General features: G+C 42.2%; 2 protein-coding genes across 8 annotated transcripts in view; both read right to left on the reverse strand.

Annotated features, from left to right (window-relative positions):
- hspb1 (heat shock protein, alpha-crystallin-related, 1) overlaps window positions 1–2,297 on the reverse strand; it is a 6,420-nt gene extending 4,123 nt beyond the window's left edge. The window contains exon 1 of the mRNA XM_052035524.1: window positions 1,710–2,297. Coding sequence (XP_051891484.1) covers window positions 1,710–2,103 — 394 coding nt within the window. The 5' untranslated portion in view covers window positions 2,104–2,297. The remainder of the gene's footprint in view (window positions 1–1,709) is intronic.
- A 42,598-nt stretch (window positions 2,298–44,895) lies between these two features.
- Window positions 44,896–316,855, reverse strand: LOC127581386 (serine/arginine repetitive matrix protein 3-like). 7 transcript variants are annotated; one of them, XM_052035765.1, is made up of 13 exons: window positions 316,369–316,855; window positions 315,423–315,694; window positions 228,672–228,773; window positions 135,433–135,513; window positions 126,659–126,727; window positions 120,721–120,756; window positions 108,992–109,042; window positions 103,295–103,405; window positions 100,312–100,558; window positions 87,099–87,271; window positions 83,131–83,385; window positions 64,027–64,164; window positions 44,896–52,343 (listed from the first exon to the last, which is right to left on the reverse strand). In XM_052035765.1, the coding sequence occupies exons 2-13, from the start codon at window positions 315,665–315,667 to the stop codon at window positions 52,130–52,132; spliced, it is 1,722 nt and encodes a 573-aa protein (XP_051891725.1). In that variant the 5' UTR covers window positions 315,668–315,694; window positions 316,369–316,855; the 3' UTR covers window positions 44,896–52,129. The 7 variants fall into 7 exon arrangements, with proteins under 7 accessions (XP_051891725.1, XP_051891721.1, XP_051891722.1 ...); XM_052035761.1 differs by having other exon boundaries at window positions 86,925–87,271; window positions 316,369–316,854; XM_052035762.1 differs by having other exon boundaries at window positions 86,925–87,271; window positions 103,295–103,402; window positions 316,369–316,853.
- Window positions 316,856–576,716: the final 259,861 nt, after the last annotated feature.

Consider the following 576,716-nt stretch of genomic DNA (forward strand, 5'->3'; position numbering starts at 1 on the left):
CTGTTGCACTTGGCTTTTGGGTTAGTTTGAAATTGCAAACATTAGAGTCGTAGAGTTATACAGCATGGAAACAGGCCCTTCAGCCCAACTCATCCATGCTGACCATGTGCCAGCCTGAGCTCATCCCATTTGCCTGCATTTGTCCCTTATCCAAATGTCTTTTAAACTTTGTCATTGTACCCACCTCTACCACTTCCTCAGGCAGCTCATTCCATGCACCCAATATGGTTCACATTGGAAGCACTATTCTATGAAGAAATGCACACAGCCGCCCATTGTCTATAGTGAGAACATGTATCATCAACAAATTTGTTGCATGTCATATAGTGGGTCATTAATTTCATTAACTTTCTATTAATAAGGAGCTAGTCATCTGGGAAAGTAATCACTGAAAAAGTGCTGGATTTTAAGGGAAAAATAATGAAAAACATGCATTTATATTGCACCTTAGCCTACCTCAAGATATTCTAATATGCTTTACAGCCTTTTGAAGTGCAATATAAACAGTTGTTGCAATTTCACGAAGTTCCATAAACAGCAATTCAATAACGACCAGCTAATCTTTTCTTGTGATGCCTTTGTGCCATTAAGGGCAAAGGCTTGGATATCTTATGGCTCTTGAGCAAGGGGTTGCGGGATAAAAGGCATTCTGTCACATGCCCAGACACGAACTTTCATCTCTCCACTACAGTTCTTCATCTACAACGACCCAATTAAAATGTTGCATTCTGCTTATCCCATCACTATACAGCACACATTGCTTCCCCTGGATTGATTAAATATTAGAAACATTTGGGAAGTTGTATTGATATTGTGCTCTGCAAGTCATCAAAATCTTAAAGTGGATTACAATCAATTCAATTATTTTGGGGAAAATCAAAAAAAAACATGTTGTAAATCTTGAATCAAAACCGAAAATGCTGGAAGAACTCAGCAGCTTGTATTTGACATGTCGGAAAATATCAGGGTATTGGGAGCATAGGAAGGACAGTGAGTAAGGAAAATACACCCTGTGGCTGTAGGGGCCTGGAAATCATTGGGAAGAGGGTGGCACAGTCTGGGACGTGAGGCAGAGGGTGATCGTGTGATCAGCATCTGCCCCAGACTTGTTGGTCCCCCAGCACTGCGAGATGTCCGTAGGGGAATGCTACCAATTGGCACATTCCAGGCTGCAGGAGTACATGCTGAGGGATGCACTGAAGCTGGGTGCAGCCAATGCGAGGGCACGGTGGGGAAGGACTACAGTTTAGGGTTCTTCTGCCACTAGAGAGGGAGGGGCGGGGTCAGGCAAGAAAGCCCCTTAAATATTGTAAATAAGGGATTGGGGTATCACCCCAGGGAGCCACACGGGTGGCATCGGTGCTGTGTTTTTATACATAAAAAGGTAACACTAATAATGGAACCGTACACAAATGTACAGGTTTGCACTGTTTTATTGTATATAGTTTGTTTTTTATGATGAATAAAGTTTATTTTGGAATAAAAATAATGAGGGAGCTGGAGACAAAATTTAGTTTCCTTCACAAATTTCTGCTCAACGTTCAACAAAGGCTCACTTTTGTGGATTGAAGCCAAGCGACAAGAGACCTATCACAGCGCCTGTGATGAATGCAACGAGAACCTGCTAGTCCTCAGGACCTTCAACATTTCACCATCACCCCCAACTCTAACTGATCAAAATTTCCCCACTGTCCACCCCAGTTGCTCACCGTTGATCTCCACATATCCATCCTTGGTTTTGACGGTGATCTCCTCGGGGGCGAAGTGGTTGACATCCAAGTTGACCCTCCACTTGTCGGAGGTGACCTTGATCTCGGAGATGCCGGTGCTCTGCTGCCGGCTGAGGGCGGCGCTGGACGCGGCGGTCTGATCGGCCGCCTCGGACGCGGCTGGGGCTGGGGCTGGGGCTGGGGGTCGGGCGCTGGCCGGGTGGAAGGGGCGCACGTAACCCGGCCACATGCCCGGCCAGTCGACCCCCCAGTCGTAGGACAGGGCTGGCATGCCGAAGGACTGGTCGAAGAGCCGGCTCGGGTAATGCCAGTCCCGGAACGGGTCCCAACTGGGGCTCCGCAGGAAACTGAAGGGGATCCGGCGCTCGGACATCCTGAGAGAGGAGGGGTGGACGCGGACTGTGGCTGGGACTGGACTCCTGGACTCTTATATCTGCTGCCTGGTCTATATATGGAAGAGGAGCCCCAGTATAGGGTCACAGTCACTATGGAGGAATGCGACTGACTTCTCGAACATTCCCAGTGGGAAGCCGCCAGCGTGCCCTTTAATTGTGAGGGAAGGGAGGAGAGGAGGAGGGGAGGAGAGGGGGAGGGGAGGAGAGGGGGAGGGAGGAGGAGAGGGGGAGGGAGGAGGGAGGAGGAGAGACGGGGAAGGGAGGAGGGGAGGAGAGGAGAGGGGGAGGGAGGAGGAGAGGGGGAGGGAGGAGGAGAGGGGGAGGGAGGAGGGAGGAGGAGAGACGGGGAAGGGAGGAGGAGAGGAGGGGAGGAGAGGAGAGGGGGAGGGAGGAGGGGGAAGGGAGGGGAGGAAAGGAGAAGGAGGACAAGAGAGGAGAGGAGAGGGGGAGGGAGGAGAGGAGGGAGGAGAGGGAGGGAGAGTGAGGAGAGGAGAGATAATCAAGTGCGCACCTCACAGGCACAGTGCACTCTTTTTAAATAATCCCCGTGCATCGTGTATCAGCGTTGCTCCGTGATTTTTGGATTAGGTTTAATAATTATTTCCATATCCCTTCCCCAAGGTAGGCACAAGACACTGCAGAAGCTGGAATCTGGAATAAAAAATGCTGGAGGAACTCGGCGGGTCAGGTATCATCTGGGACGTTGACCGCCCATTTCCCTCCACAGACGCTGCCTGACCCGCTGAGTTCCTCCAGCAGCTCGTTTTATGCCCCACTTTTATACCCCCACCTCTTCACTTCAGTCTTTGTCCTGGTTCTGAACTTGAAAATCAAAACAAAAACTGCGGAAATCTAAGAAGAGAAAATGCTGGAAAAACTCAGCAGGTCAGTCAGTGCCTCAGAGTTCTTCGTCTTGGCCATTCCTCTCCTCGTTCTGATAAGTTTTCTTTTAAATGTGATTTGGGATCAGGGTGGGCGTTGGTAACAAGGACAACATCTATTGCCCCAGCTGAGATGTTCTTGAGTAAGTGTGGGTGAGCCGCCTCCTCCAACTGTTGCAGCCCTTCTGATAAGGGGGCTCCCACAGTGCTATTGGATAGGGAGTTCCAGGATTTAGACCTGGTGATGATGAAGGACTGACTGTATGTTTCCAAGTCTGGATGCTGTGTGACTTCACATAGAAAATAGGTGTAGAAGGCCACTCAGCCCTTCAATATTATCCTGGCTGATTATTCTAATTCAGTACCCTCATCCTATTTTCTCCCTTTATTCCTTGATCTCTTTAGACTACAGTACTGTATATAATTCCTTCTTAAATTTATGTAATGATTTGGCTTCACCTGCCTTCTGTGGCGGAAAATTCCACAGGTTCACCGCTCTTTGAGTGAAGATATTTCTTCTCACCTCAGTCCTAAATGGCTTACCCTGTATCTTTAGGCAGTGAAAGGAGGAGAAGGGAACAATCTGCAGGAGGAACTGACGCAGGGTTTCAACCCGAAATTTCGACTATTCCTTTCCTCCCCACAGATGCTGCTCGACCTGCTGAGTTCCTCCAGCAGATTGTTTGTTGCTCCTTAGGCTGTGAAGCCCGGTTCTGATGCTCCCCACCACTGCAAACATGCTTCCTGCATTCTGGTCCAGTACTGTAGCGATTTTATAAGTTTCAATGAGGTTGTTCTAAACTCTAGACTGGTTATGAACTTGTTGTAAATGTCCCTGGATAGGGTCATCGAGTAACACAGAAGGGAAACAGGTCTTTTGGCCCACTGAGTCTCTGCTGACCATCAGGCGCCCATTTACACTAATCCAGTGCTCATCCCATCAACTTCCCTCCAGATCCTACCACTCACCCACACACTAGGGCCAATTTACAGTGGCCGATTAACCTACCAGCCCTCAAGTCTTTGGAATATGGGAGGAAACAAGAGCAACCAGAGGAAACCCACAGCAGTCACAGGGAGAATATACAAACTCCATACACACAGTGCTGGGACCCAGGATTGAACCTAGAGCTCTGGGGCAGTAGGTCTACTAGTTGTACCACTCTGCCACCCCTAATGAATATAAACCCAATCATGCCAATCTCTCTTTGTGCATCAATCCAGGAATTGCTGCACTCCTTCCTCAGATAAGGAAACCAAAACAGCACGTAATACTCAAGGTGTGTTCTCACCCTGTTCCTGTACTCAGATCGTCTCATTATGAAGGTCAACATACCACTTGCCTCCTTAACTGCTTGCTGCACTGACACACTTACTTGACTGGTGCACAAAGACACCTGGTTTTGTTGCAACTCTCCCTTTCCTAATCTCTCGGCGTTCAGATAATCCACCTTCCTGTTTTTGCCATCAAAATGGATAACCTCACATTTATCCACATTATTACTGACTCTGCCATGCACTTACCCAGTCACTCAACTCGTCCAACCTCTCTTCATCTTCCTCACAGCTCGCACTCCCACCCAGCTTTACATAATCCTCAAATTTACCCCCCAATCCCATGTACTTTAATTTTGTACCCTAATCTCTTATGCAGAAGCTTGTTGAAAGCCTTCTGAAAGTCCCCAAATACAACACCCCCAGTTGTTTTCCCCCATCCACTCAACTAATTATATCCTCAAAAACCTGCAGTAACTTCATCAAATGTGATATCCCTTTTATAAATTCCTGCTGACTTTGACCGATGCTGTGTCACTGTTTTCCAAATTCCCTGCTATTACGTCCATAAAAGTGGATTCTGGCACTTTTACCACAACGGATTTCAAACTAATTGGACTGTTCTCAGACTAGTTGTTTTTTTTCTCTCCATTGGGGTAACATTAGCTATTGGGTATTCGTAGGAACAGATCCAAAGTCTAAGGGCATTTGGAAAATAACCACCAATGTATCCACTATATCTAGACCCATTTCCTGTCTCCAAGTTTGCTGCTTTTTGAACCAATTTCTATGTCTCCTCCTTGGTTGTAATGCTATCCCTGATTTCCTTTGTTACCCACGGTTGAGCCACTCTTTTACTTTTGTGCCAGACAGGAATTGTTGAAGTTCATCCACGCACTCCTTAAATACTTGCCATTTCTGATCCACTGGAACCACCATAAGTAAGGTTTCCACTTTTACCTGCTGCCCTTGCTGGTCATTGCTTTGGGAGATACTGTCGGAGTAACCTGGCCAAGTAACTGCAGTGCACTTTTTTAAGCTGGTACATAGTGCAACTATGGCGTAGGCAATGAATGTTTAGTTTGGTTATAAGATAAGATAAGATTTCTTTTTTAGTCACATGTACATCGAAACACACGGTGAAATGCATCTTTTGTTTAGTGTTCTGGGGGCAGCCCGCAAGGGTCGCCACGCTTCTGGCGCCAACATAGCACACCCACAACTTCCTAACTCGTACGTCTTTGGAATGTGGGAGGAAACTGGAGCACCCGGAGGAAACCCACGCAGACACACAGGGAGAACGTACAAACTCCTTACAGACAGCAGCCGGAATTGAACCCGGGTCGCTGGCGCTGTAGTAGCGTTACTCTAACCACTAAGCTGCCATGCTGATTAAGCAGCTTGCATTATCCTTGATGGTATCAAGCCAAATGACAGTTGTTGACACTGCACTTTGTCCAGGCAAATGAGGAATATTCCATCGTGCTCTTGTGCCTTGTATTTGGTGGAAAAGCCTTGAGATTTGAAGAGGTGAGTCACTCATTGCAGGATAACCATTTCTGACCTGCTCTGATAGTCTGCATCCCAGAGTACATAAGGAAGGAGTCCTAGAACTAGTGGATGCATTTTCCAACATACTTTGGATGCTGGATCTGTTCCTATGAATTGCCATTAGCTAATGTGACCCCACTGTTTAAGAAAGGTGGGGAGGAGAAAACAGAATGCCAGGCTGGTTATTCCGGCATAAATAGTGATAAAAATTCCAGAGTGCACGATTAAAGATGTAACAGCAGAGCATTCAAAAACCAGTGACAGGGTTGGTTAATGTCATCGAGGATTTATGAAAGGGAGATCATGCTTGACAAATTTACGGGAATTTTTTGTAGATGTAACTTGTATTGTTGATTGGATTGAATGTGGTTGGTCCGGTGAGTACTAATCAGTGGTGACCTCCAAGATATTGATGAAGCAGGACTGGGTGATGGTGTCCCATTGAGCATCAAGGGGGGGTAGTTACGCTTTCTCTTGTTGGAGATGGTCATTGCCTGGCACTTTTTTGGTGTGATTGTTATTTGCTACTCATCAGTCCATGCCTGAATGTCATTGACCCCAGCATTGGAAGTATCTACAGGAGGCACTGCCTCAGGAAGGCAATATCCATCATCAAAGATCCCCACCATCTGGGCCATGCCACCTTCTTACAGCTACCATCAGGCAGGAGGTACAGAAGCCTGAAGTCCCACATCACCAGCTACTTCTCTTCGGCATTCAGTTCTTGAACCAACCTGCACAACCCTAATCACTACCTCAGTATAGCAACACTATGACCACTTTGCACTACAATGGACTTTGTTTCTTTTTGTTCTAATTGTGTTCTTTCTTGTAAAAGTTGTGTGCAATTTATACTTAATTTATGTTTTTCTTGTGAATATTGTGTATCTGATGCTATGTGGCTGTGATGCTGCTCCCAGTAGGTTTTTCATTGCATCTGTACATACATGTACTTGTGCACATGACAATAAACTCAACTTTGACTTTGAGATTAACTCTACTTCTCTGCAGTTTCACTTCCTGACCTATGATTGTTTGTGCTGAGTTTAAAGGACAAGGTTTGCCTTCCAAAATTCTGATCACCCTCTTCCCCGCCATCTCCACTCCACTTAGGTAGAGGATCCAGGCTTGAATTGGTCAGTAGTTCTGAACTATCATTCACCCAATGTCTGATTCTTCCTCCCTCAAGGTGGATGGAACTTTACAATTCTCATAATTAATTGTGAGGTTTTTTTTGCTTCATTGAAAAGATACTTGCTTATCTAGTAAGACAGTGCCAGGTGGACTTTGGGAGTACAAAATTAAGGAGATTTTTGCTGAGATTGTACAGGACTTTGGTGAGACCTCATGTAGAGAACTGTGTGCTGTTTTTGATCTCAGTACCTTAGGAAACATAGCAGTGCTATGTGGATTCACTAGATAGATTTTCAGTGTTGAACCCAGGGATGAGGGTCACCCTGTGATGCAAGATTGGGGAGGATTGGTCCATAACGATGATAAATTGGGGTGCGGGCCACTTTAGTGCTGGATTGGAAGATTTTCCAGACTACTGGATCTATTTCCTATTAAGATAGGATGCTATGTGGCTGTGATGCTGCTGCAAGTAAGTTTTTCATTGGTGTGATTGTTGTTTGCTACACATCAGTCCATGCCTGAATGTCATTGATCCCAGCATTGGAAGTATCTACATCCACACTCTTCATTCACTTATTTTTAGATGTTACATAGTATTATAATAATTTTTCTAGTGAACCAAGTAAGTTTAAAGGGGGCACAGGAAAATAGGTCCTGATGAGTTTAAGGGAACCAGGACCCCAGTGACTTTCACTGGAACAAGGGAAACATCACCTGGTAAACCATAAGCTGAATCATCATATTTTCCAAATATTTGGATCGCGGATTATCAGGGTTTTGCGGTACTCACTGGAGTTTAAAAGAGGGAGAAGTGAGGGGAGATATTGAGTGACTGATTCCTCTGGCTGGAGGTCTTAAGAGTCAGAAATTTGCAACACAGAAGGCAGCCATCTGGCTCATCTCTATGCAACATAAAATGGAGTTATTTAGGTTCAGTCCGTGGCCTTGCAGGTTAAAATTCTTCAGATGCTGGACCAGGAACATTTTAAATCTGAAGTGGATTTCTGCCTCCAACGCTCTCTCAGACAGCAGGTTACAAAACCCCACAACTTTTGGGGTGTGTTTTTTCCTCAACTTCCCTCCTTCTACCAATTAACAGTTCTATATCCCCCCTGTTGTTGACAATTCTGTAGGGAAGTGGGTCATTCCAGTTCACCTTGTCTGGGCCTTTTGTAAGTTTACACACCTTAATTAAATCTCATCTCTGTTCCAAAGAAAATAACTCCCACCTAATTGGTCTCTCCTCATGACTATAATTCTCCAACCTGGCAACACATCATAAATCTCCCCTGCACTCTGCCAATGTTATCACATCCTTCCTGTAGTGTGGTGGCCAGAAACACCCAGTGTTCTAGCTAGTATTTCATTCAACTATAACATGATAGAATTAGAACTAGGGAGCACAGCCTCAGGATAAGTGGAGCTAAAGTGAGATACTCCTTTTTACCAAAGGTTGCACATTTCGGAATTCTGTTCATCAGAGGACTTTGGCTGCTCAGTCATGGAAATATTCAAGGCTGAAATCCCTAGACACTAAAGAAATAAAGAATTTTGAGGAGTTGGTAAAAGAATTGGGCTGAGGTAGAGGTCTAGTGGTGATGTGGGACAGGCTTGAGGGATCCTAATGGCCAGTTCCTATGTTCTCTTGAATTTGGGAGAAACATCTCTAACCAATGTGCATTTAGAATGTGGAACTTGATACCACAAGGTATGTTTGAGGCATATAGCTTAGGTGCATTAATGGGGAAGATAGATAAACACAGGAACTAAAATGGGAGGAGACTGTTGAATATAAACACTGAGCCAGTTGGTATAAATTCCGTGCATTTATATATTAAAGAGAAGTCTTCTGCCCAGGAAACATCTCCATCCAGTTTACTTCAACTACAGTTCTTCACATGATGTTATTACAATGGGTACATTTAATATGGTGGAACTAGTGTTCAGAACCATTCTCACTGCACTAATGCACTACTAAAAATCTGTGGATTCATGAATCCAAAAGTGAAAATTAAAAACCCATTTACCTAAAAGGTTTCACTCCCAGTGCACATTTGTACTTAGAGTGTTTTGAGATTTAAGCTTCATCCTTCCACAGTCAGTCATAAAGAATCCTATAGCTGATGCATAGACTATTAGTAGAACATCCCTAGAGAAAAAGGAGCAGACACCTGACTCCCAAGCCAAAGTACATCTGTTACCGGAATCTATGCTAATATTTATTTATCACTTTTGATTAGTATAAACCATCAATATTTTTAAAAAATTGCATTCTGAATATAAGATATTATACTTACATTGTCACAGAAAAAAAACATTTGATCCATCAGATTTATGCTGGTTACCAAGGGACCAATTCCACCAGTCCCACTTCTCTCCTTATTTCCCTGTACCCCTATAACTTACTCTCTTTCACACATGTCTATCAAGACTCCTTTAACTTTTGTTTTGATTTTAACTGGCACTAAGGGGTAATTTACAGTTGCCAATTAACCTACCAAATAAAATGACGATTGTCACAACTGATGTTGCGATCTTTTTGTAAACTCAACCAGAGCAGAAATTTCAACATAGACAGGAAGAGCCAAGTGTAACATTTTGGTTTTTGAATGATATAGTATTCAATCAACAATGTGTTTCATTGCCCCTCCTCTCAATTCCCTCCAGAAGATTTGTGAAACATTCTTCTATCTAAGTTCATTTTTCAGGATGTGGGCATTGCTTGCAAGATTAGTAGTTCTTGCCCTGGTGGTCATTGATAAGCCATCTTTTTGAAGCACTGCAGTCCTCCTTTTGATGGTACTTGCAGTTACTGTAAAGTAGCAGGCACGGTAGTGTAGCGGTTAGCGTAACGCTATTACAGCGCCAGTGACCCGGGTTCAATTCCGGTCACTGTCTGCAAGGAGTTTGTATGTTCTCCTCATGTCTGTATGGGTTTCCTTTGGGTACTCCGGTTTCCTCCCACGTTCCAAAGACATACGGGTGAGGAAGTTGTGGACATGCTATGTTGGCGTCGGAAGCGTGGTGACATTTGCAGGCTGAGCCAAGAACACTCTACGCAGAAGATGTATTTCACTGAGTGTTTTGATGTACATGCGACTAATAAAGATATCTTATCTAATTTCCAGGATTTGGAGCCAGATGATAATAAAAGTACAGCAAGATATATTCTAAGTAAGATAGTGTGTGTGTCTTGTTGGAGAGCCTGCAGATGATAATACGCTCTCTGTGTTCTTCTCAGTGATGGAGGTCATGGTTTTAGAAGATGTCGTTAAAGTAGCTTAGCCGGGAACTGCAGTGAGGTTTGTAAATGGTACACACTACACTCATGGTGCCAGGGTCATGGTAATGAAAGTTTAAAATGATGGATGGGATAGTAATCAAGTGGACTGCTCTGCCCTGTACATTGTCAAGCTTCTCAAGTGTTGAACTGCATTCTTTCATGTAAGTGGTGAGTATTCTATCACGCTTATGATCTGTACTTCATAGATAGTGCTTTGTGGAGTCAGGAGGTGAGTCACATGCTGCAGGATTTCCAGTAGCTGATCTGCTCTTGTAGCAGGAGTATTTATATGGGTTGTGCAGGTGACTTTCTGGTCAGTGGTGATCCCAGTATATTGATGGTGGTAATGCCATTGTATGTCAAGGGTAGATAGTTGGATTCCTTCTTGCTGGCGGTGGTCATTGCCTGGCACATGTGGCATGAATGTATTTGCCATTTACCACATGTGCCCAATGTTGTCTACGTCTTACTGCATCCAGGCATGAAGTAATTCATTTTCTGAGGAGTCGTGAACGGAATTGAATATTGATCAGTCATCGCTGGATTTCTCCACCCCTGACCTTACTTGTAAGGAAGGTCATTGATGGAGCAGCTGAAGATAGTTGGCCCAGGTTACTGCCCCAAGAAATACTTGCAGTGATGTTCTGGGGCTGGGTTGACTGACATCCAACAAGCACAACGACTTCTGTGCCATATTTGACTTTCCCCATTGGAGTATTTTGCCCCGATCCTCATTGCGTTTAGTTTTACCAAGACCCCCTTGTCGCCATATATGCTGGGAGTAGACTTTTAAAAAGAACAACGTTCTGAAAGGTTAGTGCCCACAAATTGTTTTCTCTTCCTGCTTGTGTGTTCTGTAACTTGAGCAGCAATGAGGTTGAGCTGAATGTGAGGAGGCCCATGTGCAGCTTTAGTCAATTGTAACTCCACCTCCTACTGGCTTACTACATGGAGAGCTGTGCTATCATAAGCCAAGTATTGTGTTGGAATCAGTACCTTAGCACAGCACGACATTTCACGAAAGCAACTGGTGCCTCCTTACAAGCCACTATCAGTTAAGAATACTTCAATAGACATGAAAACTGTTTTATTTTAGTTTTCTGTAGAGTATTCTCCCTCAAACACAATTGAAAAGATATATGTGGCAATTAAAGGTTTAAGGCTAAGCTTCTGTACACAGCTCAATCAATTGCTTGGATTTTGCTGCTCAGAATTCCCCATCAATGCCACCATACAGCAGCCACAGTCTGCACCATGGGGTATCTGGGATTTTGACTGACTGGTGCTTCTGTGAATAGCATAGCTATGATTCTTGCCATTGGGTTATTTTTGGCTTTGCACAGTGAGTGCATGAGTAATGGACCACTTTAATCCTTCTAGAGGGGGACCAAGTCGAGAAGTGATTTTTGAATGTCTCTATATGAAGGCCTGTGCATTAAGGTTAATGAAAGTTGTATAAGGTAACAAAGAGGCTAAAAATAAAATGTAGTCACTCCACTTCAGGGTCGACTCTGCAAGTTTCTCATCCTCATTGGTTTCTAGGACATGGAATATTAGCTACTGATGTCAGGCAAATCATTAAAACATTTTGGACAAGTTTTCTGCATTATAACAGTGCGCTCAATGTAGAAGCTTTCATACTTAATGAAATTTTGAAAGCTGCTACGTAATTGCAGGGATTTTTGCATCCCCCTCACTAATTCCTTATTAATGTTTACCCGAGTTCTTTCAGTGGAGTGGGGGCTGGGGGTAGGAGGAATGGAGAGGGGGGGTTGTAGTTCAAAAAATGGCACAAGGGGAGGGGCTGCCACAATGACCATGCTCCAACCCCCTTGACCACCATTTTGCACTCCATAACCACACTCCATGACCATATTACAATCCCCTTGACCACCATCTTGCACTCCAGGACCACACTCCATGACCACACTCCATGACACACTCCAACCCCCTTGACCACCATCTTGCACTCCATGACCACACTCCAGCCACCATAACCATCACCACCCCCACACCATAACAGTCCATGCTTCCAGGATCACCACCACCATCCCACCTCGACCACAGTACACCCTGTCTCTATCTTTGCCCAATCCCATCGATGATTCATTCTGTTCCCCCATCTACTTTCCCTCTCATTTTCATGTCACCCTCCCCTTATCCCCATCCCACTGACCCAATCTTAGACTTTTTAGAACCAGATTTGAATGTGGCTGAGTTCAAAACCCTCAGGACAGGGACTCTCCCTCTGTTAACTCGATTTTGAAGTCCCACTTCTGTCTGCTGTAAAATCACACAGTGCCACAGATTAATTCAAACGCATTTATTTAGCAATGTATCACTAGGGAGAAACGTCCTTACTCTCAGGGCGAGTCCGCAGCGGAGTTCTCTGAGCTACAGAGGGGGCAGACAGTAATTTATACAAACATTGTCACGCACACTTTAATGAGCCAGGCACCACGGTTCTGGCTTGAGCAGCAAAGAAACAAATGACAACTGCAGAGAAACAAAGAACAGCATCGCACCCAAGGTTCAGTTAATTGGTTTGCAATCAAGAGACACAAAGACAGGTATCACACTCATTGTTTGGGACAGCCTTCCCATTTCCTGTTAAGTGCAACCATCATCCTTATAGTTTAACTTGATTGCAAGCCAGTTAAGTCCCAGTCACAGCAATGGGCGGCACGGTAGCATGGCACTTAGCACGACACTATTACAGCGCCAGCGATCGGGGTTCGATTCCCGTTGTTGTCTGTAAGGAGTTTGTATGTTCTCCCCGTGTCTGCGTGGGTTTCCTCCAGGTGCTCCGGTTTCCTCCCACATTCCAAAGATTAATATGGGTTTAAAATGGGCAGCGCGGACTCGTTGGGCTGGAAGGGCCTGTTACCACGCTGTAAATAAAATATAAAAAAAATTTAAATTTAAAAATTTAAAATTTAAATTATCACTCAGCACCCAGCCCAGAAAAAGCGGTTTTGCTGCTCTGGTCAGCCAACCACCTTTTTAATCAGTATTTTGTGTAGCCACAGTTCTCATCGGTTATAAGATATGAATACAGTTATAGTTTATTAATCCTTTACTTCCTCACCTCGACCTGTGAGCCTCTGTGTGGCCCACTTCTGTGTGCTCCACATCATTGTAATTCTCTACAATAGTAGTCCAGTGACACAAAGCCTGATGTTAATGTTGTTTTAGTGAGGAAGGGAGGGTGGCGCACCGTACGGGACAGTTAAAGCATCATCCCCTGGGTCTCTGGGGAGGTGAGCCAGAATCCTCTATAGTTGTGTTATTGTCCTGACCAGACAGGTAGACGTCTTCATCCTCCTCCCCTCCTTTAGCTCCCAAATGTTGTAAAGGATCTCAATGTAGATAACAACAAGTATTGGTCTTCTTACCCATGAAAGGTATTGGTATTGGTTTATTATTGTCACTTGTACAGAGGTACAGTGAAAAACTTGTCTTGCGTACCATTTGTACAGATCAATTCATCACACAGTGCAGGTACATTGAGTTAGTACACAGTGCATTGAGGTAGTACAGGTAAAAACAATAACAGAATACAGAGTAAAGTGTCACAGCTACAGGGAAGTGCAGTGCAGGTAGACAATAAGGTCCAAGGTCATACCAAGGTAAATTGTGAGGTCAAGAGTCCATCTCATCATATAAGTTCAATAGTCTTAACACAGTGGGATAGAAGCTGTCCTTGAGCCTGGTGGTACGTGCCCTCAGGCTCCTGTACCTTCTGCCTGATTGGAGAGGAGAGAAGAGAGAATGATATACTCTCCATGGAAGAAGCACAGCAAAGGTTCACCAAACTGAACCCTGGGACGACAGGACCAATGTACGCCGAAGATCGGGTCAACTGGGCCTGTATTCATGAGAATTTAGAAGAATGAGAGGGCTAGACAGGCTGGGTGCAGTGACCAGCAGGACGGGTCAATGGATTGGGATATGGAGTGAAATGAGGGGATGCTTCTTCACTGAGGATGGCAAACTTGGGGAATTCTCTACCACAGAAGGCAGCAGAGGCCATGCTGCTGAATATATTTAAGGAGGAAGTAGATAGATTCTTGACACAAAAAGCATCAAGGGAGAGTACCAGAATAGGGTGTTGAAATAGAGAATCAACACGTTTGTATTGAATAGCGGACAGGCTCCAAAGGCCAAGTGGCCTACTCCTGCTATTTTCTGTCTTTCTGTATCGGCCAGACTGTGTATTGTTTGTAGATTTACTTGTCTGAAGGACGTTAGTGAACCAGATGTGTTTTTACAATGTTAGTTTCATGTTTGCTGTTACTGAGATGAGCTCTATTTCAAAAATTCCGGATTTCATTTCACTATTTAAGTTTAAATTCCTCAGTTGCCATGGTGAGTTTGGAAGTCGTACCTCTGGATTAATGGTCCAGAACTCTGGCTGCTGTCCAGTGACTTAACAAATACACAGCAGTATTTACGGCTGCAGAGGTCAGTCCAAGGACAAGTTCTTCTGTGGGATGGGTTGTCCAACCTGACCTTATTTTAGCTGATCAGGTGAAGTGCCTCACTGCACCCTGAATGTGTGACCTACAGACTGTTAGGGATTATTCTGGAGTTATGAAATTATGGATAGCATAATTATGGATTAATTAAAATGAGAAATAGTCTTCAGGAAATAAAATCTGTTCACAATTTAACTTTAACTGATGCTTTGGGGTCATTGAAACCAGTCATTGGGTGTGGGACATTCTGATACTGTCCCATTGAAACTATGCAGGGGAAAGCAATAGATGACTGTTCATTTTAATTGGTGGTCATTGAAAACTTCAGGATGAGATCGGGGAAGGCATGAAGTGGCCATCTCCTGTCTTAGCACATTGTTAAAGGTACTCCCCTGCCACTTAATGCACAGTTCAGGACAGGTCTGTTTTGTCACTTAATATTCTGGCTAGTTGTATATTCAGGGAGCCGTCCCTCAACACAGTGACAAAAGGGGTATATTTCGGGTGTCCAGAGTTTGTGCTCAGAGGCTTTCGGAACAGACACCAGTACTGAATATTCAAAGGGGTTCTGCTGGTTGGGATGTGCTCCCATTGTAAATATGTAACTCTGCAAAGTTACCTGACTATATTAAAGATGTTAAAGTTAAGTTGGGGATTAAAGACTCTGAAACTGTAGTTAATAGTTTATTTGTATCTTTGTGTTTAAACAGTATAAAAACATTGTGTCAGAAGAATGAGATTCTCTTAGACTTTCTCTCCAGAAGATCTGCTGTGAGAATAAAGACTTCTATTCCTCCCAGCTGCAGCTTCCGCGTTGCTCAGTTTAGTCAGTCACAACATTTGGGGTTCACCCGGGATACGTTCGTGACTTGATACGTGACCAGCAACCTCAGCATTCTAAAGGGGTGTGTAATTTTTAGAGTAGCACCCATCCTTAGATCTGTTCAGATCAACGACCACGGGAACACAAAGTATCAGAACACGGCGGAGAGCTGAACTGGTAGATATAAAAGTGGTGTGTGTGTGTGTGTCTTTGTGTGTGTGTGTATGTGTGTGTGTGTGTGTGTGTTTTTGTGTCTGTGTTGTGTGTGTGTGTCTGTGTTGTGTGTGTGTGTGTTGTGTGTGTGTCCGTGTTTTGTGTGTGTGTGTGTGTGTGTGTGTGTGTGTGTGTGTGTGTAAGGGACCAGCCATCAGACAGCACTGGGTAGTTTGGTGAGACAGGGCCATCAGTTGCGAAAGGTGGTTACTGACCATTGGGGACAGCAGAGGGGGGCATATATTCTCATTCAGAAGACTGTACAGTAGTACACTTGTGTATATGAGTGTGTTTGTGTGTGTGTGTGTGTGGGAGAAAACCTTTGCAATGATACAAAGGGGAGAACTCATGGATGTTCACTTTTATTTCTTGCCCTTCCTTGCCTGCTGTTTGGTCCTGGAATTAGCATGGAAATACTTGCAGGAGAGAATCAAGTGTCAGGCACAGCAAGAGGCGCAGAGTGCACAAATCAAAGAACTGCAAAAAGAAAGGGACACGTACAGAGAAGAGTTAGACGGGATGCAGGTAGAGGGGGATGGATGTAAGGAACAGTTAGAGCATGCACAAAGAGAGAGAGGGACAAGAAGCAGATGGAGGAATTAGAACAGTGTAAGGACCAATTATTCAGGGACCTGGGAAAATGGGAAAAGGACCAGCAGGTGGGTGCTCACTGGGGACCAGTCATGGGAACGGCCAAAGAGGAAGGTAAAGCGGTAGATTGGGAGGTACTGGCCTGTAAAGTTGACAAGTGGGAAGGTGCCAGCAAACAGGAGAGGTTATACCCAGCCTTGCCTGTAGGGATGGCACCTATTGGGGTCAGACAACGACAGGCCCAGAACCCTGATGACCCCAGCCAGCCCCTGACACTGATTACTACAATTCACAAACCCTTCACCCCCGGGGAGGAGCAAAGAAATTTGTCAGAGCAGCCCTCACTTAAAGTTGCTTGTGGAAATGCAGAATTCTGGCACAAGCTCGAAGAGGTGATTGAGATTCACCGGACGCACCCCAAAGGTATACATGTGTCGGTCAAGGCCAAATACCCAAGGAATATGTGGGACTGTATGGCCCGGGGGTGCGGGTTGGTACATGGGTGACCAGTGGGAGTGCCAGTAACAAGGAGAGATATCGGAACTTTAAGGGGAACGTGAGGCAGCGACTAGGGGGAGGTGAGAGTAACTGGGGAATGAGAATGTCAGGGGGTCAGAGAGCTGATGAACATGCCAGGGATTATGCAGAGCGTAAATATCAGGCATATGAGGACTGGGCAATCCAGAGAGGGATGATCCAGTCTTCCTGAAAATGTTGAAGGAAGGGCTGAGTTCAGCCCACCAGGAGGTTTTAGACTTGGGGATCGCTGTGGGATCGACCTACCCCACAATAGTATCATGGGCTGGGGAGGTAGACCAGAGGAGAGGGAAGAAAGGGCATAAGGTGGCTGTAGTGAATGTAGCAGCTGCGAGAAAACAGAGGTTTTGTGTGCCAGCAATCGGGACACTTAGCGAGGGAATGCAGGCTTAGACATAGAAGAGTAAAGAAGATGATGTGTTATAGCTGTGGCCTCTCAGGTTGTGGTCAGAGGCAGTGTCCCAATAAGGCGTGAGAGTCAGCTACCGAAACAGGCAGGAACCACAGCAGCACCCTCTCTGCCCAAATCGACTGCCAACCCGATCATAGAGCTGGTGAGGACCGCATCCAGGTCAGACAAACGGCTGGTGACAGCCTCGATTGCCAGTACCAGTCACCCATGGATGTGCATGAGAGGTTTATTAGGGAGCCAGCAATTTGATATGTTAATGGACACAGGGTCATCAGTATCAATAACTGACCTAGAGAAACAAAGGACTGCAGATGCTGGGATCTAGATGAAAAACACAACGATGCTGGAGGAGCTCAGCAGGCCAGGCAGCATCAGCCTGCTGAGCTCCTCCAGCATCATCGTGTTTTTCATCAATAATTGACCTACTCTTGCCCACGGCTGGAGAGGTTATTTATATTACCACAGCAGGAGGGGAAACAGTGAGAGCTGAGAGAAGTGAACCTCAGGTACTCGAGATAGAGGGACTGCTGCTTCCTGTAGTATGTCCAAACAAGGAGGGTACTGTCCTGGGAATAGACACACTGAGTAAGGCAGGTGCTATCGTAGATTCAGGAAAGGGACAGATTACATGGATGAGGCATGGTCAGCAAATGTGCACAACCAATAGAGCAATACACTTTTCTGCCCCCCCCCCCCACTCCTTTGTCTTCCCTTATTCCCATGGCTCCCTTCCCCCTCCTTGATGACCTGCCCATCTCCCCTCCCCCATCCTTTATTCCATGGTCCACTGACCTCTCCTACCGGATTCCTTCTTCTTCACCACTTTGCCTCTTCTACCTATCACCTCTCAGCTTATTACATCTCCCCCCCCCTCCACGCACCTACCTTCCCTTCTCACTTGGACTCACCTGTCCCCTGCCCTGCGTGTGCTCCTCCCCCTCCCCCCACCTTCTTATTCTGGCTTCTGCCCTCTTCCTTTCCAGCCCTGATGAAGGGTCTCGGCCCAAAACATCGACTGTTTACTTCCCTCCATAGATGCTGCCCGACCCGTTGAGTTCCTCCAGCACTTTTTTTTGTGTATTGCTCCAGATACATCCAGCATCTGCACCATCAGACTTAAGGACAGCTTCTACCCCACTGTGATAAGACTATTGAACGGTTCCCTTATACAATCAGATGGACTATGACTTCACGATCTACTTTGTTGTGACCTTGCACCTTACTGCACTGCACTTTCTCTGTAGCTGTGACACTTTATTCTGTACTGTTATTGTTTTTACCAGTACTACCTCAATGCACTCTGTACTAACTCGATGTAACTGCACCGTGTAATGACCTGTACAATCCGTAATGAAGACAAGTGTTTCACTGCACCTTAGTACAAGTGACAATAATAAACCAAGGCCAATTTCTTGTGTCTTAACCAACAGAGCAGACAACGTGGCCCACAGAGAGACAGGAGACAGGGCAGTGTGTGTGAATCATGTCAGGAGGTCCCAGGGGTAGGGGCCAAACACAGACAAGAAACTTTAGAAGCAGTGAAGCTGCCTGCAGAGCTAGCAGTAATTAATGGCACACCAGAAAGGGAAGAGTAAGAAGCAGAAAGGAAATGAGTGGGCAGATCTCAGGGCTAAAAAGAACAGCAGTAGAATAAGAGATACCAGAAAATGTAAGTGTTGAGAAAAGAACTACTGAAGCCAGTTTGGTGAGGTTATATGGCAATGGAAAGGGCCATTGTATCCAGATTAAACTGTTGAGGGGCCGAGCAAAACAGCAGCAACAGGTTGCTGATCAGAGAGAGCCAGAGGGAGAGAAGGTCCCCCTCCCACAGCCGGGTGACCAAGTCACGGTGAGGGAGCTGCCTGAAAAGGCAGGGTTCGCTCCCAGGTGGATAGGACCAGGGGTGGTGCAGTGTGTGTGTGCAGACCCGGCGAGGCAGCCAGTGGGAACAGTGGACTCTGGTCAAACAGTATGACTCACCTTCTTGTGTTCAGTTCTGGTCGCCTCATTATAGGAAGGATGTGGAAGCTTTAGAGAGGGTGCAGAGGAGATTTACCAGGATGCTGCCTGGATTGGAGAGCATGTCTTATGAGGATAGGTTGAGCAAGCTAGGGCTTTTCTCTTTGGAGAGAAGGAGAATGAGAGGTGACTTGATAGAGGTGTACAAGATGATAAGAGGCATAGATCGAGTGGACAGTCAGAGACCTTTTCCCAGGGCGACAATGGCTAATGCAAGGGGGCATAATTTTAAGATGATTGGAGGAAGGTATAAGGGAGATGTCAGGGATAAGTTTTTTACACAGAGGGTGGTGGGTGCGTGGAACGCACTGCCGGCAGAGGTTGTGGGGGCAGATACATTAGGGACATTTAAGAGACTCTTAAGTAGTCACATGGATGATAGAGAAATAGGGGGCTATGTGGGAGGGAAGGGTTAGATAGATCTTAGAGCAGGATAAGATGTCAGCACAACATTGTGGGCCGAAGGGCCTGTACTGTGCTGTAGTTTTCTATGTTCTATGTTCTTCTCATCCACACAGGGAGACCAAGGGACCAAGTGCACCCACTAACAGTGTTATTACAGAGAATCTAAATGATGACCACCAGCCTATTGCTTCACATCTGACCACTCCTGATGGAAGCAGACCTGTGAATGAAAGGGGAATGGGAACGTGAATGCAGAAGACACAGAACGCGTGTCAGCAAGCCGTGATTAAAGTGTTAAAAGTATAACGGTAATTTACTTTGTAATGAAGGCTGGTTCTGGGATGAGATGATTAGTTATGTAGATCAGAATAGAAAGATATTGGGAAAATATACGGGAAGGGACCCGAGTTATGGCCGAGTCATCAAGCTCCACAACCTCAAAAGCAAGGCAGAGCAAGCCAAGAGGGAGAGGGAGAGGGAGAGAGAGAGAGGGAGAGAGAGAGAGGGAGAGGGAGAGAGAAGATATGTGCAGCATCTGAAGGCAGTCACTCCAGCCTGGATGGGAGTGAACACAAATAAGCCGGGTCCCCTCAGTGGTTGGGCCAGTGAGCGAGAGGGCACTCTAGGAGGGGGTGCCTTTGGGGTGAGGTCCTTGCAGCCATTCAAATAGACGCTACCCCAAACCCTATAGATCGATCAAAGGGACTGGGAGACTTGTGATTATTCTGACCGTCTTTTGTCATGGCATGGAACAGAAACTGTGATCCTGAGGCACACCTGGGGCCCCCTGCCCACACAGTAACTACTGACAGCCACGTCTGATAGCTTCAGTTATCGAGGTTGAATGGGTGAAGATGAGAATGCAATGTGTACTGCAGTGGGCAGCAGGGAAGGAGGCAACAAGCAAAGTGTTATGAATGACAAAACCGCATTTTAAAGACTGGTTGCGATTGAGAGGAAAAATGTATCCAAGAAGAGGATGTGGTCAAATGCCTGCAACATTTTATTGCCATCTCTGCTGATAGCCAGTTGGGAATGATAGATGGTGTAGATGTAGGTCCACAAAGGGACATGGTAGTTGAGTAAGTGGGGAGGGGATCCTAAGCCATGATCTTATTAAAGGCAGAGCAGGCTTGGGAGTCGAGTGCCCTTCTCTTGCTCCTAATTCATACATGACATACATAGAGAGTCAATAACCTAGGTAAAGGGCTGAGCACCTCGCAGAAGAGTGACAGCTCAAGGATTATTTTCAGAGAGTTAACAGAAGTGATTGCAGGTTTGGTTAAATAACTGACGTTTGATCCAGCTTTGAAAATGCCACGAGAAGTAACAGAGCTCTGGTCTTGAGGGTTTTAGTTAAATGGGTGAATGTCAAGAACAGAGGGTTGAATTCACTAGAAGACAATAGTTGCAAGGTTGTAGAAGGCATGTGAGGACAGGGCAATGCTGAGGTATTTGGGTGAGAGATCTGGGTCAGAGGTGGAGCTGCTGATGGAGTGGCCTTTGATTACAGAGCACAAGGGGGGAGTGGGGCAAAGTTTAATCTGATGGTGGAGGGATTATGTGGGTACCGCATGCTAGGACCAAGAAAGCAAGTCCTTAACGCCATAAACTGTGGCAGGGTGAGCTTTGTGTAGAGGAGGCCTATGACCCACTGAAAGGGGGCCTCCGATATTCTACTTAGCTTGAGGCCCAAGGTGCTTTGTGTAGTAGGATAGTCCTCACCTCTGTGACCTCCTGCCATTGAGAAAGAGACGGTTATGGAGAGTTTTGGGGAGGTGGATGGTGGAGGGGTGGAAAGCAGGGTAAAGGGTCACCGAGGCATCGAGGGGAAGTGCTGGAAAATGGGATTAATATGGATGGGTGCCCACTGGTCATTGTGGAGGAGTTGGGCCGAATGGCCTGCTTCCATGCCGTATGACTCTATGGTAGTCCAAGCAAGGATCACCAAGCGAGGGTTAGCAGACGACTCAGGGAGGGGTGGGGTTGTCAGGCAAGTGACTTTGAGTGGGTGTTGGGAGGTGATTGAAGGGAGTTGTGGGGCAGGTGACTGAGGGAGTTTTGATCAGGTTACCTGGGGGTGTTGATCAGGTCACTGGAGGGGGAGCCAGGCAGGTGATTTGGGGGATTAGGCAGAGAAAGGGTATGTTGAAAAGATGGGATCAGGAAGATAGGTGGTGATGCAGCAGGAACGTGAAGGGACAGGCACGTAGTGTGGAGGGGTGCAATTTGGGCAGATGTTGGAAGAGCAGAGTTATTGATTGGAGAGTGGTGCAGGAGACTCAGGCAGATAATGTGTGGATTGAGGTGGGTGGCAGATGATTGGAGATTGGGTGGGTTGGACAGATGGCATGAAAGTGATAGACTGGGATTTTGGAAATGACTGGGTCAGGAGAGATGCTGGTAGATATCAGAGTTAATCAGGTCTGGGATAATGGATGGGTTCGGTGTTTGGTGGGATTGGAGGAATGGGGGTTGAATTGGGTAAGTGGTGGGATGGGTTGGACGATGGGGGTCATATGTAACCATTGTCAGGACAATAAGGCAGCTCTGGCATGTGTAAATATTTTATAATCATGTGGACCATTACAGTGAGGTTACAATTTTCAAGGGCTAGTGGCGGGGCGGATTGGGTGACAGAGAAGTGGGTGTGAATCTCAAGGTTTCTGCTTCTTCAATATGCAGGGCCTCTTTGGATAATGAGTACAGTTTCCTCACGGTGAATTCTCTGTGATCGGCGAACACAGCTGACACCTGAGGGAGTCCGCACTGCTGGCCATTTTCAGTGGCTGGCCCTGGTCAGAGGGATGGATCCCCAGGAACAAAGGCAACCCTCAACCTCCCTGACTACTCGTACCTATGCTCTCTCCAACCTCAGCAGCTGAATGCACATACGAAGAGGGTTTCTCAAGTTCCAGGATACGAGTGGAGATATTACCACCTAAGATTTATTCAAACAGTAGTCCTGGTCCTCTTCCCTTCCCATGTCCTCTCCACTTCAGCCCTCAAGACCACCTCCCTGGTATTTCCTGCACCAGGACTTGTGTTGCTGGCACTAAATCCAGGAGCTGTCCTCCTCTCCCTTGCAGCTTCTCTGCTCTGGTGCAGCTGTAATATGTGTTGCTGCCATCTGGCTGCTGCGGGGAGTGTGCCTTTAAGGGCTGACGTCCTTCTGTGATCTCTGCACGCAAAGTGTCGGCAGCTGCATTACAGTGAGTGTGGTCCCATTAGCAGCTGTGCAGGGCCTGTTGTAAAGCTGTTTTCTGGGTGTAAATCAATATCTCAAAATGTCTTTTTGACCAGTTTCATGATTTCTTTTGCAGCGTCAGTGCTAACCACAACAATGCTTTAAATGTCTTCTTTCAGTCCAGATGTTGGGTCTTGACCTACAATGCTGATTGTTCATTTCCCTCCACAGATGCCGCCTGACCCACTGAGTTCATCCAACTGTTTGTTTCTTGCTCCAGTTTGCATCTGCAATCTATTGCGTCTCTCTGCAGCAATGCTTTAGTTCACCAGAGAAAGGTGAAATCCAATTTCTGGGCAAAAAAATGTCTGCAAAGGGATACGGACAGGTTAGGTGAGTGGGGAGGGAAGATGGCAGATGAAATATTATGGGGAAAATGTGGTGGAAAGGTTAGAGGAGTAGAACATTATTTTAAGTAGTGTTCTACTATTTAAATAATGAATGCCTGTGTCAGAGGGATCTGGCTGTCTTCATACAGGAAGCACAAAGTTAGCTTGCAATTTCAGCAAGTAATTAGGAAGACAAATAGGATCTTGGCTTTTACCACAAACTGGGTGAGTTCAATGAATTATTTTATGCACAATGTGAGCATAAGAAAATACACAGATATGTCTAGTTTCTCAGCAGCATTCTCCACTGATGTTGTAGAGCCAAGTGTGCTTAAAGAGTTTGTACTCTTTCGTGCTGCCCTTAAAGGAACTGTTCTATTTTATACTGCATTTTGTTTGAGGTTAATCTTAAATGATTTCTCCTGTTTCATACTGCTCTTACTGGAACTGTTTTGAATTACCTTTCCAGGAACTATACTGCTTTAGGCTGTTCTTAAAGGAACTATATTGTTTTAGGCAACATTAAAAGAGTTAACACTGTCCTACTTAAAGGATCTATATTGCTATAGGTTGTCCATAAATGAGCTTTGTTATTTAAAATTAATGTTAAATGAATATTTTTGACTGCTCTGGAAAGAGCTGCAGTGTTTCCAGTTAAAAATTTTATGGAACACTTGAGAAACCTATATTCTTCTGGGAGAAATGATTGATATTTTTAAAATGTTTGGTGTACTGCACTCTTGCAACTTAATGCGGTTGACTGATCCCACTGTTCAAGCATGAGTGAAGTATTTTAATTACTGTTAAAGTTATAATTAAACTATTTGAATTGAAATAATAGAACATTTTTGTGAGGGAAGAATAACAGTTTGTCCCCGGGATCAGCCAGAATAAATGGTGGTAAAGCACATAAGACAAAGAAAACCTGTTTTACACAGTACCTATGCAGACATCACGTTGTCCCAATGGCTGATGCTCCAGTGTAGTATGGACCCAGTGCTGCATTGTCAAGGGTGTCACCTTTTGGATGAGATGTTAAATCAAGGCCCTGTGTGTTATCTCAAGCAGACAGAGTAGGTCCTGCAGTGATAGTCAAAGAAGAGCAGGGTGGTTAACCCCTTCACTACCTGCAGTTTAACTGGTCATTGCCACTTTGGTAATGGTGGGAGCTTGCTGTGCCCAAGTAGTCAAAGAGTTATACAGGCCTTTCAGCTCACTGAGTCAGCATTGACCATCGAGCACCTATTTACACTAATCCCATTTTATTCTCCCCACATTCCCATAAACTGCCCCAGATGCTACTGCCCACCTACACACTGGGAGCAATTTACAGCAGCCAATTAACCTACCAACCCTCACGTCGTTGGGCTGTGGGAGGAAACCAGAGTGCCTAAAAGAAAACTCACACAGAACATGCAAACAGACAGCACCAGAGGTCAAGACTGAACCCGGAGACAAGAGACCGCAGATGTGGAACCTGGAGCAACACACAATCTGCTGGAGGAACTCAGCAGGTCGAGCAGCATCTGTGGGGGTGGAGAGCTGGGAAGGAATCGTCGATGCTTTGGGTCGAAATCCTGCATCAGGACTAAGAGTGGAGAGGGAAGATGGCCGGTGTAAAGAGCAGAGGGGGATCAGTGAGGCAGGGGCCAGAGTTGATTGGTGGTGGTGAAGGACGATGGGTAGATCGAGCCTGCTAGGGGAGGGGAGAGGGGTGGATTTGGGAGACAGGGGCAGGTGGGTGATGTAGATGGAGGCAGACAAAAATCTGGCAAATGGAACCAGGTTGGGGGAAGGGAGGCTGAAGGTGGAGACAGCAAGGAGGGCAAAGGCCCACCAGGGCTGGAATCTGATAAGTAAGGAAGGTGATAATGGGAGGTGATGAAGGTAAGGTTGAACCTGAATTGCCATGAACATCAAATTCTCCCACTTTAGGTAATCCCACCCCCCTTCGCCACACCCCCCACCCCCACCACGCTTCTTCTCTTCTTCCATTTCCTAGCCTCTTTTTAACTACCTTTTTTTCCTCTCTCTCCTCACCTTTGACCCATCCCCAGGTGGATCTGCTCTCCCCTCCCCCCCCCCGCACCTGCCCCTCACTATCCCTTACCTGCATCTACCCTGTGCCCACCCCGCCTCCCCTCTCTGTCCGCCTATCACTGCTCTGCTTTTCCCTCCTATATATCGGGCTTCCCCTTTTCCAATCTTCAGTCTTGAAGAAGGGTCCTGAGCCGAAACGTTGACCGCCTGCTTTTCTCCACGGATGCTGCCTGGCCTGCTGAGTTCCTCCAGCATCATCGTGTTTTTCACCTAGATTCCAGCATCTGCGGTCCTTTGTTCCTCTGCATTGAACCTGTTTACTGGAACTGTATGCCCATTGTGTGCTATGTTCCCCACACTACAAGTGTCAAAGGTTGTGAAGGGTGCTGTAGAAATGTAAGTTATTTCCATTCTTTGTGATTAATGTGTAGAAGGAAGAGGACCGTATGGACTTAAAACATGATAAATCTGGAGACTCCGTTCCTTGTTCTTTTGTTACACATAACTTTTCATTTGATCTTGGTTCTTTTGCAGTGATAATGCTCTGTTAGTGAGACTGCTGACAGATCTGATGTTGAGTTCGTACAGTCTGAACTGGAGATGGAGGAGGAGCCAAAGCTTCCTATTCTTAGCATGTGGAATGGATTGAGAAACATTTGTATCAGAAGTGGAACAAGTCCAGCTTCCAGTTGCCGGTCTCCACACAACTAAACAAAACCTAAAATAAAAATAGAACGTTCTGGAAAGCTACAGTAAGTGGATCGGCATCTGTCAGCGAAGTTAATCATTAGGTCGAATTGTTGAATGGGTTTCAGCCGTCAGAGTCTTTTAATGGGGCTGCACAAGCTAGTGTCAGAACACATAATGGACGGAGTCTCCACTCCCCGATCAAAGGGCCTGAATAAAACATGATGACTGTAAGCAGGCGCCTTCCTGTTCACTTAAGCTTCCGCGCACATCCACCACAACTCTGGTGAAGTAGTCTAACCCAGTAGAATGTGGATAATTATCGTGTAAAAGAGAAAAAAAATGAGTTGTCACACCTTTCGCTGTCCAATCCACCCATACCAATTTCTAGAATGTGTAATTGGGAGCAGGTCAAAATATCTTCCATTAGTAGCATTTTCCATTCTGGAAACTGTTGCATGAATTCAAACTTGTGCCATTGAAGCTAATTACTGATTGTTAAAGAAAGATCTAATGGGATTTGACAGAGCCAGAACAAGCTGGCAATAGTGTTGAAAGGAGTCAGTGGGAGGGGTGTTGTTGGGGGCGGGGGAAGTGGGGGTTAGGTGGGTTTTGTGCCAGTTTTCTGCAAGGCTCCTCGGGAGCCATATCTTATCATTGGTACGTAAGACAGCAAGGTACCGCAATCGATCGGGCCTTGTGAGGTGAGTGTGCACAGCGGCTGTTTCTCCAGGAGCTCCCACCCACCGCAGCGGGCGAAACGGGCAGGGGAAATCAGCCGGGGTCAGGCAGGGAGAAAGGATTGTCAGGGGTCACAAGTAGGTGGAGGACAGCTGGGGGAAACAGTGGGAGCGGATGAAGGAGAGCAATTGGTGAGGGAGGAGATCAGTCAGGGGAGAGAAGATAGGCTGGGGGTCATCAGGTAGGGAGTCGTAGAGCAATGCAGCCCTGAAACAGGCCCTTCGCTGACCAAGGTGCCTACCTACGCTAGTCCCATTTGCCCACGTTTGACCTGTATCCCTCTAAACCTTTCCTATCCATGTACTTATCCAAGTGTCTCTTAAATGTTGTCATTGTAACCACCTCAACTAATTTCACTAGCAGCTCATTCCATATAAGATTTCTTTATTAGTCACACGTACATTGAAACACACAGTGAAATGCATCTTTTGCGGAGAGCGTTCTGGGGGCAGCCCGCAAGTGTCGCCACGCTTCCGGCGCCAACATAGCATGCCCACAACTTCCTAACCCGTACGTCTTTGGAATGTGGGAGGAAACCGGAGCACCCGGAGGAAACCCATGCAGACACGGGGAGAATGTACAAACTCCTTACAGACAGTAGCCGGAATCGAACCCGGGTCGCTGGCGCTGTAAAGCGTTATGCTAACCGCTACACTACCGTGCCTGCACCACTGTTTGCGTGTAGAAGTTGCGCCTCAGGTCCCTTTTAATTCTTTCCACTCTCCCCTTAAACCTATGCTGTTTTAGACTCACCTACCCTGGGAAAAAGACAGTGTTCATTCACCCTATCTATACCCCTCATGACTTTATACAGAAGGTCACCTCTCAGTCTTCTATGTTTCAAGGAATAAAGTCCTCGCTGGCCCAACCACGGCTCAGGCCCTCGAGTCCTGGCAACCTCTCATTAGTTGGAGGAGGAGCCACCAGAGGTCATTGACAGCAAGAGAAGGGATAGTGCGTGAGAGCAACCACTCAGAAATACACTTTAGGGACCTTTCTGGAAGAAGATGGATGCCTCAGCCTTTCCAGCAATGACCCAGGGTGAAAGAAGGTTAAAGCAAGCTGTGCTCATTCACTGACCTTCTCTGCACAGAGCAGTTCTGCATATATGATGGAAGAGTGAGCATTGCTCATCATTTGTGTCCCATGGTCTTCGAGCAAATGCACTCCCAGCACCTGGAACAACTCCAGAAGTACCCGAGCAAATTGTTCTTAATTAAAAACCTTCGCCACATGATAAAAGCTACGATTCTATCACATGGCCACAGAATATCTTCTTGGGATGATCATTATAAGGATATTTGGGTGTTCCTGGTTGCTTTATAATGAAGGAAGATCAGGATTTTGATGCAGTGACGGTGTGTCGCTGGAGATACCTTTGTGTTTGTCGGCAGTAGAGTTCAGGGCATTTTGGATGTTTCCAAGTTGCAACTTGGAAGTTGGCCACAGGGACTGATATTCACCCTACCTACCCCACATGAGAAGATAGTTGAAAGCAAGGTACCTGTCAGCTGTTGCTCGGTTGGCAGCATTCTTTGCCAATGAATTGGAAGGTTTTCATCTCAAGTCCCACTGCAAAGGATTGAGCACACGAGTCCTTGCTGATATGCCAGGGCAGGACTGAAGGAATGCTGTATTGTCGACAGTGCTGTGGTTTGGAATGGACACCACACCAAAGCTCTGTCCACTCTAGCTGGTTGAAAGATCAGATGGCAAGTTACGCCAACTGTGCTTGCTAATATTTATCCCTCAGCGTGAGCAAAAAAGACGTTGTCCTATTGAAGGAGCTTGCAGTCTACAAATTGGCTACAACTTTCCTTAATAGCACCAGTGACTACACTTCACGTGCCATTCATTAGCTGTGTATCCACCTTGGCAAGTTAATCATAGAGTCAGACAGCATGGAAACAGTCCCTTCTGCCCACTGAGTCCATGCTGACCTGCATGTACCCGTTTGTATTCTCCCAATATTCCCATCAACCTACCCCAGATTCTACCACTCACCGACACACCTCGGGGTAATTGAAAGTGGCCAGTTAACCTACGAACCTTAAAGTCTTTGGAATGTGAAAGGAAACCAGAGCACCCGGAGGAAACCCATATGGTCACAGGGGGGAATGTGCAAACTCCACACAGACAGTAACCGAGGTCAGGATTGCACCTGGAGTGCTGGAGATGTGAAGCTGTGCCTTCCTACTTATGGAGCATGTTACAGAAATGTAAGTCCTGCCTGTTTTTCCCAATCACCTTTAACCACCCTGTTCCCACATTCAGCCGCCCACGTTCTCTTTGAACATTGACGTGCTCCTGCCTCAACCAGAACATGGAGGTGAGTTTCATTGTATTGCTGATTGTACTGTACTGAGCTGTGGAGGAATAGAATTGAATAGCATGTAATCATTGACAAATGTCTCCACTGCTGTCATAATGGGAGGAATTGATGACTGGGTGGGTACAAAGTGGCTCATTTTCTGTCAGTCCTTGACCTGCACCAGAATAAATTTCTAAGCACAACAGGCTCCTTCTGCTACTGCACATGGAGGGGCAAAGGTGGGTGGGGAAGCCCCTCGAACAATGAAAGGGGTGTCACCTCAGGGAGACACGTGAGTGACAATGGTGCTATGTTTGGGTTTTTTTTAAAGTTTGCACTCTGAATGTAATGACCATGAATGTAAAAGTTTTTTGTACTGTTTCTTCTTCTGTATTTTTTAAATTATGAATAAAGTCTATTGTTGAAATTAGAAAAATATGCTTGCCCCGGTACTCAGAGCTGTGGTGATCATTTGGTCTCCACAGCTTTTTCAATGACAAGGGATCTGTAATTCAGACAGACCTGGCGTCTGAGTTCAAGTGTTCGGATATGTTTGTGTGTGTGAACTCTGTCACTGACTCTGTTCAAGGTCACCAGGTTACAGAGAGTTCACTCAATTTAATGCCCGCACCTCTGGCTGGCACCTCGTGCCTGGCTGCCTGAAGGAGCTGCAGACGGTGGGGGTGTCTATCAGAGTGGTGGGTGAGGTGGGTGAAAGGGGCCCGCCCACTTCCCACCCCTCACAGGAGCAGGGAGGCCAAAGAAAATCAGTACATTTTATAATCTTCAATGTCCTGGTCTCCCCTGAGGGTAGCCTCGCTTTTCAGTGGGAGGTGTGGGGCTGCTTTACCTCAGTGTATCCACAAGGCCTGGGCCAGATATTTGCAGGTTCAGTCCACAGAACGTAGAACAATGCAGCTGAGGAACAGGCCCTTCAGCCCACCTTGACTGCGCCAATCATGTACCATTCTAACTAATCCCATCTGCCTGCACATGGTCCGTATCCTTCCATTCCCTGCCTGTTCATGCGTCTGTCTAAAAGCCTCTCAAGCATCTGCTTCTACCTCCTCCCCTGGCAGCACGTTCCAGGTACCTACCACTTCGTGTAAAAACAAAACTTGCATTTTACATCTCCTTTAAACTTTCCCCCTTGCACCTTAAACCTTTGCCCTCTAGGTATTTGACATTTCTACCCTGGGAAAAAGACTCGACTACCTACCTTATCTGTGTCTCTCATAGTTTTATATACCTCTATCAGGCCGCCTCCTCAGCCTCCGATGCTCCAGTGAAAACAATTGAAGTTTGTTCAACCTCTCCTTGTAGCTAATACATTCCAATCCAGTAAATCTCTTCTGCACCCTCCTCAAAGCCTCCACATCCTTCCCAAAATGTGACAATCAGAACTGCACACTGTACTTCAAATGTGGCCTAACTAAAGTTTTATACAGCTGCAACATGACTTACCAACTTTTATACTCAATACCAATCCAAGGAAGGCAAGCGTGATATATGCCTTCTTTACCTATGCACTTGTGTTACCACTTTTAGGGAGCTATAGACTTGCACCCCAAGATCCCACGGTGCAGCAATACTCCGAAAGGTCATGCCATTTACTGTATACTTTCCTCGTGCAATTGGCCTCCTGAAATGCATCACCTCACACTTGTCCAGATTAAATTCCATCTGCCATTTCTCTACCCACATCTCCGCCTGATCTATATCCTGCAATATCCTTTGACAACTTTCCTCATTATCAATACCTTAACCAATTTTCGTGTTGTCTGCAAACTTACTAATCAAACTTACTAATCAAGTGTAGTGAAAGCATTCTAATATAAGTCATTAACTCTTGCTTCTCTCTCCAAAGATGCTGTGTGACCTGCTGAGTATTTCCAGCATCTCTTTTTTGTTGTTAGAGACCTTATTTTCACCTATTTTTGTCTGACTGCACTCTTGTGAAATGCCTTGGAATGCCTTACCGCAGATGAAGACATTGCGTGAATTTAAACTAATAGTGGAATCGCTGTTGTTGGAGTGGTACTGGGTGAGTAGGTTAGAGAATGAACCCAAGTGCTTTACAAACTATATAATTTTGGTACATCGGCACCGTTGTAACATAATAAAACAGAATAATAAATAGAGTTATGTTACGTCTTCATGTATTTCACTGCTCTGTGTGGAATCCTGCCATGTACAACAGGTCCTACATTATAATAGTGAATACATTTCAGAGGTATTTAATTATTTGCGCAACATGTTTAAGATGTCCTGGGATAGTGAAAGGTGCCAGAGTAGCGCAAATGTTCTCCCTTCCTTTCACATAAAGGTCCCAGTAAAGCAATGGTCACATCATCCATTGTTGGTTGAGGGATAACTCTCGGTCAGGACGTTGGGGAGACTCTCCCGTGTAAAGTGCCACATCTTCTTTCACACTCTTCTGAGAGAGTGGTGCCTTGAGCATTTCCAGAGTGCAGTGTTTCCTCAGTACCCCACAGTGATAAGGCTATTGAACAATTCCCTTATACAATGAGATGGCCTATGACCTCATGACCTCACGATCTACCTTGTTGTGACCTTGCACCTTATTGCACTGCACTTTCTCTGTACTGTTATTGCTTTTACCTGTACTACCTCAATGCACTCTATACTAACTTAATGTAACCGCACTGTGTAATAAATTGACCTGTAAGATCGGTTTGTAAGACAAGTTTTTCACCGTACCTCGGTACAAGTGACAATAATAAACCAATACCAATACCAATAGTGTCAGCAATTTGCCTCGGATGATCAAACATCTGGAGTGGGAACTTGTACCCACAACCTAACTTGTACCACTGAGAAACACAAAAACAAGGCCACGTTAGACAATGCTTTGAATCTGTGTCTTTCTACTCCTAGAAACCTCGTTGTGGTTTTAGGGCATCGCAAAGTTGTGATGAAGTCCAACATGAACTACGAGGAAGTTGAATGAATTGTATGTCAACACTGTATATCATCCTGATGAGTCATCCCTGGAGTGGATTCACATGTGATTTATGACTGTGATACAGTAAATATATAACAGATTAAGAGAGGGATTATATTTACAACTCATCACACTATTTAAATGTTGGGACTTCAAGAGTTATTGCAGACTGCATGTTCCAAACTGCCTGTGAAACTGTAATATTGAGAAGCTGCCTCTTCTGTCTGAAGGATCACAATACAAGAACACACATGGATACAGAGAAAACTACATGGTCCAGATATAGAACCATAGAACCATACAGCACAAAACAGGCCCTTCGGCCCACTATGTTGTGCCGTCCATCAGACCACCCTCACACTACCTAACCCCTTCCTCCCGCATATCCCTCTATCTCACATTCCTCCATATGCCTATCCAACAAGCTCTTGAACCTGTTCAATGTATCTGCCTCCACCACCACCCCAGGCAGTGCATTCCATGCACCAACCACTCTCTGGGTGAAAAACCTCCCTCTGACATCTCCCCTGAACCTCCCACCCACAACCTTAAAGCCATGACCTCTCGTCTTGAGCATTGGTGCCCTGGGAAGGAGGCGCTGACTGTCTATCTATTCCTCTCAATATTTTATATACCTCTATCATGTCTCCTCTCATCCTCCTCCTTTCCAGTGAATAAAGCCCTAGCACCTTAAGCCTCTCCTCATATTCAATACCCTCCAATCCAGGCAGCATCCTGGTAAATCTCCTCTGCACCCTCTCCAATGCCTCCACATCCTTCCTATAATGAGGCGACCAGAACTGAACACAGTACTCTAAGTGTGGCCTAACTAGAGTTTTGTAAAGCTGCATCATCACCTCATGGCTCTTAAACTCAATCCCGCGACTTATGAAAGCCAACATCCCATTGGCCTTCTTAACTGCTCTTTCCACCTGTGAGGCAACTTTCAATGAACTGTGAATATGAACCCCCAGATCCCTCTGCTCCTCCACACTGCCAAGTACCTTGCCATTCACCCAGTACTCTGCCCTGGAGTTTGTCCTTCCAAAGTGTACCACCTCACACTTCTCCGGATTGAACTCCATCTGCCACTTGTCAGCCCAGCTCTGCATCCTATCAATATCCCTCTGTAAGCTCCGACAGCCCTCCACACTATCCACAACACCACCGATCTTAGTGTCGTCCGCAAACTTACTAACCCAGCCCTCCACCCCCTCATCTAAGTCATCTATAAATATCACAAAAAGTAGAGGTCCCAGAACCGATCCCTGCGGGACACCACTAGTCACTGCCTTCCAATCCGAGGGCACTCCTTCCACCACAACCCTCTGCTTTCTACATGCAAGCCAATTCCTAATCCACACAGCCAAGCTTCCTTGGATCCCTTGGCCTCTGACCTTCTGAAGAAGCCTACCATGAGGAACCTTATCAAACGCCTTACTAAAATCCATATAGACCACATCCATCGCACTACCCTCATCAATCTTCCTGGTCACCTCCTCAAAGAACTCTATCAGGCTTGTGAGGCAAGATCTTCCCTTCACAAAGCCATGCTGGCTGTCCCTAATCAGTCCATGATTATCAAGGTGTTCATAAATCCTATCCCTTAGAATCCTTTCTAACAGCTTACCCACCACAGACGTGAGACTCACCGGTCTATAATTCCCCGGCCTATCCCTATTACCTTTTTTGAACAAGGGGACCACATTCGCAACCCTCCAATCCTCCGGCACCATCCCCGTGGACAACGAGGACTCAAAGATCCTTACCAGCGGTTCAGCAATCTCCTCCCTAGCCTCTCGAAGCAGCCTGGGGAAAATCCTGTCAGGCCCCGGAGATTTATCTTTCTTAATATTATTTAACAACTTCAACACATCCTCTCTCTTGATATCAACAACCTCGAGAACATTACCCCTACCAGCACTCCCTTCCACATCATCAAGACCCCTCTCCCTGATGAATACCGAAGAGAAGTACTCATTGAGAACTTCTCCCACTTCCGCCGCCTCCAGGCAAATTCTCCCACCTTTGTCCTTAATCGGACCTACCTTCACCCTAGCCATCCTCCTACCCTTCACATACTTGAAAAAGGCCTTGGGATTTTCCTTAACCCTACTAGCCAAAGCCTTTTCATGTCCCCTTCTAGCTCTCCTCAGCCCTTTCTTAAGTTCCTTCCTCGCTACCCTATATTCCTCACGGGCCCTGTCTGAACCTTGCTGCTTATACCTCACGTATGTTACCTTCTTCTCCCTAACAAGTCGTTCCACCCTCTCTCGTCACCCACGGTTCCTTCACCCTGCCATTCCTTCTCTGCCTCACCGGGACATATTTATCCCTAACATCCTGCATAAGATCCCTGAACATCGACCACATCTCCATGGTACATTTTCCTTCAAAAAGGACATCCCACTTCACACTCCCAAGTTCTCTCCTTATAGCCTCGTAGTTAGCCCTTCCCCAATTGAAAAACCTCTTGTCCTCTCTGCACCTGTCCCTGTCCATGACAATTTTAAAGGTTATGGAGCAATGGTCACTGTCCCCCAAATGCTCACCCACCAATAGATCCTTCACCTGTCCCGGTTCATTTCCTAAAACTAGATCTAGCATGGCATTCCGTCTAGTCGGCCTGTCAACATACTGCGTCAGGAATCCCTCCTGGACACACTTAACAAATTCTGTCCCATCTAAACCTTTGGCACTAAGCAGGTTCCAGTCTATATTTGGGAAGTTGAAGTCTCCCATTATAACAACCCTGTTATTTCTGCTTCTCTCCAAACACTGCCTGCCAATCTGTTCCTCTATATCTCCATTGCTACCGGGGGGCCTATAGAATACTCCTAGTAGAGTAACTGCTCCTTTCTTGTTCCTTAACTCCACCCATACGGACTCTAGAGATGATCCTTCTACAACATCCATCTTTTCCACAGCCGTAACAGTGTCCCTGACCAGTATCACCACCCCTCCACCTCTTCTCCCCCCTTCCCTATCCCTCTTAAAACACCGAAAACCAGGAATATTCAATATCCACTCCTCTCCTGACGTCAGCCATGTCTCAGTAATAGCCACGATATCATAGTCCCCCGTACTTATCCAAGCCCTCAGTTCATCCCCCTTATTCCTGACACTTCTTGCATTTAAGTAAACACACTTCAGTCCATCTACCTTACTACTTTTATAGCCTGTATTCTGCTTCTCCTTCCCCAAAGCCTCTCTACCTGTTTGATCTAACTTTTCCCCATCGCCTTCTTCCTCTGACCTACTCCTCCAGTTCCCCTCCCCCTCACAAACTAGTTTAAACCCTCCTGAACCACCCTAGCAAATCTCGCCGCAAGGATATTGGCCCCCTTCTGGTTCAGGTGTAACCCATCCTCTCTGTACAGGTCCCACCTTCCCGAGAAGAGATCCCAATGATCCAGAAATCTAAAACCCTCCCTCCTGCACCAGCTTCTCAGCCACGCATTTATCTGCCACCTCCTCCTATTCCTACCTTCACTATCACGTGGCACATATGGAAAAATACTGTTATAAAAGTGTACAGACAGAATAACGAGCTTGTCCTATGACCCATAGATTCATAGATCGATATAGCATGGACACAGGCCCTTTGGCCCAACTTAGCTATGCTGACCACTTTGCCTATCTATGCTAATCACATTGGCCTGTGTTTGACCCATACTGTATTCCTCTAGACCTTTCCTATCCATGTACCTGTCCAAATGTTTTTTAAGCATTGTGATTGTACCTGCCTCTACCATCTCCTCTGGCAGTTCATTCCACATACCTACCACATTTTGTGTGAAAAACTTGCCCTTCAGATCCCCTTCAAATCTTTCCCCTTTCACCTTAAACCTATGCCCTCTAGTTTTAGACTGCCCGACCCTGGGAAAAAGATGGACTGACCACCTGATCTGTGCCCCTCATAATTATATAAATCGTGATAAGATCACCCCTCAGCCTTCTTCACTCCTAGAAAAAAGCAGTCCCAGCCTATCCAATCTCTCCTCAGAACTCAAACCCTCCAGTCCTGGCAACATCCTTATGAATCTTTTCTGCATCCTCTCCAGCTTAATCACATCCTTCCCACAGCATGGTGACCAAAACTACACACAGTACTCCAAGTGTGGTCTAACTAATGTTTTGTACAACTGCAATACGATGTCCCAACTCTTGCACTCAATGCCACAGACTATGAAGGCAAGCATGCCATATACTTCTTCACCCCTGAAGTTCAGCTCTTTGGATCATGTCTGGGCCCAGGTTATTGTGAGGTCTGAAGCTCTCTTGTCCTGGTGGGCCTCAGACTGAACATCACGAACAGGCAATGATCAAGTATTGTCCACACCTTCTATCACTTTGCTGCTAATCAAGAGTGGGTTTTACATTAATGGGTAGGACGTAGCTGAGCAATTTCCACTGTCAGGGAGATCCTGATGCAACAGCTGTGTTGGAACGTTCAGCTGGAAGTGTGGCTGGCTCTAGAGCACAGGACGTCAGCTTTGCAGCCAGATGTTGTCCAGGTACATTCAGTTCTCTCAGCCATTCCAATATTGTGGAGTGAATCAAACCGGTCAAATTGACAGGAACCACAAGGGATGGCTGAGATGGATTTGTATTAAGATGACTCAGTCATTCCAATCAGCAGTGATAATACAGCGTTACTGTTGCTTATGGAAATATATGTCTCTACGTGATTGCACTCAGTCCCTTGCTAACTCTGAGTGCTCCATCCAAGTGTTACAGAGTCATAGAGAGATACAGCAGGAAAACAGGTCCTTTGGCCCACCCAATCTGTACCAATCACGACAACCCTTTCACACTAATCCTACACTAATCCCAATTTTTAAAAATTCCCCACACATTTTCATCAACTCCCCCCAAATTCAAATCACAGTTATGGAGTTATGCAGCATAGAACCAGGCTTTTCGGCTCAACACATCTACACCAATTGATTGCCGAGCTGAGCCAGTCCTATTTGCCTGCAGTTGGCCCAAGTCCCTCTAAACCTATCCTATCCATGTATCTGAGACACAAGAAATTCTGCGTATGCTGGATGTATCTGGAGCAATACACAAAAAGTGCTGGAGGAACTCAGCAGGTCAGGCAGCATCTATGGAGGGAAATAAACAGTCGACGTTTTGGGCCGAGACCCTTCATCAGGACAGGAAAGGAAGAGGGCAGAAGCCAGAATAAAGAAGGTGGGGGGAGGGGAGGAGCACACGCAGGCAGGGGACAGGTGAGTTCAGGTGATAGGCGAATCCAGGTGAGAGGAGAAAGGTGGTGGGGGAGAAGGGGTAATGAGCTGAGAGTTGATAGGTAGAAGAGGCCGAGGGCTGAAGAAGGAGGAATCCGGTAGGAGAGGGCAGTGGACCTTGGAATAAAGGATGCAGGAGGGGAGGGGAGGGGACGAGAGGAGATGGGCAGGTCATCGTGGGGGAAGGGAGCCATGGGAATAAGGGAAGACAAAAGAGTGAGGGGGGGAAGAAAAATAAGGGTGAGGTTATTGGAAGTTAGAGAAATCGATGTTAGGGCCATCAGGGGCGAGGGCTATCCATGTACCTGTCCAAGTGCCTTTTAAATGCTGTAATTGTACCCGCCTCTACAGCTTCCTCTGGCAGTTCATTCCATACACCCACCATCCCCTATGTGAAAAACTTGCCCCCCTCACCTTAAGTCTATGCCCTCTAGCTCTAGAGTCCCCAGTCTATGTCCTTCATGATTTTCTGAAGCTCGGCTTCCTTCGCTCCAGGGAGAAAGCCCCAGCCTATCCAGTCTTTCCTTATGATTTAAGCCCTCCAGACCCGGCAACATCTTTGTGAATCTGTTCTGCACCCCTTCCAGCTTAATGACATCCTTCCTATTGCTGGGCAACCAGATTCTACCCCTCATGTACACATTAGGGGCAATTTACAGCAGCCAATTAACTTACCAACCTACTTGTCTTTGGGATGTGGGAGGAATCAAAGGAACATTATTATCTAACTGGAGAGAGTCTGCAAACAAGTGAATTTTGGAGTGGATCTAGGTGTTCCAGTGCATGAATCACAAAAAGTTTGCAGGGGGGTCTAACGGGTCATTGAAGCAAACAGCATGTTGGCCTTTATGTTAATTTAAGTTTAAGTTACGTTTGTCATGTTTGTGCTGTACTGCTGCTGCATAAAGCTACATTTCATGGTATCTATACCCTGTGCATGTATGCCTATGACAATACACTTGAACTTGAGCCATTGCAAAGTGGTTGGAGTATATACAGTTGTACAGGGTATTGGTGAGGCCACATCTGGAATACTGTGCACGGTTTTGGTCCCCTTACCTAAAACAGGAGATAATAGCCTTGGAGACAGTCCAAAGGAGATTCACCAGGCTAGTTCCTGGAATGAGAGCGTTGTCCTACCAAGAAAGGCTAGACATAAGAACATACGAAATAGGAGCAGAAGGAGGCCATCTGGCCCGTCGAGCCTGCTCCGCCATTCAATAAGATCATGGCTGATCTGGCCGTGAACTCAAATCCACTTACCTGCCTTTTCCCCATAACCCTTAATTCCCCTACTATGCAAAAATCTATCCAACTGTGTCTTAAATATATTTAATGAGGTAGCCTCCACTGCTTCCCTGGGCAGAGAATTCCACAGATTCACTGCTCTCTGGGAAAAGCAGCTTCTCCTCATCTCCGTCCTAAATCTATTCCCTTGAATCTTGAGGCTATGTCCCCTAGTTCTAGTTCTAGTTCTAGTCTCACTTACCAGTGGAAACAACCTTCCTGCCTCTATCTTATCTATCCCTTTCAGAATTTTATATGTTTCTATAAGATCCCCTCTCATTCTTCTGAATTCCAGCGAGTATAGTCCCAGGCGACTCAATCTCTCCTCATAGGCTAAACCCCTCATCTCCGGAATCAAACTGGTGAACCTCCTCCAAAGCCAGTGGAGTAAGCCAAGTAAGCTGGCTCCCAGTGGAGCCAGCCAAGTAAGGAGACCAGAACTGCACGCAGTACTCCAGGTGCAGCCTCACCAGTACCCTGTCCAGTTGCAGCATAACCTCCCTGCTCTTAAATTCAATCCCTCCAGCAATGAAGGCCAACATTCCGTTTGCCTTCTTGATAACCCGTTGCACCTGCAAACCAACCTTTTGAGATTCATGAACAAGCCCTCCCAAGACCCTCTGCACAACAGCATGCTGCAATCTTTCACCATTTAAATAATAATCTGATCTTCTACGTTTCCTTCCAAAGTGGATGACCTCACATTTACCAACATAGACAGTTTGGTTCTTTATTACGGAGTTGGGGGAGTGGGGTGACCTTATTCAAGTGTATAAAGAGCCTTCACAGGGAGGATGTTGAGATGTTCTCACCAGTGAGGGAGTCACAAACAAGGAAACAAAGCTGCAAAATAAGGGGTTGGTCACTTAAAACTGAGGCGTGTAGAAATTTCTCTTCTCAGAGGTAGTAAGCCTCTGAAGGGTGGTGGAAGACAGATCATTAGATATATTTAAGGTGAAGATAGATAAATAATCGAAAGATTGAGGAATTGAGGGTTATGGAAGAGGAGTTGAGGCCAGATCATGTCATATTGAATGACAGGGGAGACTTGAGCGGCCTGGTCAAATACTCCAGCTCCTATTTTCAATACCAGAGGTCAGGATTGAACCTGGGTCTCTGGCACCATGAGGCAGCAGCTCTACTTACCTGCATCCTTCAAGTGGAGGAATCCAATTCATCAGCTGTAGTGGAGTGCTGGGAGGTCATCAGGAGAAGGTTTCCTAGCGCTTGGTTGGTCTGATGGCATGAAACTTTGTGAGGGTTTAGACTCAAAAGCTGTGGACTGGTGATGGAAGTCCTTCCTAACTGTATATCACATTGCTGGTACCTCAATTAGCCAATGGGATGGGATGCGCTGAACAAATTTACAGATGACGGTAGGGTTGCCTGGGACATTGGATGAAAGTTATGATTCCGTGAGTGGGATAATATCAGGCCATTGCTTGTCCACTCTGTGGCTTTTCTCTCTCAACTCAGACTTAAAACCTCACATAGTAAGGACCATGCCTGGAGACAGGTTTCGTTATTGAATTCAGAGCCTGGTTTCATGTCAGATGGTTCATTTGGTCTTTATTCTCCATTTTGTTTATCGTGTAATTTTAACGCAGCTCTTTCAGACCAATTAAGGGTATTTTTAAAAGTCAACCATGCTGTGCTGGGACACAAAGGCATCATTAGTGAACTAGAGGTGTTTTTATGCCAATCTGGTAGTTTCATGGTCACTATTACTGATTCCAATACTTTATTTCCATATTTGCAAAGCAAAGGTCTTCTCCCAACCTGTCCCACAGCACAATAGATATTGGCAGGGAGGCTCTGGAAAACTAGGACTACTTCCCAAATCTCAGTGAAGGCAGAAATCTCTTGATGAAATTCACCATCAGCTCCAAAGAGTTAACTTTTGGTCAATTGAGAGAAAGGGTGTCTGAAGATCAAGAGCTCAGATCTGGCACAAAACTCATAGTTTACTGAGCTGAGTTGATCCCTGCCATCCTATATGTTTCTGAAACCTGGAAACCTATAACAGACACCCCAAGGCACTGGAAAGATGTCACCAACTCTTTCTCCACAAAATCCTGTGTCCTTTCACAGGCTAACATCCCTAGAATTGAGTTACACTTAATCAGCTATGTTGGACGAGCCATGATATTTGCATGACACCAGACTCCTAAAACAGGTAGTCTATTCCAAGCTCTGTCACAGGAAAAGACTGCTAGGCAAACAGAGGAAAAGATTTAAGGATGTGATCAAGACCTCCTTGAAGAAATGCAACATCCCCACTGACCCTTGGGTGCCTCTGTCTCATGACTGCTCCAACTAAGATTTCTTTATTAGTCACATGTACATCGAAACACACAGTGAAAGGCATCTTTTGTGTAGAGTGTTCTGGGGGCAGCCCGCAAGTGTCGCCACGCTTCTGGTGCCAACATAGCACGCCCACAACTTCTTAACCCGCACGTCTTTGGAATGTGGGAGGAAACTGGAGCACTTGGAGGAAACCCACGCAGACACAGGGAGAACATACAACCTCCTTACAGACAGTGGCCGGAATTGAACCTGGGTCGCTGGTGCTGTGAAGTGTTATGCTAACCGCTACACTACCGTGATCAGGATGGTATTGCGAACCTTGAGAAAACCTTGAGCATTGGGAGCATTGGTGGATAGGTGGCGAAGAAGGGTACCTCTTCGTTAACCACCCAACTACTCACCCCATCAGGAATCTTCTGCCTGGTCTGAGAAAGATCTTCGGGTCCCGCATTGCCCTCATCAGTTACCTCAGAATGCACAAAACCGGACTGCAAGCAAGTCATCCTCAATCCTGAAGGACCATCTCAGAAGAAAAGTACTCCTCCAGGAAGTTTGAGGATTTTTGGACGGAAGTGATGAAGGAGTTAAATGCACACAGGGTCATACAGCATGGAAACAGGCCCTTTGGCCCAGCTCTTCCGTGCCAACCAAGGTGCCCACCTAAGCTAATCCCATTTTCCTGAGTATGGCCCATACTCCTGTAATCCTTTCCTATCCCTGTACCCGCCTCTACCACCTCCTCTGGCAGCTCGTCCCCTATACCCACCACCTTCTGTATGGTGCTCAGATCCCCCTAAAGTCTTTCGTCTCTCACCTTAAACCTATTGCCTCTAGTTTCAGACTCCCCTACCCTGGGAAAATTCTGCGATGATTGACCCTAAATATGGACCACAGAATTTTATAAACTCTATAAGGTCACTCCTCAGCTTCCCTCACTCAAGGGAAAACAGTCCTAGTGGACCCAGTCCTTCCTTATAACTCAAACCCTCTGGTCCAGGCAATGTCCTTGTGAATCTTTACTGCACCCTCTCAAAGCTTCATCACATCCTTCCTTCAGTGTGGCCAGAACTGCACACAATACTCCGAGTGCGGTCTAACCAACCTTTTGTACAACTGCAACATGATCAGTGTTGTTACCAACTCAGGTGTGTGACTTGACATGTGATGATGTTCCCACGTCTCGTACTCAGCAAGGCCCCACAAATAGCAAGGTGACAGTGAACTGATCATCTGTTTCAGTGATGCTGTTTGTTGGACAAACATTGGTCAGAGCACCAGGGATAATACACTGGGATCTTTTATGTCCGCAAGTGAGGGTAGATGGTGCTTGGTTTAATATCTCATTGGTAAGATGGTAGCATTCTCTCAGTAATTAATATTTCAGCCTAGAATATGCACTTAACTTCCCAGAATGGAATTTGAACCCACAATATCCTGACTTAGAAGGACGTGTACAACTAAGCTAAGATGTATACTTTAAATGTAAGGAAACTCACCTGTTTTTAATTATCTGTACCAGGCAATCTTCTTGATCTGCCATCCAGATTGTTTTCTTCTGCATCACTTTAGTTCAAACCCTTGCACAACGAATAAATTGCTGCTGTAGTCACTGCTTCTATGTCATTTTGTAAACAGCAAGTTATCACAAACAGTAAACAACTGAATGCTGTTAACTCTCACCAACTTTTACCGATGCACCATAGAAAGCATCCTATCTGGATGTATCATGGCTTGGTACGGCAACTGCTCTGCCCAGGACCGCAAGAAGCTGCAGAGAGTTGTGGACACAGCCCAGTGCATCACGGACACCAACCTCCCTTCCTTTGACTCTGTCTTTACCTCTCGTTGTTTTGGTGTAGCAGCCAGTATAATCAAAGACCCCACCCACCCGGAACATTCTCTCTTCTCTCCTCTTCCATTGGGTAGAAGATACAGGAGCCTGAGGGCGTGTACCACCAGGCTTAAGGACAGCTTCTACCCCACTGTGATAAGACTATTGAACAGTTCCCTTATACAATGAGATGGACTATGACCTCACGATCTACCTTGTTGTGACCTTGCACCTTATTGCACTGCACTTTCTCTGTAGCTGTGACACGTTACTCTGTACTGTTATTGTTTTTACCTGTACTACATCAATGCACTCTGTACTAACTCCATGTAACTGCACTGTGTAATGAATTGACCTGTACGATCGGTTTGTAAGAGAAGCTTTTCACTGTACCTCGGTACAAGTGACAATAATAAACCAATAAATTCACCTATTGTGGCATTACATGAACCAGGACATCTCTCTGCACCTCGTTAAATAGTATCATGGGATCTTTTACAGTGCAGTGATCCTGTAGTACTGTGCAGAAATGCCAGCATGGATTATATGTCATTTGCAACTAATACATGAAAAGATTTCATGCCCCAATGTCATTGCTTGTGGCACAATTTAAATATAACCTTTAAGATGTGGAACCCAGAATGCTTTAGCAACTTGGTGGGTTGGGATAAAAGAGATTCTAATCCCGAAGCTTCATCCATTCATTTTATTTGTGTCTGTTAAATATATTTTGCATTAACATTTGTCCTGGAGGTTTCCCCAGAAGGAGAACTTGCTTTGCCCATATTGAAACCTAGTGTGCATTTGAAGAATTAGAGGATGCTTTCCATTTCTTCAAAGCATTAACATGTTCTTCTGACAACATTGTTGGTACTTTGATGGGTAAATGTACCACTTAGTGTGGTGACGGTGAAGTGGAGCTTTGATGCTGCTTTTTACTTGCTCTGTTCTCAAGAATTAGAGAATGCTTTCCATTTCTTCAAAGCATTAACATGTTCTTCTGACAACATTGTTGGTACTTTGATGGGTAAATGTACCACTTAGTGTGGTGACGGTGAAGTGGAGCTTTGATGCTGCTTTTTACTTGCTCTGTTCTCTGGGTTGAAATAGTTGAGCGAGAAATCAATACGAATATGCCTTAGAGCCTTCTGATTTCTGTTCTGGCAGATAATTAAAATTGCCGACTGGAAGATGTTGTTGGCTCCCACTTAAAGTGTGGAGTCCTTGGGTATGAGATGTGGCACCATTGATTGAGACACCGTGGGGTTCACATCGGTTAACTTCTCCAACTATTTGTATGTGGTAATCAGCCCATGGTTTACAACAAGTGCCCAATCCTCACACAGAATAAACCTTCTCCTTCCTGATTGGCCCTCTTCTGCAGTCAGGATGTGCTCACTTGAATGCCATCATACAATAAACATGGATCAAGGGAAGGGAACCTGTGGTCAACTAGTGGAACAGCCGATGAAAGAAACGCTTACATTAGTTATAAAGATTTCCACAAAATCAGGATGAACCAAACCACTTTAAATAGAACTGCATTATTGTCGATGTTGAAGAATCATTCGCCCAGCTTCCCCGCACTCCCTCATCTACAAAGGCACAGAGTTAAGCAGTGCCTTGATTTTAATCCATGATATTGTCTCTCTAGCCCTATAATTCCCTGAGTCACATTTATTTTTGTAATTCTGGCTTCTTGATCATTCCCCAATTGAATTGCTCACCTCTTGTGGCATTACTTTTCCTTCCTAGGCCCTGTGCTCCATATTCCCTCCATAAACTTCCCTACCTCTTTACCTCTCTTCCCTCCTTCAAGGTATTGGGCAAAACAGTGGGTTTTGAAAAAGCCTTTTGTCATTTGCTCCAAGATCTCCTTCTCTATCTTGGTGTCAAATTTTGTTTAATCCTATGAAGCAACTTTGGATGTTCCATTGTGTTAAAAGTGCCTTATGAAGGATACTGCACAAGAAAAAACTGGGCAGCCAAGGGTTTTTGTTAATGTTCTAAGAGAGCTGATGGGGATAAGGCTTCAGTCCCTGTAGCAGAGGAAAAGGAAGATTGGACCAAAGATGAAAATCAGTATGAACGGGCCTTTCAATGTCTCCGCTTCTGCAGCAGAAATCAAAGAATTTCACATGGTTTATCATATACTCTTTATTTCCATGTTAACTAGTTACACTAATTACTAAGTCATACACAATCTCAAAATGCATTCTACAAACAGGTGCAGAATTTCATTTGCTGAACCTCCTTTTCTTGTTTAATGTATTAGGAGGTGAAAAAAATTTGGAAGTGCTCAAGCTCAAGGAAGACTTAAAATTCCCTGATACACCAGCAGTCATTGTAATACCTTTACCAGCACTGAATGGGTGGCAAAGATGCATGCTGGTGCTAATCAGCATAGGGTATTTTGTGTCTTTTTAAAGAGGCAGATCACCCCTTATTCTTTATTGCTTTTTGATTTTTCCAACTTTGAAAAAATGTTAGAGCTAAGCAACTACCAAATAATGAAACATACCATATCTAGGAATATTTTGGGTGGTTGGTAACAAGCAAGGTGGTTGGAGGGCCTATAACTCCAGTTACTAGGACAGATCGATTGACAATCTCGAGTAAACAGCATTAAGCTACTTTGTGGTACATAGAAAGAAATCAAGTTGGATAGCCAGCCTCAAATCCTAGCCAGTAAAGCCACATAACTCCGCACCATGAACAGCTTTTCTTCTTTTCCCTATATACTTCAACAGGTGATGCAGAATCCAAAAAGGTATAAATTTATTAATAGTAAAAGATAGAGGGAAACATCATTGTTTAATCATTCATGCTAGAATTTTTGATTGAATTAAAACAAGTTACTTTTGTAGATAGTATGAACACTGCCAATCAATCATACCTTCTACTGCTACATACATTTAAAGTCTAATTAGACCAATTGCTTCAATTTTGTTTAAATCTGAGATTTATCTCCACAAACCATCTAAAATTACAGGATGAACTTAATGGATCCTTCAATGGTGACTGTGCCTGTAACTGTTCAGACCCTTTTGCAACTTCTCTGCCTCTCCACTTATCAGATGTTCCTTAAAATCTGCTGCTCTGACAAAGCTTGTGGTCATTCGACCTAGTCTTTCCTTATACAGCTTGGTGTCAAATTTTGTTTGACAACACTCCTGAAGCATTTTGGCATGTTTTGCCGTGTTAAAGGTGCTATATAAATACAAGTTGTTGTGGGGTTGTTGTTTTATATTCCAGTCCCGCTGCACCGATAAAGAATGATCAATCACCATTTATATTCAGATAATATTGATTAGTGTTTGATTTCCTCTGCAAATAAAAAATTACTGCATATTGCATTGACATATCTTTCTTTTACAATTTATTGGTCCAATGTAAATGTGATGTAGGATCCTGACCTTGGGCAATGGTGTGAAAAAGCTATCTGCAAGTCAGCAGCCTGCTTTAACTCTCTCCCCAGTTTTATTACCAATAACTTGAAAGGAAACAGAAACAGGACCAGAGGTATGCCAATCTACTATCGACTGACACTATCACTCAAAGTCACAATCTTCCCTTGGGTACCAATTGAAACTCTACAAGGGTGTACTTTTAAAAAAAATACTCAACATATAATTTCACACCAATAATTTTCATTTTTTTAAAAGAAATGTGCCCCTAACTAGCACATTTGGGACTCTTTGCATCCAGCTAACCCGAGCAGCTTCCAGCTGCTGTCATATGTATGTGAGAAGCTGCAAACTTGTGCTCGTGCATGGCTCTGAAGGGGGAGGGCTGGGGCAGTGAAATGTTGTTTGGGCACCGTAGTTGTGCGTAGGAGCACTCATAGACTTTTTTCTACTCTCCTCCTGAGCGACACACGTACATCCGATGTGGCTGTTAAGATAGAAGGCCTGCTAAGTGAGGAAACAACTGTGACTCTCACAGCCCCATGAAGTCAGACGTCATGCATCTAAGGTGGCTACTGCCGTTCTGTCTCAGTATTCATTACTCTGCATAATGGAATTGACCTGGGGATCAATCCTGTGTCACTGCAGTCACAGCGATTTTTATAAATCAAGTCCAAATTTGGAGAGGTCCCAATGGTCCATGAGATCCCTTCAACCAACTGCTATCAGAGAACTTTTGAACTCTGAAGAAAATCAAATACTTCTTACAATGATGACTCCTGATCAATTTTAACAATTATATAGTTTAGTGCCACTTCATGATGCATGGAGTAAATAGCCCTGTGTTCATTAATGCTTTCCAGGAATTTCTTATTCATTTATTGGATGTAGGTATCACTGGTGTTAATGCTCATCTCTAATTGCCCCTGAGGACCACATTGTGGGTCAGGAGTTGCAGGAAGGCCTGATCAGGCAAGGCAGGTAGATTTCTTTCTTTAAAGGGTATTAGATTTTATGACAATCATGACTTCATGGTTTTCATTACTGGGGCTAGCTATTTTTAAAATTCTCAGTCTTATTTAATCAATTGAATTTAAATTCCCCAGCTACCATCGTGAGTTTCAGAATCATGTTTCTGGATAAACTAGTCCAGTAACGTAACCACTATGGTATCAAGCCTGTGTGGTTGACATATCATAGGGAACAAGGGAGAACTCCAAGCTCCACCACAATTTCAAAATTAAAATCTCTGGATTCCTGGATTCTTTAAAGATGGACATTTATTAGAATTAATTTAAGCACTGTTTTGGATGGGGTAATTTTATACTAAACCATCTGTTTAATGGATAATAAAAGTGACTGATTTGTTAAGTCCCATCAATTTGTGATACATATATTGAGAGTAATGGGAACACATGAATAGTACTTACAACGAGAATGAGACTGGCACAATGGTTGTTTTGACCTGGTTCACTTCAGGCCTCGTGTATTTTAGAACCTATTGTTGTCCTTTATATTGGATTGAGTTGGTTCTGAACTGATTTTACACAAAGTATTGGTGTTAATGTTAATCTTTACACGTAGGAGGGTGGATCTGTTAAATCCTTCAAAAACTTAGCTCACCCGTGACACACGGTTCTTCAATGATAACCAAGTTAAGAGAAACACATTTAATACTGTACAGGAAAAAAAAGCAGCATTTTGGAACTTCTACATTTCAACAATACAATTCAATATAACACAAATAAACCCAAATTGTACAAGACTGAAGGGGGCTTATTACATGCCACCTTCAAAAAAACATTTTCATATAATATTGGTGTTTCATTAAATGCATTTTAACTACTGAGGTACATATTTACAAATAAGTTAATTGTTACCAAATAAATAAAAGACAAAAGGACAAATCCCAGAACTCTAACATCAAATGTTTCTTATTGGGATAGCAGTAGATCCTATGAGACTTGTGCAATAAACTGTGAGGTTGCCAAGTTCCTTTTATAAATATACCCTTCAACACCGATAGTTGAAATATGCTTTTTTTGGGGGAAAGGAGCCTGGGTTCACAGGCGACCTCAATAATAGGTTATAATATAACATGCTGTGTAAAAACTACATCACAATAAGCCCCTCTCCCGATGAAATGTTTTCCACTGTTGAACATCCAGCTTATAAGTATGACTGTTGGTAGAACCATTGTGTTTTGAAATGCTTGGATTACAGTGGAACTAATTCTGTTAAATTATATCGCTGGTAGTGATGGAATCATTCATGGCATCATCCTAACCACTGCTTGCTAAGGTAACATCACAAGGACTCTTTACCCCCTAATTATGCTTGAAGTTTTTGTTCTGTTTGGCGCTTGGTTATCCTAAGAAAATCAGACAATAGGTTGCATGCTGTCTGGATGGGTCAGTTTTCTCCTATCTTTCACTACACATTCACATAAACTTCCCAAATCCAACACACTCGCCACACTTGTAGAATTTTCAGAATATTGTAAGCTATTCCATAATAAATTTTATAGTGAACACAGTAAGTTTCAAGGGAGTGTGGGAAACAGAACCAGGTGAGTTTCCAGGCAGTGCAGTAACTGGGGTATTGGTGTGGGAAGGGGAGCAGAGAATCTCAGAGCACAGATTATCAGAGTTTTATTGTATAATCATATAAGTGTGATCATTTTCTCTTCCACGTTGGATCCTGTTATCCATGATGAATCCCAGAATTCACTAACACCAAACTTGGCAGAAGCCACATCTCCATGGTGCCAATAAACACTAGCCTTGCCAATGTCACGCAGATCTCCAGAGAGAATACTCAAAACAAATCCAGGAATTGACAGGATAGAATTACTAAAGGGAATAATATTCCCAAAATCTCAAGGTCTAGGGTGTCATGGACCTGAATTAGATTATTAAGTATTGGGACAGTTGCATTTATAGGCTAAAAACATGGAATTATCACAGATCTGCATGTCTTACTGTGATTTTTTACTTTTCATTTTTGAATTGGCATAGAACCAATTCAGCAGAGGTTGTAGAGTGAATTTTGTGACCTTTACATGAGGATGCTATTTTAAAAGGAAAGCTGTAGTAACCATACCTGGGCAGTTGCTGCCACTCAGCTCTCACTATGGTTCCATTCATCTATTGTGGACAACCTAGAGCCCCTCAAGGAGATTGTACAGGACTGTGAGGGACACCTGAAACATCCCTCCCTTCCATCGAGCTACTGTGAGAATAGAGCACAAAGTCCTAGAAAAAGGCAGCTTCTGGAACTTGATGATCACAATATTTATGTGCTATAATCAGCTACAAAGAAAAAAGCATTCAACAGAACTTATTTGTTCGAAATTGATAACCCTAATCTCATCTGTAACTGGTCACAATAGAGCTTGCAGCATATGAAGCTTTGCAGGGTAGTCCAGGATTATTAGTTTACCATATATTAAACTAAACCCAGCAGTTACATCTGAATAATCTGCCTGCATAAGTACCCTTTTTTAATATTTGAATCATTTTGGCCTTTCGCTGACTTTTGGCTTAACCGCCATTTACAAGCAATTGAGGAATATGGCAACATGGTGCTGAAACATGCTGAGAAAAAGACCCAAAAATAATCAAATGTTTTTGCATTTCTTCTCATTGCCTACTCTGTACTTGAAATGTTCTTTCTGCAGTCGACTTTGGAAGTCTCACTGCACAAACAAATGGGCATACAAACTTGGAAGGGTTTTTCTGGCACTTTGCTAACATTTGATAAAAATGTTCTAGATATCCCACAGTTCAAATTGAGGCAATTTATTTTTTCTTCACTTAGATCTGCCTAATCTGGAGTCTATTGTTTATGTTCAGATACCTAATCTGGTGGTGAAGGAAGAGAAGAAAATAGTTAAAACGTAGAATGAATGGAAACCAGACACCATGGTGTGGTGGGGTGTTGGGAGTATAGGAGGAAAGGTGAAAGAAACAGTTACTAATGAAAAGAGGATCAAATAAGCTTAAAATATTCTGCTAGACTGCAAAATAATAGATAAATTTGTGTGCCATTCACTGTAAAAACCCAATTAATATCGATCTGCACCAACCTTTCAAGTTTTTCAGCATCTTCTGCCCCTGCCTTTCAAGGTTTAAAACATTATGCATTGGGACTGACATCCAATCTCTTGTGACAACCTATCTTTCCTTCTATATTATTTTACTTCCTGGACTGCAGCTTTCCTCAATTCCTTCTTTCAGTTCTTTATACTAGATACGTTATAAATAGCAGGGCTTGCAAGTCACAGGGATTCACTGAAAGTTACAGATGCAACTGACCAGACCCTGCTTAAAACTGCACATCCACAGGACATACGTGAATTGGTCACCTTCCCCCTGAGAATGTAAATAAATGTTGGTGTTTGATACCATCAATCTCCTACAAGTCAAGTGGTCAGGGGAGAGGAAGCTGCTCTGGATTAACCCTTAATATAGCACACTGTGAAAAGTTGTGATTATCATAGAACAGTACAGCACAATACGGGGCCCTATCAAAACTGCGACTCAAATCTGCCAACTCTAGAACTATGGATGAGTTTTCCAAACTCCTGGCTCAAGCTTACAGTTTGAGCTACTGAATAATGAATTTCAGTGTATTCAAATGTTTAATGTTGGTCTGGAAACTGATGCCTCTTATATATGGACTTAGGCAAATACAGAGTTTGCCTGTTAGCCACTGGATCTGTCCATTTCTCTCTAATCCTCCCTTTCTCTAAATAGTTTGTTTGAGACACCATGTTATTCTTCAATCAACTGCTGGTTACACCAGTGCTCGAACCTTTCATCAATTGCTTTTTCACTTTCTGCAAACTAACGATTCAAGTAGTTTTAATATACTACAAGGAGACAAGAGTGGTAGAACTCTAGTCACTGGAGAATGGCCATTTAGTGAGTGAAGGCGTAACCTAAAATAATGAGTTCAATGAAATATGCATGGTGACTAATGAGATAACATTAAGGTTTTGCCTTAAATAAGCCAAGTAATGAAAGAATAGGAAAGTAATTAAAAGAAAGACAATTGCTTATGCTGCACAACATTTAAACGTATATTTTTGAGGCATTCTCAACAACGTTGCTTAAACAGGCCTCAACTAGCAACCAGCTGTAAGTAACTAGAAGGAACATAATTCCACATAAATTGTTGCTTCAGTACCATCTGTGTTATACAATTCCCAGTTGCTTATCTCTGAGCCGCACTCTTGCCGTCCCCCCCTACCCAACCCCCATTTGCTAATTGGACGATATTTACAGTGCATAGTTTTCCATTTTTGCAACCAGTGACTTAATCCCAGTTTCCCTCCCATCGTCACAAGCTCAGCAGGAGGAACTTGAGAACGGACTACCGTTGTAGCTGGCGTTGAATGAATGAGACCAAGTAGAGAGCTTCCATGCTAACTTGTCCACTTGTTTGTCTGCTGTGTTTCATCCAGAGGCTCTTCAAAAAATATCAGCGCAGAAACTCATGAAGATTTGTTCAGTGAAAATTCCAGTCCACCAGAAAAGAAGTGTTTTTAAATAGCTGCATGTTTATCATTTGGAGGAAGTTGCTGACTTTTGGTTCAGATAACTTCATGGAAGAATTCACTTGCAGAGGTTTATAAGTTAAGTTTTTTTTTTACAAAAAAACAAATTCACTTAAATCCCAGCACCAGGCAAATAGTTTGAAACTCCTGGAAGATGTTGACCAGAGAAACACACAATGGAAATAGATTGAAGACTGCAAAACTGTTATGTACTTCCTTTCATCAGTGCTGAATGCTCTGTAAGCCTGGGACCAAGAACTCATCAAGGCTATCTTGATATAAATATATACTTGTTATAATATAAATCTGGTTGCACTGATCTACTGGGTTTACTGATGCTTGCAGCTTCTCATCCCCTATTTTGAAAACGAGTCAGTAGCTGATACTTACTGTTGTAACTCTCAGTTTTATTTGTGCGCGGTTTGTTTAAATCCACTCCTAAAAGCCTGTACTTTCGGAGCTGGTACGACTATCATAGCTGGCTGTCCGGCTGCGAGTCCGGCTCCGGCTTCTGCTCCTAGTCCGGCTCCGGCTGTATGAGCTGTAACTGTTGTAGCTGCGGCTTCGACTCCTGCTGTAGGAAGAGTAACTGCTGAGGGAGCTGGGTGACGATGGGCTGGGCCTGTAGTATGGGATAGGCCGCTTACGCGCACTGAATGAGTGGGGATACCAAAAACAAACAGGGAGAAGAGACAGGAATGAAGCTGAATTAGTTACCACTCTATACAGACCACTGGTAATAAACTGTTGCCACTGTGACTTTTAAACACAGTGGGCAAATTTTCCTGCTTTGGGAATCTGGAGCCTTTGGGTCAAATCTACAAGGTAGACAATATGCCTTCCCCCCAAATTCAACGGCCAAACAATCTAAAGGCACCAGGCACCAATGCAGGAAAAGTTGCTCAATACAGTTCTTCCTTTCAAAGAATTGCAAGGGGATTTTCAGAAACATTAACAGGAAGCAAGAAGTTCATGTTGCCACAAAGCTGACGTGTATATAGGTTTTTGTTAGCACATGCACAATGTCTGACGTGGTCAGTTTATCCAGTCTTTTGAACAAGTCTGATTCTTTACAACCTGGCCTACGTCCAACTTAGCATCAGAGCTGTTGAGTACATGTTAAAAAACAGAGGGAATATGGAGAGATTTTGTTTATTGAACGGTATCTGAAATGGCCAAACAGTGACGTTCATATGGGAATTCGACGTATGGTTATAAAAGAGAGGGGGTTAATTTTTTTTTAATGTTTAACCAATCCTAATTTGATCTTAGCTTTCAAACTGTTTAAAATGATGATATATTTTGATGTTAGTTGTAATTCTCGTGCTACAAATTCAGGTGACTATTTTTTCCTCAGACATTGGCCTTTGGTAAAATAACACAGAAAGTAGATCAGACAAGGTACTCCAATAAGTAAGAAACTTCTCAGTTATTTGTGCGGAATCTGCAGAGACTTGCTCTGCCAAAGTTATCTCGGGTGATGGTGTGCTGCATTTAATCTTTTTTTAAAACTTGCTTTCAAGGTTAATTGCTTACATCATGAGCTTACAGGCCCACGAATGAATGGCCAAGTATATTTAATTATAAGGGCAATCTGACCCAAGGATGCAGGCACATCTGCTGAAATGCTCCTCTCAAAATGATACATCTCATAAAGCTTTTTAGAGATTATTAATGGAGGATCTGCTGTTAAAGGATCGTATGAGGTCAGTGATAGGGCAACAAGGTTCCTTAAACATAGATCTTGGGAGGTCAAATGTGAACTGCAGGTAAAATAGATAGGACTTTCCTCCGTTTTCCTCCCACATTCCAAAGATGTACGGGTTAGGAAGTTGTGGGCGTGCTATGTTGGCGCCGGAAGCGTGGCGACACTTGTGGGATGCCCCCAGAACACTCTACGCAAAAGATGCATTTCACTGTGTGTTTCGATGTACATGTGATTAATAAAGATATCTTATATAATTCAGCCACGTTTGGGCAGGTAGGCATCAGATGTCCAATGGACACTGGCACATTTGTAGCATGAATTATGTAGGCTGTATATTGGAAGGGGCAACAACGTATGGAATGCTATTGCCTGTCAGAAGCATATGGAGTGGACAAATCATGACATTAATCAACTTGCAACATTGACCAAGCTCTGGCATTGCCAAATGGGAGCCCAATGATGTAGCAAACGCCAGGTGTTCAAAATCCACAGACGTTAGTGAGCAGCAGGAAGGGTCAACCACATGCGCAACTCAAAGGGGATCACTTTGGTTCTGCTGCTCCTTCACAACGTGCACAACAGCAACTTTAAACATGGCTGGCATGGACCAGTTGGGCTGAAGGGCCTGTTTCCATGCTGTATGACTCTATTACTCTACGCAGAACACACAAGGGGCTGAGGGGTTTGGTTTGTCTTTACCAAGAAGTCTACAATAAGCATTGGGTCCTTTAGTAGTTATTTGAATCTTAAGAGTCATAAAATCATACAACTGTATAGCACAGAAATGGGCCCTTTTTCAGCCAACCTGATCCATGCTGACTGTGATACCTAATTATACTAATTGCCAAGGCTCATCTCCCTCTACACCTTTCTTGTCTAAGAACCTGTCCAAATGCCTCTTAAACATTGTAATTGTATCTGCCTTCATCACCTCCTCTGGCAGCTCGTTCCAGATAACCACAGAGGGTTGAAAAACTTACTCTTCAGATCCCCTTTAAATTTCTCCCCGCTTTCCTTAAACCTGTGCCCTCTAGTTCAAGACTGCCCTGCCCTGGAAAAGAGATTCCGACTATCTATCCTATTGATGCCCCTGGTAATTTTATAAACCTCTATAACGTCCCCCTCAGCTTCTTACATTCTAGTGAGAACAAACCCGGCCTACCTGATCTCTCCTACAGCCCTCCATTCCAAGCAACGTTCTGGTGAATCTCTTCTGCGCTCTCTCTATCGCTACCACATCTTTCCCGTAGTGTGACAACCAGAACTGTACACAATACTCCAAGGGCAGTCTACACAAGGTTTTGTACAGCTGCAACATTATCTCCCAATTCTTATACTCAATGCCTTGGTCTAAGAAGGCAAGTCTATGGAATGCCTTTTTCACTGTCCTGGTCACCTGTGTCACCACTTTCAGGGAGCTATGGACTTACACTCCAAGGCCTCTCTGTACATCAATGCTCCTAAGGCCCCTGCCATTTACTCTATTTATTCTTCCAAAATTTGACTTCCCAAAGGGCATCGTCTCACACTTATCTATATTAAATTCCATTTGCCACTGCTCCACTCAACTTTCCAGCCAATCTATGTCCCGCTGTATCCTTAGACAACCTTCTTCCCTATCTACGACTCCACCAATTTTTGTGTCATCTACAAACTTAATAATCAAAGCACTTATTACAGACTTCCACTCAGAAAACCATCCTTCCACCACTACCTATCACCAAGGCAATGTTGGATTCAGTTTGCCAACGTGCCTCGGATCCCTTGTGCCTTAACCTCCTGGACCAACCTACTGCGCAGGACCTTCTCAAGAGAATCAGACCTCCTACGTTCTCATCCAAGTCACTTATATTTATTACAAACAATAAAGGTCCCAGCACTGAACCCCTGGTACGCTTTTCTCGGAGTGCAGCATGACTGAGAGAATGAGCAGAAGGCACGTAGAGCAACACTACCTGTGAGAAGAGGGAGGATGAGAAGAGATAAAAGGAGGTCATATCCGCCATGAGTTATTGGGCATCAATTCACTTATCTGAACTGCAGTGGGGATCAATAGATGTTCAGTAAGGAGGTCTTCAGTAAGGTATGTCACATGGTCCAGCTGCAACTGTGATGCCAGACATGCCGCCTTGTATTACCTTCATCTTATAAAGCAGAAGAGAGTGTAGGAAGAGGGGCAAATGGACTGTAAGGAGGATATTGAGAGGTCTCAACTGTGATGCTGGCAATGGCTCCAGTAATGACTGCTTCAGTATTGTCATGCAATCCCTTACGCTTCTGGTTTGCTTTGTTCCAATTTACGATTAGCCTTTCCAAAATAAAACCTTATTCACAACATCTGCAAAGTCAGCTTCACTGCATCAGTTATTTTTCAAATGATGGACTTGCCACGTGTTGAAAATTGCCAGTGTCCTGTGAAGTGTTTAGATTGGTTACTGTTCATTGCTATTGACTTGAAACGTTAACCCGGTTTCCCTTGCCACAGATACTGCCTGACCTCCTAAGTATTTCCAGCATTTTCTATTTTAAATTTTATTTCAGATTTCCAGCATCTGCTTGCTTTTTGACTGCTGTTTATTTAGCTTATTTTTGATACAATCCAACTTAATTAAACGCCAGTTAATGTTTTTGAGTGTTTCAAGGGCAACTGGTGAGGTCAGAATTGGTTTAAGCTATGATGCCCTGCACTTGAGGGCTTCAACAGTTACTGCCTAGGCTCACACAAGGGTGATGAATCAGAGGCCTGTTGGTAGCTATGGAGTCAGTACCCTGTGTAGACCAGAGGTATGGGGAGGAAACGGGGAGAAACGATCTGGTGCATTATCTCAAATCAGTTTAAGCAGGGCATGAATCATGGCTTTGTTTGGTTTCAGTTAGGGAACAGACCCCTTCAAGTAGGCAGGCTCTTGTCAAACTCACCAAAAGACTGGATTGTACTCTTGCACACAGATTATGTTCTGGTGTGCATAGGAAGTGTAATTAAAACACCTCCATAAAGCTAGACAGAATTTTTGTAAACAAAAAGCCAAGTGAATTGATTCTCATAGCTTCAGTCAGTGAAGATTACATTTACACAGATGCAAGGTGATTAAAATCACTATTAGATTAGGGAATCATCTAATACGAAGAAATGCAATCTGAAAAAAAAACATTTCAAGAGTCCGATTATCAGGCAGCAAAAGGCTTGGCTTTTCAAGATTTGAAAAATAGGCAGAATCGTCAAATTATCACAAACAGATTAGAAGAAACATAAACAAGACAAAATCAACTCCTGTCTCTCTCATTTCTGTGTCAGTGTTTTCCACAAAGCTCATTGAAGTAACAGCCCCACCTCTTGTAAAATACCAGCCTCCTTCAATTCACCAACTCTCAGAACCAAGAACCATCAATTTATATTTTGATAGGGAAATAGATATTTAGTGAAAACTTACTACAAATTCATAAGAGTGACAAGAAATTACATTGCATTCAGCTATTTACATCCAATCAAAATTACTGATTTCAATAAAAGTCAAAGAATGAATTCTTTTAATTTTTTATGTGGAGAACACTGAAACATTGTACATTTTATTTGATTGCTAGCGTAAAGTTCATTAAAAGCTATTTTTCCAGTATTAAAATGGAGGAAGAAATTACAAAAACGATTAGTTGAAAGCCTGTGCTGTCCTTCTGAAAGATCAGGAACACCAGGTCTACAAGAGGTGAATATAACATTGGTTAGTAGCATGTTAGATTAGATAAGAAAGGGCCTGCTCAATGGGGTGGGGAAAATTCCAGGTACTTATCAAGATGACTGGAATGCTTGTCTGTCATGCGGGAAGGATAAGTTCCAAAGGCATATCCCAATATACTTCCTGCAATGAGACCCCAAGTAAAACAGGGCCACAAACATTTGCAGCTGTTAAATCCTGTTTGTGGATCTTCGTGTTATAAATTACAGACAACAGTTCAAATTAGGAGATCTGGTAATTGTCTGGGATTGGCAGTATAGTAAAGCCAAACGGAAACACAAATGATCCTAAAAGCAACTAGCATTCAGCTTATTTGCCCTTTCCTTTGGGTCAAGGCGTTCTGAAAAATGATTTTATTAAGCAGACTGCTACCATGTGAGCAGGTTTAGAGTATTTACTGATGTTCCTGCCCTCAATATGCCAAATTGCTCGCAGATCAAAATGTAAATGGAACACTTCATCCAACAACAACCATGGGGTCAGACTGGCAACGCCTGCAGAGAGCAGAAACAGTCTTACTTTAAAATCCAAGTATAGCAGGGAAATGATGGGCAAAATGAAGCAGAGCTGTTTTCAAACGAGGCTTCTAAAGAATTTTATGAAATATTCACCAGTGAGCAGTCCTTCTTAAACTTGCAATCCCAAAAAGCAAGACCAGAATCTGTTAGATGGCTGTGCAATTTGCTGCTGTTAGCAAAGAAGCAATGATTCATTTTTGTACAACATCAGATCTGCACCAGACTCAGATGATGTCCACGTGGCATGCCCTTTGTTCTACATTCCACCCTTTAATGTTTACGTACATAAAGACCATCAGCTCTCTAATAATGAGATGTATTATTACTCTAATCTACTCACATCAGAAGCTGAAGAGCTGCAATCAGCCAAATGGCTGAAATGGTAAATTATTTGCTAATTACTTAACAGTATTATTTTTAAATGGTCAAGTAGAACGTTTGAGCTTGTTAAAATGGAAGATAACGTAACGCAGAAAGGAATGGGGCAAGGGTTGTATTGAACACCTGGCCTGATTTTAACCTTCCTGTTTTAGTCACCTGGCATAAACAGTTTTTATTCATGTCCTGAATTTTTATTCATGTGCAGAATGGCTAGTTATACAGCAAAGTTCCCTTTGCTTAACAATTTGCTTTAGTGTATACCTTAGTGAGCCTTCTTGTTTTTCATCTGACCTTTCAGGACAACACTGATGATTTGTGCTAAGGTAATTAGGCAGACACTATTCTACCTCATTCAACACACATCTCTAGGTAACAGGCAGCGCAGACCGTCATTGGACGAGATTTATTGCCTGGAGATGAAAGGCCAGTACGCCAACCTGTTGACTTCCCCTTCCAAGTGACTTTAGACTGTCAGTTTTAAGACTTTGTGTGACTAATGTAGGGTCAGCATCTTGCTACTTGCACCTATCTCTTTTGTGACTTGTTCATTGTTTACGTTTGACTTGGGAGAAATAAAGATTATAACAAAATGTGGGTCCAGTGGACCGAAACAGCGGTGGAAAGTAGTTAGTGGCATCAAGTTCCAACACCATGACATCAGCTGAATTGCAAGTACACTCTGAAAGTTTGCACAATAGATTAGATAAACGTGCCCCATCACCAGAGAGGCTTCTGCTGTGATGAGCTACTACTTAAATGATTCAGTAGGGACAGAGAGAGAAGTGTTGGCCGTACAGAGATGGGATGCTCTTCTTTAAATGCCTCACAAAATGGGGTTCAAGGTAGGACAGCTTCACTCCAATGCAGAGCAGCGGTTACCCAGGTAACCAGAATCCGATGGAGCAATCTTCGCCAAACCTTCAAGTGGGAGGAAAAATGAGACAAAAGACAAACTGAAACAAAGTTATATAATTTGCAGCAGCACACAATGAAAACCTTTTCAGGGCCTTGAGTTTAATCATCCTACATACGTGGAGAATAATAATGTTAAATACAGAGCACCTTCATACGTGACTCAAATCATCCCAAGAAAAACATACCCCAAAATGTTGACAATATAATGAGATAAATGAGGCATAACCAGACTCAGATGTAAATGGAACATATATTTGCTACAATTCTATTTCATCGACTGACTTATCAGTGATTTCCAGTGTTAAAAAATAACTGGATGGCACACCAACAAAAGCTATTCACTGTTTCTTGGTACACGTGACAATAATAAACCAATACCAATAACCATTGAATGCAAGTGCCTTACCTCGTCTCCCAGCCATTTCAAAGCACTTCACTTCCAGTGAGTGGCTTTAGTTCTATAGTCACCATTGTGGTTTAGTCAGTATTGTTGGGTTAAGTACAGAATCTACTAACCAGTAGTAATCAAGGCAAATCAACAGGCTATATTCTTTGTACCTGAGCTCCTGCAATAATTATGCTTCTCTTGTGTTTGTGGGAATAAAATATATTCTTGTCAAACTGCAGGGAACAACCACGTGATCTTACTAAATCTTTCAGTGAATTGTTTGTGAACATGCATATTCAAACAGCACTGAATGAGGGTAGTTAATCTCAGAAAATAACTAATTCTCTGCACTTTATAAAATAGAAGCATTAGGTTAGAATTATTCCACTTGTCCAGCATCCATTTCTGCACCTTTACCCCAGCGTGCATTACTCAGGGAAATGAAAGGTCACTGACCTGAGATGGTAAATTCCGTTTCTCTCTCCAGAGATGCTGCCTGACCTGCTGAGTATTCCCAGTGAAATATGTTTTTATTTGCTCATGGAGATCCCTGATTGGCATTTGGATAAATATAATCGCACCATTGATCTTACAGAATTGTGAGCATCCCCAGCTGCTCACACAATCAATCCCAAAATTAAATTCAATGCTACTGCAAAGGTGAAACCAGGAATGAACCAGGTTAAATTAAGGCATTTTTTTTAAATTATGAAATAAAAACCTGAATGAACTAAAACTACAAATTTGCTTTTTTTGCTGTTATTTCATAGGAAAAGGAATAATAATCTAAATCTTCTTCAAGATCAAATTAAATTTTTAGACAGTATTAGTGGACAAGCGTATAAAACACAACATCCTAGAAGTTAGATTTCCCTCTTATTTAAGGTGTCTGGGTTCTGTCAGTAGTGCAAATGCCAAATCTGGGTTTAACAAAAAACAACAGATCTGGGTCATTCTTACTTTCAGAAATTGTCATTATGGTGACTCCCTCCCTTCAAGAAGCTTTGAAACCCAAGCTGTGGAACCAAGCAGGCCACAGGTTTGTCACTCGGGAGCTGACTCATGGGACGAGCGACGACACTATTAAGGAGCTTTCTCCAGTGTAGCCACAGGCTGCTTTGGAGATGAGGGAAAACAGGAGAGGACCATGGCAAACAGGAGATGGGGAGGTAGAAGGGAGAAACTGGAGGAGTGGAGTACATGGACCAGGACTGCTGTGCCCCATGTGGTGACTCCAATTCCCCACAGCCTGTAGCAGCACCAGAGCCACAGATATATAGAAGTTAAACCACAAGGGACCAAACAGTCTGGGGCAATGTTTGTACTCCACTCAAGCCTTCACCCTCCCCATTTCCTCCAATGCTATCATTATCTAATTCTTTTTTTCCTTTGAGTGCTTTATACCTGCACAGAATATGGAAGGGACTGCTGCACTGTACAGGAGGAGCCAACATTTCTGGAATTTTAAACCAGTGTGCAATCTAAACTGAACTTAGGGAGCGGACAGATTGGTGAGCATTCCCTTCGGTTCTTACAGCACCACTTGAGTAGCCTTCTGAGTGTTGACTGGTCCACCATCACTTTTTATTGAAGTGTGCAGCAGATTAGAAATCCTCATTGCTCCAGACCAGGATTATGAAAATGCTAAATGGCAAAAGGTTTCATTTGGTACTGGGAAGTATCAATTGGCCTAAACTCAGTTCACAGTATTTGGATATACAGGGATACAAATGAATTGGATAGAGACTGGGTGTTAAGCTAGCAAGACCAATCTGACTGTGAACTAAACTTAACTCCACATGCAGCTCTGGGTCTTGGGTCTCCCTGACCATCCAGCAGTCTCCCCAAATGGAAAATCTCTTGGACAATGCTGCTAGCAAGCAGAAAGAGTGTTGGAGCTTTACTTTTTGTCCTGTTAAACGACCCTGCGTTGTTAGGGTAATTATATAGGAATCTCATCAGATCATGCAACTTAATTCTTGCATGTGAACTTGAACATTTAAAAAAACTCCGTTGCCTGTGTTTTAACTTGCATCATCCTAACTGTATTCTCTAATCTACACGATCATCTGGTTTTAAATTCTCATCCTTATGTTTAAAATCCCTCCACAGCCTCACCTTTCCATATCTCTGGAACCTCTTCTAGACTTACAACTCTCTGAGATAGAACACAGCACAGCAACAAGCCCCTTTGCCCATGACGTCTGTGCCAACCATGATGCCAAATGAAACTAATGCCGTCTGCCGGTGCGTGACCCACATCCCTCCATTCCCTGCATATTCATTTGCCTGTCTAACAGTTTCTTTAACACCACTGTTGTATCTGCTTCCACCACCACCTCTGGCAGCGCGTTCCAGGCACCCACCACTCTCTGCGTAGAAAACTTGCCCCGCACATCTTTTTTAGCCTTTCCCCCTCTCATCTTAAATGTATGCCCTCTAATATTCGACATTTCTACCTGGGAGAGAGACTTTGACTGTCTACCCCACCTTTGCCCCTCTGCAGGTGTCTAGTTCTTGCACATCTCTGGTTTCCATCAGGTACACCTTGATAGCTGTACTTTTAGCTACCAAGATCCTCAGCTTTTGAAACCCTCCTCTAAACCTTTGCACCTCTCTAGTTCCAGCTTCTCCTTAAAGGGGCCCCCTCAATTATAGCTCTTTAACTACAAGTACTGTAAGTACTAATATCTTCTCAAGTTGCCTTTGTTGGACTTTGTTTGATAATGCTTTTGAAAAGTTCATTGAGTTCAAGAGTGAGGAAGTCATGTTGCAGCTTTATAAAACTCTGGTTAGGTCACATCTGGAGTATTGCATTCAGTTCTGGTCGCCCCATTTTAGGAAGGACGTGGAGGCTTTGGAGAGGCTGCAGAAGAGGTTTACCAGGCTGTTCCTGGATTAGAGGGAACTTGCTATAAGGAGAGGTTGGACAAACTTGGGTTGTTTTCTCTGGAGTGGTGGAAACCGAGGGGAGACCTAATAGAAGCTTATAAGATTATGAGAAGCATAGAGTAGACAGCCAGTATCTTTTTTCTGGGGTCAAAATGTCTAATGCATTTAAGGTGAGAGGGGGAAAGTTCAAAGGAGATATGCGGGGTAATTTTTTTTTACACAGAGAGTGGTGGGTGCCTGGAATCACTGCCGGGGGTGGTGGTGGAGGCTCTTAGATAATGTGCAGAGGATGGAGGGATATGGACATTGTGTAGGCAGAAGGGATTAGTTAGGCAGGTAATTACTAGTTTAATTAGTTTGGCACAACATCATGGGCCAAAGGGCCTGTTCTTGTGCTGTACTGTTCTATGTTCTATGAAAGAACTTGTGGGCACTCGACTAAGTTAAAGCCCCAAATAAAGGAAAGTTTGTTGTGTTAGTATTAAAGCCATTGATTCATAATAGGTACTCATCCACCACTTGGTTACCTGCCTCACTGATGTCTTTTAAAGGCAGACTTTAGGTGGTGAACATTAACCAATTACTCAACCATAAGACTGGATGGAGTGAAGATAGCAGAACTAGAAAAGAAAGTTAGAACATTGAACAGTATAGCACAGAAACAGGCCCTTCAGCCCATGCTGTCTGTGCCAAACACGATGCCAAATTAAACTAAATCTCTTCTGCCTGCACATGATCAATATCCCTCCATTCCCTGCATATTCAGGTGTCTATCTAAAAGCTTGAATGCACCATTTCTCTGCTCTTCCCCTCTTGTTGTTGAGACTAGTATGGGAAGTGTCTGCTGTATGCAAGTATACAATAGACTACTGATGCTGAGATGGCCAAGGCTTCAGTGGAAATAAAAACTGCACTACGTTTTTACATTGATGTGATGTACATGTGACAAATGCCACTGCATTTTTTGATGCCATTTTCCTCTTGTGAGTCTTCCCATCCAAACTCCCCCCACTCACGTCTGTGCAGGCTCTGAAGCAAGATGGGCAGCCTGTTTGCAGACCATCTCAGTATCACTGTATCTGGCTACCGGTTGGCACAAGGGAGCAGCTGGACAGCAACTTACCATCAAAAGTGTTACCGCTCCATGTAACTCAGCAGATAGGCAATCAGCAAAGTGGGGTCAACAGCACTTTCAGGGGGCAGTGCAAATTCAAAAAACCAGGCTTGCTATTATTCGATGATCAGCTATTCTTCCAACAACTCTGCAGGCTCTCCTGTCAAGATCACTGGAGCATGGAATGCGATTCCACCTCTGATGGATGGTCTATTGGCATAAGCACACTTGGACACACTACACAATGACTGGAGCTGGTGAGGAGTTAGAAGGAGGCATACACACTTTGGACAATATGCTGCACATCAAGTTCTTAGACCAGCTGTCGAACAGCCAATTAGAACAAGCCAATGCTTGCATTCAGCTGTCACAAGTTTGAAAGCCACATTCACAACCCACCTGCAACTTAATACATAGCCTGTGAAGGAAGGTTTAGGTCAACATAGGAATTGTAAATGAGGAGAAATCGCAAAGGAAAAAAATACACAAATTGCCATTTGATCATGCAGGGAAAATGCTATGATATTCCTTATAAATATCACTATACTCGTGGTAAGATGAAATCTGAATAGCTGAAAAGAATACATGGTCAGTAATTTTTTTCTTCCCTGTTGATACTTCCTTTATTGACTCCATGTCTACATCCTGAACAAACCCCACTGGTGGCTGGGCCCACCCAATGGTGTACCTTGTAATCCGACGGGGCTCCATGAAACTAGGTGAATCCCGTCTCCGTTTTCTAATGGGGGAATAGCTTCTTGATTGACGACGATGTCTCTCTGCTTCAGAGTCATGGTGCCGAGGTCCAATGTCACTATCTCTTTCTCTGTTACAAAGAGAAAATGAATGGATGACGGCACAGGTAAAAGATAAAAAGGGTCCCTGCCTACTTTAACACCTATTCTAACTGGCTTCATCTTGCTATCTAACAGTAATTGTAGAGTGAATATGAAGACACCAACTTTACTAATGGGAAGACACAAGAGAGACTGCAGATGCTGGAAATCTGGAGCAACGCACAAAATGCTGGAGGAACTCAGTGGATCAGTCAGCATCTGTGGGGGGGAAATGGATAGTCGACGTTTTGGGTTGAGACCCTTCATTAGGACTGGACAGAACTTCTCCTCTCTTTCTTTCGAGTCCTGATGAAGGGTCTCGGCCCGAAATGTTGACTGTCCATTTCCCTCCGTAGATGCTGCCTGACCCGCTGAGTTCCTCCAGCATTCTGTGTGTTGTTACCAGTGGGAAGCCCAAGCCCAGCAGCAGCTGACTTTGCAGTCCCTGGGTGAGTGAGGGATGACCTACGTGGCCAGTGGAAGGAGATCCCAAGGTATTCGCCGACCTTTTGATGGAAGATTGGAGAGTGCTTTTGAACTTGACCGCAATTTCCCCAAATGTGAGCAGCCTGCCCATAAGTTCACACATGGGTGAATAGTGAAGAGTTAACAATCTGCCAGGAATTAGCATCTTTAGAACAGAAAGAAGTTTTGCTCACTGCCACTGATCATTGACCTGCTTCACTCTCCACAGATCCTGCCTGACCCTGCAAGTACTTCCAGCATTTTGTTTTTATCTTACTATCAGGGGCCTGTTTTTGATATTTGATTTAAAAAAAACACTGATAATTAATAATATTGAGTCCTTGCCATTTCTAATCTGTTTCTTAAGAACAGTGGGTGTGTGGTGACATCATTAAATATGTAAATCATAGAATCACATAAAAGTAATGAGAGGGAAGGAGGCCATTTGGGGTGTTGTGTCTGAGCCAATTGAAGAATTCCTATCCAACGAAATCCCATCTTCCAGCACCGGCTCGTAGCTATGCAAGTCACAGCTCACTGAATACAGATCCAAGTACTTTATGAGGGTGTTTGCCTCTTCGATCCTTTCAGGCAGAGAGTTCCAGACCCATGTGATGCTGTGGGTGCAAAGGTTTTTCCTCACCATCCCTTTACTCTTTTTACCAATTACTTTAAATCAATATGCTCTGGTTTTTATCTCTCTGCCAAGGAAAATCATTTCATTCTTATTTATTTTTATCCAGGCCCTTACATTTTGCTCACCTTAATTAAGTCTCCCCCTCGGCCTCCACTGTTCTAAAGAAAACAACATTTGCTCATCTGATCTTTACTCCGAGTTACAATTTTCCGGACTGGCAGCATTCCCTTTACACTCCTCCGCAGTGCAGTGAAATCTTTCCTGTAATCTGATGACCAGAACTGACTGCAGATTTAAAGCTGTGACCTAACTAGTCTTGTGTACAGTTCTAGCATAATCTCCTTGTTCTTGTATTCTGTTTTAACCGCACTAGTAGCTCGCTAGTAAAGAAAAGCTTCCCAAATGCCTTTTTAACCACTTTACTGACTGGTCCTACTATCTTTAAGGATCTGTGGATGTATGCTCAAAGGTGACTTGTTCCTTCACCCCTCTCAATAACGCTCTATTATGTATTTTCTTACCTTGCTGCACCTCCCCATTTGCATTACCTCACACTTCACTGGATTCAATTCCATTTTTATTTTTATTTTGTTTTTACTTATTAGTCACATGGACATCGAAACACACAGTGAAATGTGTCTTTTTGCATTACTGAGAATATGCTGGGGGCAGCCCGCAAGTGTCGCCACGCTTCCAGCGCCAACATAGCATGCCCACATCTTCCTAACCCGTACGTCTTTGGAATGTGGGAGGAAACCGGAGCACCCGGAGGAAACTCACGCAGACATGGGGAGAGCGTACAAACTCCTTACAGACAGTGGCGGAATTGAACCTGGGTTGCTAGCGCTGTAATAGCGTTACGCTAACCGCTACACTACCGTGCTGCCACTTATGGCTTTTCTACCCAAGTGATCAGATCATCTACACCTCACTGCAGTTTAAAGCTTTCCTATTCCTAGTCAATCTTGCAGCGAATTTTTATATTGTGTCTCCTACACTTAGGCTCAAATGTTTAATATATATTACTAAAAGCAAGGGAGCAAGTACTCAACCCTTTAGAACCCCATTGGTAAAAGCCTTCCAGACACAAAAACACCCATCAACCTTTACCCTTTGTTTCCTGCAACTAAGCAAATTATGCATCCAGTTTGGTGATCCAATTTATCATCTTAGATCCCACAGGACTTTACTTTTTTTTAAACAGACCTGCCAAAAACAAACCTTGTCGAATGCTTCGCTAAAATCTATATAGGCTATATCAAACAGGGTCTTCATCAACTTCTCTTGTTACCGCCTCAAAAAGAATCAATCATGTAAGTCTGACATGATCTCCCCTTCCCTGTCTGTCCCTGATTAATCTGTGCCTTTCTAAGTGAAGGTTGAAATTGTCCCTCAGAATGGATTCCAATACTTTGTCTGCCGCCAAAGTTAGACTAGTTGGCTTGCAATTACTTTCCATTCCTGCAGCCAGGGACTGAAAAATTAAAGTCCGAGTGGCAGCATTTGCCTCCCTTAACAGCCTGGGATATACTTTATCCAAGCCTGGCAATTTATCCATCTTCAAACATGTGAAACCATTAATAATGGAAATCAAGGAGAAGGCATTTGATGGCATGCACCATGAAAGCTTATTGTGGAAAATAAAAGCTTGTGGCAGAGGACGTTACCTATTGATGTGGATAAAAGATCTGGCGGCTAGAAAGAAACAGAGGTTAGGTATAAACAGGTCTTTCTCTGGTTGCTAAGATCAGTGACCGGTGCTGGGGCTTTAATTTCTTATAATTTATTCATGATTTAGATGAAGACACTAAAGGTACGTTGATGAGGCAAAGATAGGTTAGTACAGTGTAAACAGGATAGCGGAGGCTATAAAGGGATATGGATAGGTTCAAAGAATGAGCAAAAATCTGGCAGATGGAGTGTAGTGTAGGAACATGTGAAATTATCTACTTGGTAGGAAAAATAGAAAAAAAACATATTATATAAGTGATGAGACACTGCAGGACTCTGAGATGTAGAGGGATTTGAGTATCCCAGTGCACGTTTTGCAAAAGGCTAAGCAGGGTCAACAATTAATTAGGAAAGCTAACAGAGTGTTATTGTTCATCACCAGGGGAATTGAGTACTAAAGTGGGGAGATTATGCATCAGTTTTATGGGGCATTACTGAAGTCACACCTGGTCTCCTTATTTAAAGAAGGAAGTTAATCCATTAGAACCAGTTCGGAGAAGGCTGGTACAACCAACACTAGGAATGGGCTGGCTGTCTCATGAGGAAGGTTCGGAAAAGCTAGGAATTTCAAAGAGGGGTAGTGTCACTGCTCTACAGTGCCAAATGCCCAGCTTCAATCCTGACCTCCGGTGCTGGCTGGGTCGACGTTGCATGTTCTCTCTGTGGCCACGTGGGCTTCTTCCAGGTGCTCTGGTTTCTTCCCACATCCCAGAGACCCACAGGTTGGCAGTTGGCCACTGAATGTTGCCCCTAGTGTGTAGGTGAGTGCTAGAATCTGTGAGGAGTTGATGAGAATGTACGGAGAATAAAATATGGGATTAATGTAGGATTGGTGTTAGTGGGTGCTGATGGTCTGAGTGGACTCTGTGGGCAGAAGGGCATATTTCTGTATTTCTCTGTATTACAAAGAAATATGGAGCATATGGGGGAATTTAAAATAGAGGGAGATGTGGAGGAAGGGTCAGATAGTCTTAGGCGAGGTTTAAAGGTCGGCACAACATTGTGGGCCTAAGGGCCTGTATTGTGCTGTACTGTTCTATGTTCTATGTCCTGTATGACAGAACGTAAGGGATCTTGACAGGGTGGATATGGAGACGCTGTTTCCCAGATAAGGGGTCGCTCATTTTATGACAGAAACGGGGTGAAATTTCCCCTCTCAGAGGGTCATGGGTCCTTGGAACTCCCTTCCTCAGAAGGCAGGGGTTGCAGAGGCACGGAGTCATACAGCACCCAAACAGGCCCTTTGGCCTACTGAGCCCATACTGACCATCAGGTGCCCTCATACAGGAACCCGACACTAAGCCTATGTTTATTCAGTCTCCTCATATTCCCACCAACTCTCTCCCCACACATTCACTCATCAACACACACCAGGGGCAACTTACAGTGGCCAATTAACTTATTACCCCACACCTTTGGAATGTGGGAGGAAATGGAGCACCCTGAGGAAACCCAGGGGGGCACAGGGAAAACGTGCAAACTCTGCACAGAGAGCACCGAGGTCGGGATCAAACTCGGGTGTCCGCAGGCTGTGAGGCAGCAGCACTACTCGCTGTGCCACCGTGCTGCCCACACCAGCCGTGCCACTGTGCTTAGAATATGTTTAAGACTGAGGTTTATGGATACTATACAAGCAAGAGGATGAGAGGTAATTGTAGGCAGCAACAAGTTGAGGTTATAATCAGATCAGCCATAACCTGGCAGAACAGGCTTGTGGGACACAGTAGCCTACTCCTGCTCCTAATTCAAAGGTTCGTATGGAAACCCCTGAACATCTCTTTTTGCACTATGTTTACCCCATTCAATATTTCACATTCATTCACAGAACTGCTATTGTCTCTCCTTTTGCAAGGCCAGTTGCAAAATATTTATTAACAACCTTACCCACGTCCTCTGCTTGGACGCATGGATTATATTTTTGGTCGCTAATAGGACCTGCACTTTCCTTAGTTATCCTCTGGCTTTTTATAAAACATCTTAGAATTTTCTTTGATATTACTTGCCGATATCTTTTTCATACCTTCACTTGGTTTACCTGATTCTCCTTTTATTGGCACTCCTAGCTGATACCTCAATTTATCCTTTGTATTATTAAATTGTTTGTACTAAGTTATTTGAAATGTAAAAAACAAACTGCTGGAGGAATTAGTGGGTCAGGCAGCATCTGTGGAGGCAGAATGATGGTCAACATTTCAGGTCGAGACCCTGCATCAGGCCCTGCGTCGACCACCCCACTGCCTCCGTAGATGCTGCCTGACCCGCTGAGTTCCTCCAGCAGTTTGATTTTTGCTCCAGATTGCAGCATCTGCGGTCTCCCCTCAGCTTTCTCTGCTCCAATGTAAACAAACCCAGCTTACCTAGTACCTCCTCATAGCTGAAACTTTTCATCCCAGCATCATCTCTTCTGAATCTGCTCTGCACACTCTCCAGTACAATCACATCCTTTCTAATAACGTGGTGACATCACTGTACACTGTACTGCAGATATGGCCTAAGCAATGTTTTATAAAGTTGTACTGTGACCTCCCTGCTCTTATATTCTGTGGCTTAACTAACAAATACAAGTATTTATATATGCTGACACAAGGACTGCAGATGCTGGAATCTGGAGCCACAAACACAATGCACTGGAGGAACTCAGTGGGTCAGGTAGCATCTGTGGAGTGTCCAGATGAAGACTCTTGACCCGAAACGTCGACTGTCCATCCCCTCCATAGATGCTGTTTGACCCACCGAGTTCCTCCAGCACTTTGTGTGTTGTATCCGCATATGCCACCATATCTACCTATGGTGCTGTTTCCAGGGATTCTTGGATGTGTACACAAGGTCCCTCGGCTCCTCAATACTTTGCAGGGTCCTATTATTCTTTATGTCTTAGCCTTATTAGTCCTCCCAACATGCATCGCCTCACATTTTTCAGGAATGAATTCCATTTGCCACTGCCCTGCCCAACTTACAACTCATCAATATTGTGTTGTAGCCAAAGATTACTCTCCTCACTACCAACACTAGCACCAATGTTGTGCTGTCTGGAACTTATCAATCATACCTCCTACATTCATATCCCTATTATTAATGTGAATAACAAACAACAAGGGTCCCAGCACCTGCGGTACACCACCCATCACAGCTTTCCAATTGCCAAAACAACCCAACATTCACTCTTTGCCTTCTTTCACCAAACCAATTTCGGATCCAATTTGCCAAGCTGCCCTGGACCCCAAGGGATCTTACCTTCTAGATCAATGTTCCATGGGGGATTTGTCAATGGTCTGAAATCCATGCAGACTACATCAACTGCACAAATCTCAATGGCACACTTAGCTCTTTAAAAGAACAAAGTATATTGTATACAAGGTCCTTGTACGTAAGTCAGTGAAAGCTAACATACAAGTGCTGTAGGCAACTTGGAAGGTAAATGGTATGCTCGCCTTCACTGAAGGGGATTTGGGTACAAGAGTAATGACGTCTTACTCTCACTACTCAGTGATCAGACCATAACTGGAATATTTTGCACAATTTTGCTCCATTAGATATTTTTGCATTAGAGGAAATACAGCAAAGATTCACCAGCATGGTTCCTGGGATGGCGGTGGGTCTACTCTATCAGAACAGATTTGGACCAAGCCTCTATTCTCTGGTATAAAGAAAGAGCGATGACCTCCATTAAACATACAAAATTCTTGGTGGGCTCAACAAGGTAGATGTGGGGTGGATGCTTCCCTGGCAGAGGAGTCTGGAACTGGAGATCACAGTCTTAGATAAGTGACAGATCATTTAGCATTGAAACAAGGAGGAATTTCTACACTCAGACACTAGTGAACCTTTGGAATTCTCTACTTTAGCAGGCTGTAGAGGCTCGGTTACTAATTTCATTCAACTAAGATCAACATATTTCTAAACGAAAGAGGAAGTTAGGGATATGGGAATAGGCCATGAAAATGGCACTAAGGCAAAAGATCAGCCACGATCTTGTTGAATGGCAGAGCAGATTCAAGATATTGAATGCCTACTTCTGTTCCTATTTCTTACGTTCTTATACCATGATCTACAATTTCTAGAATCTTCCAGGCTTTCTGCTGTATTATGCTCTCAGTATTTGACGTAGAGGCTGCAGATTTAAGGTGAGAGGGGAAAGATTTAAAAGGAACCTGAGGGGCAAGTTTTCACAGAGGGTAGTGGGTATGTGGAACAAGCTACTAGAAGAAGCTGAAGAGGCGGGTACAATGTTTAAAAGACATTTGGACAGGTACATGGATAGAAAAGATTAGAGGGATGTGGGCCAAACTCAGGCAAATGGGATTAGCTCAGATAGACATCTTGGTCGGCATGGACAAGTTGGGCCTGTTTCTGTGCGGTATAACTCCATAACTCTGTGACTCTAAGGAATCTTTCTCTGCCATATTATGAATTTCCTCTAATGGTTAAGTTTATGCAGTGAGTCGGTGTGGTCTGGAACGCACGGCCTGGAAGGGTTCTTGAAGCAGATATGAGTAACTTTTAGTAAAGGGAATTGCATAACTGGGTATATACTTCCAAAGAACAAGCAAAGACAGATGGCCCCCCTCTTGTGTTGTTCGAATTTATGAAAATGTGGTGCTGCTTGGGCAGGTGGAATTCAGTCCTGGAGAGTGTGAGAAGATGCATATTGGGCTGGGTGGTTACATCTCAGCAAACGTGCACGTCCACCAATGTGGCATAGAACAGAGAAAACTGCATTGTTTAAAATAAAAAAAGACTTCTGACTGGAGCTGACAGGATGTAATGGTACGGAAGCAAGGTAAAGTGCTGGGTTTTGCAGGCAGGCATAGTGAATGTTTTGGGTCTATTGTAGAAGTCTCAGATACTGGAGGAAGTCAGCGGGTCAGGCAGCATCCGTGGAGGGAAATGGACAGTTGATGTTTTGGGTCGAGACCCTTCGTCTGGACTGAATACTGGATGGGCTCTGCATGAAATTTCCCTGCTGCGTTCTACTGCTGGACTCTACATAGATTTCCATGCTGCATTACTCTATGACTCTAATCCATGGTTGGAATCGGAGCTTCCCGAGACTCCCAAGCATTTACACAGGATCTGTTAGTCCGTTCATTTGAACGGCAACTGTATGGCTACGAGGAAGAAAGCATAAACGAATCAAGTTATATGTTATAAAATTGTTTTAATGTTTTTAATTATTTAATATTTTTAAAAAATTAAATGTGCTTTTCCATTCTTAAGTTTTCATAATTTAAAATCTACCTGATAAACTTTCCATAAATTTTATTTACAGCGTGGTAAAAGGCCCTTCCAGCCCCATGAGTCCGCGCCGCCCATTTGAACCCATGTTAACCTACCTGGAGGTCTCCGGAATGTGGGAGGAAACCGGAGCACCCGGAGGAAACCCACGGAGACACGGGGAGAACGTACAAACTCCTTACAGACAGCGATGGGAATTGAACCCCGATCGCTGGCACTGTAATAGCGCCGCGCTAACCGCTACGCTACCGTGCCACCCCATTTATTTAATTTTTATTTAATATTTAATCATTTAATATTTATTCATTTAACATTTAATTATTTAATTTAATAAATTTATTTAATTTTAAAAATTTATTTTTTTTAAATGAGTCCATCAAAAACTCTCAGTTGCCAGTCAGCCTTGGCCAGCAAGATCAGTGATATGACCTGGACCTGGTTAGCTTAGGACCAAACTCCAGCGACGTGTGTGAACAGTGGGCACAGCACAGCAAAATCTGGGCCTTTTGTATTCATGGATAAAATGGAAGTGCTCTCCATCAACTTCCACTTATTGAAATTCTTTGGTAAAACAGCAGAGGGAGCCAGAGTAGAAGTTGCAGGGCATCATTGCAGCAAGATTAATATTTCAGCAGTGCAGCCAAATGCTCCCACCACTGCATTGTGTAAGTGCATCTCTTGATAGAGTAACTGGACTTGGGGGCTGACAATATGAAAACACTGTCGCAGCAGCATATTGCTGATCTATTTTTTAAACATTTCATCATTGCCAGTACTGGGTGGATGATGACAGTCTTCTCGTGGCCATCCCTATTTAAACAAATTCCTCAGTTGTAATAAATTTTATCAAAAAGGACAGCCAAACACCCTTCATCATCACCCCAGGGTCAAAAGAATGAAATCTGAAACCAGTGCCAATACTTCTGTGGAGAAGTGCGTCAGATGAATAAATAAATGACAAGCAATGTAAAAAAAACACGTCCTGGAGATCCTGAAGTAAATCAGAAAAGGATGGAAATGCATAACAGACTCCAGGGAGGGTAAAGACAAGTTAGCATTTCCCTTGATTCCCTCAATATTCAGAAATCTATCGGCCTCAGTTTTGAGTGAACTTACTGATTGAGCTTCCAAAGTCACATATGAGATGCTGGAGGAGCTCACTGGGTCAGGCAGCATCCATGGAGGGAAATGGACAGTTGACGTTTCAGGTAGAGACCCTTCATCTGGACTGGCAGGGTCTCAGCCTGAAATGTCAATTGTCCATCTCCCTCCATAGAGGCTGCCTGACCTGCTGAGTTCCTCCAGCATCTTGTGTCTTGCTCCAGATTCCATCATCTGCAGCCTCTTGTGTCTCCTTGACGTTCCAAGGCCCTCTAGAGCAGAGGATTCCAAAGATTCGCCACTGTCTGCATCAAGAACCTTCTTTCTGTCTCTGTCTGAAATTAGCTACCCATTATTCAGAGATCGTGACCCCTGCTTCTAGATTCCTTAGCCAGGAGAGACATCTTCCCTCCATCCAGCCTGTCGGATCTCATAGAACTTTGTAAGTTACAGTGAGATCTCCTCTTTTTCTTTTAAACTGAAGAGAACAGCGATCTATTCTAGTCAATTTCCTCTCACAGTGCAAAACACTATCCCTGAGATCGGTCTAGTGTATCTTTGCTGCAAGAATAATGTTTTTTTTGGTAAGAAGACCAAAACTGTGCACAATACTCCAGGTCTGGTTTCACCAGCACCCTATATAATTACAGTAAGACATTTCTACTTCTGTACACAAGTCTTCTTGCAAAAAAGGCCAATGCACCATTTGCTTTCCTAATTGCTTGCTCCACCTGCTTGATGACTTTTAGTAACTTGTGTTCAAGGACATTTGCTTAAATGTCCTCGAACATCAACATTACCCATTTGCTCACCATTTAAAAAATACTTTCTTTGTACACCAAATTGGATAACTTCTCATTTTTCTGCATTCTATTCCATATATCTTGTTATTGCCTACTCACTCTGCTTGTCTTCATCCTCTTAAAGCCTCTTTTTAACCTCCTCCCAGTTCCCAGATAATTTAGTTTCATGTGACATTTGGTTCCTTCTTCAAATGATTGCTATAGATCGTGAATAGCTGGAGCCCAAGGACCAATACCAAGTGCTGATAGGACTAAAGACAGCACACCCACAATATTGCAGCACTCCTTCAGCACTCCCCAAGTTTCAGCCTAGCCTTGTGTTCAAATCTCCATCAAGTCTCTGAAGCAGGAGCTGAACCCAGACAAGAGTGCTTAACAGAGACACAAGAGGTTCTACAGATACTGGAATCTGGAGCAATACACAAAAAGTGCTGGAGGAACTCAGCAGGTCAGGCAGCATCTATGGAGGGAAATAAACAGTCGACATTTCGGGTCGAGACCCTTCATCAGGGCTGGAAAGGAAGAGGGCAGGGGCCAGAAATAAGGAGGTTGGGAGAGGGGGAGGAGCACATGCAGGCAGGGGATAGGTGAGTCCAGGTGACAAAGGCTTTTGGCACGCAGGCCTTCATCAGTCAGGGCACTGAGTATAGAAGCTGGGAGGTTATGTGGCAGTTGTACAAGATATTGGTGAGGTTGCACTTGGAGTATTGTGTTCAGTTTTGGTCACCTTGGTATAGGAACGATGTTATTAAACTGGAAATAGTTCACAAAAGATTTACAAGGATATTACCAGGACTCGAGGGACTGAGTAATAGGGAGAGGTTGGAGAGGCTAGGACTTTATTCCTTGGAGTGTAGGAGACTGAGAGGTGATTTTATAGAGGTGTATAAAATCATGAGGGGCATAGATAGGGTGGATGCATTCAGTCTTTTTCCCAGGGTTGGGGATTCAAGAAGTAAGAGGGCATAGGATTAAGGTGAGAGGGGAAAGATTTAATAGGAACTTGAGGGGCAATTCCTTTTTCCCACAGAGTGGTGCGTGTATGGAATAAGTTGTCAGAAGAAGTGGTTGAGGCAGGTACATCAACAATTTAAGACAGTTGGACAGGTACATGGGTAGGAAAGGTTTAGAAGCACATGGACCAAATACAGGCAAATGGGACTAGTCGGGAATCTTGGTTAGCATGGACCAGTTGGGCTGAAAGGCCTATTCCGTGCTGTATGACTCCAGGACTAATACTGAATCCTGCTCCACAGCTTGCACATCTGCACATTTACAGCACTATGCCCACAAATTGGATAATGTGACACCATGTTTTTGCACTTTGCAATACAAATTCTATGAAAGAATTGCACTGGGAGTGCCAGATGCAATAAATGTCACCCTCAGATTCACAGGTGAAGCACTATCTCACCTTGAAGGACTGTCTAGGGCCCTGAATGGTGGTGAAGGAGGAGGTGTAGGGACAGGTGTAGCACTTAGTGTGGTTGCAAGGATAAGTGCCGGGAGGGTCATTTGCGGGGAGGGACGAGTGGACAAGGAAGTCGCAGAGAGAGCGATCCCTACGGAAAGTGGATGGGGAGAGGAGGGGAAGGTGCGTCTAATGGTGGGATCCCGTTGGGGGCAGCAGAAGTTGCAGAGAATGATGTGAATGATGATAAAAAATGATGGCCTATTGTGGACCATAACTTTAGAACATAGAACATTACAGCACAATACAGGCCCTTCGGCCCATGATGTTGTGCCGACATGTTATCCTGCTCTAAGATCTATCTAACCCCTCCCTCCCACATAGCCCTCCATTTCTCTATCATTCATGTGCCTATCAAAGAGTCTCTAAAATGTCCATAACGTATCTGCCTCCACCAACTCTGCCGGCAGTGTGTTCCACGCACCCACCACTCTCTGCGTAAAAGGCTTGCCTCTGACATCCGCCTTATACCTTCCTCCAATCACCTTAAGATTATGTCCCCTCGTGTGAGCTATTTTCGCTCTGGGAAAAAGTCTCTGACTGTTCACTCGATCTATGCCTCTAATCACCTTGTACACCTCTATCAAGTCACCTCTCATCCTCCTTCTCTCCAAAGAGAAAAGCCAAGCCCTAGCTTGCTCAACCTATCCTCAAAAGACATGCTCTCCAATTCCAGCAGCATCCTGGTAAATCTCCTCTGCACCCTCTCTAAAGCTTCCACATAATGAGGCGACCAGAACTGAACACAATACTCCAAGTGTGGTCTAACCAGACTTTTATAGAGCTGCAACATTACCTTATGGCTCTTGAACTCAATAACCCGACTAATGAAGGCCAACACACCATACGCCTTCATAACAACCCTATCGACCTGCACAACAACCTTGAGGGATCTATGGATGTGGATGTCAAGATCCCTCTGTTCCTCCACTCCTGCCATTAACCTTGTATTCTGCCTTCAAATTCGATCTTCCAAAGTGCATCACTTCACACTTTTCCAGGCTGAACTCCATCTATCACTTCTCAGCCCAGCTCTGCATCCCATCAATGTCCTGTCGTATCCTACAGCAACCTTCTACACTATCCACAACACCACCAACCTTTGTGTCATCTGCAAACTTACGAACCCACCCTTCCACATCCTCATCTAAGTCATTTATAAAAATCACAGAGAGCAGGGGTCCCAGAACAGATCCCTGTGGAACACTACTGGTCACCGACCTCCAGTCAGAATACGCTCCATCTACAACCACCCTCTGTCTTCCATGGGCGAGCCAATTCTGAATCCACACAGCCAAGTTTCCCTGGATCCCATGCCTCCTGACTTTCTGAAGGAGCCTGCCATGAGGAACCTTATCAAACACCTTACTAAAATCCATGTGCACCACATCCACTGGCTTGACCTTTATCAATGTGCTTTGTCACATCCTCAAGGAATTCAATCAGGCTCGTGAGGCACGACCTGCCCCTCACAAAGCCATGCTGACTGTCCCTAATCAGCCTATGCTTCTCCAAATGCCCATAAATCCTGTCCCTAGGAATCTCCTCCAGTAATTTGCCCACCACTGAAATATGAATCTCTGGTCTGTAATTCCCAAGGTTATCCCTCCTCCCTTTCTTGAACAAAGGAACAACATTTGCCATCCTCCAATCATCTGGTACTACATCTCTCCTCTAGTTGGCCTGTCCACATACTGTGTCAGGACTCCTTCCTGGACACACATAACAAACTCTGCCTCATCTATCCCATTTAAACTAAGGAGGTGCCAATCAATATTAGGGAAGTTGAAATCACCATTGACAACAATCTTGTAATTTTTGCACCTCTCCAAAATCTGCCTCCCGATCTGCTCCCCAGTGTCTCTGCTGCTACTGGGGGGTCTGTAGAACTCCCAACAGAGTGATCGCTCCCTTCCTGTTTCTGACTTCCATCCTCACTGACTCAGTAGATGAGCCCTCCAGGACATCCTCCCTTTCTACAGCTGTGACACTGTCCCTGATCAGCAAAGCCACTCCCCCACCTCCTTTACCTCTGACCCTGTCCCTTTTGAAACATCTAAACCCCAGAATATCCAGCAGCCATTCCAGCCCTTGTGACAGCCGAGTATCTGTAATGGCCACCACATCATAGTTCCATGTACTTACCCACGCTCTAAATTCATCACCCTTGTTCCTGATACTTCTCGCATTAAAGTAGATACACTTCAGCCCATCCAACTGACTGCAATTTTGCCCTTTCAACTGCCTATCCTTCCTCAGCCTTTCTACACGCTGCATCTACTTGTACACTAAATGCACCAAGCTCTGACTTATCACTTGGGTTCCCATCCCCCTGCCAAACTAGCTTAAACTAGTTCCAGAAAACCTGCCAGGAAGAACATTGGTCCCCCTCCAGTTCAGGTGTAACCCGTCCCTTTTGTACAGGTCGTACCTTCCCCAGAAGAGATCCCAATGATCAACAAATCTGAAACCCTGCCCCCTGCACCAACTCCTCAGCCACGCATTCATCTGCCAAATCAACCTATTCTTACCCTCACTGCCACGTGGCACAGGCGGCAATCCAGAGATTACTACCCTTGAGGTCCTGCTTTTCAGCTTCCTACCTCGCTCCCTATATTCCCTCTTCAGGACCTCATCTCTTTTCCTACCTATGTCATTGGTACCAGATGAATGCGTGGCTGAGTGACTAGTGCAGGGGGCAGGGCTTCAGAGTTTTGGATAATTAGGACCTTTTTTGGGGGAGGCATGACCTATTCGCTAAGGATGGGTTGCAACTAAACTCCAAAGGGTCCAATATCCTGGTGGGAATGTTTAATTTAGTTGTAGAGGAGGGTTTAAACTGATCTGGCAGGGGGATGGAAACCAGGATGTTAGGTTACAAGATGCTACGGTAAGGGAGGAAGTTTATAGAAACAAGTCCAATGAGGATGGCAAGAAGGACAGGCAGGTGAGAAGTCAGGATACTTTGCTGAATAATAGAAGTACAACAAATCAGGATGTTAGGATACAGAATGTTAGGATAGCGGATGAGGTATATAGGAATATGTCTAAGGTAGTATGTAGTGAAGATGGTAAGAAGGATAGACAGGTGGAAAGTCAGGATAATCTGCTGAACAATAGAAGTACAACAAAATCAATAGCAGATACCGGACTAAACGTACTATATTTAAATGCACATAGCATTAGGAATAAAGTGGATGACCTAGTGGCACGACTACAGGTTAATACGACATTGTGGCAATCACCGAGTCATGGCTTTATGATGGATGTGATTGGGAACTGAATGTCCAGGGGTACACAGTGTATAGGAAGGATAGGTGGTTAGGCAGAGGGGGAGGTGTGGCCATGATGGTTAGTAGCGATATAAAATCAATAGAAAGGAAGGACATTGGGTCAGAGGAGGTGGAATCCTTATGGGTGGAGCTAAGAAATAGCAAGGGTAAAAGGACAATGGTAGCAGTCATATATAGGCCCCCTAATAGCGGTCAGGAAGTGGACGATAAGTTGCAGTTAGAGATAGAAAAAGTGTGCCAGAGTGACAATGTGAAGATAATTATGGGGGATTTTAACATGAAGGTGGACTGGGAAATCCAGCAAGGCAGTAGATCTCAGGAGAGTGAGTTTGTGGAATGTCTAAGGGACGTTTTTCTGGAGCAACTTGTTGAAGAGCCCACCAGGGGATCGGCTGTTTTGGATTGGGTGCTGTGTAATGAACCAGAGGTGATTAGGGAACTAAAGGTAAAGGAACCACTGGGAACCAGTGATCACAATATGATTGAGTTCAGTTTCAAGTTTGAGAAGGAGAAGCTGATAACTGGTGTATCGATATTTCAGTGGAACAAAGGAAATTACAATGGTATGAGAGAAGAGTTGGCCCAAATTGATTGGAAGAGTAAGCTGGCTGGAGGGACGGCGGACGAGAAATGGAAGGAATTTCTACAGGAAATAAGGAAAATGCAGGATAGATATATTCCAAGAAAAAAAGTTTTGAATGGAAAAAAGGCACAAATGTGGATAATGAGAGAGGTGAAGGCTAAAATAAAAGCAAAAAGGGCGGTGTACAAAGAAGCAAAAATTAGTGGGAAAACAGAAGACTGGGAAGCTTTTAAAAACCTGCAGAGAGAAACTAAGAAGGTCATTAGGAAAGAAAAGATGAATTATGAAAGGAAGTTGGCGGATAACATTCGAAAGGATACTAAGAGTTTTTTTAAATACATAAGGAGTAAAAGAGAGACATGGGTTGATATAGAACCAATTGATAACGGTGCAGGAGGTATTGTAATGGACAATAGAGAGATGGCAGAGGAATTGAATGAAGATTTTGCATCAGTCTTCACCGTGGAGGACATCAGCAATGTGCCGGTTAGTCAGGAGTCTCACGAAATGGAAATGAGTTCAGTTAAGATTACTAGGGACAAGGTGCTCGGAAAACTAAATGGGCTAAAGACTGATAAGAGTCCCAGACCGGATGAGGTGCATCCCCGGGTTCTGAAGGAGGTGGCTTTAGAGATAGCGGAGGCATTGGCGATAATTTTCCAGGAAATGATAGATTCCGGCATGGTTCCGGAGGACTGGAGGGTCGCAAATGTACTTCCGTTGTATAAGAAAGGTGGGAGGCAGCATAAAGGAAATTACAGACCTATTAGTCTGACATCAGTGGTGGGAAAATTATTGGAATCTGCCTCAAGGATGGGGTTACGGAATACCTAGAGGCGCAAGGCAAGATAGGTCCTAGCCAACATGGTTTTGTGAAGGGAAGATCCTGCCTGACCGACCTATTGGGGTTTTTTGAAGAAATCACAGGTAGGGTGGATAAGGGAGAGGCGGTAGATGTTGTGTATTTAGACTTTCAAAAGGCCTTCGACAAGGTGCCTCACAAGAGACTGATTAATAAGATGAGAGGTCATGGAATTACGGGTAGGATAGCAGAATGGGTGGAGCATTGACTGGTTGGCAGGAAGCAAAGAGTGGAAATAAAAGGATCTCGTTCTGGTTGGTTACCGGTTACTAGTGGTGTGCCGCAGGGGTCGGTGTTGGGTCCGCTCCTTTTTACCTTATACATCAACGATTTGGATAATGGAATAAATGGTTTCGTGGCTAAGTTTTCGGATGATACCAAGATAGGTGGAGGAGTAGGGAGTATTGAGGAGATAGGAAGGTTGCAGAGGGACCTAGCCAGTTTAGGAGAATGGGCAAGGAAATGGCAGATGAGAGTAAATGTTGAGAAATGTGTAATTGTACACTTTGGAAGCAGAAATAAGCGGGCAGATTATTATCTAGAAGGAGAGAAAATTCAAAGTACGGAAGTACAAAGGGACTTGGGGGTACTCGTGCAGGATACATTAAAGGTTAACCACCAGGTCGGATCTGTGGTAAAGAAAGCGAATGCTATGTTGGCATTCATTTCGAGAGGTATAGTGTATAAAAGTAAGGAAGTGTTGATGAGGCTCTACGGGGCACTAGTGAGGCCTCATTTGGAATACTGTGTGCAGTTTTGGGCCCCACATCTTAGGAAGGATGTGCTGACGTTGGAGAGGGTTCAGAGGAGATTTACGAGGATGATTCCAGGAATGAAAGGGCTTACATATGATGAGCGTTTGTCGGCTCTTGGACTGTACTCACTGGAGTTCTGAAGAATGAGAGGGGACCTCATAGCGACATTTAAAATGTTGATAGGAAAGGACAGAGTAGATGTGGCTAGGCTGTTTCCCTTGGTGGGTGAGTCCAGGACCAGAGGGCACAATCTTAGAATTAGAGGGTACAGTTTCAAAACAGAGATGAGGAGAAATTTCTTTAGCCAGAGGGTGGTGAATTTGTGGAACTCCTTGCCACATGCAGCAGTGGAGGCCAGATCAGTGGGGGCGTTCAAGGAAGAAATAGATAGATATCTAAATAGGGTATCAAGGGATATGGGGATAAGGCCGGAAATTGGGATTAGAATAGGGTTTTATTTTCTCCCCATTCCCCATTTCTTTTTCCCTTTTCCTTGGAGCAGACTCGATGGGCTGAATGGCCTGCTTCTGCTCCCTTGTCTTGTGATCTTGTGAATATGTACCACGACCTCTGGTTGTTCACCCTCCTCCTTCGGAATGCTGTGGCCCCAATCCGAGACGTTCCTGACCCTGGCACCCGGGAGGCAACGTACCATCCGGGAGTCTCTTTCACGTCCACGGCATCTCCTGTCTGTCCCCCTTACGATGGAATCCCCCATCACTACCGCTCTCCTCTTCTCCCCACTTTCCTTCTGCGCCACGTAACCAGGCTCAGTGCCAGAGACCTGGTCACTGCGGCTTTCTCCTGGTAGGTCATCCCACCACCAACCCCCCAACAGTATCCAAAGCGATATACCTGTTATTCTTTGAAGTGTATGATTTATTTTCTCCTAAAGTCTTTCTTGCACGTGTGTGAGGTGTGAGACATTGAGGGAACAGGGCACATGGAACAGGATCCAAAGTCATGCAAAGCTCCTTTGGTTATTTTCAGTGGCGTATGAGCGACCCATGAGTTTTTAATGACAATCCGTTACTGAAACTAGCTTTTTAACTAGGTTTATTTAATTACTTACACTTAACTTCCACAGTTTTCATGGTTAAATTCAAGCATGTCCCTGGATCAGGGATCCAGAGACCTTTCTGCTGGTCCAACAGTTTAACCACGATGTTACCTGAACCCATGTCAGATAAGCAGCTGTCTTTGGCATTTGCACTTGACAACAGCCATGCCATCACTTAGAAATGACAATGCCCAGAGGTTTGCTGTGCTGGGAGAATGGATTATCCCATAGAGTTCATTGGGAGTGATTAGAGAAATAACATAGCACCGGAAGCCAACACCTCTTCAATTTCAAATTTCCAATTAGAGCAGTCTTTTCCCAAAAGTATGTTCTATTTCTGGGAAAAGACTGCTCTGCTTACTCACTGGTTCACATCTGGTTCAAGTGTACCAGGACAAGGACCAAGATCTTGTTTGCTAAGAGCTTTGGAAGCCTCTCCACAAAAACCAAGTGACCTTCCATTCATATGACTGCCAACAGCAATGATTTCCTTGAACAATAAAGACCGCATAAATCTTGTAAACGGACATCTTAGCAGAAACATGATCTCAGACAAGATTAAATTAAACCTTTGATTCATTTGACGGGTTTTGCAACTCCTGAACAGAAATGGAACAAGTAAATAAACTTAAATCGAGACTTATCAATTTCAGAAAACCTGAACACTTTAACCAATTAAGGATACAAAAACCCAATCTCTCTATGTGACTGAAACTAGTTCACTTTGGCTACCTTTCTTTTACAGAGGTAGCCTAACCAGAAGCAGGTCCAGAGCTTGCAAAAGGCCTGGGGCGAAGAGCCACCTCCTGACATCTACATAACAAACAGAGAGGCTCTGCAAACCGAGCTTAAAGTACTAGCCTATTCCAATTCACTGGTATTACACACAGCAGGCAAACTGGAGTCGCACGAACGTACCCCCAGTAACCCTGCTGAGCACGGCTGTGGGTTGAGGCTGACCTGGACTGCTCCTTGCGAGGTGATGACCGTGATTTGCTCCGTCCGTCTCTCTTCTCGTGGGACCGTGAGCACGAGCGAGACAGGGATCTGCTGGAGCTGCAGGAGCTCCTGTTGCGTCGGGGACTGTAGGAAGAGCTTTTCTTCTTGTCTGAGTTGTGGCTGCTGGGTTGTTCATGCTTCCCTGGGGAGCGGGTGCGGCTCTTGTTCCTGCTCGTGTAGCGCCTTCGATGGTGGCGATTTGATGCCTGCCTTAACCTTCAGGAAATCAAACACATGTTCTTATTTTTTTTGTTTTATAATCTGATGAGCAAATGACAACGGGGGCATGGGAAGATCTTCTGGTCCAACCAGGTTCGCCCTACATCCGTTGAGTATCGTTTATGTCCTGGATACTCCAGTGAATATTTATTCGTTTTCTGGATACCTAGTGAAAGGAAAGACTGTGTTTGGTATTGGCTTCATCCAGGGAAGTGGAGAGTTTCCCATCACAGTCCTTTGTTGTGTGTTTTAGAGAGTGGAAAAGCTTTGGGATGTCAGAATGTGTTAAAATATGTGCTTTTTTTCTGCACTTTTTGAATATCAAAGTATTGTAAATGGGTTAAAATGCTGTTGGACTGAAGGGTTGGCAGAAATCACATCATCTAACTTCCAGGACTACCTCCCACTGGAGGAGGACACTCTGCCCAAGAGGACAGGTGACAACCAGGGAGAGGTTGACAACATGGCCGATTAAGGGAAACCAATCTGATCTCCTTAGTGAAATGAGTTCACCAGGCCATCTTCCCTTTACAGGTGCCTGCCTGCCTGCTTAACACAAAGCAAAAGCATCTATTAAGAGGTTACAGTCCATATTTGTTGCTAGGCAACGAGAGTGGACTCAGAATCAGGTTTATTATCACTGACATATGTCGTGAAATTTGTAGTTTTGTGGTACAGTGCAAGACATAAAGAAGAATAACGAGTTCATGGGTTCATGGACCATTCAGAAATCTGATGGCGGAGGGGAAGAAGCTGTTCCTGCAAACACAGTTGGCAATAGGGGTGCATTCACATTCTAGATACCTTGCATTGGGAATAATTGTGAACAATTCAACTTATGTGAGATTGAGTGAGCTAAATTTTAGCCCCAGTGAAAGTGATGGGCAGTCATCTTCCTGAATCATTGCAATCTGTTAGGCAAAGGCACATCTGTAGTGCATTAGGTTGGGGTTTACAGCACTTCAAGACAGCATGCAAATTGGAGAGGAGCATATTGTTGTTTCCAACCCCACGTGCCCACTGTCCTATACTTCACAGAGGGCCCGTACTGAAGAAGCAGGCAGCGAATGTTCAAATGGATGCAATGCCAATCAAGTGGACTGCTTTGTCCCAGATGGCAATGGAGTTTCTTGAGGGTGGTTGGTAGTGGGTTGATCCAGCAAGTGGAGAGTATCCCATCACGGTCCTGCCTTGTGGATTTTAGATGGTGACAAAGCTTTGGAATGTCAAAAAGTAAGGCACTTGCCCCAGGGCCTGAACTGTTCTTACAGCCTCTGACCTGCTTTTGAGGAAAATGGGTTTATGAGACTATGGCAGTTCCAGTTGTGTGCATCGAGGGGTGGGGAGGGGCGGGGGTGTCAACCAAGAGATTCCACCTCATTCGAGTAATAATCCAAAACATGTACAACTTGAAGTTATGGACACAGGTTTTCATGTTGATCTAAAAGGTGGCAATTTTAATTCCTGTCCAGTTAAAATTCTGGTCAATGCTGGGATGTTTTTGGTGGGGGACATAATGATAATGCCACAGCGCCAGGCTGTCACTTGATGGAACTGATCATTGCTTGACACTTGTGTGGCCTGGGTATTACTTACCACTTATACAGCTGAGCCTACATGTTGTCCAGCCTTACTGTAGGCAGGCATTCATTACCGAGGAGCTCTGAATACAACTGAATCATCAAACAACTGGACCACTCTAATTATGGCGGGAAGATTGTTGATGAAACAACCGAAAATGCTTTTGTCTAGGGTCCTGCAATATTTCTACAGCCATGTCCTCAGGCTGAAAGAAATGTACTCACCTTTCATGCAAGGTACGGCTTGAAACGAGCACATCTTTATTTCCTGTTGATCACTTGCACCTTATTGCACTGCACTTTCTCTGTAGCTGTGACACTTTACTCTGTACTGTTATTGTTTTTGCCTGTACTACCTCAATGCACTCTGTACTGACTCAATGTAACTGCACAGTGTAATGAATTGATCTGTACGATCGGTATGCAAGACCAGATTTTCAATGTACCTTGGTACAAGTGACAATAATAAACCAATACCAATACCAAGTTCTTCATTAAAGTATTTTAACTTTTCATACCGGCCTCAATGCCTTCATAACACCTTGAATGAAAAAAAATAAGGCATGAATGGAACACAAAGCAGTTTCAACAAAATGATATTTGAGCTCACATCAGTGCTTGTAAACTTTGCGTACTGCCCTTGGTTGAATAACTGTGTGCTGTGGTCAACAGTGAAAACCTGTTAATTTTCTGGTGAGCTTGCTTGTCTGAAGAAGAATATAACATGGGCAGAAAATGGGTCACTGCAAGGTTATAAGCAAATGTCAATGAATGAATGAGTATATGGTGCCTGTGTGGATATCAAGGTCTAGAAATTGGACTTCCGGTGCACTCAGCTTTACCCTAATATCAAGTGGAAGTCACCCAATAAAGATCTGCTCCCTGAAAAGTGTATTAGCACTGTTAACAAGCTCTCTCCACAACAGTCACACAGGCTGCCATGTGGATGAGGGAAAAGGGAACACAGAAGATGAAGACAGGTGGGGGGGGGGGGCAGGGTGGGGAATGGGAGGGTGCCAACAGAGAAAGGAAATCAAGGGAGAGGAGGGGGGATACATAAGACAGCAGATACTGGAATCTGGAGCGTCACAAAATCTGCTGGAGGAACAGCAGGCCAAGCAGCATCTGTCGGGGGAAAGGAACTACCGACAATTCGGCTCAAAACTCCGCATCAGGACGGGAAGAGGGGAATTGGGGAGAGGAGGAGAAAATCAGGGTGCGGGTTGGGGTTAAAATGAAAGGGGGTTGAGTAATGGGACTTCCCATATCATGGAGCAGCTGACTGGGCTTCACGCTATAATCAAGCCCCATGGGGCTGCTGTGCAGAATCATTGGGACTTGCCTCTGTCAGCATTGCTCGTCTGTAAAGGGGCAGCACGCAGAATTCAACGTGGTTCTCCCCTTCTGTGTGATGCACTTTTTGTTTGGCTGTGAATGCACAAAGATCACAGGCTATGACCTTATCATTCAGTATCTGTCAGTGAGTCATAAGTTGACTGTTAATGATCACATCACAAGTGTGGAACGTGATGGGAAGATGACATTGGTAGGGTGAATCGTGATGGGAAGTGCCTGATTCATGCACATTTTATGGATGGCACATGGGTACAAATGTTTCTTTTCTAATCCAATTTCCAGGCTAAATATTCCGAGGTGACTGCTGTGTCCTACTGTGGCACATTTTACCAACACTAAGGAGTTGCATGTTGGGACTGGCTGGGATTGATTGGTAATAAGGGAGCCAAAATGTGGTTACATTCAATCACATAGAGTGATCAAGAAAACCAGAGTGTGAGCTGAAGTGAAGGATCCATGGAGGGGAAAATGTGGAGCACTACAATGCCACATGGCAACGAGCGACCTAAAAGTGCGTGGACAAGAATTAAAGAGAGTTGGGGATGCTGACCGACAATAGACCTCGTCTTTTGAAAAGCAGAAAAATAACAGAGGACTAACTTCTTTGCTCGTGCGCTTTTACTCCGGCCTGACGTGTGGCGCAATCGTGATCGACTGCCGACAGATTCTGCAGAGTCACTGCTGAAGTCTGATTGGCTTGGGGAGCGAGAAGATACTTTGTGAGCTGGTACGGTCGACTTCCGTCGGCTTGAGCCTCTATGTGCGGATGCTGACCTTGACCTGGGCTTTGCGTGCCTGCCCTCAGTGGAGGATCTCCTGCTGTGGCCTGGGGATTTGGACCTGAAACTCCTCGAGTTATGCTTCGAGTGCTTGCCTTCCTTCGCCTTTGGAGACTTGGATGCAGACCTGGGCTCTGCTCCTGGGGACAATGACCTGGAGTCCGTGCTCTGCAGCAGGAGAGAAAGGCTAACCTTAAAAGAGACTCTGACATATTAGCAACACCATTTTCCAACTCTTGCCACATCCCTATGACACAGCCTACGTCAATAGTTTATCTAACACAGTCCTCTACAGTGCAGCTCATGCAAGATCTTGCATGCAAACCAAAAACTAATTGAAAATAAAAACCTGGAATGGGAAAAAAAAATAAAGAATTAACAAAAGTTTAAGAAGGAATAGAATGGAAGAATAAATAAATTTTAAAAAGTGAGCTTAACAGGTTGCTGTATTTTTGAGGAAAGGACAAGTTTTCTTACAATTCCTGGTTTTTAAAAAAAACAAGGTGAAGATAGACAACTTGACTGAACAGCACAGAAATGGAAGGCAAAAATTGAAAAAAATCCACAAATGTATTAATTATCACTCAAACAAAACTCGCTGAATAATACTGTTTTCTTTTTGTGCTTTTTCCTGCAGAGAACTGCTCATCTGTCATCAGCGACCCAGATTATTAATTTTTTTTTTGTACCCCCGTTTGGTTAACATACACTTACCAATCAGGTAGCATTTCCTCCATTAGTAGGTAAGGTGTGAGGAAAAAGGGAAAAGCGGGGCAATATAAGTGCATCATTAGAGTCACAAAATGCAAGAGAAAAAAAGACACAAAAAAGCCCTTTCCAAGTAGTGAAATATGAACAATGTATGAAATTAAGAATGTGCAAAAGGAATTTATTAATACTACAATAATGCAACTGCTTCAATGCCTAAGTACTGATGCACTAAAATAAGGCCAGTCCGGGGTCTCTGGGCTACAGCTCCACACAAGGAAAATATATGCACATGGATCGTCAGATTTTACCTGTGAAGCTTAGGGCAGGAGGTTGTAAGAAGCAAGGTGAAATGCAGAATGTCTGACTATGCCTTAAATGCAGGAATGGGTTCCTCCTAGCCTCTGTGACACAGTCAAAGGGAAACTTTTTGAAGACAAGATTCAGAGTTGAAGTTAACAACTGGAGTCCAAAATTATATATTTTTGTTTTCAGCTCTGACGTGCTAATTAATCCCAAAGGTTTTGTGGATTGGTTTAGGGAAAGTGCATCAAACCTTCTTGTTTCCCCCTTAAATCAGGAGTGAATACTGTTCTAGGAACGAGCCATCTCTATTTTCTAGTCAGACTTTATTACTAAGGTTAAACAATTCTCAATTTTTTCTCCTATTTAATTTGTCCTTTGTTATAGTTGTACCCTTGCCCATTTCCTCAAAGCTGGAGTCCAGACTACACAGCAAGTTAATTTTTTAGCAGTAAGTTTCTTTCATTTTTCAACCACTTCCATTTATCCAGTGTATTTCCTGTAAAATAAACCAACCTAAGGTGCTTCATAGAGGAAAAGAATGTGGTTAAGAAGAGATCTGACTAGCTTTACTGGGCTCAGCTTGATGATTCTCCCCCTCTGTTCTTAACCCTGTGACTACTACCAGATGGTCATTTGAGGTCTTTTGCCTTCCTTGCTCATACTGTGGTCCATTAAGGTGACCGATTTCACTTCCCAAAAGGAAGCATGCTGTAAGCACCCAAACATCACACATCTTAAATGCCTATGCCTTTACCTGAGGTTCATCATAATAACGATACCATAAATGACCATCAATTAGCTCAATCATTAATGATATTGACGGCTGAGCTCAAGTTACTTTCTAGTACACTGATATACTGTAGCGTGCATGTTTAACAGTGCAAATATTTAGCCAAAAATCATGAACTTATGAAAAGCCCAATTTAAAGTGGTCAATACTTGATAACTTATGAATGGTAATTTAATATTCTGAAATTATCTGAGCAGTAGCTTTTTAAAATGTATTTCCTCATCAAATTCTTTTCAACCTCCTCAGGACAGAATAGGTGCCAGGCATATATACAGGCTTTGGTCAGATGCAGCTGCTTAACTGGCACCAGAGGGTGGGAGGTGGCGAGTTAAAGCAGCCCCAAGTGACCCCTCTCCATCCCCAATTCTACTTAGTCTCCCTTGTATCCCACAGGCTAGGTCAGAATGAGAAGTGATGGACTGCTGGCCTAATGCTACTGTTTTATAGAGCATTAAATACTTTGGAATGGAGACCCGAGATTTTTTGTTTAAATATTGTAAACTAAGCTTCTTTATTTAAAAAAATACAGCTTGAAAATTTGTGCCTTATGCACCTGACTTTGATCGGGTTTTCAAATGTTCATGAATTCAAAAGGACCCTATAAAATTGCAATTGTGGACTGTATGCTAATGTGAACTTGAGCTTTTAATTAACAGAGATTAATGTCCTGAAAACACATCTAACTTGATTAACAAATTTTAACCTCACTTTATTGTCAACATAAAAGAAAATGATTGATAATAATCAAATAACATTTTAAAAACTATCTTAAAGAACGGAAAGCAGCACTGGTTTCAGGGCTAACTGGGACTACTGGTAATGAGGGTTTTGTTTTACTTTCCTATTCAACGTCCTCTGTCATGCCTGGGATTCTATAATAACACAAGTGCACAGGAGCTGCAGGCATAAGGACAGGCGCCTCTGTTGCTCTTCACCAAGCTCCTGGGTAGTGCTACATGTCATTTTTTAAACTATTTTCCTTTTCCCTCCCACTAGGGAAGGCACGCTGAACTTCCGTTAACATTAAAAAGCAACATCACTCCGTGTGAGAAAATTGCAGACACATGTCCTCCATTCTGGAGCTTTGATATCTCCTTAGTTAAAAACTGCATTGTTAAACACCTTTGTCCTTCCATAATTTTCTATCAAACAAGTCAACGTGTTCAGTTAAAATTACTCAATTTTAAAAATTCCAGCAGTCTTGAATGTAACCCAATTATGTACAGATTCCTTGGAGGTCTTGACTTTATTGTGAAGCCAAAAAGCAAATTACGAATCAAGCAAAAGGTATAAAAGGAGACAACCAGCCATGCATTTCAAGAATGCTGTGGTCAGCAGCCTGGGAGCTTCCCCAAACATTCAAAGAAGATGTAAAAGGTGCTAAAGAAATATTTGCTCTCCTGGTAATCACCTTTTCAAGGTAGGTGTTATATTTACACACTAGACACCAGAATAACTACAAGAGGGTGAGGACAATGGGACGAATAAACTCCACATAGTTAAAGAAGTATCTGCAATGATAGCTAAAGATCAAAGGTTATGAGGGATGCTCAATATGGTCTTAACTTTTTTTTTCTTTTTAAATTTATTCCTCCTCTAGAGTGTCCCAAACAATATTTCTGCCGAATGTACTGGCAAAATACTCACGCACCTTATACATTCATTTAGTCTTTACTTTTTGAGATCTTTCCCTTTTTTATTTTCTATAGCTAGAGAAGAACAAACAACCACTATATTCAGGGATGCTACATATGTTAGTACAGCGACTGAAAATAAGAGAAATAAAAGAAAATGGCTTAAAAGGCATCATTCATGGATCAATGCTACAAACGACACACAGATATGCATCTTAACAACTCTAAAGAACATGAAGGTTAAAAGAACACAAATTCAGAGCAGGGGCTTACTGGAGGATTTAATAATGAAACAGAACAACCAGAAAAATAAAATAAATAAATAAACCTCTAAAATAGAAATCAAATAGATTTAACTTCAAGCCAGGGTGCTTTAACAGACTCATCTGCAGATGTGTTGCGTGCCAAGGCAAATAAATACCTACCTTTCCAACCACTGATAGGAGTGCAATAATAAAAGAAAACAATATTCTCCACATTGGAGTGCAGTATGGGAAAAAGACAGTGACTCTTTTAGTAACGTGCCTTTTGACTTGATGCTAACTGTTAGTTTTTCCTCTATTTTCTTTATGCTCATACATTGCAGCCATGATGTTTCATTCGCAAAATGCTCAATAAAAGAAAATTTTTGTTAAACATAAAAGCCCAACCGCATGCAATGCAATAACATGACAAGACAACTGGCTAAGGAAAACAGAAAGTGCACATGGATCATATGCACAAGGGGAAGCTCACAGGTGACAAAAAGCACACAGAGAGGGAAAGAAAGCTGTCAATGAGAGAATGGGTGACACAACCAGAACACCCTATGGATAATTTCTAAGTTGGGCAAGTTAACCCTTTGAGAACTATTAAAAATTTTTGTTGCCAATCTGATCAGCGTTATGAAAACTATATGATTTCCCCTGGCTCGGAAATTGTCAAAAGAGGTGTGTGCGCCAATTTTGGGGTAGGTTCTTGGATACTCAGGCCGAAAACTGTGCTTTAGTTGGAAAAAAAATATGCAGACAGACAATGAAAGGCAAGACTTTTATGTAAAGATACAGATCCCATGTGCATCCCCATCTCCAGCACCTGGGCGATGATCTGACATCCTGGTGTTCCCTATTATAGAAACTGCTTGTCATTTAGCGTGTTGAAATCAACAGATACAACGTCAGGCAGCATCTACAAAGGCATTGAGGCATGTGATCACCCCTTCATATGCCCACCTAGGCAATGAAAGTGAAAATCTAGCTCATGGTGTTTCACCTGTTCCTCTTGCATAAACTTTTCCAACTAAGATTATATCGGTCGATGAACTCAAATATGAGCAAAGCAAAATTGGTGTTAAAAATTGTGAAGACACAGAACATTGAAATCTGCGTTATTGAGGTTTCCCCTCTGAACTGAAAGCACTGCCTGGTGCAACTAAAATAATGGCGATAATGAAACACACTTTAAATGGTGACTCACTGCAAACTGAATCTGTTTTAGTTTTCTGTATCGACGAGCATTGTTCCTGAATGGTTATTCTCCATCATATCTACTGAATATGAACAATTAAATTCTACAGGGGCTAAATAAGTCGAGGCTAGGACTGGTCACTGACGACATCTGAACAGGTACTAATACTTAAGAAAGGCTACAAATTTCAGGTTATGAGAAATTGTAAAGGGATTTCAGTTTTAATAAAAATATTCTCAGTATGAGGGTATTGCTGGCAAGGCGCAGTTATTGGTTTCTTTGTGATGATGGCGGTGAACTACCTTCTTGACCAACTGTTCCCATTCTTTGTACTGATCTGGTACACGTGACTTTGTTGCTGGACCATGTCAGAATGCATCTAAGAGTCAATTGTGCAGCACAGGGGATTGAAGTCAGACATTGTTCTAAGCAGTTAAGGGTGTCATATTGCTTTCTGTTAAGGAACATTATACAACCTTTACTTCTTTATTTTTACTGATATTTTAGGAGGCATATTAGTCATAAATTATCTCACCAAGGTGCTTACCTGGTTATTGCTTGCTCTTTGTGTGAGTACAATGAACACAAAGAAAGCAATTCTCTTTACAGTGAAAACCGTTGAGGCCCTTTTCGGCCTGCTTTTAGCTTAGTGCATGCTCACCTCCAAATTGTTGTATTAGCACCGTTGTCTTTTGAGTGGGTTATGAGTCAAACCACCTTTATTACATAATATATCTATTCCGAACAATTTAATGAACTACGTCTAAATTATAAATGATTTGGATGTTTCTCGTAATTTGCAAATTGATTTGTTGGCAATTATAATGAAGCGTATGCAACAAGTACTTCAGTCAGTGGAAGTGAAAAGATGGAGGACACGTTCAGGCAGTTATGCTCTCTATCAGTAGAAGTAGGACCGGCAAACTAAAACTCATTGATCAAGACCGAGTAATACATCTAGTGCCATGCCAATTTCATTCTTCCTGTGCAGATTTGACATTAATGCTAAACTGAATTTAAAAGTTCAAGATGATATTGAAGGTGATTAAAGCTTTTGACAAGGTCCCCCATGGTAGGCTGATCCAGAAGATTAAGGCACATGGGATCCATGGACACTTGATACATTGGATTCAAAATTGGCTTGGCCATTGAAGACGGAGGATAGTGGTGGAGGGGTGTTACTCTGACCAGTGGTGTTCTGCAGGGATTAGTGCTGGGTATATATACAAGATTTGGACAAAAACATAGGTGGGCTGATTAGTAAGTTTGCAGATGACACAAAACTTGGTGGAGACACAAGAGACTGCAGATGCCAGAATCTGGAGCAAAGCACATAACGCTGGAGGAACTCAGCATTTACGGAAGGAAAGTCGATGTTTCAGGTCGAGACCCTTCATCTGGACTAATGTTCTTCCAGCATTTTGTGTGTTGCTCCAAAAATTAGCAGAATTGTGGAGAGTGAGAAGGGTTGTCAAAGGATTCAGCAGGATATAGACCAGGTCGAAACGTGGGCAGGGAAATGGCAGATGGAGCTTAATCCAGACAAGTGTGAGGTGTTGCACTTTGGGAGGTCAAATGTAAGGGGAAAGGATACAGTAAGTGGCAGGACCCTTAGGAGCAGTGATGTACAGAGGGATCTTGGGGTGCAAGTCCATAGCTCCCTGAAAGTGGCAACACAAGTAGACAGTGTGGTAAAGAAGGTGTACGGCATACTTGCCTTCATCGGTCGAGTGTTGAGTATAAAAGTCAGGAAGTCATGTTGTAGCTGTATAAAACTTTTTATTTGGGCCTTATTTGGAGTATTGCGTGCAGTTCTGGTTGCTTCATTACAGAACGGATGCAGAGGCTTTGGAGAGGATGCAGAAGAGGTTCACTGGATGCTGCCTGAATTAGAGAGTATTAGCTATAAGGAGAGATTGGATAAACTTGGATTGTTTTCTCCAGAGTGTCAGAGGCTGAAGGGTGACCTGATCGAAGTACATAAGATTATCAGAGATACAGACAGGGTAGAAAGTCTGATTCTTTTTCCCGGGATGGAAACGCAAATACTAGAGGGCATAGCTTTAAGGTGAGAGAGGGAAAATTTAAAGGCGATTTAAAGGCATGTTTTTTTTTACACAGAGAGTGGCAGGTGCCTGGAGTGCACTGCCAGCTGATAGGATAGTAATGTTTAAGGGGGATTTAGACAGGCACATGAACTGGCAGGGAATGGAGGGATATAGACCATGTACAAGCAGATGGGATTTGTTTGGATTAGCATCATATGGCACAGCCACCAAAGGCCTGTTCCTGTGCTGTACTGTTCCATGTTGTAAATCTTATTTGAGGCATTATTTATTTTAATTTTCTCAAAATAGACCCTCAGTTAATTACTAATATTCCAGCTCCCTTTGGGAATTTATTTTTTGGTCTTTAGATCAGTGAACATTATTAACCTTTGTACAAAATTTCAGATCAGTAAACTTGTTATAAATGAAACCAAGTTCAGGGATTTTTTTAATATGATTTCCTTTTAAAACAAGTGATTTGAAACAGTATTTCATGTGCTGACCAGTACGGAGAACATGTTAAAAAAATATTGTTTTAACATGCACTTTAATTAACAAAGCCTCTCTATTCTGTCCAAGTGCCATGCAGTAAATCAAGATGAATGATGTAGATTTATTTCTGAAGAGAAGCAATGACAGTCTCACAGTTTTGCTTTTTTTTCTGGAAATGGACAACTTTGCAACTTTTTTGTCCAGGGTTTAGTTTTGTATAATAGTGCCACAGTGCAATTTGGTGATGAAAGTAAAACTGGGCTAAGCCAATAGTGATACAATGGAGACAGTGGAGATGCTGGAATCTGGAGCCAAAAACGAACTGCTGGAGGAGCTCAGCAGGTCAGGTAGCACCTGTGGAGGCAAAGGGACGGTCGACGTTTCGGGTCGTGATTCTTCATTAGGACTGAGATTGTAGAAGGAAGATAGGCAGGATGAAGAGGTTAAGAGGGAGGGGTGAGACAGAGGCTGGTAGGTGATTGGTGGAACCAGGTGAGGTCGGGGATGACGGGTAGATGGAGCCAGGCAGGGGTGAGGGAGGGGGGAGTTTAGAGATAGAAGCTGATAGGTGGAAACAGGTAAACAAAAAATGGGCCGATGAAGCCAGATGGGGGGAGGGGAAAGGAGGGGAGGGGGAAGGTGGAGACAGAGGCTGCAAGGTGGTAAGTGGAACATTGGGGGGGGGGGGGTGGGAAGCTGATAGGGAGGGTATGTCAAGGGAGTAGAAAACCAAGGTGGATAGATGAGTGGGTGATGGGCAGATGCAGCTGGGTGGGGGACGGCAATGAATCTAGGTGGGTGGGGGGGGGAAGGGGGAATAGAAAAGGTGAACAAAGGAAGAAGGAACATAGGTGGAGAGTAGGAGTGGGAAAGGAATACTGGGGGTGTGGATTGCCTGAAACTGGAAAACTCAGTGTTCATACCACTGGGTTGTGGGCGACCCAGGCGGAATATGAGGTGTTGTTCTAGTTTGCGTTTGGCCTCGCTCTGGGAGTGGAGAAGGCCGGGGACAGACAGGTCAGTGTGGGGTTGAGGAGGGGAGTTGAAATGACATGCAACTGGAAGCCCAAGGTGGTCATTTTAGATAGAGCGCTGGCGCCCCGCAAAGCAGTCATCTAGTCTACACTTGGCCTCGCTTACGTAGAGGAGGCCACATCGAGAGCACTGAATGCAACGGACCAGGTCGGAGGAGGCGCAGGTGAATCTCTGCCTGGATGGTGGTGAGGGAGGAGGTGAAGGGACAAATGTTGCACGTCCTGCAAGTCTTGCGAAGTGGGACTGGGCTGTGTTCAGCCTGCCACACGGATAAACAACAACAGTGTAACTTGGAAACTGTAATGGTGGTACTGAATTTGACATTCATCAGAAGTTTTACATACTTCAGTGAGGCATGTAAAGAGGAAGGCATACTTTAAGATTGAGAGGTCTTAAGTTTCACAGGGGCAGTCAATTCTGTCTAGAAAACTAAACCAATAGGCTAATATGACGTTTCAGTCTGCTTTCTTGCCAGTGTCACAGTGACGACAGATGAAGATTGCCCCTGGTTGGTTGCAGCAGCTACAAAGAATATTTTTATTCTATGCTTTGCAAAAATCTACAAAACTTGCACACCCAGTGAATGTTTTCATTGTACCACCCAGGTTAAAGCCAGCTGTGTATCAGTGAAGGGATATCAGTCCTGCAAGGGCTGAGCCACTTGGATCTAAAACACATCACTCACAATGATCAATAACTATTTGCTTACCTGTGATGCTTAAGGGAATAAAATGGACAGATACATTTCAGATAACACTCTACTTGATGGAAAAGGAGCAGTACCGATGCTTTTTTTTGTTCCAATTTAATCCCATGCAGATTCCCAGACTTATCCTTTCCCATTTGTAACAGTTTACCTCCAACTATTCCTGCTGGTCAAGTAAGATTTAAGGCCCTGATTTACGATCGGTCTATTTTGGAACCAGGCAGATTTCAGGTGGGATACCCGAAAAATTTCAGGAGGAAAATGAGGTGATAAGAGTCTGATTTTGGAACAAAACTCAGATATCCCACTCAGGATGTGGAGACATTAGTAATGAATTTTTGAGGCACCTTTTGTAATCTGTGCAGTAAAGCTCCAACGATCCCACATACAGCTGGTTCAAATTCTAAACTGAAAGATGACGCTAGGATTAATACATCCTTAAACAGGAACTGGAATGAGTCTGAGTTGAAGACTGATTTCTTGTACCTATGGAAATATTTATCTCTTTTATAAGCCTGCACCGCACAAAGCTTTGTTACTGGTAGAGTGAGGTGTTTTGTGATCATTTTTCTCACATGGCCACTTTCAGCTATGTTGAATTACACTGAACTCATTTGGAATGGGCGTTGCTGATGCACAGATGAATGATAGGCACAGACTCCCTCTTCTTGTCATAGTCAATGCCTATCTGTGCATCATGATTGGTTACTCTCTTATCTCACAGTAGTAGGCTCTGGATTTACATAAAGTATCTCCAATCAGATAATAATTGATTATATTTTCTAGCGACAATGCTTTCCTACTGCATCATGTGTTGACTGTGTTGCATCATTTCATTTAATGCCTACAGTATGAGTAGTGTTTTAATCTTGAAGAACTAGCAGGTAGCATGGACTGAACTTAGTGGGGGTTCACATCTGCTGTGGGGTTTATACCCACTATAAGAGATGCCTATTAAATCTTGTTTCAAAAATCTTACAATTATCCCAGGACTGTCAGGGGTCCTCAAGTTTCCAGTAGTCAGCACGACACAAAACCACTTCAATAACTGAAAATTTAAAGGTATTTAATGCTAATGAGCTCTTAACAGGAGACCAAGAGCATGATTTTGCCTGTGTGCTCACCGGCACAAGTTTCTGTAACTTAAGTACTGTGATATTGAACTGAAAAAAAAGAACTTTGAAGGTAGGAATCAGGAACTGGCCTTTTGATCCTCTAAGCCTTTTCTGTGATGCAATGAGATTGTGAATGATCTATGACCTAATTTCATTTACCTACTTTTACCACATGCCTTAAAAGAACTTTTGTTAAAAGAATTTATAAAATAACCGAACCAAAATAGCAATGAAATGCACTTTTTACCTGTGTTTTCTGGACTTGCTAAAACGCCAGTAGACCAAGCTGTACATCATTCATCATCTCTAATTCTATCTTTACCATAACAGATCAAGGGACATGGGTTACTTTGCTGCAACCCATCGTGAGGGAGGGGAAGATGGAAATGCAAAGAAGGTACACCATGCTGCATGTCAAGAGCTCCAGTTGAACTAAACTCAAGTGGGAAGGGGCAATCAGAAAAGGAAAGGGGGGGGGGGCTGAGACACAACAGCAAGTTGGCATCCATGGCCTGGTACTCCCAAGGAGAAATCAACGTTATAAATGCCAACAGGGATTCATCTTTAGTCACTAAGGCTAAACATGTACAAGACTAGCTGCCACCAGCTGAACTCACATTCACAAAACTAAATATGCAGAGTTACGTGCAGTCACTGCTCTTGTTCACATCTAGCACTAGCGACTAAAGTCAAGTGCCTCTCCTATAACTCTGAGGCAAATGACAAAGGACTCTTGCACAACCTGTGTCCAGCTGGTGTTCCACAGAGCAGGCTGTATATTTGTTATTAACAGTAAGAGGATGAGCTTCAGGTTGATGGTATCAGTCATTTTAAGAGGGATACATTTAATTGGAGACTGAGGAATATAGTTAGTGAATGGTGTGTTTTGTTTATGATTTCAGCCTCTGAGACAGATGAAGATGTTCTTTAATGTTTCCAGGTTGCAATGCACTAGTGTCAGCTGTTGTGTGCCTATTACAGTTGCTTCTATTTTTGATAATTCACGATATTTTTTGCCAGTAGCTTCTTGCTAGTGGTGAAAAGCTGTAAATGCTGGACATACCCATTAACTGGAAATGCTGCGGGTAGAAGTGAATTGACCACCAGCCTTGGTTTCAGGCCAATGTCAATGAAACTTCTCTGGGCATGCTTTGCTTGAACCTCATTCTATAGTTGTAGAGGAATGTTTATCCTGTGGTTGGCACATTCATCCACCGCGAGATTGCAAACTGAAGATTCAAATTTTATGAGGCATCGGATGTTGGAAGTAGAGTCCTGGAATGATGAGTATGCTGGTATATCAGCTCCTTGGAATATTACTCTGCTAGCGTGCTTTATGGTACACCTTCTCATGAATTCAATAATTACTGGACAACAGAGTTACCCCTCAGATTAAAGATTAAATACAGGAAAGCAACTGCGTTACAGGAATAAAATGAACAGAGCTTCTGGGCGGGAGTGCTGGGGCTGGTGGGCTTGATGCAAGTCTGAAATGCATGTGCAGTAGTGGGAGACACACGGATTATACCAGGATTAGAAAATACCATCTCATGTTCCACCAAACAAAATATTATCTGTTATATACCCAGAAAAAAAAGTACATATGACTGCATCTGAAATGTTGCATCCTGAAATTGGTGCAGAATGTTCCTTCATCATTTGTTTCTACCAGGGGTATCAGAATATTCAAAATGGTGGCAGTGATGAGTAGAAACAATAAAAGTCATGGTATCCCCCTAAACGTTGGAACCCAAGCTCACTCCCTTCATTCACTATCACATGGTTTCAAGTTGTTTCTCTTGTATTTTGTCTCACAGTACAGGAATAATGGAATACATCAAACATTAGCTCATGTAATCCCTGCCCCCTTTAAACCAAAATGAGGGAGACAACAATCACACAAAGCTGTGGAGATGTGTGCTGGGGATAGCTCATGTGCCCACACTGCTGAGCCTCTCCAACAGTGTACTTGAACCCATGGCCAGCAGACTGCAATTCACTACAATGGAGCTATTGTGCAAAAACTGAGGAAAAACTCATGAAAAAGAGACTTTCTTAGGAGATCTACATTATATCCTGCTTTGGAATAAAAAAGCCAATTAGTCCCATCCCAATGTTTAACCTATATGGCTTTTCCCTTTAAACTATTTAACTAATTCCTTTTTTAAAGTATCTTTTGTATCTGTTTCCATCAAGTTTTCAAGCATGTATTCAGATCATAAAAACTCTGCAGAATATTTTTTATCCTCATCTTCTTTTGCCTTTGTCAACTATTTTATATCCTGCCAGTGGAAACAGTTTTGCTTCATTTACTCTACCAAAACTCTTCATAATATTGAATATTTCCCTTTAAATTTATAGCAAACCACCCTGCTTCAGAGAAAATATTAGTTTAACTGATTTCTCTAAACACTTGAGATCCCCTAATCCTACTTGATTGAAAATAATATTAATACCATAATACAGTCAAATTTTAGCGAAAGGTTAGTTTGTTCTGTCTCTGTTCTCTCCTACTTTTTCTTATCAATTGGATATAATTTTCACTAAAGACTTTAATGAAATGATCACCACTTCAACTGACAAATTTCTGGAACACAAGGGTACAATTTACATATGGAGGGAGGACATTTTGGTAATAACAAGGTTCTCTCTGCTAATTTGCAGCTTGTAGGATTCGGAATTTGCTAACACAAATGATTCTCACTGTTAATGAACTGCACATGCTGTTCAGATGGAAATGAGAAATAGAAAACAATGGTGGAGAATGGAGAGCACACACAAGATTCTGATCGGAAACTGGCTTCAAAACCCCCAGAACAGAGAGAGAGAGAGGAAGAGGAAGAGGGAAGGGGCTGGAGAGGAGAAAGAGAGAGAGAGAGAGAGAGAGAAAAGAGGAAAAACAGAGAAAAGAAGGAAAAGACTACATACATCTTGTGATCTGTTTGGTGGATGTCTGTGTCTTGGGCTGTGTCTGTCACTCCACGAAGGACCCTTGTGTCCGTTCTCCCTGGGAGTCACTGATCTGTTGCGTCGGCCTTGCAGAGGAGACTGACTGGGACTGGATCGAGTGCAACATGGTTTCCGTTCATTTGTGTCACTCTTGGGCTGTCTGGGCATAGCACTGCGCTTGGTTTTGGAATGTGATGTTCTGGGCTCTGAAGATGGGCTGTGGGAACTGGAAAACAAAAAATTAGGAGGCCGATTAAGTGGAAACCACAAGGTCTTCACTGAGTTCCAACACTTGGTCAAAGGGTGAACTGCGATTAGTTTCTAGTCATTGAAACTTTAGTTAGCGCGACGCTATTACAGCGCCAGCAATCGGGATTCGATTCCCGTCGCTGTCTGTAAGGAGTTTGTACGTTCTCCCCGTGACTGCGTGGGTTTCCTCCGGGTGCTCCGGTTTCCTCCCACATTCTAAAGACATACGGGTAGGTTAATTTGGGGGTTTAAAATGGGCGGCGCGGAATCATTGGGCCGGAAGGGGCTGTTATCATGCTGTAAATAAAATTTTAAAAAAATACAGAGATCCAACCAAGTCTCGATTATAATACAGCATACAGTAAATTCACAAATACGATCCAAGCACACTTTAGGCTACCCTCCGCCCTTCAATCACTTCACACAGCTTGCTTCATAGAAGGTGCCATCTAATCAGAAGGCTACATAGCTTCACTCTTAGGCTCTTACGCAACTTTTAATTTAAAAAAAAGTTTAATTTGTGTTATCTTATACTTGCAATATATTTATTTGTTAAGTTTATTTTCTCCTTTGCTTGACAAAGCGAAGCTCAAATAATATTGGGTGAAAACATTAAACTAAATTCAGCCAAATCCTCCATGGCGTTCTTGTTTCATCAACAATGTGGGGAAAGGATTACAGCAAGAAAGCATTAAGTTTTCAGAAAATGAGTATTTTAAGCAGGGCAATTTAATTGCAAGAATTTTGCCAGTAATTCCATGTAAATGTCTATGTTTTGGGACCTGGCATAAATATATTAGTCCTAAATTTAAAAGCTGAGCTTAGGGGCAATTTACCCTCTGGAGTACAATAGCAAAGTAGTAACTTGCTGAAATTCTCCAGTAGTTACAATGGCAAATCTACTCTCAGGTCATGTGCCAGGTTAACCTGCTGCAGGATCCATACACCTTTCCTTCGAATAGGAATCAGAGAGCTGTGGAAAGAAAGATTAGAAAAATGTTGGCATTTTATTTGATGTTTTGATTTAAGGAAGTGTTTTTATGTTTTTGACTGATTTTTTAAACATTTGTTAGAAACTTTAAGTTCTTAAAATTACTTTGATTTTAATTATTTTTGTTTTTTTTCTTCATGTCAGATATAATCAGAAACACTGAAAAGCCTCGATGACATTTAAATTATTGCATCAAGTGGCACACATGTCCAAGACTGACGCCAAGCAGCCTTGTGGCAGGCTGCACCTTCCATTAGGTAGACTTTGGCATCTGTCAGAAGTTCCAGAAGGATTTTGTAAGCGGGGATGGTTCTGATCAAGAGATGTCACTGGACTGCATTGCTGCTGGTCAGGGCCTAGTCATTTGGTTTCAGGACCTTGGTGCTGGTATGACTGCCTTTTGAATTGCCTTCGCAAGGAAAATCCAAGCCAGTTTATCATTAGCTCGTCTTCTGAGGTATTGTTCACATGTTTTAAGTCCATCTTCACAAACAGCAAGTTTATAAGTAGGACGCATAGATGCAATTCAAACCTGACTTGGAAACCAGAGGGGAAGAAATTTAATTTAGATTGCCAGAGAGAGCATAGGCTGGCAGCTGTACAGATCTCGTTACATGCAGAACTGAATGTGTAGAGGTGAGTACGCCTGTCATAGCTGCCCTTGTTGCACATGTTTAGTCAAGATGAAGCAAAAGGAGGTCAGATAGGCTCAGATGGAAAGCATAAGACATAGTCCCATTCCTGCTTTAAAGTGATACATTTTGTCCTTTTTCAGATTATGTCATTATTTACTTGTGAGATCATGATAATGTATTAATAGGGTCACTAAACAATTAGAGAGGTAACCTTGTGTTAAAGCAGTTTTAATGCACAGTTAAGAAACAGTACAATAATGTTTTTGCTATATCTCCTCCTCTCTTCTATTTCTTTGTCCCTCACTTTCTCCCCATCTTTTGGTCTCCATCTCTCTCGATTTATACTTCTTTCTTGTCACTCTCTTTCTCCAATCTCTTTTATTCCCTTACATTCTGCAGCGGGCTGCAATATAAATTTCTAAACCACAACGTTTCCAGCATTTCATAAAACAGAATCAGCTGTTACATATAACCTGCTGTGAAACAAATTTTAAAAGTTTAACAGATGGGAGGGACAAATTGGGAATGCTGTGATGATAAGACCTCCTCTTGACCAGGCTGTGTAGAAACATTGAAGTACTCCCCAATATCTAATTCTATCAACCATGATGGAACTGAATGCAGGGTTCTGCACTGAACAAATAACATAAGCAATACAACTTGTATCATACTATAGAACAAGACTAATATCTATCAAAATTAGCAAAGTTTTTATTCTATGAATGGAGATAGGAATTTATAATTAACATCAGAAAGTTATGTTTGTTGATAGAAATTCAGCATTAATATGATTCTAGTCAAGGGGAAGCTTTATCACCAGAATATTCCCAATTTGTAACTCCCATCTGTTAAAACTTAAAAGATTTGTAATAGTAGGTGTTATGTAACACCCAATTCTGTTTTACGAAATGCTGGAAGTTCTGTGGTTTAGCACTTTATATGGATAAATTGTTGGCTTCCAGGATTAGGTTACAATGACCTATAATCTTTATACTTAAATGAAATATTCCATTATGTAAAGATGAGGAAATAGACCACATATAAAAAATGCAGTATTGCAGCAGAATCTTTGGCATGTAATACTGACCTGCTTAGAGATTTGGAGGAGCTACGTACGGAAGATGCAGAGACACTGCGGGAGCTGCAACAGCTTTGTGATTTGTGTGGTTTCCGAGGCGGTGACTCACTGGGTGACCTACTGAGGAAATGAGGCATGCATGAGATATAGACCGTACTAAGCAATGTCCTTTCCTGAAGATGTAGTCAACAGTGGGAATTTCAAGACAATAGATTATTGGAAAAGAGTATCATCAGCAGACAATTCAGAATACAGCCCCTCAAGAGGAATCTACCTTTCAATCAGAACACAACTGAATATTTAATGAATCAGCATTTTCATCATTACAGGTGACCCCTGCGTTATTGGGAGGACGTGTTCCTAGAAAACAGGCCATATCGCAATTTTCTGTAACGCAGAGCTGCAGTCAAGAAATACAAGTTAAGAAAAATAAACCTTGTGTTGATTTATTTGCTTTTTTTCACATAACTTCTGTGAGAGTGAATTTTATCCCATATCTCAAATTTTTGGGTAGCGATTTGTGAATTCTGTAAGGGTGAATTTCCATTGTCCGAACAGCCATAATGCAGGGGCCACCTGTATTTGTAATGTAAAAATTTTAATTTCCATCAACTACCATCGCAAAAAAAATACATTATTTAAATTATGATTACAAATTGCAAGAATAAGGCTGACGTTCCTCTGAGTTAGGAAGATTAAGGTGTAATATAACTGATGTATTTAAGATATTAAAAGCTTTGTAAGGATAGATCAAGAGGAAACATTTCCTTTGGTAGAAGAATTCAGAACAAGCGCATGACCTTAAACATCAGGTGAGAGGTCGAGAAGTACTTCACAGAAAGAATAGTACAAATCTGGAACTTCCTCCTCAAAAAGCTGTTGAGGCTGTGTGTTAATTGAAAATTCAAAACTCAGATTAAAATATACTTGTAAGTTAAGAGTATTAAGGATTTCTGCATCTTGCCTCAACATGCAATGCATTTCAAACCAGATTTTGAGCCTGCCTTCATTTTCAGCTACCTGCAATACTTTCCATGTCATGTTATTGGCAAGAACACAGAACAAGGCCCAGCCAGTCCTGATGAAGGGTCTCGACCCGAAAGCTGACTATTTATTTCTCTCCACAGATGCTGCCTGACCTGCTGAATTCCTCCAGCACTTTTTGTGTGTGTTACCTATTCTATTCACTCTTCCAGAGATCACGTTCAATGTATCCTTTCATGGATTCTAATTCACTCTTAACTCCAACAGGATAAAAACTCTTCAAGTTAATCTAGCCCATTTTTTTCAAACCTTCCAACAGGTCCTGTGGTATTATTAATTCACAAACTAAATGATGATAATAATAGAGACACAAGAGACTGCAGATGCTGGAATCTGGAGCAACAAACAAAATGCTGGAGAACTCAGCGGGTCAGGCAGCATCTGTGGAGGGAAATGGCCAGTCGATGTTTCGGGTTGAGACCCTTCAGCTGGACATCGTATTAATAGCACTTAATCTATTCCCAAAGAGCAATTGATCCTGCTTATTACATCTTTCAAACCTATTCTATCAGTCCTTCTAGTCATTCAGCCCCTATCTCTATCCCACTACTATTAGGAATTCTTGTCCAAATTCTGTACCTTAATTTAATATTCAGTTCCTCCAATCTTGCACAACAGAAGTTGGCCGAGTCTTTGGCCATGTCCGTTTTTCCTCACAATATAGGAAGTCACTTTGGCCCATTGAGTCTATGCTAGCTCACAGAGCAATTCCATTTCCCTGTAACCTATACTTCCCATATTTCCATCCACTCCTCAGATTCTACCGCTCACCTACACATTAGAGGCAATCTACAATGGCCAGTTAACCTTTCAACTCACAAAAGGAAGCTGCAGCACCCAGAGAAAACCCATGAGATCACAGGGAGGATGTGGAAACTGCACATGGACAGCATGGGAAGGTCAGGACTGAACCTACGTCACTGGAGCTGGGAGGTAGCAGCTCCACTCACTCCACCAATGTGCTGCCCAGTAAATCGTAATAAGATTACTATCATATCCCCTCTGTCTCTTCTCAAGAGTACCCCAAAGCCAACAGGTAACCCAGTAATCGTATATCCAGACATCAGTGCCATGTGCTTTTCTGGACTCTATCAAACAACTTTTTGGTAATACAAAAATTTAAAAAAAGGGTTTTGAGTAAATAGTTTTTGTTGAGTAAATAGTCTTTATCTCTACCTGTGACCAATGTTACATGCCGAGAGGCCTTGGTTATATCTTAAAATTTCACTCATTTTTTCGATCTCTTGAGAATGCAAAACCAGCAGTGATAATGGTTTATGTATTTGCCATAATGTCTGCCCTATTCTCTTTCAAGTACATTTAAAAATAAATAGCAGAACCTAGAAATTCCTTTTCTGCTTTTTTTTTTACTAACACTAAAACAGTGTACATGCCAACCTAACAGTTTTTTTAAAAGCCTGATAAAGATGATGCTCATCTAATACAAGGTTCGCAAAACATCATTGTTGGTTTTCCCAGCGTAATGGGACACTGTATCAGTATTAATATACTGCCAGATCCAGCAGCTGTGAGCAGACCGCCCCCAGTTCTGAGCAGAGCCTTAAAGGCCCACATGTACAATGCATACAACCTTCTACCAGCTGGTGCAGTGCTCTTTTAACCTTTGCCTTTTACACATTCCTGACTATCATCGCCAATTTTGGAATTGAAGGTTGCCCTTCTAAATTGGCCTTGGATCTGGAACATTATCAGACCCTACCTTAAATTCATACACTATTAATTCAACTGAAGGCACAAGCACATTTTGTAGTCGATGGTAGCAATAACATATAATGCCAATTGGAAAATAAATACCTAATCCACCAGAATTTGTTTTGAATGATCACTGTATTAATATTATAATTACCACAATGGATTAATAAAAAAATTGTATGTAGTGAATCAGGGAAGCAGTCAAATGTTTGGGTCTGAAACTGTGGCCAACCAGTAAAGGGTTTTTCATACACATGCATGGTTTATTTGAAATATTCATCAGTATGTGATTTATTTATTGAATTGGCATTACTTCTACTTACTCAAAATCAATGTAATCATTCTCTACTCCACTGTTAGTGCTACAGTATATTCAGGTGTACATTATTGTAGTTATCATATCTGCCTCACACATTAACGAGTTTAGGTGCTATGCTCATAAAATGGAACCATTAAAGTTATAAATACTTCAGTAATTGTTCCTAGTATACTAGTAAGTGTATTTGCTGTATTACAAGTTTGTCAAACAGGTGAAAAGCCTTTTTAAACATTGGAACAGAGCAGACAATTCAACACCTTGAACATATTCCAACATTCAGACAGATCACAGTGGATCTGCACCTTAATTTACTTTCTTATGGTTTCATATTACTCAGTGCCCTCGCTAACATAAATCTCTCAGTCTTATCAATCTTTAATTGATGTTGCCTCAACACCTTCATGACGGACAGAGTTCCAGATTTTCATTACCATTTTTGTAAAGAAGTGCTGCGTAAAATTACCCATCACCCTTGAATGGCAGAGCTCTAATTTTATTGTACCCCACTGGTATAAATGTCCCACCAGAGGAAATAGTTTCTGTACATCTATCTTATGAAAACACTTGATCGTCTTAAACGGTTCAGTTCTCATATGAGGAATTATAAGCCGAGTCTATGCAACTATTCATCATAGTTTTCTCCTTTTAGGCCTGATATCATTCTATTGAATAAACACTGCATGTCGCTCAGGGCTAATACATCCTCCCTGAGGTGCAGTGGTCAAAACCAAATGCAGTATTGCAGATAGTGTCCAACAATGGTACAACTTCCAATTTTGACCTTAACAATTAAAATCTAGCAGCGGTGAGTTGCTTTTATGTTCCTAAATTTAATTGACATTTCAAAACACAAAGATCTTGTGCTGCTTTCTTTCTGACTGGCTTCCAATCTACCACAGACCTTCCCTTTTGTTCCTTCCTCCTGGTCTTTATCTCTCTGCATCTGTTTACCTCTAACTTCTCCCAGTTTTGACAGAAGGCCATCAACCTGAAATGCTGATTCTGATCCCTCGTCTACCGATGCAGCCTCACCTGCTGAGTATTTACAATGTTTTCTGCTATTTTGCCGAGGACACAAACCTGACAGTGATGCAGAGGAGGAGCACAGAAACACCACTGCACGGGATCATCCAAAGTAATTCCATGTGTTTTCCACCATGCAGCTTAAACTGCACATTTATTGTATATTTTGAACCAATGTCACAAGAGCTACAGAAATAAGAAGTAAAATATTGCAAAATGGCAATAGAAAGATAACAAACAAACGTAAAAGAAAAAAAAACCAGAATGCTAGAGGAACTCAGGGGGGTCAAGCAGCATCTGCGGAGACAAAAGGTGGAAGGCGATGTTTTGGGTCGAGACCCTGCATCAGGACTGAGAGGGAACAGGAAAGACTGTCAGTAAATAACAGTATGATGGGATGTGGGATTGAGGCTGGTCCATGACAGGTGGGACCAGATGGGGAGGGGATGGGAGGGATGAACAAAGGAAGAAGAACACTTAAGTGGACAGGTGAGTGTGTGGAAGGAGAACACTAGGGGTGTGGGTTCTGCAGCTGGAAGATTCAACGTTCATACCATTGGGTTGTAAGCTACCCAAGTGGAACATGAGCTGTTGCTCTTCCAATTCGCAATGGCCATTTGAGCTTCCAGTTACATGTCATTTTAATGCTCCTTCCAAAACCCCACACCAACCTGTCTGCCCTCAGCCTTCTCCATTTGCTATGGTGAAGCCAACCAGCCTCACCACCTATATCCCACCACCAACCCCCACCCTCCCTTGCTATTTCTATTTACTGGCAACCTTTCCTATTTCCTCTCAGTCCTGATACAGAGTCTTGACCCAAAACATAGATTGACACCTTTTGCCTCCACAGATGCTGCTTGACCCACTGAGTTTTTCCAGCGTTCTGCTTTTTGTTCTAGACTCCAGCCTCTGCAGTCTCTTGTGTCTTCAGAACGTAAAACATGTGAAGTACTGAGCTCTACATGGCTGTCTAACTTTGATACTTTTGTTACAATGCATCCCCAGCATCACTGGTCTGTACAACAATGCATTAGGTGTGATATTCTCACCAGAAAGCTGACCAGCATAAGAGAGATAATGGAAACAATTTGAACCCAAAATGAAAGACCAAGAGTCGTATATACAGCTCAAATAAGTTGGTGGAACGTATTCGAGGTAACAATGACATTGTGATGGTTGGCAATAAGACTTCTGATCCCTTTGTATACTTGGGTTCTATTGGTCAGATTAGAATCTTGTTCAGTTGGTCATTTTTAGGTGCTATATTGTTCAGTTGGTCATTTTTAGGTGATATATTACATCAGATTAGGTTCTTGCATTTTTATTAATGTACATTCACTCAATATTTTAAATCAGTCATTAGAACTGTAGAAATGAAGAGAAAAGATGAGGAAAGCTAAGACGACAAATCAAGCTCTACAAGGCTGTCTAACTTGATTACTTGGCATTATCCTGAACCCTGCACTGAGCACCTACGCCATTCCAAAAAGGCACAAGAACCACTCTGGACCAACAGACAGCACTCAAGACATCTCTGAACACAGGGGGCAGCTTGTATTAGAGGGCTGAACTCCTGCTGTGATAAACTAATGATTTAAACATACCGCCTTCTTTGTTTGCTTCTGTCTTTGCGTTTGCTTTTAGGGCTTGTGGACCTAAGAATAAAAAAAGAACACAAATCAGGGGAGTATAAAAAATGGTCCAATATATAGATTTACCTAGATTTCAAACATGATTCAGACTCGATTCCACAATACGTATAATTAAAATACGAATATTGTTCTCAGCAAGGGATTAGTTCTGCTGCTCATTATAATGAAAGCAGCTAATTTTGATGAACGATATACTTTACCACAATATGCTTGCAACACCTGCATGAAGTACTTCCAGGTCACAGGGGAGTTGCTTCCATTCATCAGATATAGGATTACAATTTCTTGAATGTTCTGCAACATTTTTAATTGGATTCGTGACCACCCATTATTTTACGCATTTACCATTTAAATTACCAATATAATTCATACATTTATTAAAGCCGTTCAATAAGGTATAAATATAAAAACTATTTGTGCTTGACATCTGTAGTAAGTAGTAACTGAAGCATGGTTAGAGAAGATGTATAATTTTGTATAATTTATATTTATGTTTTTCTTGTGAATGTTGTGTTTCTGATGCTCTGTGCCTGTGATGCTGCTGCAAGTAAGTTTTTCATTGCACCTATGCACACATGTACTTGTGCAGATACAAAAAAACTCAATTTTGACTTTGTAGGAACAATGTTTGCTGAAGAGAGTGTCAACATGTTTTTGCATATAAAGTATGAAAATAAAATATTTCTGAACTTCTGAAAGGCATGGCTGTAATTTACTGTTATATCGCCAAATCCGAGACTCTCATAATACTTTGAAAATCAAACCAACAAAGAGGAAATAGCTAATCATTTAGGAAAGCTGGATATAATATCTGCTCAACATGGTTTTTTAAAACTTTTAGAACTTTACTTATACAGCATGGTAACAGACCCTTCTGGCCCAACGAGCCCGCGCCGCCCAGTTACATCCGTGTTAACCCACTAACCCGTATGTCTTTGGAATGTGGGAGGAAACCGGAGCACCCGGAGGAAACCCATGCAGTCATGGGGAGTTTGACAAGTTTGCTTGAATTCTTTGAGGATGTAACAGGGAGAGATGATGGAGGGGAAACTGTAGATGTAGTGTTTTTAGATTTCCATAGGGCATTTGACAAGGTGGCAAATAAAGAGTGTGCTTAACTTAAAAGCCCATGGTATCTGAGGAAGTGTGTTAGAATGGATTGAAAACTAGCTGTCTCATAGAAAACGGGAAGTTACAATGAATGGGTCCTTTTCAGGCAGGAAAGAGATAATGAGTGGAGTACCCCAGGGATCAGTTCATGGCCCACAATTGTTCATTCTTTACATTAATGACCTGGAGGAAGGAACAGTATGCAAGGTTTCCTAATCTGTCAATGATACAAAAATAGGGGGTGTGATAAGGACACTGTGATTCTGCAATAGATATAGATAGATTGAGTGAATGGGCAAAAGAGTGGCAAATGGGGTTTCACGTGGGGAAGCCATGCACATCAATAAATCAAAAGGCAGATTATTATCTAGATGGAGAAAGACTACAAATGAGTGTATAGGGGGATCTAGGTGTTCTAATACATGAATCACAAAAAGCTAGCAGGCAGGTCCAACAAGTAGTTAAGAAGGTAAATAGCATTTTGGCCCTTATGCAAAGGGGTTGAAGTTTTTCTAACAGGGAGGTTTTGTTGCAATTGTACAGGGTATTGGTGAGGCCTCACCTGGAACACTGGGCTCAGTTTTGGTCCCCTTACCTAAAAAAAATACAGTAACATTGGAGGTAGTACAAAAGAGATTCACCAGGATAATTCCTAGGATGAAAGGGTTGTTCTACCAAGAGAGACTAATTTTAGTTTGGGCCTGTATTTCTTGGAGGTTAGAAGAGTTTAGATCTTATTCAAACATATCCTAAGGGGGCATGACAGGGTAGATGGGATGGTTTCACTAATGGGAGAGTCTGGAACAAGGGGACATAACTACAAGATTAGGGGCTGGTCATTTAGAATTGAGGGGTGTAGAAATTCCTTCTTGCAGACGGTGGTGAGTCTCTGGAATTCGCTGCTCTGGTGGGTGGTGGAAGTTGGATCATTAATAGTATTTAAAATGGAAGGTAGTTAAATATTTGATAAATCAGGGAATAGAGGGGGATAGAGAAATGACACAGAAGGGAACAATAGACCATAAGACATAGGAGCAGAATTAGGCCATTCTGCCCATTGAGTCTTCTCCACTATTGAATCATGGCTGATTTACTTTTCCCTCTCAACCCCATTCTCCTGCCTTCTCCCCGTTACCCTTGACACCGGAGCTGAGGCCATCATAGACCAGCCATGATCATATTAAGTGGTGGGTCAGGCTTGAAAGGCCTGATGGCCTCCTCCTGCTCCTATTTTCTTGTGTTCTTATATAGAAGCTCTTACTGCCCGTTTTTATTTCGAAGCAACGAAATTTAATCAATGTAACACAAAATAAATCTATTGCCTATAAGCACCTTTGCTACTGTACAGTATATTCACACAATGAAAAATAATCTTCATTTGACATAAATAGACTAATGGAAATATTCCATGATATTTTGCAAGTAGACATAATAAAAATGTCTGATAAGCCAGTAAGTAAAAGGTTAATTTGTGTTGAAACTACATTTAGGAAAAAGGTTTTGAGATTTTTTTTACAAGGTACTGAGAGGGGTGTAGTTAAAGGAGAATAGGGAGGGAGTTCCAAATAGAATGGAAGCAGTCCTGTGTCGAGAAGGAATGAGATGGGAGGCTGGGGAGGGATTTGTGGTAAAAATGACTGTACCAAATCAGAATCAGACTGTAGGTCCTCTCTGACCAATGTTTCAATCTCTGTTCTAATATTTCTTTCTGTGTCTGAGTGTCAAATTTTGATTAATAATACACCTGTGCAGGGATGTGTTAAAGGCAATTTGGAAATAAAATTTAGGCAGTGGGATTTTGTCTCATGCTCTTTTTGTCAGTGCTATGTGATCCTCAATTGATTTTACCCAGAATAAATTGTGCCAGTGAAATCATATAAACTGCAAAATTGGAGCAGTACATATGATCACGATCCTATTTCCCGTTCCTGATGTTTTCTTGCGATCAAATGTACACAGAATGAAGCCACTCTTCATGCAATGAACATTTCAACCCATACAGACATAAACCGGAGCTCAGAGCTCCAAGCAACAATTATTGTGGAACAGTCTCAGGAGTACTAGAAGCACAGTGCATTACATTCATGCTTAACTCCTGATTTAAAGAGACACTCCACTGATTTGGGAGATCTCACAGGACAACAATAAATCTGCAGACTGCTCAAATACTTCCCAAAGTCCAGAGTGTGCTGAAACTACCAGACGGTGCTTGTTGTAGTGTTTTTATATGTGGAACTACTCATTCAATAGTTGCCTCAGTGGGATTGACACTGTTCAAGGTAGTTATGGAAATGGATAAGTTTGGTCCCCAAGTTAAAGTCTTGCGCTGATTTCAATAGCATAAGATAGAACCTGGCAAAAGCAGATTGGGAGTAGATGCTTGCGAGAAAATGACATTTGACAAGTGGAAGGCTTTAAAAAAGACTCACTAAGAGTTCAGGGCCAGGATGTTCTGGAAAGGGTGAAAGGTAAAGACGACAAGATTGGGGAATGTTGGATAACAAATGATATTGAAGGTTTGAGAAGGAGTAAAAGGGAACATATGCCAAGTATAGGCAACTGGGATCGAGGGAGTCTCGAGGGATACAGACTGTGTAAGAGAGAATTTAGGAGGGCAAAAAAAGGGGCCATGAAATATCCTTGGCAGGTAGGATTAAAGAGAATCCCAAGACCTTCTACAAGTATAGCAAGAACAAGAGGGTAGCTCGGGAAAGAGCGGGCCCCCTGGCGACCAAAGTGGTAGTCTATGTATGGAGCCAGGCCATGTGGGTGAGGTCCTAAATGAATACTTCCCATCTGTATTCATCAAGGAGGAGGAGTTGGAAGACAGTTCAGCAAGGGATATGTGGATCATCTGGAGCAGATCAGGATTAAGAAGCTGGATGTGTTACATGTCATGGGACACATAAGGGTTGATAAATCCCCAGGCCGGATGAGATCTATTTGAGGTTGCCGTGGGAAACAAGAGAGGAGGTAGCTGGGACCTGTCAGAGATTTTTGCATCTTCATTAGCCACAGGTGAAATGCCAGAAGATTAGAAGATAACTAATAAAGTTCCTTTATTTAAGAAGGGCAGCAGGGATGAGCCAAGTAACTATAGGCTTGTGAATTTTATGTCATTGTTAGGGAAATTATTGGAGAAAATCCTGAGGGATAGGATTTACGTACATTTGGAAAGGCAGGAGCTGATCAGGAATTGTTAGCTTGGCTTTGTGCAGAGGAAATCTTGCCTCACTAATGTGACGGAGTTTTTTTTGGAGGAGGTAATTAAGAAGACTGATGAGGGCAGGGCTGCAGAAGTTGTCTATATGGACTTTGCTAAGGCATTTGACAAGGTCCCGCATGGTCGGTTGATCAGAAGTTTAATGCACATGGGATCCGGGGTGAACAGACTAATTGCATCCAAAACTGGCCAAGTGATAGAAGGCAGAGGATGGTGATGGAAGGATGTTTTTCTGATTGTGAGTCTGTGAGCAGTGGTGTACTGACGGCATCAGTGCTGGGACCATGGTTGTCTGTGATAGATAGTAACAACTTAAGTTCTTCTAGGATGTGAATGTAGGAGGAATTGTTAGTAAGTTTGCAGACATCACGAAAGTTGGTGGTGTTGTGAATAGGGAGGAAGTTTGTCTAAGGTGACAGTAGGATGTAGTTCAGGTGGGAAGTTGGGTGGAGCGTTGGCATTTGGAAGTTAATCCCACTAAGTCCAAGGAGATACATTTTGGGAACAATATATACTGAACGGTAGAGAGTTAAGGAGTGTTGAAGAACAGAAGGACTTTGGGGTTCAAGTCCACAGTTCTCTGAAAGTGATAGGGTGGCGAAGAAGGCATATGGCGTGTTTGCCTTCATAGGTTGGGACATTATGTTGCAACTTTATAAAACATAGGTTGGACTGCACTTGCAGTCTGCAGTTCTGGTCGCCGCGCTAGAGGAAGGATGTGGTCGTGCTGGAGAGGGCGCAGAGGAGATTCACCAGATTGTCTCCTGGATTGGAGGACTTTAGTTATGGGGAGAGATTGGATAGATTGGGCTTGTTCTCCTTGGAGGAAGGAGGCTGAGGGTAGAGGTTTTATAAACCTCTCTCAGGCTGAGTTGATAAAATCATAAGTATAGATAGGGCAAGTAGAATCTTTTTTTCCCCATGTCGTTGGTCAAAAAGGTCAGCGCAGTGTGGTGGGCTGAAGGGCTGGTTTCGTGCTGTACCGTATGATTCTGTGACCTGCAGCACATCAGCAGTGAACGCTTTGATGATGATTCAGGCGGAGTCGACACAGGAGGCAGATGTATATTTATCTGTGAAGACTTCATGCACACAGGGTCTTCAGAGACACCACATCACTCCTGGATCTTTCTGATTGATAACATCTTTGCAGGCTCAGGTTTTCAAGGTTGTAATTATGGAGATATGACATTCCAGTCCACCAGCTGGAGTTGATCGCTGTATTGACATGTGATCTTGCTCAAGCAATCTCTTCTGTCTAATGCTATATTAGCTATTCTGATCACTTTAAATCCCATGCATGGGAGGGGGGATCCCAGAGAAGGGGCAACATTGAGCAGATGCTTCATCTCTCCATGCAATAACGCTCATATTCTTCAGCATCACATAGGAGTATCTCTGTCAAAGGTACCATTATATGTTTATGAAAACAGACCAAGCTCAAAAGAAGAATCCAAAAAGTAAAAATCAGTATCACTCTTTCATCACTGGAATAATACAGCAGCTATAACATAATCAAAATTATTTTACAATCACTGTTGCATGACAGTGAGGCAATCACCTTCATTTGCCAAAACATTTCTCACTGTCTAGCAGCAATAAAGGGTGTCCTCAAGCATACTGTCCTGAAATGCATCACCTTAACAAACTTACTAGGCAAGGGATCACAGGAGATGTAGAAATGCCAGCAGCTGCCACACCAGTGTAACTTATCTCTGCACAGTGAAATATGTTATGTGCCCTAATTGAGAACGCGTTAGGAAATTGCTGATACCAAAGTAAAATCAAAAAATACATTTGTTTATCAAACTAAACACCCTTTTAACCACCTTGTAGGGGGGTTTGAAAGGCCTAGCCGTTCATCGTTGTGGAGCCCCTATACTGAAGTGTGACTCCATTTTCTTATGAGCCCATGCAGATAACCCTGATGACCCACTTGAAATTCTAGCCCGAAGCTTCAAGCTATTCCTGTGTGGCAGCTACCAGACCTCTAGTTATATCAGTGTGGAACTGTATAGAAGTAGAAAGTCTTTATGTGGCCTCCTCCTGTATCTCCACAGCACCCGTCAGCTGAATCAGCAGGCAGAATTGTCACCCATCAATGATGTGTGCACCACCTCCAGGGTGAAGGTTCTGGACTCCTGGCTCTGTACCACCTCCAGCAAGAGCTCAGAGATGGACTCTTTCATGCTCCTCCTCATCTCCTGCATTTGGCCAGTCAGGCATGACAACGTCCTCGCCATTCTGTTGTGCCATTCACATCAACCTTGTCACTCCGCTGCATCTCCCTGTCAGACAAGCCCCATTCGTTCCTCAGGGCACCAGTCTCTGACATGGTGCCACGGGGTGTCAGATCTGATGGATGTACTGTGATCATCCTTCTCTTTTCCCTTTGCTCTGCTCTCTGTTGCATCTCCTCATGCTTCTTCCGCTCTCTACCTTGTTGTTCTAGTGCGGGGAAACATGTAGTCTCTTCTCATAACCCAGAAAGACAAAACACAAGAGTTGCCCATGTTATCTGTGTCATGACACCACTACAGCGTTGGAGCAGTGCAAACGTAGATGGATACTGCTGCTCAATACTAAATGGATGGAATAACCATAACAATATCATGTTAATGAATATACTTGGCAAACTACTTGTAGCCTCTGCTTGTGAGATGGTTTGGATCTCTGTGACTATGAGTGAGGATTGCCTCCTCCAGTTTAGTGAGACACTACACCTAGGGTTTGGTGAGGTGCCTCCACTGTGGGTGGTCTCCCTCCTACTTATTGCTGTTTAGCCTCAGTGGAGGAAATGAAGGGTGTCAAGTCACCTTTCTACTGTTCTTTTAATTTGTGGGAGGATTAGAGTATTAATGGTGGGGTGAGAGTAGTGTGGGAGAGGAATAGGTGTGTGGCTCGAGTAACGGTTTGTGGGTGTGGTGTGTGATTGCCTGTCTCTCAATCTCTCGATACGTGCATCAGTATGAGACAGCATCACCTTTAGTCTGTAAGTCTCAAACCTAAACTTGAATTATCTTGGGAGGTCATTAAATCTCCATGACACTGCTCCACTGAGTAAGAACTCCTAGAGTAAACAACTCGAGCAGCTACCTGTCACCTAGTGCATCCAGTGCACAGCACCTCCCCCTTGCCATGCATCTCACTGGACAGTACTTCTATGTTCCTCTCTGCAAAACACTGTGGTCTGTCCCTCTCTCCTGCAGCCACTTTCTCCTTCATGGTGGTCATGGTAGAATTTGTTGTTGGCCAGCCACCATGAGCAGTGTGTCACTGAGGGCTGACTGCCCTCTCTGATCTCTGGGCAGTGAAGTGGTAGCAAATGCAATAAAGTTAACCTTGTCCCTTCAAAACTGTGAAGATCATGTTTTTAGCGCATTAGTGTATAAAAACCGTTGTGCTGCTACAATCTTGTTATTGACCACTTTCATAATTTTGTTTTGAGGGAACTTGATTTGGTACTATTGATAACTGCAACAATGTTTTAGCTTCCAAAAAATGTGCAACTGAATTTCAAGGCAAAGCTTACAGTTAACCTAACCATAACTTCTGGAGGATTTATCTCACCTGCTCCCTTCGCTTAGTATTTTTATTATACTGCACTGTGGCCTTTAAATCGTAATTTCAGACATTAGTATGGATTGAAAATACAACTTAAACATTTATTGTAGTCAGAATTCTTTGAGATTCTGATTATTTATTGTTTACTGGCACTTCATGGATACCAGTGTTGCTCCATGAGATTAGAACTGACAGAAGTGTCAATGACACAGAGGAAGAGCACTGCCGTTACAAACCTTTCCAGCTCAATCTGTTTGAAAATTCCACGGCTATATTTGCAAGTCCCAATTGTTTCCTCCCTGTGTTGTTATATTTCAGTAAAAGGAGTGGAGCAAACCAGTTATTTGCAAAACATTTAACCAATCCCACAGCACATAAAGCAGTCTTCAACTTTTGTCTTTGGAACGGATGTTTTGTTACTGAGTGGAAATTTCAAAATTCTACCACTCTCCCTCCACTTACTTTTTCTGTCTCATGTATGAGAACATAAGAAATAGAAACTAGAATGCGACATTCAGCACCTTGCACCTGCTCTACCTTCATTGTGCCTGCTTTTGTATTATTTCTCAAACAAAATAGCTACCCTCCTTGGAGGCATTCAGTTATCGAGCCTCCGCAATCCTCTGGAGTATTCCAAATTATTTAATAATCTCTTGTTTGCCACCTTATTGAAAGCTTTCTGAATTCACCACATCCACTGGTGTGCTGTTATATATTCTGCTATTTACAATCTAAAAAAAGCTATACATGGCAACTGCTCTGCCCAAGAGTCAAGAAATTGCAGAGAGTTGTGAACACAGCCGTCCATCGTGGAAATCAGCCTCCCTTCCATTGACTTGGTCTACGCTTCTCATTGCCTCGGGAAAGCAGCCAACGTAATCAAAGACCCCTCCCACTCTGGGTCATTCTCTCTTCTCCCCCCTTCCATTGGGCAGAAGATACCAAAACTTGAAAACAGATTCCACCAGGCTCAGGAACAGCTTCTATTCCACTACTATAGGACTTTTGAATGGACCTCTAATACGTTAAAAGTTAAACTCTTGATCTCACAATCTACTTCATCATGGCCTTTGCACCTTACTTGTCTGCCTGCACTGCACTTTCTCTGTAACTGTAACACTACGTGATCTGTCTGGATGGCAAGCAAACAAAGCTTTTCACAGTATCTCAGTACACGTGAAAATAATAAATCAATTACCAATGTGAAGTGATACACTTCGGGAGATCGAATTTGAAGGCAGAATACAAGGTTAATGGAAGGACTTTTAGCAGTGTGGAGGAACAGAGGGATCTTGGGGTCCATGTCCATAGATCCCTCAAGGTTGCCACGCAGGTTGATAGGGTTGTTAAGAAGGCATATGGAGTGTTGGCTTTTATTAGTTGGGGTATTGGGTTCAAGAGCTGCGAGGTGATGTTGTAGCTCTATAGAACTCTGGTCAGACCACACTTGGAGTATTGTGTTCAGTTCTGGTTGCCTCATTGTAGGAAGGATGTTGAAGCTTTAGAGAGAGTGCAAAGGAGATTTACCAGGATGTTGCCTGGATTGGAGAGCATGTCTTATGAGGATAGGTTGAATGAGCGAGGGCTTTTCTCTTTGGAGTGAAGGAGGATGAGAGGTGACTTGATAGAGGATGATAAGAGGCATAAATCGAGTGGACAGTCAGAGACTTTTTCCCAGGGCGACAATGGCTAACACGAGGGGACATAATTGTAAGGTGATTGGAGAAAGGTATAACGGGGATGTCGGGGTAAGTTTTTTTTTTACACAGAGAGTGGTGGGTGCATGGAACACACTGCCTGCAGAGGTTGTGGAGGCAGACACATTAGGGACATTTAAAAAACTCTTAGATAGACACATGAATAATAGAGAAATGGGGGGCTATGTGGGAGGGAAGGGTTAGATAGATCTTAGAGCAAGATAAGATGTCGGCACAACATTGTGGGCTGAAAGGCCTGTACGGTGCTGTAGTGTTCTATGTTCTATAACAGTTTTGCCAAATACTAGCTCCATTTTGTAAATCCATGCTGCTTCTTCCCAGTCTTATTATTTTCAAAGAGTTCAGTTACCATTTCCTTATTAATAAATTCTGGTGTTTTCTCCATGATGTGGAGATGACTGATCTTTATTTCCCAATTATCCTTCTCCCTCCTTTCTTAAATTGTGGGGTTACATTTGCCTTCTTCCAATTTGTGGGAATGACTCCAGAATAAATGAAGATTTAGAACATGACAATCAGTGCATGCACCACCTCCAACAGCACCTCTTTAGTAACTTTGCAATGAGGGTCTTCAGGTCCTGGGGATATATCAGCTTTCAGTCCCATTAACCTCTCATGTACATTTTTTATAAGCTAATGTTTGTCAGTTACTATAGACTTACTGTTCTCAACTATTTCTTCTTCTAGGAAGACAGACAGTAAAGTATTTGTTTAATTTCTCTGCCATTTATTTATTCCCCAGTATAATTTCTCTTGTCTCAGGCTGAAAGGAACTCCCACTAATCTTTGTATTTTACATCTATAGAAGCTTTTACACATTTTTCAATGCTTCTTCTTAGATCTCACATTCAATCATCCTTTTCCTTATTAACATCTCAGCCATCCTTTTCCAATTTTAGATATTTTCCTAATGCTCTTTTTGGAAGCCTTTTCCTCAATCACAAGCATTGTGCTATCACACCAGCATCTTTATTTTCCTAGATGGTTAAGGAAGTTCGGCTTGTCACCAAACACTCCAACAAACTTCTACAGATGTACTGTTGAAATTATCCTGACTGGTTGCATCATGGTCTGTTACAGCAATTCAAATGCATAAGAGCGTAAGAAACTGCAGAGAGTCGTGGACTCATCTCATTATATCACAGGCACAACCCTCCCCACCATCAGTAATATCTGCAAGAAATGCTGCCTCAAGAAGGCAACATCTATCAGAGATCCCTACCATCTGGGCCATGCATATCTTCTCACAGCTACCATCGAGCAGGAGGTACAGAAGCCCTAAGTCCCACACCACCAGGTTCAAGAACAGCTACTTCCCTTCGACTAACTTTTGTTCTAATTGTGTTTCCTTGTAAAAATTGTATATAATTTATGTTTTTCTTGTGAATGCTGCTTATCTGATGCTCTGTGCCTGTGATGCTGCTGCAAGTAAGTTCTTCATTGCATCTGTGCACACATGTACTTGTGCATATGACAATAAACTTGACTTTGATCTAATATTACCTTTAAATTTTCTTGGTAGCCCTGGTTGGACCACATTTCCCGTTGGTTTCTGGTGCTTTACAAGGGATATGTATATTTGTTGTAAACTGTGCATTAATTCTTGAAATGCTACCACTATTTGTTTACTGTCATTATCTTTTACTCTAGCCTCCCAATTTAGCACAGTCAAGTCATACCTTTGTAGTTTGTTTTGCTCAGTTTTAAGACTTTGATTTTGAAATGAACTAAATCACTTCCCATCTTTATAAAAATTTCCAACATATTTTCAGTGGTTTTCCCTGAAAGCCCCTTTTAACTACAAAGTTATTAATTCACTTTTTCTCACTGCATTATACAAGATCTAAGCTAACCAGTGCCCAAGTTGGTTCATTAACAGATTGATCTAGAAAACCATCTTGTACATAGGCCTTGGTCATTAAGGTCTAAAATTTCTGCAGCATAGGAGACCAGCCAATACCCATACTTCCAACAGCACTAATTCTAATCCCAACAGGTTGTGTGGTCGTTCACAGTAGGCAGCTAATGAACCTTTACAATGATATCAAATGATTTTCTATGCTTACCTATGCCTCCTCTTTTTTCTGGAACCTGAATCAGACCTGTATAAGATGAGAAGTGAGTAAGTGTAGGGGTTTGCTCGAAGCAGCCTCCAGCACAATACACTATGATTGCTCCAAAAAAACATTTGAAAAAAATGTAAGGTTCCATGTATCAAGGTTACTTAAACATGTGGCTCACTTCAAACAGATAAAGACATTCTCCTTGTAAAACACATTTTTGATGAGAATACAACATGTAGTAATTATTGTAGGTCCCCTTCTCATTTTAGAAGTCATAAATATTACAATGTATAATCCAGAAATATAAAGACCATTTTCTTTTCTAAGAACATTTTATAGGACCATGTGGGTAAACCAATCCACAGAATGTCGGTTGAATATCAATGAGCTATTGGACAGCTTCAAAGTCCCAGCTTTAATGTTTTGAACATCACTGACCTGAAATGATAACTGTTTCTCTCCACAGATGGTGCCTGACCTGCTGAGTATTTCCAACATTTTTGTTTTCATATATAATGTTGGGTGTGATTTACTGAAGCTCTTTTGCAACAGTTAAGACAGAGATGGAATGGATTCACCAATAGTTTTATACATCCATAGAGTTCTTGTAACCTTGTCTACATTTCAATTCAAAGAGATATTCAAGTTTTGACGGAGCAAAACTTACTCAGACTAAAGAAAAATCAAAACAAGACATAATGTGGACTGCATAAGTGGTACACAAAATGTTAGTTTTCTTCTGTTTGATTTAGATGCAGAAGTCATATACATGTATTTTGTAATGAGGGGCAATTGTAAAGCAAGCTATTTTTCGCCTCCCGCACTGGGTTCTCTGGGAAATAATCCTATAAGTGAACATCATACTGATGAATATTGCAAAATGTAAAATAGAGCACTTCAAAATACACTGCAAATAGAATAAAGAGCTTAATATTCACCTGTTTATCTGCATAATTTTCTGCCCTCATTTGTCCATCTGTAGTATGGAGCATTCCTCAAACCAGCACCAACTCCCATCCCCTGCATGACCAGAAATATTGACACACCTCATGTTTTCACCATTGCTGCCCTGGGTTTGTTCAGCACCATGAAATGAATGAGCCTAGCTTTCTCCTCCTTCCCTCATTCACATCTTGGAAAGAGCACCATGTTTTATGAAAAAACTGGATAAACAATTAATGGACTTTTTCACAACAGCAAATGAGAGTTCACGATTCAAACACACAGGTCTAAAATGTGCAAGATTTTATGCAGTCTAAGACTTTTATTTAAAGAAACACAAACTACTAAAAACAAGCAGGCCCTGATAGTGAGCTTCCAGATTTGTGGGACAACCATACGACTAGTTAACCCTGAACTTTCATGACCCACTACTGGGGAATTTGAGGCTTAACCTTTCATTGTGAATGACCCCTTCCCTGCCAATGTCACCAGGCCCCCAATTATTTGCTAGACCCCCAGCTTGATTATATCCTTAAACCGCCCAATATTAAACCGCCCCTCTGCAATAACCACCCCCCACCCCCCGAACTTGCCCACCTGGTTTCAATGAAAGTGGATGATGTGGATGATCTCAGGAAGAAGGTTGGTCATTAAAACCTTCTAAGGAAGCTACTTCATTTCATGGGATTACTATTTTTAACCCGCTTCTCAGGAAACCCAACAGGTGAAACGAGGCAAGAGGGTCAGATGCAGTGGGTGTGCAGCTTTCCAGCACAACTTTCAGGCCAGCAAGGGCATTTCCTTCTAGCCCAATCTCAGTTAACCACTGCACTCCCACCTTTATGGTCTCCCACTGCCACTGATCACCAAGAGGTCACTGGCATCCCCCATCTCAAAGCTACATAATGTCCCTTTGCCTCCACCCCACTCTGATCTCTCCCCACACTTACCCCTCTTCCACCACCACCTAAAGGCTGCTCCCACCAACCCGCAAACCTCTGCTTCTGGGCTCTGACTTCTTCCTGGAGTGTTCACTTACCAACAGGCAGCCAAGCCTGATGGATCGGGTTGGCATCGGGCAAGAAAGTGCTTAAAAAAAAAATCCATGCCACAGGGTTCAAAACCTTCCGCCTAGAAATTCACCTGCATCATTTTTCCAATGTTAAGAGATGACTGCATTATTTCCTAGTGCCATTTAAAAAGGTCTAAAATGATTGCTAAACTTGACAGGACCTTATTAAAAAAATAGCAATGATGACTCTCTCAAATGAAACCGTGCTGTTTTAGTATTAGTGGGCATTACTAAAATGCTCTAGACCAATTTCTCATAGTTGCCAATACTTAAACATGCAGCTGTCAGTTCATTAGCTAATCCCACCAACACTCTTCCAGCTGCTGTAGAGTGCTGTTTCCTTTACCGTGCTGCCCCTGTGAATCCTTAGGGTAGACAGTGGCCTCCCAGATCTAATAAAAGGGAGGCTGGTGTCCTCTGTTCAGTGGGGGCCATAATCAGGTGCTCTTGGAAGTAAGTTTACAGGAAGTTTTTTGTACGTGTGCAGTCTACGAGTGGTGGCTTTATGGGGAAGGCTGTAATGGCCATTGCTGGTCTGCCTGCTTCACTAATGGGCTGTTGGTGGAGAAGAAGTTGGGTCTTGTGGAGCACATGGCATCAAATGATCTCCCTAATGAAGCAGTGAAGTGCAAACTATGATAAATAGCATATATCAGCAGATGGAGGTTGGAAAGATCCAGAAGCTGGGTAATTGAGAGAAAAAGAGAGAGCGTGTCCTTGACTTCAGCTGTAGGAGAGTGAGTAGGAACAGTCCAAGCAAGTGTGTGAACATCTAATTGATAATTTACAAGGTCAATAATGTGGGTGATGACTACCTTGTGCAAGGATAGTCTGCATAGACATTGATTTCCCAAGCAGCATAGGTACAAGCTGGCTTCATGTAGAGCTTCTATAGATAAGCTACTGGGTCCTGAATCCTTGCAAGCCTCCTGTGACATGGTCCCCTATGAGTGTCTGTCGTGCCTGGTCCATATCATTTGTACAGCATGTCATCGATAATTGGGAGCATCTTGTCTAGACAAACAAGAAATGTCTATTTGATCATAGCAAAATGTTTGAGGGTGCAAAGTAATCATCAGTGTGTGTAGTAAACTGTGAGCTTGGAGAGCTTGCCTTGGAACACAAGTTTAGTGGGTTTGAACCTGAGCCTTTAGCATTAGTAAAGGCTAATTCTTCTGCAGCTGAACAATGACCACTGCGATTGAAAATCTTCCTGACAATAAATTTTAAATGTTACATTATAGTTGACTGCACATGGCACATTTGATGCTCAAGAACAGTGCCAGCAAACACTAAAATATCACCCCAAATTGATCACACAACGGTATTGACTAGCACTGGGACACTAACAGGCACAAAACTGGTTTCTTCAAGCATTGTACAGATGAAGTTTGAGGCCATTGCTTTCAGGGAAATCGTTTCCCTAATTGCCCAAAAACATCCCACACTAGAAAATGTCAGGGTCTCTGAATTGCAAATTGGCTTGTGCCCAAATTGGTCATGTAGCCAGAGAACAACTATTATTCTACTAAGAATCCAAAGAGGAAGAATCCAACCAGGTGGAATCTAAATACTAAGCATGGTTTCCTGATTTAATATCAACTGCACAGTTTATAAATAACAATTTAAATTTGTAATGAATGGCAGAGATGTTAGAGATAGATTTTTTGATTAGCAGTGATTTACTGCTAACATTAACCATTTTATTTCAATTAATGTTTGGCTGACATTAAAATAACAGTGATCAAACTTGGCCACTGGATAGCACTGTGTTGATGGGCTGAGTGATCTTTACTTCCTATATCATTAATATTTTTGGGTGCTCTAGTCTGCCTGACACAGGGTAGATTTACTCGGTCCAACAATTGTCAGGATTCAAGGAAACAGATTCTTCCCCATCAGTATCACTAGCAAGAGAAACCAGTTTGAGGAAGTAGGACTAACTCCCTATACTAGCTGACAGGCCCCACCTTGATTATCTCCTGACTCCCTCAAGATTATATTAATCAACTCAAGAAAGAAATGCTCAAGTTATCAGGTACACTGAAAGGATATTCTGTGTTCTGTAATACTTTCTGACAACATTAATAATCAATGTTTAGGTTCGGAGTCATACAGCATGGAACCGAGCCCTTCAGCCCACTGAGTCTGTGCCGACTACCAAGCACCCATTTATACCAATTTTACAGTAATCCCATTTTATTCTCCTCACATTTCTATCAACTCCCTCTAGTTTCTATCCCTCACACTGGAGGAAATTTACTGTGGCTGGTTAACCCACCAACACACACATCTTTGAGAATGTGGGAGGAAACTGGAACACACAGAAGAAGCCCATGCTGTCAGAAACAGAAGGTGCAAACCCCATACAGACAGCACCAGAGGTCTGGATCGAACCCACGTTACTCAAGCTGTGAGACAGCAGCTCCACTACCAGCTGCGACACTGTGCCACCACTAAAATATTTTTATAATGAATGTCAAATAAAGAGCTTTGTCATTGCATAATTTTAAGGAAACTCAGGTTCAGGTCTTCATCTTTACGGAAGTGATCTTATTTTTAAAATACAAGTATAACATCAATGCAGTCATTTCAGTAAAGGTTCCCTCTGATGGTCAGGTGGTGTTAGGGCCGCAAGAGGTGGAAATACAGAAGGGCACATATAAGGCCGTGTTTGTCTTTTGGAAAGTTCTGTGTGAAGTTCACAGTCACAGAGATGCTTGTTACATTGTTCAACTTCCAAAACAGAGGCTGGGTCAGAGGGAAGTTGCACAGAAGGTCAAACAATTGATTGGGCTTCAGTGCCTGTTACAAACCTTACTCTGAATTGCACTCTGAGAAACAAACAAACAACTTAGGACTAATGAGCTCACGTAGACAGAGCTCCTTTTTCTTTTTGACTTGCCCTTTTCTGAAAACATTACACAAATTAGATTTTGCAGTAAGTTAAAAGAAGGCCTGATAATTCATTGAGCTTCAGTAAATTTTGGATGGATGGATGTGGTGTCAAGTCTGAGTGACGGAAGAGTCTATCTCCAGGCTCTGGAGATTGGAAGAGATTGTTTGGTGAGATGTAATACCATAATGAAGGGATGCCCAAAAGAGACAAGGTAAGTCATGGGATTTAGCCCTAGTGGCGCCCCTGTCCAACACAGAATTATTAAAATCTAGTCACGTCAGGCACACATAATAGGCATTCCTATGAAAACAGGATTTATTTCTTCAGCAACATTCCAAGCAATGTTGCGTGGGGAACGATCTGGACTCAACTTTAAAGTTGTGCCTCCAATGTCATAACTTACCTTGTATCTTTTGGGCATCCCTTCATTATGGTATTACATCTCACCAAACAATCTCTTCCAATAGCTCATCTCACTGATCATCAACTTCCTGATCTCCAAGTTGACATTGGCGCCAACTACAGCCCTCCCATCAAGGCTCTGATTGACCTTCAATCCTGACTGCACTCTCAGCTTTGATTCAGATATTTGACTGCTCACCTTCTCCCCCTGGTTTAGCAACTGTTCTGGAAGCTGAAATGGTACCTTGAGCACCATTGGAGTTTATAGCTGCAGGTCCATAACTTAAACTATCGTTGGCATGCCACACAACAGACAGGTAAACCAGGACAAACAGAAACACCAGCCCATGGAACTTGATGGTAAAATGTCTGTCTTTATCCCTCACTTGTCCTTGCGTGCAAAGCATTGCAAAGATTGTCTGGAAACAGATTCAAAATTGAACTGCAATCAATTTCAAAATCTTCAAGCAATATGGGTTATTTTAACTCTATCATTCCGATATTGTGCTGGGGCCAAGGATGCATGAAGACATCGTGATTTTCTCTGGGTGCCCGAATGATTCTGCATTAGAAGTGCTACACCTAGTGGAGCCTAATGCGACTACAGAAGACAGAAGCAACTCCACCTGTCTCTCTTGTGTTTCTTCCCACTCTTCTTTTTTCTCTCTTTCCGTGACGATGAAGAACTTTCACATCTATGAGGAAGAACAACACATTTAAAATATAACAATTGCTTCTCTCTGAAAATACTCAAACTTAGAACAGGAAGAACCAATCAGAAAAATAACTTGCTGGCATTGCAACTTAATTTGCAACATGAAGGCGGCAAATCAGCAATTCTCAAGCAAGACTTCACTCAGTGAATTTTTTGTGGCTTTTTATGCAAGCAAGTTTAATCTGCTGTGTTTCATAAAATTGAAAGGGCCACGTTAAATTATAGTCATAGACTTCCAATAAATAAATGTCTGGGAAGGTGGAATTGGAGTTTGGAAAAGAGCAGAACCAAATTAGAGTTGCTCAGGGTGATGTCAGGAAGCCCTTCTTCAGGCAAATGACAATGGAAATCTGGAATTCTGTGTTCTAAAAACACCGACAAAACTGGGAATAAACTGAAATTTTCAAAACTGAGTTTGCTGGCTTCTGTAAAGAAGTGTATTAGGGATTTGGAACCAGGGGACGTAGATGGAGTTACGATGTAGATCAGTTATGAATTACTGAATGGAGGAACAGACCCATAGAATAAAAACAGAAGATCATAGAGATATTCAACTGGTCAGGCAGCTCCCGTAGATTAAGAAATCAATAAGACTTACATGAGAACTGGAAAAGGTGAGAAAACAAGCATGCCTTAAGTTGCAGAGGTGGGAGTGAGGGGTGGAGAGAACATAGGGAATGTCTGTGATAGGGTGGAGACCAAGGTTGTCTGGGTGACAGAAATACAGTTGGTGACACCTCAGCTGTGTTTTCATCTCTGAGTTCCAGCATCGTTTTTTTCTCTCTCCCTACTGCCTTTATTCATCTCTCACTATTTACACTCTTCTGGACAGAAAAGCAATGTTTAACAACCATCCATCTCTCTCTTGTAGGCAACAACAGCATCTCTGTCAATCTTACACTAGTGTCATTATGTTTTATTTTGTATGCGAGTGAGCTATGTATAATTTATGTCAATTTAAGTTTATGTTAACTTATGTTTGTCCTTGTCTTGTAATGTACTGTGCTTCTGCTGCAAAAAGCTAACTTTCATGGCATTTATACCCTGGGAACGTCAAAGTTGAGTTTATTGTCACATGCACGAGTACATGTGTGCCTATGACAACAAAAAACTTGAACTTGATCTGAACAATCATGGTCTTCACCCTATCAGAGACATTCTCTTGATTTGCCCCATCCCTCTCTGCAAGTTAAACACACACTTTCTTTCCCACTTTTCTACTTCCGATGAAAGATCATTGACCCAAAACATTAACTTTAGTTTCTCTCTATTGCCTGAGCTACTGAGTATCTCCAGAGCTTGCTATTTTTATTTTGTATCTCCAGTATATGTAAATGTTTTGCCTTTCTGTAAGACTCAAAGGCCCGAGTGGTCTATACCTATTCCTTGGCTCTGAAAGAACCAGTGGAGGCAGACATAAGGAACACTTTGCTTTCTAAATACAAACTTTAGTGTGCCAATTAAAGCAGCAAATATGTCTGCTAAGTATGGTCCTTCATGAGATAGGCTGAAGATTTCTAGCTTCAATACCTAGTATTGGTATTGGTTTATTATTGTCACTTGTACCGAGGTGCAGTGAAAAACTTGTCTCGCAAACCGATCGTACAGGTCAATTCACTACACAGTGCAGTTACATTGGGTTAGTACAGAGTACAGTGTACACTGGAGTTAGCTGGGGAGTAGTATTGGAGAGGGAGGGAGTGGTCATTTACTTTTAATTATGCACATCAGTCCTATGATCTAGATGGGATCAAATATCATATTTGGACTCAAATTGGTAGAGTATGGTTTGTGTTTAAAATCCAACTGAAGAAAAACCAGAGTCATGTTTCATTTTATGTTCATGAGGTTCCTCTGGGAGCCATGAGAAACTAAGCCCACGTGAATGGACTTCCCCAGGATAACAGTACAGGCTTTCAAATTAGTCTTTTGGTCAGCATTACCAGGAATTCAGTCAGTGCAGGGAAATTGTCTCCTGCCCACCACGACCCACTCCCCCCACCCACTATATTGCTATCATTGGCATGGGCTGGAACCCCTTGCATATGATGGCCCTATAGAATCACATACAGCACAGCCACTGGCCTCCATAAAATTCGACCTATGTAAGCAATGAAGGAGAAATGAAACTGGAAAAATAAGACAATTAAAAGTGAAAAGCACTTTTCCATCTGTGTAAAAAGGCAGAAATAGTTCATCGTTAAGAATGTTTGCTGATGCTTATGAAACACTCTTGGCCAATACAGCCTTCCTCAGGATGTGTTCTGGTAGTCTAGATTAAAACTCTCCACAAAAAAGCAACAGGAACATCTTACTTGTTTTTCATTTTGTTACCTCAATATCCAATCTTTTCCCTCTCTTCAGAAGGCAGAGTTAAGTGAGGATGGAGTGGGCAGTTTACCCGTGGCATAGGGAACAGCCTGTCTGTGGAGTTTGGGGAATGGAGAAAGTGGAAATCTTTAATGCATTTGCTTTGTGGGTAAAGGCTTTGTTTACAGGTGAAATGACCAACAACACTTCTGGTCTTTTAGGGCCAGAATAAGCAACAGTGCACAGCGAAGAGCATTTAATGACTTGCTTATTTAAATAGGGCAGGTTCTCAACACAGTTTCAACAGATGACTTCTTCACTTTGACCTTCTCACACTTACCTTCTTTTTGATCCAGTTTTCCTCTTTCTGCTTGCAATTATCAATGTGAGAATGCAGTGAAACAGATGGGCAACAGTGGTTAGTAAAGAGAGAAAGCCAAGCTTCAATCCGTAAACCACTCACAGCAAAAGCAACCATCAGACTACTAAAACAGGAAATCTGCTGCGTCATATTGCGATTTGTGGGACTGAATATCCCCATGGATAAGCAGCAAGCAGAATCCATAAAGCTCATGGGAATATCAGTTGATTGCCGGTTATGCAGAGGACAGTATTTCAGGAGCGACGCTGCGAACAACCTTTAAGAAGTTGTGTCCATAAGCAATCTAGTGAGGACATTGGTTGCACTGAGATTTTGCACTAAAACACAGAACAGGATTGAATCATGACAAAGACCAATTCTGTTTGCTAATTTCTTTTACATTTGAATTGGGAAAAGAACCTGATAATAGATAAATTAGTGAGGTAAGCCATTTATGATCACTTCCTTCATTGATATAATTGAAATAAATGTAAAAGCATCGTGTAACAATAGTGATTTATCAGGTTAGGTCAATCTCTGGATCAGCACACCTTTAAAAACTACGGCAGAAAAGTCAAGAATTATCTGTCATAATTTCAGTCTAAAATGATCTTCCATTGCCACACTGAGTGCAAAGGCATCAGTTAACACTGATAAATGCATCATTTAAAATTGCTTGGATTTATTTATGCCTTACTGTTTCCGAAGGTTGGCATTTCAAGCGCTGAGCACTGCAAAACAGACAATTTTTCAAAAGTCTGTGCTTGAACCAGAAGCATCATGCAACTCCAAATGATCCGATAATGTGCAACATTATGCATAGATCCTCCCCAGAGTTGAGTAGGATTAATGATATTGCAGCTGAACAAGAATAGGAAGCTGAGCTTTCTTAGATTCATGATTCTCAAGAAGGCAAGTGGGACGATGGTGCAAGGCAAAATGGGCTGACAATGAATATGCAGGGAACAAGACAAGGATCCAGGAGAGATGTATGTAAGGATGAACAGAAATTGCATAATAGTCTGGAGGACCGTAATGGGTCTAGCCAGAAGATGAGGTGCTGTTCCGTGAGATTACATTGTGCTTTATTGGAACAGTGTTGAGGATAGGAAGTGAGAGCAAAATTTTGATGAACTAAAATGCCAAAGGACTAGAAACTGCTTGCTAACTGAACTGAACGCTGGTCATCTGCAATTTGGTCTCCCAAAGGTAGAGAAGATGACACCATGAGCAACAAATGTAATATGTTAAATGAAAGAAGTACAAGCTAGTCACTGTCTAACTTGGAAAATATGGGGCCTGTAAATTGGGGAGGAAGGATGTAATCAGGCAGCTTCTGTGTCTCAAGCAGTTACATAGGAAGGTGTTGTGGTATGGTGAAGTCTATTGGTGGGGTTGAGGAAGGATACTCCAAAGAGGGCGGCACGGTAGCGTAGCGGTTTGCGCGACGCTATTACAGCGCCAGCGATCGGGGTTTGATTCCCGTCGCTGTCTGTAAGGAGTTTCCTTACAGACAGTTTCCTCTGGGTTCTCTGGTTTCCTCCCACATTACAAAGACGTACGGGTAGGTTAATTTGGGTTTAAAATGAGCGATGCGGACTCATTGGGCTGGAAGGGCCTGTTACGACGCTGTAAATAAAATTTAATTTAAAAAAGAAAAGCCCTCTTGAAACGTCGATAGGAAGGTGGGGAGGAAATGATGTGTTTGGTGGTAGTAAGGCCCTAGCAGTTCCATAATTGGTATTGGTTTATTATTGTCACTTGTACCGAGGTACAGTGAAAAACTTGTCTTGCATACCGATCGTACAAGTCAATTCATTACACAGTGCAGTTACATAGGGTTAGTACAGAGTGCATCGATATAGTACATGTAAAAACAATAACAGTACAGAGTAAAGTGTCACAGCTACTGAGAAAGTGCAGTGCAATAAGGTGCAAGGTCACAACAAGGCAGATCGTGAGGTCAGAGTCCATCTCATTGTATAAGGGAACCGTTCAATAGTCTTATCACAGTGGGGTAGAAGCTGTTCCATAAATTTTGGAGGTTGAACGTGGAGATTGGTCGGGTGCAAGGGGAAACCTACTGTAGTTCTAAGGAGAAGAGAAAGTTGTGAGGGAAGTGTATGAAAGGGAATGGATCACAGTCCTGTCACTTTTGATGGAAGAGGATCCTTCACTGATGAAAAAGGAAGACTCATTATAAGTACAGTTACGGAAGGTGGTATCATCAAAACAGACTCAAAGAAATGGAGAACAGAATGGAAGGTGCACGGTCCAGGTAATCCTGTGTTTATAGTGATATTGATCACTAGTTTATCCCCTAAAATGAAGAAGTGAAGAGTCGGAGATGGAGCGAGGCAAGGTGAAGAATTGGTGAAAAATTGGTGAAATTTTCCAGCTCACAGCAACAGCAGTAAGCAGCATTGATTACAGTAAGGAAGCAATGGAAAAAGAGGTGAGAGGGAACCCTGAATAGGAATTGAACAAAAAGTTGTATATATCTCACAAGGAGGCAGGCAAAGCTAGGACCCATCCATGCTCCTGTTCCAATCATTTCTACCTGGTGGAAGTGAGTTGGGACAAAGGAGATGATGTACACCATGAGAATTACTGTCTGTAGGTCCAATTCATCCTTAATGTTTAAAAAGATGTCAATGATCTCAAGCTTCAATGGCTCTTGGATATCAATTCCCTTCCAGATTATTTTCCCCTTCACTTTTCTCTCACCCAATGCCATATTTGCACTATCCACTTTAACTTTCTCCTCTCAGACTCCAGAAGATGTGTCCTCAGCATCATCCTGACATCTCCACTGAAAAGCAAGCTGAACTTGATGTTGAGCTCCTCATTCACCACCTTATACTCCATACCCACGTAGAAAGGAAGAAACTGATGCCTTTAACTGAAAACTAACTTGCATCTCTCTCTCTCCCTACCTCACCCACTTCTACCCCCCCCATCCCCCCCCTTGGTTCTGACAAAGCGTTGTAGATCTGAAACACGGACCCTTTCTCTTTCCACAGACACTGCCTGAGCTTTTCCAGCTTTGTGTTTTCATTTAAGAAACTGCAGGCATTAGATACCCTGCGTTATGGCTATTTAGGTTATGGAAATTCACCCTTATAGAATTCCCAAATGTCCAACTTCCCAACTACCTTAACATTTGAGAGATAATAAAATTCGCACTCATGGAATTTATGTGAAAAAAAAGCAATAAATAAACACAAAATTTATTTGCAGATGATGCAGCTTCAGGTTGTGGAAAATTGCAATATGGCTCATTTTCTAGGGATGTAACCCACCTGTAACACAGGGGTCACCTGTAATTGCAAAGGCTGAGGCTCCTTCAGCTCTTGCACCACCAACACCAACCAGCCCCACCCACCAACCCCCCCCCCGCCTGCAGTCAAACCCTCATGTCCCTGATCACTCATCAGACCCACACATTCCTTAAGCAGGGATTTTAAGGGGTTTGATTGCCCTCCTGAAGCAAAGTATCTGGCAAACCCCCTCTTCAAAAGCCTACAATGTCTGCAAAACCTCTGAGTTGAAGCTCCTAGAGATGCAAGCATTTACAACATGTTTAGTTTTCCAGGATGGCAATTACAGAAACATACTAAAGAGTCTTAAAAAGTTAATTACTCTGTTGCATAAATTTGGCTTGTATTTCAATGAAATACAATTGAACATTGTAGCTCTGGAGTAATCTGCTTAAAATGCAGAAGGAGTTGATAACATAGATATAGTAAAGGTGTTTCCTCTGCGATAGAATCACGAATTCTGCTTAGATCATATGGGATCAAAATCAAGAAGCATTTTCCCCCCCATAAAAGGTTGTAGGCATCCAGAATCTCTTTCATAGAACCATAGAACACCACAGCACAGAACAAAGGCTATTTGGCCCTTCTAGTCTGTGCCAAAACTTTATTCCGCTAGTCCCATTGACCTGCACCCAGTCCGTAACACTCCAGACCTCTCCCATCCATGTATCTATCCAATTTATTCTTAAAACTTAAGATTGAGCCTGCATTTACCACGTCAGATGGCAGCTCGTTCCACACTCCCACCACTCTCTGAGTGAAGAAGTTCCCCCTAATGTTCCCCCTAAACCTTTCCCCTTTCACCCTAAAGCCATGTCCTCCCGTATTTATCTCTCCTAATCTAGGTGGAAAGAGCCTACTCGCATTTACTCTGTCTATACCCCTCATAATTTTGTAAACCTCAATCAAATCTCCCCTCATTCTTCTACGCTCCAAGGAATAAAGTCCTAACCTGTTCAATCTTTCCCTGTAACTCAACTCCTGAAGACCTGGCAACATTCTAGTAAATCTTCTCTGCACTCTTTCAATCTTACTGATATCCTTCCTATAGTGAGGTGACCAGAATTGCACACAATACTCTAAATTTGGCCTCACCAATGACTTATACAACCTCACCATAACATCCCAACTCCTATACTCAATACTTTGATTTATGAATGCCAGGATGCCAAAAGCATCATCCTTAAAAGGCTGTGAATACTTGGTCAATTGGAGCTTTCAAGACAGGTGTACAATTTTGCATTAGGTAAGCAATCAAGGAATATGGAACAAAGGCAGGTAAATGGAACCGAGATACAGGTCAGGGTCAATCCATTGTTTTCTACAATCTTTTACTTTCATAAATTTATTTTCTATAGATACAAATATCTACGTACTTTTATATTACATGGATATATATATGTAATTTTTCCATGTAATAAATATCATGACTATGCATTTCCAGTTTGAACACATTTCCCCCCATCTAGCACAGTGTAAAAGTTATACTGTTCGAACAATATAGTTACGTGAATACATTTATTTCTACCTCAGCTTATTTGGTCTTCAGACATTGTGCTTTGGTTTACAACTACAAAAGGCCACCTCAGGGCTAAGCACCAAAGGAGCAGGAAGGCTATTAACTTATAGATGAGACAGGTTCAGGCTTTTGGCATTTATACCATTTGATGAATATTGAATGGAGAATTTCTTAGAGAGCATGTTGAAAAGGGAGAGAGTGTCAAGGTAATCAAAAAGCCCAAAACTGCAATTAAACAGAGGGGCAGGTTGGAAAAGGAGCAAGATTGGTGCTCAAAACTACGATTGAAAGGGTGGAGCCTACACTTCAAGGGAAGGGGATAATCCATAATTAACAGTATTCTTAGATGAAAGATGGCTTTTATTTTCCATAAATAGCAAAAAAAATTGCCTCAGATTTTCTTCCCTTGTAAACCTGAACAGGCATTTCTACTTTTAACTTATGGGAAATTTTCGATGCGATTAAAGAACTATCAAAAATAGAAAACTAGGATATTTGTTGCCTCATTATGCCTTGCCACCCATCTGCTGTTTACTTTTCACTCCCTTAAAGCCTGAAATGCAAAAGGAAATATGGAGACACACAGTGTTGACAAATTGGTCTTTGAACAGTCAAAGCTATTGGTTAGCTGAATAAGACTCCACAGATAGGTGTACAGGTAATAATGGATGTTTTAAAAAAAGAAACATTAAAGGAACCACTGATGATTTCAAAGCCTGTGCATCTGTGCAATTTTATCCGGGAAACCAGGTGAAGTGACGTTATCTTTTGGAGCTTTTCAAAAATGTCTTAATATGAATGTCCATCTGTCAGGTATTCCGTTACATTTCAGAAAGGTTTTATGAAATGTGCATCAAAAATTCAACAAAGACCATGAAAAAAGAGAAAGACAGATGGCTTGCTCTTCACAAATGCTTTGTACATGGATCAATCACTCTGATAAGAAGGAATAGCACTTCAAAGAGATCTTATGATGCCTCAGTGGGTCTATTCCAGGGCTCAGAACCTTAAATGGCTCCTCAGACGGGCCTCAATTTTGAAATACAAAAAAGAATTTTGTTTAATTTAAGAACATGATCGACTTGTGTGGTAAGTATCAACTGTTCACTATGACTAATCACGAAGCTTTTTTTTGTTTTCACGGCACCCTACTGTACAACAGAAAAGACATTTACCGGATTTTGTAGTGCCCCGATTTCTTCTTCTTCTTCTTCTTGGGTGGCGGTGAGGGGGAACTGCTCGATTTCCTTTTCATACTTCATTGGCATTAACAGCATGAGGAAAAAATATTCAGACATAAACACAAATACGTTACTTATGAGTGGGATAAGAAACCTTTACACACGATATATAACATACAATCAGAGCACATTCTGCCTTCAAGTCGAAGCACCTTCTCTTCATGTACTCCATCAAATTCTTGCATAATTATAAAGCACATCAAATCTCAAATTTCTTCCTTTTTTCAGGGAAGACCCTAAGTCTATTCAGTGTTTATTTAAAGATGCAAGCATAGATGTATAGATGTTTAGATATTCAATTCTCAAATGTATTATCAAAGTCTCATTATCATTCATATTAATTCTTAATCATGCAAGACCTGTCAACGCATATCACAGATTTCAAGTCTTACTTAATTCATCAAAAGATATACCTTTGTGGAAATGATGTTCACAGCTGCCTTGATAGTGTTGGGTATTGTGCCAGCGCAAAAAATCATACAAGGGCATAACAAGACTGGGCTCCGTCTTTCTCATCATAAGGATCCAAATCCCAAACAACAAAAAGTTCAGATTTAAGCTGAGACCAACTGATTCCCCACAGCAGGGGAAGGCCAGTCTGCTGCAGATATATCCCATTACAATGTCCACTTTAACATGTTTCCTCTGTGTGCAAACTAAGCGACAGGTGCAGTGACATAAAAAGGATTCAAACATCACTTCTGTGCTGCAAGATTATGATACTACCCAGCACCTTCCCAAATAGTGTGCTGTGAAAACAAGCACCACAGAAACCAAAGGTTGGCCCAACCTGTTGAATTCACTGTTGCCCATCATGAGATTTACGCTCCAGTTATTTAATCCATGAAGGCAATAAAAATCTGCTCTCCATTTGTGTCTCCAAAAATCTGCTCTAGGTTGGAAGTCTTTTATGTTTAGCAGTGACATCACCGAGGGACCCGACTTCCATAAAGGATTGATCTTGATGAAGTGAGCATGAACGAATAGCTGACATCAGTAAACCCATTATTCATGGCACTGAACATTACACAACACATGTTAGTTATGCTATCAGGATCATTTAATATTCTCAGCTAATTTGCTACTAGTATCTTCAATATTTACTATCAAAATGGTAAAATGCAAGGAATTATTATATCCTAAACTGTAAGATATTTGACATGCTAAACTGAGAGCATGATTCATTAAAGGTGAAGGGAGAAATAGCTACAGAAAAGATGAATAGGAATCTGGGTTTAAGACTATAAGACACAGGAACAGAATTAAGCCATTCGGCCCATCGAGTCTGCTCCGCCATTCGATCATGGCTGATTTATTTTTCCCTCTCAACCCCATTCTCCTGCCTTCCCCCCGTAACCTTTGACGCCCTTACTAATCAACAACCTATCAACCTCCACTTTAAATATACTTAACGACTTGGTCTCCACAGCCGTCTGTGGCAATGAATTCCACAGATTCCCACCCTAAGGCTAAAGAAATTCCTCCTCATCTGTTCTAAAGGGATGTCCTTCTATTCTGAGGCTGTGCCCTCTGGTCCTAGACTCTCCCACTACTGGAAACATCCTCTCCACGTCCACTCTATCCAGGCCTTTCAATATTCAGTAGGTTTCAATGAGATTCCCCCTCATCCTTCTGAACTCCAGCGAGTACAGGCCCAGAGCCATCAAACGGTCCTCATACATTAATCCTTTCATTCCGGAATCATTCTTGTAAACTTCATCTGGACCCTCTCCAATGCCAGCACATCCTTCCTTAGATATGGGGCCCAAAACTGCTCACAATACTCCAAATGTGGTCTGACCAGCACCTTATAAAGACTCAGCATTACATCCTTGCTTTTATATTCTAGACCTCTTGAGATGAATGCTAACATTGCATTTGCCTTCCTTACTACCGACTTAACCTGCAAGTTAACCTTCAGGGAATCCTGCACTTGGACTCCTAAGTCCCCTTGCACCTCCGATTTCTGAATTCACTCTCCATTTAAAAAATAGTCTAGGCCTTTATTCCTTCTACCAAAGTGCATGACCGTACACTTCCCTGTGCCGTATTCCATCTGCCACTTCTTTGCCCATTCTCCCAACCTGTCCAAGTCCTTCTGCAGACTCCCTGCTTCCTCAACACTACCTGCCCCTCCACCTATCTTTGTATCATCTGCAAACTTGCCCACAAAGCCATCAATTCTGTCATCCAGATTATTAACATATAACATGAAAAGTAGCAGACTCAACAACAACCCCTGCAGAACACCACTAGTCACTGGCAGCCAATCAGAAAAGGCCCTCTTTATTCCCACTCTTTGCCTTCTGAAAGTCAGCCAATGTTTTATCTATGCTAGTGCCTCTCCTGTAATACCATGCAATATCCTATCTTGTTTAGCAGCCTCATGTGCGGCACCTTATCAAAGGCCTTCTGAAAATCCAAGTAAACAACATCCACTGACTCTCCTTTGTCTATCCTGTCTGTTACTTGTCAGGCAAGATTTCCCTTTAAGGAAACCATGCTGACTTCGGCCTGTTTTATCATGTGCTTCCAAGTACTCCGAAACCTCATCGTTAACAATGGACTCTAACACCTTACCAACCACTGAAGTCAGGCTAACTGGCCTATAATTTCCTGTCTTTTGCCTCCCTCCCTTGTTCAAGAGTGGAGTAACATTTGCGATTTTCCAGTCCTCCGGAACTATTCCTGACTCTAGTGATTCTTGAAAGATCACCACTAATGCCTCCACAATCTCTTCAGCTACCTCTTTCAGAACCCTGGGGTGTAGTCCATCCGGTCCAGGTGACTTATTCATTTTCAGACCTTTCAGCTTCCCTAGTACCTTCTTAGTAATTTTTATATGTAGCGTGATTAAATATCAAAGCCAAGTGATGATGAATTTGTGCAACACATTGGTTTGGCCTCTGTTGGCAGCATAGTGTGTATTTCTTAGAATTCCATCATAGTAAGTATATTAGAGCCATGGAAACAGTGGAGTAACAATGGGACCAATTGCTGGAGGTTCTGCTATTAGACCAGCAACCTAAAGGTCCTGATTTCAAGTCTCACCATGGTAGGGTATGAAGTCATACATCTGATCATTTGTTTGCTAGATTTTCAGACTATTAGTTCACTATTATTCTGTAGGAAAGGGAACCTACCTTTTCTCCCCAGCCTGGCTTACTCCGATTCCATACTACAGCTCATGGCTCACTACTAGTTCCATTCTGACATGCATTAGTTAGCCACTTGGTTATAAAACAATGGATACAAAACACAGTATCAAACAGGCCCATTGCCAATGACATGCAAGATCAGAACTAGACTCAGACTGTCAAGTCTGCAAAGCGCAAGTTGTAAGAGCTGTCCCCCAGTCAAGAGGGAATACAGCAAGACATATGTCATAGTCGTGATACTTATCAGCTAACATTCCAGACATCCAACACCATCCTTAGCCTACTGGCGATATTCAGTCACTCAGTAGCTCTCCATTCAACTTCTGCATGTCTCATGGCTTCAGATGAAATCAGGCCAAGAAAACATTGTGGATCCTAATGCCCCCCATTATAAAACTGCCTTTACATCACCTGGAAGATGCACAAAAGGAAGCAAAGGTAATCAAGGATCCACTGGTTGGTGCTACCTCCATGACCACGTGGGCTTCCTCAGGGTGAGATTACCTGGCTATTTAAATTACCCCCTAGTTCAGGCAAAAAGAATCAGAAGGGGAGTTGATGGGCATTGAGAGAGAGAATAAGTTACAGGGGTACAGGGAAATACAGAGACAGGGAGCTGCTCCCCTGGAAGCTGGCATGGACCCAATGGGCCAAATGGCCTCTTTCCCTGTTGTAAACTTAGGATAAATGTGGGGAAGTTTACTGCTGGTCAGTAGTGGCTCAGTTGGACCACCAGTGACTGATTGGACTGTGATGGCAGCTGGTGGTGAGACAGAAGACGATAGCACCATCAGAACTGACCACTGCACAGTGGTTGCAAAGGCAAAGTCTTGTATGTCACAGAGGAGACTGTCAACAATGTCTGTGGTCTCATAATTCAGCAGATCCCCCAAGTCTATCACCATAGGATGGCTGAAAAGGGAGTATAGAATTGTATTTTAGGAGTAAAACTGGGTTTACTATTTGTTTTAGATAACTCCCCACATAATGAAATATTTCATGCAACAAGATCTGGGCGTTATTCAACACAAGGTCGATAAATGGCAAATAATCTTCATGTCAGATTTTCAACCCAGGAAATGACCAGTGAGAGAGGATTTTACGATCTCTCCCTGCATCAGACAGTAAATGGCATTCCAGTCATAAAGTCCCGAGTATTCTATGGAACACCAATGACCTGAAACTCAAGTAGACTAACCATGCAAGTACTGAGGCTCAATTGTTTGACTCCAACAGGTCTTTCCCCCATCTACACAGCACCAGTTAAAAGTGCATTGGAATACCATATCGGAACTGGGTAAGTGCGACTCCAGCAAGAAACAACACCAGAATAATGTAGCCCACTTGTGTGGCATCCCATCCACAACTCGGTGGGGAAGGACTACAGTCTACGGTTCTTCTGCCACTGGAGAGGGAGGGGCGGGGGTCAGGCAAGGAAGCCCCTTAAATATTGTAAATATGGGACTGGGGTATCACCCCAGGGAGCCACACGAGTGACATCAGTGCTGTGTTTTTTTTATATATAAAAAGGTAACACTAATGATTGATCCGTACACGAATGGAAAGGTTTGCACTGTTTTTATTGTATATAGTTTGTTTTTTTTATGATGAATAAAGCTTATTTTAGAATTTTAAAAAATCCCATCCACAACCTTAACCATTCATTCCATCTTCAATTGACACATCCTTGGCCACTGTGTACATATTTCACAAGATGCATTCTTGTGATTCACCAAGGCTTCTTCCACAGCACCCCCCTACAAATTCATGGCCTAGATGATTAAGGGCAGGAAGTGCATGGGAGCACCATCCAAATTCCCTTTTAGGTTGTACATCATCCTGACTTGGAAATATAAGGCTGTCTCTTTGTCATCACTGGAACAATGTTTTGGAACTCCTTATCTAATTGTAATTGGTTTATTATGGTCACACATACCGAGATACAGAGAAAATTTTGTTCTGCATGCCATCCAAACAGATCATCCAAAAAACATAAGTACATCGAGGTAGTACAAAGGGAAAAGCAATATAGTGCAGAATATAGTGTTACAGTTACAGAGTAAGTGCAGTGCAGGTAGACAGATAAGGTGCAAGGGCCACGACAAGGTAGATTGAGAGATCAAGAGTTTATCTTTATCGTACAAAAGATTTGTTCAAGAGTCTTATAACAGCGGGATAGAAGCTGTCCTTGAGCCTGGCGGTGCGTGTTTTCAGGCTTTTGCATCTGTCCGATGGGAGGGGGGAGAAGAGAGAATGACCAGGGTGGGAGGGGTCTTTGGTTATGTTGGCTGCTTTTCCGAGGCAGTGGAACGTGTAGACAGAGTCCATGGAGGGAAGGCTGGTTTTTGTGATGGACTGGGCTGTGATCACAACTCTCTGCAATTTCTTGTGTCTTGGGCAGAGCAGTTGCTATACCAAGTGGTGATGCATCTGGATAGGATGCTTTCTAACATTATCTAACATTATGATGGGAGTAGTTTTGCTGTATGGACAGTTCTACAGGATGGCCAATCTTCCCAAGGGCACTTAGTGAACAGCAATAAATGCTGGCCTTGCCACAACACTCATATCAGATAAATGAATGAATATGAAAGGTAAGTAGCACCTTGGCACATATCATAATTTCTAATTGATGAGACATACGGAAACAGACACAGTCTTTTAATTACAGTAAATGTTTCACATTGTGATTAGCAATTATATAAAATAAGAATCAACTATCAAACTAAAGTAATATACTTCAACTGAAAAATATTTATTTTTCAATGAAGTTGCCAGTTTGATGCAAAAACTGCTCAGTAATTAAGGAAAACCAGTGTTACTGACAAGGAATAGATTAATTAAATTCTCCTTAAATGGAATTGCAGTTAAATTTTTATATAATTATGTAATATTGAATTGTAGAATAGTGCAGATGGTCAAGGAGGGAGTGATCAAAATGTCTAAAAATTGGGTTTGTAAGAAGTCCAAAATATTGAGAAAGCCAGCACGTTTAAATTCCCAACTGAAAGGGAAGCTGGTAGATATAATATTTGGATAATATTTAAAGAACTAAGTAGTCTATGGGAGGAATGAACCACTTGTAGCTACCAATGGATGGCATCAAATGCATGTACCATTCTGAAGATTAGTTACAGGCCAGAAGATTGAAAAATATTCAGAACCCAGCAAAGAGTTACTAAAAGAAAAATGAAAGCCAGCTGGCAAGAAATAGAAAACAGACAGTAAGAGCTTCTGCAGGTTCATAGGAAGGAAAAGCACAGTTAAGGTACGTGTGGTCCTTAGAGGATGAGACTGGGGAATTAATAATGGGAAATAAGGAAATGGAAGAGACTGCAAATAAATATTTTGTATCTTTCTTCATGGTTAAGACAATCCAATTACTGTAGAAAATCTGGGGGAAAAGGGAGGAAAGATCTTAAAATAATAATTATCACTAGAGAAAAGATGCAGTGTAAATTAATGGGACCATAGTCTGACAAGTCCCCTGGACCAGATGGCCTACAACTTAGGATCTTAAAAAGAAATGGCTATGGAGATAATGGATGCAACGGTTGTGATGTTCCAAAATTCCCTAGATTCTAGAAAATCCCATCAGATTGTAATGTCCTTATTCAAGAAATGAGGGAGATAGAAAGCGGGAAATTATAGGCCAGTTAGTCTGACACTTGTTGGACAAACCTGGAATCCATTATTCGCAGGTTACTGAGAAAAACGTAATTCAAACAGAGTCAGCAAGGTTTCATGAAAGGGAAACAGTGTCTGACAAATTTAATTGTGCTCTTTGAGGATGTCATGAGCACAGTGGATAATGGGGAACAAGTAGTTGTATTGTATTTAGATTTTCAGAAGGCATTTGATTACATGCTACATGAAAGGCTCCTGCATAAGACAAAATAGGGGTAATATATTAGCACAGAGGATTGGGTAACTAACAGAAAATAAAGAGTCAGGACAAATGGGTCATGTTCAGGTTGGCAAGCAGAAATTAGTGGTGTACCATGTGGGTCAATGTCACAGCCTCACCTATTTAATCTGTATTGACGATTTAGATGAAGAGACTGGGTGTAATGCAGTCAAATTTGCTGACAATATAACGATATGTAGGAAAGCAGGTTTGTGAGGAGGATATAAAGAGTCTGCAAAAGAATATAGGAAGGTTAAGCAAGGAGGCAAAATTTTAGCAGAAAGAGTATAAAGTGGGGAAAGTGGAGGGTATCCATTTTGGTAGGAAAAATGGAATATTGTTTCAATGGAGACAATACAGGAACAGAAAGGAAACTGGGTTTTGTCCTTTATGAAGCACAAGAAGTTAGTGTGCAGGTAAAGCAGAAAATCAGGAAGGCAAATGGCCTTTATTGTAAAGTGGAGGCAGCTTAAAAGTAGGACAGTTTTGCTAATTCTGTACAGGGCACTAGTGACGCCGTATCTGAAGTGCTACGTTCAATTTTCTTTTCCTTATTTAATAAAACATATATTTACATTGAAGAAAGCAGTTTGGAGAAGGTTACCTAGGTGATTCCTGCAATGAAAGAGTTGTCTTATAAGGAAATGGTTGAGCAGATTGGGCCCATATCCTTTGGGGTTTGGAAGAATGTGAGGTGATCTTATTGAAACATAAGGTTCTAATGGGGTTAGACAAGGCAGATGGTGAGAGGATTTTTTTTTCCCTCATGGAGGAACCTAGAGCATGTGGGCATAGCTTCAGAATCATGGGGTTGCCCAATTAAGATGGTGATGGAGGAAGATTTCCTTCTCTCAAAGGGTAATAAGTTTTTGGAATTTTTGGATGAAGGCCAGCATGCTAAATGCCTTTTTCACCAACCTTTCTAACTGTGATGCCCCTTTTAACGAACTATGCACGCGTACTCCTAGCTCCCTCTTTTCCATTACACTCCCTAGTGCCCTACCATTCAGATAAGTGAAGTAAAAGCCTAGATCAGATCAGGCATAATGTTATTGAATGGCTGAGCAGGCTCAAAGGACCATATGGCTCACTCTCCCCACCATCAAGGACATCTCCAAGAGGCAGTGCCTCAAGAAGGTGGCATCCATCATTAAGGACCCTCACCATCTGGGACAGGCCCTCTTCGCATTACTAGCATCGGGGAGGAGGTACAGGAGCCCAAAGACCCACACCCAACATTTTAGGAACAACTTCTTCCCCTCCACCATCAGATTTCTGAACGGTCCATGAACCCATGAACACTTTATTCCTCTTTTTGCACTATTTATTGTTGTAATTTATAGTAATTTTTATGTCTTGCACTGTACTGCTGCCGCAAAACAACAAATTTCACAACATGTGTCAGTGATAATAAACCTGATTCTGATTCTTCCATCAAGTTCTTACAAAACTAAGAGCAGACATAAATACTGTTCCTTAACTATATAAATACAGTTGAATGTTTATTTGCTTTATAAATCTGATACTGGGTTTTCAATACTTATGAGGTGTATTGAAAAATCTAACACTAACAGTTTGATCTTTTCAAGATGAGAGCTCAGGCCCACCAGAAACCCAAAATATCAGCATTTGATCAATCAGAAGGCAGAATATCACAAACGGTATATAATGCTCATACTCAAACTCCCTCTCATATGTCCATTATGTTGCTTGGGAAAACAACAGTAAAACATTCAAATATTAAATGAAGTAAATACTCTGTGACAAAGAAAAGACAGTTGTTGTGGAAAAAGGATTTAAACTGTTAGTGTTGATTTTTCAATACGCCTCTTAAGTATTGAAAATCTGATGGAGGGGAATACATGAATTTATTATGTAACAGACAGGTCTGCAGCAATTAAAAAAACAACACTGCTCAGCAATGACTACCGAACATTGCTGCCTTGCTTTTACTTGCCGGAAGCCCACTGTCAATTATTGCAAGAGATTAAGTAAATTAGATAGCTCTGGGACAGTAAAGTCTGCATACATTCCATTGGAAGAAGGTTCCAAAGTCCAAGTGGATCATTGCTCATATCTCACATCACATAAAATGTTTCTCACACAATTGAAGCATAACCTGAAAATCCCATGATAATTGCAAGGCGGTGATGATTCACACTGTGAATGACTCATAACGCCCCTCATCACCATGGTATCTCTATTTATAGGCACTGAGCCTCATTGAGACAGTTAGAGTGCCTGTTATGCCATTGTAAAAAATTTCCTCTAGCTGCATGTTATAATTTTACCAGCAAGTGTCCTTTAAACTACGAGTTAGTTTTCCATTTTGAGTTATAGTCCAGGCTTGAAAATTTAATAATGAATAATTTGGGTTTGATTTTAATTTCCTAAAAAATTCAAGACTACTTTCCACTAACTAACAGAGAATACATATACACATGGCAGTAGATCACTTCTCATCTCCATCCATTGCATTTGTCATTACTGCCATGTAAAATGGACACATTCCTCCCTTTTTCTACCCCTCTCCCTCAGATGCAAATTCAATCATTATCAATGCCTAAACAGCACTTCTGTCTCTAACTATAAAAAGTTCAGTATTTCTGCACGACATGGATTGACTCTAATTGCCTCAACCTTAACTGTGTTCAAACTAGTGATGTTTAAATAAAAATATGTTTCACGCAGATGGATTAGATTGCATGAAAAACATGATTCATGTCAGTATTCATACCTTAAAGGAAGGTTCATGTGTCTAGTACAAAGTGAATTTACAGAAAACTCTGCTTTAAGTGTGGATCACCCATTATCTAACTAGCTGGCAGAATGGACTCACTGTGGCTGATATCATGGTGGGCACCTGACATATTGCAGATTAAGTGGAGACTCTTTTGTGCAGACATGCACGAGAACTCTAGACATATTAACTCTTAAAGTTGCACAGGAGAAGGCTTTGGAGATAATAAGGTCACTGGAGGCAGATAGTTGGGATCCTCAGCTATCTGGTGACGTAACCCTATCTCAGCTTATAATCAGCATTCACTACTGACCATTTTTAATCCTCCTGCACATCTTTCATCCATCATGCAGGATGCACAACAATGGTAACAACTTCTCTAACGGTGTCACTGATTTTGTGGTTGCATCACCATACAACTCATGCCTATCATGGGGCAGCTCAAACACTCACAATTGGTGGATCCAGTGACAGAACTGTTTGGGTTTTCACCTGCAACTCACATATTACAAGTGAATAACAGCAGAAGGTAGAAACAGGGGCAACTGTGGAGTACCCATGTTGGTGGTCACAGGACATTCCCACCTGCATTCAGCAGGATGTTACTGTTGCAGGAAGGGCAAAGAACAAACTGGATACATATGGTGCACCAGCAAAGAACGTGTGATGCTCTATAAAGTGTTCTAGCCCCACAGTATTTGCTTCCATAGAGAGTGGAAGAATCCATCTTGAGCATGAACAACATCAGGATGAAGGTACTTGAATTGTTGTCTTGGTCCACTGAAAGAGTAGCCATGTACATGGAACATCAAGTGCTAAAAACTTACGAGTGTTCATAAGCCTTCATTAAAGGCTTGCTCACCATGAATGCAGCTTTGAATGGAGGTCATTCAATTGTCATACCCATGGAGAGATGATATCATCTATTCTGCCTTTGCACACTGTGCAAGCATGGAAATTTGCATGCATTGTAGTCGTTCTCAAAGTGAAGGCATATACAGACTACACTGATGTAGTATTACTCCTTGCAGAGACACCTTTGGCAACCTCCCAGCAAGAGCATGTGGCCACAGCTCTTTGTGGTTCCTTGCACAAAAATCATGCCTCCTGCAGGCACTTTTCTTTACTGGCCTGTTTGTATCTCTCTGATTCTCTGCACCATTGGAACTCTCTCCCATTACCCCCTCCCACCAAACCTCCTATCCCACATCATTACAATACCCATTCCTTCTGCAGCAATACTCCCTTTAAACTGGAAGCATGTTATTACATTGTGCATAATGGTATGTTCCTTTATTCTCCAACAAACTTTCTGCAGAGCTGAGCTAACCTTCAGACCAATGGGAAGCTGTTCAACATACAGCGATTACATACCAGAACCAAGGTTACCCAAACCCAGCTGCAGTATGCAGACAACACCTGCATTTGAGCACACTCAAGAGGCCAAGCTCCAAGCCATCGGCAACGTTTTCAATGAAGCTTGTGAGAGGATGGGCCTTAAATCTACATTAGCAAAGGTTCCCTACAAACCTGGACTAATGCTATTTGGGTGCTTAAAAAGTAAGGCTAAGAAACCAGAAACTGGTTTGTACACAGTGGTGCATGGGGTGTAGTTGTCTTCAGAGTGGAGGCTTTGGTAAGTGAATGGGTTTCAGTGAGGGAGGGGTGATAGTGAGGGGATCTAAGCAGAGTCTGATCACTGGCCTTTGGTTCAGTGCTGTGACATTTTTTGCCAGTCAGGTAGCTGGGTAGTAAGTCCTCTGACACTTCTACAGTTCATATACAGAATGGGAACAATGACCTGGAGAGGTTAAAAAACAGTGGAGGCTCAGCAATTGTTTAGAGTGCGATTGGTAACTAGAATTAGATAGGTAATTCTACTATTTTACCACTACAGTTCATAAAGGAAAACAAAAGACAAAGACAAAATAAAGGTAACGATTTTACACTGTGGTAAATAATACTTGGAATGAAATAGTGACCCTAGCCTGATCTGCATTCATTAATTTAGGCAGATTAAGGAGCTTAATTTAAGGATAATTCATGGCAAGGCAGCTCGGTCCCTTGGCATGTTCCCTCCGTGGAATGCAGAGTTATCAATATCTCTTAGGGATTATGTGTGCAGGAAATGTGCCCAGCTACTTGCTAACGCACTACAGAGGTGGGTGGATTCACTGTGGAGCATCATGATGTTGAGATGAATGTGGAGAACCCATTTACTGAGTTGGTCACAGGCAGGAAGAGAAAGACTGACCATCGGATAGAACAGAGGAAGGCCCACAGTGCAAGGATTCCCCCTCTTCACACTGCTTTGAGTATTTTTGGGGAGGATGCTTTCACAAGAGGAATGCAGAAGGGCCAAGTTCATTGCACCACCGGCGGTTCTGCTGCACAAGAGAGTGGGAGTTATAGCAATAAGGTATTCCACTGTGAGAGGAACAGATAGGCATTTCTGTGGCCACAAAACATGACTCTAGGATGTGACTCAAGTGTTGCCTCCATCTGCTAAATTAAGGAGTCACAAAGAGCTGCAGAGCATCCTAAAGGGAGAAGGTGAACAGCAACTGTTTGTAGTACACATGGTGCCAACAATAGAGGTAAAACAATGGGTTGTGGTCTTGCAAGAAGAAATTAAGGTATTGGGAGATCAGTTAAAAAATTGGACCTCAAAAGGTAGCAATCTCAGGATTACCTCCAGTGCCACATGCTGATGGGTATGTGAACAGAATAGACAGGTTAATGTGTGGTTGGGGAGACAGTGTAGGAAGAAGGGATTTAGGTTATTGGGACAATGGAATCCGTTCAGGGGAAAGTGGGACCTGTACAAGCAGGACAGGTTACACCCTAGATGGAGAGTTTGGCTGAGCTTATGGGGGTGGGGGGGGGGGGTGGGGGGCTGTAAATTAAAATGACAGGGGGATGGGGACCTTTGCAGAGACACAGAGGAAAGGGGAAACTAAGATGGAAATAAAAGGACAGAAGGGGAAAAGCGAAAGTGGAATAAAGATTAATCAAGGGCAAAATGCAGGGCCACAGCATAAAATAATGCTGAGGGGGAGCTAGAATGTTCAAAAGTTCCAGCCTGAAGGCTGTTTGTCTCAATGTGTGGAGCTTTTGCAATAAGGTGGGTGAATTAATTGTGTAAAGAATATGATACAATTGAGATTATGGAGTCATGGCTGCAGGGGAACCAAGGGTGGGAATGTAACATCCCGGGATACTCAATATTTCGGAAGGACAGCCAAAAAGGGAAAGGAGGTGGGGTGGTGCTGTAGGCTGGAGGAATGGGGAAGGGTAATAGCTTGGATGATGAAGAACTTGTATGGGTAGAACTAAGAAATACCAAGAGGCAGAAAAAGTTAGCAGCAGTTGTATACAGACATCCAAACAATACTGGTGATGTTGGGAATGGTTTTAAACAGGAAATTATAGACACGTACAATAGTGTACAACTTCAATCATGGGTGACCAAATTGGGTGGGCCAAACTAGTAAAAACACTGGAGGAGGGAATGCATAAGGGATGGTTTTCTGGGACAATGAGTTGAGCAATCAGTTGGAGAGCAGGCCATCCTAGACTGGATATTGAGGAAATAGGCAAGGTTGGAGGAGGTGCATGTGAATGTCAGCCTCACCTGGAGGGGCTGTTGAGTTGCCTGGATGGTGGTGAGGGAGATGTGCGTTTGGCCTCACCCTGGCAGTGGAGGAGGCTGCTGCGTGACACCTGTCCCTACAACTCCTCCCTCACCACTATCACATTGTAATTCCCATTCCCACTCCCGCACTGACCTGTGCATCCTCCCCCACTGCCAGGGTGAGGCCAAACGCAAACCAGAAGAACGACACGTCATATTCCGCCTGCATAGTCAACAACCCAATGGCATGAACATTAAATTCTCCAATTTCAGGTCACCTGCTCCCCCTCTGTCCCTTCCTCTCTCCTGATCTACCCAGACCCTCTCACAAACACACCCTTCTTTCCAACCTCCCACCACCCCCCCCAGCCCCCTAACTCTGTTTCTTTCCCTTCCCCCACTTACTCCCTCTGCCCATCACCCACACACCCCTCCCACTGGGTTCCCTCCCCCCACTGTTCCCATCTGCCCACCATACCTCCCTTATTTGGTTCCTCCATCTTCCTTTATTATCATATTCCATAATTTGCAGCCCTTTTTTGCCTCGACCTATCACTTCCCAGCCTCTCTCACTGTCTCCACCCATCTCTCCCCCACCTGACTCCATCTGCCCATCGACCCCCCCCCCACCACCCCCCTACCTGCGTCTACCTATCGCTTGCCAGCTCTTGCTCCACCTCTTCCCCTCACTTCTTTATACTGGCTATCTCCCCTCTACGCTTTCAGTCCTGGTGAAGGGTCTCCACCTGAAACACTTGACTGTCCATTTGCCTCCGTAGACACTCCTTGACGAGCTGAGCTCTTTTTTTTCGCTCCAGCCCCTAATTTCCTGGTTTATCTCTACTGCCCTTCTTAAACAGAAGACAGCAGTGGCTCTTCTCCAGTCCACTGGGACCTTGCCTGTGGCTATTGAGGAATTACAGATCTCCGTCAAGGTCCCATCACTCTCCTCTCTTGTGCCTCTCAATAACCAGGGATAGGTCCTATCAGGCCCTGGGGACATCCACTTTAATGCCTTTCAGGAGATCCAACACTTCCCCCTTCTTAATATCAACATGCCCTAGAATATCAGCGTACCCTTCCCTGATCTTGTTATCCTTTATATCCTTCTTCTTAGTGAATACCGTTGCAAAATACTCATTTAGTACCTCGTCCATCTCCTCTGGCTCCAGGTATAAATTCCCTCTGTACTTGAATGGCCTTACCCCTAAAGAAATTTGGCATGTCCCCTTTGACACTCAACAATTTTTATCAATGTACCATAGAGTGCATCCTATCTGGTACATCATGGCTTGGTTTGGGAATGGTTCTGCCCAGGACCGCAAGAAACTGCAGAGAGTTGTGGACACAGCCCAGCGCATCACGGAAACCAGCCTTACCTCCATGGACTCTGTCTATACCTCTCACTGCCTTGGTGAAGCAGCCAGCATAATCAAAGACCCCACCCACCCAGGCCATTCTCTCTTCTACTCTCTCCCATCAGGCAGAAGATACAGGAGCCTGAGGGCACGTACCACCAGGCTCAAGAACAGCTTCTATCCCACTGTGATAAGAATATTGCATGGTTACCTTATACAATGAGATGGACTATTGACCTCATAATCTACCTTGTTATGACCTTGCACCTTGTTGTGTACCTGCAATGCACTTCCCTGTAGCTGTGACACTTTACTCTGTACTGTTATTGTTTTTACCCTGTACTACCTCAATGCACTCTGTACTAACCCAATGTAACTGTACTGTGTAATGAATTGATCTGTACGAACAGTATGCAAGACAAGTTTTTCATTGTACTTCGGCACAAGTAACAATAATAAACCAATACCAATACCCTCTCCCTAGCGACCTTCTTGCTTTCAATGTATGCATAAAATGCCTTAGGATTCCCTTTAATCCGACTTGCCAAGGACATCTCATGCACTGGGATGTCTAGGCCAAGTTACTTTTATTTTTCAACCTCCAAATTAAAAGAACTTCTTAAAAATTTATAAATTTAAATTGGTAAATTAGTTTATTATTGTCACATGTACTGAAGTACAGTGAAAAACTTTGCTCTGCATGCCATCCATACAGATCATTTCATCACATCAGTACATTGAGGTAGTACAAGGGAAAAGCAATAACAGAATGCAGAATATAGTTTTATTAAGTATAATTAAGGTGTACAGAAAGCTCTCTCTCTCTCTTCCCCTCTGTCCACAGAAGGACAGATAGATTTCACCTCACACCACTGCTCCCCACTCCCTACACCTACTAATTAGATTATGGTAAAAATATCCTGGCATCCTACTGAACACCATATGGGAGCTTGTCAGAGCTCCCATGTGCAAATATCTCATGAAGGATTCAACAGTCGCTTCACCTGTCGATGTTTGTTCCAATGTTCCGTTCTTCTAGTTCCTGCCAGGATTTAACAAGTAGGTAATCATTCAGTCCTGCCAAATCTAAATTAAAAGTGCCTTTCCCAAATATCTGTGGATAAGAGAATGTCAATTTTAAAATATTACTGTATGCAGCAGCTAAACCTCACTACATATTTAAAAAGCTTCACAGTTATAATGAGTCATTTGGGTCACTTTTTAAAGAAATATACACCAGGTATATTTTTGATACCAATAGTATAATTAATTCACACCAATTGTTAATATATTTTATAGTATATAGGTAATAGTATATAGGGTTCATTGAATAGCAGATGTCTTCCATTAGAATATTTCATCCTGTGTCGTTGAAATTCAATCACAATGAAAATCACTGAGTCTAAACACCCAATTTCAGCAAGCAGAAGTTGTACACCCTGACTGAGGCTAAAAACCAGCACAATCAAGATCCTTATACAAGTGTTTTTCCATTAAAAGTTGCAGCTGTATTTGTAAGAAGATAGCTCTATAATGACATCTTCAGTAAACAATGTTACTACACTGGATTTTACAAGAAGTTAAGTGTATTCTTGCGACGTAGAGATACCTGGGCCATTTACAAGCTGTTTCCAAACATCTGCTAGAATTTTGGACCTTTTTCCAAGAGTTATCCTTGAGGATGCACTGCAGCTTTCAGCATCAGGTTGAATTTAACCTGTTACATAATCCTGGGTCTTAAACCAATGTTAACTCTCCTAGATCCAGATACTTCTGTGCTGCCTGATGTAACAGTCCCTCAAATATCACTTACTGTTGTACTTTGAACTCTAAGAATAGTCATCCTCATCCTGGGGGGGAGTCACCTGTGACCAGCATCTCAAGTGGACAAATAAATACTGTGGCTACCAAAGGAGCTCACAACCTACTAACCTCCTTTGAGCGACTCACCTCTGGACATTCCTAAGAATTTCCAATACAAGCTGGATGTCGGAATAATTCTTCACTTGGCTGGATGAGTGCCTCTTCAACAGCACACCAGAATCTCAATGGCATTTAGGAACATGCTCGATTGGCACCCGATCCAACAGTCTACACATTCACCCCATTCACTGCTGGTGTATAGTAACAGCAGTTGTACTATCTAATAAATGTACTGGGTTATAATTGCTTAGGCCACTCTGACAGTAATTCCTAGACACGTGCCAAGAAGGACACGAGCAGCAGGTGCCTGGGAGTGTTTCAGCTTACAAGCTCCCCGCCAAGTAACTAAGATGTACGGAAAGCTCTCTCTCTCTCTCTCTCTTCCCCCCTCCACTGATTGGGAAACATATCAACATTACCTCTTTGTTAGTGCACCTAAAACTTTGGATTCCTATAAACACTCTATGGAATATGGACTTTGCTTTCAATGCCAGAACTTACTGGCTGTTCGTAACTGAACTCAGGAGGCAGTTAAGAATGCACTGGCGGGCTTGGAGTTATGTATAGATAGGTCTGGAGTTACACAAGGCAAGGGAAGGAAATCTGTCATCCTTAAGACATCAGTGAACCAGATGTGTTCAAGGCCATTTAGGAATTGGCAATAACTGTTGGCCTTGTTAGCAATCTGAAATCCCATGATTAAAACAAAAATCAATGAGATCGCAGCTGACCTTCATCTTAACTACATCCTAGCTTGGTACCATAAAAACCTTGCCCAATTGACAGGAGACACAAGAGACTGTAGATTAGAACCTGGAGCAACAAACAATCTGCTCGAAGAACTCAGCAGGTCAGGGGCAGCATCTGTCAGGGAACATTTCAGATTGAAACGTCAATAATTCCTTTCCCCTCACAGATGCTGCTCAACCTGCTGAGTTCCTCTGGCAGATTGTTTATTGCCCAACAGACATCTCAGTTTTGGAATCATCCATTTGATCTTCAGCCTCAAAAGCCTTTTGAGGGGCGGGAAGTGTTCCAGATTTTCATTGCCCTGTGTGTGAAGTCCTTCCTAACATTGCCTTGAAAATCCATGCACAAAATTCTGAATTCCCAGTTCTGGATTCCCCACTAAAGGAAACAGATCCACATTATCTAACCAGTCAAATATTTCAGTCATTTCAATCACCCTTTCTAAGATTTAATCTATCTTGCATATCAGCTGCCTGAGAACAATGTGGAAATATTACCCTTATACAACAGAGGAGAGATATGATAGTTCCACAGAAGCAAGCTACATGCAAGAATGGTGGTGACGTATGCTTCATGACTGGCCTCTACCTGTCTGCACTCTCTCTGGTCTGACGCATGGCAGTTTCTTTGCCATTGCAGTCAGGATGGAATGTACATCAGTCTGTGCAGCATCCCCTCCCAATGCCAAGCTTCATTTTCTTTCCAATGAACAACTACCACCTGTTGGGTCTCATGAAATCTACTGTGCAAAGGGTAGAAAGGATAAATATTTCAGAAGGAAGAAGAATGAATTTTGTACAAATGCAACAAACAGAAGGTTATCAGGTTTAAGATGGTTCTGAAATTTGCCCATGACTCCAGGAACTAATTCATGTACCAAGCAATTACAGATGACAGTGTAGGATTCTCGTAAACTCACTATTAAATCGTTCTTAGTCCTCAAGAAAAGCCTATGCTAAGACAGTTTGCTGGTAACATCCACTCATCCATCAAACATTTGGCCAGAGATCCATCATGGAGATTTAAAAAAAAAGTGCGGCTAGCCCTAAATGGGTGTGAAAGTAACAGCCATTTAAAATCGGTGCCATTGAATTTCACCATTGTTATAGCACCTGTTTAGTGCTAAGAACAAAAAGTTGAATTTTTATTCCTCAGTACCTTCAGCTTCAGGAGTAAAGAAACTGGGATATAGATAATCACTCATTGAAACATTCACATTGCATAATTATTTCAGAAATTATATATCAAGGTAATTTATTCAAGGGTCTTACTTTTGTGGAATTGTCATTTCTCTCAGTGTATTGTTCTCCATTGTCCTGGGATGACTAGCTTAAAAGTTGATTCCCAAGTGATACACATGGTAGATTAAACTATCTGGATGTGTCCAATGCAAGAAATTCATTCAGGTCTAATCTTAAAGGCATTAAGGTGCAGGAATATATTTTGCCACTATGCTAATAAGTGTTGACAATTACTTAACTAAGAATTAAGCTAGTTGGTGAAAGAGAAGACAGGAAGAGAATGGCATGTATGAAAGGGGGAGGGATGAATGTATACACCAAAACTGGCTACTGACAGGGCATGCATTTGTTTGGCACTTTTCACATCCTTAGGATATCTGGAAGCAATTTTCAGATGGTACCTCAGGTTAATTCTTCAAGCATAAGGCCATCTCAGTCAGAGCATCAATAGTTATTAAGATTATAAGCATAGATTATGTACCAGAAGAGCCAGAAAAAGAGAGAGGGCCGAGAAAGTGGAGAGAGAAGGGGGAGGGGGAGAGGAGGAAGGGGGGAGAGAAGAGGAGGGTGAAAGGGGGGAAGAGGGGAGGGGGAGAGGGAAGGAGAGAGGAAGGAAGAGCAGAGGGATGATTGCAATCACCTCAAATATCCTAAATTCTAACTATTTAAAAAATTCTCTTTTTTTTCTTGTTCCTTCTCCATTGCTTCCATATACATAATAAAACAAAGAGAACCCTACATTCAAAATTCCAGGTGTTTCTGTTGTAAAACTCCAGAGTGGACAGCCAGTGCCTCTTTCCCAGGGCACCAATGCTCAATACAAGAGAGCATGGCTTTAAAGTAATGGGTGGGAAGATCAAGGGAGATATCAGAGGAAGGTATTTTACCCAGAGAGTGGTTGGGGTGTGGAATGTGCTGCCTGAGGCGGTGGTGGAGGCAGGTATATTGGTCAAATTCAAGAGATTACTAGATAAGCATATGGAGGAATTTAAAATAGAGGGATATGTGGGAGGAAGGGATTAGATAGTCTTAGGCGAGGTTTAAAGGTCGGCACAACATTGTGGGCTGAAGGGCCTGTATTGTGCTGTACTGTTCTATGTTCTAAAACTCCACTAAGTGATGTCAATAGTACTGCAAAGCCCAAAAGTATGAGATTTACAATCTTAGAAAAATGACAGCTTTTATTTACCCACACAACAGCCAGATTTTATTAATTCCATTTTCCCTGACACTGTGCAATTTAAAAGGACAAATACAGACTACATCCTTTGCCCTCACTGATATCCGTCACTCCCTACATCCTCAAACACAGCCGCTTGTGTGTTCGAACTATCGTCAAAGCCACAATCACCTTCAGCTTCTAAATCTCAGTATCACTTCAGGTTGCTACAGTAAATCCCTGCCACATCTCAGTTTGAGGTACACTATTGCATTAGGGAGGTCACTCGACATTCTCAAGGACAGTAAGTCTCATCTACTTTACCTTCAGCTCACAGGAGCAAACTGAACAAGCATGGGTATTTGCCTACATTTCAGGCTTCTGTAAAGTGCAGGCATCTAGTCTTTTCAAAGGGACTTCCCTGACAACCTCCTGCCAGGAGATCCTGGATGCAGTCACGGAGGGTATCCATGATCCCCTCTCTCTTTAATTTTTACAAGCCTGATATCCTGGGAATACTCTGCTAACCCCTCTTACCAATGCAACAATAATTCATTAAGTAGCAACACTCCCTAGTTTCTGGAAGAGTGCTATCATTTTGAGGTATCTCAATTTCAGAGTTATCTGTGAGATCGTCATTACTAGGCTAAATGCCAGAGTTTGTAAGAACTTGTAATAAATCAGTAGAGTATGCTTTGCTGAAACTGGCATAGTGCACAGAGGAACATAACAACACTGCTCTGTCAACCTCACAATTGAAGATCTTGACCTTTATTGCAATTTCATACACGTGGTTCATTTTAATGCCATTAAAAAGATTGTAAATCATTTTATAGGCTGTCATTTTTATGTCGTGTATCTTTGAATACTCTCACAAAAATCTTTTGTACACTGATAAGCAGCCACCACCATATGTTGCTGGACATGAACAATGGACAATAGTCAGAGGGCTATAACACCAAACAATGCATTTTCAGCAGCAGAGGTCAATACTCTGAGTGCTGAAAGCTGAACAGCCTCCACACCCATGTTCATTTCTCCTGTCCATTAATATATGCCTTTTCCCCTTTGCAATCAGCAAGATCTCTTGAAATTGTACTTAAAAAAAAACACAAATTTTCCAACTTCTTCCAAGTACTCTGATTCCAATTTTAACTTCTCATCTTAAACATGGCAGGGATACAAAGTATGAATGGAAGATGCAGGAAGTTTTTACAGGAGTGCTGCAAAAGCTGCAAGAAAATAACTCTCAGGATGGATTGAAACAGTCTAGGCTAAATTGGAGTCATTAGTGCAAGACTAGAGAGGTATATGAGGGAAAAAATACATGTTAGTGCATGAAATGATTCAGAAATGGGAGGAAGCTTGTGTGGCGAATAAACAGTGGTGCAAACTAGTTGGGGCATGTGGGTAGTATCAGTGTCACAAATTCTATATAATTCAATGCAAAAGCTAAAATTATTCACAATTGCAATTATTGAACACACAAACACATGTACAATATACTTAAAAATGTTCAGGGGTTTTCCTAAAATTCCTATGCTGTTTATAGTTTAAGTGTTTATTTCATACCTCAGGTCATACCTTTTGAAGGTGTGTATTATCAAGGCTGGCTAACACAATACACGACATTAGGTTTTTCGACATATGGGAGTGTGACATACTTGCTCAATTTGTGATACGTAGGTCTGGTTGAATTTCTGGTGCTATCAAGTTCACGTGTTAGAAAATTCTTGATAGAAATCAACTTATCTGGAAAGGATCACACAAAACAAGCAGGCAAAGGAAAATTTCAGACTGGTGAAACAGCAAGCCTGAATCAATTGACACCATTTGGGCTTCATGTTGGAAGTAGACAACACTCTCTGATTGCAAGCTCTTGCTTTAAGATTGAAACATAAGGGACTGCAGACACTGGAATCTGGAGCAAAAACCAAACTACTGGAAGGAACTCGGCAGGTCAGCCAGCATCTGTGGAGGGAAATCGACCTGGAACGTCAACTGTCCATTTTCCTCCACAGGTGCTACCTGATCTGCTGCGTTCCTCCTGCAGTTTATATTTTACTTTCTTTAAGGTTGTTTTGAATGAGCAGTTGCCCATAGGGTAGCAGGTTCTGGAGGGATTGAAGCGGAGGGCAAGACACACATTTTTGCTATGGGAAAAAAAGTGAGGGAATGGGAGGTGTCTTCCTCCATGGAGTCAATGGATGTCTCGTTAGACAATTCAATGATTATAATAATGTAAGCTCCACCTAAAACCTTCCATAAACATCAATTTCTTTAAAAATTTAGCTGAAAACAATCATGTGATTGTCATCTAAGTAGATAAGGGGGCAATAAAGATTTTTTTTAAAGGCTGTAGGTTAAAATATATAAAGAGAGAGATTTCAGCTTCCCAAAGTGGCAATCACATCAGTGGTCTTTACAAATTGACTTCTACGTGTAGTTCACAGATTTGCTGGTGTGCGTGGGTAAAGGAAATAGCATCTCAGAGTAAGATGACTGGCAAGTCGGTCAAATTACATAATTACATTATACCACACAAATTCACTTGTATCCACCTACACATTGGTGAATCCTTCCTGCACCAAGTAAAATCTTTTACAAGTTCATGTAGTTGCTGGCATTGAGCCTCAAATCTGCACTTTCAGCAGGGAGTTCTGAAAAAGATGTAATATAACACGAAGAGCACTCTTTTTTAAATTGGTTTATTATTGTCACATGTACCAAGATACAGTAAAAAAAACTTTGTTTTGCATGCCATCCATACAGATCATTTCATTACATCAGTGCATTGAGGTAGTACAAGGAAAAACAATAACAGAATGAAGAATAAAGTGTTACAGTTACAGAGAAAGTGCAGTGCAGGCAGACAATAAGGTACAAGGCCATCATGAGGTAGATTGTGAGGTCAAGAGTACATCTTATCCTACTAGGGGACCATTCAATAGTCTTATAACAGCAAGACAGAAGCTGTCCTTGAGCCTGGTGGTATGTGCTTTCAAGCTTTTATATCTTCTGCCCGATGGGAGGGGGTAGTAGAGAGGATGTCCGGGCTGGGTGGGGTCTTTGATTATGTTGGCTGCTTTACCAAAGGCTTTGGCTGCTTTACCAAAGGCAGCGAGAAGTGTAGGCAGAGTCCGTGGAGGGGAGGCTGGTCTTCCAACTGCACAGGAGTGTTTCTACTTCTCAGAAGTTATTACAGGAAGGTTACAGCACAGAAGAATATCGCTAGTCTATACCAGTTTTATATCAGAGAAATATAGCTCATCCCACTTCCCTACATTATACTTTCTTTCCAGGTACTTATCCTAGTGCCTTCTGAATGTTACAAACGAATCTGCCTCTCCTGCTATCTCTGGTCAAGCACTCCACATCCCAACTACTGGCTGCATATAAAGTTTTTCCTTGTGTTACTTCAGTCAATTTCCTTCATTCAATATCCCCCAGTTCGTATTCCTTCTCCTGATGGAAACAAGTTTCTACTTCCTTTTGCTGGAGCCTTCATGATTTTAAATACCTCCATCAGAACCCTTCACAACCTCCTCTCTTCCAAAGAAAACAACCCCAGCTTCTCCAATCTATCCACAAAACTAAAGACATCCATCCCTGGAATCATTTTAGTTTATATGAACTTCAGCAATCTTTTGTCAAAGTACCCCACAGTAGGCTGGTAGGCCCAGAAGGTTATGACACATGAAATCCAAGGTGCACTGGCAAACTATATCCAAAACTGACTTGCCAAAAGTAGGCAGAGGGTAGTGGTTGAAGAGTGTTTTTTTGACTCAAGGTCTGTAACAAGTGGGGTACCGCAGGGCTTGGTGCTGGGATCATTGTTGTTTGTCATAAATATAAATGACTTGGATAAGAACGTGGGTGGGCTGATTAGTAAATTTGCTGACATACAAAAATTGGTGGAGCAGTACACAGCGAAGAAGGTTGTGAAAGGATACAGAGAGACATAAGTCAGTTGGAAAGTTGGGCAGAGCAGTGGCCGATGGAATTTAATCCAGACATATGCGTGGCAATGAATTTTGGGACGTCAAATACTAGCAGGACAAATACAGCAAATGACAGGGTCCTCAGGAGCGCTAAAGTACAGAGGGACTTTGGGGGCAAGTACATATCCCTCTGAAAATGGCGACACAGGTGGATAGACCAAGGCACTGAGAGTAAGAGCTGGGACGTCATGTTGTAGCTGGTCAAATCATTGATCAGGCCGCACTTGGAGTATTGTGTACAGTTCTGGTTGGCACACTGCAGGAGAGATGTCGTAGCATTAGAAAGATTGCAGAAGAGATTCACCACAACGTTGCCTGGAATGGAGGGCTTTACTAATAAGGAAAGATTGGATAGGCCTGAGGGGGGACCTCATAGAAATTTATAAAATTATGATGGGCATAGATAGGGTAGACAGTCATGGTCTTTTTCCCAGCATGAGAGAATCTAAAACTAGAGGGCGCAGGTTTAAGGTGAGAGGGGAGAAATTTAAAAGGGATCTGAGGGGCAAGTTTTCCCACACAGAAGGTGGTGGTTATATGAAACTAGCTGCCTGAGGAAGTGGTAGAGGCAGATGCAATTACGAGGTTTAACATGCAGTTGGACATGTACTTGGATAGGAAAGGAGTAGAGGGATGTGGGCAAATGGGATTAGCGTAGATAGATATCATGGCTGGATGGACAAATTGGGCCAAAGGGTCCATTTCTGTGCTGTACAACCCTATGACTCAATCTCTTTTGCGCTCTCCCTAAAGTTCACACCTTCCCTCAGAACGAGATGCGATATTTTAATTGTGGCCAAACAAGTTTTATAAAGGATTGTCAGGACTTCCTTGTTTTATACAGAGCTCTGTCCAGGATCCCAGACACTTTTTTAAAATCACTTTCTCAATCTTCCCTGCCACTTCCAACAAACTATGCACAAGATCTCTCCGTTCTCATACCCTTTTGGAGTCATGCCCTCTTGTTTACATTACCTTTTTAGTTTTCCTCCCAGTATGCAACACGTTGAAATTTTCAGCATTAAATTTCATTTGCTATCTATCTGCCATTCAACCAGTCTTGAAGTCTATTACTGTCATCTGAAGTTCATGTAGAGTTCACTGTATCTTCAGCTTTTGTATTATCTGCAAACTTATAAACTGTGTCCTGTATACCCAAGTTGAAGTCATTATTAATTTAACGAGAAACAGTGCTGCCCCGTCAACTTGCCTCCAGTCCAAAAAACAACCTTTCACTTGTACTCTTTGCTTCCTGTTACTTGGACAACTTTCTATCTGGGCTGCAATTCCATTTATGCAATGTTGGCGACAAGCCTATTAGGGGGCACTTTATCAAATGGCTTTGGGAAGTCCATCTATATCATATGAAGTGTATTTCCTTCAGTGACACACTGTTACTCCATCAAAAACCATGTTAGTCCATCAAAAACCATATTACTCCATGCAGGCTTTCTTGAATCAATCCACACTTGTCCAGATCACTGCTAATTATTGTTTCTAGAGCCTTCACAACTACAAAAGTTACAAACTAACTGGTATGTAGTTGTTTTTTCCCCTCTCTATACCCCTTTTCGACCAAGGTGCAATATTACAATTTTCCAGTCCATGGCCAGCATCCCTGAAGCTACAGACTTTTGGAAGCTTTTGACCAGGACTCTGCAAATTCCTCCCTTACTTCCTTCAGATGTACCCCATCTAGACTAGATAATCTGTCCACATGAACAAAATAAACTAACCTTTCTAGTAACTTCTCTATCAAATTTAGCCTTTGTAGAACCTCAAATATATCTTCCTTTTCTGAGAGTTAAGCATCATCATCTTCCTTTATATAAAGTGTTGCAAAATAGATATCTAGTACCTCAGACTTGCCGTCGGACTCTGTGAACAGATTACCTTTTCCGTCTCCAGTTGGCCCTACCTCTCTTCTCACAACCCCTTTCCCGTTTACATACTTATAAAATATCTTAGATTCCCTGTTTGCTGCCTGTCTCTTCTCATGGTCTTTCTCGCTTCACTTATTTCCTTTTATCTCTCTTCTCTGAACTTTCTGTGATCAGTTCTGGTTCTTGTGTTAACAACCTGACATCCATCATATGCTCTTTTTTCATTTTATTCATCCAGGGAGTTCAGGCTTTAATTTCTCACCCTTTTCCCTATTGGGAATGGACCTAGACTGTAGCTGAGATATCTTCACCTTGAAGGCTGCTTGTTATTCAATTACAACTTTGTCTGCCAAGCTTCTATTCTAATTTATGCAAGCCAGAGCTGCTGTAATCCGAATAAAATTGGCTCTTCTTTACCTGACTATTTATCTTAGTTTGAAGTGGTCTACATCCTTTTTCATAATTATTCCAAGCCTTCTATTTTGATTGTTGTTTCCTACATGCTCCCCAACTGATATTTGCTCCATTGAAAAGCCTAGACAGAGTGGACATGGAGAGGATGTTTCCAGTCATGGGAGAGTCTAGGACCAAAGGGTATAGCCTCAGAATAAAAGGATGTCCCTTTAGAACAGAGATGTAGAGGAATTTCTTTAGCCAGAGGGTGGTGAATCTGTGGAATTCATTGCCACATACGGTTGTGGAGGCCAAGTCATTGGGTGTATTTAAAACGGAGGTTGATAGGTTGTTGATTAGTAAGGGCGTCAAAGGTTACGGGAAGAAGGCAGGAGAATGGGGTTGAGAGGGAAAAATAAATCAGCCATGATTGAATGGCAGAGAAGACGATGGGCCAAATGGCCTAATTCTTTGCATAAAGAAGGCAAGAAGCTGATGGCTCCAGAGTTACAGCCAGCTACATCATAGCACTCTGCAGCCTCATTGATTAGTCTACAGACTGCTCACTGAATCTCCCTTGTAACTTCAATGACATTTCTGCATTGAAGAAAAATACTTCCAATGGAGATCTGTTAATTCCAAACATTGAATGGTACGGAGGAGGACCAGAGGTTTCAGAAATATCTCAGTCAGTCACTGAGACCTTATGGGAGAAGGCATGGAAGAGCTCATCGTCAAGAGCTACTCCACCCAGAGTTTACAAGGACCCATGCTCATACCTACACATTTTCGAAAAGCAATGTTTACACAGGCTACGTTTCACCAATTCAAGCCCTATCAGATGTGTGATCTCTGTCAAACTCAAATACAGCTCAAATACAGCCTCACACACCTCCCTGAGCTGCTCCCACAGTTTCAAGTCTAAGTCATGGTCACCATCACTTTCAGCTTCTCAACGGGATATTTCAGACTGCTCATCGATGCAACATGATGACAACTGCATGAGGAAACTCACCTAAGCTCCATACTCAAGAACAGAAGACTTTGTCTACTGATCCTTCAGGCAAAGAGGGAAAACGGGATTTGCTATTCTTGCTGGCTTCCTCACAGTTAACCCTTCCACTGGTGATTTTCTCCAATATTCTGACCAAGTTCTTTTCTCAGACCCTGGGAATAATCTGTTATTATTGTAAGAGACATCCTTGAAGCAGCTTCACTTTCTAGTAATTGGAAGAGTGCTGCTTGTTCTGTGCATGTGTCCTTTTAAGGGTTGTATCAACATGTAGCTAAATGCCAGCAGCTGCATAATCTGCAATGGGAATAAATGCACAAGGAACCCTAATAAAGATGTTTTACAAACTGATGGCATTTTTTTTAAAAAAGAGAAAGCTCAACACACAACATTTTTAGACCATGTGCAAGGTTAAAAAAATAAAATGAGTAGGTTAAAGTTTGTAACCCAAGGACCTTATATAATGAAGATTGTGTCTTGGTACTGAAACTCAATCAGGAGGTAAAACTCTGAAAAGGTAAAACAGCTAACAAGAAATATTGAACAAGAAAAAGAGAGAAAATAGTCAAGATAAGGCTGGAAAAAAGTAAACTTAAACCTCAGGGCAAACTATATCTTTATAGGGAGGCGGGAACTGCCACTTCATTAAAAGCTGCCTCATTGTTTTCTTCCAAAATCAGATTATTCAGATATCAGCTCACTCAGGAGAATATTGGGCAACTTATATTCATAGAAATACATCCTTATACAAAGAGTTCAACAGGAAAAGGAAATCAAATAGGACGTGAGCATTTGGTGTTTAGGAATGTGGTAGAGAACTTTGGTAACACATGTTTAACTAGTACAATTGTGGAGGAAAAGAGGGATCACATCTCCTCAAGGAGGTATAGAAGGGCAGGTAGACAAGGTGGCAAAAGAGTATAAGGGGCACTTTGCTCTATTTACAGAGGCAAAGAATGTGAGATGGAAGGTTATGAGGTGATCTAGAATTGCATACAATGCTTGTGGGCCAAAATTTGAGTATTGTGCACACATCCAGACATCGCATTATAGGAAAGTGTGTGGAGGAGATTTACAAGGATGTTGCCAGGAAAGGAAAACTTTTGCTAGAAAAAAAAAGTTGTTTTCTTTGGAATAGAAGTGGCTGGGGGGCTTAATCGAAATGTATAAAATTATGAGGGGTTCAGATAAGAGCAAACTGGAAGGATTGAAGGACCTATTTTGTTTAACAGAGTGTTTAAAAACCCTAAAGGTTTAAAGTGATCTTTTACAAAAGCAATTGCTAAAAGGATTAAGTGTGGCAATAAGAATTATTCTCCCCACCCACTGGGTGGTAGAGGTTTGGAACTCACTGTCTGGGAAGATACTAGAGGCAGAAAGTTTCATCACGGTTAAACGGTACTGGGATTTGTACTTGAAGAGCCATTGCCTGCAGGGCAACGGATCTAATGCTGGAGAGTGGGGTTGGACTGGCCAATTCTCTTTGGAGCAGCATAGACACAAAAGACTGAATGGTCTCCTTCTGTGCCTTGCTTTTTAAGAACACTCTTTCCTAACAACGACCAACTCTTTGGAAGTAAGCATGCCTTTAATTTTCGTTTCAAGCACTACTCAAAAAGTATACTCAGACTTATAGAAATGATCATCATTTCATAGTGTTGCTCCTGGGGCTGTGAAGAGTATCTTTAAGATACAGTGGGAGATTTCCTAAGACTTTATCAAGACTTTGTCAAGATGTCAGCAGCATTTACTTCAGAAATTTTCAGAAATCTAGAATGAGTAAGCACCTTATATGAATGGCCAGGAGAAAGGAGTGCATATCTTCTTAGTGACCCCCCCCCCCCCCCACCTTGGTTATAATGAGAAACAGAAGGAGGTTAGGCACAGCAGAAACAGTGGCTGCTGAAGCAAGGCGCAGATACACAAGGTGAAGTCCTTCTCAATGCAGATAAAGAACATCCCTTCCTCTCTGGATCTCCTCCACCAGGAACTCCAATGCTGCTACGTTGTGCACCCTCTACCTTGGTTCCCAGACCATCCAGTAACTGTTGGAACACTCAACACCTTCAGCAGAGGTAGCTGTAAGGATGCTGCACATTCAGCTCTCTTTGAATCTTATCCACAGGAATGCTAAACCTGCAGGTTTCTAGGTAGTACCTCTAGATAGTTCAAATTATTATAATAAACTGTTAGGACCAAGATTATGCATTAAATTTTTAAACATGTCTCTTATTGGCATGACATTCATTTTGTTTTCATCCTTTGTCCAACATGATAAAAGTTTTTGAAAATCAAAAACATGCAGATGTTGCAAATCCAAAATAAAACAGAAATTTCTAGGGAAACTCAGCAGATCAAGCAGCATCTGTCATGAGAAAGGGGGTCATCAACCTGAAATATTAACTCTGTCTCTCTCTTCAGATGCTGTCTGATCTGTTGGCATCCCTAGCATTTTTTTAAATAATAAAAAAGTCCATGGTTTTTCATGTAATTTAAATTTTCCAGTGAGCTTTGGTAATACTTGTAAAAGCTTATGCGGTTTATAATGACAAAAGAACACCAGGACAATGGACAGTTGATGTTTTGGGTCGAGACCCTTCATCTGGTCCAGAAACGCTGACTGCCCATTTCCCTCTACAGATGCTGCCTGACCCGCTGAGTTCCTCCAGCTTCTTGTTTGTTGCTCCAAATCCCAGCATCTGCCGTCTCTTGTGTCTCCAACACCAAGGCTATGTTGCTTTATGGGAATTCATTCAGCATCAGCCTTCCTGGTGAAAGACCTTAAGACCTATAGTATAGTGGCTCATGTGTTTTCCCCCAGTTTCACTTATTTTCTCATCTTTTTCTTGTGATATTAGAAAGTTATATTTTTTTCTATCAGCTCATTTCAGCTAACTGCACAATTTTTTCAGCAGTTTCTAGATCAATCAACTCATTGAGCTGAACCTTACTGTCCCAGGCCTATGCCCAAGGCTCCATGTAGCCTTGTTCACCAGATCCAGTTGCAATGAGGTTATCACTCAGGCCTGTGGTAATCCAGACTCCAGTGGTGAGGCCGAACAACTTATTGTTACACAGAGGATTGTTAGTACACGGAATACTTGTCCAGAAAGAATGATATGAACAGAATCTGTAACAGCTCTTCAATAAGAAAATGAATAAGTCTCAAGAAGAGCACTGCGAAAATGCAGGAAAGTGGGAGTCAGTACCATAGAACCATAGAGCACAAAACAGGCCCTTCGGCCCACCATGTTGTGCTGTCCATCAAACCACCCTCACATTATCTAACCCTTTCCTCCCACATATCCCTCTATCTCACATTCCTCCATGTGCCTATCCAACAAACTCTTGAACCTGTCCAATGTATTTGCCTCCACCACCACCCCAGGCAGTGCATTCCATGCACCAACCACTCTCTGGGTGAAAAACCTCTCCCTGACATCTCCCCTGAACCTCCCACCCATAACCTTAAAGCCATGCCCTCTTGTCTTGAGCATTGGTGCCCTGGGAAGGAGGTGCTGACTGTCTACTCTATCTATTCCTCTCAATATTTTATATACCTCTATCATGTCTCCTCTCATCCTCCTCCTTTCCAGTGAATAAAGCCCTAGCACCTTAAGCCTCTCCTCATATTCCATACACTCTAATCCAGGCAGCATCCTGGTAAATCTCCTCTGCACCCTCTCCAATGCCTCCACATCCTTCCTATAATGTGGCGACCAGAACTGAACACAGTACTCTAAGTGTGGTCTAACTAGAGTTTTGTAAAGCTGCATCATCACTTTGCGGCTCTTAAACTCAACCCCACGATTTATGAAAGCTAACATCCCATTGGCCTTCTTAACTGCTCTATCCACCTGTGAGGCAACTTTCAGTGAACTGTGAATATGAACCCCCAGATCCCTCTGCTCCTCCACACTGCCAAGTACCTTGCCATTTACCCTGTACTCTGCCCTGGAGTTTGTCCTTCCAAAGTGTACCACCTCACACTTCTCCGGATTGAACTCCATCTGCCACTTGTCAGCCCAGCTCTGCATCCTATCAATATCCCTCTGTAAGCTCTGACAGCCCTCCACACTATCCACAGCACCGCCGATCTTAGTGTCGTCCGCAAACTTACTAACCCAGCCTTCCACCCCCTCATCTAAGTCATCTATAAATATCACAAAAAGTAGAGGTCCCAGAACCGATCCCTGCGGGACACCACTAGTCACTGCCCTCCAATCTGAGGGCACTCCTTCCAGCACAACCCTCTGCTTTCTACAGGCAAGCCAATTCCTAATCCACACAGCCAAGCTTCCCTGGATCCCTTGGCCTCTGACCTTCTGAAGAAGCCTACCATGAGGAACCTTATCAAACGCCTTACTAAAATCCATATAGACCACATCCACCGCACTACCCTCATCAATCTTCCTCGTCACCTCCTCAAAGAACTCTATCAGGCTTGTGAGGCAAGATTTTCCCTTCACAAAACCATGCTGGCTGTCCCTAATCAGTCCATGATTCTCTATGTGTTCATAGATCCTATCCCTTAGAATCCTTTCTAACAGCTTACCCACCACAGACGTGAGGCTCACCGGTCTGTAATTCCCTGGACTATCCCTACTACCTTTTTTGAACAAGGGGACAACATTCGCCACACTCCAATCCTCCAGCACCATCCCCGTGGACAACGAGGACTCAAGGATCCTTACCAGCAGTTCAACAATCTCCTCCCTCGCCTCTCGAAGCAGCCTGGGGAAAATCCTGTCAGGCCCCGGCGATTTATCTGTCTTGATATTATTTAACAACTTCAACACATCTTCTCTCTTGATATCTACAACCTCGAGAACATTACCCTTGAGATTGAGTACCAGTGAGATTGGCTGCTCGCCTTCTGTAAGAATTGTACAATTTCACCATCAGAGCAAACCAATTTAAGCAGCAAACCAGAATGCAAGAAAGCTGGACACCAGCATGATGATATTCTCAAATTCACCTTAATGAACGTAGAACATTACAGCGCCGTATAGGCCCTTCGGCCCACAATGTTGTGCCAACATTTTACAAAGTTTTCCCCTGAGGGAGCCAGGTACCCATTGTGAGGTATAAGATATGAGAATTCCAATTATTAGAATCCTGATGCAGAGTCTCGACCCGAATCATTGACAATTCCTTCCACCTCCCCCCCCCCACCCCCCCAACAGATGCTGCTCGACCTGCTAAGTTTCTCCAGCAGATTGTTTGTTGCTAACAGCAAAATCTCTGTTACAGCATATAAACTAAGCAGGTGCAAAATATTTAAGAGACTGAAATCTGCTAAAGAAAGGTGTGGAATCTACTTAAGCTAGTAGAAGCATCAAGCAGCATGTATTCCTTCTAAAGGCATTGTATATCAAGTCAAGGGATGTGAGGGCTATTTGCAAATTATTGCCCATCTCCAATCGTCCTTAAGAAAGTGAAGGCAAGTGATCTTCATGAACCACTGCAGACCTTCTTATGAAGCTGCTCCCAGTGTTGGACGTGAATAATGAAACCCAGCCAGTAATGAGAATGATAGGAAGACACTATCTGCCACTTCCAATACCATAAGAATAGTGGCTCTGCTCACCGGTAACCTAACGCAAGGAAGAACATAATACCAGCACGCACGGCTATACCAAAGGACTCATTGATCAATAAGCAACTATCTATTCGGTATATTAGCAAAATACTGACATTAACGTGTACACATTTAGCCATTATGCTCATTGCTAGGATTGTGATTGTTCATCAGGGCAACCTGCATTTAATAGGCACCCCTTATGCTTTCAATTCTGTTACACTGTCTAGCAGGCTCTTCCAAATATTTATCATATGTTACTGCTTCCTTCTCTGTTCTTTGTACTTTAAGATGTTCCCTATGATTCTGCGAGCAAAATCCACCAAATATTATTGTGTTCGCCTTACAATTTTTGTTCTTTCCTTATAATGCTTCCTGTGATTTTACAGCTGTTGCATTCAATATTTAATTCCTTCCCTCAAGTTTGAGGGAATCTATGGTGTGCATCAAGCTGATACTTCTGGCTTCATCTCCAGTTATATAAAATGTGTGCTGAACAAGCACAAATGGACTTGATTGTCAAAGCAATAGAGTTTAACAGTAACATTTGTTCATTTTGCAATCAGGTATTCAGAGTCTTAGTTTGAGTAGCTTTGGCCAACTGTCTGAAGTGCTGAGGTATTCTAGTGGGAACTAATTTGGAATGCTTCTAAGACAGGATGTGCAGGCATTAAAGAACACAAGGTCATGCACAGTGAAAGTGTCATATTGCTGATTTCAGCTGTCCTCTTGCTTTTTCTAATCCACACTAACTATTTTATGATAAAAAATGCACTTGGGTCATTTCTTAAAGGTCATTAAACAGATACACTGCTGCGGTATGCTGCTAAACACAAATTAAATTGGACATGCTTAAGTTGCAGCAACCTTTGGTCACTTTTTGTCACTTGTCTGACTAGAAGACTGAAGTTAAATGGTAGCTGGACTTTATCCCATTTTGTCTCACAGGTTTTCATTAGTAGGTCACTGTAGCCAGTATGCAGATTCAGATGAAAAACATGATGATGCTGGAGGAACTCAGCAGGCCAGGCAGCATCCATGGAGAAAAGCAGGCGGTCAACGTTTTGGGTCAGGACCCTTCTTCAGGACTGAAAGTAGGAAAAGGGGAAGCCCAATATATAGGAGGGAAAAGCAGAGCAGTGATAGATGGACAAAAGAGGGGAGGCGGGGTGGGCAGAACACCTGTACTCTGTCCGTAACCGCGATCCGCATCTCCCCGTTGCCGGTCACTTCAACTCCCCCTCCCACACTATCACTGATATGTCAGTCCTCGGCCTCCTCCACTGCCAGGAAAATTCCAAGCGCAAACTGGAGGAACAGCACCCCATTTTCCGTCTTGGAACATTGCAGCTTAAACGGCAGAAACGTCGAATTCTTCCACTTTAAGTATTCCCCACCCCCCTTCCCCACAACCCCTCTCCGCCACCATGTTTCTTCTCCTCCCTTTTCCTAGCCTTGTTCTCTTTTTTCTACCCTTTTTTTCCCTCTCTCTCCTTACCTTTAACTCAGCCCCTGGTGGATCTGCTCTCCCCTCCTCCGCCACACCTGTCTATCACTATCTCCTACCTGCATCTACCTATCACCATCCTGTGCCCACCCCGCCTCCCCTCTTTTGTCCACCTATCACTGCTCTGCTTTTCCCTCCTATGTACTGGTTTCTCCTTTTCCTATCTTCAGTCCTGAAGAAGGGTCCTGACCCGAAACGTTGACCGCCTGCTTTTCTCCACGGATGCTGCCTGGCCTGCTGAGTTCCTCCAGCATCATCGTGTTTTTCATCTAGATTCCAGCATCTGCAGTCCTTTGTTTCTCCATGTAGATTTCAGAGCCTGGTGATATAATTTTATTACCAGTTCTATTTCAGCAATGAAATACCCCCCGGTAGCTGGCACCAAGTGAGATAAGATGGATTAAACGCCCAATTAAGCTTAATTGTTTTTAAGGTTTCCTTGAGAACCAAGAGCAGCAATGATGCATCCATGCTTCCATTTTAGAAAGAACACATTTGGATTCATAAAATACCTTTCCCAACATCAGGACCTTCTGATGAGCTTCAGAGCCAACCATGTACCTTTGAAGTTCAGCAGGAATTATGCAAGGATGCCTAACAACTGATATGCATGGATGTCCCAATATCAATTGAGAGATATATAGCCAGATAGTCTGTTTTTAATCTAAGCTGGTTTAGTTACACTAGCTAGGACTGCACCTTGATACATATGCCCAGAGTCAAGATTTGGCTTGACATTACAGCAAATTGCAGTGAGATTTTGTGGAATGGGCATTTTCTCTTTATTCTGACACAAGAAATTCTGCAGATGCTGCAATCTGGAGCAATACACAAAAAGTGCTGGAGGAACTCAGCAGGTCAGGCAGCATCCAGGGAGGGAAATAAACAGTCGACGTTTTGGGCCCGAGACCCTTCATCAGGACTGGAAAGGAAGAGAGCAGAAGCCAGAATAAGCAGGAGCTCCCTTCCCCCACCTTGATGACCTGCCCATCTCCCCTCCCCCATCCTTTATTCCATGGTCCACTGTCCTCTCCTACCGGATTCCTTCTTCTTCAGCCCTTGGCCTCTTCTACCTATCACTTCTCAGCTTATTACATCTTCTCCCCCTCCCCCACCCCCACCCACCTACTTTCCCCCCCCCCCCTCACCTGGACTCACCTGTCACCTGAACTCACCTGTCCCCTGCCTGTGTGCACTCCTCCCCCTTCCCCCACCTTCTGATTCTGGCTTCTGCCCTCTTCCTTTCCAGTCCTGATGAAGGGTCTCAGCACGAAACGTCCACCGTTTATTTCCCTCCATGGATACTGCCTGACCTGCGGAGTTCCTCCAGCACTTTTTGTGTATTTCTTTTTACTCTATTAGTTTTGATTTTAATATTAAATTTACATTCACAGATTTCGTGCAGACACAAACTTAAAATCTCTTTGTAATATTGTGAAGCTGTTGTGAAAATGCATCCTTAAAGGGAATCGTTGTGTTAATTTGACTTCCAGCAGTCAATGCTTTACATGTGGTTCAATTAAGGGTTTTAAATCCCTTTCACCCCATTTTATAACTGGCAATACTAAAGGAGAAACGCATATGATACTTTACTCGTGATTCTTTCTGTCCTTGATAAAAGGGAGTATTTAATGAGGTAAGCAGATACATGTGTGGGACGTTTCATTATCATTTTCACATATGTAGTTAGTGGATGCCCCACAGAATTTCCACTTATAAAGGTCACATCAGTGACTTTGAGACTCGTTTGAAACATGATTCATAATAAAACCACTCAGTGATAAGTGAGCTTTTATCAACAAAGTAATTAATATATATTGATTCTATAAGCTAAATATTTTGCATCTGCGATCAATTACGGTGAAAAATTCAGAGGCTCAGAGTATGTGTGAAAATATGTAGTCACACTGACAGAGAAATTAGACCAATTCTACAATATCCGACCGTAATTGACAGCTACCAATTTGACACTGGTTGAGAGGCATTTCTGAGTTCAATGTTAAGATTGCATTTCCACAAGACACTTGTTGCTGGGTCTGTTTCCCCGGCTTCTTTTACTTTCTACAATGTGCACCAAAGTGGGAAATGGGCCTGTTCCCAAGCCTCCACCTGCTTGTTTCTGACACACAGAGGTCAAGATGGACTTCCATTCTACATCCCACCTTCAGTAAAGTTTACCAAACGCACAGCAAAGATAATTCGGTGGTTTACATTTCAATTGAATTTTGTTCGTAATAGTTGAACGATAGGGCAGGAGTGTTTCCCTAAATGGTAAAACTGACTCAAGATAAGAATGCTCTAGGTAGCGCTGCAGTGAAATGAACAGTGGAACCCTGAAAAAAGCATCCATTTTATATGCAGGAGAAAGGTGAACATCAACCACAGCATTTTAACTCTCCACAATATACAGTCACCATTACATTCAGACAATTATTTGGAAAATAGGGAGAATACCCAGGTAAGGGTGGAGTTGGCGTCACTAAACATTAACAATACTGTACGACACTAACCTGCTTTCACAGGCGCTGGGATGCTTTCTGCAATCAGTGCTTTCCATGGGCATCGTCTGAAGCCTTGGAGTGGCCACTGTTTGCAACGCTCCTTTCCAAAACTGTTCAAAAAGCTGCTTCTCACCGCATTCTAGCTTTGTCATGTCCGAGCACATTATGCATCACTGATGTGCTGCTGGCACAGGGAACCGTAAGCACACACACACAGATAAAAAATGGATGCTCCAGGACTGCCTCCCAGTTGCAATGAAGAGAGTGAAGCAGATCCTCAGCTCCGTGCTCTCACGGTCTGCTTGGAACGGTGCCTGACATGTTGTTAGTTGTGCAGCGTCCGCAGCGCTACGGTCTCTCTATCATGGCACCAGCTCCAAGACTTCCATAGGAACCAACAACCCCAATCCCCGGGGTTTGCCACTGAGAGATTTATTCTGCTGCTTTGGTGGAGAAATTTCGAGAACTTCCCTTTTCCTCCCTCCCCCGATTAAAACATTCAGGCAAACACTGCATCTTTCCTCACAAGGCAGCAATTGTTTGCAGCTCTTTAAAATCCAGCCTAAAGTACAAAGGAAATTAAATAGTTCGGAATTTTTGTGCAATGTGGTCCTTCAATATTCTGGAACAAAGCAGCGTTTCACTGTTAACTGGAAGGTAACAATCTCTAAGACTGGTTCTTCAGAAAACCAGGACTCTGGATTACCTGATACACGGGATTCAGTCAACCCCTGCCAACAACGTTACAACGGTATAACATGGCTGATGGGAACGAAATAATCGAGCATCATAGACATTCATGCAATTAGCGGTTTTATACTACTGTAGTTCTTATTAGAAAACGCATCTCAAATGATTTGTGTGCCAAATGCAAACATCTGGCTCATCCTCTGCCAATGTAATCAGCTTCCAACATCAGAATGTATTAAATTACAACTGCAAAAAGCCGCAAATAAAAGTGTAAATATTTATTTTTCTGAAAAGTGAAATGAATTTAAATTAGGTTCCCTTTCATGAGCTACATATTTTCCCCTAAACTATCCTTGCCTCGAAATTGAATCATATAGATCACATGGTCCTTGGCAACAGAACCTCATGCACTATCATGGACTTGTCTCTGATTTATTTTTTTCCCAATAATGTCTTGTTTCTGCACACTCTTTCTCTCTCTCTTCATGTCTTGAATAATTTATATATAATTTATATTCTGTGTGTTGTCTGTACCTACGTGCCTGTGATGCTGCTGTAAGCAAGTTTTTCATTGTACCTGTACCTCACCGTACTTGTGCAAATGACAATAAACTCGACTTGACAAGTGCTCTTTTGTTTCTGCATTTGGCAAACCAACGTTATAGAGTCACAGAGCACTACAGCAGAGAGACAGGCCCTTCGGCCTATCTAGTCCATATCTGTCCAGACCGATCTGATCTTCTGCCTAGTCTCATCTACCTATATCCCTCCAAACCCCTCCCATCCATGTACCTAGCCAACCTTGTCTTAAATGTTACAATTGAACCTGCATCTACCACTTCTGCTGGCAAATTGTTCCACACTCGCACCACCCTCTGAGTGAAGAAGTTTCACCTCAAATTCCCCTTAAATTTTTCACCTTTCACCCTAAACCTATGTCCTCTAGTTCTAGTCTCACCCAACCTTAGGGGAAAAAGTCTGCATGCATTCACCCTATCTATACCCCTAATAATTTTATATACCTCTATAAGATCTCCCCTCATTCTCCTGCACTCCAGGGAATGAAGTCCTAACCTAGTCAACCTTTTCCTATAACTCAGGTCCTCAAGTCATGGCAACATCCTTGTAAATTTTCTCTGCACTCTTTCAAGCTTATTGATATCTTTCCTGTAGGTAGGTGACCAGAACACAATACTCTAAATTCGGCCTCACCAATGTCTTGTACAACTTCAACATAACATCCCAACTCCTGTACTCAGTGCCCTGATTAATGAAGGCCAAGGTGCCAAAAGCTCTTTTTATGACCCTATCTACCTGTGATGTCACTATGGAACAGGTCCCTTTGTTCTACCACACACCTCAGAGCCCTACCATTCACTGTATAAGTCTTACCCTAGTTTATCCTCCTAAAGTGCAACACCTCACACTTGTCTGCATTAAATTCCATCTGCCATTTTTCAGTCCACTTTCCTAGTTGGTTAAGATCACGCTGCAAGTTTTGATAGCCTTCCTCGCTGTCCACTACACCCCCAGTCTTGGTGTCATCTGCAAATTTGCTGATCCAGTTTACCACATTATCATCTAAATTATTAATATAGATGATAAACGACAACGGGCCCAGCACCGATCCCTGCAGCACACCTCTAGTCACAGGCCTCCGGTCAGAGACAATCACCTAGTATCACCCTCTGGCTTCTCCCACTAAGCCAATGTTGAATCCAATTGGCAACTTCATCCTGAATTCCAAGTGACTTAACTTTCTGGACCAGCCTCCCATGCGGTACTTTGTCAAAGACCTTGCTAAAGTCCATGTAGGCAACATCCACTGCCTTTCTCTTATCGACCTTCTTGGTAACCTCCTTGAGAAACTCTATATGATTGGTTAGACATGACCTACTATGAGTTCCATGACCTCACTACTCTTTAGCTTCAGTTCTATAGTCTCTGTATCTGTCTCCAGAGTAAATACGGATGCAAAAAGTTCATTTAAGATCTCCCCCATCTCTTTAGACTCCATGCATAGGTGACCATGCTGATCTTCAATAAGATCAATTTTGTCCCTTGCTACTCTTTTGCTCTTAATATAGCTACAGAAACCCTTGGGATTCTCTTTCACCCTGTCTGCCAGAGCAACCTCATGTCTTCTTTTTGCCCTCCTGATTTCTCTCTTAAGTATTCTCTTGCATTTCTTATACTCCTCAGATGCCTCTTTTGATCCTAACTGACCCTGATATGTGCCACCTTCTTTTTCTTTACCTGGGCCTCAATATCCCTCGAGAACCAAGGTTCCCTGAACCTGTTAGCCTCACCTTTTATTCTAACAGGAACGTACAGATTCTGTACTCTCAATATTTCACTTTTGAAAGCCTCCCGCTTACCAAGCATCTATTAGAAAACAGCCTATCCCAATCCACGCCTGCCGGATCCCTTCTGATGCCATCATAATTGGCCTTACTCCAATTTAGAATCTCGACCCGAGGACCAGTCCTATCCTTCTCCATAATTATCTTGAAACTAATGGAATTATGATCACTAGATCCAAAATGTTCCCCTAGACACACTTCTGTCACCTGCCCTGTCTCGTTCCCCAAGAGGAGATCCAGCATCACGATCTCTCTAGTCGGGACCTCTATATATTGATTAAGGAAACTTTCCTGAACACATCTGACAGATTCTATCCCATCCAATCCCTTTACAGTATGGGAGTCCCAGTCAATATGTGGAAAGTTAAAATCACCCACTATCACAACCTTATTTTTCTTGCAACTGTCTGCTATCTCTCTACAAATTTGTTCCTCTAAATCCCGCTGACTATTGGGAGGTCTATAATATAGTCCCATTAATGTGGTCATCCCTTTCTTATTCCTCAGTTCCACCCATATTGCCTCAGTAGACGAGCCCTCCAGTATGTCATCTTTGAGCACTGCTGTGACATTTTCCCTGATGAGTAATGCCACCCCTCCCCCTTTAATATCTCCCCCCCCATCATGTCTAAAACATCAGAACCCCAGAACACTGAGCTGCCAGTCCTGCCCCTCCTGCAATTAAGTCTCAGTAATCGCAACAACGTCATAATTCCATGTGCCGATTCATGCTCTAAGTTCATCTGCGTTGCCTGCAATACCCCTTGCATTGAAATAGATGCATCTCAGAGCATTAGTCCCACCACGCTCATCAACCAGTCAATTTCTGTCTCTGCTTGTAGGCTTAACATCTACTTTCCCCACAGCCCCTCCACTTGCTGCCCTGCCACTCTGGTTCCCACCCTCCTGCCACCCTAGTTTAAACCCCCCCCACCCCCTCACCACTTTAGTTTGCATCTGTTGGGTTAACTGGTTTGCCAACTCCAGAATTTACATGCCTTGAATACTTATTAATATGCTAAACAGAGCAATTGGCTCTGGGTGGGCGCAGCAATCATGTTAATGAGATGTTTCCAGGGTTAACATGGCTCAAATTTCTTGTTTACTAAAAATTCAGCACCCATTTTAAAGTACAATCACATTTCAGGGCCACTTTATCACGACATAAATTGGAGTTCCCAGGTCTGGAAAACAACTGTTTGTGGCAGTCACAAATAAACATGGTGCACAACTGATTGAATTCTACATTTCGAGGACACTTGAAAAACACCTGGCTCACAATGGGATGCTTCATAGGGCAGCCTCAACACTAACTAGAGACTGCTTACACGCCTCTCAAATTGTTCCAACAATGCTCAAACAAGCAAAAGGAGCTTTTTGGAGAATTTAACTAATGAGGAACTCATTTAATTCATGGCTCAGTGATCCCTCTGCTTCGGTGGAGGAGCATCCAACATAGCCCTCCCCACGTCTGGATCCTGTTCCTGGCAGCTTCTGCTTCAGTGGACGATATGAAGCAATAATCTTTGTATTCTACATTTATGGGCCACATAGAGGGTAATTCCAACTCCTAAAAATGGGCGGGAATGGGTCAGGTGAAATATGAAAATCCAAGGGATCTCAAAATTGATCCCAACTCACTTCCTTCCAGGTTTAATCGAGGTTGGAGATGGGCAAGCAACCGACTTGCATTCTTTAGATGGATTTGTGTTTTAGTATTATAATGAGGCAATAGCCTCACATTTAACTTGATTTACCTGGATTACCAGCAAAACCTGTCTACATGTGAGAGACAGAACATAGAACAGTATAGCACAGGAACAGGCCCTCCGGTCCACGATATTGTGCTGAACTAATTAAACGAGTAATTAAATGCCTAACTAAACTAATCCCTCCTGCATACACAATGTCCATATCCCTCCAAGTTTTGCACATTCATCTAAGATCCTCTTGAACGCCTCTATTTTGCCTCCACCACTACCCCTTGCGGCGCATTCCAGGCACCCACGACTCTCTGTGTAAAAAATTTGCCCCGCACATCTCCTTTGAACTTACCCCCTCTCACCTTAAATGCATGCCCTCTAGTATTAGATGCAGACAGCTTTGAAGAAATGATAAATGCCTTTATAGCACAGCTTAAGGACCACTATACATGTTTCTTCCTGCAATGCCAACCTCATCTGCTTTCTTGGGTGCCCTGTCTTCTGGGTAGAATCCTGTTTAAACATTGTCAATCACTTTGGAGTTAGAACCCCATACAGTGGGGTGGAAATCTAGATCTCCATGACTCTTAACTAAAATTGTGCCACTACTTTCAGGCCTGTGTAATCAGTCCTTTCCAACTATATATGCAGAGAATAAACCAACAATATAATTATAGTGTTGGAACTAGGAAAAGAAGAATGTCCTGACTTTGTCTCAGCATAGTTATCCGTCCCGGGTGCAGAGATAGGAAAATGGAGGCAGATTCTTTGTTCTCTGGGTCTCCAATGCCTTTGGACTGCACAGTATTTACCGGGCCTTTGCAAGTAAGATGGAGATGGGTACTCTTGGCTTACAATCGTATGCTTTACATTACTGACAGCTTGGGGGCCAAACTGGAGAACCATCAAAATATAGGGGTTTTTGCAGGTAGAAATCAGAAATTATTTCTGCAATTTCATGATAGTCTTAGAATCTTTTGATTTTTCTTTATTTGCTCTAATTGTTTGGAGGGAATCCTGAATTCGCCATGTAATATCAGACCGGAAACCAGTTATGGGAGACAGGTTCCTTCCCCTTAAAGATCAAGAATGCACCAGTTGAGCTGTTATAACAGCTGGCAGTATCTATATCTTCACTAGAAGAGAAGTGGACAGGTTGAGATTAATTTCACAACTGGCTGTTGTGGGATTCAAACTCACCACATCTAGTTTGCTTATTCACTGGCTTAACCAATGATCTGCCTGGGCTGACATGGAAAGTAATATTACCCCAGGCTTAGATAAGGGTAATGACCAGGAATGAGGTACCTGCTGCATGAGCAAAGAAATCCTCATGAAAATCAGCCCTAAAATTTGAATGCATTAGTTTCTCTGGGTTGAAAGCTCCATTGCTAGAATCTTCACATGAGGGCTACAGGGGTTAAGAGTAATTATGACCTGATTATAATTTGAGATATCACAGGGGTTACTTTAGATACAGCGGCCCTGAAATTTTATTGTACTTTAAAATGGGTGCTGAATTTTTAATAAACAAGAAACTTGAGCCATATTAACCCTGGAAACATCTCATTAACATTATTGCTGCGCCCACCCAGAGCCAATTGCTCTGTTTAGCATATTAATAAGTATTCAAGAGGTGTAAATTCTGGAGTTGGCAAACCAGTTAACCCAACAGATGCAAACTAAAGTGGTGAGGATAGAGTCATAGAGTCATACAAGATGGAAACAGGCCCTTACCTGGCCAATGCCAACCAAGATGCCCATCAAAGCTAGTCCTATTTGCCCAAGTTTGGCCCATAACCTTTAAAACCTTTCGTATCCATGTACCTGTCCAACTGTCTTTTAAAAGTTGTTACTGTACCTGCCTCAACCACTTCCTCTGGCTGCTCATTCCACATACGTACCACCCTCTGTGTAAAAAAATTGCCCTTTAAGTTCCTATTAAATCTTTCCCCTCTCACTTTAAACCTATGCCCTCTAGTTCTTGATTCCCCAAGCCTGGGAAAAAGAATGAGCACATCCACCTTATCTATACCCCTCATGATTTTATACACCTCTATAAAATCACCTCTCAGTCTCTCATACTCCAGGGGAAAAAGTCCTAGCCTGTCCAGCATCTCCCTATTGGGACACTATTAGGAGAAGAGTTATTGTAACTCAGTGACAACTGAGGAACATAGTTGTAAGGCAAGATGGTTTGTGGCTTAATTGTTACCCTTGTATTTCAGGGTGGTAGAAGTCTCAAGATTTTTGGCACTGTTGAAGAAGCATTGGCAGATTGATGCCATCCAATCTGTAAATGGTGCACAATGTAGCCACATTGCATTGGTGATGGGCAGCAGTGAATATTCTGGATGGATGATTGGAACGGCTGTTTTGTCCAGAATCAGATTAAGCTTCTTTAGTGTGCTTGTAGCTGCACTCATTTGGACAGATTGAGAATATTCTTCGGTATGGTTGGGACTGCATTCATCCATTCATCATAGAAAGCTATGATGAAGAAGGAAGCCATTTGGCTCATTTTGTCCATGCAATTAGAACATAAAACACTACAGCACAGTACAGGCCCTTTGGCCCACAATGTTGTGCTGACATTTTATGCTATTGAAAAGAGCTACCCATCCTATGCCATATTCCAGCTCTTGATCCATCAGCTCTACAACCAAGGCTCCTCAAATCCAGACATGTTTTATGTGTAAGTTTCTCCTTCCTGATATCCTTGACTCTAGCACCAGGGAAGTAGCAAACCATCCTGGTATCTCACTTGCAACAGTAGTAACATTTGTCTGCTCCCCTAACTATAGAGTCTCCTATAACTGTTGCTTTTGTAGACTTTCTCCTCCCTCCCTGTATTGATGAGCCACCTATGACCCTACGGTCATGGCTCTGGTTGCATTCCCCAGAGAAATCTTCTCTTTCCTGAATACTCAAACCAAATAATGAATAGTGAGCTAGGTATCTTCAAGCTCCTCCTGAGCTATCTGTCTATTCTTCTTTGTCTTTCCGACAGTAATCCAGTCCTTCTCAGATTGCACCTTTTTGAGCTGTGGGGTGACTACCCTCAGAAACACGCTATCCAGGAAACAATCAGACTCACAGACGTACTATAGTGTCATGATGCAGGTGTTACGGGCCAGGTTGCTATTTGGTGAATGTCCATTTAAGGTACCTGGACAGTAGAGTAGTGGTGTGTGTGTGGTGCCATCACGACAGCAAGATAACAACGTGCTGGCTGTTCTTTTGCTCAGTGAGTCGAAGTGAGAGAGAGAGAGAGCGAGAGAGAGAGAGAGAGCGAGAGAGAGAGAGAGAGAGAGAGAGAGAGAGAGAGAGAGAGAGAGAGAGAGAGAGAGAGAGAGAGAGAGAGACTGACTGACTGACTGCTGGTCTCTGTAACAATGGATGAAGAACAATAGCTGTGTTTGTCACTACAACCCATGTATGGGTTTTTGGAGCAAACAAGTGGAGTCCACTTTGTTGTTAACCTGTAGTGGGAAACAGGTATTTCTGTGGGTGGTCATGTATCAAATGCCTTTGGGGTGGCAGATACTTCAGAACAAAGCAGTGGAGATCATCAGTGATTGAGGTGTCGTATGGGTTCCATTGTGGAACATGTGGATTTTGTAATTTCTCTCTATATTCTCTTTACATTTTCTCTTCAGTCAACAGTGGTTTTGCAAAAGCCTTTGCTCATGTTCTACCTTATGACTTGCTGAACTGAACTTTGAGAACTATTCCTAGACTTGGAGTTTGGGAATTTGCCACACACACACTTTGAGTTTAGTTTTGGGGTTAATGTTTAATATTTTTTCATTTTTACTTTTCTTATTATCACAAGTAGTAATTAATAAAATAGTTCTTAACACTTATACATGACTTGGTGTGTTTCTATTGTTGCTGGTACGTAACACAGGGTTTTGACCCAAAATGTCGACAATTCCTCTCCCCCTACAGATGCTGCTCGTTCCTCCAGCAGATTGTTTTCTGTACTATAGTAACGTCAACTATTGCTTAGCATCCAAAGTTCAGAGCTCAAACTGATCCAGCTGGTGATATCTCCTGAACTCATAATTGCTCGGATACAGGAAAAGTCATACAGTTCCCACATATAACAGGATAAGCATTCCACAGGTCTGATGTCCCGTGTCATACATAAGATTAATTCATTTAGCAGATTTTAAAAAATTAAATACTCTTACAATTAATTTGCACTGCTTTGCTTACCCTAAACAAACTTAATTTCCCAGCTTAGTTTTTTGTTTAAACTCATCTGTGTATCACTTACTGCTTTTAAATTCACCAAGCCCGTTTTCCACCCTGTTTTTAAACACCAAACCTCTCTGTTTCCTGAAAGAAGAAAGAAAGATAAGAAAACAAAAATCTCTACATCTAACAAAGCAAGAGATCTTTCCTCAGTGTACTGGAGGGTAACCCCTAGAGTGGTCCAGATATCTGAAGCACTGTGTGACGATCCCAGTGGCTCTCTCCACTATGTTCATTGCAGTTCCATGCGCACTTGGCAGCACTTGCTGGGACTCAGGATCTGGGGATTTGGGGCATGGCAGCTGAAACATCAGACTTCCTCAGAATGATTGAGCCATGTGAGCTTCCCGCGTACATGTCCTTAGCCATCCTGATCTGCTGCTGGTTACAAAAAAGGTTACATTCAGATTGTCATGGCATGTGAAATTGGGGTCAAGCAGGAGCCCAGTCCTCCACCAGTGATCACCTTAAAAACTGCATTGCAAATTAATGGACATGCAGCTTCATCTTCTCTCCACAAGGTGAAGGACACTTGTGTTCCCCTGCAAGTTCTGGCAAATTTATACTTTTATATAGGGAGTGCTTCCTGCTGCAAAATAAGTTGAGGCTCCTAATTGGAGTCTTTAATGCTTTAAGTGTAGAGTCCATCACTTCTTGCACCATGTGGAAGCCTGGTATCTGGGCAATTCCACATGACTGCCCTGTGATGAAGTCCCCTCTCCTTGAGATCCTCTCAGTCCTGAATGTCCTCAGCTGCAGGAGAGCAGTCCAGGCACACCTCTGTGACTCGAGCTCTGCCTTCGGCAGGTGGCAGATCTCAATAACGTTGTACTTTCTCGATACAAAGCTTCTCTGTTAGCTCAACATAATAGCATTGCTCATGAAAGGCTCTTTAGAAAAAGGTAGCCCGAGCCCTCCTCCCCTCCACACTTCTGGTCTTTGGGAAAGAGGACATGCCTTCAAATCCCCTCCTCCTGTTTGTGATTATGTTAGGTCTCCAGTTCCCTCTTGCTTTGGCAACCTGTACCTTAGGTCTTACCATAATTCTTAAAAGTACACACATCACGAATCTGCCACATTGCTCAGAACAAACTTACAGCCAACTTAGTCCCCAAAAACCTTCAAGTAAATGAAACTCCCTTTTAAATAGCCTGGGTTGTGGGAAATGGTGAAAGTGGGAAGGCAGGGTGGGAGACTGTGCATTCTCCCTTCTGTTCAGATCAAGCTTCCCCCTGAGAGGTTCACATCATCCAGCAGGAGTACTTACGTGGCCCAATTTGTCAGGAAAAGCAAGCATCGAAGCATTATAACATGAGGACTGATGTCACAGTCTGCCTGCTTTGCATTCTCTTGATGTATATGCCCAAGAAATGTATTCATTTCGATAAGTCACTCGAGATGTACTGCAAAGCTGTGATCAAAATTTGTCTCAAAAGTTTTGACAAAAATGCTTCATATAGTTCTGGGAAAAACTGTGCTAAGTGATTCAATTTCTCGGCTCTTGTCCCTAAGAAGCAACGTTTTACCTCCTGATGTTGTTCCACGTAACTTCCTCTGCTTGCAAAATGTCCTGATCTGTTACTGGAAGTGCCAATTGAATCTGAGTGGAGAAATATACCCAATAATGCCACCCAAATTAATACTATAATTTATCCTATTTTCTTGTTTTAGTATGTTTCTAAACATAATGTTAAAGGAGTCAAGGGATAAAGAAATAGTGCTGGAAAATAGCACTTTCCAGCTATTATCTTGATGAATGGCAGACCAGGTTTGAAGGGCTAATCAACCTACTCTTGCTCCTATATCTTACATTGTTTATGTTCTTAAAGGACGTTGATTGATATGTCTGTTCTCATTATATGACAATGAACATGCAGATTCCAGGTGGTCTGTTTCTGGCAACAGATGGCAACCTTTCTGGGTAACAGAAATTATAATACATAGTTAGCTCATCAGCTGAGGATCTGGGCTACTTTCAAATTGTCATGCTTTATGACATAAGGTCATAAGATTTTGTTCTGGTCCAGAGGCCTGATTTTAACCATGCAGTGAAATGAAACAGGAAGGAAGCAGAGGCCAATGGAACAGTTACAGGGAACATGGAAAGTTATGGGGAGAGGTATTTAGGGCAGTCTCATTTTCAGGAGCTTTCAGCCAACTCGGTTGATTGCCATCTCCTAATTTAGTTGCTTGCCAATTGGGATGCGGAAGCCAATTATAACCCCCAATTCCTAGTCAAATGTAGAAGGAGAATCAGCCATTTATGACAGGCATTTGACAAGTGCATGTTACAGTACCTACAGAAAGGAAGGGAAAAGATTCAGAGTCCAAGGTCAACAAAAAAAGACCTATCAGGAGAAAATTGTCTTGTTTAAATTGCTGGCAGTATGCAATATTTCATACTAAGTGGCTGTTACTGAATGAAAGAACAAAGTTATACTTTCACTGCGGCTATTTTGTTCTTTTGTGGGCATAAAATATGTGCTGAGATCACAGTTTACTGACGTGAATGAAGTAATCATTGTAGTAGTTTAATAGAACTAAGAAATAAACCTGACATTGCGATGTAATTTATTTTTGCCAGTGCCGTGCATGTGTCAATAATGTTTTAAACTTCCATCAGGTCTCCCCTCAGCCTCCGCTGCTCCAGAGAAAACAACCCAAGTTTGTCCAACCTCTCCTGATAGCACAAGCTCTCTAATTCAGGCAGCATCCTGGTAAACCTCTTCTGCACCCGCTCCAAAGCCTCCACATCCTTCCTATAATGGGGTGACCAGAATTGAATGCCATACTCCAGATGCAGCCTGACTAGAATTTTATAAAGCTGCAACATCACTTCCTGACTCTTGAACTCAGTGCCTCGATTAATGAAGGCAAGCGTGCCATATGCCTTCTTTACCACCATATCAACTTGTGAAGCCACTTATTCTGAAACTATGCACACAACCTTTAGATTTCCCCACAAGGGGGACCTCCTTTCAGCATCTACCCTGTCAAACTCCCTCAAAATATTATGTTTCAATAATATCTCCTCTCTAGTTCTAAATTCCAATGAGTACAGGTCCAACCTGGTCAACCTTTCCTCATAAGTTAACTCCTTCTTCCTAGGAGTCAACCAAAAGAACCTTCTCTAATTTGTGTCCAGTACAAGTATATCGCTCCAAAATTGTATACAGTATTCCAGGCATGACTTCACCAATGCCCTCTATGGTTGCACTAAGATTCCCTACATTTATACTCTATCCCCTTTGTAATAAAGGACAATATTCTATCTGCCCTCCTGATTTGATTACTCACTGTACCTGCATGCTAACCTTTTGAGCTTCATGTACAAGAACACCCTGATTGCTCTGTCCTGCTATATCCACTACCAACAACTTGGGGGTCAACATTGACCAGAAACAATTGGATGAGCCACATAAAACCTGTGGTTATAAGGCCAGGTCAGTGGCAACTCACCTCCTGACACCCAACATCTTTCCAACATCTACAAGGCACAAGTCAGAACAATGGAATAATATCCACTTGGCTGGATGAGTGTGGCTCCAACAACAGTCAAGACACTTGACACCATCTAGGGTAAAGCACACCTATTTGAGATCCCATTCACCACCCTGAGCAATCATTCCCTCTAGCACTGGTGCACCACATCTGTAGTTTCTATCATCAATAAATTGCATTGCAGTTTCTAGCCGAAGTTGCTTTGACGGCATTTCCCAAGTCTACAATCCCTAGCACCAAGAAAGGAACAAAAAGACAGCAGGCACTGTGGAACACCATTACTTGCAGGTTCCCTTCAAATTGCACATCAACTTGATTTGGAAATATATTGTCATTCCTTCATCGTCAGTGAGTGTAAGTCCTGGAGTGGGAGTACCTTTACAACGAGGACTGCAGCACTTCAAGAAGGTTGCTCAGCTCCACCTTCTCAAGGGCAATTAGGAATGAGCAGTTAACACTGGCTTTCATGTGCCCACATCCCAAAAAAAATGATTAAAAAAAATCTATGGAGGATCTGGCAACAATTTGCCAAGTCTTGCAATGAACAAAGTACCAATCACATTTAGCAAACAGAACTTTTATAAAATCCTTTTGTGTAATGCATATAGAACATAGTGCTATGGAAAAGAATTTCTAGAGCTTTAGTTAACATAGAAAAGGTTATATGTGAATTCCAGTGAAGTTGTACAACTTGAGATGGGAGTGCAGAGCAGGGTTGACAAATGAATTTCACAAATTATCTTCGGCCAACTGTGTAAACTGGACTAAAACACCCGGTATGTATATAGTGATGCAATGTAGCATTAAGCTGCAATGTTCTATTGCATACCGCCACTACAGCACGGAATGATGCAAGGTATTTGTGGCACTTTTCTATCCCCAAATGACAAACAATCTTGAAGGGTATAGCCAGCAATTTGAAAACTGTACACACACTAATGGATCCATTACCCTGCATCAATACATCTTTCCCTCCAATTTGAATCAGACTTCAAACAAGGAAACATTGCTGTTTGTGCCATTTCTTACATAAAAAGATAAACAAACAAAATTGTGACATGAGGCGAACTAATATCTCTGTCTATTGCTGCAAAATCAGTCTGTACTCTCTAACATAGAGCATGTAAGCTTCTTATTCTGAAACATCTTTTGTTCAGTTCCTTTTAGTGAAGGTTTTTTTTCCTTTGATTTCCGCAGCAAAATCTGTGCTGTACAAACTTTATTTTTAATTCATGCCTGGCATGATACTATAAAAAAAATCCAGCAACCTGCAGAGCTTATAAAGAATTTACTATCGGTCATAAAAGAATTATGCACAATGGCCTTTCTGAAAGGTTCTTTAACTTAATTATAATTCTTTAACTTAGCTGAAATTGAAAATAAGACTTTATTATTTGATCTTAAGTGGAAATGCATCTGATAAAAGGAAAACTTGAACCCAACAGACCCATGTGTCATTATATATGTTTGTTATGAAATCAAATTTGCTTTACGTGATCTCAGTTAGCATTTCAAATCTGGCATCAATTGACTGCAATACATCTTCAAATATGACATCAACACACTGCTAAACATCAGAAAATATGGCATCAGCAGTCTACTACATACCACCACACCTGGTTCTAATCCTCTCTGGCACAATCCAACACATCAGCACACTGCCCTGCATAATCAAACATTGCAGGGACACACTGCTACACTTCACTGAATCTGGCATTAACGCACTGCAACTCATCCAGATCGTGACAATGAATACTCTGCCACACATTGCTTAGCCTGGTATAAGTATAATTATGCACATCACTATAAGAGGTATCAGATCATGCACAGGAACGTAAGAAGCTGCAGGGAGTAGTGGACTCAGACCAATACATCATGGGCACATCCCTCCCCGCCATCGGTAGTATCCACAGGAGTGCCATTTTCTCACAGCTACCATTGAGCAGGAGGTACAGAAGCCTGAAGTCCCACACCACCAGGTTCAAGAACAGCTACTTCCCTTCAACCATTCGGTCTTGAACCAACCTGCACAACCCTAATCACTACAGTATAGCAACACTATGGCCACTTTGATCACTTTGCTTTAAAATGGACCTTCTTCTATTGTTCTAATTGTGTTCTTTCTTGTAGAAATTGTGTATAATTTATGTTTTTCTTGTGCATCTTGTTTATCTGATGCCATGTGCCTGTGATCCTGCTGCAAGTAAGTTTTTCATTGCACCTGTGTACACATGTACTTGTGCACATGACAATAAACTCGAGTTTGATTTTGACATCACGATTCTCCCTCAAAACTGGCATAAATGCACTGCTATATATCACTAGCCCAGCATCGATACACTGCTATGTATCTTCCAGAAGACAGGAATATGCTGCCACATGGCATTAAACCTGGCATCAACACATTGATACACCACCAAAGCTGGAATCAGCACGTTGCTGTACAAAACCAGATCTGACATTAATGCACAGGTGCACTTCATCAACAAGCCTGGCACTGATACACGTCACTAAATGGAGTCAGATCAATGTTGCACATTGCCAAACCTGCCGTAAGCTCAAGGTTAGACATCACCCAACCTGGCATCAGTACACTGATACACACCACCAAACCTTGCATCAGCACACTGCTACACATCATTAGAGATGGAATGAGCACAATGCAGCATATCACCAAAGCTGTTATAAGCACACATTACCAAACCTGGCGTCAGCACATTGATACATATTACCAAACTAGGAATCAACACACTGCTGCACAAACCAGATCTGACCACTGCACTTCATCAAACCTGGTGACAGCACTCTGCTACGCATCACCAAGTCTGACACCAATACACTGCTACCCATCACCAAAACTGGCATCAGCACTTAGCGGCACATCCCCAAACCTAGCATCAATGAATGTCCACATACCATAAAACATGACAGGAATATACCGTTACATATTACAAAAGCAGGCATCAGCAGGCTGTTACATATCATCAAACTTGGCATCAGCCACTGCTACCCATCACATCTGGGACCAGTGCACTGCTCCACATCACATCTGGGACCAGTGCACTGCTACACATCACCACGTCTGGGATCAGTGCACTGATCAGGACAGTGCTACACATCCCCAAACCCCCCAAACCTGGCGTCAATGCACTGCCCCACTTCATCAAATATGGCATGAATACACTGCTGCACATCACAAAATCTGGCATCAATAAATTGTTACATCTCATCAAATAGGGCACCAGGTCCCTCATGGTCGTCATCAAACCAAATGGGAATGGATAGGAAAATGGAATCTAACAACCCCTCTCCCACCCACTTCGCAACTTGATCTTTCTCTCTTTCCCAGTTCTGCAAAGGGTCTCTGACTGAAATATTAACTCTGCCTGACTTGCTGATGTTTCCAGCACTTTCAGTTTTCATCTTGCTGTAACCTACCTGTATCCTCCTCACACCTTGTCTTCTCCTTCCCCCCCACTTCTGTATCATCTGCAAATTTGGCTACAGCACACCCATTCCTTCCTCTAAACCACCAATATATACTGCAGCCAGCTGTAGTCAAATCACTGCAGGATCCCACAGGTTACAGGTAGCCAACCTGAAAATGACAGTCCTCTATTCATGCTAATATATTAACTTGAACACCATGAGCCCTTATCCTGTGAAGTAACCTTTGTTTGGTGGCCTAATGCCTTTTGAATATCCAAATAAATTACATTCATTAGTTTCCTCTCTATCCATTCTGGCTGATATTTCCACAAAGGATTCTAATAATTTGTCAAACACAATTTCCCCTTCATGGAGCTACTGCTAATCAGTGGGTTATTGTACAGAAAAGCACTTAGCTACACCTCACCAGACCCAGCATCAGCACTCTGCTTTCTATCAATGTACTGCCGCTCTTCACCATAACTGGTAGCAACACACCAAGTCTGACAAAAACATGTGAACCCTTCACTTGGATCATTTTATCTGACCTTTGAACAGAGGAAACCTCACGGAAATTCATTGGATTTGGTGGTTTGGAAGGTTATCTGCTATGCCTTTTGCCACTTTGATGGTCACATGCTCCAAAAGGAAACACTGCTGTTGAGGGATTACAAAAGTCAATAGTTATCAATTAGTTCAAACCACACAGACATGAGGACAGGAAATCCCAGGTGGTGGACAATTTTGGGAACCAAACTAATACAATCTCTGGTTCTGCCCCACTGAGTACAAGACACTTACTACACATGTCTGAAATTACTCAGATACTTGTACCAGGATATTATTTCCAGGAAGAAATCTATCAAATTTACATTTCAATGCATCAGTGCTATCTGCTTCGTTCATCTTCCCTCAGGAATAGAATGTGTAAATTAAAGCTGCTGGATCTTAATTGTACAAGGGACTTGCCTGTACAGACTGCTAAAAAACTCATACAATAATGATGGCAGGTTTTCAGAGAAATCTGTGTGCTCATAAATCTGCCTCAGAACAAAAATGTTTCTGCTTGTCTTGTACCAACAGAATTTCAAGAAATGTATTTAAATTACCATTTTTTTTGTGGGATTCACATCAAGACTTGTCTATTACTAAATGAAATCTGTCATGTTATGGGTAACAATTCCCCACTGTTTCATCCCATGTGAGAAAGAGAAAATCAGCCTTCATTTCAGGGGCCATGACATTGATGCATTGTCAGATGGGGAGCTGGTTACTTTCAATCTTGTCACACAATCAATCACATTTAGCAGCAGATTCATTGTGTTTTTTCTCTCAACTGGAAATGTTATATGTTTTGTAGTCCATTTGGGGAGGGAGCAGTAATGAGGAGAATTGACGGGGAGGGAGGAGGATGGCAGGAACTAGTAACTGGGAAATTCAAAAGATGGTACCAATGAGACAAATGACAGAAGTTACCACTGAATGGAAAATTGAGGGAAGAGAGTATGAAATAGAAGAAATGAAGATGGGCACCAAGAAACAAAATTTTCTGGTGGGAAATAAAATACAGTAAATGAGGAACATGTAAAAAATGGCAATTTAAATACTTTTCTTGAAATTCTGTTGGTACAAGACAAGCAGAAACATTTTTTTCTGAGACAGATTTATGAGCAGACAAATTTTTCTGAAAACCTGCCATCATTATTATTGCATGAGTTTGTTCGCGAAGTGCAGGTGGGCAACAATAAATAGAGGAATTAGGGAAGGGCAGTGTGTAAGTCTGAGAGAAACAGAACAACCTAGCAAAACTGTACACAATACCCAATGCGCAGTCTTGCTGAGGCCCCATATAATTGCAATAAGACATCTTTACCTCTATACTTAAACCTTCTCATAGATAAAAGTATGAAGGGCATGAATAGGCAATCTGGCCCTTTTAGCCTGCTCTGCCATTCATCTAGACCATGACTGATGTTTGACCTAGCTCCATTTTCTTGCACTATCCTCATATCCCTTGATTTCCTGAATATTCAGAAACCTTTACACCTCTCTTTTGAATGAACACGGTGACCGAGTCACTAGAGTCTTAAGGATAGAGAAATCCAAAATCACCCCCCTGTACACGAATTAGCTTCTCTTCACCTAAAGATTCAATGGCCTACCCCTAATTTTGACATTGTAGTGCTTGGTTCTAGAATCCTCAGCCAGGGGAAACATCCTCCCTTCATCAATGCTGTCAAGCACTGTAAGAATTTTGAAAGTTTCAACAAGGTAACCTCTCATTCTTTTAAACTCTAGAAAATTCAGGTCAACACAATGCCTCCTCAAGTGGCCTACCTATCATCCTAAAGACTATCCTGGTGAATCTTTGCTGCAATACCTCTATGGCAAGTGTATCCTTTTTTAAGTAGGCCAAAACTGTACACAATATTCAAAGTGCAGTCTCACTGAGGCCCCATATAAATGCAATAAGACATCTTTACTCCTGTACTTAAATCTTCTCCAAATAAAGGCCAACATACCATTTGCTTTTCTAATTGCTTGCTCCACCTGTATGTTGGCTTTCATTAACTTGTGTACACGGACACCTTGCCTCTTTGACCATCAACATTTCCCAATCTGTCACCATTTCAAAATACTGTTATTCTCTGTTTTGTACAACAAAGTGGATGACTTCACATTTCTTCACATTATGTTCCCTCTGCCATTTCCTTGTCCATTTACTTAGCTGTTACCCAATCACTTAGCTTACCTATAACCCCTTGAAGTCTCTTTACACCTTCCTGCTTACTCACAATCCCAGTTTGGTTCGGATTATCAGCAAACTTGGAAATATGGCATTTGCTGCCCTCAGCTAAATCATTGATATAGATTATGAATAGCTGTGTCCTAAGTACCAATCCTCGTGGTACCCCAGTAGATGCAGCCTGCCAACCCGAGGAAGACCCAGTCATATCCACTCTTTACACTGTCTTTTAATCAGTTTTCAACCTATGCAGTACATTACTCCCAGTTCTATGCTCAAATTTCTGTGTGGAACCATTGATTCCCCTTTATCTATTCTACATCCTCAAATAACTCTAGTAGATTAGTCAAACATGATGGCCCTTCCATAAATCTATTATGACTCTACTGAATCTTATTATTCTTTTCAGTTATTGTACCCTTCTATATAGATTCTGGCATTTTCCCAACTACATGTTGTTAGTTCCTGTTTTCGTTCTCCCCCCCCTTTCTTAAATAGTGGGGGCACCTTTGCTATTTTCTAATCTGCAGGAACCATTCCAGAATCTACAGCATTTTGAAAGAGGATAACCAATGTACTCATTATCTCTATTGCTACCTCATTAGAACTCTTTCAGGTAGATCATCAAGTTCATGGGATTTATTGGCTGTCAACATCTACAATATTTTTTCTCTAATTCTAATTAGTTACTCATTCTCACTGGACACTTCATTCTCTGGCATTTCTGGCAGACTTTTTTTTGTGCCTTCCATGAAAACAGGCACAACATATTTATTCAATTTCTCTGCCACTTTCTTATTCCCTATTATAAATTCTCCCAACTCTGTCTATAAGACACATATTTGCTCTGACTAGAATCAACCTTTTCATAAAAAGCCTGCGCCATGAAAAGCTCCTACAATCCATTTTTTTTTTGTGTTTTGCCAGTTTATTCTCACATTCTATCTTTTACTTATTTATCAGTTTTTAGGCCTGCTTTGCTGAATTTGAAAATATTCCAATCCTCAGGCCTACTTAAGGACAGCTTCTGCCCCGCTGTCACTTAGGAAGGGCATCAAAGGTTACGGGTAGAAGGCAGGAGAATGGGGTTGAGAGGGAAAAATAAATCAGCCATGGTCGAATGGTGGAGCAGACTCCATGGGCTGAATGGCCTACTTCTGCTCTTATGTCTTATAGTTTGTCATCAGGATCTTGAATGGACCTCTTCAACACCCAATCTCCCAATCTACCTCATCGTGGCCCTTGCACTTCACTTGTCTACTTGCACTGCACTTTCTCTGTAACACAATATTTTGCGTTTTGTTTTTCCTTTTTAATACATTGGTGTACTCATGTACGGAATGATCTGTCTGTAAACAAAAACTTTTCACTGTGTCTCTGTACATGTGACTATAATAAGCTAATTCCAATTGCTATTTCTGGAACTTTATAAGCTTTTCTGTTCATTTAATACTACCTTTAATTTTTCTGTTCAGCCATGAATGGACCACTTTTCCTGTTGTGTTTCTGTGCCATCAAAGGATGGACGGAAATCAGAGAGTCAGCAGCGACTGAACGTCTGAGCGTGCTAGTCGTGGATAACTCAGAGAGTCTGTGAAGAATGTAAATCTAATTGGCAGTCTGGGAGAGTCACTGTATATAAGGCTGAGAGTGAGCAATGAGTGTCTGGGGAAGTGAATCATTTAAGTTTGAGCTAACCAGTAATGTCTGGAAGTTACAGATGCTTTCTCAAATTCTGTCATTCCCTGCTATCCTTCTCAATCCCCATTTACTGGCATCCTTTTCCAATTCCTCATAATTACAGTTGGCCTCATTTACTATCCCTAATTCCTCATCCACTTCAGTCTTCCTACATTTACTAGTTCCTCCCCACCCTCTTGGAGCATCGCTCCACAGACCCACCAAAGGCTTATGCTTAAGTGATAAGTCCATTCAGTAAAAAACATAGATATTCTCTTGGATCTGTACTCAAATTTCTTGCACTAACATACCCTTAGCGTCCCTCAGGATCAAGGATTACTTGTTTCTGCTCCAGTTCTGTGGGTTCAGAGGTGATTAGTAAGGCTAATGAGGAAACTGCACACTCTGCCACAGATGAGGCAGGAGTTGTTTGATGGGACAGGTGCGTGGGATATGATGCACTCATACTGCTGTTTATGCTAGCCTTCCGTGTGCTCCCAACGCACGTACTCAATGATGTCCTGAATGCTCCTTCATTTTGAACAGTCATCTGGCAGGGATTCCTAGAATTGCTAGGGATGCTATATTTTTATTCAACGAGGCTTTGATAACATTCTTGAATTGTTTCCTTTGTCTCCCTGGTAATCTCTTATAATATCACTACTCCAAATAAACTGTCCCATTTTGGGAGGGAAATGGATAGTTGGCATTTTCGGGTCGAGACCCTCATCAAGCCCTGAGATGTCGACTGTCCATTTCCCTCCACAGATGCTGCCTGATCCGTTGAGTTCCTCCAGCATCTTGTGTGTTACTCCAGATTCCAGCATCTGCAGTCTCCTGTGTCTCCGTCTATTTTGGAAGTCAGTGTTGAGCATGCAAATGACATGGCCTTCCTGTTGAAGCCGATTGAGAGGAAGTAGGACCCCAATACTGAGAGTAATGGTGCGGAAGAGGACACTGACATTGATTGCTTATTCCTGGAGGAGTCTGCAGAGATACCTTTGGTGGTATCTCTCCAGTGTCCTGGGGTATGTGCTATGTTGCTGTGATTCAAGAAATGCAGGAGGATAGGGCTCACCGCTGCTCGAAAGACCACGAGCTTTTTGTTGGGTTTGACATCTTGATCTTTAACAATCTTTTCCTCGGATAGCCAAAGGCTGTGCAAGTGTACTGAAGGCAATGGTTGACTTCATCACTGACCTGCTTTTATCGAAGCTATGGGAAGTGGTCCATGTTTTGCAGAGTGTCATCACTGACCTCTATTGTTGGTATGCACTGTTGTACGTCAGGGACAGTTGATAGCAGATCTTTCTCTTGTGGATGGTGTGTGAGGCCCCCTCCCTCATATCCCGGTGAACAAGTCAACAATCACTTGAAGGCCTCCGAACATACGCAAATGCAAGTGATGTCTGCGTACTGAACCTTAAAGACTGAAGTTGGGTTCACCTTGGTTCTGGACTGGAGGCGACGTTGGTTGAATGGTTTCCCATTTTTCCTGTAGATCAGCTCCACTGCAGCAGAAAGCTTATTAGAGGTGAGGCTCAGCACCGCGGCAAGAAAGACTGCGGCAAGTCTGCCAAATCAGTGAGTTACTTGCTTGCCAATGCAAGGCCACCACCCTGATCCAGACTGACATACTGCTGACAGGATGCTGGGTTTGGGGAATCTGGGCAGTCGGAGCAGTCAGCTGCTAGAAAGCAGGGGCGAGGCAGAGAGCTGAGGAACCAAGAGAAAAATGAAGGGGGAGCTGTCCAAGAAGGAGAGGACATCCCTTGGAGGGTCACCCCAATGAAGACTTGGTCTGCTGCCTCACTAGCCACAGCAGCATCCCCAGGAACTGCCACAGCGCCCACCTGCTGATCTGGCCTGACTGGTAAAAATGCCCCTCCGTGATGGACTTCATCAGGACTGGAGGGCAAGGGAGGTACAAGGAGGGGTGGTGAGCTGGAGAGAAAGTGGGATGGATGGAGAATAGGGACCCTGAAGAAAGAGACGGGGAGGGGTTGCTAACATATTCTCCCAGATACATAACAGTTGCACCACCACTTTCTCAGAATTAGGATCTACTGTGAATAAACAAGGTGCAAAGGAGGTTAAAGCAGAGTTTGTACGGATAGAGGTGTTTTTCATTTGTTTTAAATCAGGGAATGAAATAGGCTGCGACATCTCTGATGGGTGAGCTGTACTGTAGCATTTAGTTTCAACATGATCTCATCACTGCTTTCTCTCTGGAGGCTTTGAGCTGCTTCATTCCAACCTGGGCCAGTCTAGCTCTTTCTATCAGACTGATTCCAACTCCTCATTAATGTCCTTCACTCTTTGGTTACACTATGCTTTTCTTCTCAGAGAAACAGATCTTTTTTCTTCTTCCATCTGGCCTGTGTTAAACCAGAATGTGCTGACATTTTAGAATCATGTAGCTTGATCGAAACCTGGTTCCGTTCAGTTCAGGGATGCACATAAATGAGAATTAAAGCATGGAAGTTTCTCCAAGCTGTTTTCTTTATTCGCTTTAAAACAGTATTGTTGGTCACCCTAAAGCTGTGCAAGTCTCATGAAGAGTGAGAATATTAATTGTGAGATTCCTGGAATAACAATGTTGGGCTTCCCTTTGTATTGCAATGCGGAAACACCATTCCCTACTGAGGTGAAACCAGTGCCTCAAATATAGATAAAGGCAATACTAAGGTAGAGAAAACAAAGGACCGCAGATGCTGAAATCTAGATGAAAAACACGATGATGCTGGAGGAACTCAGCAGGCCAGGCAGCATCCGTGGAGAAAAGCAGGCGGTCAACGTTTTGGGTCTCTGGGTCCTGACGCGAAACGTTGACAGCCTGCTTTTCTCCACAGATGCTGCCTGGCCTGCTGAGTTTCCTTCAGCATCATTATGTTTTCATTTTATAACTAAGGTAGAGTTGGCAAAGTTGGTTAAAGTAGACTTGGACGATAGACTAAAATGTAAGTAGATAAGTAGCGGTAGACATTTAATGAGATACCTTATAATTCTTATATATTCTTTTGAAAAATAAACTCCACAAGAAGGATATCATCAAGTTGACACGCAATGCTGCAAAAATTATTGGGAGGCCAGAAAACTGGGAGACTTTAGAACCTGGCAAAGGATGACTAAAGTAATAATAAAGTGGGAGAAAACAAATTATGAAGATAATCTAGCAAGCAACTTAAAAACAGACAGTAAGAGTTTCTGAAAGTATATGAAAAGAGAGTAACTATTTGTCCCTTGGAGGTTCAGACTGGAGAATTAATAATGAAAAAAACAAAGAAATGGCAGAGACGATGAACAAATATTTTATATTTGTCCTCACAGTAGAAGACACAAAAAAAATCCCAATCACAGAAGAAAATCCACAGATGTTTGAATCCACAGGAGTTTAAAACAATCATTATCACCAGAGAAGGGATACTGGGCAAAGGCTGATCTCCCCTGTACCCGATGACTGCATCATATAGTGTTAAAAGAGGTGGCTGTAGAGCTAGTGGGTGCATTGGATATGATGTTCCAAAATTTGCTCAGTTCTTGAAAGGTTCCAGTGAATTGGAAACCCCCAAGTATAACCTGTTTTTTCAAGAAAGGAAGGAAACAGAAAGCAGTCTACAGAGCAGTTAGACTGACCTCTCATAGAGATGTACAGCACAGAAACAGGCCCTTCAGCCCACCACGTCCATGCTGACTATTTTGCCCATCTATACTCATCCCATTTGCCTGCATTAGGACCGTATCCTCCTATGCCCTACTTATCTAAATGTAGTAAACTGTATTTAATTCTACCAATGTCCTGTGTAAAAAAACTTACCCCTCAGATTCCCTTTAAAACTCCGACCTCTCACCTTAAACCTATGCCCTCTTTCTTTTGATACACTGTCATTGGAAAAATGCAAGAATCTATTACTAAAGAGCTAGCCACTGGGCACTTGGGAAGTCATAATACAATCAGAATTAAGATAGCTTTATCAAAGGGAAACAGCATTTAACAAATTTGCTGGATTTCTTTGAGGATACAATGAACAGGGTGAATTAAGAGGAACAAGTGGATGTTCTACACTTGGATTTCTAGAAGGCATTCAATAAGGTGTCACAGAAAAGATTACTGCACAAGGTAATAGCTTATGACATTGGGGGTTATATATTTGTGTGGATAGAAGATTGGCTAACTAAGAGAAAATAGAGTCAGGATAAATCGTTGATTTTCAGGTTGATAACTGTAACTAAAGGGTGGCAACAGAGATCAGTGCTCTGGCTTCAACTACTTACAACCTATATTCGTGACTTAGAGAAAGAAACTGCGTGTACTATTGCCAGATTTGCTGATGGGACAAAGATAGGTTGGAAAACAAGTTGCAAGGAGGAGACAAAAATCTGTAAAGATGTATATATTGGTTAAGCAAGTGGACAGAAATGTGGCAGGTGAAGTAAAATGTTAGGAAATGTGTGGCTGTCCACTTTGGTTGAAAACAATAGAAAAGCAGAGGAATACTACAGAATGCTGTGATATAGAAGGATCTGTGTGTCCCCAGAAATGAAACACAGGAAGCTAACGTTCAGGACAGCAAGGAATTATGAAGGCAAGTGGAACGATGGCCTTTGTCGTAAAGGAGATGCAGTACATAGGGAGGGAAGCCTTGCCACAATTGTCCTGGACATTGGTGAGATCACACCTCAACTACTGCATTCAGTTTTAGTCTCTTTATTTAAGGAAGTTTATAATGCTTTCAAAGCAGTACAGAAAAGTTTACTGGATTGATTCCTGGGAAGCAGGGGTTGTCTTATGGGAAAAGATTGAGCAGATCGGGCCTATATCCATTGGAGTTTGGATAATTTTACTAAATCATATAAGATTCCGCAGAGGCTTAACAAGGTAATTGCTGAAAGGAATTTTTCCCTTGAGGGGAACGTCTGGAACTTAGGGGCATATTTTAAGAATAACGACCATCCATCTAAGACAAGGATGATAAAGAAATTCTTCTCTCAGGTCCCTTTTAAACCTTTCCTCTCTCACCTTAAATCTATGCCCTCTAGTTTTAGGTTCTCCCTACACTGGGAAAAAGACTGCAACCATTCACCTTATCTATGCTCCTCGTGATTTTATATTTGTGGAGAATTATGTGTTACATGTTGACTAATAAAAATAATTTAATAAAATAAATAAATATTTTGTATTTATACAGTACCTTTCACACCAATTTACAGTTAATAAGAACATTTTAAGTCACTTGTGAGGTAAAAAATGCAGCAGCCAAACCATGTACAGCAAGTCAATGAATAACAACACAAAGAAGAACTGATCATCTGTTTTACTGATGCTGGTAAAAAAGAACATGGGGCCTGAACACATGGAAAATTCTCAGTTTTCTTTCAAATTAGACCCTGATAGTCTTCCTTGCCCATATGAGTGCAAGTAAAACCTTGATTTAACATCTCAGTGGAAATACGGCTCCTTCAATAGTCACAGAGTCATGGAGTCATACTGCACAGAAACAGGCCCATGCCAACCATCAGATCCCCATCTATACTAATCTCATTTGCAGCACTTGGTCCATAGCCTTCGTGCCTTGGCAATTCGTGTGCTCATCCTGATAGTTTTTAAATATTATGAGAGTACCTGTCTTTACCAGTTAGATTTAAGACTGTTGGGACTCAGGGTAATTCTTAGGATTGGGTAAGAAATTGGCCAGAGGAAATTTCAGGAGGTATGACAGGGTGGAGATAAGGGCAGAGCATACTTTTGGACCATCAGTATTCCTCATTTATTTCCATGTCTTGGATTTACAAATTCAGCACTTTGATGTAATTCCCAAAATACAACAGGAAAGAGAATCAAAAAATGTTACAGAGTGACTAGGTCAAACAAACATATGGATAATGATTTCACTGGGCTGGAATACTTCATTAGGGAAGTAAACCTACCGTATGAATTCAAGGCAGGAAAACAAATTCATTATATTTCACTGTCCCTGTTAATTGAGACCAGTTTCTACTCTAGCAAAACTCAGCAGGAGAGACACATCAATCAGTAGATTTTGTACTATTTTTCATCTTGAGACATCGATTTTTCAATCTAAATTATATCGGAGTGACCAACCATTTCCTTTCCTTCTCTGCTGGCAAAAAATCACTTATGCACCATTTGCTGCTGCGCAGTTTCCATTTTGCAAATCATAGAGGTTGATTATGAGCTAATAAAACAGATTTACTAGTCAACCAGCCTTCCATGAAAAATATATCATACCGAAGAGATTATTTTTAAAAAATGGACATGGAGTGTAAAGGTGATGAAATCTTAAGAGGAGGTAATCAATGATAATGCTGAGTCTTCAGTGAATCTTGCTTCAAATAGGGAATCACTGATAGTGCACTCAAACATAGTCTACCTCCTATCTGGTTAACAGCCTTCACCTCTCAAGAGTTCCTCCTTGAGGCAGTGTACTGCAAAACCTTGATACTTGCACTCAATATTTTAAAAGTATCTTTTAACGACTATCCTCAATCCATAATGACCTTCTGACATTTGATCTTAAATGCATGCCATTTGCCGCCTAAATAAATGAGGGAAGAAATTGCTGGGGCCCTGCAGAGATATTTGTATCTTCATTAGTCACAAATGAAGTACTGGAAGACTGGAGGGTGGCTAATGTTGTTCCCTTATTTAAGAAGGGTTGCAAGGACAAGCCAGGGTATTACAGGCTGGTGAGCCAAACATCAGTGATGGGAAAGTTACTGGAGGGGATTCTGAGAGGGAGGATCTATCTGCATTTGGAAAGGCAAAGACTAATTAGGAATAGTCAGCATGGTATTGTGTGGGAGGAATTGCTTCTCACGAGTTTGATTGAGTTTTTTTGAAGAGGTGACCAAGAGGGCAGGGTGGTAGATGTTGTCTACATGGACTTTAGCAAGACCTTTGACAAGGTCCCGCATGAATGGCTGATCTAGAAGGTTAGATCACAGGGGATTCAAGATGAGCTAGCCAATTGGATACAAAATTGGCTTGGTGGGTGGTAGTGGAGGGTTCTTTTTCATATTAGAAGCCTGTGACCAGCAGTGCTCATGCCCTAGAATATCATCCATTACAACTACCCTGATGCTTTTACTGTTTAGTTGTCAGTCATGCCCTTATCTCAACCAAGTCTCTGTAATGGGCATAACATCATAGTTCCATGCACTGATCCAGACCCTAAGTTCACCTGTCTTACCCGTAATACTCCTTGCAATGAAATAAATACACTTCAGCTCATCAGTCCCACTGTGTTCATTAACTGGCCCTAACATGTCCTTCCTTTCAGACTTACTTGACCTACCCTCTACTTTCCCCTCAATCCCTCCACTTGCTGACCTACTGCTCTGGTTCCCCTCCACCTGCCATGCAAGTTGAAACACTCCCGAGTGGCACTAGCAAACCTCCAGTTTAGGTGCAACCCATCCTTCTTGTACAGGTCCCACCTGCCCTGGAAGAGAGCCCGATGATCCATGTACCTGAAGCCCTCTCTCCTGCACCAACTCCGTTGCCATGCCTTTATCTGTACTATCTTCCTATGGTTCTCTGTACTATCTTTCTATGGTTCTATGGTTCTTACTTCATCTAATTCAAGCCACCTGTGTGAGATTTGCTGGTTTTACAATCTACTATGCCATCAGAATTTCACAGATTGTATCTTTGTGCTGAGGATTCCACTCACAGTCCAAAGAAAGCTTTCTTTTACAATGAGCTTTGCTGCTTCTGAGCTGGGAACACATTATTAATGATGTGGAGAAAGTGCTTTGGTTCCATAGTGTGCACAAAATACACCCAGCCTGTTAAAGTCATCTGAATTCTAAAGGCCAGATTCCTAATGCCTCTTAGCAAGTCATAAGCACAATTAAAATAATAACACTGAAACTGCTCTAAAAAGCCCTTGTACTTTAATGACATTCGGTTTCAAGGTTCTCAGTTATTTCTGAGAAGTTAATATTTACTTTGTTTAGTTCAACTACGGTTTCATTTAAGTTGAAAACTGCATGGAATAGATCAATATCTAAATAAAGCAGTTGCAGAAGAGCATCTTCTGAAGGCAGAATACAAGGTTAATGGCAGGACTCTGAGCAATGTGGAGGAACAGAGCAATCTTGGGGTTCACGTCCATAGATCCATCAAGGTGGCCGCACAGGTTGATAGGGTTGTTAAGAAAGCATGTGGTGTGTTGGCCTTCATTAGTCGGGGTATTGAGTTCAAGAGCCGTGAGGTAATGTTGCAGCTCTATAGAACTCTAGTTAGATGACACTTGCAGTATTGTGTTCAGTTTTGGTTGCCTCATTATAGGAAGGATGTAGAAGCTTTAGAGAGGGTGCAGAGGAGATTTACCAGGATGCTGCCTGGATTAGAGAAGATGTTTTATGAGGATAGGTTGAGTGACCTGGGGCTTTTCTCTTTGCAGAGAAGGACGTTGAGAGGTGGCTTGATAGAGGTGTACGAGATGATAAGAGGCATAGATCAAGTGGACAGTCAGAGACTTTTTCCCAGGGCCACAATGGCTAACACGTGGGGACATAATTTTAAGGTGATCGGAGGAAGATATAAGGGGGATGTCAGGGGTAAGTTTTTTACACAGAGAGTGGTGGATGCATGGAACGCACTGCCTGCAGAGGTTGTGGGGGCAGATACATTAGGGATATTTAAGAGACTCTTAGACACATGAATGATAGAAAAATAGGGGGCTATGTGGGAGGGAATGGTTAGATAGATCTTAGAGCAGGATAAAATGTCAGCACAACATTGTGGGCCGAAGGGCCTGTACTGTGCTGTAATGTTCTATGTTCCTGTTACTTGCACAGGGAGTAATCCTGAGATTACAACCCTCGAGGTCCTGCTTTTTAACTTACTGGCCAACTCCCTAAATTTCTTTGCAGGACCTCATTTCTCTTCCTGCCTATATCATGAGAACTACTTTGGACCACGAATGGCTGCTCACCCTCCCCTTTCAGAATGACCTGTGCCCGCTCAGAGGCACCAGGGAGGCATCGCACCATCCTGGAGTCTCGCTCATGGCCACAGAAACGTCTATCTGTGCCCCTAACTAAAGAGTCCCCTTTCACTATCACTCACCTAGTCCTTGACCTACCCTGCCCTACAAGAGCCATTCCTGGTGCTACTGATCTGGCTGCTGATATCATTTTCTCCTGAGACGGTATCCTCCCCAACATTATCCAGAAGGGAATACTTACTTGAGAGGGGGATAGCCACAGGAGAATCCTGCACTACCTGCTTGCCCCTCCTGGCAGTCACCCATCTATCTCATTCAACCTCTGGTGACCATCTCCCTGAAACTCCGATCTATAACACTCTCTGCCTCCTGTGTGCTCCTCAGTGAGTCCAGCTGATCCATGCAGTTTGAGAGAGCTGCAGCTGGACATGTTTCCTGCAGACATAGTTGTCAGGGACACCTGACCCCTCCCTGATCTCCCACATCTCACAGGAGGAGAGTACCACTCCACTGACTGCCATCATCACCCCTTTAATAAACAAGCGGACTTGACAAAAAGGAAAAATCTTGCCATGCCTTACCTTAATGCTGCTCGCCCTCCTCACCAAAGCCCACTCGAAGCAGCATTCCTGAGAAGCCTACCTTTTATATGTGACTTACATATTTTAGGTACAAACTCTTGTGCAGTTAGGAGTTCTTGTCCAGACAGTTCAGTTACTTACCACACCGATGATCTAAGGAGAAATGTGTAACACCTTGGAGAGGAATGGAAGGGTTGCAGAGAAAGTGGGACTGGTAATTGAGATTTGAATTGAGAATGGCAGAGACCTGACTGTAGTCTGTGTGGAGTTTGCACATTCTCCCTGTGACCACGTGGGTTTCCACCAGGTGCCCCAGTTCCTCATATATCCCAAAGATGGGAGCCGGCATGGACTCGATTGGCTGAATGGCCTCCTTCTGTATTGTAGGAAATGATTAGCAAACTGCGACAGACATCACAAGTGTCAGCCTGGAGGGGTCAAGAGGCTAAGAAGCTGAGAGTGATTACGACGGTAACCTTCATGAGTAAACCTGCCAAGGCACATATGAAGTTGTACTTGAAATCGTGGGATCTGAGATGTCAGTGAGGATAATGAATGTGGTTTGAGTGTTGGCCCTTTAAAAGACAAAGTTCAGGGGAAATAGAGTCATTGAAACCTGCTGGATTTGTGAGTTGACAAAACTTCTGTTTCTTTACAAAGCAGTGAGGTTGAAAATCTACTGCTAATAATATAAAGTAGTAGTTAGCGTAACGCTATTACAGCGCCAGCAACCCAGGTTCAATTCCGGCCATTGTCTGTGAGGAGTTTGTACGTTCTCCCCGTGTCTGTGTGGGTTTCCTCCGGGTGCTCCGGTTTAATCCCACATTCCAAAGACGTATGGGTTAGGAAGTTGTGGGCATGATATGTGGGCCGGAAGTGTGGCGACACTTGCGGGCTGCCCCCAGAACACTACGCAAAAGATGCATTTCACTGTGTGTTTCGACATACATGTGACTAATAAAGATATCTTATCATCTTATCATTTGGGGAAAGTTTAATTGTGGAAACAACAGTTCTGGTGGAAGCAAAACACCATTTAAAAATAAAATGAGTTTCCCATCCAGAACTGTGTGAAAGTTTACTCAGCTTTGTTTTTAACTACTTTTTTTCTCAACAGCACAGCTTTTATTTTATGGTGTTGAGTGAATAAATTTCTAGCTCTTAAATTTTCAGGCTTTGAATGTGCAAAGATGAATTGGGGAAAGCTTCTTAATATTCAAAGCTCTCAGGGTCGGTACTGAATTTCATTGCCACCTGTTTTGATTTAAGCAATGACTACGGAGGCCGGCATTTGAGTTAGGAATTTGGAGAAAAGAGGAGAGAGGGCAATTAATCTACACAAAGCAGTATAACTCCCAATGCAATCTAGGTTAATGATCTACTGATGTGAATGTAATTCCTTTGCACAGGTCTAACTACTTGAAACCGGTTTGCCAGTTCTACGAATAACTAATAACCTTGATCTAATTGTATTTAAAAATAAATGCTGCACCTGAAATTTGATCCACTAACGTGGAAGGTGTCACATATAACCCCTGGCTTGCATTGAATTTTCCATTCATTCTCTCTCTACATCTGACAAATGGGGTGAAGATGTTGAGGCTGGGATGTTGAACAGGGAAGAAACTGTGCAACTAATCAGCTGAAATAAGTTACTTAAAACAAATATGGTTTCTGCATAAGTGCTATCTAGATATTCACATGAAAAGGAAGAATTATTTTTCTTTTCGTAACATGGAGACTGCATGACTGTGACAAATAATGGTTTGGAATACTTTATTTCAAAATTACTTGAAAATCCACATCAGGTTCTGCTATAGCAGAAACCTATTCTGAAACAGCACATTTAGAAGTAGTATCTGTTGCACACATAGGTGTACTACAAAATGCCTATTGCAATAATATTAAATGCAAATCCCATCACTAATCTTGTTTTAGTAATTGCATGGTGCTCTTAAAGGCACATTAAAGGGATGCATTGAGGAAATTAATGTTTTGGTTAAGGAGCTGCCATTGCAAAACTCTGTAGGTTCAAGACATTGTTTGCTATGGAATCGGCCTTGCATTTTAAAAACCTTAGTTTGCAGACATAACCATTGCTGAGCATGTGAAAGAAATCAGGCAAGTTGTGGGCCCAGGTCTGGGTCACTGGGGAGACAGGCCTGGGAGTGGGGGTGTGGTTGATAGAGGGTTGGTGTGTCTCAAGTCAGTGGGAATTGGAACTCAAGGATTAGGTTGTGTCATAGGTTGGAGGCTCAGGTGGCAATTTGGTCGGCTGCAACGGACCTTTTGGATGATGACCGGGAGATTGGTGGGGAGTTAGACAGGAGATCACTGGGAAGTCTGCATTAGATAGTAGTCGCGGGGTACTTGGTGAGGTATTGCCAGGGTGGAGGTGGGGATTTTGACTGTAGAAGTGGGGAGAGACCAGATGACAGGGAACCTGAGGAAGACTGGCCACAATAGTTAAATTTTATATTCCAGAAATATATTTTATTCATAAAGTTGCAAATGTATATAATATAGAACATATAAGTCCTCATTTTTAGTACAAACCATGTCATGCCATTTACATTGTGTTTGCATGAGTTCCTTTTACCTACATTTCAAGAGCAAAAGTCTGAGGGGTCTTCACAGATTCCGCCCCTCAGGTGCCCTATGAGAGAGCCTAAACTATGGTCCTTCCTCGCACAGCAAGTACAGAGGCTGCACCCTTAGCACATCCCTCAGTTTGCAGTCCTGAATGTTAGTGTGTTCCACGCTGCAGCACTTGGTCATAGACAACTCCTTACACTGGAAAACTAGTGAGTTTCGGGCAAATCAGAGGATGTCTTTCACTGAGTTGGGAGTCCTGCAGCAGCAATTGATATCAGGCTCAATGTGTATCCCATGGAGCACGAGTTCTATGTCACATTGCTGTTCAGGATGAACGACTACTTCACTTGGCAAAGTGTGTAAGTGCAGGATACACCGTGCATGGTGCATGGAAATCCAGAAGGAAAATCAGACTTCATGGGACTTGCAGTAAATCCACAATTTTCCTTTGTTTTTTTAAAAATTTAAATGTGATCACATTTTGGCCTGACATTCAGCATCCAATTCCAGAAGGAAACTCTGGGTGGCAGCACGGAAATGAGTGAGCAAGTTTCACAGGATGGAATACTGCACAAAGATTACATACTTTGCAGAATATAGATAAACTGATCCAAAAAAACACACTGCTAACATTTTAAAACATAATTTTCAATATCAAATCAGTGACTGAGAAGGCACTACACAAGTCCACGAGAATGAAATACTCACCTTCCTCATTCTATGCAGCTCCTTAATTAGGTGGCTAGAAAATGTGACATAACTCACCGAGAACTTCTAAGACATGGAGGAATAAACTTGAATCCTTACACAATCAAGAATCAATGAAGGACAATATTTTGTTACCCTGTACTCTCATACAGCTGAAAATCAAAATCTAGGGAGGGTAAAGTCAGCCCCGCTCATGACTCCAAGCTCACTGAGACAAAGGTCTAAGACCTACTTAAGATACAGACATTTCCTGTAACTCCAATTTTGTCTTTCTAGTCTTTCCACTACTACAGATTACAAAAACTTTTCAAACTCTCTTCTGCCTTTTCAAGTAGCCAAATATATGTATACAATATATATGCACGTGCATACACATGTGGCAAGAATGATGTGAGATTTCATACATACAAATAAAAGATATATACCAGTCAATTTTTCATTGTTATGTAAAGGGCTCTTCAACTACTTCCAGGTCTGTTGTTGACGATTTCCACTGGCCATTACTATACTCATGCAAGGATTTGACCCTTTCTAGATTTTGTTGTCACTAAGGGAGAGGGTGCCAGGAGCTGAAGTTTCTCCACGGAAGAGTTACTTTCAGAATGGATGCATTAAAAGACATTCCTCTTAGAGCACAGCAGGACTGAGAGAATGAGCAGAGGCCACTTAGAGTCAGACAAAAGAAGAAACAGCAGGAGGAGAAGACAGTGAAGGGCTCTCAGTCTCTTATTAGTTTACATGTCTACCTAAGGTCTTTAGAGAACTGTTCTCCCACCTGAACCTCTGTACAGAACACTGCGCGACACATCTTTGTACTTCAGTAATGATGGTGTGATTGAAATATGACACCTACTTTAACCACAATTTTAACCCCAAAACAGGGTGAAGACAACCTTGCCAGGTAACCATGACATTGAACTTTCATATTTGATACTGGAGCTGCAGTAAATGCAATCGGGCAGTTTGCCATCTGTAACTGCTTGGGATTTCATTCAGTTTTCCAAGGAGAAACAGGTGAAGTTTGCGCATAGCTTTATGGACAACAGACAGAGAGAACAGAACCTGGAGACCATCTTTCTGTAACCATTCGGGCTGGACCATCCTTAACCAACTTATCTAAATGTCCTGGTGTAGAACACAGTGTTAATTCTCAATTCCCAAAGAGTCTCACATCTTATGGTGCCCCTGTTTCTGACCATCAGCATATCAACTTAGACACAGTGCCAAGATAAAGGTTATCACAAAATTAACACTTCCAAACAAAATTTGGATATCAAAGTATTCCCAAAGTACACATATGAAGTCTCTTAATGCATAAATTCTAGTTTATGAATTAACTAATCTATTTCTTGCCCTGAGTTTGGGTTATTCCCTCTCCATTTGTTCTATAATTTTTTAACTGGTGTTCTTCAGTATTGTGAAGAAGTTTCGCAACAGAGATGCTAATTTATCTCACCTCCAATACTGCCTGATCTGCTGAGAATATACTGTATTTTTTTTCTGGTTTTGATTGTACCAGTGCCCAAGAGGAGCATGGCGACCTGCCTCAATGACTACTGTCCAGTGGCACTTACATCAACTGTAATGAAGTGCTTTGAGAGGTTGGTTATGATGCGAATTATCTGCTGCTTCAGAGATGACCTGAATCTGCTCCAGTTTACCTACCGCCACAACAGGTCAACAGCAGATGCGATTTCTCTGGCTCTTCACTCTGCTCTGGACCATCTGGACAACAGGAACTTGTGCATCAGGCTACTGGTCATCGACTACAGCTCAGTGTTCAACACAATTACCCCATCTAAACTCATCACAACTATCACATCCAAACCCATCATCGAGCTTCAACACCTGGGCCTCTGTACCTCCCTCTGCAACTGGATACTCGACTTCCTCATCGGCAGACCTCAGTCAGTGAGGATCGGTAACAACATCTCCTCCTCGCTGATCATCAACACAGGTGCACCTCAAGGCTGCATGCTTAGACCCCTGCTCTACTCTCTATACTGCGTGGCTAAGCATAGCTCCAATGCCATATACAAATTTGCTGATGACACCCCTGTTGTTGGACGAATCACAGGTGATGATGAGTCAACTTATCGGAGTGAGACAGGTCTCCTGGTTGAGTGGTGCCGCAACAACAACCTCTCGCTTAATGTCAGCAAAACTAAAGAGCTGATTGTTGACTTCAGGAAGGAGAAGGAGGGTGAACATGTGCCAGTCTGCATTGGGGGATCGGCAGTGGAGAGATTTAGCAGCTTTAAATTCCTGGGCATTAACACATTGGATGACCTGTCCTGGGCCCAGACATAGATGCAACTGCAAGGAAGGCGCGACAGCATCTTTACTTTCTCAGGAGGTTAAGGAGGCTTGGCTTGTCATAGAACACTCTGTCAAACTTCTATAGATGTACTGTTAAAAGTATCCTGACTGGTTGCATTATGGTCTGGTATGGCAATTCAAATGCACAGGAACGTAAGAAGCTGAAGAGAGTAGTGGACTCAGGCCAATACATCACGGGCACATCCCTCCCCACCATTGGTAGGAGGCAACATCTATCATCAAAGATCCCCACCACCCAGGCCATGCCATCTTCTCGCAGCTGCCATCAGGCAGGAGGTACAGAAGCCTGAAGTCCCACACCACCAGGTTCAGGAACAGCTACTTCCTTTCAACCATTCAGTTCTTGAACCAACCGGCACAACCCTAGTCACTACAGTTAACAACATTATGACCACTTTGTACTAAAATGGACTTTGTGTTTTTGTTTTAATTGTGTTTTCTTGTAAAAATTGTGTTTAATTTATGTTTTTCTTGTAAATGCTGTTTATAGGTTGCTATGTGCCTGTGATGCTGCTGCAAGTAAGTTTTTCATTGAACTGGTGCATACATGTACTTGTGCATTTGACAATAAACATGACTTTGACTTTAATGCCAATGTCTCGAATATGTATTTGGTTGTGGGTTTTGTTTGGCAAATTATTTTAGAGTCATAGATCGAGCACAGGAAAGGCCCTTCAGCCCACCAAGTCTGTGCTGACCATCAAACACCCATTTATACCAATCCTACATTTACCCCATTTTTTTCTCCTCACATTCTCATTTACTTCCCCCAGCTTCCACCACTCACCCATGCGCTACCGGCAATTTACAGTGGCCAATTAACCGACCAAAATGTGTATCATTGGGATGTCAGAGGAAACTGAGCACCTGAAGGTGCTCCCCACTATGTGGTCATGGGGAGACAGATCACACAGACAACACCTGAGTTCAGCATTGAACCTGGGTCTCTGGCACTGTGAGGCTGTGGCTCTGCTAGCTGTGCCACTGTGACACCCAATTTTATCGTTTACCAAATTAGTTGCCAATTACTTTATTGGTTTTATCTCATTTATATAAATTAGCAGAGAAATCCAGTTTAAAGCTTTGGGGCTGCCAGCTTTTGTTGGTTGTGATACTTCAAGTAATAGGTAATGGCCCAGTACTTGTTGCTGAGCTGAAATGGGCTCCCACAAAGATCCAATGATCTGAGGCAAGGGCGCCCCATTTTCCAACTCCTATTGCTGTTAGGTATCAGTTTGAAGGGATCCATGGCACCCAGCAACTGTGATATCATAAGCTCAACTAATCAGATAAAAAGCCACTGTGATACCATTGGATCAATTAATTACACAAAAAAAAACTCATTGAAAACATGCCAGGAAATAAGTGCATTATTTTTAACAAATTTAGCGAAAGATTGCTAAACAAAGGATTAGAACACACATTCAGCTTCTAACTTAGTCATATAGATAAACTTCCTTAAAAATGTTGCATTTATTTAAAATGCCTTATGTTGAAATATTTGTGAGGAAACTACAATTATGTTTTACTTCTCAAAATTAGATTTGAAAAATGCAGGCACTTTCTGACTAGTTTGTAAATAGCTTAAATTCAGTTTATTTCAACTGATTCACCTTGATTTCAGTGAAGAAGGCTACTAGCAGTGTAACCTGTAGAGGAGGACTAGGTCATTGACTTAGGGATTTTGTTTGAAGTATTGACGTTAGGTATGCATGTAATCGCGGTTGCCAGTTTCATTGAGACAGTGTGATGATAGAAAATGTTTAGCCACCGTTATCATTGTACAATCTGAGCCATCAGGTTCTAAGCTGAATAAATAAAGACATTATGTGCTCCTTTTTAATGTGTTACTGAATCAAAATGCTTCTACATAATAGCCTCTGGTATGAATGAACATTCTGCCTCTATTGTCACAGTTTCTGCTTAAAAGAAACTGAACATTCCTCCAAACACTCTGATTTGGTTCTTGTCTATTTCACTTCATTTTTATGTGGTAGACATTTGAAAAAAAATCACAATCTTTTTATTGTCTTCCCTTTGGTCAGTTGAATGCAGTTTCTCATCAGATACACAGAATCACTCTGGCACTTGTAATGTGGAAACATAGAATATAGCAGCAGGAATATGCCATACAGCCCTTTGAGCCTACTCCATCTTCAATATGGAGGAACAGAGGGATCTTGGGGTCCACGTCCATAGATCTCTCGAGGTTGCCGCTCAGGTCGATAGGGTTGTTAAGAAAGCGTACGGTGTGTTGGCCTTCATTAGTCGGGGTACTGAGTTCAAGAGCTGCGAGGTAATTTTGCAGCTCTATAGAACTCTGGTTAGACCACACTTGGAGTATTGTGTTCCGTTCTGGTCGCCTCATTAGGATGTGGAAGCCTTAGAGAGGGTGCAGAGGAGATTTACCAGGATGCTGCCTGGATTGGAGAGCATGTCTTATGAGGATAGATTCAGTGAGCTAGGGCTTTTCTCTTTGGAGAGGAGGATGAGAGGTGACTTGATAGAGGTGTACAAGATGATAAGAGGCATAGATCGAGTGGACAGTCAGAGACTTTTTCCCGGGGTGAAAATGGCTAACACAAGGGGGCATAATTTTAAGGTGGTTGGAGGAAGGTATAAGCGAGACGTCAGAGTTAAGTTTTTTACACAGAGAGTGGTGGGTACGTGGAACGCACTGCCGGCAGAGGTTGTGGGGGCAGATACATTAGGGACATTTAAGAGACTCTTAGATAGCCATATGAATGATAGGAAAATGGAGGGCTGTGTGGGAGGGAAGGGTTAGATAGATAATAAAGCAGGATAAAATGTTGGCACAACATCGTGGGCTGAAGGGCCTGTACTGTGCTGTAATGTTCCATGTTCTATGTAATATGATCATGGCTTTTCATTGAACTCAATAACAAATTCCTACTCTCTCCATTCTAATTGATCCCCTTTGCTTCTAGAATTTTATCTATCCCCTTTGCCTAAATATATTCAGTGACTCAACCTCTTCAGCCACCTGTTGTGGTGAATTCCACACGTTCACCGTTCTCTAGGTGAAGAAGTTTTTCCTTATTCCAATCCTAGATCCCTTGCCCCATAACCTGAGACAGTAACTCTGCTTCATGATACCCCAGCCTGGGTAACATCCTGCCTGCATCCAGTCCGTCTAGTCCTGTCAGAATTTTGTAAGTTTCAATTAGATCCTCCCTCATTCTTCTCAGTTCTAATGAATACAAGCCTAGTCAACCCAAACTCTCCCATATGGCAGTCATGCCATCCAAGAAATCAGTCTGCTGAACCCTTGTTGCACTCCGTCTCTGGCACGTATATCCTTGCTTACTTAAGGAGATTAAAATTGCGCACAATATTCCAAGTGTGTTGTCACTAGGGACCTGCAAAGGCATGGTTGCTTGTATACTGAAATCCTCCAGCTATGAAATCCAACATACCATTTGCCTTATTAATTGTTTTCTGTACCTGCATATTTGCTTTCAGTGACTCGTGCGCGAGAGTACCCAAGTCCCTTTGTACATCAACACATCCTATTTTTGCACCTCTTTGTAATAACCTCTTTGTTTTCCCTGCTAATATGGTAACTTCATATTTATCTACGTTATACTGCAAAGTCCAAATTCAAACGGTGAAACTGGAGCTGCTTAAAAGTGCAACAAGAGCTAAAAAAAAATAAGCAATCTACTTCTCAAGAAGATTAACATTTCAGTTGGAGCCCTTCCTCAGAACATTCAGTTAATTCTGGTGATTAATCTTACATTAAGAGGTCATTTGATCTGCTGTGTACTTCCAGTATTACCAGTTGCCAAATCAGATTTTGGCTTTGAGCTGATTGGGTAGGCTACTGCAGAGCTATTCCCTGCAGTATGAGGTATTTGCTCTTTCCTTTAAACCGTAGAAGTCTGGGAAAGAATGCAGAATGTAGTGTACAAATTGCAGCTGACACTGATGGCAGCAGGATTCAGCAAAAGAGCAGGGTTCTGTACTGTAATGTCTTTTAATGGAGCAGTGTTGTACCTTACACACACACATTCTTCGCTGCTTATTCAATTCATTACACAGGAGCCCTACTGTGTCATTCTCCCTGATTACTCTGTGGGGAAGACAATAAAGAATATCTATAAGATCCAGCTCTGCATTCTAGAGGCAACAACATGCTGCAAGAGGCCAGAGATACCATTGCACTGCAGACTATAAGACCCCTTCAATCCTGAATGTGCTCCAGATTTCAACAGAAACTACCAACTTGAAATGTTAACTGTTTCCCTTGGTGAAGCCTGATTGTTATTTGCAGCATTTTCAGACTGTAGTTTAGATTTCCAGTACCTGAAGTTATACCGAATGTATACACTGTGAAACTCTGTTAATCTGGCATGTTTGGGACTTTGGTGATGTTGGACTGGCAGATTTTCCAGACTGTTTGATGTTATTCAAATTAATATTCCAACAAACTTTAAATTCCCTTTTTTATGATGTTAAGACAGGAGGATAAGAATTTTTCGAATGAATCTGTTAAGGGAACGCAGGAACCTGACCCCCAATGTGTTAAAGAGAGCATAGGAGCTGAGGCCCCAATCTGTTAAAGACAGCATGGGAACCAGGGGCCCTGTGTGTTAAAGGAAGTACAGGAACTGGGGTCCCAATGTGTTAGAAGGAGCCTGTGAACCAGGATCCTGTGAACCAGGATCCTGGAGTGCACAGGAATCTGCACCTGGTGAGCCAGTGCTGAACTGTTGGGTTATCAGAATCTCACTGTATGTACCACTGAAGTGGAAACATTTCATTTGATTTAACAAAAGGCAATTGCTTATCCCAATCAACTCCTAACATAATGATGTTCTGCAATATTCACAAAGTGGGAAATATTACCGAAGAGATGTTTTATGCAGATACTTAACAGCATTTCATCAGCAGTGTTTGCAGAATGTTATGAAGGACTATACCTATAAAGCACTTGGGTGCAGATCAGTGTAATTCACCACATGATGGAGTTCTTGGCACAAGCAAAGAAACAAAAAAAGCACTGGAATTGAAACTCTGAATGCAAGGTGAACTAAAACACTGCAGATAAGCAGGAGATGAAAAATGACTTGTCTTTGCTTGAGGAATTGTTCAATGTTTTTTTTAGACTCAAATAAATAACTGTATTTGGATCCAAAGCATGGTTCATTCGTTACTGTGACCCGGGAGCACAGCACTTATTAACAATCAGATCTGAGTTATATGAAGAGAGAATGCTCATGTTTGCCACAGAACCTTGTAGTCTCTTTCTGCATTCAGTTAACATGGCCCAGTGTCCTACTTCCTGCTTTTCAGTGATCTCCTTTCTTGGTGGAGAATGTTTCCAGAGGTGAAAGAAGTTATTCCATTTCTTACTTCAGCCACGGTTCTGACAAAAAGTCCTCCAGCCACGGCAGGAGTTAATTCCTTCTCTTAAATAGATAAAATGTAAAAATCTCTTCGGATTTAAGAAGTTGAAACTCAGAATCATTTGAGACTCTGTGAAACTATGTCAAAGGCATTATACTGAAACCCCTTAGAAGACACCTGATATTTCAAGTTAGTTGATGGAAGTATGAATCTGTGGTTAACCAAACTCATCCTAAGTTCCTAAGTGACTATTGCACACCAGCTACCACATAGATCTGATAGAGCAAGGCCTTGGTCCAATGGCAAGGAGGTCCAAGATGACTGCAAATGACCAGCAGGATCTGATTGTAATCCTAAAGCAAAACTGATAGCAAGCTGCTGTATGTCCATGACTCCACTACTTCAAGGTACCAAGTGACAGCAAATCAGAACCTGCACTTAACATAAAATGTCAGCTCTGTATGGTTGCTTTGGTGGACTTGATTCTAACAGCCAGGAGATGTTGACCATTCCTATTACACAAAAGACACAGGATGGGGATAAAAAAAATCACTCAATTCATGCAGATGAGCTTCAGAATCAGAATTAGGTTTATCATCACTGACGTATGATGTGAAATGTGTTGTTTTGTGGCAGCAGTACAGTGCAAAGATATAAACATCTATAAATTATAGAAATAAATAAACAATGCAAAAAAGGAATAATGAGGTAGTGCTCATAGGTTCATGAATCATTCAGAAATCTGATGGCGGAAGGGAAGAAGCTGTTCTTGAATTGTTGAGTGTGGGTCCTCAGGCTCCTGTACCTCCTCCCTGATGGTATTAAAGAGAAGAGGGCATGTCCCAGATGGTGAGGGTCCTTAGTGATGGATGCTGCCTTCTTGAGGCACCGCCTCTTGAAGATGTCCTCAATTGTGGGGAGGGTTGTACCTGTGATGGAGCTGGCTGAGTCTACAACCCTCTGCAGCCTCTTGCGATCCTGTGCATTGGAGGCTCCATACCAGGCAGTGATACAACCAGTCAGAGGTACAAATCTAGGCTTCAAATGACTATTTCAAAGCTGAGATCAGAGAACAGGGAATTATCCGCTGATGCCAATGATGATGAAAGCAAAGTGCAGCATGAGTGCACAGCACAGTGTGTGCCAGTGTAAGTTAGAAAAGCAGTTCTTCACACAACTTCAGACATGCTCTGACAAGATTAAACTGTCCGTTATTCTATGGTACAATGATTTAGCACCAACACATGGTGCCACTATTTACAGGGGCATTAGCTTAATAATTTATTCTATGTTCCTGACTGCAGCAATACCACTGTTGAGAACACAGGCAGCATCCAAACGTAGGGAGCAGTGCACAGCAGAAATCAGTTTGGCAGCTTGAAGACCTAGTCAATTGTTATTTACTTGATTTATTTAGTTTAATTTTGATATTGTACTGAATAATAAGTAGAGGATCATGTTTATTTGAGTACTCAAAAATGTTTAGTCTTTCTAGTTTATAATGAACTATCTTCTGAGGTAGATGTGTCTCTACAACCTTGACAAGAGGTTACCTGTTACCATAAAGAGCCAGTTCACTGTCAGAATCCATATAAATCACTCCTGTTATATTCAAGTGGATGCTTTGTTATTTACAGAATTGGGTTGCCCTGACAGACTTAACCTGCACTTTGAGGTTCACTGAACTGTTCAGTATAAATTTCTCTACTCTTGAGTGCCAAACCATCCTCTGTACAAATCTACAATATAAGGGATGTTTCCTAATCAGATTTCTAAACATCTTGCTTCCTCTCAAAGTTAATCCTTTATAAATTGAACTTGATCTTGTGCCAAATTATCTTATCTGGACTATGGAAACAACAATCCCATAATTTTATTTGCATAACCTCACAGGTCTTTTCTGAATTAATACAGGTTGGCATAATGTTGGCAGCTGGTTGTTCAAGGGATTATTAAACAACTGAAGGTGAAAGTGTACTCATATTTCTAGCCCACAAAGTGCGTTGAAAGGAGCAATTAAACTATGTTAGCTTAACGGTATTAGTGTACTAACATGGAAAAAAGTCGATGTATAAAGACTGGCACAAGGTCTTCTGCAATGTTGGAAGAAAGAGCTTAACAAAGAGCCAGTGGAAATAGATCCATCACTGCAGGAAGCAGCATTGCTTCACCAACCTAAAATTGAGGAGTTTATTTGTGGATGACTGTCTTCATGTTACATTAATCAGTTCCTTCTGGGATATTTTACATAACTACTGATTATTAAGAAAGCAAAAATAATGCACATCCTGAAAATAAAAACTGAAAATGCTGACAATAAATAGCAGGTTCAGCAGCATCAGAACAGACAGAAACTGAATTAACTTTTTAGAGCTTATGGTCATCGGATTGAATCCTCTCTCCATCCTTCCTGATTTGAATGTTTCCAGAATCTTCTATCTTTATGTCTAATTATTGCAACAGTTTATTTGGAAAATGATCTTTTAAAATTATTGCAGCTTGAAGTACTGTGCTGATTTATTGAAAACAATTGCAACTGTGTAAGAGCATTCAGCTGCTGAGCTTTTCTTTGAGGCATGTGTGTGCTCTATCACACTGAGGTCACTCTATGTATTTCTACGTGACATATTATTTGACCAATTAGCTTAAAATGCCCCTCAGGCTATGAGCTTGTAGCTTAGTTGGCTACCTATCTCAAAATATTGCAGATGCGAATGCCCATATGCAAACAGAGAAGTAAAATTTACGTTTATTTATACATGCATTTTCAAGCCCTTGGGGTATCCTGAAGGGCTTTATGCTAATTTCATGCACATTTTTTGGTCAGTACTGTAGCATCTTTCATAGTCTCCTGAGAGAGTAGACACTGCCTGATCTTAAGATCTCATCTGATAACCACTACATCTGGTCATGCCAATTCTCTCAATAATGCACTGAAAGTGTTAATCTTGTTTAGTGGCTCAAGTGTCTTCAGTGGGACTTGAACTCATGGCTATCTAACTTAGGTAACAAAGAGCCATGACTATGTCATATCAGGACGCCATGCACCGTTTGGTTTTGAGAGCTTACCCTGTTGTTTATCTGTTCACAGCTGTAGGCAAAAATCTGGGTCAACGGAATAGTCATCTGTCAGTGATTTCTGTTGCCCTTGTAAGGGCTTTTTCAGGAGGCCTGATCAAATAGTCTATATTACTGCCACAGTGTTATTTCTCTGGGCTCTTCCATTTGATGCACTTATGTTGATAAGTTCTGGAATTTGGATATACAGTAACACCTGGACCACATCAGAGTGTTTTTGACAAAAACCGACAGCCATTGAGCATGTGGCAACAGCAACGTTTATAACTGAAACCTCAGCTTGGAAGACCTTGGGGACCGTAACATAGCAGATCAAGTGAATGGCTTCACTATAGATGTGGGAGACACTGGATAGAAAATTCAAAATCAATCATGGGTAGGTCGGACCATTTGCGAGAATAATTAGAAATAACTATGGTGGAAAGAATGTGAAACGTCAGATGACTACTGCTCCATACTGCTTCAGAAAGACACTGTTTTTAGTGTGACTTCCTCCCCTGGTACTGTGACGCTGTCTGTAAGGAGGTTGTACGTACTCCCCGTGTCTGCGTGGGTTTCCTCCGGGTGCTCCGGTTTCCTCCCACATTCCAAAGATGTACGGGTTAGGAAGTTGTGGGCGTGCTATGTTGGTGCCGGAAGCGTGGCGACACTTGCGGGCTGCCCCCAGAACACTCTACGCAAAAGATGCATTTCACTGGGTGTTTCGATGTACATGTGACTAATAAAGAGATCTGATCTTATACAGCTATCCAGGATCTTCGCATTCATGCCATCTCCATATATCATTCATTACTTTTCCCGTGATGATACAATTTGTTTTCTCCTCATTAGAGCCACTTAACTTGGTTTGGATTTGACTCTGAACTATGAAATAAGTTCATGAATAACCTAGATCAAACAAAAAGCAGGCTTAATCCTTACTAGTGCTGATGGTTTACAATTTTTTGGGAACTTTTTTTTAAAGAAATAGTTATGATCTGTATTGGATTATTTGAAGCCAGATTCAGTCATATCTTTCAAAAGGATATTGGATATATAACTGAGGAAAATCAGTTGCAGAGCTATGGGGATAAAACAAGGGACTGGGCTTAAATGAATAGTGGCATATGCATGAAAGGTTAAATGATGTTTTCCGCTCTCTGAGAAAATGCTCAGATCACTGCCAAACACGATTTGTCCACTGGCATTTCTTTGAGGTTTGGTTTCTTAATTTATAAACTTTAATGCCACAGTTGATGAAGAAGTAAATCTTCAAAAAAATTATCCCAGGTTATGCAATGTGATTACTGAAATGTGATTTTTTTAACATACAAAGTTTACACGAGAAATAGGATTTGTTCAGCAATTTTTTTTAGAAAAGGTATTGAAACACAATTACCTCAGGGCATTTTCATTTGTAATTGAAGCTATCATCATTCCCCATAAAGAGAAGAACTTGACCCAAATAAAGATTCATTAGGCAAAGTAGTGGATATATTCACATCACCCCAAATTTTTATCCGTTCAATAAACAATGCATATAAAAATTTGCTGAATGTAATGATATGTAATGACAGAATCACTCAAACTCATCATGCTTGATCATTTTCTTTTTGCAGAGGTTGGTGAATCTCTGGAATTTTCTGTTGGGAAGGGTTGTGGAGGCTAGATCGTTGGGGATATTTAAGGAGGAAGAAGATAGGTTTTTGAAAGATCAGGAATTGAGGGCTTTGAGGAACTGGCACCGAAGAGGGGATGGGACCTGGGATGGATCAGCCATCATCAGATTGAATGGTAGGGCAGACTTGAGAAGCCTGGTGACCATTCCCTCCTCCTATATTCTTATGGCCTTATTATTGTGCGCAAACGTACACAACAAGCTTGTCTCGTAAAGCTTTGTCAGTGGACTGCGGCCTCCAGCAAGCCAGCTTCTAGGATGCTAATGATAAGTGGCTCTGGCAGTCACACATCAAAATAATAACATTTTGAATAGTTGGGGAACATCCATTTCTTACAAGTACTATGAGGAAAAAGAGAAAATAATCTCTCTAGTATCCAAATCTTCATATTCAAGTAATAAATTCAATAAAGCTGTTTTGCTTGCTGTGGATGTTCATCGGCCAGGTGTTTATGGTAGCCAGAAGTTCAAATGCAAATACAAAAATCCTTTTGATAAGGTCACGAGGAAGCATTATAAAAATGCACCCAAAAGGATCAACAATCTAATTTATTAGATTGCTGAATTACTCAAATAGTTAATCACTATATCTTGATTTATTACCTTTTTTACTACTCCCTTCGACTTTGTCAATTTTCTCCTCTTAAATATCCAGTATTTTCAACTAATAAAGTTCTGGTTCAGTGCAAATCTATGTAGAATGGTTAATTATGAAAAATATCTGTAAATTGATTGCCTTATTATCCTTCATTAGCTATGGTCCTAATAATCCTCACATCATAACTGTGACCTGGCACTCAGAGACCTACCAGACTGATAAAAGGTTTTCGCTTTCAGGTTCATAAAAATAATGAGTTTTGTGGTGGGGAATTTAACATCCTGGATCACGGGTGTTTGCAAATTGTTGAAACTCTGCTGCCACATTCAGATTGTGTGTTGTTCTGGATCATCCAGTATTTACAAGAAGCATCCACATATCAAAGAAAAGAAATTGATGAAAGAACTTGCACCTTTCACAGCCTGGGACTCTACGTCCAATGAAAAAATTTTCATATATAAAACACCGTCAACTTGCATAAAGCAATGTCCCACACATTGAAAATGAAGATAACTTGTTTTAGTAATTTTGGTTAAAGATAAAAATTAATAAGATAAGATATCTTTATTAGTCACATGTACATCGAAACAGGTAGTGAAATACATTTTTTGGGTAGAGTATTCTGGGGGCAGCCCGCAAGTGCTGCCACGCTTCCGGCGCCAACCTAGCATGCCCACAACTTCCTAACCTGTACGTTTTTGGAATGTGGGAGGAAACCGGAGCACCCGGAGGAAACCCACGCAGACACGGGGAGAACGTACAAACTGAGGACATCATAATGAGGACATCAAGAAGAATATCCCTGTTTTTCTTCAAATATTGTTGTGGATTTTTTTTACATTTAGGGGCAGGCAGGGCTTTTACTTAATGTATCATCTAAAGTACAACTTTTTCAAAAGTTCACCACTTCCTCGATAATGCATTGCAGTCAGCCCAGATTATGTGTTTAAGTATCTGAGGTAAGGCTAGAACCCATGATTTACAGAGTAGATTCCTAAAACCTGCAATGAAGTAGACCTTCAGTTTGAATTTTCTATTAATTTTCAGGATGTTTGCATTTCTATCAAGGCCAATTGTTATTGCCCTTCCTTCCTTACACTTGAGGAGCTTGTGCTGTGCCATTACCTTGAACTGCAGCTGTCCATGTGGAGCAGGAACTTCCACAATGTTGTCAGGCAGACAATGTCAAGATTTTGACCTAAAGGTGATGAAGGAATGGTTTTGTATTCAAGGTCAGGATGATGTGTAACTTGGAAGGAACTTGCACGTCGTGGTACTTCCATGTTTCTGCTGCCTTTGACAATATGTGGTAGTAGCTGTTGTGGATTTGGGGTTACTATTGAAATAGTCTGAGTGACTTGCTACTTGTCAGGAGGCACTTCAGTTTCAGTGCTTGGAAGAGTTGGCTGCCGAAGTGACTGCCTTTGCAGTGGGCTGCTTTGTCCTGAATAGTGTTGAGTTTCTTAAAGGCTGTTAGAGTTGCAGTCATCTAGGTTAAAAAGGTGTATTCCGTCACAGTGCTGAACTCTACTTTGTTGACGGTTGAACAGCTTATTTCACAGTATACCAGCCTCCAACCTCCTCTTGAAGTCATAATAATTATGTGGCTTGTCCAGATAAGTCTCTGGCCAATGACGATGCGCTGCAATGTTACTAGTGGGGGAACTTGACAATAACAGTAGTAGTGCTATAGATTATCAAGGGGAGATGGACAGATGCTCTCTTGTTAGAGATAGTCATTGCATGTGCCTTGTGCAACTGGAATAATATTTGCCATTTATCGGCCCAAGTCTGAATTTTGCTGCATGTGTGAGTGAACTATTTCATTGACTAAGGGATTGTGAATGGAATAGATACTGTGCAATCATCAATGACCAACCCCACTTCTGACCCATGGTTTCTGCACAAGACTTGGGGTCTTCGACGTCACATTCTGTCAAAAGTTTTTGAAATTCACTACTTTGTCCAAGGTTATAATGAGATCTGCAGCAGAGTGTCATCACTGAAGGCAAATTGAACATCGGTCAGCACATTATTGGTGAGTGAATGCCAATTGTTCGCTGTCAACAATACAAGTTAAGCCACAGCTTGAATACATTGTGTTCCCCACATTGCAGGAAAGGTGTGATCGCAATGGAGATGGCGCAGAGGAGATTTATGAGGACTGGAAAATTGTAGCTATGAGGAAAAACTGGATAACTTAGAATCTTTGGAACAGAGGAAGCAGAGGAGAGACTGAGGTATGTAAGATTATGAGGATCCTAGACAGAGTAAATAGGAAGAACCTACTTCCCTTTGCAGGAAAATTAATAAAAAAAACAGGGGGCATAATTTTAAAGTGAATGGCATAAAGGTTAAAGGGGAAATGAAGAAAAAATATTTTACCTAGAGAGTGGAAGGGGTCTGGAACTTGCTGCCTGAAAGGCTGGTAGAGGCAGAAACGTTCTTCACATTTAAAAGGTAATTGATATGTACTTGAAGAGCCATGACTTGCAGGGCTTCGGACATAGTGCAGCAAGGTGGAATCAGGTTGGGGGTCTCCAGGGGGCACTTATACAACAGAACAAATGGTATCCTGTGATGTGATTTTTCTATGTTTCTTCATCCCTCTGCAGATGTTTGATATTATGCTGCTGCGGCAACAAATAGCCAAAGTGAATTGGTTGAAGTTTCAAATGTTAGAACATACCTAGGCAATATTCCTCATTGTTAGGTACATGCCCGTGTAACAGCTGAGCTGAAACATTTTGGCGAGAGGCATAGCTAATTCTGGAGCACGCTTTACCACCAAGATATTGTCAGGTCACACAGATTTTGCTGTGTTCTCTGGTCTCATATGTTCGTTAACATTATGTGGTGTGGTCTGGCTCCTGTAATGGTGGGGGAGGTTGGGCTGGATCATTCACTCAGCACTCCTGAGTGGAATAGTTACAAATGCTTCAGCCATGTCTTTTGCTTTTCTCTGCTCATTGATGCTCACGGAGCTTCCTCCTCTCATTAGCTGTTCAGTTCTTATCACTGTTTGTGACTGAACATGGTAAGGTTGCAGAGGTTTGATATGATCTCTTGTTTCTGAGACCATTTAGCTCTGTCTATGCAATGCTGCTTTCACTTTTTTAACATGCCTGCAATCCTGTTTTGTAAGTTCATTGAGCTGGCAACTCACTGTCAGAAATTCCTGATGCTGTTGTCAGCATGTCCTTCACTGCAGCAGGATTGGTCCTCTGGCTTAGTGGTAAACATACAGCTCTACATTCCTCATTGAAGCACAATTGGTCCTCTGGCAGTGAGGAACGTGCTGGATCACGAGGTTATAGACTGCAGTGAAATTCAATTCTACTGTGTTGATGATCTATGGCTATTCATGCCAATTAGATTCCCAAAAGGAGGTTAGCAAACCAGATAAGTTTTTACAATGATTTTCATAGTCACCACCACTAACAAAACATTTATTCCAGATTTACTAATTAAATTTCAATTTTTCATCTACCATGAAGAGAGTGAATTCATGTCTCTGGACCATTAGTTCAGGCCTCTTGATGACTAATTCAGTAACTGAACTGCCATTCCTGATAATTCACATTATTAAATTACATAGTCAGTAATGAAGGTCTTTTACGCTGGAAGAGTTTGATTTTGGCAGCAAATAAAAGGAAAAAAAACAGAAAACAAAGAACTTGGATGTAAAATAGGGTCCATGGCATTGCACATCAGGAGATAGTAATTTACTGAATCAGCACCCTACTTACCACCTTAAACTGTCACAAATGGTACAACCACAAGAAAGTTGCTACAGCTTATAATATCTTGTACTGTGTGCAATTCTGGTTGCCCCAGTACAGTGAGGATATAGAGGCTTTGGAAAGTGTACAGAAGAGGTTTACCAGGATGCAGCCTGGATTTGAGGGTATGAACTATAAGGGAGAGGCTGGACAAACTTGGGCTGTTTTCTCTGGAGTGTTGGAGGCTGAGGGGCGACCTGATAGATGTTTATAAAATTATGAGAGGCACAGAGAGGGTAGACAGTCAGAATCTTTTTTCCCATGGTAGAAATGTCAAATACCAGATGACATGGAGAAGTCAAACCAGGGTAGGACTTATACAGTGAATGGTTGGACCCTGGGAGTGTTGTGGAACAGAGGGACCTAGGAGTACAAGTACATAGTTTGCTGAAAGCGGCATCACAAGTAGACAGTGTGGTGAAGAAGGCATTTGGCACGCTGGCCTTCATCAGTCAGGGCACTGAGTTTAGGACTTGGGATGTTATGTTGCAGTTGTAGAAGACATTGGTGAGACTGTACTTAGAGTATTGTGCACAGTTTTGGTCGCCCTGTTATAGGAAAGACATCATTAAACTGGAAGGAGAAGATTTATGAGGATGCTTCCAGGATTTGAGGGCCTGAGTTATAGGGAGAAGTTGGGCAGGCTAGGACTCTATTCCTTGGAATGTAGGAGACTGAGGGTGACCTTACAGAAGCGTATAAAATCATGTGGGTATGGATAAGGTGAGCACATGTAGTCTTTTCCCCAGGGAAGGGGAACTAAAAATTAGAGGACATAGATCTGTGAGAGGTGAAAGATTTAAAAGGGATCTGAGGGGCAACTACTTCATGCAGAAGGTGGTGGGTATATGGAACGAGCTGACAGAGGAAGTGATTGAGGCAGGTACAACAGCAACATTTAAAAGATTTGGATAAGTACATGGATTGGAGGGCTTTAGAGGGATATGGCTCAAACGCAGGCAAATGGGACTAGCTTGATGGGCACCTTTGTCAGCATGGACGAATTGGGCTGAAGGACCTGTTTCCATGCTGTATGATGACTCTATGACTCTAGACTCTATGACTAGATGACTCTAGACTCTATGACTCTAGAACTGTATGACTCTACGTGCATTTAAGGTAAGTGGTGGAAAGTTCAAAGGAGATGTATAGGGCAAGTTTTTTCACAGAGAGAGTGCTAGGTGCCTGGAATGGACTGCCAATGGTGTGGTGCAAGCAGATACAATAGTGGCATTTAAGAGGTTTTTAGGTAGGCAGCTGAATGTGCGGGGAATGGAGGGATATGGATCATGTGCAGACAGAAGAGATTTAGTTTGATTTGGCATCGTGTTTGGTACAGACATCATGGGCTGAAAGGCCTATTCCTGTTCTGCATTGTTCTATGTTCTATCTATAAGATGCATTGCACCAACCTATTGCAGCTTTTTCAACATCAGCTCCTAAACCTTTGACTTCTGTCACCGAGATCAACGTCTGGGGATACAGAAGAATACCACAACCTGCATGTTCCTCTTCAAATTAGACAACCATTTGATTTAGAAACATATCACATCCCTTCTTGGAACTCCCTGGACAGTGTCAAGCTTGATCACAAAAGCTTATAGACTGTAGAAAGAAGTGGAGTCTAAGAGAGGGAATCATTACAAATGCTGAGCCTTGCTACTTGTTAGATCAGACTGTACTTCAAGAATGCAGTACATCTTGGCTTCAGGTGGGAAGAGGTAGCATTATCCAATAAGATTTCCTGCCTGAAAATGCATGTGGTATCAATTTGATTTCAATGTCATTACCTCTGTTTATGAAAGCTATTACTTGCAGTATCCTGCAGCCTGTGTAATATAAATAATAATGTTATAACATGTGAGTAATAATAGTAATGATACCTTAAGTTTCGATAAATCAATAAGCAACACATTGTTAGTTTCCAGATACCTGTAAACGAATTATTTATAGGTAACCTTACTCTGTTCAACAGAAAACACTCCATCTTTCTGAATGTATTCTTTAAAGGAAACATTCTAGCCGGGCTTGTGTCAAATGGGAATGCTGCATAACAAAAAAGAGCCCCTGGGGTGGATTTGCAGCGCAAATGAAACAATTTCTACATAATTTCAATGAATAAAGTTGATCAGCTGCTCTTGAGCTTCCTTATTGCCCACGACCATTTCCAACTGAAGCAAACATTTGGAATATAGTGTGAAGGCAAGCATTTCAGAGAATTCTTTCAAAAGTAAATCAATTACTTTCTATTTCATGTTCTTCCAGTTATACACATTGTTATTGTAGGTTTCTCAATATGTATTAATAAAGGTAAAAGGAAAATCTTTTCCTGCATTGCTTCTATGTATTAGTTCTTGCATTGAACTGTATATGGAATGTTGCGGGAAGGGAGACGTAGCTAATCATTTTGTTTTGGTCCCTTGAGATAACAGCTGTTGATTTAAGAGAACGAAGGTTTCATACTTTTTGTATCCAGTATCAGTATCAGCTATTCACAGCTCAGGTGGAGCACCACATCAGGTGCCAGAGAGAGATCCCTGAGCTCAAAAACCCACGTCTGATGTTCAAAACCCATCAACATCCTGCAGCTAACTTGGTCCCTTATTATATAGCCCTGACAGAGTCGAAGTGAGATCAATTGAATGGAAGAGTTCCAATGGAGGCAAAACATATTCAAATTTCACTTTGTCCTCATCAAACCAACTGACACTTAAGTTGCATCATGCTAACTTAGTCTTCTGGCATATGCTGAATCAACTCCTTGAAGAACAAAGGCATCAAAAATCAGTGATGACATTGGATCAGGTACCATTTTGGAACAAATCCAACATCCGTCATTAACTAGATTTAACTTCATAAAACTTTGATTAAATGGACATTCAACATTGTATTTTTAGAAGGAAAATAAGCTAATGGTGCCTTTGCAATGCACAGACTTGTTCATGCAAACTTGAAATTCCCTTGTTTAATACACTTCTCTTATTTTGTGCCTTGGCATAAGAAGAATGTTGGTATCATTTTTTTGGGTGGTTTTGCGTCCCAGGATAGTAAGAGCTTCCCAACACTCTTCAAATAAATTAATGATAATTCAGTTATCAATCACCAATAATGTGTCTGGGAATGGACATAAATACACAAGAATTTTTCTTGAGTCAGTAGAGACATGAACAGAAAGACAGAGACAGAAAGAAAGCAACTAAAATAAAAGAGGTTGTGATTTTTTTTTAACTTATTAATTCTCAGGATATGGACATCATTGGCATGGGCAGCATTTATTGCTTATCCTTGACTGCCTTTTAAAGTCATAGAGGGATACAGCACAGAAACAGGCCCTTCAGCCCAGTGAGTCCGTGCCAACAGCTGAGCATCTACTTTTACACAAATCCTATCCTAACCTGACTGTGCTCAGTTCTGGTCACCTCACTGCAGGAAGGATGTGGAAGCCATAGAAAGGGTGTAGAAGAGATTTACAAGGATGCTGCCTGGATTGGGGAGCATGCCTTATGAAAACAGGTTGAGTGAACTCGGTCTTTTCTCCTTGGAGCGATGGAGGATGAGAGGTGACCTGATGGAGGTGTATAAGATGATAAGAGGCATTGATTGTGTGGATAGTCAGAGGCTTTTTCCCAGGTTGCCACAAGTGGACACAGGTTTAAGGTGCTGGGGAGTAGGTACAGAGGAGATGTCGGGGTAAGTTTTTTACTCAGAGAGTGGTGAGTGTGTGGAATGAGCTGCCGGCAACGGTGGTGGAGGCGGATATGATAGGGTCTTTCAAGAGACTTTTGGATAGGTACATGGAGCTTAGAAAAATAGAGGGCTATGGGTAAGAATAGTAATTTCTAGGGTAGGGACATGTTCAGCACAACTTTATGGGCCGAAGTTTTCTATGTTTCTATGTTTCTATTCAACCCACATTCCCAACAAACCCCCCCCCCCCCCCAACTTCTACCACTCACCTACTCACAAGGGGCAACATATCAACCTATACATTTTTGGGATGTCGGAAGAAAACAGAGCACCTGGAGGAAGCAGTCACAGGGAGAACATGCAAACTCCACACAGACAGCAGCGCAGGTCAGGGTTGAACCTGGGTTGCTGGAGCTGTGAGGCAGCAGCTTCACTATCTGCACCGCTGTTGGTAAAAGATTATAGAACATCGAACAGTACAGCACAGGAACAGGCCCTTCGGCCCACAATGTCTGTGCTGAATATATCAAACTAAACTAATTCCCTTCTGCTTGTACATGATCCCTATCCCTCTATTCTTTGCATATTGTTGGCGCCAAAGTGTGGCGACACTTGCGGGCTGCCCCCAGAACACTCTACGCAAAAGGTGCATTTCACTGTGTGTTTCAATGTACGTGTGACTAATAAAGATATCTTATCTTACATTCACGTGTCTTTCTGATCAGATCAGAATCAGGCAGGAGCAAAAGAAATGAAACTCAAACAGCCGATGGTGATGCAGTGCATTAAGTTAATTTGTGCAGCTATGGGTGAAGACAAAGATTCAACTGCTATAAGAGGAGACAGTCACAATATCTTCACTATTTCTGATCTCGAACTGCAAGTATTTGCAGGAGCCTGCGCATGAACTGAAGGTAACCTGTACTAATGCACATCACCTCCTGAAATCCAACCACTGCTGGAAGTCATTGTGCAGCTAACCCTGCAAACTAGGATGGCAGTGCAGATCTATGAATGGACACTCACTGGTAGTTATAGAGTGGATATCCAGAAAGACTTCTGCCCACTCAGGGAGCTCGGAAGCACTCCAAGACAGAATGGTGAAGGTGGCAATCGTAGTGGTCAATAGCAGCCGATGAGCTGCTAGAGATTGAAGAACTCTGCCTGACAGCCACCGACTTAGATATTGGAACTTCATAGATAGTAGAAGCAACACTTGGCACAGCGTGGTTTGCTAGGCCAGTACAAAGGACATTGAAGAGTTACCTCATTGTTGTAGGTCTGGAAACATATAGGCCAGACTGGGTAAGGATGGCAGACTGCCTCTAGAAGGATATTAGTGAACAAAATAGGTTATTACAACAATCTGGTAGTTTTGTGGTTGTCACTAATAAAACTAGTTGTGTTGATTTAACTTCGAGATTAACCAAACTCAAATTCCATAGCTACCATGGTGGGACACAAGTCTCTGGTTTACTGGTCTGGTAACTTCACCACTATTCTACCACCAAACCGTAACAAGAATAGAACAACCAGAATACAATTAAAGGTAACATTTTTTAGATTGTTAAAAAGAGAAGACAACCTCAGTAAATGTATTCTTTTCCTCAGTGTAATCTTCATAACATGGTTGATCTGTTCTTGGCTAATTCATAAAAGAATTAGTAAACATGAGTGTGGCCTGATGTACTGTTTTAAGAAGAGTGCTTATTACATGCTACAAGAATATGAATGAGGATTTAATTATTACACAGAGAAAATTTACGTATGTATTTCACATAATTATGCGAAATGCAGTATAGATTTTATGTGCATAAAATGAATACTGCATTTCATATAACTGCAGTCATTCAATACTTCAAATATATAAATAATCAATTTAATACATGTGTGCCTTGTAGTTAAATCCATTCTTAAAAGCAATTAAAAACATTAAAGAAACTTATCTACCCTTTTAATTTAATAAGTTTAATAAGACAATTTAAATAAGCGGAGGTATATCTCTGATACTTGATGAGAAAGGGGGAAGTGTTGCTGAAAAGAGCTCCAGATGAAAAGTTCCATTTACTATTGCTGAAAACCTCCCTAAAAGGTGTGTAAAGATAACCTCCCAGTGTTACTGGGAAATAAACTGTGGCTTGTATTGTTGCAAATAGCCAAGTGTGTAAACATAGCAATGCTCAATGGTTTCTTACCAGTTCTCAGTGAGAAAAATGTATGTATACAAAAAAATTGCAGTTTAAAAAGGCAAAACATCTTCTGTTCATTCTCAGGAATAGGAGTGGGTCATTTGGTAATTCAAGCCTGCCTTGTCAATCAACTTGTTCGTGGCTGATCTGTATCTTCATTTAGTTCCATAACTATGCACTTGCATAAAGAAAATCTGTATCAGATTTCAATTTTTCAGTTGACCTGACCTCAACTACTCTTTGGAGAAGAGAGATGCAGATTTCTGATGCCTTTTGTGAGAAGTTCACACTGTGAATAACACAGCTCTAATTTTAAGATTATACCCAGTAATTCTGGAGTCCGCCCAGCTACCACAATCACCACAGAGGAAACAGTTTCTGTCAATATACTCCATTAAATAATCTAGACACAAGAGAATATAAACCTACAATGAAGATACATTCCAGTCTTCAAAGAAATCCTGGTCAATTTAACAAAGCAATGCACACTTACACATGGCGTTCCTGCGGATTCTCCTTAGTTAATACCCCTTCCTTCTCCATCAGCATTTGTCGGAAGGTCCCAACTTTCTGGCGAATTTCTTCCTGGGTATACCTGAAGAGCAATAGGAGATTGAATCTGTGAGTAAGCAAGATAATAAACAACATGGAGAAGAGAAAACTAAATGCTTACAATCAGATCATACAGAGTGAATGTAAGTGCAGAGCAAAAACATAGTAGTGGTTGTTATGAAGTTCTTGTTCATGGAATGGTCAACACATGGAATGGGCTCTGAGATGGAGACTGAAGACAAAAAAAATTGAGTCCTCGAAGAACCAATTGAATGCTGAATGGATCGTTCTGGAAGGATGAATTAAATTATTTTTTTGTAGTCCTTCAGGATTGAGGACGACCTCCACTTCTGTTTTGTGGGTTCTGAGGTGGTTGACTCTTCCACAGACTGAGTCGGGGGTGGTTGACAGGATGGGTAGGTGGGTAGTTTGTGCTGTGGTCTGCAACCTTCACCACTTATGCAAGGCCTCAATGTGCTCCAAGTGCACAGCCTTCAGTACCATTCGAACTGCTCCTTCTCCACTTTGAGCCCTCATGGACCAGAAGTTCCCAAGAATTAGTGAGATGTTCTACCTTTCTAAGAAAGCTTTGGGCGCATCCTTGGATCACTCTCTCTTCCCCTGGTAAAGCTCAGAATACAGTGTCCATTTCAGGAGTCTAGTGTTGGGCACGTAATAGGTGTGGCCTGCCCAACACAGCTGACTGAGAGTAACTAGGGCTTGGGGCAGGATACTGACACTGGAATAAGAACAAAAAGTGCTGGAAATACTCAACAGTCAGGCAGCATCTGTGGAAAGAGGAACAGTTAATGTTTCAGGTCCAAGACACTTTGTAAGAGCTGGGAAAGGAAGAAAATCAAGTTAGTTTTCAGCAAGAGAGAAAGTGGATGATCAGAAAAAGTAATACCTCTGGTAGAATGAGACCAAATGCATTGATGGGTGCAGGTAACAGCACATTACTCCCCTTTGTCTGTGTAATATGTGTAAATGGCAAGGCTGTGGGACATTCTCAGCAGGTCAGGCTATACAAATAGAATAAGGAAAACTACGTCAAAATTATGGCAGGCGGATATGACCAGTTCCGATACACACAGTAAAGGAGAGAGTGAGCTACCTAAAGATGGCTACAACGTGCCAGACAGAAGATTAGGTTTTGTTTCTCAGGTTTGCAATGGGTCGCTTGTAACAGTGTGGGAGGGCACAGGGTGGGATGGAGAAATAATGTGGCAGACAACCAGAAGCTCAGGGTCACTTTTGCAGAATGAACATAGGCATTCTGCAAAGCAATCACCCAACCTGTATTTGGTTTCTCCAATATAGAGGAGGTCACCTTGTGAATGTAGTACAGTAGACTGGAAGAAATGTAAGTGATTTGCTGCTTCATCTGGAAGGACTATCCAGAGGAAGGGTTTAGAGCAGAGGTGCAGAAGATAGATGAGATGTGGTCAAAGGCTTTGTTCCTGATGGTAGAGGACAAGCCTCAGTTCAGGAGATGAAAGACATTTGAAATGTGTCATTATCAGAACAAATGTGATGGAGATAGAGGAACTGTGAGAATGTAATGGAGTCCTTAAAGGAGGCAGTGTGGGAGAAAGTATAGTCATGATAGACATAGAAGTCTCTGGCTAGCTTATCCCCTTAGATGTTAACAGAGAGATACAGAAAGGTAAAGGAAGAGTCAGAGACAGAGCATGTGAAGGTGAGAGCAGGATGGAAATCGGCACGAAAAGTGATGACATTTCTGAGTTCTACATGAGTGCTGGAAGCAGGAACAATGCAGTCACCGTTGTACCAGAAAACTAGTTGGGAGAGTGGGCATAGTAGGACTGAATCCAAGACTGTTGCACGTACAGCAAAACTTTAATAATCCAGCAGGCTCGGGATTTTACTGATGTCAGACTGTCAGATTTTCCAGACTATTGGATGTTATTCACCTTAATACCTGAACACTCTTTTAATTCACTTTCTTCAAGACATAACACAGTTTGATAATAAATTTTCCAGTGAACCAGGTAGAGTGTATGGGAACCAGGCTCCTGGTGAGTTGAAACGCAGCACAGGGAATAGAGACCCAGGGAACTGGAGTCCAAGTGATTGGAAAGGGAGTATGAGAACCAGTGCTCCAGCGAGTGGGAAGGGAATGTGGGAACTGGGGCCTGGGTGAATGGATAGGGAGTGTTGGAACCAGGGTCCCAGTTAGTGGAACGACAGGGCAGGAATCTGGGCCCTGGTGTGTTGGAGGGAGCACAGGAACCAGGGCCTTCATGGGTTAGAAAGAGTGTGGGAACCTGGGTGCTGTTGAATGGACAGGGAGTGTGAGAACTGGGACCCAGGTACGTGGAGGGGTGGGGGGTGCAGGAATCAGGGACCTGATGTACGAGAGAGAGGGCAGGAACAGGGGCTCCAATGGGTCGAAAGGGAGCACAGCAAACATTACCTGGTGAGCTGGATACTGAACCATTGGGATTTCCAAATGGTTGTGTAGCAGATTATTGGTGTTTTACTGTATCCCACAAAAAGACAGGTGTAGCTTGGGCCCATGTGAGTGCCCATAGCTACACCTTTGATCTGGAGAAAGTGAAGGAGTTGAAGTGCTTCCATCATTTTTCTGCCTGCTTCACATTTCTAGCAGCTGCAGTTGGGTTGCTTATTCTTGCAGTGAACAGAAAACAGAACATAGAACAGTACAGCACAGGAACAGGCCCTTCAGCCCACGATATCTGTGCTGAACACAATGCCAAACTAAACTAAATCCCACCTGCCTGGGCATGATCCATAGCCCTCCATTCCCTGCATATTCATGCGCTTATCTAAAAGCCTCTTAAACGCCACTGTTGGTATCTGCTTCCACCACTATCCCGGCAGCTACTCCCAGGCACCTACCACTGTACAAAAAACCTGCCCTGCACATCCCCTTTTGAATGTTTCCCCTCTCACCATGGATGCATATCCTCTTTGCAGAGGCAGCATTGCCGATATCTCTCCAGCGTCTTAAGCTCCCTGCACTAGGCAGTCCAGGTTTCAGAAGGGGATAGGAGGGCAGGGATCACTGTAGACTGGTAGAACATTAGTTTCATGCCATGCATGAGATCTTTATCTTCAAATACCCTCTTCCTCAATCAACCTAACACTGCGCCGGGGCATTGAAGGCAGCGGTGGAATGCACCATCGATGTCTGCCTTTGCCACAGAGTTGCTCTTGAGATATGGGAAGTGGCCCACTTTTACCAGGATCCCACTGTTAACATAATCAGAGGGTGGTTAGTGAAGGTAGCTGATAGGACTTTGACCTTGGTATTGTTTTAAATTAGGCCATAATGAAACTAAATGATGTCCCGTGAAATTTTGTTTGCTTGTACAACACATCAGAAAAAAAGGTTTGGAAAGGTAAGAATTTCACTAGGTTGTCTATTTTAAATGTCACTTAACATTTCATGCCCTTAATAAAGGGCACTTGTTGTTGGATTGGATTCTCGGTCCTAACAAGATATATTAATCTGTTCTGTACCTGTCTTGCTCCTTGTTCCTTGCATTTAAATTGGCCTCCAGGGCACTGCAGATTGAAACCAACTAATATTTACTTTGTGTAAATAGCAATAATTATGGTAGATAGTAACCTACGTGCACCGACAGAAGATTATGAGCCACAACTGATTCAGGCTTTATATTTATTATTTTCAAAACAGGTTTCTGTATCACAAGATTTTCAACTCTAGTTCTTAAATTATATGTGTGAGAGTTATCACAGACTTGTAACTTTATCTTGAAGGAAATAAATCACCCAGAACATCACCATGACAACAGCCAGGAAGAAATTAACAACTATAAACAGTGATGCATAAGATGCAGAGAGAATAAAAACATTTCAGGTACTTTTGTCATCCTTTCATATGGTTTGAACAATCCAATCAAAATCTGGAATTTATATCATTTTGGATTGTTTAACAAATATCATTTTGGTAGATGGACCAAGACGTTTACCAATCGCTTGAATGCTAACTCTGCCCCTAACCCTAATGCTGTAATTGACTTAGACAGTTGGGCCTAGAACACAGGTAGAACAGAATACTGGCTATGCTCCCAAATTAATAATCCAGAGACTGTGAGTTTAAACTCCAAGATGGGAGAATGGGAGCTTGAACTCATTTCAATAAAATGGAAGATAAAATGCTTGTGTCAGTAAAAGTGGCCATGACACGGTCGAATTGATTCTTCACTACACTGCAAAATGGCCAAGTAATAAACTCAGTTGTATCAAACCTCAAAACAAAGAAGGGTAGCTGTGCAGGTGACACCCCCGTCCTGAGAAGGAATAATAAAGTCAAGCATGATGAATGACCAGCCATTCGAGGTATTGGCCACGTGAGAATCAATGGAACTTCCCTTCCCCATGGAACCAATATCAGCAAAAACTACAAAGCACGTGGGAATTGAACTCTGTTTTATAATCAAGTCAACAGCCAGCACTGTAATTTAACTAAATACAGAAATCCACAATAAAAAGGCAAGTGCATAAGAAAATAAGATTACCTAGTAATGTAGATAACTTTGAAAAAAAGATTTTGGTGAGGCAAAGATGGAATTGTAGATGATGGACAGATAAGGTTTTACATTAGATCAGCAGGGGCATTTCTTTTGTGTGTTTTCTCTCATTCAAGGGAAGTGGGGTTCACAGGCCAAACCAGCATTTAATTGTCCTTGAGAAGATGGTGGTGAGCTGCCTTCTTGACGGCTGCAGTCCTTGAGGTGTCAGTATACCAATAATGCTGTTAGGGAGGGAGTTCCAGGATTTTGACCCAGCGATGGTGAAGGAACGGTGATATATTTTCAAGTCAGGATGGTGTGTGGATTGGGGGGCAACTTCCAGGAGGTGGTGTTCCCCGTGCTTCTGCTGCCCTTGTCCTTCTGACTGGGAGAGGTTGTGGGTTTGGAAAGAGCTGTCCAAGGAGTCTTGGCGAGTTGCTGCAGTGCACCCTGTAGATGGTACAAACTGCTGCCTCTGTGTGTCAGTGATGGAGTTAGTGAATGGTTGTGGATGGGGTGCCTATCAAACGGACTGCTATGTCCTACATGGTGTCGAGCTTCTCAAGCGTTGTTTAAATTGCAGTCATTCAGTCAAGTGGAGAGTGTTCTATCACACTCCTGACTTGAGCCTCGTGGATGGTGGACAGACTATGGGGAGTTAGGAGGTGAGTTACTTGCCGCAGGATTCCTAGCCTCTGTCGTGCTCTTGTAGTCACATTGTGTATAAGGCTCCTCCAGTTCAGTTTCTGGTCAATATTAACCTCCAGGATACTGACAGTGGGGGATTCAGTGATGATAATGCCATTGAATGTCAGGAGTAATGGCTGGATTTTCTATTGTTGTACATCATCACTGCCAACACTTGTGGCAGGAATGTTACTTGCCAGCTATCAGCTCAGGCCTAGATATTGTCCAGGTCTTGCTGCATGGCTAGGTTCTGCTCAACTCCATTTATAAGTTTGCAGATGATACCAGTGTAGTGGGCCGGATCTCAAACAATGATGAGAAGGAGTACAGGAAGGAGATAGAGAGTCTAGTGGCATGGTGCCAAGACAATAACCTCTCCCTCAATGTCAGCAAAACAAAAGAGCTGGTCACTGATTCCAGGAAGTGGGGCAGAGCACATGTTCCTGTCTGTAGCAATGGTGCTGAGGTGGAAATGGGTGAGAGCTTCAAGTTCCTAGGATTAAATTTGCCCTGGTCCAGCCACGTGGACACTTTGGACAAGAAAGCACACCAGCGCCTCTACTTCCTCAGAAGGCTAAGGAAATTTGGCATGTCCCCGATGACCATCACCAATTTTTATAGATTCACCAAAGGAAACACCCTATCTGGATTCATCACAGCTTGGCATGGCAACTGCTCCACCCAAGACTGTAAGAAATTGCAGAGTTGTAAACGCAACCTTGTCCATCACGAAAATCAGCCTCCCCTCCGTTGACTCTGTCTACATTTCTCGCTGCCTCAGGAAAGTAGCCAACACAATCAAGAGCCCCTCATAGCCCAGTCATTCTCTCTTCTCTGGTCTCCCATTGGGCAGAAGACAAAAAAGCATGAGAACATGTATCACCAGGCTCAAGGACAGCTTCTGTCCTGCTATTATCAGACTCTTGAACGGACCTCTTATACAATAATATCTGTCAATCTACCTCAACATGGCCCTTGCACTTTATTTGTCTACCTGCATTGCACTTTCTCTGTAACTGTAACACTATATTCTGCATTCTCTATTTTTTTCTTTTGTACTGCCTCAATGTGCTTACAATGTATGGAATGATCTGTCTGGATGGCATGCAAACAAAAGCTTTGTGACAATAATAAACTAATTATCAATTACCATTTGGATGTGGACTGCTTCTTTATCTGGGGAGTCACGAATGGTGTTGAACACTGTTCCATCATCAGCCAACATCTTTACTTCTGAACTTATGATTGAACGAAAGTCAGTGATGAAGCAGCTGAAGATGGTTGGGCCGAGGACATTACCCTGAGGAACTCTTGCAGAGATGTCCTGTGGTTGAGATCTCAACCACCACAACCATCTTTCTTTGTGCTGGATGTGATTCCAACCAGAGGAGGGCTTTCCCATTGACTGCAGTTAAGCCAGGGCTCCTTGTTTGCAACACTCGATCAAATGCTGCCTTGATGTTAAGGGCGATTACTCTGACTTCACCTCTGCCATTCAGCTCTCTTGACCATGCTTGACCAAGGCTGTAATGCGGTCAGGAGCTGAGTAACTTTGGTGGCATCTAAACTGAGCTTCTGTGACAGCTTGTTACTAAGCAAATACCTTTTGATATCACTATCGATTATGCTTTCCATCACTTTGATGATGATCGAGAGTAGACTCATGGGGAGGTAACTGGCTGGGTTGGATTTGTCCTGCTTCTTGTGCACAGGACATACCCGGGCAACTTTGCACATTGTTGGGTAGATGCCAGTGTTGTAGCTGTATTGGAACAGCTTGGCAAGGCCACAGCAAGTTCTGGAGCAGAAGACTTCTGTACTATTGCCAGGCCCCATAGCCTTTGCTGTATCCAATGACTTTAGTTGTTCCTTGATATTGTGTGAAGTGAATTGAATTGGCTGAAGACTGGCATCGACCACGCTGAGGACCACTGGAGTAGGCCAAGGTGGATCATCCACTCAGCACTTCTGGCTGAAGATTCTTGCAAATGAGTCAGCTTCCTCTTTTGCACTGATGTGCTGGGCTCCCTCATCATTGAAAATGGGCCTATTTATGGAGACTGCTCCTTTAGTGAGTTGTTTTAATTGTCCATCACCATTCGTGACTGGATGTATGTAATGAGCTGCAGAGCTTAGATTTGATCTGTTGGTTGTGGGATCGCTTAGCTCTGTCCATTGCATGCCGTTTATGTAGTTTGTCATGCAAGTAGTCCTGTCTTGTGGCTTCACCAGGTTGATTCCTCATTCTGAGGTATGCCGACTACTGTTCCTGACATGCCCTCCTGCACTCTTCATTGATTCAGGGTCACGGAGAGAGTGGTCCCTGCAGAAAGAAGCAAGGGGTGGGGAAGGGAAGATGTGGCTAGTTGTGCCATCTCATTGCAGCTGGTGGAAATGACGAAGGATGTGGAGGCTGGTAGTGTCACCTTGCACCATATCTCCTGCCAGCCTCTACCTCACCCCTCCCTCTCACCTCTTTCGACTGGTTATCGCCCCTCTACATTCTCAGTCCTGATCAGGGTCTCGAGCTGAAACGTCGGCCATCCCTCTGCCTCCACAGATGCTGCCTGACCTGCTGTTCCTCCAGCAGTTTGTTTATTATCCATGATTACTGATGCACAGAGCAATAAGAAATTTATTTAACGTGATACTCAGACACAAATGTATCTAATGTTTCTGGATAACCTTGTAATCTGTTGGAAAATATGAGTTCATCAGCTGTATGGCCTCATATATCAAATTTGTCCAAGTCTCAGCAATACTCAAAAGCTGTACCTGGGTTTAATGTGAACTGTTATAGGGGTAAGCATTAAAATTGTTCAAACCATAAATCTCATAGTCATACCAGAGAAAGACTGTGTTGACTTTGTCAAATGTATGCATTAAATTAGCCTTTAGACGGAGAGAAACAGAGGTAATATTTCAGGTTAGGGAATACAAAAAAAACTGATGCTGGAAATCTAAAACGAAAACAGAAAATGCTGGAAACACTCATCAGGTCAGGAGGCATCTGTGGGAAGAGAAACAGAGTTAATGCTTCAGGTCGAAGACCCTTCGTCAGAACTGGGAAAGAGACAAAGGACTCTCTGATGAAGGTTTCTCTTCCTGTGGCCTGACCTGCTGAGTATTTCCAGCATTTTCTGGTTTCATTTTTAATGAAGGTGCCTCATGAGCCCAATTGAGTTTTTCGAGGAGGTGACAAAACAAATTGATGGAGGTAGAGCAGTGGATGTGGTGTATATGGACTTTAGTAAGGCGTTTGACAAGGTTCCCCATGGTAGGCTCATCCAGAAAGTCATGAGGCATAGGATCCATGGAGACTTAGGTGCGTGGATTCGGAATTGGCTTGCCCACAGAAGGCAGAAGGTGGTAGTAGATGGAGTATTCTGCCTGGAGGTCAGTGGCTAGTGGTCTGTTCTGGGACCTCTGCTCTTTGTGATTTTTATAAATGACTTGGATGAGGATGTGGAAGGATGGGTTAGTAAGTTTACAGATGACACAAAGATTCCAGGTGTTGTGGATAGTGTAGAAGGTTGTGGTAGGTTACAACAGGATGCAGAGTTGGGCAGAGAAGTGGCAAATGGAGTTCAATCCGGAAAAGTGTGAAGAGATACACTTTGGAAGAACGAACTTGAAGATGGAGTACAAGGTTAATGGCAGGATCCTTAGCAGTGTGGAGGAACAGATGGACCTTGGGGTCCAAGTCCATAGATCCCTCGAAGTTGCCACGCAAGTTGAAGATGTATAGTGTGCTGGACTTCATTCGTTGGGGGACTGAGTTCAAGAGGCAAGAGGTAATGTTGCAACTCTATAAAACTCTGGTTAGACCACACTTGGAGTATTGTGTTCAGTTCTGGTTGCCTCATTATAGGAAGCATGTGGACGCTTTAGAGAGGGTGAAAAGGAGATTTACCAGGATGCTGCCTGGATTAGAGAAAATGTCTTAAGAGGAAAGGTTAAGCGAGCTAGGGCTTTTCTCTTTGGAGCAACGGAGGATGAGAGGCAACTTGATAGAGGTGTATAAGATTATGAGGGGCATTGATAGAGTGGACAGCCAACACCTTTTCCCTGGGGCAGCATTGACCAACACCAGAGGATATCCGTTTAAGGTCAGAGAAGGAAAGTTTAGGGGAGATGTCAGAGGTAGGTTCTTTACACAGAGAGTGGTGGGTGCCTGGAAAACACTGCCGGGGTGGTGGTAGAACTGATACAATAGCTAAATTTAAAAGACTCTTAAATAGGCACATGGATGTAAGAAAAATGGAGGGTTATGGGCTGTGTAGGAGGAAAGGGTTAGATTGATCATGGAGTAGGTTTATATAAGTCTGCACAACATTGTGGGCCAAAGGGCCTGTACTGTGCTGTACTGTCCTATGTTCCAATATTTCAGGTTGTTGACCGAACTCCTAACGAAAGGTTATCATTTCACTGAACTCCCAGTGGCGTTTGGTAATCCACCTCCTCGGGAAATCTGCACCATCTGGCTTCATTAGCCTGCATAGGAAATCACATACATTGATTGATCATGTATTTTTAAAAGAATGTAACCTTCCCTACCTCCTACATCTGTGTTGAGACTCGTGTTGACCTTGTCATTGATATTATTTCTGAATATTGTTCACAATCCACAGCCAAGTGAAATGAGTTGCAGAATTTGCAAATATTCACTGACAAAGAATTCAAACTACAGCTTGACCATGACAAACTTCTGAAATCTGATTTAGTTGATGGCTTTTATTCCAGGGGAAGTCTGGAGTTTGGGAGCACATGTTCTTAACGGTTTAAACACAATAAATATCTTACTGAGACACTCAAACTTTATATCAGAAGGTTGCTGTGAGTAAGTGTTGTGGATTACATGTGTCTTCCTGGTCCTCAAGTTAGCAGTTAGTCACCAAAGTATGCTTGTGTTTGTAGAACAGGAATGGTGTTTAAGAAAGATGAGCAGTAATGTTTCAAAGGCAAATGGATGCCTTCATGGATTCAGTTCTAACAGAAATTAAATTAATTTATGGTATGGTATATGATAGATAAATATTGGGCTTTCATATTCCAAAACAACAAGACATAGGAACATGATTGACATTGCTGCATTGTGATACTTTGTGTAAATCCTTTCTCCTCCAATACCTCAACGCCACGGCAAGTCACAGCCTGCATCAATTGTGCAGTCAATCCTGATGATGAAATAATCTACAAATGATATGCAGGAGATATGATGACTAATGTTTGCCATGAGAATATAACCCTGAGACAAACTGAACCAATTCCTGTGACTCAAGACCATTCTGTGCCCAAAAGACCAATGCTCTGTTTATACACCATTAAAAATAATTAATATTTGACATATTGGGCCAAAGGTATTTTCAATTCTTTTCCACGGAGTAAGTTTAGTGCCCATAATATATCAAAGCAGCAATTTCCAGAAAGGTTACACCAACCAGATTGCAGTAAAATGCTCCTAACTATCTGTAGGCTGACCTTTTGTCTTTAACTGGCCTTTGTCCTCAGCTGACCTCATTTCATGGGATTTCCATTGGTAACAAATCACATCTGCCACAAAACCTAAGATGGAGGAAGATGCAACCAGCTCTGCTGTAGGACTCCAGAGTCTGTGAATACCAGACCAGCCTGAGTCTGCAAAACCATGGATACAGAAGCACCTATTTTAAGAAAATATTTATTTTTTTCCTCCTCTGCATTGGTGAGACCAAACGCAGACTAGGTGACCGTTTCGCAGAACACCTGCGCTCTGTCCGAAACTGTGACCTGCATCTCCCCATTGCCAGTAACTTCAACTCCCCCTCCCACACTATCACTGATAGGTTAGTCCTCGGCCTCCTCCACTGCCGGGAGAATTCCAAGTGCAAACTGGAGGAACAGCACCTCAATTTCCGTCTTGGAACCTTGCAGCCTGATGGCATGAACATTGAATTCTCCCACTTTAGGTAATCCCCACCCCCCTCCCCACAACAACCCCCTGCAACCAGGCTTCTTCTCTCCTTCCCTTTCCTAGCCTTTTTTTCCTCTCTTCTTACCTTTGACCCATCCCCCGGCGGATCTGCTCTCCCCTCCTACCCCGCACCTGCCCCTCACTATCTCTTACCTGCATCTACCTATCACCTCCCTGTGTCCACCCCACCTCCCCTCTTTTGTCCACCTATCACTGCTCTGCTTTTCCCTCCTATATATCGGGCTTCCCCTTTTCCTATCTTCGGTCCTGAAGAAGGGTCCTGACCCGAAACGTTGACCGCCTGCTTTTCCCCAAGGATGCTGCCTGGCCCGCTGAGTTCCTCCAGCATCATAATGTTTTTCATCTAGATTCCAGCATTTGAAGTCCTTTGTTTCTCTAATATTTATTTTTTTCAGGACATAAAAAGGACATAATTTGCCTCCAAGCATTTGATTGGAAAAGCTGTCTGAAGATTGTGACACATTTTGATGGAACTTTACTCTCATTGCCCGTCTGGGCATAACTACTGGTAGCAATGGGAGAATCCACATTCTGCAGTATTCCCCCACCTCAGCAGTGGGAATTCTGAAGGCTGAGGGTTGGGAATATTGGGTGGAAATAGGAAGAAAAAATACTCGGTAGAAATCTCCAGCTAACGTTGTGTGTGAACAGAAATTGGATGTAATTGGGAAAGTGAAATAATTTCGACTTTGAACTTCAACTTCTCATTTGCTCATTTGATGTGGAATGAATGCAGATCAGATGAGACAAGTGACCAATTAGACCGCCAATTGTCCACAAATGCAAACACATGAGGTGTCTCTCAATAACTTTATTAAATCAAATTAATGTAATGCAAGCAGGTGTTCGGGCGTTCTACATCACTGTAAACATTATAACTGTTTGCCCGGTAAATAAGTAGTCACAAGTGTTGGGAATCTCTAATGCAAACGTTTTTATACGGCTGGTACCTTCATCTCCAGGAGTCATACAGTCATAGAGTTACACAGCACGGAAACAGGTCCTTCAGCCCAATAGGTCCATGCTGACCAAGGTGCCCACCTGAGCTGCTCCCATTTGCCTGTGTTTGGCCCATATTTCTCTAAACCTCTCCTATCCATGTACCTGTCCAAATGTATTTTAAACATTGTAATTGTACCCACCTCTACCACTTCTTCTGGCAGTGTGTTCCATATACCCACCACCCTCTGTGTGAAAAACTTGCCCCTCAGGTCCCCTTTAAATCTTGCCTCTCTCATCTTTAATCTATACTCTCTAGTTTTAGACTCCACTACCCTGGGAAAAAAGGACTCTCTCAATCCACCTTATCTATGCCACTCATGATTTTATAAATCTCTATAAGGTTACCCCTCAGCCTCCTTCATTCAAGGGTAAACAATGCAAGCCTATCCAGTCTCCCCTAACTCGAGCCCTCCAGTCCCAGCAATGTCCTTGTGAATCTTTTCTGCATCCTCTCGAGCTTAATCACATCCTTCCTACAGCGTGGTGACCAGAACTGCATTGAAACTAAATTTCTCATCCCAGCACGTTCAGGCCCGAGACATTTAATCTTAAAATTGTATAGCATTTTAGGAATACTATGCCATGGAAATGTTCCTTCACTGCTGTAGTACTGTAATATTAAATATCAACAGCGTCAAAATCAATGTAATTTCAAAGGATGCAGACAATGAAATACAATATATGATTAACAACTGGTTGAGGTTAAGACTTATAACAAAGGAGACTGCATTCCTTTCATTTCGTTGAATGTTAGGATGTTTATCAGTTTTTTTCCTTTTAAACCTGAAACCCTTTAATGGGTAAGTTTCTTCATTTTGGCTGGCAAGAGCTTGAAAATGAAGGCAGAAGAAAAAGTTTTCCATTGAGATTGCTGCATGCAGTCACCTTGCTGAGAAACAGTTGGACAGCCTCCAGGTGTAGCCAGGGTACACAGAATATTCTGCACTTAAAGTACCGATGTGTGATTTATGTCATTGTAACACCATTATCAATGCCACATGTTTAAGCTCTAGTATCATCACCACTGCTGCATAATCTACAGCAGAAAACAGCCACCTTTGTAACTTGCATTCCTGTTCAATTCAAGGACATCTCACATCTAAGAATCCCGAATTCATGGAAAGGAAGTGCGTCAAGACAGATTTTATACATTTATCTAATTTGCTGCATTTACCAATATGGTATCATGTACAAGGATGGTCGAAGCTTGTAAAAGTATAAAGAGTCAGTGATTAAAACAAGCTGGCAGAATTCAGAGCATCTTCCTACTTGGAGCCTGACAGCATCATCAAGTCAAAGATCCAATTCATCTCGAGATAATCAGGAAACTATTGTGGCATGGTGTCATGACAGCAACATTGCCCTCAATGTCAGCAAAAAAAAAAGAGCTGGTCATTGACTTCAGGAAGGGGGGGACGGTGCACATGCTCCTGTTTACATCAACGGTGCTGAGGTCAAGAGGGTTGAGAGCTTCAAGTTCCTAAGAGTGACCATCACCAATAGCCCGTCCTTGTCCAACTACGTAGACGCCATGGCCAAGAAAGTGCATCAGCGCCTCCGCTTCCTCAGGTGGCTAAAGAAATTCAGCATGTCCCCGTTGACCCTCACCAATTTTTACAGATGCGTCATAGAAAGCATCCTATCTGGATACATCACGGCTTGGTATGGCAACTGCTCTGCCTAAGACCACAAGAAACTGCAGAGAGTTGTGGACACAGCTCAACATATTACAGAAACCAGCCTCCCCTCCATGGACTCTGTCCACACTTCTCGCTGCCTCAGTAAAACAACCAATATAATCATAGACCCCACCCACCCCAGTCATTCTCTCTTCTCCCCCCTCCCATCGGGCAGAAGATACAAAAGCCTGAAACCACTTACCACGAGGCTCAAGGTCAGCTTCCATCCCACTGTTATAAGATGATTGAACAGTCCCCCTGCATGATAAGATGGACTCTTGACTTCACAATCTACTTTGTCATGGCCTTGCACTTTATTGTCTACCCACACTGCACCTTCTCTGTAAATGTAACACTTTAATTCTGCATTCTGTTATTGTTTTCCCTCGTACTACCTCGATGAACTGATGTAATGAAATGATCTGTATGGATGGCATGCAAAACAAAGTTTTTCACTGGACCTCAGCACATGTGATAATAATAAACCAATAAACCAATATTCCTTTGTCTTCTTCGTTCAATCCAGTTTTCCCTTCCCTCTCTTTATTTGTGCTTTTACCTGATTTGAATCTATTTTCCCCTTACTTCTCAATTCTCACTGGCTGACAAAATGCAGTGTAGGTCCCACCATTCAGTGAAGCTGCCCCATTGCCCTTGCTCCGACATCATCTATTTGCACTAATGCAGGTAACATGATGAAAATCCACAAACCACAGACTGAGTGAAAAATTTAATAGTAAACCATGAGAACCAATCCAGCAAACTCTGTGGGCCTTTACTTCTTTTAAATTTTTTTTTTACAATTCCTTGCCCTTTTAAGCATTAGAACAATGGAAATAGAGACAGGAGTTGGTAATTCAACCCTTCATGCCTGGTCTGCCATCAGAGCTGAGTAGTTGTCTTGGCACCACTTTTCTGTACTAACTCTATATCCTTTATTATTCCAAAATTTCTTAATCACTGTCTTGAATATACTCAACGACACATTACACAGACAATGAAGCTCAATTGGATCCTCACTGCCCCTTAACTATCACATTAGGTCATCTACTCTCACCTTATCAAGAAATTTCCTTTGTTCGATCCATCTTCCTTCCCCACCTTTTCTACTACTTAAACCTTTTTCTTTAATTCTTAACTCTAATGAAGGGTCCCAGATCTGAAACATTAACTGCTCTTCTCGGAGGCCTGCTGATTTTTTCCAACATTTTCCATTTTTTTATGGATTGGGTACAGTGTTCAGAAAGGAACGGTAATCATTAGTATATCTTCCTCTGCTTGCTAATTCCAGTGAGAATTTAGACAAAATTTTAAAGTCTTATATTAAATTGTCATGAAAAAAGTTCACATTTAAACCTACCTGATGCAGTTCAATAGCAATGCTACTCTAACATCTGACAAAATTTCAGTGATCCTCTGCTTGGGTGTTCTCTCTTAAAGCTGAAGTCAAACAGGTGTGGTGGGTAATGTTCCTTTTGCTTATTAAGCTCTCTCAAAGTCAACAGGTAATTGTCCTTGTCTCACATTTCCTAGATACTTATCCCCTTGTCCTTCACAATCTCCACCAGCTCCCACAAGATTCCACCACCCAACACATATTCCCCTCTCCTCCCCTTTTAGCATTTCAAACGGATTGCTCCCTATTGGGGTGTTCCCTTAGGGGGTGGAAGGGTGGGTTAGCAAGTTGCAGACGACACAAAGATCGGCGGTGTTGTGGATAGTGTGGAGGACAGTCGAAGCTTACAGAGGGATATTGATAGGATGCAGAGTTGGGCTGACAAGTGGCAGATGGAGTTCAATCCGGAGAAGTGTGAGGTGGAACACTTTGGAAGGACAAACTCCAAGGCGGAATACAAGGTAAATGGCAGGATTCTGGGCAGTGTGGAGGAGCAGAGGGTGGATAGGGTAGTTAAGAAAGTTTATGGGATGTTAGCTTTCATAAGTTGGGGGATCGAGTTTAAGAGTCACGAAGTAATGATGCAACTTTACAAAACTCTGGTTAGACCACACTTAAGAGTACTGTGTCCAGTTCTGGTTGCCTCATTATAGGAAGGATGTGGAGGTGGTGTTGGAAAGGGTGCAGAGATTTACCAGGATGCTGCCTGGATTGGAGAGTATGGATTATGAGGAGAGAATAAAGGAGCTAGGGCTTTACTCTTTGGAGAGGAGGAGGATGAGGGGAGACATGATAGAGGTATACAAAATATTAAGAGGAATAGATAGAGTGGACAGCCAGCGCCTCTTTCCCAGGGCACCAGTGCTCAATACAAGAGGGAATTGCTTTAAGGTAATGGATGGGAAGTTCAAGGGAGACGTCAGAGGGAGGTTTTTCACCCAGAGAGTGGTTGGTGCATGGAATGCGCTGCCTGGGGTGGTGGTGGAGGCTGATACGTTGGTCAAGTTCAAGAGATTGTTAGATAAGCATATGGAGGAATTTAAGATAGAGGGATATGTGGGAGGAAGGGGTTAGATAGTCTTAGGAGTGGTTTGAAGGTCAGCACAACATGATGGGCTGAAGGGCCTGTATTGTTGTATGGGTCTTAACAATTTCCTGATCTGCTCTTCCATCCCTACCGACCACTCCTCATCTGGTGGGACTTTCCCTACAACTATAGGAGACGCAACATCAGTTTTCTCATCTCCTCCCTTCCCATCATCAAGAGACCCAAACAGTCATCCAGGTGAAGCTGTGATTCACTTGCACTTTTTCCTATCCAGTTAACTGCATGCAGGTTCACATTGTGATTATGTTGGAGAAACCAAGCACAGAGTGGGTAACTGCTTTGCAGAGCACCTGCATTCAGTCTGCAGGAGTGACCCTGAGCTTCTGGTTGCTTTGCACTTTAATTTCCATCCTACTCCCACTCTGAGATATCTGTCTCTAGCCTCTTCCACTGTTAAAAGAAATCTCAACACAAGCTTGAGGAACAATACCTCCTCCTCATTCTGGGCATGTTGCAGTTGTCAGAGTGAATATCAAAATCATCAACTTTAGGTACCTCACTCTTTCTATCCATCTATATCAGAATGGGCCTTTTCTACAGGTCATCATTTTATTCTGTTTGTCCACTCACTGGGCATGTCCCAAAACTTCACTGCTCACAGACAAAGAAGCATTATGCACTTGTAACTGCTCCCACTAACCCATTTGGTCTCACCCTATCAGACATATTCCCTTTGTTATACATCCCTACCTTACCTTCTCTACTGCTGAGAACTAACTTCTTTTCTTTCTTTTCTGGTTTTGACGAAGGGTCTCAATTTCCACAGTTGCTGCCTGACATACCGAGTGTTTCCAGAATTTTCTGTTTCTATTTTAGCTTTTCAATATTGGCAGTTTTTTTGATTTTTCTATAAAGCCCATCCCTCCTTCACTACATGCGACCCCACAGCTGTCAATATCCGCAATTTCTCCTGATCCTCAGACTGCTAAGGTCTTAGAAAACTAGACTTCGTAGGATTTGATTTTTTAAAAATAACTTCATGGGATAAAATTCACGACTGCACGGCACCACCATCACTGTCCAGTTTATCCACAGGCCCTGTTGGTCTGAGATTTGTTGGGGACCTCAAGCCACCCAAAATTGTCTGCTCCATGTTAAAGGGTTGGTCTGATGGTTGATTTATTAATGTTGTTATTATTGATACAAATACACTTCCATTGATATGAAATTGACATTTACCGTCGCATCAATATAGCTTAAATATTTTAAGTATCTTCATTTATTTAAAACAAAACTTCTGTCAGCGTCCAACTGTTGCCCTAATTCTAACCTCTTACAAGGTGAGTTTCATCTTGCAGAGTCAGGAGTTGGAGCGAGATTTGGAGCGGGAAATTTGAAAAAGGGCGAGTCTCTGTGCTTGTGAGTTTCACCTTGAAAGTGTCTAAAAGAGGCACATTTGCAAATTGTTAATAGTTGATTGGCTAATTAACAGCAGCCAATAAAAAGAAGGTAGGGTCAAACAGAGCAGCCATTTCGGAGTGGATCAGTGTTAGAGTGGGGGACTGAGGCTTTGGTGAGAGGAGGTGGAGGGTGGAGGGTGGAGGGTGGAGGGTGGAGGGTGGAGGGTGGAGGGTGGAGGGTGGAAGGTGGAAGGTGGAAGGTGGAAGGTGGAAGGTGGAAGGTGGAAGGTAAGTCTCTGGTAAGTTTCTCTCTTTCTTTGATTTTTCCTTTCCTGCCAGGCTAGAGTAGTTAGAATGGCTCCAGGGTCAATGGTGTGCTCATCTTGTGAGATGTGGGACTTCTGGGAGGCCTCCAGTCTCCCTAATAGCTACATCTGCACGAGGTGCATCCAGCTGCAGCTCCTCACAGACTGTGTTAGGGAATTGGAGCTGCAGCTGGATGACGTTCGGCTCCTACAGGAGAATGAGGAGTTCACAGGTAAGAGCTACAGGGAGGCAGTCACTCCTAAGCTGCAGGAAGCAGGTGGCTGGTTGACTGTCAGGAGAAGGATGGAGAATAAGCAGTTAGTGCAGAGTACCCCTGTGGCCGTTCCCCTGAAAAACAGGTATACCACTGGTATATTGGGGACCTCAAGCCACCCAAAATTGTCTGCTCCATGTTAAAAGGTTGGTCTGATGGTTGATTTATTAATGTTGTTATTATCGATACAAATACACTTTCATCAATATGAAATTGACATTTACCATTGCATCAATAAAGCTTAAACATTTTAAATATCTTCATTTATTTAAAAAAACTTCTGTCAGCGTCCAACTGTTGCCCGAATTCTAACCTCTCACAAGGTGAGTTTCACCTTGCAGAGTTGGAGCGAGCGTTGAAAAGAGGTGACGCTCTGTGCTTGTGAGGTTCACCTTGCAGGAGCCTGGTTGTGTGGCTCAGAAGGGGAGGAGAGTAGTAGTGACAAGGGATTCAAATAGTAAGGGGGAGCAGACAGGAGATTCTGTGGACATAAAAGAGACTCCTGGATGGTATGTTGCCACCCAGGTACTAGGGTCTGGGACATCTCGGATCGGGTCCACAGCATTGTGAAGGGGAGAACGAACAGCCAGCGGTCATGGTACATATTGGTACCAATGACATGGGTAGGAAAAGAGATGAGGTCCTGAAGAGGGAATATAGGGAGCGAGGTAGGAAGCTGAAAAGCAGGACCTCAAGGGTAGTAATCTCTGGATTGCCGCCTGTGCCACGTGCCAGTGAGGGTAAGAATAGGATGATTTGGCAGATGAATGCGTGGCTGAGGGTTTGGTGCAGGGGGCAGGGTTTCAGATTTGTTGATCATTGGGATCTCTTCTGGGGAAGGTACAACCTGTACAAAAGGGATGGATTGCACCTTGGGAGGGGGACCAATATTCTTGCAGGCAGCTTTGCTACAACTGTTGGGGAGGGTTTAAACTAGCTTGGCAGGGGGATGGGAACCCGAGTGATAGGTTAGAGGTTGGTGCATTTAGTGTACAAGTAGATGTAGTGTGTAGAAAGACTGTGGGGCAGGATAGGCAGTTGAAAGGGCAAAATTGCAGTCAGTTGGATGGGCTGAAGTGTGTCTACTTTAATGCGAGAAGTATCAGGAAGAAGGGTGATGAACTCAGAGCATGGGTAAGTACGTGGAACTATGACGTTGTGGCCATTACAGATACTTGGCTGTCATAAGGGCTGGAATGGCTGCTGGATATTCCGGGGTTTAGATGTTTCAAAAGGGACAGGGATGGCGGTAAAGGAGGTGGGGGAGTGGCTTTGCTGATCAGGGACAGTGTCACAGCTGTAGAAAGGGAGGACGTCCTGGAGGGATCGTTTACTGAGTCAGTGTGGGTGGAAGTCAGAAACAGGAAGGGAGCGAACACTCTATTGGGAGTATTCTACAGACCCTCCAATAGCAGCAGAGACACTGAGGAGCAGATCGGGAGGCAGATTGTGGAGAAGTACAGTGGGCCAAAGGGCCTGTACTGTCGTTACGTTCTTTATGGCAAACATTTGGAACATATCTTTCTTAACTATCCCGTGGCAACTTTTGACACAGGAAACATATTAAAGCAACAGATGATGATTAGTATGAGCTTGTGATGTTACACTCTGTTCTCGAGATCTCTTTACAGTTTCCATTTCTAGATGTACAATTGCCAATCCCTCTCGTTTGGATTTCTATTTGGATTCATGTGAAATAATCTCTGAATCAGAATGGTGGAGGCATAATGTCACAAAACTCACTGATGCAACTATTCCTCAATTTACGTGCAGATAATCTCAGGGAAATGCTACGAAAAAAGGATGCAGTTTTTCCATGATGCATTAAAGCACTGAGTTTTTCCCATGATCCTCATCCTTTTATCAGCCAGAACCATGCATAACAAGTGGTTATCTTGCTTTAGTGCAGAATGTAAATGCTGTCTGCACCTGAGGGGTGGGTAACATTATAAATTTTGAAATAAGCACATTGTAGGTCTTCTTACATTATATCACAAGATCATTGTCTGTAAGGAGGTCAATTACAATTAATTCAGTCAGACATATTATCATTCTTGTCACTGTGGCTTCCAACTGCTTCTCAATGTTTTTGCCTTTACCATTTAAGCTCAGTGTATTCCACACGAGTCTATGTAGAAGCATGGCTGTAGTGGGCTGGCAGTCGTGCACTCAAGGGTGGAAATTGACTTCAATGGAATCAAATTTTGAAAATCAAATATATGCACAGCCATTACTGAACTGCACATTTAATGCATGTGAAATTAAATGAATTTCTAACCTGCTGGCTGGCTGTGGGGTGCAGGTTGCCATTGATAGTTCTGCTCTTTCTAACTTTCCACTGAAGGTATGTCATTTCCTGATGCATGTGCTGCAGATGCCGTTTGAATCATTTGGTTGTTAAAGGTTCTCAAGCCATGTACAGGCCGTCCCCACATACGACTACCTGACTTATGGACATCCATACCTATGAATGAGCTTTCATAATATTTTTAAATTCAAAAGTCTGACATACGTACATATGTTCCTTCCGACAACAGCAGAACTAGTTTCCTCTCTCTTCACTTTTAATTGTTCTTTCTTATCAGTCATGTGCTTTTGATGCCATTCATTATAATACTGTGGCGGTGTGGTTACCATATCAAGTGATTTTGTGTATTTTCTGACATGGGCAAAAATTGACTTATGGACATCTGTAAACGCAGAATCCATCCATTATCCAGAGACGGCCGGTATACAGAACAAGGCCCTTTGGCCCACCATGTCCATGCTGACCATAATGATGTGTGGGCAATAACCATCCAGGATCCAGTGATCCAACTTTCAAATGATACATGTGGATCAGTGCAGAATTGATGTTGATACTGTGATTAGTCATCATTTCACCATTAATGCTGATCTACTACGAGTTAACAGAGTCATGTTAACTCATCACAGTCAGTACTGCCACTGAGTTAGAAAGATTCTGGTCCAAGATTATCTACAGAGATTTGAGCGTAAAATCTGGGCAGACACTTTAATGTAGTATGAAGGGAGCACTACATTGTCAGAAATCTCCTTCCAATGATCTGGTCTGGTGTAAATGTCAAAGATTTCCTGGCAGGTTTTAGAAAAGAGCTGGAGAGCTGTCTGTGTGTCTTGACAAATATACTTCAGGCATTCCTTAGAGCAACAAAAAATATAAAGGATAAGATCAGGAAAAGGCCATTCAGCCCCCAGTGCATGCTCTGCCATTCAATAGGATCAGGAGTGATCTTTTACTTCTATGTCATGCTCTTCCATGAACCCAATATCCTTTGTTTTCCTGAACATCCAAAAACCTATCAGTCTATCTTTTATCACATTACTGTTTGTGGGTCCTTGCTGTAATGCAAAATTGTTGCTGCATTTCAATCATGAATATGCTTCGGAGATACTTCATGGGCTGTAGAGTATTTTGGCACTTTCCAAGGTGTTGAGACCTGTGACAGAATGCAAGTTTTGGAAAAATGTGTGCTTTAAGCACTTACTTTGCAGGGGGGTTGACAGTCTGTAGAAGTGTCTGAATTTTGAGCTTTGATGCTACTCTGGCACTGGTGTCAAAGAAAAACATTTTCCCTTTATGTGCACTGATGTCAATTTATACTTTAACTGCTTTATTTAAATGCTTTGGAATTTTTTGTTTGCTATGTTAAAGGTGCTATATAAATTTAAGATGTTATGATTGTTAACACAGACACAAAGAAAAAATCTGCAGATGCTGGAATCTGGAGCAATACACAAGTCCTGGAGGAACTCAGCAGACTGTTTAGACAATTTTAGCTGCACCTCATCATATTGTGAACAGTGTCTCAAAGCTGGTCACACAGCAAATTACTTATGGACTACAGGGACTGCCATGTAAAGAAAAACATAGAAAATCATTACCTTCTAATTTAATAACTACATCTGCCCTTTAATTATCTAATATTTTATTTATGTAAATATTTAAAAAATAGATCTTCCAGAAAGCATACCCTATATTATACAATTATAGGATGCCAATCTAGTCATAGTTAAGACCTTGGTAATTTTTTGATTGATTTGTTATCAGATGGAGATGGCGACACAAGGTATGCTAAGCAGTGAAATAAAGTATGTTTTTAGCACAATTTTCAGCAATAGTTCACCTCTCTCCAAGTGGCACAAAGCAAGTTCATAATATGAATCAGCAATCCTGGGAGCTATATCCCACTGATCCTGCCAGAGGTGTTTTGCCCTTTATAGGGACAAGCTCTCAGAGCTCATTGATCATATTCCTTACATTGTAGTGTGCCATATTCACCACAAGATGTAGTTCTATTACTGATTTTTCTGAGTCGCTTTAGCTTTTGAACAATGTTTTGGAAGTTTTCACCTTCTGTTGGAATGCTACAGTGTGGTTTACTAACATGACAGCTATGTTACAGGTCTGGTATCCAGAGGTCTTTACAACTGATCTGGAGATATCGAGTTTGAATCTGGTGGGAGACTTTAAATTGAGGTAATTAAATAAAAAAATCTGGTATCAGTAATGATGATCATGGAACTCCTAGATTGTTGTAAAACCAACTGGCTTCACTAATGTCCTTTGGGAAAGGAAATCTGCCAGCCTTCCTCATTCTGGCATATAAGTGACTCCAGATCCATCAATTTGGTTGACTTTTTACTGTGCCTCAAATTAACTAGCAAGCTATTCAGTTCAGGGGGCAAATAAAGATCGGGGAAAAAATTGTCTACAGTATAAGTAACATCCATGCTCCATGAGAGAATAAGCTAGTTTAAATATTCTGATCCATATGGGAATCTGGCTGTGGTTGTGAGCTGGATGTTGGGTTATGTTGCCGGCTGCGCTGACTTTCTAGTCCCTGCTGTAATGGGGAGGTGCTGGGCATTGCAAACACATTCAAAGGGATGTGAATGTGGAATAAAGTTTCCAGTGTTATATCCCAAGTGACAGTTTGTGGATAGGCCCACACAGCCCCACCGTACAGAAGTATATCCCAATGGCAGCAGAGGATGGCAAACTGTCCTTCTGTAATCTTGAAAGTGTGGACTTTTTATATCAAGTAAGTAAAACAAGAAAAAGAAAATATAATATGAGATCTTCCAGTTAAACTCCAAAGGCAATGCACTAGGCTATTAAAAAAAACATAAAGGTAAGCATTTTATCAAAAATCCAGCTGCTCACACTTTAATCTTTAGAGGGCAAACAATTCCCTCCCAACAAAGTTAAGAAACTGGACACATTTTCTCCCCTTAAAAACCACTTTACAGCATCAGCTTTATCTGGAAGTTCCTCAAGTTCCAGTCCATGTGCTTGTTTCTAACTAGAGTAACATTCAGGAGGAAGGCAGGGGAAGGTAAGAGTTTATTACAGCCATTTGCCTTGTAAAAGCTATTTAAAGCTGCTAGTTGAAATTGCATTCAGTACAATGGACAGATCTGACCAGGTCCAGGTTGGACCTTGGGAGTCAGGACCTCTGTGTGGATCTTGTATCACATGGGCCACTTTCTTTCCATCTTAACCAAAGATTACCCCCAGTGCCCGAAGTCTTGTGCCTTCTGTAACTTTGCAGAGGTCATTAACCCTGGCCTTAGGAAGACTTACCAATTCAGGATGAAAGTAGGAATTCAGATACATTGATTGCTAGCTATAATTCATTCAAAGTCCATAAATGAAAAAGTTACAAATATTCTTTAAAAATCATAATAGAATTAATATTGAATCAGAAAGTATGTCTGAGAGAGAATAGCAGAGACCTACAAACATCAACTTTTGAGAACCTTTGCCTTATACTTGTTCCCCAGCTTTGTCAAAAGGAGCAGATTGGAGGATGGCAGGTAATCCTTCTCAACAAGGAAAATAGGAACTTGCATTATCTTTCACATTCAGTCATTTGCTCTGAACTTTGTCTGCTCATTGACTTGACTTCATCGGCAGAGACAACCTCCCTTGTCAGCCTATGCTACTGACACAGAACTCATTTCTCAGTGCATTATACCCTGTCTTTATTTCATTTCTCATGAGAAGGAGGATTCTTCTGTGAAAAACTGAGGAAGCAAAGGGATAAGGCTGACCTCTGGAACGATCCTTATCCCTGTTGAAGAATAGACCACTCCAAGGAATTCAAAAGACATCAGATTTTGGAGACTGTAAGATATAGAGAAGAACTGCTGGCTCCAGAAAAGGGTTAGCATTCTAAGGCTCCTTCTATAGTACAGGTGACTTCACTGGAGGGTGTTGTAAAGATACCCAGCTACTGAGGTCAGGGAACCAGATCTTTGTGGTGCAGATTATTAAAGGAAGAGTATCTTCTGAGTGGAACAAGTGCTTGGGCCAAGGAGTGAAGTGCCCAAAAATTTCTAACAATTTACATTTAGAATGGCTATACCCTCATTTACAGATTTGGTATTGTAACTGTGGCCAAGCACTCCATCGAGGTTGTGTGTTGAAGCAGAATAGTCACCCAGTTCCTAGCACTAAATTTAGTAGGCACACCATTTAGTTCCTCCTCTCATTCCTGTCAATAGGCATTCATTAGAAGGAACACAAGGCTAAGAAGCCATGTACACCATTGTTATGAATTGTGGACATGAAGAGAGCTGTGGCATTCAGACCAATCCTGTGTAAAATCAACAGGGAATTTGATTATTGTTCTTCATTTAACTATAAAGAAAAAAGTGAAAACGTGGCTCTGCAAAGTTTAGAGAAATGAAGGCATGGTATTTTGACTGAAGGGATCGTCACTTCATTGTGAGATGGCAGTATTGTAGGGTACCACAGTACTAGTTGATTTTGAAGTAGTTGTTGAAGGTTAAGAAATGGGCAAGACGGATAGCTTCATAAAGTCAGGGGCATCCAAAAATTGACAGATAATAAAGCTGAGGGCATGACTTTCCCTTGTCAGCTGTTTCACAGGCAGAACTTGCTGGATGAACGTGAAGGACCCATTCAGCAAGGCCCTGCCTGCATAGTACAAGGTCTGTCACCGGGCAGGACCTTGATGAATGGGTCCATGTTCATCCAGCAAGTTCAGCCTACCAGAGGTGAAGCAGGTAAATAGTGTTCTTATGTCACCAAAGTCCTTTTATTTAAATGGATGTACTATTGCATCAAACACACTTTCCATGACTGAATGGAAAACTTACAGCATTCTTCAAGCATTATTGCAACTACAACTGCAATTCACTGGTAACACACAATCATGTGTTCAAGACCAATCCAGAGACTTCAGCACAAAAGTTAGTATGATGCTTCAATGTAGTGCTGAGGGAGTACTGTACTGAGAAAAGTGAAATTTTCAGCTGAGACCTTGAATTAGGGGCTTATCTGTTCTCTCAGACAAATGTGAAAGAACAACACAGATTTTCTGCTTGTCCCTGATGACACTGGGCCTAAACCTCCTGGGACATGCTGGCAGTTCTGTGTTGAATTGCCAGGATTTACCCTTCAAAAGTGCCAGAAAGTTTGGTTAGTCCAAACCTGTTGGCTGGGCTCTGCTAGCAATTTCCCAGCTGCAATCCACCTGTGGGTTCTGTATGGAGTCCATCAGAAGACCACAAACATGCTGGAATCCCCTGCAGAAACTGTTCACTGAACCTATGCCAGTTTTGAAAGATCCATAAGACCGTTCGTTTGAAGTGAGATTTTAATGTTGCAAGGCAGAATGGTAAGAATAAAATTGTTATTTTTAATTATTTGTGTTTGCTTTAATTTTTAATCGTTTAAAAGTGTTTTAAATATATTTAGGTGACTTAATATTTAAATTGTTTTTAATCATATTTAGAATATTGTTTATTTGATTTTTGATGTCTTTTTAAAAGGCTTCTGAATGTAAGGGGCACTCAGAACTATTCAAAGGAATGACAGATGGCATACCTGGGGGTATGGGATTGCCATCTGTCACTTGTTTCATGGGCAGGGCTTGTTCTGGTCCACCTACATGATTAGATTATGTCAAGCAAGGCAGGTTCTTGCTGAACAAGTCCTGGACCTTCAAGGTTCCAAATACACTTCAAGGTTCCAAATACACTTCAGCGGCAAGTGTGGGCGATGAAGTGCTTTCGACAAATTTTAGCCATATGTCTCAACTGAAATCATTTGCATAGATTTGCCCGTATAATGGATATGGCTGAAAAATAATGTTAATACATCATAGCATGTTTAATATGAACAATTATGGAGATGTTTCGATTGCTAAATTCAATTGCCGGTGTTTAGAAATCAGTTTGAAATGTGAAAAGGTGCCATGTATGACAAGTGCAATGAAAAAGGAAGAGTGTGACTTTCAATATTCTGCCAGGTGTTTGTTCAGCAGCCAAAAAGCGTGGGTTAAACCCTAAAAAGGGCCACTTCAATGTCACAGGGGCAGACACTACTGGCTTGACAATGAAATACAGGGATGATACTGCGACAATGGAGTGTGCCCCAGGGTTCTCAGGGAGAGGGAGATGTAGAAGTCAAAAGAAAGACTGTCTCTGCTTTTCTTTTGCAGGCAAAGTACCAGAAATGCCACAAGCTCTTGGAGTTACCAAACACACCCATACAGGGCTAAGAGCATTTTAATAGGCTGCTCAGTGATCCCTCATCCACACTACAATCCTTTCCTCAGCTAACCACATAGTTACGCTGTATTTTTGTGTTAACCTTCTCTCTCGCCCTCTCTCGCCCTCTCTCGCCCTCTCTCGCCCTCTCTCGCCCTCTCTCGCCCTCTCTCGCCCTCTCTCGCCCTCTCTCGCCCTCTCTCGCCCTCTCTCGCCCTCTCTCGCCCTCTCTCGCCCTCTCTCGCCCTCTCTCGCCCTCTCTCGCCCTCTCTCGCCCTCTCTCGCCCTCTCTCGCCCTCTCTCGCCCTCTCTCGCCCTCTCTCGCCCTCTCTCGCCCTCTCTCGCCCTCTCTCGCCCTCTCTCGCCCTCTCTCGCCCTCTCTCGCCCTCTCTCGCCCTCTCTCGCCCTCTCTCGCCCTCTCTCGCCCTCTCTCGCCCTCTCTCGCCCTCTCCTCTCTCGCCCTCTCTCGCCCTCTCTCGCCCTCTCTCGCCCTCTCTCGCCCTCTCTCGCCCTCTCTCGCCCTCTCTCGCCCTCTCTCGCCCTCTCTCGCCCTCTCTCGCCCTCTCTCGCCCTCTCTCGCCCTCTCTCGCCCTCTCTCGCCCTCTCTCGCCCTCTCTGTTACTGCAGCAAAAACAACATTGGACAAACACAGGAGAGATACAGCTCCCTCATAAGAGCAAGACAAAGAGAAGGAAGTATTAGAGAGGCAAGTTGAGCATCCACATGAAGAGTCTGACAGCCAGGAGTCTGTGGACCCAAGCAAACAATCCTCTTTAGTTCATGGAGGCTCCTGCTTCAGCCAAGATACTCTGCCATTACATCTGACTCCATGCTGCACCAGCTCAGGTACTGGCACTGAGAGAGACGAACAACAAGAATCTAGAGTAGTGGGTGAGGCACCTGCGACTCATGAGCTATAATCAGGACAAACAACAAGAGAGGGAACTCTGAGGTTTGAATGGAGGCCGAAACGGTGTAGTACTTCTAGCCAAGAGGATGAACATCCTGAAAGGGAAGCTGACAGGAGAAAGCCGGAGATGTTGTATGACATATGCTTCAGAGTGGTGCCTTGCCTGACTGATAATTTACTGTGGTTTCTGTGGAGTCCATGTCCATACTCTTGTAACTTGTCCCTCAGACACAGCTGAGATTATACTTAACTCCCAGTTTGCCTTCCTGGCCACCCTAGCTTTACATGGCCTCATAGATATTCTTGTTGCCTCAAATACACGTGGCTCATGAAGATCAAGCTGCACTGAAAGAATGGAGTTCTGTTGGACATCTGTAAAAAATGGTCCATTTTTACAGATGCCCGTAAGTCGATTTTTGTCTGTAAGTCAGAAAATAAAATCACTCAATATGGGAACCATACCTCCATGGCATTGTAATGAATGAAATCAAAAGTTTTTCTCCAGTTGTAGCAGCCGGAGCAGCAGAGGGGAGGAGCTTGCAGCTTTTTTTTTAAAGTTGTGTGATCAGCTAAGTGTGTGGCAACTCAGCCAAAAAAAGAAGGGTAAAGTGGAGTGGCCATTGTGTGAGTGGACCAGTGTAGGAGTGGGAATCTGAGGCTTCGGTGAGAAGGCACAGGTGAGTAGCAAGTAAGAACAGGTAAGGTTTTTTTTTAGTTAAATAAAAAATACATCAAATAATAACTAATTAAATAAGTAGGGATGCAGGATCAGGTGATGTGTTGTAGCTGCATGATGTGTGAGCTTGTGGACTCCACTGTGGTTCCTGGTGACCACATCTGCAGCAAGTGTTGGTTGCTTGAGGAACTCAGGCTCAAACTTGATGACCTGGAACCTGAGCTTCAAACACTTGACGCATCAGGGAGGGGGAGAGTTACCTGGATGCTGTGCTTCAGGAGGCAGTCACACTCATTAGATTAACTACTTCAAATTTGGTCTGTGGTCAGGGACAAGAGGGTGTGACTATGAGTGAGGCAGGTAGGGGGATCCAAGAGGTAGTGCTGGAGGAACCTCAGCCCTTGAGTTTGTCCAACAGGTCTGAGATTCTTGCTCCCTGTGTGGATGAGAGTGGGGGCTATAGGAAGGATGAACAACTGTGGCACTGTGGTTCAGGGAGCCATTCAAGAGGGGGGAGAGAAGAGAAATGTAGTTGTGATTGGGGATAGTATAGTCAGGGGAATAGACACAATTCTCTGTCACAAGGATCGAGAGTCCTGAAGGCTATGTTGTCTGCCTGGTTTCAGGGCATCTCATCTGACCTGCAGAAGAATTTGGAATGGGAGGGGAAAGATCCAGTTGTCCATGGTCCATGTGGGTACCAATGATGTATTTAAAACAAGGAAAGAGGTTCTGCTAAGGAAATTTGAGTGGCTGGGGACTAAATTAAAAAGCAGAACAAAAAAGGTAATGATTTCTGGATTGCGACCTGAGCCAAGAGCAAATTGACGCGGTCAATAAGATCAGAGTTAAATGTGTGACTCAAAGATTGGTGTGGGAGAAGTGGGTTTAAATTTGTATTGGGGAAGGAGGGTGCTGTTCTGATGGGATGGGCTCCACCTGAACCACGCTGGGACCAGGGTCCTGGCGAATTGCATAACTAGGGCTGTGGATAGGGCTACAAGCTGAATAGTAGGGGGATGCATTCAACAGATTGGAAAAGTGTGGATAAAGGAAAGGAGAGTGCAGGAGAGGTTACTGAAGTCTCCAGAAGAAAGAATAAGACAGTTCAGAAGGGGATAAGAATTTAACTTCAGGCAACATAGAGACAAATTTGAGAAGAAGGTTGGTGAATACAGGACCGAAGGTGTTATTTTGTATGCTGTGTGCATTCAAATATAAGGTGGATGAGCTTGTAGTGCAGTTAGAAAGGCAGGTATGAAGTTGTGGGCATCAGAGTCGTGGTGGAAAGAAGATCACAGCTGGGAGCTAAACATCCAAGGATACACATCCTATCGAAAAGACAGGCAGGTGGGCAGAGGGGGTGGGGTGGCTCTGCTGGTTAAAAAAATGAAATCAAATCCTTGTCAAGAAGTGACGTCAGATCAGAAAGTGTAGAATCCTTGTGGGTAGAGTTAAGAAACTGCAAGGGTAAAAAGACCCTGATGGGAGTTATATACAGGCCTCCACATATAGCCGGGATGTGGGGTACAAATTACAACAGGAGATAAAGGCACTTAAGAAGGGCAGTGTTACAGTGGTCATGGGGGATTTCAATATGCAGGTAGATTGGGAAATTCAGGTTGGTACTGGATCTCAACAGAAGGAATTCATAGAATGCCTACAAGATGGCTTTTTAGAGCAGCTTGTGGTTGAGCCCACTAGGGAAAAGGCAATTCTGGATTTAGTGTTGTGCAATGAACCAGATTTGATTAGGAAGTTTAAGGTAAAGGAACCCTTAGGAAGCAGTGATCATAATGTGATAGAATTCACTCTGTAGTTTGAGAGGGAGAAGCTAAAATCTGATGTATCAGTATTACAGTTGAGTAAAGGTAACTACAGAGGCATGAGAGAGGAGCTGGCCAAAGTTCATTGGAAGGGGACCCTAGCAGTGATGACGGTAGAACAGCAATGGCAGGAATGTCTGGGAGTAATTTGGAAGATGCAGGATCGGTTCATCCCAAAGAAGAAGCATCCTAAAGGGAGGATGAGGCAACCGTGGCTGACAAGGGAAGTCAAAGACAGCATAAAAGCAAAAGAGAGGGCATACAATATTGCAAAAATTAGTGGGAAGCTGGAGGATTGGCAAGCTTTTAAAAACCAACAGAAGGCAACTAAAAAAGCAAGGGGAGAAAAGATGAAATATGAAGGTAAACTAGCCAATAATATAAAAGAGGATACCAACATATAAAGAGTAAAAGAGGCAAGAGTGGACATTGGACCACTGGAAAATGATGCTGGAGAGGTAGTAATGGGGAACAAAAATGGCAGAAGAACTGAATAAGTATTTTGCGTCAGTCTTCACTGCAGAAGACACTGGCAACGTGCCAGAAATTCAAGAGTCATGGGGCAGAAGTGAATGTAGTTGCTATTACTAAGGAGAAGGTGCTTGGGAAACTGAAAGGTCTGAAGGTGAATAAGTCACCTGGACTGGATGGACTATACCCCAGGGTTCTGAAAGAGGTAGCTGAAGAGATTGCGGAGGCATTAGTGGTGATCTTTCAAGAATCACCAGATTCAGGAATAGTTCCGGAGGACTGGAAAATCACAAATGTCACTCCACCCTTTAAGAAGGGAGGGAGGCAAAAGACAGGAAATTATAGGCCAGTTAGCCTGACTTCAGTGGTTAGTAAGATGTTAGTCTATTATTAAGGATGATGTTTCAGGGTATTTAGAAGCACATGATAAAGTAGGCCAAAGTCAGCATGGTTTCCTTAAGGGGAGATCTTGCCTTACAAATCTGTTGGAATTCTTCGAGGAAGTAACAGGCAGGATAGACAAAGGCAGTGGATGTTGTTTACTTGGATTTTCAGAAGGCCTTTGACAAAGTACTGCATATGAGGCTGCTAAACAAGATGGGAGCCCATGGTGTTACAGCAAAGGTACTTGCATGGATAGAAGATCGGCTGACTGGCAGAAGGTAAAGAGTGGGAATAAAGGGGGCCTTTTCTTTTTGGCTGCTGGTGACTAGTGGTGTTCTGCAGGGGTCGGTGTTGGGTCTGCTACTTTTCACGTTATATGTTAATGATAAAGATGATGGATTTGATGGCTTTGTGGCCAAGTTTGCAAATGATACAAAGATAGGTGGAGGGGCAGGTAGTGTTGAGGAAGCAAGGAGTCTGCAGAAGGACTTGGACAGGTTGGGAGAATGGGCAAAGTAGTGGCAGATGGAATACAGTGTAGGGAAGTGTACGGTCATGCACTTTGGTAGAAGGTATAAGGGCGTAGACTATTTTCTAAACAGGGAGTGAATTCAAAAATTGGATGTGCAAAGGGACTTGGGAATCCTGGTGCAGGATTCCCTAAAGGTTAACTTGCAGATTGAGTCAGTAGTAAAGAAGGCAAATGCAATGTTAGCATTCATTTCGAGAGGACTAGAATATAAAAGCAAGGATGAAATGCTGAAGCTTTATAAGGCATTGGTCAGAGCACATTTGGAGTATTGTGAGCAGTTTTGGGCCCCATATCTAAGGAAGGATGTGCTGGCATTGGAGAGGGTCCAAAGGAGGTTTATGAGAATCCTCTCGGGGTTGAGACGGTTAATGTTTGAGGAACGTTTGATGACTCTGGGCCTGTACTTGCTGGAGTTTAGAAGGATGGGGGGGGGGGGTTAATCTCATTGAGACCTACTGAATATTGAAAGGCCTGGATAGACTGGACATGGAGAGGATGTTTCCAGTAGTGGGAGAGTCTAGGACCAGAGGGCACAGCCTCAGAATAGAAGGACATCACTTTAGAACAGAAATGAGGAAGAATTTCTTTAGCCAGAGGGTGGTGAATCTGTGGAATTCCTTGCCACAGATGACTGTGGAGGCCAATTCATTGGGTGTACTTAAAGCTGAGGTTGATAAGTTCTTGATTAGTGAGGGCATCAAAGGTTACGGGGAGAAGGCAGGAGAATGGGGCTGAGAGGGAAAAGTAAATCAGCCGTGGTCGAATGGTGGAGCAGACTCGATGGGTCAAGTGGCCTAATTCTGCTCCTATGTCTTATGGTCTAAAAACATGACTGATAAGAGAACAATTACTAAAAGTGGAGAGAGGAAACTAGGTTTGCTGTTGTAGGAATGAATGTGTGTATGTATGTCAGACTTTTTAATTTAATAATATTATGAGGAGTCATTCATATGTAGAGGGGTTCATACATCAGACATTTGTAATCTGGAGAAGGCCTGTAAAGGCACAAGTCTGGAGGCTTTAACAGCAGCTGTGCCACCTATCTCATGGCAGATGCAATCGATGTTGTCTGCCTGATCCTCTGAGGGTCTAAATCAAATAGTGGAGTGAGAACATGATGACCTCCCTCAAGATGTTAGCATTTCTCCTGACAGTACCAGCTCCTATTTTCTTGCATGCATCCTCAAACTTCACCCACACCTCATGGGACAGAACAGTCTTAAGCTAGCCTTTGAATAACTTCCCTACATCGGCATCTAATACAACTTGATAGTCAGAGTGTAGAAATGGGACAGCTCTCCACTAGCCTGGCTGAAGCCACAGTGATGACATTGTTTCATATTTTAGGAGAGTAAATGTAGATATTTGGCTCAGCAAGAAATAAGGATTTTTTTTGTGCCTTCTTTCTCTTACAGATCTTCAATGTAAGTAGTAAATTTGTTTAACAGAACACTTGATGTCTTGTCATACTTGCATGTGTAGAGGGCAAGAATGTTTTATGATCAACTTTCAAACAGAATCCTACATTGAAGAGTTCAGCAAGGTAGAGTTAACGGAGTACATACATAGATATTCAACACTTTGATGAAACTTTAACATATTAAGTACATTATTTTGGAAGAAAACCAAGAAGCACCAAAGAAATTACACTTCCTGAATACTCCTGTAAAAGATCCTTAGACATGGGCACTTGAAACCTTCCTTCCTTGAGGTCTTCTTGCATGCCTGCAATGCTTCTCCTGTATGTCTATGCCCTCAATATTGTGTAAAAGAGGAGAGCCATCCAAGTCCAACACCAGATTGGATCCTTAAACTCTCGGATACTGTATTCAGGGTCCACTAAATGATCTCTTCTACAGTAGACAAATAAAATGCAGACTGGGTGATTGCTTTGAGGAGCTCCTGAGTTCAGTCCACAGAAGCAATCCTGAGCTTCCTGTTGCCTCTTTAATTCTCCATCCCACTCTCACTCCGGCCGATCTGTTTGGCTTCCTGCATTATTGGTGTTGGTTTATTATTGTCACTTGTACCGAGGTACAGTGAAAAACATGTCTTACAAACCGATCGTACAGGTCAATTCATTACACAGTGCAGTTACATTGGGTTAGTACAGAGTGCATTGATGTAGTGCAAGTAAAAACAATAACAGTACAGAGTAAAGTGTCACAGCTACGGAGAAAGTGCAGTGCAATAAGGTGCAAGGTCACAACAAGGTAGATCGTGAGGTCATAGTCCATCTCATTGTATAAGAGAACCGCTCAATAGTCTTATCACAGTGGGGTAGAAGCTGTCCTTAAGTTTAGTGATACGTGCCCTCAGGCACCTGTATCTTCTACCCGATGGAAGAGGAGAGAAGAGAGAATGTCCCAGGTGGAGTCTTTGATTATGCTGGCTGCTTCACCAAGACAGTGAGAGGTAAAGACAGAGCCCAAGGGGGGGGGGAGGCTGGTGTCCATGATGCACTGGGCTGTGTCCACAACTCTCTGCAGTTTCTTGCGGTCCTGGGCAGAGCAGTTGCCATACCAAGCCGTGATGCATCCAGATAGGATGCTTTCAATGGTGTATCTGTAAAAGTTGGTGAGAGTCAAAGGGGACAAACCAAATTTCTTTAGCCTCCTGAGGAAGCAGAGGCACTGGTGAGCTTTCTTCGCCATGGCATCTATGTGATTTGACCAGGACAGGCTGTTGGTGATGTTCACTCCCAGGAACTTGAAGCTCTCAACCCTCTCGACCTCAGCACCATTGATGTAGACAGGTGCATGTACACCGCCCCCTTTCCTGAAGTCACTGACCAGCTCTTTAGTTTTGTTGACATTGAGGGAAAGGTTGTTGTCATGACACCATGTCACTAAGCTCTCTATCTCCTTCCTGTACTCTGACTCATTGCTGTTGTTACAAGGCCCAATGCAAACCTGAGGAACAACAACTCATCTTCTGTATTGACACATTCAAAATTTAATATCGAAATCTCTCAAGTTTTGGTAACTCACTTTTCCTGTCTGTCAGAACTAGCTGTTTCTGGTATAAGTCATCTATTAGTGATATTTGCTCAGTTTTTTTTTTCTTCCTCCATTTGTAAATCCTGACCTGCTGGGCACGTCCCAGGACTTTGCTATTAGCAACACATTTAAGGTGAGAAGGGGTAAGTATTTTACACAGACTGGTGGGTGTCTGGAATGTGCTGCCAGGGATGTGGTGGAGGCAAATACAATGGAGGTGTTCAAAAGGCTCTTAAATAGGCAGATGAATGTGCAGGAAATGGAGGGATATGGACATTATGTAGGCAGAAGGGATTAGATTCAGTAGGCATTTGATTATGAATTTAATTAGTTTGGCACAACATTGTGGGCCGAGGGGTCTGTGCCTGTTCTGTTCTATAACAAGCAAAGAAGCTTAATCATCCTCTAACTATCCCACTAACCCATGAGACCTGGCCTCACCCTATCAGACATTTCCTTTGTCCTATCCATCCCTCCCACCATCTTCTCTGCTGCATCTAAAATGACATTTTTGGTCTCCCTTTCCCAATTCTGACAAAGGGTCTCTGATCTGAAATGTTTCTCTTGCCAATATGTTCTGTTTTTGTACCAACACTTACAGATACTGTTTAGTGGTAGGTTTGAGTCTTTGGAACCTTGATAGTTTTTAGAGGCAGTTTACAGAACTTTGAGTAGCACTGTTACAGAGCAGATAGTGAAAAATAAAACGTGGTCCTGCTGGAAGTAGAAAAACACCTGTTGTTAAAATCGGGTGGCAGGACAATGTATTCTATATCTCCTAAGTACAATTTAGAGTGCTGCAAAGGGGGGGAAATGGCATCATAAAATCTGCTGTAAACATGGTTTAAACTTTGTCCGTATGATTGCTAAGCATAACAACAACATCTGGGTCCAATATCTGGCACAGAGTTAATCACATAAGAAATGCTGCAGCTGGCCTTTTGTTACTTGTGGTGCCTCAAGAAGGCTGCATCCTTCATTAAGGACCCTCAGCTTAATGATGGTCCTTAATGATGGACGCAAGAGATGTTCAATATTCTGACATCACTATTGTCAATGGACATGCCCTCTTCATAGTACTACCATCAGGGAGGAGGTACAAGAGCCTGAAGACCTACACTCAATGTTTTTTTAAATTTTATTTACAGCGTAGTAACAGGCCCTTCTGGCCCAACAAGTCTGTGCTGCCCATTTTAAACCCAAATTAACCTACCCATACACCTTTGCAATGTGGGAGGAAACCGGATCACCCGGAGGAAACCCACGCAGACACAGGAGAACGTACAAACTCCTTACAGACAGCGACGGGAATCGAACCCTGATCGCTGGTGCTGTAATAGCATTGCGCCAACTGCTACGCTACCGTGCCGCCCTAATGTTTCAGCTTCTTCCCCCACCCCCACCATCAGAATTCTGAACAGTCCATGAACACTACCTCGTTATTCCTCTTTTGCACTATTTATTTATTTTTGTAACTTGTAGTAATTTTTGTCTTCCACTGTACTGCTGCCACAAAAATATTTCATGACATATGCCAGTGATAGTAAATCTGATTCTGAAAAGTTCCAGTATCTATACCATTACTGTATTCATGGTCAAATTGTTCACAGGAAATTTTGTCTGCAAATTGGCTTTCTCATTTTCTGTATTATAATAGTGGTGAAACTTCAAAGGTTCATTGGCTATAAAGCACCTTGTGTGAAAAGTGCTATACAAGTGTAAGTTTATTTTAAACCTTTTTTATTTCTTTAAAATCTAGAACTTGATGAACAGAAACAGGTTACTTCAGTGAGATGGATGGCACACAAATAGCACTTCTGAGTACTTCCACATTAGGTTATTTTGGGAGCAATTTTCCACAAGTTCCCTGTTCTGGAACAGGGAATCCTTGTGACCTCAGCATTTATTTTCTTGCTGTTGTATGTCCTCTTCAGGTGGACATGATGAGGTGCAAAGCTAACTCTTGAGTAACTAATGGCCTTAAACAGCTGTCCATCAGACATAAAAATAATTAGAGCTGAATATTTTGTTGAAAATACGATGGGAGTAGAGTGATATTAATAGTCTGAAACAATGCTGCACAACTTATTGAATCAAATTGTAACCATTGACACAATAGTGATGTCAGAATATTGAACATCTCTTGCAGTAATTTGGATTCAGAGTTGAACATCCAAGCTCAGACATTACTCATGTTGCCTCTGAAACATCTTTGGAAGGCTTATCATTATCCATGGATGTGTTCTGTCACATCAGTGGCAACTTCTAAATGCCTATAACATTTACAAAGCATGCAGTGCTCAGCCATCCCTGGTACTGCTATGGGATACATCAATATACTGCTTTTCCAACCAGTACTGTTTGATTTGTTTTGCCAGCTCAAAAGGTGACTGCATTCCCATGAGTCACATAATCCTTAAAACTTCTCTCAATATATCAGAAAGCCAGTCAACTGCTTGGTTCATTTATTTCCCACGGTAGCACAATCCCATACTATACTCAAGCATCGAAAAACGCAGGAGAGTTACATGAAAATATTCTTGGAACAAACAATCCATTCCTGTAGATGCAGGATTTGCCTGTAGTGTTGAACTCTTCGGTTAAAACTAAGTGTTGTTCATTCAGGGACTCTCCCTCAATAGGGCGAGAATAGTTGGCCTAGATAATTCATCTAGGAAACAACTCAAATGCTTAGTAGGCGTATGCAGTCCTTCTGATACACTGACTTTGGAAATTGATGACGTATCTAAGAAGCAGTCAGTGAGTTGGACCAATTGCTTGAACAAAGAGCAGAGTGAATGGAATGAAATAGTTTCTGTGTGGTGATAAAGCATGTTTTTAAAGAATTAAACTGGCAGCAATACCTGTATAAGTTGTGTTCAGTGCTTCATGTTTTTAAGTTAGAGGCTCTGCATCAACCAACTTACTCCCTTCTGAAGATGGTCAACATAATTTTCAATGGACATTCTTGCAGAAGGTGAGCTCCTATTGATGGGAAGTTCATGTTATTAAAAACCTTAATCTTGTTCAGATGAGTTGTCCCAGCTAACAGCTGAAGACATTTATTTCCAAAAGATCATCTAGTCTGAACCAGGTATATCAAACAAAATGTCATTCCCTAACCATAGGGTCGACGACAGCTTTACTGAATCACCCAAAACGTTATAGGGAAAGTTATAAGTACATTAATTTTTTAAAGTGTTAGTATAATAGCTGTGTCCATAACTTCCTTCCCAAATTCATTAGAATATAAGAATCAGGTGGAGGAGCTGATCGTCTAGGTTTTCATGCCTTCTCTGCCATTCATCAAGAACATGCCTTTTTTCCTGCACTGTCTCCATGTCCATGGTTCCCTCTATCAATCAACCTTGCTTTGAATGATCTTACTTTGATTTGATTTATAGTTACTGCAGCCTTGCAGAATTCCAAAGATTCATCACCTTTGGGGGAAGAAACTTCTCATTTCAATCCTAAAGGTCCACACCTTATTCTCAGACTGTGATCCCTGCTTATGGACTCTTTAGCCAGGGAAACATCCTCTCTGAATCCACCCTATCAAGCATTTCAAGAATTTTGTAAGTTTTAATTAGGTCATCTCTCATTCTTCTAAACACCAGAGAATAGTACTATCTACAGCAAATATGCCATCCCAGAAAACAGTCTAGTGGATCTTTGTTACAATCCCTTCAAGGGAGGTGCAAAGAATTATTTACAAATAAAAAAGCTGATGATATTCTTAAGCAATCTGGTTGAGAAGTCATTGATTCTAATACTATGAGGAACTGAATTAATGTAGACCAATGTGGACACTAATTAATACAGCAATTATCTTGTCATTTCAGTTACATTAATTTCATTCAGATCCCTATTGGTCTGTAATTGTCTCCTTTTAATTTCTTCAATTGCATTAATATCTAACAAAAGTAAAAGTTTGTGGATGCTGGAAATCTGAAATAAAAACACCAGTCCTGGAAATATTCCACAAATCATATGGCTTCTGTGGAGAGGGAAACAAAGCTGATGTTCAGGGTGACATCCTTGAAAGGTCATTGATCTGAAATGTCACTTCTGCCTTCCTCTCGCTCCCTCCACAAATGATATCTGAGCAGTTGAGCATCTGCTGCATTTTCTGACATTCGCTGTATACAATATGTAGCACGCATAGCTTGAAACCTTTTCAATTTCAAGGTGCAGAAGGTTGAATTTACTTGACAAACCACTGAGAGTCAAACTGCACCCATCTCTTGGTTTAGTTGTTGCTCAGTGGGAACACCAAGATAAATGATGATTGGTTCAAGTCCAACTTCAGACACTTGAGCAAATAATTTGTGGTTATACTTCAGTGCAATTCTAAAGGAGTATCGCACTGTCAGAGGTCCTGGTTTCAATGGAAATATTAAACTGGGGCATTGTCTGTCTTTCTAGTAGACTTAAAAGATTCCATAACACAATCTGGAATAAGAAGGTGTTCACTCCAATGCCTTGTTAATAGTTAACCTACAAGTAACATCATTAAAACAGTATATTATCCGATCATCTCACTGCTGCTTGCGAAACCTGGTTGTAAACAAAGTAACTGCCTTATTTGCCTGTAACAGCTTCTGCAGGATGGAAATGGTGGCTGAGTGAGATGTCCTCACTCCTGCAGGATTACCACAGGTTCTGGGTTGGGCTGCAGATTTCAGGTGGCGCAGCTACTGTGAGAGGGAAGAATCAGTTGATTCTGAAGAGAGCGAATCACAACAGTCGGCAGACAGATGCTCTCTGAGAGAGCCGGCAGCTGGAGGTTGGTGAGTACTGGGCTGGAGTGAGTGTGAGACAGTCAACAGGGGAGGGAAGATGGAATGGGCTGACCAGTAAGAATGTGAGTGAATAGGGAGGGAGCTGATAGAGATGGGGACCAGAGGAGTGGGGAGATTGTGGGAGTTAGGGGAACAGGGTCATAGGTCAGGAGACCAAAGGAAGGGTTCAAGATAGAAAATGGTTAGGGAGGGGAGCTGAGGAATGTCTGCGTGCATGGCGAATGGGTGGTCAGAGTATGTCAGTGTACATAGTATGTTTGAGTGCTAAATCTGTGTAGCAGAGCCTAGATTTCAATTGTCTTGGACCTCCTGGCCATTGGAGCAAGACCTCACTCGATCAAGCCCATGTGGTAGTTGGTGTGGAACAACTATCACATGTCATGCACAGGTTCCTTCCACTCCTCATTGGAGCAAGTCATCCTAAATCCCAAGGGATTTTCTAAGAAGTTAATGGTGTTGAGAATTATGAATTTTTATTTGCGAAGCAATCCCAAGGCCAGCATTTCTTGGAGAAGGTGATGGTGACAGCTGACTAGCTTGCTAGGCTATTTCAGAGGTCATTTCAATGGTCAGCCACATGGAATGGGTCTGGAATCACAAGCCAGACATGGTAATTATGGCAAATTTCTTCTCTTGAAGGGCATTGGTGAACCAGATAGGTTTATATGACATTCTTATAGTTTTTTTAATTTTCCAGATTATTAACTGAAGTTCAATTTCGCACCTGCCCTGTGGGATTTGAACTTGGGTCTCTGGATTACTCAGCCACTGTGCTACCACCATTGTTCCATGTTCTACCATTTCTATAGTCAACATTAGCTTCTAATACTCTGCCATTAAGCTACTTGACTAAATATCTGTTCTAGCATTTTCATATTTATAAATAAGTGCTTTGTGTAAAAAAAAAAGTGAAGATTAATTAGCAAAACCAACCAAGATTGACATTCCAGAAAGGGGATTTCCATTATCTATTCAAGCTATAAAAATATAGCTGGGAATGAGGCAACATTTTCAAAACATTCCTCTGTGGCTTGATCTAATACGCTAAGTCCCTTTCACTCTCCACAGATGCTACATGACCTATTTCAGATCTCCAGCATCTATGGTTTTTTCCTTTTATACTCTCTGTAGGGTCTTAGCAGACATGCTTGGATCATTTGATTTGAAAACCTGTGCTTCAATGACACAATCTGCTTTGGTTTCTGCTACAGAGAACAGACTTTAGATCATAAATTAGTTTCTAAAATCAATCCATGTGTTGGGGATCTACAAATATGATAATGACATTTGAAGACTTTAAACGTGACCTACTGCATTTTTGGAACAATATTTTCCTTTCTTAGATGGGGGGGGGGGGCAATTTAAATTCCCTAAATTCAAAATAATCCATGACATGCTAACAAAATCTGCATTTGAGAACTTTAATGTTTCTCAAGGGATTGACAAATCACTTAATTGCCACAGATGCAAACAAACCCCACTGAAGCTGTGATGCATAAAGTAGGTGGAAAATGGTTCAAAAAAGATTTAAATAAACTACATTTTAGCAAGGATGGCCTTCAATTACACCAAGGAAACAACAAGCAGGCAGCAATTTGCCACTGGTTGTGTGAACATGAAGATGTCACAACATATTTTTTCAGATGGTCTAATTCGTTCAAGACCACAAAACTAAAGCAGCATGCCAGGGCATTTACGATAGTGATTAAAATGATAGATAACTACCACTACACTAAAACCGTACAGACACGTTAACAATAATGTCCCAGGTAAAATAGAAGAAATAAGAAAGTTATGGTGAGATAAATTAGGCCAACATCTTAACAAGAAGGTATGACTGGAGGGAGGTTCCATGAGCAAGCACTGGGGTAGCAATAATAAGGATTCCTACAATTCCAGATTATAACGTGTCTTCAATGAGTTCTAAATACAGTACTATTAAGCCTGCTTTCTGGTGTGGTTGGTATGGCATCAGGATCATGTTCATTAGCCTTTAGCCAACATTCAGTTGAGGATGGCGTGGCTCAGTTGAACATGCACTTCCCTGCTGCTGAGAATATTTTAAATGCCAGTGGCGTTTGTAATAAAGATTTTATTTTCAATGGAAATAGACACAATTGGCTCAATGTTGTTGTGGAGGTTTCAAGATGCAGTCATTGCCAACTGCAAATCATGGAGCAAAGTTACAGAAACATTGAGGGATGAAGTCTATGCTACATGAATATCCTCAAATCCTGTCTGTAAACAGAATAATCAGGAGGATGACCTCCACCAGTTGGAAACACAAAAACACTGCTTATTTTCTGTTGGTACGCTTGCAAAAATAGTCTCTAGACTCTTGTGGACTCTTGACCTCATAATCTACCTTGTTATGGCCTTGCACCTTGTTGTCTGCCTGCACTGCATTTCCTCTGTGGTCTGCAGTCTGTTATTGTTTTCCCTTGTACTACCTCAATGGACTGTCATAATGAAATTATCTGTATGGATGGCATGCAAAACAAAGTTTTTCACTGTACCTCAGTACATGTGACAATAATAAACTAATTTACCAATAGTCATAATTATATCTGTTTAACCTCTCCTTACAAAGATGGCAACTCTGGTACAAAACGTTGGTCAGATTGCATTTGGAGTATTATGTGCAGTTCTGGTCGCCTCACTGCAGGAAGGATGTGGTGGCAGTAGAGAGAGTGTAGAAGAGATTCACCAGAACGTTGCCCAGAATGGAGGGCTGTAGTTACAAGGAGAGATTGGATAGGCTGGGTTTATTCTCACTAGAATGTGGGAGTCTGAGGGGTTGACCTTATAAAGATTTATAAAGCCACGAGGGGCACAGATGGATGGTCAGAATCTTTTTCCCAGGGCAGGGGAGCCTAGAACTAGAGGCCCAGGTTTGAGATGAGAGGGGAGAAATTTAAAGGAGATTTGAGGAATACGTTTTTCACACAGAGGATGGTGGTTATCTGGAACGAGCTGCCACTGCAGCATTGTTGTTTATCATCTATATTAGTGATTTAGATGATAATGTAGTAAACTGGATTTGGATGACACTAAGATTGGGGGCGTCGTGGGCAGCGAGGAAGGCTATCGAAGCTCGCAGCGTGATCTTGACCAGCTCGGAAAATGGTTTGAAAAATGGCTGATGGAATTTAATGCAGACAAGTGTGAGGTGTTGCACTTTGGGTGGACACTTACAATGGTAGGGCACTGAGGTGTGCGGTAGAACAAAGGGACCTGGGAATACAGATCCATAATTCCTTGAAAGTCATATCACAGGTAGCTAAGGTTGTAAAGAGAGCTTTTGGCACATTGGCCTTCATAAATCAGGGCACTGATGACAGGAGTTGGGATGTTATGTTGAAGTTGTACAAGACATTGGTGAGGCCAAATTTAGAGTATTGTGTGCAGTTCTGGTCACCTACCTACAGAAAAGATATCAATAAGCTTGAAAGAGTGCAGAGAAAATTTACAAGGATGTTGCCGGGGCTTGAGGACCTGAGTTATAGGGAGTGGTTAAATAGGTTAGGATTTTATTCCATGGAGCGCAGGAGAATGAGGGGAGGTCTTAGAGGTATGCAAAATTATGAGGGGTATAGTGGGTGAATATATGCAGGCTTTTTCCCCTCAGTTTGTGTGAGACTAGAACTAGAGGTCATAGGTTTAGGGTGAACGGTAAAATATTCAAGGGGAATCTGAGGGGAAACTACTTCAATCAGAGGGTGGTGCAAGTGTGGAATGAGCTGCCAGCAGAAGTGGTGGATGTGGGTTCAATTGTAACATTTAAGAGAAGTTTGGATAGGTACATGGATGGTAGGGGTATAGTCCAGGTGGAGGTAGATGGGACTAGGCAGCAGATCGGATCGGCATGGACTAGATGGGCCGAAGGGCCTGTTTCTGTGCTGTAGTGCTCTATGACTCTATGTACTGAGGGACAGTGAAAAACCTTGTTTTGCATGCCATCCATATAGATCACTTCATCACATCAGTACAGTGAGGTAGTACAAGGGAAAATCAACAGAATGCAGAATATAGTGTTACAGTTACAGATAAAGTGCAGTGCAGGCAGACAATTAGGTGCAAGGCCATGATGAGATAGATTGCGAGGTCAAGAGTCCACCTTTATTGTACAAGAGGTTCGTTCAATAGTCTTATAACAGCGGGATAGAAGCTGTCCTTGAGCCTGACGGTACGTGCTTTCAGGTTTTTGTATCTTCTGCCCGATGGGAGGGGGAGAAGAGAGAATGTCCGGGCCGGGTGGGGTCTTTGATTATGTTGGCTGCTTTACCGAGGCAGTGAGAAGTGTAGAGAGAGCCCATGGAGGGGATCATTCACTCCATCCCCTTGACATTGTTGCAATTGCTCCTTAGGACGGTGTCTAAGTCACAACCATCTCCAGATGCTTCAGCAATGATCATCCTTCCACGTTAAGGTTGGAAATGTAGTTGTTTGCTGATGATTGCATTATGTTCAATTCTATTTGCAACTTCTCAGCTAATGAAGCCGTCCATGCCTGCATGTAATGAGACTTTGACAATATGCAGGCATGGGCTGAGAAGTGGCAAGTTACACTTATGCCACAGAAGTACCAGCCAATGACCATCTCTCCATCTCTGGTAAGATGGTCTAACCCACCTACCCCCTGGCATTCAATGGAAATGAACTGTCGAGTGCCCAGCCGTCAATATTCTGGGTGTCAACATTGACCAGAAGTTCAAATGGATCGGCCACATAAATAACGTGGCTACACAAGCAGGTCAGAATGTTTGATCCTGTGTTGAATGGCTCATGTCCTGACACCCCAAGTCTTTCTATTGTCGACAGGTCGGGAATGTGATGGAGACTCTCCAGTTCTTGGATGAACACAGCTCCAGCAACTCTCAAGAAGCTCAGCATCATCCACGGCAAGACAGCACAGTTAATTGGTTTCCCATCCACCGTCCTGAACATTCATTCACTCCACAACCGGTACACTGTGGCTACATGTGTGGCATCTTAAAAAGTGCACTGCATTCACTGTCCTAGGACACTCCCACAGCAGTTTACAAACTTGCGACCTCTACCTCCAAGGACAAGGGTAGCAGGCAGATATGAACCACACCTCCTGCATGTTCCCCTCCTAGTTGCACACCATTGGAAATATATTACTGCTTGTGTCTAAATCCTAGAGCTCTCTGCCCAATAACATGGTAGGACTACTTGAGCAGAAAGATTGTAGTGGTTCCACTAAATGGCTCATCAAACCTTCTCAAAGAACAAGGTGATGGGCACACCTGGAAGATCAAGATAGAAGAGAAATGCAATCTTCATGGTTGGTTTTACTATCAACAATAAGTTAGCCTGGCACCTCAGTGACCTCTCTATGTGTTAAGAGAATGTCTGATGATTTTCTGGCTCACATTAATATGGAACCAGTACACTATACCATCAGGGCACATATCCCAACCCTGGAAGTTATTGGATGAGGCTAGGAAGGACTTGAAGAAACCCTGGATTATGTGTCAGAGTAAAGACTGATCCTCCTAGGAAATTTCAATGCCAGGATTCGAAAGAACACAAATCTCTGGAAATATATAATTGGCAAGCAAGAAGTAAGTAAAGCTAACTCTAAATGAGTCCCTTTCCTGTACAAGTGCTTCAATCAACTTGTGTTAACCAACATCCTATCTGATCAAGTACTAATGGTCTTGGCAACACCCCATATCTAGGCACTGGTGCTAATGACTGCTGGACAGACTACTGTCTAACTTCTGTTAGCTCCATTGCCCTGCTCCAAAAACAGCAGGTGCAACAGAAACCCTGCCACAAGAAAATCTATTTTATAGTTCTTAAGGACTCTGCAAAGAATGGTCTTCTAAGTCCAGGTGACAGGAGAGGCAGAATATCTGGACTGTCGCAAAGTCCACCGTTATTGGCATCTCTGAAGAGACTCTTGGCTTCTCTACCAAAAAACATTGGGACTAATTTGATGAGAACAACCAAGTGATCCAGGAGTTACTAAACCATAAGCACAAGGCATTTTTGGATATTAAAGTCCCTCATGCCTTAAAGGGGAAGAAGAGAAGCTCTACAAGCAGCTGGAGGCCAACAAAAAACCTAAATAACAAATGTTGTGCGGAAAGAGCACAGGAGATCCAATAACTACTGATAAGCAAGACATGCATAGAGTCTCCAGCATTGCCATGACCATCTCTAGCCCAAACATCCAACCTGACAGCCAAGGATGGAGGAGGGCTTATTAAGGATAGATAACCTGCTGGAATGAGCATGTCAAAGAATAGAGTTTCTGCCCTTAACACAAATGTCTTTGATTCCATTTCACAGCATATCATCCGGCGAGGCTCTCTGGCACCTCTGACCAACAAAAGACCAATATGTCAACTGAAAAGCAGCGAGGAGCTCAGGGTGTCCTTGTCAATGTTCTAAAACCTGATAGAGAGGAACTTCAGGACAAATTCACAGCCTCGTCACCCTCACCAGAGGAGGACATGCCGGAGGATCTCAGAGACGTCACAATCTGACCATCTGCAGGACAAATCTAATTGTGCAAACTACAGAGGTGCCACCTGCCACAGGGAAAGTTACAGCATGGGGGTTTCTCCTCAACCACTTGCTACTGGTGGCCTAGTTACTGCTTCCTGAGTCACAGGGTGGATTCAGTCAAAAAGGACAATGGACACGATCTTCACGATGTGTCAATTCCAAGATAAATCAAGGGAGCAGCATAATTTACTGTAAAAGGCCATTTTTGACCTTACAAAAGCCTTGACTCTGTCAACTATGTCTGTAGAATCCTTCTGAAGTTTGGTTTCCCTCGGAGATTTGTCTCCATTCTATCTCTGCCACATGATGATGTGAAAGCTATGATTCAAATCATCAGGTCCACTCTGGACCCAATCCACGTCTAGGATGGGGTCAAGCTAGCCTGCATCATCCCACCAACTCTCTTTTCAATCTTTCTCATGGAAATACTGCACCTCACCTCCAACATGCTTTTCTTGCACAGAGCTAATCTACAGGGCAGGCAGGAAAAGCATTCAACCTTTGTCACCTCCAGTCCAGAGCCAAGATCACTTCAACTTTAGTCACTGCATTGCAGTACTCAGACGATGCTTGCATTTGAATACTTTGGAAGCCAAGGTCAAAAAATATAATGGCAGATCAGACTTGATGGGTTGAATGGCCTAATTCTGATCCTATATCTTATGGTCTACCTTAATCCTATTCACCCAAGTGTATGAGACAAAGAGCCTTACACTAACCATCCACCAAACAAAGGTCCTCTACCAACCTGCCCCACTGCAACACATTGCCCTGACATTAAAGATCAGATCTTGAAAAACATGGGTCACTTCTCAGAAATGAATTCTTAGCGAAGGTTGACTCTGATGATGAAATTCACCACTACCTCCAACATGCCTGCATAACCTTTAGCCATCTGAGGAAAAGGATGTTTGATTATCAAGATCTCAAATTTGGCAGTGATCTCTGCCTTCTGGTATAATACAGACGCTCAACAACAGGCACCTCAAGGCACTAGACAAATATTATCAACATTGCCTCTGCCAAATCCTCCAAGTCCATTGGCAGGACGTGCAAACCAATATCAGTGCCCACTTCCAAGGCAACATCACCAGCATCAAAGTTCTACTCAGCCAGCTCCCAAGGGCAGACCGCATAGTTCCAATGCCAGATTCCCTAAACTTGAATTTTACTCTGAGCTTTGTCACAGCAAGAGATTACTAAATCAGAAAAAATGCTTCAAGGCTGTTCTCAAAGCCTCTGAAAGGTTGTAAAATCCTTATCAACCTGTGGGACTTTCTGACCTATGACCAACTAAAATGGAGAAGGTGCATCTGGAGCTTTGTTGGGAGCTCATGAAAACTGAACAAAAATGGTGTAAGGGATGTACTACCTCTCATACAGTACAACCCACTACCCATGGTTGGATCTGTTGATTTAAATCACAGTTTGTACGCCATCATGTAGAAGGGTGAAGTATTTCCTGCCCCACTTGTGTAGACTCTGCAGATCCCACATGTGTTTCTTTGGTCTCCTCAAAAATAATAGAACTAGAGTGGAAACAGGTCATCCTGTATCCTGAGAGACTGACCAAAAAGATTACATTAACAGCAGCAAATGTGTCCCATCATAGCAAACAGATTGCCATGGTGAGACACGTTTGCCTTAAGGTCTACTTGACTTGGGTGCTATATATCAGCTACAGAACTTTTGATGAATATATATCATAACATTGTACTACTTTTTTATTTTAATCAGGTGTTCTGTCTGCATCTGAGGCTGCCATTTCCCTTCCTTTAGCCATCATTCCCTTAGCCTTGGACCACAAGAAACTGCAGAGAGTTGTGGACACAGCCCAGTGCATCACGGACACCAGCCTCCCCTCCTTGGACTCTGTATTCACCTCTCATTGTCTTGGTGAAGCAGCCAGCATAATCAAAGACCCCTCCCACCCAGGACATTCTCCCTTCTCTCCTCTTCCATTGGGTAGAAGATACAGGTGCCTGAGGGCACATACCACCAGACTTAAGGACAGCTTCTACCCCACTGTGATAAGACTATTGAACTGTTCCCTTATACAATGAGATGGACTATGACCTCAAGACCTACCTTATTGCACTGCACTTTCTCTGTAGCTGTGACACTTTACTCTGTACTGTTACTGTCTTTACCTGTACTACATCAACGTACTTTGTACTAACTCAATATAACTGCACTGTGTAATGAATTGACCTGGACAATCGGTTTGTAAGACAAGCTTTTCACTGTACCTCGGTACAAGTGACAATAATAAACCAATACCATTAGCATAGCCCTTATAGTTATGTTCTTGAGCGGAAAGCTCCAGAGGCTATTTTCTCATGTTTAGCCTTACACTGAGATTATTTGGTTATTTAAAATTGGAATTAATTTTGTTTTAATTTATTTCTCAGTTTGGTTGATATCCAGCAAACTTCTCCATCTTTAAACTCATCGCCCTAGCAAGTTGAAAAGTGAGCACAGTAAATATTTCTTATTTCACCACAAATGCAAAGTTACTGTGGATATAATTCCAATTTTAGAGACACAAGAGACTGCAGATGCTGGAGCCTGGAATCTGGAATCTTAAATCCAGATGAAGGATCTTGACCCAAAATGTCGACTGTCCATTTCTCTCCAGAGATGCTGGCTGACCAGCTGAGTTCCCCCAGCAGTTTGTTTTTTAATTCCAATGTTAAATGACCAAATAATCTCAGTGAAAGGTTAAATACGAGAAAATAGCCTCTGGAACTCTGTTTTAACAGCATGTGACTGCTTTAGAATGTATTGGTATTGGTATTAGTATTGGTTTATTATTGTCACTTGTACCGAGGTACAGTGAAAAACTTGTCTTGCATACCGTTCGTACAGATCAATTCATTACACAGTGCACTGAGGTAGTACAGAGTGCATTGAGGTAGTGCAGGGTAAAAACAATAACAGAATACAGAGTAAAGTGTCACAGCTACAGGGAAGTGCATTGCAGGTAGACAATAAGGTGCAAGGTCAAACAAGATAGATTGTGAGGTCAAGAGTCCATCTCATCGTATAAGGGAACCATTCAATAGTCTTATCACCATGGGATAGAAGCTGTCCTTGAGCCTGGTGGTACGTGCCCTCAGGCTCCTGTCTCTTCTGCCTGATGGGAGAGGAGAGAAGAGAGAATGACCCAGGTGGATGGGGTCTTTGATTATGCTGGCTGCTTCACCAAGGCAGTGAGAGGTACAGACAGAGTCCATGGAGGGGAGGTTGGTTTCTCTGATGCACTGGGCTGTGTCCACAACTCTCTGAAGTTTCATGAGGTCCTGGGCAGAGCAGTTGCAATACCAAGCCATCATGCATCCAGACAGGATGCTTTCTATGGTGCATCGATAAAAGTTGGTGAGTGTCAAAGGGGACATGGCAAATTTCTTTAGCCTCCTGAGGAAGTATAGGCGCTGGTGAGCTTTCTTGGCCGTGGTATCTACGTGGTTGGACCAGGACAGGTTATTGGTGATGTTTGCTCCTAGGAGCTTGAAGCTCTCAACCCTCTCGACCTCAGCACCATTAATGTAAACAGGTCCACGTACACTGCCCCCTTTCCTGAAGTCAATGACCAGCTCTTTTGTTTTGCTGACATTGAGGGAAAGGTTGTTGTCATGACACCATGTCACTAAGCTCTTGATCTCCTTCCTGTACTCTGACACATCATTATTTGAGTAGACGGAGTTAGAGCAGAATCTGGCCACACAGTCATGAGTGTATAGGGAGTAGAGTAGGGGGCTGAGGACGTAGCCTTGTGGGGCACCAGTGTTGAGAATAATCATGCTGGAGGTATTGCTGCCTATCCTCACTGATTGCCGTCTGATGGTCAGCAAGTCAAGGATCCAGTTGCAGAGGGAGGTGTTGAGCCCCAGGACTCGACTGACTCAAGAAATATTCAGGATTGATAATAAACATGTTAAGTTAGGGAAAGGGTGGACAATGTGCCCTTTTGAGACTGCTCTACCATTCAGTACAATCATGGCTGATGATCCATCTCATTACCATATTTCTGCACTCTCCTCGTATCTGTTGCGCAATGTCAGCTAGAGCCCTAACAATTGTAAAATGAAAACTGATGCTGATCTGCAGTATAGGTCATATTCTACGAAGATCAATGTGAGAAAGTAATGGACAATCAAACTCATATTTTTATTTAGGGATTACAATAGCAATAATTCGATAAGAACATTTCATGCAAGTGTGAAATTTCCACAGCAATATTTAAGTTGACCACAATCTTCCAATCCTCTTGGGAGGCTGAAGTAATACCAGAAGTCTGGAAGACTGCAAGTGTTATGACTCTGATCAAAATAATTAGAGAACACTAGACCAGGTAACCACAGACCAATCAATGTAACATCAGTAGCGGGAAAACCATGTGACCTTTGTCAAGCAGAAAATTAATTCTCATTTGGAGAAAGAGTGCTTAGAAGGGGAGACCTAAATGAATTTGTTGAATGTAAGGCATGCTCATGTACACGGATTAGCTCCTCAATGAATTATTGGAAAAGGTTGATGAAGGTGGTGTAAGAGTGTCCTGTATATGACCAATTTTTATAAAAGATTACATAACAAACTTGTTCAGAAAATAAAGGTAAATGTTATTAAAGGGACAGAGGTAAGTTAGGCACAGGTTTGGCTGAGAGGCAGGAGGTAGAGGATAGAAATGACTAAATATTTTTCTGACTGGAGAGATGTATGCAGTGAGCTCTCCCGCGAATCAGTATTAGTTCTGCTGTCTTTCTTAATGGTATTATCCCGGAGCACAATTCTAAAGTTTGGAGGTATTACAAAATTGGGCAATATAATAATACTTCAGAAGGACACAGACAGGTGAAATAGACTGAAATATGGCAGTAGAATATAATACAGATAGGCATGAAGGAATACATCATGAGAGGATGAATTTTATTCTAAATGGTACAATTTTAAAGATTGGAAAGGGTTAAGGTGTATATTAACAAATCTTTGACAGCAAAACGGGCTGATAAAGTGGTTAAAATATATGTGTGATATTCAGTTTCATAAATATGAACACTGAACACAAAAACAAGAAAACCATCTTAAACACAACAAATTACTGGTTGGGGCTTTGACGGTGAGTCCGATACAATTGTGAGTATCGTACACCGGGAAGGATGGGAGGGGACAGAGGAGGCTTACTGCTGTGCCTAAGCCACAATCTTCCCTTTAAAGATGTACAAAATCCATTTACAAACAATTTCCATACTGGATTTTGTGCACCCCAGACAGGAATGTTACAGGCAAACACAGTTGTAACCTCACTGAAAATACTAGGTATAGTCTACATTATAAAACTCAGCATGCCTCCTTGCTTCTATTCACAACACCACAACATAGTTACACCCTCACCACTATAATCCTTTCTGCTGTCAATTCACACTCTATAGCTGTGGCTCAATGCAAAGTAAAATCATTTTGCCCCAAATGCTTTATTAAGTGAATTGCATTTACATTAGTTACAATAGCTCATAGTCAATGCATTAAATAGATTAAAATTATCTTCAGGTATGGAATTACATAACTTTCTGGCTTTCCTTTCATGAAACAGATAATGTAATGCCAGAAATCTAAATTAAAACTGAATGGAAATGCAGTGATGGGTCTTAATCCACAATCAAAAACAAAATTCACCCGTGTCTCGTGTCCCTTGTCCACCTGCCTGGTCTTTGGCCACCTTCGGAAAACAGTGCTCAAAGACATTCTGGCTTGGTTCACTTGTTTCCCTTGAATCCGTTTGTGATCTTGAAACACACATTGAGCAGAGCATTTTTCACCCCTAGAGGTCAGTATTGGTTTAGAGTGCTTCATGCTGAAGTTTTTTTATGTAGTCAGTGAGAGTCACAGGAAACATAACAGACAATTTATGAAGAGCTGGGTCCCACATACAATGATGAAATAAGCGATCAGTCATTTTTTTAAGTGTAACTCAAGGCTGTCCTTAATCACCTAAAATAATGCATTGGGATTCCTGAGAGTTTCCAAAACAGGTGATACTTAGCTTGTGCCTTCAGTACATAAAAGCTTTGTATCACTGTCTAGAAGGATTTCCTATCTCTGCTGTCTTAACTTCTGTGTCTATCCAGGAACTTGGTGTGGTTTGATGTTAGGACTCCCCATACATTGGGAGTTTCCTCAAGTCCAGGCTTTTGTCCCCAGCACACTCTCCAGGCCTCAGAGCCTGCGGCCCTTGCATGTCCAGTCAGACAGGAGTATTGCTTTGGGCCCCACTTACCTCTGCTCACTACTACTAGTTCAGGCCCAAGACCCTGATCAGGAAGCCCGAAAATGGTGCCCCATAATAACAAGGACATAAGAGCAAATTGGCCATTCAATGTAGAATTATAAGATTATATAGCTCAGAACCAAACAATTGAACCCACCGTGCCTGTGCCCAGTTCTTGAAAGGAATATCCAATGTCACACTCTTTTGATCTTTACACTTAGTCTTGTAAGCTTTTACCACTAAAGGCATATATCCAATTCCCTTCTGGTAATTACCTTTGAACCTGGTTCTACCTCACTTGAAGCATTTCTTTCTGGACTGTAATAACTCATTACATAATTTTTTAAAAATCTTCATTTCTCCTCTGGTTCTTTAATTATTTACATTAAACTGTTTACTTTGGGTGCCACAGTGGCACAGCAAGTACAGCTGCTGCCTCACTGCTCCAGGGTTCAACTCTGACTCTGGTGCTGTCTATGTGGAGTTTGCATGTTCTCCATGATTGTGTGGGCGCTCTGGTTTCCTCCCACATCTCAAAGATGCGCAGGTCGGTAGGTTAATTGACCATTGTAAATTGTCCCTAGCACGTAGGTGGTAGAACCTAGGAGGGGATTAATGGGAATGTGGGGAGAATAAAATTGAATCAGTGTTGGATTTCAGTAAGCGGTGCTTAATGGTCAGTGGGCTGAAGGATCTGTTTTCATGCGACCTGACTCTACGTCTGTATGACTCTGTTCCAAACTAACGCCTTGTGATTATTATTGATTAAAAACCCACCTTTCAATGGAAACAATTTCTCTGTATCCATTCAACCTAAATCCTTCACAATAATGTCAAATTTCTGTAAATGTGAGAAAGGAAGTTGGTTGCTGAATGGTTGGAAGAATAGTATTGAAAAAAATTAGATGGTGGGAGAATGGAGTTGAAAAAATGGCAGAGCAGATTCAATGGACCGAATGGCCTAATTCTGCTCCGATATCTTAAGGTCTTATGGTCACACACCCTGGTGCAGGGGCTCTTGTTGTTATTACCTGCCTCTTGGAAAACAATGATTCATTTATGAACTATAAGTCAGCCGCTAAAAATGAATAAGTTTAAAAATATCTGAGTTAATTAACTATCTATGAACTTTCTTTTAAAATCTGATTCAAAAAATCAAATGTCAGTGAAGAAAACATGTACAAATATATTTTAATTATAAAAATAAATAAAAATTCAGGAACAAGCAAACAGGAAGATTCATAACTGGAATTTCCAATGATTAAGTATAATAAACAAATCTTAAAAATAATTTCTATTTCACTTAGAGAGTCATAAAATTAGTTAAACTGTCATAGAGTCATACAGCATGGAAACGGGCCCTTTGGCCCATCTGTTCCATGCCGACCAAGATTCCCATCTAAGCTAGTTCCATTGGCCTGCGTTTGGCCCATATCCCTCTAAACTTTTCCTATCCACGTACCTGTCCAAGTAGTTTTTAAATGCTGTTCATGTACCCTGCCTCAACCACATCCACTGGCAGCTCATTCCATATACTGGCCACCTTCTGGGTGAAAAAGTTGTCCCTCACGTTCCTATTAAATCTCTCCCCTCTCACTTAAACATATGCCCTGTAGTTCTTGATTTCCCAACCCTAGGAAAAAGACTGTGCATTAACCCTATCTATGCCTCTCATGATTTTATACACCTCTATAAGATCACCCCTCATTCTCCTGGACTGCAAAAAGTCCTAACCTGCTCAACCTCTCTCCATAACTCAGTCCTTCGAGTCCCGGCAACATCCTTGTAAATCTCCTCTGCACTCTTTCCATCTTAATGGCATCTTTCCTATAACAGGGTGACCAAATGCGCCTCACCAACATCTTGTACAACTATAACGTAACATCCTTACTTCTATACTCAGTGCCCTGACTGATGAAGGCTAGTGTGCCAAAAGCCTTCTTCACCACCCTGTCTACCTGTGACACCACTTTCCCAAGTACTTGTTCCCTCTGTTCTACAACACTCCCCAGGGCCCTATTGTTGACTATGAATGTCCGACCCTAATTTGTCTTCCTAAAATGCAACACTTTGTACTTGTCTGAATTGAACTCCATCTGCCATTCTTCAGCCCATTTACCCAGCTGATCAAGATCCCTCTGTAAATCCTGATAACTATCTTCGCCGTCCATGACACCACCTACTTTAGTGTCATTTGCAAACGTACTAACCATGCCTTGTACATTCTCATCCAAGTCATTGATATAGATAATGAATAGAAATGGGCCTAGCACCAAGCCCTGGTGAACACCACAAGTCACGGGCCTCCAGTCCAAAAATCAACCTTCCGCCATCACCCTCTGCTTCCTACCATCAAGCCAATTCTGTATGCAATTAGCCAGCTCTCCCTGGATCCCATGCCATCTAACTTTGCATAACAGCCTATCATGTGGAACCTTATCAAAGGCCCTACTGGTCCATATAGACTACTTCTACTGCCCTGCCCTCATCAACCTTCTTGGTTACTTCTTCAAAAAACTCAATCAAATTCGTGAGACATGATCTCCCACGCACAAAGCCCCACTGACCATCCTTAATCAAACTCTGTCTTTCCAAATGCCTGTATATCTTATCCCTCAGAATCCCCTCTAGTAACTTACCCACCACAGATGTTAGGCTCACTGGTCTATAGTTCCCAGGCTTTTCTTTGCAGCCCTTCTTGAATAAAGGCACAACACTAACCACCCTCCAGTCTTCTGGCACTTCACCCGTCACTAACAATGATTCATATATCTCTGCTCGGGCTCCCACAATTTCTTTCCTAGCTTCCCAGTGTTCTTGATATTCGTGATCAGGCCCAGGAGATTTATCTACCTTCATCCACTTTAAGACATCTAGTTCCTCCACTGCTGTAATGCAGACTATCCCCAAGACATCTCCATTAACTATCTCAAGTTCCGAAGTCTTCATGTCCTTCTCCATGGTAGAAGTATTTACTGAGGACCTCATCCATCTCCTGCGGCTCCACACAAAAATGTCCTCTTTGGTCTTGCAGGGGCCCTATTCTCTCTCATTTATGCCAGTATCATACAATCTATGGAGGTCATGTTCCAAGTACTTAATCTGCCATCAGTTTTCCTTTGACTGAGGAACGTAAAGCTTGTTCTGATAATTAAGTGGGAATTTATGTTTACCTAAGGTTGTGCAAGGTGATAATTCCCCTTGCTAAAGTACTGTTACTAAACTTGTGACTGAATAATAAATGTGAATGCAGCAGAGGGCAGTTAATTCTCTTCCTCACCCTTCCCCCTCACAATCAATGTTCGTCATCGCTCCTGCAATAAACTGGTCTGGAAATTGTTGTGTGCGGATAACCATTTTGATCATGGTCCCAACTTCAGTCGTCCCCGAGGGCTGAGCAATTTCTAGGTGTTAAAGGGAATGCGTGTAAAACCATTGTTGGTGAAATGTGACAAAGTAGCGACAGGAATGTTATAAATATTCAATTGCTAAACGAGAACGAACTTGGCTTCAGGCAGAATTTCCAGTGATTAGCAGTGGAATTCTTTTATTTATATATTATTCTTCAACAAAGGGGACCTGAATTTACGCAGAAGTCGGCCCAATATCTTAAATGATTGTGGCAGGGGTGGTAGTGGCAGCAGGTGGAGTGAAGCTTTGGAAAACAGGTACAGCTGGCATCATTTCTCTGGGGCAGGGAAGTCTCCACCCTTAATTCCTGAGGGAGACTGGAAGAATTTCAGGCCCAAGATGTCCAGGCAAGGCAATTCTCACAAATCCCATCATTTATATAGTTGCAACTCCATTCACCAGCTAAAAGGATTGCTGGTAAATTACAAGCCTGAACTGAAAACATGCTTGATTAAAGGCTTCTGAATGATTTCATGACGCTCGTCAAACTGTGCTGACCCAATAAAAAGGCTCTGGTTAGGAAGCATTTAGATAAAGACCAATTTAAATGATGGTTCAAGGCCAAGTTCATGACAAATGAACATGGTTACGTGGGACAGAAAATCTATAATGAACTATTTTGGTTTCGGTACTCTCATATTTTATGGAAGGAATTGACTGATTTGTAGAGGTCCAAGGAAGCAATAAAATGGATCTTTTTAAAAAAAAAAGTGGCATATTCTGTTTATGGGTGTAACGAGTGGGTACAGACTGCAGCCAAAATTGAACCTAATTTCAGACATGCTTTTGTCTTGAGAGACATGCTTTTGTCTTGAGTTTCTATTCAAATTCAATTTGCATCATGATAATACAAAATCTGCAGACAGTTTATTATCATTTATTACATAAATAAAATTTATGTAATAAATTTGCTTTATGTGTCTTTCTTAGTTCTATTTAAATATAATTGAGCACTTTGTTGAATTTTTAGGTTATTGAAAATTACTTAAAACTGCATAAAACCTAGTTTACTAGTTATACTGATGTACAGTAACCAGCATCTTAATTTACTTTCAAAAAATTGCATTCACTAGCTTTTAAAATATGCCTGTTAGTGTTGTTGTATGTAAAAGACCCAGGTTAGTTGTTAATGGTTCTTGTGAACAAAGGCAGTCTGTGGGAACTCTGGTTATTAACTCACTGTGTTTGTTGTTAGGACTTGTATCCTTTTCCTTTAAAATTCCACATTTTGCACAGGTTACAATGAGTTTGGGTGAATTAACCTGAAAAAAGCAGCACAACCAAATGGAAACTCTACCTTACTTTCTCTTATAATTGGTGTTTGGAATTCCTTAGAGCTTTCTCTCCTAAGTAGGTGTTGAGGCAAAGAGCAATTTCAGTAAGCTGGATGATTCTGTTTAAACTATCTTTTTTCCAGATGTTGGGTTAGAAATATTTTTAATGCATCCACGAATTGCCACTTGGCATATACGGTGGTCAGTTGTAGTACAGCTGTCCATGTGAATATTGCCTTACGCATGGAGACTGCTGGGTATGCAGTGGTGATACCGTTTGCCATGCAAGCCACTATTGATGTCACTGCTTCAATATGGTAGTGCAAATATACATTTAAGAAATGGCTTCTTGAAACCCTGATCTTCTTGAGCATTGTTGGAGCTCAACACATTCAAAGAAGTGGACAGCCTTGAATCACACTGTGTTGTGTAGATGACGGTGAGGCTTTGAGGTGTCAGGAGCTGAATTACTCACCACAGGATGCCTAGCTTCATGTAGCCATTGCATTTATGTGGCTGATTTATTTAAAATTCTGGTCAATGGTGACCTCCAAAAATGTCAATGGTGAGGGACTCAGTGATGATAATGCTTTTGAATGGCAAGGGTATGTGGTTGGACTCCCTCTTGCTGAAGGGGATGATTATCGCCTGGAATTTCTGAGGTGCAATGTGACCTGTCTGACCAAGCCTGAGTGTTGTCTCGGTCTTGCAGTAGACGATTATGGGCTGAGGAGTTGTGAACAGAACGTGCAATCATCAGCAGACGTCCCACACTTGACCTTTCAGTAGATGGAAGGTCATTGATGAAGCATCTGAACATGACTGAACCAAAATAAAATTGCCCTAAGGGGCTCCTGCTGTACTGTCCTAGATAATGCAAAGGGAGGAGGTAATAAACAGATGTTGCAGCTGTGATTGCGTGGGTGATGAAGGAAGTGTGAACCACAGAGTCCAGAGGGAATGTTGAAAGAAAAGCAAAGCTACCAGGTGGCAGCGTAATGTTAGAGATTTCCAGTATTTCACTTCTTAAGAAGAACAAAAATCCCACGGAAGAGAAACAATGTATATTAACTATAATGAAATGAGTTCTCAAAGGGTTATACTCATGAAAGACTAAAATAAAGGGTTGCCTGTAGTCTAATCACACCATGAAATGGTAAAAAATTCAAAATGATGATTAAACAGATGATTTTTTCTAAAGCATGACTGAATAAAGGAGCTTGATCTTAGAAAAGATTTTAAGGACTGGAATCAAGAAGCAATATTTCATTCAAACAGTTAATTCTTGGAAAAATTGTGCATAATTTAAGTTTAATTTATGTTTTTCTTGTGAATGCTGCTTATATGATGCTTTGTGCCTGTGATGCTGCTGCAAATAAGCTTTTCATTGCGCCTGTGCACACATGTACTTCTCCATGTGACAATAAACTCGACTTTGAGTTTGATTTTGAAATTGTTATCCCACAAAAATTGTGAATGGAAAATGCACAGAGGTTTTCAGGGTGGAGTATGACAGATTGTTGCTTGTATCAATGAAATGAAGAAAATGTAGGGAAATGGAGTTGAGATTTAGATCAGTTTTGATTGAACGGGGCCATGAGCAAACAGACAGGTAGCCTTTCTTCGTTTTGCTTTGACAACTTGCCCTTAAGAAGAGGGAAGTGGAAGGATTTTGGAAGTAGATTCCAGAATATGGGTTCCAGACAGCTGAAAACATGATTTCTAACCGTATGTCAAAAGGAGCAGTGATGCAGAGGAAAATATGGGTCTTGGTCACTGATTTCTGCAATGTGAAAGCTGCTTTCTGAAGAAATGGTGGCAGAAGCAAGGAAAATTGTTATGGGTACATTCAAGGTAGTGCTTTGCAGGATTAAAGACTAACCTGCCTCTGTGACATTTAGCAACTATTACATTACCTCAGTCTGTAAAGGCAGTCTTAATTAACGCTCCAACCTCTCCCTATTCCTGTCCTACTTTCAAGGTTATGTTCTTAACTGTGAGCCTCTAATTAATGTTGTTGCCACCAATACACATCACTTCTCATTCGTCTGCACTGAGTTCCATTTATCACTCATCAGCCTAGGTGTTTGGCCTCTGCAAATCCTTTTGTATAACCTTTCCCTTTGTCAGACAATTTGCCATCCCAAATGATTCTGCAGCAGCAGCAAGCTCAGGATGTCTGCCCAGACCAATCTCATTCTGGTTGCTAACGGTAAAGGCAGATGATCAAACGATCCAAGGGAGGAGTCCTAAGGGACTTCATTAGCAGCTGCAACTCATCATTAGAATATATCAGTTGCTGCCTCATTCCATTTTTATTGCCTTGCCAATTTTCTCTGAAATTTATCTCCAAAACCCCAAAAGCCTAAACTTTTCTACAGATGGTTTTGGGGAAAAACATAAATGCAATATCAAGTTTTAACATGCCATCATGTTGGGATCCATGCCGTTCATGGTAACAAACTAGACTTGTATATTATCATGTCTGATACAGAATTTGGTCTCAATGGGCTTCAGCTTGTAGGAAATAAAGGAAGCATCTCATAATCTGAATTCCAGACTTTTTACCATGTCAATCATTGAATGTCACAGAGCAGTACAGAAATATAGCTTCACAGTTTAACATTTGGCAGCTTTTAAATTATTAAGGATTTTGCATCTGCCAGATTAACAGAAAACTCGACACACTATGGATATCTTACAGTAAGGAAGACTATTCAGAAACAGGAAACATTACCATGGTTACTTAAGAACCAGATAGACATTCTCTATATTTATTGGCAACATTTTTAGCTAGATCAGTAGGAGGGTTATAACCATATTAAACAGTCTTGTGATTTGTACTTAAGGTTTCTCTTACCAGTCAAAAGATAATGAATGGAAAGTAAGCTAGCGACAAACAGTTTCAATTTTAAAGACAGGCTGTGTAACCCTAGATTCAAAGTTAGACAGGTGTAGTATTTACTGCTGACTGGCTTTTGCAACCGGATTACAAAATCCCTTCTCATTTAAAATGGAGAAACACTTACTTAACAATAATTCCTGCCCCGAAAATCAGTAAGTTATTTTAGGTTGGTGACTCCATTTAAATGAATGAGGCCCAAGCTAGATCTGGCAATTTGTTGGCTCCTTGGCTCAGCAACTCACACATGCCCTGGACTCCAGTGACCGACATCTAGGAAGGCATTTAGAATCTTGCCTTCATTGGCCAAGGCATTGAGTACAAGAGTTGGAACGTCATGTTACTGTTGTACATAACGTTGGTTCCACCGCACTTTGAGTATTGTGTGCAGTTCTGGTTGCCACACTACAGAAGGACGTGATTCAGCTAGAAAGGGCGTGGAAAAGATTCACAAGGATATTGCTGGGACTGGAGGGCTTGAGTTGTAAGGAGAGATTGGATAGGCTGGGACTGTTTTTCTTGGAGCGGAGGAGGCTGAGGGGTGACCTGATAGAGGTTTATAAAATTATGAGGGGCATAGGTAGGGTAGGTAGTCTCAGTTTTTTTCCAGGGGAGAGGAGTATAAAACGAGAGGACACAGTCTTAAGGTGAGAGGGAAAAGATTTAAAGGGGACCTAAGGGTCAAGTTTTTCCACACAGAGAGTGGTGGATGTGTGTGGAATGAGCTGGCAGAGGAGGTGGTAGAAGCAAATACAACATCTTAAAAAATGTTTGGACAGGTGCATGGATAGGAAAGGTGTAGAGGATTATGGGCCAAATGCAAGCAAATGGCATTAGTTTAAACAGGCACCTTGGTCGTCATGGAGAAGTTGGGCTAAAGGGCCTGTTTCTGTGCTGTATAATCTATGCTACAGTGTGCTGGGTTGGAAGCCTAGAACTTGTTTCCACATAGACTACAGCCAGCTATTAGTTCTCTATGAATGCTCTGGTTATCTAAGTTCCCTGTAATCACTTTAATTATTGATTCCAGCTTTCTGCCAATGACAGACCAGCTAAGCACCATGCAGCTCCCTGCTTTCTTCCTTCCACTTGAATGATGCTGTTACAGTTTTACAATCCACAATAACTTTTCCAAAACTGAGAGAACGTTGGAAGTTCACTACCTATGTATGTACAATCTCTTCAGCCATTTCCTTTAGAACCCTACAATGCAGACCCAGGGGTCTAGTTTGTCCTCAGTCCTGTTAGTTTGCCTTCCAGATCTCAATTTCTTTGCAATTGTTTTCAGTTCCTTCCTCCCTATTGCCCCACTATTTCCGATAATTTATGGTATGATTTTTGTGTCCTCAACTGCAAAGACTTACAAACTAAAAATTAACATCTCTGCCATTTCTTTATTTGCCATTATTAATTTCCCTGCCTCTGCTTCTAACTGATCAACATTTCGTTTTGTTACCCTCTTCCTTTTCATTTAATAGTCAGAGTTCTTAACATCTGTTATAATTCTCACTAATTTAATTTTTCTTTCTATTTGTCAACTTTTTAGTTAACCTCTGCTGGTCCCTTTAAAAGTTTCCCAATCCTCAGTCCCACCTATATATCTTAGCACATTATAAGCATGTTGTTTCAATTTAATACGGTCCCTGACTTCTGTAGTCGCATCCATTTCCTGTAATGTCCTTGTTTCTCACGGATATGTAAATTTGTTGATAACTATGAAATGTGTCTTTAAATGTCTGGCACTTACCATCACACCACTGCGGGGTGGCACAATGGCACGGCGGTAGTGCTGCTGCTTCACAGTTCCAATGACCTGGCTTTGAACCTCACCTCCAGTGCTGTCTGTGCGGTGTTTGCATGTCCTCCCTGTGACCATGTGGATCTCTCCCCTCTGGCTGGTAGGTTAATTGGCCACTGGGTGTCAATGGGTGGTAGGAGAGTTGGAGGGAGTTAAGAGAGAATATGCTTTGGGAAATAAATGGGTGAATAGGATTGATGGGATAGTTCAGAGAGCAGACATAGAAATGGGCTGAATGGTGTCCTTCTATGTCATAAGGAGATTAAATATAATGTGAGAAATATTCTTGAATCTAATTTACCGGTCCCTGTTAACTAACTTTCCCTTCACACCTATGCAATTGTCTTTGTTTAATTTGGACCCAAGTTTGTTACGATCAAACTGAATGTGAAATTCAGTCATGTTATGATCACTCTTCCCCAGTGGCCTTTCACTAGGAGATCACAAATGAATTCAATCTCATTGTACATGACCAGGTCTAAAATAGCCTGTTTACAGTAGTGACAACAATCAAGCATCCCAGGAAACCTCCAAATGCATGCACCTTTCCTCAAGAGTGGCTTTGTCAATTCAATTTATATAATGATTAAAGACACCCATCAATCAATCAGATAGCTTCACTGACAGCTTATCAACATGGCAACCTTGGCTTCACCCTGTCAAAGACATTCCCTTTGAGGTATCCATTCCTCCCTACCTTTTTTACCATTTAAGACAAACCTTCTGGTGAAGGGTCTTCAATAGCATTCACTCTGTTTTTCTTTCCACAGATGCTGTCTGATCTGCTGAGTGTTTCCAGCATTGTCTGTTTTATCCTTCAGATTCCTAGCTTTTTTAAATTTTCATTTATAATTATCCTTGATTATTGCATTGCCTTTAAGATCTTTAAAAATAACCATTCTAGAAACCTGAAAGTGTACATATCACAAGAAGCCTGACCACATCTCACATCAGTGCATACTACAATGCAATCCACCATATTGGAAGCATATTGCAAAATCTGTCAATTCAGAAAGTGTAATGTAATCTCTGGGGATGTACACAGCAAGTTTACGTGTGCTTTGTGTTAACATCATATTAATAAGTTGTGATTTTAAAATTAGAAAATTACAGAACATGGTTCTACTCAATTACCAGACATCTTGTGTGGGACTCCACACCTATACAAGGAAAATAGTTTTATTATCTACACAGCCCACATAGCCATTGTTTTCCTATGGTGCCTGCACCACTCAATTCAATGTATACAACTTGCAGCTCAGCAGTCAATCCTGAATATGTGTTTATGTGTGTGTGTTAACAGCAGGGATGCATTCAAAGAGGCACATGAGCTGTGCAGTATCACCTTCATCCCACTTGTTCCTTTCAATTGAGAAAATAAAGGGGCTGCGAGCACACTACCTGACAGAATGCAATTAAGGGATAAATTGGAATGAGATTCTGTCAGGGGCTGGAAGGAAAGAAAAAATTACAGAGACAGCAAAGCTAATAAAGGCAGAATAGGTATCTGCTTCATCAAAGAATCACCAGAGCTTTGGTTCGATAGCCTGGTTGATATCAAAATTTGAGATGAACAGTCCTGGGTAACAGTGCGGTCAGTGGTTGTGATTCTACTGCTGATAACTATGTCGATAAGTGTTCAAGTGATAACAAAACAAACATAAGAAATTCCCATAAATACTGTCACAATCTTCCAAAAGTTGCATATTGCTACGTTTTAAGTCATGATGAACCCATCCCCCAATGCACCTTCTTTATAACTACCTCATAGGTCTGACCAGGGCAGGTTTCAGTAAAGGTTCTTCTTTCTCACGCAGTATAGATCCAAATGGTGACTTAAAAATTATAGAATTTGATTTTGTTTTAAATAGTAACCATAGGCTAAACATGCATTCTCAGTGAAAGCGAATATTTAGTTCAATGCTTGCAAAGAGAATGTCAGAGAAAATCAGACATGAGGCTATGTGGAGTATAGTGCCATAAATCTGACTGGATTATGGTAAACGGCAGAGTTGGGCAAAGATAGCCCGTGTGGAAAGATGATGCCACGTGATACATCAGATTACAAAAGCAGCATTTTAGAGGAAGCTTAGTTCTGATCTTGAACATCCGGCCTGTCTTTATAATCAGATTTGCTTCAGATCAACAGGGGTATAGGAATAACCAGGAAAACATAAAGCTCATCTTTCCTGCATGACAATTCCAAACTCCCTTTTGAGGGCTTTTTCTCATTTCTGGGAATATTTGCTTAGGGTTCATTCACAATTCAAATTTCAGTTGAAACTGACATTTGAGATGTTGGGTGCAGCTGACAAGCATTGTGGGAATGCTCCAACTCTATCCTGGAGAAACATCTACCCTGGAGAAACATCTATAAATGCCAAGAAGCCTGATAGAGTCAAAATGAGGAAGGTCGTTGTTGTGAGAAATCCACATGGATGTCACGTGACAGTAACGACACTGACCCCCGCTGACCGGAGGACAGCATTGCTCCTCTGATCGGAAGTGATACTACCGTCAATCAAGGTGCGGCTCCACCCACCCCTCAGGTGTGAGAGTATCTTTTGCATCTGAACCTGCCTGACCAGTAACCTTTGTCTCTGAACCTGCTTGACCACAGGCTGTGGCAGGACTCCCACACCATTGGCTCATTCAAATCATAACAGTGAGGCTCCACCCAGCCTCTTAGCACCATAAAAAGGGCTGTGTCCACTAGCCCTTCCTCTTTTGACGACCCCAGGAGTAGCGAGACAACGCTGCAGAGATCATTGGTAAGAGTGCATCACCACATGGTCAGGAAGCGTTCCACTCAGACTCTGGGTAGTATTAGAGCCAATGCTAGTGTGGGATGGGCATTGAAGTGTTATATCCTGAAGTTGTACACTGTTACTGTGTGCTTGTGTGTATTAGTGTGTGTGAGTGTATTTTACCCCAGTTGTGCTTCCCTTCTCGTGTTCGTGGTATCCTGTGCGTGAGTGAGCATGTGTCTGTTCTCAACCATTCTGTCCCGCGTTTGCCTTTGTGATTAAACTAGTCTTGGTCGACAAAGCTCGAGTCCACAGTCCTTGATCCTTAAGACAGTTAAAAGAACGATTTCACACAACAGTCGTATTCTCATTTACCAAGCATGTCATTGAGGTTAGGTGAGCCTGCGATGTGCACTGCATGTCACTGTTTGTACACTAGTTATGATATGACATGAGATTCACAATCCATGCAGGGCTATATCAAAACAGTGTGACACTATCCTCTAATTAGGGTAGCCCACTCTGATTTATAACAGAGTAATATCAGGTTCTAGCATTTGGTGGCCTTAGCAACAATGCAAAGCAAAAAAAAACCCACTTTGTACCTATTAATACTGGCAGTATTAATCAGTTTTAAGAGTCTCCATAAAACCTACTGTCTGAATAAGCTTTCAGTCATTCATTCCAATGCCACATTCTTTGATTTGGTATGAAATTTAGGCTAGGATTGCTTGGGACTTTTCACTGTGGTACACAGATGCACTTGACAATCACTTAAATTTTCCTGTATGCAAGAAAAAAACCTGTCTGATAAAGATGCCTCTCTCACCTACAACCTGTCCGTGTTTAATAGAAGTGATAAAGCTGTTCACGATTCTTGCATTACTCCTAACATGCGGATACTCCAGCCTATGCACATTCTTCCTCCCTGCTTTGGGCAAGTCAACCATCCCCAATCACTGATGATGAGATTATGTTCAGCTTGGCCTTGACTCTTCAGTAAAAAGTAGGCTGCTGTGGCTTCAAGTGAAATAGGATATGTTTCAATTTATAAAATATGATTTTACAAAACAAATGACAGCCAAGAGTATATAATATTTCAAAGACTCCACCTGATATCAGGAAATTGCTGGGAGTATTGGATAGAGCAAAGTCGAATTATGGAACCAGATAATGACCCCTGTGTAATGCCAAAGACTAGCCCTACAGAACTAGCTGCACTTCCAGTCAAGCTTTTCTAGTAAGAATGCAACATGAGCATCTATGCAACAATGTGGAAAATTCACAACATAACAGGACAACTTCAATCCAACCAATTACAGTCCCATCAATCGTCTTCAAACTTCCTCAAACAAAATGCAGAGGGCTCGTATTTTACTTCAATATAATGGGAGGAAAATCAAAAAACAATCGGGCTGGAATTTCACAAGACATCCTGGTGAGAATCAGTCTGAAAAACTGAAGGCCGATTGCAAAGTATGGATCATTTCTGATCATAGAAATTCGAACAAAACTCATTTGTATGTAGGGTAAGAACTTTGGATTTGGCTGGCTCTCTCATGGCCTAATTAGTCCACATTCTCAGCTGCATTATTGCCTTTAGTCAGGGATACACACTGACTCTGCCACTCTAACATAGTTCCCCATAGGCATGCAGAAAGCTTTGAAAAGCTTTTGTGGAAAGTATATTCTAGAATACTAAACTTCACAGAATCTACAGCATATCTTAATGATATAACAACCAGTGGTAGTTTTAGCAATGTACTTTCAGAAATGCTTTGGCCATCAAATGTGTTAATACATCATGATTAAGATCAGTTCTTATACATTGATTAAGCACCTGTAAAGCTAATTTGAATGCATATCACATTATTAATGTCATGTTCAAAATGGTGTTCACTCTGGCTCGGTTACTGGCACTTAACTTTGTCGGAAGGCTGTGGTTCAAGACACTTGTGCTGTCCTGAGGGAATACTGCAGTGTCAAAGGAACTGAATTTCAGAAAAGATGTTAGACCTTGTTTGCACTCTGAAGCAGACATCAAAATTCATTGGCAGTATTTAGTTTTCTGGCCAATATTTACCCCTCAATCAACATTTCTAAAACAGAGTATCTGTTTATTATTGATTATACTTCTTCATTCATTATCAGTAAAGCACTTTTGAGACATTGGAACAGGGAAGCTCTATAAATGAAGGATTTTCTCCACTAAGCAATTAATGTACCTTCTAAAAGTGCAGTTATAATTCAGATCAAATGTGAGTGCAAATATGTTATATCACAATGTTGCTTTTGAAACTTACATTTCTTAAATAAATGCTGGTAGTGCATGTTTAACATCAGTTGAATGCAATGCACATTCAGTTACTAATGCATTAACATTAAAAAAAGAGCGCTTGTTAACATTGCATACACTGGGATAGTTATTCCATCCATGATAACAATGCTGCAATGACCTTGAAGTGAAGATAATGAAAGCTACAAATCATGTTTCTTCGGACTTCTGCTCTTATCACCAGAAGACCCTTTGAGATTCCTTCAATGCTTACACTATGAAGGCTTTAAAAGTCATCCAGGTTCCACTGTGACCTTGGAAAATGATGTGCCCATCTCCCACCCATTTCAAAGTTTTTGATAAAATGTGAGAAAAAAATCAAAATAGTGCAATTGGTTGTAAAATACATCTTTGATTTATATAAAGGGCTGCACAAGGGTGAAAAATTCAGTGATTTAAGAAAAAATCCCAAAGAAACGATAAGAATTGATTCTTAGCTTAAAGAATTTCAGCTACTCAGATCGGCTCAAGAATCTTGGTCTATTTACCTTAGAACAGCTGGACAGGGTGTCCATTGATAGATTATTCCAATTTAAAAGACTGCAGGGCACACAAATTTAAATTATGTAAAGGTAGGAATTGAATGTTAGCTAGTTCTTTTCCTAGAAAATTGTGATTCCCTGGCTATGTTGCAACTGATGTGGTGTGTCGCTTGAGTAAACCCTTGACTGCAAGTGCATCATGCAGAAGGTGAATGCTTCTTGCAGAAATGATACTTGGTCTGTATGATTGTATTGGCTTCTGTAGTCATTTCCCCCCTTTATTGACTTTGTGGTTTTCTCTGTTTTTGTCTTGCTTCTCAGATTACAATTAGATAGTTAGGTAGAGAACCACAAGTGTTCCGTCCTGATGCAGCAGTTGCCAAGGTGTGGGCCACGTTTGTTAGTTTCCTGCTTATCAACTTGAAATGTTTTCAAGTTAATAGAAAATACTGTAACTCAGTTGGTTGTGTTTTGGAATTTCGTTGGCTCTTTAGATGTAAGTGACTGATTGGCAAGATAGGAGAAGAGATATACAAATAGTATTGATCTAGCATTTTCATCATGATTGGGATTACGGGAATTGCTTTCATTGGTTTACTGGAACTGAATTAAAAAAAATCCATCTTGTTCACCTTAATAATTAAATGATATTAAAGTTGTTGACAGATCAAAGCAATCAACTCTATTAATTAGTCCACAACAGACAAGGAAATCAACAAAATCCTAGTGGTGAAATGTGGGAGCCATAGGCCAAAAGTCATGTTTTTCTCTCAAACACTTCGAGTCTTAGAGTAATACAACATGGAAACAGGCCCTTCGGCCCAACTTGTCCATGCTGACCATGGTGCCCACCAAGCCATTAGCCAGTGTTTGCCCATATCCCTCTAAACCCCTCCTATCCATATACTTATCCAAATGTCTTTTTATATCACTTAAGTCTCATATCACTCATGTACTCTATCTCAAAGTGTTATTTTCTAAAGTAAGTCTGTTTAATCTGAATCTCTGAGTATCAAAACAGCTTTAAATCATAAAATTTATTGCCTAAACACTAACAAGAGTGCGGATAGCAAGGCTGGCATGGAAATACTGCCAGGAAACATAATTTAAAAGTATATACTGGTAACAATTTACTGTCTACAAGACTGAGAATCTATGTTTTCATTGTTCTCCCTGAAGCTCCAAGATTGATTTGAATGTGAGGACAGTAATTAGGTCATTAACAGGGTCCTTACAACATGAATTGCTAACCCTAAATGGTTATGCTGTGATTACCTTGCCATTCATGTGAAGATCCTATAGCTTCACGGCATGCAATGAACTCAGTGGGGAGGCTCAGCAGCAAGATTAAAGTTTTGGTTTAGTCTTGGTTAATGGTGGCACAGTCTAAACTGAGCAGTTTCTTGTGGAAAATTGGAGCTTACTGCAAGTTTCATGAATAATTCTCCACCTTTCAATATCTGAACTAAGCGGGCAGTTTAGTGATTGTGAACTATTCCAATTTTTGAAACAACTTCCAGATTTGACCACACATGTTCCCCTGACCTCTAATTACCTTAGGAATGCAGAAGTTTGCACTATAAAGCTAGACTGTTACTACAACTCGATTTCAATTCAGCAACAAATCTGACTCTTTACTTCACTTATGAATTGCTTATAATTGTAAGTTGACAGCAGCCAAATCCCTACTTTATCATCTGTAGTCATACAATGGCATGCAAAAGTTTGGGCACCCCTGGTCAAAATTTCGGTTACTGTGAATAGTTAAGTGAGTAGAAGATGAACTGATCTCCAAGAGTCATAAAGTTAAAGATGAAACATTCTTTTCAACATTTTAAGAAAGATTAGTGTATTATTTTTGTCTTGTACAATTTTAGAGTGGAAAAAAAAGGAAAGGGGCACGATGCAAAAGTTTGGGCACCCCAAGAGATTTGAGCTCTCAGATAACTTTTACCAAGATCTCAGACCTTCAGTAGCTTTTTAGGGCTATGGCTTGTTCACAGTCATCGTTAGGAAAGGCCAGGTGATGCAAATTTCAAAGCTTTATAAATACCCTGCCTCCTCAAATCTCATCCCAACAATCAGCAGCCATAGGCTCCTCTGAGCAGCTGCCTAGCACACTGAAAATTAAAATAAATGATGCCCACAAAGCAGGAGAAGGCTATAAAAACATAGCAAAACATTTTTAGGTAGCCGTTTCCTCAGTTCGTAATGTAATTAAGAAATAGCAGTTAACAGGAACGGTGGAGGTCAAGTTGAGGTCTGGAAGACCAAGAAAACTTTCCGAGAGAACTGCTCATAGGATTGCTAGAAAGGCAAATCAAGACCCCCGTTTGACTGCAAAAGACCTTCAGGAAGATTTAGCAGACTCTGGAGTGGTGGTGCACTGTTCTACTGGGTAGTGACACCTACACAAATATGACCTTCATGGAAGAGTCATCAGAAGAAAAACTTTCCTGCATCCTCACCACAAAATTCAGCATCAGAAGTTTGCAAAGGAACATCTAAACAAGCCTGATGCATTTTGGAAACAAGTCCTGTGGACTGATGAAGTTAAAATAGAACTTTTTGGCCGCAATGAGCAAAGGTATGTTTGGAGAAAAAAGGGTGCAGAATTTCATGAAAAGAACACCTCTCCAACTGTTAAGCATGGGGGTGGATCGATCATGCTTTGGGCTTGTGTTGCAGCCAGTGGCACAGGGAACATTTCACTGGTAGAGGGAAGAATGAATTCAATTAAATACCAGCAAATTCTGGAAGCAAACATCACACCATCTGTGAAAAAGCTGAAGATGAAAAGAGGATGGCTTCTACAACGGGATAACAATCCTAAACACATCTCAAAATCCACAATGGACTACCTCAAGAGGCACAAGCCGAAGGTTTTGCCATGGCCCTCATAGTCCCCCGACCTAAACATCATCGAAAAATCTGTGGATAGAGCTCAAAAGAGCAGTGCATGCAATATGGCCCAAGAATATCAAACAACGAGAAGCCTTTTGCAAGGAAGAATGGGCGAAAATCCCCCAAACAAGAATTGAAAGACTCTTAGCTTTTACAAGCTGTGATACTTGCCAAAGGGGTCATTACTAAGTACTGACCATGCAGGGTGCCTAAACTTTTGCTCAGGGCCCTTTTCCTTTTTTGTTATTTTGAAACTGTAAAAGATGGAAATAAAACAGTAATCTTGCTTAAGATATTAAAGAAATGTGTCATCTTTAACTTTATGCCTTTTGGAAAATGGGTCATCTTTTACTTGCTTAGCTATGCACAGTAACATCAATTTTGACCAGGGGTGCCCAAACTTTTGCATGCCACTGTACATATCCTATCTTAACAGGGAGGCCATAAAAATACCAGAACCAGAATGTAGTGTGGTAACAAGATCTTCCTGCGGCACTCTTGATGAATTGATGCTGCGTACTTTGATCTGAAAGGCAATACTGTTTTCATATTCCTGGTTTAGTATAGTGTGGTCCATTTCAGATAAATTCCTTCAACCAATTCACAGAGCTGCCTTTTCTGTTTTGAGGATTGTACACTTTGTGTGGATGCTTAAGACAAAATTGGGGAGCTTTGCACTTTTACTGAAGCACTGCAGTTGGTAATGAGTTCATAAACTGTGCTGCATTTGAGTCATGTGATATCTGCAATTACAGCATTTGTTTTTAAATATCATGATCAGGATGCATCTCCCACGCTAGTTATCTTATGGCTTCTCGCAAGACTAGCAATTTAGTGCCAATTAGTGTAGAAATATGGTTAGTTTTGCACAATGGAAATGTATCCACTAGAGATTGAATTGAGCTTGCTGAAATTCATTTCACTTCATATGATAAGTGAACTCAAAAAAATTAAATGTTTTCCCCAAAGATTTCTTTTAGTTCATGATGTACGAGGAATAGGTGAGGAAGTAAAAGGCAGGTTACATCAGGATAATTATAGTGACAGTCAGACAAGATATTGCAAAAATTTACTAATTTTATATTGAGTTGGTCGTCTCAATCTTCAGGGGAAGGAAATTTCCATTTAACTGATGTATTTGATTTTGCCCCACAGTACTCTATTCTATGCTCCTCATTATTTTATGCCAATGTAGCCCATTTCTGAGAGTCTATTTAGGTTGCCCATGGGTTTCATTGTCCTTAACCTCTACAGGGACTTGCACTGTTTTGGAAAGATATCTAGATTATCCATCCTTGGGCTTCTGTACAAGCTTGTAGAAAGCAAAGTATTCTGTGCCCTTTAGTAAGTTCATTCTCTAACCTGGTGCAAATTCTGTATCTGAAACTCAGTTTACTTCTTTATATAATTTAGAAGTTTATATAGAAAGGCACCTTGCCATCCCCATGGTCTGGGCTGCAGTTATAAATCTTATAGATTTTATGCTTCCAGCCAGTGACATCATCCAAACAGCTTCACATTGTAACAGTGTCACAGCAATGAATGGCTTTGGGAGACCACAGCACTTTTTGCTTTGCACACCCTTTGTTCACATCAAGCTTTTGCTGGGCTAGGTATCATATAAGCTCAAAAATATCTTAAGGCTGATTTTACAAAATACACTGTTGACAGGGAGCACTGTCTGCTGGTCCCGCATATCAAGGGCATGCTTCTCATAAGGTTAGTTCCAAAATTAGTGGATAGAAAGGTGCTGACGGTGCACCGGGCATGCTTCTCATAAGGTTAGTTCCAAAATTAGTGGATAGAAAGGTGCTGACGGTGCACCTATGTTTTTCTAATTTGTGAAGCTGTTGCCAATATTCCACTTGTATATACATATATCACTAAAACCCTGTGTTTTGCTGTAATATGCCACAAAATTAAACTTTGGACATCAAATTGGGTTTAATATGATGCCAACACATGCAAACATCACAGATTTGTATGAAGAATCACAGAAGCTGCCATTTAGTGTGGGCAGTGGTGTGTGTAATGCTAGTGGTTCCTGGAAGAAGACTGATACCACTGGAGGGTATGTTATCAGTCTGCAATGCTGATTTGATGCTAGCCCTGCCCAACAGGAGCCACATGTTGCAGACTGCACTCACTCTTCAACTCATCCACCCCACTAGCGCTCACCAAATACTTGCAGTTTAGTTGCTGATTACCTTTTGGTGGCTGTGACTATGATTCTGTTTTCTCCTAGAATTCTTTAAAGTCAGGTACTGACATACTTGGTTCTTCCTAAGTTAGTTGCTCCCAGGAATGGTGCATCAGTGGGTTTTCCCTTTGGAATGCAGCTTGACTAGAACAATGAGCAAAGGGAACCCACTACTCGATGAGCTGCTGGAAGAGAAGGAGGAAGAGAGGGAGAAGGGCTCCTAACAGGAAGCCCTTTTGACATAGTGTCCTCAGAGCACAATTCTCCTTCCTGGACCTCAGGAAGGAATATTGTGTGAGACATGAATTTTACTTGCTACTTATCAGCCCATGCCTGAACGTTGTCCAGGTCTTGCTGAATGCAGACATTGACTGCTTCATTTGCTGTGGTTGCTAATGGAATTGAGCATTGTGCAATCATCAGTGAACATTCCTGTACTGTATTTGAAGTTTACTGGAACTGCTGGTAAGCTCCAACTACAGTAATAACTGAAGGACACCAGGAGCTTCGAACAATAGCATAAATAAATGCAAAAAACCCCGCTTCTGACCTTATATTAAACAGCTGGAAATGGTTGAGGCTGAAGAGTCCCTTCAATGACATCCTGGGGCTTGGATAATTGAGCTTCAACATAATCATCATCCTTTGTGCATGGTATGACTTCAGCCAGTAGACAGTTTCCCACTTTGTTCTCACTGACTTCAGTTTTACTCATGCTGCTTGATCCAATATTCACTCAAAGTCTATCTTGATGCCAAGGGTAGTCAGTCTCACCTTATATCTGGACTCAGCATTACTGTCCATTTTTGTACCAAGGCCCTACAAGGTCTGAAGCTGAGTGGTCCTGGTGAACGCCAAACTAATCCATCAGCTTTTGTCTGCAGGTTATCCTGTCAAAGAGCTGGTTTTAGTCTTCTGCAGTAGAATCCATGTCCAACTTCATCTTCTGCTGGGGTGGGAGGGTGGAGAGGGGGAGGTTATGTTCATCCTGTGCTTCTTTGGCCTTGTGACCTACCATGTGCAGATTCTGCCTCTGAACCGACTTCTAAATTTGTCACTTTGTCAATATCTGTGCCAGTGATTGGGGGTGTTAAGTGGGGAAAATGTATGTGTTTCATCTAGCATTCCTATCATTGTCTGGTCATATTGCAATTCTTGATTGTCTGAAAGGGAAAAGCCACAAACCTCTTGTGGCACAGGATTGAAGGGAAAATATGAATCACTGGTTTATTGATTAAAAATCAGAAGAGACTGTGAAATGTACGGAGGATATTCTCATCATGCACGGGGTGACCCGATTACTGTAAAGGCTGCTCTAATGATGGAGAACAATATCTCCATCTTTGGTGTAAAGTGATGAAGCCCCAACTGCCTCCTGCAGGTAAACTACTGTTACCTCCAGTATGTGCCACCTTGTCCTGCAAGATACAAGGAACTGTTTCAGAGTACCAGGCATGTGCTTGGCATTGTGTCTGTCATGGATAAATAGCTGTCAATATGTTCAGGCTGTGGGATGTGGTTCTGAGGTTTGTAGCAGTGACATACGAAGTTAGATATAAGACATGATTGAAAGAAGTCGTTGGTAGGAAAACATGATGCATGAGTAATATCAGATGCCAGTGCTATGGCATTGAAAGATATATTCATTGATTATGAGTTCATTGAACTTCTAGGGATGTACACATGATCTTGGACGTTGACTCAGCCATAATTATCTTCTTTAAGTGGCTTTTTATTGTGAATTTGAATGGCTTTATGACCAACCCCTCCAAAAACTGGACATCTTTCCTGGTTTCTCCTAACCATTGCCTCAAGTGCTGCTTCAGAAAACGGCCCAATCTATGGCTGATCATGCAATGCCATTAATGAATGTCAACCCGTGAGCATTGGTTGTAGAAAATCTACCAGTACCAGCCGCACTTCCTGTTTAAGAGATACAGGTTGGCTTTAATAAGCGGAGGTTGTCTGGTGACAGATCCCCTCACTGCCAACGTGCTAGTTCTACTCTGAAACTATTATACTGAGCAGGTAGCACGAGTGTGGTGTGCTGCTTGAACCAGAATTAGGAGCATAGGTTAATTGTGCATTTTAATAACCACATCCAGTTTTGGCCTCTCCAATTTAGCCCCTAATCGAACAGAACAGTGCTGCTCCTCAGTTATTCACTTCATGTTCATTTCTGGCAGCCTAGCAACAGTTGCTACCAACCCCCCAGCCCTGTCTACCCCCAATAAATTCCTACCACTATTGAGGGTAATGACAAATTGGTAATTGAAGCTAGGCCACATGACCTTAAAACCGGGAAACAGAAAGGCTTCCAATTTATTTCATTTTCTATTCAATTTATTTTTTCTTCATTCATGAGATGTGTAGGCATCATCAACAAGGTCAGTATTTATTGCCTTGACAAGGTGGTGCTAATGAGTCACCTACTTAACAATTATGCCAACCTGCACCTTGCTGATTGCACTTCAAGCATTGCATCCATGTACTCATCCACATCATTTCAGAGGGCAGCCAATGGTCAAAGCCACACAGCTCTCGGTCAATACTCACCTACAGGCCAGACAACCAAGGACAGCAAATGAGATGGGTTTTCACAATAATTAAGTTGTAGTATGGCCAACTTATACTCCATATTTACTTGTTGTTTACTTAATTGCTATGGTGGGATCTGAACTCATGCCTTTGGGTCATTAGTCCAAGTTTCTGGGTTACCAGTCCTGTAGCAATCAAGCCAATGTACACTTGAATGATCTGGTAATTATTAGGATGGCAGATGTCTATACAAGTGGTACAAGCACATCTGAAGTAGAGAGAAATTCAGTCAGGCTTTTGGTCCTGATAGCCATCTACTGACTCCAGGCAGAACCTGCTCCAATATATAAAAAAAACAACCTCCCATTAGTGGCTGTTTGGCAGAGGAAGGCAAGCTGTGTGGGAAGAGAAAGGGAAAAAGGAACAGGCCAACATCACCATAAAATAAGATTATTTTCTTGTAATCATTCTCAACAACTTTACACATGAAATTACAAAGAAACTCAGTACAGAATACACCATTCAGACTATCACTATTTAATTCAGTCTTTACATTCCACACCAGCCTCTTTCCAGCTAACCTTATTTCACTCCACCAGCATACGTATTTCCAAAAGAAGGATGCAGTTATCCATCATGTCACAACCTTTGGATGCCCCAAAATACTTTAAAGCCGATAACACAGTTTTAAAGTATAGTTATTGTTGCAATACATCGCATCCTCGTTATTCACTGACTTACCATCCGCATACTCGTGACGTTAGGGTTGGAGTCCGGAACATCGGAGGTCAGGAACGTGGGCCAGGAATGAGACAGGAGCTAGGGTCCAGAGTGTGAGCTGGATGTGTGGCTGGAGCCAGGGTTGGTGTTAGGAACATCGGGATTTAGGAACATTGAGAGCTTTACACACAAGCTGAAGCTGAAACTTACACAAAAGTTGTTATACTTGTGGAAGGGTTGACATTGCAGCCAAAGTGACATTACCAGCAACCTTAGTGGTATCTGTGTTTTTTTTAATCCACGGGAAATCCATGCCTCTACCCTTTGTCAATAATGAGGACTTAGTTCATAGCAAAAGTAACAAGAAGTCTGTGCATTGTAAGTTTCCACAAAAGAAATAATTGACTCAATAATTGGCACAAGTTGTTGCAGACCGTACAAGAGAAGACTACAAGGCTCAGACGGTGGATGATTTCTCCCTCTGTTTTATTACACCCTTATATTCCAGCAGCAATCATGTTTTGAACTCTTGTCATTCACCACTGTTGCCTGAAGAGTGAGTTAGCAAGTGATGCTAAAATAGTGCATATTTTCAATGTAGCTATTTTTTTTCCACCTGTCATTTTTGAGTTGCTGTCCTAAGGGATGCACTTTAGAAAGATTCATTCTTACAAGATTGAAAATCACCACACTTCAAATATGACTGGGCAAAACTGGTTATTTATTAATAGAAACTTATAATTAAGGCAATCATTTCTGAGCATCCACAATTTAATCTGGAAGCAGCAGCCTGCAATTTGGTTGGTAAACGGCAGCTGACAGGCTGCTATTTCACAGTGCATTATGTCATTCAATTCGAGATGGAACGTGGAGCAAACTCTTGTATCGAAGTGGAAAAAGTAGTTTTTATTATCGGCAGGCAGAACTCATGGCATTAAAGATTTATTCTCACATAATCAGGTGCTACAAATTATAACTTCAATTGAGAAATTACTAAATACTCAAAATATTGCTAACTGATGCAATTGACTTCTGAATGTGCAAAGCCATAGGGAGGTGAAGATCAGGATAGCGTAAAACCACAGAGGAGGGGAATTGTATTTAAAAAATGTATCAAGCTGTCAAATCGCAATCACTAACAAAACCTTGTGCAGTTCCAATCAGATTTGGCTAAATGAATGCTAGGCTTCTGAGAAACAAGGTGTCTACAGTTTTATGCATTAGCTTGATTTTCATTGAGTTGAAACATTCCTCTTTCTTTAGCATTTATACCCTGGATTTTACCCTCAGTGCTCAAAGAAGGGCACTTACCATTCGCCTCACTAACACTCCCTAAGGATTCTTGTTGGATTTGTTGGCAGGTTTCTACTAATCTGATGCCTGTTTCACTGTGGTGCCCTCCAACGAGGACATGTGGCGACTGTGTGAAACAAGAATCCAGACTAATATCTAAAACTTTGGCTACTGATCTTAAATGTCGATCAGAGAGATTGGGTGGAAAAGCATAAGGAGGATCTGCTTTGATGATCTCCCCTCCACCTCTCTCTCTCTCTCTGTAGAAAACAGACAAGCATTTGTCCTTACATGCTTTGTGGTTTGTTCAACCATTTTTCCACAGGACATATTTGGTAAAAGTGCTATTACTCGAAGTAGAAAAAAACAAGAGATATTCATTCTATTTTACATAAAAGAAGCATTTATTCATGGGAGTGAGTGAAACCAGTTCTAACTCAGATCCATTAATTCGGGACTTATTAGACAACTGATTCTGCACAATGAATTCTTTAGTAACAAACATGTAATTTATCTGCTGCTTCATTACAATAATAAAAATAATAACAGGAATCATTAATCTTCCAAGGAAGGAAAATGTCACGTGTCACAGAGCTTTGTGAGTTGTCATCATTAGAACCCAATATTAGATTTTCTCTGCTGGCTGGGGGGGGGGGGGGGTCACATGAGGTGAATCTCCAGTGCGAAGCTGAATTTGTCTGTGGACCTTAATGTTGGTGAGGAAGTCCCAGTTTTTCATTATGGAAGGAGAAATCAATCCTTCCCTTGTAACAAGCAATTTTGTTGTTATTTTTCTGAGTTTATTCATTAGAATTTCTTAAAACACCATCCAATGAACTGGAACAAGATGCACAGCAAATTGCATGGTGGCAAGTCAAGGTGATAACACTTTTAAATAGATATACCAGACCTAGGCTTCATAAATAGGGGCACTGAGTGCAAAATCAGACATTACACTGACTTTTATAACTCACAGGTTAGGCCTGAGCACTGTTATTGTGTTAAAATTGGATCAAGGTCTTAGAGAGGTTGCAGAAGAGTCGTGATACCAGACTTTAGTTATGTGGAAAGTCAACAGGAACTGGTAATGTTCTTAAAACAGCAAAATTTAATTTGGGGATTCAATATTATGAAGAGCTAAACTAAAGTAATTAAGGATACACATTTCACTAGCTGGAGGGTCAGTAAGCAGGGGACACAGATTTAAGATAATTTAGGATAAAGATGAGGTGAGATAGTTGTTATGAACTGAAAGGATGATGAAAGAAAACTCAATCTGAGCTTTCAAAATGGAATTGGAAACATACCTGAAAGAGGAAAAATATGCTTAGCTTTGTGAAAAAGGTAGGGGGATATTTGGATTGCTCTTCAAACACAATGGCATTGTCCTGCACTCTATGCTTCTAACAGCAGGATTGAATAACAGCTCAGCAGCAGGAATAAAGAGCTGTAAACTGAAGCCTAGTAGAGGGATGGAAGTCTCTGATGCCTCCAGCATTTGTTTCCACCCACCAGTTAATGATCAGAAGTTAAAGTCTAGAATATATTGAAATAAGATGCATGGCTTTATCATGTGTGTTGAATATAAGCTGGCCAACTCACTGTATATCGATTACGTGCCAATCTTATATTTTTGGAACATTGGAAATAAGTATATCACTTAACCCTTTGAGCTTGGTCCACTGTTCATTAATATCATTGCTGATCTGTACCTGAACTCCTTTACGCATCCTAGCTTCGTATCTCTGAATATTCTCACCTAATAAACATCAACTTTTATCAACCTTGAAAGCTCCAGTTATCTCAGTATCCACATCCTTTCAGTGGAGAGAATTTCAGGTTTACACTGCCTTGAAAATACGCCTCACTTTTTGTTCATCTTGCTTTGTTCTTGATCTATTTCCCCCCATCCTCCCCCCACCCACCCCAACAAATGAAAAAAAAATGCCCCGTATCTACCCTATTAAATCCTGTTAATATTTTAAAAATCAATACAATCCTCAACTTCTGTGCTCAAGGGAATACAGCCAAGGTTTATGTGACATATCTTCATAATTGACCATCGAAGTCCAGGCACCATTCAGATACCAGAATGATTGCATTCCCAAGCCTGGAAGATCAATAAACTAGATCGTCAACATATGAAGCCCCGAGATTTTCCTGGGCATTGGTAAAATCAGACCTTATTGACTAACACTGCAGTATGGTCGACTTCTGCTCCTCGTTCATGTTCATAAACCTTCCTACTTAAATTAAATCCAACAGGTGTAGGTTTTTGTGAGAATGACACAACTGGAGTCATTTTAAATTCAATCGCTGTGCATTTAGAGTTTTTGCTGCTACAAACGTAAATGTGATACAGTCACCCCCACCCAACAAAGTCATTAGATTTCTTATGCAAGCAGATTTATTTCAGAGAATTTTTATTTTAAGCAGGATGATCTAATTTATAGCGGTACATCAATACAATATAACAAAGCTAATAGTAATTCAGTAAAATATGGATTGCTGCCCGTGCTGAGTCAGGGGCGTAGCCAAAAGTCCTTCTATCATGATGCTATAAATACGTACCAGTAATGCAGAGAACTATTCTGCCAAATAACAACTTCCCTTTTACAGCTTCCTCATACATCAATTCAAAAAATGAAAGGTTGCCTTTTTTAAATGACTTTTGTGCTTTTTATATAAACTACTTTAAATAAACTCCAGTGCGGTGTATAATATTTCAGATATTTTTATATCTTCTCTCAGACATTACCAACAGCAGGGAACTACTTAAATCAAAGCTTATCTTATTTCTATCCATTATTAGACTTTAATGCTGGTTGCTCTTCAATTACCATCAGAAAATTGTGGATAACAGTTGAATGTTGAACAGATGAACAAAATTAGAAACCTTAAAATAGACTGGGATGTTGTCCCACGTAATCCAACCAAGAGGCCATAAGGTGAAGGGCACGTGCCTTACGAGTCCCTTACCCTCCCGAGTCACCACACAGTTTACCTTCAGCTTTATGTCAATGAAAATTATGTCGTTACTTGGCCTACTAATGGTATATCATTGAGCAAAGATTTCAGTGAGTAAACCTTTCACAAAACCCAGATCAGGTCACACAGATTTACACTCAGGCGATGGTCTGTTGAGAAGCTGCTATGAGTCATCTAAAACATACTTTTTCAGAGACAAAGTATAAAGCAACATTTTATTTTTGTGGATATGCTTGTCTTAACAAATACCTTTTGAGCCGTTGATTTGGCTGCATTGTTCTGGCTGAAAAATTGATCTTCCTAACAGCCTTCAAAATTGCTTAGCCAAACGCTAATGTAGCCAAGCCTTTCAATGCTATAAACATTGCCCTTCATTTTGAATCCAAGTAACTGTTTAATAATGCTATTTACAGATGTATTTATAAATTAATCTACTCCACATACAAGATGTAATACTGTATTTTATAGAGATTAGAAAGATTGTTCAAGGTTACCATTAGGAAGAATTAAAATTAACTTCATAACTTTCTCAGCATCCCATAAATCATGTTATATAAATTGAGGTTGCCAACTTGTGAAGAGAAATATTACATACAGCCAATAAACAATGAGAATTGGGAGACCTATCTGCTTTTTTTCAAGTAGGTGTATAGAATTATTTATAGCTGGGCTGAGAGTCTAGAATTTAGTTTAATATCTTATCTATAACGTAGTAATCCCCCAGTGAAGGAGAAGCTGAGACTAGTTGTTGAAGCATTTGGTGCAGTTGATCCAATAAGCCTCTGACTCAGAGAGAAGAATGCCATCAACTTTGCTATTTTTTGGCATTTGTCCTGAAACATTATTGCAGTCTAGTCGAATCAAAGGGGGTCAAGAGGGAATGCAGGGTTTCGAACCAAAATGTTGACAATTTCCTTCCCCTCACGGATGCTGCTCAACCCGCTGAGTTCCTCCAGCAGATTGTTTGTTAGTCAAGTAATAGCTAAGCTTGTTTTTTTTAAAACATTTAAATAATGGAAGGATTGTTATTATCTTTCAAGTGAAAATTGAATTAAAAGTTGTAAACAAAATGAAGAAGTATTCCAGATCTTAATGCTACACTTTGCTCTTAAGTCCTCCTTGGGGCTAAGTCAGCAAAAGAGAATCCCAGGATCTTTACCGAGTAGATGTACAAATCAAAGGATCTCAAACATTTACATGATACATAACAAGATGGATTAATTTTACTAGTTTTCTTGAAATTGGCAGAACAAATGCATATTAATTATGCAAATCAAATAGTTTTGAAACTCCAGGTCTAATGATAGAAACATCGCATGACAGATAACATCAATGTGAGCAATTACGTGAGTTATTGAACCATCTCAAACAAGACATGTTTTCAAAGTGACAAGGATACAGCTTTTTCAAAAGTAGCAGATTAATTTTACTCATTCTCCACAAGGTCAACCTACTTCAACAAATCTATTTGTAATGACATGATTTTATAATTATGAAGACAAAAAAATAGGAGTACTTAAACCTTTTCCCAATCAGCCTTGCTTAGAACCTCAGGAATGTGTACTAGTTAAAGGAAATACAGTGAATAACAACATTTATATTTGAATGACAAAAAAAACAGAATGGATTGAAACCAGTTGAATAACAAGAACCCAGATTTAAAAGAACAACTAATAACAATGCCAGATCTGATCCATTCCTGGATTCTCAGAAGGAAATACCTGAGGCAAGGCAACTAACCAAAGCTGAATTTGTGATTTCCCACCTCAAGGCAATAACTCCACAGACACTAATCATCCCCTGATATCCTGAGCAAGCACACTCTCTCACAATGTGTTGCAAGTCCCACAGAAAAACCTTAACACTAATTACCATCATCATGATGTTTTCAGGAAACACCTATCTCTCTGTATGGATAACATGCAAACTGCAAAGCACATTTATCAACAAAACAACAGTAGAAAATGATTATCAAAATCGTACTTATTGCAATTAGTTTGCTCACGTTCCTTTCTAGTGAAGACTGATACTTCATTTTAATTATTTTCACTGAAAATGATATAATTAATTATTTAAAACAAATCTGCAAAACGTCTCATTATTCCGGAGAACTACACCAGCCTTGATGATCTCAACAGGAGATGTGTAAACCCTTATATTGCCTTCTCCAAGTCTTTTACTTTTAACAGGTTAATGACTCATTACAGAACACTCACTAGGCATAATTATCAACAATCAGGATGAATATATGTAATCCCACTTGCTTATCAGTAATGTGGCAGAACAGTTCTCATTCAAAGAATTATGTTGCCACAGCAAAGAATATACATGTAAATACTTAAATAATGTAAAATGTTTAATGGGTGGAAGTTTAAAATTGAACAATTGTTGACAGAGATCACATTTATCACAGAAGGGGGCCATCAGGCTCAGTGTTTGAAAGGACCATCCAATTGATCCCATTCCCCTGGGTTTCCAGTATATCTCTAAACATTTCTCCATTTCAAACATACATCCAAACATAAGTTCTATTCATCCTACTTCTATCATACTTTCAAGTAGTGAATTCTAATTTGCAACAGATCAACATGTGAAACAATTTTACATCTCATCTCAAGAATTTTTTTAAGGATCTTAAATCTGGGTGATGTAACTACCAACTCTCATTCAGCTACTTAAAGGGGAATATGTTTACTATAAGAGGGAAAATGCACAAGGTGTGCTGGACAAAGAGAAGCCGTGTGTGCGTGTGTGTGTGTAAGGGGGACGATGTTACAATCGTTGTTCGGGGGGGGTTGTTTCTCAGTATTAGCTTTGGAAACTTTGACATAGTGATGCATTATACAGAGACTGGAGTCTGTATAACCTAATAGGAATATATCCAGATATTGCATTAGTTTCATCTTCCCTGTAACTGTAAACTAATTCCTCTTTCAATCTAAAATCTAAACCAATTGCAATGGCATTTTCGTGTTGCAAATGGTCTTGCTGCTGAATGAAGATTTCAGACAAATTTTACCACAGAAATCAGAAGTGGGCACAGCTGTTTTCACCAAATGAAGCACACAATGGCATCAAAATATGGCTCAACTCCTGCGGCTGCTTTTCAAAAATTCAGTGGGATGGCCAAATCAAATTAGTAATTTAAGAGCCAACAACTACTGCCTGAAAAATTAAGCTCAGGGTCTTACCTGATGGGATTTAAATTATCCTTTTTTTTAATCAAGCCATCTGCATGAAACCTAATCCATTAATGATGATTTTAATGCAATGTAAATTCATTAGTGCCTGAAAAATTCTTCTTAATAAATACCCTCATTAACTCATGATAACCAAAATGCTCAGTATCTCATCAACTGCAGAACTGCATATGAAAGCCTATATTCTAATATTTTGAGGTGCTGTGCTTTGAACCATAAGAGTTATATAATATAGGTGAAATTAAACAAAGGCTTTGTCAGTGGTTACACGCATTAAGAATGAGAGTGTAGCTCATGGCATGACGTACAGATAAAGGATCAGAATTTGCCAAGATGCATCACACCTCTTCCATCATCCCATGCTGGTTTCATACACTGGCACTTGGACGAAATATTCCCATTAAGGAGCCAAAGTTCTCAAGTCAAATTTGAAACCTGTTTGAATCACAGCTTAGACCATTGACAAAACAATGCACAGGATGTATGAAAAGACACATTTTCATGATGATCTCGCTCTGAATTACTACCTACAGAGTTAATCTCTATAATATAGCAGATGATATTAAATTGTATATCATCTAGCAGTAACTAATGGACTACCTGAACAAGAATTGCTGACCCTATCACACAACATTGGTAAGTTTCAGGGATCTCAGTTATAAATTTCAGTTATATTTGTAAACTTTAAACTGTTGATTTTAAATACACTAGGTTATTTTGGAAGCAGTTTTACTATGAAATTGACTCTGCGCTGGAGCAGGGAATCCTCATGATCTTGGGCACTTTTTTGCTTGCTGTTGTATGTCCTCAGGTGTATGCAGATGTGATGGGATGCCGAGTCCATTCCTGATGTCTAAAGGAGGTAGTTTTTTATGGATACAGTAACTAATGATTTTAAACAGCTATCCGTCAGCCATAAAATAATTAGAAGTTAATATTTTATGGAAAATATGATTGGAGTGGAGTGATATCAACAGTCTGAAACAATGCTGCACATTTTATTGAATTGAGGAGATAAGATTTGGAAGAAAGCATTCAGGATAATTGCCTTCATTAGCTAAGGCATGGAATATAAGAGCAGGGAGGTTATGGAACAGCATAAAACACTGGTGAGGCCACCATTGGAGAACTGTGTACGGTTCTGGTTGCTACACTATAGGAAGGATGTGATTGCACTGGAGAGGGGGCGGAGGAGAATCACCAAGTTGTTGCCTGGGATGGAGCATTTCAGTTATGAAGAGAGACTAGAGAGGCTGAGTCTGTTCTCCTTGGAGCAGAGGAGGCTGAGGGGGGACCTGGCAGAGACATCCAAGTTTTGAGGGGCATAGAGAGGGAAGATAGTAGGAAACTTTCCCCTGTAGCAGAGGTTTCTAAAACTAGAGGGCATAGGTTTAGGGTAAGGGGTAAGAGGTTTGGAGGGGATCTGAAGAAGAACCTTTTCACCCTGAGGGTGGTTGGAGTCTGGGTCACACTGTCAGAGGGGTGGTGGAAGCAGGTACTCGCTATACATTTAAGAAATATCTAAATGAGCACTTGAATCACCAAGGCATGGTAGGCCACAGACCAAGTGCTAGTAAGTAAGATTAATATAGAGAGGTACATAATGGTCAGCGTGGACACAGTGGGATAAAGGGCCTGTTTCTGCACTGTATGACTTTATGATCAATGATCTCAACTCGAAACAAAGTTTTTACTTAAATTTAATATGGTTGAATCTCACAATTGTCAATCCCGAGATTAATTTAAACGAACAAGACTATTTCTGCTACATAGGTTTGGCTTGTAACAAGTAAGTTTAAAGTAAAAATTAGAATGAGGAAGCAGGTAGAATGAATGATGTCAATAATAAAGTAAAAAGTATTATATATGTACTTCATGTCAAAATAATTCCTTGGTAACCACTAATAGGAAGAAATATTATTTGTTCAAGGTAGTGCTGAATATGTCAAAACTAATCAATTAGTACTATCATTATTAGTAACTTTACATGTGCAGAGTTGTGCATTGGACTGAAAAATCTACTTACATTGCAATATGGAGACATTGATTTACATTCATGACGACTGCAGTGAACAGCAAATTATTTATAACTGTGAACCTGAAAGTTGTGATTTTATTATCTAAATTCAGAATTATGAAATTGATTTAAGTGAGGAAAATATTTCAGGAATGATGAATTATGGTGCTCAACCTGTGTGTGGGTGGGTGCGTTGGCAAACTACTTTGGCCCTCACGTTTCACCATGCAATCAGTTTATAAGCGTCTCACACTGGAGAATACAGGACTCCAAAGAAAGAGAGAAAACGGAAGCGGAATTGGAGAAGACATAAACGTATGGTTCAGAAGCCCAATCTAAGGGAAATTAATGCATTGAAGTCTACTATCTAATTATGTAATAAATCACAAAGTTGCCAGGGCACCAAGAGTTAATTAGTTTGGTTCTTTAATTGCTGCTGTTTTAATTGGCAATCTGTGGCACCCACTATGGAACCATCACATGCTGCTAGAAACCAGCGGGGGATTACAGGCGGCACAGTGTGGCCTCATTACCTCACACTTTCCTTCACTTTGTCTAAGATCAGGTAATTTGCTGAAGGAAAAGAATAAGGAGTGCAATTAATTAAGCTGGACCTTCTTGTTTTGCTCCCAGACAATGGATGCTGAAAAATGCCTGCCAGTTAAACCAATGTTTGGATGTTGCAATCAGCAAACAATTCAAAGCTGCTGCCATACAGAAGATGCTGGGTATCAAAGCCCAAGACCAACTGTTTGGCGAATAAAGATGGGAGCAAAAAAAAAGCATTTTAAACTTAAGGGATTGTGCTAAAAACCACGAAGGCTGTAAACTTGGAATCATCAGCAGCAGGGGCCCCACTAGCTCGGCAGTTACCGAGAACTCCTAATCGAGGAACCCAAGAAACCTCCTAACTGAGCATAATTTATGAACATACAATACGCAATCCACATCCTTTTTTTTTCACAAGAGCCCTTCCTCAAAGCTACAGCGCATGTACAATAATTGGATAAATATGTTAAGGATTGTTGTGGCTGGTTACAGAGGAAGATGCAGCCCATTATACCAGAAATCGATGAACACGTTTTCTTATTTACAAATCCCATCTCACTGGGGGATAACTATGGCGCCGTTGCTTTGTGAGTAAAGACCCCGACAGGCATTTTAAGAAGTTCAAACTAACAGTGCTATATTAAACAAAAACAGCTGTAGCGGGTTAGTGCATGAACGTGATGTGATTTCAATGGAATCACTCATTGCACTATAACACCTGGCAGATTTATTGTGGGTTACGGACAAAATCGGAAAGATTGGGTTCATTTCACGGTACGGAAAGTGCTAGAAATACTCCGCAGATCGGGCAGCAGCTGTGGGACGAGAAACTTAGTCAATGTCTCAGTCTGAGTATTTCCAGCATTTTCTAGTTTTGTTTTAGATTCCAGCAACTGCAGTTTTTTTTTCTTATTTTCATTTCAAATAACGGGTTGTTTGGCAACTGTGCCGCAAATTTCTAATGGATGGTGCTCAGGAAAATGGCCAAGGAACCATCTTCCTTTGAAATTATTTCAATACATTTCCCACACTAACTTTGATGGGATTCAATTTCTTAGAAACTTTTTCTCAGTGTTAATGCTCCCAGTGTCCTTACCCTTGTTCTTCCATCATCTCCTGAAGCTCCATGCATTTGAGTTCGACCCGTCTTTTCCGTTCGTGGTCCAGTATTTCCCGGTTGGCCTTCTTCACCACTAGTGGCTCCATTTGCTTGGGATCCTCTTCGGTATTGTATTCCGCGCCACTCTCCTTCCTTTGCGGGGCCGCAGAGACGACTTGCTGGCCGCAGCCATTTGTACAGCTCTCCCGAGGAGAGGGCAAACCTTCGCCGTTATTGTGCATTATGTTTATCGAATTACCACTTCAATTCTACAAGGGAATCAGAGAAAAACAAAACTTCAGTTTGAATTAAACTGACAACCTACAAGCACATCATCCAAAGTGGCAGGCTAATGGAAGAACGACTGGATTACATCGAAGCCTCATGGACAGAATATTTTAAGAGCTTGAAGCCGATTTTATCTTTACTTGTATCTTCCCAATGGGAAATGCAGTACCAAATATCTTGAATTCAGTTATATATTTGCCATATTACAAACTGCGATGCTACCCATTGTTAAAATTTAGTTAGCAACATCCGGTCGAAATGGTTTTACAGGATTGGTCCCAGGGTTAGATTAAAGATCTGCTACTCCACAGGACGCATAGTGTCTGCAATTCAGCGATTACACTGTTAACACGTTGCCGATTTCTCTGCTAAATTCAGTAACACCCTATTCCAGAGAAAGTATTACTAGCCAAATCCCAAACTCTGCGGGCTAAATACCTGCGTAGGCCAAATTCAAGTGTTTTCTAACATTCTTTACAGCTACGTACACCAATTAAAACAGAGCTGTTAATTTGCGCGTATGAGCATTCACAGTCCCAACTTTAACCAGTCCGATGCTGTAAAACGATCCAGGCAAATGTCCACTAATCGCATTACCATCCGAGTAAGTCCAGCCAGCGTGCCGCTGTCCACGATTGCGAGGGAAGGATCTTACCTATTGTGTTATCTACAAAGCCGGAAGCAGGAGCGCTCGCCGCGATGTTGTTGTCCAAAGGTGCTGAACGGTGGAACCTTCACCTCTCCGTGAACGTCCTCGTTGCTTAAATTAGAAGCGCGCCTGTTGTGTCGCTATCCACGGTGCTGAAAACAGAAGCGCGCCTGTCGTGTCGCTATCCGCCGTGCTGAATGCTGAAGCGCGCCTGTTGTGTCGCTGTCCACGATGCTGAAAGCAGGGGCGCCCCCGCGCTGTTGCTGCCCGCGGTGCTGAAACCAGAAGCACTCCGTTTTGCTGCTGACCACAGTGCTGAAAATAGGAGTTCTTGCTGCTGTGTTATTATCCGTGGTGCTGATAAGACTTCAACTGCAAACTGCAAGTTTCCAAGAATCTGTAATATCCTGGTATCACCATCCGTGGTGTAGTGATGCGAGGCGCTGTGCAGGGTGCTGAGACTGACTGTAATGTGAATAGCTGTACTTATATTTGGGAGGTGTTAGTAGCAGTTGACTCGTTGCTCGGAATGATTAACGTTGAACGTCCTGGCGCACCTGATGTTCAACTGCTCCCTTCGGAAACCTGTCGCGTCGATTGCCTGTGGTAGCCAGATGATACAGGCATAAACAAATGCAGCCCTGAAACGTATCATGTGCCTGTCCGCGGGACTATCAAATGTCTCCCGATCTATGGCTGTTTCACTGGAGAAAAGCTTGCAATGTATAAAGGGACTTGCTTTGCCAGCTGTCCCGTGTAACACAATGCGCCGAGACTGCCAACGCCTAAATACACCTCCCTACTTGTCAGTTCGCCTAGAGGAAATAAGACCCAAATGCTCCCCACAGTATAAAGCCAGTGTCAGTCCTGTACTATAATTAGAAACGTGACATTGGCTCCATCTACCCAATCGCTCATCTTCAATGATAAAAGAGAAAATGAAATTTACAACTCCTATATACACTGAAAAAGAATTCCATGCAAAAGTTGGTGAAACAACAACTGATAGCCTATTTCTAGATTTCAGTTTAAAAACACCAATAGCTTGGATTAAATCTCCAAAGTATACAGGACTAAAATCTCTTGAGACTAACTTGCCGTTCTGTAAAAACACAATCAGGTTTTTTTTCCACAAAAAAGGTCGATTTGACGACAGCAAATAAAAGTCTCTAAGTTAATTATATATTGTTCTCACTTCTCTGACTCCTCACAAGAACAAAGGCATAACATCAAAATATAATTACTTCTGATTCCCAATGTATGCTCCAGAACTCAAGTGCCGGGAATTAATGAGCTGGTTTGATGCGTTTATAATCGCCATGACTACGATTTCCATGATCTACAGAAAGACATCCTCTAACTTTCTTCTATGTTTATGGATGTTTTATTCCTTGTGACTGATTTGATAATTTCCTTTACACTAAGCGAGTGAAAACACAACCAGGAGGGCCAAATGAACAGGTTTGATCGAATTATAAAACGGAGCACAGATAATCTGCATTTAAGAACCGCTCGCTTTCCATTGCAATTTATCTGATTGGTTCGGGTGAAATAATCATTTCGTCTCGATCAGTTTTACAGTGTTCCTCCAACACAAGTCACACATGAGTGCGTTAATAAACCGCTTGCTGAAAGCAAGTCGCCAAAACAATTGAGCTCTACTAACGTCATGGGGAATGTTGGAGTGGGGGTGGGGTAGATATTTTAATCTTAAGGGCTGCAACGACAGTCTGAGCTTTGGCGTCCATTTCCTTTTAACCCCTTCCTGCTGCATATTCCTTAACATAGGTTCCCGCTCGAGTGTGATACCTTCGACTTAGAACTAAACGTTCCTCAGCGTGAAAACACTATGCTTAATTGGAAGGGAAAAGTCCAATCCAAAATCTTCATTCGGGAAACAGTATGTTGAGGGTCCACAGGACTGCTCTCGCCGCCACAGTTCTCAAACCACCAATATAAACGAAGCACTGAAGGCACAGTGTCACTTCTAACAGTCCCCTTTACACTCAGTTGCGTTTGGTTTTCACGGTTTACGCTCACCGAGAGCAGTTGTACACTATTTCAATAAAAACAATCACATGACTGTGAATTATTAATAGGGAAGATGGAGGGTGTGACACCTTTCATCATAGGAGAGAGATCAAGTCCGTACGATGGCTCTCATGCATATTGGATGAGTCACATCATTAAAAGTTGAAATCGATAGACCTACTTTGTGAATTACATTGCACTTATCTCCTCTCACAGAACGGGCTAAACTTGAAAATGTTGATGCAAACCCTTTTCATCTCTGCCGAGTTCAGTTGAGAAGTATTATCGCCTTATCCCCATAAATAAATACGTGAAGTCACAATCCACACATTTAGATCGCATATACATTTTTTGTTAGCGACGTTCTATTTCAGGACAACGGTGTAAAATATCATCTCGCCCATTTTGCAGCTCAAATGATAAGTGGTAAATGTTATCCCATGGTCAGATATATCTGAATGTAAGGGGGTAATGCTCTAAAGTGAAAGCTGCATTGGAGTAGGTTAGTGCTCACAAGTAGCCAACCCATGCAGTTTATGCAGAGTCCTGATTTTCGGTTGTTAGATTTTGGGGATACCAATGTCCAGCAGCAGAATATTAGGTTTAATCCCATGCTCCACTGCCGTAAGGCTTCAACCGGAGGTCAGATGTCTCCCCCCACAGAATGAAAGGAGATTAAATCACTAGACTCCATCGCGTTTGCCTTGTGCATCCTCTGATGGACGCTCGACGGCTACTGTCTTCAGAGGCATCCCTGATTCTTCAAGAACAGGGTACGCAAAGAGCGGAGCATCAATTAACACTGACAACAAAAAGAGTAAAACAGGATGCGATTCTTACAAGTTTCCCAGAAATGTATTCTACGGTGAATGACGTTCTTGTATTTAATCCATTCATGGCCCTAACTCTCACCTTCCCCGTAAACCTGCTCGTATAGACTCTTTCAACACGCCTAAACATTCTGTTCGTTTGGTCTATACCTTTTGCTGTACCACTAGCAACCGTTAAGGTACATTTCTTCTGGAATTCATTCCTTAACCATCTCCATCAGTTTTAAACTCCAGCTTCAATTTTTTTTGGGGGGGTGGGGTTGGTTATCCCATCTAAAACGGGACCCTGCATCTATCTTCATCTGATTACATCTGTGATAAGGCTCCATGGAGAATTACACTACACTGGAGGTGACACATATCTGTTTGTCACAAAACACATATTACAAGGCTTCAGAAAGGAGCAATTTTCCAGTTCTGACCATTCCCAGGTCAGATACAGCATGGGCTAAATCGGGTGCATCTGCATTCCTGGCTATCCCAATAACGTGGTAAACCATTGAAGATCCCATTTAAAGGATCACTGGGACATTTTCCTTCTAATGGTAGTGAATCTCTATAATCAATCATGGATGAAAGGCTGAGGTTTAAATGCTGAATTATTATCTGTTCTGTATACTGGTATCCTCTGTAAGTTAGGAAAAGCAGCCAAAGTTGAATTTATTTAATGCTCATTTAGTCATCAGGCAGGGGAGACTTTTGTACAGATTTTAAATGGAAATGCAAACCCATTTATGCTAAATGGATCAACTCTCCCTAAAATAGCAGAAAAAAAGAATTTTGGAAGAACATCTTCAGTTCTTAAGGTTGAAATTCAAAGATGTCAATTTCAGGACACAATTCAATACTAGGAAAGCAAACATTTCACAGCTCAACTGTTTGAAAGCAAGGGATCAATCTATTTTAAGAACAATACTTACTTTATCTTGGATCTGGATGGCTGGTTCTCAAGCTTTTAAAAGCCATGTTATGTTTAAGTATTACAGTATGTCTATCCATAGCTGTGGTCTATAGTCCCAGTTTTGACATTGGAGAATAGCTTTATGGAAGCTGGTTGATTCAAAAATGGCTGGAAACTAATGGAACTGCTGTGTTGACTCTGAAGGGAGTTTGAGCTCCAGCCAACTGACATGAATGTGACTCTGTTATCTGTCTAAGATATGATTACTATTAGGAAAGTGACAAGTCACTCAAGATGTACACTCTTAAATGACTTAGTTATGTACATATTGTATCGGTAGTTCTAATGACTTTGTGGACAATCTCATTTGTAATTGTTTTGATTAGCATCATAAAATAATGAGGAACTGGATGTACTAATACTTTAGAATAATGTTGTTCTGGGGCTTAAATCTATGTCAATGATAGTTATTATTATTACTTTCAATGCATTAGGCAAGTGTAGATTATAATAGTAAACCCATCTACACCTTACACTTTTCAATAATTCTACATCCAATATAATAACTCCTTCTACACTTCAATAGTTCCTTGACCATTTCTTTATCTTCTATCTTTTAAACTTTGCACATCATTACTAACAGGATAACAACAATATTAATTGTAATATGAAGCTGTATTAATTGTATTAATTAATATTAATTTCATATTAATTGTAATATGAAATTGTAATAAAAAGCTTCTACCCCACTGTGATAAGACTATTGAACAGCTCCCTTATACAGTGAGATGGACTATGACTTCACGATCTACCTTGCTGTGACGTTGCACCTTATTGCACTGCACTTTCTCTGTAGCTGTGACACTTTACTCTGTACTGTTATTGTTTTTACCTGTACTACATCAATGCACTCTGTACTAACTCAATGTAACTGCACCGTGTAATGAATTGACCTGAACCATCGGTATGCAAGACAAGTTTTTCACTGTACCTCGGTACAAGTGACAATAATAAACCAATACTAATAATATGACCAAAATATTAGATAGCTTCATTTCCATTCATTCCCCAATCCTATGCATCATGCCACCAAGTAGTTATCTTCATGGTAGTAATGCCTCATTGTACTTTTCTGCTTCAAAAGACAATGTCTCTGTACTCGACCTAAATCCTTGTTAAGTGTCCTGATAAAGGAGTAGGAAAATCGATTACATATACCTCAATTTCTCCTTCATATTTCCCCAACATTAAAAACTATCCCCTCTTGTCCTTTTCTCGAAGGAAGTAATGGAGTAAAGCATACTATATCATTGCTCAGAGAACACTGTATTCCTCCATGCCAGAATAAATTTCTGGAAGTGGTTACATAATATTTTCCCTGTCCAACATATGCTGACCATGTTAATGCCTTATCTGGGTACAGCTTCCATAGTACAGTTAGTTGCTGTGTTAAAACCGCATAATGCCTCTTCTGTGGCATTGATAGAGTGAAGACACACTATAGCTGATTTTTCCCAAATCACACCCTGTCATTGATGTTCCTACCATTGAACACTTGAACCGTAATACCTGACATTCACCGTAATTACCTCAATACTTTCCACTTGACACACATTTTTTGATGTATGGTTTAGAGTAATGACAGGTCTTGGTATTATCATCTCCAATAACATTCCATGTCTCACAAACAATTAACATTCAATTAATTTACATGCACTAACTCAACTGATATCTTGATATCCTATTAGGTTTGTTAAATCATTTTACACAGAAAATATATTTTATCACCAAACACCTGAAATCAATGTAATCTGTTCACAGTAGAACAGCTTGAACTGATACTGCATCTGAAGAGATACATGAGTGTGGTGTGATCCTTTCAGCCATAGCCCTCAAGATCAGAGGGGGAGGGGGAGGGAACAGTGATAGTCAAAGTTTTAAAAGAAACACCCCACGACAGAAGAATGGACGGTATCTTCAGTCTGAACCACCATTTGGAAGATGCAATATACAAGGATGGCTGATGCTCTGTGAAGTTCTCTGGGATTGTCAACAAAATATAAGCAAGACGATTGAAGGAGTGAATCTCCAGCATTGATTAATCACAGGATGAACTAGTAATGGCATGAAGTAAGGGATAATAACCCAACGTAATATTCCAGCTTCATTAGTAGCAGTGATGAACTGGTAAGTTAGCTTACGTTACCAAGACCCAAGGTCTCAGAGGTCGAATAAATTCGAAGCAACAAGACTGGCCACCTGGTTGTGGTGGAATTAGAAACAATGAGTCCATTCAAAGACAATGGAATCCAAGGCCTCACCAGCAGGTGGAAGAGCTGGCTATTACTTTGGTAATAAGTGATAACTGGTGGTTGAGGTTAAGGCCACAGAATACCTATGTGGTGAGACTTGGTCATGTGATCCACATGTAGAGTAAGGTCCCTGTATGAATTGTCAGCAGCAAGTAATTCCATATTCCTCTGTACCTGACTGGCTCAGTACTAACAACAATTGGTTAAGTGGAAAGTGGATGTGGTACTGTCAAAAGTTGAGCTGCAATGGGATGAGATGGACAAAATGGCTCAGGACCAAACTGGACTTTCAATGTGGTAGTGATTCATTGAAGGGAAAAGGGTCCTGGATACAGGGTTTAACTCCCCATTGAACCCGGGAACAGCATGAAAACCTAGGACCAATGCTCAGAAAGGAGGAACCATCAGTTTGGTGCTTCAGAGAAAACTGGGTATTACAAATTAACAGTCTGAATAAAGCTGAGTAAACCTTTCACTATTTGTCAGTGGGGCAGACACGGTAGTATAGCAGTTAGCGTAACGCTTTACAGCACCAGTGACCTGGGTTCAATTCCGGCCATTGTCTGTAAGGAATTTGTGTCTGCGTGGGTTTCCTCCGGGTGCTCTGGTTTCCTCCCACATTCCAAAGACGTACAGGTTAGGAAGCTGTGGGCATGTTATGTTGGCGCCGGAAGCATGGCGACACTTGCGGGCTGCCCCCAGAACACCCTAGGCATTTCACTGTGTTTCGATATACATGTGACTAATAAAGAAATCATATCTTATTTTCTTATCTTATCTAAGTATGAATTCAGCATAACACTAGTAGTAATCATCAGAGAGATTATTTTAACTGAAGCCAAAGTTCATCTTTACATCATACAGTTATCATTCCATTGTCAGTGAAAGAGATATTCTAGTAGAAAAATGAAGATCAAAGTCAAATTAAGTCTGACCTTTCCATGTAAAATGGAATATGTTGGTTTCCAATCATGCTTCCTGAACTGGTGATGTTTCATGACAGGGTGAATAGAGTGAAAGAATTCCATTAACAATGCAGGTGTGTGAATCGTTCTGACCAGATTAAGGTCTCAGCTTTAAGTACATTTGAACATTAAAAGAACATGCCACAGTATCAGAAACAAATATTCTCAGCAAAATCTCCCTCACTGTTATTTGATAGATGAAGACGAAAGAAATGCTTTAATCATCCATAAAAGACAGCTCAATTCTGGACTGTGTCCATATATAAAGACTTCTTCAATTTGGTGTGAAGACAGTGTAATATTACTCATTAGCCAAGAAGAAGGCGTGATATTGCATTTTCTTCAGTGACCTCAAAGCTTTCTATTACTAGGATGATTCCAGTCGAGAATCTACAGCAGCCAACACTGCCAGCTTCACAAAAGTCTTGGGAAAGTGATAATGCTGACAACAGTGATCAAACAATGAAGCAAAGGTTACATGAATAGTATCGTGGTCAAATAATTCACAAGAAACTGCATATCAATACTCAAACCGGCATGTAAAGATTTATATCTGAAAAAAAATCATTAGGCTCCTGCAGGATCAATTTCTAAGATGTCAGATTCAAAATATATTGTCTCAATTCCTTCATGCCTTGCAGTACAAACAGTGACGCTGGATATGTTGGCTACCTGGTTAATTCTGCATTACAATATAGCATTGCAATGCATTACACTGCAAAGTAAGAATGCCTGTTACATTTAAAACTTAATTACAGAACTTTACAAAATATAATTAACATTTCACTATTTTAATGCTGCAACCACTTGAAACCAGATTAAATTGATGGCAAATTCTCTCAATAAAAATAGCATCTTATGCTGGTTTCTTGTTCTAATGGAAACAAACATTTGGTCAGCTGTGACAGAACTTTGCACAATGGCAATGCATTTTGCAAAATAAACAGTGTGGCAGTTAATCCCCCTTTAATGCAATATTGTGAAAAGATCTGACAGCCTGATGATACCTATTGCTATAATGTAAACAGTCATTCCAGGTTACTACATCTATAATCACATATCGGTTTACTTTACAGTTTAGACAGTCTTTAGATGTCTGATACTAGAACACACCTTGATAATAGCAGAACTGACATTTACCAGGTATGGCTGAGAAAAGCATTTCATTATTTATTTCTGTTAATAAAAAGTTTAGAAAGATGTTTCTTATTTATAAATATTGGGTGGAATTCTAACCCTGCAAGTGGGTGGATTTGAGAGCAAGCAGGGGATTATTGTGTCAAAATCCCCAGTGCAGCAGAAAGCTGTAGTCAAATTACTAACATTTTAATTTAACCCAGGCTATGAGGAGGAGACCTACCAGGAGAGGTGACCAGCGGTTTCAACGTGTTCATTTCTCATTAAAGGTATATCGATACTGATGAACGTTTGGGACTTCACAACTCAGGGTGCATGAGTTTTACGATTCCTGGTTCACGCCAGTGAAAATAAGACAAGAACACAGTGGTGCAGGATTGGGGGTGGGGTGTTGGTACTATGGGGCTGACAGGCATATTTCATAATAACTACTTCAGCATCAGAGTTGCTTTCCCGGAGGATCTAATGAGAATGCTTTCTTCACAAAAGTTTTGTTGGATTTTAGTCAAACAGAAAGAATACATAGAAGCTTCGTGAAAGTTGCTGTTTACTTCCAATACTTTGGAGTTAGCACCTTATCACTGCAACTTGCAGGTTTCCGTGGTTGGATCATGGTGGGTCCTGCTCATATTGCAATACTGTGGGCCCAAGGGGAGATAGACAACAGATAAAAGTTTGAGGTACTGGTGTGATTGCTACGTTTGCAGGAGGTTACTCTTTCTACAGATGAAGAGATTACCTGTGAGATCATCCACTGACGCACAAGGCAGGGTCCCTCATCTCTCAGAAGTGATTAACCCCTGCCTGTAATTCACACATTCCTTGCTACTTGTCCAGAAATATACTGCTCATCACTGTCTGTTGAAAGTAAGCTTCCACGAACAGCCAAGCAATGCTTGGAGCATCTTCAACAAGTCAACATGGATATTCACAGCTATCCTATCTCCATCAGGAGGTGAAACCCCAGCTATCTCCTATCCTGACCCATCACAGAGTTCATATCTGGCTGAGGCTTGGTAGGCATGATTCCTATGACAATGCAACATTGGAATGACCTCTTCCAAGGAGGAGCCTCCCTCCTTGTCCTGGTTACTGGGTCCACCAGTGAGAGGTTAGTCCATGTGGGAGACTATCAATGTGTAGAGAACTGCCAAGGTAGGAATGTTTTAAGCCTGCCACTCATTACTGACTTCAAGACCAGGCGAGTGTTGTATACAGTGTGGCTGCATGAGGTAGAACTCTGTCGGCAAGTAGCTGTGAGACTTCTATCTCCCTATTTCAGTTTGTCTTACCAACTATCTCCTGGGCTCAGATATAAGCTGAGATTCCACTATTTCTTTTGATGGTCTTTATTCAAGACAAACTCATAGGCAAATATGAGATGTTGTACAGTCTATTCATTTCAGCTTCCAATGCAATGAAAAAGTGATTGCATTTGATAAATTACTCCACATATTTTCTGTTGAATGAGCTTATTTTAATACTTTATACCAAACTGAATAACACTGCTGATCAGCCAGGAGGACGCTTACATGGGGGAATTTACCTGACATCGTATGGCTTAGTGAGCAGGTATTTGAAACAAAAGTCAGCTAGTTCAGCATTTCTCACAGCAAAGCAGCAGTACCTTCTGTTCTGTTTCTAAGTAATTTTGCTGTAAGTTAACATTAGGAACTCTCATTCAAATTCAACATACTGAACAACTGGCAAAACGTGACTTGGTCTTAGCACATTTACAATCACAAATATTGTAATTCTCATGCAGCCACCTTGTATCCAAGGCTGGCAGGAGTAGGGAACCCTAGATGACAAGGGATATTGCGAGTCTGGTCAGGAAAAAGGAGGCATGGGTCAGGTACAGGTAGCTGGGATCAAGTGAATCCCTGGAGGAGTATAGGGGATGAGGGAGTGTACTCAAGAAGGAAATCAGAAGGGCAAAAAGGGGAGAAAACTTAGGCAGAGAAGATTAAGGAGAATCCAAAGAAATTTTATAAGCATATTAAGGGAAAAAGAATAACTAGAAAGAGAGAATAGAGCCCCTCAAAGACCAAGGAGGACATCTTCATGTGGAGCCGCAGGAGAAGAACGAGGTCCTCAATGAATATTTCTCCTTTGTTGTTATCGTGGAGAAGGACATGAAGACTTCGGAACTTGAGATAATTAATGGGGATGTCTTGGGAATAGTCCACATTACAGCAGAGGAGGTACTGGATGTCTTAAAATATATAAAGGTAGATACATATCCAGGGTCTGACCAGGAATATCCAAGAACACTGTGGGATGCTAGAAAAGAAATTGCTAGAGAAGCCCTGGGTAAGATATATGCGTCATCGTTAGCAACGGGTGAATTGCTGGAAGACCAGAGTGTGGCCGATGTTGTGCATTTATTTAAGAAGGGCTGCAAAGAAAAAACCTGGGAACTATAGACCAGTAAGCTTAATATCTGTGGTGGTTAAGTTACTAGAGGGGATTCTGAGGGATAAAATATACGGCATTTGGGAAGGCTGGGGTTGATTAGGGATAGTCAGCAGAGCTTTGTGCGTGGGAGATCATATCTCACGAACTTGACTGAGTTTTTTGAAGAAGTAACCAAGAAGGTCGATGAGGGCAGGGTGGTCGATGTAGCCTATATGGATTTCAGTAAGGCCTTTGATAAGGTTCTGCATGGGATCTGGGAAGAGCTACCTAATTGGATGCACAATTGGCTTGATAGTAGGAAGCAAAAGGTGACGGTGGAAAGTTGTTTTTCGGACTGGAGGCCCATGACCAGTGGTGTTCCCCAGGGGCCAGTGCTGGACCCATTGTTGTTTGTCATCTACATCAACGATTTGGATGAGAATGTACAAGGCATGATTAGTAAGTTTGCAGATGACACTAACATAGATTATGTAATTGACAGTGAAGATGGTTACCGGGATTTACAGAGGGATCTTGATCAGCTGGGTAAGTGGGCTGAGGAATGGCAAATGGAATTTGATTTGGATAAGTGCAAAGTATTGCATTTTGGGAAGACAAATGAGGGTAAGATTTTTACAATGAACAGTAGGGCCCTGGGGAATGTTGTAGAACAGAGGGACCTAGGAGTACAAGTACATGGTTCCCTGAAACTCGTGTCGCAGGTTGACAGGGTGATGAAGAAGGCTTCTGGCATGCTGGCCTTCGTTAGTCAGGGCACTGAGTATAGAGGTTGGGATGTTATGTCGCAGCTGTACGAGACATTGGTGAGGCTGCATTTGGAATATTATGTTCAGTCTTGGTCATCCTGCTATAGGAAAGATGCCATTAAGCTGGAAAGAGTGCAGAGGAAACTTACGAGGATGTTGCCAGGACTCGAGGGACTGAGTTATGGAGAGAGGCTGAGCAGGTTGGGACTTTTTTCATTGGGGTGCAATGAGGGTTGATCTTACAGAGGTGTATAATATCATAAAAGGCATAGATAGGGCCAATGTGCAGTCTTTTTCCCAGGGTTGGGGAATCAAGAACTTGAGAGCATAGGTTTAAGGTGAGTTGGGAGAGATTTAATAGGAATTTGAGGGGCAACTTTTTCACCCAGAGTGTGGTCAGTCTATGGAATGAGCTGCCAGAGGAAGTGGTTGAAGTAGGTACATTAACAACATTTAAAAGGTACTTGATCAGGTACATGGATAGGAAAGGCTTAGAGAGATATGGGCCAAACGCAAGCCAATGGGCCTGTTTCCGTGCTGTATAAATCTATGACTCTAATATTAATGTATTGCTCAGAACTGCTCTATATACCCAGCAAATCACAAAACTCCCTTTTATCAGACACCACTTAAATTCAAACAATATGAAGTTCCCTAATCTCAGCCACACTATCTTTGGTGTGAGTGAGTCAGGGCTTAAGAACTGATGAGAGAGAAATTCTGAGAATAATCGAGGATATCAAAGGTATGAGATAACTACTCACATTTCTCTAGGGTCTTCGAACTCAAATGTTAACTCTTTTCCTCTTTCCACAGATACTGCCTGACCTGCTGAGTGTTTCCAGCATTTTCTATTTCTATTTCAGATTTACAGCATCAGATTTATAGTTTTCTTGATTTTCGCCTAATAACTCATTGGACTCGAGTAGCATTACAGCACTAAGGTCTAATGGTACAAAATCTTAGTGAGTACTAGAATAGAATCCTGGGATCATGGCAAAAACAACAAATGGAACTTGAAACCAATGATTGTGCGAATTGTTGTAATATCACTGCCAGAACGATTTTAGAAGTAAGCACTAAATTGAAGTTTGAAGCTTTGGAAGAAATATATAGTACTATTCTGTATTGTAGAAACCATCTTTTGCAATTTACTCTCCCAAATGTTTAATAATGCTGTTCTTGCTTTCCCCTAATCTTCTCCATTTCAGTTGAAAGTAAACCATGCAGGGGGACTTCTTGTCATGACTATTGCCTCTTATCCATGATCTCCTCCTGGTAAATCTTCATTGTACATTCTATGACTGTAATATTGTTTCCATGAGAGGAAGTCCAGAACACTACCAGCATCTAAATTGTCTGTTCAAAATTCAACATCAATTCCTTGCTTTTGGATTCCATGTCAAAACTCCAGGGCTAAATTTGTACTTCTATTTATTTTTCTTACCTTCCCATCTTTATAGATCTGTTAATTTAAGAATATTACCATTTAGGACTTGCTATCTCTCACTGTTTTTTGTTAAATCCCACCTTTCTCTGCAGGCCACCTATTAGATCATTCTCCGAATCTGTCGCAGCATCCCTGCACTCATTCATTTTTTTTTGTTACGCAGTTTGACACATCTCACGTAAAGTAGCTTCAGTTTGGGAAAAGGCACAGACCATTTAGCCCCTGAAGTCTTTTTTGCCATTTAGATCATAATAATTCTGCATCCTAACTCCAATTACCCATCCTGTTTCCTCATCCTTTGTATACTCCCTTAGCAAACTGAGATTTAAAGATGTTGTTATGTACGGATACAAAGAGATCTGAAATCTCTTGAAGTATTGGCATAGTATCATCAGGTTTTTGAGGGACCAAAGGTATTTTCCCTATCCTTCGTATAAATGGATGCTTCTCAACTTTCACCAGTCCCTAAATGTTGATCTTATAGCCCTGTATTGGACCATAAGACAAAGGAGCAGGAGTCGGCCATTCGGCCCATCGAGTCTGCTCCGCCATTCTATCATGAGCTGATCCATTCTCCCATTTAGCCCCACCTTCCTGCCTTCTCACCATAACCTTTGATGCCCTCGCTACTCAGATACCTATCAATCTCTGCCTTAAATACGCCCAATGACATTGCCTCCACGGCTGCCCGTGGCAACAAATTCCACAGATTCACCACTCTCTGGCTAAAGAAATTTCTCCTCATTTCTGTTCTGAATGGGCATCCTTCAATCCTGAAGTTGTGACCTCTTGCACTATACTCCCCTACTATGGAAAACAACTTTGCCACATCTACTCCGTCCAGGCCTCTTAACATCCAAAATGTTTCTATGAGGTCCCCCCTCATTCTTCTGAACTCCAAGGAGTACAGCCTAAGAGCCATCAAACATTCTTCATATGTTAACCCTCTCATTCCTGGAATCATTCTAGTGAATCTTCTCTGAACTCTCTCCAATGTCAGCACATCCTTTCTTAAATAAGGAGCCCAAAACTGCACACAGTTCTCCAAGTGAGGTCTTACCAATGCCTTATAGAGCCTCAACATCACATCCCTGCTCTTATATTCTATTCCTCTAGAAACGAATACCAACATTCCATTCGCCTTCTTCACCACCAACTCAACCTGGAGGTTAACTTTTAGGGTATTCTGCACGAGGACTCCCAAGTCGCTTTGCATGTCTAAATTTTGAATTTTCTCCCCATTTAAATAATAGTCTGCCCATTTATTTCTTCCACCAAAGTGCATGACCATACACTTTCCAACATTGTATTTCATTTGCCACTTCTTTGCCCATTCTCCTAGTCTATCCAAGTCTCTCTGCAGACTCTCTGTTTCCTCAACACTACCCGCCCCTCCACCTATCTTTGTATCATCAGCAAACTTAGCCACAAAGCTATTTATTCCATAATCCAAATCATTGATATACAATGTAAAAGGAAGTGGCCCCAACACGGACCCCTGTGGAACACCGCTGGTAACTGGCAGCCAACCAGAATGGGATCCCTTTATTCCCACTCTCTGTTTCCTGCCAATCAGCCAATGCTCTATCCATGCTCGTAACTTTCCTGTAATTCCATGGGTTCTTATCTTGTTTAGCAGCCTCATGTGGGGCACTTTGTCAAAGGCCTTCTGAAAATCCAACTACACAACATCCTTTGTCTAGCCTGCTTGTACTTTCCTCAAAAAATTGCAATAGGTTTGTCAGGCAGGATTTTCCTATAAGGAAACCATGCTGAGTTCGGCCTATCTTGTCATGTGCCTCCAGGCACTCCGTAACCTCATCCTTGACAATGGACTCCAACAACTTCCCAACCACTGATGTCAGGCTAACAGGTCTATAATTTCCTTTTTGCTGCCTCGCACCCTTCTTAAGTAGTGGAGTGACATTTGCAATTTTCCATTCCTCCGGAACCATGCCAGAATCTATTGATTCTTGAAAGATCATTACTAAAGCCTCTACAATCTCTACAGCTACTTCCTTCACAACACAAGGGTGCATTCCATCTGGTCTGGGAGATTTATCTACCCTTAGACCATTCAGCTTCCTGAGCACCTTCTCTGTTGTGATTGTGACTGCACACACTTCTCTTCCCTGACACCCTTGAGTGTCCGGTATACTGCTGATGTCTTCCTCACTGAAGACTGATGTAAAATATTCACTCAGTTCCTCTGCCATCTCCTTGTCTCCCATTACAATTTCTCCAGCGTCGTTTTCTATCGGTCCTATATCTGCTCTCGCCTGTCTTTTACTCTTTATATACTTGGAAAAGCTTTTAGTATCCTCTTTGATATTATTTGCCAGCTTCCTTTCATAGTTCATCTTTTCCTTCCTAATGACCTTCTTAGTTGCCTTTTGTAAGTCTTTAAAAGCTTCCCAATCCTCTATCTTCCCACTAATTTTTGCTTACTTGTACGCCCGCTCGTTTGCTTTTACTTTTGCTTTTACTTTTGCTTTGACTTCTCTTGTCAGCCACGATTGTGTCCTTTTTCCATTCGAAAATTTATTCTTTTTTGGAATATATCTGTCTTGCACTTTCCTCACTTCTCGCAGAAACTCCAGCCATTTCTGCTCTGCCGTCCTTCCCGCTAGTGTCCCTTTCCAGTCAACTTTGGCCAGTTCCTCTGTCATGCCACTGTAATTTCCTTTACTCCACTGAAATACCGACGCATTGGATTTCGGCTTCTCCTTCTCAAATTTCAAAGTGAACTCAGTCATGTTGTGATCACTGCCTCCTACGGGTTCCTTCACCTTAAGCTCTCTAATCACCTCTGGTTCATTACACAATACCCAATCCAGTACAGCTGATACCCTAGTGGGCTCAACAACAAACTGTTCTAAAAAGCCATCTCGTAGACATTCTACGAATTCTCTCTCTTGAGATCCAGTACCAACCTGATTTTCCCAACCCACCCGCATGTTAAAATCCCCTACGATTATCATAACATTGCCCTTCTGACAAACCTTTTCTACTTCCTGTTGTAATTTGTAGTCCACATCACAGCAGCTGTTTGGAGGCCTGTATATAACTGCTATCAGGGCCCTTTTACCCTTGCGATTTCTTAACTCAACCCATAAAGATTCGACACCTTCTGATCCTATGTCACCTCTTTCTAATGATTTAGTATTATTTCTTACCAGCAAAGCCACGCCACCCCCTCTGCCTACCTGCCTATCCTTCCGATACACCGTGTATCCTTGGATGTTCAGCTCCCAAAGACATCCATCCTTTAGCCACGTCTCAGTGACGGCCACAACATCATACCTGCCAATCTGTAGCTGTATTTCAAGATCATCCACATTTTTTTATGCTGCGTGCATTTAAGTATAATACTTTAAGTCCAGTATTTGGTACTTTTTGCTTTGATTGCACTGCAACTCTATTGCACTGCAACTCATCCCACTAGTTGCAAATTTGCCCCATCACCTGCCTGTCCTTCCTGTCCTCTTTAATGCACGCTACCTTTGATTTATTACTGTTTTCCCCTTCCTCAGCCCTATCACTCCGGTTCCCATCCCACTGCCAAATTAGTTTGAACACTCCCTAACAGCTCTATTAAACCTGCCTGCTAGGATATTGGTCCCCTTTGGGTTCAGGTGTAACCTGTCCTTTTTGTATGGGTCATACTTCCTCCAGAAGAGATCCCAATGATCCAAGAATCTGAAGCCCTGCCCCCTGCACCAGTCTCTCAGTCACGCATTCATCTGCCTGATCCTGCTATTCTTGCCCTCGCTAGCACGTGGCACGGGCAGCAACCCTGAGATTACTACCCTGGAGGTCCTGCTTCTCAGCTTCCTTCCTAACTCCCTGTATTCTCTCTTCAGGCCCTCCTCCCTCTATTTCTACCTATGTCATTGGTACCAACATGCACCAAGACTTCTGGCTGCTCGCCTTCTCCCTTCAGAATACTCTGGACCCGATCTGAGACATTCCTGCCACCTGAGAGGCATTACACCACGCAGGTGTCTCTATCAGGCCCACAGAATCTCCTGTCCCTTCCCCTCACTATGGAATCCCCTATGACTACCACATTCCTTTTCTCCCTCCTTCCCTTCTGTGCAACAGAGCCAGGCTCAGCGCCAGAGACCCGGTCACCGTGGCCGTCCTCTGTCAGGTCATCCCCCTCAACAGCATCCAAAACAATATACTGATTGCTGAGGGGGACGGCCACAGGGGTCCGTTCCAGTATCTGGGCATTTCCCTTCCCTCTCCTGACAGTCACCCAGTTATCTGACTCCTGTGGCCTAGGGATGACGACCTCCCTGTGGCTCCTATCACTTCCTCACTTTCCCTAACAAGCCATAGGTCATCAAGCTGCAGCTCCAGTTCCCTAACTCGGTCTCTAAGGAGCTGCATCTCGGCGCACCTGGCGCAGATGTGGCCATCGGGGAGGCTGGAAATCTCCTAGGAATCCCACATCTGACACCCTGAACAAAGCACTACCCCTGCAGACATGCCACCTAATTCTACAAAGAATGTAACAAGGAAAAAGAAGTCAACTTACCCACTTACCTCGCCTCTTGCCTGTTCTAGCCGAAGCCTGTTGACCCAAAGCCTTACCACGCTGACTCGGACCACTCCGACAATGCCCGCTCCACAATGGCCACTCCGCTTTCCACGACCTCCTTTCGGCCCTGCTTAATTCTGCAAGAAAAAAAAAGCCCGCGAAAACACACGAAACACATGAGCTTTTAATCAGTTAGCCCGTACCTGTGAGGGACCCGCTGCTCCTCCGTCTCTCCGGGCCGATTCTGCAATTCTGGTTCTCCTAGCAGATTCTCTCTATCTATCTAATATTATCAAACATCACAATTAACTAACACCACTCAGGAAAATGCGCACCCAGGCTCAACACTCCGTCTTTGTGATTTGAGACCTTTTAGGCCTTGTCTGATTCTACACTGCACCCTCTCCCAATCCAATATATTATTGCTGAAACTGCAGTCCTTAATATGGGATGGAAGCAGTCCATACTGTGGTAAGGAGTGCCTTCCTTTAAATGTTGATCCTTCAATTCTAACAGCAGATTAGGTGAACCAATGTCAGCGACCTCTCCCAGACACACACTTCCAGCATTAAGGCTCGAATAACACTCTGAGGGGCAGGCTGTGTTGTGCAGATGTCTGGCCACAGAACCCTGAAACAGGTGCTAGCTGGAGGTCTGTCGCGGCTAGAGATTACCAGAATGACAGCTTTGGGGACGTTCTCAAACCGTCTTTGAATGGAACATCCTCATTGCCTCATGGGAATCTCTGGCTCATGACCAATCAAGTTGGAAAAGGGATGTCCAGGATAGCAATGAGAATCTTGAGCCTCTTCATCAGGAGTGCATCACTTACTAGACAGTATGAGCACATCACATCTTTCCTGTCCCCTCAATCACCTTGTGTGGGACAGAGTCTCGAATCACCTGAAAACCCAGAGACTGCAGAAGAGGTAAATCATTCTCAATCCCAAGTGATTGCCTAGGAAGAGTTACCTAACATATTCCCTTTGGCAATGTTCAAAAGCTACTTTACTTAACTCTCATTGAAAATCAAAAGAAAAACTGCAGATACTGAAAATCTGAAATACAATCAGAAAAACTCAGCAGGGCAGGTAGCATCTGTGGAAAGGGAAAGGACCTTTTGTCAGAACTTGGACACAGAGAAGACAGGTTGGTTTTCAGTTGCAGAGAAGTTGGGAGAGGGATGAGCAGAACGAAGGGAATATCTGTGATAGGCTGAGACCAAATAGCTTAATGTGGCAGTTGGGGGCAGATCATGATTCACTGTCCGTGTTATATTTACCAATAGCAGGGCAGTGGGACATGCCCAGCAGGTCAGTCTATACTAATGGAGAATGAAAAACAGCCAAAAATCACAGATGTCTGACCATAGAACCCTGAAGCAGGCACTAGCTGGAGCTCTGTTGTGGGTAGAGATTACCAGAATGACAGCAGAAATGGCCAGTTCTGATACAGACAGAAAGAGTGTGTTATCTCAAACCGGAGTGTTGGATATTGAGTCCAAAAAAGCTGTGACATGCCCAGATGAGATACTGGAATTCGATATAACAGTGCAGGAGGGCACAGACAGGTCAGAGTGGATGGAAATTAAATTGGCAGGCAACTGGAAGTTCAGGGTCACTCTGCAGACTGAATGCAGGTGATCTGCAAAGCGATCACCCAATCTGCATTTGGTTTCTCCATTGCAGTGGAGACTGCATTGCAAACATCAAATAATGTACTCTAGATAGAAGAAGTGCAACCTTACTTCTTCCATTAGAGTGCAATACGTTCAGAATTCACAGTGTGATCTCCTCTGTACTGGAAAAACAGAAGACAACTGGATGATTGTCTAGCAGACCACTTGTGTTCAGTCGACAGGATGGATCCTGAGCTTTCAGTTAGCTGCTACTTTAATTCTTCATCCCACTCCAACACTAACCTCTCTATGGCCTCCAGCACTGTTAGTCCAAAGCCCAGTGTCAGCTTGAGGTACAACATCTCATCTTCCATCTGGACATATTGTAGCCTTCCGGCATCAATAACAAGGCGATAAGGCGTCAATCAGGAGTACAAGTGCATCGTACATTGAAAGTGATGTCGCAGGTTGACAGAGTGGTGAAAAAGGCACTCAGCACGCTGGCCTTCATCAGTCAGGGCATTGGGTATAGGAGTTGGTACATTATGTTGCGGTTGTATAAGTCATTCGAGAGGCTGCACTTGAAGTACTACATACAGTTTTGATCACCCTGTTATAGGAAAGATGCGGTTAAACTGTGAAAGAGTGCAGTAAAGGTTTACGATGATGTTGTCAGGACTGGAGGGCCTGAGTTATAGGGAGAAGTTGGTTAGGCTAGGTCTTTATACCTTGAAATGCAGGAGAATGAGGGGTGACCTTTTAGAAGCGTTTAAAATTATGAGAGGTACAGATAAGGTGGATGGTCATAGTCTTGTCCCTAGGGTAGGGGAGTACAAAACTAGGGGGCACAGGTTTAGGGCGAGAGGGGAAAGATTTAAAAAGGGACCTGAGGGGCGGTTTTTTCAAGCAGAGGGTGGTGAGTATATGGAACGAGCTGCCAGAGGAAGTGGTTGAGGCAGGTACAACAGTGTCATTTAAGAAGCACTTGGATAGGTACATGGAAGGGCGGAGCTTACAGGGATATGGGCTGAACATAGGAAATTGGGACCAGCTGGGTGGGCACTGTGGTCGGCATGGACTGGTTGAGCTGAAGGGCCTGTATCCGTGCTGTATTGCTCCATGACTCGAACAACAAATTCTCCAAATGCTACGGCCACCATGAGACCCTTGTTTGGTAACAAACATTTGGACTATCTTGTCATTTTTGCCCCTCATTTCTGTTCTTATACAAACAGGCAATGTATTGGAGTATGGGTTTAGATCTAGTTGTGAAGTAGATAATGCAGGTTTAAAATGTGTTCAGTAAGAAAGCATAGTTAACAGAAGCTCAATGCACACAGGAAATAAAAAAAGATAGTATTAGGATCTAACTGTTGAACTGGAGATTACCTGTTACATGCTGTGAATCTGTTCAAAGTGTAAATGCAGTAAGATATACCTTGGAAAACACAGCAAAATTTATTTGGCAGCAAAAATGGTATGCAGCTAATAAATTGTTGACTAAACTGTTATCTCATTAATATGGAATGAGGCAGTCTTTCTGCATGCTAGTGAAAACATTCAAATCAAACTGTTTTGATACACATTAAAAACAATGCAATGCAATTCTGCAATTATATTTATGCTGCTTGAAGCATTTTTATAGACATTGTTAGTGACGTTGCGGCTTGTGGATGACAAAGGTAAAATCTGTCCTCAAAACTGGTATAACATATATTCTATAAAGTGGGGTGAAATGGTATGGAAAATACATAGCAAGCATTTTGAACATACCTTCATATAGAGCCATTTTTAATCTGTGAACATCCCAAAGCACTTCATGGTTATTTTTGAAATAGTGGACTTAATCTTATAAAAGTGAATTTTTCAAATTTGTACATGGTAAGGTCACACAAAGAGCAGTGTGTTAATGAACAAATAATTTATCTTGTTTGAAAGACAGATGTAGGACAGGACATGGGGAGAACTAAACCAAAAATACTGGAAGAACTCAGTAGGTCAAGCAGCATCTGTAGAGGCAAAAGATGTAAGTCAATGTTTCAGTTAAGTTCCTGCATCTTTTGCCTCCACAGATGCTGTTGTCCCACTGAGTTCTTCCAGCGTTCTGTTTTTTTGTTCCAGATTCCGGCATCTGCAGTCTCTTGTGTCTTCATACATGGGGAAAATTCTCTGGTCTTCAGAAATAGTGCAGTGGATGTTTCATCTGAACTTGAAAGGGCAGATGGAACTCAGATTATTTTGTGTTTCAAATCCCTGACAGTTTGGCGTAAGGTCTGCTCTGCACTAAATTATGGAGTTACGTCTCTGTAGCAGGATTTGAACCTACAACCTTTTGACTTACAGACATAAGATAAGATATTTTTATTAGTCACGTGTACATCGAAACACACAGTGAAATGCACCTTTTGCGTAGAGTGTTCTGGGGGCAGCCCCAAGTGTTGCCACACTTCCAGTGCCAACATAACATGCCCACAACTTCCTTACCCGTATGTCTTTGGAATGTGGGAGGGAAACGGAGCACCCGTAGGAAACCCATGCAGACACGGGGAGAACGTACAAACTCCTCACAGACAGTGGCCCAAATTGAACCCGGGTCGCTGGCGCAGTAATAGCGTTACGCTAACAGCTACACTACTGTGACAGCAAGCAGGGTATGAATTGGCCATGGACTGTTGGAAATAAAATAGAATGTGAATCATAAAATCATGGGATCTTATAGCACAGAAGGAAGCCATTCAGTTCGTCAAGAGTGCAAGATCGCTTTGAATTGTTCAGTAAGTCCCACTGCCCCAAACTTTCCCCATGGCTCTACAAATTCTACACTTCCAAGTATACTTCCAATATACTTTTAGAAATTAATGTTAAATTAGAGAGGTTCCAGAAAGAATGATTCCTGGGATAAGGGGCTACAGTTGCAAGAATAGGTTAGAGAAGCTGGGATTGCTTTCATTGAAGAGAAGGCTGGGAGTGTATAAAATGAAGGGACAGAATGGATAGTGGGAGGCTGTTCCTTTGGTGAATGGGTCAAAGTCACACTGCTGGGACAGGACAGTGGGGCGGCAGGCAGCTTTAGATATCTGGGTTCGATGCTGATCTGTCCGTGTGGAGTTTGCACATTCTCACTGTCACCAACTGAGCTTCCCTCCCGGTGCTCCAGTTTCCTCCCACATCTCAAAGATGTGCAGGTAGGAGAATCGACTACAGTTATTTGCCAACATTGCAAGTACATGGCAGATATTTGGGAGAGGGTAATTAATAGCCATTTGACAGACAGTAGGTTGCAGGGACATAAATGGGGTAATAGGATTGACAGGATTGCACTGAGACAGTACAGACTCAATGGGCTGAATGGCCTCTTTCTAGGTTGTGAGAAAATATAGGGGAAGGGAATTAAGAATGATATGAGAAAAAAAATATTTACACAGTGTGTGGTTGGACTCTGGACCCCACTGCCTCAAGAGTGGTGGAGGCAAATGCCATGGTGACCTTAAAGAGGTGGAAAATAATTGTAAGGCTACAGAGAAAAGGCTGGTGGTTAAGCCTAGAGAGTTGATCAAGTAGAGAGCCAGGACAAACACATTGAGCCAAATGGCCTCCTGCTTACTGTAGCCATTCTGTGATTCAATGAAATCTGCTTCCACCACCTACTCATTTTGTGGATCTGCTAAAGTTTTCTCTTACTTTCCAGTAACCAGTGTACTTTATTATCTCGTAGTATAATTTTTTTCTTCATATTGTCACTTTGTTAACTACTTTAACTTTGTGACCTTGTAGATTTTTGAGCCCAGAAGGCAGGCAGTAGGAATGGGTGATAGAGTTTTCCAAATCTCTTTTTAATAGGAGACCAATGAGGAACTATGATGTCAGAATTTATATCAACCATTATATAGACCATTGCTTACGGTGATAATGGATAAATAACAAGGTTTGTAATTTGATCCTCTGTAAAGGTTAGTGAAAAGCACAAGGTACGAGCAGGTGTTCTACTATTTGCGTGCTGAAAAGTGAATTCTATAAAATCCCTGACTAATTATTGTTTAAACAATTCTGCAGCTCATGCAAACTGTAACTGGAAAATTCTTGGAAAGTAAGAGAAAACTTTAGCAGATCCACAAAATGAATTGCGCACCAGAGTCTAGAAATTCTTCAACCCTTGAACAGGTGCCCAAATTTCCATGGGGAAGCTCTGGCTGTTCATGTAATTGCCAGTGAGGTGTGGTTTCCTGTGTAAAAGCCTATCCTGTTTCAGTGTTCAATGCCTGGTTTAGGTTTACTGAATTGTCTAAGAGATGCTCTCTAACCAAGGTGAATGAGATATACTCCTCAATGCTTGAACGGTGTAGATCCATCGTATTCCTTTTGCAGGACTGGAAAGTGAAGAGAGGGCTGATGTTTGCTGCAATCCCCTGGAATGAGTCAGAGGCAAGAAGTTAACTCCCACAGTGATCTAATCTTCCACAGGCAGAGCAGTCCAGCCACAGGGCCACGTCTGAGCACTGGCCACTGCCCACAGGCAGATTCCAGTGGCAAAATTGGATGGTGCAATGCATTTCTTTTTAGTGCATTTGGATGCTGATTTGCTTGTAGTTTCATTCGCAAATCACAGCACATATTTTTAGCAGAACCTCACAAATTGAATACCGCAGGTGTTGTGTGTGCAGAGCAGAAGAAGACAGAGCAGCAGTTGGTGAAGTTACCTCTCAAGTTATGCTGATTTGATTCTTTATAGACCGTTAGTCTCTGGAAATACTGCTGGTCAGTTAAAGGCACCTGGGACCTCTGCTTCCTAACTACAGGGGCTCTCCGGGTTATGAATGACCTGACTTATGGAAATCCGACTCTTCGCAAATTCTCCCAAACATTATTAAAGCATGCCTTAAGCTAGTAGTAATAATAATAAAATGTTTCACGGTATTCATTAATGACTGGATACTGCATATATTCCATTAGTTTAATTATGGCAGCATCAGTGTGATTATCCAATTAAATGGAAGAATTATAGCAAATGTATGTTGAGCGATACAACATGAGTTACAGGCAGTCCCCAAGTTACGACAGGGTTCCATTACCGAGAACTGTTCAACTGGGTGAGCGAATCAGAATCGGAAGCAGGTTTATTATCACTGACATATGTCGTGAGATTTGTTGTTTTGTGGCAGCAGTTCAGTGCAAGACATAAAGACATAAAAATTACTATAAGTTACAAAAATAAATAAATAGTGCAAAAGAGGAATAACGAGGGAGTGTTCATGGGTTCATGGGCCGTTCAGAATGAACTCAGAGCGCTCCCAGCTCTGCTTGGCTTGACCCAGCCCCTGGTTGTTGTGGCTCAGGGAATAGGTTTAATCACGAGGATTCCACTGGTGCAGTGCAAGGACAGCCAACAGTACAGGCAGCACAGTGAAAAATACCATCACTGAATTAAAACCATGTCAAATGTTGGGCTTCAGGACTTCTGGTCCGAAACATGGGTAGGTACAAGTGAAATGCTGGTGACTGGGCAGAAAAATTGCCAAGAATTTGAAGAAACTGATCTTCGCAAATTGCTGTGTTGAAATTTGAAGTCACTTCCTCTGGGTTGCTGGTCCAATGTCATAACTACAAGATAAGTCACATTTACAGGTGAAAGCCTGCATAGAACCTCCAAATGAACTGCCTTTAAGGATATGTTAGCATAGTCATTGTGTTAGCAGTCCAGTAGGAACTCAGAGGCAAATTCGAATCCCATCACAGTCTATAGGAAAATAAAGTCACTGAATAATGACCACGAATCTGCAGGATTTTTAGAAGATCTTGTTTCCTAAAGCATTTTAGAATTAGGGAGGGAAATCTATGGTTCTTATAAAAAGAAATGATTCTGAAAATCTGAGTTAAAATGGGTGGAAATGCTCAGCAGGTTTAGCATCTTCTGTCAAGTGAGAAACAGAGTTACTGTCTCAGGTTGATGAGTTTTTTAATTGGAGTTAGGTAAAGGTAGCACTAATAAGAGGTGGAGACAAAAAAGGCAAAAGGAGCGATAAACCAGCATGAAGGAAAAAGGTGGGAATAGGACAAGTAAAGGGAACTAAAGGTTAGTTCAGGGATGCAAAAGCAGAAGGCAGCATCCATCATTAAGGAGCCTCACCACCCGGGACAGCCCCTCTTCACGTTACTACCATCGGGGAGGAAGTACAGGAGCCTGAAGACCCACACTCAACGATTCAGGAACAGCTTCTTCCTCTCCGCCATCAGATTTCTGAACGGTCCATGAACCCATGAACACTACCTTGTTATTCCTCTTTTGCACTATTTATTTCTTTTTGTAACTTACAGTAATTTTTATGTCTTGCACTGTACTGCTGCCGCAAAACAACAAATTTCACAACATATGTCAGTGATAATAAACCTGATCTTGATAACTCTGAAATAAAAGTGAGGGAACTTTGTGATCTTCATTTGGCCTTGCCAAAAGTGACTCCAGGTCCACAGTGTTTGCAACTACCTTGTAAACACCCAACAAGCTGCACAGGTGCGATGAAAAACTTGCAGCAACATCACAGGCACATGGCATCAGATACACAATACTCACAAGAAATATTAAATTAAACATAAATTATACACAACTTTTACAATGAAAACAAAAAAAAAGCCTGTTTAAGTGCAAAATGATTGAAGTGGTCATAGTGTTGTTAAATTGTAGTGATTAAGGTTGTGCCGGTTGGTTCAAGAACTGAACGGTTGAAGGGAAGTAGCTGTTCTTGAACCTAGTGGTGTGGGACTTCAGGCTTCTGTACCTCCTGCTCGATGGTAGCTGTGAGAAGATGGCATGGCCCAGATGGTGGGGATCTTTGATGATGGATGTGGTCTTCTTGAGGCAGCACCTCCTGTAGATACTATTGATGGTGGGGAGGGATGTGCCTGTGATGTATTAGGCCAATTATTGACAAATAGTGTTCCCACATTAGTCCTAAATATACTAGTGTTGACTTTTTTCATGCACATTTCATTTTTATACAGTTACTTTTTTCTTGTTTACTTGTGAATTAAACTTTTAATTTGGATAAGGATTTGACACTTTGTACTCCCTCGTGAAAAGTGACATGTCTCTATATGCAAATGAATGTTGCTTTTACAGGAACGAGATGCATTCTCACTGCAGTCTCTTGTTAGTCAACAGAAACAGATTAAGGAGGTTTATCATAAAAGGCATCAGATGCTGTAAGGTGTTCAGTCTTTTCTGATGCACCAGCATAACACACCATCTGCTACAAAGTAGTGCTATCATTTCCCTGCTCAGTCACATATTTTTCCCTACAGAGATTCGAATCTGTACAAAGAGGAAAAGTCTTTCAACAACCCCCTTTGCTTTCAGAATTTTCTTTTAAGTAGTAATGTGTTTGAAATCACTTTAGCTTTGAGGCTGTCAATTATTTTTTTAGAGTCAAGGACATCTGCACAGAATGGAAGTTGGAAAGTGTCCAATATTTCATCTTTTTTATTTTTACTTGTATGAGTAATGCAGGAGCCTGAACTGACACTACTTAATGAGTAAAGAAAATCTTCAAAAATAGCACTGTCCTTTATGATGCGTACAATACAGTGAATACAATTTGAAGTACGTCTGAAGCATATTGCAATTTTCAGCACTGCATAAAAAACCTGTGGCTGTAACTTAACCTTGTGCCATCCCTCCAAAAATCTCCTTCTTTGTTTTAATGTTGAACCATGTATGTTTGTGCTGAAGTACCTTGGGACATTTTTCTGTGAAAGACACAGCATAAAAATAAATTGTTGCAATTATCAACTTCCATTTCGGCATTGGGAAGGCAGTACTGAATTGTAAAATAAATAAACAGCATATCAGCTGGGCAAATCAGCACTTGAGACCAAAACCGCTGTTATATTTGATGGCAAACTTTCTTCAAACCCAGTTTCCTACTTTAGAAGCTCTGCAGATCTTTGTTTCCCCTTCTTTTCAGTCCCACAGAATTGAAATTTTATATGGACAACCGCATTGCACTGACTGAGAATGTCAGAATTTGCAGTGATTTGTACAATATATTTATTATTCATGGTAAATTGTCATCACCTGCATTTACTTCAAAAGTTGACAATAAACTCAACTTTTGCCGGTTTTTTTTGATCTATTGTAGGATCAGCTTAACACACAATGATTCCAGCACATTTCAGTAGCTAGCATGGATTACAAACAGGGCAGACTCTCAGGCAATTCTTAAGTGCCCAGGAAATTGCAGCTACTTGTCCTAACTTTGGTAGTGTTCCACCGCAGAGACAGCAATAGGGCCATGAAGCAAGAAGGTACAAGCTGTACACTACAGGAAAGTTTGCCAGAATCAGGCAACACATTTTGAAAAAAAGCTTCAGACACATTTTTTGTATGTTAAACAGATATACAGGGGATAAACTGAAGCGTGCAGCACCGCTCCATAAGATTGAGAAATGGAGCTTGAGATCACTTCTGCCAGGAATTGCACAGGGAAAGGGGTTTGTGCTTGTAACAACTGCCAGCAACATCCAGAGTAGCAAGGTGAAGCTGCTGACTCGATACTAGTATTGCCACTTCAACCTACACACATGAAACAAAGTGTTATAACACAGCTGAACACACCAGTGCGAGGCAAAGGGGTTATGAAATAATAATTGGTTAATTGCTCAATTATTTATTCTGGTTGGTGGTGCAGTTGCATATGTCTTTGGATCTTTCTTACTTGGCTCATGCCTGAGCACTCTGCAGGATGTATTCTGGCTGGGGCTGAAGCAGTTTCTCACTCATTGAAAATCTTCTGTTGCTTTCAGGCATGGTTGGTCTGCCACAAACAGAAATGAAGGGAGCCCTCATAGAGCAGGACAGGTGTCGAGAATGCAAATGGTGGCAGGTGGAAGCCCTATATACAAAGAAAAGTCACAAAGCAATTCACTTGTCTTGATCTCATTCAAGACCAATGGATGAAACATCTGTGCTTCACAAGGCAGGTTATGGCATCAGGCACAACTGTAACCTCAGACCAATGCAGTAACAGTATTACTCAGTATTACAGCTATATAAAACTTTGGTTAGGCCACACTTGGAGTATTGTGTGCAATTCTGGTCACCCCATTACAGGAAGAACGTGGAGGCTTTGTAAAGGGCACAGAAAAGGTTTACCAGGATGCTGCCTGGATTAGATGGTATGAGGTATAAGGAGAGGTTGGACAAATTGGGTTGTTTTCTCTGCAGTGTCAGAGGCTGAGAGGAGACTTGATAGAAGTATTTAAAATTATGAGAGGCATAGATAGGGTAGATAGTCAGAATCTTTTGAAATAAATCTTTTTGAAAGAAATGTCAAATACCAGAGGGCATACATTTAAATTGAGAGGGGGAAAGTTTGAAGGAGATGTGCGGGTCACACTTTTTTTTTATTATAGAGTGTGGTAGGTGCCCGGAACAGGCTGCCGGGGTAGCGGTGGAATCAGATATGACAGGGGTGTTTGAGAGGCTTTTAGATAGAAATGTGAATATGCAGGGAATGGAGGGAGATGGATCATGGGCAGGCAGAAGAGACTTAGACTAATTTGGCATCATGTTTGGCACAGACATCGTGGGCCGAAGGGCCTGTTCCTGTGCTGTATTGTTCTGTGTTCTATGTACTCAAGGCCCTCCAACACCATAACTTTTATGTGACTGGCTTCTTTCAGTCCACTGCAAAAGACAAATGCAACATCTTGCAGTTTGCAGCATACTGCTATGTAGTAAGGAAATTGATGTTTCCTATACCAAGACAAGCATTGTAAGTTCATTCACTCTTGATGGTAAACTGTGAAGACTAAAGAATTGTAAAATGGAGAACAGATCAAGCTTCTACATTCATTAATCTGCCTGTGTTCTGTTTTAATAATGAACTGCTGCTATAATGTCACAAGTGCTCATGATTGTTTGCCAACTTCAGGAATAAACACAAAATATGTTCTGTAATTATTAAAACACGTGCAGTTGTAAAAAGGTATTCATTTCCTCTTGCCCAGTGTCAGACTCTCCAACTGCTTGACTTCTAAGATCAAATTCGTGACAACTAACTTAAGGGGTTTTCAAAGAAGGCAAGATTCTGCCTGTCTATTCAAAACTGCATGAATTCACATTAGAGAATTAAACTTCAGAAAATTTAGTGGCGTTAACTTCTGAACATTCCATGAAACATTTCAAAACTTTTGGCCACTAAAAACTTTATGTACAAAACATAAAAAATAACTATTTTTCTGATACATTTTCAACTGGCGAATAAACTACCTTTGCATGGCAACTTTGTAACTTTTAAAATGTCAATGAAAATGTTAATATTTCAGACCATGCTACCCAGATGCACATCAACTATAAAGGGAGAATACTTTTAATCCTCACCGTGCACTAATGAACTCTGTGGGTTAGTGGATCAATGGTCTTATAAAGTGCAAAGTTTTAATGCAAATGATCACTTCTGTCCTGTCTGGTTTTTGCACTGTTACTGTTTGCGTGCTTAAGGGCAACAACAGATGATTCTCAGACCAGTTCACGGTAATAAAATGGCTTTATCAGAAATCAGAAGAACTCACTACTGCAAAGTATAGTTGAGGTAAATAGCATGGAGCGTTTGACAGGAGACGAAGTAAATATGTAAGAGATAAAGTTATACTGATGATCCTTCAATGAACAGAGGTGGGGAAAAGGTTAAGATGGAATTTAAATGCAGATAGAGACTAATTGCACTAATATAAAAGAAGGCAAATTATGTGTTCAAGAAATAGCTTTTAAGATGGTGAGGAAGAATCATTCCAATCATATTATCTTCACTGAATTATTATCAATATAGTGAAATTAGCATTACTATTCGTCTTAATGTGGAAGGTTATTTATCAGCACAGACATTCTCTTCTCATAAATTAACTGGAGCTCTGACTGCTGTAGAGAGATACTGACAAATGGTACAATTTAAAAAAAAGGAATGGCAATAGAATTTTATTGAGTTATCCAGACTAGACAAACTGTTTCTTCGACTCCACAAACAAGCAAAGAAACCCAGTTGCCTATAATCAGTTTCATCATTGCAATCAGGCCCACACAATCCCTTACCCCAGAAATAAGAAAATTGTATTTGCATTTGATCATTCAGCAATTCGTTATGGGTCATGGAGTGATATATGCAGCAAATCTGAATATTAGTTCTGGTGCTCAACCTTATTTGTGGCACTGACTGAAAGTAATTAAATTTGAAAATACTGTCTTCTTTATAAGGCTGGCAGAGAAATGCAGCTCATCAATAACATTAATTGCAGTTGAGCTATACTTCTCATTATCCTGGAAAAACGTCAATATTTCAAAAGAAAAACAATCAAAACATTGGTAAACAGTCATCGCTACTTCAAATGCTCCTTTTCACTTTGCACCCTGCAACACAAGAATAATATGAAGCAATGCTTCCTTCAAAATGGTGAAGGCAGAACACTTCCCATCTACCTCAAAAAAATGCTGAATATATTCAGGAAATTCTCCAGATGCACCGCTTTTATGACAGATGTCCTACCTCCTGAAGTTTTATTTTGCCTGAAGAAAATCAAAATGGCAGCGTGCCATCCCAAACCACAGGAAATGTGGCGTCAGTGAAATGTTTTAAGACAGCCCCACATATTTTCACCATCTATGACAAAATTGATTTTATGTTTGATTTATAAAAATAAGCAAAGGCAGCAGCTTCGCAAGGGGCTTGAACAAAATAGCTGTGGCATTAATGGGGTTTCTAGTTAAGTGCACAATGCTGATTTTAATTAAGAATTAAACACATTAATAACAGCTATCTGCTAAAGGAATACAAGTAAAATCACTTGTACTGAGCTCAATGAACTCATTACATTAATACCATGTTCCTTTAAAACGTTGTAACAATGGCTTTAACTTTGCCTTTAAAATTCAGCTTGATTATCCTTATTATTATTTTATGATTATTTAATTCTTTCTCCTGCTCGGTATTGTCCTACAGATTGAGCTTTGGTTGTTCAGCCCAGTTGATGAATTAAAAAAAAATCTCAACGTATGAATTACATGAGCACACACCATTCGCTCTGAATCACCAATCCCAATGGAATACTTACAGCTAACAATCAATAGAATAGAGACCTTTTTTTATACCTTTCAGGTCTGTTACTGAGGTTCAAATACGACATTATCCAAAAAACTAGAAAGCATCAGAACTTCAAGATGTTTCACTAGGACATTTTCAATGGTAGCATGCTCACTTTGGAACCTGTATATACAGCATTCGATGGTTACTATGATTATTTTTCTAAGCACTTCTTTTGCACTAATCATTAATGAAGTTCATGTGCATCCAGTACCAAGGCTTTAATATGATGGAGATGAGTCACTCCCAGCTGCCACAAACCCACAAGCAGTATTCCTGAATGAATAATTACCAGCCAGTGAATAAAAGGACCTGACACTAGGATCTTTTGAAGACAGATCAGCATTAGGGTCAGAGTTCTTTGTAAAGGAAAGGATTTAGTTCAGATCGTTACTGAATGAGTTTAGGTTTAAAAAGCACCAATCAATCAGACAATGGAATAATCCAAATGAGATGGGCACGATGTGGCCTGACTGATGGAGATTAATTAGGAGCGAAAGGCCACAGCTGTAAACCAGCATCTGATATGCTTCCAAGTAAAGCAAAAAGTGAAGCTGTTTCAGGAATGAAGTAATCTGTCACAAAGATATCAATACTCTTAATCAAAGGCAATGTCCAGGGAAAAAACAAAGAAAATTAATTTGATTGCATCAATTCCTAGATTTTATTCCTTAAGATATCTTTATTAGTCACATGTACATCGAAACACACAGTGAAATGCATCTTTTGCATACAGTGTTCTGGGGGCAGCCCGCAAGTGTCGCCACGCTTCCAGTGCCAACATAGCACGCCCACAACTTCCTAACCCATACATCTTTGGAATGTGGGAGGAAACCGGAGCGCCTGGAGGAAACCCACGCAGACACAGGGAGAACGTACAAACTCTTACAGACAGTGGCCCAAATTGAACCCGGGTTGCTGGCGCTGTAAAGCGTTACACTAACCGCTACACTACCGTGCCTCCTCACATTACATTTCAATGACAAACTCTCTTGCTCTCCACCCTTTCACAGATCGTTCTTTAGGTTATTGACATCACTCTCCTCTTCTCTGCAGCTTTAGATCTTTTCTTATCTCTAACTTTTCCCAGCTCTGATCCAAGTTCATTTACCCAAAACTTTAACTCTGATTGTTTCTTCACAGAAGCTGCCTGATCATTTCCAGCATTTTCTGTTTTATTCCCTTTATCAGAGTTTGCTGGTCAAATTTATTACAGTCAACAAAATATAAGCTGTTAACTGGAATTTACTTAAAATAGACATATTGTTAATTTGGTCTTCATTAAAGAGGGAGATAAGGAATGGAGAGTCGAACTGCTTTCCACATCCGAGCAGCCAGAATCAGTCATAACCATTACCCAAGTCAAAAATTGAAAAGCAAAAAGCTGCAGATGAAATCTGAAATAAAAACAAAAGAGTATTGGAAACACTCAGCAGGTCAGACAGCATCTGTGGACAGAGAACCAGCACTAACATTTCAGGTCGAGGATCGTTTATCGAAACTGGGAAGTGAGAAAGAGTTAACATTTCAGGTCAATGTCCTTTCTTCACAGCTGGGAAAGTGAGAAAGAGTTAATGTTTTAGGTCAAAAACAATTTAAAAACTCTTCATCAGATATAACCTGTCTTCCAGGGTTTTATCCACTTATTTTTGAAACATGGGTGTATCTGGCAAGGCACAACTTTATTCCCATCCCTAACTGCAATTGAAAAGATGGAGAGCAGCATCGTTCTGGAGCCTCTACCAGGACATTACTCCCAATACAGTATGTTGTTGGCTAGGAACGACCCAAGTGACACTGAAGGAATTGCAAAGGGTGAAGAGTGACTCGGAGAACATGCAAGTGCTGGTATTCCCTATGTGCCTTTTTGCTGGTCCTGGTCATGGATCTCAGAGTAGGCTTGGTGAGTAAGTATAATGCATTTTGTACTGTAGTCACTGTGCACAGGAGGGGAATGAATAGTTAGAGTGGTGGATAGAGTGCCAGCTGTGCAGGCTGTCATGACTTATAAAGAGGCCAAGTGAAGCAGAATTTCTCTCAGTCTGCCTAGCCTAATTGCTTCTATAACTATCGATGAATGTCTCATTGCTTCCGGATCGAGCATCAGACTTCTATCCAATTTGCAGGTGGGTGGTGGTTGCCATCAACACCACCTATCCACAATCAGGCCCTTGTAGTTAAACTCAATCCTTAACTGGAAGCACCCATAATTAGCCCCCTCTCTGAACAATCTGACCATCACTCTCCTGCCTTCCTCTGGGAGTAGACAGCCACCTGTTTGTTGGGCAACTCCTACCTCTTCTACCAAAGTTTCAGACAACCTCCTGGGCTGTGGTCTCTTCGTTTGATCAGACTGGCTTCTATGCATGTGCTGGAGTACTGTCAGTGCAGCCACACCTGTGACTGTCAGTGATTTCTATTGAACATCCATTACAGTTTGATCTAATTGCCTTGTCTCAGTGCAGTACCTGTTGACTTGTCATCCCTGAAAAGCCCCTCAAATTATTATGAATGAACAATTAGGTGCTGATAATTCATGACAGGACCGAAACAGAAAATGTTGGAGGTAGAGATACAGAGTTATACAGCACGGAAACAGGCCCTTCAGCCCAACTCATCCATGCCGACCTAGGTGCCTTCCTGAGTTAGTCTCATTTGCCTGCATTGGCCCCATGTCCTTTCCTATATGGTGTCTAAATCTCTTTTAAATGTTGTAATTGAACTCCCCTCTACCACTACCTGTAGCAGCTCGATCCATTACCCACCACCCTCTGTGTGAAAGACCTGCCCCTCAGGTCCCCTATAAATCCTTCCCCTCTCACCTTAAACCTAGTATTAGACTCCCCTACCCTGGGGAGAAGACTGTCTCTATCCACCTTATCTATGCCCCTCAGGATTTCGTAAAGGTCACTAGTAATTCAGGCACGGTCTCACCAACACCTTGTACGGCTGTAACATGATGTCCCAACTCTTGTACTTAATGCCACAGCCTATTAAGGCAAGTGTGCCATATGCCTTCTTCACCACCTTGTCTACCTGCGTCACAACCTTCAGGGAACTATGTACTTGTACCACTAGGTCCCTCTTTTCTATAACACTCCCCAGGGGCCTGTCATTTATTCTGTAAGTCCTGTCCTGGTTTAACTCCCCAAAATGCATTACTCTGCACTTTTCTGAGTTAAATTCTATCTGCCCACTTTTGCGGTTGATCTAGATTCTGTTGTAAACCTCACTGTCCACTATACCACCAATTTTGGTGTCCTCTACAAACTTACTAACCATGCCACTTACATTCTCATCTAAATTGTTTATATACATGACAAACAACAGGGGACCCAGCACCGATCCCTGTGGCACACCACTGATCACAGTCCTCCAATCTGAAAACCAACCCGCCACTACCACCCTCCTTCCACCAAGCCAATTTTGTATCCAATTGGCCATCTCACCATGGATCCCATGTCTCACTTTCTGGACCAGTCTACCATGCAGGACCTTGTCAAAAGTCTTGCTGAAGTCCATGTAGGCAACATTTACCACCCTGACCATGTCAATCATCTTGGACTTCTCTTCAAAAAACTCAATCAAATTGGTGAGACACGATTTCCCACGCACAAAGCCATGCTGCCTATCCCTAATTACTCCTTGCCTTTCCAAATGCAAATAGATCCGGTCTCTCAGAATCCCTTCTGGTAACTTACCATCCCTTCTAGTAACTTACCAATCACTGATGTTGGACTCACTGGCCTGTAGTTCCCTGGCTTGTCCTTGCTGGCCTTCTTAAATAAAAGAGCAACATTAGCCATCTTCCAGTCTTCCAGTTCCTTGCCCATAGCTAAGGTAAGTACAAAAATCTCCGTCAGAGCCCCAGTAATTTCTTCCCTTACTTCCTACAACATCCTAGGATACACTTGGTCAGGTCCTAGGGAGTTATCCACCTTTATGTGCCTCATGACCACCAACACCTCCTCTTTTGTAATATTGATATGTTTCAGGACATCACTATTCTCTTCCCTGATTTCCATAGTTTCCATGACCTTCTCCATGGTAAAAACTAACAAGAAACATTCATTCAAGACCTTGCTCATCTCCCTTGGCTCTACACGTAGATGACCACACTGATCATTAAGGGGACCTACTTTTCTTCTAGTTACCCTTTTGCTTTGAACATACTTATGGACTCAGCAAATCAAGCAACGCTGTTGATGAAGAAAGTGCTAACATTTCAGGTCAAGAACCTTTCTTTAAATCTGGCAAAATTTAGAAAACAAGCATGTTTAAACTTACAAGGAAGGGGGAGGAGGGAGAGAACAAAGGGAACTTTGTAATAGGGAGGAGATACCATTTATATTGAGTGACACAGTTGGAGTTGACCAGGGCAGGGTGCTGAAGGCTTGTTAATGGCCACTAATCAGTTTGGAAGAGGTGAACAGAGGGAGGACAGAAGTGAACGAAGTCCTGCTGGAACTGGGAGACATAAAACACAGTAGTTGCTAGGAATATTAAATAAAGGCGAATGCTGAGAAAGCCCAGCAGCTCAGGCAGCACCTGTGGAGAGGTGAAAACTGAGTTGCACCAGAACTGGCAAGAAACTGCAAAGCAAAATGCTGCAGGTGCTGTAGGTCAAATTATAAACAAATTATAAAGATAAGGTGGACGGTAACAATCTTTTCTCCAGGGTAGGGGAGTCCAAAACTAGGGGTCATAGATTTAGGGTGAGGGAGAAAGATTTAAAAGGGATTTGAAAGGCAACTTTTTCATGTAGAGGGTGGTAAGTATATGGAACGAGCTGCCAGAGGAAGTGGGTGAGGCAGGTACAATAGTATCATTTAAGAAACACTTGGATAGGTATGTGGAGGGGCGAGGCTTAGAGGGATATGGGCCGAACACAGGAAATTGGGACTAGATGGGTGGGCTCCGTGGTCGGCATGGACTGGTTGGGCCGAAGGGCCTGCATCTGTGCTCTATGACTCTAAACTGTTGGCTCAGGAGACTTTGCACTTCAGCACTGTACTGGCTTTAATGTAGTTTAATAAAAATACTGCTACAGTGTTGCATTGTCAGAGGTACTGTGTTTTAGGCATGATGTTAAACCAAAGCTCAGTCTACCTACTTACTCTAATGAACACACTAGAACCAAAGACGCTAATTGAAGAGAATTCAAGGATTCTCCCCAGTGCCTGAGCAAATAACCTTTGCTTCACTGTCAATACCAAAACTGATCAACTGGTCTTTCATTAATTTTTTGCTTTTGGAACTCGATTTTGCAAAAAATAATCGCTACATTTCGGCAACCTGACAACAATTGTACTATTCAAACAATTCTTTGGCAACAAATTTCCATGTGGCACCATGAGAATATGGTAAACCCGTCTATATGATTTGAACAGCAACACCATTGAATATTAGATATTTCCAATAGAAGGTATGTTTTGTTCAGCTGTGACTGAGCTTTGTGACTGAGCAAAGCGCATGAACCCAGAAATTCACTTATTTCATTTCTGGAGCATTATAAAGTTGTTTCGTCAACCTGCTATCCTGATAAACCACAAGGGTTCATTGGTCGTGTGCTACGAATGATATAATGATCTTCTCCGTGGATTGTCACCATGTCATGGTGGAGAAGCTTGTGTGGTCCTGAGATCCCGAGAGCCATGCCGTCTGGTAGGGTCACCCATGGCCTGAGATCCCGAGAGCCATATTCCTGGTAGGGTCACCCATGGCGGTAAGGTCGATGGTGAGGTCCCTGACAAAGAACAATCCAACCAAGACCTCAACGGTGGAACAGGCGGATGAAGTTACTTTGAACTCAACGGCTGTGAAGGCTGCAACAAATCCATCAGCTCCAATCATTGTGGTTTCCATGCCATTGGAATCAGTTGGTTGATCTGTGAAGTATTGTGTGCTTTTTGTAGTGCAACATCAAGTACACGTTAAACAAATACATGCACAGGCATCTTCGCTCTTTGGGCTACTTAGAGCCAAGATTGGACTCATAAGCCACTTGAGAGCCCATAAATAGATCGACAGAACGAAGACCATCATCCTTGACCTCGAGGGATAGCCACGATGACGACGATAATGACAGTAACCAACAAATGTATACAAGTTTCTTATTACTAAGATAACTCTATGTCCCCATTACTGGGCAGAAGACATTTTCATTCATTACGCTTAGGAGCAAATGAACTGCAATGCGAAAAGTTTTAAGTTGCTCCATGAATAATTAAAGGAAATGCGTGTCATGATTTCAAAGATGATGATGATTGTTATCGCTCCAAGCGATTTGTGCCATTAATTAACTGTGCCTGGATTTGGTCATTACTTTATGTATCTCTGAACGCAGTTAAAGATTTAAAACCTTCATATGTAAATACTTATCACTTATTATGATTTGCTGAATATTCTGCAGTAGAATATCATAAAAGAATTGGATACACTTCAAGATTCCATTCATGCCAGGTTTGGCTGAATGATTGGGGATTCACTATGCTCCAGTTCTTAAGGAACAGTGAGTTTCTGACTTTCTGCTTGTATCCATATGAATTTTCCACAGATGTGTCGTCAAGTCACTGGAAACAATTCATGAGCAAGGCAAGACTGCTGCCCAGCCTTTAGAGGAAGATGCATCAACCTAGACATTCATTTGGTCTGTTTCTAGAGCATTGCAAAGCTTTTAGCATGTTGCTTCTGCGCTGATTTGACTCTGTAGAAAGCAGAGTTCTTTTTTTAATGTAAACACTTTTCTATATGGGAAGCAGAATGGCTCTCATTGTTTTCTATTTAAATTCGACGTGGCTGCAGTCATGCATTAAATACGGTTGGCTTCAGACCTAAGGGGGTAATATACACAGCAGCCCTACAATACTGTTTCTGGTGTTTTCTGTTTATGCAACAAATACTTTGGTTGCCATGGAAGAGAGCGGAGGAGCAGAGGGAAGGAATGGTTCTCAGTACAAGAAAATTTGGTCAATGAAATCCATGCCTGGAGGTAGCTGCTGTGCATCATGTCTTGCAGATGGTTTGGGCAGTTGGGACAGGATTGTTTCAACTCTGGAGGTCTAAACACTTTGTGCAAGGGTCTGCCAACAATCCCATTAAGAGCAGCCATAAGGTCAGGTGGCAGTTGCTAATCCAGACTTTGGCTGACCCAATGCTGACTTTGGCTGACCCACTCAGAGCTCAACCCTCTGTTATTCAGGAATAGGTCGCCATTCTCCAAGCGTGGCAAGATGCCAATCATGAGCAGAGTGGTGTCCTGCATTAACGGAGAGATACCACCCCTGAACAGACTGCTATTCTGCATTAATGGAGAGATACCTCCCCTGAACAGACTGCTGTTTTACAGTAATGGAGAGATACCACCTCTGAACAGATGGCTGCTCTGCAGGAACAGACAGATACCACCCATCAGAAGATTGCTTTCTGCAGGAATAGAGGTGTAACACTAGTGAACTCATCTCTCAGATCCAGGAGCAGGAAGTTGCCCGTGAAGTTTCCATGAGGAACAGCTTGTTGCTCAGGTAGAACAAAGAGATGACTCCCAGGAGAAATATCTGAAAGTTTAGAGAATGTGTTATTCACTTTTTAAGGTTGAAGTAATGAGTATGTGGTATGATCAACAGAAGATCAGAACACTATGGTTGACCCGGCTCTTTGAGAAGTTCATTCGTACATTGATGTTCTCCTCAGGAGATCGGCTTTGCTCCTGTCACCACTACCTCTCAGTCAACATATTCATATTTGGGATCCCAGATTGTGTCATGACATGGTGGAACAGAGCGTTCTGAAACCAGGCCACCACTTGTTGTGTTTGTCCAGCTCAGACCCCTGCAGATCTCCAAGTGAAAGGGAGGATCTTATCAGCAGCCTGGCCACAGCCAAAGGGGGCCCCTACTCCCAACCCAACGAATACTCATGAGGGGAAAGCACTGAGATCATATACTGTAAAGATGTTCAACTTCAACCTTATATTTGTTTCGCCACTAATTAAAACAAGTTTATTGATACACACCCTAGCTAGGCTAGGATGGTTTTGATATGAATAACTAGCTGGGGCTCAATGTTGCAGTTCTTCAGAGGAACATGCTGTACAATCAGTCAGATGATTCATTCAGGAAAAACCAAGAATACTTTGGAGGCGCTACACCAGATGACTCTGAACCATCTCTTGTACAGCCTTCCTTTCTCAACATTGCTGTCAATGGAGAGCTACTATTGTCTTTCGAACATAATGTGCAAAAACTAATTCTAGTTACCACCACAGCAACTTGTGAACACATCATTCTATGATGGACTCAATAAGTAAAGTATTTTCTACTTTCATTCACACTGCACATCAGTTTATAAGGAAAGATTATGGTTTTGCAGCTCTTCAGAGAGTTGAGTTTTACTTGTTTTGATCATTTGTGATAAGGGCTCAAAATGAATGTAAGGTCTACAGTGCAGCTCTATTGATTTGCTGGAAGGGGTTAATCTGTCTCTGCTCAAAGCGCCCTGACTTTGGATATTTTGAGTTCATGTACGCCAATATAACTTTATACTGAACATTGTTAATTTTACATATTTGAGAATTAAAGTCTAATGACTGAATGCTACTGTCTGCATGCACCCACATCTCCTCAAAGTAATCCCCAAAGCATTGATAGGGCTCTGCATTAACTAAGCCCTTGTCTGAGAGACTATATACAATGAACGAGGCTTTATTTGCATCACTGACATTCCTTGTTTACGTGGGCCCTGATGGAGCATTGCATTTCTGAGTCCTGTTTAGTACTAAGTGCATTAAGCTGAATGTAATGGTCCAGAGGGAATCAGTTTCCCAGGGATTCTTGCTCAGCCTGGAGGATTGTTACAATTGCTGAGACTGGAGTTGAACACAGATCAATAGGTGCCCATTAAATGGTTAGTTGACATCACTGGGTGCAATTACTTTAAGGGCATCTTGTGACTTTCCCTAATAGGAGACCCTGTAATGAGTAAACAGTCAGATTCCTGTGAGGGTGCTTTCAGAGCTGATTGAGCAGGCGTACTGATATAAGTGGTTAGAAATGCCTCATAGTAGTACCTTATCCTCTTGAGACTAAGTGCCTGCAGAGATTAAAGTGCACATTATTCATAGTCATTGTGGATCTGCTATTATGCACCCTCTCAGCCAAGCATTTAACTATCCACACTCCTTGGAGCATTTAGATCCTGTGTGCAAGATTACCAGATCATATCTGAGGGTGTGTGTGTGGACACAAGGTAAACTGAGTGTATGAGTGGTGTACTGTTGATGGTCACGTGAACCATTTTTATAGATCACAATCTCTTGGACTTGCACCCTCTTGTCTATATCTGTTCATGAGGAATACTTAAAATATGATATGCTTTTCCTGTTTGGAATTTGTCATGTATGCATTGATAAATACAGGGTAGAATGTGCAGTGGGTAATGGGTAATAGTTGTGTGTTGTGCTCAGGTATCCCTGACCAGGTCACCACAAACACTTGGCAATTACTGACTATGGGTGCTTCTGGAGTGATCCTTCTAGGAATACATTTTGAGTGGGAGCTTCAGGCAAGGTGTCTCTGGCCCTAAAGTAAGTTCAGAAGACTCAGTGGAGGAGGTACAGAAATCCACACATTCAAAGACTCTTTCCTTATGGAGTATTGACCTCTTCAAAGACTAATTCTTTGCAGGCTCAGATTTACCAAGCCAGTTGACATCGAATTAGATGACATGTCACAAATGGATCTCCAGCCATGCACAGTCACCTGGTAACTCCAACCACAGAGGTCGAAGTCACTCTCCATTCCCCTTCTTGGGCTTATTCTAGATGGCCCCAGCTGATCTGTGATGTCTTGCCTACCACAATATTACACAAGTCATAGGTGTGCTACTGTGCAGGAACAGGGATTTCCTCCACAGTTTTTCAGTGAGGAGGATGTAGCTTTGTGAACATCTTTTCCTATTTTGCAAATCCTCCACTGGGGCTCCTGACCTTACTGTGGGTCCAGCAACACCACGCCTGAAGCTCCCACTCAAAATGTGCTGCTAGAGGGAGGGATCACTATAGAAGCACCCATAGTAAGTAACTGCCAAGTGTCTGTGGTGACAATGAGCAATTTTAAAGCTGTAGAAACAACCTCCAAAGAGGTCAGAAGCTCCTTAATGAAGTTTCACATTGCTATGTGAGGGGCAGTGTATGTCACCGTCCATGGTAGTGGGGCATGTAGTGGTCAGGACACCCTCTTTTAAATGTCATTTCCTTGCAGTGGGAGATCTAGTTTACATTGACAATGCTGAAACGTTAGCATTACACGGCAGTGACATGCATCTGTCATATGGAAAGGCTGGTCGATTTTCCAGAGTGATAGTGTTCCACTCAGGCTAATATGGTTTCTCCAATTCAGCACAGCTCTGGTAAACCAGAACAGGGGGTTCTAATTTCTAGGCAATGGAATCAAAATGTTTTAGGCAATGGAATTAAAAAGAAAGTATCAAATCAAATAAAAACGATCAAATGGTGTGGGATGAAATAAAGTCAAAGTAAAATTATATAGTACAATGTGATTCCTTGACCCAACATGCTTTTTACACTGCTTTTAGTGGAACCTAACAGTAATGCTGCTGGTTTTAGGTGCTAATAAGTATCGAGATATTGCCCTGAATTTTCTACATGATTAAAGGGCATAAAACACAGCTGTACATTCCACCTCTACACATTAACTTGTTCTCAAGCAATAATTTGTACCTCAGATGTAGTATGGTACAGTACAATGTCTGACCACTAATCACTGTATTGTATAATGGGAAAATTGGATTAAATATTAGTATCATTGGGCGTAACACATCTACAACAAAGCATCTTCAGTTTTGTTTTGAACTTGTAGAATTGTCAACCCCTATGAAATATTATTGCAAAGCAAGTTGTGCTTTTCTGTTTATGTTCATCTCCTGCACCATGCTATTCCCACAGCAGCACTTACAGTACTTCCTGTGGCCCATCTTGGCCCTGGGGTTGGAGCAGTCCGCAAGTGGTGACTTGGCCTCAGCCAAATGGATTCTCAGGTCACATCCCCAGACTGCTCCCTGATGACTTTTTGACAACTCATTGTGATTAAAGGCATTTAAAACAGTTCAAACTGATTTAAATACTTAAAAAAAACAAACTGTCAAAACAATTTAAATTGTATGAATTATCAAAGGCATTAATTAAAGAAAAATAAACCCTTACAATTAAGGTTGGTGATCCCATTCAATTGAATGGGGCCATCGTAAAATTGCCAGCCACAGTGGTGTAAAGCTGAGGTGCCAGATGGGAAGTACATTTCACCCCCTCAGGACTCAGTGCTGAGCCCAGCAGCAGATCAAAGCACTGGCACTAACCCCTGACATTTGCAAGGCGCAGAGACACAAAGATCACCTCACTGTCAATTACTATGGAGCCATCAGCCAAAGGTGAACACGTTATCACCCATCCTGCAGGAAACCTGAGCAACTCTTGAACAAATACCATTTTGACTTAGTAAAATACAATATCTTTTTCCAGACTCAGCATGTAGTACAGAAGTGGCTATTATAATTAACTATCATGATAAGCATTGATAAGAACAAGAGCAGGCCATTTAGCCTGCTGAGCAAAGTTAGATTAATTCCAATTAAATTTATGGCAGATCTAAATCATACCCTCCATTTACAGGCCTTTCCATATCTCTTAGTACCAGAACAAGAAAAAATCTAACACATTCAGTTTCAAAATGTGCTGTTAGCCCCAGTTTGAGGATGAGAGCTCTAGCTACTCACTACTATTTGTGTGAGGTTGTCCTCCCTTCACCCTGAATGCCCCTGGCACTAATTTTAAGGGTATTACTTCTTGAATCTGATGACACACATAGGATGGTAATGTACTCATGGATATTATTAGGTTTTCTCATGTGGACTCAGTCTGTGAAGTTCGATAACAAAGGAAGACTCAAGCTTAATTAGTAACATGAGCCTCCAGATGATAATTAAGTTCAGGTGGCTAAAGTCATGCTTGAATAAAATTCAATAGTACCCTGAAAAGGAATTAGGTATACTTGAAAAGGAGAAATTTGAAGGACTATGGAGATAGTAAGGGAATAAGTCAAATCTGTTAACTCTGTAAGAAGCCAGTACAGATACAATGAGTTGAGTGGTCCTTATGTGCCGTACAGATCTATTCTGTGTATAATGCTGCATTTTTGATGAAAAAAAACACCATTTTGAATATATAGAGATTCAGAAAATAACTAAACAGCTTGGGTGCTAAAAAGTGAGTCATATACAAGTCACAAAAACAGTACTCAGCATGGGGTCACAGGTACTCACTGTGGGACAGTATCGTTGGTACCTGTAGCAGGAGAATGAGTGTTGAGTTAAAAGTTTCAGGTGAATTGCTGTACTCTGCAAACAAATATTGGAGTCCCCTTTACTGACTGCCATTTTTCATTTTTTTTCTGATTCCCTTTGTGTATCAAACCCTGGTTAAGCTGTAAATGCTACCCAGTTATGGAGCCAGGGTTCTCCATTGGATGGTCAGAATTTGATGAAGGTTATTGAATGATCAACTCAATCAATGGAAGAGAAGAGAAAAGGAGCTTTGCAGTCCCTGAATGTGTGTATAAATTTCACTGTTGCTACTGGCAGGAATTGTTGTATTTTTTTTTATTATTTATTCAGATTGTGGGATCTGGGTATTGCTGGATTATTCCTCATATTCCTCATGAGGAATAATCCATGCTGGATTATTCCTCATCCCTAAATCCCCTCAGGAAGGTGGTCGTGAGCCATTTTCTTGAATTGCTACAGTCCTTCTGATGAAGGTATGCCCACAGTGCTGATCAATAGGTAGTTCCCGGAATTTCACCCAGTGAAGATGAAGGAATGGCAATATACTTCTAAGTCGGGATGGTGTGCACCTTGGAGGACAAGAGGTGGTGGTCCCATGCTGCCTCATTCTTCTTGGTGACAGAGATATCGAGTTTGTGAAAGCTGTTGGAGTACCTAGCTAGGTAATCACAATGCATAATGCAGATTGCCACACACTAAAGCCATGGTGAACTGGTGGTGGAGAGAGCATATGTTTTAGGCTGGTGAATGGGGGCTATTCAAGCAACCTGCATTGTTTTTGAACGCTGTTGGAAACCTCACTCAGCCAGGTAAGTCCTGTAGATAGTGCAAAGGCTGTAGAGTGTCAGGTATTGAGTCATTTGCCTTGGGATACCCAATCTTGACCTCTTCTTATGGCCACAGTACTTGTGTGGCTGGCCCATTTGAGTTTCTAGTTAATGGTTGACCATTGGAATGTTAACAGTGGAGGAGTTAGCGATGATAATGCCACTTAGTGTCAAGGGTACGTGGTTAGAATCTCTCTTTTTTGGAGATGGTCATTGCCTGGCACTTTTGAGCTTCCATATGTTATTTGTCATTTGTCAACCCATGCCTGAATGTTGTCTAAATCTTGCTGCATGCAGGTACAGACTGCTTCACTTCCAGAAGAGCTAACCCTGGGACTTAACGCTGTGAAATCATCAGCAAACGTCTCACTTCTGGCCTTATGAGGAAAAGAAAGTCATTGATGAAGCAGCTGAAGACAACTGGGCCCTAGGAATATAGCCCTGAGGAACTCCTGAAGTGATGCCTGGGACACAGTTGACTGACATCCAACAAGCACAACCATCCTCCTTTGTACAAGTTTAAAACTACAATTGTAGGAGTGTTATCCCCTTGAAACCAACTGAGTTCAGTTTTACCAGGAATCCTTGATGCCACACTTAGTCAAATGCTACTTTGATGTCATGAGCAGATCAATCTCTTTCACCTTGGAAATCAGCTCTTTGGTCCATGTTTAGACTAGGGCTTGTAATGAGGCTTGGTACTGAGAGATCCTGGTCAAATCCAAATGGGGCATCGTATGAGTAGATTATTGGAGAATAAGTCCAACAATTTCCTGATGCTGAATGATGGAAGAAGCAAAGAGACAGGCTGATGTGTAAACATTTCATGACGTCAAAGCCCCAAGAATGCTTACTGTCAGTCTTTTGAAATATAATTTTGGCAAATGACAGCCTTTATGTGCATGGCAAGCTCCTGCAATCTAAATAAAGATCAGGACATCTGGAGGAGTGTTTTTACAAGTTGGTGGAAAGGTAAATATTGGACTGAGAACTCTGCTTGAAAACTGCCTCATGGGAATCTTTTTATATCCACAAAAGAGAGCAGATCAAAGTGCAGTATTACTGCATGCTTTGTTATTTCCTGCCGCTCTACTTGATTAATGTGCAATGCTCACATTGCCCAGGCTGCTCAATGGATATGCGGACAGCAGAAGCAACCTAGTGGTAAACCCTACTTAAAATAAAAACAGGAGATAATCAGTAGTTGACATGGCATCTGTGGAGAGCGAAACAGAGTTAACATTTTTGGTTAATAAGCTTTCATAAGAAATAGGAAAAGTTAGAAATTAAAATGTTTTAATTTGTAAAGAGGGAAGGATGGAAAAAAAAAGCAACATGTATTGTTTTTTGTTTCAGTCCTGACTCATGCTCCCTTCCTCATCTGTTTTTCAGGTACATTGATGACTTTCCATGCAGCGTCCTGCTCTCGAAAAGAACTCCGAAATGTCAACACCTCTACTGTCCAATTTCCACCCTGCTCACACTTTCACAAGATCAAGTCCTTTCCTTTCTCAACATCCCTACCTCCATCTCAGGATAGGCTCACAACCAGCATTCATTACAAGCACACAGGTATCCAACTACACTCCTCCTACCTGCTTCATGTGAGGACCCAATTCCATATTCTCAGGATTACTTGGCTTCATCATATCTGTCCTGATGACAATACCTTCCGCAAGCATGCTTCTGATGTGCCTGCCTTTTCCTTTAACCATGGCTTCCCCTTTGCCATAGTAGATAGGTTTCTCCATCATCTCCATTTCACTTTCCCACACTTGCTCTCACCACCTCTTCTCCCAGTCAGAACAATGTGAGGTTTTCCCTTGTCCTCACCTTTGACTCTACCACATTCAATGGATCATTCTCCATAATTTCTACTTTCAATGGGATCCCATCACCAGACATAAATTTCCCTCCCTATCAGCATTTTGAAAGAACTGTTGCCTCCATGATTCCCTGCTTAAATTTTACATTTCCACCAACACTCACTCATGAGAATCATTCCATGTAACATCAAGAAATGGCAGAGAGCACTGAATACAACAAAGGTCATGCAGGCTGTAGTACCAGAGATCTGCACACCAGAATAAGCCTTCCCTCTAGTCAAGCTATTTTGGTAAGTTGCTACATAGGCATCTACCCAGCAATGTAGAAAATGTCCAGTCCACAAAGGGCAGGGATTAAATCCAACTACTTACGCTGTCAGACTACTTTTGATCAACAGCAAAGGAAGGTGTGGTTGACAATGTTGTTGAAAGTTTCTTACTCACCAATAACCTGTGAAGAAATGCTCAGATTGAGCTCCAGCAGGACCAAGTGTGCACACAGTCTTGGTCCAAACACCAGAAAGAGGTGCAGTAAGAGTAATTGCCCTTGATATCAAGGCACTATTTCATCAAGGAGCCCTGGTAAAACTGTGGTCAATGGACATCAAGATGAAAATAGTGCACTGGTTTGAATTTGGTCAATCATCCCAGCTCCACAATTTTGTCCCCAGTGCCCTAGGCCAATCACCTTCACCTGCTTCATCAATGACCTTCCTTCCATCATAAGGGCAGAAGTGAGGATGCTTGCTGATGATTCACAATGTTTAATTTCCATTTGCAGCTCCTCAACAAATGAAGCCTAAAGAAATGAAGTGATGCCATGAAAGTGCCCAGTCAATGTACAATGTACTCCTCACAATCACTGGCATTACCAGAGCCAGGTCCCCCACTATCAACATCCTGGAAATTTCTAGTGACTAGAAACTTACTGGACTAACTAAATAAATATTTTGGTTACAAGATCAAGGGCTGGGCATCCTGTCAAGACTGACTCACCTTCTGACACTGCAAAGCCTTTTTAACATCTCCATGGCACAACGCTTGATTCCATAGCACGCCTGGATAGAGTGGACATGGACAGGATGTTTCCATTAGTAGGGGAGTCCAGGATCCAAGGGCACAGCCTCAGAACAAAGGGATGTCCCTTTAGAACTGAGATGAGGAGGAATTTCTTCAGCCAGGGAGTGTGAATCTGTGGAATTCGTTGCCACAGAGGGCTGCGGAGGCCAAGCCATTGGCATATTTAAGGCAGAGGTTGATAGGTTCTTGATTGGTATTGGTATTGGTTTATTATTGTCACTTGTACCGTGGTGAAAAGCTTGTCTTACAAACCGATCATACAGGTCAATTCATTACACTGTGCAGTACATTGGGTTAGTACAGAGTGCATTGATGTAGTACAGGTAAAAAACAGTAACAGTACAGTAAATTATCACAGCTACAGAGAAAGTGCAGTGCAATAAGGTGCAAGGTCACAACAAGGTAGATCATGAGGTCATAGTCCATCTCATTGTATAAAGGAACTGTTTCAATAGTCTTATCACAGTAGGGTAGAAGCTGTCCCTTAAGTCTGGTGATACGTGCCCTCAGGCACCTGTATCTTCCACCCGATGGAAGAGGAGAGAAGAATGACCCGGGTGGGTGGGGTCTTTGATTATGCTGTCTGCTTCACCAAGACAATGAGAGGTAAAGACAGAGTCCAAGGAGGGGAGGCTGGTGTCTGTGATGCGCTGGGCTGTGTCCACAACTCTCCGCAGTTTCTTGCGGTCCTGGGCAGAGCAGTTGCCATACCAAGCCGTGATACATCCAGATAGGATGCTTTCTATGGTGCATCAGTAAAAGTTGGTGAGATTCAAAGGGGACAAACCAAATTTCTTTAGTCTCCTGAGGAAGTAGAGGTGCTGGTGAGCTTTCTTAGCTGTGGCATCTACGTGATTTTGACCAGGACAGGCTGTTGGTGATGCTCACTCTCAGGAACTTGAAGCTCTCAACCCTCTTGACCTCAGCACCATTGATGTGGACAGGTGCATGTACACTGCTCCCTTTCCTGAAATCAATGACCAGCTCTTTAGTTTTGCTGACATTGAGGGAAAGGTTGTTGTCATGACACCATTCCACTAAGTTCTCTATCTCCATCCTGTACTCCGACTCACTGCTGTTTGAGATATGGCCTACAACGGTGGTATCATCTGCAAACTTGTAGAAGGAGTTAGAGCAGAGTCTGGCCACACAGTCATGAGTGTATAGGGAGTAGAGTAGAGTAGAGGGCTGAGGACACAGCCTTGTGGGGCACCAGTGTTGAGAATAATCGTGCCAGAGGTATTGCTGCCTATCCTCACTGATTGCGGTCTGTTGGTTAGAAAGTCAAGGATCCAGTTACAGAGGGAGGTGTTGAGTCCTAGGTCTCGGAGTTTGGTAACAAGCTTGCTTGGAATTATTGTATTGAAGGCAGAGCTGTAGTCAATAAACAATAGTCTCACGTAGGTGTTTTTACTGTCCAGATGCTCCAGAGCTGAGTGTAGGGCCAGGGAGATGGCATCCGCTGTAGACCTGTTTCGCCGATAGGCAAATTGCAATGGGTCCGGGTTGTCTGGTAGGCTGGAGTTGATGCGAGCCATGACCAACTTATCAAAGCACTCAAGGTCAGGGGGTTAAGGGTTATAGGGAGAAGGCAGGAGAATAGGGTTGAAAAAAAATCAGCCATGATTGATTGGTGGGGCAGACTCAATGGCTGAATGGCCTAATTTTTGCTCCTATATCTTATGGTCTTATAACTCTGCACGCTGATGGAATACTCTCCACGTGCTTGGATGAGTGCAGCTCCAACATCACTCAAAAAATGGTTTGACACCATTCAGGACAAATTTGCCCACTTGACTGGCATCAATCAATTATCCTAAACATCTATTGCCTCCACCATCAGCACACGGCACGTGCATTACATACCATCGACAGAATGCACCAGTTAAGCATGCAGGCTACACCTTCCAAACCCAGAACTTCACGATGAAGGGAAACACCATCTGCAGATTCCCGTCCAAGTAACAATCCCATCCTGACTTGGAAATATACCACTGTTTCTTCATTGCCCTGAGTCTAAATCTAGAAACTTCCTACTCAACAACTCTGTAGGTGTGTCTTGATCAGAATTACCGCAATATTTCAAGAAGGTAGTCAGAGAGGGGCAGTAAATTTTGGCCTTGCAGTGTTATCCCCATTCTGTGATAGAACATATTAAAGTAAAACAGTGTTCAGATGAACGAGGTTAAGGAAAGGCATTGGTTGGATTCAGAGTTGGAAAATGGCAGTGATGACTTGAAATCAGCATTACACCCCCATTCATATCACTACAGTGGAGCTCTACATGTTGTGGCGATTGCCTGCAAACCTCTACAATGACAGTGCCCCACCATTCCACCTGCTGGAAATGTGTGTGTTCATCTCCACCCATATTTGGGCCTTTTGTGGCTGAATAATACAGAAGAAATGTGTACTGTGTGTCTCAACTGTCCCTCATAAATGGATGAATTAAAGAGGTTGAATGGTCTGGATCATTTACACTCAATCTGTTTTTGATATTTTTCCTGTGAAAGTATTGTGAATTAATTCTGAACAATGCAAACTCTTTTAAAATCTCCAAATGTCCTTCAATGGATGTTGTTATATTGAAAAATAATGCAGAAAGAGACATCCTTAAAGCAAACAAACTGCTTCACATTGCTCCCCAGATTCACCCGATTCGTTGATAATCTTTGCATCTGGATTCATACCACAGAATGCAAAGTGTTCAGAAGACGGTGGCACGTGAACAAAACAAGAATGATCAACGTCAATACTGGAAGTGAACTATTCTGGGAACTGGAGATTCAAGAGACTGCAGGTGACGTAACCTGGATCAAAAAACAAACTGCTGGAGGAACTCAGCAGGTTAGGGGCAGCACCTAACAGAGGCAAAGGGATCATCGACATTCAGGTCAAGATCCTGCATCAGGTCTGAGAGTGTAGAGGGAAGACGGCCAGTATAAAGGAGTGAGAGGGAAGGTGTTAGGGGAGGGGCTGGTGGGTGATGGGTGGAACTAAGGAAGGAAGGAGATGATGGGCAGATGGATCAGATCCAAGCTCTGCAGTCCTGCCACATCCAGAGGTGAATAGTGACGGACAATTTAAACAACTCACTGGAGAAGCAGGCTCCATAAATATCCCCATTCTCAATGATCGGGGAGCCCAGCACATCGGTGCAAAAGATAAAGCTGAAGCATTTGCAAGAATCTTCAGCCAGAAGTGCCAAGTGGATGATCCACCTTGGCATCCTCCAGTGGTCCTTAGCCAATTCAATTCACTTCACATTATATCAAGGAACAACTAAAGACTTTGGATACAGCAAAGGCTATGGGCCCTGCAACATTCTAGCAATAGTACCTAAGATGTGTGCTCCAGAACTTGCCGTGCCCTTGGCCAAGCTGTTCCAGTACAGTTACAACACTGGCATCTACCCAACAATGTGGGAAATTGCCCAGATATGTCCTGTCCAGAAGAAGTTAGGACAAATCCAACTTGGCCAATTACCTCCCATTAGTCTACTCTCGATCATCAGTAAAATGCTGGAAGGGATAATAGGCAGTGCTATCAAGTGGCAAATGACCTGCTCGCAAAAGCTCAGATTGGGTTCTGCCAAAATCACTCAACTCCTGACCTCATTACAGTCTTGGTCCAAACATGGACAAAAGAGCTGAACTCCAGGGGTGAAGTGAGAGTAACTGCCCTTGAGAACATGCAGCATTTGATCTAGCGTGGCATCAGGAGCCCTGGCTAAAACTGGAGTCATAACTAGCACAAGGGAAGATGGTTGTGGTGTTGGAGGTCAATCGTCTCAGCCATAGGACCTCTCTGCAGGAGTTCCTCAGGGTAGTGTCCTAGGCCCAACCACCTTCAGCTGACCTTCCTTCAATCACAAGGTCAGAAGTAGGGATGTTCAACGATGATTGCATAATGTTCAGTGCAATTTGTGACTCCTCAGATAACAAAGCAGTCCACATCCAACATGCAGGCAACACCGGTACAATATCCAAGCCTTGGGTGATAGGTAGCAAGTAACATTTGTGCACAGAAGTGTCAGGCAGTAATGATATACCACAAAGGAAAATTCATCTATCACCCCCTGATATTTAATGGCATTACCATCACTGAATTCCCCAACTATCAATATCCTAAGGGGTTTACCATTTACCAGAAACTGAACTGTTGTAGCCATATACCATAACTAGGGTGGCTACAAAAGCAGGTCAGAGGCTAGGAATCTAGCAGTGAATAACTCCCAAACTCCCAAAGCCTGTCCACCATCTACATGGCTCAAGACAGGAGTGTGATGGAACACTCTCCACTTGCCTGGAAGAGTGCAACACTCGAGAATCTCGACACCATATATGACACAGCAGCCCGCTTGATAGACACCCAATCCATAACCATTCACTCACTCCACCATGGATGCACAGTTGCAGCAGTTTGTACCATCTGCAGGATGCACTGCAGCAATTCATCAAATCTCCTTAGACAGCACCTTCCAAACGCACCACCTCTACCATCTAGAAGGACGAAGGCAGCAAAGCATAGGGAACATCACCATCTGGATGTTACCCTCCAAGCAACACACAACTTGGAAACACATCGTCGTTCCTTCACTGTCGCTGGGTTGAAGTCCTGGCACTCTCTCCTTTACCAGCATTGTGGGTACACCCACACCTCAAGGACTGCAGCACTTCAAGAAGACAGCTCACCACCACCTCCTCAAGGGCAATTAGGGATGGGCAATTAAATGTTAGCTCAGTCTGCAAGCCCACATCCCTTGAATGCATAAAAACAAAATTGTCAATTAAAAGCATGAAATTTTAATTGTGGCAAATAAATCATTAGTACTAACCAGTCAGTAATTGAAAAAGCTTCTTTGATGTTTCATTTTGTTCAGTTTCATGTAACAAATATAAATGTATATTTCATGTGAATACTTTCATTGATTACAACTAAGTTTTTGTAAACAAATTAATTTACAATTAATTTTTTTAGAACAAAGATCCTTTTGCTTTGCACATTGTACTCAGCCTGTGTCAATTATATTTCATTGTCTGACTATCATTACAATATATTTGCTGTTAACAAATCATTTCTACCTGTTCTGTTAAAAAAGCTTGATAAAAGGTGCTTATTGTCCTCTTCACTAGAAGTGCATTCGGGGATCATATAAGTTTTTTGACAGAAGGAAGCCATTCAACCTACAATATCTAAAAACAGTTATTCAGTCTAATCAGACATCCTAGCTGTCTGCACATTGCCTTGAAGACTACAGGACATTAACTATTTATCAATGTACTTTTTCAATGTGATAAGGATTACTGCCTCTTATATCCTTTCAGCTATGAAGCCTGGATCTCTACCAACCTCTGGTTTCCCTTTTAATCTAAATCTATACCTCATGATACTGAGCAGCCTTCAAAGGAAAATTGTTCCTTCCGACCTACACTATCAAGGCTACTATATAATGTTAGGGTTATTTAGCTACTATATAATGTTAGGGTTATGTTAGGGTTCATTTCAGTCTCTATTGTTGCAAAGAAAACAAGTTGTCTGGAACTGGCAACATCCTTTCTAGTTGCATCACATCAATCCAGTAGGGAGGCAGTTTTATTTTATACAGTTCCAGCATGACCACCCTTCCACTTACTCCCTGCCTCAGTCAACAAAGGAAGGTCAAATACAAGAGGAAATGGCAGACCCTAGGAAGTACTGATGTACAGAGAGATCTTGAGGTGCAAGTCTACAGCCTCACTAAAGTGTCAACACAAGTGGACAGATTGGTAAAGAAAACGTACGGCATGCTAAAATCATTGGTTGGGATTTTGAGTATAAGAGTTGGGAAGTCATGTTGCGGCTGTGTAAAACTTTAGTGTGCAGTTCTGGTCACCGAACTATAATAAGGATGTAAAAAGTTTGGAGAGGGTTAGAAAAGGTTTCATCAGAGTGCTGCCTGGATTGGAGTGTATCAGCTATAAGGAGAGGTTGTACAAACTTGGATTGCTTTCTCTGGAGTGTTAGAGGCTGAGGGTCAACCTGATAGAAGTTTATAAAATTATGAGAGGCATAGAAAGAGTAGGTAGTCAGAGTTTTTTCCCTGGGTGAAAGTGTCAATTGCGAGAGGGCATAGCTTTAAGGTGGGAGGGAGACAGTTTAAAGAAAAATTGCGAGACAGGTTTCTTTCTACACAGAGAGTGATAGGTGCTTGGAACACGCTGCCTGGGGAGGTGGTAAAGGCAGAAATGTTAGCAACATTTGAGAGGCATTTAGACAGACACATGAACAGGTAAGGAATAGAGGGATAATGGACCATGTGCAGGCAGAAGGGATTAGTTCAGATTGGCATAATGGTTGGTACAGACATGGTGGCGCAAAGGGCCTGTTCCTGTGCGTACTGTTCCAAGTTCAATGAATCCTCTTAACCATTTACCTCTGCTGTTTCCTTCAGAGCTCTTTGGCCATGCAGACCAAGATCTGTTCCTCTATACCCAATATTGATTGTGCATTACCTTGTCTTATTCCCCACCTCAAATGCATACCTCAGACTTTCTTTGCCTCTTTTCCACATGCCTTGATTATCCTCCTGCAGATTCCATCTTTCTTTCATAGAAATCACATGGTCACCTGCAGATGTCCTAATCATGACCACTGCATTTGAATCTAAATCACTGACATTGTACTTTGCATCCAACTGTGAAGCTAATCTTGGATTCAACTTATTCCCTTCCCTCAAATCTTGTGGTCATTTATTTTCTGACCAGCCTGTCACATAGAAATTTTATAAAAGGCAAGAAGTTTATGGAAATTTATTCCTCTGAACCCTCACTTTCTTCCCTCTGAATGTGTCCCACAGTTCTGACACTCATTTACCCCTCAAGTAAGGGTTTTGTGTAAAAAGTTTCAGGTACATTCTTTGCCTTAAATAAGTGCCTTTTGACTTGAATCTGAGTATCGCAGTTACATGAACACATCCCAAGCTTAACCTTGTTCCCACTTAAAACTGACAGGAGGACGCTATATAGGCCCTTAAAATCGTTCTGCCATTCATTTTATCTTTTTATTTATCTGCCTTTGTTCCATATTCCTTGATTCTGTGACTTTGTACACACAATTTTTCCTTTTTTTTGCTGAGTTTGCTTTTAAGACACTGAGAACATTTTGAATACACATACTTCATTAGAGTATTGTACAGAAGCTATTTCTTCCTACGGATGGTCAGAAATGTGCTTAGGTCATGGATTTATATTTTAATTTCAACATTCAGGTATTTTGGTGATGTAAATAACATGTCATGGGTACATTTGAAATTGTCACAGTGGTGACCTGGCATAGGAACCTCTCTGATTGGAAAGCATGGCAACTCTTTAACAGCATTTGAAAAATAGCCAATGAACAGAATTTAAACAATGCCAACTGGAGAAGAACAAGTGGGAGGCTGCCCGAGACAGACTGAGAAATTAGATTAAAATATATGACAGTAGAAAAACAAAGATAAACTTTTAAAGAAATGATTCACAATTATCAATATATTTCCTTGAGCAATTAAAAGCTCAACTGGAAACATTGTTCAGCCGTATCTAATATGATAATTTAAGGATGGCATGTGATTAAAAATGTTTTCAATGTTGCCAAAAAAAAAGCTTGAGGATTGGAATGATCTTTAAAATCGGCGAAGGATAATCAAAACGTGGATGAAGAGAGAGAAGACAGAATATGGGGAAAGCTGACAAGAAATACAGAAAAAATCTTTTATGTGTTTTTGCAAGTAGATAAAAAGGAAGATGATCAGAATAGGAAATGTATGGTTCTTAGACACAGACACTGGAACATCTATAAGGAAGTGGCAGTGACATTATTTCGTTCTTTCATTACTTTGGAAGACATGAGGAGGTATCAGAAATTATGGAGAACCAAGTGTGTGTCAAGAGTGATGAACCCAAATATTAGTAAAGATATAATATTTGAGAAATTAATGGGAGTAAAGGCTGAGGAATCCCCTGGACTTGATGGTCTGCACCCTGCGTTGGGTTTTTAATTTTCCAGAATTGTTTAGATTCCAGAGCAGTCTCGATGGATGTAATGATAGCAAAACCTCAAGTCAGGAGGGAGAGAGAAAACAGACAATTAGCCTGAAAGCAGTAACAGAGAATCCACTATGTTGTAGTAGTGACAAGGTACACAGAAACCCACAATATGATTAAGCAGAGTCAACACAATTTCTTGAGGCTGTAACCACTGGGATAGATATTGAGAAACTGATGCATTACCACATACCGTATATATTTGAGGAATCATTCAATGAGATACCACATGGACAGAAAACAGAATAGAAATTTAGTCAACACTGCTGATCGCCCAACCAAAGAAGCATAACTGGTCATTTTCAGGATGGCAGGATGTAACCGGAATGCCATAGGAATCAGAGCATATGTTCAACTATTTACATATACCAATAACTTAGGTAAGGGGTCCAAGGGGAAAGGGATATAGACTGGTTAAGAGACAGGACATTGGGATGTGTGAAATTATCCACTGATGTATGTAATATAGAACAGCAGAGTTTTTTTATAAGGTTAGAGTATAGTAAATATTGTTATTCAGAGTGATCTGAGTGTCCTTGAATATGTATCTCAAAATGTTAGCATGTGAGGGCAAAAAGTAATGAGAATGCTAAATGCTATGCATGCCCTTACCTTTGTGGGTCTGGAGTTTAAAGAGAAAGGAACTCTTGATGAAATGATAAAGGACTTTGGTGTTCACACCTGCAGTGCAAAATCTCAATCAGAACAAAATACTCCAGATGCTGCAACAGTACAACCCTCAATGGTCAGGCTGGGTTTTGTGTTCAGGTCTTGGGAGCGGAATCTGAACCCATAACTTGCAATTCTGAAACAAGGGTGCCACCGACTGAGTCACGGTTGACAGTTTTTGAAGCTCCAATTCTGCATGTGCCTTCTGCTATAACGCTGTAAGACCCAATCACTAATTGGCTTATGTTTTATTTTCATAAGAGAGCACTAAAACAAATCTGTAAATATTGGAATCCTTATTCAAAAGGGAGAAAAGTGGTCAGAAAATGTACAGTAAGTGTTGTGAGTGAGAAGACAGATTCAGAGGATCTCAAAGGTAAAGGACAGTCTGGCAGGAAAGGATTTTATTTACAAAGACAAACAAGGGAAAATGGTAACGGGGATAACACACAGACATGCACAGTTTATATCGAGCGTGGGAAAATCGCAACGGGGGTAAAACACACACACACACACACACAATGAGCTGGGTACATACAATCAAGGAAAAGACAATACGATACCTTGTCTGGCACGGCTCTATGGTACTAGGGACACTAACTAAGATGCTCCCAAACCCTTTTAACAGTGCACACCTCACCAACGATTTCTCCAGCGCCGTTTCACAGTGCTCGGCCTGAAGTGAGGCAGGGTGAATCCCTCAGAGCAGACAAAGAGAGAGAGCCAAGCATCTGTAGCACTCTTTATACTGCTGGAGGGCTGGGGGTCCAGCCCAGGTGATTTACAAAGGCCAATGGTCAGGTGTGCACTGATGGGTGGGGCGAGGCCAAACCTTGATTGGCAGGTGGTGTGTCCTCCGACCAGGTAGGGGCAGTGCTGTCATCTGACCAGATAGGGGCAGTGCTGTCAACCCAAACCAGGTAGGGGCCAGTGCTATCACGTGACAGCACAACCCTCCACAATACAGTAAGGGATCAAGTGAGCATTTAAGATAACAAACATAGGATTAAATGATATAACATAACCTCTCCTCATGTAGGATGGTTTATGTTTTATTGACAACCATCTTCCAGAGCATTGACAGAAAGAGTTAGTCAGGGAAAGGATCATGTGTCATAAGTATAAACAAAGGTTAGAAGATCCTGCAAGCAATATAATAGTTACAACATGGCAGAATGTATTAACAACAGAGAAAGCTGGAGATGCTCAGCAGGTCAGGCAGCTTCTGTGGATCAGATGTTTAATGTTTCAGATTGAAGACCGTTCATCAGAACTCACAATCCAGCTCACAGACATACACCTGGCCCTATTCTTGGCCACTCCATTTGCATATCTGGTCTGGAAGTCAAAACTGGAGTCAGAACTGATGAAAAATCTATTACTTGAAACATTAACTCTTTTTCTCTTTCTACAGATACCACCTGACTTGCTGAGTACTTCTAGCATTTTCAGTTTTTATTTCAGATTTCCAACATCTGCAGGTGCTTGATTTTTGATTTGTTTTTGTAGGGTATCATTCTATGAATCACAGAGCATTTTAATGGCAGAATTTTATACGTTTTACTAGCGCTTAGTAAAATAATGGACGACATTTAGACTCAAAGTCAAAATCACTATCAAATATTCTCAATGTCCTTTACGTATATTGATATTGACAACTAACTGTGACATATTTTGTATTCAGTATGTTCATAAAATTGTGTTTCTACAATGCATCTGTCATTTTCTATATACACCCCAATATTCTGCATGCACCTTCATGTTCTAAACAAATTTACTACAGTACATAGTACCCTTTTGTCTTCTATACAAACCCTAAATATCAACACTATTTTTTCTAAATCAACCTCAATATTCTGCAATGTACCTTTATATTGATATCTAAATCCCAATATCCAACATAATGGTTGCATATTCCATGTGAAGCTAATATTCTACGATACTTTTGCATTTATGCACACATCTCAATATCCTATAACATGCAATTGTACCCTAATACTCTAAGATTAACCATATCCTGCATTCCACAATTTCCTTTGTGTACTATACAAACACTCAAATTCCACAATATACAGTACTTTCATGTACTACAGGAATTCCAATAAAACACAATATACTTCAGGATGTGTAAAGCTTCACATTCTACTATATATCTGTAAGCAATAAATGAGCCTCAGATTCTAAAACATACTTTGTGTGCCATATTGTATTGTGGAGGGTCGTGGCTGTCACGTGACAGCACTGCCCACTACCTGGTCGGAAGACACAGCACTGCCCACTACCTGGTCGGAAGACACACCACTGCAAATCAAGGTTTGGCCCCACCCCACCCATCAGCGCACACCTGACCATTGGCTCCTTTAAGTATCTTTGTACTCGGCCTTGGGCCATTAGCCTTTGTAATCGATTAGTCCTTGCTGGCACCGAGCCATTGGCCCCCTGTAAATTACCTGGGCTGGACACCCCCAGCCCTCCAGCACTATAAAAGGCACCACTTGGCTTGCTCTCTTTTGCCATCTTTGAGGGACCACCCTGCTTCACTCCAGGCCGAGTACCGTGGAACGGCGCTGGAGATATCGTTGGTGAGGTGTGCACTGTTAAAGTGTTGGAAGTGTTTTAGTTAGTGTCCCCAGCAGCATAGAGCCGTGCCTGCACTGATTCAAGGGATGGCAGGTATCGTATTGTTTTCCCCTGATTGTATGTACCTAGTTCGTTGTGTATGTGTGTGTGTATATTTTATCCCCGGTGCTATTTTCCCACGCTTGCTATAAACTGTGTGCATGTGTGTGTTATTCCCATTACCATTTTCCCACGCTCATCTTTTGTAAATAAAATCACGTACTGCCAGACTGTGTTCAGAGTCCTTGCTTTTGAGACCCATCGAATCCGTTTTCTCACTCACAACACATATAAACTTCAATATTTTACAATATACCTGTATGCACTACATGCATCCCAATTTCTTCAAGAAGCTTTTACATACTATTTGAATTGCATATTCTACAATATACTGCTTAAGCTCCAATTTACACTTGCAGAACATATAAATCATAAATTACTCAATACACTTTTGTGCACTCAATACAGACTTCTGCTTTCTACAACAGAGATTTGCACAGTACATAACCCCAAATTCCACAATATACTTTTACATATAAAATGAACCCCAAATATTCTATGACATACTACTGTATTCTATGCAATTATACAATTTACTCGTGTGCTATATTAATTACAATACTTTCGGATATAGTTTGGTACACCATATAAACTCTAATATTCTACAGTATATTTTTGGCTACTGTATGAACCACAATATGCTATAATATATTTCTGTACCATGTAAGCCCCAAATTCTGTTGAATACTTCTGTGCAACATATATGCTATGGCATACTTTATGTATGCTCTGTGAGCCCCCACTCCATGTATGTTATGTTTGATATAAATACCAAAATTATATCATATAACATTGTGCTTCATGTGAAACACAGATCTTTTACAAGTTACCTTATTGTCCTGTACGTTTACTGATGCCCTACAATATACCTTTACATTTTATAAAAAACCTAATATGCTACAATGTATTGTTTTTATATTTTATGAAAATGCTATGAAGTGACATTATCTTCCATATGCAACACAGCATTTTACAATTTTAGTATTCTTTGCAAACCCTAATATTCCACAATATACCTTTGTTTCCAAGATACTGATCCACATTTTAATCCATATATTTTCAATGTATTTCAAACAGCTGATAAGCTGAGAATGCTTAAAGTGCTTGTCATAACCAGTGGGGTTTTCAAAGCAGGAATGATGTACAAAGGTCTCTCACTTTTCATTTCATGTGTGAACCAAAGGTCTAAATGGAATGCTTTGCAATGCTCCACTTATGAATCATTCACAGCTAAAGACTATGGAGGACATGTAGGTCAACATACTTGCAAATAACCCCAATAGATCAATGGGCTTGGCAATGTCTAAAACCAATCTCATTTCTGTGCCTGGGTATACTGAGCTTAACAGCAGGGTGACAATAAATAGAATGTAATAAATGACCCACTGAATCTGTTCTGATTCTTACATATTACATTGGGCAGTGTACATATAGACTGTATTTTGTAATCTACTCCATCCTGTCAAAGCCCCCTCACCTTCACCTGTTGTTTTCTGATATTTGGTCAAACTGACAGAGAATTACATAGCACCCCAGATACATCTCAGCACCTCAAAAACCACTCCTTGTGTAAGACGCAAGACCGTATCAGTGAGGTACTTTGACAGATTGCTCAGTGCTAGCCTCATGTGATGTTCATACCCTAAAGCCTTACTGAAAATCTAGAAGCAGTAAAAAAAAACAAGTATTAGTAATGGTGATCATGAAGCTGCTAGATTTTTGATAAAACCACCTGGTTCACTAATATCCTTTGGGTAAGCAAATCCGTCTTCTTTAACCAGAGTGGCCTATCTGTGACTCGTTCTGTCAAAGGTGTTAGTTTTTAAGTGCCCTCTGAAATGATGTAGTAAGCATTCAGTTCAAGGGATTAACAAAAGGTGACCTTGCCAATGAGGTCCACATCCCCTTAAACAAATAAAAAAAAAGGCCAGGATGTCGACATGGAAATGAAGAGCAAGAGATTTCCTTGACTTCTTATTCTGGAGGCCCATTCGTGAAGCTTGTGTGATGACTCACTTAGCTCAGTGCAGACAAGTCTTTGTGCAGTGTAATTCACATGCTAGACATGACCAAATCATTGAATACATACATTATCGTTAAAGCCTGCTGTGTTAGCTGAAAGCAGGATTTTAAAACAACTTTTTAAATGGTTAAATTATTTTCACAAGACCACAATACCATGTATGCTGAAAATACTCAGAGGGTTGATGGCCATTCATCTAATTTAAACAGATATATATAGTTTGCGTGAAAGGTCATTGACCAGAAATGTTAGTTCTGTTTATCTCTCTCCACAGCTGACCTGCTGAGTACGTCTAGCATGTCTGTTGAACTACTTTCCTTCATTTAAGAAAATAGAGCATTATTGACTGTGAAGCTGGAAACAAAATATACGATTGGCCAAGTTTCTGTTATTCACTATTGCTCTTGGCGTGTTATTCACAGTTGCTCTTTGGAGATTCATCTATCAATAGCCAAGAGACAATGTGTTCTAATAGATTTCTTGTTGTATACTTTAATTTTAATTCTTAGATTCCGTGAGAGTCTTGAGAAATTTAGACTCCCTGGGCTTTGTGTTAATTGTTTCAATTCTCATGCTGTGACACCAAAATAGTTCATATTACAGTAAAGGACATTTGGGTGTCAAAACTACCTTTACCTCTGTAATATTTAGCAAGTTGTCTGAAAATGAAGACTATGAAAAAGGAAAGAGATTTGGAAAGATTTCTTTGTAACCGTTCTGTCATGGATAATGATTGAGGAAGAGACCAACACATCTTTTAGGGGAAAATTAATTAATATTTGAAGCAATGATTCAAGGTTGTGGAGAAAGGACAAAGCAGTAGAGTTCCAGACTGCCAGCACAGAAACAATGCCTGAAGTAAACTCGCATGCTATAAACCTCTCTGACATTGCAAAACATTTTACTTTATGCTATTCATTCATTTCTTTCAGCACCTAACTGTGCTCAATTTCAAAACAATATCAAATTTAATAGGTTCATTCATTTGAAATAATAGGAAGTAAAATACTTCTATAGATCCATATGCCATCATCTCTTGGATTGGCATGTATATTTTGCAATTGGCTAGCAATCAGTGCGAAAATGTTTTACAATGACAGGTGTTATATAAGTGGGTTTTACAGTTCTAATGAGTGGAATGGTGACAAAAGAATTCTAAGTATTAAAAATACACGACTTTGAGCAGTGTTATCCACATCCCCCTGAAAATTGCACTGTAACAAAATAGAGAAACTTATTTGTGCTGCAAACTATGCTCTAAAATGGTGTTGTGGAGATGGGGTGGGGTGGGGGGGGGGTGGTGAATAGGGATGGATATGGGCATGTATTTCTTTGTCCTGCTATCATTCACGTATGCACCCCTGGTAATGATTTGTGCATTCAAACAGTGTTTTGTACTGTTTTTTTGCATTAGTGGGCAATAATGAGGGGCAGCTCTAGGAGTCTCATGCACCGACCTGTGGTGATTGAAGTCAAGTAGCATCACTTAAAGAAATGGTGTTCATTGACTACAGCCATGGCCATGTCATTCACTGCTTGATAAGCACAACCATAGCAAGCCACACATTGGACTGAATACCATGGTTGTCAGACAATGACCTTGACTTCTTTGTAGAAGAGAACCATAGAACCATAGAAAACTACAGCACAGAAAACAGGCCATTCGGCCCTTCTAGTCTGTGCTGAAACATTATTCTGCTAGTCCCATTTACCTGCCCCCAGCCCATACTCCTCCAGACCTCCCCGTCCATGTATCTATCCAATTTACTCTTAAAAGTTAAGAGCGAGCCCGCATTTACCACATCAGATGGCAGCCCATTCCACACTCCCACCACTCTTTGAGTGAAGAAGTTCCCTCTAATGTTCCCCATAAACCTTTCCCCTTTCACCCTAAAGCCATGTCCTCTCGTACTTATCTCTCCTAATCTAGGTGGAAAGAGCCTACTTGCATTAACTCTGTCTATGCCCCTCATCATTTTGTAAACTTCTATCATATCTCCCCTCATTCTTCTCCGCTCCAAGGAATAAAGTCCTAACATGCTCAATCTTTCCCTGTAACTCAACTCCTGAAGACCCGGCAACATTCTAGTAAATGAAGTCTTTCAATCTACTGACATCCTTCCTGTAGTTTGGTGGCCAGAACTGCACACAATATTCCAAATTTGGTCTCACCAATGACTTATACAACCTCACCAAAAGGTTGAAGAAGAGCTCCATGTGAACACTTGTGGATTCAGCATCTAACATTTCCAACGTTTGTGCACTGCTGGGGGAATGTCTTAATGTTTACCACCAGCGCTCAGATTGCTGCCATCACAGCTCTGAATTTCACTGTTGGTCTTAACTTTCAGGATGTCACAGAACTCCAACGATCTGTCTCACAGTAGATAACCAAAGCTGTAGCTCCCTTTACTGGGTTGTAGGAGTGCCTCCACGGAGTACAGTCTCCAACCCTCTTTCAGGATGAATGTATTCAGGATTCGTACTCTCATCAGTGCCACTCTGACTGTGCCCTCTCTGATGCCCGTTAAGGAGTTAGTACCGACAGCTGCTGCTCATGGTGCAATGGGAAGTTCAGAGCCAAGCTGCCCAGTCCCAAAGCTGCTTGCCGTCACTCCTCACAGCCATCTGCAAGCTCCTTCTCTGTAAGACCCGGCAACCATTCAGCAGCTTGGCAGCAACCATTGAATGAGGAACTGGGAGATATAAAGCCACTCTGAAACAGTCACCAAGGGAACCACCAGGATAAATAATTATCAATTGCATGGTTACGGTAATGACATATAAAATTGCTTGACATGTTATGTATTCTAGTGGACACTAAGATGATTCATTAAAAACGTATGATAATATGGGAATTGTGTCACCCTTGGGATTTGGATTTTCATTATTTGTAAACACTCATGGTTGGTGTACATCACTGGGAGGTCAACATGTTTGATAATCCCTAATTGTCATTGAGGCTGGTAAGGTTTTACCTATCTAACTTGGGGTGAAGGAACTCCTACAATGTAGTTGAAGAGGCATCTCCAATATCATGAATTAGTGAGCAAATGGGCATGGTTTTCATGGTGTGTGGCAGAGTCCACCTTGGAAATGTTAGAGCATCCAATTGCTTGCTGTCTGCACCTTTTTAGGAGATAGCAGTTTTCCATGCACTGGCGAGGACAACTTGAGGAGTTGCTCATATTTATTTTATGTGGTGCAAACAGCAGGCAGTACACTGATGGCAAGTGCTTAGCACGGTTGATTGAATGCCAATGGAGTGGGCTGAACAAGCTAAACTTTCTTCTGCATTTTTGGAATGAGTGGAGAACATTATTCCCAACCTTGACCATGTTTTGCACAAAAAAAGAAGTTTCTGCAAGGTCACTGCAACGTGTGCCCTCTCTAATGCGTTCACAAAGCCAGGGTAATTAAGTGTCTGGTCCAGATCTGTTCCTTGTCAATGGCAATCCTCATGTTGTTGTTGGTTGGAAACTGGATGATGGTAGTGCTGTTGATGCTATTAAACACCAGAGAAAAGTATGAGATTTCTTCTGGTTGGAAGTACTAATTGGTAAGCACTTGTGTGGCACAATGGCAACCTACTGCTTATTACCTCAAGTTCAAGCGCAGGAAGATCTTGCCACATGAAGGTGCAGGCTCCCTTTCATCTGTGTCCTCATTCACTGGAATTGCCCTCTCAGCCGAACAGTACATCCCTTCCTCCTCCTCCCCCTTTCTTTTCCACCAGTGCAACATAGTGAACTTGCAGCAGATGGTACTGAAGTGGGGTACTTCTTCAGTGTGGGCGCTGATAGAGCCTGCACAGATGTACCCACTGGCCTTGTGGATGTGGGTGTAATTACATTCTCCAGCTCTTCCAGGAACTCTTGTCCACAGGAACCGTCAATTGCTCAGGTAATTATTGCCACATGTACTGAGATACAGTGAAAAGCTTTGTTTGCTTGCCATCCAAACAGAACATTCCACACATAACATAGCGTAGCAACTGAAATATGATAGGTGCAGCAGTCTGTCTCAGAAGGAATGTGTCACAGGCATTTCTCAGGTACTTATCCATGGGGACTTTTTAATGGAGATCACATGCTAATTCCAAGGAATGATTGCTTGTCCCGTTTATAAACAGCCTAGGATTCACATGTGAAGCTCTCAGTGATACACACGTCCAGTCCATCACTCCCTGAATCCAGCCTGCAGTTTGGGAAAATCTGGAAGTCTGCACTTCTTGCTGCTCCCTACTCAAGGAGGAGATAAATTTAATACTTATCGTGGAGAGAATGTGTCACCTTGTGCATGCAGTTTATGCTGAACACTCTGCAATGTGGCGTGTATCACCTGCCATCACATGGGAAGAGGGGGAGGTTAAGTACTTCACTGTTATGATAACTTTCACCTCCACAGAGGAGATGCTTATGTGGTTGGAGCTCTGACTGCAGCAGACAGCAGAAGTCAATGATTTATTTTGAAAGCCTTAGTCACTGATACATTGTTTTATGAACATTGGCTTCTCAAAGACTTGCGGGAAAAGGTTCCGCCTGGAAGGAGCCCTTCTCCCTTCCTCTTTCGGCCACCTCTGGCCTGCTCCACATTCAGCTGAACCACAACTAAGGCACCCGTACTACTCCAAAAGTTAGTGCAGCCTCCACTAAGTTAACCGGGCAGAAAAATCTGTGATCCTGGAAGCTCCAGAGCGTAGCTCTATTAAGTAAAATGATTTCCCCCACAAGTCAATCCCAAGTAAGTCCCCAGCTACTTAAGGATGCAGTTAGATTAAGCAGGGCCTGTTCCAATCTAAATTTCTGTGCCTGTCTGCACCATGTGTTAGGTGCATGTAAGTGACTAAGTGTGGTCTACCCAACATCAAATGTGCACTGATAACATTTCTGTGCACTTCTGGCATGCAAATCTCAGGGTCCTATGCCACAAGTTGCATGAGGTGTGTTATAATTTGTCAATTGTGAATTCTGAGTCAAATGCATTAAAAATTTGCACTTCACAATTGAATAACACCCTGTTGAACAATGCCACAATTGAATGCAGAATATTGTGTTAGTACAGAGCATGAATCTTAGCTACCAGATATGTCTTTTAAAAATGCTCTACATTAGCAACCACATCCAGTACATCCTTGGAGCACAAATACATCTAGGCGCTGCCTCCACTATCCCAGCAAGGCAACATGCATTGTCAGAACATCCATTTTTTTTCTTACTTTTAGCTCAGCTCTCAATTAAAAAATAAGTTCTGAAGAATGGAGAAGTTGTAGATTTTATTTAATTTTATGTATTATTTTGACTTTTAACCAGTTTTGCTAGAAAATATTAGCTGATGATTGTGGAACTTTCTATGCATAAATTGGCTGTTGCTTTAACCTAAATGACAACTGTCAACACACTTCAAAAGTACATTATTGGCTGGAAAGCATGTGAGAAGATTTAAGGTTGCAAAAGGCACTCTATAAATGGAACTTTCTTTTTTTGCAACGATGCACTCAATCATTCTATAACTTGGAGCCCTTAATTCAAAGGGAACCTTACAGTGGCATACTCCATCCTCCAGGAGTACTTTTATCCCTGGGAAATCCCTCGCTAATGCCTCATTATTAGTCTCTCTTCAGTCATTTGGGACTCTGCAAATATAAGTTTCTCTATAAATAAAAGATATTTCCTAAGAGACTAAAATATAATAAAGCATGCTAAGGTTAGTTCAGAGAAAGGACTTACTCCTTGCAGTATCCACTGTCTTAAAATGAGCTCAGGCTGCCATATCCCACAATGAAACCTGCTAATGTTTGTAGATCGAGTAGTTTCAATTTTTCTCTCAAGTTCAAATACTGCTCTTAGCATGCAAGGATATAATTGAGACTATAGGGCAAGCAGACACTATGTAATATAGATCAGCAATAAATATTGCATGGTAGCGAGATGGAAGAGGGAGTTGGGTTACATTTTGGCAGCTGAAAAAGGTCATTTGATATCTTGGATAAAAACTGAAATGCTCCATGAAAAGTCATAACACAACATGAAATGCAGCCATTTAATAAACACTGTGTTCTGCTGTCAGTGAAGTCGTAAATAAAATACATAATATAAAAATTCTCTTTGCACAGGTTACCAAGCAGTTACTTAACCACTATGAATGTACTAATTCACAGTCACAAAATTATTTTTTTCACAGAAGCTCCATAAGAGGAAACACAATGTGTATCTGATTCAAAATGGTTACTTGAAAGTCTAAAAATATATACATAAAGTATCTGTCACCATTCCATTATCACTGATACCATAATGTCCACCTGATTAGCAAAGTTTCAAATAGATTTGCATCTTGCTGTTTCAATTAGTTTATTTCCTGTATCACTGGTTCAAACATTGCACAACATAAGCCAAGAGTCCTGTTACTGTATTTATCAATCCATTTGTTACCTATATCAAGTAACAGCTTAGCATCTGGTGCACTTTGAATGTGACGCACTCCATTCAACAGCAATATATCACGATGATCACATCCCTGATTATGGGCTTAAATCGTGAGCAACAGCCACACATAAGGTGCAGTAATGTCACCCCTAAGGAGTCTTGAAGTCAAATTTACTGTTTATAAATTGGAGCCATTTAGAAATATTTGTGAGGCTGCAAGTCTTCTTGCTCTGTGTGAAGGGGATGGGTGGGATAATTCATGGCTTGTGAATTAAATGATACTCTAAAGCAATTCTGCATCATCCTGTGGAAAACCAAATAACTCTTTTCAGCTCCAGAACACTCAAATCCATAAAGCTTCAAGGAAAGAATAATCCGAGAAGTAGGAGGGAGTCCGGCATTTGGTGAAATATTCCTGGGATGGTTTGCTCATATGGGCAGTATGTGGAGCATCTAACAGGATAACTAATAGTTGATCCTGGAATTACAGCGAAACTAAATAGCATGAAATTCTGTGGAGTTATTAAGTTTTGAATGTCTTCTGCGCCATTTATACAGCGATAGAATCATTCAACATGAAAACAGGTCCTTTGACCTACTGACCATTAAGCACTCATTTACACTAATCCCATTTTGTTCTTTCCACGTTCCCATCAACTCCCCTCAAATTCCACCACCACTAACCCACAAACCCAGACGTCTTTGAGATGTGGAAGGAAACCAGAGCATCCAAGGGGAAAGCCCACACAGTTCCAGGGAGAATGAGCAAACTCCACACAGACAGCACTGGAGGTCAGGATTGAAGCTAGATCATTGGAGCTGTGAGGCGGCGGCTCTACTAGATGTACCACTTACTGTCCCAAAGACGACTAACAAAATTTAAATTCCACAGCTGCCATGATGATATTTGAACTTGGTCCTCTGCATTGTTAGTCCAGGCCTCTGGATTATTAGTCTGGTAATTTAACCACTGTGCCATCATTGTACCTTAATTCCTTTTAGGCTAATTGGTTGAATTATTTATTTCACAATTACCATGAAACAAAGGTTTCCAATTAAATTCCTTCGAGTTACTCACTAGATAATTGCAGCCAAATTATTGGTTCAAATTTGGACCAAAGAGCAGAATTTCAGGGGTGAGGTGAGGGGGACAGACCTTGACATAAAGGTAGGATTTGACAGAGTGTTGTACCAAGGAGCCTTGGTAAAACTGAAGCCAATTGACTTCAAGGGAAATAGATTCTGATGGTTGGAAGTGCACCTTGAACAAAGGAAGAAGACTGTGTTTATTGGAGGTCACTCATCCCAGGACGTCATTGCAGGAGTTCCGCAGGGCAGTGTCCTAAGCCCAATAATATTCAGTTGCTTCAACAATGACCATGCTTCGACCATAAGGTCAGAAGCAGGGATATTCATTGGTGATTTCACAATATTCAATTCAATTTGCAATTACTTCTCAGCAAATGAATCTGCCCATATTTGCAGGCAGCAACCCCTAGACAGTGTGAAGGCATCAGCCGTTAACTGGCAAGATACAAGGTCAGAAACTTTCTCGTGGAGCGAAATAGGTTTCAGAACAATTTCTAGTTCAAACAAGTTATTATAATGGCACAAAGTTTAAAAGAAGTGCAGAAACAGTGCCCAATGAGCTTTAAAGGAATGTGGGAGTCCCAGTGAGTTTAAAAGGGAATGTATCTGAGAATAGGTTACAGGAAATAAATAGGAAAATAGGACTGATGGGAATGGCCTGGGAGCCAGCATAGACTCGATAGACTGTATGGCCTCTTTTTATGTCATGAGAAATTTGAAGAACACAGGAGACTGAGCCACAATAAATAAACAGAGCAAGGAAAACAGCATCCCACAGAATAAAAGGAACATGGGAAACAGAGTCCTGGTGAGTTGAAACAAGTACTTTGTTTAAGCAAAGAGCCAGGGAATTATAAGAGTTTGTTTATTCAGGATGAGTAAAACAGTAAACAATTTAACAGCAACAAAACAAAATGCTGGAGGAACCCAGCAGGTCAGGCAGCATCTACGGAGAGAAATGGACAGTCCCTCCACAGATGCTGCCTGACCTGCTGAGTTCCTCTAGCATTTTGTTTGTTGCTCTAGGTTCCAACATGTGCTGTGTGAGAATTGCGGGATGCTTCCTGTGTTCTGGACACCACAGCTGTAGTAAGCGTCATCCAATGGAGGAGATTAAGCTCTGGGTTTTAGAACTACAGAAACAGCTAACACCACTGCAGTTCATCTGTGAGGCTGAGTGTTCTGTGGATAGCACGTTTCTTGGGTGATCACCCCACAGTTCAAAAGAGTGCAGGCAGGGAATGGGTGACTGTCAGAGGGGGAAAAAGAGCATGCAGGTCGTTCAGCAGACTTTTGGGGGGATTCTTGCTCTTTAGCCACTATACAATACTGGTCCTGATAGGTGAGACAGTTCCCCTGGGAAGTGTTGATAGAGCTAAGACTATAGCACCATGGGTGGCTTAACTGTACAGGGAGGGAACAGAAAGGTAGACAACAACAGTCATGGGGGATTCTTCAATTAGCAAAGAAGACAAATGTTACTGTAGTTACAGACATGATAGCAAGATGCTGTGCGGTCTCCTGTTGCAATTGCTAAGGATATGAGTGGTGGCAGCGAGTGTCATTGAAGATAAAGCAGTTGATGTGATGCATGTGGACTTCAAAATATGTACTTTCAATACATGAAAATAAAGTGCCACATAATAGGCTTACTATTAATATCAAAGTCTGTGGAATAAAAGAGGGTACAAAAACATGGACAGAAAATTGGCCAGCTAACAGGAAACAGAAATTAGTAGTGAAAGGTTGTTTTTGGACTGGAAGGAAGTCCCCAGGAGTTGGTATTAAGGCCATTGCTTTCATTAATATATACTAATAAGACCATAAGATATAGAAGCAGAATTAGGCCATTCAGCCCATCGAGTCTGCTCCGCCATTCTCCTGCCTTCTCCCCCAACCCATAATCCCCTTTACCAATAAAGAACCTGTCAATCTCTGCCTTAAATACACCCAATGAGTTGGCCTCCACAGCCCTCTGTGGCAACGAATTCCACAGATTAACCTTTGACTGGCTGAAAAAATTCCTCCTCATCTCAGTTTTAAAGGGACGTCCCTTTATTCTAAGGGTGTGCCTTCAGATCCAAGACTCTCCTACTAATGGAAACATCCTCTCCACATCCACTCTATCCAGGCCTGTTAGTATCCGGTAGATTTCAATCAGCATCCTTCTGAACTTCAACGAGTTCAGGCCCAGGGACATCAAACACTCCTCATTTGTTAAGCCTTTCATTCCTGGGATCATTCTTGTGAACCTCCTCTGGGCCCTCTCCAGGGCCAGCACATCCTTCCTTACATACGGGGCCTAACTTGGACACAATTTCCAACTTGGGTGTACCGGGTGCAATTTCCAAAGCTGCAGGTGACACAGAACTCGTAGGTGTAGTGAACTGTTTAAGAGGTGTAGATAGGCTGGTGGACTGGGCAGACAGATTGCAAGTGAAAGTTAATGCTGAGAAATAGTAAGAAGGATATGGGGCAATATATACTAGAGGGCAATATCCTAAACAAGATACAAAAATAGAGAGACCTAGGAGCATTTGTGTATAGTTCATTGAAAGCAACTGAGCAGAAAGTGGTTAAAAAAGTACACAGGGTTCTAGGCTTTGTACAAGGAGTACAAGGAGGTATAAGTCACTGGTTTGGCTGTTAAGGAGTATTCTGAGTGTCACACTTCTGGGAAAGATGTGAAGATTATGGAGAGGGCATACAAGACATTAACTGAAGGGGTGAGAGTCCTGATACCTGATATCTATTTAAAACCATGTAGCAGAAAAATAGAGAAAAGCCCTTCCTTTTGGTGGAAGGGCTAAGAAGCAAGTGAGATAGAATGAAGGTGATTGGTACAAGAAGCAAAGTGAAATGAAAGGAAACTGTTAAACGGTGTTTGGGGTCTGGAATAGATTGCCAGAGGCAGTAGTGGAGGCAGAATGAATGGCAGCATTCAAAAGGAAGATGGCTAAGTATCTGAAAGGAAACAAAGAGATAGGACGGCGAAACGGAACTAGCTGGATTGCTCTTACATACAGCTGGCACCGACTTAAATGGCCTCTTTCTAAGCTGTTACTATTCCGTGATTCTGCAAACATTTGCACTAGAAAAATGCCGGGCAATGACCAACTCCAAGAGAAATGACCTACTCTTGACATTTAAGGCCATTATCATCACTGAGCTCCCCATCATCAACATCGTAGGAGTCCACATTTACCAGAAACACAACTAGACCAGCCGTATTAGTACATGGCTGCAAGAGCAGGTCAGAGACTGGGCATCCTGCAATGAGTGAGTCACCTCCTGGCACCCAAGTCCTTTCCACTGTGATTAAATACCCTCCACTTTTTTGGATGAACACAGATCCAACAAAACTCAGGAGCTTGACACCATCTATGACAAAGCAGCCTGCTTGATTAGCACACCATCCACTGCCCTAAACAGTCATTCCCTCCACCACTGGCACATCACGGCTGGAAAGGTGAGAAAAATGAGAGAAGATCTCATTGAAACATACAAGAGCAGGTTTGGACTTCTCTCTGGACTTGACAGGTTGGATGGAGGGAAGATGTTTGCCTGACTGAGGCGTCTAGAACCAGGGTGCACAGTCTCAGAATAAGGAATAGGCTATTGTGGAGTGAGGTGAAATTTCTTCAATGCAGAAGGTGATGAACCCTGGAATTCTCCACTTTGGGAAGGTGCTGAGGAGGTCAGTTATTGAGTACATCGGAAACAGAGATTGATACATCTCTGGACTTCAAGGGATCAAGGGGCATGAGCAAGAAAATGGTGCTGACGTAGATGACCATCCATGCTCTTGATGAATGATGCAGTGGATTCAAAGACCCAAGCAGCCTACTCTTGCTTCTGTTTCGTTTTGTTTTATCATGTACTCTTTGCCCGCACAAGTGATTTTATAATCAGCTTGCACTTTGTCATTGGTGAGATGGAATACTGATGACAGACTTTGTTGGATGTGTCCACAGGCTCTAATTGGAGAAGTGTTCTACCATTGTTGAAGCGTCAGATGCCAGGTTGTCTTCAACTTCTGTGAAAATCTTTCACTGGGTGTTCAATGCCAGGGCATCGGCATTATTAAATTTCCTCCAAGAGGGGTAAGGGAACTTCTCAGCGTTATCTAGCAGCCTTGGTCTGCTGGCTTAATCTCAGTGGCATGGTAGTGTAGTGGTTAGCATAACGCTATTACAGCACCAGCAACCCAGGTTCAATTCCAGCTGCTGTCTGTAAGGAGTTTGTACGTTCCCTCTGTGTCTGCGCGGGTTTCCTCCATGTGCTCTGGTTCCCACATGTCCTCCCACATTCCAAAGACATACAGGTTAGGAAGTTGTGGGCATGCTATGTTGGCGCCGGAAGCGTGGCGACACTTGTAGGTTGCCCCCAGCACATTCCCAGACTGTGCTGGTTGTTAACGCAAAAAGATGCATTTCGCTGTGTGTGTCCTGGGAATCCTGGGAACATAAGGAATCCTGCATTAGGACTCCCTAGTCCCTTTGCACCTCCATTTTCTGAATTTGCTCCCCAGTTAGAAAATAGCCTGTGCCTTTATTCCTTCTACCAAAGTGCATGACCATACACTGCCCTACACTGTATTCCATCTGCCACTTCTTTGCCCATTCTCCCAACCTGTCCAAGTCCTTCTGCAGACTCCCTGATTCCTCAACACTACCTGCCCCTCCACCTATCTTTGTATCATCCACAAACTTGGCCACAAAGCCATCAGTTCTGTCATCCAGATCATTAACATACAATGTGAAAAGTAGCGGACCCAACACTGACCCCTGCAGAACACCACTAGTCACCAGCAGCCAACCAGAAAAGGCCCTCTTTATTCCCACTCTTTGCCTTCTGCCAGTCAGCCAATCTTCTATCTGTGCTAGTACCTTTCCTGTAATACCATGGCTCCTATCTTGTTTAGCAGCCTCATGTGCGGCACCTAGTCAAAGGCCTTCTGAAAATCCAAGTAAACAACATCCACTGACTCTCCTTTGCCTATCTTCCCTGTTACTTCCTCAAAGGATTCCAACAGATTTGTCAGGCAAGATCTCCCCTTAAGGAAACCATGCTGACTTCGGCCTATTTTATCATGTGCTTCCAAGTAGCCCGAAACCTTATCCTTAATGGAAGAGAGTGGAGAGTCAACAGACCCGGTGAGCTTGTTTTTCTCTCCCCATTTTGCTTGGAGGATCCCCCCTGCCTCGCAACAGACGCCAGTACACAGGTACGGGAAGTGGCAGCAGCAGGAAGAGAGTGGAGAGTCACCCGACCCAGTGAGTTTTTTTTCTCTCTCTCCTTGATTGGGTTCTTTAACCATAAAAGAGAGGTAGGGTCTAGTGGAACAGCCATCGTTGGAGCAGCTATCGTTGAAGTGGGCCAGAGTGGGAAATTAGAGGCTTTGACTCAAGAGGCGTCAACAAGAAGAGGCCGAGGCAAATGAACAGGTAATAAGTTTGTGTTTTGATTATTGCTGCTATGGTCTCAGATTCCCTTACTACAGTGTAGGCAGCATGGCAGATATGGCAGTGGAATGCTCCTCCTGTGGGATGTGGGAATTCATGGAACCTGATGGTCTCCCTGATGACTGCACCTGCGGGAAGTGCAGCCAACTTCAGCTCCTGAAAGTCTAGATTAAGGAGCTGGAGCTGGACTTGATGAACTGAGGATTATCTGGGACGCTGAGCGAATCCTAGACAGGACTTTTGAGCAGGTGATTACACCAGGGTGCAGGATTCAGGTAGTGGATGGGTGAGCATCAGAGAGAGGGAGGGGAAGAAAGAAGTCAGTGCAGGGTCCCCCTGTGGCCATTCCTCTCAGCAACAAGTATACCCCTTTGGACACTGCTGAGGGGGATGACTTATCTGGGCAAGGCAGCAGCAGCCAGGCCAGTAGCACTGTGGTCGGCTCTGAGGCTCAGAAGGGAAGGGTGAAGTCAGGCAGAGCGATAGTCATTGAGGACTTGATAGGGGACTATGACGTGATTCTGCGACCGCAACAGAGACACCAGGATGGTGTATTGCCTCCCAGGTGCTAAGGTCCTGGATGTCTCAGAGCAGTTGCAGAATTCTTAAGGGGAAGGGTGAGCAGCCAGAGGTTGTGATGCATATTGGCACCAATGACATAGGCAGGAGAGGGGTAGAGGTCCAGTGCAATGAGTATAGGGAGTTAGGAATGAGGCTGAAGAGCAGGACCTCCAACGTAGTAATCTCCGGATTACTCCTGGTGCCACAAACTGGTGAAGGAAAGAACAGGATGATAGCACAGACAAATGAGTGGCTGGGGAGATGGTGCAGGGGGCAGGGTTTCAAGTTCTTGGATCATTGGAACCTTATTTGGGGAAGGGGTGACCTGTACAAGAGGGACGGGTTGCACCTGAACTGGAGGGGAACCAATATTCTGGCAGGGAGGTTTGCTAATGCTACTGAGAAGGTTTAAACTAGCTTCACAGGGGGAAGGGAACAGGAACAACAGGTCAGTAAGTGAAGGAATGGGCAGGAGGGCTGATGTCAAGGAATGTAGTATTAGGAAGATTCCTAACAACAGATGTGATGAGATGAATGGTTTGAAGTGTTTGTACTTTAATGCTATGAGTATTATGGGCAAGAGTGATGAACTTAGACCATGGATCAGTACATGGAACTATGATGTTGTGGCCATTACAGAGACTTGGTTGAGGGAGGGACAGGAATGGGTGACCGATGTACCAGGGTTTCGAAGTTTTACAAAGAATAGAGAGGGGGGTAAAAGAAGGGGAGGAGTTGCAATGCTAATTAGAGATAATATATCAGTTGCACTCCGGGGAGACGTAATAGAGGGCTCAGATACAGAGTCCATATGGGTAGAACTCAGGAATAGGAAGGATGCAATCACTCTCTTGGGGGTGGTCTATAGAACTCCCAATAGCCACAGGACATTGAGGAACGGATATGGAAACAGATTAGGGAAATGTGTAAAAAAAATTACAGGGTTGTGGTCATGGGAGACATCAACTTCCCAAATAAAGATTGGGACCTTTTATGTGCAAGGGGGTTAGATGGGGCAGAATTTGTTAGCTGTATCCAGGAGGGGTTCTTAAATCAATATGTTGACAGTCCAAGGGGAGAGGCTATTCTGGATAATGAGCCTGGCCAGGTGACTCACCTGTCAGTGGGTGAGCAATTGGGGAACAGTGACCACAGCTCATTAATTTTCAGGATAGTTACAGATAAGGATAGGTATGGGGCTAGCGGGAGGGTTTTAAATTGGAGCAGTGCTAATTATGAAGGCATACGGCAGGAACTAGGTAGAGTAAACTGGGAACACCTTTTTGCTGGCAAGTCCACGTCAAACTTGTAGAAAGTGTTTAAGGATCAAATACATAGCGTACAGGATAGGTATGTCCCAATTAGAAGGAAGGACACGAATGGCAAAATAAGGGAACCTTGAATGTCCAGAGAAGTGATGAACTTAGTCAAGAAGAAAAAGGACAAGTATGTAGAGCTTCGGAAGTTAGGATCAGATAGAGCACGTGAGGACCATAAAGAAGCTAGAAATGTACTCAAGAAAGCCAGGAGGGGCCATGAAAAGTCCTTGGCAAGTAGGATTAAGGAGAATCCAAAGGCATTCTATACTTACATAAGGAATAAGAAGATAACAAGGGAAAGGGTAGGACCACTTAAGGATAAAGGAGGGAATCTATGTTTGGATGCAGAGGATGTGGGTGAGGTTCTCAATGAATATTTCTCTTCAGTATTTACCCAGGAAAGGGACGTGCTGGACACAGAAATTGGAACTGAGGGCGTAAACATGTTAGGGCATTTAGAGGTCAAGGGGGAGGTAGTGCTAGGTCTCCTAAACAGTATTAAGGTGGTTAAGTCCCTGGGGCCCAATGGGATATACCCCAAGTTACTGAGGGAGGTGAGGGAGGAAATTGCTGGGGTCTTGACCGGTATCCTTGTATCCTCTTTGACCACGGGTGAGGTCCTGGAGGACTGGTGAGTGGTTAATGTTGTTCCTCTATTTAATAAAGCAACAAGGGAAAATCTGGGGAACTATAGACCGGTGAGTCTCACATCAGTTTTAGGGAAATTGCTGGAGAAAATTCTTCAAGATAGGATATACGAGCATCTGGAATTCAATGGCCTGATTAGGGAAAGCCAGCCTGGCTTTGTGTGGGGCAAGTCATGTCTTACTAACCCGGCTGAGTATTTTGACAAGGTGATGAGAGAGATTGATGAAGGTAGAGCTGTGGATGTCATCTATATGGACTTCAGTAAGGCATTTGACAAGGTCCCACATCATCGGTTAATCAAGAAAGTTCAGATGCATGGGGTCAGTGGAGAATTGGCTGTGTGGATCTAGAACTGACTTGCTCACAGAAGTCAGAGGGTGGTGGTTGAAGGGACTTATTCAGGCTGGAGGCCTGTGAGTAGTGGTGTTCTGCAGGGATCTGTGCTGGGACTGCTGCTGTTTGTGATGTTCATAAATGACCTGGATGAGTATATTCATGGGTGAGTTAGTAAGTTTGCAGACGATACCAAGATTGGTGGAGTTGTGAATAGTGTAGAAGACTGGCGACGGATACAGTGTGATGTAGATCAGTTGCAGATGTGGGCAGAGAAATGGCAGATGGAGGTTAACCTGAATAAATGTGAGGTGTTGCGCACTGGTGAGACTAATGTCAAGAGGCAGTACACTCTAAAGGGCAAGACCCTTAACAGTGTTGAAGAGCAGAGAGACCTTGGGGTGCAAATCCATGGCTCAGTGAAAGTGGCTACACAGGTAGATAAGGTGGTAAAGAAGGCTTATGGAATGCTTGCTTTCATTAATTGAGGTACTGAGTACAGGAGTCAAGAAGTTATGATGCATCTCTGCAGAACCCTGGTTAGGCCGCATTTAGAGTATTGCATGCAATTCTGGTCACCTCACTACAGGAAGGATGTCGAGGCTTTGGAGAGGGTGCAGAGAAGGTATACCAGGATGCTGACTGGATTAGAGGGCATGTGCTATCAGGAGAGGCTGGACAGACTTGGGCTCTTTTCCAAGGCTGAGGGGTGATCTGTTGGAAGTGTATAAAATTATGAAGGGCATAGATAGGGTGGACAAGCAATATCTTTTTCCCATTATTGAGCGATCCAATACCAGAGGGCATGCATTTAAGGTGAGGGGGGTAGGATCAGAACATACATCAGGGGTACGTTTTTTACTCAGAGAGTGGTGGATGCTTGGAATGCGTTGCCTGATAGGGTGGTGGAGGCAAATTCACTGGGGGCTTTTAAGAGGGGCTTGGATGAGCACATGAATGAGAAGAAAATGGAGGGATATGGGCATTCTGCAGGTAGAAGGGATTAGCTATGTCGGCACAACATTGTGGGCTGAAGGGCCTGTTCTGTGCTGTACTGTTCTATGTTCTTAATAATGGACTCTAACATCTTACCAACCACTGAAGTCAGTGGTTGTTCTATGTACTGTACTGTTCTATGTACTATCTTACAGTCTATGTCGGCAAAGGAAGCAATTAAAATCAGGGACACACTAGAAGCTAGAATTAGAAATCTCAAGAGGTTTGTAGGGCTGTAGGAGTCAGTGGCAGAGAGAGCCATGGCTATGGAGAGAAGAGAATTTAAAACTGAGGTGCTGTTGGACTGGAAGCCACGCAGGTCATCAAGCACAGCAGTGACAGTGGAAAAGACTTGCCATGAGTGAAGATACAGGCAACAGAATTTTGGGCATGCTTAATTTTAAGAAGAGCAAAAAATGGGAAGCAGTCATGGAGATGACTGAAATATCAAGTGAAGAGTTAATAATGACACAGGTGTAGATTTCAGCATAGATATTTCTAGAAGGGAACCACATCAGGCGATCTCACAGACATGGGAGTGGCTCTATTACCCTTGGAGTGGAGATATGCTCCAAACTCAAAGTCAAATGTGACATTAAAGCTGCAAAACAGTCTTGCCAGCCTCAATTGTCACCAAAAGGAGTCTGCGGTGGGGCGCAAGAAAATAAAAGGGTTGTCCCCCACTGGTTTCTTCAAGAACTTGCTGACACTCAAGCCTCAGCAGTAAGTATCAACAACTCAAGCCACCCTCCCAATTCACATCAGGTCATATCCTAATGTCTCACACACACACACCACACACACACACACATACACCTTTTACAGCTTTATTCCCATCACTGATTACTTAGTAGGGTCTTTTTATTTTAGGTTTCTGAGATCCCAGTACATTCTTTCACTGAAGTGAACAGTAGTCACACAAAGTCATTCAGCAGCAGCAACTCAGCTGTGCAGTATGAAGCGGTAACATGGTGGTATACAGGAGGGAGTAACCCTGAGAATCCTCAACATTGCAATCTAAAGGCATCAGGTCAAACATAGGCAAGGAAACTCCTCTCAATTAACACCTATATTCCTCTCAGTGGTGAAACAGGGCTCCTCTTTATCAAATCACACTAGGAAGAAGCATTCAATCATGAAGGGGACTAAGTGTACTCTGGGCAGTAGACTTCAATATAAATCACCAAGTGTGGCTTAGTAGCACCATCTGTAAGAGTGCTAGCCAAGTCCTGAAGGAGAGAGCTACCAGACTGAAATAAACTGTCATGTTCTCACTAATCTAACTACAGCAGAAACCCTTCATGGTGTTGGTGATACTACAATCATGCTAACCAGGTTACACAGAACAGAACTGGCAGCTCAAAACCCGGCATCCATGAAATATACATCTCTGTTTCTTTATTGTTGATAGGTCTAAATCTTGGAACTCTCTACCCAGCAGTGTGAGGGCATCTTCACCAGAAGAAATGCAGCAATTCCAGGAAGTTGCTCACCATCACATTCTCAAGGGCAATTAGGCTTTGGTAGTAGATGTTGGCCTTGCCAGTGTTGTCCACATACCCCAGAGAAAGATGATTTATCTTCAAATAGCTGCTTCCAGTTCACTTTTGCCAAATCCCTTCTCATTCTCATAAAGTCTATCTTCCACCAGTTTGAATCTTTACTCTCTGTCCTTTTAAATAACTAGTTAACCCAAGGAAATTATGATCACTATTACAAATTTGCTCTCCACACCCAATACTCCCTCAGACTGCTCTGCCTCAACCCTATTGTTGAGCCTGCCACATACCGGCTAAAAAGTATCTCCTGACTATAATTAGGAATTCTGTGCCCAATGTGCCTTTGACACTGACTGCATTCCAGTTAATGGGTCGAATTGTTTGATCTACCTACAGCTTCTGCTGTAACTACCTGCCCTTTTACCATTGTTTCAAGTCAGAAGCCGTGCAGATTGATGAGGTGCTGACCTCCTGACTGCCCACTCACCAGTGAACTTGATCCCTTCCCAGGTCAATGGGAACTGAATCCCATCGCGCTTGCATCGACAGTCAGCCTCCTTTTCCGGTGACCCAAAGTTCACTGAGATTTTTCGGTGCACCTGGACTGCTGAAGGGTGGGAAGTTTCAGAATTACGTACAGGTCTCCATCCAAAAGGGTAACAGTATTGCTGCATAATGCAGCAGGCCAGCTCCAAACGCTGTATGAACGATTTTATAAAGTATTTAAAATATTAAACTGAAGTAGTAATTTAACGAGACCTGAGTGAGACAGTTATACTCTTCAACAGGTTTCTGCAAATCATCCTAGAGTGCAATTAACATTGGAAATTTAGAGTTTTTTGATATTTCAACTCTTAATTATCCAGAGCAATTGAAATAAATTTCAAATGAAGCGGACAACTTTAATGAAAATCTATACTCCTCCCACATCTGGGGCGTTGGTCCATCATTAGATAATTGAAATCTCCCACTTTTACTGCCTTGATGGTTTTGCCATAAATTTGCTCTTCTATTTCCCTTGGACTGTTCAGAGGTCTACTGTACACTCCCAACAGCTCCATGGTTCAAAGCAGATAGATTCATTTGATGTTCCTTCAAACATATCACCCTTTCTCACAGCAGTGACTGTTTCTTTAACTAATATTTTCCCCCCGCCCCCTCTAACTCATCCGAAATCTCTCATGACCAGAAACACAGAGATGCAAGTCCTGACCTTTAAACTATTCTTCGTTAAAAATATTATATTTCCACCCGTCTATCAGTGTCCCCTTTTGTCTATTTTCTGACCTTTCTTTGCTCTACCATTCAAACCCCCTCACTGATTTTCTGCCATCTATTTCCAGCTCTCCCTCCATTCCATCTCCCTTCTGAACCTTTGCTCCTTTCATCAAAGGCTGCATGAGGTCCCAGCAATGATCCCTATGGCACTCCTTGCATTACAACTTGTCAACCTGAAAATTATCCATTTATCTTGACTTTCTGTTTTCTCCAATGCTAATATATTGCCCCTAACTCCAGAAGCTTTTATCTTATGCAGTATTTTTTTTATGTGGCACCTTCTCAAATGATTTCTGGAGATAGGAGTTCAAATCCTAGTTAATAATTCAAAAAAGCCTAGTGAAAGTAATTCTGATCACAAAGCCATCAGATCGCCATCATAAAGCCATCTGACTCACTAACATCCCTCAGGGGAAAAATCTGCCAACTTACGTGGTACAGTGACATAGCGGTTTGGTTCCAGACTTCGACACCATTGATCCAGAGGACAGGAATTCAAATCCCACTGTGGCAGCTTAAGGAATATAAACTCAAATTTTAAATAAATCTGTAAGTATAAAACAAGCGAGTCTCAGTAACACTAACAATGAAATCAGTGGATCTTAGTAAAATCAAAACTCTTCAGGGAAGGAAATCTGGTGTTCTCACTCAGACTGGTCTATATGTCACCATGCACTCATCAAAATAGTTGACTATTAACTGCCTCCTCATTTGAGGGGAATTTAGATGAACAATAAATGCCAGTATTGCCAATGATGTTAACATTTGATTCCAAACTCACAGCAATGTGATTGACTCTTGACTGCTCTCTGAAAACTATTTGGTTAAGGTGCAATTAAGGGTGGGCAATAACCGCAGGCCTTGCCAATAATGTTCACAAGCTATGAATGAATAAAAGAAACTTAACCATCACCCATGGTCCAAGCACCTGCCAACCTGACCCTTCTTTCAACTGTCAGGCTTATCCTCCCTTTGATCTCTAGCTCAAACTTATCCACGGCTTGATCTCTGTCCTGATCTTCTTGTGACCCCTGGTCCAACCCAGCTATTAACCCTTTGCCCTGATTCCACTTCCAATCTCTGTTCTGAATCTTCTAGCAACCCTCAACATGAGAACTGGTAGGCAGTGGATAAGGTCTGCAGACAGAAATCAACACCTCAGCGCTCCTGATTTTTGACTGCAGATCTTATCAGCTGTCTGTCAATTCTCATCCCTCACCACACCACTGTAGTCCTTCCCCTGGTAACACCCACCACATCCCATTCCACCCTCCCCTAGATCCAGTCCTGAGCTTATGTGTTTCTTTTGTGGGCTCCCAAAGGTGAAATGTGCAAAGACAAAGCCTTTCCTGCTCGGCCTGTTCAGTTGCTCTCAATGCCTTTGACCTCTTATGCTCCCAGCCCTCAATCAAAACATTCAGTGGTCTGCCACACACCTATAGTTAGCACTCCAACACAGACACCATTCAGATCCTTGGCATTCAGATCAATGAATGATCCTGTTTGTACTTAAATAAAACAGTTTTAATTCAAACTCAAACCCACCAGCATATTTGTTTGCCCAGAGAAAATGCATGATATCAGTTCCTGAGAATGCATTTCAAAAATAATTGATTAAATTTTGTTTTAAACCAAAAACTGCTTGCTCCTCCTTGATATTCATCGATCTTGTAGGTACATCACAATATAGGAAAAGATGTAAATACTTGCAAACACATGTACTTAAATCTTTAAAAAATTTCTTCAAAGGAGAAAGGATAACTATTTTGTCTTTAGTCACTAACAGTGTGACTTACTGCATGGTTTACATCTAGAGACTGCAGTCCTCCTGGTAGCAATGTGAACTGCCACTTCCACTGTACCAATATGTCAATTGCTGAGAAGTCAAGTCCTAAATAATCTTGGTCATAATCAATATTGTGTTTCAGTATGTCGTATGTCATGCTGTCTACAGGAATGAAATCAATACAGGCCTCCACAATGTATTTGCAAACTCTATGCATAAAAGTGGCACATATGGTATGGAAATTATACTCCAGTATACCAGATTTACTTACCTTAAAAGTACAGAGTTGTGTATGCCTAGAAATTCATTAGTTTTGTTTGTGGGTCCACTAAAGGAGACCGTAAGGAGTCATTGGACCCGGCAAACATTTCAATATATGGGAAGCAATGGCGGTCCCATTTGTTACTCTGTGAATTTCATTCAGTTATTGCACAGCTATTACAGCAGGACTCTGACCTTGAGGATACACGCCCCATGGCAGCCGGACAGAAGTAACACACATTATGCCTGCCATGAAGAAGAGAGTACAAGAGAAAGAGAAGGAGCCCCAAGATTCACTGACTGAGACACAATGGTTGCGGAGAAAATGTATGACAGGAGGGAGATGCTGTGGGTCAGGGAGGTTAGGAGACCCACTGCTGCTGCTGTTCACTACAGGTGGCAGAAGACCATTGAAACCCCTTCTTCTAGGAGTGGGATATCTAGGAGGATGAAGCAACGCAACAAAAACGCACAATATCCAGAACTACTCCTCATTTGCACTGCAATCATCTGAAACACACAGTCATGCACATGCACTCCATTTCTCCCACTCAGACACAGAACATATTCCAAAGAACATAGAACAGTGCTGCAAAAGAACAGGCCCTTCGGCCCACAATGTCTGTGCCGATCATGATGTCAAATTAAAGTAAACCTATCTGTCTACGCATGGTCTGTATTCCTCCATTTTTTGCATGTTCATGTACCTGTCTAAAGGCCTCTTAAACACCATTATTGTGTCTGCTTCCACCATCTCCCCTGGCAGCACATTCCAGGCACCTATTACTTTCCATGTGAAAAAAAACTTGCCCTGAACATCTCCTTTAAGCTTTCCCCCTCTCAGCTTCAAGCTATGTCCTCTAGTATTTGACTTTTCTACCCTGGTGTAGTATGAAAGGCCAGGGGTCAGATGACAGTGACAACACTACTGACCCCCATGGTCGGATGATAGCATTCCCCATCGGGTCGGAAGCTACACCACTGTCAATCAAGGGTTCGGCTCCACCCCACCCATTAAGAGCACACCTAAGGATTGGCTTGGTAACACACCTTTGTTCTTCACCCTGAATCACTGGCTTGCTTGAGTTAACTGAACGGGCTCCACCCAGTTCCAGCCCTATAAAAGATGGTACACGTGGGCAGCTCTTTCTCTTTTTGATTGCTGTTGGGGTTGAGACCACAGGTGAGAGGGTGCACTTCCACAGGGGTCTAGGAGCGTCCTAAGTAGATTCCCAGTAGCGTAGTGCCATTGTTTGTCCAGATTCAGGGGGTTCAGACAACGTATTTGTTTGTTTCCTGATCATTTGTACTAGTTCATTGCGTGTGTGCGCGTGCGTGTGTGCACTTCACCCCTGTTGCAACTTCCCCCATGTTTCGCGATCACCCGAGTGCGAGTGTGCATTTGTTCCTTCACATTCTGTTCCCGCGTCGGTCTTTGTAAATAAAATCCTCCTTTTTAAAGTACAAAGACTGTGCGTCCAGATACCTCTATCTTTAAGATCCAAAAGAACCTTTCTCATAACACTTGGGAAAAAGACTCTCACTATCTACCCTATCTATGCCTCTCAAAATTTTATAAACCTCTATCAGGTCTCCCCTCAGCCTCCAACGCTCCAGAGAAAACAATCCAAGTTTGTCCAACCTCTTCTTATAGCAAATAAGGCAGCATCCTAGAATACACACAGCTACTAAGATCCTGTAACTTGATCAAATATTCCTTTAATACCTCCTCATTTCAGGATGCTTCCCGACAGGCCTGACAAGCAATAGGAAGGAGGCTCCCAGATGGGAGTGGGATTCTCACAAAGCTGGTGATCAGAGGGCACTCCAGCTCAAGGATAGAGGAACCGCTCAGGACACGGCTGAATTGAGAGCAGGGAGTGAGCTGATTTCCCTGACGAATACCACCCACCCTTCACATGTGCTGGTCCATTCCCAGCAAGTGCAAAACACAGACATTTGAGACTGCAGACACTGGGATCTGGAGCAACAAATAATCTGCTGGAGGAACTCAGCGGGTCGATCAGCATCTGTGGGGGGGAAGGACTTGTTGACATTTTGGGAGTAAACTCTGCATCAATGTAAAACACAGGCAGCTTACTTGAGCACCTTACTTGAGTATTATCTTTGCAGATTATGAAAAGGGGTCCCTCTTCCGTTGCCCTCCCCTTCTCCTTCACCACCCCGCAACCAGTTCAGGAGCACCATGGTGACAAGCAGTTAGCACTGTGGCCTCACAACCCCAGGAATTCACTCCTGACCTCAGGAGCTGTCTGGACAGAGTTTGCATATTTTCTCCCTGTTTCCACTAGGTGCTTGAGCTTTCTGCCACATTCCAAGATTGGTGGCTATAAATTACCCCTTAGTCCAGGTAAGAAGAATCAAAAGTGAACTGAGGCGAATGTGAGGGAGAAAACAAGTGGCAGGGCTACTTATGAAATAAGGAGATGGGGAAAGGGACTGATGGGATTGCTCGCGTGAGAGCCTGCATGGTACTTATGGGCTGAATGGCCTCCTTCTCTTTCCTAATGAGTAAACAAGGAGGAGAAAGTGGAGGAAGATGCTAATTAAGAAGAATGATTGTGCCTGACGCTGCTTAACACCTCTGTAGATACTGGCAATGTAAGGGAAGAAAACAGGTCACTAGGCAGGGGGTGGACACCTGGCATTGGTGGGGTGGGCTACAGATGGGTAGGAGATGTGGGGAAACTGGAGTGGGGGCTCAAGAGACCAGGAGCCGCACATAGGACCTACCCCCAAGGACTCGGATGAAGACTTTTATAAGGCTGGTACGATGCCTACTGAGGTGGCTGATGGATGGTCAGCCCTGCCTGCCTGTATGAGGTGGCAAAGAGCCCATTTCCTTCCGCATGTGTGGAGTCAGGAGAGCACGACTTCCAAGAATAAAGCAACTTCCACTGATGTACAGAGCACAATGGCACTCCTGCTATACAGCAGTAACTGGATCAGCTAGCAGCTGCCATAGAAACATAGGTAGAGGCCATACAAGGTCTTAGTTCCTCAACATAGTCTCATGCTGTCTCAGTAGAACTACCCAGAACCAAGTTGTTGTCCTTCACAAACAGTGAAATGCCATCCATCAGCTAACTATAGTTATCACTGGGTGGAGAGATGCTGCTCAAGAGCAGATTGCCATTTTTCCAGGGGTAGGGATATGCCCCACCCCACCGACCCACCCCCTGGGGTTAGACGTTCCTCCATCAAGAGCAGAGCGCTGTTCAGAATGAGAAGAGCTGACCATCGGGAAAGCAAGGAACAAATGACCAGGAGACTGAATGTGTCAGCCGCCTCTGTCAACTGTTTGGAGGTGGAAGTGTTCACAGCATCATAGACTACCAGGTTCAGTGAGAGATCCACTGGCCTTGTGGAGCCTAACCTTGCCACCGCCCTCACTATCACAACGTCTGCATTTCTCCTCCCACTGCTGCCTGTCAGGCAGCACAGTTGCCCACGCCCCATTGCCAGCCATCCCAGACTACAGAGTCACATAGATCTACCAGGTAAAGCGCTTCTCATGGGGGTCCTGCCCAATATCTGCCAATCCTCCCAATGAAACTGAACAGCCTGTCAGTAACTAAGGGCCATAGGAAGTTCACATTGTATCAGAGGACCAGCTGATTCTACAAACGCTCTAACTCCTTGGGAATGCATCCTGAGCAGTAAGTGAGCCAACTGTTTATTATGCGCAGTACAGAATGGGGCATCTGGTGTTTTTATACTTCATGTCAGCGTCCTCCCTTATTTCAGTCAATCCGTCAGCATTCCAACTCATTCCTTTCACATCCCTGCTTGGCTTTCTCTTAATGGAATCAATGTTCCAACGGGACGGTTTACACCTGAACTGGAGGGGTACTGACATTCTTGCAGGAAGGTTTGCTAATGCGGCTCGGGGGGGGCTTTAAACTAAATTTGCGGGGGGAGGGGATCCAGAATGAGAGAGAGGATAGCGAGATGGAGGGTAGAGGACAGGTAGGAACTACACAATTTCGGAACATTAATACGAATGGAGAGAGGAGAAATGGGTTAAAAATCCTATATCTGAATGCACGGAGTGTCAGGAATAAGGTAGGCGAGCTTGAAGCTCAGATACGAATGGGTAAGTGTGATGTTGTTGGGATAACGGAGACATGGCTGCAGGGAGATCAGACCTGGGAAATGAATTTTCAAGGGTATACATGCTATCGTAAGGACAGGAAGGTGGGCAGAGGGGGTGGGGTGGCCCTGTTGGTGAGGAATGAGATTCAGTCCCTTGCAAGGGGGGACATTGAATCAGGAGATGTAGAGTCAGTGTGGATAGAACTGAGGAACTGTAAGGGCAAAAAGACCCTAATGGGTGTTATCTACAGGCCTCCGAACGGTGGCATGGATATTGGGCGCAAGCTGAATAGTGAGTTAATGTTGGCATGTGGCAAGGGTAATGTCACAGTAGTTATGGGGGATTTCAATATGCAAGTGGACTGGGAAAATCAGGCTGGTACTGGACCCCAGGAAAGGGAGTTTATAGAGTGCCTCCGGGATGCATTCTTGGAGCAGCTGATACGAGAGCCGACCAGGGAGAGGGCTATTCTGGATTTAGTGCTGTGTAATGAGCAGGATTTGATAAGAGAACTCGAAGTAAAGGAGCCATTGGGAGGTAGTGACCCTAACATGATAAGTTTTTATCTGCAATTGGAGAGGGAAAAGGGCAAATCAGAAGGGTCAATTTTGCAGTTGAACAAAGGAGACTATGGAGCCATGAGGGAGGAGCCGGCTGAAGTTGACTGGGCGGCATCCTAGCAGAATTGTCAGTGGAACAGCAATGGCAGGTATTCTTGGGAATAACGCACAAGGTGCAGGATCAGTTTATTCCCCAGAGAAGGAAAGACTCAAAGACGGGAAAGGGGCCACTGTGGCTGACAAAGGAAGTCAGAGATAGCATTGTGTTAAAAAGGAAGAAGTATGGCAGAGCCAAGCTGAGTGGGAAGATAGAAGATTGGGAAATTTTTAAAGTGCAGCAGAATTTAACTAAAAAGGTAATTCGGGAAGAAAAAATGAGGTACGAAGGCAAGCTAGCCAGGAATATTAAGGAGGATAGCAAAAGCTTTTTTAGGTATGTGAAGGGAAAGAAGTTAGTTAGGAACAATGTTGGGCCCTTGAAGACTGAATCGGGTGAAATTACTACAGGAAACAGGGAGATGGCAGTCGAATTTAATAAGTACTTTGGATCTGTCTTTACGGGGGAAGACGTAAGAAATCTCCCAGAGGTAAGGATGGACAAAAGGCAGAGGGTGACAGAGGAACTGAAGTGGATTGACATTAGGAAAGAAATGGTGATGGGTAGACTAATGGGGCTGAAGACTGACAAATCCCCAGGTCCAGATGGTCTGCATTCCAGGGTACTAAAGGAGGTGGCTCTAGAAATTGTGGATGCATTGGTGATCATTTTCCGATGTTCCTTAGATTCGGGGTCAGTTCCTGAGGATTGGAGAATGGCTAATGTTATCCCACTTTTTAAGAAAGGAGGGAGGGAGAAAACGGGGAACTATCGTCCAGTTAGCCTAACATCTGTGGTGGGGAAGATGCTGGAGTCCATTATTAAGGATAAAATAGCGGCATATTTGGATAGCAATGATAGGATTGGGTCGAGTCAACATGGATTTACCAAGGGCAAATCATGCTTGACTAGTCTACTGGAGTTTTTTTGAGGATGTAACCAGGAAAATAGACGAGGGAGATTCAGTGGATGTTGTATACCTCGACTTTCAGAAGGCATTTGATAAAGTGCCGCACAGGAGATTGGTGGGTAAAATTAGGGCTCATGGAATTGGGGGGCGGGTATTAACATGGATAGAAAACTGGTTGGCGGATAGGAAACAAAGGGTAGGGGTGAATGGATGTTTCTCAGAATGGCAGGCCGTGACTAGTGGGGTGCCACAGGGCTCGGTGCTGGGACCACAGCTGTTTACGATCTATGTTGATGATTTAGATGAAGGCATTGGGAATAACATTAGCAAGTTTGCTGATGATACAAAGTTGGGTGGCAGTGCGACATGTAAAGAGGAAGTTAGGAGAATTCAAGGTGATTTGGATAGGTTGGGTAAGTGGGCAGATACTTGGCAGATGAAGTTTAATGTGGATAAGTGTGAGGTTATCCACTTTGGAAGCAGGAACAGGAAGGCGGATTATTACCTGAATGGTGTGGAGTTAGGTAAGGGGGAAATACAAAGGGATCTAGGAGTCCCTGTTCATCAGTCACTGAAAGTGAATGAGCAAGTACAGCAGGCAGTGATGAAGGCTAATGGAATGTTGGCCTGTATTACAAGGGGAATTGAGTACAAAAGCAAAGAGATTTTTTTGCATTTGTACAGGGCCCTGGTGAGACCACTCCTGGAGTATTGTGTACAGTTTTGGTCTCCAGGGTTAAGGAAGGATATCCTGGCTATAGAGGGCATGCAGCGTAGGTTTACGAGGTTAATTCCGGGGATGTCGGGACTGTATTATGCTGAGAGGTTGGAGAGACTGGGATTGTACATGCTGGAATTGAGAAGATTGAGAGGGGATCTGATTGAAACATACAGGATTATTAAGGGATTGGACAAGATAGAGACAGGAAATATGTTCCAGATGTTGGGGAAGTCCAGGACCAGGGGGCATGATTTAAGAATAAGGGCTAGGCCATTTAGGACAGAGGTGAGGAAAAACTTCTTCTCCCAGAGGGTTGTGAATTTGTGGAATGCACTGCCTCAGAGGGCAGTGGAGGCCAATTCTCTGGGCATTTTCAAGAAGGAGCTAGATAGGTTTCTTATAGATAGGGGAATCAAGGGATATGGGGACAAGGCAGGAACAGGATATTGATTGTTGAGGATCAGCCATGATCTCAAAATGGCAGTGCAGACTCGAAGGGCCAAATGGTCTACTTCTGCCCTATTGTCTATTGTCTATTGTCTATAATGTTATTTCACTTAACTGCTCTGCATTAAGTAGGTTTCACCTGCTTTCTTCATTGGATTTACCTCACATGTGGGAACATTTCTACATCTTCACTATCAAAGCTCTTTGGAGTTTTAAAAGCAACACACTCAAAATGCTGGAGGAACTCAGCAGGTCAGGCAGCATCTATGGAGGGAAATGAGCCGTTGATGTTTCAGGCTGAGACCCTTCATCAGGACTGGAAAGAAAAAGGACAGAAGTCAGAATGAAAGGGTGGGGGGAGGAGGGGAAGCACAAGCTGGCAGGTGGTAGGTGAATCCAGGTGAGAGGGGGAAGGTAGGTAGGTGGGGAAGAGGGTGTGTTGTTCCAGATTTCCAGCAACTGTGGTCTCTCTTGTGTCTCAGTTTTAAAACCCTCTATTTGATAACTTGTTAACCAATTCTGTCTAGAGCAAAGTCCCATCCTCTTCAGCTTTTTCTGATAGTAATAATATTAGTGCAGCATTTTAAAACCTATCTTAAACATAGTCTTTATATTTCAGCCATCACGTGCAAAATATGTCATACTGAGAAGAGTCTAAGTCTGTATAGATATACAGTATACATATAGCCTGAACAATGAGCAGACAGACGTGAATGCAACCAATGAAGTATGAGAGAGAAAGCTAGCCAATAAAAAGTTAGCAAGCAGAAATCAATAAAATAAGTTGAGGGACCAATGGCAACACTCAAATTATTTTTTTGGTAATTGACTTGGCCAGCATTTCATTTTACCTGTGACTCGTGATACATTAACATACAAGTTTGACTTACCTGGCAGTGGCTTTACATCTGAGTCAGACGGTTATGAGTCCAATTGCCATTACAGAACTTGAGCACTTAATTGCAGCAGGTACTTCAGTACAGTTTTGCATTATTAGTTTAAACAAGACATTTTGGCCTAGATCGCCTGCTTAAATAGGTACAAATGATGCCACAATATTATTTGGGAAAGAGTAAGGGATTTCCCTTGGTACACTGAGTAACATTTATCACCCAAACAACACCATAAAGCACACATTAAGTGGTCATTTATCTCATAGTGTCTGCCTATGTAACAACAGTTACTGCTCTGTGATAATAATTCAGTTCCGCTAAGTGCTTTGGGACATGCTGAAGTCTGGAAGAAAGAATAACAAATGCAAGCTTTACATAAAAAGCACAGGCAATTACATGAAACAATATATGCAGAAGCAATGTACTTCCACCATTTTATAGCATTTCCCACTTCTGCTCCAATACACTGCACCACTCTAATACTGCCAGCTGATAGACACCAGTAATATCAGTGAGATGATTATCTCAAAGATGTAAGAAAACTATTCTAATGTTTATGTTACGCAATACCGATTTATTTCAAACAGTGCTTGGCTATGGATCAAATAATCTCCTTCTTCTTTACCTTATTGATCACTGAGTGTATAAATGAATCTGTTCTATTTACTGCTTGCTGTAAACACCCCTATGCTTAAATGAATGGCTGCAGGTACAGGAGATGCAGACCCCTTTCATGCATCACGCAGGTATCAATTATTCTTCTCTAAATTCAATCATTCAGCTGGAGAAGGGATTTTGCTTTGAAGTTGTTCTACTCATTATCTCCAATGATTTTGAATTAAAATGCTGATTTTCTTCAGATATACTTTCCATTTTCCTCGTTTAAGGGCTATGAATTAACTCTGATACATCACGTGACAGTAATTGTAACTGTGATATTCAAAATATTGCACTCCAGTCTCATGGATTGGTCTCTGATTATTCAACAGCCTTCAGGATGGACACTGAGCCTCTAATACACTGAGACTCACAGAAACTTAGGAAATGCAAGCTCATACTTGTGTACCAACAAGTTGAATTTACATACTGAAAGAACTGCTCTTTATCACAGATTCAGTAATTAATTAGTTAATGGCAAAATTAAACTGATGTTTGACAGAGTGAAGGAATGAGAAGAATTTAGTCTAGAAATTAGTCCCAACAAGCAAAGGTGCATTAAACAGGTGATGCATATATGTCAATGCATGTTTAAAGGCACAAAGGCACTTATTGATTGTGAAGTGCCCTGGGCAGTTTATTGCCTTAGAGATGATTAGTAATGCTGGTTGTAGACCTAAATCATCCTTATGAATTTGGAGACTGCAACAACATCAAGCTGGGCCTCTGATCCAACAGGCTGTGCGAAAGACTAAACTACATGAAAGTTAGTGGTACAGAAGGTCTTTAGGTACAGGTTAGAAGGTGAATCAGCTCAGTGGGAGGTCGGGGCCTCCATTAGGTGTTGCTAAGGTAATGATAGGGAGCATTCATAGATGGTTTTCACACCAATTCCATTCAAACAAAAAACTCTTTTGGCCAGGTCCTCTGGAATTGGCGGTGTAGGTGAGGGTGGAAGACAAATCTTACCCCTCTATCCCATAAATAAAAAGTCAGCATTGTGGTCTGTGGGTTCCTCTCATGAGTTTGTAATCATACAGCTATTAATGGTAAAAGCTGCAGGTCAACCCAGGAAAATGAAGCACTTGAGATCTAAGTCACACAAGATCACAAGATAAGGGAGCAGAAGCAGGCCATTCGGCCCATCGAGTCTGCTCCAAGGAAAAGGGAAAAAGAAATGGGGTGGGAAAAAAAGAAGAAAAAAAAGAAAAAAAACTATTCTAATCCCATTTGCCAGCCTTATCCCCATATCCCTTGATACCCTGACTATTTAGATATCTGTCTATCTCCTCCTTGAATACCCCCACTGATCTGGCCTCCACTGCTGTGCGTGGCAAGGAGTTCCACAATTTCACCACCCTCTGGGTAAAGAAACTTCTCCTCATCTCTGTCTTGAAGCTGTACCCTCTAATTCTAAGATTGTGCCCTCTGGTCCTGGACACGCCCACCAAGGGAAACAGCCTAGCCACATCTACTCTATCCTTACCTGTCAACATTTTAAATGTCGCTACGAGGTCCCCTCTCATCCTTCTGTACTCCAGCGAGTACAGTCCAAGAGCCGACAAACGCTCATCATACTTAAGCCCTTTCATTCCTGGAATCATTCTCGTAAATCTCCTCTGAACCCTCTCCAACGTCAGCACATCCTTCCTAAGATGTGGGGCCCAAAACTGCGCACAGTATTCCAAATGAGGCCTCACTAGCGCCCCGTAGAGCCTCATCAACACTTCCTTACTTTTATACACTATACCTCTCGAGATGAATGCCAACATAGCATTCGCTTTCTTAACCACCGATCCAACCTGGTGGTTAACTTTTAAGGTATCTTGTATGAGTACCCCCAAGTCCCTTTGTACTACCGCACTATCAATCTTCTCTCCTTCTAGATAATAATCTACCCGCTTATTTCTACTTCCAAATGTACAACTGCACATTTCTCAACATTGAATCTCATCTGCCATTTCCTTGCCCATTCTCCTAAACTGTCTAGGTCCCTCTGCATTCTTTCTATTTCCTCTATGCTCCCTACTCCTCCACTTATCTTGGTGTCATCCGCAAACTTAGCCACACAACCATTTATTCCATCATCCAAATCATTGATGTACAAGGTAAAAAGGAGAGGCCCCAACACCGACCCCTGCGGCACACCACTAGTAACCGGTAACCAACCAGAACGAGATCCTTTTATTTCCACCCTTTGCTTCCTGCCAACCAGCCAATTCTCCACCCATTTTGCTACCCTGCCCATAATTCCATGACCTCTCATCTTATTAATCAGTCTCTTGTGAGGCACCTTATCGAAGGCCTTTTGAAAGTCTAAATACACAACGTCTACCGCCTCTCCCTTATCCACCCTACCTGTGATTTCTTCAAAAAACTCCAATAGGTTGGTCAGACAGGACCTCCCCTTCACAAAACCATGTTGACTAGGTCCTATCTTGCCTTGCGCCTCTAGGTATTCGGTAACCTCCTCCTTGAGGATAGACTCCAATAATTTTCCCACCACTGACGTCAGACTAATAGGTCTGTAATTGCCTTTGTGCTGCCTCCCACCTTTCTTATACAACGGAACTACATTCGCTACCCTCCAGTCCTCCGGAACCATGCCAGAATCTATCGATTCCTGAAAAATAATCGCCAATGCCTCCGCTATCTCCACAGCCACCTCCTTCAGAACCCGGGGATGCACCTCATCCGGTCCGGGAGACTTATCAGCCTTAAGCCCCTTTAGTTTTCCAAGCACCTTCTCCCTATTAATCTCAATTGAACTCAGCTCCAATTCGTGAGACTCCTGACTAACGGGCACATTGCTGATGTCCTCCACGGTGAAGACCGATGCAAAATATTCATTCAATTCCCTTGCCATCTCACTATCATCCATTATAATACCTCCTGCACCGTTATCAATTGGTCCTATGTCAACCCGTGTCTCTCTTTTATTCCTTATGTATTTAAAAAAACTCTTAGAATCCTTCCGAATGTTGTCCGCCAGCTTCCTTTCGTAACTCATCTTTGCTTTCCTAATGACCTTCTTAGTTTCTCTCTGCAGATTTTTAAAATCGTTCCAATCTTCTGTTTTCCCACTAATTTTTGCTACTTTGTACGCCGCCCCTTTTGCTTTTATTTTATCCTTCACCTCCCTCGTCCATGGGTAGAAGTCCATGAGGAAGATTGGAAAGCAGCAGTGCATCTGCTGGAGGGAGCTGATCAAAGCAACAGCCAGAATATCAAAAAGTCCTGAAGAACCATTCACAGACTGATCCCTGACAGACATAACAAAACCATGCAGTCCTTCTGAACCACATCACACACCAACTCATCCTGAATGGCTTATCAGCCCATTTAGCTAAATTGAGAAAGTCAAGCACAAACTCCACTCACTCCCTAGAGACAGGAACCAACAGCACAACACTTAAGCAAGAAGTAGTCATGAAGTCCTTGAAATATGGAAAGGCAGCTGAACTCAGTGCTCCAGCAAATAAACTGCTACTACCCCTCAGGACAAGAGCTTAAAGAAGACTATTTGTCTTTTCCAACACCTCTGCGGAGATAGACAGGTCAAGATAATCGCCATATTGAAATCAGACAAAGACCCAGATCTGCAGGGAGTCACCACCCAATATACTTGCATAGCTCAGTCTACAATTATACAAGCAGATAATGTTGGGCAGAATAGTAATGATAATGGAAGGGCAGACGATCATCCACAACATTCTTACTTTGGCCAAACTACAAACCTAATTCAAACACCAATGAACTCTGAGATCCGTACAACTGCAGCCACCATGTTTTTCATTGCAACAATATAAACCATCATGCACTTCTTTTAAAACTGGAAAATGCTTTGAGTATGATGGTCACAGTCATTTTGTCTCTGCTCCAGCATTGCCAGTGCTTGGTGGAAATGGATGCACAACCGATCATTGGGATGATTTGAGAATGGTCGAGATATCTCAATGGAATTTGGGTGTGCGTGGAGAGCACTATATTACGCAGTCATAAATGGCTACCTTTGAAAAAGCAAATATTTTCTGCCTGAATCAAGGAACGGCAAAGTGAAAATTCTAGGTTAATAAGGTGCAATCTTATTTGTCTTATTTGTCTTATTTGTCATTTGCCATTTGTCAATGGTGTTGGAGAGCCTGGTAGTTCAGTAAAATAGTTTCTAGAATAGAAAAACCTTAAGGTAACCTCAATCAAGCAAAGCTGGGTGGCAAAGCGTGGTGCTAATATGACAACTTGGAAACTGAGAAATAATTCAAATGTGAATGTGGAGAGAGTGTGGGCACTGCATGGACTTGAACATAGCATAATGAGCAACCACTGTCAACACCCTATTGAAACCTTCAGGCTAAATGACATCACTGGAAGCTGGCCAAGGCTTTTGAGCAAAAAAGCACAACTCTTATGTTGATCCAACAATGGAAATTTGGAAGCAAGTCTACAGCCGATAGCACTTTCAGTGCTTTCAATCTTTGGTCCAAGGAGGTCGACGGATTTGCTGATGATTATGAAGCAGCTCGATTTGCTTTAATTGGTTGGTCCAACTGGTCAACCTTGACTCCTAGGATATTGATGTTGGGGAACTCAGTGATGGTAGTGCCATTGAATGTCAAGGATGGGCAGTTAAACTCTTGCTGGATATGGTCCTTCTCTGGCACTCATGTGGCAAATCTTTACTTGCCACTTATCAGCCCATGCTTGAATGTTGTCTTAGCCTTGCTGCATTCAGGTGAAGCAGCTGAAGATGGTTGGGGTTAGGATGAGTTGGGCTGAAGGGCCTGCTTCCATGCTGTATGACTCTATGACTCTCTATGAGTCTGTCTTGAGGAACTCCTGCAGTGATGTTCTTGAGACTGGGATTATTGATCTTCAGCAACCACAACCATCTTTCTTTGTGCGAGATATGATTCCAACTACTGGAGTATCTTCCCTTTGATGCTCATGAATCAGAGTCACACTGCACAGAAGAAGGACTCTGGCCCACCATGCCCATGAACATCAACTACCCAACTATACTAATCTCAGTTACCAGCATGTGCTCCCTAGTCTTTGATGCCTCAGTGATTGAAGTGCCCAGTTTTACCAAGGCACCTTGATGTCAACGGAAGTCACTCTCATCTCACCTCTGGAATGCATCTCTTCGGTCCACATTTGGACCAAAGCTGTGATACCTGGGCAACCTTCCACATTATCAAGAAGATACCGGTGTAATTGTACAGGGACAGCTTGGCTAAAGGAGCCATGGTTCTGGAGCAGAGGTCTTCAGTATTTCAACACTGGTGCTGTTCATTTAATTGTTTTATTTCTTAGTATCATGGTTCAGGGATTCAGGAATGGGGATGAGATTTTGCATATGTCAGACAGCCCAATGATATAACAAAACATAGTTTGTATACACAAAAATAAACCTTGAATGAAAGGAAAAAGTTACTCCTCATTATTATTATTATTATTTTCAAAATCAGTAGCTAAATGTTATGCAAAATAGGTTGTGGCAGAACAGCACGGATATCAACTCATGGCTTTGTTGCACCAGGTAACACATGACTTGGAAGTGGCATAAGTGGTCTGGGACTGGTTGGCTGCATGCAGTGAAATCTAAAGTACACTCAGCCATGCTAACAGCCTAAGACCAATTAAGTGGTCCAGCAATGGTGGATTGCTGTGTTGTGCAGGAATAATGTTTTGGCCTAACCTAGAACATCAACTGAAGTGTCCTAAATTTAATATTCATTTCCTGCCCATCATTTGCCAACTGTCAAGAGAGTAATCCTCAGGTTATTGGAAAGCATGTCAGATTTTATTGGGTCACATTCAAGATTAATGTGATTGGAATGTATGCAATTAGCATCACATAACACAGCACGTCATGTTCCCTACAGAAGCAACAGTACCATGAATTCTCAGAAGAAACTCAGTTTCTTTTACAAGCTGCCCAATATGACATTATTCATTTTAACTCAATTATATTGCCCGGTTAGATAAAGTGAGGGAATTGTTGGCAAGCTGTATGTTAAAATGTCAGTCTCTGCCAAGTCTAACAGCTTTTGAAAATATGAAATATGAAACCAGCTTTGCAACATTTTGCCACCTGCCCATAACTTGAAGTAAAATTACCATTTAAAAAAGATATTGCTTTTATTTTTTCATCTCTGTATAAACATTGAATAGAGAGCTCAATGTCATACACTGGTACGTCTACAGGCAATGTCAGATTATCAATTGAATTCAGAATGGTATTTCCCCACCAGATGTTCACCTTTCACTGTGAAAATATTTTATTTATTACTGCCAGATACAGCGTGATATTAATCACAGTTAGTCAGAGATTATGACATCACAGTAAAGGAGATGACTGTTCAGAAGTACAAGGATGAGTTGGAAGGGCGTAAAGGCAAGAGCACAGAGGAGATTAATACAATAGGGATTGTGCAGATTCATTGACAGGATTAGCTAAATTGCATTCAAGAGTCATGCACATCCACAAACACTTAAAGAAACAATGTGGGGGTGTGGGTGGTGAAATTCATCTTAGCATTCAATTGGTACAAGAATAGGAACCACTGATTGTGCTCTCCTCTGTAGGTTTGGTTCATTGACTCTTGCCTGTATTTAGTGTCTTTAACTGCACTCCTCCGACACGCAAAATAAATTTTGCCTTCAATGTATTCCTTAAATTTAACTTGTTGCAGGAGTTTGTATTTGCCTGCTCTACACATGCAAATAACATCCTATGTTAATGCTATATACTGCAGGAATCATTCAGTTGATTCCATGACAGTTTGCTTGAGGGAAGAGCCAAACCACAAAATGCAAATAGGAACAAATACCATGTGATTTAATTTATGTCTCTGACTGGCCAATTTCAAATATAACCACACTTCTATATAAAACAATGAATCTCATTACATTTTAATTAATTTGTTTGTCAATGAAAACCTTCACAAGGTCTAATGTCATACTATTTTGCAACATTCCAAAAAAAAGACAGATCCAATTATTTCATGAAGCCACAGATTAGAACCAGACGAAGTAATCTAAAAGAAGTATTCTCCATTTACTGATCACCTGAACTGTTGTTGATATTTCATCTAGACATTAGATTGAAAGACTGGAAGACATGGGACCAAGGTACACTTCAAAGAATAAATGAAATCCACAAAGGAAAATGATCTACAGAAACTTGGATTTACTGTACATGGTGTCTAACATTGTAAAATGCCCAAAGGTGCATTTCTGGAGCGACACTGGTCAAGATTTACAATTACGCCATACAAACACAGATGATCAGTATCTTTGCACAGAGAGGAGATGTTAAAGAACATTGTGAGGACAGCTGTTTCTGAAGGGAATTCTGGAGCTGAACACAAGGTCAGAAATGCTAGCACAAATGAAATCAGAGCTGCAGAAAGGCCAGAATTTGAGGAGTTCAGAGACGTCTGAGGGTTGCAGAGCTAGAAAGAGAGTGTGTAACCAGACTATGGAGGGTTTTGCAATGACAGAAAGGGTAAATGTAATGTAACTGCAATACAAAAAGCAAACAAATAAAACACAATAAAGAAAAACACATGAACTAGCCAAATTTTAAAATAATACTGAAAATACCCAAAAGATAAAGTGTTCTAATATTGTTGGGTCATTGGTCTGGACATGATGACAACCTTCATATCTCAAACAAGTGATAAACGAAGCCAAACTAAAGGCAGCCACCTCTTTTAGCTCACCAGCCTTAGTTCAAACTGTCATTAGTTGAAGCTCCATTGGGGAACTGGTGCAGGTATTGTTTGTATGGCGCTCTGATATCTGGAAAAAAAACAGGCAGATGAAAACACATAATATCCCAATAAAATTAAGTCAAGCACTATAAGCTACAGCTTCTGCATATTCATTCTCAGCATTTAGACATCAGTGGCATCAATGGCAAGGCTGGTATTTACTGTCCATCCACAGAGACAGTGGCTTGGATTTTTCTTTAACTGTTACAGTCCATGTGGACAGTCACATGGTACTGTTATATATCCAGTCCCAGAATTTTAATCTTGAAAGAATGGCAATATGTTCAGATAAGAAAGGAGTGCAACTTGGAGGGACACCTATGGGGTGATGGTCTTCCCATGCACCTGATGCCTTTATCCTCAGGGAGTTTGGCTCAATTTTAAGACAAACTGTAAAGAGCAAAGGAAGAAAACCGAACAATCATTCCAGTTTCTCTGTAGCAACTACTTTTTTAGCCAAAACCCAACAGATCACATCAAACAGTATAGATAATATTAGCCTAATTTTCTGTTAATTTTATCAGTTTAATATTATATGTAGGTACAGTCTTAATGACCAATCAAGATATTGGTTTATTTTGTGGAACTTGTGTATTCTAAGTTAAAAGATTTTGCTTTGTTTTGTCACGTTCTTCATTGCTTTCTTTTTTGTTCTTAATTGATAGTATTTCAATATATATTACTTGTTTATTTGGAATCTTGGAACATGCTGCATAAACACCAGTTTGTGATTAGTTATTGCACTGCTAATTTCACCAGATTTCTTTTGGCTGGTGTTCATTGAAAGTATGATTCAGTGTGACACATGCAAGACATTATAGAGACTGTATTTAGTCAGTTTATTGCACGCTTTCCTTGATCTAACCATTGTAGACTTAAATTTGAATCTGAGCTGAATGTGCAGTTCTTCTCCTTAAGCATCCTTTGTTTTTGCATTGGGTGGCCATTGCACACAGCTCCCACATGGTCTTGACAAAGTGAGAACTCTAGTCCAATGGCAAGGAGGTTTAAGAAGATTGGAGACCAGGCTCTGCTGCACAGACTTAACACACACATAGGTGGACATACATACGCACTCTTTAAGCACATGAAGAGATACTCCGAGAGTATCTTACTGAGGGACTGCTGAAATTTTGGAATTCCTATCCTTTTGAAAAGATGATTGACATCTAATTAAACTACTTAAAGAAAAACAATCAATTGGTCTGGAAAGTTATTCAAAATTTTCACTTAATGAAGACAGATTATCTGGAGCCAAACCTTTTTCCTTAACCAATACCACTACAGGAAAATGAGTAACTAATGATTCAATACGAAAGTGTGTGAGATTCAGCTGATGTAGAAACACTCATTTTCTTTCCCATGAGTGTGGAAAATTGGAAAATGGAACTTATCCTTCTGTACTTTATTCTTTTATAATCCAAGATCAGAAATGTCAACTAACTCAGCATGGCCAAAATAAAACACACAGAACAGTTCTAGTTTGGAAAACTCAATATAACACTATATGAAAGAAAAACTCCAAGCAAGTGAAAAATAATTCCATTGTATGTTCAGCATACTAAGGCTATTTCCCTGTAATATAGAGAAATAAAATCCAATATTGCAATCTGTGGCCACCCATTTTGAGCTGCTGATGTTGAATTTTATTCCCATCATCATTAAATATTGGCAATCCTTTATCTGTATATCTACAAGAACTTGCAGTAAGCCTTTATTTTATTAAGAATGCATTTTATGTCAAAATAGGAATAAGGGCATCTCAATAAGAATCTGTAATTGGAAAACTTTCCAACTTGACTGACCATGATTTTGATGTCATTGGATACTAACTTTCTTTTGCCTAAGGCACTGTGCACTGAAGTTTTGTGTGAAACAATGCAAAATATAGGGAGAGAAACTGAGATAATAAGAATTATGTGGATAGGTGTACAGACCTAATGGTCCAAATGATATCATTTTATTGCAGTATGAGTAGCCTTGCAGCCCTGCACTGATAATCACTTTTTTGATTAAGCTATTAGAAGAATGGGTAGATTGCCAAGGATTAAGTTCTTATATATTCATAGTGGCAGAAAGTGTCAATTAATAAGATGCCAACATTAGTGCACACTTGGAAAAGCTTTGTTGATGAGCCTAACAGGCAGGAAAGTCTAACTGCAGCACATTAGCACACTATCGGGTATGGTGCCCAGATCACTGGTTGCCTTTAGTAATTCTTCACCCTCTTGGCAATGTTCAGTCAGATTTCTATAATGCATTTAATTCTGCCCTCAATATCAAGAAGTGGAAAGAATTAGAGGCTCTTTTTTGAAATTCCATTAGATTTAACTATTTTACTTTTGGTATTATTTTTCGTTTGCATCTGTAACAAAGTCTTGATTTGAAATTGTACCATTGTAGTCAATCTTCAAAGATCCTGATTAAACCTATCCAACTGTAGGGTTGAGGAAAATAAAAAGTTTTTAATAAGCCCTGTGTCACTCTAAGAGTACAACATCAGTCTAAATGACTTGTTCTTAGGTAATTCACAACTTGGGCAATCAGAAGAGTGAAGCCTATCACACAGCACACACATACACCAACACGCTCTGCTTTCAAATGTCACACTCCATCTGTGGGCAATATGGTGGTGGCACTACCAGCCGAATGGAAAACATGCAGGGCAAAAATAAAGCAAAACAGCAAATACACTGACAAAAGATTAATACAAATCCTCACCCAGTTTGGGCGGAATTTGCATGTTTGGTACAGAAACAAAAAGTAGCAAAGTGACACAATAATGACAAATCCTTGTGTGTGGTATGGAGATTCCCCCAGAACTCCCAACTCACTGCTCACATTTGCCTTGAGCTTGATTTGGGTTTCAAATAAAATGTATTCATGTGTAAACCTATCCATATTTATAACCAGCCTCCTCAATCCTGGGGTGATTCTCACATCTTCGCTTATGTGTCCTCAACTTATTTATTTTTAATTTTTACTCCCTAATTAAAGCCACAGGAGATTCACTAACAATGACTAACAGGCAGATTTCTATAAGCAATTCTGCATTTAGTTAATCTACTCTTTGAACGTGCACTGCTCCATTGATTGTCTTTATTAGGAATGGAATATATGTTCCACATTTCTCAACTGAACAACCAGCTACAAAATTTCCAGTGTGAACCCAAGGCAATGGCTCAACTCAGATCAGTCTCACAACAGAAATGCTGAAATTCTTAACTCTTAACAAAGCTGAAATCCACTTTTTAATGACTCTAACAATTCATTTATTGATAAAGTTATGAATTAATCTGCAGTTTCTAATGCTTGGTCTGTTTCTTCTTGCTACTGTCTGGGATGGACTTAGGCTATGGCAAATGACATCATAATATCAGTGTAGTCAATGAGATGAGGCAGAAAATTGATTAGGATCATCTTTAATGTACTGAAGACCAATCAAGTAGCCATAGGTGCTGTGCCGCCAGGAAACCTACCACCAGAACTACATGAAGCATCACAGTTGTAGTTCAGCTGGCAAGTTAACATTTTTTTTAATGAAACTGCCTGGCCCTTAAGATTATAACCTGAAAACTGAATTATCCAGCTCAGTTTTCAAACCTTATTGTTATAATAAAAATGATATATAGTGTGCAGTATATACAAACTTATATTATTGATGGCCTAGAAATTAGATTGCTTTGCATTGTCTATTTCAGACAATCTAACTGAAGTAAAATTGGGACAAGGTAAAATATTTAACAGCTAAATTCAAGTCCCTTTGTGTCACTCCTGAAATTCAACTGGGAGCTTTTCATGAGGAGTCAAGATTGAGTGTTTGATGCAACATGAACTTCAGACACATGTGAAATGATGTCACTCCCTATGATTCTGGATCGTTGCAAGGAACATTAGTCACACTGTCCTGTGAGCCACCATTATTAGTGACTCCCAGGCAAACCATGTTATCATTGTGTAACACTGGACTGGGACTTCACCAAGGTAAGTCCCATTCTTACATTCTGTTCTTGATGCCACAGGGCACCACCATAGTGGTCTCCACGTATCCACCACCACAGTAACACCCCATTTTGCTCAGGTTCCAAATCTTTGATCTCTGAGGTCCCTGAACTTCTCACCTCCTGTAAACCTTGATCCTTTAAACCCAAGGCCCTGATCTCTGAGACCCGAAGTCTCCAATCCAGTGACCTCCAAGACTCTGATCTCCCAGATCCCTGAGGTCCTGGTTCCCTAGGTCCCTGATCCTTTGATCCCGAGGCCCTGATATCCAAGGTCCTTCACCCTGTCATTTCCCAAGAACTCCAATTCAGTGATTCTCAAGAAACTGATACGTCAATGGATGAGCAGTTGCAGATAGTTGAACAACTCTCCACTCCCATCCCCCGGACACCCCTGCCCTACACCACTCTCTGCTCCTCCCACCCCCTTCCTCCCCGCTGCCTCCTTCTCTCCAGGTTTCGCCTTCTGTTACCTCTGCTCTGTTTCTTCCCCCATCTACTTCCAATTCTACATCCCACCTTGCACCTCCAACACCCCAGTCCCAGCCCCCTACCCTGACCTCTCCTCCTGCTCCCCTCTTGTTCCCTCCCCTACATCCACCTCCTACCCCACATCTCCCTCTTCACCCCTTTACCATTTGACACCCCTCTCACCCCTTTCCACTCACCAGCCCAGCCCCCCCACCCCCCTTCCCCCACCTTTCCTTTTCGAGCCCCAAATCTAACCCCTGACGTCCCCTCTCTGAGGCTGAGTGGTCTGTTCTCAGCAAAGGCCTCACCTTCGTACTTCTACGCCCCGAGCCCGGCGTGATGCCGAGCTCTTTTTCCACCGCCTCCGTGCCTTCTTCTTCGGTAAGGAGTTCTTTCCCCCTTCTAATGACCTGTTCTCCCACCACAAGCCCTCTTCTTCCACCTGGACTCCCCCACCAGGCCTGTTACCTTCCCTGGACCTATTCATAGCCAACTGTCGGTGTGACATCAGCCATCTTGACCTTTCTGCCCCCCTCACTTTCTCCAACTTCACCCCTGCTGAACGCTCTGCTCTCCGCTTCCCCCGCACCAACCCTGACATTGTCATCAAACCAGCCGACAAGGGTGTTGCCGTGGTGGTCTGGCGTACTGACCTCTACCTTGCAGAGGCCAGACGCCAACTCTAGACACTTCCTCTTACCTACCCCTGAACCATGACCCCACCGAGGACCACCAGGACATTATCTCCCACACCATCACTGACCTCGTCACCTCGAGAGATCCTCCCCCTACAACTACAACATGATAGTCCCGCAACCTAGGCCTGCCAGCTTCCATTTCCTCCCCAAAATCCAGAAGAAGGACTGTCCTGGCAGACCTATTGTCTCCACATGCTCTTGCTCCTTGGAGCTTATATCCTTGTACCTGGACACTATGCTGTCCCCCCGGTCCAATCCCTTCCCACCTACGTCCGTGACACATCACACGCTCTCCATAGCTTTAAGTTCTCTGGCACACACAACCTCAACTTCACCATGGACGTCCAGTCCCTATATACCTCCATTCCCCATCATGACGGCCTCACCGCCCTCTGCTCCTTTCTTGACCAGAGACAGAACCAGTCCCCTTCCACTGACACTCTCCTCCGCCTGGCTGAACTTGTCCTCACCCTTAACAACTTCACTTTTGATTCTTCTCACTTTCTACAGACCAAGTGTGTAGCTATGGGCACTCGCATGGGCCCCAGCTATGCCGACCTCTTCATTGGCTACGTTGAACATTCTCTGTTCCAAGCCTACTCTGGCCCCATTCCTCAACATTCTCCGCTATATCGATGACTGCATTGGTGCCACCTCTTGTACCCATGCAGAACTCAACAGTTTCATAAATTTCACCACTAATTTTCACCCTGCTCTCCAATTCACTTGGACTATCTCTGACACCTCTCTCTCCTTCCTCAATCTTTCCGTCTCCATCTCAGGGGATTCCTTATCCACCGACATCTTCTAAAAACCCACTGATGCCCACAGCTACCTCGATTACAGCTCCTCCCACCCTGGCTCTTGCAAGGACGCGATCCCTTTTTCTCAATTTCTCCACCTCCGCTGCATCTGCTCCCACAATCAGGCTTTCCACTCCAGGACATCCAAGGTGTCCAACTTCTTTTCTAACCAGAGCTTCCCGCTGACTGTGGTTGAGAGAGCTCGCACCCGTATCTCTGCCATTTCTCCTCCACTCTCACCCTCACCCCTCCCAGACCCAACAGGGATAGGGTCTCCCTTGTCCTCACATTTCGTTCTACCAGCCTACGTATTCAACACATCATTCTCAGCCACTTCCGCCATCTCCAATGGGACCCCACCACAAAGCACATCTTCCCCTCCCCACCCCTTTCTGCCTTTCGCAGGGACCACTTTCTCCACGACTCCCTAGTTCACTCCTCCCCCCCACCCATCTCGCTCTCACCACGGGAACTTTCCACTGCCCCTACCATAGGTGCAACACCTGCCCCTACACCATCTCCATCACCTCCATCCAGGGACCCAAAAAGTCCTTTCAGGTGAGACAGAGATTCACCTGCACCTCCCTTAATATCAACTACTGCATTCGGTGCTCCGAGTGTAGCCTCCTCTACATTGGTGACACCAAACACAGACAAAGTGACAGTTTCACAGAATACCTGTGCTCCGTCTGTAACCGCGATCTGCATCTCCCCATTGCCGGTCACTTCAACTCCCCCTCCCACACTATCACTGATAGGTCAGTCCTCGGCCTCCTCCATTGCCAGGAGAATTCCGAGCGCAAACTGGAGGAACAGCACCTCATTTTCCATCTTGGAACCTTGCAGCCTGATGGCATGAACATTGAATTCTCCCAGTTTAAGTAATCCCCACCCCCCTTCCCCCAACTCTACCACCCCCCTCCGCACCACCATGCCTCTTCTTTTCTTCCCTTTCCTAGCCTATCTCTTTTCTCTGCCTTTTTTTCCTTTCTCTCCTTACCTTTGACCCACCCCCCCAGTGGATCTGCTCTCCCTTCCTCCCTCACACCTGCCTATCAATATCTCTTACCTGCATCTACCTATCACCACCTTGTACCCACCCCACCTCCCCTCTTTTATTCACCTATCACTGCTCTGCTTTTCCCTCCTATATATTCGGCTTCCCCTTTTCCTAGCTTCAGTCCTGGAGAAGGGTCCTGACCTGAAATGTTGACCGCCTGCTTTTCTCCACGGACGCTGCCTGGCCTGCTGAGTTCCTCCAGCCTCATCGTGTTTTTCACTTAGTTGAACAACCAGTTCAGAATGCTCAACAGAAATTTATCCCAATTAGAAAGAGAGATCCCAGGAGAAAGATGGACAATCAACGGTTAATAAAGAAGTTCAAAGAAAATAATAAATCAAAGATTACAGCATATAGAGTGGCAAGGGCTACTGACAGACCACAGGACTGGGGATTTTACAAGAACCAGCAAGGAGAGACAATAAAGTTAACAAGAGAGTAGAAAATGTATTAATAGAGAAAACTGGAAGTGATATCAATACAAACATCAAGGGTTCTATGTATATAAAAAGGAAGTGGGTAGCTAGGATAAGTGTGGGACCAGCAGAGAGCAGAGTGGGGAATCAATAATGGAAAGGAAGGAAAGAGCAGGTGTTAAATCGATACTTTGCATCAGTCGTCATGATGGAGGATACTGCAGACATCGCAAGGATTTCTGATGGGCTAGTTCCAAACACCAGTGAAGAACTTGAAACAATCACTGTCACGAGGGACAAGGTATTCGAATAACTAATGCGACTGGAAGTGGACAAGTGGCCAGGCCCTGCTGCCTGCACCTGAGTGTTTTAAAGGAAGTGGATGCAGAAACAGTGGAGGTTTTTCAAAACTCACTGAGTTCTGGGAGGGTAGCAGCAGATTGGAAAACCGCAAACGTGACTCCATTGCTCAAGAAGGGAGGAAGACAAAAAAGGCAGGTAGCTATCAGCCTGTGAGCTTAATGTCTGTTGTTGACAAGTTGCTGGAGTCTATAGTCGAGGAAGAAATAGAACATAGAACATAGGACAGTACAGCACAATACAGGCCCTTCAGCCCACCATGTTGTGCCGACCTTTACAGTAAACCTCACCTAAGACTATCTAACCCCTTCCTCCAACATATCCCTCTATTTTAAATTCCTCCATATGCTTATCTAGCAATCCCTTGAATATGACCAATGTACCTGCCTCCACCACTGCCCCAGGCAGCGCATTCCATGCCCCAACCACTCTCTGGGTAAAAAACCTCCCTCTGATATCTCCCTTGAACTTCCCACCCATTACTTTAAAGCCATGCACTCTTGCATTGAGCATTGGTGCCCTGGGAAAGAGGTGCTGGCTGTCCACTCTATCTATTCCTCTTAATATTTTGTACACCTCTATCATGTCTCCTCTCATCCTCGTTCTCCCCAAAGAGTAAAGCCCTAGCTCCCTTAGTCTCTCCTCATAATGCATACTCTCCAAACCAGGCAGCATCCTGGTAAATCTCCTCTGCACCCTTTCCAATGCTTCCTCATCCTTCCTATAATGAGGTGACCAAAACTGGACACAGTACTCTAAGTATGTTCTAACCAGCGTTTTGTTGAGCTGCATCATTACCTTGCGGCTCTTAAACTCGATCTCACGATTTATGAATGCTAACATTCCATAAGCTTTCTTAACTACCCTATCCACCTGTGAGGCAACTTTCAGGGATCTGTGGATATGGACCCCCAGATCCTTCTGCTCTTCCACACTACCCAGAATCTGCCATTAACCCTGTATTCTGCCTTGGGGTTTGTCCTTCCAAAGTGTACCACCTCACACTTCTCTGGATTGAACTCCATCTGCCACTTGTCAGCCCAGCTCTGCATCCTATCAATATCCCTCCGCAAGCTTCGACAGTCCTCCACACTATCCACAACACCACCGACCTTTGTGTCGTCTGCAAACTTGCTAACCCACCCTTCTACCCCCTCATCCAAGTCATTAATAAAAATCAAGAAAAGTAGAGGTCCCAGACCCAATCCTTGTGGGACACCGCTAGTCACAGCCCTCCAATCTGAATGCACTCCCTCCACCACAACCCTCTGCTTTCTACAGGCAAGCCAATTCTGAATCCACTCGGCCAAGCTTCCCTGCATCCCATGCCCTCTGATCTTCTGAAGAAGCGCACTATGTGGAACCCTGTCAAATGCCTTACTAAAACCCATATAGACCTGGTGCAGATCAGCCATGATCTTATTGAATGGTGGGGCAGTCTTGAGAGGCCAAGTAGCCTACTCTTGCTCCTATTTTCTTACATTTTACTGTCTTAGGTTCTGATACACCCTTCGACCCTGACCCCATGATGCCTGAGCCCCTGATCTCCTGGCTCCCTGACTACGTGATCCCCTGAGGCCCCAACCCAGTCATCTGAGGTCCTGATTCCATTGGTCCCAATCCTCTGATCCCAAGGCTCTAGATGGATGCACTGATCTCCATTACATTCCAATCCCACTCCCAATGACCCTGATCCCGTTTGTCCACCCACCTCTCCCCACCCTACCCGATCGCTGACTAGATCCCTCCTACCCTCAGACCCAAATCAGGCCTCTGACCACTGACTGCTGGATGCACACGCACAAATACCCAATGTACTGCAAACCTTGCCAGAAAAACTATCCTCAGTGTCAATGGATATGGAGGATTCCAACACCAACACAATACAGGCCTTTCCACAGAACTTGAAGAACACTTTTTCTGATAGTGAATGAATAGCAACCTCCTGCAACACCGCGTGGAACTAACCAGGGTGCTGCAACTGATGGTCAGCATCTCAGCTTTTATTGCACTACAAGGAGCATCCTTCCAACATCGGAGTGCTGTTGTGGACATCCGCTGAGCAAACTCAGCTGGCGACTGTGGAAGTCCTGGGTGTTACTTATAGGTCTGGATACCACCATGCTAAGCAGTTTCAGAACATCACAGCATTCCTGCAACCTGTTCTCCTGTAGATCTACTTCCTAAAATTCCCTCTAATGGTCCCCTGCTGAGAGTCCCTGCAATGTTCCTGCAGACTCTACAAGCAGCTTTTCTTGCAGTACATTGCCTCTTTATTCTCCCAGATATATTCAATGCTAAAAAACAAGTAGTATTCGTTAAATGCAGCAAACTGTTAAATCAGCACTTCTCACACAGCTCCCTGGACACATCTGAAACTTTAATTATGGAGCTTGCCAAACTTTAAGAAATACAACAGGCAAAGAAATAAACAATGAAGTGGGGTTTGAACACATGACTTTGAACTTATCTTCTGTTGTGCTAGGCCAGAGAAGGCATGGAAGTCTCGCCACAGATGCACCATGACCTGCTGAGCATTTTTAGCATTTTCTGCTTTTATTTAAGATTTCCAGCATCTGCAGATTTCTCCCTTTTGATAATGCAGAATAGTTGTATTTCTTAATCATTCTATTCTTCCATTAGTTTTAATTTCTGTATCTAGTCTGGTAAAAAAGCTAATATTGGAATACAAACTGGATTGCAAAGAGAGTGTCACAAAACAGTCACACAGCTGCTCTGAATAGCTGAAAGTGTATTTAAGGCATTCACTTCATTATCACATACACCTTACAACACAGACATTACACTCCAGCAGACGCCTCTAAACAAGCTGTGATATACCAAGCTGTTTAAAAATTTCACCCTGGGAAAGTTTGTTCAAACTTCTGGCCCATGTACACTGCAGTTACCTTATATAATCAGCAAGCATTAGAAACTTCCTGTTTAACGGTGGGAGACCACAATCAGTATGGAGCAGAAACCTCATCTCCTCCTCACTGACCAACAACACAGGCGCACCTCAGAGCTGCATGCTTAGACCCCTGCTCTACTCTCTTACGACTGTGTGGCTGCGCATAGCTCCAACGCCATCTACAAATTCACCGATGTCATCACTGTTGTTGTCAGAATCACGGATGGTGACGAGGCAGCGTACAGGAGTAAGATAGGTCAGCTGGTTAAGTGGCGTGGTAACAACAACCTTGTGCTCAACATCAGCAGAACCAAGGAACCATAGAACCATAGAACAATACAGCACAATACAGGCCCTTTGGCCCACCATGTTGTGCTGACCTTTAAACAACACCTAAGACCATCTAACCCCTTCCTCCCACATGTCCCCCTATTTTAAATTCCTCCATATGCTTATCTAACAATCTCTTGAACTTGACCAACATATCTGCCTCCACCACTACTCCAGGCAGCGCATTCCATGCACCAACCACTCTGGGTGAAAAACCTTCCTCTGATATCTCCCTTGAACTTCCCACCCGTTACTTTAAAGCCACGCCCTCTTGTACTGAGCATTGGTGCCCTGGGAAAGAGGCGCTGCCTCTCTACTCTACCTATTCCTCTTAATATTTTGTATACCTCTATCATGTCTCCCTTCATCCTCCTTCTCTCCAAAGAGTAAAGCCCTAGCTCCCTTAGTCTCTCCTCATAATCCATACTCTCTAAACCAGGCGGCATCCTGGTAAATCTCCTGTGCACCCTTTCCAACGCGTCCACATCCTTCCTATAATGAGGCGACCAGAACCGGACACAGTACTCCAAGTGTGGTCTAACCAGAGTTTTGTAGAGCTGCATCATTACCTCGCGGCTCTTAAACTCGATCCCATGACTTATGAAAGCCAACATCCCATAAGCTTTCTTAACTACCGTATCCACCTGTGAGGCAACTTTCAGGGATCTGTGGATATGAACCCCCAGACCCCTCTGTTCCTCCACACTACCCAGTATCCTGCCATTAACCTTGTACTCTGCCTTGGAGTTTGTCCTTCCAAAGTGTACCACCTCACACTCCTCCGGATTGAACTCCATCTGACACTTGTCAGCCCAGCTCTGCATCCTATCAATATGCCTCTGCAAGCTTCAACAGTCCTCCACACTATCCACAACACCATCGACCTTTGTGTCGTCTGCAAACTTGCTAACCCACCCTTCTACCCCCTCATTCAAGTCATTAATAAATATCACGAAAAGTAGAGGTCCCAGAACCGATCCTTGTGGGACACCACTAGTCACAGCCCTCCAATCTGAATGCACTCCCTCCACCACAACCCTCTGCTTTCTATAGGCAAGCCAATTCTGAATCCACACGGCCAAGCCTCCCTGGATCCCTTGGCCTCTGACCTTCTGAAGAAGCCTTCCATGTGGAACCTTGTCAAACGCCTTACTAAAATCCATGTAGACCACATCTACTACACTACCCTCATCAATCTTCCTGGTCACCTCCTCAAAGAACCCTATCAGGCTTGTGAGACATGATCTTCCCTTCACAAAGCCATGCTGGCTGTCCCTAATCAGTCCATGATCCTCTAAATGCCCATAGATCCTACCTCTTAGAATCCTTTCCAACAGCTTGCCCACCATAGACATAAGGATCACTGGTCTGTAATTCCCTGGACTATCCCTACTACCTTTTCTGAATAAGGGGACAACATTTGCCACTCTCCAATACTCCAGTACCATTCCCGTGGGCAACGAGGACTCAAAGATCCTAGCCAATGGTTCAGCAATCTCCTCCCTTGCCTCGCGGAGCAGCCTGGGGAATATTCCGTCAGGCCCTGGGACTTATCTGTCCTAATATTTTCTAACAACTCCAACATATCCGCTCTCCTGATATCTACATGCTCCAGAACATTACCCTCACCAACACTGTCCTCAGCGTCATCAAGTCCCCTCTCTTTGGTGAATACTGAAGAGAAGTATTCATTGAGAACCTCACCCACTTCCACAGCTTCCAGGCACATATTACCACCGTTGTCTTTAATCGGACCTACCTTTATTCTCGCCATCCTTCTGCTCTTCATGTGCTTGAAAAAAAGCCTTGGGATTCTCCTTAACCCTACTCGCCAAAGCCTTTTCATGTCCCCTTCTTGCTCTCCTCAGCCCCTTCTTAAGTTCCCTCCTTGCTACCCTATATTCCTCATGAGCCCTATCTGATCCTTGCTGCTTACACCTTATGTATGCTGCCTTCTTCTTCCTAACTAGTTGTTCCACCTCTCTTGTCACCCATGGTTCCTTCACCCTGCCATCCTTTCTCTGCCTCACCAGGACAAATTTATCCCTAACATCCTGCAAGAGATCCCTGAACAGCGACCAGATCTGCATAGTACATTTCCTTTCAAAAATGTCATCCCAATTTACACTCTCAAGTTCTAGCCTTATAGCCTCATAATTTGCCCTTCCCCAATTAAATATCTTCCTGTCCTCTCTGCTCCTATCCTTGTCCATGACAATGCTAAAGGTTAGGGAGCGGTGGTCACTATCCCCCAAATGCTCACCCACCAAAAGATCTGTCACTTGACCCGGTTCATTACCTAATACTAGATCTAATATGGTATTCCCTCTTGTCAGCCTGCCAACATACTGTGACAGGAATCTGTCCTGGACACACTTAACAAACTCTTCCCCATCTAAACCTTTAGCAGTAAGCAGGTGCCAAACAATATTTGGGAAGCTGAAGTCTCCCATGATAACCACCCTTTATTCTTGCACCTTTCCAAAATCTGCCTCCCAATCTGCTCCTCAGTATCCCTGCTGCTACTGGGGGGCCTAGAGAATACTCCCTTCTTGTTCCTAACTTCCACCTATACTGACTCTAGAGAGGATCCTTCTACATTATCCACCCTTTCTGCAGCTGTAATAGTATCCCTGACCAGTAACACCACCCCACCCCCTCTTCTCCCCCCCTCCCTATCCCTTTTAAAACACTGAAATCCAGGAATATTCAATATCCATTCCTGCCCTGGTGACAGCCAAGTCTCTGCAAGAGCCACAATATCGATTGTGGACTTCAGGAAGGAGAAGTCAGATGAACAAACAGCCGTCCTCAGTGAAGGGTCGACAGTCGAGAATCTATCCTGGGCCCAACACGTAGATACAACAATGAAAAAGGCGTGTCAGCGTCTCTACTTTCTTAGAAGTTCGGCATGTCATTGAAGACTCTGACAAACTTCTACATATGTACAGTGGAAAAAATTCTGGCTGGTTGCATCACAACCTGGTGTGGGGACTCCAATGCACAGGAACACAAGATGCTACAGAGAGTGGTGGACTCGGCCAGTTCCATCACGGGTACAGCTCTCCCCACCATCAAGGACATCTACAAGAGGCGATATTTCAGGAAGGTGATATTCATCATTAAGGACCCCCACCATCCGGGCCGTACCCTCTCCTTGTTGCTGCAATCAGGCAGGAGGTACAGGAGCTTGAAGACCCACACCTCGAGGTTCAGACTTGCAGGTTTAATGGTGTTGGTGGGAACAGGACAGATTGTCAATTCAGTTGGACGGCTTGTTTGAGGCAGTTGCTGAGGTGGGGAGGTGAAAGTTTTGATGGAAGGCCTTTGACTTGAAACATTAACTCTGTTTATATCACCACAGATGCTGCACGACCTGCTGAGCATTGCCGACATTGTCACTGGGTGGGAGGAAAATAGGTTGAGAGAAGTCTTGTGGGTGGAGCTAGCTTGTTGGAGACACAATCTACAAGAAGGGATGGTCAGGAAGAATGGCAGTTTGCATTGGGTGGAGTTTACAGGAGAGAGGGATAGTGATGATCACAGTGGGTCATGTGTAGGTAGTGGGGAGAACACAGTGGTTGGGCCGGTGAGGGGCTGGTGTCAGAGAACTTCAGGTTGTGGAGGACGCAGGCGAAAGAGATGGGTGATGATTATGGGGTGTCAGTGGAGAGATTATGCAGACAGTGGTAAGGATTATAGAATTTGCTTGTTGGATCAGGAGTGATTAAAATTAGACAAAATTTAAATGTAAATACTAAACTAACTTCAAGGCAGGGGCTTGGGATCAGATTTGAAAATTTCAACATTACAATTTCTTATACAATCCAAAACCATCCATTTCTGTGCAGTAACGTTATTCCCCGAGTTTCTCCAACTAGTTGCACTACCAATACTGCTCTGCTCTGGACTGACAGAACCTGCAGAGAATGGTAAACACAGCCCAGTCCATCACAGGTTCGTCTCCTCCTTAAATCCACTCCATCTTCACGGTGTGTTGCTTCAGGAAGGCTAACAGTATCGTCAGGGATGCCCGCCACCCCGGCCATTTGCTTTTTTCACTTCTACCTCTGGGAGAAGATAAAGGAGGTTGAAAGCCCAGATTCAAGAACAGTCTCTTCACCACTATCAAACTTCTGACCAATCACCTCTTTCACATCCCCCCTTCTCGGTGATGACGTCATGTTCTCGAACTCCTAATTCTACCTCTCTCAGTTATTCAGGTATTGTCGATTCTTTTTGCATTACTTCATCTTGCACTACCTTTGCACCATTCTGTTGTTTGGCGCTCCTCACGGTATTTGTTGTTGCATTTAATATTACCATGTGTACAGTTTACTCTGTGAACTTCATGCAGGTAAGGAATTACATTGCACCCTGGTGTATATGACAATAAACGAATCTGTACCACATGGGTTGGTTATATGTACCAAAAAGCTGGAGCATTGGCTGACATTTTGCATTCATGCAAGAGCACTTGATCAGATGAAGTCCAGATGAAGGGTCTCGACCCAAAACATTGACCGTCCATTTCCCCCCACAGATACTTCCTGACCTGCTGAGTTCCTCCAGCATCTCATTTCTTGCTCCAGATTTCAGCATCTGCAGTCTCTTGTGTCTCCACTTGATCAAAGATTCCAAGCACCCAGAAGTAAAATGGACTCTGAAACATCACTAAATTGAATATGTGATGTTCTTTGCATGAAGGAAGAAGGAATCCAAATCAGATTTATTATCACTGACTTGTATGATGTGAAATTTGTTGTTTTGTTGCAGCAGTACAGTGCAAAGACATAACATTACTATAAATTACAAAAATAAATAAATAGTGCAAAAAACAGGAATAACAAGGCTGTATTCATGGGCTCACGGACTATTCAGAAATCTGTCGGCGGAGGGGAAGAAGCTGTTCCTGAATCCTTGAGTGAGAGTCTTCAGGCTCCTATACCTCCTCCCCAATGGTAGTAACGAGAAGAGGGGTTGAGGGTCCTTAGTGATGGATGCCTCCTTCCTGAGGCACCACCTCTTGAAGATGCTGGGAAGGGTTGTGCTCGTGATGGAGCTGGGTGAATCTACATCCTTCTGCAGCCTCTTGTGATCCTGTGCATTGGAGCCTCCATACCAGGCGGTGATGCAACCAGTCAGAATGCTCTCCACCGTACATCTGTAGAAATTTGTAGAGTCTTTGGTGACGTACCAAATCCCCTCAAACTCTTAACAAAGTAGAGCCGCTGGCGTGCCTTCTTTGTGATTGCACCAGTGTGTTGGGTCCAGGATAGATCCTCCAAAATGTTGACGCCCAGGAACTTGAAGCCGCTCACCCTTTCCACCGCTGACCCCTCAATGAAGACTGGTGTGTGTTCTCCCGACTTCCCCTTCCTGAACTCCACAATCAGATTAACATGCCAGTTCAAACCCTGCTTTCAAAGTAATAGTGAGTTTTTGCTATTGTTAGATTAATTTATGGGTGTGAACAGTTGAGTCAGCATATATCACCCAACTTAAATTGCCCCTTTTCTTGGCTTGCTAAACCATTTCAGAGTACTTTGCTGTGGTTCTGGGATCACAGGCAAGCCAAACCTGAGGTAAAGATGGCAGATTTCATGAGTGAACTTGATAGGTTTTTACAAGAATCCATTGAGCAGCTTGGGGCAAGGAAGACATAACATTTTTAAATTATAATGTGCCACAAAATACAGGTGGCAGCTCGACATCCCTAATAAAAAAATACTGGGTTTGCACAATAAATGAATTAAACTACCATATTAAGTATTGCAGGCACTTAACAGCATAAATACTCCCCGGCCCCAGTTTAAAATGCTGAATTTCATTCTTGAATGTATTAATGTTTTTTTCTCAGAGATTTTAAAAAGGTTAGTTTAACATGTTTTAGTTCCTTACTTATCCTTTCTAATTGTGTTTCTCACTCAAACTAATTTCCCTTTCCCTCTCTATAATACACTTTTTACACCTCATTTGACTTTAACTTGACTCACCCTAAATCACTCTGCAATCCTCCTATTGCTTCCTTCAAGCTCACTGGTTAATGGAACTTCCCTCTTATCTTTCACTGAGGCTCTAGGGGTTCCATTACCTACACCATGGCATCATCAGCTCCTACTTTCACTCTAGAAAAGTCTGGCCAGTGATTGGTAAAAGGGGCTCAACATTTTGACACCGAACAGAATTAAATAGAGTAAGAAACAGTCAATAAATAGAATTGGGATCTGGATAATCATATTTCAGGATCTGTGCATCTTCTGCAAGGCTAATGTTTATTGGCCATCCCTAACTGTCCACAAGAACCTCTGCTGTCTTTCTGGTGAAGAGTTTCTACTCCCACAATGGTTGGGGAGGGATTTTCAGAATTTAGATCCAGGATCAATGAAGGGCATGGTGGTGGAGAGAATGAATGTACAGGATGGTGTGGCAATCAAGCAGGCTCTTAGTTCTGGAAGCTGTTGTGTTATGGAGTCATAGAGTCATACAGCACAGAAACAGGCCCTTCGGCCCAAGTGTCCGTCTATACTAATCCCATTTACCATCACTTAGTCCATAGCCTTCTGTGCCTTGGCAGTTCAAGTGCTTGTCTCGATATTTCTTAAATGCTGTGAAAGTACCTGCTTCCATCACTCAGGTTATATGTTCCAATTGCAAACAGTCTCCTGGTGAAAAAGTTCTTCCATCAACTCCCACAGTTATCTCGACTCTATTTTCTCTCAGACTGCTTCCTGTAAGGACTCCGTTCAATTATTCCATCTGTTTTATCTGCTGTGACTGTCCACACAGATGCCTCTGAGATGCCTCTTTCCATAATCAAAACTTCTCCTCCACCATATTTGACAGAGTTCTCGACCTCGTCTCATCTATTTCTTGCACCTCTGTTCCAATTTCCTCTCCTTCTGGCAGAGCAAGGATGGGCTTCCTTGACTCTCACTTTCCACCCTATCAGCCTCTGTATTCAACCGATCATAGAACATAGATATTACAGCTCAGTACAGACCCTTCAGCACACAATGTTGTGCCAACATTTTATCCTGCTCTGAGATCTATCTAACCCTTCCCTCACACATAGCTTCCCATTTCTCTATCATACATGTGCTTATCTAAGAGTCTCTTAAACGTCCCTAATGTATCTGCCCCCACGACCTCTGCTGGCCGTGCATTCTACGCACCCACCACTCTCTGTGTAAGAAACCTAGCCCTGACATCCCCCCTATATCTCACACAATTTCCACCACCTTCAATAAGATTCCACCCTCAGACACATATTCCCTTACCTTCTGCTTTCAGCATTCCAAAGGCACCATTCCTTTGGCATCTCCTTCATAGAAGAGTAGATCAACCAGCAACCACTTTCCTTCTCACAGCACTTTCCCATGCAACCCCAGGAGACGCAACACCTCTTTTACCTCATGCTTTCCCACCATCCAGGGAGCCAAACACTTTATTCAGGTGACGCAGTGATTCACTCTCACTTCTTCCAATGTAATGCATTGCATTTGATGGTCATGATGTGGTCTCTACTAAACCAAACACAGACTGGCCAACTGCACAGCAGAGGCAATCCCGAGCTTCCAGTTACCTCTGACTAATTCTCCATCCAATGCCGAGTCTGACTTCTTTGCCCGTAGCTTCCTGAACTGGGTTCCAATGAAACCCAGTGTAAGATTGAGGAACTGCACCTCATCTTCTATCTAGGTACATTGCAGCCTTTGGGATTCAATAACAAATTTAACTATTTCAGTTAACTCACTCTTTCTGTTTTTTCAGAACTGGCTAGTTCTGCTGCAAGGTTATTCATCTGCTGTTGGGGCTGCATTATTCTGAACAAGTGGAAAATATTCCATCACAAGTCTGACTTGTACCTTGTAAATGGTGGAAAGGCTTTGAGGTATCAGAAGCTGAGTCATTCACTACAGGATACCCAGCATCTGAGCTGCTCTTGTAATCGCAGTATTTATGTGGCTGTGTTGTGAAACAGGTTCGAGGTCTCAGAGGCAAGGACTCTGAACACAGTCAGAGAGATAAATGATTTATTTACAAAAGACAAACACGGGGAAAGGGTAACGGGAATAACACACACACGCACACAGTTTATAGCGAGCGTGGGAAAATCGCAACGGGGTAAAATACACTCACACACACACACACACACACACAAACAAACTAGGTACAGACAATCAAGGAAAAACAATACGATACCCGCCACCCCTTGACTCAGTTCAGGCACGGCTCTATGCTACCAGAGACACTAACTAAAATGCTCCCACCCCTTTTAACAGTGCACACTTCACCAATGATTTCTCCAGCGCCGTTTCACAGTGCGCGGCCTAGAGCGAAGCAGGGTCATCCCTCGGGGACAAAAGAGCAAGAGCCGAGCACACGTGGTGCCCTTTATAGTGCTGGAGAGCTAGGGGTACAGCCCAGGTGCCAGCAAGGACTAAACGATTACAAAGGCCAATGGTCAGGTGTGCACTGATGGGTGGGGCAGGGCCAAACCTTGATTGGCAGTGGTGTGTCTTCCGACCAGGTAGGGACAGTGCTGTCACGTAACAGCCACGACCCTCCACAATACAGGGTGGTATAGCTGCATATCTGGTTACTGGTGGCATCCAGGATGTTTGTATTCCTATTTCCTTATCACATTAAAGGAGATTATTCAGCCTCCTGAGGCTATGCCAGCTCTCAGAGAATTCCCATTAGCCCCAGTCCCTCATTTATTTCCCTGTTACCTATTCTCCTGTCACCCACATACACTAGAGACAACTTACTTCGAGAATATGGGAAGGTTATGCCTGTCCCCAAACCCACTATATGAAGATATTGTTCAACCAACCATCAGGAACCAGACTTCAGTCAAGGAAGCTTCCCTTTCCGATCACATGTACTCCACAAAATCCTTCCCAATTCCTTCATCTGTATGGGGACTGGGGAGCGTATGCATGGAAGGAATGAAGGAATTGACAATTCCTCCTCCGCCCCACACAGACACTGCCTGACCCGCTGAGCTTCTGGATTTCTGCATGAAATAGACAGTGTTGAACCATGTCCATTCAGGACACAGAGATGTGCCTATTTATGGAACAGGTGAGGTATCATGGACTAGCTGAACTACACAAGTGGTAACGGGGAGTCAAAAAGCCACATTATAGAGGGACTGGATCAATCTACTTACCTGGCCTGGAATGTTATCAACTGAGCAAATTACATAAGAAAGCAGCTTTTCACTTGCTGATTGCTCAAACCACACAAAAGCAGATGAAGAATTGATATGGAAGTGTATTACGGACAAAGGTGGGTAAATGGAGTTCCAGATCAGCCATAATCTAATTGAATGGGGTAACACTCCAGCAGGGCTGAATGGCCTACTTCCTGATCTATGTACACTGGAGCAGTAACATTGTCCCTCAAGTTTCTTTAAAGGACAATATCCGACATTCTCGCTGATAGTAATCAATAGCAAGGCCACTTGATCTATTAAAAACATGACATAAGCAAGACTTTTATAAGATGACTGAGAATAAATGTTGCAACAATAAATGTTACTGGAATAATCTATGTAAATTTGACCTCTTTATCTCAGTACATTTTTATCCAACAGCATGTGGTAAGCATGATCACTGTTTGCTGTTTTCTGATGTTCGAGTGCTTTAGTGAGAATTTATAGGCTGCATGCTGGTCATTAACATTATTTAATTTTTAATTGCAGTTTTAGATTTGGAACTTCCATTTTGACTAATCATCAAATTTTCCTAATTTATTGCGATTCTTTACTGACAGGGTAATCAGGAGCATCTGGTGAATTTCTTTAGAAATAAAAGAATATTTTTAAATCATTGAAGGGGAAGATCTAATCATGTCACAACAGTAGATTCATTATACTGTAGTCCAGTATATCCACAAATGAATTGTGCCCGGTTTTGGACTCATGGTAAAGGGAGGATGTGGAAGAGACGACCAGGCTACTATCAAATTGAAGGTTTGATTATATTGGAATGGAAAGACTTAATCCCATATTTATAAAATTCACGTGAAAAAAAGTTAAATTTAGTGCCAGGGTACTTATTTTAGGTTTGATAATTAGCCCATCTGGAAGAAATTGACCAGATATGACTGTTAAAATATTTTAAAGGGGAATATTATAAATTTCAGTAATACAACATCAGGCTCATTAATGGGAAGTAAATTGCAATGTAGTTAAAATTTAAAAAGATAGGAAAGCTGGAAATACTTAACAGGTCAGGCAGCAGCTATGGAGAGAGAAAGAGAGTTAGCACCTCCAGTTCATGACGTTACATCAGAACCAGAAAATATTTTACAAGTAAACAGGTTTTTTGATGCAACAAAAGGCAGAAGAGGAGGCAAAAGAGATAGGGTGAAAGAGATTAAATGTCAATGGTGCAAGGCAAATGAAGGTGCTAAAGGAACAAGTAGAGGGTGCATAACTGGAAGACGCAGAATCTTTATCTGATATTTAAAAAATTAAAGCTGGGGGTTTTGTGGAGCAATAAAATCACAAGATATTAAAGACTTATTCCAGAAACTCCTTCAATATTTTTAGTATAATTTGAATCTTCAATATTGCCTTCACTACATCTGAGATTTACATTCCTACTACCGAGGCTTTGTCGTTCATCTAATTATGTGATGAACCTTACCAAAATGCAAACCATATAAAGACTCATCCTACATAAAACTGATTTGAACGTTTTCTGCTACTTTCTATTAAATGGTGGACACTTTAGATAAAATATTTGAATTTTTGAGTAGGGAATAGAGTTCTATGCCAGAACTTCATGCTATACAGTCACTAAGCTATTTTTTAAATGAACTGGATGGCATAAACATGCAAGCTATTTTCAATTCATAAAATAGTAATTTGGATGATAATGTTTTGTAATTAAACTGCAATTATAAATAATATATACACCACGCAGAAAAATAAACTGTCACTTTTTTTCTGCATCAGCTCTGTGAATTCCAGTCTTATTGCCACTGAGAACTTATACCTTTCATTATTTTCTAACAAGGGGTGTGTGTGTGTGTGGGTGGGGATGGTGGGGGGGTGGTTGTGGTTGAGGCACGAATGGAATGTTGGGGGTATTAGCTACTATAATCTGTTGTAATCGCTATAATTACGCTTAAAAATATACATACTATCCAAGTGCACAGTTTTATATTTAAACCATAAGCTCTTTCCATGAAAATTATTTCCTTCTGAAGCCTGAGTAATAGCTTTAACTGTTGCATTTTGCTGCTTGCACACACCATGCACATTTAAACAGCAAGTCTAGTGTTCCATTTTTTCTCTGCAAATGCCAACCAGTTAATGGTTCATCTAAATCCGTCCATTTAATCCCTTGCTGACATTTTCCAATTTGTAGTGCATGACCTGTGTGATGCATATGAAGATGATTATTCTGGAAAGGAAGGGATTTTCAGTCATTTTTAATATACATATTTCTATAATAACTAACATAGCTTAATATTATAAATATTATAATCAGTTTTTGCACAAAAATTTGGTGCCATGTCTGATTAGCTCAAATAAAAAAGTACAAATTCCAACTCTATAAATATGAATGTTCTGAAAAAATTACGAATCAATACTGAACTGTACAATTTACTTCAAAAATATTTTCACTTTTACTGTTTTGAAATTAGAACTTTGTATCAATGTAAAGTGACATAGAATTACCAATAAAAACAACCAATCAAATTGCGTAAAAATAGTATTCAAAAGATCTCGACCCAAAACATCAACTGTCCATTTTCTTCCACAGATGTTGCTTGACCTGCTGAGTTCCTCCAGCAGTTTCATTTTGCTTTGAATGATATTCCTCTTCACAAACTTGGCTCCAGAGCTGTGTGCCTGAAAGACCTTCCCCTCTGCTTTCTTGCAGCCAACACCTCCTTGATTTAAAGAGACACAAGAGGTTCTGCAGCTGCTGGAAACTGGAGGAACCCAGCAGGTCAGGCAGCATCTATGGAGGGAAATAGTAGACGTTGAGACCCTTCATCAGGACCATGGATAACAGGGATAGGGTCTACCACCTCATGAGCTCCGCATTCAACACATTATTCTCTGCAACTTCTGCTACCTCCAACAGGATCTCATCACCAAGCACATCTTCCCTTCCCCTCACCCCATGCTTTCTGCAGGGATCGCTCTCTCTGCGTCTCCCTTGTCCACTCGTCCATCCTCATCGATCACGCTCCAGGCAAGTATTGCTGCAACCGGCAACATGTTACACTCGCCCTTATACATCCTCCCTCACCACCATTCAGAACCCTAGACAGTCCTTCCAGGTGAGGCAGCGCTTCACCTGTGAATCTAAGGGTGTCATTTATTGCATCTGGTGCTCCCGGTGCAGCCTCCTCTACGTCAGTGAGACCCGGCGCAGATTGGGTGACCGCTTTGTCGAGCACCTTCGCGCCATCCACTGCAACAGCCAGGAACTCCCGGTGGCCAGCCACTTCAATTCCACATCCTACTCTCATACTGACATGTCTATCCACGGCCTCCTCTACTGCCACGTTGAGGCCAGATGCAGGTTGGAGGAGCAACACCTCGTATTCCATCTTGGTAGTCTCCAACCTGACGGCCTCAACATCGATTTCTCTAACTTCTGGTAACCCCTCCCCTCTTTCACCCCCCTTGCCTTTCCCTCATTCCTGTGGTCCCCTCCCCCCTTCTTTCCTCTCCCCCGCCCTCACATCCTGCCCATCACCTCCCTCCCATTCCCCACCTCCTTCCCTTTATTCCATGGTCCACTATCCTCTCCAAGTGGATTCCTTCTCCTTCAGCCCTTTGCCTCTTCCATCTATCACCTCCCAGCTTCTCACGATTCCCTTTCATCCCCCCTCCACCACCTACCTTCCCCCTCGCACCCAGACTCACCTATCACCTGCCAGCTTGTGCTCCTCCCCCTCCCCCAACCACCTTATTCTGGCTCCTGCCCTCTTCCTTTCTAGTCCTGATGAAGGGTCTCGGCCCGAAACGTCTACTGTTTATTTCCCTCCATAGATGCTGCCTGACCTGCTGAGTTCCGCCAGCATTTTGTGCGTGTTCCTCCTTGATTTAACATGTTCAACTTTCCCTCCTGCACTCTTCTTCTTTCTCTTGCAGTGCCCTTCCTGTTAACTGGCGTCAAAATCTTCCCTCCATTCCCCCCTCCAAAAAGTCTCTATTGACACATTTTCATTAGCATCATCTGAGAGCCCTCACATTCAGTAACCATATGTTCTCAATCTCCATACAGCCATAATCCAGCACAATCACTACATCACTCTCACACCAATGTCATCCCCTCTGTGCTCCCAATTCACACTTCTCCCAATACTTCCAAAGGGAAGATTTCACTGTTGCTCATTTTTTGATAGCTCCTTCACAGTTGAACTAGACTTCAAGTACTTCATTCCCAGTATGAGGTATCATGTACAACTGTAAGTGCCCAGTCAAATTTCTGGAAAACTGAGAAATGGCCCAGAAACCATCATAATTGTGTTGTGCTCCAGCACATGTTGATTTTTACACAAACTAGACTAAAAGAAAATTGGTGCTATGCAGTCAACTATTCCTGAAAACTTTTGCTGTCCTTTTTTCCTGCATAATGTAATTGAAAAGTCAATTCTTCCGGAGTGAGACACAGTACAACCATTTCATAATGCATGATACGAGAAATTAAACCAAGTACTTCCTCTTGTGGCACAGGCATGATTTCTGTGTCGGGGCTGTACATGAGTGCTCCCAATATAACAGCCCTTTTAGAGCACTGCATGGGACCTTGGACTACATGGTCCTGTATGTACTCATAACATGGCACTCCCAGGTCCTTATGGTCTCCCTAGCACACCACTGAACTGGAAGTCTGTTGGGTAAGGAAAATATTTATATTTTTGGCCATTCACATGAACTGCACCACCACCAGCAACCTTAACTGTTCTCCAGCTTATTTCCTTGAACCTGCGATCCCTAAAGTGGAATATTTACTCCCTCCCTCTGCAACTCATGGGCACCAAATGAGTAACACCGGTCCTTCCTCTCCTGATGATTAATGCTGACCCTTTCCCTCCTTATTCTGATGATCAATGCTGGTCTTTCCCCTCACGGTCCCAATGATTACCATTGATTCTTTCCTTCCTAATCCCTGATGATGAACACTGATTTTTCCCCTCCCCTTCCTGGCATTTAACACTGGTCCTTCCCATCCTGATCTTTGATGATTTGTGACAGTCCTTCAGTTCTTTCTCTCTCTATTCCGATGTCCAATGCTAATCTTTCCCCTCCCAATCCCTGTTGATTAATGTTGGCCCTACCAAGCTGACCAAGGCAGCTTCAAAGACAAAGACAATTGAGACTATTTTCTAGAACAGTAAAACGGGGCACAACTAGTAAAAGTTTTTCTTTAAAGGATAGTGTTAATGAATAATTTCATAATAAAGGATCTTCTGGAAAAGAAGAATGATATGATAGAGTTTTGAAGGATTTAATTGGGAGGGGGGTGGGATGATAGCGTGGTAGGAGGAGGAGGATCGGAGGGATGAGAACTGCAGAAGGATCCAGGGAGAAGAGGATAAGGGTGAAGAGGCTTATGGAGAGAAGAATGGGAGGGAAAGGATCGGAGGGAAGTATGAAAAGCATTACAGGAGGGACAAGGTCCTAACCTGGAGTGGAGTCACTCAAAGGGAAAGAGGATCATGGTGTGAATGGAATGCAAGGAGATGTGGATGATCTGATGAAAGAGCTAGTTGAGGGGGGTGGGGGTGGGAGGGTTTGGGGCTTGTATCAAAGAGAATTGGTGGGAATGGGTAGCTGACCGAGGAGATGAGTGGGAGCGGGGTCAGTATCTCCCCACAGCTCCAATCCAGGTAACATCCTGGTGAATACAATTATGAAAGGTACAGATAAACAGCAGGTATCTTTTTCCCAGGGTCGAAATGTCTGATACTAGAGGGCGTGCATTTAAGGTGAGAGAGGGCAAGTTCAAAGGAGATGTGCGAGGCAAGTTTTTTTTTACGCAGAGAGTGGTGGGTGCCTGGAATGCACCGCCAGAGGTGTAGTGGAGGCAAATACAATAGTGGTATTTAAAAGTTTCTTAGATAGGCACATGAATATGCAGAGAATAGAAGGGTATGGACATTGTGCAGGCAGAAGGGACTAGCTTAGTTAGGTGTTTAATTAGTTTGGCACAATATCGTGGGCCAAAAGGCCTGTTCCTGTGTTCTGTGCTCTGTGGATATCCTCTGCGCTCTCTCCAGCACAACCACATCTTCCTATAGTATGGTGACCAGAAGTGCACGCAATACTCCACTGTAGTCTAACCAGTGTTTTGTAAAGTTGCAACATAACATCCCAAACTTTAAGTTCTGTGCTTGACCTATAAAGGCAACCATGCCATGTGCCTTTTTCACCACCCTATTAACCTGTGTTGCTACTTTCAGGGAACTAAACCCGAGGTCCCTCTGTTTGTCAACATTCCTTAGTGCCTTACTGTACATGTCCTACCGCTATTTGACTTCCCCAAATGCATCACCTCACACTGGTCAGGATTAAATTCCAACTACCAACGCTCCACCCAACTTTCCATCTGATCTATATCCTGCTGTCACCTTAGACAACCTTCCTCAATATCTACAACACAAGCAACTTCCGTGTCATCCACAAACTTACTAATCAATCCTTCTACATTCACATTCAAGTCATTAATGTATATCACAAACAACAAGGGTTCCAGCACCTATCCCTGCAGTACACCATTGGTCCCAGACGTTCAACTGGACAAGAAACCTTCCACCACTGCCCTCTGCCTCATACCCCCATGCCAATTTTGGTTCCAATTAGCTGCCTTGCCTTGGATCCCATGTGCTTTAACCTTTTGGACCAGCCTACCATGTGGATCCTTGGTTAATGCCTTACTAAAGCCCATAAAGACAATGTCTACAACACTATCTTTATCAATCTTTTTAGTTACCTCCTCAAAAAATTCAATCAAATTAGTTAGTCATGGACTCGTATAGCACAGAAACAGGCTCTTCCGCCCAGCTCATCCATGTTGCCCATGTTGTCAAACTGGGCTTGTCCCATTTGCCTGTGTTTGTCTCATTTGCCTGCATTTGTCCTATATCCCTCTAAACCTTTCCTATTTATGTACCTGTCCAAATGTCTTTTAAAACCTGTAATTTTACCCACCCCTAAGCTTCCTGTGGCAGCTTGTTCCATATGCCCACCACCCCCTGTGTGGAAAAAGTTGCCCCTCAGGTCTCCTTTAAATCTTTCGCCTTTCACTTAAACCTGTGCTCTCTAGCTTTAGACTCCCCTACCCTAGGAAAGACTGTGATCATCCACCTTATCTATGTTCCTCATGATCTTATATACCTCCACAAGGTCACCCCTCAGCTTCCAAAGCTCCAGGGAAAAAAAGCCTCATCCTCATGAATCTTTTCTGCACCCTTTCCAGATTAATGACGTCCTTCCCATAGCTGAGCGACCAGAACGGCACACAGTTCTCCAAGTGTGTTCTCACCAATGACCAGTACAAGATTTCCCCTGCACAGGGCCATGTTGACTATCCCTGATCTGTCCCTACCTTTCCAAATGTATACAAGTCCTTTCCCTTAGGATTTTCTCCAATAATTTCCCTACCACTGATATAAGGCTGATCAGGCTATAGTTACCTGACTTATCCCTGCTGCCCTTCTTAAATAAAGGGACATTAGCTATCCTCTAGTTTTCCGGCACCTCACCAGTGATAATGAAGATCTCCGTCAAGGCCCCAGCCATCCCTTTCCTTGTTTCCCCTCGCAATCTGGGATGTCTCATTTGGCCCTGGGGGACCTATCCACCAATCCATGACATCCAACACCTCCTCCTCCTCCTTAATGCAGACCTGCTCCAGATTAACCCTCCCTGAACTCATTATCTTCTACGCCCTTCTCCTTGGTGAATACAGATGAGAGGCATCATTTAGGACCTCACCCACGTTGCCTGGCTCCACATAAAGGTTACCCCTTTGGTCGTTAAGGGGACTCACTCTTTCCCTTGCCATTCCCCTGCTCTTGCATCGCACCTTATCAAAGGCCTTCTGAAAGTCAAAATGTAGAGTACCCCTGATTCGCTCTTATCTATTCAGCTAATTACAACCTCAAAAATCTCCAACAGGTTTATCAAAAATGATTTCGCTTTCATATGTCGCAGGGGTCAGTGTTGGGACCGGTCCTTTTTACCTTGTACATTAACAATTTGGATAATGGAATAAATGGTTTTGTGGCTAAGTTTGCGGATGACACCAAGATAGGTGGAGGAGTAGGGAGTATTGAAGAGATAGGAAGGTTGCAGAGGGACCTAGCCAGTTTAGGAGAATGGGCAAGGAAACGGCAGATGAGATTCAATGTTGAGAAATGTGCAGTTGTACACTTTGGAAGCAGAAATAAGCGGGCAAATTATTATCTAGGAGGAGAGAAAATTCAAAGTACGGAAGTACAAAGGGACTTGGGGGTACTCGTGCAGGATACATTAAAGGTTAACCACCAGGTCGGATCGGTGGTAAAGAAAGCGAATGCTATGTTGGCATTCATTTCGAGAGGTATAGTGTATAAAAGTAAGGAAGTGTTGATGAGGCTCTACGGGGCACTAGTGAGGCCTCATTTGGAATATTGTGCGCAGTTTTGGGCCCCACATCTTAGGAAGGATGTGCTGACGTTGGAGAGGGTTCAGAGGAGATTTATGAGAATGATTCCAGGAATGAAAGGGCTTACGTATGAGGAGCGTTTGTCGGCTCTTGGACTGTACTCACTGGAGTACAGAAGAATGAGAGGGGACCTCATAGCGACATTTAAAATATTGATAGGAAAGGACAGAGTAGATGTGGCTAGGCTGTTTCCCTTGGTAGGTGAGTCCAGGACCAGAGGGCACAATCTTAGAATTAGAGGGTACAGTTTCAAAACAGAGATGAGGAAAAATTTCTTTAGCCAGAGGGTGGTGAATTTGTGGAACTCCTTGCCACGTACAGCAGTGGAGGCCAGATCAGTAGGGGCGTTCAAAGAGGAGATAGATAGATATCTAAATAGTCAGGATATCAAGGGATATGGGGATAAGGCCGGAAATTGGGATTAGAATAGTTTTTTTTTCCCCATTCCCCATTTCTCATTTCTTTTTTCCCTTTCCTTGGAGCAGACTCGATGGGCCAAATGGCCTGCTTCTGCTCCCTTGTCTTGTGATCTTGTGATGTCCATCTCAACTCTGCTCAATCCTATTATTGTTTTACAAGTTCTCCTTTACTACCTCCTTAATAGCTTCTAGTATCTTGATGTCTACAATTCCCCATTTCCACTCTCCTTCCTTCCTTATGTAGTGGGGATACATTCGATACCTGCCAATCTGTGGGAAGCCTTCTAGAATCTGTGGAATGTTGGATGATGACAATCAGAAAGATGTTATTGGAACTGAGAGCAAAGGTGAAGGTGCTGAGAGAGAAGCCGATAGACAATAGCAGTCAGTAACATCACAATGGAAGGAGACTGAAAGCAGTTAAAAAAACACAAGGGCGATTTCCACAACACTGAAGTGAATGAACAATGTGAGGAGCACATTTTACATAGCATATATCCCATCAGTGCTAATAATGAGAAATGATTTCAAAATTAAAGCAAAATATAATAATCAAGAGATCAATATGGATCTTGAGAAAGCTGAAGACTCATCCATAGGAAAGAATGTGAAGCCAGGAGGAACCCTTCTTCAAAGTGGCATACCTTGAAGAGACTTCACAGTGGATTAGCAAATAGACACACAAGAGACTGCAGATGCTGGAATCCGGAGCTAAGGACTGCTCCAGAATCTAGCATCTGCAGTCTCGTGTGTCCAAATAGGAAGGAATGTGTCTACCAGGCAGCAGCCTTCCCTGCCTTCCAACATGCTTCGGACAGTAAAGTGTCTCCAATAAAACAATAGATGACAATCAATACACCCTGGCCACATCTTAGGATTTATGTGCCAAGTTGTCAGCACCAAATGTCCTCATAAACTGAATCTGTCCCATGTTTTCGTCCAGTTTAATGTCAAAGAAGAGTTAACACTTCTTGAAAAATAACATTTACAAGGTGTTACTTTTCAAAAAGTGTTAACTCTTCATTAAGCTACCGTATGGGATAAAATCATGACTGATAATTGTGCTGGATGTTCACTTTCCAAGCCCCAAAAAGGCTTATTGCTAACCTCAGCGTTTTAACGCAGCAGCATGACCTGTCCAAAGGTCAAGACCTGGTTGCTCATTAAGCTAAAATCCCTTTTGCAAAACAGCAGAAATTGTGCAAGGCTCAAGATGTTTGTTGTTTGCGAAGTTAACCTTCGAACCAATATTCCCTGCTCAGCCTCTTAACATAAACAAGAGAAAAATGGGGTCCACATTTACTTAATTAAACACTCCAGTCACCTGGCCTGAAAATGTGGTTGAAAAAACATCACATACCAATGATGTCAACAAGTCAGTGAAAAAGCAGTATAAGTGTTAGAAAGCAGTGAGGGTAGGGGGAATGACAGAGAGAAGGGGTGACAGAAAGAAGACCTGGAATTCATTCCTCAGCCTTTGGGTTTTGCGACGGACGACTTGTTCATCTGCAACTTGTTGGTATGACTTTTTAGCTTGGAAGAATTGTACTTGTGTTTGGAAATCCTTTGGAAACAATTACAAGTCATTGTTAAAAATTACTTATTAGAATTAAATGCGTCTCACATCAAATAAACTGTGTTTGAACTGCTTCATTAGCTGGAAGTATCTTCTCCTTGGTTGGGAGGGGTGACTCACTGCTCGAAATAGTGATTATTGACATCTAGAACTTTCCGTAAATACTAAAGTAGTGAAGTAAACTAGTCCTTGATGTGGAGGTTGACACAGTATAATCTCCCTACAGTGAAGGTACTCGTGGATACATATGCCAGACAGAACTTAAAATCTTGACGTAAGTTTAGAACTCTCGAACAGTACACTCAATATCATCACACAATATTCACAGCAATAATGCATAAGGTGCTGCGTGGGATCCAGTGTTGTTTGGGCAATCAAGATGACATACTAAGTGTAACAGCTATGGAAAATAAAGCCTTCAGAAAGAGTCATAGAAAGATACGGTACTACACTGACTCTTCAGCCCACTGAGTCTGCATCAACCATCAACCACCCATTTCTACACTGATCCTACATAATCCTATTTTTTAATTAGAAACATAGAAAACCTACAGCACAATTCAGGCCCTTCGGCCCACAAAGCTGTGCCGAACATGTCCCTGCCTTAGAGACCCATAGCCCTCTATTTTTCCCAGCTCCCTGTACCTATCCAAAAGTCTCTTAAGAGACCCTATCGTATCCGCCTCCACCACCGTTGCCGGCAGCCCATTCCACGCACTCACCACTCTCTGAGTAAAAAACTTACCCCTGACATCTCCTCTATACCTGCTCCCCAGCACCTTAAAACTATGTTCTCTTGTGGCAACCATTTCAGCCCTAGGAAAAAGCCTCTGACTATCCACACGATCAATACCTCTCATCATCTTATACACCTCTATCAGGTCCCCCCCTCATCCTCCGTCGCTCCAAGGAGAAAAGGCCAAGTTCCCTCAACCTGTTTCAATAAGGCATAAGGCATGCTCCTCAATCGGGGCAGCATCCTTGTAATTCTCCTCTGCACCCTTTCTATGGCTTCCACATCCTTCCTGTAGTCAGGTGACCAGAAATGAGCACAGTATTCCAAGTGGGGTCTGACCAGGGTCCGATATAGCTGCAGTATTACCTCTCGGCTCCTAAATTCAATTCCACGGTTGATGAAGGACAATACACCTTAAGCCTTCTTAACCACAGAGTCAACCTGTACAGCTGCTTTGAGCGTCCTATGGACTCAGACCCCAAGATCCCTCTGATCCTCCACACTGCCTAGAGTCCTACCATTAATACTATATTCTGCCGTCATATTTGACCTACCAAAATGAACCACTTCACATTTATCTGCGTTGAACTCCATCTGCCACTTCTCAGCCCAGCTTTGCATCCTATCTATGTCCCGCTGTGACAGCCCTCCACACTATCTACAACACCTCCAACCTTTGTGTCATCCGCAAACTTACTAACCCATCCCTCCACTTCCTCATCCAGGTCGTTTATAAAAATCACAAAGAGTAAAGGTCCCAGAACAGATCCCTGAGGTACACCACTGGTCACCGACCTCCAAGCAGAATATGACCCTTCAACAACCACTCTTTGCCTTCTGTGGGCCAGCCAGTTCTGGATCCACAATGCAATGTCCCCTTGCATCCCATGCCTCCTTACTTTCTCAATAAGCCTTGCATGGGGTACCTTATCAAATGCCTTGCTGAAATCCATATACACTACATCTACTGCTCTCCCTTCATCGATGTGTTTAGTCACATCCTCAAAAAATTCAATCAGGCTCGTAAGGCAGGACCTGCCCTTGACAAAGCCATGCTGACTATTCCTAATCATATTATACCTCTCCAAATGTTCATAAATCCTGCCTCTCAGGATCTTCTCTATCAGTTTACCAACCACTGAGGTAAGACTCACTGGTCTATAGTTTCCTGGGCTATCTCTACTCCCTTTCTTGAATAAGGGAACAACATCCGCAACCCTCCAATCCTCTGGAACCTCTCCCATCTCCATTGATGATGCAAAAATCATCGCCAGAGCCTCCACAATCTCCTCCCTCGCTTCCCACAGCAGCCTGGGGTACATCTCATATGGTCCCGGCGACTTATCCAACTTGATGCTTTCCAAAACTTCCAGCACCTCCTCTTTCTTAATATCTACATGCTCAAGCTTTTCAGTCTGCTGCAAGTCATCACTAAAGTCACTAAGATCCTTTTCCATAGTGAATACTGAAGTACTCATTAAGTACCTCTGCTATTTCCTCTGGATTCATACTCACTTTCCCACTGTTACACTTGATAGGTCCTATTCTTTCATGTCTTATCCTCTTACTCTTCACATACCTGTAGAATGCCTTGGGGTTTTCCTTAATCCTGCCTGCCAAGGCCTTCTCATGGCCCCTTCTGGCTCTCCTAATTTCCTTCTTAAGCTCCTTCCTGTTAGCCTTATACTCTTCCAGATCTCTAACGTTACCTAGCTCTCTGAACCTTTTGTAAGCTTTTCTTTTCTTTTCCTTTTGACTACATTCTCCCTACATTCTCATCATTTTCCTACCAATCTCTACATTCGCTCACCAGATTTTTCCCCTCATCCATACACCAGGGGCAATTTACAGTGGCCAATTAACCTACCACCCAGCACTTCTTTGGGATGTGGGAGGGAACCAGAGCACCCAGAGGAAACTCATGCAGTCACAGGAAGAACGTGCAAACTCCATACAGACAACAGCCAAGGGCAGGATTGAACCTGGGTTTCTGGCACTGTGAGGCAGTGACTCTTCCAGTTGCACCACTGTGCTGGCTACTTGAGGAGGTGTTTAGAAGAATGGATCAACATACTGTGAGAGTTAAAAAGGCAAAAAGCTACTTGAGAGTAGATGAAAATGGGCTGTAGTCATTTAAAGAGGAAACAGAGGCAACTATCAGACTGATTTCCACTCGTTTCTAGGCAAGATCCAAAACTATGCTATATTTCTACTGACCTTGCTACTGTGTTGGCACCACTTCATCAGCAGTTAAAGAAAGACAAGCCATGACAGTGGGGTAAACATTAACAAAACATACAATCAATGAGTCATTTTGTTGCACTGATACACCAGCTGAAAGTTAAAACCTACTGTGATGCTTCCAACCATGGCGATGAGCTAGTGACTTACTATGTCATGGCAAGTGACCATGGAAGTCTCCTGCTTATACATAGTGTACACTTACCAAAAGCAAAAAAAAACATCCAGATAGAGAAGGATTACATTTACAATTACAGGGTTTCATCCATTTTTCTTCAGAAGATCATTCATATTGATATTTATTGCAAGCTACTGTTGATTTTGAGACCAAAGTCCTCTCTTCCTATAATGGCAGCGTCAAGGATGCTGAGTTGGGCCATCCTGTTGTCTCAATATGGCTGTGACACTGAGTATAGAGGCATCCCTGCAAAATACTACAGTCGGTGTCTTGTCAGGAATATCTTATAAAGAAGCACAAAAGATAAGAAAACTAAATTATACTCTGCATGCAACAGAAGATCATTTCCCCACCACAGCAGTGAAAACAGTGGGAATTGCTGTCAAAGAACCTGTGTGAAACAAGTGTATTTATGGATAAGTGGACAGACAGATTCAGACACAAGTCTAAATGAAAACATAAGACCATTTCATCGCAGACACAATGAACTGTTCACCAACCAAAGTTGTATAAAGTGGGGATCAAAGATAGTGACATCAAGGGAATTACAAGGGAAGATTATGGAAAAACCCAATGCAGGACACTTGAGTATAGTGAACATGACTAGAGGATGTGCCTATTGGCCTGATACAAGAAATTATATAGAAGACCAAGGCAACAGATATATGGTATGTCAGGACTGCAAAACACAATCTCCTAAAGCACCACTTTCCAAGTTTGAAAGTGGTCCATAAGACCATCCCACATGAATTATTGTGAAAAAGGAGTGGACAACCCCTCAGTATTAATTTATAGCCATTCATAGTGGCTGGAAGTCAAGCATGTGGGAAAATACATGATAAAGTTGTTACTATCTATCTTTGCGACACATGGAGTTCTTTGAGAAGTTGTATCAGGTAATGGTGCAGGGTTCAGATTGTCAAAGTTTGAGCAATTCATAAACAACAGTGGAAGAGACCATCATTTTATTTCTCCATCACCCAGCTTCAGATGGGAAAGTGGAAAGGTCAGTTTGCTGAATAAAAGAAGGCAGTGAAGAAACAGGTTATGGGGGGTTGATTGAGTTTCACCGTGAGAGATTGTGGCATTTCTACTCACACATCCCATCATATCACGCTTTGTACAGGATTATACTCCTGCTGAAATGTTAATGAACAGAAGACTCAGAACGTGGTTTGAGTCTCATCCAACCCAATTCAGAAGGGAGTCTATGTGACTCCTTAGTTTGTTCTTTTGTCTCCACCGATCAGTTCCCTTCTTACAGAACTTTCCCATTCAATCACAGGGGATACCATACCTGTCTTTTTACTTCTTCCGTCCCCACTATCCAGAGGCTCAAACATCCTTCCAGGCGAAGCAGTGATTCAATTGCAATTTCTCCAATTTAGTGTACTGTATTTGGTATTTACAAAGTGGTCTTCACTGCATTGGAGAAGCCAAACACAACATGAGATGAATGCTTTGTTGAGCAACTCATTCAGCTGGCAGGGTGACCCTGAGGTTCCTGTTACCTGCCATTTTAATCTCCATCCCACTCTGACCTATCTGTCTGTGCCTCTGTATCAAGGCTTAAGGCACAACACCTTATCTTCCATTTGGGAACGCTGAGACCTTCCAGACTCAATATCAAATTCGGCAGCTCCAGCTAACTTGATTTCTGTATCAGAGTTGTCTGTCAGAATTTGTTTATCAGATCAGTCCATCTGTGGTATTGAGAGATTTTCTCCCTCCATTAGCAAAGTCTGACTTGCTGGGCATGTCCCACAGCTCTGCATTTGACAACTTTTATGTTCTGTTGTTTGTGTTCTCAATCCCTAACTGATCTCATTTCATGGTGTTCATGTTCCTTTGTTCAGGCTCTTCTCTCTCCAGCTGCTCCCATTAAGCAATGATCTTGTTTACATCCTATCCCCATGGCAACTCTCGTATAACACTATCAGAGAGACTCCCTTTGTCCTATCCATCCATCCTCTTGTGCAACTTAAAATCATCTTGCTTTCTCTCTTTCCCAGTTCTGGTGAAAGGTCTTCAACCTGAAATGTTAACTCTGTTAACTGCTAAATTCCTAATGAGCTTCAAGGTGAGATGACATTGTTCAGTCTCCAGATTATTTGCAAGGGCAATGTAATTGCTGTAGCCTACATGGACTTCAGTAAGGCCTTTGACATTGACCTACATGGGAGACTGGTGCAAAATATTAGATCCCATGGAATCCAAGGCAAGTTGGTAAACTGGATCCAATATTGGTTTGGTATTGGGAAGCACAGGGTGTTGGGGCAGGGTTATTTTTGAGATAAGAAGCCTGTGGTCATGGGATATCATGGGGATTAGTGCTGAGACCCTTACTGTTTCTCATATACATTGATAATTTGGATATGAATATAGGAGGTATGATTGGTAAGTTTGAGATGACATCAAATTGATGGTGGTGTTGATAATGAGGATAGTCTTAGGCTACAGAATGAGATTGGTCAATTGGTGAGATGAACAATGGCAGATGGAAGGTGATGAACTTTGGACGAATAAGGGTAGGACATAGACATTGGATTATAGAGCCCTAGGGAGGACTGACAAACAGAGGGACATTAGTGTACAAGTCCAAGAGTCCCTGAAAGTGGCAGCACAGATAGAAAAGGAGGTAAAGAGGGCATATAGGTCACTTGCCCCATTAACCGGGACACAGAGTAAAACAGCAGGGAGATTTTGATGCAACTTTGTAAAACATTGGTTAGGCCACAGCTGTAGTACTGTGTACAGTTCTAGATGCTATACTATAGGAAGGATATGATTGCAAATAAGAAGGTGCAGAGGAGATTCACTGGGATGTTGCCCAGCATGGAGCTTTTAATTTATGAGGAGAGACTGGAAAGATTGTGTCTGTTTTCCTTGGAGAGGAGGAGGCTGAAGGGGAGAGCTGATCAAGGTATATGTAATTATTGGGAGCACAGAAATGGTGGATAGCAGGAAAATTTTCCCCACTACAGAGGTGTTTAGAATGAAAGGGCTTAGGTGAAGGGTAAGGTGTTAGAGGAGATCTGAGGAAAAGCATTTTCTTAGAGGGTGGTTGGCATCTGGAATGCACTGCCAGATGGGACAGGCAGTTAAGTCTCACAACGCTTGAGAAGAGCACTTGGATTGCCAAGGCATAGAAAGACATGAAGCAAATGCTGGTAAATAGGATTAGTACAAATAGGCATTTGCTGGTCAGCATAGATATGGTGGGCTGAAGGGCCTGTTTCTGTGCTGTATGCCTATATAACAGTATCAGCGAGTGGGATTGGGAGGTCAGTCTCCACATCACTAAGAGGAAGTGGGAAGTCCATCCCCACATTAGTGAGGGAGATTGGGAGACCTGCCATATATGGATGGGAATAGGCCAAGGGAAGAGGGAGATCACCTGTACATCGTCAGAGTTTGGGACACAGACTGGGACTATTGGGATGTTTACTGGTAATTGAGAAGGGTTTGAGTCTAAGACTGTACATTAGAATTTTACTTGCCTTGCAGGCCTCCTAGTTCGGCACTGCAGGAATAAGACCTTGCTGTCCAGGAGTGCCCAACCACACGTACCCCTAAGGTAACGTCATCCCATGAGATAACGTTATGCCTGAGATGAAACAATGTCATCCCTGAGATGACAACTAGGCAGGATGGCAACGGCGACTCACCACAGGACTTGGAAATTGTGTTTTGCTCATGGAAAAATCAATTTTCCAATAGCATAATACTGAAAAGAACAATTAGGAGTTTTAGGCCTACAAGTCTCCTCTTTCTGATGTGATTTTGGCTCAACGGCAAATCTTATTGTGGGATATGTTGAGTGGTATGGGTCCAGGTACAGTTCTCTTCACCAGGAAGTCTTTGCTTCACCTCTGCATCACCACAAGTGCTGACTCCACAGATCTAAACCATAACTAAAACACTGGTAATTCAATGCATTTTATGCTATTGCTGTGGCATGTGTGTATCTTTGGAATGCCAAATAGGGAGCAACAAATTTTATTTCATTATGAATTATTTAAAAAAGGGAGCAGGTAGATTGTTCCTGTCATTTTTTTTTGATGTACAGTTTCAAAATGAACGAGAAAATCATCTGAAGATGTGAACGCTATTAGAAATATGAAGCTACCTTCTGTGTTTGTTTTTCTTTATTCAGCTTGATTGGAAAATAAGGGAAACTGATTACATTAAATGTTACAACTTCAAAAATTATTTTGTAGTTGCAAGAATCAAAGTAATATAAATGCTTAAAATTCTAAAGCAAACATCCAATTTACTTTTCCTTCTCTTTAATATTTGTACTGCATTTCTGCTTAATAAGTAACTGCATTGGCTACATTTATATTGCTCACTTTCAAACACACAGTTCACATCCCAAAGGACAAATCTACAGTAGCTCAGTTTGGTTCTACCTTTAAATAAATAATGAACTGAAAGCCTCACCTATAAATTTTCTCCTCTTTCTGCATTCTTATTCTCCTCTGTCAGCTAAATTAATATATCTTTCTTTAACCATTTATCCACCAAATTTGGATCCAATACACATTGTGAAAGCAGATACTCTTCACTTAGATCAACAAACATATTTATCCAACATCGGCAGCCAAGAGCAGACTCATTCTTCCATCCTCTTGGGCTACATTAATACCAGGCCAGTAATTGTGAGTTTCTGTGAACTTGTTTCCAGGTTTATGAACAGCAGGTCAGAAACTGCAGCCAGAAGTACCTTAGCTGTGTGGCAACCAACTATGATCATTGTTCCTTGGTAAGTCTGTGTGTTTAACACAGGTACAGTTGCAAACTTACTACATACTATGCCAATAAAAAGAGGCAATTTAATCCATTGTGTCCATGGTGACTCCCAACAAAGCAATTCCATCTGTCGCTCCTTATTTGTCACTCACACATCCATTAAGTCACCTTTAAGTTTTATTTTGGCACTTACCTACAGTAAGGGTAATGTATAGTGGCCAATGAACCCATCGCAGTACATCTTTGAGATGTGGAGGAAACCGGAGCACCCGGAAGAAACCCACAGACTTAAATGCGGCACAGTGGTGCAGCTAGTAGAGATGCTGCCTCACTGCTCCAATGGGCCAAGGTTCAATCCTGACTTCCGGTGCCTTCTGTATGTAGTTTGCCTGTCCTCTCTGTGACCATATGGGTTTCCACTGGGTGAGCCAGTTTCCTCCCGCATTTCAAGGTAGGTTAACAGAACCACTGTAAATTGCTGCTGGTGTGTAGGTGAGTGGTCGGATGTGGGGCAGGATAAAACAGGATTAGTGTAGAATTAGTGTAAATTGGGGCTTGGTGGTTTGCATGGACTTGGTGGACCATAGGGCCTGCTCCCATGGGAAACTAGCCAGGAAAGTATTGGAATATCAAGGAAGAGAGTTGCAAGCAAGATTTCAGGAACAGATGGACTAGAGGTCAAGAGAAATGATATTGTGGAAGTGGAAATATACGCCAGATATTTGGTTAGAAGCTCATCTCAGGGTCAAACTGAACACCACAGTTGTGTAATGCCTGCTCTAACTTTAGACAGCAATCCAGAGCAGCGACCTACCCAATGGGTGACTAGTATTTGTGGTGCAAATCAAGGACAATACACCAGATCACACTGACTCAGCTTGTGCATCATGTCCACCTCTTGCAGGATCCCTGCAAATGCATTTATCTGCTGTGGTTGTATGGCTCCCAGTGTCATACAGGGCTTGCTGCTGCAGACATTCTGCATAGCAGAGTAACCTACGAACGGTGACAAGGACGCAAGTGGCAAAAGCGAAGGCACTGCCTACGGCTCTAACCACAGTGGTGTATCAGTTTGTGCCACACTTATTTTCCTCTTCACTTCCCCACTCAAATTGCATGGAGCCTGGTTCTCACTTGAAGAATGCAGGCATCATGCACCCTCTTTTTTGTTTCATCATAATCTATATCTCCCTCAGCATCCAACCAGATCTGGCTTAGGTTCACCAAAAATAATGCTCTTGTGGGGTTGTACCTAATCTTGCCTGAAATATTGTCCATCTTTAACCTACTCTTCCATTTGTTTTTCCTGTCAAAGTTTGGTTCTATTTTGCCCTGGCTAGATTCTTCCCTCATTCCACTGAAGTCAGCTGTCATCTAACTTAGGAGTTGTTATTTGCCCTTCTTCACTACTAATTAAAAATTTATTATACAATAATCATTTTTCCTCAAATGTTCTGCCTTTGACACCTGGTCCAAATGACCCACCTCATTCCTCACCACAGATTACCACATTGACATTTGGGTAATTGAAGTCCCCCAGTATCACCTCTTCATAATTTCTCTACAGATTTGGCCCTCTATCTCCCTCTCACTATTTGGAGATGCATGGAATATCACTCTTTTTACTTCTTATCGCTAACCAAACAGATTCTAACCTTAATTTAAAAGTATCTTCCAATGTTACCAACTAATCCATGGGACTGTTCTGGAACCTACAATTTATTTAGTTCACTATTTTGGCCAGGAAAAGGCCATGGAAATTTTTAAACAAAGAGAACCTATATATTTCTTTCTATAAAAAGACAACTCAGAAATTAAAGTGAGTGACTTGTTTCTTTGTGAAGTCTTGCTCCACATTGCTTGCATTCACAGTTTAACAGCTGTATTATTGTGAAGCTCCTTCTTCAGAAGTGTGAAGTTAACTCACTTCTATTGATATTGCAGTTGCACTTTAACTGCACCCTCCAACTATTAATACTTTTAGCTTAGGTTTGTGGCACTGCTGTAAAAATAATTCTGGCATTTATTTTTCAACACATTAAGAAAAATTCTAAGTATGTGACATTTTGTGCTCAGCTCTCCCTCTTCCAGATGAATACAAGCTTTGGCACTAAAAAGCTTTGCAAGGTTCTAAGATGTTAAGTTTAGTGTTTTTTTCCCAAACTGCTTTAAACTCACATTGAATCATAACTATTTTTGAAAACATGATATTTTCCTAGTTTTGAGTCACTCCCCTCCCTGGTCTGTGTTTGAAAGTTTATGAGATTATTTGTTAAAACTGAAAATCCAAAACTCCGAAAATAATTCATTATAAATTCATTAGCTCCTTGAACGGAATGTTAAAATGTTACTGCACAGTTCTCTCATACTGATTTATACTGGAGCATCAGTATTGTGGTTTTCAATCACAATCCTAGTGTAACAGTCCAAGTGTGTTTTCATGAGGCAACACTTCCTAAGTAACGGAAGCGGGGGCACGATCTTTAATACCAATTCAATTTTGTTCAGATGTCGGCACTTAGTCATGTAGCCAATGTGCAGAGCTCCAGCCTTTAAAAGGGATAGTTGGGCATAAAGTCACATCTTACACTCCCCCAACTTGCCACCAATTCCTCAGCCACACTGCTCCAGGCTGTGTGGCTGAGGAATTGGTGGCAAGTTAGGGGAGTGTAAGAAGCATCTCCCGAGTTTTATAGATAGGCATGGATAAATTTCAGTCTCAGAGAGGGGTATATTGTGCTATGGGAAGCATGAGTCAGAGTGCCAGTGCTTTCAATTGCTCTGAAGTAGTTCTGCCAACAACTATACACAAACACTACCCCTTCCTCACACATCCCCACACTCAGGGACAGAATGCACTGAGTCAGAAATACAGTACCATATTGTCTTCTGCCCTTGTGCTGTTTGTATCGAGTTAGGGGGCTTGAACACTGATAAAGGGTGTCCTTCCTCTACATTTTAGTTGCTTCAGAGACTCCTGCCCCTCACCTTCTTCCTGTCCTTGTGCGTGTATTTGGGATGGGGGATGGGTTTCTCTGTGGGGAGACTGCGATAATAAGCAGGAAAGCAATGGAATAAATTTGCTGCTTTCATTGCCCTTTGGCAGAAAGTGGACAGCAACTACGCTGATTCTTTTAGACAATACAGTCATTTCAGTAAGGGACAGAGGGATGATGAGGGTACATAAGATACTTGCATACAGCAGAGATTCATATTACAGTGGTGTCATTAGCATGGGAATCACCCACTCCAAATCTATTCTCCTCCAGCATGGTCTGGCCCTGAGCACAAGAGGGAGTGCCCTCCTGTCAACTGGACTAGCCTCTAATTTTTGGCAATCTTGACCTCAGAGAAGAAGAGACTTTTGTACAATGAACAACAGCTACATTGCTAACTCTCTCGAGTTATTGATGATGTTGTGTATGTGTTGGGATGGGGTGTTGGTCAAGGTGGTTGGGGGTGGTACTGTTCTTGAGCAGATTGCTCTTCTCCAGGGATAGACAGATCCGAGTGAAGGGAGGGGTGCAGCAAGAGCTAGCAAGCGATAGGTGGATCCAGGTCAGTAGGGATGATAGGCAGGTAGGTGGAGGAGGGGAGAGTGGAAATTGCAACAGACGGGTCTCCATCAGAAGCAGATTATTGCTCACTGAGAGCTGACTCCCAAGAGTTTAACCCACAGAGAGAGGAGAGGAGCTTTGTGTGATTTGGTTGTCAGGGTTGACATAAGGCCATGGGCTTTAAAGGCAACTGTGGGAAGTGTGTCAAAGCAGATTCATCCCCGTTGTTTGCCCAGTCCTGAAAGAAGCCAGTGACACTGGGGAGTATGAAACTGTTGTTCTCCGTCAGGGTGTCTACATTTCACCCCTAACCAGTAGCTCTCAGGTTGTGCCCTCACCTGTGTTCTGCTATCCCAGACTGCAATGCTCATGGTGGGATGGGACAGAGAAGAGGCAATCCTTTCAGGTCAAGAAGTAACCCTGGGAATCCTCCAATGACACTTGATGGTCATACCAGGGAAACGAGGCAGCCTTCATGTAATCTTGAGGCAGCCACTATTGGGCCTGAGCGACATAGCAGTAGGTTAGTTAAACCTGCATGTCGCCTCCACCTTTTACCTCCCAGCCTCTGTTGCGATTTCCACTCTCCCCTCCTCCGTTTGCCTATCACTCCACCTCACCTGGATCCACCTATCACCTGCCAGCTCCTGCTCATCCCTTCCCTCCACCCTTTTATACTGGCCATCTCCCCTCTATCTTTCTGTCCGGATGAAGAGCCTGGACCCCAAACATCAACTGTCCATTTCCCTCCACAGATGCTGCCTGACCCGCTGAGCAGCTTCTTGGTTGTTGCTCCAGATTCCAGCATCTGCAGTCTCTTGTGTCTCCAAACCTACATGTAAGCCTAGTATCATAGGTGTATGATAGAACAGTAAACATGATCATTCATTAAGACCAGCCTATTAATTGCATGGGAATTGATAAATATCTATACTAAAGTTGTAGGAGCCTACCACCTCGGTGTAGGCTTCTAAATAATAGTGTCCAAAAGGATAAGTGACTGACATGGCTTGTTTCTGCCCAGATCCACAGTTACTTCACTGAAGACAAGATTTAATGGAGAAAGAGTACGATACCCTAAATCCTGTGTTGGATGGATCACTCTTTCTCTTTTTGTTGCAGTGTTTTGCCTTCCTTAAGTCTTTTCTCCTGGATAATTCCAAAATCCGTAACGATAATGCAGATTTTCCTGATTTGACAGCTCATTTGTCAGTGCCGCCTCCATGAGCAAAAAGTAATGGATTTCTTTCCTTCCCCTGATATGGATTTCCATATCCCTATGTCAGGATTGAAAGTACTGTCAAACCCAAAACAAATTTCAAATGAAAGGAACATCTTAAACTACCTGCAGTGATCCTGATGCCGTATGTATTTAATCCCACGCAAGTATTCAATTTTGATATTACTAAATTAAAAATCTGACTGTGTGCCCAATATGGATAGGGCTGGCATTAATTCAAAATAATAGATCAAGAGAACTCACAAGACAGCTTATTGGCAATTACTTGTCTGGTGATAATCATTCTGCATATAAAGACTTTAAAGCTGCTGCCTCCATAACTCTTATAACTATCACATTTTATGGAATCCTTTCCACCACCTCAATGGAAGAAATGATTGTTAGGAGCAACTGCTTGCTCTCTGTGGAAGTGTGCCCAGAATCACAGATGCAATGGATCAAAGCTGATGAGCTGCAGTGCACATTTATTTGGAGGTGGTGTCAAAAAATGAGCCCCTTTTAGCATAAATCTGGTGAGAAAGCTGAGCATTCGCTTTTGAGGGTTAACCTTTACTTCAGTGGTACATAATACAGCATCCATGAGCATGAGATGAATACACCTCAAGCCCATCTTTGCATGTATCCCTGATAGGCTTCCATACGGACAGGAATGCAGTGTTTCTGTGTCTTCTAATTTAGAGCAGACAGCTGAATTGCATTTGAAATATCCAATGGCAGTCACTACCAAGCCCTGGTAGTGCTGTGGCTTTTATTGTAGTGGTGGTCTACTGCAGTAGCAGAAAAATAGACAAGGAGAGGATAGCTCTTCTCCCCCAGGATAATGCATTACACTTGGAATGACATTATGAATGCGTCCAACACTGGAAATGCACCATTTGCACATGCACGATTCCCACTGGTAAGTGCAAGGTCAAAATGACCTAAAAACGATTGTTATTTCAGTTTACTCTGAAAATACTTGATCTTCATGCAAGAAGCACTGAAATAAACTGCACTATGTGAACTAATTTCTAGTCCATAATACTTGATCAGTTTTTTTTTCATACAAATGTTAAATTTGGTTTAGCAGAATAAAGAGCAATTCAAAAGAATGGTAATCAGCTCAAACAGAATTCAAATTATCATGCATCTCCACCACCTTCCTTTGTTAAATGCCTGTTCCTTCTGCTTGCACAACACAGAGTAATCTTTGTCTCCATCTTCAGTTCCAATTTTCCTTAAATATTTACTTTATTTTAGTTACTTATTTTTGATCACTTCCCTTAAATACTAGGTGCTGAACTGGTGCATACACAAAGCATCAAGTACCAAAGCTCTAGGCACAGAACTAGTTCCACTCATGGAAGCTAAGTTGTCTGCAAACTGATTTAAAAAATAGCATTGCAATCAATACCACAGATTTCTTTGTCAAAGTGAAATATATTTTAGAAAACATACAATGAAGAAAACTATTTAATGTGTATTTTTCATCAAGTATTTCTCATGCTCTTTTATACTCTTGCTGCCAATGATCAAACATCCTTTCAACTCATAGCTTTGAGCAATTCAGATTGTAGATTAGAATCAGCCATTTTATAATGCTCTTCTACAACTCATTTCAGAGCCAACTGGCTTCTGAAGTCTTCTACTGGATGAGTTCTTTACATGACCCAACTGAGTGAATGCTTTCAGGGAATATCAGCAGCAAAAGGAAAATATTATATACATTTTTTCTATGTAGTGCACCTGCTCCAAACATTAACTTGTTATGCTGTCAGAATGGGAAACCTATATTTCAAACTGAAAAGCCCTTTGTAACCACCTTGAACCAAACTAAATTAATTGCAATGGGTAACTAATGTTTCACAGTAACAATTTGTTTATGAATCAACCTGCCCATTGAAAATGTGTTTTTGAAAATGAACTGATACGTCTAATGCTCAAAATAGGTTTCCATTACATTTAAAAAAAATAATTTATAATATTGTAATTTAATACCTTATTCCTTCAAGGTCTTAAGAATATAAGAACATAATAAAAAGGAGGAGCAGTGGGCCCTCAAGCTGCTCCACTGTTCAATGAGATCACATCTGATCTTAGCGTCAGCTCCATTCTTGTGCCCATTTCTCATAACCTTTGACTCTTCTATAGTTCGAATATCTCTCTCGGGTTTGACATTACTCAATGACAGCCTTCACAACTTTCTGGAGTAAAGTATTCCAAATTTTCATTCTTCCTCATCTCCAATATAAAAGGGCAGCCCCTTATTCTGAAATTACATCCCTCGTTCTAGATTCCCCTAGATGGAGAAATGTCCCCTCACCATCTAAACTCTCAATCTCCCTCAGCATCATATATGTATTAACAACATCCTCAGTGAGTATAAGCCTGGTGTCAAAAAGATATTTTATCTTCTCAGAGAATATTATAACATGCAATGATGCATTATTCTATTTGTGACTTTATTCAGAAATATGCCAGTAGAAATTAGTCTTTGGACACAGTGCTAAATGTGTGTGTGTGGATATTGACTGCTGTCTATATTTATTATTGTTAGTGGGGAAGCATGTGTAGAGGTGAGTACAGGTGGTGGGCAATACTTGTGCATATAATAGCACTGATAACTAAGCCAGAACATTTCCGTACGGATTCTGCTTTAAAACAGGACTGCAATTGGCAGTCATGGATTACAATAGTTTCTACTCAAATTCACTCGCAGAACCACAAATGTAGAAATGTCCATGAAAATATCAACAAGCAACACTTCTGAGTATAATTTTTCCATGTATTAAAACATTTCTGATTTTGAAAAAACATTTAGAAGTGGTCACCTGGCATAATTCTATTGCTGTAAGTTGAGAACAGATTGAGTGCAAAAATTAAACCTTATAATCAATTTAAACCACCTATGATTTAAAATAAATTAAACTGACTTTAACCAAGAATTATATACTAGTTTACTAATAAATTTCACAGTTCCTTAGTAAATTAAGAATTAGTTTAATATTTAAAAGCTTTCAGAATGTGCTTTTTAGTCTCCTTGTGCCTAATAAAGATTTAAATGATAAGAGCATCCTTCCATCATAAGGTCAGAAATGGGGATATTTTCTGATGTTAGTAAATTCCATTTGCAGCAGCACAGATAATGAGTAATCCATGCATGCAATGCAGCAACACTTCGAAAATATTCTAGCATGGGCTGATAAAAAGCAAGTAACAATCATTGCAAAATAAAATGCTGAAAGAACTCAGCAGGTCAAGCAGTATCTGTGGAGGCAGTGCTTTGGGTTGAAACCCTGCAGCAGGACATCCAGATTCCAGCAGCTGCAGTCTCTTTTGCCTTCTAACAATTGATCGACATACAACCGCCAACAAGAAAATATATCCAACTCTCTGTGGCATTCAATGGAATTAATATCCTGGGGTCACTACTGATCAGAAACTGGATCAGTGACATAAATACTTTGGCTGCAAGAGTAGGTCAGAACCTGGGTATCCTGCAGTGAGTGGCTCACCTCACGACATCCCAAAGTCTTTCCACAAGTCAAGACCATGATGAGTTGTACTCATGCATTTTTCCTAAATTAGTGCAACTCAAGAAGCTCAATATAAACCAGATAAAAGCAGCTAACTTAATTGGCAGCCGATCCACCACACTAAACATTCACTCTCTCCTTTTCCCATTATCTTTTTCCCATTATTGAGAGATCCAATACCAGAGGGCATGCATCAAAGGTGAGAGGGGGTAGGTTCAGAACAGACGTGAGGGGTACATTTTTTTACTGAGTGGTGGATGCCTGGAATGCGTTGCCTGATAGGGTGGTGGAAGCAAAATCATTGGGGGCTTGTAAGAGGGACTTGGATGAGCACATGAATGAGAGGAAAATAGAGGGATATGGGCATTCTGTAGGTAGGAGAGAATAGCTATGTAGGCACAACATTGTGGGCCAAAGGGCCTGTTCTGTGCTGTACTGTTCTATGTTCTATGTTCTAATTAGTGTGCTTGACTTAGCAAGCACAGAAATTCCATGATTTTTACTGCTAGTTGGCTAGTTTTAGATAACTTGCACCAGAAAGTCAGGAAAACATTGCAGAAATTCTACCCATATGTTTCTATTAAAAATCACTCGAATGGATCTGCGCCCGTGATCAACATCACATGATCAGCATCAGTATCATATGATCAGTATCTGTGATCAGAATCATGTGATTAAAGGCACAAATCATTACAGTTTCCTTGCTAATTATGAGAAGAAAATTCTCTCTTGAACTATTTTGGAAGCAGGGGCATTTCAATGTATGTTAAAAATGTAAAAACGGCACAAACCAAGCAGTTTTGAACAGCTGAGCTGATTTTTGTTCCATTAATATAGCTTTTCAAGACAGATGTATCAAACCACTAACTCTGCATTGAACAGTAAATTTAAGGGTCAATCCTAGTCGATACCAGAGCACATTAACTTGGAAAGTGCAGATATAACTTCTGACTGATTAACATGAAAAACAAAAAAGTGCCTTCAGCTATTCCAGGGAAAGAATACAAAAAGTGGAACTAGTGACAACAGAGGATAAGGTTCAGGAGGTAACCAAAGGCACAAATTCGAGGAAGTACACGGGTGCTGGAGGGGTTGGGCCAGGTGGCTTTAAAAGTGGGTCCAAAGGGTGTTTTGAGTTTTATTCTCTTGTGCATGCTCATAATCTGTGTTCCAATGTCAAATTCCAGAAACCTTCCAATGACACCAACATTTATCCTCTCAGTGCTCTGAGACTTAGAACATAGAACACAGAAAACCTACAGCACAATTCAGGCCCTTCGGCCCACAAAGCTGTGCCGAACATGTCCCTACCCTAGAAATTACCAGGCTTACCCCAAGCCCTCTATTTTATTCAGCTCCATGTACCTATCTAACAGTCTCTTGAAAGACCCTATCGTATCCGCCTCCACCACTGTTTCCGGCAGCCCATTCCATGCACTCACCACTCTCTGAGTGAAAAACTTACCCCTGACATCTCCTCTATATCTACTCCCCAGCACCTTAAACCTATGTCCTCTTGTGGCCACCATTTCAGCCCTGGGGAAAAGCCTCTGACTATCTACCCAATCAATACCTCTCATCATGTTATATACCTCTATCAGGTCCCCCCTCATCCTCCGTCTCTCCAAGGAGAAAAAGCAGAGTTCCCTCAGCCTGCTTTCATAAGGCATGCTCCACATTCCAGGCAGCATCCTTGTAAATCTCCTCTGTACCCTCTCTATGGCTTCCACATCTTTCCTGTAGTGAGGCGACCAGAACTGAGCACAATACTCCAAGTGGGGCCTGACCAGGGACCTATATAGCTGCTCCCCAAGCCCCAATACTCCTTAAATTTTTCCCCACATTCCAGAATCTATTCCCAAATTGGAGGGCCTGTTAAGATATTCCTACTATTTTCATTAGCCAACACTTACCACTACCATGCCTTTCCCATAACTTGGAACCCTCTAGGAAGGTACTGCTGGATCTCAATACTGGCATACCCTGAATTCCCTTCCATATCTGTGGTTGGAGGCAAGATATAACATTGCAGTGATCGAGAGAAGTGTTGGGGCAACAGTGCAATGTTGTTTGACACCAGTCTTCCCTGGGATTGATCTGCTGTAGACTGATTGGTTAATAGCATGGTCTGTGATGCAATTTCTGTTGACAGCCACATTTCAGAGGGGTTTTTATAGTGCCCCTCAACTGATGGAGTCAAAGGCTTATGATGCTAGCAAGTTACATATAGGTAAAATTAATCAGTTAATTGTGAGTAACTCCATAACTATACTGAACACTCAGCCAATTGCTTGGAATGTAATTAACTGATCACCCCAAAAATAAACAAAATCCAACTCTTACTCTACATGGGCATGATTTCCTTTAGTTATGAAAAGTTGCAAATGTAACTGAGCACTGTGTAATAATCACTGAATATTTCCACTTCAAACCTAAGGCAGGACGGAAGGTCACTGATAAAGTTGCTGATGATGGTCTGTCCCAGTACAAGTATCCTGAGGTCTGCTGTAGTGATACGCTCAGGATGAGATGCCTAGTGCTCAACAACTACAACCATCTTCCTTTGTACAAAGTTACAGATATTGGGTATGTTAAGAAGTAGGGAGAAAGAAGAGAAAAATGGTGCTGAGGCCAAAATTGAATCAGCCATCATCTTATTGAATGGTGGAGCAGGCTGGTGGAGCCAATGGCCTCCTCCCTTCACTTTCAGAGTCATATGCTGGGCTCTACTTCAGATGGGGACGTTGATGAAGTTGATTCCTCCCAGTAAGTGTTCGATTATCCACTACCATTCACAAATGAATGTAACAAGACTGCAAAACTTAATTTAAATCCTTAGCTCTGCCATTTATGCTGCTTCCGCTGTTTACCAAATGAATCATCCCATGCTGAAGCTCAACAGATGACAGCTCATTTTTTGATATACCCGTGTTGCGTTTGGCATTCTCTCCTTTACCCTTAAGTGAAACATGGTTGGTCCCCTAACTTGGTGGCAATGGTTGAGTGAAAGAATGCAGTTTTGCTTTGAAGATGACACAATGCCTCAATGGTTCCCTGTTTTTTGAGCTGCTAAATCTGTTCCAAATCTATCCAACTTAGCACAGTGGCAAGTGGCACACAATGGAAAATGTGACGTGGGAATTGATTTCAGGATAGAGGTGGTCATAGCTCCTAATGCTGCTGAATAGATGATTTTGTGACAGTTTAATTAGTGAGGCAAAGGTCATATAGGTTTCTTTCCTGTGCTGGCTCTCATCAATTTTTTGGCAACTCCAGGATTCAGCAAATTTAGTCATGGTGTTATCAGGTTACCCTTGGCGATGGAAATTGTACCCAGTGCACACATGTCATCTTTGCTTATCTGAGATTTATCCAAGTTTTTTTTTGTCATGGAGAAATATGAAGGATTCAACAGATTTCCATACACAGGTTTGATCAAATGGTTGAAGACTTCATGGGGTCTAAGTCAATGTTCAGGGCTCTCAGGGCCACTTCCTTCTGACAACCAGTGTACAGCCACTTTTGGGTCAAACTCTGGGAAGATGATGCTTCAGTTTGAGGTGTTGACTTAAAAGTATGATGCTGTCAAAAAATTATGTCAGGCTATTGTTTGATGAGACTGTAGGACAACTCAATGAGTTTAGGCAAAAGCCTGCAGTTTTTGGTGAGGAGTTTGCAACATTCGCTGGGCAGGATGCACCTTTTTCTTTGTTGAATCCAGAACTGAGTTTGGTGCTGGTTAGGGGTGTACATTGCTAGAGCATTGCAGATGGGCATCGAGAGTGAAATACTGCTGTATGTCTGGAGTCGTGTATAAACCTAAGAGGGTAAGGAAGGCAGATTTCTTTCCCAGTGGGCACTCAGGTGATCCCCATGGTTTAATTGAGTAATCTTGTAGCCACCTTTGGTGATTCTAATTTTTAATCCTTTTTTGCATTCCTGAATTGAACTTTCCAATTGGGGGAGAATCTCCAGATCATTAGTCAGGACCCCAGGTTTTACTGTCCCAGGAACACAAACATTTCACTGACATACTCCACGAGTATAAGGTATGTGATTGTACAAAAAGGTCATAAAAGTTCAGAAAAAACATTTTAACAGAGACCTGGAAAGGAATATAACACCAAATAAAGGGTCTTTCTCAGATTTTACCATCACAAGGATAGATAGGGAGTTAATTAAAAGTCTATGTAACCAAATGGAGCTAGCTAGCGTGCAAAACAACTAGAGTCGTAGTCATACAGTACGGATGCAGGCCCTTCAGCAGATCACGTCAGTCACAGCTCTACTTGGGGGAAAGGTTTATCCCTACCTACCCTATTTCTGCCCCTTATAATCATGCCCCTCAATCTGCTCCCAGGAAAAGAAACCCACTCTATCCAGTTTTTCCTCAGAGCTGAAATGCTCCATTCCAATAACATCCTCATGAATATCCTCTGCACCATCTTCAGGGCAATTACATCCTTCCTATAGCGGGACAACCAGAATGGCACATAGTATTCAAACTGCGGCCCAATCAATGTTATATATGGTTGTACTATAACCTCCCTGCTTTTATATTCTCTGTCCTGGCTAATAAAGGCAAGTATCCCATATGTCTTCTTAAACGTCTTATCGATCTGTGCTGCTGCCTTCAGGGATCCTTCGACAAGATCTCTCTGTTCCTTAGTACTTCTAAGGTCCTACCATTTCACTGTGTATATCTTTGCCTTATTAATGCTCCCAAATGCATTTTTCAGCATTAAATTCTATCTCCTATTCTCTGCCCATCTTACCAACTCAGCAGTATTGATCTGTAGGTGAAGACTACCTTCCCAACAAACAAAGCTGAAGACTACTCTCCAACTTCTGGTAATTTGTTTTTAACCATCAGTGAAATTATTATAGACTAACTGCCCTCAATACACCTGTGGATTCCAGGAACCTAGATTTAAAGAGCTGCAAAATCAATACATTTCCTAGGATGGTTTAACTGTATGCAACAGTACTTACGTATATAAAGGAAAACATTTAAGAAGTAGTGACAGTGATCTTGAAATATACCCTGAACAATGTGAAAGTTCTGACAAATTGGAAAAGGGAAATGGATTTGCCACATTCAGATCTGTGCATGGAAATGACAAACTTATTTTATAATAACCTCAACATTTAGATAATGATTGCAACCTCCAGTTGCAACAAAATCCAAGGAGGCCCACAGTTGAACAATACGTAATGAACGACCAACAATTTTTAGAGGGATAGCTGTTGAGTGAACTTGTTGATTGTTTTGAGGAATCAATATGCCAATTCGGCGGTGACAAGGAGCTATGTGACAGATGGTTTTCCAAAGCCTTTTGATAATCTAATCCAAAATATTACAGATGCTGGAAATCTGCAATAAATCTGTGTACCAAAGAGGACAATCCGGGTGCTCCCAAACCAGAAACCATGGATGAACTGGGAAATCCACTACCTACTGAAGTCTGTGACTGCGGCATTCAAATCAGGTGACACTGACCTTTACAAGAAATCAAGATACGACCTCTGTAAAGCTATCAGGGATGCCAAGAGATAATATCAGTGCAAAATTGAGTCCCAGACCAGCCGTCGGTTGTGGCAGGGCTTATATGCTATAACAGGCTACAAAATAAAGTTAGGCAGCATCGCCGACGATAGCGCATCCCTTCCTGATGAGCCCAACGCATTCTATGACGTTATGAACAGGAGGGGATTGGAATGTCACCACCACCCCGGCAGCCTCCAATGTACCTGAACCCACAGTCACCATTGCAGATGTAAGATCAGTCTTCCGGAGAGTGAACCCGTGGAAAGCATCTGGCCCAGATGGTGTCCATGGCCATGTCCTTAGATCCCATGCAGATATTTGCAGACATTTTTAACCTCTCCCTACTTCAAACTGAGGTTCCCACCTGCTTTAAGAAGATCACTATCTTCCCAGTACCTAACAAAAACAAAATAACATGCCTTAATGACGATCACCCAGTGCTCTGACATCCACCATCATGAAGTGCTTCGAGAGGCTGGTCATGGCACGCATTATCTCAAGCCTCCCAGACAACCTCAATCTACTATAATTTGCCTATCACTAAAACAGGCCTACAGCTGAGACCATCTTCCTGGACCTACACTCATCTCTGGAGCATCTGGACAGTAAAGACACCCACGTTAGACTATTGTTTATTGACTACAGCTCTGCCTTCAATACCATAATTCCAAGCAAACTCATCTCCAAACTCCCATACCTAGGACTCAACACCACCCTTTGCAACTGGATCCTTGACTTCCTGACCAACAGACCGCAATTAGTAAGGATAGCAGCAACACGATTATCCTCAACACTGGGCTGCACAAGGCTGCATCCTCAGCCCCCTACTCTACTCCCTATATACTCACAACTGCGTGGCCAGATTCTGCTATAATTCCATCTACAAGTTTGCAGATAATATCACCATTGTAGGCGGTATCTCAAGTAACAATGTTGGAGTATAGGAAGGAGATAGCCTGGTGACATGGTGTCATGACAATAACCTTTCCCTCAATGTCAGTAAAACAAAAGAGCTGGTCATTGACTTCAGGAAAGGGGATGGTGTACATGTACCTGTTTATATCAACGGTGCTGAGGTCAAGAGGGTTGAGAGCTTCAAGTTCCTAGGAGTGAACATCACCAATAGCCCGTCCTGGTCCAACCATGTTGACGCCACGGCCAAGAAAGCTCACCAGTACCTCTAGTTCCTCAGGAGGCTAAAGGAATTTGGCATGTTCCCTTTGACACTCACCAATTTTTATTGATGCACCATAGACTACATCCTATCTGGATGCATCAAGGCTTGGTATGGTAACTGCTCTGCCCAGGACCACTAGAAACTGCAGAGAGTTGTGGACACAGCTCAGTACATCACAGAAGCCAACCTCCCTTCCATAGACTCTGTCTATACTTCTTGCTGACTCGGTAAAGCAGCCAACATAATCAAACAACCCTCCCACCCCAGACATTCTCTTTTCTCCCCCTCCCATCGGGCAGAAGATACAAAAGCCTGAAAGCACGTACCACCAGGCTCAAGGACAGCTTCTATCCTGCTGTTGTAAGACTATTGAACGGTTCCTTAGTACGATAAGATGGACTCTTGACTTCACAATCTACCTCATTATGGCCTTGCACCTTATTGTCTACCTGCATTGTACTTTCTCTGTTGCTGTTACACATTATTCTGCATTCTGTTATTCTTTTACCTTGTACTATCTCAATGCACTATTATCATGAATTGATCTGTATTAATGGTATGCAGGACAAGTTTTTCACTGTACCTTGGTACATGTGACAATAATAAACCAATTTAAAAACAAAAATGGCTGGAAATATGCAGTAGGTAAGGAATGTTAGAATTAATGTTCCAGGTCTATGACCTTTTATCAAAACTAAGAAAAGAATGAGATAAAAAAAAAGTGATCATGATAATGTATAAGAGTTTTCTTGCAGATTTAAGACGAAGTATTTCTTTAAACAGTAGATGATCAGCAGCCAGACCACATGACTGAAGGTAGAACACTGGACCTATTTAAAGAATAACCAGATTGGCTAGGCAATCTCCTGGCACTTTCCCAGCCAGTGTTGGGAGGTTTAGGTTTGGCGTGAAATCCTGAATTTGGTAACTGCTCCAGTCTCTGGGGTCCGACATGCAGTCCAGGATGGAACACAAACATGAATTTATTCCACCGCACTTACACTATAGGATTTGCCTGTTGAATCTGTCTGTCACAGCAACTGCAAACACAGTCACTTCAGTGGAGAGGGATGGCTTTGAAATTTATTGGCATATTATTAACAATTATCTTATTGTTAAAACAGTATTTATGCTGTTAATTACTAGCCTTAACTATTTGTGGCAAGTTTAATTTGAAATTAATCTGCAACAAGAGGAACTTCTTAAAAATAATGAGGACACTGAGAGCAAGATGTTGGTTATACAAAGTAATCAGTAGAAAGACAGAACATAACCAGTAAGATTTGCAACTCAAGGCATATTTCTTAATCACCTGATCTTGCCAGCTGATTTGCACATACATAATTCTGTGCATCATTAACAAGTTGCATTTTCTTCCAGCAAGATCTGACCCAGTGTGTTGACCTTAAGTAAAATTTACCAGTTCAGCACATTAATTTGGATTGTAATATCAAACAGCAGCTGGTGTTATCTTTCTTCCCACTGGTACTTAATATGTTATTAAACTACAGCAGAAATGACTCAGAACCATCACAAAACACCACCAAAATCATCAGTTTCAAGTCGTCTAACACTGATGGAAAATGACACACAGGTAGGGCAGTGAAAAATTAGTGATGAATTGCCTCAGGACCCAGCTACAAAAATGTTTTATAAAGGTACGATAAGTACAAACATTTACTAATAGGAATCATTTATCTTTTCTTGTCTAATGTGGCAAAAATAGGCTACCTAGCTTGCAGCAAAGCTATTGCTTCTCAGTATATTCACGTTGTAAAATTTTCACCTCCCAATAAATTGTAATTTTAATCTTCAAACCATGATGTTTGTATATTGTGTGGCTGACACTCCAGTGCCCTTCTGAATGAAGCTGAACTATAAGTGTCAGTGTGCTATTAAACACAGGCATTGCATGCTTGTTTAGAAGATGCTTAAAAGGTTCAATGACACCAGAAGAGCATGAAATCTTCCTGGTATAGCCAATATTTCTCCCTCAGCCAATACCAATAAAATATTAATTGGTGTTTTTATTCGGTCAACACTTGGGACCTTGGTCAAATCGAATGGCAGATCAAGCACAAGGGGCCAAATAGGCTACTCCTGCTTCTATTTCTTAAGGCCTTACAATGATGCACAATGGTACACAGGGGAACATTCAGCCCCACGTGTCAGTTCTTGCTCCTTGAGGCCCACTCCCTGCTCTTTCTCCTTAGCAATGAAGAGTCAATATAGCTAATTCCAGTTCAAAAGTTACCATGGTAGCTGCTTCCACCACTCTTCCAAATTGTCCCTATCCCAGCTCCATATAGCAATAACCCCAAATCTGGCTCTCTCAGTAACTCTCTAGCCACTGAAAACAATTTTCTCCCCATCTACTCCAGCAAACATTCTTATAATTTTAAATATTCATAATAGCTACTCTGTTCAGAGATGAAGAATTCCAGCTGCTCTAACCTCTCTACATAATTGAAGTCACTCAAACCTGGGTATTAATGTGATAAATTTCATTTAGACCCTCTTTCTGTGTGTGGTGCAATACTCAACATCTGGTTGAAATAGCCATGCATATATGCTTAGGACAATTTCAGTAGAACTTCTCTGCTTTGTGTTTACCTTCAACTTCCCTTCCATTCAAAGATGCTTGTATGTGAGATTTCTCTGTACCTCCATACTATTTAGATTTGTACTATTGGTTTACTTTCCCTCTCCTCAGACTTCTTCCAAAATGCATCACTTTCAGATGTTTTGATGTAAAGGATATTGCAAAATATTTTTAGCAAAAGGCTATTTTAGGGATATATTCAATCTGTATTCATCAAGTACTGAAAATATTCAGTGGCAATCAATCTTTGCTTCTTACAGGCAGGTTCTGAGACTAAAGGTTTGAACAATTAAATCAACTCATTCAGTATTTTAAGTCCTGTTATAAAAGAATACATGTAACAATAATATTTTGCTTTTGTATTGTTGTGTTCTGACAACGAGGATATCCCCCCACTACCTCACAGCTAATTACTTTTTTGAAATGCAGCAACTGCTAAGAAAAATTACATTCCTCTGTAAATTAACAGCTTTCAGCCTTAGCTGAGCAAGTTTCGTTATTAATTATTCATAAAGGAACACTAATTTTCCTACATTATCATTTTTAGATTTACAGCTCAAATTAACATGTGCCTTAAAATCATTCTCTGCAAATAGTTTACTACTTTTAATTAAACTTAATTCCAATTATCTACCAACTTAAATTGAATTTGTGAAAAACTGGCTCTTGTGTTATTTAGTTAAATTGCTTAATTTGAATTACTGAGTAATTTGCATTTTTAAAGCATAAACTTGCTTCAAATTAACATAACTAAGCTGCAGTACAACAAATAGATTTGCATGAAATTCCTTGTCTTCCATTTTTGTGAAAGAAGCCTCAATAAGGGATTTTTATTTCAAAAGAACAAAGCATCTGATGGGATATCGCCCTCCTAAAATCCACATAAATGCTTTTTCAGGTTTATTTTTAATATTAAGTAGTATATTTTCTTCCCCATAGCTTTCAACAGTGGAATACTTCTTTAAGTAAATATCATCTGAATATAGGGTTGACATTAAGTAATGTACTGATGACAATTGAGCAAAATGGTGAAATTTGAAGGTTAGTTAGTTAGCATACCCTGGTGCAGTTAACATCGGTTAATGCATTTCTAAATATAGGACCATGCATATACAAAAGCAGAAAGCCCAAAAAAAATATTGGCAAGCTATACTGCCAGATTCAACCACCATTCCCTATTGACAATTTTGAATAAAACAAGAGAGATGCTAACACAGCATGTCAGTCAACCTGTGAAGAGGCAGACAATGGATAATGAAAATGGATGATGTGCCAGAGCTGCATAAACTACATCTCAGACTGTTAAAAGAAGCGAGGGAGGAAACAGCAGAGTTTCCATCAACCAATTTTTCAATCCTCCCGGGCAATAGGAGTAACACCAGAAGGTTGGAGGACTGCAAACATTGCAGCATTGCTTAAAAAGGGAGGAAGAGATAAACCAAGTAATTATCAAGGGTCATTGACCTGAAGTGTTAAATTTGCTTTGCTCTTCATAGATGCTGCCTGATCTACTGGGTATTTCCAGTACTTTTTGTTTTTATTTCAGATTTTCATCCTCCCCAGTTTTTTTTTGATTCTTAATTGCAGGCTACTTAATTTAGCTTAGGTGGTAGAAAATTATTGGGGTCTGTTCTAAGGGACAGTATAAACTTTCATTTAGAAACAAAGATTAGCCAGTGAGCAATATTTACATAAATGTAGTGAGCTCTGAGGCTGAGTAAAAAACCTCAATGAATTCTGGCTGCCATTAAACCTAAGTGAGATCTGGCAAATTTTTCTGGACACACATACTGTACAGTTGGTTTCAAATGATAGATGTTATATAAACAGGACATGCTGGAAACACTCAGCAGGTCAGGCAGCATCTGTGGAAAGAGAAACAATTAATGTTTCAGGTCGGGAATCCTTTATCAGGACTGGGAAACAGAGGAGTGTTAGGTAGCACAGATGGTTGAGGAGGGAAGGTTTAGGTAGCAGAGAACATTATAGGACTGCATTAGATTTTTATTTTCTTAAAAGTATTTATCTGTTAAGTTGCGGGATGCTACAGTTATCGGTTACTTCTGTAATATGCTGATCACCTATTTTCTTTCTTTCTCAGTTCTGATAAAGGGTTTCTGAATCTGAAATATTAACTATTTCTCTCTCCAATGTGGTGTTTCCAGCATTTTCTGAATTTATTTCAGATTTCCAGAATCTGCAGAGTGTCTTCTTTCATTTGTATTTACTAATAGATGCTTTTGTTAGGTGAGTAAAGCCTGATATCTAGTTCCTTAGAATGGCACAGCAACAGCAGCAGATTAAGCTAGACCACTAACAAAAAGCAGGTTTTCCATAAAAAATATGGCTCCAACTGACTGCACATGTTGTGACTCTCAGACCAGCTGGTCATATTGAAGATAGCTCTCAGATAATTGCAAATCCACTGAATATGCAGGAGGATAGTAATACTCTTTTATTTTCACTTTCTCTTCCAATCTCTGTGCAGGATCTCTTCTCAAATAATGATCTCCTGAGCAGAGGTTTGTTATCAAGAAACTCCTACTGATGTGTGTCATCTTTTACCCTGCTTGAAACTTTAACTTTAGAGTCATAGAGAGCTATACAACACAGAAGATAGGCCCTTCGGCCCAACTACTGAAATTTTGGAAGTAATGATCAGCATATTACAGAAGTAACCAAATAACTGTTGCACTGTGCAACTTAATTGTAATAAAAATGGATAAGTATTTAAAAATATAAAAATCTAATGCAGCTCTATAATCTTCACATTAACACAAAGAAAAGGTTCTACAGTTTGACAGAGACATAAGACACTGCAGATATTGGAATCTGGAGCAACAAACAATCTGCTGGAGGAGCTCAGTGGGTCGAGCAGCACCTGGGAGAGGAAAGGAATTGTCGATATTTCAGGTCGAAACCCTGCATCAGGGCATTTCAGATTTTGACCCAAAAGGTTGACAATTCCTCTCCCCCAGAGATGCTGCTTGACCTGCTGAGTTCCTCCTGAGACTGCAGGAAACTGCAAAGAGTTGTGGACACAGTTCAGCACATCCAAAGCCTGAAAGCATGTACCTCCGGGCTCAAGGACCACTTCTATCCTGCTGTTGACTATTGAACAGTCCTATAGTAAAATAAGATGGACTCTTGACCTCACAATCTACCTCATCATGACCTTGCACCTTATTGTCTGCCTGCACTGCACTTTCTCTGTAAATGTAACAATTTATTCTGCATTCTGTTTTTGTTTACCCTTGTACTACCTCAATGCACTGATGTAATGAAATGATCTTTATAGATGGCATACAAAACAAAGTTTTTCACTGTACCTCAGTACATATAGCAATAATAAACCAATTTACAATTTTTATTTATCAATTTATTGTCCTTAAGTTTGAAAATTTGCTTGATCTATCAAACTTTAATATGAAACACAGCTCCACAAAATTCATATAGGTTACAGCAGATAGTGTTAGCAATTATCTGTTTCTTATTGAAGTGGAGCTTTCTCAGCCTCTGTTATCGCAGAGTTCAGAAAAGCGCTGTCTGGATGTTGATTCATATCACTATTAGTTAGACAGGGAGAGAGGGGAAATTGTAGAAACTGGCTACTAACCCAATGAGTGACTTTTCCACTTTCTTATTGGCTCTGATTGACAAGAATTTACAGGCGCTGTGCACATGCCTATTCTGGAGGATACAGGTGCTGCTTAAATATTTCAACTGAAATATTTTACATTAATTTCCTATCCCCAACCCCAAAGGTATGTCAACATTTGCTAACTGACTTCAGGTCTTATAGTGGAATCTAAAGCCTAAATATTGCAGATGCCATTTATCTGAAATAAAATTCTAATTAAGCTTTATTGACTTAATTTATCTCTCCACAGATGCTGCCTGACCTGCTGAGCTTTTCCAACATTTCTTGTTTTATTTTACTTCTTTAAATGGCCATGGCAAATTGTACCAGAACTCCTGGCACATTGACTGGTGTGCACGTTGAAGCTTTCTATTTGTAAACGAATTTGCTGAATCTGTGGAAGCTCACAGATCACACAGTGGCTCATCCCAGCACTTCCCTGGAAAGGGATAAGATTTTTGTCCTCAGCTCTTGCATTGCCTCCTCACCTGTACTGCCCTCAATACACATTAACAATCTTTTCAAAAACGAACTCCACCCTATTTTGTGAAAGGAACTAGCTTATAAAACCCTCTGCCAAGGGTTGAAAGCTGACCTGTGGTGTTGAATTCTAGCTTGTAATGTGAGCACAAGCGTGTGTTTGAATGTTGAGCTTATGCCTGTGACGCAGGGTTAAAGCTTCAATCTGCGATACACTGGGGAACTGTTCAGTAAATTTATGGAATTACAGTGAGTGCTAGAGTCTTTTTGGTGGTAACTAGCTACTGGCACAAAATTTGAAAGCAAAATTGCTAAAGAAATTAGTTAGGCGATGGGTTTCTCCATCTCCTTATAAATTAGTTAGGCATTTTTAATTATGTAGCACTGAAAAGGGGTCAGGTTTGTCGACCTAAATTTCATATAAGGTTTAGGAATAAAAGGTGTAACATTACGTGTATACCGCAAAATAGCCAAATGTCTAAGACTAAGGCTGCATCACCTTAGACTGTAATATTCACAAAAAATTATGCAAAACTCTAAATTTTATGGGGAGGATGTAAAGCTTGTGCCTTCATTGTTTGTTATTCCCCATGCACCTTTAACAAACCTCTGTAAGCCATCACCTGAGAAATGAACATCTGTGTCTTTCAGCTTTCCCCACGATGTTGGACGCATTAGGCTTGTCTGCAGTTTATGTTGCAATAAGCTCATATCCCACTGCAATCGCCATCTAATTACTGGTTATTATGTCACTGGTAAAAGCTTTGGGTTTCAGTTCTAGCTTTGATCAAAAAGGAAAAATACGCAGGGAAGCAGCAGTAGAATATCATGTCCCTGTGGATGTTTAGAGTCCATCTAGCGATGGCTCACTGAACCTTGGAAGCCCTGACCCATCTGCAATCAATTCTGCTTCCCTTGTGTTGTGCTGTCAATCCAGAATCCATCAAGTTTCAAGCTTATAATAGGCCTTTAAATTGAAAAGGAGAGAAGAGATCAGGCAAAAATCAAAGAGGAATGCGTGTTATTGGACAGAAGGCAGAATTCTAGATTTACCATTCCCTTTTACTATGCATGTTTCATAATGAGGAGTGGTAAATCATGAGGTTTAGTGACTGTTTCATGTAACATGGACCTCAATAACATTATGATCACTATTTCTGTTAATATTTGCCCATTATTCATTAGTAAATTCAATGTCCCCAGCCGTCTTTTGTTTGTTGGAGCATTGCAGATGTTGAGCATATCAGCAACCTTTCTGGCATAACCTAGACTGCTAATCCTAATCAATGTGGAAGTTAAAATTCCTGGTAAAACCACTGCCTTTGCTATGTGGTAGCCTGCACTTAGTCTCTCTCTCTCTCTTTATTTTATATATATTATATTATTTCACAGATGCTAGCGGAAGGCTCCCACTAGTCTTAAATTCTTTTCTGCTTATTTTCTATTCATAAGGTACAACTACCAGTTCATCTTGTATTATATTTCCTTGCCTCACTGAAATGATTTTGTCTTTAATTACCAAAGCTAATTTTCCCCCTCCCCATCTTCCTTGTAAGCCCTACACCTTGGAATATTTAGTTCCCACCCATGATCTTGCAATCATGTCTCAGTAATGGTTACGGTCGTATCCCTCAAATTCAATCTGGCATGTTAAATATAGAATGGTTATTTAGGCTGTGTACCCTAATCTGTCTTTCTGCCTCATTGTTCCAATCATATATTTCTTATCACTCTTTGCTGCTTTAATTACGTTACACCTTTCACATTTCTCATTGCCTGTGGTAATTATAGCATCACTTCTCACTATGTTTCGCTCTTGTCGCCTTTGAGAACTGTAATCTTTATCCCTAAACCATCACCCCTCCATTTATAAATTTAAAATGGTTCTCATTGTTCTATTTATTTCCACCTGCACAGTCCCTGATCCTATGCCTGTTCAGGTGGTGCAACGGTACAATTCCTTCCCGCCCAGTACTGTGGCAGTATATATGGAATCCCTCTTTTCATAATATTCCTTCAGCCATATGCTTATCTCCTTCATATAATTATCCCCATAATGACAGGATCCTCTGTCATATCTTCCGATTCCCTTTCAAGCCAATTTAAGTTTTCCCTCACCTGACACCAGACAATGTACAACGTTGTTTCTTTTGTTCAATTACTAACCACTTTAGCCTTTTACTCATTCTGCCTTCGACAATATTAAAACCTCTCTCTTGTTCATTCTTCACTGGCACACTCCCAAAACCCATTAAGCTATTTCACACCTGTGGTTACCAACCTGAACCATTTACTCTATTTTGCTCACTGCAGATTCTCCCTGACTTGCTGAGTATTTCCAGCATTTTAGATAAGATATCTTTATTAGTCACATGTACATTGAAATACACAGTGAAATACATCTTTTGCGTAGTGTTCTGGGGGCAGCCCGCAAGCATTGCCATGCTTTCAGTGCCAACATAGCATGCCCACAACTTCCTAACCTGGACGTCTTTGGAATGTGGGAGGAAGCCGGAGCACCCAGAGGAAACCCACACAGACACGGGGAGAACGTACAAACTCCTTATAGACAGTGGCCGGAATTGAACCCGGGTCGCTGGCCCTGTAATAGCGTTATGCTAACTACGACACTACCATGTTTATTGTAGAAGTTTACTCATCTTTTGGACAGTTAGTCTGCTCCACTTGTACCTGTGCAGAGTCAGGTTTGGTCACTGTGTAAAGATGCAGCATCTGTGTTGCTGTCAGCGGGTTGGAAATGATATGAATAGAATCTTTTTCACTTCCATCTCCACTTTGGCCATCTAACCTCTCAGAAACCATCTATACTTCACTCCAACTACTCTGCTAGAGAGCAGCTTCTTGTAGGTCAGAATCAGATTTATTATCACTGTGATCAGTGACAAATCGTATGGCCAAAGTTAAGGTGTCATGCTTAAAGTAGCAGAGATGCTGGTGTCCAGATACTGCAAGATTGTGTTCAAGGCAACCATGCACTAATATGACTGCAATGATCGATATTCCATGGAGATGACTACCACTCTATCCATAGAAGAAGCATCCTTGCTGCATCCACTTATGTGGACTTTTCACCACTATTGGACTGGGCTCAGCAAAATGTCAATGACTGAGACAAAGTAGGTTCACATGAGTCCTGTGATGCCACATCTCAGAAAAAAAATCAGCTCCTCTGAGAAACTGTCATCAAAGAGGCCTGGTGACTGCTACTGTAAGCATGAAGGTCCTGGGAAAGATAAAAGGAATGAATCAACACTGCTGAGGTAGGAATGTAAATTATCATTATGAAAGTGAACATGGATCAAGTCAATATGATTGAGTGTTGTGACATGTGATGCCATGATATTTTGCTCTATCATTAGCTTACTGGAAGGCACTCATCTTCCATGGCTGGGGACACCAGGATGTGAAAGACCTCTTCTATAGATGTCAGTGTGTGGTCTTGTAAAGGTCCACCTCCAGTTCTCTTCTTATCCCTTATGTTTTGCACTTCTTGCTTCTGCATGGAGGCAAAGAGCAAACTTATCAATGACTGAGGTGGCACATGGTCATCCAACAGATGCAGTGCATCCATCTCTGCAGCAGTACCAAACTGGATAAAGATGAGGGTCAGTGGCAATGGTGGATAAACAGATGGATATGTAAGGACGTGCATAGATAGAAAAGGACAAGTTGCTTAAAGTAACTGAGTATAATGTGATGCTTCAGAGTGCCGGGTAAGGGAATGGATGGTGCAAACAACTGGATGTAGATGGATGTGCAACAATATTCAGTTTTCCTCGCTTGGACAGAGTTATTACTTCCAAGATTGAAGCCAGGAGCCTGGCATAGTTGTGCTGCTCATCTCCTGGGCCACCTCCAACCACACTTTCTTCGGTGCAGCATCTGGTTCCTTCCTCATATTGCAAGGTAAGAGCCTCTCAATGATTCCTCAGTGCCCCAGCAGCACATTAAGGGAGCTGTCATTGAAGGGGGGAGCAACCTTCAAATATCCCACAGCTCTGCATTTCATATTTATAATCCTTGTTTGTGTTCTCAGTTTCTAACCACTCTTATTTCATAGCTTTTATGTTCCTTTATTCAGATTTTCTCTCTCTAACTGCCCCCATTAACCCATCAACTGGATGGCCTGACTTACAGCTTACCCCCACAGCAATCCTGACCTCACCTTATCAGAGATATTCCCTTTGTCCTATCCGAGTCTTCCCCACCATCCTTGCAAGTTGTTTTCTTTCTTTCCAGTTCTGATGAAAGGTCTTCAACCCGAAATGTAACTCTGCCTTTCTTTCCACAGATGCTGCCTGACTTGTTGAGTGTTTCCAGCGCTTTGTGTTTATTTTAGATTTGCAGCATCTGCTGTTTTTTGATTTTCATTATGGCCAGTGTTTCTGAAATCAGATTTAACCAGTCTCTGCCGTTCTTCTAAAGCTGTTGTCCAATTATCTGAGGCAACAAATGCACAGTTCTTTTAGATATCTGAAATGTACTGTTATTTGATTTAAGTTTTGGTATAAACAGTTTTATCAAGTGGTGTCTGTATTTTCATTGTACCATCAGAGCAAATTATATTTTGGTGCCAAGATGTTGTGTTTATTGCTGTGTTCACTGATACATGCATTCCATGAAACAAAACCTATTTTAAATCTGTGATTAAAGCATAAGATTAAAATATTTAGACAGTGAGGTATCGCGCTGTGAAAATACAGTCACCTTCAATTTAGCTCATGAGACTAACTTATGTATGTGAGTAAGGGCATTTCAGGATGAGATGAAAGCAAGTGCCTGAATTATTTATCACACTTCTGCTGATCAAGCTGCATGCCATCAATACACCAGAGATGCTGCACTAATTCCCAGACTGGCAGAATCAGGGCACTGCATGTGTTAACAGAGGGCAAGGAACCAGCGAGGCAGCAGCATGTTAAAAAGACAGAGACAAATAACCACAGATACAATCGACTGCTTCATCAGCACAATAGATTCTCTACAAAGCAGCACGATGAAAAAACAAGAAATGAAAGCAAAAGACGGTTGAAATGCAATGTACTCACAGAAACAAAAGCAGTTGTTACAGAAGGTGTCGAAACAGAGAGACCTGGGAGCTCTCAGACATTAATCTTTAAAGTAGGCAGGATAAGTAGATGAAATTATTAAAAAAATAATGTATGGAATATCAGGTCTTATAAATAATGGCTTTAAATTCCTGAGTAAGAATGTGGTTCTATGTCTTCATGGATCACTGCTTACACCTCGGCTGGAGAGTTGTGTCCAGCTGTGGACATCATTCTTCGGGAAGGGTAGCAAGATCTTGAAATGGGTGCAGGAAGGATTAGGAAGGATGAGGGATTTCAGTAATGTGGAGAGATTACAGAAGCCGGTCTTGTTCTCCTTGGAGCAAAGGAGAGGAGAATAATTTGCATATCTATGGTGACAGGGAGAGTGGGATGAACTGGATTTTTCAAAGAAATGGCACAGACATAAAAGGGAAAAAATAGGCTGCTTCCATGATTCTCGAATCTCGAAATTGAAGCATGTATTATCCCAGTCTTAATTACTAAGCAATCCAACTTCAATGAAAAATGAAAGATAACTGAAAGTCAGGGATTTTGTTCAAGTTGCATAAAGTCTGCTGTTTCATTTCAGATCCTTTGGCCAGCTGATGACTTAACACATGGAAGATATCAGATACAAGGAGAGGAGTCCAATGCACACCAAGATACCACTTCTGTAATTTTTGATTGCACATGCATGGACCAAGTTACTCACGCAGAAGCAAATAATCACAGTGCCTCTAAAAGCTGCTTCAGCGTGAGTTAAAGAGGACCTGCCTGTGCAGATCCCAGGCCAGAGCTGGGAACCTGACACAGGTAGGTTCCCTTTAAGGTAAATAATAACCTGTGTCTCTTATGGGCATTCCAGCCACACCATGCACCTTGCAGTCTTTGCCCAACCTACCTCCCACCCACTTCTCTGCCAATTCAATCCAGCACAACTCACCCTCAATGAGCAATCCTACCCCCAAACCACCACTCCCAAATACCAGTAAATCCTCTCCTACCACTGACCTCACTCCCAACTTCTAATCCTATCCTATCCCAGAACAGACCTCAGCAGGTGATGCTTGCACCAATGCTCTGCCCATTGATAACTTGGCAACCCTTCCAAATCCTGACCCACTTACTTCAGCCCTGGATTTGGCCGATTTCTTCAACTACTCCCAGATGGTGGACCATGCAAAGGAAAGGTCTTGATTGCCCCAGTGCTCATCAGTAATGCATGATGCCTGGGGTCTGAAGAACTATAGAATTTCCCAGCTCTTGAACAAAACTTCCATGGGCCTGTCACAAACCACCTGCTTAACACATCTTTCCAGGCGCTGACTGATTGATTTCAGTCTATAAGTGGAATAATGGCAGGGGAAAGCAATACCAAAATAACCATAGTAAATCGTGCCCATGCAAAGGGTAAGTGGCCTTATCTGAGACAACTCAGTCGTAACTGACACAATAACTCATCTTCTGGCAGCATTCAAATATTTAATATTAGAAATTCACTTAAAAACTCAACAGATCATCCATCAATGTTCATGCTGCAAATAAGAAGACAAAAGCCCGAGAAATCTGAAACAAAATCAGAAATTACTGGAATGCACAACAGGCCCCTTGTTAAGAGAAAGGGAAAGAGATGAAATGAATCTATCATGTATTACCAGAATTTTCTGCATCTCTGAGGGAGAGAATAAAGGTACTTGCAAAAAAAAATATGGTTGAACATACAAATGCTTCCTTCTTCAACTGATCTAAAAAATTTAAAAGGGAGCTTTATCCTTTAAATTCTCTTGGCACTCAGAATAAGCTCAGTTGTGTGAAGAAACCATATAGCATCAACACAAGGTCCATGAAATCAAAACATATAATAGCTTCATAAAAATATACACACATCTATCCTCTAAAAATTATTGACCTTGACATTCTTTTCTGTAGCACAAAATTTGTGTGAACAACACTAAGGAACTTAATTTAAAATCCAAAAGCTTTGTTCATAGGGTTGCACACTTTTATAAATTTGTTGCATGTCTACACACATGATGTGTATAAGCACAGATGCCACCATTGTACGGTGCGTGCCTTGGTATTATTTTGGAAAAGTCATGTGTGTACTTGAGATTTGAGAATGGCATGGACCATTTACGCTGAAATGGGCCTTAACTGGAGAGCTGAGGCCTGCTACAGTTAAAGGGGACTCACTTACCCGGTCCATGGCCGCAAAGTCTGAAAGGTCTTGTTTTAGAATTTTACCTGATGTTCGCACTGACTTACATCCATCACCATTGATATTGATCGGACACCAATCACATTTCCAACCACCCTTTTATCTTGACACTAACTCGATTACATGTCCAACCACAAGATCATTTACTCCTGACGTCTCTCTCCTTGATTCTTCCCCCTTCCTCAGCTCCATTTTTTATCCCACACTACCAACTCTAGATCTGCTCCTTCCTACACCAACCTTTTTCATACACTCAATCTCCTCAAACCTGTGTCCCATCTTATTTCCCTTTAGAGACAGGACATCTTTGTGCACGTTTTCTCCTGCAAGGCCTATTCTATTGTGTATGAAGCCTTGGGGTACATGCAAAGAACTGCTGTGGGCTCTAATACAGCACCAATTTATTGCATTATTCTAGGTGTGGGAGATTTTCTAGGTTCAATATACGTATATTCTCCATGGATAACAGTTACCAAAATATTTGTTAAAAACAGTATATGAATATGAATTATTTTCTAAATCTCTTCTTAAACTGGTTATTTGATCAAGCTTTTTAAGACTACAAAGAGAATGGATTGTGTTTGTGTAGAGTTTATTTCAATTAAGAAAGTTGAGGAGTTCTGGGGTCACAATTTCAAGTTTGCAAGGCTGGAGCTAGGTTAGATATCAGGAGTTTGGGTTTTCTCCTGCAAGAAGAGTGAACGAGTGGAACAGGCTACCAGCTCGTGAGGTGAATGCTAATTTGGTGAGCTCCTTCACCTGAGAGCTGTGATGTTTCTGACTGGGGAAAAGATCACATTCACAAACGGCAAGTACACTGATCATGGCCAGAGTCGTGTCTTCAACTGATGGAGAAGATTTCAGACTTTTTTATGCCCTCTTTTCCTTGTTTTTATTTTGGATTTTGTCTCTCCCAGGAGATTACATGGATTTCAAGTGGGATGTGGAGTGTATTGAGATGGACAAAGCATTGTAGCTGTGCAGGATAGACTGGATAAGTGAATCATTTCCTCTCAGTCACTGTTTGTTTTTATGATGGAGGCAATGGAGTGATCATTCAAGTCAAAAGCCCAGGAAATGTTAAAGAGGAAGAGCAACAAACACTAGAGTTGTTGCACAGAACATCAAAGGTTTTATCACACTACAACTCAGAGTGTGGGCTTTGGTAAATGTATATTATTTCATTTAGTTTATCCTAAGTTAAGAAGTCAAAGCTGGTAACTTTTACAGCTTAATCCCTGCAGGCTGGTTTTTAGCTGAAGCTTGCAGCTTCAGGTAAGGAGTTATAGGAGATATTTTGAGTGGAGACCTCCCCTGTAATTGTGACATTTTCAACTGAAGTCATTAAAATTCAGTTGACTGGACTAGAGTTGTTATGAGTGCAGATAAAGGGAGGAAGATAAACCACAGTGGTTTGTGGAGTGTAGTGGTCTTAGAGTAAGGGTGGGGCTTCAGTGAAGAGGGTCTGTGGCATCTTCTCAACACTGGTCCTTAGTTAGACAGTGTTGTGCCAATTGTGCCAATTATGTAGGTGGTTGATCAGTATTTTCATTTTTTTTGTATAATTCATACAGAGTGTGGGATTATATTTTAAGAGGCCCTTTCTAAATTATGTCAGGTGAGCTCGGTCCAGTATGTTGTATGGCTTGCAGCAGATGGGAATCCTGAGGGGCTCCTTGCAGTCTGGATGACTGCGTCCATGAGAAGTACCTCCAATTTGGCCAGTTTCAGAATATGAACGTTGACTGGAGACAGAATAGTACATCCACAAGGCTGGAACACGTGTGAATAGCATGTCTTAGAGATGGTCACCCTACAGCTTAAGGAACGGTAGTCAGAGAAGGAATAGGTACTAACCAGGTAGTCAGGTACTCAGTGTATCTCAGTCCATTCCTCTGCATCAGAGAATGGTGTGGGTGAGTGCATCTCTGAGAAATCCAGCCAGAGTCAAAATTATGGCACTGTGGGTGACTCAGCTGCACAAGGGAATAAAAGGTCCCAAGAGTCCAAGGGCAAAGGTGGTATTGGTATTGGTTTATTATTGTCACTTGTACCGAGGTACAGTGAAAAGCTTGTCTTACAAACCGATCGTACAGGTCAATTCATTACACAGTGCAGTTAGATTGGGTTAGTACAAAGTGCATTGATGTAGTACATGTAAAAACAGTAACAGTACAGAATAAAGTGTCACAGCTACAGAGAAAGTGCAGTACAATAAGGTGCAAGGTCACAAGGTAGATCGTGAGGTTATAGTCCATCTCATTGTATAAAGGAACCGTTCAATAGTCTTAACCATTCAATAGTGGGGTAGAAGCTGTCCTTAAGTCTGGTGGTATGTGCCCTCAGGCACTTGTATCTTCTAGCCGATGGAAGAGGAGAGAAGAGAGAATGTCCCAGGTGGGTGGGGTCTTTGATTATGCTGGCTGCTTCATCAAGGCAGCGAGAGGTAAAGGAGGGGAGGCTGGTATCCATGATGCGCTGGTGGTTGGAGACATGATAGTGAGGGGAATAGACAGGTGCTTCTGTGGCCAATGATAAACAGAACAGGAGGGCATTCCAAAGGGGGAGGGTAAACCACTAAAGTTCCTACTGAAAACACAGGTAAATGAAGGATGAGGTCCTGCAACATGAACTCAGGGAGCCAGATCGGAAAGTAAACAGCAGGGCCTCTTAAGAAGTAATCTTTCGTATCATGTGCTGGTGAGCATAAGAATAGGAATATAGGTCAGATGAATATATGGCTAATGGAGTGAAGGAGGGAGGGCTTTAGATCTCTGGATCACTGGAACCATTTCTATGGAAGGTGGGGCTTGTAAAAAAAAAGGTACTTGAACTGGAACAGGCCCGACATTCTTGTGGGGAGCTTATACTGCTGGGGAGAGTTGAAACTAATTTGGCAGGGGAATGAACCACAGAGTAGGAGCACAGTTATCTGTGAGGCACAGTCAAATATAGATGGAAAACTGAGTCAGAGATTGACGTTGAGTCATCAGGCTGCAACGTGTTCAGAAGAAAAATGAGGTATTGTTCTGAGAGCTTACGTTGGGTCTCGTTTTAACAGCGCAGGAGGCCACAGAGGGAATGGGATGGTGAATTCAAAAGATAGGAAACAGGAATCTCAGGGTTATTCCTGCTTGCTGAGTGCTGGTGCTTGAAATGCGATCACACAATCTACACTTTCCCCAGTGTAGAGAAAGCCATGCATCTGAAGTTGGAGAATTCAATATCAAGTTCTGCAGGCTGCAATTTGCCCAGATTTCCAGTATCTGCAGTTTCTTGTGATTTTTGGAAAACAAAGTTAGTCCAATAGATAGAGCAGACATGGTCATGATAAATCACACGGGAGGAAGGCATGGCTCAACTGTATTTATTTTAATGCAAGGAGTCTGACTAATAAGGTGTACAAACTTAAGAATATTGATTGGTACATAGGAATATAATATTGTTGTAATACAGAGACATATTTGAAAGAAGGGCAGGACTGACAACTTAACATCCCAGGGTATGGAATTTTCAGGGGTGGCGGAACTGAGAAGATGAAAAAGAGGACGTGGCATTGCAGAATTTATTAATGAGTCTATTACTGCAGTAATGAAGGAGGATATCCTAGAAAACTCTTGAAATGAGGCCATATTGGTAGACCTCAGAAACAAGAAAGGGGTGATCACTTTGCAGGGGGTATACTACAGGCCTCCATCTCTCAGCAGGAGATAGAAGAGCAGATATGCAGACAAATCACAGAGATGTAAGAGTATTAGGCTGATACTAATAGGGATTTCAACTTCCACAATATTAACTGTGATTGTGAAAGGTATAGAGGGATGGAATTTTTAAAGTGTGCTCAGGAAAGGTTTTTGAGCTAGTCCAGAAATAGTCTTACTGGAGGAGGGCAGTATTAGTCCTAATTGTAGGGAATGTAGCCCCGGATAAGTGGTTGGAGTATCAGTGGGAGTACATTTTGGAGATGGTGACCATACACAAGTTTCCAGGTAGTTACGGAAAGGGATAAGAATGGTTTGGAACCTCAGGTCCTGAACTGGGTGAAGGGTGATTTCAATAATGATAAGACAGGATCTGGCAGAAGTAGACTGGGGCCTGTTATATGCAGGTGGGTTTACATCAGACCAGTGGGAGTCAGTCAAAAGTGAAATAATACAAGTTCAGGGCCAACGTATTCTCACAGACGTAAAACGTATGGACAACAGGTGCAATGAACCTCGATTTCAGGGGTATTGAGGAATGGGTGAAGAAAAAAAAGGAAGCACATGGCTGGTATAGAGAAATGAAAACAGGGAGGGCTTCAGGACTATAGTGTATCTGTGTGTCTCTGTGTCTGCGTGTGTGCGGAGGTCGGTGCGTGGGGGTACTTAAAGAAATTTGGAGGGTAATGAGGAAACACAAAATATCATTGGCGGACAAGATTAAGGAAAATTCCAAGGCACTTTATGTATATTAAGGGCAAGAGAGTAACCAGGGAAAGAGCAGCACCCATTAAGGACCAAAATGGCAACTTGTGCATGGAGCTGGAGGATGTAGGTGAAATTTTAAATGAATAGTTTTTATCTGTACTCACTAAGGAGAAGGACATTACAGTTGAAGTGTTTGGGAGAGGGGGTAGTATCCTAGAATATGTATGTATATATCATTAAACAGGAGGATGTATTAGATGTCTTAGTGGGCTTGAACTTGGCTTAATCCCCAGAGCCTAATGATGTATCTCAGGCTGCTATCAGATGCAAGAGAGGAAATTGCTGAGACCCTGACAGAGATTTGTAAATCTTTGTTGGCCACAGGTGAGGTGCCAGATGACTGCAGAGCAGCAGGTATGGCACCTTTATTCAAGAAGGACCTCGGGGATAAGCCAGGTAATTACAGGCCTGTGGGACTAATGTCAGCAGTAGGGTAGTTACTGGAAAGAATTCCCAGGGACAGGATTAATCTACACTTGGAAAGGCAGGAATTAATCAAAGATAGTCAGCATGACTTTGTTTCTGTCTGACCAATTTGACTGAATTTTTCAAAGAGATAACAACAATAACGACAGCATTGTGGCTCATGTAGTCTACCTGGACACTAGCAAGTCTTTGACAAGGTCCCATGTAATCCAAAAAGTTAGATCCCATAGAATCTTCATAGGCCCTTCGGCCTAACTCATCCATGCTGACCAAGTTGTCCACATGAGCTAGTCCCATTTCTCCGTGTTTGGCTCCTATCCCTCGAAACCTTTCCAATCCATGTAACTGTCTAACTGTCTTTTAGATGTTGTAATTGTATCCACCTCTACCACTTCCTCCGGTATCTTGTTCCATATACCCACAACCCTCTATGTGAAGACGTTGTCCCTCCGATTCCTTTTAAATCATTCCCTTCTTACCTTAACCCTCTGCCCTCTAGTTTTAGACTCCCCCACCCTAGTAAAAAAGACTGTGACCATTCAATTAATCTATGCCCCTCATGATTTTTTAAACCTCCATAAGGTCACCCCTCAGCCTCCTTCACTCCAGGGAAAAAAGTCCAGCCTATCCACTCTTCCTTATAACTCAAGCCCTCCAGTCCTGGTAACATCCTCGTGAATCTTTTCTGCACTCTTTCTAGCTTAATGGCATCCTTCCTATATCCAGGTGACCAGAAGTGCACAATTAAAAATAAAAACAGAAAATATCTCAAATAGTCAGCAAAATGTCCTTCATCAATCTCTGACCTGAAACACTGACTCTGTTTCTCTTCCCACAGTTGTGGCCAGACCTTCTGAGTATTTCCAGCATTTTCTGTTTTTATTAAAAATCTTGAAGAAACTGGATATGGCATGACCAAAAGGCATAGGATTAATAATGAGAGCAGTTTTGACAAGAGGGAGGTATAATGATTCCTGCAAGCATCAAGAAGGTGGCACAGAGGAACTGAGGTTGTTCCTGCCTCTAATCAGGGTCAGATCGTTGGAGTCTTTAGGACAGAGGATACTTGGCAGCACAGAAGCTATTTTTGAAGAAAATAGTTTTTGGAATAAATAGGAAATCACATAGACTGCAAAGCTCACCACCACCCTTTTTACAGTAACTAAAGTTAGGCAAATAAGGTTGGCTTGTTATCCATAGATCTAATGTCATATGAAAATATGACAGCCTCAGGATACAGCGACTCAATTTGAAAATTGCAAGTAGAACCACTGATATTCATGCTGAAAAAACCAGAAGGCCTGACCTACCTGTCAGAAGTGAGTCTTCCTGTAGCACAATCCTCAAGCAACACCAGCGTTAATTATGGACCACACGCTTCTGTCTTCCTGAAAAAGAATGTGTGACCGAGAAATAGAATCATACATACGGACACAAAAAGTACCTTTACAAGATGTTCCCAATATGAGAAGCAGCCAAGTAGCTCCATTGTTCAGGAGTTTAGTCATTAAACAGCTGATAGAGGTTTCACACTCTTATAGTTCCTTTACAGATCAGTTTTTCCCTCCAGTCCAGAAGAACAATTGCAGAAGTTTAAAGTTAAGAAACACGCCATTCAACCCAACCGCTAGTGGTCAGTACCACTCAAGCCTCCACACACAACGCTTCACCTGACACTAACACCATACACATATACTTATCTCGCTTCCCTGTACATGCACCTATGTTCAGCAACACACACAAAATGCTGGAGGAACTCAGCAGGTCAGGCAACATCTATGAAGGGACATGAACAGCCAACATAGTCTCTAATGTCTCTGTCATGCACCTATGTTGTTGTTCTCAATGTTCATACAGTAGAAAGTTCTATACTCCAACCAGACCCAAAGTGAAAAACGTTGCTCTGGGAATGAGCCAATTGATATGTTAATTGACTATTTTATGTTGATGCGATATGGGTCCTTGGCTTTATAAACAGAGGTGCAAATTATCTATAGGTGAAAATCATGATTAAAAAACTTGTTTTACTGTCTAGGCTGCAGCTTCAAAATTGTGTCCAGTTTAGGGTACCACACTGGAAGGATATAAAACAGCCCTGGTGAGGCAGCACAAGAGATTGACTTGAACCATTTATAGAAGATGCTGGAGAAACTTGGCAGGTCAGGCAGCATCTATGGAGGGAAATGAACAGCCAATATTTCGGGCCGAGACCCTCCATCAGGACTGGAAAGAAAGAGGGCAGAAGCCAAAATAAAAGAGTGGGGGAGGAGCACAAGCTGGCAGGTGATAGGTGAATCCAGGTGGGGGAGTGGGGAGGGGCAAGTAGGAATGATGTGAGAAGCTGGGAGGTGATGGGTGGAAGAGGCAAAGAGTTGAAGAAGATGGAATCTGATAGGAGAGGACAGTGGACCATGGAATAGAGGTGAGGAACCAGAGGGGGGAAGGTGTGGGTGATGGGCAGGTCATGAGGGCGGGGGGGGGGGGGGAAGAGAAGGGGTGATGGAGCCAGAGGGAGAGGGGAAAACAAAGGTGGGGGGGAGAAGAGGGGAGTGGTTACCAGAAGTTAGAAAATTGATGTTAATGCCCTCTGGTTGAGACGGAATACCGAGACGGAATATTAGGTATTATTTCTCTAAGATGAGAAAGCTGATGGGAAATGAAATTCTTCCAAAAGTAAAAAAAAATTACAGAAAGATTTGCTGGGGTGTTCAAAATCATGAAGTGTTTCAATAAGGAGGTAAATACACAGGTGTAAAGTTATTGGTAAAAAAACAAAGGTAATCTGATGAGAAGTATCTTTTATTCAGTAGGTGATTGTAATCTGGAATACACAGCCTGGAAGTGTGGTGGAATCGGATTTAAAGGTTCAGGAATTCCGAGCTACCTGGTAAAAGGTGTTACATATTCAGTATGTGGTGAGACAGCTAATATTGTTTTGTGAGACCCCCCTGCTGCACAGTTCTTTTGTGTTAAGGCTCAGGTCCTAGCACAATCAAACATGATGATTGTGGGTGGGGAATGGGAATAGGGTCTCAATGATCCAGAGAGGTGGTGACAGCAGATTAGTGTATCAGTCATGGTAATGGTGAGGTGATTCAAGATCTTGAGGCTGTGTTTAAGGTGAACAGGGTCAGGCTTGCGATCAATTGCTGGAAGTCAGGGTCAGAATTATAACTGGGGAAGGGCAGTAGGAGGGACTGTGAAAGCTGCTTCCAGGGATAGTGTTTTAATTGAAAGGTACTTTCTGGAGTTGGTTCGCAAAAGCCTACAAATCAATGACCAAAGGAAAGGCTGGATTCAAACTAAGTTATCACAGAACCTATTGGAATTAAAGAGATAAATCAAACCTGGGTGACAGCAGACACTGTGACAAAACAATGGAATTGATTGTTTAGAATATCCAATTGAAAATAACCTGGCAAATGACAGCTGGTCGGTTTCAAATGGGGATAATCAGCCAACCTTGATTTTATTTTCAGAGGAAGTGACATCCCTTATCCACGTCAGGAATTAACAGAGCAAAAAGATTTCTGAACTGTAATGTCAAAACTTTGTTCTCAAGGCAGTTAGCTTGCAGAAGTATAAGTTCAAGCCAGCTGAAACTTAAAAACTGCATTCGAGGCCTGGCCAGCAATGCACGATGAAAATACCCAAGCCTTGCACATGGCCAAACTGATCCTTAGAGGAAAGGTAAGGTAAAGTTGTTGAATTCTTCACTCTTTCAAGTTAAACTGTTGTACCAGAAAAGAAAACTGAAGTGGAAAATGATAAAAAGCAAACTTGGGAGACTTTTCAGACTACCTGCTCTGCCCAAGGTGTACCTAATACTTGAAGCTACTTGCAGAATAGGGTAACACCTACATTTAAAGAGGGAAATAGAACACAACCATGGAATTACAGACCAGTCACCTTTACATCATTAGTGGGGATAAACTATGGAGTCCCAAATAAAAAAGACCAGATTAGAGACAGAAGGTGTACTGATGATTAGTTAGTATGAATTTCAAAGGGGAAATTCTTGCTTGACCAATTTATTTAGTTTTTAAGGTGGTGACAGAGAGAGAAGACAATGGTCATGGAGTAGATGCAATTTGCCTCGATTCTTGAAAGACCTTCGGCAAGGTGGCCCATAATCGAATAAAAAATAGGGTCAGGGAATGTGGAGTTGGGGACAAGTAGCTAAGAGGGTTACTGGATATGTTGAGGACAGAAAGCAGAGACAGAGAAAAGGGTAGCCATTCGGAGTGGAATGTGACTAGTGATATTCTGAGTGATGTTCCATAAGTGTCATTGTTGGGCCGACTGCTGGACAATGGATTCAGAAATAAAAGTTCTAAACTTGCAGACTATACCAATATTCAAAACCAAGGAGGACTCCAAGAGGTTAGAGGTGGACATTAATAATGGCAAAATAGGTAAATTATTGGCAAATGAAGTTCATTGCAAGAGGGGAAATACTGTACATCAAGGTAGTACATGTTGGAGGAAGAATAATCATGTTACTTGTAAAGTGTGAAATTAGGTGCAGAAGAGGAAGAAAGGGATCTCAGAGTACAAATAAACCACATTGTCCCACAGTTTATCAAGGCAATAAGAAAGGCAAACCAAACATCAGGGTTTATTTCAAGAGGAATAGAATTAAAAAGTAAGAAAGCTATACCAATCTTGTACTGAACTTCGGATTAGTTCACACTTTATGTACTGTGTAAAATTCTGTCCGCATGTAAAAGTAGTAAAGGGGCAGTGGAGAGGGTGCAGATAAAAGTTACAAGAATGAAACCAGAAATGCATGGGTACACATATCAGAAAAGGATACACGGACTGGATCTCTTTGCCCTTGAGAACAGAAAACTGAAGGATAACCAAAGCTAACCTCTTTAGAGTAACCTATTTAGAGTTATATAGATCTTTGATTCTGCAGTAGTGGAGAAAATGCTTCCACTTGTGGGGAAGTCTATAAATAGAGGCCATCAATTTCAAGGTCAGTAGAATTCACCATCACATGGAGCGGTTGAAAGGAATTGTGTAGATACACTTAAGGGGAGGCTGGACAAAAATATGAGGGAGAAGAGAACAAAGGGTTACGCTGATAAGATTCAGAAGACACCAGTATGGACCAGTTGGACTGAATGACCAGTCATGGAAGCGTTTATCCAATGTAACAAAGCCAAACACTCTGCAATCATTCAAAAGACAGTTGGTGCAGTGATGGGAGGAACACAGTATTTCTCTGGAAGTGCAAGTCAGTGATAGGGAAGTTATTGGAAAACTTCTGAGGAACTGGTTTAAGCTACGCTTGGAAGGCCAGGGTTGACCTGGGATAGTCAGCACAGATTGGTTGGTGGGAAATCCTAATTTCATTGAGGTTTTGAAGAAGTAAACAATACATACGTGGTTGATGTAGTCTACATGGACTTCGGTGAGGCCTTTGACAAGTTCCCACGTGAAAGGCTGGTCCAAAAGGTTAGAGCCCATGGGATGCAGGTTGGAAAATTGGATCTTATAGAAGACAGAGGGTGATTTTTATAATCATGACTGAAAGCCAGTGACCAGTGATGTATCACAGGGATCAGTGCTGGCACCCTCACTGTTTGTCACATACATTAATAATGTGGATAGGGATGTCGGAGGAATGATTAGTCAGTTTGCAGATGACACAAAAATTGGTGATATTGTTGACAGTCAGGAGAGCCTTAAGTTACATAATGATACTAACCAGCTATAAGTTGGGTAGAGCAATGGAAGATAGAATTTAATACCAATAAGTGCAAGGTGATGTATTTTAGGAGTTCTAATTAGAGTAGGCAATATAACTTTGGTATACAAGTTCATAGATCCCTAAAAGTGACAGCACAGATTAGGTAGTTGAGAAGGCAAACAGGATACTTGCCTTCCTTAGCTGGGGCTGAGGATATAAGTGTAGGGAGGACATGGCACAACTTTATAAAACTTTAGTCGCCACACTGCAGGAGGGATGTGATTGCAGTGGAGAGGGTGCAGAAGAGATTCACGAGGATGTTGACACCAGAGACTGCAGATGCTGGAACCTGGAGCAACAAACAATCTGCTGGAGGAACTCAGCGGGTCGAGCAGCACCTGTGGGAGGAAAGGAATTGTCGACGTTTTGGGTTGAAACCCTGCTTGAGGACTGAGAGTGGAGAGGCAAGATGGCCAGTATAAAGTGGGGAAGGGGACTGGTGAGAGAGGAGCCCATGGTGATTTCTGGACTGAGGGGGGGTGTAAGATGACAGGCAGGTTGTGCCAGGCAGGGGTGGAGTTGGGAGACAGTGGCAGGTGAATGATAGATGGAGGCAGACAGAGAGAGAGGGGGAAAAATATATGGAGAGGCAGATGGAGCAAGGTGGGGGGGAGGAGAGTGTAAGTAAAGGAGGTGAGAATGGGAACCATTGGAGGAGAGGTGAATGGCAGTTGGAATAAGGATACGTGGATGTAGTCGCGAGTCTTGGGAAGAACATGTCGGAGGGCAGTAGAACCACAGAAGGGGAGAAGTGATGGGGGTCTTACAGAACTCCCATCGGAAAGAGCTCCATTCACCTCTCCCCTATGGTTCCTGTTATCACTTCCCTTACTTATCAGAGTCTCACTGGAAGCCCTTTGCATTCCTGCTTATCTCCCTCCTGCAGCTGTCTCCAACCCTCACTCCCCTCTCCCCCCACACTCTTCCCCTCTCTGTGTCTGCCTCCATCTATCATTCACCTGCCTCTGTCTCCCAATTCCACCTCTGCTCCCCTCCCCTACCTGACACAACCTGCCTGTCGTCCTTCACTCCTCCTCAGTCCACCAATTACTCGAAACGTCGACTCGAAACTCGAAACGTTTCAACTCGACGTTTCAACTCGAAATGTCGACAATTCCTTTCCTCCCACAGATGCTGCTCGACCCGCTGAGTTCCTCCAGCAGGTTGTTTGTTGTTTCACTGGGATGTTGCCTGGGATGGAGCACGTTACATAAAGAAAGACTGGATAGGTTAAGGTTTGTTTTCCTTGCACCAGATGAGGGGATTTAACAGAGGTATACTAAATTGAGGGGCATAGATAGTGAGAAACTTTCCCCATAATGGGTATAAAAGGTTTAAGGTGGGGGGTAAAAGGGTTAGAGGGGATGAGGAAAAATTGCAATCTGATCATTGCAATCTGGAACATACTACCTGAGGTGGTGGATCAGGTACTCTCACAACATTTAAAAAGCACCTGGACAAGCATTTGAATCACCATGCACCGGTAAATGAGATATACACATGGATACTTGATGGTCAGCGTTGACATTGTGGGCCGAAGAGCCTGTTTCTGTGCCGTATGACTCTGATTCCATATAGCAGAAGTACTCAGATTGCAATCAAGTGTGTAACCCACACTTTAAGTATGAGCCTGGCAAGAAAAATGACCAGTGTTTTGAATGCCAGTATCAAATAACTGTGATTTGATTTATTTAGTACAGGTTGGTGAGAAAAGATAACCTGTGTCTACAAAAAAAAGATGTCTTATAAAGACACAGATTAACAATTTCCAACCAGAACTCAATTTTTTTTTATTTCCAAACCTTTTTTATTTTGGAACCGGGAGCCAATTTTGAATTCTAGTCTTGAAATATAATGTGAACGTAAGACTTTAAAAATGAAATTAAATATTTTATGGATCAAGACGCCTATTATAGGCGATGTAATCTCCTTGACTTTTCTATCAAACGTTGCCTAAAACCCCTCTTCCTTTCGCACTCCACATTCATTGCTAAAGATGCTCAGAGAAGCTCTGGGATTTCGCTCTAGTCAGACCAAGTCTCCTATATGTGACCCCTCAATCTGCATCTTTTTCCAGATCCTCTTTTATTCTCTATAAGTTCATCATGTCCCAGAGAATTTCACTTAGATTCACTCCTGGAGGAGTACATTTGCTGGAACTGGCTCATGCCTGACCCCTTCCTCTGAGGGGTGAAAAATGACATCATGCTTGTCAATGTTATATATAACACAATACAATCGGGAGAAAGACAGGGGCACTGAAGTTTCCAACAGCACAAAAGAAAAACATTATTCATGACATACCCGTTGAATAATTCAAATTCAGATCCAACAAGAAAATACAACAGCTGCCATCATAAGCAAAACTTCATAAGCAGAAGGCTCATCAATCTAATTCATCTCAACCTTTGAGAATATCTGCCCAAGATTTTATTATAACTGGTTCCCAATGAGGCCAGTGACATGGTCTTGACCGAAGCATCCCTCCTGGTAATGTGATACACATGGGGATCATTGAAAAGATATACATCTTGCTTTTTGACATAAACTTGTTCTTCTCAAGCACAAACCTATGCCTTCCTGTCTTTTAGGATGATGAGTCTGATATCATCCATGTCAAACAAATCATAAATCACCACTAACAAAAAATGTTGAATCTTGCAATGTGGCAACAAATTTACAAAAGATAAAGAGAAGCAGTTATTTTTATATTGGCCTGGATAACCTGGACTCACGCCAAGGGCCAAAGATGTGATGTAGTTGTCAATCTACAGATTTTTCTTGGAGCAATCAAACAACTAATTGATTTTTGGATATTGTAAAACTGGATCATATCCCCGCAGGGAGAACCTGAGTAATGTCCTTCAGAATGGCAGTCCCAACCAAATATCAACAGATAAATATCACAACAGTGTTCCAGACATCAGAACACACACGAGTGTCTCTACCAGGCACTCTGAGCCATGGCTTTTTGAGGCTAAGCCCAAGAGGTCTAAATTAAAAAGTTCACACAAAAAATGACCATGGGGATCACAGTTTGCAAATCGGTTCCAGGCAGCACAAAAAATCCATGCCGTCTGCTGATTTAAATGATTGCTGCGTGCTAGTTCTTTTCTTTAACTATTTATCTGGGGTGGTACAGTGACACAGATAGTAGAGCTTGTCCCTCACAGCTCCAGCGACCCAGGTTCAATTCTGCCTCTGGTGCCATCTGTGTGGAGTTTGCATATTCTCTCTGTAACCGTGTGGGTTTCTCCTGTGTGTTCCGGTTTCCTCCTACATCCCAAAGATGTGCTGGTGGTAAGTTAACTATCCACTGTAAGTTGGTGAGTGGTGGAATCTGGAAAGTATTGAGGAATGTGGGAGAATAGATTTCAGGGAAAATTAGTGGGGGTGACATTGCTCTGTGATCCAACATAGACTTGATTGGGCGGATGGTCACTTTCTTTGTTGTAAGAGACAATGGAAATATGTACAGGAACTGGACTAATGTGTGTGTTTTATTTGTCACAACATTGTAGGAAGGAGGTGATTGCCTGGAGCGGGTGCAGAGGAGATTCACCAGGATGTTGTCTGGGATGGAGTGATCCAGCTATGAAGAGGGACAGGATAGGCTGGGTTTGTTTTCCTTGGATGGAACATGGCTGATTGAAGTATGCAGAATCTGGAACACACTGCCTCGGGGTGCTGGAGGCAGGAACTCTCACAATATTTAAGGTATATTTAAGTGAGCACTTGAAACACCATAACATAGAAAGCTATTGGTTGAGTGCTGGAAAATGGGATTTGTATAGATAGGCACGGACACAGAGAGCTGGAGGACCTGCTTCCATGTTGAATGAGTGTCTCTCTCTATGACATCTCAGTATGAGTCACCCTTGCACTTCTCTGTGACTTCAGCACCAACAGAACCTGGGGATATCAGTCTGCAAGCAATGTTCCCTTTGGAGCATTGTGGAAGAATCTTGAGCACTGGGAGTGACATTCCTGGGATAACAATGTCCTGCCCAGTACAGTGCCATACTTGACTGGGAACCTTATCAGGGAGGTTCCTTACTTACATCACACTATTCAGTGGCCACACCAATCCTCCCACCCTCCCCACTGCCCTCACCACACCCTCCTGCCACTGGGGCCCTATGATCTGCAGGGTTCAGGTGCTGTCCCCCTAATCTTCCACCCTCATGGCCCTGTGATTGGCCAAGAGCTCCGATGGAGATCTCTGCCACCAACCACACCATTTTCCACAAACCCACATGGGTGAAGTCCCTTACCACTACCCCTACCATCACAACAGAGGGTTCAAGTTCAAGTTACTTTATTGTCATTCATCCACGCTATAAAAACACACGGCAGAACGAAATGTCATTTCCCCCAGACTCACACAACAGAGGACACAAATAGAACAGAAGGCATACAATAAACTCCAATTCCTTCTGTGACCATCACAGAACAGGACACAATGTCTCTCCCTGATCATCAAAATATATATCAGACATTTGGTCCCAATCAAAGAAAATGTTTCTCCTGGCGTCAAGTGGTTTTGTTTTATAAAATCCTGTACCTTGCATGCTGTTTTCCTCACTGTTGCCTGATGTGCTCCATTTCCCCGTCCTTACACCTGTGCTTCAGAATAAGATCAGACTAAATAACACCAACCAGCTTCCAGTATTAGAATACCCATGAACATTAACACAAGGGAAGTAGTTTGATTAAGGCATCAACATATAATACAAACACCTAGGAAACAATAAAAGCAACTGTATTAGAAGAACCAAAATTGAAACTGACCCACTAAACTAAAATGTCTGAAGCTTATTGCAATGTTTTCACCTTATCAAAAGACCAGCAATTCACATGCTATTATCCACTGTAATTTGCTCTGAATACTGTTAAGTCAATTTGTTTCAAAAGGTCATACAATTCTAAAATCCTTTGAAGTTGGTTATTAGGCAGTCTGTAGGTTGAAGTGCCTGTGATTTATTGCTGAATTAATGAGACTCAAAATTATTTTTTTGATCTGGAGAAGAATGGATATAAATATCATGCTAGAAGTTACACCATTAGAAACAGGAAAGTCTGATAGAACTTTATGTAGTTGTTTAAATAATGAACAGGCTGATTCCATTCAAAATGATTCAGTTCGTTAACATGCAAGCTTCTATTTTGTGATAGAGGCTTGTCATTTCTTGATGTAGTACAGGTTAAATATTTGAGTGTTACAATATGTTAATGCCCTTTTTAAAAAATCTATACAATGCAAAAATAAATACCTGAATTGTTCATCATGCCAAATTTCATTGTACTGCAGTGTGCAAATGTAGATATTTTTAATAATAGTGCAAAAGGAAGCATAAAACACAATCACTGAGAATGAGCATTCTTTTGAATAATGCCACTGGCAGAAACACTATCATCTAATTTCTCAGAAGGTGAATGAATGCCCAGACAACCAATGCAAATTCAAGATATTATAATCTCTGACCAACTTTTTATTACATTTCTACAGAAAGGGTTACCATTGCAGTTGTTCCTTGAGCAGAGAAATTATGATTTCTTTTTATATAAGTATTTATTTCTCAAAATCAGGATTATTTTAATCGGCTTGATGTGTAGCTAAAGCACCTCCTTCTCGGTCACCCATCACTCACTCAGGCTTCTCAAAGTTCATCATCACAACTTCAGTCCCAAGCCTCATCTGACCTAGCCTCTCTAACTCTATAATCAATGAAACCTTCCATAAACTTCAATATTAAAATACAGAGGAAGTTGCTCATTAAGCATTAATTTTATAGGGCATAATAACAGCCCATCACAGTCCCTCCCTCAGTGCTCTGAAGATAAATTCTACACATATGCTCGCTCATTGCGACAAGTCAAACTGAATTCTGTAACAAACCTGTAACCACAGTTCCATCAAAATCTTATCCCATCCCAGTAGCTGGCTATACTACTTTAGATTCTAGGCCTGACAAATAATTATATCAAATCGCCAATTGTAACTTCTCTACTATTTTGAAACTGTAATAATTTCGCACTTTCAATGTGATATAAATAAAACAATGAACTCTGACGATAATCTATCAAAAACAAAAAGACTCGAGCCAATGTTGCTGTCTTGGCTTTTTGTCATGTATTCAAGTATCCCTCTCCATATTACCTCATCCATTATTTACAATATAAAGCAACATAAATCTTCCTATAGATCTTTTCATATAGGTACAGCTTTGCAAATATTTATTTTAACAGATCAGGTCAACTGGCACTATTACTGATTAGAATCAATACAATGTTCAGTATCCAAACCCAACTACTTGACATCTTGTAGGAAAACTAACAAACTGAGTTCCTTAGGACTGGATCAAACATCTGACAATGAAATGGTTAATCACAATTTACTTTCTTTCTATTCCAGGCTACTAATGAACCAACACTCGTCATTACATTCATGGCACCACAACTGATTAACCTGTATCAATGATTATATTTAAAGTACTGTTTTTACAGTGAATGGATTCACTGATGTTCTTAATAACTGAATCTATAAAGTAGAAACTCAACCCGAAGTAGGGTTCATCTAAATCACAGCTGATGCACTAAAACTTCCATAACATATCATTTAGACCTTACGAAAAAGGTGAGGGTTAGAATTTTGCAAGAAAAAAAAACAAGCTTTTAGACAGGACCAGACTGAAAGAGAGTACAAGAAGGTCTAAGATTTATAATGCGTGGATGTATGCAAGAGGCATATTTAACAAAGGTTGGTGAGCTGTAATTGCAATGAACCATGTGGGATTACATACTGTGACATAAACAGACACTGGTTTCAAAAAAAACAGGAGGGAGGAATAGGTTCTAAATATTCCTGGATATATGGTATTCAGGAAAGGTTGGGAAGGGAAGAAAGGAGAGGGAGTAGTAATATTGATTGATGAGAACATGACAGTGCTGGAGAGTATATCCTGGAACAATGAAGGACTGACGTGCCTGTTTAAAATGAAGAGACAATTGGTAACACTACTGAGACTCTTCTATCTGCTGCAGGAGAAACAAATTTGGAGGGAAACTGAAGAGACATTCAACAGACTGGTGTCAATGAGGTCCAAATGTAGACGGGGATAGCAACAACACTTCTCACTGCCTCAGTAAAGGCCAGTCGACATAATCAAACACCCCACCCATCCCAGATATTTTCCCTTCTCCCCCCTCCCATCAGGCAGAAGATACAAAAGCCTGAAAGCACGTACCACCAGGCTCAAGGACAGTTTCTGTCCCACTGTTATAAGACTATTGAACAGTCCCCTAGTACGATAAAATGGGCTCTTGACCTCGCAATCTACCTCGTTATGGCCTTGCACCTTATTGTCTATGTGCACTTCACATTCTCTGTAACTGTAACACTTTATTCTGCATTCTGTCATTGTTTTCCTTTGTACTACCTCAATGCATTGTTGTAATGAAATAATTTGTATGGATGGCATGCAAAACAAAGATTTTCACTGTACCTTGGTACATGTGACAACAATAAACCAATAAACCAATTTACCAATTTAACATAAGGGAGAAGTTTCAAGAGAAAGTTATAGTTCAGTGCATTTCCGGCCCAAAATGGAAGGTGACATTGCTGGACATGGTTCTGGGAAATGAGCTAGGCATGGTGAGTAAGTATCACTGGGGGAATACTAAGGAAACAGCAAGTATAATATCATAAGGTATAGAATAGCTAGGGAAAAGGATACAGACCACTCTGTGGTAAAAATAGTCAAATTGGAGACCAGCCAACTTCTATGGGATCTAATCCAGGGACAATGGAATTAAAACTTGGTAAGCAAAAGTATAAGTGAACAATGAGATGTCTTTCAGGTGGACGGCAGATGTTTCAGCTATTGTCAAGGTTAATTTCAGTGAAGAAAAATGATAGGGAAATTAAAGACCATTTCTCAGATGACCAAAACGGTGGAGTCAAATAGAGCAGAAGAAAAAGAGCCTATGACAGATGCCATGTTTCTAACAAACAGACCACAATCAGTGAGGATAGGCAGCAATTCCTCCGGCACGATTATTCTCAACACTAGTGCACCTCAAGGCTGCGTCCTCAGCCCTCTACTCTACTCCCTATATACTCATGACTGTGTAGCCAGATTCTGCTCTAACTCCATCTACAAGTCCGTATCTCAAACAGTGATGAATCGGAGTACAGGAAGGAGATAGAGAGCTTAGTGGAATGGTGTCATGACAACAACCTTTCCCCCAGTGTTAACAGAACTAAAGAGATGGTCATTGACTTCAGGAAAGGGGGCAGTTTACATACACCTGTCTACATCAATGGTGCTGAGGTCGAGAGGGCTGACAGCTTCAAGTTCCTGGGAGTGAACATCACGAACAACCTGTCCTCGACAAACCACGTGGATGCCATGGCCAAGAAAGCCCACCAGTGCCTCTACTTCCTCAGGAGGCTAAAGAAATTTGGTTTGTCCCCTTTGACTCTCACCAACTTTTACGGATGCACCATAGAAAGCATCCTATCAGGATGTATCACAGCTTGGCATGGCAACTGCTCTGCCCAAGACCGCAAGAAGCTGCAGAGAGTTGTGGACACAGCCCAGCGCATTATGGACACCAGCCTACCCTCCTTGGACTCTGTCTTTACCTCTCGTTGTCTTGGTGTAGCAGCCAGCATAATCAAAGACCCCACCCACCCGGGTTATTCTCTCTTCTCTCCTCTTCCATCTGGTAGAAGATACAGGAGCCTGAGGGCACGTACCACCAGACTTAAGGACAGCTTCTACCCCACAGTGATTAGACTATTGAACAGTTCCCTTGTACAATGAGATGGACTATGACCGCATGACCTCACGATCTACCTTGTTGTGACCTTGCACCTTATTGCACTGCACTTTCTCTGTAGCTGTGACACTTTACGCTGTACTGTTATTGTTTTTTTTTACCTGCACTACATCAATGCACTCTGTACTAACTTGATGTAACTGCACTGTGTAATGAATTGACCTGTAAGATCGGTTTGTCAGACAAGTTTTTCACTGTACCTCAGTACAAGTGACAATAATAAACCAATACCCATACCAATGTTATTAACTCAAGTGAGAACCTGGCTGATTACAGAAAGTTCAGAGGGTAAGTAAAAAAGGAACCAAGGCAGACAAAGCAAGACCATAGTGACAGACATAAAAGAAAATCAAAAATATCCTACAGCCACATAAACAGGGAAAGCTTCTTAAGAGGGGAGCTGGGGTCAATCAGAGACAAAGAAAAAAATCTCCTCCTGGATAACATGGTTGAGGTACTAACTGTGTATCCAGTATCAGGAGGAAGATGCTGCCGAAGCTTCAGAAAGGAAGTTGTGGTTGAGATCCTGGGCAGACTCAACATTGGTAGAGGAGGTACTGGAAAGATGAGCTGCACTTGGTGCAGTAGCAGAGATAGTCAATGAGGGAAATATGGTTGGTGTGGTCTTTACAGAATTCTAAAAGGCATTCGGTATGGTGTTAATAGCAGGTTTGTCATGAAGATTGATGACTGTGCAATGAAAGGGGGTCTAGCAACATGCACTGTTTCACACAACCCCATCAACCCAAGGCTCAATCCTGACATTGGATGCTGTCAGTATGGAGTTTGCCCGCGTGGATTTCCTCCAGGTGCTCTGGTTTCCTCCCACATTCCAAAGGCATGCTAATAGGATAATTAGCTACTGTAAATTCTCCCCAGCCTAGGTGGGTTGGAAGTTGACGGGCACATGAAAGAGAGAACAGGTTACACGGAAATAAGTGGAGGAATGGGACTGATGGGAATACTGTGAGAGCAGGCATAGACAATGGGCTGAATAGCCTCCTCTTATGTTGTAGGAGAATAAAATAAATAACAGGAAAAAGAGGGTAGTAGTGAAAGTCTGTTTATCAGACTGGAGGGAAGGGTATTGTGGAATCCCCTGGTGTTTGTTACTAGGATCACTACTTTTCATGATATATTTTTATGAAATAAACTTGCCTGTACAGGTTACAATTTCCAAACGTGCAGATAGCATGGAACTGAAGGTACAGTGAGAAGGATAGTAACTTCAAGGGGATATAGGCAGGCTGGTGGAATGGGCAGAGAGATGGCTAACAAAATTTGGTGCTGAGAAGGATGAAGTGTTACAATTTGGTGATAAGAATGAGAAAAGACAACAAACACTGGAGGGCAGAATTCTAAAAGTAGTAAAAGAACAGAGTGATCTGTGGGTATGTGTACGTAGGAAATGGTAGGGCAGATTGAGAAAGTACTAAAGAAAGAATAAAGGTTCCTGGGTTTTAAACATCAAGGCATAGAGTACAAGAGAAAGGAAGTCAAGATGAACCTTTATTCAACACTGGTTTACCCACAAATGGAGTATTGTGTCCAGATCCAGATGGCACACTTTAAGAATGATATGAAGAATTTAGGGACGGCACAGAGGGGAATCATTAAAATGATTCCAAGCATAGGGGCTGCAGTTATGCAGACAGACTGGAGAATCTGGGATTGTTCTCTTTGGAACAGAAGTTTCCAGTTGTAGACAGTTCATAATTGGTGCATTTATTGCTGAAGTCTATGCCCAGAGAATGGGAGTTACACGGATTATGAGCATGTTATCAGCACCCTTTACATAGAAACATACAAAACAGGAGCAGGAATAGGTCATTTGGCCCTTCAAGCCTGCTACCCCATTCAATATGATCATGGCTGATCCTCTATCTACAGTCATACTTTTCCATGCTCCTTGGTGCCTTTTTTATATTGAAATTTAACATATTATATTCCACATTTAACATAATATATTCCACATACAGTCTCTGTGGTGGTGGATTCAACAGCTTCAATTCCCCGAGTGAAGAAATTTCTTTTCATCTTCATTCTAAGCCTCATGCCTGAGACTTTGAATTGTATTACAAAAGAACTCATTTGCAGGAGAGGAAGAAGAAAAGCTAAGGAAAACAGAAGAATAAAATAAACAGGCATTAACCATGTATGCAAAGCCTCAATGGGTTATGCATTCTTGGGTTCAATCCCTGGTCAATACCGAGTTAATTGATTATCCTTTAGTAGAGAAAACAAAATCACCTTCTCTTAGAGAAGAACATGGGGTGAACATATCATTAACAGCTGCATTTCTGTTCAGCCAAACAATTAACAATGTTCAATTACCACTGGAATTTATTTGTTGGATAAAGAATTCAAAAGTAGTGAAGCTAGCTGAAAATTGTATAAAGCCTGCTCAAGCTGGACTGTGTTCTTGCCTAGTTGTAGTTTAGTTTTATCAAAGAGATTTTATGAATGGCACTAGAACTGAGAGAGCGCAACGATCAAGAAAGATTGAACAGAGTGTTTTTTATTTACGAGGAAAGAGCAGAAACCTGTTGGAGGTCTTTAAAACAATGAACAAATTGTTAAGATGGATCTGTAAAATGTTTCCATATGTGGGAGAATTCAAAATTAGGGGCCATCAATACAATAATGCCGATAATGTCAATTGTGAAAAAAGGATTAATTTCTTTATTCAGAGTGGATAGAGTGTGAAGATTGCTCTCATCGAAACTGTTTGACGCTTAGCTTAGAAGCTCCAAAAAAGAAATGAGAGAGAGAAAAATGAATAGAAACATATATTAAAAGACTGATATGTGGGAGATAGAATGGGACGAAGATGGGACCTTTTCCTGTTCTGTTAAGCTCTCTGCAATTTATGTCTTTGATGGAAGCACTACCATTGTCTTGAGCAGGTGAGGGAAGAAAGCAGCCAAGGTCCCAATTCCAATGATCATTGTTGAAAGGTAGGCACATGGATAGGTGCCCATTTCAGAATCACACAGTAATACAGCACGGAAAACAGGCCCTTTGGCCTAACTGGTCCATGCCAAGTTGCCTGCATTTGGCCCATAATCCTCCAGTCGTGGCCATGCTATGTTGGTGCCAGAAGCGTGGCGACACTTGCGGGCTGCCCCCCAAAATCACTATGCAAAAGATGTATTTCACTGTGTGTTTCGATGTACATGTGACTAATAAAGATCTTAAGCAACTCCATGTACCTATCCAAATGCCTCTTAAATGTTGCAATTGTACTTGCCTTGGCCACTTCCTCTGGTAGCTCATTCCAAGTACTCACTACCCTCTGTGTAAAGAAGTTACCTCTCAAGTCTCTTTTAAATCTCTCCCCTCTTACCTTGTATCTGTGCCCTCTAGTTTTGGACTATCCAACCCTGGGGAAAAGACTATGACTGTCCATCTTATCCATATCCCTCATGATTTTATGATCTTCTATGAGGTCACTCCTCATTCTCCTATGCTCCAAGGAATTAAGATCCAACATGGCCAACCTCTCCCTATAACTCAGGCCCTCTAGTTCAGGTAGCACTCTCGTACATCTCTTCTGCACCCTCTCCAGCTTGACAATGTCTTTCCTATAACAGGCTGACCAAAACTATACAGAATACTCCAAGTGTGGCCTCACCAACAACTTATATAACTACAAAATAATGTCCCTATTTCTAAACTCGACGCCCTGACTGATGAAGGCCAGCATGTTAAATGCCACCTTCACCACCCTGTCAACTTGCATGGCCACTTTCAGCAAATTGTGCACTTGTACTCCCAGGTCCCTCTGTTCCACAACACTCGTCAGTGCCCTGCCATTCACTGTATACGTCCTACCTTGGTTTGAATGTCCAAAATGCATCACCTCACACTTATCAATTTGCCATTCCTCAGCACATCTCCCTAAATGACCAAGATTTCTTTGCAATTCTCTGTATCCTGCTTCACTATCATCAGCAAACTTGCTAATCGTGCCATGTACATTCATATCCAAATCATCTGCATACATAATAAATAACAGAGGTCCCAACACTGAGCCCTGGAGCACCCCACTAGTCACAGGCCTCCAGTCGGAGAATCGACCTTCAACCATCACCCTCTGCTTCCTATCATTGAACCAATTCTGAATCTACATTGCTAGCTTCCCCTGAATCCCATGTGACCTAACCTTCCAGACCAGCCTGCCATGTGGGACTCTGTCAAAGGCCTTACCAAAGTCCACATAGACAACATCCACTGCCCTACCTTCATCTATCCCCTTAGTTATCTCTTCGAAAAACTCCAAAAGATTTGTCAGACATGACCTCCCATGTACAAAATGATGCTGTCTATTCCTGATCAGGCCTTGACTATCCAAGTGATGGTAGATCTTGTCCCTCAGAATTCCCTCCAGTAACTTCCCTACAACTGAAGTCAGGCTCACTGGCCTGTCCTTGCTACCCTTCTTGAACAATGGAACAACATTGGCCACCCTCCAGTCTTCTGGAACTTTGCCAATGGCTAATGATTTTCATTGATCACGTGAGCTAATTAGATGAAGCGATGGGTGATATGTATGCAACTATACCCCAGCGTGAATCAATGTGAGAAAAAAAGAATGATAAATCTGAATAAATGTTCTATTTATTTCTATTGTAAATTTAATATACAGTATGTACTATCCTTTACATTGTTCAGTTGTTAATGATTTAGTTAAGATGCTTTTTATTTCTTCCAGTAGACAATTTGCTGAGTAAATGGCCTTTGGAATAAATTAACTTAAGAACATAAGTAGAATATCATTAAGCAACATTATCCAGAAACGTGGCCCATTGTGTGCACCTTTTATGCACAAGTTGTGCATAAAATGGTTTTCCGCAGTTTTGAGCTAACTGGAGAACATTTCTGGGTCGCTTAGTGCCCAGTGAGAAATTGGCACAGGCACTTCGGACAAGTGCCCCTTCCCTGACCCACTGATGTTTGTTCAGTGTCAGACATGCAGCTACCATTGTCATCACATGTACAGCAGCCACTTCTTCAATTAGTGAACTAAATTTGTGTGTTAATATGCAACCTATGATCAGGCATCAAAAAACAAGAAGCAAATCCAGCAGAAGATTAGCAAAGGGATGATAACTAGAGTTCCCAAGATGGTCTTGCAATATCGCTCACTGCCTGTGACATACTCATTTCTCCACATTCAACTGATATTCACAAACATCACTACATGTTCCACCAATGATCACAATGTTTTTAATGTTTATGCACCTCAATGCAAGATGTTGTGATGCCTTCCAGACTGATCACCCATATTTCACAGTGGTGTCGGCCATACACAGCATGGAAAAAGCAGTGTGTTTGGTTGCGTGGAGGTGGTAACACACACTGGAGAATGCTGCTTCCACCCTCCTGGCATTTACTGGTTTCTGCAGTTAGTGTGTGACAACTGTGGAGGGAGCTTTTTTTAAGATCCAACCACATTCCCCGGGGTCAGCGTGCTGGTGATCTGGCAACTGTGAGCTCCAGATACAGCTCCTGATGGTAATCACGCAGGAACTGTCTGAGTGCATGAGTTGTTGTGCACATTTCCTAATGCTGCTTTTAATGAACGATTACACTGTATGGGGTACATACTTGGCGCATTAAATGAGTGAATTCTAATTTCTAGGCACATGAAGTTACTCTGCCTCTCAATTCGACTGTGACTCACTTCTTCAGTTCCATTTGGTCCTTTGCTCCATTCTCAATCATCGTAATAACAGTTAGCCAACATTTTAACAATATTTATTTCATATCAAATCAGGTAGTTATTTACTGGCATTCAAACATACTCAAAACAGAGGTAATTCTAACAGCAAAATATGTTTGTTCAATGCAAGCACCACTTGATTACGTTAGCTGAAATGCAGCATCAAGTGTAGTACTCTGCCAATTTTTTCGCTTGCCAAATATGCTTGAGGAGTAGAACTTCAAGTTGCTGTAAGCACTAAACAGAAGCTTTAATATTGGCTGCTAGCTGTACTTTCCTTCCGATAGTTTCACAGAAGTCAATGGAACCAAATATTATGAAGGGAGGCCAAGAGGCCACAAATACTATTGCAACCGTTTAGTATTAACAACTAAACATGAGTTTCTATTCCAAAATTTCTATGAAACATTGGCTGTTCATTACAGAATAGAACTCTCATACTTCACTTTGATAAATACATCACCTTATGGCTCTGGTCACAATTCTACACTGGATTGTTGCTTTCTGGAGTCTGTTAAAGTTATGGAAGCCTGCAAAGGGTGGTGGGGTAACAAGTGCTGAGGAACTTTATTCTCACTTCAAAACTTTGCTTGCAGTCTTGGGATTTCAGCAGACACTCCCTCAAGAGAGCAGTATAACTGGGAGATGAGCACAAGAAACACGAAGCAGGAAAAGCTGCTGGGAGAGGAGAATGGCTCTCAGCAGAAGGCCGTATGGACCCACAGCCTTCAGGAAGAAGTAATCTTCCTTCCTGTCCTTCAACAAGGAACAGTGAAAAGTGGCTGTGTTTAGTAAAGATGACCTTACTGAAATGTGTCACATCCTCCAACTACAACTGTAACCTCAGGACAGTGAAAGAATCCTTTTGCCAGTGGCTGTCAAGATCACCTCAGGCAGGAACCTGGTGCTCCTTCCAGGCTGGAGCTGGAGATATTTGCAACACATGGTAGTTGATTATCCACTGCTGTAAAAGGTGGCCACTGATGCTCTTTAATCTAAGCAGCCGAGGATGGTCTATTCCCTGTTGCTCCAGACCAGTGGCCAGAGTGAATATGCGACGGTGAGAATTGTAAGTTCCCTAGGTACTTCAGAGTGGGATCAATTGTCAGTACAAGGACGCCCTACAACCAAAAGGACTTCCGTTCCCTCAGTATCCAGCCAATATCTGTTCTTCATTGAGCATACACAATGCATCATGCAAATTAATCCTGCCAGCACGATGCCTACATTTGTAAAGTCTACTCCACCATCTGCATTTCGGCTACCAATGGACAGGTACAGGGCAACAAGAGCCATCTGCCAATGAAGTGCCTCTTGACTCTCTCTCTGCAACCCATGCATCTATAAGAAAAATAGGTGCAACCATGCTTGCACAACAACTGCAACGTAACAGGTATGGCAGAACTGTATTGGAAGACTCCTGCAAAACTCAACAAATGAGGCCCTCAGGATTTGTGCTGGTCATCTGTCACCTCAGCATCATGATGGCTCAGTCATTGCCATCAGCTTTATGTAAGCAACTGCAGAGCAGGAATATGGGGCAGGAAGTTGAAAGGGAAGGGGGAAGAGGAAGAAAAGAAAGGGGAGGAGAACTAAGAGGAAAGAATAAGGCAACCTCGACAGTCCTTTACTGGCCAGGCTGTCATCTGACTGAGCTACCAATAAACTCAACCCTAATTAATCTTTCGGCATCAGCCTCATCCCTTATCCCCACCTTCATATGGTGATCATCAAATTACCTATTTGGATACATACACTGAGAGATAAAGGTTGAAGACTAATAATTACCCTTCTCACCAAACTGTACTGTGTAATTTTTCACATCTACCTGGGAGAGGAGCTGGGCTTTAGTTTACAGATCATTTGAAAGATCGTACTTAATCCATTGCAGCACTACCTCAGTACTATCCCAAAACATTGGCTTAGATTTAGGATTTATGTCCACAGAAGCCTAGACTTGAACCCACAATCTTCTTCAGAAGCAAGAGTACTCAGTGAGCCACAGCATCACATAAAACAGACCTGATTGCCCGAAGTATAATGCAAGTTGTTGGTCTTGACATTAATGCAGCACTTGGTCTCAAAGTCTCCTAGCAAAACTGTTTAACAGAGATTAAGGAAAAAAGCTTTGAGTAGTTAGTCACACCTGTCAGAAAGAAATATTATATAGATTGTAGGGATGAATCATCACAGCCCTGCCACATTACTTCAATAGCTCTTTTGTTAAGTGTCTTTAATTCAACCAGTTCCATCTGTTTCATTGTCATTTTAAGATCACAGCATTCAACTCCATTCACAAAGCTAAAGAAGCACTTCACGCCAATCTATAGCAGGAACTGGATAACCTACAGGCTTTGGTTGACAACCGCCATTCACACAACCTGAGTCTCAAGGATGAGTGTAATAGAATACTCACCACCTGCTTTGCCATCCACAGGTGCAAAAATGCATAACAAGATATTGCCATGATGTTAGCCTACCACCTGTTATAAAGTTGTAAGTGGGGATATTCACTGATGAATGTTCAATTCCATTTGCAACTCCCGCACAAATGAAGCAGCATGTGCCTGCATATGCAGCAACACCAAGACAACATTCAGGCATAGGCAGGTAACATTTGCACTTCAGAAATGCCAAGTAATGACCATCTCCAACAGGAAATAGTCTAACCACCTACCCTTCAGGTTCAATAGCATTATCATTGCTGAGTTCCTCCACCATCAAAAACCTGGGAGTCACCATTAACTAGAAACAGAACTGGACTAGCTACATAAATAACTACAACAAGGGCAAATCAGAGACTAGGTATCCTTCCCTGGAGACTCCCTAAGAGCCCAAATCCCTACTACTGTCCATAAAGCACAAGTCAGGAATGTGATGGAATACTCTCTATTTGCCTGGATATGTGCAGCTCCAAATCTTGGAATTCCCTACCCAACAGTTCTATAGTGATACCTTCACCAAAAGGGATTTGCAAGTTCAACAAGATGGCTAATTACCACCATCTGAAGGACAATTAGGGGTGAGCAATTGCCCAGTAGCTTGACAGCATGCAAGACCAAGGCAACCCATTTGATTAGAATCTGTCCCACCACCCTAAATATTCATTTCCTTCAGCATTCCCTGCACATGGTGGTTGCAGATACTCACCCAGACTACTTTGACAACACTTTTCAAACACACAACCCTATCACCAAGGAGGACAAGGACAGCACATACATGGGAACACCAGGTTCCCTTCCAAGCCACACGCCATCCTGACTTGGAAATATATCACTGGTCCTACATCATTGCTAGTCTAAATCTTGGAACCCCCCACCTAGCTGTGTTGCAGTTGTGGCATCACCAGAAAGGCTGCTGTAGTTCAAGAAAATGGTTCACTACCACCTTCTCAATGGCAATTGAGATGGGCAATTTATGCTGACCTTGTTGTCAACATCCAAATCCTGGAAATTAAATAACCAAAAAGAAAACAAATCCACGCTGCAGACGAAATATTATTTGCTGGATGAAGAGTGAACAGAATCTGACCCTATGATAGGTGGTAAGGATAATTTACTGCCAGGGATGGCAATGTAATTGCACATGGTTTAAGCTAGCAACACCTCTTGGTTCCAAAAGCTATGTTGTGGTTGCACTACTACCTGTGAGTTTCTCTGCAGGTTTTACGAGTGTGTTGTGTTCCTTCATTGTCACAAGACGACGATCCTCCAAATCTTTACCAATACCAACAAAAGCATTGCACGTATTCAAAAAGAGCCATGAAAGTCTTCCCAGAGGGAATGAGGATGGATAAAAGTCATGATCCTGTCCACACCCTGAATTTTTCTCTAAGTATGGGCTCATGCCTGGGAAGGATAGTGGTCAGATCCTGAAATGGCTAGCAGATGGGGATAAGATGCAGTTTTACCCTGAAGCTGTTCGTCTCAACAGTTCTGACCTACAGCCATGGTCCTGACTGGTTTTAGAATTCCTGAACATACACAGGTATGAGAAAAAATATGAATGGATGGAGAAAATTTGCAAATCATTTCTGCTGTGAGCACACTGAAATATTCTACAGCTGTGGATGTGTCTTCCAAACAGAATGTGTGATGAAGAGCCCCGAGATAAGATACAGATCATGTTCATGGTTATTGACTGCAGCGCACTTGCAAACCAGCTCATATCTCGTCTCTTTGTATGCATAACAAAAACAACATTAATTAGTGGCATCCAAAAGGGCTTTCCAACTTGTCTCCTTCCAAGACAAGACTGGCATTAAAACGAATGATTACAAGGCTATTTGATATGCAGCACAGGAATGTCATACCATGCAGCAAGGAATGTTATTCTGTTGCGGGGATTAATATAGATTAAAGAGACCTGTTACTCTGCATCTAATGTGCCATGTCCAATACAGAGATTGAGACAGTGAATGTAAAGGGTAGAAGCATTTTCTAATAGGAAGTGATAAATGTTGTGCCATTGTAAGGAAGAGATCGAAGAAAGAGTCATTGCATTCCAGTTTAAGGAGGCCTGGAATATCATTAGTCATCCCAGCACAGCTCCAGGAAAGAATAGGATTACTGTCTCTCAATGCTGGGATAATAGGACAAAATTTATATTATTTACACAATTTACAGTGTCAGCACACTAGTTTGAGTCAAGCCCTAATCCAGAGACCTGAGAACATGAGCCTATGCTGAAAAACCAAAGAGATGCAGCAGGGTTGTAGTTGTTAGCAATAAATTACTTTGGGTTGTTCTTAGGTAATGTAGGATACTCTGTATGTGCTTGTTTTTCTTTGCTCTCTTTATTAAAATAATAACAGATCACACACCTATCCTTGGAAAGTAGAGAACATATTGGAACTGAGAACCTACAATAATATTAGATATGCATAAAATCTTCCAAGTTCTCGATGCAATACTGACCACAAACGGAACTCACATTTATGAAAGTAGTGATTTGAAGCCTACACCACATTCCTTTGAATCACAAACATTACCAAATAAATGATAAGAGATTCAGATCAAGCAAACTCATTGGAAAGTAATATCGTCTTGGAGTAATACAGCACAGAAACAGGCCCTTCAGCCCAACTTGTCCGTGCTGACCAAGATGCCCATCTAAGCTAGTCCCATTTGCCTGTGTTTGGCCCAAATCTCTCTAAACCTTTCCTATCCAAGTGTCTTTTAAATGTTGTTATTGTACCTAACTCAACCATGATGCATATGCACACCACCCTCTGCGTGAAGAAGTTGCCCCCAGGTCCCTTTTTAATGTTTCCCTTCTCACCTTAAACCTATGAAGTGTGAGGTGGAACACTTTGGAAGGACAAACTCCAAGGCGGAGTACAAGGTAAATGGCAGGATTCTGGGCAGTGCGGAGGAGCAGAGGGATCTGGGGGTTCATATCCACAGATCACTGAAAGTTGCCTCACAGGTGGATAGGGTAGTTAAGAAAGTTTATGAGGTGTTAGCTTTCATAAGTCGTGGGATCGAGTTTAAGAGCCATGGAGTAATGATGCAGCTTTACAAAACTCTGGTTAGACCACACTTAGAGTACTGTGTCCAGTTCTAGTCACCTCATTATAGGAAGGATGTGGAGGCATTGAAGAGGGTGCAGAGGAGATTTACCAGGATGCTGCCTGGATTAGAGAGTATGGATTATGAGGAGAGACTAAAGTAGCTAGGGCTTTACTCATTGGAGAGGAGGAGGATGAGGGGAGACATGATAGAGGTATACAAAATATTAAGAGGAATAGATAGAGTGGACAGCCAGTGCCTCTTTCCCAGGGCACCAATGCTCAATACAAGAGGGCATGGCTTTAAGGTAATGGATGGGAAGTTCAAGGGAAATGTCAGAGAGAGGTTTTTCACCCAGAGAGTGGTTGGTGCATGGAATGCACTGCCTGGGGTGGTGGTGGAGGCTGATACATTGGTCAAGTTCAAGAGATTGTTAGATAAGCATATGGAGGAATTTAAGATAGAGGGATATGCGGGAGGAAGGGGTTAGATAGTCTTAGGTGTGGTTTGAAGGTCGGCACGATATGGTGGGCTGAAGGGCCTGTATTATGCTGTATTGTTCTATGGTTCTATGCCCTCAAGCTTTCGATTCCCCTTCCCTGGGAAAAAAAGACTGTGTGCATTCATCTTACCTATGCCCCTCATGATTTTATACACCTCTTACACAAGTCTGACATAATTGGGCATGAAAAAATTTAGAAGAAAATCCTCTGTCGATGTAGAGTCACATTTCCACAGATATGTTTATGCCAAAGAAAAATAAACTGCCCATGCCATTGTGTCCTATTTGTACTATGTGCACTATTATATCCTATTTATAATATACACATTTTCTGCACACTAGCTTCTTTTTTAAAATTCTGTCATAGGACCTGCAGGCTTATGCATTCTATGTTGTTGATCTGAAACTAACCTCAGATCTAATCTAAGACTGCCTGAGGTTAACAGTTCTGAACATAGGTAAGGTTTGTTTAAAGCATAGCTTTATGAATGTAACAAACATAAAATTGTTGCCATTTTTCTGAGTTATGTGCTTAATGGTGGAACAAATTCTAGGTTAAAAGAAAAGCCATTGGCAAAAATTTTGGAAAGTAAACTTAATTCTTGCAAAAAGCAGAAGAGAAGCTCAGTTTCACCTGACTCAGCAGACTGACTTACTCCCCTCACCTCGCAGAAATCTAAACTTCCCTAATTAGCATACATCTCGAAAAGCTTTTATATGTGACTGGCTGGATTTGATATATTTTCTTTGTTAACTGATTCCAGGTAATCTGTGAGAAAGATGGCTGCCAATTAATGAATATTTTGTCTTTAACAGATTCAAACTGTTAAGGAAGTATAAAGAAAGAAAGGAAGAATGTAGCAGTATTGATTAAAGAGAATATTACGGTGTTTGAGAGAGGACGTGACAGAGGCATCAAAGACAGAAACTGTTTGGTAAGAGCCAAGAACCAGTGAAGGGAACATCATATTGCCAGGTGTATTCCATAAATCACCAAGAAAAATAACTATGCAGGGAGACCACAGAGAAATACAAACACAATAAGGTAGTTATAATGAGGGACTTCAATTATCCCAGTGTAAACTGGGAAAGATGGAATATTAAGAGCAAAGAATGTCTAAACTGTATTCAGGATTAGTTTCCACAACAATATGCTTACGGCCCATCGAGGAAGAAGGCGTTGCTGGATTTGGTTCTAAGGAATGAGGTGATCAAGTGTACCAAGTTCCAGCAGAGGAACCTTGAGGAGACAGTGATCATGACATCATGAGGTTTAAGTTTGCTCTAGGAAAGGAGGAGGAATCCAAAGCAGGCATCTTAAGGTTCACTGAGAGGTCGTGTGAAGTGTCAACAGACCTCTCCATCAAATCCATTGGGATCCACCATGCCTTCCCTCCCAAACTTGCCGTGTAGTTTCAAGGAACTTCTTCTTGTCTCGCCACTCTTGTCCCATCAATCTCAAATGTGACAATGAATTAAGTAAAGTCTAGACTGAAGACACTGTCTGAAATAAGGAACTCAGTCATGACCCAACAGCAAAGTTCCGGGTTCACCAGGCACGAGGCCACATGTGTGTTTCAAAGTAGGTCCTGACTAAGATATAGGTGATGAATAACCCGGATCAATCAAAGAACCACATCATCATATCCTGTCCTCGATACAAAGTTGACGGAGATACCTTTCAGGTAAACTCTGTCTCTAAAAAGGCCATCGAGCAACTTATGAGCCTCAAACTCTATTAATAACGGCTGCTTATGCCAAATGCAAGGAGCTCTATTCCTCAATGACTTCAATTTAAAATTCACATTTTTCTGTTTAAATCACTTCAAGGTCTTGTCTCTCTCTACCCCTGTAATCTCCTCCAGACCTACCATCACCATTCCCTCAAAGCTCCATTCTTTTAACTCTGGCCTCTTGAGGATACCTCCTCCAGTTACTCCCATACTGGTCACCATGACTTCAGCCACCCAGGATCTATATGTGGAATTCCCTTCCTTAATTACTTTCCCTTTTAATTCCCTTCCTTAATTACTTTCCCTTTTGGCTTGTTTTCTGCATTACTTCTCACAATATCTCCTCCTTTGGGTCAGATCCTACTTCCCTGTGAAGCACCTTGCAATGTTTCTTCAACCTTCAGGTTGTTCTTGTAAGTTTGTTGCAGCTGTTGAGAAAATGTGGGAGAAATGCTGAGAACAACTGAATACGTAAATTATATGACTCCGGTTTCACAGACCATAGACTTCTTCACAAATACTCCAATTACTGCTATGTTCCAGGGTCTGCACACCAAGTTTGATTCAAAAAAGTTCATGGTTACAGGTATCTGTGTGAGAGAAATTTTGAGATTCTACTCCACCTTTCTAAGGTTAGTGAACCTTGTGAACTAATACTTTTTACCATTTCATTGCTTGGAAAATCAGTGACTGTATCATCAGATTGTATAGTGGCACAACTAGTACAGAGCTATCTCCTCACCAATACTGTGGCTGACTATCTTGCAGTGCACATGGCATACATTGCCCTGTGATTTGATTCACCAGTAAACCATGGTGGATCTTCAGCTTCAGTGACCCAGGTTCGATCCTGATCTCTGGTACTATCTCTGTAAGTTCACATGTTCTCCCTATGACTGCATGTGTTTCCTCTGGGTGCTCCGGTTCCCTCCCACAGTCCCAAAGACATGTGGGTTGGTAGGTTAACTGACCAGTGTAATGTGTAAGTGAGTGGTAAAATCTGGGAGGAATCGATAGGTATGTGGTGAAAATAATATGGGATTAGTGTAAATGGGTGCTTGATGGTCTATGTGGACTTGGTGGGCCCAAGAGCCTGTTCCTGTACTATATGACTCTATGACATTGTACAAGGGATTGTAAGTGTCATCTCCAAACTTTGAGTCCCTGGTAATCCCAACAAATAAATTCCTAGCACTGGCGAAGACTCACCATGGTTTATTGGTGAATCAAATCATAGGGCAATGTGTGCCATGTACACTGCAAGATAGCCAGCCACAGTATTAATGAGAACAGTCAGTAGTATTGCTCAGAAAAGCTAAGGATGAGAGCTAAATGCATTAGCTGAGCACATTAAACCTACATGCTTCTAACATTTGAGTATTTAAATACATTTATTATTATCTTTGAGTCTAGGACTCTTTTATTAAAATTCATTATCCAAAGGCAAAATAGATCACTCGAGTACCTCCATTATAATGGCTAGAGCCCATCCTGATATTAAAGTTGAGGGTCATGATGACCTTCACTGCCTCTGGTAATACACTGCAGATGGCTGACTGCCTCAGAAGATCTTCATGAAACAGATGGCACATCTTAATCATAACTCCCTGGTGAGCATAAGTATTCCACAAGATTTTGCCATACCTTGATAACTGCCTTAAGTTACAGGAGTTCCATATCCTATAGTAAAGTGTGCTGCGAGTTCTTCACCTCCATGATAATCCCCAATTCCAGCCATCTTTTTTCCCTGCAAAGCACCCAACAATAACTGCTACATTCACACTTTCAGACAAAAAAAAAGCGCCTTTAAAACCAATTTTGAACTATAGCAACATTTCACAATTGGCCTTACAATCGTAGATTGCTGCACTAAGATATATATTCATGATCTCTAATCACTTAAAAACAAGCCTGGTTTAACTTGTATTTTTACCTACAATTATGAATCCATAAAGCAGAAACAAATATAGACCAGCAGCACTTTCTATACACATTACATTTCTTTATACCTCCACATTTTTTAATAAACTGATCAAGCAAAAAGAAATATGGTTCTGCACCATAAAGCAAGCACGATTTAAAACAGAACCTCCATCTTCAAGAGTTCAATGCAAAGCTGAACACCTTTCATTTGAGGTTTGCCTGAGCCAGCTGAGAAGTACCATTATAGTATGAGAATAAAACTGTTAAGATAAAAAAGATACGAGATATATCTGAAAAGGTACCTTGCAGTAAAGAAACTGAAATAATTGTTAGACACATTCAAATCTTCAGTTTGTTTAGTCAACAGTCTGCGCCAAAGAAAGACTTGTCAGTTCTACTCTGTCTGCATTAGAGCACCAAGCTACATGAAGTATTTGGTAGTCACAAGTTTGACAAACACAGTAAAAGCACTTGACAGTTGTAAGATTCAATGCAGTAGAGAGTTACTCAAGCTTGCTAATAGTTCTAAACATCTTTTACAAACACAGAACTCACAGTATTAAAATCTCATTCATAATTACGTCTTAAATCGTACCAAAGGCACTGCATTCCTTCTCAGCTCCTACCAAACATTGAATAAATTGGATATACACAATCAATAATGATTCAAAGCACCGACTACATACATTGAGGAACACTCTCCTTTAGCTACTTTTCCTCATGGTTGACCTTTGCCTGCACCTGTTTTAAGACAACCACTATCATCCCGGTACCTCAGAAAAACAAGGTAACGTGCCTTAATGACGACCGACCAATGGCTCTGACATCCACCATCATGAAGCGATTCAAGAGGCTGGTCATGGCACGCATTAAACTCCAGCCTCCCAGACAACCTCGACCCACTGCAATTCGCCTACCGCCGAAACAAGTCTACAGTGGACGCCATCTCCCTGGCCCTACACTCATCTCTGGAGCATCTGGACAATAAAGACACCTACGTTAGACTATTGTTTATTGATCACAGCTCCGCCTACAACATTATAATTCCAAGCAAACACATCACCAAACTCCGAGACCTGGGATTCAACACCTCCCTCTGCAACTGGATCCTTGACTTTCTGATCAACAGACCGCAATCAGTGAGGATAGGCAGCAACACCTCCAGCACAATTATTCTCAACATTGGTGCCCCACAAGGCTGCGTCCTCAGCCCTCTACTCTACTCCCTACATACTCATGACTGCATGGCCAGATTCTGCTCTAACTCCATCTACAAGTTTGCAGATGATACCACCGTTGTAGGCTATATCTCAAATAATGTTGAGTCGGAGTACAGGAAGGAGATAGAGAGCTTCGTGTCATAGTGTCATGACAAAAACCTTTCCCTCAATGTCAGCAAAAGAGCTGGTCACTGACTTCAGGAAAGGGGGCAGTGTACATGCACCTGTTTACATCAGTGGTGCTGAGGTCAAGAGGGCTGAGAGCTTCAAGTTCCTTGGAGTGAGCATCACCAATAGCTTGTCCTGGTCCAACCATGTAGATGCCATGGCCAAGAAAACTCACCAGCACCTCTACTTCCTCAGGAGGCTAAAGAAATTTGGCATGTCCCCTTTGACACTCACCGACTTTTATTGATGTACCATAGAAAGCATCCTATCTGGATGCATCACGGCTTCGTATGGCAACTGCTTTGCCCGGGACCGCAAGAAACTGCAGAGGGTTGTAGACACAGCCCAGCACATCACAGAAACCAGCCTCACCTCCATGGACTCTGTCTATACCTCTCGCTGCCTTGGTGAAGCAGCCAGCATAATCAAAGATCCCAGCCACCCAGGTCATTCTCTCTTCTCCCCTCTCCCATCAGGCAGAAGATACAGGCGCCTGAGGGTACATATCACCACGCTCAAGGACAGCTTCTATCCCACTGTGATAAGACTTTTGAACAGTTTCCTTATACGATGAGATGGACTATGACCTCACGATCTACCTTGTTGAGACCTTGCACCTTATTGTCTACCTGCAATGCACTTCCCTGTAGCTGTGACATTTTACTCTGTATTCTGTTATTGATTTTACCCTGTACTACCTCAATGCACTGTGTAATGAATTGATCTGTACAAATGGTATGCAAGACAAGTTTTTCACTGTACCTCAGTACAAATGACAAGAATAAACCAATACCAATACTTACTACAACAGAGCAAGTTGCCATTCAGCCCATTTGGTCCATGCCAGCTCCCTGCAAAGCAATCCATCAGTCACCATTCCTCTTTCCTTTTCCCCTGTAGCCCTGCAACGTTTTCTCTCACACACACTAAAGTTTTTTTTAAAAATTATGTGCACTTAGATTTGCTCCTGATGAATTTGTGCCACATATGAACTGGTCACCGAAATGGACCCATAGTTTTGAAGTGCTCACATAAGTTATCAGATACAGCAAACCCTATCTAAGAAACTAGTAAATGGACGACAACAACCACGGAATACATATGAATAAGGAATGGTTCTGAAGTCCACAGGGTTAAATATATATACAAGCTTTCCTCACAAGAGCTGAGAATAGGATGGAATCCCCAATGCCTGCCCTCATTAATGACCCCCTCCTCCCACCATGAGAAAGGAAATCATATTGTTTGATCTGGTAATTAATCATAAAAAGGACAGCTGATGCACTTTCTCCCCTTTCTCAGTTCCTATGCGTGCTAGTTCTGGATGAAAGGCAAACATTCCCTTGTCAAGAATCTCAAAGCTCCAGATGTTCCATGTTGACTTTGATATTTACTGACATTTCTGAATCCATGGCCCTCTGAATAATAAAGAAAACTTTTGCTATCTCTAATTGCATTGCAGTGAGTCTGAACTCCCTAAGGGTGTGCACTTACACAAAGATACTTGATATTAAGTATTCTGAACATGACTTGAAGAACTTTGAAGTACTGTTTTGTTTTGGTCTCAGCAGATAAAATACCATATGTTTCTGATATTTCCCCACAATTAAATTGCTTTTGCAATTATTTTATTCCATATATTCAATTTGATATAAATGGTTTCTGTAATTCAATGGGTAAGTAGTGGGGATTCCATACTATTTTCTTTGTAAAATGAAGATAAATGGCCATTAACATTCACCAAATGAATAATGTTGGACTTCACTTCCTGGGAGTTGTGGGCCTGCATATAGAATCACAGAATCCTTGAAACTTATATCCCATGTTACACAGACTTACACGGGCTATTGAAGGTCCCCTAGTATGATAAACTGTAACACTTTATTCTGCATTCTGTTATTGTTTTCCCTTGTGCTACCTCAATACACTGATGTAATGACATGATCTGTATGGATGGCATGTAAAGCAAAGCTTTTCAGTGTACCTCGGTACATATGACAATAATAAACCAATTTACATGTCCAAGTGACCAAAAAGTATTGAAACTATTCTTACTATCCAGCTCTGGGTCCTTTGCCAAGACCTGGATAGATTGGGCATGTACAATTAAAAGTGTTGAATCCAAATTTCTAATACACTTTTCCCCTTCAACTACTGCACAGAAAGAGGCTAATTTAGCTCATCCAGGTATTCGTTAAACATGACAAAAGGTTTCTGCCTCAACCACACCTTCAGTCAGAAGTTCCAGACCCCACCGTTCTTTGGATGAAAATGTTTCCTCAACTAACATATGAAGCTTTTATTTATTACCTTAAATTTATGCCCCCTTATTATTGAATTATGGAAAACATATACCCCATTTAGACTTCTCACAACTTTATGCAAGTCAATTAAATCACCCTTCAGTCTTCCTGTTCGAAAGGATACAACCCTAATAAACCCAATTTCTCCTCACAATTAAACTTCTCCATCTCTGGCAAGATCTTAGCAAATCTCCTCTGATTTCTCTTCAGTGCAATACATCCCTCCTGTGATACGACGACCAGAAATATATGCAGTACCCTGGCTGTGGCCTGACTTGCACTTTATTCTGACTCCAATTAGAACTGAGAGCTTCTCAAACTATATCATGTTTAAACTTGGAAAAAATTAGGAGTGGTACTGTCGATCCTTTGCTTACATTTGAAGATATTTGGAGTCCATTTATTCAATATTTTCACATGATGTAGATCCCCTTTCAATAACTTTCCATCTTAGAGGAACGGAGTTGACGACATAATATTGCTCTGTTTCTACTGAGAAATTTTAGCCCAGTATTTTTTTCTTTTTTTTTGTTTGTTTTTTTTGAAATTTTTTAATTTTTTAAATTTTTTTTGTTCAGTTTATATTGTTTCCAATTTTTCTTATTGATTTGGGTTTTTTAAAATTTATATAATAAATATTTTTCTTTCCTTTCTTTTATATTATATTCGTTTACTAAGAGATCATTGAATCTACAGATTTTTTTATATTTTATTGTTCTTTATGATTATCTATGCCATGATTGTTGTCCTGATCTCTTTGTATTACATATATAAATATTGATGCTATATATCAATCTGTATTGATTTGAAAACTAATAAAAAGATTGAAAAAGAAAGAAAAGAACTGAGAGCCATGGTTCCACTCTTTTGAAATTGAATTAAGTTTATGGCCCCAAGTCTTAAACCTTGATGGAGACAGGCTGACTTGATTTCACACACGCAGCCACCAGCCACATCTCTCTCAGCCACATTGACACTCCATCTCTCTGTTGTCCTTATCTTAGAGGACAACAGGGAGATGGGATCCACCTGATGTGAAACACAAGACACGTGTACTCTGCACTCAAGACAGAGGGCAAGGATGGCTCATCAGAGGATAGGACCTGTTTTACTGCAAAACATGCAGCTTTGGGTTTTAATTGACAGGTTACAGAAAAATTGGGTCAACACAGATAACGCACTGACTGTATTAGCAAGTTTTTGAGAGTTCTTTACTATATTGCTACACAGAAGCAGATTACTGTTATTTATTATTTGAAATAATAAAATGGATTACGAGAATGACCCCGGGAATAAAAGGGTTAACATATGAGGAGTGTTTGATGGCTCTGGGCCTGTACTCGCTGGAGTTTAGAGCGTTGAGGGGGGAATCTCATTGAAACCTACTGAATATTGAAAGGCCTGGATAGAGTGGAAGTGGAGAGGATGTTTCCAGTAGTGGGAGAGTCTAGGACCAGAGGGCACAGCCTCAGAATAGAAGGACACTCTTCTAGAACAGAGATGAGGAAGAATTTCTTTAGCCATAGGGTGGTGAATCCGTGGAATTCATTACCACAGATAGTTGTGGAGGCCAAGTCATTGCGTATATTTAAAGCAGAGTCTGAAAGGTTCTTGATTAGTAAGGGTGTCAAAGGTTACAGGGAGAAGGCAGGAGAATGGGGTTGAGAGGGAAAAATAAATCAGCCATGATGGAATGGTGGAGCAGACTCGAAGGGGTGAATGACCTAATTCTGCTCCTATGTCTTATGGTGGTGAAGGCATGTGACATGCACAGAATATAAAAGTTGCAACTTTATAAAACACTGGTTAGACAGCACTTGAAGTATTGTGTGCATTTACGGTCACCACCCTATTGGAAGGATATGATTGTGCTGGAAAGAGTGCAGAGGAGATTCACCAGGCTGTTGCCTGAATTGGCAGACTTCAGTTTGAGGAGAGATTGGATAGTCTGGGCTTGATTCCACTGGAATGAATGAGGCTGAGGGGTGACCTGATAGAGGCATATATAATTAAAAGAGGCATAGATAGGGTAGATGGGCAAAATCTTTTTCCCATGGTAGGGATATCAAAAATAAGAGGGCATAGGTTTAAGGTGAAAGGAAGTTTTAAGGAGGATTTGAGGGGAAAGTTTTTTTTTATATATATTTACAGAGAGTGGTTGATATCTGGAATGTGAGGAATGAGGCTGTGTCTTGTTACTTGATATGAAATTATCTACATCATTATTTATAGAGTCATAGAGTTGTACACACAGAAACAGGCCCTTCAGCCCAGCACATCTATGCTGACATTTACCCATCTATACTAATCCCATGTGTCCACATTAGATCTATATCCTTCTATGATTTGCTTATTTGAGTGCCTGTCAAAATATCTCTTAAATGTAGTGAATGTATCTGATTCCTCCCCTCTTCAGTATTGGTGTTGGTTTATTATTGTCACTTGTACCGAGGTACAGTGAAAAACTTGCCTTGCATACCGATCGTACAGGTCAATTCATTACACAGTGCAGTTACATTCAATGTAACTCAATACTAACTCAATGTAACTACCTGTTTCTGTGTTGTACAACTCTATGACTCTATAAATAATGATGTTGATAATTTCATATCAAGTAACAAGACACAGCCTCATTCCTCAGTTTATGAATTCTTTTCAGAAGGCATTTAAGAGCTAACCACAGGTGGATATGATGTCATGTACAGGCTAGATTGGGCAAGGATGGCAGATTTCCTTCCCAGAAAGACATTAGTGACCCAACAGCAACAAACAATCTGCTGCAGGATCTTGATGCAGGATTTCGACCTAAAGCATCGACATTTCCTTTCCTCCCACAGATGCTGCTCGACCAGCTGAGTTCCTCCAGCAGATTGCTTGTTGCTTCAGGTTCCAGCATCTGCAGTTTCTTGTGATACCATTAGTGAACCAATATATTTTTAAGCAACAATCCAGTAGTTTCAACATTATCATTACTGACACTAACTTTTTATACCAGATTTATTTAAATATTTCAAGTTAAATTCCTCTGTCATCATTTGGATTCAAACTCCTGTCCCCCGATCAATAGTCCAGACTTGTGGATACGACTCCAGTCCCTTAACATCCTATCAACACTTCCTTTGAGTAATCTACTATGTTTTGTCATCTACAATATCAGGATACAATATCCATCACTGCACTATTGGGAATACATAATGCAGCAAGAACTCATACAATGGTATCAAAGGAATCATCAGCCTCTCAAGCACAGAGACACAAGAGACTGCAGATGCTGGGATCTGGAGCAAAGGACAAACTGCTAGAGGAACTCAGTAGGCCAGGCAGCATCAGTGGAGGCAAAGGGATAATCGACATTTCAGGTTGAGACCCTGCTTCAGGACTGAGATTGTAAAGGGGAAATAGCCAGTATAGAGAGTTGTGGGGGAGGGGGAGGGGGAATGCAGAAGCTGGCAAGCGATAGGTAGATCCAGGTGAGGAAAGGTTGAAGGGCTACCTTTGAAGTACAAATATTACTTACTGTATGCTATCCAAATGAGAAGACGGTAATTGTAACTTTGAGCGACCACTTTGTGAACTCAGAAGTAACAATTTGTTTATGTAGTACAAAACTTGCTCTTCATTTGAAAAGGGTGACTCTATTTGACAAATCATAAGGCTTAGTGTATCTAACCAAAGAGAAATCTTCAATAAACACATCCTAATCAGTAACATATTATTCTTTCAACACCTCAGCATATAAATGAGAACTTTACCAATGGAAGCTAATGTGCATCTTATCAATATTAATTGATACTATGGAGAGTGTGAAGCCACTGTACAATTATACAGTAAAACAAAACCTTTGTAACTCTTATTTACATAAGATTAGTGTCTGCGAAGTGCATCCTGTCTAATTGGACAATACGTAAATTGGTCTCCAAATCAGTTTGTGCATCTAATATCACTAACTTTTGCATAAGTCTATAAATTTTGAGAAATTAGTCCTATGTTTGTGTTATATTCTACCAGAGGATTTTAAAACCTGCAGAGCAACTTACCACAGTCCTTTCTCCTCCAATCTTCAGGCTATTAGTCCAATTTTACATCAAAAGTAACTACTTTTTCCTTGACTTTGGTGCCCAAATTACTAACTTGTTTTAAAAAACATTTGGAATTGGAATGGGTTTGTTTTTATCACATGTACTGAGGTACGGTGAAAAACTTGTTGTGCATACCATTCATAGAGATCAATTCATTACACAGTACATTGAGATAGTACAAGGTAAAACAATAACAGAATGCAGAATGAAGTGTACCAGCTACAGAGAAGGTGCAGTGCAGGTATACAATAAGGTGCAAGGTTATAACAAGGTAGATTGTGAGGTCAGGATTCCATCTTATCCTACTAGGGAACCATTCAATAGTCTTATAATAGCAGGATAGAAGCTGTCCTTGAGCCTGGTGGTATGTAATTTCAGGCTTTTGTATCTTCTACATGATGGGAGAGGGGAGAAGAGAGAATGTCTGGGGTGGGTGGGGTTTTTGATTATGCTGGCTCTTTACTGAGGCAACTAGAAGTGTAGACAGAGTCCATGGAGGGGAGGCTGGTTTCCATGATGTGCTGAGCTGTGTCCACAACTCCCTGCAATTTCTTCCTGTCACTGGCAGAGCAGTTTCTATACTAAGCCATGATGCATCTAGATAAGATGCTTTCTAATTACCTAATGCAATAAACTCCTGCAAAAAGAGGCACTTATATTTGTTTTAAATTTGGAAATTCAGAAAAAAATCTAAAACTTAGGAATTGTGTCTCAGAACAGCATTTGCAAAGTGTATGTTAAAACATTTGAGGAAAATGGCTATGGGAATCCTCAACACGTTTAAGCTGTGTCCCTTCATCGTGATTCAAATAGGATGTGGCAAATTTGTGTGGTTTGTAAATGATTGCTACATTTAGCAGGTCACAAACGCATGGGAGCCTATATTAGGAAAAGTTACAAGAACTGCAGTGAGCACCTCTTAAAGAAGAAAGGCACATGCTATATGGAGTAGTGAGAGCTTTTTTTAGTGAGAGAGACTTTGAAGAATTGTGAACCATCAGAGGGAGCAAGCATCAAGCTTTTCAGACAATACATTACAGGTTTTTGTGCAAGACATGGTGTGGTGGAGAAACATTTGATATCTCCATGCACATCCCAGTGGAAAGAATTTTGCAGGGAAAAGTTACTCAGCAGAAGATGATGATAGTTCTGACACATGCTGTCAAAGTGAGCCAGTTCAACTTTAAATGGCACATATCTATCATCTATACCAGTCCCCTCATCCATGGTTCACTACACCCTGATCACTGACCTACCAATGATCTCTCGCAGCTATTACTCGACTTTTCCTATACTTTAGCTCATACCTAGGATTGTCATAGGCATAACATCCACAACAAAGGCCACAAAAACCATGACAAGTAAACATACTGCAGGTTGGTCATTGACATGTTCTCCACTTTTCCCGGAGGAGAAAATGGTGCATAACAGAAGTCAGCAGGAAAGACTTGAGGAGGACAACTGCACCCACGTTTTAAATTGTCATGGAGAAAATAGAACAGTCCATCTCCTTCTATTTTCATCTCTTCCAGATAGATCAGCTGTGACTAACAGGCCTTCCATCACCGTCTCTAAGCCAGCACTACTTGTGTTATTCAGTCTTCATCCTAACAAGGCATTCCCTGTGTTCCCTTCCCCCTTCTCAGCAGCTTAAAACATGTTTGATTTTTTTTAACTTTTCCAAGTTCTGATGCAAGTTCATTAATCTTAAATGTTTAATCTGTTTCCCTCTCCACTGATGCTGCCCCTCCCGATAAGTATTTTTAGCATTTTCTATTTTTCTTTTACATTTCCAGTATTTACAACATTTAAAACACAATTTGACAGGTACATGGATAGAAAAGGTTTTGAGCAATATGGGTCAAATGTAGGCAAATGGAACTAGCTTGGATAGACATCTTGGTCAGCATGGATGAGTTGGGTCCAAAAGGCCTGTCTCCATTCTGCATAACTCTTTGACTCTATGACTCGACCTGCAGATTTTATCTTTCCCTTACATCATGATTTTAGCAATATTAACAAGCTAGTAGTATTAAAAAAAAACCTTGGATAATATACATTTTGAAGTTATCCTAATTATATAAATTTTAGGACATCTGCCAATCAAATAAAAATACTGAAAATAGTTTTATCCAAATCTTTACACTCATGATACTTTGGGAAATATAGGAGCGACTAAGAAATGCTTGTGAGAATAAAACTTCTAGAATATTTTTTGGCTATATTTCCATGAATGGAGCCCCTCGCAGCCATAGCTGGAGCCCATAATGAGTCAGAAACCTAGAGATTGCTTACCAGCCATTGTATAATTTATTTGCTAATCTGGTTTTGTAATTATTTTTCCTTTGTTTAGTGCAGCAGAATACAAATCCACTGCACCCAGCCATTAAGAAGTTGATTCATTGAGAAGTCATCATCCGAGCCCTGTCCCTCAGGATATCTACTCTCCGAAGCAGGGAACAGTCTCTGAAACCTACTGTTAATTAGTCTTCAGATCATTTTCATATCATTATTTAGAATTAGCTGATACAGAAATGCCTTTGGAAAAATCAAGGATGAATGCTGGTAAAGTTTAAGAAAGTAACCTCCAGATGTTACAACAATGCAAAAGATTGGTGAGAAGTCTACAGACCAAAGGTAAGTTTAAAGTGCAGATGCTGAAGGAGTGTTTTTAGGTTTTTTTTTTAAAAGATTTGTTTCAAAGGAGAGTTAAAAACAAAATTATTTCAGAAACAGAAAAATGCTGTCCACACCATGGGTACTTTTGTGTGGACACATCTCTGAACTGAATAGATACTTCCAGGAAGCTGTGGGCAGAACAAATACAAATAGCTCCAAAATATAAGGCCCAATATTGTGACAATGTATATGACCTGATTTGTAAGATACTGGTTCCGTCACAACTTGAATACTGCATCCAGTTATGGTCATCACACTTTGGGAACAATGTGAAGATCCCAGAGAGGCTGCGGGAAAGATTGACCAGAACAGTCCCAGGAATGAGGGATTTCACTGAGAGTGGAACAGAGAAGCTGAGGTTGTTCTCCCAATAGCAAACAAGGTTGAGAGCAGATCCGACAGCATACAAGATTATGATGGATTTAGGTAGAGTTAATAGAAAGCTGTTCCTATTAGTCAGTCATACAAGGAGCAGAGGCTAGAGATTTAAAGCAATTGGGTGGGGGTAGGGCTGGGCAGAAAACCTGAGGGGAAACATTATTCATTACGATCTGAAATTCATTGGCTGTAAGGTGTTGGAAATAGTCAGGGCTTCTAAAGAGATTTACTTTAGAAAATACACTTTAGGAAATACAATTTGCAGAGTGACAGGGGAAGATGGAACAGAACTCGATTGCTCTACACAGACTCAAAAGACTGACTGGACTCCTGTGATTTAACATTTCTAAAATTCTAAAGGTTGCTGGCTTGGAACGATGCTGTGGTCTAAAAAATGGGTGATCTTGTTTTTTCCACCAACCTCACATGTTTTAAATAAAGTCAAACTGCATTTTTTTTTGCTAATTTCACATATTTTCATTGTACACAAAAAAAACTTCGAGAGGAATTCTTCAGGTATTTCTCGTAATTGTTTGTGCTTTACTTGGAATGAATTCAATTCGGAAGCCATCCCACTGATGACTTCTTATTTCTCATTTCAGTAAAGTGCAATAAATCACCCTTTGGCTTGAATGAGAAAGAAATTTACTTTGACAGCATATGTCTGACAGATTAATTCGCCAGCTGTCAATTGTCAGCAAAAAGACAGCTTGAAAGGCTTCTGCACATTGTTGTAATTTCTCCACTCTAAGTAGTGCAGCAAGATTTAACAAATCTGCCTGTCCAGTAATGTTAGCAAACAGAGAGCAGTGAACATGACTTAGAATGATAAAATCCAGAGCGCCATCCTCCCACAAAGAATGGGAGGCTTTCTTTGTTAAAATATGCCGACTTCCTACTGAAAGCTCAGGAATGGCAACAAAAGGACGTTTAACCTAAGAAGAGTGTGATGCTTTAAGGAGCTTTGCCCCATCTTACTGCAGCTTGAGAGTGGTCAGCAAAATCACGTAAACAGCAACAAGATAGTCATATGAAAAGTGAAGTTTTGGGATTACGCCAATGCTTGTCCTCTGAGCACTGCTGGACAGATATGCCAGCTCTATTCTGACACAATGTTCTGAGAGGATTAAAAAATCATCTGCTCTTTATCAGGTTCTGACGGTTACACCATGTGAACATAAGAAACAGGGGCAGGGGTCAGTCCCCTGATCCTGCTCTGTTATTCAGTGGGATCATGGCTGATTCAATCTTGGTCTTAACACCACTTTCTCGTTATCCCCCCTCCTCCTTAACTCCCTTGTAGTTCAAATAACTATCTGCACCATGAGTATATTCAATGACTCCACTTCCACAGCTCTCTGAGGTGGAGCATTTCAAAGGGTCACAATCCTCTAAGAGATGAACCTTTTCCTTGTCGCTACCTTAAATGGGTGACCCTTTATTCTGAAACTATGGCTGCTGGTTCTAGGTAACCCCTGCTGGGGAAATCATCCTCTGAGCATCCATCCTATCAATTTACTTCAGAATCTTATGCATTTTAATAAGATACCTCTCATTCTTCTAAACTCCCATGAGAATATGTCCAACCTGCTTGACCCCTCTTCATTCAGCAAATCTTCATCGCAGAAATCAACCAAGTAAACCTTCTCCGCACATCCTTCTTTAAATATACAGACCAAAACTATCTTCAGTACTCCAAGTGCAGTCTATCTTGCGTCCTGTATCAATATATCAAATCTTCCCTACTTTTATACTTCATAGCCCTTACAATAATGATCAAAATTTCATCAGCTTTCCAAATTTATTGTTGTTTCTGTAAGTTAATTTTGTGTGTTTCATGTATTAGGTTCTTCAGGTTCCTTTCTATCACAGCATTTTATAGTCCGATTCCATTTAAATAATAATTTACATTTTCATTCTTCATTGCAAAGTGCATAATATCACAATTCCCATTCTATACTCCATCTGCCAACATTTTACACATTGACTTAACCTATCTATATCCCTCTGCAGGCTCTTTGTGTCCTTTCACGACTTGCTTACCAACCTATCTTTGCATCATCAGCAGATTTGGCTACCGTACACATTGTCCCTTCATACAAGTCACTAATATAGATTGTAAAACATTGAAGCCCCAGCCCTGATTCCTATGGCACAACACTGGCTACTGATTGCCAATCCAAAAATGACCCATTATACTCCTTTTTAGCCAATCCCCTATCCACGTCAAATACTACCCCAACCCCTTGCTCTTATCATGTGCGGTGACCTTTACGTGCCACCTAATGGAATGCCAGCTGCCAATACAATTACACACCTACTGGATCTTCTTTCTGCGCACTCTTTGTTACATCATCCCTTTCATAAAACCACGTTGACTCCACTTGATTGTCTTATGATTTTCTTATGATTTTCTAAATGTCCCACTTTTATCTCCTTAATAATGGATTCCAGCATTTCCCAGTGATAAAATGTTAGGCCAACTGGCTTATAGTTTCGTACTACCTCCCTCCTTTCTTGGATAGTGGTGTTGTTAATTGTGGTTTCTCAACTCTCTGGGACCTCCAGAATCTTCATCTTGAATAAATTCAATGACTGTTTCCACAGCTCTCTAGGGTTGAGAATTCCATAGTCAAACTCTTCTTCATCTTCAGCTTAAATGGGTGACCCGTTATTCTGAAATTAGCAATACATCCACTTCTTTTAAGACCCTGGGTTGCAGGCTATCAGTTCTGGGGACTTGCTAACCTTTAACCCCATTAGTTTGACTTGTACATCTTTTCTGGAATTACAAAGACGTATGGGTTAGTAGGTTAACATGGGCGTAATTGAGCGGCATGGACTCGTTGGGCCGGAAGGGCTGTATAAATTTTAAAAAAGATTGTCTTAAATTCCTTCTTCGCTACAACGCCTCGATTATTGGGATACTTTTAGTGTCTTTTGTGAAGAACATCCAAATAACTTTTTCCATCAATTCTCTATTTCTCATTCGTAATTCCTCAAAACCATCCTCTAAGGGACCAATGATTATTTTAACTACTCTCTTTTTATAGACTTGTAGAAGCTCTTACTAGTTGCTTTTACTAGTTTCCCACCTTTGTATTTCAGGCAAAAACTGAACATTAAATTGTACCATGCAATGATTACTATTTCCTGCGAAATGCTTTACAATGAAATTATTAATTAATCCTGTCTCATTACACAATACCAGATATAAAATAGCCTGCTCCCTGCTTGGTTCTGCAATGTATTGCTCTAAGAAACCATACTGACTGTACAACTGAGGTTGCGGTGACCTTGGATCTGGAGTGCAGTAGCCATTAGTTCTGAACCTTGTTCCCTTGGTTACTTTTACCAATTTGATTTGACCACCTGGAAATCAATTCCCATAAGAGTTCAGAATAGAATGTCCATTTTGGGGATTTGGTGCAGGGCATTGGAATGACACAGCCTGCCCAATGGAGCCAATTGAGTGTAATTAGGTTTCAATGCTGCCCTTCACAATTCAGACTCGCCCAGGATCAGACACATGTTCAAACTATCCCTCATTTCCTGAGGCGGTGTTCTAACCATAACCTGACATCCACACTCAGTGCCATGTGTCGACACATATATGCTCTTAATTTCTCATTACAACAATCCTGACTCACTCTGTCTCAAAGCTCCATTTTATTCTTCACCACATCCACTGCTGCAACACGCACCATTTTTTTCATTTCATTCTGACATCTTCCTTTGTGCTTCAGCCTTCATTTGCTGGTGTGGCTCCTTCTTCTGCTGCAGGTATTACTTTTCCATTTGTGATGGGCTTTTCTTTACCAGTTAAGCAGGCCCTGAATATTAACATTATTCCTATCAACACAATGGACTCAATATGTGCCAAGAGGAAATGGAAACCTTTAAGACACTTCCAAAAATGTTCATTATTAACATCAGCCAAAGACATATCAGAGGGCTTCTCCTAAAGATACGGCTGAAGATCCTTGTGAATTGCTATAGAGTCACAGAGAGATAGAGCACAGAAAGACACTCTTCGTCCCACTGGGTTATACCAACCAGCAACCACCCATTTACATTAATCCTACATGAATCCCATTTTATTCTCACCACATTCTCTTCAACTTCCTCCAGATTCTACCACTCACCTACACACTAGGATAACTTTACAGCAGCCAATTAACCTACCAATCCACCCATCTTTGAGATGTGGGAGGAAACTGGAGCACCCAAAGGAAACCCACGTGGTCACAGGCAGAACGTGCAAACTCCACATGGACAGCACTCGAGATCAGTATTGAACCCGGGTCTCCAGCACTGTGAGGCAGCAGCTCTGCTAACTGTGTCATTGTGCTGCTCTGTGTCTCGAATGGATGTTGCATTGAATTTCTTTTCCATTGAATTTTCTTGCTTACAATGCCTCAAGGTGATCTGGATTTGGATGAGAGAAACTGGGCAATGGTCTAAGTGACATTCACTCCAAGACACTTCCAATCAAACCTGACTTATGTTGTTCTGGGACAACACAGCCACAATGCTCATTCTCCTCACACCTTAATTCACCCATATGGGAGAGAGAGAAACAGCCTGGGAATGGAGGGCAAAACAAAAATAATGGGAGAATCTGAAAGGCAGAGAAAACAAAAGGCTAGAAAATACACTGGAAAGGAGTGTGACTGTGTTTAATGGCCTGCATCTAAATGCAAGGAGTATAGTGAGTAAAGGTGGATGAGCTGAAGGCACGATTAGACACAATGAAGTACGATATTGTATAAAGAGAGGCAGGAATGGAAGCTCAACATTCCTGATTACAGTTGAGATAGAGAGTAGATAAAAAAGGAGGGGAGAGTAAGGTGGTAATATTGCTTTAAGAAACAATCACAGCTGTGAGAGGGAATGGTATCAGAGAAGGATCATCTAGTGAGGGTATACGTAATGCAAACTTTGAAATAGCCTGCGGGAGATAAAAGAGCAAATGTGCAGACAAATTTCTGACAGATGAAAGCACAAGGGCAGTAACAGCAGGAGACTTCAATTGTACCAATATTATTTGAGATGTGGTCAAGGTAAGAACAAAAGAAACAGAAACTGGAGGAAGCCATTTGGTCCCTTGTACCTGCTCTGCCATTCAACAAGATCACAGCAGAAATTTTACTGCACCATTGCTTTCTGTACTAACCCCATCTCCCCTGATTCTATTAATATCCAAAAGGCATAGAGAGCACAGAATTCCTAATATACATTGAGAGAAACATTTTCCAGCCACAAGAGAGGGAATTGTCTGGACTTGGTTTTGGGGACTTAAGTTGGCAGGTGGAATGACAGCACTTTTATGGCAGTGATTGTAATCGGGTCAGATTCAGCCTAGTTATGGAAAAGAACAAAGATTACATAGCAGGGAAATTTCTAAATTGGGGTAAGGTCAATTTTACCAAACTCTGAAGTAATTTCACAAAAGTGGAATAGGAAGAGCTATTTGAAGGTGAGTCAGTCTCAGATCAATGGGTGGAATTTAGGAAGGAGATTTCTGGGTTCAAATATACTCCTGCGCGGAAAAGAGTGGCACTGACAAATCCAGAGCCCCCTGGATGACGAGGTGCATGGGTGGTAGGGTAAAGCAAAAAGGAGAAACTAATGTCAGGCACAAACAGCTTAATATGACAGAGAACCTAGAGTTACAGAAATAAAAGGAAGTCAGGAAAGTAAAGAGAGGGCACGAAAATATAATAGGAAATAAAATCAAAGAATATATAGTATGTTTAATATGTACAAAAAAGCAATAAGATAACTAAGGGAAGAGTGGGGACAATTGCAAACCGAAACATTAACCGGTATATGGAAGCACAGGGTGTGGATGAGATTCTAAATGAATATTTTGTCATTGCTTTCACAAAAGAAGGGGATGATGCCAAAGATATAGGTGTGAAGGAAGAATGTGAAATATTAGATAGAATAAAAGTAGTGAAAGAAGAAGTATCAAGGGGTTTAGCATCTTTGAAAATGGATAAATCACCAGACCAAGGTGAAACATATCCAATGCTCTTAAAAGAAGCAGGGAAGTAAATTGTGGCCACTGTGACCCTGTACAAGTGGTTTCATTTTCCCAAATATTAACTGGGATTGCTTTAACGTGAAAGGCTCAGCGGGAGTGAAATTTTGGAGCTGCCACCTTCAAGGATCTTTAGACTTTGGTGTGCAAGTCCAAAGTCCTTGAAGGTGGCATTGCAGGTAGATAACATGGTTAAGAAGGCATATTGGAGGCTAAGGCGGCTAATGGCTTTCATTAGTCGAGCACTGAATACAAGAGCAGGGAGATTGTGCGCCCATTTTATAAAACACTGGGCAGACTTCAGCTGGAGTACTGCATGCAGTTCTGGTCACCACACTGAAGGGAAGATATGACACTGGTGGAGAAGATTCACTAGGATATTGCCTGGGATGTAGCATTTCAGTAACAAGAGACTGGAGAGGCTGGGTCTGTTTTCCCTGGAGAGGAGAAAGGGACATGATTGAGGTATATAGAATTATGAGGGGTATAGATAGGGTAGACAGCAGGAAACTCTTCCCCTTATCAGAAGTGAATAAAACTAGATGACATAGAATTAGGGTAAGGGATAAGAGATTTAGGGGGAATCTGAGGGGAACCTTTTTTCATCCAAAGAGTGGTGAGTACCTGCAATGTACTGCCGGAGAGAGAAGTGGAAGCAGAGTCACCGACAGCACTTAAGCTGTGTCCAGATGAACACTTCGATCACCTCGGCATGGTTGGGCATGGGCCAAGTGCTGGAAGATGGGATTAATGTGGATGAGTGCCCACTGTTTGGCATGGATGTAATGAGCTGAATGGGCTATTTCCATGCTGTATAATCTATGACTTTAATATAAAACTCTATTTAGAAAGGCATAGAATAATCAGCATGGACGTAGGGGGTATATTTTTCATGGCACTTGGGACATGTCACCGCTGGCATAAATTATGTTGAAATAGAAGAAAATGTCCTTGACCTATTAAACAAGTTCAACCTAATTCTGTAATTGAGTGAGTAGGCTTAGCAGAAACGAACAAACAGCTCACTGAAAGTTTTCTCAGGCATAAAGGGACAATAGGCTTGTTCCTAAAGCAATTAACCTCTGCAGGAATGCAGGAAGAGGTGATAGCTTTGGAAATAAAAATGGTCAGCAGAGGGAATGTGGCAAAAAAGCAAGCCTGTTGAGCACCAATAACCTCTGAAGGGTTGTTACACTGATTGGTTGAATCACAGGGATGTTTTGTTATGATTGGATATTGACTCATCCCTGATTGTTCAAGAATTAACAGTTAAATATTTATTGATTGGTCAAGAAAATGGTCATCTATGATCTGTAACCTTGAAATTAGATGATACAGGTCACATGTAATTATGGCTAGGGTACAACAATTACTCCATGAGTTATGTTAATTCATCTTAGAACTCTGTATCTGGGCAGCTTCCTTGCTTATGCTCCAATAAACTGGTGAGTTCAGGAACAAAATTTGACTGATTACTGAGGAACTACTCCCAGAACAATGGATATATAGCAGCAACATTATCTCTTGACTCCTGAATTCAATTCTATGATTGAGGAAGGACAATACGCCATATGCCTTCTTAACCACAGAGTCAACCTGTGCAGCTGCTTTGAGCGTCCTATGGACCCGGACCCCAAGATCCCTCTGATCCTCCATACTGCCAAGTGTCTTACCATTAATCCTATATTCTGCCATCATATTTGACCTACCAAAATGAACTACTTCACACTTATCTGGGTTGAACTGCATCTGCCACTTCTCAGCCCAGTTTTTCATCCTATCTATGTCCCGCTGTAACCTCTGACAGCCCTCCACACTATCCACAACACATTCAACCTTTGTGTCATCCGCAAACTTACTAACCCATCCCTCCACTTCCTCATCCAGGTCATTTATAAAAATCACAAAGAGTAAGGGTCCCAGAACAGATCCCTGAGGTACACCACTGGTCACAGACCTCCATGCAGAATATGACCAGTCAACAACCACTCTTTGCCTTCTGTGGGCCAGCCAGTTCTGGATCCACAATGCAATGTCCCCTTGCATCCCATGCCTCCTTACTTTCTCAATAAGCCTTGCATGGGGTACCTTATCAAACGCCTTGCTGAGATCCATATACACTACATCTACTGTTCTTCCTTCATCAATATGTTTAGTCACATCCTCAAAAAATTCAGTCAGGCTCGTGAGGCAGTACCTGCCCTTGACAAAGCCATGCTGACTATTCCTAATCATATTATACCTCTCCAAATGTTCATAAATCCTGCCTCTCAGGATCTTCTCCATCAATTTACCAACCACTGAAGTAAGACTCACTGGTCTATAATTTCCTGGGCTATCTCTACTCCCCTTCTTGAATAAGGGAACAACATCCACAACCCTGCAATCCTCCAGAACCTCTCCCATCCCCATTGATGATGCAAAGATCGTCGCCAGAGGCTCCGCAATCTCCTTCCTTGCCTCCCACAGCAGCCTGGGGTACGTCTCATCCGGTCCCGGCAACTTATCCAACTTGATGCTTTCCAAAAACTCCAGCACCTCCTCTTTCTTAATATCTACATGCTCAAGCTTTTCAGCCTGCTGCAAGTCCTCACTACAATCACCAAGATATTTTTCCATAGTGCATACTGATGTAAAGTATTCATTAAGTACCTCTGCTATTTCTTCCGGATCCATACACACTTTCCCACTGTTACACTTGATAGGTCCTATTCTTTTGCGTCTTATCCTCTTGCTCTTCACATACTTGTAGAATGCCTTGCAGTTTTCCTCAATCCTGCCCACCAAGGCCTTCTCATGTCCCCTTCTGGCTTTCCTAATTTCCTTCTTAAGCTCCTTCCCGTTAGCCTTAGAGTATAAGACTATCCAGATCTCTAACATTACCTAGCTCTCTGAACCTTTTGTAAGCTTTTCTTTACAACTAGATTTATGACAGCCTTTGTACACCACGGTTCCTTTATCCTATTGTAACTTCCCTGTTTCATTGGAACATGCCTATGTAGAACTCCACACAATTATCCCCTGAACATTTGGCACATTTCTTCTGTACTTTTCCCTGAGAACATCTGTTCCCGATTTAAGCTTCCAATTTCCTGCCTGAGAGCCTCATTGTTCCCCTTACTCCAATTAAACACCTTTCTAATCTGTCTGTTCCTATATCTCTCCAATGCTATTGTGAAGGAGATAGAATTATGATCACTATCTCCAAAATGCTCTCCCACTGAGAGATCTGACACCTGACCCGGTTCATTTCCCAATACCAAATCCAGTACAATCTCTCCTCTTGTAGGCTTACCTACATATCATGTCAAGAAACCTTCCTGAACACACTTAACGAACTCCACCTCATCTAATCCCCTTGCTGTATGGAGGTGCCAATTGATATTTGGGAAATTAAAGTCTCCCATCACAACAACTCTTATTATCACACCTTTCCAGGATCTGTTTCCCTATCTGCTCCTCAATATCCCTGTTACTATTGGGCGGCCTATAAAAAACACCCAGTAAAGTTATTGACTCCTTCCTGTTCCTAACCTCCACCCACAGAGACTTTGTAGATAATCCCTCCATGACGTCCACCTTTTCTGCAGCCGTGACACTCTCTCTGATCAACAGTGCCACTCCCCCACCTCTTTTACCTCCCTCCCTGTCCTTTCTGAAACATCTAAAACCCAGCACTTGAAGTAACTATTCCTGTCCCTAAGCCATCCAAGTCTCTGTAATGGCCACCACATTGTAGCTCCAAGTATTGATCCAAGCTCTAAGCTCATCCGCCTTGTTCACAATACTCCTTGCGTTAAAACAGACACATCTCAAACCTGTCTGAGCACGTCCCTTCTCTGTCACCTGCCTATCCTCCCTCTCGCACTGTCTACAAGCTTTCTCTATTTGAGAGCCAACCGCCTCTTCCCCAGTCCCTTCAGTTCGGTTCCCGTCCATTGTCACATCCATTCCATGTCTACATTGGTTTCATATTTTTATACTGTGGTAATTGCATTAACTGTCATCTCAGAACCAAGAAAATCCCCCTTTGGATAACCTGTGATCTTTAGGAAAAGAAAGCTCACAACTCTTAAAGAGAAGGTACTTTATGCTTGCTGGACATGCAAGTTCATTCACAACAAACTACAGTGATTCAGCATGGGAAAAAGCATGCATCAAGGTTCTCTGATGCTGCTTGATCTTGGTGGAAGAGTTGGACAGGAGGAAGGATGTCCAGGATCCATAGGAATGGATGAAACAACAAGGGAGCAGTGAACAGATAGCAATAGAGCTTAATGATAGGATTTTAGCCTTAAAGACATATGCACAATCATACTCTAACCCCTATGGAGATGATGATGCAGGCTGTTATGGGGATAGCTATCATTATGTCACAGTTAGTCGCCCACTGAAATTGACAGATTCTTCAAACCAAATCTTCCCTCATGCATCCCATTTCCCTGTCAGTCCACAGTTTCTGATTTATGAACTGCAGGTGGTGTATGCATGCACAGCAACACAATCCAGTGGTTCTTCCTGGGACCCACACTCTCCAACCTGCAGTTAATACTGGAAGGCCTAAGAGACAGAAATGGTGAAGACAGCATCACACTTCCAGCCACTGATTAGGTACAGGCAGTGCACAACTTAGAAGATATCATTGTGATAGGATCGCCAGGTAAAAAGCAGTGCTATAGCCAGGGCCAGGGACAATGGTAGTGCTGGTGGCGGCTCAGAAGCAGAGGTTGTAAGTGTGATCAAGTGTGGAGAATTCAGACGAGGATTTTAATGGCTCAACATACAGTTAAAAGCTGATGTATGTAAACAACAAAATGGATATGTGTTGGTGGCCTAGCAGAAAGTCTACCCTCAACAATAAGGACACAGAGGATTCAGACACAACTTGGTACATGGCAGTACATAAAGCTTGGAGCAGTCCAGGTCCAACACGGGACAGATGGCAATATCAAACAGCACACCTGATGTGCTGACCAATTCCATCAACACATTGGAGGAACAGTGTATGATGGCTGATGTATCAGCTCCAAAGCAGTACAAGCAGATTCCACTGACAGTCAAAATATTGCAATGCAGTCTCAGATTGCTGTCGTGCAGGCACACCTGGTTACTGTGAGAGCTCAAATGGTTGCCATCATGCTTGTGGATTCTAGTTTTCATAGGGAATTCTAGGGTGTCATAGAAGTCCAGCATTCTGTTCACCAGAATGTGGTCCTTGGCATGCTATGTGTTGGAGTTATGGAGTTGCACTTGGTAGACTTCGGTATAACCTCCAAGTGAACAAATACTCCTGGTTGAATCCGGGTGAATGATCTCGACCCAAAATGTCAAATGTCCACTTCCCTCCACAGATGCTGCTTGACCTGCTGAGTTCCTCCAGCATTTTGTCTTTTGCTCCTGGTAGAGCACTTCCTACCCTACCTTTTCTACCAGCTTACTTTTTTTTCTCAAGGACCTCAGCTCAGTCTTCCAGTACAGGTCAATTCCAAGATCTGTGAACAACGGGTTCATGCAGAAGCATTGTACACAAAGACTTTTGCGCTAGCTTCCCCACTTCCTGCAGGTATTTGCAACTCAACACAACCATTAGAAGATACAAAAAATATGTAGAATTATGGCAATAAATAAGGAACTAATGTGTAGGTAGTGGATTTCTTTAAAGAACCATGTTTAAGAGTAGCAGGGTATTTCTTGTTAATTAATCCATGTTCACTTGCTCTTGGAACCTTAGAATGGTGCACACTGATTGATGCCATGACCTGCCTGCCCATTGAATACGAAGTGTGGGCTCGCTAATCTCTTTAGCGCAATGTTACACAATACACTTTCAGTCATAAATTATATGTCTAAAAAACTAGGTGTCACTAAGGTAAGCTTGAATATAGAACATATTTCATTATCGTCAGTATCTAAGTCACCACCTAACATCATGTGGGAGCACTATCTCCTTGAACCATTACAGTCCTTGTGGTGAAGGCTTGGGACTGTGAAAGATAGCTGGGAACTGCTGCTGTCTGATTTTTTCCAGAAGCGCGGGTCAACTTTGACACAACCATATTCTTGTGGAAGGAAAGATGGAAACTAAATGCCAGTTTGCAGATTACACCCATAACCAGACAAGAATTTCTTTAAAGTTTTGGGATGGTGGATCCCCATCACTGAAAGGCTTCAGACTTGAAAAGTTTTAGACAGTAAACCACTACACTGTTTACTTTTAACTTTTACTACGATGAAGCAAATGACAAATGTTTTGCTAAACAGATCCAGGGCAAAATTTGATCACAATATGTGTGCACAATAAAAGCATTTACAGAGATGGCCAGCAAAACTGATCTCTCACTGTTTGCAGGCTCTAGACAAGGAAAAAAATGTTTAAGGTTGCCAGCTTTGTCATTCCAGTCTGGAAGGATAATCAGTGAACATCTCAATCCCTGAAGCTTTGAGCTTCTGAATGCTTTCTCCACAGTCTGTCACCTGTGTTCTTACCTCTCCTTTATTTTTCCTGTGAATTACCATGAAGTTTAGTCGGAACAAAACCATTAGCTCATTTTGCACTGGCCACAGTAATCCTTCAATTGCTGCACACCACTAACTACACATTTCTTCAAGAGCCATTAACTGCACTGTGGGAAAATCAGCCTGTCACATGATAACACTGAACATCTAATCCAACTGCTGGAGGTGAATTTAACTTCTGAAACTAAGTACACCTTTGCAATATAAAGACAAAGCCATCACTCAAATATACAATAAATTATAATGAATTATGCAACACATATCACATTGCTTTAAAAAGGGATTAGTTTGGGATTGATGCAGGGCTGTGAGGAGATAGTGTGGCAGTGGGATTAATTCGGGATTGATACATGCCTGTGAGTAGACAGCAAAGCAGTGGGATTAGTATGTGATTGATAGAGAGTTGTTGGGAGAAAGCAGGGCAGTGAAATTAGTTGGGAATTGATACAGGACTGTGGCAAGAGAATGGAGCAGTGAGATTAGTTTGGTATCCATATAGGGGTAGGGAGAGCATGGGATGGTGGCATTTGTTTGGGATTGATACAAGGCTATGGAAAGACAGCAGTACAGTGGGATTGGTTTGGGATTAATACTGCATTGTGGGGAGAGGGCAGGGCAGTGGGATTAGTTTGGGATTGATACAGACCCAAGGACAGATGAGACAGTGGGATTATTTTGGGATTGATACAAAACTGTGAGAACACAGGGAAGTGGGTTTAGTTTTGGATTGATACAGAGTTGTGGGGAGAGTGGAGCAGTGGGGTTCATTTGGGATTGATTCAGGGGTATGGGGATAGAATGGAATTAGTTTGGTATTTATATAGGACTGTGGGGAGAGAGAAAAGGGATTACTTTGAGATTAATACAAGGCCGTGTGGAGAGATGGTCTAAGAGGCTACAGTCCATGGGATCCAGGAGAAGCTGGCAAACTGGACTCCAGATTGTTTGGTAATAGGAAGTAGAGGGTAATGGTGGAGGGTTGTCTTTGTGATCAGAAGCCTGTGACCAGTGGTGTACCATGGTGATCGACACCGGGACATTAATAATTTGTTATGAATGTAGGAGGTATGATTAGTAAATTTGTAGTTGACATGAAATTTACTGTTGGTACTGAAGTTGCTATTCATACGCTACAGGATGATATTGATTGGTTAGTAAAATGGGCAGATGGGAGATAGAATTTAATCCTGATAAGAGTGAGGTGATGCATTTTGGAAGGACTAATAAGTGTAAAAACACACACAATGAATGGTAGGGCCTTAGGGAGTATTGAGGAACAGGGGGTCCTGAGTGTGCATGGCCCAGCATCCCTGAAGGTGACAGCGCAGGTAGAAAAGGTGGTGAAGGCATATGGGATGCTTGCCTTCATTAGTTAGGTTATAGAATATAAGGGCAGGGAGGTTATGGTACAACTTCATAAAACATTTGTTAGGCCACAGCTGAAATACTGTGTAAAGTTCTGATTGTCACTCCTTAGGAAGTACATGATTGCATTGGAGAGGATGCAGAGGAGATTCACAGGGATGGAGCATTTCAATTATGAAGAAAAACTGGATAGGCTGAGCTTGTTTTCCTAGGAGTGGAGAATGCTGAGGGGGAGACCTGACAGACCTATACAAAATAATGATGGGCATAGATAGGGTAGTTAATACCCTACAGAGTATAGATAGATAGTAGGAAAATGGAGTACAAATAGTAGTAAACTCTTCTCTATACCAGAGGTATCGAAAATACAAGAGCATAAGTTTAGGGCAGGGGGTAAAAGGTTTAGAAAGAATTGAGGATAAACCTTTTCACCTCAAGGGTGTTTGGAATCTGGAATGCACTGCTTGAGGGGATGGTGGAGGCGGCTACTCTTGCAACATTTAAGTAGTATCTGGATGAGCACTTGAATTGCCAAGGCATAGACGGCTATGGACCAAGTGCTGCTGATTAGTATAGATAGATAGTTGATGGTCAGCATGTGGGCCAAAAGATCTGTTCCTGTGCTGTTTGACTCTATGACTCAAAACTACATTTAATTCTTCCCAATTTCTTTCTTTGGCAATATGGCACAGTGACATCTAGTACATGCAAAAGCAAAACAAAGCAAATAAAAGCAATTTGTTTCTGTAAGGCATTCAACTTAAAAAGTACTGTTAGCACCTTTGTGATATTAAAGATAAGATTCCTTTATTAGTCACATGTGCATCGAAACACACAGTGAAATGCATCTTTTTGCATAGAGTGTTCTGGGGGCAGCCTGATAAAAAGGAACTTGTTGGTTAGGAGATCAAATTCAAACATAAGAAAAGAAAGAGGAGGCACCAGCTAAGTGATGAGGTGTGTCTGAAGACTGCTGTTTCTACTTTACAGCAAAATTAAAATACAACCCAGACTGATGAAGTGACAGTAATCTCTCCCTGACAGCTGTCAATATTAAATAAGTCATGGTAATGTCAATCTGGTTTCTCGAGTGTAAGACATGGCAGAACATTGGACCTAGCCTGGCATTCAGTTGGCTTCATTCAATAAGATTATTAGGTGTAGAAAGCAGGTGAAAAATTTCATTGGCACAGTTGGAAAGCTGGAGGCAAGGTAAAGGCTTTCACCTACAACTCACTGTACTGTGGTGGATATAATTGTGAAGTGATATTAGTGCAGAAAATGTTCCGCCTGCGGCAGAGATATTGGTAATCTCATTCAGCTGAATTCTCACTCAAATAGAAGACAGCACTTTGATGTTAGAACAGATATCAATAGCACACATACCATGTAAGAAGTATTGCAAATGATTTGTGGAATTTTACGACTGTTTGTTCTGCTCCCAAATCAGATAAGTCAGTTTAAGTATGCAGAACAGCTCACCATTCTGCAACTGTTACAGGCAATTTAATTAAAGAAAATAGCCACAGGGTTTAGTGTCATTATAATTCTATTCTGATGCAATGCAACTTTGGTCTGGCTCAGCTAGAACATGGTGGAATTGGTGCAAGGTTAACATGTTAATTTTTTAGTTGCACTGTGTGTCTGAAAACAGTGCAATTCCAATACTGTCATTGCCAAATCTGAGTGTGGAATGTAACTGCTGCAAATATTGCTAAGTATTGGAACTGTTAGTTCCTCTCCAGCATCGCTGGGATATTATGAGTCGGTTTGATTTTTCAGGTTATTTGTTTTCAAAGAAACAGCCATTGATAGCAATGCCTGCAGGGGCTCGACAATAGGAAAGAGTAAGAAAATATGGTAACGTAGCAGTTACTGTAGTGAGAAGTTAGTTTGGCTTGACTGAAATCTCTCTTCACAGTACTTCAATTTATGAGATGTTGCAGTAGAAAATAGGATTAGTCAACGAGAAAATGAGCTGATGATACAATCCCTGAATAAACCAGTCTAAATGAATACACGTTGTGTTCATTCTACTAGCTTTGTAGCTGCAATTTAACACAAACTGCCAAAGGGGATCAGCTGATCTATAAACTAGTCCTTGCTAGACTTATAAAACATGGTAACAACTGAGCTGTTATTATCTGCAAGATGGGTTTAAAGGGAAAAAAATGTCCCATTTCCTTGAAGTTTCTAAACAATGTATTGTTCAGTAGGAATGTGGGTGTGTTTTCACATACTGCAGACCACTCAGTTTAGCATTATTTTGGTGCCTTATGGCGTTTTGCATCCCCTCTGCTTTTATATTCTCTCACTTCCTTTTAATTTTGTAATTCTTTCCTGTGTTGTTCATTTAAGCATGATAAATCCCCAGGCAGAAACTTAGAGAGAGAAGGTTCCTCAACTATAATGTTCTTATAACAACACAAAAGAAAGCCATTTCACTGGCTCTCCACTCAGTTTTTGACCACCTAGACAACTGCAAGACATACTGTATGTCATACTATTTATCAATTACAGCTCAGTACTCAACACCATCATTCCCTCAGTACTAATAACTAAGCTTCAAAACCTGGGCCTCTGCACCTCCCTCCACAACTGGATCCCCAACTTCCTTACTGGGAGACCACAGTAATGCACATCAGTAATAACATCTCCTCCTCTTTGACTATCAACACAGGCGCACCCCAAGGACGTGTGCTTAGCCCACTGTTCTACTCTCTCTACCGTCATGCCTGCGTGGTTAAGTGCAGCTCAAACACCATCTATAAATTCGCCAATGATACCACTATTGTTGGTAGAATGTCAACAAGACCAAAGAATTGATTGTGGACTTCAGGAAAGGGAAGTCAGGGGAACACAGACCAGTCGTCATTGAGGGGTCAGCGGTGGAAAGGGTGAGCAGCTTCAAGTTCCTGGGCATCATGATATCAGAGAATTCATCCTGGGCCCAACACATTGACGAAATCACAAAGAAGGCACACCAGCGGCTCTACTTCGTTAGGATTTTGAGGAGATTTGGTATGTCACCAAAGATTCTTATAAATTTCTATAGATGTACAGTGGAGAGCATTCTGACTGGTTGCACCATAGCCTGGTATGGAAGCTCCAATGCACAGGATCGCAGGAGGCTGCAGAGGGTTATAGATTCAGCCAGCTCCATCACAGACACAACCCTCCCCACCATCGAAGACATCTTCAAGAGGTGGTGCCTCAAGAAGGCAGCATCCATCATTAAGGACACTAACCACCCAGGACATGCCCTCTTCCTGTTACTACCATCAGGGAGGTGGTACAGGAGCCTGAAGACCCACACGCAACATTTCAGGAACAGCTTCTTCCCATCATCAGATTTCTGAACAGTCCATGAACCTATGAACACAATCATTATTCCTCTTTTGCACTATTTATTTATTTTTGTAACTTTTAGTAATTTTTATGTCTTTATGTCTTGCACTGTACTGCTGCTGCAAAATGACAAATTTCACGACATCAGATTTCTGAACAATTCATGAACCCATAAACACTACCTCATTATTCCTTTTTGTTTTGTACCATTTATTTATTTTTATAATTAATAGATTTTTATGTTCTTGCATTGTATTACTGCAAAACAACAAATTTCACATCATACGTCAGTGATAATAAACCTGATTCTGATTTGGCTCATCAGCTCCATGCCAGCTCCCAGGGGAGCATTCCTCTCTCCATGCTTGCCTGTATCCTTGCAACTTTTTCTCTCTCGGATGTGTTCACTGACTCCCCTTTGAATCTTTTCACCATAAATCTACATTAAGGGCTAACTAACAGTAGCCAACTAACCAACCAGCAGATCATTGGGACATGGGTGAAAACGGAACCGCACAGAGGAAACCCTGCAGAGCAAGTGCAAGTTCTCCACATAAAAATGCCCAAGGTCAGGATCAAACCCAGTTCCTCAGAGCAGTGAGGCAGCAGCACCAGCTGCTATGCCATTGTGCTCCCCAAGTTTTCTCAAGTCAGGAATCATTTCTTCAGTTTGGAAAATTGCACATAGCACTCCGCTATTTAAACAAGGCGAAAAAGAAATCAATCTATTCTCAATCATCTGCTCTTATCAACAGTTCGATCAGTGGCATTTACTCACCAATAATCTACTCACTGATGTACAGTTTGAGTTTCACCAGGACTACATGGCTTCTGTAAACACCACAGCCTTGGTTCAAACGTGGACTAAAGAGCTGAATTTCAGGAGGTGAGGTGAGAATGATTTCCCATGATATCCAGGCAGTATTTGACCAATTGTGATATCAAGGTGCCCTGGTGAAGCCGAAGTGAGCTTCAGAGGTAAAACGTAACATTGAGTGAAATTATGCCACAAAGGAAGATGGTCGTGGCTATCGGAAGTCAACCATCCCAGATCCAGGGCACAGCTGTAGGAGTTCCTCAGAATAAGATGGTTGGGCCAGAAATTCCCAGGCACAACCTTCTTAAGCTGCTTCATCAATACTTTCCTTCCATCGTAAGATCAGAAGTGGAGATGATCAAGTCCTCAACAAATGCAGCAGCCCAACTTGCATGGAGGAAGAACTAGACAACATTTGGATATGGACAGATAACATTTGTGTCACTGAAGTGCAGGCAAGAACTTTCTCCAACAAGAGAGATTCTAACCACCTTCACAGGCATTGTCGTTCCCAAATCCCCTCCTAGCAATATCTTGTGGGTCACCAGTGGCCAGAAACTCAAATGGACCATCAACATTAATGACATCAACAGAAGTGTAATGCCCAAAATTCATTTCTGGCAAGGTTTTCAACCACATTGGTCTGAATCACAACTGGTCCTACAGAAAAAAGCTTTTAATAATGCTGCTAGTTCAAACTGAGCATTATTTAAAGGATCGTGTACATCTGTCCTGTAGTGATTGGCAGGACGCTACGCAACTCTGCCAAACAAACGTCAAGTAGACTGACCCAGACTAAGATCCCAGTCACACAATACCAGGAGGTTTCAGCAATTCCTCAGAATAAGGGGGCAAAAAAACAAAGTCATCAGGTCAAAAACAAATAAAAAGAAGAGAAAGACATTTGATGTTTCCATCAAATTAGCACCTTTCCTCACAGCTCCGACCTCAGGAAATGGCAGCTGTGAGCTCTGCAAGCATCCACTGTCTGTGAAAGCACAAGTCACCTCAATAGATGTAAATAGGAGATTACCACAGTGGTGATTTCTTAAAGCAAGGATGTCTCAAATCACAGTTTAGCAACAATATAAATATTTTAGGTGATCCAAATTTGGTCTTGTGAAAAACACAGCACCATTTAGTGCATCAAGGTTGGATGAATTCTAGCTTCCAGGCTTAAATCTAGAGGAGTTGACAAAAAACTGTCAAAACATTGAAGGGAAGACTAGACAGATTGAAACTCTCTAGTCCGGCGTCCTTGGGACCGGACTGGTGCTGGACCACAGAAAAGGCCCCATGAACCCCCTAAGTAAACATATGCCGAACCCCTGGGCTTGCCAGTTCATTCTGCATGTTTATCGGTATGTCATAAAAAGTAGAATAAAGCTTAAAACAGAAAATAACACTGTCATCAATGCCATCAGAAATAGTTTTTTATTATTTCATGATATATAGTATGAAGCTTACAATTCAAAAGCTGTACTGTACTTTCATTTATACTCAGTGCTGTTGGAACATACTTATGTATGAAAAACAGAAAATAAATATATAATAAAACCTGATGGTTGCTCTGCAAACTAATGGCACCAGATTCCAACTAATGACCAAAGAATGCCGAACCAGGGAATGCCAGACCATGGAATACCGGATTAGAGAGTTCCAACCCGTATTGAAGGTAATGATTGAGCCCTTGTAATATGATACTGTGAAGTGGATTAAGTTACATGTAGATAATATGTTTTAGTTAAAATTGTTGATGAGATAAAAAAGAACGGTTAGTAATTGGTGCACCAGAAAGGTAAATTATTTAGACCAAGGCTTTTATGGAAATATGGGAAGAAGAACATTATGATTAGTGTAATGTAATTGGTGGTCAGCATGGACTCAGTCGGCTGAAGGGCCCGTTTCCATGCTGTTTGACTCTGACTCTGAAATAGCCTTTAAAGCATTAATATTCACTATTTGTTTTCCAAATGGGCACAACTGTGACAAATAAAATCAATGTGAGAGCCAAATTAACCACTAATTTCACATTGCTCGTTACACCTAAATGGCCTTCTCTCTACCTCTCCCTCTCTCATACTCATGACTGCACTTTTATTTCACCCTCTATATCACTTTACCCGATTCTGTCCTGCCCCTCTCTTAATATCTCTCTCTCACCCTCCACATTCATACTCTCATTTCTTCTCTTCCTCATTTCTTGTCCTCTCTCAGTCTGTGTGGAAAAAGTTGCCCCTCAAGTCCCTTTTAAAATTTTTTCCCTCCCACCTTAAACCTATGCCCTCTAGTTTTAGACTCCCCTACCCTGAGAAAAACACTGTGACCATTCACCTTACCTATGGGATGGCAATTCATTATCACTGTGGCCACGCACGTGTATGACACCTGCTCTGTACGTGTGTGTTTAGACAGGCAAAGAGAGAGGATGAACCTCCCTCACTGTAAAACACCCACCCTTCTCCTCCTTATTAGCTTTCTCATCCCAATTCCCACCCCCCGGCAATTCTCTGACCATCTCCTGCCCTCCCACGAAATGCCAGCCTTTTGGCCCTTACACTCCCTTCCTCTTTGGAACAAGATAACACTTTGGAACATGGATAACACTTATCCATGTTCCCAGGTATGCTCCAGTTTCCAACCGTGGCCACAATCTGGCCACTGGTTCCCAGCCACATAAATGCCCATATTCTGACCACACTCAGGTCTGCAGCCCCTGTTCCCAACTGCACACACCTCATCCCATTTCCAGTGGTGTTCTATGGGCACATGGCACTGCTCCCCACTGTGTTCCATCCACACACCTGCCCATCCTCCTGGCCCACATGTGAGCCACCCAGAGTTCTGATAGAGGTAGCTGAAGAGATTGTGGAGGTATTAGTAGTGATCTTTCAAGAATACCAGAATCAGGAATGGTTTCAGAAGACTGGAAAATCACAAATGTTACTCCACTCTTTAAGAAGGGAGGGAGTCAAAAGACAAAAGTTAGCCTGACTTCAGTGGTTAGTAAGATGTTAGAGTCTATTATTAAGGATGAGGTTTCAGGGTACTTGGAAGCACATGATAAAATTGGCCAAAGTCAGTATAGCTTCCTTAAGGGGAGATCTTGCGTGACAACTCTGTTGGAATTCTTTGAGGAAGTAGCAAGCAGGATAGACAAAGGAAAGTCAGTGGATGTTGTTTCAGAAGGCCTTTGACAAGGTGCAGCACATGAGGCGGCTAAACAAGATAGGAGCCCATGATATTACAGGAAAGGTACTAGCACGGATAGAAGATTGGCTGACTGACAGAAGGCAAAGAATGGGAATAAAGGGGGCCTTTTCTGGTTGGCTGCCAGTGACTAGTGGTGTTCTGACAGGGTTGGTGTTGGGTCCACTACTTTTCACATTACATGTTAATGATCTGGATGACGGTATTGATGGCTTTGTGGCCAAGTTTATGGATGATAAGATAAGATGGATGATACAAAGACAGGTGGAGGGGCAGGTAGCGTTGAGGAAGTAGGGAGTCTGCAGAAGGACTTGGACAGGTTGGGAGAATGGGCAAAGAAGTGGCAGATGGAATACAGTGTAGGGAAGTGTACGGTCATCCACTTTGGCAGAAGGAATAAAGGCGCAGGCTATTTTCTAAACAGGGAGAGAATTCAGAAATCGGAGGTGCAGAGGGACTTGGGAATCCTAGTGCAGGATTCCCTGAAGGTTAACTTGCAGGTTGAGTCAGTAGCAAGGAAGGCAAATGCAATGTTAGCATTCATTTTGAGAGGACTAGAAAATAAAAGCAAGGATGTAAAGCTGAGGCTTTATAAGGCGTTAGTCAGACCACATATGGAGTCTTGTGAGCAGTTTTGGGCCCCATATCTAAGGATGTGCTGGCATTGGAGAGGGACCAGAGGAAGATTATGAGAATGATCCCCAGGATGAAAGGGTTAACGTATGAGGCGCGGTTGATGACTCTGGGCCTATACTCGCTGGAGTTCAGAAGGATGAGGGGGGATCTCATTGAAACCTACCAAATATTTAGAGGCCTGGATCGAGTGTATGTGGAGAGGACGTTTCCAGTGGTGGGAGTGTCTAGGACCAGAGGGCACAGCCTCAGAATAAAAGGACATCCCTTTTGAACAGAACTGAGGAGGAATTTCTTTAGCCAGAAGGTGGTGAATCTGTGGAATTCATTGCCACAGACGGCTGTAGAGGCCAAGTCATTGGGTATATTTAAAGCAGAGCTTGATAGGTTCTTGATTAGTATGGGGGTCAAAGGTTACAAGGAGAATGCAGAAGAATGGGGGTGAGAGGGAAAAATAAATCAGCCATGATTGAATGGCGGAGAAGATTCGATGGGCCAAATGGTCTAATTCTGCTCCTATGTCTTGTGGTCTTAAGGTTGATAGAAGCTGCCCTTGGGCCTGGTAATGAAGAACACTGCTTAAAGGGTTATGCCACAATACAAACAGCATTCTATCAACCGCTACAAGTGTTGACTAGGAATGAATGCATGATGCAACGATGGGTGGGAGGTGACAGATTCCTCCTTGGGGACAGGGAAACCTCCACAGGGCTTCTAAAGAACAGTGCACAGCCAGGCAGTTTTGTTGCCTAGAGTGTACTTGTGGCAGGAAATTGCCAGAGGTGTCAAAGAGTGCTTTCTGTGAATGCCTTGATATTTGGAAGCCCTGCACTGCAGCCCAATGTCTCTTCCAAGTGTGAATGCAAAAGCCACATTCACTAAAAATAGAAAGTTCCCAATTTTGCTGGTAGAGATTTCCTCGACTTTTGCAACACAGCAATAAGCGGCAACGTGCCAGAAGTGGCTTTTATCAGCAGAGTCAGCCTGCAAGGATGCTGAGGCTAGGTTTCTGAGAGTGAAGTTCACACCGACTTTGAGAGCAGTGCTGGCACTAGTGTTTGGTTGCCAGGTAAATCTCAAACGTGCTCGGGATCCCGACTTGAATCCTGAGCCCTCGAATGAGTGGATAAGAGTGGAAAACCCTTCATATACAGTAACCAGCCTTCAAATTTCCATGGTGAGTTAAATACAGAGTGGTTGCTCCTCAGTCTCCCAATTAAGTTCAATTCCCAAAGGAATTGTTATGCTTCCATTAGGGAAGAGAAGAAATACTTAGCACCAGCCAGACCCCATTCTGAAGACAAATTCATATTAACCACGTTTGAGAAAGCTTGATGAACAAGTATTCTTGCACCAATAGACAAATGAAATATTCTAGCAACTTCGTAAGCAATTCTTGATTCCTTTAACTAGCCAGTGGAGCTTCTTCATTCTATTTAACATCAAGAAATTGGTTGAGAATGCAGCTGGAAAATGAGATCTTATCAGGTTTGCGCACTATCAAGACCTGCTTGATCATCAGGTTTGCTGTTGTAAACACCTTTATCTTTCAGAGAAACTTCAGGCAACTCAGACACCATATTGAGAATTAGGAGGTCACCCAGGACCTAAACAAAGGGCAACATGTGGCCTAATTTAGCCCCACACTGTGGATGCCGCATGGTTTATGTTTTGCCCATGGGGGCTATAGCTTTCTTCACACTGAATTATCCCAGCATTTTTCTTGGAGTTGGCATAGTTTTATTCCCTTTGAAATTTTGTTTCCTAATAAGTTTTATATTGATAATGGTAGGTGAGATACTATACAAAGTTGCACCGATCAAAATATAAACATTAAAGCCTGATTCTCTCATCCCACTTCTTATGGCTGCTCAGAAGCAAAAATTCTAGATAACAGCTAAAAGTTCCTGCTCATTTATCAGGGTAATTTGTTGCAAACCAGTCATTAAATTATCCAGATATAGTAATAACCCATTAGAAATTCTGCATTCTTGCTTCATGTTATTATCTGTATAATCTGAAAATAATAAATGATAATATGACACAATAATGATATAATATACTTAGCATTAACATATATATTGTATTTCATTTTAAATTTACAACAATCTGCAATTATATATAACTTGGGTTTAACTAAGAATGTCACAGTCCATTACAGATCCTATCACAGATATTCTCTTTGACTTATTCCTCCCTGCTCCATCCTCTGCATGACCTAAATATAATTTGTTTACCCTCTTTCCTAGTTCTGATGAAGGAATTTCAAACTAAAATATTTACCATTTCTCTTTTCATACTAACTGCCTGACCTGCTGAGTGTTTCCTACAGTTTCTTTTTTTATGCTACAGTCTGCACCAACCTGAGATAAGCCAGGGAGGACTGAGCAAGGCACTGAGTTTCAGACAAGCAGTCGAACAACGAAGCGTTGGAAAAATAGAGCCAGGCAATCTACCCGTATACAGGCCGTGTCTGGGTTAAGAACGCCCAACTTATGGACACTCCTTACATACCAATGAGCTCCCATAATATTATTAAGTTCAAAATTCCTACCGATGGCAGAACTAGTTTCCTCTCTCTCCACTTTTAGTAATTGTTCTTTCTTGTCAGTCTTATGTACTTTTGATTCCATTCATTACAATGCTGTGGAGGTACAGTTACATTAAGTGATTTTTGTGTATTTTCTGACTTATGGACAAACTCGATTTATGGACGTCTGTAAAAACAGAATCCTGTACAAGGAACCTGACATTGTCTCTTTGAAAGATTACACAAAGTTGCAGAGAGCCAAAGACAGATTTTTTTGGAAACTAGTTGATGACGGTGGAAAGAAAAATTATTAGTGGATATCATCTGGCGACAATTGGCTTTGTAAAGTCAAAGCCAAACAGGGCAACTCTTTTGAAATGGACCACAAGGAGGCATAGCAGAGGGATAGCATGGTCCAGCAAATAAAAGGCTGAGTTGAGCAGGATGGAGAGGACAGTATAGCAACTGACTTTAATTACCATTATTACAGACTGAGGAAGAAAATCTGAATAGATTGTCTCAAACATGGTGTTGGAGAAAGAAAGGGCAATACATTTTGGAGGCAGAAACATGTTCAAACCATGGAGAGTAAAGGGGATTAGTTGGTAGCCTGCAAGGACAGAGGTCACTGCTGTGATTTTGAAGGTCGAATTGTGGGTTCTGAAGGGGGTTGGGAAAACATGGGTTATATCGCCAACTAGCTCAAATTTTAATCAGTCAAATAACAAATAAAAGAAGATATTTGCATCACATCTTACTTTCAACACTCGTATGTTTTTGTATTCAATAAACACACACTTGCCAAAGTCCCTTAGATAATACCATTCTCTTCAATTTGTTGTCAGTTGCTTTTCTATTAAGCTATTTCAGCAATCGTTAGGAATCACCCGCACAAAATCTTTACAACTTTAAATCATTGCAAAATATCAGAAAGAGAAAAACATAAAATAAAAATGTACCTTGGTTCAATGTATAAAATTTAAAGTGAACCAATCATCAAAGTGTCCATTGAATTGTAAATACAGAGATGTTTAAAATAGTTCATAGAACAGCTCGCTATTAACTGAAAGAACAAGCATCGGTTGGAAGGCTTGTGTCCCATAGGGAGAGAGAGAGGACAGAGAGTGAGAGAAAGGCTTTATTGATTAACTACAAAGTGCATTTAATAGCAAAGCCATCCTAGGGGGCTTTGCTTACTGAAATAATTGGCACCCACAGTGGATTCATGCACAGTTCAGGAAAGGTTAGCTCTGAGAGAACGTGAAAGACTGCCATTACTATAATGTATGGAATATCTTCTCTAAGTATATCCCTAGAAGTCATTTAAATGTTACAAAAGTCAAGCTTCATGGTGCCCTTGATACTGATTTCATTAGTTGTGAATGAGACAACCATACTTTGAAAATGGTTCCTTGCTGCTCTCAAAGGATCTAATAATATGCATCTAATAATAATTTGTGACAGATAACAGCTCAAAGGTATTGATGGGAATGCACTTTTATGAAACTATAAAACTTAACAAAGCCAAACTTCAGCCAAATTTTATTTTTATTATCATTAATTTTCTTTGATCTCGTGAAGGACATATTTCATCGCAGCAGTATTTGGTAAATAGCTTTTCCTCCCATTGACAGCTTATTGTCTAGGGCAAATGAGGAACTTAAAAGAAATCAGCTTTAATAAAATATTGTTACTGGAGAAATTAATGGAACTAAAATGTGATTAATCCCCTGGTCGCATGATAAACTGTATCTCAGGTTTCAGAAGTAGATGTGGAGATAGTGGATATTAAGGTTGTCATCCTTCCAAAATTCCATGGATTCTAGTACAGCTCCAACAGAATGAAAGGTAGAATGTGTAACCCTATTATTTAAGAAAGTGTAGCGGTTGCTACCGCGAAATAAAACAAGACGCTAGTCGGAGGATTGTCGAACAAGAAGTGGTTTCTTTTCCCGCCTTGGTCGGGCCCTTTAAGGGAGACTGTTCCCGCCCAAAGCAACCAGCAATGACGTAAGTACTATGTCATTAAGACTTTCCCGCGCGCGGGTTCTCCCCGTCGCTCGGGAAAGACGAGGCCTGCCGCCATCTTGGGCCTTGTCGCTCCAACGCCGCGCGACCCAACTGCCTAGCCGGTTCGCCCGACTAAACGGTGAGTCGCCACAAAAGGTAGGAGATAGAAAACAGGGAACATAGACGTCCATAGTAGATAAAATGCTTTAATCTATTATTAAGGATATTGGTAAGGGGGCACTTAGAAAATAACCATAGGATTAACATGGATTTATGAAAGAGAAGTCATGTCTGACACATTGTGTTTGAAAATTGAAAGGTGGTTTCATTGAAACGTACAAAATTCTTACGTGTTTTGTCAGGATAGATATGGGATTGAAGTCTGGTCTGCCTGGAATGCTAAGATCCAGATGTGAGAGTCTCAAAGTAAGGGACTGGCCAATCAGAACAGAGGAGAAGAAATTTCTTCACCCAGAGGATGTTATGTCTTTGGAATTCTCTGTGCAAGAGGACTGTTGAAGTTCTGTCACTGAGTATCTTCAAGGGAGAGGTTGTTACATTTTCAGATTTTAAGAGAATCAGGGATATGGGGTTACTGCAGGAAAGTGGTACTGAGGTAAAAAAATGAACCATTATTCTCACGAAGGAGAAGGCACAAGTAGCCAAATATCTATTCCTGTGTAGCGACTTACCGTCTGAGCAAGCGAATCAGCTCGGCGGTCGGGGCGCACGTCGTCACGACGGCGAGGCCCAAGATGGCGTTGGGCCTTCGTCTTCCCCGAGCGACGGGGGAGAACCCACGTGTGCGAAAAGTTGATGACGTAGCGCGTACGTCATTTCCGAGTTCAGAGGGCGGGAACCACGTTCCTTAAAAGGCCCGCGGAAGGCGCGAAAATAAATCGGTCTTGTTCAACAGGTCACAGGCTCACGTCTTTATTTTCGCATCGCGGTAGCAGCTGCTACATTGGTGACCCCGACGGTCCAAATGGATTTTGGACCCACACAATGAACGACAATGCAGCAGCCAACGCAGTGGCACCCAAGCTGCCCACCTTTTGGACACTTCGGCCCCGCGTGTGGTTCGACCAGGCCAAAGCCCAGTTCCAAATGCGGCAGATCACCCCTGACTCCACGTGGTACTACCACGTGGTCAGCTCTCCGGCCCAGGAGACAGCCGCCCAGGTCGGAGACTTCATCCAATCTCCTCCGGAGAAAGATAAGTACCCAGCCTTCTAGGCCCTTCTCCTTCGGACCTTCGGCCTCTCCCGTCGCGAGCGCACCGCCTGCCTGCTTCACCTCGACGGCCTGGGGGGGGACATATCTCCATCGGCCCTGATGAACGAGATGCTGGCTTTGGCTGAGGGGCACAAGCTCTGCCTGATGTTCGAGCAGGCCTTCCTCGAGCAGCTGCCCAACAACATTCACCTGTTGCTGGCCGACGCCGACTTCAGCAACCCACGAGGTAGCCAACCCGGCAGATATCCTGTGGAAGGCCAAACGCGAGAGCGGTTCGTCTGTCGGCCAAATCGCCAGACCGCATGCCCAACGCCTACCTAAGCCAGTCCCAGCAGCCAAGCGACTACACCCCAGAAACACAGACGACGACACTGACGAGCAGCTGTGTTTCTACCATCAGAGGTGGGGCGCGGAGGCCCGTCGATGCCACCCACCCTGCAGGTTTCAAGGAAACGCCAGGGCCAGCCGCCACTGAAAGCTACTGAGGCTGGCCACCAACACAGCCTCCTATTCGTTTGGGACAAGCAGTCCGGCCGTCACTTCCTCGTCGATATTTTGCCCCCAACCGGCCACGACACTCGCAGCAGGCAGCAGGCAACAGGGACCCTCCCTCAAAGCCACAAACGGCATGACGATACGAATTTTCGGTACCCATACAATCCAATTACAAATCGACGACAGCCGTTTTACCTGGAACTTTAGTGTTGCCGCCATTGCCCAGCCACTCCTGGGAGCCGATTTCCTCCGGGCCCACAACCTGTTAGTTGACCTACAAAGGAAACAGCTAGTGCACTCCAGAACTTTCCAGACTTACTCTCTGGCAGAAGCCAGCCTACCAGCCCCGCGCCTGGACTCCGTTTCCCTGTCTGGCAATGAGTTCAGCAAGCTCTTAGCCAAGTTCCCATTGGCCCTGGCACCTCAGTTCATGAATCTGATGCCCAGACACGGGGTGCAGCACCACATCACTACGACAGGGCCACCCCTTCACGCCCGAGCACGACAACTACCTCCAGACAAGCTCCGCCTGGCGAAGGAGGAGCTCCGCCGCATGGAGAAGCTAGGGATCATTCGCAGGTCAGACAGCCCCTGGGCCTCCCCTCGCACATGGTCCCTAAAGCCACCGGGGGGTGGGGGCCCTGTGGCGACTACCGCAGGCTAAACGACACCACCACCCCAGACTGATACCCCGTCCCTCATATCCAGGACTTTGCGGCAAATCTACATGGGGCCCACACCTTCTCCGCGGTGGACCTCGTTCGGGGATACCACCAAATCCCGGTCCACCCTGACGACATCCCCAAAACTGCGCTCATCACTCCACTCGACCTCTTTGAATTCCTTCAGATGCCGTCCGGCCTTAAGAACGCCGCACAGACCTTCCAGCGGCTGATGGACGCGGTAGGCCGTGACCTAGACTTCGTGTTCATTTATTTAGATGACACTCTAATCACCAGCCGTAACTGCCAAGAACACCTTTCCCACCTCCACCAACTGTACGCCCGCCTCAGTGATTTTGGCCTCGCTATCAACCCAGCCAAGTGCCAATTCTGCCTCGACTCCATGGATTTTCTCGGCCACAGAATCACCAGCAAGGGAGCAGCACCTCTACCCGCCAAGGTAGACGCTATCCGCCACTTTGCCCGTCCCAACACGGTCAAAGGGCTGCAGGAGTTCATTAGCATGGTCAACTTTTACCATCATTTCATCCCTGCAGCAGCCTGTATCATGCGCCCTTTGTTCTTGCTGATGGCTGGCAAGGGCAAAGACATCGCCTGGAACGACGAGGCCGCAGCTGCCTTCGTTAAGGCCAAACAAGCCCTAGCAGACGCCACGATGCTGGTACACCCCAGGACAGACGTCCCAACCGCCCTCACGGTGGACGCATCCAGCACTGCAGTCAGTGAGGTACTAGAACAACTAATCGAAGACCGTTGGCAACCCTTGGCATTTTTCAGCAGGCACCTTAGACCACCCAAACTTAAATACAGCGCCTTTGATCAAGAACTACTAGTGCTGTACCTGGCGAACAGACATTTTCGGTACTTTTTAGAAGGCAGACCTTTCACCGCATTCACTGATCACAAGCCATTGTCTTTCGCCTTCTCTAAGGTCTCCGATCCCTGGTCAGCCCGCCAGCAGCGACATTTGTCCTACATTTCTGAGTTCACAACAGATATCCAACATGTCTCCGGAAAGGACAATGTCGTTGCTGATGCGCTCTCCAGACTGACCATCCACAGCCTGTCCCTTGGGGTAGACTACACGGCCCTGGCTGACACACAGCAAGCCGACGATGAGCTGCCCAGCTACAGAACCGCAGTTTCAGGCCTGCAGCTCCAAGATTTCGTAGTCAGCCCAGATCAATGGACCCTCCTGTGCGATGTCGCAACAGGTCAGCCCCGCCCGAAAGTCCCTGCAGCCTGGCGTGAACGCGTTTTCGACTCAGTACACGGGTTGGCGCACACGTCCATCAGATCGACTGTCTGACTAGTCACCAGCAGGTTCGTTTGGCATGGCCTGCGCAAGGTCAGTGAGTGGGCCAAGACTTGTCCGCATTGCCAGACATCAAAAATCCAACGACGCACCAAGGTCCCACCACAGCAGTCCAAGCCTACCCGTAGAAGGTTCGACCACATTCACGTTGACCTCGTCAGTCCCCTGCCTGTTTCAAGAGGGGCGCAGTACCTCCTTACCATCGTGGACCACTTCATGAGGTGGCCAGAGGCAACCCCGCTCTCAGACATCACGACTGATTCCTGCACCCGGGTGCTGCTCACAACTTGGGTCTCGCGTTTTGGTGTTCCGGCCCACATCGCTTTGGACAGAGGTGCTCAATTTACCTCCAGCCTATGGTCTGCATTAGCGAACATGCTAGGAACGCAGTTGCACACCACTACGGCCTACCACCCTCAGTCAAACGGGTTGGTAGAGCGTTTCCGCTGCCAGCTGAAATCAGCCCTGATGGCCCGCCTCACGGGTCCTAACTGGATCGACGAACTGCCTTGGGTCCTGCTCGGCATAAGCACTGCCCCCAAGGAGGATCTCCATGCTTTGTCAGCTGAACTTGTGTACGGTGCGCCCCTGGTCGTCCTAGGGGAGTTCATACCCGCCCTTAGGGGGCCAGAGGAACAACCTGCGGCGATCCCGGGAAGGCTGCACGAGAGGCTCGGCACCCTGGCACCGATTCCCACTTCGCAACATGGTCAGTCCCCATCATGTGTGCCCAAGGAACTCCGAGACTAAGTTCGTTTTCGTTCGCAGGGGCACACCATGGGCACTGTTACAACGACCATACAAGGGGCCGTTCCGGGTCATCAGAAATAATGAGTCCACCTTTATTTTGGACATTGGAGGCAAGGAATAAGTCTTCACGACGGACCGCCTCAAATCGGCCCATTTGGACCTACAACAACCAGTCGAGGTCCCGACACCACAACGCAGAGGCCGACCACCCAAGCAAGGGCTAGCGCAGCCCATGAACTTTGGGGACCTTATCGCTGGTTCTGGTGGGGGGGGGGGGGGGGGGGGGGGGGGGGGAAGGGGGTTGTGTAGCAACTCACCGTCCGAGCAAGCAAACCGGCTCGGCGGTCAGGGCACGCGTCATTGTAACGGCAAGGCCCAAGATGGCGATGGGCCTTCATCTTCCCCGAGCGACGGGGGAGAACCCGCACGCGCGAAAAGTTGATGACATAGCGCGTACATCATTTCCGAGTTCGGAGGGTGGGAACCGCTCTCCTTAAAAGGCCCGCGGAAGGCGCGAAAATAAATCGGTCTTGTTCAACAGTTCACAGGCTCACGTCTTTATTTTCGTATCGCGGTAGCAGCCGCTACACCTGATTCTATTTCTTATCTTCTAAAACATTTTTGTACAAGGTTTCTAACTGGAACTATAAGCCTTGTCCCTATGCATATTCCCAGCCACAAATCCCAACCACTGAACTAAAATTAAGGAATACCAATAAAGTAATATAGGGCCCTTTCTGGTGCCAGTAGTCATTGTGATTTGATGGATGATACAATTGACGAAATGGAGTCAAAAGGTTGATTTCAGCCTCTTTCACGATAGGTTCACAGCTCTGTCAGCATAAACACAGGACTGATGTGGCACCACTTCTACACTTCCTTATCCAGTTCAATTACAGAAATGTTACAGACATTTTCAACCTATGCAAAGCATTTGAGCAGCAGCTTGCAATATCAGATCCCTGAAATCAACTGCAAAATCAAAAGATCTGCATCCTTTTTTACCCATTAATAATTTGCAAATTCTGGGTCAAATGTAGTACATCAGATCCTAAAATTCTAAGACAGCAAAACTGAGAACATGGATAACTGATTTGAAGTCTCAATGCTTTGCAGTCTGAAAAAAAACATTTCCCAAAAGCGCACACAAAATATCCAGGGGTCTTGATCAATACGAATGGTGGACCATGTGACCATGGTGTCACAATAAATATATGATATCAATAGTACACTACTGATTTCTTACTATGTTATCACCATTATGTCAAGGTGCTATATGGTTTCTTCACATGATTTTCCCAATGCAACTGGTCACTCAACTAGCCTGTGATCACATACACACCACTAAGGCTTCATAAGTGCCAAAATATATAGATGTTTACACTGTTACCTTCAGCAGCAGTTTTCAAGACATCACAAACACATCCAAACTTCTTTCTGAACAACAGTAAATTTGGAACATTCAGTTACCATATTCTTTTTCCCCTACTTTTGTTTTCACTTTTATGTTTCAAAACAAAATGGTTAACCCTGAGAAATAAAGCCTGCAAGTTATTCTCACTCTCTCTCCAACCACTCTCCCAAGATTTCCCGCTGTCTCTATTTGGCTACTGGAAAGGCTTTCACTTGCTCCTTTTAAAGTTTTTACTGGCTCTTGTTTGTCAATCTGCCAGGCTTGTCTCTGACAGATTGATTCTGTTGGCTGTTCCAACCACCTTTCCTATACAACAGAACACATATCCCTTCCTCAAGTCTTCCTGCAATCACTGTGTGGGTGGTTTTCATCTGAACGTTTTGTTTGATTTTAGCTTCTGTGTTTCACAGTTCTCTGCCTTGCTTGATGCTATGGGGTTATATTCCCACCTCCTACTCCAATCTTAGCCTTCCTTTTGTCAGTCTTTCAGGTACACTTATCAGCACAAAAAAACCCTGCTGTTTCCAACATGTAACTGCAGAGAAATTCACTTTATTCTGCCTCACTGAGTCAGACATCATGGAGGAACCACAAATGAAAAAATAAACCGATTACACCGAAAACAATTTCAAAATAAATTGCAGAAAATTTAGAAAACTTAGGACAGAGAAGGATCCCATTCAGCCAATTGTATCTGGGCTAGTTGGAAAAGGACAGCCAACATTATCCCACATTCCAGCACTGAGTCCGTGGACATACAGATTACAGCTCTTCAAGGAAACAGTCAAGTCCTTTTAAATGCAATGTGGGTTTCTGCCTTTACCACCCCTTCAGGTAGCGAGTTCCAAATCAACACCACCCTCTGGGTGAATGGATTTTTCTCCATTTCCCAATGAATCCTCCTACTAATTACTTCAAATCTTTCTGCCTTTCGCAGGGACAACACTCTCTGCGACTCCCTAGTTCACTCTCCACTCCTCTCCCCCCCACCCACCCATCCCGCTCCCACCCTGGGAACTTTCCACTGCCCCCGTCATAGGTGCAACACCTGCCCCTACACCACTTCCATCCAGGGACCCAAACAGTCCTTTCAGGTGAGAGAGAGATTCACCTGCACCTCCCTTAATATCATCTACTGTATTCAGTGCTCCAAGTGTAGCCTCACCTACATTGGTGACACCAAACACAAACTAGGTGACCATTTCGCAGAACACCTACACTCTGTCCAGACCCGTGATCTGCATCTCCCCGTTGCCAGTCACTTCAATTCCCCCTCCCACACTATCACTGACATGTCAGTCCTCGGCCTCCTCCACTGCCAGGAGAATTCCAAACGCAAACTGGAGGAACAGCACCTTATTTTCCATCTTGGAACCTTGCAGCCTAACGGCATGAACATTGAATTCTCCCACTTTAAGCAATCCCCATAACCCAACCATGCTTCTTTTCCTCCCTTTCCTACCCTCTCTCTCTTTTTTCTACCCCCTTTTTTTTCCTCTCCTCTTACCTGTGACCCATCCCCCGGTGGATCTGCTCTTCCCTCCTCCCCCGCACCTGCCTCTCACTCTCTCTTACCTGCATCTACCTATCACCACCCTGTGCCCACCCTGCCTCCCCTCTTTTGTCCACCTATCACTGCTCTGCTTTTCCCTCCTTTATACTGGGCTTTCCTCTTTTCTTATCTTCAGTCCTGAAGAAGGGTCCTGACCCGAAACGTTGACTGTCTGCTTTTCTCCATGGATGCTGCCTGGCCTGCTGAGTTCCTCCAGCATCATCGTGTTTTTCATCTAGATTCCAGCATCTGCAGTCCTTTGTTTCTCTACTTTAAATCTATGTTCCCTAATTTTTGACCACCATGCTGAGGAAAATACATCCTTTTTATTTATACTGCCTTGTCTCTTCATAATTTTATGTATCTCATTTTAGCTTTCTCTTAGCCTCCTCTGTTCTAATTTGCCCCTTTCCCTTGGTTCCCTTTTTTTGATAAACCTGCCATGTGGGACTTTGTCAAAAGACTTGCTGAAATCTAACTAGACTACAACAATTGCACTACCTCCACTGATTCTCTTTCAAACTTCCTCAAAACGTTCAATCAGTTAGTCAGGTGTGACCTTGCTTTTACAAATCCATGCCAAATGTCCTTAGAACAATTTTCAAGTTGCCCACCACTGAAGTTAAACCAAATGGCCTGTAGTTACTTGGTTTATCTCTTCCTTCCGTTTTAAACAACAGTAGAGCATTGCAGTCCTCCAGTCCTCTGGAACAATTCCTGCAGCTTGGAAGGATTGACAAATAATGATCAGAGCCTCTGCAATTTCTTGCAACAAACAATCTGCTGGAGGGACTCAGCGGGCCGAGCAGCAATGAGTCCCGATGCAGGATTTTGATTTGAAACGCCGACAGTTCCTTTCCTCGCACAGATCCTGCTCTGTCAATTCATTCATTTTCATAAATGCTGACCCCTTAATACTTAATCTTCCACTCATCTTATCCTATTCAGTACTTTGCACTCTTCCTGCTTACCTACAGTATTAGCATCCTTGTGAAGACAGCTACCAAATAAGATACTTAAGCACATGCTTGGCTTCCACACATGGGTTACTTTTTTGGTCCATACCTTTTCCTAATTTATCTTCTTCTCCTTTATGTACTTGTAAATACACAATAAAACTGTTGATCTGGCATGCTTGGGATTTTGGTCGTGCCGGATTAACAGACTTTTTGGACTATCGGATGTTATTTTGTTAATACTTTTAATTGTTAAAAAGACGTGACATTTCGGTTTAAAGGGAGCAGTGGAAACAGAATTAAGTAAGCTTCAACAGAACCAGGTGATCTTAAAAGGCAGGGCAGGAATCAGGGCCCCACTGAGTGGATGGAGAACATGGGAACTGGGGCCCCAGTGAGTGTAGAATCCGGAGCCCCAGCAAATGCTCAGATAACGTGGGAAGTGGAGGCCAGATGAGTGAAAATTGCAAACGTCATCTGGTGAGGCAGATGCCAAACCATCCAGATGTTTGAATGATTAAATAGCGAATTATTGGAGTCTTACTTTACAGGTGACCCCTGCGTTATGGCTGTTCGAGTAATGAAAATTCACCCTTACAGAACTCACAAATCACTACCCAAAAATTTGAGATATGGAATAAAATTCACTCTCATGGAATTTATCTGAAAACAAAAGTAAATAAACACATTTTTGTTCAACTCATGTTTCTTGATGCCTGTGCAGATGACATGGCTTCGCATTAAAGAAAATCACGATACGGGCCGTTTTCTAGGGACACGGCCCCCTGTAATGCGGGGGGGGGGGGGTCGCCTTTAGTTGGATTTTCTTTGATTTCATCCAATTGCTTTGCTTTGTTTATTGTCCTTTTAATTTCATTTCAGAACTTCTTATATGACTTCACTTCTCAGTTTAATAAAAAATGGCTTTACTCCAAACTAGAATCTTTACTCCTATTTGATCTTCATCCTTTTTCCATAACTATGATGAATCTAGCTGACCACTACAGCAAAAATATCTTCCACTGATACTTCTTCAATTGCTCACCTTCATTTTCTTAAACCGTCTACAATTGACTGTCCCCCTCCATTTTCATGGTCTTGTCACGTTACTTGGTAATCAAGTGATTTGGCAACATAGCGCTTCTTGAATTGTCAGAACAATGCAGATATTCAAGGAGGAGATTCATGGGGTTCAGAATACATTTGTTCCCACAAAGATAATGGATAGGGCTGCCAAATCTGGAGTACCCTGGCTGGCGAGATGCTCAGAGGATGTTAAAAACAGATAGGTTTGTGTGAGACGTCAAGGGCTTAATGCAGCAGAAAGCCTAGAGCAGTTTCGAAGTAACACTCTGCAATGATATAAAATGAAAGAAAATCCAAGAATATTTTATAATTCTATACCTTTTTACACTGACTTTTTCCCAGTTGTTACTAGGGTTACTGAACTCTCCTGTCATTACTGCCCTGGTGCTTATACACCTGTCAGAAATTTGCTTTCTGTCTTCCTCAGGTGGTTTCGAGTACACTCCCAAAAACGTGACTTCTTTCATTCAACCCACATAGACTCATTTGATGATCCTCCTATAAATAAGAACTTTAAGTTGCTAGTCCTGTCTCTCTTTAAGCCATAGTTCTGTAAAAGTTATGATCTCATACCTCCGCATGTTTATCGGTACCTTCAGCTCATCCGCCTTTTTCACTAAATTCTTTTTCTTTATATTTTCCAATCTTTGTTTGCTGTGCCTTTCATCTTACTCACTACTTTTCTAAATCTCAGCCTAATCAAACAGTGTCACTAACTTTTTACGGGTCATATCAAGAGTGCATTAACATCACAAGTTTGATGTTAGTGGAAAATGATTTAGGCTTCAAACCTACAATCAGTTTAACATTGTAATTCCAAAGCAAGTACCCGACTTCACTCTAAGTTAGGAATCTCTGAAGGGAGTAGTGTCATATTGGTTCAGTTTGATACCACATGTACTGTTAATCTAATCCAATATCACACCAAAACACAATTTGGATGCTGTGTCCATTTCTTGTCCTTAAATTGTGATTAGAGATGGGTTTCTCCTCTCCCTCTCTTAACATGCGAGTTTCTGTATTTTGGGGAACGGCTTTGTACTTGTACTTGCATCAGTCAAGGTCTACATAGAGCCTTCCCTTAAACAACATGATTATGTCCAGCCAGGCAGGAGCCAAGCAATGTCAAGAGGGTTCTCTGCCGTGCAATTTACAGCCAAAAGCTTTGGATGGCTGACAGAGATTACAAACAGTAATCAATAAGTCTAACAGATCTGATGTTATGAAGTGGGGACCTAAAACTTCTGCTACATCTAAAGTTAATTCTGAAGGCTGAATTAATAGAATCATAGGAATATACAACAGCAAAATGGGCCCTTTGGCACGCCTCGTCCACGCCGACCGTGATGCCTATCTACACTAATCCCATATCCCTCTACGCTTTTACTAAGTACCTGTCCAAATGCCTTTTAAATGTTACAATTGTATCTACAATATTGTATCTCCATATTGTTATATAATAAATGTTTTATTATTAAACGTATCTAAAATATTCTGCATCTTCCAGTTTTGTGGTCACTTCTGAAATTATAGATATGAAATATAGGCTTTCATTGGCATAGAGTTTTGCTTTCCATGAACGTTAAACTCATGTACAAGGTTCTGTAGTACAGGGTAATAGCCTGTGAAGTACAATTTTCTTTTGGTTGCATTTAGTGACAGCACTCAAGCTTGCCAGAGTGGATCTGATTGGGCAATTCCTCAATCGAACCAGGTGGCACACTGCTGCACATGGATCTTGTGTACATAATTTATACATAGCTATCCTTTACTCAAAGTGTTTTTTGGAGAAATTAACTTGATTTTGCTGAGAGAAGTAGCTATTGTTTGTCTTCTCTGCTCTTAAATAGAGTCACAGCAAGCAGTCTGTTACAGGTCCTCCCTGGGTTACGGCAAGGTTCTGTTCCTGTGAACTGTTTGTAACCCAAACAGTTCGCAAGTTGGAAGTGAAATCGCTAACCACGTTCCCACAGGGCAGAAGATGCTCTGCAGCCCCACAGCAGCTATCAAATCCATCCTGCCGGTCTCCCAAATGCTCGTTTTATGTACAGGCTGTACATGAGTCAGGCATTCATAAGCTGGGACTGACCTGTATACAGCAAACAAAGTCATTCTCCAGTTCATTGGTTGACACAGTGTTGGCAATAAGTACTTTTTGTCCTACTCAGGTAAGGGAGTGAATCCAAAGGAGATTCTGATTTCTATCATCTTTTGGTGCAAAATTCCACTATTTGAAGTGATTTGTGATTACTTTCTGGCATAATTTTTCAGTTCTTTTGCTATTTTTCCTTCTCCATTTAAGTCCCTATGAATTTTTTGTTGTCCTGCTTAGGTTCAATCCAATGAGACGCTGGTACCATCTTTAAACACTCTGTCTTAATGTGCACAAGGTATTGCTTTCATTTCGTTTGCCTGACATGCAATACCATTCTTCTGTGGCTGTCTCTGAGGCGTAAAAAGATAACCTGTAAGCCTGAACAGCAAAGTCATTCTTTGACTAAGTCTTAATTTTCCTCTAGAAATAACGATCCCATGGGAGACATTGATGATCAGTATGACAGGTCAGCATTTCCCATTATGACTTATCATAGAATTAATTCTAATAGAGAATTGACAGCAGAGTGTTTATACATCTGATTTTGCTGTTGAAATTGATTCCTACTACACATTTATTGATGTCGATCATAGTTTCTGACATCTAAGGAGGCTTGTTAATCTGGATTTCTTGTCAATTACAACAGGTTTGACGGTCCCAGACTGATGCGAATCTTTTTTTGTTTCATTTTTTTCATTTCATAATTAGTCCCATTAGACCCATCGAGTCTATGCCAACTCTCACAGCAATCTCATTCCCCCGTATTTATTTCCCTGTGCATGGAGACAGAAAAGGAAAATATAAACAATTTGAAACAGAAAGGTACGGCCATATCTGTGGAGAGAAAAGAATGGTTATCTGTAATTGTCAAATTCAATATTAAATCTTGAGTGCTTCATCTTCCCCAGAAGGGAGATGAGGTGACGTTTCCCAAGTTTACGTTGGGTATCATTGGAGCAGCGTAGGAGGCTGAACTCAGAACTATTGCAATGTAAGAATTTGAAAATTCCTTACAATGGCGACTGCATGGTGCTTCTGCTAGTTTTGTTGTAATTTTTGGGACTGGAGAGACTACAGACATGGATATGGACCCCAAGAGAGGTGGCGCAGAATGACTCAGTAATGCAGATTTTAAGCCCAATCATCTACATTGACCCATGCTCCTATTCTGGCCTCTGTGAGGCACAATGTTTTCAGGAGCTAAGGTTTACAGGTGGCTGTCATAAGATCTGTGACCTTCTATAGGCTTTTCCTTTTCCAGTACATTCATGTCTTCCTATAGTGGGGTGACTGGAAATGCACACAATATTCCATCCTAACCAATGTTTTATAAAGTTGTAGCAAGACCCCCTTGCTCTTGTACTCTATGCCCAGCTAATGAAAAAGAGTTTCCTGTAAGCCTTTATTTATGATCTGATCTACTTGTGCTGCAACCTTCAGGGATATTTGGACTTCTCGGCCAAGATCCCATTGTTCTGCAATGCTCCTAGCATTCATGGTATATGTCCTGCTTTTGTTGGTCCTCCTAGAATACATCACCTCACACTTATCAAGATTAAATTTCATCTGCCATTATCCTCATCTTAATTAAATTAGTCAGACAGGATCTCCTGCCATCAAGTCTGTGCTGATTGTTCCTGATCAATCCCTGCCTTTCCAGGTATAGATTAATCCTGTCATTCAGAAATCTTTCCAGTAATTTTTCTACTATGGACATTATACTAAGTGGCTTATAATTACTGGCTTATCCCTGCTGCCCTTCCTGAATAAAAGTACCACAATTACTGCCTTCCAGTCATTTGGTACCTCACCAGTGGCCAACAAAGATTCAACCATCTCCATCAGAGCCCCAGCAGTTTCCTCCCTTTGCCTCCCGTAGCAGCCTAGGTTACATCTCATCAGGCCCTGGGGATTTATGGCTACTGAGATATCAGCGGGTCGAGCAGCATCGTTGACGTTGACGTTTTGGGTCGAAACCCTGCATCAGGACTGGTTATGACAAGTGACAATAATAAACCAAAACCAATACATCACTGAGTGCACATTCAGTGCTAAAATGCTCACCCACACAAGTGTTAATCACGTCAGGAAATCTCCAGTCGTATTTCCATAGCGATAAGGACAACTTGGAAATGGTTGTTGCTGTGTTTCACTCAGGATTAACGAAGTTCACTTGCTAAGAAATGATTTTTTTTACACCATAATTCCCCTTGTGGTAGCATAATTAACTTCAAATTCCTTCTCTCATTTTCCTAGCCAAATGTAAAACTATTTTACTGCACTGTAATCTATTTGCCATATGTCCACCCATTTCACCAAGCGGTAAGATCCGAGGTCTAAGCCTCAGAATAAAGGGACATCGTTTTAAGACTGAGGTGAGGAGGAATTTCTTCATTCAGAGTGTGGTGAATCTGTGGAATTCGTTGCCACAGACAGCTGTGGAGGCGGAGTCACTGGGTGTATTTAAGGCAGAGATTGATAGGTTCTTGATTGGTAAGGGAGTTAAGGGCTATGGGTGGAAGGCAGGAGAATGGGGTTGGAAAAAATATCAACCATGATTAAATAGCAGAGCAGACTCGATGGGCCAAATGGCCTAATCCTGCTCCTATATCTCATGATTTTATGGTCCAAGTGAGTGTTATGTCCTTTTACATCTATAGCTTTCTCCCCCACTGTTAGGTATACACCCAAATTTTGTGCCATCTGTAAATTTCAGAATTAAACCCTGTACTTACAAGTACAAATATATATATATATATATATCAGGAGGTACAAATGGCCCCTGAGGAACTTCACTGTACTGCTTGCTCCAGTCATTAAAAAGACATTTCATGCAGCAAAAAACTCAATCAGCTTAGTCAAAATGATTTCCTATCAACAAGTTGGTGCCGAATCTCCTTTATTCATCCACACTTGTGAAAGTGAATGCTAACTTTATCCCTGATCATTGATTCTAAAATCTTCCTCTCCAGCATTAATCCGATCTGTAATTGCCAGGTTTATCTTCCCCTTTTCTAACACTAGAGTGTGACATTTGTTAACTAGACTCCAACAAGAATTCCCTCGACAATGCAGGTTAAGATCAGGAATTCAGCAACTGACCCAAAGAAATCTCACCAAGTCTTCTAATGCATATTTTTTCTAGTTTCCCTCTAGAAAACTTCAACTCATGGGAAAAAGATACTGCACAGAAGACCAATGTCAGTTTCTCTTGGTACTAGAAGTGCGCGATTTACTTGGTTGTACTTTGAGCGAGTACTTGTACTCTTTGCAGCCACTTATTGAAGTGTTCTGCACATTGGTATTAAGTAGGTATTCCGCACACCTACAAGTTTTATGCCCAAAGGAGAGAAGCCGCAAAATCTAACCACTGCTGTAAGTCACTGCCTGGTAAACACTCAGAACAGCAACAACAGACACCCATTTTCACCAAGCACATCCAGAACTTCTGGGCATCTACAGGGAGGTCCTGTGGTCAAAGGAACAACTGAAATGCCAACAGGCAACAGTAGTCAGGGAGAAAGATACTTGGAGGTACTATAGTGATACTTGGAGGACCTGGTCCCAATTCAGCAAGATATTTAATGATCATATGTGGTGTCAAGAGCAAAAGATCCAATCCATTAGCCCATGCCCTAGTAGACTCTCATATGTATCACAACTTGGCCATTCACACATGCTTTTCACAGCTTCACACTTCCAGCTATTCAACCATGATAAACACCATACACAGAGTGTGGTACATTCCCTAACATTCTTCCCTCTCTCTTGCAGAATAAGGTTGCACACAACAGAAGAAAGCAGCAGATCAATGCAAGAGGTTTTTTTTATATCATATGCACAGACTCAATCGATTGTAGGAATAAGCACTGGTAATTATAGGCTTGTCTGCCACAAAGGCAGGACCAGCAGTAAATCAATCATTGATGAGGACTGAATGTTTATATCCACTCTTTCTCATTACATCCCACCACTCCTTAAATTTTTATGCCTTAAAATACCCTAATGATTCAATTATATTTTTTTTATCTACCCTGTGAGTATATCCTTATAACTAAGAAATACAAGTTGGCTCTAAAGCAGCAATGTTACGAGTCAGAGGAAAGAGGTGGTAGTGTCATTGCAAATGTCATTTACTTTCATTTGCTCAGATCCTGGCAGCAGGCACAGTAGAGTGGCAGGATCTGCAGATAGTTAATTGCCAGGCATGAGGGTACAAGGGGAACAGTGTGCTAGCTCCCAAGAAAAAGTGTCTCTGCCCCAGATGAGGACTATTGAAAGGTGGGGCAATATCTGAACGCCTGTGGGAGGTGTCAGTGAGGATGGGAAATTCCAGCTTTAACCTTGCAAAACTCTTCCATTCTACCCAGCAAGGAAGTAATGGCCAGCTACATATCTACTCTCACAGCCCGAACAATGGCCTGATAGGAGAGATCACAGATTCTGTTCCAGCACGGGCATAAAATGCTGCCAACCAACTTTAGACTGCTGCCAAAATGCCAAAAGCTTCAAGGCTTTGACAGCAATCCAGATGTTTATTCTCTTACAAACTGCAGGCCAATTAATGCCTTGCTTGCTCTGGCCCAAGGGAGTACCAATGGGTAGCAATTATGAATCTACTGGCCTCTTTCAAGACAATGATATCCAGAATCAGAATCCGAATCAGATCAGATCCATGCTCCCATCCCCGTCAGTCCAATGCTCCCCTCGCAGTTCCAAATGAGCGGAATAAGGTTGCATGCAATAGAAGAATTTCCAGTCTGATTACTAACATTCTTGGCAAGGCAATGCAGTCTGAAGCAGGGTTCAGAGCTGCTCTTTGGAACTATCTACAACATCCCATTTCTGGGTTACAACCATTCCTCAACCCAGCTGAAACAATGGGGAGGAGCCACAGCTTGGAAGTAGTCAGGCAGGCAAAGATGGTTAAAGCAGACACTAAGGGAGTGTATGGGGTGATTAATGAACAATTATTAGGGTTCTCTGTTGACTGGACAGAGAAAAATGTTTGGAACATTTAATTACTTGTCTTTGGTTTTTATGAATTATATAAAATGGAACAATGAGATGATCAACAACAGCGGGACAACAACATGGGGACTCTGCCACCATAAAGATTGTAATTCCTTTTGTTAACATGCACGTGGTTAGCACAATGCTTTACAACATCAACGACCCGGGTTCAAATCCAGCCACTGTCTGTAAGGAGTTTGTACGTTCTCCCCGTGTCTGCGTGGGTTTCCTCCCGCATTCCAAAGACGTACAGGTTAGGAAGTTACGGGCATGCTATGTTGGCGCTGGAAGCGTGGTGACACGTGTGGGCTGCCCCCCCAAAATCACTACGCAAAAGATGTATTTCACTGTGTGTTTCGATGTACATGTGACTAATAAAGATCTTATCTTATCTACTGTCACTGCGAGGTCAGCAAATGTTCCTCATTCCTTTCTGCAGTTGAGAGCATTGAGAAGAGCAGAGGAGTGCCAGTACAGAGGAGTGCTAATACTTTAATTGTCTCTTGAGCATATATCTATCTGCTGGAGATTCAGTTACATTCACATCATCTGTCGTTAGTAGGTTATAGTTTTAATTATGGTCCCAGTGATGTCCTTCATAGTACACTCTACTAAAGTTACTTTATACTTTATTTGGACATGACCAATGTGTAATACCCAGTCATGCTTTCATTTAGCTCATGATCTGTCCCTGAAGGTCCTTGCTCCCTGGGTCTCTCTGTCCCACCAAGCAAGAAAATCATGTGGCACTAAGGTCTAACAGTCAGATTGGCAAGACTCAAGCACTCCTTTACAAACACATATATGTTTAAGGGTAATGGTAGCGTTACTGGACTATTGATCCAGACACACAAGTTCAAGGGGAATGTTCATCTAAGTAATTCAATAAAACTGAAATTTAAAGAAATAGGTAGTCTCAAGAATGGTAACAACAAAGCTTTCGGACTGTTTCAGGGAAGGAAGTCTGCTTCCTTAACCATTATGGCCTATACTGTATATGATTCCAGACTCATTAGGTCAACTCTTACTGCCTCCTCAGGACTGGAGCAACTAGGGATGGATACAAATGGCAGCATTGCCAATGATGTCCACATCCAGTTGAATGAATGAATAAAAAAGGATGAAATGGAGAGCACAGCAAAACGTTTACTGTCTGCTTACAATATAACTGTATGTTTATGTTCCCAGTGTTCAACTTCATCTATTCAAACTTTAATGGCTACAAGCCATTTTCAAAGCTTTTACCTGCCCTCAGCTTCTGTTAAGGATAATACATACCAAATTTCATGATTAATCCACTGAATATTAAGCATAAATCTCAGCACTCATTCATTCTCAATCCTTGTCCTCCCTCTGTTCACAGTGGGCAGGAACAAGCACCCAACAGACCCAAACTTTCAATCTGATACGACAACTGATACTTGAAATGAAAAATATTTTCACTTCTGAGACTGAAACAAACATCTAACTGGGACAGAATTGATAGGGCTTTCTTTCACTTCTGAACTGTGACCGCTGAACCTTGAGTGTGCTTTTATAATGGATATAAAAGTCAAGCAATGAGGTTTACGTAATAATTCTTTTCAGCAGTTTGGATAATGGCTTAAATTAAGCCCAACTCCAATACAGATTGAGCATTTAACCTCACTCCTAGCTTTCTGTAATTCATCATTTATGATTTTTTGAAATTTAAACATTAAAAAAATAACAATTACACAATGCGCTGAGTATCATGACTTGTAAAGTAAGATTTGAATGGCTTATTTTTGTACTTTGCCAAATGTAGGAAAAATGTACCTTATTTAGTGCAAATGCTTTTAATGTCAGTGGCAAGTGCTACATGCCTTAACTTTTTAGTGAATCTGTGCATCCCAACAAGGAGATGAGGTTTTCATTTGCATTAGACATGGCAACATAATTTTAAAAAATGTAACAGAAATTTCTACTTCATTCATTATCTAATTGCTTTTTTATTTTCTACAGGCTCCTAGTATCAGATATTATTCAAGTAGAATTTTTCAGCTATATTATTTAACGACAAGTAATAGAAGTCAGCAATTTATGGAGAATAACACTTTACTGGAAATTAACCTAATTCAAACACGACAAGGCCCATGTGTGCGAAAGACAAGGCTGAAGCGTTTGCAACTAGAGGTGCCCACTGGATGACTCATCTCAGTTTTTTCCCCGAGATCCTCATCATCACAGAGGCCCATCTCCAGCCAATTTGGTTCATGCCATGCAATAGAAGAAACAGCCGAGAACTAAGACAACGGGACCAGACCACATCTGGTATTGTACTGCTGAGTTTAACACTCCAGAACTAGCTGTGTCTCCAGATAAGCTATTTCAATACAGTTACAACACTGGCAAACTACCCAATGATGCAGAAAATTACCCAGGTATGTCACGTCCGCAGAGAGCAGGACTAACCCAATCAGTCTATTCCCAATATCAGTAAAGTGATGGAAGCTGTTAATCATCACAATCTTCATCCAAACAAGGATAAAACAGCTAAATTCCAGAGATGAGGTGAGAGTGACTGCCCTTGACACCAAGGCAGCATTTGATTGAGTGGGCACCAAGGAGAAGGAACTCTGAAAGCTCGAATCACACCCCACAAAAAGGGAGATCGAATCATAGAGTAATAGAAACGTACAGCATAGAGAAGGGCCTTTCAGCCCACTTTGTCCATGCTGACCTACACTAATCTCATTTGCCCATATCCCTCAATGCCCTTCTTATACAAGTACCTGTTCAAAAGCCTTTTAAACATTGTAATTGTATCTACCTCCACTACCTCCTCTGGCAGCTCGTTCAAGATATCCACCACCCTCTGTGTGAAAAACTTACCCCTCAGATTTCCATGGACCATCCTTCAGAAGGTGGTCGAGGATAATCAAGATCACTCATTCCAGCCCCAGTTATCACTTACTCAGTGCAGTGTCCTAGGCCCAACCACCTTCACTGCTTCATGTCATTGCTTCCATTGTAAGGTCCGAAGAGGCGATGTCCATTGATCATTGTACAATGCTCATTTTCATGTGAAACTCCACAGCAAATGAAGCAGTCCACAGCTGCATGCAGCACGACCCAGAATACATTAGGAATGGACTGATAAGTCACAAAGAGAAGTCACCCCACAATAGAGCCAGGCAATGATTATCTCCAAAAAGAGAGTCTAAATGTCTATCCTTGATATTTAACAATATTACCACTGTCAAGACCCCACCTTCAACATCATGGGGTTCACCATTTTCCAGGAACAAAAATACCATGGCTGCAAGAGCAGGTCAGAGGCGGGGCGAGTGGCTCACTTCCTGACACCCCAAAAACTATCCACCATCCACAAGGCACATACCAGTACCTTCCACTTGCCTGGATGAGGACAGTTCCAACAAAATTCTAAAGGGTTGACACCATCCAGAAAGAGTAGCTCACTTAATTTGTACTCTATGCACTACCCTAAAGATTCATTCCATCCACCACTGATGCACTCATGACTGCAATTATTTATTTGAGTCACTCTATTAACATCTATACCATCTCGGAGGACAAGGGCAGTGTGTGCATGGGAACACCACCATCTTCAGGTTTCCCTCCAAGTCACTCAACCCCCAGACATGAAACTAGACCACCATTCCTCATTGTCACTGGGTCTAAGTCCTGAAACTCCCAACGTTGTGGAATTATCAGCACCAGATGGACTATGGTGGTTCAAGGACCACCTTTTCAAGGGCTGTTAGGATGGGAAATAAAGGCTGGCCTGTAGTGAAGCCCACATCCCAAAAAAAATATAAGATACCAGATATAAACCAGCCATGGCTGGAAATTCACCTGCTTCCAAATATCCTTCCCTTGTGCTATTTCAGAATGTGCTGAAGAACTGCAAATTTTAATTCAAACACAATCATAATAAAACAGCTATGAAATACTTTTTATCAAAACCTTCCAGTTTTGTTGAGGGATGAACACATGAAGATGCCTTAAACTGAATTTCCTGCAGTGTCTACACTAAACAGTTCTGCCATGCCATTGGGTATATAGTCCTTGAATGAATGAACACAGTTCACACACATATCACTGCAGGCAGAGTCGGGAAAGGGGAAGGAGCAAGCCCTCTGCTTCACAGAGAGGTGCTGCAATATTTTAGTGGAGTACATCACACAGGAGAGAAGACCCTTGTGCTGAGGGTAAGGAGGCTGCCCTGAGCAGCTGCCAGGTGATAAGCAGGAGCAAGGCACCCTTAAAGTAATGAGCATGCTGAGGTTTGCATTAGTCTGGAGGCTTTTAACATGATCTGGGTCACATCAAACTGTTATTTGCTTGTTTCCCTGGTTCTTTTCTCCTTGGGATGCTGAAATTTCTCCTCCCATCAAAGGTTTTATGGCATTGCCTCACTTGATGGAAAACAGCTGTCAGATGTTGGCCCTTTCAGGACAAGAGCTCATCACAGACTTCTACTTCATCCATCATGGAAAGGAACATACATCCCGCAGCATGGCAGCAGCTACAGACAAAGCCCTGTGGCCTCAGCAGTAATACATGAAGACCACATGAAAGCCAAGTACAACAAAGACTGCTAAATAGATTATCAGTTGTTAAATAAGTTTTATTTTAATTGTTGTAAATTTGTTAATTTTGTTCCAAAGGAAAGAACTTTTATGTTTAGACTTTAGTAAGTGTTATTTCATTTGTTGTGTTGAATAAATCACTTTTGTTAAACTTAAAGTTCCATACATAACATTGTGCAGAATAATGACTAGCCGGGCTTAATAGAAGTAAACTAATGCATGTTCCTCACTGTAATCCAAAGTGTTCATATTCCCCCACTGCAATCCAAAACACCAGAAAAAGCCCTTCCAATGTGGAGAGAGATCAAAATTCATTGAGGCACAGGTGGTGCTTGTTAACATTTGTGGTAAAATGTAAGCCAATGTTCTAGCTTTGAATTCAACTCTGGGGTTGGTCTTAAAATAGTGCTTGTGCACGTGAGGGGAGGAGGCATAATCACCTCCCATTCCATGAGGATGCACAAGGTTAACGATGCTCACAGCAGATGCAGTTGTAGGCCGATTGCTCCTGACACTTGTCCTCTGACTCTAATGAACAATTAGGCTTCCAACAGAGATGACTACGCAATGACAGTGCAATGTAATAATGGTAACTTAGCTCCAGCCCTCATTACTTCAGAAGCACCAGTTTCCTGAAAAATGATGCTGCCATTCTATTCACAGGGACAGAACCCCCACCACAGCATCTCACATTTACACTTAGAGGTGGTTACCATTGCAACAAGACTTTATTTACAGAGACCAAACCTTCATAATCAATAATCCATATGGATTATTGACCACATTGACTTCACTTCCAACAATCTATCATCCTCAAGGTCTTTTACTCAGAGAACAGTCAGGCACT

Source organism: Pristis pectinata, chromosome 21 (assembly GCF_009764475.1).
Source record: "Pristis pectinata isolate sPriPec2 chromosome 21, sPriPec2.1.pri, whole genome shotgun sequence".
Classification (NCBI taxonomy): Eukaryota; Metazoa; Chordata; class Chondrichthyes; order Rhinopristiformes; family Pristidae; genus Pristis; species Pristis pectinata.

Excerpts from the sequence above, each read along its gene's own strand:
- LOC127581386 (XM_052035761.1), bottom strand. The coding sequence starts at position 315,667 with ATGCACAATAACGGCGAAGGTTTGCCCTCTCCTCGGGAGAGCTGTACA. Across the intron at positions 126,728-135,432 it reads TCGGGGCACTACAAAATCCG|ATGTGAAAGTTCTTCATCGT; the intron begins GTAAATGTCTTT and ends TCTTCCTCATAG. Across the intron at positions 52,344-64,026 it reads GAGCCCCGTCGGATTACAAG|TGCGCGTAAGCGGCCTATCC; the intron begins GTACACCATTGG and ends CCACTCATTCAG.